The 487,587-nt window shown below is 31.7% G+C and overlaps 17 protein-coding genes and 1 long non-coding RNA gene across 23 annotated transcripts; 11 read left to right on the top strand and 7 right to left on the bottom strand.

Moving 5' to 3' along the window:
* The first annotated feature begins 4,428 nt into the window (after window positions 1-4,428).
* Window positions 4,429-180,219, top strand: LOC135954636 (heparan sulfate 2-O-sulfotransferase pipe-like). Of its 2 annotated transcripts, none has more exons than XM_065504840.1 (6): window positions 4,429-4,980; window positions 114,045-114,205; window positions 132,241-132,299; window positions 167,653-168,215; window positions 171,347-171,501; window positions 171,573-171,763. In XM_065504840.1, exons 1-6 carry the CDS (start codon window positions 4,892-4,894, stop codon window positions 171,761-171,763), a joined length of 1,218 nt encoding a protein of 405 aa, XP_065360912.1. In that variant the 5' UTR covers window positions 4,429-4,891. The 2 variants fall into 2 exon arrangements, with proteins under 2 accessions (XP_065360912.1, XP_065360913.1); XM_065504841.1 differs by lacking the exons at window positions 167,653-168,215; window positions 171,347-171,501; window positions 171,573-171,763 and adding exons at window positions 176,703-177,262; window positions 177,329-177,483; window positions 179,986-180,219 and having other exon boundaries at window positions 4,784-4,980.
* On the top strand, window positions 141,042-142,504 carry LOC135953818 (heparan sulfate 2-O-sulfotransferase pipe-like). Its single transcript, XM_065503830.1, has 4 exons — window positions 141,042-141,056; window positions 141,148-141,950; window positions 142,028-142,182; window positions 142,257-142,504. The coding sequence occupies exons 1-4, from the start codon at window positions 141,042-141,044 to the stop codon at window positions 142,502-142,504; spliced, it is 1,221 nt and encodes a 406-aa protein (XP_065359902.1).
* Window positions 146,020-146,562, top strand: LOC135954227 (uncharacterized). The gene is made up of 2 exons (XR_010576247.1): window positions 146,020-146,165; window positions 146,283-146,562. It is a non-coding gene; the product is annotated as an uncharacterized LOC135954227 (long non-coding RNA).
* LOC135953815 (heparan sulfate 2-O-sulfotransferase pipe-like) lies at window positions 160,819-164,082 on the top strand. Its single transcript, XM_065503827.1, has 4 exons — window positions 160,819-160,875; window positions 163,011-163,570; window positions 163,628-163,782; window positions 163,847-164,082. Exons 1-4 carry the CDS (start codon window positions 160,819-160,821, stop codon window positions 164,080-164,082), a joined length of 1,008 nt encoding a protein of 335 aa, XP_065359899.1.
* On the top strand, window positions 172,423-176,496 carry LOC135955166 (heparan sulfate 2-O-sulfotransferase pipe-like). Its single transcript, XM_065505477.1, has 3 exons — window positions 172,423-172,986; window positions 173,047-173,201; window positions 176,310-176,496. Exons 1-3 carry the CDS (start codon window positions 172,436-172,438, stop codon window positions 176,489-176,491), a joined length of 888 nt encoding a protein of 295 aa, XP_065361549.1. The 5' UTR covers window positions 172,423-172,435; the 3' UTR covers window positions 176,492-176,496.
* A 5,555-nt stretch (window positions 180,220-185,774) lies between the features above and the next one.
* Window positions 185,775-199,454, bottom strand: fal (falten). Its single transcript, XM_065504832.1, has 8 exons — window positions 199,203-199,454; window positions 190,516-190,682; window positions 188,998-189,103; window positions 187,149-187,406; window positions 186,635-187,084; window positions 186,481-186,563; window positions 186,300-186,368; window positions 185,775-186,235 (listed from the first exon to the last, which is right to left on the bottom strand). The coding sequence occupies exons 2-8, from the start codon at window positions 190,680-190,682 to the stop codon at window positions 186,199-186,201; spliced, it is 1,170 nt and encodes a 389-aa protein (XP_065360904.1). The 5' UTR covers window positions 199,203-199,454; the 3' UTR covers window positions 185,775-186,198.
* Window positions 199,455-211,141: 11,687 nt separating this feature from the next.
* On the top strand, window positions 211,142-247,187 carry Gbs-76A (Glycogen binding subunit 76A). Of its 2 annotated transcripts, none has more exons than XM_065503050.1 (3): window positions 211,142-211,662; window positions 244,941-245,138; window positions 245,220-247,187. In XM_065503050.1, the coding sequence occupies exons 2-3, from the start codon at window positions 244,971-244,973 to the stop codon at window positions 246,984-246,986; spliced, it is 1,935 nt and encodes a 644-aa protein (XP_065359122.1). In that variant the 5' UTR covers window positions 211,142-211,662; window positions 244,941-244,970; the 3' UTR covers window positions 246,987-247,187. The 2 variants fall into 2 exon arrangements, with proteins under 2 accessions (XP_065359122.1, XP_065359123.1); XM_065503051.1 differs by lacking the exon at window positions 211,142-211,662 and adding an exon at window positions 227,498-227,642.
* A 13,029-nt stretch (window positions 247,188-260,216) lies between these two features.
* On the bottom strand, window positions 260,217-286,417 carry LOC135953659 (uncharacterized). Of its 4 annotated transcripts, none has more exons than XM_065503621.1 (6): window positions 286,065-286,417; window positions 277,627-278,103; window positions 261,405-261,465; window positions 261,167-261,241; window positions 260,598-260,837; window positions 260,217-260,463 (listed from the first exon to the last, which is right to left on the bottom strand). In XM_065503621.1, the coding sequence occupies exons 2-6, from the start codon at window positions 277,718-277,720 to the stop codon at window positions 260,373-260,375; spliced, it is 561 nt and encodes a 186-aa protein (XP_065359693.1). In that variant the 5' UTR covers window positions 277,721-278,103; window positions 286,065-286,417; the 3' UTR covers window positions 260,217-260,372. The 4 variants fall into 4 exon arrangements, with proteins under 4 accessions (XP_065359693.1, XP_065359694.1, XP_065359695.1 ...); XM_065503622.1 differs by having other exon boundaries at window positions 277,627-278,099; XM_065503623.1 differs by having other exon boundaries at window positions 277,627-277,824.
* Window positions 286,418-303,897: 17,480 nt separating this feature from the next.
* On the bottom strand, window positions 303,898-307,245 carry LOC135955886 (uncharacterized). Its single transcript, XM_065506280.1, has 3 exons — window positions 306,833-307,245; window positions 304,372-304,539; window positions 303,898-304,273 (listed from the first exon to the last, which is right to left on the bottom strand). Exons 1-3 carry the CDS (start codon window positions 307,235-307,237, stop codon window positions 304,079-304,081), a joined length of 768 nt encoding a protein of 255 aa, XP_065362352.1. The 5' UTR covers window positions 307,238-307,245; the 3' UTR covers window positions 303,898-304,078.
* Window positions 307,246-311,240: 3,995 nt separating this feature from the next.
* Window positions 311,241-322,607, bottom strand: LOC135955889 (uncharacterized). Its single transcript, XM_065506284.1, has 11 exons — window positions 322,435-322,607; window positions 322,185-322,370; window positions 320,825-321,476; window positions 319,941-320,050; window positions 315,496-315,711; window positions 315,236-315,431; window positions 315,024-315,175; window positions 314,662-314,896; window positions 314,180-314,598; window positions 311,715-311,882; window positions 311,241-311,616 (listed from the first exon to the last, which is right to left on the bottom strand). The coding sequence occupies exons 1-11, from the start codon at window positions 322,507-322,509 to the stop codon at window positions 311,422-311,424; spliced, it is 2,604 nt and encodes an 867-aa protein (XP_065362356.1). The 5' UTR covers window positions 322,510-322,607; the 3' UTR covers window positions 311,241-311,421.
* Window positions 322,608-324,178: 1,571 nt separating this feature from the next.
* Aldh7A1 (aldehyde dehydrogenase 7 family member A1) lies at window positions 324,179-327,801 on the top strand. Its single transcript, XM_065506279.1, has 3 exons — window positions 324,179-324,288; window positions 325,989-326,628; window positions 326,691-327,801. Exons 2-3 carry the CDS (start codon window positions 325,990-325,992, stop codon window positions 327,690-327,692), a joined length of 1,641 nt encoding a protein of 546 aa, XP_065362351.1. The 5' UTR covers window positions 324,179-324,288; window position 325,989; the 3' UTR covers window positions 327,693-327,801.
* Mettl5 (Methyltransferase like 5) lies at window positions 327,721-329,437 on the bottom strand. Its single transcript, XM_065506282.1, has 4 exons — window positions 329,305-329,437; window positions 329,114-329,245; window positions 328,819-329,042; window positions 327,721-328,019 (listed from the first exon to the last, which is right to left on the bottom strand). Exons 1-4 carry the CDS (start codon window positions 329,434-329,436, stop codon window positions 327,860-327,862), a joined length of 648 nt encoding a protein of 215 aa, XP_065362354.1. The 5' UTR covers window position 329,437; the 3' UTR covers window positions 327,721-327,859.
* A 64-nt stretch (window positions 329,438-329,501) lies between these two features.
* Window positions 329,502-330,102, bottom strand: LOC135955888 (SOSS complex subunit C homolog). Its single transcript, XM_065506283.1, has 3 exons — window positions 329,948-330,102; window positions 329,766-329,881; window positions 329,502-329,702 (listed from the first exon to the last, which is right to left on the bottom strand). Exons 1-3 carry the CDS (start codon window positions 329,976-329,978, stop codon window positions 329,502-329,504), a joined length of 348 nt encoding a protein of 115 aa, XP_065362355.1. The 5' UTR covers window positions 329,979-330,102.
* Window positions 330,103-346,398: 16,296 nt separating this feature from the next.
* Window positions 346,399-349,544, top strand: Syx13 (syntaxin 13). The gene is made up of 2 exons (XM_065504187.1): window positions 346,399-347,104; window positions 349,316-349,544. Exons 1-2 carry the CDS (start codon window positions 346,432-346,434, stop codon window positions 349,492-349,494), a joined length of 852 nt encoding a protein of 283 aa, XP_065360259.1. The 5' UTR covers window positions 346,399-346,431; the 3' UTR covers window positions 349,495-349,544.
* A 977-nt stretch (window positions 349,545-350,521) lies between these two features.
* LOC135954580 (uncharacterized) lies at window positions 350,522-351,051 on the top strand. Its single transcript, XM_065504771.1, has 2 exons — window positions 350,522-350,683; window positions 350,740-351,051. Exons 1-2 carry the CDS (start codon window positions 350,590-350,592, stop codon window positions 350,943-350,945), a joined length of 300 nt encoding a protein of 99 aa, XP_065360843.1. The 5' UTR covers window positions 350,522-350,589; the 3' UTR covers window positions 350,946-351,051.
* A 34,361-nt stretch (window positions 351,052-385,412) lies between these two features.
* LOC135954454 (uncharacterized) lies at window positions 385,413-386,440 on the top strand. Its single transcript, XM_065504629.1, has 3 exons — window positions 385,413-385,522; window positions 385,603-385,821; window positions 385,896-386,440. The coding sequence occupies exons 1-3, from the start codon at window positions 385,447-385,449 to the stop codon at window positions 386,369-386,371; spliced, it is 771 nt and encodes a 256-aa protein (XP_065360701.1). The 5' UTR covers window positions 385,413-385,446; the 3' UTR covers window positions 386,372-386,440.
* An 81,839-nt stretch (window positions 386,441-468,279) lies between these two features.
* LOC135955994 (uncharacterized) lies at window positions 468,280-469,851 on the bottom strand. The gene is made up of 3 exons (XM_065506447.1): window positions 469,737-469,851; window positions 469,431-469,678; window positions 468,280-468,649 (listed from the first exon to the last, which is right to left on the bottom strand). Exons 1-3 carry the CDS (start codon window positions 469,836-469,838, stop codon window positions 468,445-468,447), a joined length of 555 nt encoding a protein of 184 aa, XP_065362519.1. The 5' UTR covers window positions 469,839-469,851; the 3' UTR covers window positions 468,280-468,444.
* Window positions 469,852-475,101: 5,250 nt separating this feature from the next.
* LOC135955690 (uncharacterized) lies at window positions 475,102-476,026 on the top strand. Its single transcript, XM_065506048.1, has 4 exons — window positions 475,102-475,201; window positions 475,334-475,602; window positions 475,670-475,780; window positions 475,843-476,026. Exons 1-4 carry the CDS (start codon window positions 475,112-475,114, stop codon window positions 476,024-476,026), a joined length of 654 nt encoding a protein of 217 aa, XP_065362120.1. The 5' UTR covers window positions 475,102-475,111.
* The last annotated feature ends 11,561 nt before the right edge of the window (window positions 476,027-487,587 follow it).

Here is a 487,587-nt window from a genome sequence, read left to right as displayed (position 1 = left end):
TCTGTTCTAGTTCTGTTCTAGTTCTGTTCTAGTTCTGTTCTAGTTCTGTTCTAGTTCTGTTCTAGTTCTGTTCTAGTTCTGTTCTAGTTCTGTTCTAGTTCTGTTCTAGTTCTGTTCTAGTTCTGTTCTAGTTCTGTTCTAGTTCTGTTCTAGTTCTGTTCTAGTTCTGTTCTAGTTCTGTTCTAGTTCTGTTCTAGTTCTGTTCTAGTTCTGTTCTAGTTCTGTTCTAGTTCTGTTCTAGTTCTGTTCTAGTTCTGTTCTAGTTCTGTTCTAGTTCTGTTCTAGTTCTGTTCTAGTTCTGTTCTAGTTCTGTTCTAGTTCTGTTCTAGTTCTGTTCTAGTTCTGTTCTAGTTCTGTTCTAGTTCTGTTCTAGTTCTGTTCTAGTTCTGTTCTAGTTCTGTTCTAGTTCTGTTCTAGTTCTGTTCTAGTTCTGTTCTAGTTCTGTTCTAGTTCTGTTCTAGTTCTGTTCTAGTTCTGTTCTAGTTGAGGTTCTAGTTCTGTTCTAGTTGAGGTTCTAGTTCTGTTCTAGTTCTGTTCTAGTTCTGTTCTAGTTCTGTTCTAGTTCTGTTCTAGTTCTGTTCTAGTTGAGGTTCTAGTTCTGTTCTAGTTGAGGTTCTAGTTCTGTTCTAGTTCTGTTCTAGTTCTGTTCTAGTTCTGTTCTAGTTCTGTTCTAGTTCTGTTCTAGTTCTGTTCTAGTTCTGTTCTAGTTGAGGTTCTAGTTCTGTTCTAGTTGAGGTTCTAGTTCTGTTCTAGTTCTGTTCTAGTTGAGGTTCTAGTTCTGTTCTAGTTCTGTTCTAGTTCTGTTCTAGTTCTGTTCTAGTTCTGTTCTAGTTCTGTTCTAGTTCTGTTCTAGTTCTGTTCTAGTTCTGTTCTAGTTCTGTTCTAGTTCTGTTCTAGTTCTGTTCTAGTTCTGTTCTAGTTCTGTTCTAGTTCTGTTCTAGTTCTGTTCTAGTTCTGTTCTAGTTCTGTTCTAGTTCTGTTCTAGTTCTGTTCTAGTTCTGTTCTAGTTCTAGTTCTGTTCTAGTTCTGTTCTAGTTCTGTTCTAGTTCTGTTCTAGTTCTGTTCTAGTTCTGTTCTAGTTCTGTTCTAGTTCTGTTCTAGTTCTGTTCTAGTTCTGTTCTAGTTCTGTTCTAGTTCTGTTCTAGTTCTGTTCTAGTTCTGTTCTAGTTCTGTTCTAGTTCTGTTCTAGTTCTGTTCTAGTTCTGTTCTAGTTCTGTTCTAGTTCTGTTCTAGTTCTGTTCTAGTTCTGTTCTAGTTCTGTTCTAGTTCTGTTCTAGTTCTGTTCTAGTTCTGTTCTAGTTCTGTTCTAGTTCTGTTCTAGTTCTGTTCTAGTTCTGTTCTAGTTCTGTTCTAGTTCTGTTCTAGTTCTGTTCTAGTTCTGTTCTAGTTCTGTTCTAGTTCTGTTCTAGTTCTGTTCTAGTTCTGTTCTAGTTCTGTTCTAGTTCTGTTCTAGTTCTGTTCTAGTTCTGTTCTAGTTCTGTTCTAGTTCTGTTCTAGTTCTGTTCTAGTTCTGTTCTAGTTCTGTTCTAGTTCTGTTCTAGTTCTGTTCTAGTTCTGTTCTAGTTCTGTTCTAGTTCTGTTCTAGTTCTGTTCTAGTTCTGTTCTAGTTCTGTTCTAGTTCTGTTCTAGTTCTGTTCTAGTTCTGTTCTAGTTCTGTTCTAGTTCTGTTCTAGTTCTGTTCTAGTTCTGTTCTAGTTCTGTTCTAGTTCTGTTCTAGTTCTGTTCTAGTTCTGTTCTAGTTCTGTTCTAGTTCTGTTCTAGTTCTGTTCTAGTTCTGTTCTAGTTCTGTTCTAGTTCTGTTCTAGTTCTGTTCTAGTTCTGTTCTAGTTCTGTTCTAGTTCTGTTCTAGTTCTGTTCTAGTTCTGTTCTAGTTCTGTTCTAGTTCTGTTCTAGTTCTGTTCTAGTTCTGTTCTAGTTCTGTTCTAGTTCTGTTCTAGTTCTGTTCTAGTTCTGTTCTAGTTCTGTTCTAGTTCTGTTCTAGTTCTGTTCTAGTTCTGTTCTAGTTCTGTTCTAGTTCTGTTCTAGTTCTGTTCTAGTTCTGTTCTAGTTCTGTTCTAGTTCTGTTCTAGTTCTGTTCTAGTTCTGTTCTAGTTCTGTTCTAGTTCTGTTCTAGTTCTGTTCTAGTTCTGTTCTAGTTCTGTTCTAGTTCTGTTCTAGTTCTGTTCTAGTTCTGTTCTAGTTCTGTTCTAGTTCTGTTCTAGTTCTGTTCTAGTTCTGTTCTAGTTCTGTTCTAGTTCTGTTCTAGTTCTGTTCTAGTTCTGTTCTAGTTCTGTTCTAGTTCTGTTCTAGTTCTGTTCTAGTTCTGTTCTAGTTCTGTTCTAGTTCTGTTCTAGTTCTGTTCTAGTTCTGTTCTAGTTCTGTTCTAGTTCTGTTCTAGTTCTGTTCTAGTTCTGTTCTAGTTCTGTTCTAGTTCTGTTCTAGTTCTGTTCTAGTTCTGTTCTAGTTCTGTTCTAGTTCTGTTCTAGTTCTAGTTCTGTTCTAGTTCTGTTCTAGTTCTGTTCTAGTTCTGTTCTAGTTCTGTTCTAGTTCTGTTCTAGTTCTGTTCTAGTTCTGTTCTAGTTCTGTTCTAGTTCTGTTCTAGTTCTGTTCTAGTTCTGTTCTAGTTCTGTTCTAGTTCTGTTCTAGTTCTGTTCTAGTTCTGTTCTAGTTCTGTTCTAGTTCTGTTCTAGTTCTGTTCTAGTTCTGTTCTAGTTCTGTTCTAGTTCTGTTCTAGTTCTGTTCTAGTTCTGTTCTAGTTCTGTTCTAGTTCTGTTCTAGTTCTGTTCTAGTTCTGTTCTAGTTCTGTTCTAGTTCTGTTCTAGTTCTGTTCTAGTTCTGTTCTAGTTCTGTTCTAGTTCTGTTCTAGTTCTGTTCTAGTTCTGTTCTAGTTCTGTTCTAGTTCTGTTCTAGTTCTGTTCTAGTTCTGTTCTAGTTCTGTTCTAGTTCTGTTCTAGTTCTGTTCTAGTTCTGTTCTAGTTCTGTTCTAGTTCTGTTCTAGTTCTGTTCTAGTTCTGTTCTAGTTCTGTTCTAGTTCTGTTCTAGTTCTGTTCTAGTTCTGTTCTAGTTCTGTTCTAGTTCTGTTCTAGTTCTGTTCTAGTTCTGTTCTAGTTCTGTTCTAGTTCTGTTCTAGTTCTGTTCTAGTTCTGTTCTAGTTCTGTTCTAGTTCTGTTCTAGTTCTGTTCTAGTTCTGTTCTAGTTCTGTTCTAGTTCTGTTCTAGTTCTGTTCTAGTTCTGTTCTAGTTCTGTTCTAGTTCTGTTCTAGTTCTGTTCTAGTTCTGTTCTAGTTCTGTTCTAGTTCTGTTCTAGTTCTGTTCTAGTTCTGTTCTAGTTCTGTTCTAGTTCTGTTCTAGTTCTGTTCTAGTTCTGTTCTAGTTCTGTTCTAGTTCTGTTCTAGTTCTGTTCTAGTTCTGTTCTAGTTCTGTTCTAGTTCTGTTCTAGTTCTGTTCTAGTTCAGGTTCTAGTTCTGTTCTAGTTCAGGTTCTAGTTCAGGTTCTAGTTCAGGTTCTAGTTCAGGTTCTGGTTCAGGTTCTAGTTCAGGTTCTAGTTCAGGTTCTAGTTCAGGTTCTAGTTCAGGTTCTAGTTCAGGTTCTAGTTGAGGTTCTTGTTCAGGTTCTTGTTCAGGTTCTAGTTCTAGTTCAGGTTATAGTTCAGTTCTAGTTTAGTTTAGTTTGATAAGAGGCAGATCTACATATTATAGACATTTGGAAATAATAGATCTACATTTTTTAAGATTTGATTAATATAACTTTAAAAAAAAATTACAATTTTTCTAAAAAAATTCAAAAATAATCTCAGATATTTATTCATAACTTAAATAAAACATATTTTCAATATTTATACATATGTTTTATTAAAATACAATAAGACATATTTACATGCGCAATGTAAAGAATGTAAATAATAACCAACTCTTTGGTGTTAAACTTTACATTTAAGTAAATAACTCAATATTTGTTTGATGATCTTTTTGTTGAAATGAGTATTATAACATGAGAAACAAACAAGCCATCAAAATGATAAATTTATTTTTGTTAAAGAAAAAACAATTAGTTACACATACAAACCAAATCCCCAACTACAGAAAAAACGATCAGTCAACACTGGCTTAAGACAGAGAACAAATAAAACCAACCAAATAAAATAAGAAGAAAAAACACTTGTTGGTAAGACAATACAACAACAAACAATAGAGAAAAACCACCACCGAAAGGTAAATTTTGAGTTGGTATGACAGACCAGAGAAATGTTGGCTTGAAGACAACATCTTACTGTTCGTTCGATCGTTTTGTTCATACGTACGTACGATCGAGCTAGACTTTGTCTTTTGGCCAAAAGTATTAGTGTGTAAAATTTAAAAATTCAGTTCAAACGCGAACGTTTCAAGATCAAGACGTGTTTAGCTCTCGTTACAAAAAAGAAATTTCACAACCTAGAAAAACATTTATAGTTTTATTTCCAAAAAGTCTTAAACAAAATAATAAAATACAACGTGCTGTAGCTAAGAAAAGACTTTAAAAGCCGGTCTTATCAGTTTTTATGTTTTCTTCTTCTACTACTTGTTGTTGTGGCTCTTAACTTGGCTTACAGAAGAAGAACAAAAAACAACACAACTGCAACAACAATAATAATAAAAAAAAATTATTAAGAAATTGATGTTGATCAAGAATAATAAAAGAAAAGTAGTCAGTTGTGAGTGAGTGAAGTGACACATTTGTTTTGTTTGTGTGTGAGAAACCAAACAACAAAAAAAAAACAAATTTTAAGAAAAAAAGATAAAATAATTAGGTTACAATTAAATATTTAAAGTGCGCGGCTATTAGATTTTTTTTTCAAAAATTTCTTTCTTGAATTGAATTTTGGGAAAGAATCAAAAAAAAAAATAGCAAATAATTGTTACGAATTTTGTGTGTAAATGAGCTTAAGTGCTGAGAAATCTTTCAGAATGAAGATGCGCGATGTGGAGACAGCCTTCAAGTATAGGCGCTTTCCCTATCCCAAAAGGTGAGTTTTGAAAAGAGAAAATTCTATGGCTGCATGGTCAAGAATATTAATAAAATAGTCAACGACTTAACGTGTTCAAACTTTGTTTCTGTAGTTGATTCAAGGATTTCCTTAATAAACATAATTTTCAATTGTTTTTTTATATAACTTTATCGACATCTCTTTATGCTTTAATGCTTTTAATAATAACAATTTAAATAATTAAAGAATGGTTCTATAAAAACTCAGATCTATGTACAAATTTGAGATCTGTTCAAATAGTTCACGAACAAAACCCAATAAATTCCATACATTTTAATAAAAATTACTTTTTAATGCAGAATTTAAGAAAATCTATTAACTATTCTTTACCTTAAAAATTTTAACGAGACTTCTGTTAAAAACTTATTTTTAAAAATTTTGTTATGCAAACGATCAACTCTAAAGACTTCGTGATGTTATTGAAGATTGAAACCAAAAAGAAATTAGAGTAATGTTTTAACTCAATTAACGATGACTGCTATTTTAATTCACTTCAGTTTTGAATTTTTCAATATTTTCTTAACGATTTGTTAAAATTTTAAGATTTCACTTTGTTACATTATTAACAGGATCTGAGAGAATGAAACTAAACAAGATTTAGATCAGAATGTTGTTAAATTTAGAAGTGGTTATTATTTAAATTATGTGGTTTTTGGAACATTTTTTTTTTTTCAAAATTGCCATCAACAATTTTTCAAAATTTTGTTAAACAAATTTTAAAATTTCAAGATAATACTCCTTAAGATTATTGGCAAGATCGAAGAGAATAAAAAAAAATGTTAAGATAAGAAAATTTACAAATTCAGCTGGGGCTGTCTATGAATGAAGTGATTTTAAAAAATCTTTTCAAAATTTTGTTAATTAAATTTGATAATTTAATGATCACGTTGCATGATATTATTAACAAGATCAACATTTTTATATTAAATTACTTTCCAAATTTAGCACTTCAATTTAGTAGTGTTTTGGGTAAACTTTTCAAAATTGCCATTAATTTTTTTGTAAACTTTTGTTAAACAAACTTTCGAAATCCAAGATAGTTCTCATTAATATTATTGATAAGATATTAAAAATACAGATAAAATAATATTAAAATCAGAAGCTTTCCAAATTCTGGATTAGCTATAATTTTAATCAACTTCTTTTAGAAAAAAATTTCAAAATTGTAAAAAATAAATTTTCAAATTTGAATATTTTACTCTTTAATATTATTGAAAATATTTAAGACAATAAAACTAGTTAATAAGTACCTATAGAACTGATTTTCTAAACATATTTTTTGATTTTTTGGATAAAAATTTCAAAATTAAAATTTTTTAAAAAATATTTTCAAATTTGAATATTTTTCTCCTTAATTTCATTAAAAATATCTAAGACAATAATGCTAATAGATACCTTGATCACTGACTTTCAAATTTAGCATTGGTTGTATTTTAAATTCAGTGGTTTTTCGGATAAAAATTTCAAATTCATAATTTTTTACAAATTTGTTTTAAAATTTGAAAATTTTACTCCTTAATATTATTGAAAATATTTAAGACAATAAAACCAATAAGTATCTAAATGATTGATTCTTCTAATTTAGCAGAGGTTGTAGTTTGAATTTTGTGGTTTTTCGGTTAAATAAAATTTTTATTTTTAAAAATTTATTTTTCCAAATTTCAAAATCATGCAAGAGCAAAGAATATAAAACCCAATAAAAATTAGATCAGTAACCTTCCACGTTAGTAGTGGCTGTGAATTTAATTAAGTGGTGTTTGGGAAAACTTTTCATAAAAAACTATTAAAAATTCTTTTAAACTAATTTAAAAATTTAAAGATCGTACTCAAGGATCTTATTTACAAGATCTGAGGGAATGAAAATTAAAACGATTTGGATAAGTCTCATTCGAAATATACTAGTAGCTTTGATTTGAATAAAGTGGTTTTTTAAAGACAGTTTGTCAAAAGTTATCACTAAATATTTTTGAAAATGTTTGAAATTTTTTTTTTTTAACAATATCACTCAATGATAAACATCAAAGAGAAAAAAAATAAGGAAGAATTATATCATTAGCTTTCCAAATTTAGCATTGCCTGTAATTTAAAATTTTTCAAAATTTTCATTTGAATTTTTTTTAAAAATTTTGTTGAATAAATTTCAAAATTTTAACATTAAATTCCATAGTATTATTGACAAGACTTGAGATAATAAAACTAAAGGAACATTTTCTTAGTAACTTTACAAATTTAACAGTATTTCTAATTTGAACTAAATTCAAACTTTCAAAATTGTCCATTCCAAAGTTTTAAATATTTTATTAAACAAAATTTACAAATTTAAAAATCATACTACACGATATTATCAAAAAGATCCAAATCAATAGCTTTCTAAATTTAGCACTAGCTCTGAATTTAAAACACTGGTTTTCGCAAGCACTTTTCAAAATTACAACTTTAAATTTTTTAACAATTTATGAAATGAATTTTCAAATTCAAAGATTTAGCTTAACATGTTCTAGCAGAATATTAATGAAAAGGAACTAGATTAATAACTCTTTTAATTTAGTTATGCTAGAGATTTTAATTAAGCGGTTTCTAAAACGACTTTTAAAAAATTCCTACTTCAAAAATTGTTGAAAATTTTATTGAGCCAATTTTCAAATTTAAAGCAAGATCTGAGATAATAAAATCTGAGAAAATGAAAAGAAACAAATTTGATTCAATAGTTGTCAATATGTAGCAGCCATTGCGATTTCCATTTAGTAGTTTTCGGAACCATATTATTATCAAGATCTAAAATAATAAAATTCCTAAAGAACTATATCTGTGGCTTTCCAAATTTATCCTATGCTATGATTTAAATTCTCTAGATTTTGTAAAAACTAAAATTTTAAGAATGGTTTGTTCAATAATCCAAAAATAATGTACCATAACTCAGTTCTAAAAAAATTATTTCAAAATATTTTAGCCCAAATTATCATACTAATACTATTTGTTACAACCAGAGAAAAAATATAGTTGTACAATGTTACAAGTTTTTAACATAAATTATATGGTAGCGGTAACCATAATATGTTTAAGGTACCATTCACTTGATTGCAGCAATCCGATAGAACTTACGAAAGGGTTAACTGTCATATTGCGCTCTCTTTTTGACATTTATGATCAGTATACTCTTTTTTTTACCCCCTAAACGTTCGAATTTCCAAAAATCCAATCTTAGTGGATCATTTTGGGGAGGGAGAGAGGAAGCCACAGTTAAAATTTCATGATTCTAGCTTCAGTCGTCATGATTCTAGCTTCAGTAACGTTACTGACTGACTGCCTGATTCATCATCGCACATATATATAGATGATTTATCTTTTATATAAATCATCTATATATATATAAAGTTGGTTCACTTGACATGAAATCCCCCATATATAAAAGAGTAACGTTACTGACTGACTGATCCATCATCGCACAACCCAAACGACTGAAGCTAGAATCATGAAATTTTAACTGTGACTTCCTCTCTCACTCCCCAAAACGATCCACTAAGATTGGATTTTTGGAAATTCGGTAATTCAAAACTAATAAAGATACAAAAAAACTAAAAATTGCATGTTACTCCATTTAAAAAATAAGCTGACAGGTGTTTCGTACTTTTTCGAAATTCGAACCTATTAGGGGTGCAAACGATTAAAAAGTATATTTTGGTACTTTTTTGGCACCCTATGTCTCTTTTAAACAAATACTCACAGAAACAAAATTTAAATCGTATGCTTTACTTACCAAAAAATAACAAATACGATTTTAGTACTTTATGGAAATTCGAATCCTTAAGGGATAAAAATTGTGTTTATTTTTGGTACTTTTTCATAAAATTTGTTTTTTCTATAATTTGACATAGATATACGAATATTTTATTATGAGCTCCCACCATGATACAGAAATTTATTTGAATAAAATTCTACCACCGCAATGGGGATAAAAAAAGGTACCAAAATGGGCATAAAATCGGGAAAATACATTTTATTTGAAATAATTAAGCCAATTTTGATAATTTTTTTAATGAAAATTAACTAAAATTGTGTTATTTGGAACTCGAAATATTGGGCCAAATCCGGGTAAACAGTTTGGTACATTTTTTAAAACATAATTTTTCTTGGGCAGATTAACAAAGATTTTAATCTTTTGAGACATGTCTCACAGTGCTTTGTTCAATGGACAAAAATCAAAAACAAGAATGAAATTTATATTTTTCAATAGACAACTAAATAACTCATTCGTGTAAAAAGACTTTTTATACCCTTCAGCTTAGTGAGAAGGGTATATATAAGTTTGTCATTCCGTTTGTAATTTCTACATTTTTCATTTCCGACCCTATAAAGTATATATATTCTGGATCCTTATAGATAGCGGAGTCTGTCTGTCTGTCCGTCTGTCTGTCTGTCTGTCTGTTGAAATCAGTTTTCTGAAGACCCCAGATATCTTCGGGATCCAAATCTTCAATAATTCTGTCAGACATGCTTTCGAGAATTTTGCTATTTAAAATCAGCAAAATCGGTCCACAAATGGCTGAGATATGAGGAAAAAACCAAGACAACCTCGATTTTTTACCTATTTTTGACCTATATCTGGATTACTAAGACATTAATATAGACAATATGGATATCTAATGATAGATATTTCAAAGACATTTGCAACGACGTATATAAGACCATAGTAAGTTGGACCTACAATGGGTCAAAATCGGGAAAAAAAATTTTAACACGAATTTTTTTTTTTCAAAAAAAAAATTTAAAAAACCAAAAAAAAAAATTTTAAAATTTAAAAAAAAAAAAATTTTAAATTTTAAAAAAAAAATTAAATTTAAAAAAAAAAAATTTAAATTTAAAAAAAAAAAATTTTAAATAACCGAAAAATTTTTTTTCCAAAAAATGAAAACAACTAAAAAAAAATTAAATTTTGTTTACCTAAAAATATTTTAAATTTTTAAGTATAATTTGGTGAAGGGTATATAAGATTCGGCACAGCCGAATATAGCACTCTTACTTGTTTATAAATATCTTTTTTTGTCGTCACTAGAGGTCGCTAAAGTTAGTATATTTTCAACATAAATTTTTTGGAGAAAAATATATTTTTATTAAGGTTAACTAAAATCATTGTTAAAAGTTCGTTTTAAAAGATATAAACTCGCTATTGGCTGCAAATGAAAGAATATGAATGTGGAATTATGGAAAATTACTGTTTTTGTCAAAAAATTTTTAACAGTTTAATCTGCGCAATTTTTAATAATTAACATTTTTTTTATTGTAAGCCTGAAATTCTAAAACTTTGTGGGAATATTAGTAAAATACATGTTTATCTATTTTGATTATGTTTTACTATAGAATAGCCATAAGTATTATCTATAAGAAAATGTAATCATTAGTTGTCCTTTCTTATGAAAACTATTAAAATTTTGTTTTTGTTTAAATGTATAAATTACCATTTAGTAAATTTTCAATTTGATGGTTTCGGGAAATAGCTCCAGATTTTTGGGTTTTTATAAAATAATACCGTTTTTTTCTTTTAAATAACTAAGAAATATTGCGTTATTTAACAAAAGTAGTTTAATGGCATAAAGTGTATTAATAGGTCTTTATTTGGTTCTTGATGTTGTATGTTTTTTTGCTGAAATCAAAAAAAAAAATCCAAAGTTTGATTTAATTTTGAAAAAAACGTGTTAATCAATTTTAATTTTTCTTTAATTTTATCTAATGCCTATCTCTTATTTATTATAATTTGAAATTATTATTTGTCCGTTTTGACTAGAACTTTAAAAAAAAATTGTTTTTGATGGCACCCATAAATAATACATTTTTACCGTAATGTAAGTAACTCAATAATTGAATATAACCTACATATATTTAGGTTGAGATAGTAATATGAGCTTCTGCTTATATTAGGAACACTTAAAGTATAGTCCAACATCCAGTTTCTAATATTACAGCTGATCCATAAGGCTATCAATATTTGAAAATGTCCGTCCATCCGTCCTTCCGAATTTAGAAAATATATAAAATATTTCAGTATTTTTTTTTTAAAGGATATATGGCAGTTATGTAAATCCTTGCTAGAATTGAAATGTTAATAACTTAATTAATCTGATATTATAAGAGAACAATAATTTCTGAAAATGAATAATTTTATTCAGGTTCATAGGTTTTTTAAGGAAAAGGATGTATGGCAGCCACCCGAATCCTTGCTGCGATTGTAATAAATATTTTCACAAACAACAATAACTTTACTAAAATGATTATAACCAAATTGGTTCCAAAATAAGAAACGATTTTTACGAATTTTTAAAAATTAGATGTTATACAGGATATTGAAATCTTGATGTCTTGGAATTATGAATATCCTTCGGATAAAATTTTCATAATTTTGCATCTAAATAAGCTTTTTAAGGAAAAGGATGTATGGCAGCCACCCGAATCCGTGCTGTGATTGTAATAAATATTTTCACAAACAACAATAACTTTATTAAAATGACTATAACAAAATTTTAAAATGTTAGGAGTATAACTGTGAATTTCATTCAAAATTATATGTTCAGGATATATGGGAGGCACCCGTGTCCTTTCACGGATTTTTTCAAGAATTATATTTTTTCTTAATCTTACCAAATGGTAATATTCCACTAATTTTTATTCGTCTGCAATAACTCCTTCTATTTTTGTCCATTGCCTATATGAAAACAAAGCACTGTGTGTCTGTAACATAAACAATTTTGGCAAAATGGATTATTTTTTAAATTTCAAACTTGTGGAAAGGGAAATTGGTACTTTTCTCTTAATGGTACTTTTTTAATATCTTAAATTATTTTACTTATCGACATTAAAGTTAGCTGATATGTATCTGAGTGAAGTTAGTGTTAGAAATATGGGATAATATTTAGGTACCAAAATGTGAGAACTGAACTATAGGCAATGAACCTAAAAACATAAAATTAAGCTTATATGGACCCGAGTGAGTGGGAAATCACAAGTGGGGGCTTTTTGGTACTTCTTATGTATTCTAATGGTACTTTTTGAATTTTCTGTAATACTGGACATAGAAATATGAAATTAAACGTATATGGTCCTACGTGAGTGAAAATTCATAATCAAAATATGTTCCTACGTGAGTGAAAATTTGGTACTTTTTCTTTATTCGAATGATACTTTTTGTAATTTCTTCACCAATGAACCTAGAAACATGAAATTAAGCATATATGGTCCCAAGTGAGTGAGAATTCTAGGAGTAGACTTTTTGGTACTTTTCCTTTATTCGAATGATACTTTTTGTAATTTCTTCACCAATGAATCTAAAAACATAAATTTAAGCTTACATGGACCCGAGTGAGTAGGAAACCACAAGTGGGGGCTTTTTGGTACTTTTTCTATATTCTAATGGTACTTTTTTGAATTTTCTGTAATACTGGACATAGAAATATGAAATTAGGCGTATATGGTCCAAGTGAGAAATTCAAGGGCATGGTACTTTTCATGGTACTTTTTCTTTATTCTCATGGGTACTTTTTTTGCATTTTCTATAATAATGGACTCAGAAATATGAAATCAGGCATTTACAATTATGTAGATTCACAAAGGGAGACTTAATAGTACTATTTCTTTATTCTAATTGGGGTTGCGAAGCGCACCGGGTCAGCTAATCATGAATAGATTGACGCCTGAACAGTTCTACCAAATTATGCAAATTTACTTTGAAAATCAGTCATCGATTCGCGCAACTTACAAACGTCTGTTTTATCGCAAAATTTTGTTCATTTTTAGCTAATCGGTTTTGTTAATAAACAAATCTGCAGCATATGGAATGAGATCAATTCAGATCCTACAGACTCCATTATATCCAGAAAAATGCACCGTTTGGTGCGGTTTACACGCTGGTGGCATCATCGGACCTTATTTCTTGAAAAATGTAGCCGAAGCTCGCGTTGTAGTCTGTGGAGATCGTTACCATGATCAATGATTTTTTTATTGAAAATATGAATAACATTAATCCAGGCGAGATGTGGTTTCAACATAGTCTTGATTTCGAGAAATGGACTGTTGGTCTACGTTAAGTCACTGATTTATGCTAATAAACCAGCAACAATTGAGGTCTTGGAGGTCAACATTGTGCATGTTATTCGTGACATACGGTCAGCAATGCTCGAAAAAGTGGCCTAAAATGGGACATCCAGAATGCGCTTCATTAAGAACAGCCGCGCTGGCCATATCCCCGAAATAATTCTCAAATATTAAAGCCATGCACTATATCTTGGCTTTCGACTACAAATACAAGGAGTTTCAGCAGAAACAAGTTTTAAAAATAAAAATCAAATCAAAGTATTCCAAGCATTTTTGACTAAAAGTTATTGCATTGTTTTGAATGGTCCTGATTTCCAAGTAAAAACCATACCTTCCTTTACTGAGACAGAATGCCTTTGAAATATCTTTAAAAGCTTATGACTTTAAAAAGTTGCCCAGCATTAAATGATTTTTAATTAATCACCAAATTTTAATTTTACTTATAATTTTTTTTTCGTTTTAACAAAACTTTTTTTTTGTTTTTTAAAAAAAACCATAAAACTATATTCCATTTATTGAACATTACAAACTAAAAATTTCCCTGTATTGAGCAAATATTGTTTCACCATCAAAAAAAAAAGTGGTGAAAGAAAGATAGACAGCAAAAAAACACTTGATTTATCAACTTATCGGGTCGTGTTAAAGTACAACAAACGGTTTGTCTACTTTGCATGGCCTCTCCAAATTGTAAATTGTCTTCCTATCTCTTTGCACGACGTGTGTTAATGCTGCTGCTGCTGATGATTTTATTTTGAAAACCAGTGTAAAAGGTTGGCAATAATTTTTTTTTGTATCTTTTATCCATCATAAGCTGCTAGCTGCTTTTGCTGTAACCGTATGAATGATGAGCAATGAACAGTAATGAATTATTAAAATAATATTTCTAATGTGGTATTTTATTTTTTTATGATTTTCATTTTACATTCAAATATAATTTTAAGAAAAAATCAAAGTGAAGGGGATTTGCAATAAAAAACTATTTATTAATGATGTTTTATAGAGGCAAAATATTGAAAGGAGAAGTGTTGTGATGAAATTTATGTAGTTCTTATTATACCCTAAACCACCATAGTGGGGAGGGTATTATGCGTTTGTGCAGATGTTTGTAACGCCCAAAAATATTAGTCTAACACTCACCTTAAAGTATACCGATCGACTTAGAATCAATTTCTAAGTCGCTTAAACGATGTCCGTCCGTCCGTCCGTCTGGTCGGCTGTCCATGTAAACCTTGTGTGCAGAGTACAGGTCGCAATTTTCAAGATATTTCGATCAAATTTGGTACAAGGACCAAGTCTATTAAAACTGGCTGAAAACGGCCCATTATTTCACCTAGGCCCTATACAAATATCCTGCCGAAATTGGACTTTATCCGTCATAAATGTTTAATTTATAAATCTATCTCCACAAATTCCGCTTGCCCGACCATAATCAAAACAAGTGCTGCTGCCACTATTTATACACAGCCCCATCTTCCTTCTAGTAGCTTCATGAAAGTTCTATTTCCACAATGATTAACTTAAAGCTTTTATTAAATATTGTTTGTTCCACAGCAATGTTAACATTTATCCAGAAATATAAATGATGAGAAAAATTATGCAACTTGAAACCAGCCGTTAGAAATCGTTATATTTGTATTTCGTAACTCGTAACAATATTTTATAATCGATAAAGATGATTTAAAGCTTAGAAACAAACTAATTAAAAACATTTAAGTAAATTGCTTCAGTTAAGTTAAAATAAACAGCTGTCTATAAAACCCTGCCTTTCTCTACACTAATTGTAACCAATCATCATTTAATTTTAAAGCGTTGCCAATTTTGTTTCTTTTATTTTAGTTTAATTATTTAAAGCATATTCCCTAACTACTCTCATTTTATTTATGTGTGGCCATTTAAGGTTTATTATTTTAAATTAATTTATTTATTTTTTTGTATATTATCTCGTCCAGGAAATAAATAATTTTACTTTAAATGTTTGCTAAGATTAAGTTTTTTTTTAATAAAGTGTAAAAAATTTGCAAAATTTCCTTTTACTTTTCAAAATAGCGATGTTTTCTTCAAAAGCAATGTTTGCAACGTGTTTTTTGTTGCAATTTGTTGCAAGAAAAAGTAGGAAATTGTTGCTATAAAATTAGCTACAATTGAAAATAACACGCCTTAATATAGTTTTTTTTTTCTGCACTATTTCTTTAAACTCTCAACACTTATAGTTTAAAAAGCCTTGGAGACCAAAGTAATACAAAAAAAAGCTGGGAAAAAAAAATTGAATTAAAACGACGGACTAAATATAGTTTAAACTAAAATTGTTGCTGAACTCAATACCAAAAATGGTGGCTGTGGCTGTTGTTGTTTACAGCAAAAGCAACAAATATGTAGTTTCTCGATATAATAGGCTGGTTGCAGCTAAAACTAATTTAAAACTGGTCAACAATATCTCAGCAAAAACACAAAACCAAAAAACTAAACGCGTTTGAAAATGAAAATCACCCAGTTTTCATTTTTTAATTGAACATTTTATGCACAAAACTAAAACAACTAAAAAACCGGTATCAATTGTTTTGGTAACAAGACTTTAAAGATACGTTTTTGTTGTTGTTTTGTTTCCATTCAGTTATTTGCAGTTGGCAACTTATGCATTCAACTTCATGCTGCAAGTCAGCCAACCAGCCAGCCAGGCCTTTCATGGTTCCATATTGTTATTGTTTTTATTGTTTATTTGCCATACCATGCCCATGTCCATGTGGTGCTAGTGTTTGTCCGACTGTCTGACTATTTGGCTGAATGAAATGAATGTTTAAATCAGTTGTTTTTTGTGGTTCAAGCTCTTACTTTTTTTTGTGTGTATCTTTAGTAAAGCTATTCTTAAATCCTAAAATAACTTAACAATTTTAATTTTAGCTGTTATTTTTGTTTGTTTTTTGCTTTAGTTTAGTTTTCATGTGACAAATTCATGACTTTTTTGCTTTAGTTTAAAAAAATTTAGCTTAAAATTGTGACTTACTTGGTCACAACATTAATCAATCATCAATTGTATCCAGCTATGAGTTGTTTAACCAAATAAAACAACAAAAATTGAATGGCCATCGTAAAATATTTATGACTTAATTTGACAATTAAATTAACAAAGTAATTGTGTTAATTATTTTTCCTCTTTTTTGAAAACGATAGTGAAATATAACAAAATACCTAAAAAAATTAAAATATTTGACAAAACAAATAAAACACTATGATACAAGCTTAATTTAGAATCAAAAATTATTTAGATTGAGGTTAAACTGTCTTTGAAAGATAGATTTCTGTCTTATAGAAAACTGCCTTTGAAAGACAGATTTCTGTCTTGTAGAAAACTTTCTTTGAAAGACAGATTTCTGTCTTATAGAAACTGTCTTTGAAAGACAGATTTCTGTCTTATAGAAAACTGCCTTTGAAAGACAGATTTCTGTCTTGTAGAAAACTGTCTTTGAAAGACAGATTTCTGTCTTATAGAAACTGTCTTTGAAAGACAGATTTCTGTCTTGTAGAAAACATTCTTTGAAAGACAGATTTCTGTCTTATAGAAAACTGCCTTTGAAAGACAGACTTTCTTTGAAAGACAGATTTCTGTCTTATATAACAGTCTTTGAAAGACAGATTTCTGTCTTGTAGAAAACTTTCTTTGAAAGACAGATTTCTGTCTTATAGAAACTGCCTTTAAAAGACAGATTTCTGTCTTGTAGAAAACATTCTTTGAAAGACAGATTTCTGTCTTATAGAAAACTGCCTTTGAAAGACAGATTTCTGTCTTGTAGAAAACTTTCTTTGAAAGACAGATTTCTGTCTTATATAACAGTCTTTGAAAGACAGATTTCTGTCTTGTAGAAAACATTCCTTGAAAGACAGATTTCTGTCTTATAGAAAACTGTCATTGAAAGACAGATTTCTGTCTTTGAAAAACAGATCTCTCTCTTATAGAAAACTGTCTTTGAAAAACAGATTTCTGTCTTACAGAAAACTGTCTTTGAAAGACAGATTTCTGTCTTATAGAAAACTTTCTTTGAAAGCCAGATTTCTGTCTTATAGAAAACTGTATTTGAAAGACAGATTTCTGTCTTATAGAAAACTGTCTTTGAAAGACAGATTTCTATCTTGTAGAAAACTGTATTTGAAAGACAGATTTCTGTCTTGTAGAAACTGTCTTTGAAAGACAGATTTCTGTCTTATAGAAAATTGTCTTTGAAAGACGGATTTCTTTCTTATAGAAAACTGTCTTTGAAAGACAGATTTCCGTCTTATAGAAAACTGTCTTTGAAAGACAGATTTCTGTTTTGTAGAAAACTGTTTTTCTAAGGCAGATTTCTGTCTTGTAGAAAACTGTTTTTGAAAGACAGATTTCGTCTTATACAAAACTGTATTTGAAAGACAGACAGCAAACTATCTTTAAAAGACTGATTCTTATAGAAAACTGTCTTTGAAAGACAGATTTCTGTCTTATAGAAAACTGTATTTGAAAGACAGATTTCTGTCTTGTAGAAAACATTCTTTGAAAGACAGATTTCTGTCTTATAGAAAACTGTCTTTGAAAGAAAGATTTCTATCTTTGAAAAACAGATCTCTATCTTATAGAAAACTGTCTTTGAAAGTCAGATTTCTGTTTTGTAGAAAACTGTTTTTCAAAGAGAGATTTCTGTCTTGTAGAAAACTGTCTTTGAAAGAAAGATTTCTGTCTAATAGAAAACTGTCTTTGAAAGACTGATTTCTGTCTTAGAAAACTGTCTGTGAAAGACAGATTTCTGTCTTATATAACAGTCTTTGAAAGACAGATTTCTGTCTTGTAGAAAACATTCTTTGAAAGACAGATTTCAGTCTTATAGAAAACTTTTTTTGAAAGACAGATTTCTGTCTTAGAAAAACAGATCTCTCTCTTATAGAAAACTGTCTTTGAAAGACAGATTTCTGTCTTATAGAAAACTGTCTTTGAAAGATAGATCTGTCTTGTAGAAATAAGATTTCTATCTTATAGAAAACTGTCTTTGAAAGACAGATTTCTGTCTTATAGAAAACCGTCTTTGAAAGAAAGATTTCTGTCTTATAGAAAACTGTCTTGCAAATGAAGCTAAACAGACCTAGTATTGAAGCTCAATTAAGATTCTATAAAGAACAATGACTGAAGTTAAATAAATATACTAAAAGGATCTACTAAACGCTAATTGAAGCTAAACTAAATCTCGAAAGTGACCTACTATTAAAACTAAACTAGACTCTCAAAGTACCTACAATTGAAGCTAAACAATTACTCACAAAATACCTTCGATTAAAGTTAAACTAAGACTTAAGTTTAGAGCTTAACTACGGCTCTAAAACCCCTCCAATTGAAGCTAATGAAATACTAAGGGAAGGCCTTAAATTTAAGCTGGAGTAATACTCTGAAAATGTCTTCGATTGAAGCTAAATAGAGACTTTGAAAATTACTACGACTGGAGTTAAATTAAGACTCTCTAACAAGACCAACAGTTGAAGCTAAAGTAATGCTCTAAAAATATCAATGTTTAATTCTTTACTAAGACCATAAACTAACCTTCGATTCCTACAGAAGTAAAACTATTAAAATATCTACGATTAGGGGTAAATTAAGATGCTAAAAAGACCTACGATTGAAGCTGAATTTGGACTCAGCAAAGACCTATTATTGTAGCCGAATTAAAGCTGTGAAAACGCCTTTGACTGAAGTTAAATTAAGACTCTTAAGAGACTTACGATTGAAGCTGAAAAATACCTCTGATTTAAGGTAAACTAAGGATCTAAACTTGGCTATTTCTACTATAGCCAATTCTGTACATCCCTTCTCTTAAAATCCCTTCTTTTCCTTCCAAGTTTAATTCACTTTTTACGAATATCTTCTTCCCTTACCCTCTTGAATTTTTTAAACATTAATGCTGTAATATATATGTATTATTTTTATGTATATCTTAATGTGTAATAAAATTCACACAATACACACTATTTAAGAGTAAAATTCAAAGTCACGTTCAACTGATTAAACAATGCGCTCGCAATACTAATAAAATCAACAACAACAACTGCAGCTAGTATGTATAACTAACAATAGCAACAACAACATGTAAAAGAAAAGCCACAAAAACCTCAAAAACATTAACAATGAAAATTTATATCAGCCCAACAATTTGATCATGTCTTTAGCAGTCACATTGTGTGAATTCAAAACTGTGGTAAAGTTCTTGAGACTTTAAGAATATTTGGTAATCAAATGAGATATTAAACAGAGTAAAGGGAAGTGAAAACATGCCTACTTCCACAAGAATAAAGATCATTTAAACTAACTCGATCGCTCACGATCACAATTCTGTTCATTGATTTATAGAGTAAATTTAGTTAAGCAAAAAATATCATTTGAAAAATTTCGATCGCTTATGATCTTCTTGCGATCTTTGGAATTTTAAGAAATAATCCAAGTATTTATAGTTTTATAGATAAAAATATATTAAACCTTAAGACATTCTCCAAGAGAATTCATTGAGTTGTTTTAAAAATAAGTACATTTAAACAAGTTGAATCGCTTACGATCTTTGATCATGTCTTTAGCAGTCACATTGTGTGAATTCAAAACTATGGCAAAGTTCTTGAGACTTTAAGAATATTTGGTAAGCAAATGAGGTATTGGACACTGTAAAGGGAAGCGAAATATGTGTACATACTTCCTCACGAATGTAGATCATTTAAACTAATTCGATCGCTTACGATCACAATTCTGTTGATTGATATACAGAGTAAATTTAGTTAAGCAAAAATTAACATTTGAAAAAATTCGATCGCTTACGATCTTCTTGCAATTTTTGGAATTTTAAGAAATAATCCAAGTATTTCAGTTTTATAGATAAATACGAATTGAACCTAAAAACATTCTCCAAGAGATAGAGAAAACGTAACTGAATTCATTGAGTAGATTTAAAAATAACTACATTTAAACATAAATGATCGCTTACGATCTTTTGATCATGTCTTTAGCAGCCAGTGAATAAAAACTATGGAAAAGTTCTTGAGACTTTAAGAATACATGGTAAAGGGAAGTGAAAGTTTTTAATTAAAAACATGTCTACTTCCACATGCATATATATCAATTAAACTAATTCGATCACTCACGATCACAATTCTGTTGATTGATCTATAGAGTAAATTTGGTTAAGCAAAAAATATCATATGAAAAAAATCGATCACCTACGATCTTCTTGCGATCTTTGGAATTTTAAGAAATAATCCAAGTAAAAACTTTAAAATTTTTATAGATTAAAGCATATTAAATCTAAAGACATTCTCCAAGAGATAGAGAAAACGTTAGTGAATTCATTGAGTTGTTTTGAAAATAGCTACGATCTTTGATCGCTTTCGATCTTTGATGTGGTCTTGTTTTTAGCTTAGATTTTTGAAGTCCCTTTCTGATTGCTTTTTTAAACTAGTTTGTTTTGATAAATTGTTAACATATCCGACACAGCTACTGACATTTTCTTACAAGATGAATGAGTCTGTTAGCTCACGTCCCATTATGGATTTCTCTATTAAAACAAAGCATATTTCCTAAGAAACTCTTATAAATCTTTGTTTTTTATATAAAAGTCTTAAGATTTATGGTTCTACTTTGGATTTTAAAATATATCACTCTGAGACATTTAAAACAAAACAAAACCTTTGACAAATTGTCTTTCAAACTCATACAAATAAATCTTTAAAGCAGATCACTCACTCACTGTATGAACAAAGATTTTTTGTTACAGATCTTTTTTTTTTTGTGTACTGTCACATTATTTTTTCCGATTTTTCACAACAATAGAGATGTCAAAGTCATAAATTTTCAAAAATCTCAACTACAAAAAAAGAAATACCAAATGAATTGTACTCTAAATATTTTACATACTTGCTGCTCATTCATTCGCACTGTTAGGCAGGCAGGCAGCAGCATTCTCATACTTCAAACTCAAAAAGAGTCAGAACAAATTTTTTATGAGATTTTTAACCATGACCAGGTATCAAAACAATTAAACAAGTCAATCACTCTCTATACACAACAATAAAGTGTATGGAATTTGAATTTGTTTTTGTGTGTTACAAACATTTTTCCAGCTCACACTTATACGAGGTTAGCTAGCAAGCTAGCTAGCTGCACTGTTTAGAACATAAATCTAGTTTATTTTTCTTTGGCTGTATTTTATTCTGTTCAGTTTGATTTCATTTCATTATACGATTTTGAGATTTTCGGCATGTTCTTTTCAAAATACGTGCTGCTCCAGATTTGTCAGTGTAAAAATACTTACAACATTTTTACCAAAAATAATAAAAATGAGTAATAAAGTTCAACAAAAAACAAAATGTGTCTAACCGTGGAAAATTCATTTTATAGATCAACATTCATGCAATATGTTGGAAGAAATAGGTTTTTTTGAAGTCAAATGCAGGTTATAACAAACTAAGGCACATGAGTAGGAATATAATCTCCCTGAATCTGAAAAAAAACTAAAGTAATTTATTTAAGTTTAACTACCAAATTTATAGGAAATGATTACATAAACCAGCAACAACTCTGCTTACCTAGTGATCCTTATTATTTGAAGTATGCGTTTTTGGAAAAAAAATTATTAATTTTTAATGAGAACTTATTTTGAACATAAAAAATATTTTTGCATTTCCATACAGCTCTTTTATAGGGTAAAATAAGTATTAAAATCATTTTATTTTCTGAAATCTCATTGATTTCTAAAAACTAGACGTAATTACCTATCCATTGATATATAATACTTTATATTCCGCTTTATTTTACTTAAAAATATTCACTGTTAAAGTAAGCCTTTACTTTTATTTTACTTTTTGTATATTCCCAGTGCTTACTATGCGATTCTCATTTTATCATGGGACATAAGTAAAAGTATAATTGATGCTTTGATTCGTGCTAGTCTGTTTTTATTAGTGAGAATACAAAAATCACAAATTTCACCAAAAAAAATTTTCACTAACAAAATTAAATTTTCAGGAAAATTAAAAAACGCTTATTTAAAAAAAAATCGCCAATTTTGCCAAAAATCGCTACTTTCACCAAAATTTAATTTTTTGATAAAAATTGGAAAAATTTATTAAAAAATTAAACTTTTACGAAAATAAAATCATTGAAGAAATTACCAAAATTAAATTTTCAAAAAAAAAAAACGCTTAGTTCAAAAAAATCGCCAATTTGCCATAAATCGCTACTTTCACCAAAATTATTTTTTTTGTAAAAAATTGGAAAATTTTATTAAAAATCAAAAAATTAAACATTCAAGAAAATAAAAAAAAAATAATTGAAAAAAATACCAAAATTAAATTTTCACATAAATATTTTTAATTAAAAAAAAAGCTTTATTTATAAGAAAATTGCTAATTTTGCCAAAATTAGCTACTTTCACCAAAATTAAATTTAAAAAAAAAAATTGGAAAATTTTATTAAAATCGAAAAATTTTATTAAAAATCTAAAAATAAAACATTCACGGAAACTATAAAATGTCATTGAAATAAATCGCCAATTTTACCAAAATTAAATTTTCACCAAAAAAATTTAAAATTTTATTAAAAATCCAAAAACAAAAATAATAAACAACAATAAAAACAAGTAAGAGGGCTATATACCCTTCACCATAGAAATTTAGAGGTAAAAACAATTAATTTTTTCTTCAAATTTTAAAAACAAAAATTTTGAAAAAAAAAATTTATTTTTTTTATCTAAAAAAATTTTATTTTTAAGTATAATTTGGTGAAGGGTATATAAGATTCGGCACAGCCGAATATAGCTCTCTTACTATTGTTTATTATTTTTGTTTTTGGACTCTTACAATTTTTTGGTAAAATTGGCGATTTTTCTTAAATGATCTTTTTTTTCGTGAATGTTTAATTTTTGGTGTTTTTTTGTATATTTTGATTTTAATAACATTTTCCATTTTTTTTAAAATTTTAATTTTGATGAAAGTAGCGATTTTTTGGATTTTTTTTAACAAAAAATTTAAAAAAAAAAAAATTATTTTTGAAAATTAATTAAAATTTTTTGGTGATTTTTTCATTTTCGTGAATGTTGTTGAAAATAACGATTTTTGGTATTTTTTTCCCATTTTTTTAAAAGTAAAAATTTTGGTGAAATTGGCGATTTTTTTCAATGACATTTTTTTTTATTTTTCATTTTTAATAAATTTTTCCAATTTATTTTAAAAAATTTAATTTTAGTGAAAGTAGGGATTTTTGGCAAAATTGGCGATTTTTTTTCAAATCGCTTAAAATAGCGACTTTTGGTATTTTTCCTATTTTTAAAAAAAAAAATAATTTTGGTGAAAATAGCGATTTTTGGTCAGATTAGCGATTTTTTTTCAAATAAGTGTTTTTTTGTCAATGAAAACTTTTTTGGTGATTTTTTTCAATGACATTTTTTATTTTCGTGAGTTTAATTTTTGGTGATTTTTCTTTTATTTGATTTATAATAAAATTTTCAAATTTAAAAAAAAAAATTTTTTTGATGATTTTTGTCAAAATTGGCGTTTTTTCAAATATGTAAGCTTTTTTTCCAATGAAAATTTTTTTGGTAAAATTTGCGATTTTTTTTTTTCAATGAAATTTTTTTTATTTTCGTGAATTTGTTTTTTAATAAATTTTTCCAATTTTTTTAAAAAAATTTAATTTTCAGTAAATTTTTCGTGAATGTTTCATTTTTGATTTCTAATAAAATTTTTAAATTTTTTTAAAAAATTTTGGTGAAAGTAGCGATTTTTTTTTCAAAAATACTTTTATTTTAATTTTCAATAATTTTTTTTTCTGAAAATTAAATTTTTGGTGAAATTTTTTTTTTTTTTTGTGAAATTTCCAATTTATTATTCATAAATTTTGGTGAAAATAGCGATTTTTGGTCAGATAAGCGATTTTTTTTCAAATAAGTGTTTTTTTGGTGATTTTTTTCAATAACATTTTTTTATTTTCGTGAATGTTTAATTTTTGGTGATTTTTCTTTTTTTTGATTTTTAATAAAATTTTCCAATTTTTTTGGTGATTATTGTCAAAATTGGCGTTTTTTCAAATATGTAAGCTTTTTTTCCAATGAAAAATTTTTGGGTGATTTTTTTGTAAAATTGGCGATTTTTTCAATCACATTTTTTTTATTTTCGTGAATTTGTTTTTTAATAAATTTTTCCAATTTTTTTTAAAAAATTTAATTTTGGTGAAAGTAGCGATTTTTGGCAAAATTGGCGATTTTTTTTTTCAAAATGCGTTTATTTTAATTTTCAGTAAATTTTTCGTGAATGTTTAATTTTTGATTTCTAATAAATTTTTTAAATTTTTTTTAAAAAATTTTGGTGAAAGTAGCGATTTTTTTTTTCAAAAATACGTTTATTTTAATTTTCAATAATTTTTTTTTTATTTTTCTGAAAATTAAATTTTTGGTGAAAATTTTTTTTTTTTGTGAAATTTCCAATTTTTTATTCATATACCATGAACCTTGCATTGGTTTACAAAAATAGTTAAAATTGCGTCAACAAAATAGTACTTAAGCTAAATATAACCATCTTATTCTCACTCATAAAAACGAACTAGCACCAATCAAGGCCAAAAGCAACAACAAAGCATCAATTTAACGTTTACATAGGTCCCATGATAAAATGAGAAGTGCATAGTAAGCACTGTAAATATTCAAGAAGTAAAATAAAAGTAAGGGCTTACTTTAACAGTGAATATTGTTAAGTAAAATAAGGCGGAATATTAAGTATTATATATCAATGGATAGGAAATTACGTCTAGTTTTTGGAAATGTAAAAAGTTTTCAATAATGGCATTCGCCTAATTAATGAGATCCCAAGAAAAGTAAATGATTTGAATACATATTTTAACCCTATAAGAGAGTTTATTTTTTTATGTCCAAAATAAGTTCTCATTAAAATTGAGTAATTTTTTCTAAACACTTACACTTTTGTTCATATTATTGGGCATAATTGGCGAGGTTTCTTGCAAATCATGTAAAACGTATGCCAACAGATTGTGGTACAAAAGTCCACTGACTTTACAGAATTTTTCATACTTTTATCAAATGCAAGCAGAACAAATTCTGCAAAATTTTCGATTTATTCATTCGATAACCTGCAGATTTTGTCCATGCTTGTTTTTAAGCTTAGCTGTAAAGTCGGTCATCTTTATTGCCTCCAACTTAAAATGTTGTTCAAGATTTAAATCCATTAATAGTTTTTAAAGTATAAAAATTTTCCCTTTTTTCACCCACTAGGCCCCCCTTATTCTAGCCAGCATGCAGCTGCCTGGCTTATAAAATTTTATTACAACTTACCATACTTATGACTGATGTATGACGGTAATGTTGGCTTAATGGTTTTTGAAGTTTTTTTTTCGAATTTTACGAGGAGTACATAAGCACTAGATATATAGTACATACTCGTACTACAATTGTACTTCAGAAAATATGAACCATTTTGCCAAGACACACAAACATCCACATAAACTCTAACAAATAAACGCATATTAGCTGTAGCTGGTATGCATATATCATTAGAATTGACAATGCCCCCTTTCCTTGCAACATAATAGATGGCCATAGATGGGTATGAATGAGTTCATAGTGTATATATCTAAGTTAAAGGGTCGTCATAATGTACGACTATACATAGTAATTTTTTCGACACATTGTAAACGTTTTGCAGGCGTGTTTTTTTTTTGGATATTGTTGTTAGTGTAGTAGATACATAAATACTAAGAGCGTTAGTAGGTTTTTTTTTTGCTAGTATGTAGTTGGTAACGAAAAAATATTTTTGCTGCTGCTGTGTAGAAGTTTGTTTTTCGTTAGCAGAGTGAGTGACCAACTACCTAGTGGCATTGCCTTTGGTTGTTTGGGTCAGCAAATAATTCGTAAATTTATTCAGCTGCTTTAACAACCTAAAGTTCTGCATTTTTTTTGTGTATCAAATATTTTGTTTTGTTATATTGGTGTTTGTTGCCTTTTTGGATTTGAATTTGCTGTTGGTGAGCAGTTTTTGTTTATGTTTGAGGAGTGCGCTACTTAGTTTGGGAAGGCACTGTTAGTTTTGTGGCCATCACCCAGGTGTGTGACATAAAGGAAAAGAAGCATAAAGAAGGACTAGATGGATTTGGTTTATAGTAAAAAGTCTGTCATTAAGAACTTACTTCCTTCAAATTTAAATAAATTCAAATTGATGCTTTTCTAAATGGCTCTCATCCGAAATATCAAATTTTCCAGACTGTGGAGCATAAATCAGGCTGAATTTAACCGATGACATGGGTTATATTTGGCTGTGGTTTGTGGATTGGGTTAACAAATCATACGACTTAAGAAAATCCCACCAGAAACGTCTAACGGTGTCAATCACTTCAACTGGAGAGACCATGTCCTCAAATCGCTTGTGCAAAATGTTCAATGTTTTATGAACTGTGAGGTACATAGCACAGAGGGATTTTGGTGTCAAAAAGTCAATTTTTCAAACACTTAATTTCAAAAATCAAATGATGCAGTTTTATAGATAAATGTAAAAGATGAAATGTACACTGATAGTTTTAAGATTTTTTTTTTTTTTTAAAGAATTGAAGTAAATTCCATGCAAGGGTGTTAAGCAAAAATTTACTTATATTTTCACGCAATTCAGTGGTTTATTTATGTATAATTTTCCTAATAATACCATTTAACTTTAACATATTCGAAAAATATAGCATTTCTCCATAAATAGAAAAAAAAATTATGGGGATATCAGAAACCGTTAAGAAGATATGGCCATATTTATAAGCCTCTAAAAATTATTTTATTTTTGATTTTCCATGGAGAAAAAAAATGTTACCCCACTGTCCCCCAAGCTGTTTTTTTTAATAAAATGAAAGGTGGGATTGTCTTGTTTCGATTAAAAGAAAAAATAGTTTTTGGAAGTTTTCGGAACAGGATGAAAACTTAACATTTTTTTGTCGAATAATAAACGAAATATCCAAAAAAAATTTATCTATGTATGGGTTTCGTGGGCGGTGGGCGTGACCGATTTAATTGAAACTCGGCATGCGTTTGTACCAATAAATGTATGTACCAAATTTCTAGACTTTTGCTTGGATATAAACAATTTTATGCGAAAAAATCAATTTGGATTGTATGGGCAGTGGGCGTTGGGCGTGGTCGATTTTGATAAAATTTAATTTTTTTCTTAATTTAGTCCATAAAATTCTCCGTACCAAATTTCATCGATCTACGACCACTTCTTATAATTTTTGCTACCACTGTGCGTAGCGCCGCACAGTGGTATAGAAAAAAAGATGGAAATAAATCTGTAACTTCTAATCGGTTAATCCGATATGAATGAAATTTAACACGCGCAAAGAGGAAGTGTTGTTAAATTTAAGTTTTGATTTTGGACCTCATGGGCCCAACAGGAGTGAGGCCAGATGTCCCCAAAGTAGGAGACCTCGGGTTTGTTTAATTTTAATTTCTTCGTTTGTGTTCCGATTTCAAAAAAAAATAAATATATAGAATCTTCTTGTCGAGTACTATATAAAACATTGTCATAGCTATCAATTATCTCTTATAGCTTAGGAGATATTCGCATTTGAATATTAAATTTTTAACATTTTTACCCACCCTACTCAGGTTTTTGGTTAAAAGCGGTTCAAAATATTTCCCGATTTTTCTCCATTTTTCTTTTATAGAACTAACAACAATTTATATATCAAATAAAGAGAGAATTGCTAAAAAATCGTGACTAACTCCAAAGTTAATGCATTTGAATTTACAATTTTAAAAAAAAAGATTTTTCGCAAAATTTTGGAAAAAATTACTTTTTTGTTTTTAAATTATCTAAGAAAATGTTATAAATATTATAAATGGCGGGATTCCTGATTACAAATTTCAAAATTGGTTTTCACTTTTCCATTTTTAGTAGAAAACTATATATAACTGTATAATTTCACTAAAAAATATTCATAAATAAAAATTTAATTTCAATTTGAAAAATTTTGTATCTTTGAAAAAATTCAATAAAAACGATTTTTCGTGATAGTTTTCAAAAAAGTATTTCATGAATTTTTAAATTGTCAAAAGTTATATATATTTTTGAAAAATAGACAAAATCCCCTTTCCATTGATATAACATGTCTACCTTATGTTTTTTATACCCTTCACCTTCGTGAGAAGGGTATATATAAGTTTGTCATTCCGTTTGTAATTTCTACATTTTTCATTTCCGACCCTATAAAGTATATATATTCTGGATCCTTATAGATAACGGAGTCGATGAAGTCATGTCCGTCTGTCTGTCTGTCCGCCTGTCTGTCTGTCCGTCTGTCTGTTGAAATCAATTTTCTGAAGACCCCAGATATCTTCGGGATCCAAATCTTCAATAATTCTGTCAGACATGCTTTCGAGAAGTTTGCTATTTAAAATCAGCAAAATCGGTCCATAAATAACGGAGATATGAGCAAAACCTGGGACAATCTCGATTTTTGACAAATTTTTGATCTATATCTGGATTACTAAGTCATTAATATAGACAATATGGATATCTAATGATAGATATTTCAAAGTCCATTGCAACGATGTAGATAAGGCTATAGTAAGTTGGACCTACAATGGGTCAAAATCGGGAAAAATATTTTTTAACCCGAATTTTTTTTCATCAACAAATTTGTTTGTCATAAATTTTTTTCCTAAAAAAAAAAATTTATTTAATTTTTTTTAAAAAAAATTAAATTTTGTTTACCTAAAAATATTTAAAAAAATGTATTTTAAAATATAATTTGGTGAAGGGTATATAAGATTCGGCACAGCCGAATATCTCTCTCTTACTTGTTTTATCTCGCAGAGAATTTACTTTAAGAAGTTACAGATTAATTTCCCTCTTTTTTTCTATACCACTGTGCGACCGTCAAGTTTGAAATATCAAAATGCTATATTTTGGGGAATTTTTTTGTGACACAGATATGTATGTATTTCTCAAGTAATTCAAGTCTGTATTCATTTCCTCAAGAAAAAAATTTTTTTGAAAAAAGTACCAAACTGTTTAACCGGATTCGTACTTAAGTTCGAAATAACTTAACACTTGGTTAATTTTTGTATGACTGGAGAAACCAAAGTTTAAAATTTTATCAAAATTGGCTTTATAATATCGAATAAAATGTAGTTTCCCTTTTGGTACTTTTTTCCATTTTTGGTACTTTTTTGGCTTCACTGTGATGATAAAAATAAATTTTAGTATCATAATGGGAACTCATAAATAATAAGATGTTTCGAATTATAAAAAACATATTTTAGGCAAAAAGTACGAAAAATAAATAAAATTTTGAATTTTCAAAAAGTACCAAATTTGTACATATTTGGTATTTTTGCTTTAGGTGATGGTACAATTTTAATCCAAATAAATTCTAGTATAATAATGGGAGCTCTTAATAAGATGTTGATATGTCTATGTCAATTTATAGAAAAACTTATTTTAGGCAAAAAGTACCAAAAATAAAAAAAATAATTTTGAATTTCCAAAAAGTACCAAATATAAATTTTGGTACTTTTTGATAAGTAAATAATGTGATAAAAAATAATTTTTAATTTTTATTGGTTTAAAAGATACATAGAGTGCCGCAAAAAGTACCAAAACATAGTATTTACCCGTTTACTCATTTAAAGGGTTCGAATTATGAACTGTTAGATATGACTGGAGAAACCAAGTCAAAATTGGCTTTATTATTTTGTATAAAATATAGTTTCACTTTTGGTACTTTATATCCTTTGTTGGTACTTTTTTTAAATCATTTTGATGATAAAAATGTCACTTAAATATATTTTAGTATCATAATGGGAGCTCATAACAAGATATTCATAAGTCTATGTCAATTTATAGAAAAACACATTTTATGCAAAAAGTACCAAAAATAAAAAAAATAATTTTGAACTTCCAAAAAGTACCAAATATAAATTTGGTACTTTTTGATAAGTAAATAATACGATATAAAGATTGTTTATATTTTTTATTGGTTTAAAAGATACTTAGGATGCCAAAAAAAGTACCAAAACATAGTTTTTACCCGTTTACTTCGAATTTTCAAAAAAGTACCAAACACCTGTCTACTAATTTTTAAACTAGATAAAGATGCAATTTAAATGTTTTATGTAGCTGTATTAGTTTAGAAGACGTTAGGTTACCGAATTTACCCGTTTGTACCTTCGAATTTCCAAAAACAGCTCTAGAAACCATATTGTGAAAACTTAACTTCTTTACTTAAAATACACCATCATTTGTCCAAAACTTCTTAATGTTTTTATAGTAAGGCTTCCCCTGAACCACTATTGCCACCTCATACTCACTTTTCTTGGATTTCGATTGTTGTTTATTTTTTGGTTACTACTTTTGTAAGCACATGTTTGTATAGATGAATTTTTTTTGTTTTCATTTTCGCTTTTTTTTCAATATTTTTTTGTAGTATTCTATGCAGCAACAACCAGCAAACTGCTTTACCAGCTTTTTTCAACATTCTTAAACATTGTAAACAGTTCCCCTCTTTCCCCTTTTTCAAAAAAGTACCACTACAAGTACTTTTTTTTTTGCTGTTATATTGTTGCCATTGTTTGGTTAGTCTTGTTAAGTGTGTGTAAAAAAAAAAATATTTGTTGTTTAATATTATTACAATTATTGTTGTTGTTGTTGCTGTAGGTTTTGTTAATGCTTTTTGTTGTTTCGGTTTAACATTGAGTACATGAATATTGTGCAATTTTTTTTCGTGTGTTTTTCACTGATTTAGTATTCTTTTCCTGTAGTTTTTTTTTTTGGTTTTTCTTTAATATTGTTTTTTTGATACTTAAGAAGAAAACCCCCAGCTTAACAATTTTCTTTATGCCAATTCATGTTGCTGGTTGCTAGTAAATTAAAATTTTAGCCAAAAAAAAAAATATATTCCCTTTGTTGTTTTGTCTTCAAAAGGAAAATTTAATATTTGTGTTTGTAAATAAGTAACTAATAATTGGAAACAAGTAAGTATAATCGTGTAATTTGTTTAATGTTTTAAATAAAAAAGAAACTTTGTAGCTGATTCTTTTATAAAACAAGTAAGAGAGCTATATTCGGCTGTGCCGAATCTTATATACCCTTCACCAAATTATACTTTAAAATAAATTTTTTTAAATATTTTTAGGTAAACAAAATTTAATTTTTTTTTAATTGTTTTTTATTTTTTTTAAATTTTTTTTTAAATTTTTTTTTAAATTTTTTTTTTGGAAAAAAAATTTATGACAAAAAATATTTTTTGATGAAAAAAAAATTCGGGTCAAAAAATATTTTTCCCGATTTTGACCCATTGTAGGTCCAACTTACTATAGCCTTATCTACATCGTTGCAATGGACTTTGAAATATCTATCATTAGATATCCATATTGTCTATATTAATGACTTAGTAATCCAGATATAGATCAAAAATAGGTCAAAAATCGAGATTGTCCCGGTTTTTTGCTCATATCTTCGTTATTTATGGACGGATTTTGCTGATTTTAAATAGCAAACTTCTCGAAAGCATGTCAGACAGAATTATTGAAGATTTGGATCCCGAAGATATCTGGGAACTTCAGAAAATTGATTTCAACAGACAGACAGACGGACATGGCTTAATCGACTCCGCTATATATAAGGATCCAGAATATATATACTTTATAGGGTCGGAAATGAAAAATATAGGAATTACAAACGGAATGACAAATTTATATATAGCCTTCTCACGAAGGTGAAGGGTATAAAAATATAAAAGAACAAATATTGTTACACTGACCCCCAAGGTACATTTTAATTTGAAATTGGTTTTGGGGTTAAACTTAAAAAAATCATGTAGAAGCAGCAATAAAATGTAAACATGATTTTCACTGAATTGTGCAAAATATTGATAACAAAAATCTGGCAGCTGTAGTAGAGGTTTGAAAAAGTTTCTAGTTAGACCAGATACCCTTTGTAATAAAAGCAATACTCGTTTTTTATTTAAGGAAATTTTGGAGATTTTACAAAAATTCTTTGGGAATTTGATAAAACTTGTTTTTTATGCAATTCCTAGAAATTCATAATGAATTCAATGCTTTTTATACCCTACACCACCATAGTGGGGAGGGTATTATGCGTTTGTGCAGATGTTTGTAACGCCCAAAAATATTAGTCTAACATCCACCTTAAAGTATACCGATCGACTTAGAATCACTTTCTGAGTCGATTACGCGATGTCCGTCCGTCCGTCCGTCTGGTCGGCTGGCTGGCTGTCCATGTAAACCTTGTGCGCAGAGTATAGGTCGCAATTTTTAAGATATTTCGATCAAATTTGGTACATATTGGCCCAAGGACCAAGCCTATTGAAACTGGCTGAAATCGGTCCACTATTTCACCTAGCCCCCATACAAATGTCCTCCCGAAATTGGACTTTATCGGTCATAAATGTTTAATTTATATATGTATCTCAACAAATTCCGCTCCAAATAAGTTTTATATACACAAAATTCATGTCACCAAATTTTGTTACGATCGGTCCATAATTAGTCATAGCTCCCATATAGACCCGCTTCCGAAAATCACTTTAACGTGCATAAATCGCTTAAAAATGTTGGTAAACACACAAAATTCAACATAGTTAACTTTAATATAGACATAAATCACACGACCTAATTTCATGGTGATCGGTCCATAATTGGTCATAGCCCCCATATAACCCCACTTCCGAAAATCACTCAAAAATATAAATTATTGAAATTTTAAAAGTAAACATTTTTTTGCTCCTTCACTTAGTGTAGGGTATTATATGGTCGGGATTGACCGACCATACTTTCTTACTTGTTTTAAATGAAATAAGCTATTTTAAGTTAAGGGAATTTTGGAGATTTTTCAAAAACTTTTTAGGAATTTGAAAAAAAACTTGTTTTTTATGCAATTCCTTGATATTTATAATGAACTCAATGATTTTCTAAATGAAATAAGCCATTTTAAGTTCAGGAAATTTTGGGGATTTAAGCAAACTTTTTGGGAATTTCAAAAAAAAAATAGTTTTTTGTGCAATTTCTAGAAATTCATAATGAACTCAATGATTTTCTAAATGTAATAAGCAATTTTAAGTTAAGGGAATTTTGGAGATTTTTCAAAATTTTTTTAGGAATTTGATAAAACTAGTTTTTAAAGCAATTTCTTGAAATTCATAATGAATTCAACTATTATTTAAGAGAAATAAGCAATTTTAATTTAAGGAAATTTTGGAGATTCAACCCAAACCTTTTGGGATTTTGATGAAACTTTTTTGCAATTCCTAAAAATTCATTATGAAAAAAAATAGTTTTTTGTGCAATTTCTAGAAATTCATAATGAATTCAATGATTTTTTAAATGAAATAAGCAATTTTAAGTTCAGGAAATTTTGGGGATTTAAGCAAACTTTTTGGGAATTTCAAAAAAAATAGTTTTTTGTGTAATTTCTAGAAATTTATAATGAACTCAATGATTTTTCCTACAAAATAAGCTATTTTAAATTAAGGAAATGTTGGAGATTTTAAACTTAAACTTTTTGGTAATTTAAAAAAACTTGTGGTTTTATGAAATTTCTTGAAATTCAATGATATTTATTTTAAATAAGCCATTTTAAATTAAGAAAATTTTTGGAAAATTCATCCAACATTTTTGTGAATTTGTTTAAACTGGTTTTTAATGCAATTCCTAGAAATTCATAATGAATTCAAGGATTTTTAAAAAGAAATAAGCAATTTTAACAAATATTAAAGTCAAGTTTAAACTCTAATTAATTCAACATAGCCTGTTAAACTGTATAAAACAAAGCACAATTTTTCATCGTTTTTCCTCTCGCTAATACAAAAATAAATGGTTTTTAATAAAAATGATTATTTAATAACATGATTTATGGTTTCATAATTTACAAAATCATAATAATTTGTCTTAAACACCGCAAAAAATAGATAAACACACAATAAAACACAGCCAGCAAATTTTGATAATTTTTATTTAACATCAAATAACAAAAAATCTTTATAAAAATTTTTTTCTAACACTTTGCAATTTAAACAAAGTAAACTAAATATAGACAAAAAGTAAACTTTGTTTTAGTTTTTAAAATATTTTTTTTTTGTATTAATATTGCAACAAAATGATGTAATATTTGTTTAAATACAACTACAATTTTTTGCTTTTTTTGACCATCAAAAAAACAGAGACAAACCCAAACATTAGAGTCATTCCGTGTAACTGTGGGTGTTGAAACTTAACTAAGTTTATAAGAATAATAAAATAAAATGTAGAATAATGTCTTGAACTAAAATCTTATTATCATTATTTGCTGTTTATTATTAAACAGAGAGACAGAGAGCAAAAAAAAATAAACTGAATTCTAAGAAAATTTAATTAAGAATTTTCCTTTTTTTGCCGCAGTATATGTATGCAAGTTTATTACCCAGTCTGGGACAATTATTTGTGATGATTATACAGAATCCAAAAACAAAAAAAATAAAATTGTAATTAAATCATTATTATAGCATTTTCAATCATAATAAACTTTTATGTAAATAAAAAGATAATTCTGTTTTATTGCAATTTCTCTGTAGCCATTTTCGTATGGGTTTATTGACATTTTGTGTGAATAAATTTTTGATTTGATTTGATTCTTTTTTTATATATTTTTGCTATAAATAAATATTGATTTAATTTATGCTGCAACTTATAATTTAATGTAATTAAGAAAATTGTATTTGTATTTAAATGAGATTAGAGAAAAAAGTAAGATAATAAAAACTTTTAATAAACTAAATTTTTCAATATAAGAAATTTGTCCAAGTTTCCTATAGAATAGTTGATGTTACAGTGATCATGTTTTTTCTAGAAAAGTTGATCACTGAGTGATCATGTTTTCTACAGAATGTTGATCTCAGAGTGATCAAGTTTTCATTAAAATAACTGATCACTGTGTGACCAAGTTTTCTAGGGACCAGTTGATCATTGTTTGATCAAGTTTTCTTGAGAATACATGATCACTGTGTGATCAAGTTTTCTGGAGAAAACATTACCACTGTGTGATCAATATTTCTGGAGAATATATGATCACTGTGTGACAAGTTTTCTGCAGAATACATAACTGCTATGTGATCAAGTTTTCTGGAGAAGACATGATCACTGTGTGATCAAGTTTTCTGGAGAATACTTGATAACTGTCTGATCAAGTTTTCTAGAGAACAGTTGATCACTTTGTAATCATGTTTTCTATAGAATATTGATCTCAAATTGATAAATTTTTCCATAGAATAGCTGATCACTGTAAGATCATGTTTTCTCTAGCATTATTGTTTAAATTTCTTAAAGAATTTTATAAATTCGAGTAAGCAAAACTAAATTTTCTGTGTTCTTTAGTATTATTTAATATAATTTTCCCATTTATTTTGAATTTTTTAAACACTTAACAGCATGAGCTCAATTACTTTTTAATATTTTGTTTTAATTATTGAAAGTTTATATATAGTTTTTATTAAAACAATGTCCTGTCCTGTGTTTTTAACAATTATACTCTTTGAAATTTAAGTGTTGCATTTTAATAAACTGTCATTTTAAAGCCATTGTCTGTTTTAACGCCCGCAGTTATAATTGTGTTTCATTAACTATTGTGCTACAATTTATTTAAAATATTATGATTTTTTTTAATTTACCAGCTTTTTTGTTAATAATTTTAATGCTTAAATATGTTCGCATTCAGAAAGTAGCGTTTTTTTTTTTAAAACGGGTGTTTATTTCTTTTTGTTATTATGTTTATTGTTGTAGTTGTTGTATTTATTAATATTCCATTAGCTCCTGTTATTGACATTCAATTAATTATAATCATATTATGAGTTGTTGTACAAAAAATTTTACATTTAGTATGTGTGTGTATATGTTTTTCTTTAAATAAAATATAATGCATTTTGTTACTGTATTCTAGCGCATATGCTTAAACAACAGAGTTGGAAAACACAGACTTTGTGATCATGTTTTCTCTAGAAAAATTTATCACTTTGTGATCATGTTTTCTTTAGAAAAGTTGATCACTTTGAGATCATATTTTCTTTTAGAAAAGTTGATCACTTTGTGATCATGTTTTCTTTAGAAAAGTTGATCACTTTGTGATCCAGTTTTCTATAGAAAAGTTGATCACTTTGTGATCCAGTTTTCTATAGAAAAGTTGATCACTTTGTGATCCAGTTTTCTATAGAAAAGTTGATCACTTTGTGATCCAGTTTTCTATAGAAAAGTTGATCACTTTGTGATCCAGTTTTCTATAGAAAAGTTGATCACCTTGTGATCATATAGAAAAGTTGATCACTTTGTGATCCAGTTTTCTATAGAAAAGTTGATCACTTTGTGATCCAGTTTTCTATAGAAAAGTTGATCACTTTGTGATCCAGTTTTCTATAGAAAAGTTGATCACTTTGTGATCCAGTTTTCTATAGAAAAGTTGATCACTTTGTGATAACAGTTTTCTATAGAAAAGTTGATCACTTTGTGATAACAGTTTTCTATAGAAAAGTTGATCACTTTGTGATAACAGTTTTCTATAGAAAAGTTGATCACTTTGTGATAACAGTTTTCTATAGAAAAGTTGATCACTTTGTGATAACAGTTTTCTATAGAAAAGTTGATCACTTTGTGATAACAGTTTTCTATAGAAAAGTTGATCACTTTGTGATAACAGTTTTCTATAGAAAAGTTGATCACTTTGTGATAACAGTTTTCTATAGAAAAGTTGATCACTTTGTGATAACAGTTTTCTATAGAAAAGTTGATCACTTTGTGATAACAGTTTTCTATAGAAAAGTTGATCACTTTGTGATAACAGTTTTCTATAGAAAAGTTGATCACTTTGTGATAACAGTTTTCTATAGAAAAGTTGATCACTTTGTGATAACAGTTTTCTATAGAAAAGTTGATCACTTTGTGATCCAGTTTTCTATAGAAAAGTTGATCACTTTGTGATCCAGTTTTCTATAGAAAAGTTGATCACTTTGTGATCCAGTTTTCTATAGAAAAGTTGATCACTTTGTGATCCAGTTTTCTATAGAAAAGTTGATCACTTTGTGATCCAGTTTTCTATAGAAAAGTTGATCACTTTGTGATCCAGTTTTCTATAGAAAAGTTGATCACTTTGTGATCCAGTTTTCTATAGAAAAGTTGATCACTTTGTGATCCAGTCAAAAAAGGACATTTATCTGATTCCCACCTCTGCCTGATTCCCAGCACCTGTGTGTGTGGGCTGGAGTGTGTCAGTATGTTTTTGAGTTGTATGAATTTTTATTATTAAAATGTTACAAATAGTGATTTAATTAAATTATTTATGTTGCATAAAAATATTAACATTTCATGCTGTGTGTTTTTTTTATTTTGTTTCTTTTTCCATTTGTTGCATTTTTTATTTCTGTGTGTGAACAAATTTAAATAGATTATGAGTCTTTCTTTTTTTGTCATTGTTGTTTTAACAATTTTAATGACAATTTATATTTTTGTAAATTGTGAAAAAAAAAAATAGGTGTGTTGTTGTGTTAATAAATTGCTAGGGAATATAATATATATTTTACATTAATATACATTATTATACCTTGTTGTAGTTGTTTATGTTTTATACATTTGATAATAATTATATTTGTTGTAAACATAATAATGCTTGAATGATAAATTACTGTTGTCTGCTGATATAAATTATATTTAAGTTGGTGAGAAAGTGGGAGAAATTAACGAGCAAACATGTGTCTGGTTGTCACAGTCTGTGGGGGCCAAGATGCCGGCTAAAAGTTGGCAACATGGTTGTAAATTAATTGATTTAATTGTTTGTTACACTATAAATATAATGTTGTGTTTTTAATTTTGGTAATTTTTTTACAAGTGAGACAGTAATTAAATAAAATTTAGTTAAATAATCAAAAATTGTTACTTGCCATCTCAGATTTAAAAGTTGATTAACCTAAAACCTTCCAACAAACACTAGCTTTGTTGTATTTTAAACATTTTAAACGTGTTAATTACTTAAATGTCTTTTAAACCAAATAAGCAAAACCTATATTTGCATAAGAAAGTCTGTAAAGCTCCTTATATTTTTGCAGCCATAAACATTTGTCATGTCATGCCTTTGAAAACAAAACTCCCACATAATTTAAGCTAAAATTTATATAATGTTAATGGTAATTTCTTTATCTAACATTTCTCTCACTGCCATATCAGTATTACTGACTATTTAAACAGCTCATCAGCTAGATTACCGGTATCTAGGCAAGTAAGTATAACAATGGTGATGATGTTATGTTAAGGTGAAAGCCTAGATTAATTTGCAACTAGTTAACAGCTAAATATGGTAGGGGTGTCTGCTCACTGAAGCATATCCCCCAGCGATAGCTAAAGAAATGTTCATAAGACCTACTTAATTTATAATCATGCTAAATAGTACAGGTTTCTATGTGCTAATATTTTGATTAGAGAGAAACTTTCAATTTCTTGGAGGAGCAAATAAATTGTATTTTATTTATGTCTAAAATTAACATTTTAAATTACAACAGTTTTTAATAGGAAATTTGCTATACTTAGTGATCCGCAAAAAACACAAGATCACAAAGAGATCTACTATTATTTAGAAAATTGTATCATGAAGAGACAAATACGTCAGCAAGTTCATAGAAAACTGTACCTCAAAGAGATCAACAATTCAACATGATCACACGGTGATCATCAATTCTATAGAAAACATGATCACACAGTGTTTATCTATTCTATAGAAAATTTGATCACACATTGATCATCTATTCTATAGAAAATTTGATCACACAGTGATCATCTATTCTATAGAAAACATAATCACACAGTGATCATCTATTCTATAGAAAACATGATCACACAGTGATCATCTATTCTATAGAAAACATGATCACACAGTGATCATCTATTCTATAGAAAACATGATCACACAGTGATCATCTATTCTATAGAAAACATGATCACACAGTGATCATCTATTCTATAGAAAACATGATAACACAGTGATCAACTTTTCTTTAGAAAACATGATCACACAGTGATCATCTATTCTATAGAAAACATGATCACACAGTGATCATCTATTCTATAGAAAACATGATCACACAGTGATCATCTATTCTATAGAAAACATGATCACACAGTGATCATCTATTCTATAGAAAACATGATCACACAGTGATCATCTATTCTATAGAAAACATGATCACACAGTGATCATCTATTCTATAGAAAACATGATCACACAGTGATCATCTATTCTATAGAAAACATGATCACACAGTGATCATCTATTCTATAGAAAACATGATCACACAGTGATCATCTATTCTATAGAAAACACGATCACACAGTGATCATCTATTCTATAGAAAACATGATCACACAGTGATCATCTATTCTATAGAAAACATGATCACACAGTGATCATCTATTCTATAGAAAACATGATCACACAGTGATCATCTATTCTATAGAAAACATGATCACACAGTGATCATCTATTCTATAGAAAACATGATCACACAGTGATCATCTATTCTATAGAAAACATGATCACACAGTGATCATCTATTCTATAGAAAACATGATCACACAGTGATCATCTATTCTATAGAAAACATGATCACACAGTGATCATCTATTCTATAGAAAACATGATCACACAGTGATCATCTATTCTATAGAAAACATGATCACACAGTGATCATCTATTCTATAGAAAACATGATCACACAGTGATAAACTTTTCTATAGAAAACATGATAACACAGTGATCAACTTTGTTATCATGTTTCACACAGTGATCATCTAGTCTATAGAAAACATGATCACACAGTGATCATCTAGTCTATAGAAAACATGATCACACAGTGATCATCTATTCTATAGAAAATATAATCACACAGTAGTCAAAGTTTAACCTAGAAAGAAGCTGATAACAGTTCATATGAAATTGTTAAGGATGACATATGTACGATTTTTTCATTTTTAAACAAATTTTAAATAATTAAGCTTGTTAATAAACATTAGTTTGTTAGTTTTATGACTCCATCCGGTAGTAACCCACAGCATACATTAAAATTAACTCCTGGCATGTAAACAAATAATTGGCAACTCATCTATCGTTGTAGGAGGTCAATTACAATAGTGTTGTAATAATAAACAAATATTAAACAAGAAAAAAAAAACTAAACTATTGTAAAATGTGTGTTAACTAAACATGTTATAACATGTTACTAAAAATATGAAAAAAAACTCTCAATTATTATAAATTATCTAAAAAAGAAGTAAAAACACAAAATCTGTTAAAGTAAACCAAATGTGGCCATGATGCTGCTAAATAAATAAATTTATTATTTATTTGGTTGTTTTTTCTGAATTCATTGTTTGGATTTGAGTTTAAAAATTAAATATTTATTTTGTACAAAAATATTGTATTAAAAAAGTTGGCAAGAAAGACTTTCACTTTAATGCATTTATGGTTATTAAACTTTTTGTTTGTTTTTTCAATTTGAAATTTGTTTTCTATTAAAAATTTAAAAAATTTTGTTTTGTAAATTTTTAACGCCACCCGTCAAGTTTTTTTTTTAGTTTTTGTATTGTATAAATATTTCAGTTACTGCCATATTTAGTTGGAAATTTGTGTAGCTGTTTAAAGATTTTGCCTTATTTAGCAAACTAGATTAATGTTGTTAATAAATTTCGTATTATTAAGCATTATTTACTATTATTTTACTATAAATAATAGTTTTGGTGAAAAGTGAAATGCTTGAAAAATCTATTACCACCATAGCAACATAATAATAAAAGTGAAAAAAATATAAGTCATGCCTTTAATAGTCAATTAGCATCATTATGTTTAGACATTTTTGATGTTTGAACATTTCTTTTTAAATAACAATAACAACGAAAAAGGCGAAATTTGTTTTAAATTAAAGTTTATAATGAAATAATGAAATTAATCATCAAAAGAAATCTTAAAATCTCAAATTGCCTAAAATAAATAATTGTAAACAAGTTGCTAATTAAAAACAAATAGAAAAAGCTATTGATTAAATTTTGGTTATATAGAGAAATAAAATTAGTAAATTAATCGCAGGAAACGCACACAGATTTTATGTAAAATGTATCGCACTGTGATCGTTGGTTGATCAAGTTTTCCAGAGAACAGTTGATCAGTGTGTGATCAAGAATTCTAAAGACTAGTAGATCAATGTGTGATCAAGTTTTCTAGAGAACAGTTGATCAGTGTGTGATCAAGAATTCTAAAGACTAGTAGATCAATGTGTGATCAAGTTTTCTAGAGAACAGTTGATCACTGCGTGATCAAGTTTTCTAGAGAATAGTATATCACTGTGTGATCAAGTTTTCTAGAGAATAGTATATCACTGTGTGATCAAGTTTTCTGAAAAACAGTTGATCACTGCGTGATCAAGTTTTCTAGAGAATAGTAGATCACTGTGCGGCCAAGTTCTCTAGAGAACACTTAATCACTGTGCGATCTAGTTTTCTAGAGAATAGTATATCACTGTATGATCAAGTTTTCTGAAAAACAGTTAATCACTGTGTGATCTAGTTTTCTGGAGAACAGATGATCACTGTGTGACCAAGTTCTCTATAGAACACTTAGTCACTGTGGGATCAAGTTTGATCACTGTGCGACCAGATTATCTATAGAATTGTTGAGCCTGGTTTTGATCACTGTGTGCTCATGTTTTCTACAGAATTGTTGATCACCTTGTGATCAAGCTGTCTATGTAGTTGATCACTTTGGGATCAAGTTTTCTGGAGAACAGTCACTGTATGATCAAGTATTCTAAAAAAGAGTTGATCACCATATGATCAAGATATATAGAGATCAGTTGATCACTGTTCCATCAAGTTTTCTAGAGAAGAGTTGGTCTCATTTCTAGAAGAAGTTTTAAATTCATTTTGAACTATAAGAACTTGCACAAAATGGAGTTTTCTAATCTAAAGTAAGACTCTAGAAAAACTTGGGATTGAAGCTACCTACTGCAACTGACCTAGTATTAAAGCCAAAATAAGACTGTAAAAAGAGCTAAGATTTAAAATAAACAATGACTATAAAATGACCTTGGAATGAAGCGAATGTAAGACTCAAAAATGTCTTACCATTCAATCTAAAGTAAGACTCCTAAATGGCCTATGATTAAAGCTACTGTAAGACCCGAAAAAATACCTTAGTCTCTTAGTCTTAATCTAGCTTCGATCGAAGGCCTTTGTAATGCCTGAATGATTGAATTTAGAGTAAGACTTTAGAGACACCTTGGAATGAAGCTAAACTAAGACTCTAAAAAGTCATACAATTCAAGCTAATGTAATACTTTAAAAATACCAAGGATTGATTCATACCCCCCGACTAGACTAGCCATAAATATGTTGGCAATAAAGCAATAACGCCGGCATAATAACGGAACAATATTGTTTATTGCTTTACTTATGTTAAGGCTAAAACGTATTTATGTTAACACACAATTTAAAAGATGTAAAAGATGAATTTTCTTTATTTTATCTGTTTGTAACATTTCTGCAAATAATTTTCTTTTGAAGTTTTTATGGCGCTTCTTTTTTGTCCGTTTTCTTTGAAATGTCAAATACAAGTTGACAACCAAATTTGACATTTTATGTTCGCAATTATTGCCAGGTATTGAAAAGAAGCATCTTCACTGTAGATAACATAATTTTGACATTTGCTGCAATATATGTTAATGAATTTATTGCCAGTCTAGACTAGGAGTAATGTAAGACTATGAAAAGTTGTAAATTGAAATCAATGTAAGATTCGAAAAAACCTACGAATGAAGCTTAATTAGGTTTGGTCCTTAACTAAATCATTAAATTATTATACAAATGCTGTTTACCCATAACAAATTATTACTGACATTTTCCTTAAAGGCTTTCAATTAATTTTAATTTACTCCAAACTCATTTTATATAACAAGCCACCTTTATCCCAGTTAGTTACAAAATATTAACAAATTTATAGCTGAGATAAATCATTTTAATATTTCTTAAAATCAGGCCTTAATAAGGTATTTTCGCTAAAACATTAAGTTTCATATTTACGTTTTTATTTTAAAATTTACGTACGTGCATATTTAAAAAAAAAAACAACTTTGCAAAATATATACAACACGTAAATGGCAACATATTTGTGGCCATATTTTATTGAAATATTGTAAATATTTATGTGCCTCTCTCTAATGTACATCTAAACAAATGCTGTTTGTAATGCTTTAGCCAGTTTCATATAAATTTTTACGATTTATAGTTGAGATTTATGATTTTCTAAACATAAACATGCTAAAGGCGTTATACTATAAAATACCTATTTAACGTATCAATGAATTTAAACCACCAAAAATGTGTAACAACCAACCAACCAAACTGACTGTGTAATATGACTATATATTTGAAACTTAAATGGCAAACTGTGTTTTTGGCATCATTATAATCAAGTTAGTGGAGATTTAGCAGTAAAAAGGGATATATCTCAACGTTAAGCCTTAGAAAGCCCAAACAGACCACCATTATATTTCTAACAGGTAAAACAGAGTGTCTAATAAAACAGCCTATAAACTGTTTGTAAAATGTTGCACAGAAATTTATTTAGGGGAAAATAAACCAACATTAATCATTGTATTTTGATTTTAGGCTAATAAAATAAATTAAAAAGTTTTTTTGGTTTTTAAGTTTAACAACAAAGGCTAAGTATTACAAAGTTTACAAAGTTTTTTTTTACTGGATTAAAATTACAATATAATAAAAGTAAGGTTAGGTTTTTATTTATTAAAAATCAAATCAAATTGTTTAAAACAGTGTTCGGCATAAAGAGCCACCATCCAAAAGGCTGGGGGATATATTGATTTTATCATTCTGTTTGTAACACATCAAAATATTTGCCACAGACCCTCATTAGTATGTATATTCTGGCTCCTCATAAGATTCTAAGATGATCTAGCTATAACCGTTCGTCTGTCTGTCTGTCCGTTGAAAACACGAAAAGGCCCCAACAAAAGAATCTAATTGGTTCCACAAATATTCTCTGTTGATAAGTTTTGTTTTTGGTATTAAAAATGGGCAATATCGGTACATGAATTCAACTAGCTCCCATACAAATATCCCCCCGGAATATTCCGTCAGCAGTCATAAATATATTGATTATGTACCAATCAATTCTAAGTACTCTGTAATTATACTGTAAAATATAAAGAAATTCAGGCAAAATTATTTCTTTTTTGAGCCTTGTTTTCATTATTTAAATCATGTTATTAATTTGGCATTTTTTTTTTCTTTCGCTTTTCTTTGAATTTATTAACATTTTCTTTTGCTAATTTTCTTCAGTGTCTTTAAGTGATTAAAGATTTTTTTTTTGTTCAAATGCTTTTGAAAAATACCTCATGCTTAAACAACAAGTTGCAAAAGATTTCCATATATTCATGTTTAGAATTAAGAAAAACTAAATGAAACTAAAAACTCAGTTTGAAGTTGAAGGCTTAGACATAAAAAGTAAAGCTAAAGCAGAGTTTTTAAAGTGTTTTAAAAATATTTATTTGACAAATAACATCCAAAGTTAATTTGAATTACATTAACTGTTAAAGTGGCTAAAAGCTCATTGTGGAAATAGAACATTCAAGTTTTTTCCGTTAGATGATTCATGAAACTGCTAGCAGATGGCTCTGTGTATATAAATAGTAATAGCGAGTTGTAGAGCAGTTAGCACATCAAAGGCGATTGCTCACCGAAGCTTATTTTGAATGTGTTCCATCGGTTTCAATGTGCGAGAAATGGTTTAAGCGGTTCACAAGTGGTGATTTTGATATGGAAGACAAAGATCGTCAGCCAAAAAAATTTTAAGAGCATGAATTGTAGGCATTACTCAATGAATATTGTTGCTAAACTTTACAAGAGCTTGCAAAATCATTGGAGCTACTCAAGCAGCAATTTCAAAACGTTTGCAAGTAGCACGATTCATCCAAAATCAGAGAAATTGTGTACCATAAGAATTGAAGCTGAGAGACCTTGAAAAACAGCTTTGTATGTCTGAAATGCAGCTTGAACGTTATAAATGAAAATCATTTTTGCACCGAATCATTACTTGCGATGAAAATTGGATCCATTTCGATAACGCGAAGATCGTATGTGTGAAGTCCGGCCAACCAGCCGAATCGACACCAAAGCCAAATATCCTTGGCGCTAAGATAATGCTATGAATTTGGTGCAAGCAATCTATTATGAGCTGCTGAAATCTGGCCAGATCATTACCGGAGACTTGTACCGAACGCAACACTTTGGAATCAAGCATTGGCCGAAAAACGCCCTTAATATGCGGCCAGATATGAAACAGTAATAATCCATCATGACAACACTCGGCCACATGTTGCAATACCTGTTAAAAACTATTTAGAAAGAAGCGTTTGGGAAGTTTTGCCTCACCCGCCTTATAGTCCAGACCTTGCCCCTTCCGACTACTATTTTTTTCCATCACTTTGGAACAGAGTATTCGACATTGGCTTAGTTCGTTATTGGCCTCAAAAGATGAGCAATTCTTTTGGCTCAGAATCCATATATTGCCAGAAGGATGAGAAAAGTTCATATCTAACAATTGACAATACTTTGAAGAAATTTATATTGTACAAATGTTTTAAAATAAAAGCAAAAAAAATTTAAAAAATCCCACATGTACCGAACGCAACTGATTCGTTTGAAGCGAGCATTGGCCAAAATACGACCAGAATATGAGGCCAGACATGAAACCGGGATATGTCATCATGACAACGCGCGGTCACATGTTGCAATACCTGTTAAAAAGTATTTAGAATGAAGTGTTTAGGAAGTTTTGCCTCACCCGCCTTATAGTCCAGACCTTGCCCCGTCCGACTACTATTTGTTTCGATCGATGAAGAACGCCGTCTCTGAGATATGCTTCACTTTGGAACAGACTGTCCGATATTGACTTGATTCGTTCTTGGACTCAAAATATGAACAGTGCTTTTGGCTCAGAATCCTGAAAATACTTAAGATCGAAGGCAATCATGTTTGTTAGTTATTTAGGGGATTTGGAAAGTTGATTTCAACACACAGACGGACAAACTGACATGGCTATATAGACTCCGCTATAACGATCCAGAATATATATACTTTGTGGGGTCGCAAATGAAAAATGTAGAAATTACAAACGGAATGACAAACTTATGTATGCCACTCATGGCGTAGGGTATAAAAATCAACAGATTGTCTATTAGTAAAAACCTTTGACCGATTTTATCCTGTTTATATGTGATCTGATGTGTGATCACCTCAGATTTTTTAGATGATCACAATTGCGAAATTTTCCAACTGTCTGTCATACATTTTATGTCTTTTACCCTCAACTTTTATATATCTTTCTTAATTTTCAATTATGTTACAATTTTATTAATTTATTTTTTATTTCTTTACAGGTATGTGATGTTCAACTGCATATTAAATTGCCAGCTATTATTTTAAAACGCATAACGAACTGCAAAAAACACGTAAATATAAAGCGCTTAAATGAAAGAGTGAAAAAAATACTAAAAAAATAGCTTTAGTTGTCATTATTTCAAAAACACCTTGTCAATTTTGTTTGTTATTATATCGCTTTTTTCATGTATTTATTTATATTTATTTATATTTTTTTGTTGACGACATATGATGCAGGCTGCTCCACAGCTCGAAACACTGCAAAGAAAACCATTAAAGTTTAAACAAAAAAATAAATAATAATAATAATTTACAAAAAGAAACAGGTAAAAACAAACTCATCATAGTCATTATTGTTGGCTGGCTGGCTGGCTGGCTTCACAAGATGAAAATAAACTGGCTGCTAGTTGCTACTGCTGCAGCAACTGGAAAAAGAAACAAATACTATTTGCAACATACAGCAAAAACCTCACCAGCAGAAGTTTTTTTTCCAGCCACAGCTCCACACACACACACACACGAACACATATTAGTCATCATAGTAGTAATATGTTGAGAAGAAAGTTCTTTCATTCTTTCTTTCTTCTGCAGTGAGCCTGGTAACCCAGTAAACCACCAACATTACCGCATTTGGTTTGAGAAAGTGGGTCGTTGGCTTCAAAATTCAACGTTACGTACACATGGTTGCAGTCAAGGAGAATTAAGCACAAAACATCAAAAAATATATCTATACGTACCTATGTATATAAAAAGGAACGGAATAGGGAGTGAGAAACAACAACTTGTAAATGCTACTTTGGGTAACCTTAACTAGGGGGAGATGAGGGGGAATTTATAGGGCCTCACCCATAGATATTTGGGCTTCATATACAATCTCTTACGCTTCAGGTTATCGTAATGAATCCATTTTTGATCACATGTAAGGATTTGGTGCAAAAATTATTTTTTTATAGCTTTCACGCTGCATTTCTGACATACAAAATCTCTCAGCTTCAATGCGTATGGTACCCAATTTCCCTCCTTTTCCCGCATATTCTGGGCGTTTTTCGACCAATTCTCGCTTAAAACGAATCAGATGTATTCGGTACAGGGAACTTATGATGATGTGGTCAGATTTTAGCAGCTCATAATAGGACCCTTTTGCTTCCACCAAATACCGATAAATACCTTAGCGCCATGGATATTTGGCTTTGGTGTCGATTCGGCTGGTTGGCCGGGATTCAGTTACGATCTCGTACGCTTCGGGTTATCGCAATGGATATATTTTTCATGGTACCCAATTTCCCTGCTTTTGGATGAGTCGTGCTGCTTGCAGGTGTTTGGAAATTGTGAAATTGAGTAGCTCCAAATGATTTTGCAAGCTCTTGTGGAGTTTGATAACAATATTCTTGAAGTAATTCCTCTAATTCTTGGACTTCAAGAAATTATTCAAAATAAAGAAATTATTTTTTCCTTTTTCATTCAAAACTCTCTTGGATCTCTTGGATTGCCTATAAACAACACCCTCTGTGTATTTGGTGTAGATAGATAAAATCGTCTATCAAGGTCTCTTAGCTTCAATTCATACAGTACCCAATTTCCCTTCTTTTCATTGAATACTGCTGCTCTTGTTGAGTTTGACAATAATTTTTATGATGTAATGCCTTAAATTCTTGGTCTTGCAATAATTTTTCATGTCTCGCCGCATATTCTGGACATCTTTCAGCCAATGCTTGCCACGAACGAATAAGTAGCATTCGTTAGAGGTTCCCTGTGATGGTGTGGTCAGATTTCAGCATCTCATAATAGATAGGACTCTTTTGGTCCCAGCAAATACAAAGAATTACCTTAGCGCCATGAATATTTGGCTTTGGTGTCGATTCGTCTGGTTGGCCTGGATTCACATGCGATCACTTATGCTTCGACTTATCGCAATGGATGATCCATTTCATCATGAACATGGATGGTTCAAGCATCATTGCGGATGTTTTGAAATCGTCTTTCAAGGTCTCTCGGCTTCAGTTCGTGTAGTACCCAATTTTCCTGCTTTTGGATGAATCCTGCTGCTCGCATATGTTTTGAAATAGCTGTTTGGGTAGCTCCCAATGATTTTGCAAGCTCTTGTTGAGATTTCCAACAATATTCATGGAGTAATGTCTCCAATTCTTGGTCTTCATAGTTTTTTTTTTTGCTGGCCTAGATGATCTTCTTCTTAAAAAGTTAATCTTTTATAAAATTTGATGTTATCAAGTTCGCATGAAGTAATTATACTCTTCACCTTCGTGAGAAGGGTATATATAAGTTTGTCATTTCGTTTGTAATTTCTATATTTTTCATTTCCGACTCTATAAAGTATATTATTCTGGATCCTTATAGATAGCATGTCTGTCTGTCTGTCCGTCTGTTGAAATCAATTTTCTGCAGACCCCAAATATCTTCAGGATCCAAATCTTCAATAATTCTGTCAGACATGCTTTCGAGAAGTTTGCTATTTAAAATCAGCAAAATCGGTCCACAAATGGCTGAAATATGAGGAAAAAGCCAGGACAACCACGATTTTTTTACCTATTTTTGACCTATTTCTGTATTACTAAGTCATTAATATAGACAATATGGATATCCAATTATAGATATTTCAAAGACCTTTGCAATGACGTATATAAAACCATTGTAAGTTGGACCTACAATGGGTCAAAATCGGAAAAATATTTTTTAACCCGATATTTTTTTTTCACCAAAAGTTTTTGTCGCTAAATATTAAAAAAAAAAATTGTAAAATTTAAAAAAACAATTCGAAAAAAATTTTTTTTACAAAAAAAAATTAAAAAACTTTTTTGCACTTTTTTAAATTAAATTTTGTTTACCTAAAAATATTTAAAATTTTTATTTTAAAGTATAATTTTGTGAAGGGTATATAAGATTCGGCACAGCCGAATATAGCTCTCTTACTTGTTATTTATATAGAAAACTACACATGTCATTCTTTAAAGTCTATTCTTTCCTGTGATTTTTATGCTGAATTCATTTAGAATACTTTCCTTATTAACCATATTTATAGGTTTGCTTCAGCAGATCTTCAATTAGGCTTTCATTTGCAGGCCTTTTAATAGAAGTTCCTATGTAGATAGGCAGGTCTTCTTACAGGCCTGCAACGGGAGATGTTCCAATTTCCCTTCTTAATAAGACTTTCTTTCAGACCTCCAACAGATACGAGTATGCACGGCCTTGGCTCGCAATGACACGCCATGTAAAATTTTAATGATTTTGCAGTGCATTTTAGTGTCCTTGTTTCTGCAAAATAAGGCCTTTAGGAAGGCCTCTTTACTGCATCTTATTCCCTCATAGGAGTAATACACATATCCATCTATATATTGAGGGGTAAAATAAACCAACATCAACAAAAAAAAAAAACTTAAAAGAGCACTGAAAAAGTTCTCCCTACAAAATAGAAAAAAAAATCGTAGTCATGATGGTAGGAAACCATATAAATATAAGAAAAAACCTGTGGGTTCTGTATTTTTTAGGAGTTTGAAAAGTATAGATATAAGGGGGATTCACTAGTTGTGGTATAATAACAAAATTTGCCATTTGGTAAAGTAATTTTAAAAAGTTTCAAAATAATATAGAAAATTGAATACAGTGTTTTCAAGAACCATAATTATGGAAGCTAAATAATTCCAGAAAGGTTAGGTTCATTAAGGTTTAACAGGTGAAGGATTATAACTACAAATAGTCCCTGTCGCCGAAGAATCAAATATGTTAATGTTTCTGTGTCATTTCCATCTTGGGTACTTGAACCAATGTTGATCGTATTTTTTTGTTCAACTCGAGAATAATTTCATTATTATACCCTTCACCTTCGTGAGAAGGGTATATATAAGTTTGTCATTCCGTTTGTAATTTCTACATTTCCGACCCTATAAAGTATATATATTCTGGATCCTTATAGATAGCGGAGTCGATTAAGCCATGTCCGTCTGTCCGTCTGTCTGTTAAAATCAATTTTCTGAAGACCCCAGATATCTTCGGGATCCAAATCTTCAATAATTCTGTTAGACATGCTTTCGAGAAGTTTGCTATTTAAAATCAGCAAAATCGGTCCACAAATGGCTGAGATATAAGGAAAAAACCAGGACAACCTCGATTTTTGACCTATTTTTGACCTATATCTGGATTACTAAGTCATTAATATAGACAATATGGATATCTAATGATAGATATTTCAAAGACCTTTGCAACGACGTATATAAGACCATAGTAAGTTGGACCTACAGTGGGTCAAAATCGGAAAAAATATTTTTTAACCCAAATCTTTTTTTTTCAACAAAAAAAATTTTTTAAAATTTAAAAAAAGAAAAATTTTAATTTAAAAAAAAATTTTAAAATTAAAATTTAAAAAAAAACAATTTGAAAATTTTTTTTTCCAAAAAAACTGAAAAAAAAATTTTGTTCACTAAAAAATATTGAAATTTTTTTATTTTGAAGTATAATTTGGTGAAGGGTATGTAAGATTCGGCACAGCCGAATATAGCTCTCTTACTTGTTATTTGTCAAATTGTATAACCATAGCACTTTGATTTGAAAGCTACAGGCTAAATTCCAAATAATCTGTATTACCACTCACCATTTAGGTTTTTGACAACTGAGTTAGGTCTTTGACATGAGAGTTTCCGATCTAGGAGTAGGGTTGTTAGTACGTGTTCGACTGTGATCCAAAAAAGATAACATTTGGAAAGGAAGAGAGCAGCATTTTAAAAAGTAGTAGCATGTATCGGAGCAATAAACCTTATCACTTCATAGCCTACAACAAATCTAATCTAAATCTTAATAAATGTATACATTTTCCTTAAAAAAATAAATTCCCATAAATCCTAGATTTCTTGTCAAAAAAAACTCATCATCAAATTAATTAATTACATATTACTTTTTTTGATTTTCCTCATAATTTATCACTGACATTTAACTTCACTTTACAATGATGACATTTCACTAAATGTGTCAAAAAAATGTTCTGTTTGACAGTTTGTGAATTTCCCTATTGAAATTTTACTAAGGAAAATCATCTTACAAAAAAAAACAAGAGTTGGAGAAGTGAGTAAAAGCAAATTACTGTTCATGCTTGATCCTTTGGATCCCTTGACATTTTTCACTATATGAGTTTGGAGCTTTTCTTGTTTCTTGCTTTGCAAAAATATAATCCTCTATATTTCTAGCTCTAACGTACATACCTAACTACATACATACCTACATATGTTTGTTTTTGTTTTGTGCATTTCATTTAGTTAAAGGTGTCAAATGCCTTACATTTACACGCTCCTAATACAAGTCTCAAATTAATTAAAATTTGTTCGTTGCTACGTTTTTTTCTTTTTTGTTGCTGGCATTTTGCTACAAATTTTGCAGGTTTTTGGTGCGAGTGTGTAGATTTGAATTTTTGTTAAATTTCCTTTTTAGTTTCTCAGTTTTTAGTTTTTTTTTCTTCTCTTCCTGTATTTACATTAATGTACCGTTATGTTGGTGACATAATGCGTTAGTTTGTGAAAATTTTCTAATTTACAATTAGACGGCTGTAATAGTTTCCTTTTGTCGCTTTCTTCATTATTTCTTTTATTTTATTTTAATTTTTTTTGTAATTCCTGGGTGTTTTCCTTTCTGGTTCGAAAATGTTGCTGATGACGCTGATGTTGTAAAAATGTTTGTGTACAGTGTGCCAGCAAATAATCTTGATTTGTTGTAATTTTCTGTTGTTAGTTTGAAGCTTTCATTAAAAATTTTGTTTCCAAAGGGTGTTTCATTAAGGGATTCCTATCTTCATATTTAAAGAAAACAAAGTATGTTTCAGATATCATCGACATTTTCTATTTGTTTGAAAGGCCTATTGATGCCGTTATTTATGGAATATAACAACATCCGCCACAGCTTCGCAGTTTGGAGTGCATCCGAAATGTCCAATTTTTCATAAAAAGTGGACTTCTTGTACCAGCACTCAGGGAATGACCCCTACTCATGCAAAGCATTCTGTTGGAACTGGGAAAATATTTTATGGGAGAGAGAGTAGTGTTTGCGGACATTCGATTTGAACTTTCCTACATTGAAAATGACAGGAAACACTTCAGAGGGAAGTTTGTTCCACATACGGACAGTACGGATAAAGAACGAATTTTCCCTGTAGTATGTTATGCGATCCACTGGCTAATCGACCACAAATTGATGTGTTCTTGATGAAAATCGTGTTCTACGTAAAAATCTAGGGGTTTCAGGAACAAGAACGTTTCACTGTTCTATAGGTAAACAGAGAAAACAGATTCGTGATAGCAACCGAAATTGTTGCCAATCGAATGATTCTACCTTAGTGATCGAATTTTACAGTTGTGGCTACAGAATTTTTGAAAGAGTAACAAAAGTTTGGTTGCTTCAACCGAAATTATTCTTTATCAACTGACTTTCTGTTGATAGAACTGACAAAATCGATGTGTGCAACCGAATCATTCGATTGGCAACAAATTCGGAATGCAGCCCACATTGCGTCGGTGCTCCACCAAATCAATAGAGTTGGATAACCAACTGTCACCAATAATAACCTTGCCCTGGACTTCGAGAAGCTCCAAAATAGACTTTGAAGCACCTGACCATACATGGGAGTTGTATTCCAGTTTCAGTCTGATATAGATGGTGTAAATAGTGAGGAGACCGTTTCAGAAATCCAAGACACTTGAAGGCCTCTTTCGACACTGGTAAAAAGTTTTAAACCAGCGGACATCACATTGTATTCTCATGTCTACAACATGAAGAGCGTCTGATTCCACAATATTTATATTGCCCAGAAATACTGATGAAGCGGCATAACACTGAGTCTTTCGAGCTTTGAAAGCGACCGTAATCGCACGACCCCATTCAGAGATTGTCAGAAGGACCCGATTAAGGGAATCATTCATGTTTTGCTTCATTGCCCCAATCTCCGACAGTCTTATGTGCTGTTTTTCTATAGCGAATAAGCGTTTTGAGTGGACGTTTTACATGTATTTTGTTTTTGTTACAATAACAAAACACATGTTAAATTTCCACTCAAAGTACTCGTTCGCTATAGAAAAACAGCACATTAGTCTGTAACTGAATGAATATGAATGGCAAATTTTGCTGTCATCTGCAAAAGAATAGATAGCATTGGAAGGTTGACGTAGAAGATTGTTAAGAAAAATAAGGAATAGATTAGGAGAAAGAACGGAGCCTTGCGGTACCCCTGAATTTATTTTTAATTAGTTTGATGAGATTCCATCTATAACAACTCGTATAGTTCGATTTCAGAGAAATTTCGATATAAATCGAGAGATGTTAATACCGACACCAAAATCAATAACTTTTGATAATAGTGCATCATCTCTATCGAACGCCTTGGAAATATCTAGAGCCACCACTTTACTCTCGCTAAAATGGTGAATGGAATGACAGCATTCTTTCAATAGGAAGGTTAGCAAGTCTTCCATATAGAGTCCTCTACGAAAGCCATACTGTTGGACTCCAAATATATAACCAGCTGGTAGTTTACCATACTTTCCATAACTTGGGAAAGTGCAGAACAAATTGCTATTGGACGGTAATATTCAGGGTTATTAGCCTCTGCCTTTTTGGGAATTGGCGTGACATTAACCTTCCAACATACAGGGAATACGCCGGCTTGGTATGAAGTGCTAAAAAGGCTAGCTAGTGGACTAGCAAATATCGAAGAGCACTGCTTCAAAATCAGCGCTGGTATGCCATCTGGCACAGGAAACCTTTTTACATTGAGATCCGATAAATCCCTTTTTACAGCACGAGCTCGAAAGAATATATTTGGCATAGTCATAGTCTTTCGAGTTCGGCTAGTCGATGATTACTTCCCGGCAAGTGAGTATTACTTGCGAATAATTCAGCTAAAAGTTCAGCTTTATCGACCAGGTCAGTAAATGTTTGGTCATACTTTAAAAGAGTAGGAATTGAGGAACTAGCATTATCCTTCACTCTTTTAACAAATGACCAAAAGCTTTTACTACCCCGGCAAGCAGTAAGAACTTTGGAACGAAGACGTTGCTCTTATAGAGCCTTCACGTGAGATGACCATGCCCTCAAATCGATCGTGCAGAATGTCCAATGTTGCATGAACTGTGTGGAACCACATGCCGTTAGTGTCCATATCATCCAATTCAGGCTAGAAGAAGTTGGTAGTCATCGACCTATAGTGCTAGCCGTTGACAGTGAAGGCTTGGCCAACTTCGTCAACAAAAAAAATATGGAACGGCGACTTATTCGGTATGCATTGGTCGCTTTTGGATCTCAAGTGAAATGATATCGTCCCAAATTTGATAATTATCCTTAGATGATTTTATGATGAAAATCATGATCAATATCCAACTGCTGCAGGGCCCATCCAGCAAACACTGGTCATTTTCCTTTAGCTCCAGGATCAGTTTAACTTTGTACGGGTGGAGGCCTAAGTCACGACTAAAAATTCCCCAAGTTGTAGTCTGCGAAAGGCCGAACTCTTGTGAACCAAGCCAAACTGACTGCCTCGGATTCTCCTGTACACTCTCACATACAGCGGCGATATTATCGGCAGATCTTGCGTTTGGCCTTATTAAGGCTGTTGGTTCATTGTTTAATGAACCAGTTGACTAAAATTTATACACCATACTGCGAACAGGCCTCTCGGTAGGCAGATTAAATGAACTATAAAATTGGGGAAGCGTGTAGAAGGTTTCCCGAACAGAACACCCATTTCGATAAAACAATTAAATCATTTGCACGTGCGGTTGAATGCTATATCCATCCAAGGTGATTTGGCAAAACAAGCTGAATAAATGACAGTCAATTTGACACTTGCAGCTTTATTAAAATGGCCACTAGCAACTGTCACAGTTTAGAAGACCCTATTATTATTTGCTTCTTTTTGACAAAATTACAATTTTTCAAATTTAACTTCTTTCCGTTAAGTTTAATTTTCAATTACGTTATTTGTCATAGTGTTGGTGTATAAGTATGTAAGTTAGTGTGTGTGTGTTTGTGTGTTTGTGTGTTTGCATTACGCATCACGTTCGTCTACGTTTTTGCGTAGCTGTGCTTAATCAATAAAACTGTAAAAGTAGCAGTAAAGTCTTTATCCTTCTTTATGTTCACATACAACTACGAGGTTAGTCCTTAAGGACTTTTAAATTTTCTCCCTTTTTTATAAATTTGAAACACTTTGTCTTGTCATTATTTCTCTTTTTTTAAGGAACTTTTCCTTTAGTTTTCCTATTTAGTTCATGTGCTTTTAATTTTTCCTCTTGGCATTATACCTGGTTTATGATTTTCTCTATGTCTAGTAGTCTTATCTATGATTCTATGTCTGTGATTGTGTGTGTGTCTCCTGGTGTACTTACATGTTTGATTGTATGCCAGGAATCATTTGTTTCTTAAACATAAAGTAAACACACAATTTGACAGAGTTGCCAAAGGCTAGCTGGAGAAATTCATTAAGGAAAAGTTATTGGCAGCTGATGCCAAGACAGTAGTCGACAGTATGTAGTAGTGTTTTAAGGGTATCAGTATTTAAATGTTTAGATAATTTAGTATATCGTTTAGTTACAAAGTATTGCAGCACTGGTTATATGGTGGCGTAATTGAAAAGGAACTTGGAAAAGTAGCCACCAATCTTAACTAAGACCAACTCCTTTACCAACTTCTTTAATGGCAACATTCCCAAAGTGTTCTTAATGACTTTCCAATCATTAAAACCAAATTTAGAGCATATCAATACTCAATCGAAGTATTGGAGTATTGGAGTTCTTCAGCAGTTGAGATTTTCAAACCGATCAGGAAGTTACAATCTATTTGGGATCCCAAGCAATAGAAATGACCATGAAGCGATCAAAGTTTAAAGTTTATTGAGACATAAAGCCTAATTAAAACTTCACCAAAATATTATTAAAGTAATTGCTAGTAAGACAATCTCCAGAATTTATGATCTTCAAAACTGAATGTGAAAAGAATCAATCCTTGATTAAACTCGAAGAACTTGTTGTAATTGAGGTTCCAAAAATACGTTCCCGAAAGTCCAGAGAGGTTCTTTCGCAACAATTCTTCTTAAAATCTATAAATTTCATCAAGATCATAGGACTTTTTGAAGTCTTAGTACCTTCAATCGTATGTCTTGTTGGAGTCTAAGTTTAGCTTTAATTGAAACATAAAGACTCCCAGATCCTCAAATCCAAACATATCCTTAAATCGAGAGTATTTTATAAAAACTTTCCAAGTCCTCAATTGATCGAAGATCCTTTAAAATAAATGTTGAATGTGTCAGACCTCAATCAATATCCATTTGCTTGTATAGACCAGCTTAGAAGCTGGAGAGAATGAAATCTTAGATCGAAGTATTGGAGATTCCAATAGAAACAACATGGAGCATGAAAGTATTTTACTATCCATCGAAGTATTTGAGAATCCTGCAGTTTTGTCCATTTAGAATCCGATCCTATTAGTTCCGATATTTAAGAGCGACCATTGTTGGTTATGTTTACAAATAGCTGTCCAAAGTCTTCCGTCTTGTGTACAGACCACGTGGATCAGCTGATTGGTCCCTTTGTGTTATATTCAAAAAAGAAAACAAAGAAGAAAAGAGAGCGAAAAGTGAAAGAAGTGTTAGGGCGATAAGTTAAGTAAAGAGAGTAGAGTTTATAAAAGAAGTTAGAGTAGAGAAGAATTCAGAAAGCTCCGACCATCATGCTACTGACAGGTGGACACTATGAGGTGCTATTTTAATGAGGTTGCTAAAGGTTCGTTCCCCTAAAACCCTGGCACGCAGATCTCCCAGTGCCTAGTAATTGCAAAAGAAGTGTAAAATGATCACTTCCTCCTCCTCATTTTCAAAACTCTTACAGAAATCATGGTGAGGAAGCCCAAATCCTGCAGCTAGGAACCGAAAGAGCAAAGACCGGTGATCATCACCACCATATTGCTAAGTCGCATTCGATACGACGTGATTTTACAGTCCAACTCAGACCATTTCATCCTCATAATTGCACACAAATTGGATTCTTTACCCCACCTTGTTTATTGCCTTCATTATCCCTGTGTCCACGTACCCAAGTGAGTACAACTGTTGAAAATCTCGCCTTCCCATTTAAGGATGCCCGGCATTCCTGGACTATACTAGATGTTGTATAACCACCAATCAGGGATTTGATTGCAGCTTTACTTTCAGTAAAAATACGAATATCCCTGCCAGATATACTTTAATATCTGAGCCAGTTGGCCGCACTCCTAATGGCCTGGAGAATACTACATCCATTTGGGAGTCTATCTAGGGCTTTAGCAATCAATATGATCAGGAAGATTTTGAATACTTCCTATTATGCAAGCATGTCCAATGGACATTGTCCATAGGATATGTAATTCCAAGCGTTAAGCCTAAAGGCCGTGGTCAGTGCTATTGTTGGAAGAAAATTAATAAATTCTTGATCGAAATATTTGAGAATTATTCACATTGAGTTCGAAGTAGTTGGAGTCTTTTAAGACAATCCTTTGACTACTTGTAGGAAAGAAACCTGAACGTGGAAGTTATTAAATCCTGGATAAAATTATTGGAGATTTCAGTGAAAATTGTTCTCTATGGAAGGATTTCGATGCATTTAAGATCTCAAATAGTTGAGATCCGTAAAAGAGATCATGGAAAGAAGTAATGGAATCTATTTCTGATCGAAGAGTCTGAGAACTTTTCACATTGAAGTTTGACTACTCCAGAATTAGTTTGACTACTTGAGGACTACTATAGGAAAGAACATAAAGTTAATAACCTGGATAGAAGCATTTGAGATTTTACTGGAAATGCTTTTCGATCGAAGTATTTTGATCCATATAGGATCCAAAATAGTTGTGATCCGTAAAAGAGATCATGGAAAGAAGTAAAGGAATAAATTCCTGATCGAAGAATATGAGAATTTTTCACATTGAAGTTTGACTACTCCAGAATTACTCACATTGAGTTGGATGTAGTTGAAATCATTTAAAAGAACTTTTGAGTGTAGTAGAACTCAATCAGGGTTTGACTACTTAAAGGAAAGAAATCAGAACATAAAGTTAATAACCTGAATAGAAGAATTGGAGATTTCTGTGGAAATTTTTCTCGATTGAAGTATTTTGTTGTATATAGGATCCGAAATAGTTGCGATCCGTAAAAGAGATCATGGAAAGAAGTAAAGGAATCAATTCCTGATCGAAAAATTTGAGAACTTTTCACATTGAAGTTTGACTACTCCAGAATTGGTTTGACTACTTAAAAATTATTCACATTGAGTTCGAAGGAGTTGGAATCCTTTAAAATAACTTTTAAGCGTAACAGAACTCAATCATGGTTTGACTACTTTTAGGAAAGCAATCACAACATGAAGGTTATTAAACCGAGGATAAGAGTATTGAACATTTCAGTGGAAATGTTTCTCGATCGAAGTATTTTGATCTATTAAGTATCCAAAATAGTTGCGATGCATAAAAGAGATCATGGAAAGAAGTAAAGGAATCAATTCCTGATCGAAAAATTTGAGAACTTTTCACATTGAAGTTTGACTACTCCAGGTAATTCGGCTTCTTAAAAGTTATTGCAGAGGCAAGGAAAACAAAGCGAGGGGGAATCAATCCAATGGAGGCAAGTGGAAGTATAGGAAGGAAAGGAACACAAAATCCTTGTTAAGCTTAAACTAAATTCTTTCCTTTTCTAATTTATTTCAAAGTTTCCTTCACATAATCTACCTTTTGGCAACCTCTACCACAAGCTCTCCAAAAAACTCCACAAACACACGGGCATACAATAAACAATTTCTAAGTTTTCTATACCAACAAAAACATAAAAACTGAAGCAAGTAACAAAAAATCTAAAAACTTTTACAAAACTTATTCAAATACTACAAATGCAACTGCACAGCAGCCAAAGCATTAGAAGAGCCATAGAAGAGAAAGATCTGCAATGCATTCGCCAGCTTTTGCTAACAGAGCAAAACTTTATTTTCACATAATGCAGCTTGTTAGTGTAGAGAATCCAAAAGTAAGACTGGCAAACTACAACTAGATTTCTTTCATACTCTCATTTTTTTTTTTTAGTTTTTTTTAAACAATTTTCTAAAATTATTTTATTTTTTTTTTTGTAGTTTGCTTCTACTATTTTAATGCAACAACAGTTTTCTTGTGGAAACTAGTTAGACTTCTTTCTAAAACGTACATATGTATGTAGTTTTTTTTATCGTATTAGTTTTTTGCACAATTCTTATTTTCAAACTAAAGGATTTCAAAATCAGCAAATTCATATGAACATGTGAAAAGAAACTTGTTGGTTGCAGAAGAAAACAAAAATAAATAAAAAATAGAAGTAAAAAGTAAGGAAAACTTTAGCAAAATACACGTTTCATGTGAGGAAAAAATTTGTCACAGTTGGTCTTTACCTCCAATGAGGAAAGAGGAAAGGAAAGGAATAGAAATTGTAGGAGTAAAATATAGTGTTAAGGGATCAATGAATGAAAGAATTATGTACGAATGTGTCTAATGCTGCTGATGATGTAGGTGGCTGCAGATAAATGTAATTTGTGTTTAGTTTTTTTTCTTATTCAATCTCCCAAGATTTAGTGTGTGCATGTGTGCATCCTTTTTTATTTGGTAGGAAATGAAAAATTGTTTTAAAGACAAAACTAGCATAGAGTAAGTAATTGCTGCATTTTTGTATCCATTGCCTTGTTTGCCGCACAAAAATGCGTGCTTTGCCAATTCATCACGACATCATGTCATTTGTGGTGTTGCAATTAATTTTTCGCATCAAAACTTCTAACCGTACTTCTAACTTCTACTTGTATAATTTGCTAGCAGTTAAACAAAACTCTTCTTCTTTATACCAGGAAACACACAAATTTCTTACATTTTCTGGTTGTGGTTTTTTTAAAAACTCTTTAGATTTTTCTTTAATTTTTAATCTAAAAATTTTTGCTAAACTTGCAACAAGCTTAACATTATTACATGCATGTTGCTATGTACTTACATTTGTTTATTCACTAGCTATGACATTAGCTATAGTAGCGGAAAATTTTTACATGTTTGTATATGTATGTTAAGCTGTGGCAATACTTTAATTTTCTCAAACCTCCTCTATAACCGTAATTGCAAAAATATTTTTTTCCAATTTTTTTTTCTTTTCTTGTTTTTTTTTTTAATAATAATTTGCTGCTAACGTTACACATTACCTTGATAACGTTTAGTTATTTTTTTTTCTTCTAACGTATGCTACGGTTACTACTACTTTACATTACAGTAAATCTGTAATTTTGAAGCAAACAATCTTTAACTAGACGAGTGAATACGTTAGGAAAAGAACTGGAAAGAGAGTGAACAAAAAAAGTGAACAAATTACCACAACCATAGTAAGAACACCCAAGACAAAAATGCTTAACGGCACCAAAATACACAATTCCGTACGAAAAAGAACAGCACAAATGGGAGTGAATATGTGAAACTTGCAATTGAAGCTAAACTAAGAATCTAAAAAGACTTATGGTTAATGCTAACGATACAGCTACGATTGAAGTTAAAACACAACAGTTTTTAGACCTACGATTAAAGCTAAACCCAAGACTATTCCTAAATCTACTATTAAAGTTAAACCAAAACTATTCCTAGACCAACGATTAAAGCTAAACCCATACTATTTCTAGACGTACGATTAAAGCTAATCCAAGACTATTCCTAGATCCACTACCGACGCTAAGCCAAGACTACTACTAGATTGAGGCTAAACCAAGACCACTCCTAGACCTTCGATTGAAGCTAAACCTTGACTGTTCCCAGACCTACGATTGAAGCTAAATCAAGACTATTCCTAGATCTACGATTGAAGCTAAACCAAGGCTATTCCTAGACCTACAATTGAAGCTTAACCAACATTATTCCTAGACATATGAATAAAGCTAAACCAAGACTATTCCTAGACAAAATGACTAAAGAAAATCCAAACTATACCTAGACCTACGATTGAAGCTAAATCAACACTATTCCTAGACCTACGATTGAAGCTAAATCAACACTATTCCTAGACCTACGATTGAAGCTAAGCCAAGACTATTCCTAGACCTTCGATTGAAGCTAAGCCAAGACTACTCCTTGACCTACAATTGAAGCTAAACCTTAACTGTTCCCAGACCTTTGACTGAGCAAAACCAAGACTATTCCCAGACATACGAATAAAGATAAACAAAGACTATTCCTAGACTTTTGATTGAAGCTAAACCAAGACTATTCCTTGACCTACAAATGACGCTTAACCAACACTATTCCCAGACCCACGACTGAAGCTTAACCAACACTATTCCTAGACCAACGATGGAAGCAAAACCTTGACTGTTCCCAGACCTACGATAGAAGCTAACCCAAGACTATTCCTAGACCTCCGATTGAAGCTAAACCAAGACTATACCTTGACCTACAATTGAAGCTTAACCAACACTATTCCTAGACATACGAATATAGCTAAACCAAGACTATTCCTAGACCTTTGATTGAAGCTAAACCAAGACTATTCCTAGACAAATGACTAAAGAAAATCCAAACTATTCCTAGACCTACGATTGAAGCTAAACCATCACTATTCCTAGACCAACGATTGAAGCTAAGCCAAGACTATTGCTAGACCTACGATTGAAGCTAAACCAAGACTATTCCTTGACCTACAATTGAAGCTTAAGCAACACTATTCCTAGACATACGAATAAAGCTAAACCCAGACTATTCCTAGACCTTTGATTGAAGCTAAACCAAGACTATTCCTAGGCCCACGACTGAAGAAAATCCAAACTATTCCTAGACCTACGATTGAAGCTAAATCAACACTATTCCTAAACCTATGATTGAAGCTAAACCAACACTATTCCTAGACCAACGATTGAAGCTAAGCCAAGACTATTGCTAGACCTACGATTGAAGCTAAACCAACACTATTCCTTGACCTACAATTGAAGCTTAAGCAACACTATTCCTAGACATACGAATAAAGCTAGACCCAGACTATTCCTTGACCAACGATTGAAGCTAAACCAAGACTATTCCTTGACCTATAATTTAAGCTTAACCAACACTATTCCTAGACATATGAATAAAGCCTATTCCTAGACTTTTGATTGAAGCTAAACCAAGACTATTCCAAGACCCACGACTGAAGATAATCCAAACTATTCCTAGACCTACGATTAAAGCTAAATCAAGACTATTCCTTGACCTACAATTGAAGCTTAACCAAGACTATTACTAGACCTACGATTGAAGCTAAACCAAGACCTACGATTGAAGCTAACCCAAGACTATTCCTGGACCTCCGATTGAAGCTAAACCAAGACTATACCTTGACCTACAATTGAAGCTTAACCAACACTATTCCTAGACCTACGATTGAAGTTTAACCAAGACTATAGAAAAACCCACGACTGAGTCTAACCCAAGACTATAGAAAGACGCAAGATTGAAGCTAACTAAGACTATAGAAAGACTCTCGATTGAAATTAACTTTGAAGTTAAACTAATTTCTTAAAAAATGTTTTCTCCATCATAAGGTCAAATTAAAGCAATATTAAAAATCCTTGACTCATTTAAAATATTCTTTCGGTTTCCTTAAATTTCTGCTATTTATTATTCCTACATATCTACATGTATTTCGCTAGAACAAACATGCTTGTTTGTTCATGTTCATGTATGCTCTTCGTAGTACAAACTTAAACTTTTTAATATCAGATTTGTTCCCACTACTTTTTTTTTTGCGAAAACTGACAAATGATAATACATGACATTCAAAGCATTCACACTGGCAAATAACTGAAATAATTAATATTTTATAAAAACAATAGTTATGTTTCCCAGAAAAATAATAGAAGTGAAACCAAAACTAACAGCTTTTAACTCTATCATATTTTTAATTTTAAACAAATTTGTTTACTTGAATTCCTTTGAATGTCCTAGTGCTAGTGTAAACATAACCGCTACCACTGTTTACTTCTTATGCGTGGCGGCAGCAAACAAAAATTAATGAAGTTTCAACTTTTGCTTCTTCCACTTCTTCTTTATCATCATCAGTTTTCCTTATTTTTTCGCTCTCCTTCTGGTTTTTTTTTTTTTTGCCCCCACAAAAACAAAAATCAACAACTACAACATGTGTAGCGGAAAAAAAAGAAGAAAAATTGTTGTATGAAAACTTTTAATGTGTTGCATCTTCCTTCTATTTATACTGTTAGAGAGCACTTTCATCTTTTGCCATATTAAGTTTAGTTCTTCGTTATAATGTACCTTTTTGCCACATCCAGATTGTAATGCCTGCGATATTGTAAAGAGGAAAGGGACCTAAGAGGCAAAATGCAACAGCCCATCAACCAACATCATCTTCATCATCTTCATCATCATCATCGTCTTACACAGATAAAGTTTGAAATGAAAAAGAAACAAACAAAAAAAAATAAATGCATAAGAAAAAAATATTATAGGAAAATGTGTATAGATAGATTGTTAATAATTTAGATCCTTGACGTAATTTCAAGGAAATTTTTCATTAAATAAAGGGGATGGAAAAAAGAGGCAGGCTGAAGACAACAAATTTTAAATTAGTTGTTGAAATATGTGATAATATAGTGCCTATACTGGAAGCTAACCCAAAAATATATAAAGACCAGACATTGAAACAAACCCAATATTATAGCTGATGCTAATGTTAACCCTAGACTAAACAGGGTGGTCCATATACAAATATCTTCCTAACCTAAGAGATTCACGATTGAAGCTAATCCAAGACTACAGAAAGACCATCGATTAAAGCTAAACAATACTGTCATTATTGAAGCCTGTCTAAGATTAAATAAATACCCGAGATTGAAGTTAAATAACGAGACACGATTGAAGCTACCCAAAGGCCCATGATTGAAATAAATCCAAGCTACTCAACTGAAATAAATCCAAGAATACGATTGAAGCTAATTCAAGACTATTCCAGAACCCACGATTGAAGCTAATCCAAGACTATCCCAGAACCTACAATTGAAGCTAATCCAAGACTATTCCAGAACCTGCAATTGAAGCTAATCCAAGACTATTCCAGAAACTACGATTGAAGCTAATCCAAGACCATCCCAGAACCTAAGATTGATGCTAATCCAAGACTATCCCAGAACCTAAGATTGATGCTAATCCAAGACTATTCCAGAACCTACGATTGAAGCTAATCCAAGACTATTCCAGAACCTACGATTGAAGCTAATCCAATGCTATTCTAGAACCTACGATTGACTCTAATCAAAAACTATTCCAGAACCTACAATTGAAGCTAATCCAAGACTATTCCAGAACCTGCAATTGAAGCTAATCCAAGACTATTCCAGAAACTACGATTGAAGCTAATCCAAGACCATCCCAAAACCTAAGATTGATGCTAATCCAAGACTATCCCAGAACCTAAGATTGATGCTAATCCAAGACTATTCCAGAACCTACGATTGAAGCTAATCCAAGACTATCCCAGAACCTACAATTGAAGCTAATCCAAGACTATTCCAGAACCTACGATTGAAGCTAATCCAAGACTATCCCAGAACCTAAGATTGATGCTAATCTAAGGCTATTCCAGAACCTACAATTGAAGCTAATCCAAGACTATTCCAGATTCCACGATTGAAGCTAATCCAAGGCTATTCCAGAACCTACAATTGAAGCTAATCCAAGACTATTCCAGATTCCACGATTGAAGCTAATCCAAGACTATTCCAGAACCTACAAATGAAGCTAATCCAAGACTATTCCAGAACCTACAAATGAAGCTAATCCAAGACTATTCCAGAACCTACGATTGAAGCTAATCCAAGGCTATTCCTTGACCTACGATTGAAGCTAATCCAAGATTATCTCAGAACCTACGATTGACTCTAATCAAAAACTATTCCAGAACCTACAATTGAAGCTAATCCAAGGCTATTCCTTGACCTACGATTGAAGCTAAACCAAGACAATTCCAGAACCTACTATTGAAGGTATTCAAAGACTATTCCTGAACATACGATTGAAGCTAATCCAAGACTATTCCAGAACCTGGAATTGAAGCTAAACCAAGACTATTCCTAACCCTCCGACTGAAGCTAAACCAAGACTATTTCAGAAGACTCTTCCAGAACCTACAATTGTAGCTAAATTTAAACTATTCTTAGAGCCACGATTGCAGCTAATCAAAGACTATATAAATATCTACTATTATAGCTAATCAAAGACTATTCCAGAATCAACTATTGAAGATAATCGAAGACTATTTCAAGTCCTACTAACGAAGTTAATCCAAAACTATTCCAGAACCTAAAATTGAAGCGAATCCAAGACTATTCCAGAACCTTCGATTAAAGCTAATCCAAGACTATTCCAGAACCTACAATTTAAGCTAAACTTAAACTATTCCTAGACGACTGAAGCTAATCAAAGACTATATAAAGATCCACAATTAAAGCTAATCAAAAACCAATCTAAGACTTTAAAGAGCATTTAAACTGAAGTTTAATCAAGTTTCTAAACAGACATAGGCCTGGAGCTTAAGTAAATTTCAAAACAGAGCTGCGATTGATTATAAAGTAAGACACTAAAATAGACCTAAGATTAAAGCACAATTAAGTCTCTTAGAAGACCTGCAAATGAAGCTCAACTTAGACCTTGAACAGACCTCTGATTGCAGCTCAATTAAGTCTCTTACAGACCTACTATTTCAACTTACAATTGCAGCTCTACTTGAGATCTAAAAAGATCTATAGCTAGGTTTCCAAAAACTCCTACAATTTAAACTCAACTAAAATTAATTGAAATTCAATTAATTCTCTATACAGACATATAATTGAAGCACCACTAAAAAAATAAAGCTGAATCTCTTTTTCCTCTTTTTTCATTACTCTGTTGAAATTTTCATTGGTTAAAGTTTTCTTCTCCCAAAAAAAAAAAAAACACAGTAATTTTTCGGTTTGCTATTAAATGATTTTTGGTTGTAAAGTTTCTTTTCGCATCGTTTTTTTTTAACTTAATTCAATTTTGGATTAAATTTCAAAGTAATGCATAAATTTGAATGGTAAATATAATTTTGAGATTAAAGTGTAATGAATAAAAGTTTGAAAATTAAAACCAATAGCTAGTGAAAGTAAGGATTAATTGCGGGATATATATTAAAATTTCTTCTTTTAATATAGCAGTTTGTTATTTGTCAATATAACATTAATATATTTAAATTTGAATAGATTTATTTTCAAAAACATAAAATGATTTTACTAATTTCTTTCCTTTTTTCAATTTCAGGTATGTTTAATTTGTTGTGTTAAATTCTCTTAAAAATCAGGTAAATTTGTTTTTAATTTAAAAGAAATTTTGGTTTATTGCTTAATTTAAGTGAACTTATAATGATTTTAAAAACCGAACTGCTTTCTTTTTGAACGCTGATCCAATAGTTGAATTGCTCGTTCATAAAGTTTATTTAAAACATTCGTTTGAGTGGCAAACACGACAAAACCCGAAGAACTTACATAAACAACAACAACGCATGAGTAAAGCTGCATTATTAAGGGTACATGAAATAATGAGAAGCGCATAGTAGTCTCTAAATGTTATCAATAAAGCACAAAGCAATTTTTATAAGGGGTATTTTTAGATGAAGAATTTTGTTGTTTAATAACTTACAACATTATACATATTATATATCATTGAAAAGGTAATGAATTGTAGTTTTTAAAAATTTAAATAGTTTTTTAATCAAACAATAATTGTAGTACAAAAATTTAGAATAAACAATATTTTTTTTAATTATTTTAGAAAATATGATGAAAATTATATCACTAGCTCTCATTTATTTGTACTAGCTTTGTACTAACCTTTTTTAATTAGAGCCCTTAAACTAAAAAAATTATGCAATTAAATATTACTTGGAATTGTATTTCTTAGTTGTGACATAAATTCATAAACAATGCATAGAAATTACTCCCTATTTCTCTAACATTTCTAAGCAGTTATTCACATAAGTTAACACATAATTAAAAGTAGATTAAAAGCTGTAATTTAAGATGTTGTTGATAACAATTTACACGCACTGTATATGACATACAGTAGGTCACAAAACAAGCAAAAAATGCAAAACTGGTGCAGTAGCACAACAACACAATTAAACACCTTAAAAATGCTAGAGATATTTAATATTTAAAACAAATGTTTGTCTTTCTTTCTGTGTTTTTTTTTAAAGAAATTCAAACAAAATTTTCCACATTTCTTTTGCTTCTTAAGATATATTAACTGTTGCGGTCTAGTAACGTTTTCTTTAAAACAATATAGAAAAAAAACTAAATATTTCCTGCATTGTAATTGAATCGCTACTGTACTATTTATAACAAATAAGGGGGCGTTGTATTTATGTCACCCACTGTACTTTGTCACTTACTTACAATTGTTATGTGCAGATTGGATAAATAAAACAGTTCATTACAGTTATTATTATTACAGCAATTGTGTAACACATTTCAAATAAATATTTATGTACAAAAAAAAAGAAAGGTATTAATTATTATATTACCAACAAAACAAAACAACTCTAGCAAATTAAACAATTGTTTTTTTGTTTTGAGCTAAAAAAAACATAATAAATAAATACTTGAACTTGTGAAATAAAATCTTCATCAGCAACATCATCATTATCCACAGCATTCATTCACCCATTCATGTTTTCAGCTTCATTCAACATAGTTTACAACACACGAAAATTATAGTATTAACAATTCCCCAGTAGTTAAGCAAGTAGTCAATGTAGACCTTATATGCAATAATTGTAACTAATGTCTGATCACTTGGCTGACTCCAATTTGGTTCATTTGACATGTATGTGCTCTTTGTAGTACAGAGAGAAGTCAATTGGTTACTTTATGCATCCCAGGTAATCTGGAGTGAAGTCAATTGTCACTTAAGTGTCTCTAGGTAATCTAAAGTGTAATCAAACAATCGGTTATTGGACTGTCTATGTCTATTGAGGTCATTTAGCACCCGTACATGTTAAAATAACCAGTTATGTAGCTGACCAAGTAACCTGTTATGTAGCTAGTAAGGTAACTGACTCTATGTAACCAGTATGGGAAGCCAATGCGTTGACTATTTTGGACCAGCTATCAGACAGTCTCATTGTAATCCAAAAGGGTCAATTGTTTCACAGCTTAGGACATTCACGTGTTAAAATAACTAGTCACATAGCTAGTTATGTAACTAGTTGTCACCCCAAATGATAGGTAAAATCACTAGTTTGGCACAGTCTCCTAGAACTGCTGGATCGCTCGTCTTACTGGCAATTATTCACTTCAAATCTACTAATGAAGATGGAAAATAATCTTTTTTTTTTCCACAAATACAACAAACAGAAAACTCTAAAACAGTTAAACATAAACAATAAATTGAAACGTGCAATTATTATTTAAAATATTGTAGTTGCGAAAAATAAACTAACAAATCTTTAGAAACTAAATAAAATGCAATAATAAATTTTCAGTTATTGTGAAATGTTAGCAAAAATTTGTATAGCAGCACGCTACAGGCCAGGGTGTTACAACATTTAAAAAAGAAAGAAAGAAAAAAAAACTCAAAGCTTTACTTACAGCAAACAGTTTTATTTAAATGATAAATGATTGCTAATAACCTAAGTGGACCACTTATTTTCGGTCTCTTATTGCTAGCAATATAAATTTTCCATTAACGCAAATAATTTTCTAAGGATATTTTCAACAACCATGCCCCTAAAAAGGGGCAGCTCAGAAAAACTAAACAACTCGCTGAGAATTTACCTAACATAGAAATTCATAAAAAAAGCATGTTGCCTACATAACAACATTTTTATGAATGTAAATAACAGTGCTAGTTAAATTCTCAGCGTGTTGTTAGGTTTTCCCTAATTTATTTGACACGTAAAAAACATAAGGTAGACATGTTATATATCAATGGATAGAGGCTTTTGTCTACTTTTCAAAAATGTATATAACTTTTGACAATTAAAAAATTCATGGAATACTTTTTTGAAAAATATGACAAAAAATTATTTTTATTGAATTTTGCATAGATAAAAATTTTTCAAATTGCAATAAAATTTTTATTTATAAATATTTTTTAATGAAATTTCACAGTTATGTAGATTTTTCTATTTAAAATAGAAAAATAAAAACAAACTTTGAAATTTATTATCAAATATCCCGCAATTTCCAAAAAAAATCGTGAAAAATCCCAAAAATGGAATTTTTTCGTTTTTTGGCTATAATATCCATACCAGAGGCGGGGTTATCGGAACCCTTTACAAAATAATTATGAACTTATTGGGCCATCTAAAATAGGTTACTATATTTTGATATCTAGTATGCGATTTGAGAATTTTTGCCCTAAACTTGAATTTTACATAAAAAATAGGCATTTTTTGAATGCACCTGATGCCGTCGGTATCAAAAATTATAAATATTTTTATCCTTTAAAATATTTGGAGTAAAGTTAGCTTTTTAAAAAGTACAAATTCATTATACATTCTCTTAGAAATTTTTTAGATAACTTAAAAAGAATAAAAGTACTTTTTTCCCAAAAAAATTGCGAAAAATCGCCTTTTTTTAATTTTTTTAAATTCAAATGCATGTAACTTTGGACTCAGCCATGATTTTTAACAATTCTTTCTTTATTTGCTATATAGATCTATTGTTAATCCTATAAAAGAAAAATGGATAAAATCGGGGAATATTTGGAACCGCGGTCACCAAAAAACTGGAGTAGGGTGGGTAAAAATGTTGAAAATTAAATTTTCAAATGCGAATATCTCCTAAGCTATAAGAGATAATTGATAGCGAGGTTTTATATAGTGCTCGACGAGGAGATTCTAAATGTGCAATTTTTTTTAAATCGTAACACAAACGAAGAAATAGGATAATTTTAAAAATTGAACCTACCCGAGGTGTCCTAATTTGGGAACCCCTGGTCCCGCTCCTGGTGGGCTCATGAGGTCCAAATTCAAAACTTAAACTCGACTACACTTCCTCTTTACGCATGTGGAATTTCATTCAAATCGACGTAAGGGTTTAGAAGTTACAGATTTATTTCCATCTTTTTTACGTACGACTGATTTAATACAAAAATTTTAAAAGAATCACGATTGCTGTAAAACAAATTCGATTAAAAGAGTCATGACTGTTTTAAAACAAAATAAATTTAAAGTACCAGAATCTTGATTGCTTCTACTAAAATTACCACCATGTCATTAAACAATATCGCTTAAAACGAAACAAAGTCTATGAACAAAAACATAGTTTGTAAAAAGCACCACGATAACTTCTATTAAAAGTACCATGTTTGCTTCAAAACAAAGTCTATTAAAAGAACCAAGATTATTTATATTAATATCAACAATATTGCTTCAAAACAAAGTCTATGAAAATAACCACGATTACTTGTAGTGAAAGGTTCATGATTAGTTCAATTAAAAGTACTAAAAGTACCACGACTGCTTTAAATCTAAATTTACTCAAAGGACCTTGATTTGTTCTATTAAAAGTACCACGATTGCCTTAAACCAAAGTCTATAAAAAGTGCCACGATTTGTTCTATTAAAAGTACCACGATTGCCTCAAAACAAGGTCCATAAAAAGTACCACGATTTGTTCTATTAAAAGTACCACGATTGCCTCAAAACAAGATCTGTAAAAAGTACCACGATTTGTTCTATTAAAAGTACTACTATTTATTCTACTAAAAGTGCCACGATTGCCTCAAAACAAGGTCTATAAAAAGTACCACGATTTGTTCTATTAAAAGTACCACATTTGCCTTAAAATACAGTCTATAAAAAGCACCACGATTGCCTCAAAACAAAGTCTATAAAAAGTACCACGATTTGTTCTATTAAAAGTACCACGATTGCCTCAAAACAAAGTCTATAAAAAGTACCACCATTTCTTCTATTAAAAGTACCACGATTTGTTCTATTAAAAGTACCACGATTGCCTCAAAACAAGGTCTATAAAAAGTACCACAATTTGTTCTATAAAAAGTACCACGATTGCTTTAAAACAAAGTCTATAAAAAGTACCACGATTTGTTCTATTAAAAGTACCACGATTGCAATCGTGGTACTTTTATAGACATTCTTTTAAGTCTATAAAAGAACCACGATTGCTTTAAAAAAAAATCTATAAAAAGTACCACGATTTGTTCTATTAAATGTACCACGATTGCTTTAAAACAAAGTCTATTAAAAGTACGACGAATGCTTTAAAGTCTTTAAAAAGCACCACGATTGCTTTAAAACAAAGTCTATAAAAACTACCATGATTTCTTTAAAACAATGTCTATGAAAATAACCACAATTGCTTTAAAACATCTATAAAAAGTTTTGAGTTTGATTTTGAAATCGATCTTAATTCATCACACCTTTCCAAAACGATAGTTTTGAAATAGATCGATTTTCATCACATACCTGTATTTGTTCTAAATACATTGACATTCCCAAAAAGTACCATTATTTTTAAAATCATATCTTATTTATCTTCTCAAAACAGCTATTATTTTATTCGCTTTGCTCCAATAGCTTTCTACCTTAAGTTTTTTTTTTTCTTAATAATTTGAAGTGTTAAGAAATGTTTAAGTCAAACAAATAAAGTACATTTTTATTGTAACAGTTCCAGTACATTTTTCAAACTAACGTAACAATAACGTTATGAAGTTAGTGAAATGAAAAATAACACTACGGTTGTTACATGATTATCATGTTAATTGTGATGATGATTATGATGATGATCATCATTAACTTGGCAAATAAACAATAAGTCCATGAAGAAAAGTATAACCAACTGAGAGATGAAAATTATTAATACTTTGGTGGCAATGGCACAAGATAAAGAAAATTCAACAACAGCATTAGAGAAGAAATAGCAACAAATAAAACAAAAAAATAATAAACGTTAGAGTAGTAATAGAAAAGACAGGCGGCAGGCAGCAGGCAAGTGAAGGCAATTCCAATTCAAACTCAAAGCTAAAAAAATAAAAATAAAAACTTTTCATTTTTGCAAACAAAAATTGTAAGAAAAATCAAGAAGAAGAGTATAAAAGACAAAAAAAGAAACAGCTAGACAGCCAGCCAGCCAAACAGTCATCTAGCCAACCAACGAACCTCCATTGCAGTCACAGTCATGGTCGTTGACTAAACGTGTCAATTTAGCAATTGTCATTTTGGTCGAAAAGTCTATTCTCTCTCTGTGTGTATGATGATGACAATCATTTTAGCTTTCAATGTTTTTGCTAATGTTTTATGAAGAAATTCGTAGTAGTCGTACCACTGTGTAGCTGTTGCATTTGCGAAATGGTGAAATGAATCGTTAGCTGCTTTGTATAAGAGCTTCAAATGGCAAAATGTGTTAAAGAGGAAGAAAAAGACAAAATAATAAGTAAGAAAGTATACATAGTCAAGTCTGGCTATATAATACCCTACACCAAATCAATTTGCAATATATTAACCTTCGCTTTACCAAAGGTTTTTTATGTTCATGGTTTACCAATACCCACCCGGGTGACACTACACTTCTATAAATATATGCGACGAACGAAATTTTAAAAAATTTAAAAAACCTTATAAAAAGTTTAAAATGTTTGTATTAAATTCTATAGAACTCTAAAATTTGTTCAGTGAGTACAAATTTCATTTAAATCGAAACAAAATTAAAAAAATATTAATCCAATAAAAAAGATGTGGTCACCCGGGTGGGTATTGGTAAAGCGAAGGTTAATCAATTGCAAGATATTAATTAGCTGAAACTTAGAGGTAAGAAGCAAGGAGTTGGCACGATCGCCGAAGAACCAAGTTTGTTGAAAGTACCACGATTACTTCTATTAAAAGTACCACGATTGCTTTAAAACAGACTTTGTTGAAAGTACCACGATTACTTCTATTAAAAGTACCATGATTTCTTTTAAACAAAGTCTGTTGAAAGTACCACGATTGCTTTAAAACAAAGTCTGTTGAAAGTACAACGATTGCTTCCTTTAAAAGTACCAAGATTGTTTTTAAAAAAAAAAGTATATTAAAAGTACCTCGATGGCTTTAAAACAAAGTCTATTAAAAGTACCACGATTGTTTCTATTAAAAGTACCTCGATGGCTTTAAAACAAAGTCTGTTGAAAGTACCACGATTGCTCCTATTAAAAGTACCTCGATTGCTTTAACACAAAGTCTATTAAAAGTATCACAATTGCTTTAAAACAGAGTGTATTAAAAGTAATGCGATTGCTTTAAAATAAAGTCTATTAAAAGTACGACGATTGCTTTAAAATAAAGTCTATTAGAAGTACCATGTTTGCTTTAAAAGAAAGCCGATTGAAAGGTCGAAGATTACTTCTACACAACTGCTTTAAATCTAAACTTTAGAAGTAATGCAATATGTGGCCGAACGTTCTCATGATGGAATATTACGATTTCATGTCTGGTCGCATATTCTGGGCGTTTTTCGACCAATCCTCGCTTCAAACGAATCAGGTGCGTTCGGTACAGGTTCCCTGTGATGGTCTGGTCAGTTTTTAGAAGCTCATAATAGGTAGGATCCTTTAAACATACCATTACTTTAGCGTTTGGCTGGTTGGTCGGTCTTCACATACGATCTCGTATGCTTCGGGTTACCTAATTGATATATTTTTCATCGCCAGTAATGACTCGGTGAAAAATTACTTTCTTTTATAGTGTTCAAACATCATTTCGGACATGCAAAATTGTCTTTCAATGTCTCGCGGCTTCAATTCGTATGGTACCAAATTTCCCTGCTTTTGGATTAATCCTGCTACTTGAAAGCTGAAATTGCAGATTGAGTAGCTCCCAATGATTTTGCAAGCTCCTTTTGAGGAGTTTGAGAACAATCTTCATGGAGAAATGTCTCCAATTCTTGTTCTCCAAACTTTTTTTGCTGGCCTAGTCTCTAGTCTAGCCGCATTCTAGTCTCTGTTTTAGTTACCCTGTTTAGTTAGGGTCTAGACTCTCCTCCAGTCTCTGTTTAAGTTATGGGTCTAGTCTCTAGTCTAGTCTCTAGTCTAGTCTCTAGTCTAGTCTCTAGTCTAGTCTCTAGTCTAGTCTCTAGTCTAGTCTCTAGTCTAGTCTCTAGTCTAGTCTCTAGTCTAGTCTCTAGTCTAGTCTCTAGTCTAGTCTCTAGTCTAGTCTCTAGTCTAGTCTCTAGTCTAGTCTCTAGTCTAGTCTCTAGTCTAGTCTCTAGTCTAGTCTCTAGTCTAGTCTCTAGTCTAGTCTCTAGTCTAGTCTCTAGTCTAGTCTCTAGTCTAGTCTCTCGTCTAGTCTCTAGTCTAGTCTCTAGTCTAGTCTCTAGTCTAGTCTCTAGTCTAGTCTCTAGTCTAGTCTCTCGTCTAGTCTCTAGTCTAGTCTCTAGTCTAGTCTCTAGTCTAGTCTCTAGTCTAGTCTCTAGTCTAGTCTCTAGTCTAGTCCCTAGTCTAGTCTCTAGTATAGTCTCTAGTCTAGTCTCTAGTCTAGTCTCTAGTCTAGTCTCTAGTCTAGTCTCTAGTCTAGTCTCTAGTCTAGTCTCTAGTCTAGTCTCTAGTCTAGTCTCTAGTCTAGTCTCTAGTCTGGTCTCTAGTCTAATCTCTAGTCTAATCTCTAGTCTAGTCTCTAGTCTAGTCTCTAGTCTAGTCTCTAGTCTAGTCTCTAGTCTAGTCTCTAGTCTAGTCTCTAGTCTAGTCTCTAGTCTAGTCTCTAGTCTAGTCTCTAGTCTAGTCTCTAGTCTAGTCTCTAGTCTAGTCTCTAGTCTAGTCTCTAGTCTAGTCTCTAGTCTAGTCTCTAGTCTAGTCTCTAGTCTAGTCTCTAGTCTAGTCTCTAGTCTAGTCTCTAGTCTAGTCTCTAGTCTAGTCTCTAGTCTAGTCTCTAGTCTAGTCTCTAGTCTGGTCTCTAGTCTAGTCTCTAGTCTAGTCTCTAGTCTAGTCTCTAGTCTAGTCTCTAGTCTAGTCTCTAGTCTAGTCTCTAGTCTAGTCTCTAGTCTAGTCTCTAGTCTAGTCTCTCGTCTAGTCTCTAGTCGAGTCTCTAGTCTAGTCTCTAGTCTAGTCTCTAGTCTAGTCTCTAGTCTAGTCTCTAGTCTAGTCTCTAGTCTAGTCTCTAGTCTAGTCTCTAGTCTAGTCTCTAGTCTAGTCTCTAGTCTAGTCTCTAGTCTAGTCTCTAGTCTAGTCTCTAGTCTAGTCTCTAGTCTAGTCTCTAGTCTAGTCTCTCGTCTAGTCTCTAGTCTAGTCTCTAGTCTAGTCTCTAGTCTAGTCTCTAGTCTAGTCTCTAGTCTAGTCTCTAGTCTAGTCTCTAGTCTAGTCTCTAGTCTAGTCTCTAGTCTAGTCTCTAGTCTAGTCTCTAGTCTAGTCTCTAGTCTAGTCTCTAGTCTAGTCTCTAGTCTAGTCTCTAGTCTAGTCTCTAGTCTAGTCTCTAGTCTAGTCTCTAGTCTAGTCTCTAGTCTAGTCTCTAGTCTAGTCTCTAGTCTAGTCTCTAGTCTAGTCTCTAGTCTAGTCTCTAGTCTAGTCTCTAGTCTAGTCTCTAGTCTAGTCTCTAGTCTAGTCTCTAGTCTAGTCTCTAGTCTAGTCTCTAGTCTAGTCTCTAGTCTAGTCTCTAGTCTAGTCTCTAGTCTAGTCTCTAGTCTAGTCTCTAGTCTAGTCTCTAGTCTAGTCTCTAGTCTAGTCTCTAGTCTAGTCTCTAGTCTAGTCTCTAGTCTAGTCTCTAGTCTAGTCTCTAGTCTAGTCTCTAGTCTAGTCTCTAGTCTAGTCTCTAGTCTAGTCTCTAGTCTAGTCTCTAGTCTAGTCTCTAGTCTAGTCTCTAGTCTAGTCTCTAGTCTAGTCTCTAGTCTAGTCTCTAGTCTAGTCTCTAGTCTAGTCTCTAGTCTAGTCTCTAGTCTAGTCTCTAGTCTAGTCTCTAGTCTAGTCTCTAGTCTAGTCTCTAGTCTAGTCTCTAGTCTAGTCTCTAGTCTAGTCTCTAGTCTAGTCTCTAGTCTAGTCTCTAGTCTAGTCTCTAGTCTAGTCTCTAGTCTAGTCTCTAGTCTAGTCTCTAGTCTAGTCTCTAGTCTAGTCTCTAGTCTAGTCTCTAGTCTAGTCTCTAGTCTAGTCTCTAGTCTAGTCTCTAGTCTAGTCTCTAGTCTAGTCTCTAGTCTAGTCTCTAGTCTAGTCTCTAGTCTAGTCTCTAGTCTAGTCTCTAGTCTAGTCTCTAGTCTAGTCTCTAGTCTAGTCTCTAGTCTAGTCTCTAGTCTAGTCTCTAGTCTAGTCTCTAGTCTAGTCTCTAGTCTAGTCTCTTGTCTAGTCTCTAGTCTAGTCTCTAGTCTAGTCTCTAGTCTAGTCTCTAGTCTAGTCTCTAGTCTAGTCTCTAGTCTAGTCTCTAGTCTAGTCTCTAGTCTAGTCTCTAGTCTAGTCTCTAGTCTAGTCTCTAGTCTAGTCTCTAGTCTAGTCTCTAGTCTAGTCTCTAGTCTAGTCTCTAGTCTAGTCTCTAGTCTAGTCTCTAGTCTAGTCTCTAGTCTAGTCTCTAGTCTAGTCTCTAGTCTAGTCTCTAGTCTAGTCTCTAGTCTAGTCTCTAGTCTAGTCTCTAGTCTAGTCTCTAGTCTAATCTCTAGTCTAGTCTCTAGTCTAGTCTCTAGTCTAGTCTCTAGTCTAGTCTCTAGTCTAGTCTCTAGTCTAGTCTCTAGTCTAGTCTCTAGTCTAATCTCTAGTCTAGTCTCTAGTCTAGTCTCTAGTCTAGTCTCTAGTCTAGTCTCTAGTCTAGTCTCTAGTCTAGTCTCTAGTCAAGTCTCTAGTCTAGTCTCTAGTCTAGTCTCTAGTCTAGTCTCTAGTCTAGTCTCTAGTCTAGTCTCTAGTCTAGTCTCTAGTCTAGTCTCTAGTCTAGTCTCTAGTCTAGTCTCTAGACTAGTCTCTAGTCTAGTCTCTAGTTTAGTCTCTAGTCTAGTCTCTAGTCTAGTCTCTAGTCTAGTCTAGTCTCTAGTCTAGTCTCGTCTCTAGTCTAGTCTCTAGTCTAGTCTCTAGTCTAGTCTCTATAAGAATGTCCGGCCTAACAAGAGCTTAGACTATTACACCTTGGTAGAGCTCTTTTTCACGATCTGCTCTGTCTCAGAGATGTGTCACTAATAAATTTGATAAGATCCGGTTGGTTCTCACTGGGACCAGAGGAGTCTCACAGTCATCGGAATTAGTGAGCGAAACCATTATCTTCTCATGTATGATTTTCAGCATATGAGAAACAAGTTTTTCCAAGGGTACCACAATGGTCCACAAGGCCTACGAGAGAACTCGCTAAATTGTGAGCAATCCACCTAACCTAATGCTCCTGGTTCAAGATCATGTCAGTTTTTGAGTAAAAGGAAAGTTTGCCACTTTAGCTGCAGCTGCTCCACTGTGGTGCAGGTGTAGGGTATAAATAGAAAACAACAAAACAAAAGTACTTGTATAACTTAGATACTATTGTGAATTAATTTCTAAACAAATTTATTTTTATTATGGATTCTAACTATTTGCAGCAACTAAATTTCTGAGAGTAAGAGAGAGAGCAGGGAAAAGCTAGAATAAATATTTAGTGAATGCAAACAGCATAATAAAGGACTTAATAAAATAGGGAGTCAAGTAAAAGGATGCTAAGGTTTTATTACTTATTTGTTTATTTTCTTTGCTATATAAATTAAGACAATAAATTTATTTGTGTAAACATTAGGGGGAAAAAAATATAAAGACTTGAGGGAAGAATGGGAGATGAAATATTTTATTACTTCATAATTAATAAAGATCGTCAAATCAAATATAAATATGGTTAGTTTATCAAGCTTAGGACAAACTAGTTTAAATAAACCGCTAGTTAAAACTAGACGTAGTTTGCATTTTGACCCCCTCCCTAAAATAAATATTATAAACAATTTTATTACACCCATTTTTTTAAAAAAAATTTATAACACTTCTATAATATTTTTAAATTTCCTTAAAAACCCATCAAATTTTAACAAAAATTCCTTTTAAAATGCTTAGATTTCTACGAAAACTCTAACTTATTGCATTATACAAGTAATTATAGCCATGTCTTTATAAATAGCATTTTTAATTAGACTTTTATTTAATAGAGTTATAAAATAATTTATTAACTACAACTACATTTTTATGTGTTCAACAAATTCCATGAAGTATATTAAACTTTTTGTTAAAGCAACTCGCAACAAAATCAAAGCAATTGTTATATTTACATTATAAAATTGTTTTAACGCTCGTCTTTTTTATAATTTTATAATTTTGTGATTTTCTTCACTGCTATTTTCAAGTTTATAGTCAGTCACACTTTTCTTTTAAGCTATTTTTTACCGTCCGTCCATCCATCCGTCTGTCTCTCTTTGTATGTCTCACATGAATTTGAACAATGTTTTTTAACGCTGCCGCCAAAGTTGGCTTAAAGGCGGATTTGAGAAACATTGTTGCACACTCGTATGTTTAATGCCACACTTCTTCAGTTTCATAGCAACAATTTTGTTTGAATTACTAAAAAAATAAAAGCAACGTTTTAATGTTGTTAATACTTTGTTAACTTTGTTTCTTTCTTTATTTTTGTTCCTATAAATTTGTAGTCATTTGAACAATCCATTGTTTTACATACCTAGATACATATGTACTTCATATGTAGACTAAAACATAAACTTTGTTTAATGTAGCGAGTTACGGTTAAAATCTGTTTCTGTTTCTGTTTTTATTTTTTTGATTTTACTGTTAATAAACTGTAATTGTTTGTATGACTTTGTTAGCGTACATTTAAAGCTGTTATCATCATCTCATTTAGTCAGAAATATGATGAAGTTTTACCGGCATGTAGACAAAACAACATGTAGAATAATTGGTGCAACTTTTGTAATGATATGTTTTTAACAGACAGCATTATCCCCGGTATAGTCTCTCATCTAGTCTAATCTATATTCCAGTCTCTGGTCTACACCATTTCCAGTATCATTTAAAATGCGTGATTTTTTAAAATATTTAACCTTTATTTTGTAATATTTGTCATTGTTAGCTATGACTTTTTAACATCTTTCTGGCAACATATGGATTCCGAGCCGAAATTTCTTTCTAAATAGTTTTAAACAGGTATTACAACATGTGGCCTTGCGTTGTTATGATAGAATATTACGGTTTCATGTCTGTGCGTTTTTCGACCAATCTTCCCTTCAAACGAATCCGTTGAATTCGGTACAAGTTTTCATTGATGGTATGGCCAGATTTCAGCAACTCATAATAAATAGAACCCTTTTGCCATGGATATTTGGCTTTGGTTCCATTTTGGCTGATTGGTCGGTCTTCACATGCGATTTCTTACATTTCGGATTATCGTATTTGATACATTTTTCATCGCAAGTAATGATTCTAGTCTAGCCTCTAGTGTAGTCTCTAATCTGGTCTCTAGTTTAGTCTCTAGTGTAGTCTCTAGTGTAGTCTCTAGTCTAGTCTCTAGTCTAGTCTCTAGTCTAGTCTCTAGTCTAGTCTCTAGTCTAGTCTCTAGTCTAGTCTCTAGTCTAGTCTCTAGTCTAGTCTCTAGTCTAGTCTCTAGTCTAGTCTCTAGTCTAGTATCTAGTCTAGTCTCTAGTCTAGTCTCTAGTCTAGTCTCTAGTCTAGTCTCTAGTCTAGTCTCTATTCTAGTCTATATTCTAGTCTCTAGTCTAGTCTCTAGTCTAGTCTCTAGTCTAGTCTCTAGTCTAGTCTCTAGTCTAGTCTCTAGTCTAGTCTCTAGTCTAGTCTCTAGTCTAGTCTCTAGTCTAGTCTCTAGTCTAGTCTCTAGTCTAGTCTCTAGTCTAGGCTCTAGTCTAGTCTCTAGTCTAGTCTAGTCTCTAGTCTAGTCTCTGGTCTAGTCTCTAGTCTAGTCTCTAGTCTAGGCTCTAGTCTAGTCTAGTCTCTAGTCTAGTCTAGTCTCTAGTCTAGTCTCTGGTCTAGTCTCTAGTCTAGTCTCTAGTCTAGTCTCTAGTCTAGTCTCTAGTCTAGTCTCTAGTCTAGTCTCTAGTCTAGTCTCTAGTATAGTCTCTAGTCTAGTCTCTAGTCTAGTCTCTAGTCTAGTCTCTAGTCTAGTCTCTAGTCTAGTCTCTAGTCTAGTCTCTGGCCTAGTCCATGATCTAGTCTCTGATCTTGTCTCAGATGTATTCTATGGTCTAGTATAATGATTTCTCTATGGTCTCTGTCTTGACTATGTCATTTCTATTTTCCCACCAACAAATCTATAAAAATCCGTTAAATTTTATTTTGCAATCAATGCACTTTAATTTCCCATCTTTATTTCTCTCCAATAATTCCAATCTTTAAAGAACATTGTATAAGAACAGCCAACTTCTTACTGTCTCCATGTAATTTAATAGATGATAAAAAAAAGAAAAATCGTATGCAAAGTTTCATATAAAATAGGAATAAAAAAATATTCAAATTAGCACAAAACACATAAATGCAAACTAAAAACAGAAGTCGTATTGGAAAATAGTAGGGAGTGCATATTAATGAAAGTAAAAAAAAATTAAACAAATTTAAACGCCATGCAACTTAAAGGAAAAGAAGAGTTGATAAAAATATTTATTTAAAATTTCCGCAATTCCTTATACCTCCCTAATAACTCATCGAAACCTGAACACTTCTACAGATACTCAGTATAGCCGTACCAGCAGCAGCACAACACAGTCACACGAAAATAATTTGTTTCAATTATGATTGACACAGATTTGGCGTAAAATGCAAAATTGAAATCAATCATTCTCATTCATGCATACAAAACAGCCATGGAAAACTAAAAGAAGCGAATTTATATGTTCATCCCGTAACTCGAGTCTGTGTAGCGAAATTCATAACAAATTTTTTTTATTTTTTTTTGTTTTTATTGGAATTTTGAATTTACAAAATTTTTAACTAAACGACTTATAAAACAACAAATCCTTTTATACATATTTCACATGTACTATGTTTTGTATGTTTTACATATAAATATAATTTGAAAATCAATTTTAACAAATTTCGTTTACAATACAATTGATATTGATATCCTTCAAATTGTTTAATGGGTTTTTAGTTTGTAAACGAGGGTGTTATACATATAGTTATTGTCTGTAGTATGTGTAGTATGTGTGTTTTTTCCAATAGATTTCAATATCTGAAAAGTTTTAACAAAAATTATAGTTTTTTTTCTGGGTATTTTGTTTTATAAAAATCATTTTTGTTATTAACAATCAAAGCACGAATTCAGTTTACTTAAAATGTTTAAACATTTATTTACAGAGTTATTGAGTTATAATGAATAAGGAATACACTCTACTCTAATGGAAATAGCAAAATAATAGGAATATGTAGTAATTTTAAACATTTTATTAGGAGTGATATTTTCTTTGAGCATTTAGTTTTTTTAAGAACGATATTGTTACGTTTTAACCTTTTCAAAACGTTGGTTTATTTCCTTTAAATAAACCGGATACTTTAGATTGCAAATAAAAGCCGTTTAGTAGTTTGAAAATTGTAACAACTCTTTATTTATTTAAAATGTACAACAACAGAATTAAATAGTCACTCAATGTTTTTTATACACGTTTATAAATTCGCAGAAATACAGACACACTTTATAATGTACACGAATTCACTTGAAAAACACAGCACACTTTAAGGCACTCAGTTGATGTTTATTCGAATAGCGTCTCTGATAAACTCACTAACGACTGCAACCTCTGCCACTATTTATAACACTGTCAAATGGACTCTAGATTGATCTTTGACTGTCTAGAGCTCTCTAGTACATACGCCATCTGTGGTGTACTTTCTACAATGTTCTTTAACTGAATAATCGAATTCGAATATACGGTCGCAGCAAACAGCGTTGCCATACTTACGATCAATGATCAACTGAAAGCTTTTATTCAATGTTAATAATGCCCACAGATATGTTACAGTTTGCTATTACAGCATTGCTATTTGAAAGCATTCTGCTACTTTTAAATCAGCCGTTAAAATCGTTATATTTGAATTCAAGTACAATTTCGTAACAATATTTTGTTTGTGGTCTTTTCTAAAGGAATATTTTGTGGAGAAAATTTTGCTATTGTTAAAAGGGATATTTGTTATTAAAAATGTGTCTATAGAGGAATATTTTCTATAGAAAATTTTATTCTTTTCAAAAGCGTTATTTTCAATGTAAAATTTAGATGTTTTCAAAAATTTGTTTTTTTTAAGTTTTTTTTCTATGGAAATTGTCTATACAAAATTGGGCTCTTTCTAATAGTGAGTATAGTTTTTGGTCTAGTCCCTAGACTACTCAATAGGCTGATATTGTATGTTGTATAGCTCTACTTCAATCTCCAGTAGTTATACATGACTTGGAATCGTTAATTAATTCTTGAAGATATAAAATCCTCTGCTGTCCTACATTAGGAAGATTTACGGATGGTATATTCATCCTTGACTTCACAATACCTTTGATTTTGTACCAAATTATTTCAATAGGGTTAAGTATTGGTGAATAGGGACTCAATGGTAAAAGTGTTGCTGGAGAGTTGTTGAAAATTTCACATAAACGACTGTGGCAAGGGGCATTGTTCAATTGCACCTATCAGGTGGATGTCGGGCCACGGGAAGTAGGTATCATGTTTTTTATGACAAAATAAATTGAAATTGGTCTCTTTTTCCAGACCATCACATCTTTCCACATCTGCTAAATTCGTTAATTTTGTTATTTTTAGTTTAAAATAATTTATATAATGTTTCTCAATTTTATTTAAAATTTTCCCAATTTCATTTGGAATTTTCTCAATTTCAATTGGAATTTTCCCAATTTCATTTGTAATTTTCTTAATTTCAATTTAATTTCTCAATTTCATTTGGAATTTTCTCAATTTAAAATGGAAATTCTCAATATCATTTGGAATTTTCTCAATGTCAATGTAAAATGGTGTAGTCTGTAGTCTAGTACTTGATGTAGTCTCCCGTCTAGTTTTTTTCCTAGTCTCTTGTCTAGTCTCTGGTCTAGTTCCTGGTCTAATCTCAGATTTAGTCTCTAGTCTGGACTATGGTCTTGTCTCTGGTCTAATGTCTTGGTTAGTCTTTAAACTAGTCTCTGGTAAAACCTCGTGTAATATCTCTGCAACATTCTCTAGTCTTTTCTAGTTTCTGTTCTTGTATCGTTTTTAGTCTCTGGTCTAATCTTTGGTCTAGTGTAGTCACTGGTATATTTCCTGATCTAGTCACTGGTCTAGTTCGCGGTATAGTGTCTGGTCTAGTTACTGGTCGAGTTCCTGATCTAGTGCCTGGTTTAATTTATATTTCTAATGTCTTGGTTAGTCTCTAATCTGGTCTAGTCTCTGGTAAAACCTCAGGTACAATATCTAGTCTCTAGTCTAATCTTTGGTCTATTGTAGTCACTGGTCTATTTCCTGGCCTAGTTCCTGATCTAGTCACTGGTCGAGTTCCTAGTTTCGTTTCTGGTCTAGTGTCTGATCAAGTCACTGGTCGAGTTCCTAGTCTAGTTCCTGGTTTAGTTTCTGGTCTAGATCCTGGGCTAGTCATTAGTCTAGTTACTGGTCGAGTTCCTGGTCTAGTTCCTGGTTTAGTTTCTGGACTAGTATCTGGTCTAGTCACTGGTCGTGTTCCTGGTCTAGTTCCTAGTACAGCAGTACTAGTGTCTGGTCTAGTCTCTAGTCAGGTCTATTGTTTATTGCCTAGGTTAATCTCTAGTCTGGTCGCTTTTTAGTGTCTGGTCTGATGCTTTAGTTAATCTAGTCTCTGGTCTAGTCTCTAGTCTAATTTTTGGTCTAGTGTCTGGGGTATTCACTGATCTAGTTCATGTTTTAGTCTCTTGTCTTATCTCTTAATCCCTAGTCTGGTCTTTGATTTAGTCTCTGGTCTAGTATGTGATGTAGTATCTGATCGAGTTTCTTGTCTTGTTTCTGGTCTAGTTTCTGATCTAGTCTCTTGTCTACTCCCTGACTTAGTCCCTAGTCAGGGAGTAAAACTGACTAGGGTAAAATCTCTGGTACAATATCTAGTCTCTAGTCTAATCTTTGGTCTATTGTAGTCACTGGTCTATTTCCTGGCCTAGTTCCTGATCTAGTCACTGGTCGAGTTCCTGGTTTCGTTTCTGGTCTAGTGTCTGATCAAGTCACTGGTCGAGTTCCTAGTCTAGTTCCTGGTTTATTTTCTGGTCTAGATCCTGGGCTAGTCATTGGTCTAGTTACTGGTCGAGTTCCTGGTCTAGTTCCTGGTTTAGTCTCTTGTCTAATCTCTTAATCTCTAGTCTGGTATTTGATATAGTCTCTGGTCTAGTATCTGATCGAGTTTCTTGTCTTATTTCTGATCTAGTTTCTGATCTAGTCTCTTGTCTACTCCCTGACTTAGTCCCTAGTCGGGTATCTTGTCTAGTCTCTGGTGTAATGGCTTGGTTAGTCTCTAGTCTGGTCTCTGGTCTAATGTTTTGGATTACTTCGAGTCTAGTCTATTGTCCTGATTCTGGTCTGGTCTCTCTAGTATGTGATCTAGTGTCTGGTCTAGTATCTGCTCTATTTAGTCACTGGTATAGTCTCTAGTCTGGACAAGTCTAGTCTTATCTCTGGTCTAATCTCTAGTCCCTGGTCTTGTCGTTAGTCAAATCTATGATTCAGACTATTGTTGTTGTCTGGTCTAGTATTTTATCTAGTTTACGGTATTGTCTAGTCTCTGGTCTAGTCTAATCTGTAGTGTGGTCTAACATCTGGTCTTGCCTATGGTCTAGTATTTGATCTAGTCTCCGGTCTTGTATCTGATCTGGTCTATCCTAATCTCTAGCCTAGTATCTAGTCTGGTCTAATATCTGGTCTTGTCACTGATCTACTACTTTATGGTCCAGTCTCTGGTCATGTGTACGATTTGGTCTAGTCTATTGCCTTGCTTCTAGTCTAGTCTCTGGTCTAGTATGTGATCCAGTGTCGGATCTAGTATCTATACAAGTCTCTGGTATATTTTTCGATCTAGTCTCTGATGTAATCTCTGATCTCTGGAAAAGACAATTTTTTTTCTAGTTTCGTGTCTGACCTAATCTCTAGTCTAGTATCTAGTCTTGTCTAATATCTGGTCTTATCTATAATCTAATATCGGTTCATGTGTCTGATCTGCTCTAGTTGCTGGTGTACTCTATGGTCCAGTCTATGGTCTAGCTTCAGGTCTTGTGCATGATTTGGTCTAGTCTCTGTTCCGGTCTATAAAACATGTTGTCTCTTGTACTTTCTCTTGCCTACTTAGTGGTCTATTATATGATCTAGTCTCCGATCTAATTTGTTCTATCTGGTCTAGTCTGTTTTCTACTCCAGGCTTTTTTCAAGTCTCTGGTATAGTTCAAGGTCTAGTCCCTGGTGTAGTCTATTTTCTACTATCTAATCAAGTCTCTGATCAAGTATAGGATCTCCTGTCTAGCCTCTGGTATCTGGTTTATTCCCTACTCTACTTTCTGGTCTAGACTCTAATCTAATCTCTGGTCTAGTTCGCTCTCCTAGAGCAATATTTTCTATAGGAAATGTGGTTCTTATCAAGTGAGATATTTTATATAGAAGACTTGTATATTTTGAAGAGCGTTATGCTCTTTAAAAATATTGAAGTATTTTCAAGAGCGATATTTTCTTAGGAATGTTGTTTTGAAAATTTAACTCTTTTGGGGAGCGCTATTTTCTTTGCTTTAACACATTTCAAGAACGACATCATATTTTTAAGATTTAGCTCTTTGAAGAGGCATATTTTTTTGTGCATTTTCTCAGCAACTTTTAGTTATTTCTAAAGTGATATTTATCTTATCTGGCTTATAGGGTATTGCTACATTTTTAATGTTTCTTTTTACAGATTTCCTCCCAAATTTTTTATTTTTTTTGCTTTTCTTGAAAACTGAAAACGAATAATTTTTAATGACTCTATGACTATTATTAAAACAAGGCTGGGATTCGATTGCAATAAGCATCTCTACATATGGGTGAGCGTAAGGGGAAAACTGATTTTTTTTGTATTATTGCTGTTCAATGAAAATTGGTTCAGTATTATACATTCAAACTGTAAGTTTGAAAAAGGGTATGAGAATATGTTTGTAGTATGAATGTATAAATGTAATTGTATAATAACATTTCATAACCATATCATATCGCATAGATTTAAACAGATACATATCTACAGACATAATAACATATAGATGAGGATATGTTTGTAGTGTAATATTCCATATATTCTTTAGTTATCTGTGTATATCATCTCCTGTTAGTTGTATATGTATGCATGAACATTTTTTAAACTCCATTTATTGCACATCCTCAGCCATCCAGCCATTAATCCAACCAGCCAACAACGACTCTTTCATTCATGCATCCATCCAGCCATCCATCCATCTATCCATCTATCCATCCATCTATCCATCCATCTATCCATCCATCTATCCATCCATCTAGCCAGCCATGTTCCCAGCCACATCAAGTAAAAAACCATCAGTTATTTCGTTGTTATATTTCACGTATATTTTAGAACGTGATCTCATAAAATAAACCACGCTATCTTTTTTTTTTCATTTTGCTATTATTTTTATTAAACGCGGTTTTTTATTTAGTAAGTTTTTTTTAGATTTTCAGTATTTTTTCCCATTTTTTTTTTGGTTTTTTTTTGTAAATTTTTTATGAGTTTAGGAAACAAGATAATAGTCATTTAGGATTTTTTTTATTGGTAATTGTTTAACAGGATTTTTATTTTAGTGGTATCCTAATGGCAATTGTTTGTAAACATGGCGAGAATTATAACATAACAATAGTTTTATTGTGGTGACATTAAAAATTGCTAACATAATAACAGCAATAAATGTCAACAGAACATTTCTCTCTCACCCTCTCTCTCTCTAATTAAAATGTTCCCTAACTCCCACTTTTACTTATTAAATTAAAAAAACAGATTCAATCAAACTATATTTCTAACACTCAAGGCCTTTTTTTGAAAAAAGTTCACTGAACTTGCTTGATTTTGTAATTAATGATCACAGCCTCATTAATATTAATTTATGCTCGATCACTGTTTGACCCAAGGGGTTCATACAAACTAAAATTTCAATACCATTAAAATGTTAAATCATCGCTCTTAAAAAAATGTGTAGAAAATTAAATAAAAGAATAAAAAAAATAAAACTAAAACCATCAATATACGATTTTATGTTAATGAGTTCATTCAACTTCTTTTCTTCTTAACAACTTTAAAACCGCCTTTATTCATCTATTAACCAACCAGCCTCTGGCTAGTTTAAACACTTACTCACTCTAAAATTTACCATTGCCTGTAAACAAATGCTTTAAAATTAATCTTAAAGATCTGCCTTAAACACAAAATTATTTTTTAAATTTTCTTTAACTACTAATTCGTATAGATTTGTTGTGCAAAATTTGAATTTTTAGTTTCTTGATTAAAGCAATTGGCTGGGTCAAATACCTGATGATTGAACAAAAAAAATAAAATTACGCATGTTTTTCTACACGCTACTCAAACTCAAAAAAGTATAAAATGATAAATAGATTTTAGTTAAACAAATACATACTACATTCATATCTTTAACCAGTTTTAATATATTTTTTTTTAAAAATTTATATAAATACAGACAGTATTAAGTTCTGGTTTATGTAAATGAGTTTTAAGGTTGAAGTGAAAAATAAAAATTCTTAAAATCAAAAAACCAAAACCTTGACATTGAACAGCTAAAAGTTGCGTGCAAAAATATTTATTTTATAAAAAAAATGCAAATAAATACTTGATCTGCAGGTTCTTTTAATAAAATACAAACAAATATTTCAATCACACACAAACAAATGAATTTGTAGCCATAATAAAAGCTAAATTTTCAAACTAAAATATCGCTCCTCAAAAAGGAGTTAAATATTCTAAAGATAATAGCGACCATAAAAAGAATTAAATCATAAAAAAATAGCAAAATCTTTTAAAGAAAAGAGAGCTAAATTTTCCCAAGAAAATATCGATCCTCAAAATATCTCTTTTTTCTTCTCAAAAACTATAGCTCTTCAAAAAAGAGCTAAATCTTCAAAAGAAGATATCGCTCTTCAAAAAAGAATAAAGCTTTCAAACAAGAACTACATTTTCCCAACGAAAATAACGCTCCTCAAAAAAGAGCTAAATCTTCCAAAGAAGGTACAGCTCCTAAAAAAGATCTAAATCTTTAAAAAAGATAAACTAAAAACAAATATTGCTCTTAAAACTATATAAATCTTCTACTCAAAAAATAGCTAAATAATACAAAGAACACATTGCTCCTCAAAAATTTTAAATGTTCCAAAGACAAAAAAAAATTTCCTAAAAAAATTCGAAATCTTCCAAGACAAATATCTTCGTAAAAGAAATATATACCTTAAAAAGATCTAAGTCTACCAAAGAAAATATTCCCCCTGAAAAGATGAAAATTTTCTAAAAACAAGTAAGAGAGGTATCTTAGGCCTTTACCAAATTATACTTCACAATAAAAAATTTAAATATTTTTAGGTAAACAAAATTTATTTTTTGTTTTTTTAATTTGTTTGAAAAATTTTTTTTTTGATTTTTTTTTTTAAATTTAAAAAAAAATTTTTGAAATTTAAAAAAAAAATTTTGAAATTTAAAAAAAAATTTTAAATTTTTTTTAATATTTAGCGAAAAAAAAAACTTTTGGTGAAAAAAAAAATTCGGGTTAAAAAATATTTTTTCCGATTTTAGAAATTTTAAATATTTTTAGGTAAACAAAATTTATTTTTTGTTTTTTTAATTTGTTTGAAAAAATTTTTTTTTGATTTTTTTTTTAAATTTTTGAAATTTAAAAAAAAAATTTTGAAATTTAAAAAAAAATTTTGAAATTTAAAAAAAAATTTTGAAATTTAAAAAAAAAATTTCAATTTTTTTTAATATTTAGCGAAAAAAAAAACTTTTTGTGAAAAAAAAAAAATCGGGTTAAAAAATATTTTTTCCGATTTTAGGCCCAACTTACTATGGTCTAATATCTATCATTAGATATCCATATTGTCTATATTAATGACTTAGTAATCCAGATATAGGTCAAAAATAAGTAAAAAATAGAGGTTTTCCTGGTTTTTTCTTATATCTCAGACATTTGTGGACCGATTTTCTCTATTTTAAATAGCAACGGAGCCGGAAGAATTCCCAAGATATTGATGAATGAATCGTGAATGTAAGTTATTTGGGGGCTTCGGAAAGTTGATTTCAACAGACAGACAGCAAATATTTTCTATAGAAAATTTCCGCCTTTGGGAAAAGAGCAAAAATTTTCTATAGAAAATTTCCATCTTTGGGAAAAGAGCAAAAATTTTCTATAGAAAATTTCCGTCTTTGGGAAAAGAGCAAAAATTTTCTATAGAAAATTTCCGTCTTTGGGAAAAGAGCAAAAATTTTCTATAGAAAATTTCCGTCTTTGGGAAAAGAGCAAACATTTTCTATAGAAAATTTCAGTCTTTGGGAAAAGAGCAAAAATTTTCTATAGAAAATTTCCGTCTTTAGGAAAATAGCAAACATTTTGGGAAAAGAGCAAAAATTTTCTATAGAAAATTTCCGTCTTTGGGAAAAGAGCAAAAATTTTCTATAGAAAATTTCCGTCTTTGGGAAAAGAGCAAAAATTTTCTATAGAAAATTTTGAAATTTTGAAATTTAAAAAAAAATTTTGAAATTTAAAAAAAAATTTTGAAATTTAAAAAAAAAATTTCAATTTTTTTTAATATTTAGCGAAAAAAAAAACTTTTTGTGAAAAAAAAAAAAATCGGGTTAAAAAATATTTTTTCCGATTTTAGGCCCAACTTACTATGGTCTAATATCTATCATTAGATATCCATATTGTCTATATTAATGACTTAGTAATCCAGATATAGGTCAAAAATAAGTAAAAAATAGAGGTTTTCCTGGTTTTTTCTTATATCTCAGACATTTGTGGACCGATTTTCTCTATTTTAAATAGCAACGGAGCCGGAAGAATTCCCAAGATATTGATGAATGAATCGTGAATGTAAGTTATTTGGGGGCTTCGGAAAGTTGATTTCAACAGACAGACAGCAAATATTTTCTATAGAAAATTTCCGCCTTTGGGAAAAGAGCAAAAATTTTCTATAGAAAATTTCCATCTTTGGGAAAAGAGCAAAAATTTTCTATAGAAAATTTCCATCTTTGGGAAAAGAGCAAAAATTTTCTATAGAAAATTTCCATCTTTGGGAAAAGAGCAAAAATTTTCTATAGAAAATTTCCATCTTTGGGAAAAGAGCAAAAATTTTCTATAGAAAATTTCCGTCTTTGGGAAAAGAGCAAATTTTCTATAGAAAATTTCCGTCTTTGGGAAAAGAGCAAAAATTTTCTATAGAAAATTTCCGTCTTTGGGAAAAGAGCAAAAATTTTCTATAGAAAATTTTCGTCTTTGGGAAAAGAGCAAAAATTTTCTATAGAAAATTTTCGTCTTTGGGAAAAGAGCAAAAATTTTCTATAGAAAATTTTCGTCTTTGGGAAAAGAGCAAAAATTTTCTATAGAAAATTTCACTCTTTGGGAAAAGAACAAAAATTTTCTATAGAAAATTTCCGTCTTTAGGAAAAGAGCAAAAATTTTCTATAGAAAATTTCACTCTTTGGGAAAAGAGCAAACATTTTCTATAGAAAATTTCCGTCTTTGGGAAAAGAGCAAATATGTTCTATAGAAAATTTCCGTCTTTGGGAAAAGAGCAAAAATTTTCTATAGAAAATTTCCGTCTTTGGGAAAAGAGCAAAAATTTTCTATAGAAAATTTCCGTCTTTGGGAAAAGAGCAAACATTTTCTATAGAAAATTTCCGTCTTTGGGAAAAGAGCAAAAATTTTCTATAGAAAATTTCCGTCTTTGGGAAAAGAGCAAAAATTTTCTATAGAAAATTTCCGTCTTTGGGAAAAGAGCAAAAATTTTCTATGGAAAATTTCCGTCTTTGGGAAAAGAGCAAAAATTTTCTATAGAAAGTTTCCGTCTTTGGGAAAAGAGCAAAAATTTTCTATAGAAAATTTCCGTCTTTGGGAAAAGAGCAAACATTTTCTATAGAAAATTACCGTCTTTGGGAAAAGATCAAAAATTTTCTATAGAAAATTTTACTCTTTGGGAAAAGAGCAAAAATTTTACTCTTTGGGAAAAGAGCAAAAATTTTCTATAGAAAATTTCCGTCTTTGGGAAAAGAGCAAAAATTTTCTATAGAAAATTTTACTCTTTGGGAAAAGAGCAAAAATTTTCTATAGAAAATTTTACTCTTTGGGAAAAGAGCAAAAATTTTCTATAGAAAATTTTACTCTTTGGGAAAAGAGCAAAAATTTTCTATAAAAAATGCCACTCTTTGGGTAAAGAGCAAAAATTTTCTATAGAAAATTTCCGTCTTTGGGAAAAGAGCAAAAATTTTCTATAGAAAATTTCCGTCTTTGGGAAAAGAGCAAAAATTTTCTATGGAAAATTTCCGTCTTTGGGAAAAGAGCAAACATTTTCTATAGAAAATTTCACTCTTTGGGAAAAGAGAAAATTTCCGTCTTTGGGAAAAGAGCAAAAATTTTCTATAGAAAATTTCCGTCTTTGGGAAAAGAGCAAAAATTTTCTATAGAAAATTTCCGTCTTTGGGAAAAGAGCAAAAATTTTCTATAGAAAATTTTACTCTTTGGGAAAAGAGCAAAAATTTTCTATAGAAAATTTTACTCTTTGGGAAAAGAGCAAAAATTTTCTATAGAAAATTTCACTCTTTGGGAAAAGAGCAAAAATTTTCTACTGAAAATATCGCTGTTAAGAAAAAAAAAATAATATTTGCTCTTGAGAAATAGAAATATTTTAAAAATAAAGTTAATTTTTTAAGATTTTAAGTTTCCAGTTACTTTTATTTTGCATTTGAGTGCATCTTGATTACATAATTTTTAAATTTGAAACAGATTAACATTTAAACACTGTGAAAATAGAAACAAATATTCAAATTACACTTTCTTTCACCTTTTGCCTTAACAACAAAACTCATTTGTGGCATGCGACAAAGCCATCTTATGTCACATTTAGATGTTCATCAGTGCCATACATTTTCTTTCTTTTTTTTACATAATTTGTTTCCAAAACACACAAAATATTAAATTATCCATACAACAATCTGTGTAGCAAGCATAACTAACCACACATTTGCCTGGTTGGCTCGTTGTAGTTTGTTTGCATGTGCTGACTGACAACTTTAAATCAACAAACTCCCCATTTGTATGGAGGGGTATTCAAAACACATTCGGAAATGTGACACAATTTTAAACGAAAAATAAATAAATAAATGAAATAATATTTTTAAATGTTTTTATTACTCTTTTTTCATACTCAATTAACGTTGTTAATGTTGGAGTATGTGCATTGTTGCAATAAGTTGAAATTGTTTTTAATACATATTGTAAGTTAATGTTGCGAAATGAAATTATTCAAACAGATTTAGTTATTATTTAAATATTTCTTTAAACATTTAATAAGAAATCTTTTTGTATTTATTTTTGCATATTAGACTTGTGTTAAAAATATAATTATAACGAATTTTATTAGAATTTTCTTATCATTGCTATGGATCCACAATAGCCATCAACTAGCATTAAGTTTTGAGGGTGGCAACTAATGTTGCTGAAGCGGCGCTATAATGTTTTTTAAGAGCTCTTCAGAGGCATATTTTCTATGGAAGCATATTTTTAAGCATTTGAAGCATAATTTAGCTCTTGTTAAGAGGCATATTTTTTACCTCTTTGTTACCAAAACTACCTCAAAGCAAATATACCGCCTGTACCCCAAGAAAAAGATTTACATTTTGATACAAAAATTATTAAATAAAAGCAGTGTACAACATATGTACAAATTAAATAAACAATTTGAAAGCTTATGCACGTTGTAATCATATTCAGCATTTGTTGGTGGATGCCACCAACATTTGCAACCCAAAAAAAACTACCAACAACGACCATAACACTATAGTCACAATCACAATCATCATCATCATCATCAACAACATCGTTGATGCAACTCTGAATATGTGTGGCATATGCACCCATACTGCAAACTTATAAACATCTCGTTATATGGCCAACATGCAAAACCTTTACATGTTACAATTATTATATGCGTTTTTTCCATACAGTTTTTATATTTTTTCCAAGTTACTTTCAGCGTATCTTCCACTTGCATTGGAACATTAAGGCAGCTAAAGCACGAGCAGTTTAATGTGGAAATTTTGCAGCAACTAACTCTAATATGCAGAGTGCAGCAAAAAAAAATGGGAAATGCTCTTCAAAAGGAATGAGTGGAAGAATATAGTACGAAGTAGTGAGGTACTACTTGTAATAGAAATTGACACAATTTAAATATTTTAACATTTGAGTTCATTTTGTTAAGGTTAGATTGAATTAAACCATTAGGAGCTGCTGGATAACTGGGAATGGGTAGATAGCCAGCTAAGTTTTCCCAATTGTATGTCTAAAATCTATTTAATTTTAATTCAGTTCAAGTTTAGCTTATAGTGCAGTTCCAGTTCATGTTCTAAGGTTTAGTTTAGCTTCATACTTAGGTCTTTTTGAACTCTTAGTTAAGCTTTAATCTCAGGTCAGTTTAGAGTCATAGTTTAACTTTGATCTTAGGTCATAATAGTTTCTGTCTTAAGCCTTTATGCATTCATATTTAAGCTTCAATCTTAGATCTTTTTAGAGCCTTAGTTTTAATTCCATTGAAGTTATTTTTGGAGTATTAATTTGGTTTCACTCATAGGTTCTTTTGGAGTATTAGATTACCTTGAAGGTCGGTGGTATTTTAACATTGTTAGATTATCTTCAGTCATAGCTATTTTAAGAGTTTTAGTTAAGCTTCAATCGTAGGCTTTTCCGGGATAGACTTGACGATCGAATGCTGAAATATCAGTCAGAGGGTTGCGGGTTCGATTCACGCAGGAATCTCTGGATGTTTCTGCAGGCAAGCAAAACTCTTAGTAGGTTGTGTTTGTTTAAAAAAAGATAATTTTGAAGCCAGAGTTAAGTCTTAGGTCAGTTTAGAGTTTTTCTTTGATATTAGATCTTAAGAATTTCAACCGAAGGCATTTTTGGAGTCTTAGTTAAGCTTGAGTCTTCGGTACTTTTATTTCCATAGCTTTACATTCAGGTCTCTTTAGAGTAAGTCTTCTTATAATCCTAGTTTTGCTTTAATCTTTCCCCTTTTTATAATTTTAGTTTTGCTTTAATCATTGCACTTTTTAGAGACTTAGTTTAGCTTTAATCGTAAGATTATTGGAGACATAGTTCTGTTCTAGTTCTGTTCTAGTTCTGTTCTAGTTCTGTTCTAGTTCTGTTCTAGTTCTGTTCTAGTTATGTTCTAGTTCTGTTCTAGTTCTGTTCTAGTTATGTTCTAGTTCTGTTCTAGTTCTGTTCTAGTTCTGTTCTAGTTCTGTTCTAGTTCTGTTCTAGTTCTGTTCTAGTTCTGTTCTAGTTCTGTTCTAGTTCTGTTCTAGTTCTGTTCTAGTTCTGTTCTAGTTCTGTTCTAGTTCTGTTCTAGTTCTGTTCTAGTTCTGTTCTAGTTCTGTTCTAGTTCTGTTCTAGTTCTGTTCTAGTTCTGTTCTAGTTCTGTTCTAGTTCTGTTCTAGTTCTGTTCTAGTTCTGTTCTAGTTCTGTTCTAGTTCTGTTCTAGTTCTGTTCTAGTTCTGTTCTAGTTCTGTTCTAGTTCTGTTCTAGTTCTGTTCTAGTTCTGTTCTAGTTCTGTTCTAGTTCTGTTCTAGTTCTGTTCTAGTTCTGTTCTAGTTCTGTTCTAGTTCTGTTCTAGTTCTGTTCTAGTTCTGTTCTAGTTCTGTTCTAGTTCTGTTCTAGTTCTGTTCTAGTTCTGTTCTAGTTCTGTTCTAGTTCTGTTCTAGTTCTGTTCTAGTTCTGTTCTAGTTCTGTTCTAGTTCTGTTCTAGTTCTGTTCTAGTTCTGTTCTAGTTCTGTTCTAGTTCTGTTCTAGTTCTGTTCTAGTTCTGTTCTAGTTCTGTTCTAGTTCTGTTCTAGTTCTGTTCTAGTTCTGTTCTAGTTCTGTTCTAGTTCTGTTCTAGTTCTGTTCTAGTTCTGTTCTAGTTCTGTTCTAGTTCTGTTCTAGTTCTGTTCTAGTTCTGTTCTAGTTCTGTTCTAGTTCTGTTCTAGTTCTGTTCTAGTTCTGTTCTAGTTCTGTTCTAGTTCTGTTCTAGTTCTGTTCTAGTTCTGTTCTAGTTCTGTTCTAGTTCTGTTCTAGTTCTGTTCTAGTTCTGTTCTAGTTCTGTTCTAGTTCTGTTCTAGTTCTGTTCTAGTTCTGTTCTAGTTCTGTTCTAGTTCTGTTCTAGTTCTGTTCTAGTTCTGTTCTAGTTCTGTTCTAGTTCTGTTCTAGTTCTGTTCTAGTTCTGTTCTAGTTCTGTTCTAGTTCTGTTCTAGTTCTGTTCTAGTTCTGTTCTAGTTCTGTTCTAGTTCTGTTCTAGTTCTGTTCTAGTTCTGTTCTAGTTCTGTTCTAGTTCTGTTCTAGTTCTGTTCTAGTTCTGTTCTAGTTCTGTTCTAGTTCTGTTCTAGTTCTGTTCTAGTTCTGTTCTAGTTCTGTTCTAGTTCTGTTCTAGTTCTGTTCTAGTTCTGTTCTAGTTCTGTTCTAGTTCTGTTCTAGTTCTGTTCTAGTTCTGTTCTAGTTCTGTTCTAGTTCTGTTCTAGTTCTGTTCTAGTTCTGTTCTAGTTCTGTTCTAGTTCTGTTCTAGTTCTGTTCTAGTTCTGTTCTAGTTCTGTTCTAGTTCTGTTCTAGTTCTGTTCTAGTTCTGTTCTAGTTCTGTTCTAGTTCTGTTCTAGTTCTGTTCTAGTTCTGTTCTAGTTCTGTTCTAGTTCTGTTCTAGTTCTGTTCTAGTTCTGTTCTAGTTATGTTCTAGTTCTGTTCTAGTTCTGTTCTAGTTCTGTTCTAGTTCTGTTCTAGTTCTGTTCTAGTTCTGTTCTAGTTCTGTTCTAGTTCTGTTCTAGTTCTGTTCTAGTTCTGTTCTAGTTCTGTTCTAGTTCTGTTCTAGTTCTGTTCTAGTTCTGTTCTAGTTCTGTTCTAGTTCTGTTCTAGTTCTGTTCTAGTTCTGTTCTAGTTCTGTTCTAGTTCTGTTCTGTTCTAGTTCTGTTCTAGTTCTGTTCTAGTTCTGTTCTAGTTCTGTTCTAGTTCTGTTCTAGTTCTGTTCTAGTTCTGTTCTAGTTCTGTTCTAGTTCTGTTCTAGTTCAGGTTCTAGTTCAGGTACTAGTTCAGTTCAACTTTCATTTATCAAGTCATGAAGTCCTCAATTCATCTTAGTTTGTCCCAAACGATTGCATATTTTTTAATTCACATACTTCCTTCCTTTCTACCCCTTAATCTCTTTGCCTGTCGATCCTGTTAAATGTTTATCAATCTGGTTTTGCAGCTACAAATCTGCCAGACATTTAACAGATGTCTATAATAACATGATAACGATCCTCACTCTCTGTCGTTTACCATTAATTAATATGCTTCTCCATACCATGGTAGAGGACACTTCACAAATGGTAACAACCAACTTATATAATCTTAAAATTCAACTAAAAATATTAAAAACCCCTCTGCTACATACATACACGACAAATGTGCAACTACAACAAAACAAATAAACATTCAGATGTATAGTGTGTGTTGCAACAACTATTTAAGTATGAACAAGTACGAGCATGAGAGTACTACTATCTCTGTGGCAGCAGCAGCAGTGCTATTGATACTGGTGCTCTATATACAGATCAAAATATACTATATATATAAATATTACATAGCATACGATTGCATGTATGTAAGTCAGTGATGTTCAAAAATAAAAATGAAGATGTATTGGTGAGAGAGCTACCCAGCAAACATAATGTCAAACATTTAAAATAAGAACAAAATAATGAAAGTTTAGATTTAGAATTTTTGTCACATATAACCAATTTATTTAATGAATGTAATTTAAATTTTAAGGAAAAGAAAAAATATGCATTATACGGCCTAAATTCTATTTAATTTTGTATTTATTTTTGACTTTGTTATTTTGTGTTCAATTGCAATTGAAACGCTTGTGTTTGCTATGCTTCGTCCAAAAACAACCAACAACAATGCTTAGTAAATGTCTGAAAAAAATGACGATAGTCCGTCGCATGTGTTTTCATCGAGAGCTAAACGATGAATGAACAAAAGTTTTTAAAAGAGCGTAACAAATGTGTGTAAATTTTTCAAACAATTGTTGTATGGCGTGAACATTACTGATGTAAGTAGATGTTGGAGTGTTTGAGCACGATTTACATACGAGAGGGTTTTCAAAAGTTCTCCCGAAGTAAAATTTGCATAATGCTCTTTATAGTGATTGTGTGTGAATGTCATCATTGTAGTGTTAATAGATCTTGTTGGACTAAGAGCGCAGCATGGTTACATTACAAGAGATCTAAGATCAAGCAGTTCTCAAATTTGATTTCACAAAGCTATTTTTTGGAGTAAATCAGAGCCACAATTTAGCGTGAATATTTCTGGGAAAACTTTCAAATTGCCCTCTTTTTTTTCCACAAAAATATTTAACTCGTATTCCCTAGTTTTTTGTATCACTATTCAAAGGTATAAATATGTGTTCATACACATATATTCATTCCCATTCATACTCTTGCTATAATGCCACTGATGATGATTGTAGCACGAGTAGTTGGTTGGCTGGTATTGTTGCATGTACTATGCTGATGTTGCTGCCACCACACAGCAACTGCTGTTGTTGTTATTGCTGTTGTTATAGTATGTGTCTCATAACCATATTGTTAGTTACATTATATGACACAGTAATGTTAAGCTTAAATTGTACTGGGAATTTTTTTTTCGTTTCTCGGAAAAAAAATTAATAATAATAACAAAAAATAATTTTTATGCCAAAAAAATAGTGTGTGAGAGCACAAGGATTTGCAATGCATGTATGCAAAATTCACATAAACTCAGCAAAAAAAAAATAAATAAAACGCGCTTAAATAGTGGCACACTCAGTATACGTATGTCCGTCTAAAGTTGCAGCAACAGAAACAACAAAAAAAAATCATGTTTTTTGCTGCAACAATTTAAAAATAAACTACAGGTTTCTGTTTCACTTTTGTTTGATTGGTAAAAGGTGTTTTGTAATGCTGCATTCAATATTTAGTTTTTAAATTTCAATTTAAACATAAAAACAAAGTTGTCAGGTATTTAAAGGCTTGAGATAAGCTGGCCGGTCACAAGAAAAAAAAACAACTTCCGGAATTTGGGGTTTTATGTAATAATGTTTGGTTTCATTAAATAAGATTTAAATGATGTGAATTTTAACAAAGATTTTATTGTAAAAGTTAAGATTTTAAAGAAAAAATAATTGTGTAAATATCGAATTTTGTACCAACAAAGCGTCATATATGGGCAGTTTTGCTTTACTTCTTTAATTTGAAAAAAAAAATCACACCGATGCTTATGAAGAATGTGTTCCATCGTATTCAAAGTGCGAGAGATGGTTTGTGCGGATCAGAAGCGGAGATTTTGACACGGAAGACAAATATCGCCCAGGCCAGGCAAAAAAGCTTGAAGACCAAGAGTTGAAGGCATTACTCCATGAAGATTGTTGTAAAACTCAACAAGAGCCTGCCAAAATCATTGGGAGCTACTCAAAAATTTTCGAACATCCGGATTCATCTGAAAGCAAGAAAATTGGCTACCATACGAATTGACGCCGAGAGATCTTGTAAGACAATTTAGCATAACCGAAATGATGCTTGAACGCTATAAAAGAAAATCATGTTTGCATCGAATCATTTCTTGCGATAAAAAATGGATCCATTATGATAATCCGAAGCCTAAAAAATAGTATGTCAAGCCCGGCCAACCAGCCGAATTGACAACAAAGCCTAAGCTAAGTTATTGTTCTGTATTTGGTGGGAGCAAAAGGATCCTATATTCTATGGGCTGCTGAAATCGGGCCAGACCACAACAAGGAAACTGTACCGAACGCAACGCCCATAATATCCGGCCAGTCATGAAACCGTAATATTCCATCATGCTAACGCTCGTAGACATTATGCAATTCCTGTTAAAAACTATTTAGAATGAAGTAGTTGAGAAGTATTGTCTCACCCGCCTTATAGTCCAGACCTTGCCCCATCCGCATATTATTTGTTTCGATCGATGCAGAACGCTGTCTCTGGGATACGCTTCACCTTAGAACAGACTATCAAGACTCTATGATTGAAGCTAAAATAAGATTCTATGAAACCTAAACTAAGAATCGAAGAAGACCTACGATTGAATCTAAAAAGATTCTCGATTTATGCTACTCTCAGACTCTATGAACATCTACGATTGTAGCTAGAATAAGACTCTAAAACGACCTTCGATTAAAGCTGACCTATAACTCTTGAAAGAAATGCTACTCAACTAAGACTTTATGAAGACTTATGATTGAAGTTGAATTACAACTTTAAATAGACCTATGATTAAAGCTTATCAAATGCTAAGAAGACCTACAATTGAATCAACACCAAGACTTCAAAAAGTCCTGCAATTGAAACTTATCTTAGACAATAAGGAGACTTAAGCTTGATGCTAAGCTAATATTCTAAGAAGACCTAAGATTGAAGATAAACTAAGGCTGCAAGAACACATACGATTAAAGCTGAACTAGGACTCTAAAAGAGCTAAGATTGAAGCTAATTTAAGACACTAAATAGACCTGCGACTGACGTCAAACTAAGACTGTAACAAGACTTAAGATTAAAGCTGAACTAGACTCTAAAAGGGCTAAGATTGAAGCTAATTTAAGATACTAAATAGACCTGCGATTGACCTTAAACTAAGACTCTAAAAAGAGATCTGATAGACCTTCAATTGAAAATGAACTAAAATTGTAAGGAGACCTACGATTTCTGATAAACAAAGACTGAAAAGACATACGATTGAAGCTAAATAAAGAATTTAAAAAACCTATAATTGAAGCTAAACAAAGGTTAGACGAAGACTGTAGCTAAATAAAAGATTTAAAAATACCTACGATTGAATCTGAAATAAGGCTCGACGAAGACATACGATTGATAATAAATTAAGACTCAAGAGACATACGACTGAACTTGAGCTAATGCTCGACGATGACCTACGATTGATGATAAACTAAGACTGAAAAGACCTACGATTGAAGCTAAATAAAGGATTTAAAATACCTATAATTGAAGCTAAACAAAGGCTAGACGAAGACTTAAGAATGTAACTAAATTAAAGATTTAAAAATACCTAAGATTGAGGCTGAAATAAGGCTCGTCGAAGACCTACGATTGATAATAAATTATGACTCAAAAGACCTACGATTGAAACTGAGCTAATGCTCGACGATGACCTACGATTGATGATAAACTAAGACTGAAAAGACCTACGATTGAAGCTAAATAAAGGATTTAAAATACCTATAATTGAAGCTAGACGAAGACTTAAGACTGTAACTAAATAAAAGATTTAAAAATACCTAAGATTGAAGCTGAAATAAGGCTCGTCGAAGACCTATGATTGATGATAAATGAAGACTCAAAAGACAAACGATTGAAACTGAGCTAATGCTCGACGATGACCTACGATTGATGATAAACTAAGACTGAAAAGACCTACGATTGAAGCTAAATAAAGGCCTTAAAATACCTACAATTGAAGCTAAACAAAGGTTAGACGAAGACTTAAGACTGTAACTAAATAAAAGATTTAAAAATACCTAAGATTGAAGCTGAAATAAAGCTCGCCGAAGACCTACGATTGATGATAAATTAAGACTCAAAAGACATACGATTGAACCTGAGCTAATGCTCGACGATGACCTACGATTGATGATAAACTAAGACTGAAAAGACCTACGATTGAAGCTAAATAAAGGATTTAAAATATCTACAATTGAAGCTAAACAAAGGTTAGACGAAGACTTGAGACTGTAACTAAATAAAAGATTTAAAAATACCTAAGATTGAAGCTGAAATAAGGCTCGTCGAAGACCTATGATTGATGATAAATTAAGACTCAAAAGACATACGATTGAAACTGAGCTAATGCTCGACGATGACCTACGATTGATGATAAACTAAGACTGAAAAGACCTACGATTGAAGCTTACGATAAAAGTTGAACTAAGACTCGAGAAAGACCCACTATTGGTCCACTTTATTGGAAGACTTAAAAGACCTTCGATTGAAGCTAAACGAAGTCTTTAAAAGACCTATCTTTGAAGCTGATGAAAGTCTCAAAGAAGACCTACGATTGAAGCTTAATAAGTGCTTTAACATATCCATCGATTGAAGCTGAGCTAAGACCCTTAAAATACCTTAAACTAAGAATCTACATAGAGGTACAATTCAAGGTAATCTGAGCATCTAAAGAGACCTATGATTGAGGCTAATCTAACATCCCAAAAATACCTGCAATTGAAGTCACACTAAGACTCCAAAAGGATCTACAATCAAAGCTAATCTAAGACTATAAGGAGGCTTAGGATTGAAGCTGAACTAAAGCCCCAAAAATTACAATGATTGAAGCCAATCTAAGACTATAAAAAGATCTATGATAGAAGCGAAGCTAAGACTCTAAAATGATCTACAATTGAAGCTAAACGAAGACTGAAGCTGAACTAAAATGCTAAGACGTCCACTAACTAACTGAAGCTAATATAACATTCCGAAAAAACCCATGGTTGAAGCCTAATTTAGACCTATGATTTACGCTAAATAAAGACTCTAAGAAGATCAACGATTGTGGTTAAAATAAGGCTATAAAAAGTTTTATCTTTGAAGCTAAACTAAGATTCTAAAAAGACCTTTAATTTATAAAGCTAATCTGAGACTCTACACAGACTTAAAATTGAGGATGATCTTTGACTCTAGAAAGTCCTTACGATTAAAGATAATAGAATTTTATTTGGGGTATTCACACGGTCTACTATTTGGTCATCTTGTCATAATGTCCTAATATATTATGATAGATTAATCAAATTTTTCTTATGTTTCAAACAAAGAAATTCTAAACCAATATTTGAACTATGTTTATTGTTTTGTCTTAAAATAATACTTTTTTTGTTTAAAACACAACAACAACTGTTATAATATATTAGGACATTCTAACAATATGACTAATAACAGACCGTGTGAATGCCCCAATTATATTATCTTTATATATATAATTCTTCTGTACGTGTGTTAGTAACTGAACTCCTCCTTAACGGCTGGGCCGATTTCGATGAAATTAGTTGTGTGTGTTTGAGTGGGTCCCTGGATGGTTTAGATTCACAATTGACCTATATAGGAACAATTTATTATTGCATATCTGGAGTACTATTCAAACTTTATGTGAGCTATGGCAGAAAAACGTTTGCCGGGACAGCTAGTTATCAATAAAATGCTTTTGTTTTTTTCAAATTATTAATTTTTCTATTATTTTTTTTCTTTGCAGGTATGTTTGACAAGGACTCTATTATCAGGATAAGTACAAAATGCGAATTTATTTTAAAATAAATTTTTTTTGCTTAAACAAAAGCTCTAAATTAAATTAATAAAATTCAAGCATAGCCACTTTTGAAAACTTAAACCTCGTTAGATCTTCTAATGCTTACTTGTCAGCCTTTTTATTAAGACACTTTGATTTTTGACTCTTAGCTAAAGCATCATAGCATATTTAAAGCTTTAAATTTAAAGTAAATAATGCTTAAGAATTGTGAAAATTACAAATTTTTTCCAAACTAATTCCCCGCTCAATGAAAAAAGAATCTCTAGACTAAAGCATCCTATAGCCAGTACTTAAATGGGATTTACACAACACTTTGGCAGTCACAAGTTTTCTATGCCATATACTTCTTCGTCTTTTATTGTTTGTTGGAGCTGTTTTTTCCCTCAGCTTTCATATTTTTATTTTTTGCGAACAATAATTTAGCCAAAGCATTTATTTAAGCGACAAAGTAAATGACAACCATTGGTAGCAAAACGTTCCATAACGCAGAAGACAGCAAACAAAAAAAAAATGCCAACATTATTTGTTTGCTTGAAAAGCGAAAAAATATATTTTCATAACTCCCAACCAAAAGCGGAAGAAATGTGAAAAAAAGAAATTCTTAAGAAGCGAGCCAAAAAAAAAGTATTCTATTAAAAAATAACTTTATTTTTTTGTGTGTGCTTTACCAGGGGAAAAATACAATATAAAAAAAGTATAAAGATTTAAAAAGTTTATTTATGGACAAAAATTTATTTTCCTCTCATTTTCACAGATGGTCAAGCAAATTCAGTTTTGCACCTAAAAACACCAAACCCAGTAACTGGGTTGTTTGGGGGGTTTGTTAAGCTCCGCGCCGTTAAGCAACCAAGCAACAAACCAGCCTTCCCACCATCCAGGAACCACATAACAAAACTTATGGACACAAAATGCCCACATAAAGATTTAGTTAAAAAAAAATAATATTAAATATATATGAAAAAGTTTTCTTTTATCATTATTTTTCCTGTACAAACATACAAACATTCATATTTATTTAGTTTTCCCTGGAAAAGAGCAATAGAAAAGAATCGTTTATAATTTAGCAACAAACCCAAAGAAATTGTACGAAATAAAAGGGAATGTTTCTATTAAGAATAGTGGAACCAACTAGGGAATAATTTTAAATTGTAAAGCTTAAATCATAAATCTTCTTAGAGCTTTAGACTTAGTTCCAATCGTAGGTCAGCTTAAAGCTTTAGGTTAGCATCAATCAAAGCTCCTTTTATTAGAGCCTTACTTCAGCCTCAATCGCAAATCTTATAGAGTCCATGTTTAGCTTCAATTGTAGATATTTTTAGAAGCCAAGTTAAGCATCATTGTAAGTATTTTTAAAAAATCCTGGCTTAGCTTCAATCCTGGTATTATTTGAGTTAGAATTGTAAGCTTTTATAGGAACTTAGTTAAACTATAACTATCTTTCTATTTTATGAAGTTTTGATATCTTAGATTAGCTTCAATCATATATTAGCTATGACCTTTTTCCATCTTATGGATTCCGAGTCAAAAGAACTGCTCATCTTTTGAGGCCAAGAACGAATCAAGCCAATTTCGGATACTCTGTTCTAAAGTGAAGCGTATCCCAGAGAGAGCATTCTGTATCCATCGAAACAAATAGTAGTCGGGCAGGGCACTGTCTGGACTATAAGCCGGGTGAGGCAAAACTTCTCAACCACTTCATTCTAAATAGTTTTTAACAGACATTGCAACCTATGGCCGAGCTTTGTTATGATGGAATATTACGGTTTCATGTCTGGCCGAATATTCTGGGCATTTTTCGGCCAATGCTCGCTTCAAACGAATCAGTTGCGATCGGTACAGGTTCCCTGTGATAGTCTGGGCAGATATGATTAGCTCATAATAGATAGGACTCCTTTGCTCCCACCAAATACAGAGCATTACCTTAGCGCCATGGATATTTGGCTTTTCTATCGATTCGGATGGTTGGCCGGGCTTCACATACGATCTCTTACGCTTCAAGTTGTCCTAATGAATCCATTTTTCATCGCTAGTAATGATTCGATGCAAAAACGATTTTCTTTTATAGCTAGCATTCAAGCATTATTTCGGACATGCAAAATCGTCTTTCAAGGTCTCTCGGCTTCAATTCGTATGGTACCCAATTTCCTGGCTTTTGAATGAATCCTGATGCTCCTAACGATTTTACAAGTTCTTGTTGAATTTTACAAGAATCTTCATCGTGTAATGCCTCCAAATCTTGGTCTTCAAACTTCTTTTGCTGGCCTGGGCGATATTTGTCTTCCATATCAACATCACCACATCAGAACCCCACGAACCATCTCTTGCTCATTGAAACCTATGGAACAAGCTTTTGTGAGCAATCGGTGTCATGCTTCAGCGAAGGTCATCTAAGAATCTTAGCTTAGCTTCAATAATTGGCCTTCTTATAGTTTTAGTTCAGCTTCAATCGTAGGTCTTTTTAGAGTCTTAGATACCTTCAATCACAGATCTTTTTAGAGTCTTCGTTTAGCATTAATTACAGGTCTTTTCAGAGTCTTAGTTTAGCTTCAATCGTAGGTCGTTTTAAGATCTTAGTTTAACTTCAATCGTTGGTCTTTTTAGATACTTAGTCTTGAATCAGCTCCAATCGTACACTCATAAAAAAAATTGAGTAATCCGTACTTAAATCAATCCGGAGCGGTGTCAATAGTAGGGTAAGTACGGATTTTCTTAAACCGAGTACAGAATACTTGATTCAAGTACGGATTCATCAAGCCCAAAAATCTTAATTTTAGCTCTCCCTAAGTACGGCCGAGATTGAATTAATCTTAAAATGAGCTTGATTCAAGAATTCTAAACTTGTTTTAAGCACGAATTCATACTTGATATAATCCAAAAATCGGATTGATTTAAGAATGTCCGAGATTGAATTAAACGCAAAATGAGCTGTAATGACTGTAATAAGTCATATATGACTTATTACAGTCGTAATTCAACTTCAATGGAAGATCTTTTTGGAGTCTACGATAAGCTGCAATCGTAGGTATTTTTAGAGTCTAATATTAGTTGTAATCGTTGATCGTTTTAAGATCTTAGTTTAACTTCAATCGTTGGTCTTTTTAGATCTTGTTTCAGCTCCAATCGTATGACTTATTAGAGTTGTAGTTCAGCTTCAATCGACGGTCTTTTTGGAATCTAAGATAAACTGAAATTGTAGGTATTTTTAGGGTCTAAGGTTAGCTGTAATCGTAGGTCTTTCTATAGTCTAATATTAGCTGTAATCACAAGTCTTTTTAGAGTCTAAGATAAGCTGCAATCTTAGGTCTTTTTAGAGTCTAATATTAGCTGCAATCGTAGGTTTTAGATACTTAAAGTCTTGGTTCAGCTGCAATCGTATGACTTATTAGAGTCGTAGTTCAGCTTCAATGGAAGATCTTTGTGGAGTTTAAGATAAGCTGCAATCGTTGCTCTTTTTAGAGTCTAATATTAGCTGCAATCGTAGATCGTTTTAAGATCTTAGTTTAACTTTAATCGTTAGTCTTTTTAGATACTTAGAGTCTTGGTTCAGCTCCAATCGTATGACTTATTAGAGTCGTAGTACAGCTTCAATGGAAGATCTATTTGGAGTCTACGATAAGCTGCAATCGTAGGTCTTTTTAGAGTCGGAGATTAGCTTCAATCGATGATCGTAGATTAGAGGTTAGTTGAGCTCTAAACGTAGGTCGTTTTGGAATCGTAGTTAATCTTTAAACGTTGGTCATTTAGAGTCTTAGTTGAGCTATAAACTAAGGTGATTTTGGAATCTTAGTTTACCTTTAAACGTAGGTTTTTTAAGAGTCTTAGTTCAGCTGCAATCATTTGACTCTTTAGAGCATTGTTAACCAAACTCTCACAACAATAGATTTGCTTCGTATTCTAGTGTTCGATGTGTGTACACTGAACCAAATTTCTTATAAAAAAATATCCTTCACTGGCAACACTTTAAAATAACTCATGTTCGTCTTTTAATTTCGGTTTCATATATATATAAGAAACTCACACATAGACGGTGCCCGCGGGAGTACTGCTGGAGACCAATGCTTTAGAGTCTTAGTTTACATTCAATCGTAGGTCTTAGTTTTGCTTTAAACTTATGTTTAGAGTCTTATTTTTCCTTCAAACTTAGGTCTTCTTGAAGTCTGAATTGAGCTTATCTTAGGTCACTTAAGATTCTTAGTTTTCCTTTGATCTTAGGTCATAAATGAGTCAATGGTAGGTCTTTTTGGAGTCTTTTTTGAGATATCTCTTAAACATGAGTATTAGTTCTTTGTGTAAAGTGATGCATTAACATTAATCTTAGATCTTGTTAGAGCCTTAGGTTAGACAGCCACTCATCAAGCAGCTCTCTTGGGTTCATTCAAAACTGATACCATTGCGATACCCAAGGGGTAAACAGCTGGATATTAATAATACTTCTATTGTCTCCGAGTAAAACCAACCAGATTCCCTGATGAAGTAGTAGGTTCGTCTAATATTCATCTTTGATAGCTCATCCAAGCATGCTAGGAATGGGATTTCGAGAATGCATTCCCTCAAGTTTGTCGGAGACGAATATTGGCTGAAAAGGTGAGACACAGTCTCTTCCTCTTCTTCATTATGACAGCTTCTACAGTAGTAGTTGTACCGTATGCCCAGTCTGTTCACACAATTAGCCTTATTTACTCACAATGGAATTACATAAGTAGATTAGTCCTGCTGGCATCATATGCGGATCACGTCGACCTCGTTGTGGCACAGGAAGGTTCATTGGTCCACCTGTTTTGAGCTGTATCATATAGTTTCCGCTGTACAGCCATCTTGCATTTAACAAGGGAAATACCAGAAAAGGAGTCGATCGTCTCTTCATTCATCGTAGCACCCCTTTTGGCCAATTCATCTGCTATACAATTACCCTGATTTCCATCGTGTCCAGGGACCCATATAAGCGTTATCCTAGAATGTGTCTCTATCTTATTTAGGGATACCCGCTATTACTCGGGTAACCTAAATGTAGTGAAGATATCCGCTATAGAGCTGTACAGAAGTTAGGTAGCCTAAAGTAGAATTTTAAACCTCCATCGATCCTATTAGAGCCGTCAGTATATACCCTTACGACATCGTCCGGGCTGCCATAAATCCCTCTTCGGGATTATAATATGGAAATGCCTATCGAAAAAAGGTTTTGCGATGCAGCAATCAACATTACTATGAATTTTCCCATAGTAATTCAGTATCTTAGAGTGCGCAAGAGGAGGTAGACCTTATAGAGCCTGTAATCAATATCGCGATAGTCGTTAAAACTCACTCAACTGCCTTCCGGTGAGTAGCATTCTCCAAGGCTTGCCACCACACCAGTACTCCATAAAATAAGATGAGTTTAACAACCAATTGTCCTTTTACAAGAGTAGATGGCCATATATGCCTTATTAATGCTCTTCTGAATGTTTTTAGAGCAGTGGTACGCAAAAAGAGGCATCTAATTTGTGTGCTCTTTTGGGTAAAAAATAAAATATCCACAACAACATCAAGAAACTGAATGAATTGTGTGTATTTTTACGCTCTTTTGTTCACATTCGGGTTGTTTGACGAAAATCATCGTAACCTCAACAATATGAACGCCTTCGTTTGTGGTGGTTTTTTAGTCGGGGTTGTCATAGAATCCAATCATTGTCGGAATTGGTTTTGAAAACGACAGAAAAAGTACATTTGTCTCGTGAAATCGAAAGTTATCGGTTTTACATTCGATCTAGAATTAAATTCTTTATCGATTAAACAAAAAATTACATTGGATTTCATAAGTCAAATGTACCTTTTTTGTCGTTTTCAAAACCGATTCCGACAATGATTGGATTCTATGACAACCCCGAGTGTCTTAGTTTAGATTGAAATGCTGGTCTATTTAGGGTCTTAATTTAGTTTCAATCGTAGATCTTCTTAGAATACTAAGTAGTTTTGCTTCAATTGTTGACCTATCCGCGAGATCGCTAAACTAGAGTCTTGATTTAGGTATAACCGTATGTATTTTTAGAGTCTTAGTTGAACTTCAATCTAGATAATTTTGGAGTCTAGTTTAATTTTGAATCTTTGAACTTTTTATAAGCTAAGTTTATTTCTAATTTAGTCTGAGTTGACCTCCAATCCTAGGTCTTTTTAGATTCTTAGTTTAGCTTCAATTTATGTCTTTTGAGAGTTTAATTTAGTCTTCAATCCTAAGTCTATTTACAGCCTTAGTTTAGCTCTGGAACCATAAATCTTTTTTGAGTCTTAGTTTAGGCATTTTTCCGCCTTAGTTTTGGTCATAGTGTAGGTCCTTGTAGAATCTTAGTTTAGCATTAGTTACATTCATCGTTTAGCTTCAATTCTTGTTCCTCTTTCAGACTCCCTATTTTTCCAAATTAATGTGGTTACATTTCTTTTACTTTTATGAGAAAACTTAATGCTTTAAAACAAAGTAAGTCATTCTTTCAATGCATTTGTGTGTGGAGCATGGCAACAAATAAAAAAAACGACTTGGCCAACTTGCTAATCCTCCTTTTGGTTACTTCTTCATGTAAAATGTGGTCGTATAATTCTATATACACACGATCCTCTTCTTTTTTTTTGATATTGAAAGAGAAAAAATTATTCTTATTATAGTTATTGCTGTTATTGTTGTTGTTGTTATTATGGTTATTGTTGTTGTTTTTAGTCCTAACAACTACTTAATCTGTGTGTTTTTCTTTCACGCTCTGCTCTGCTAATGCCATCATTGTCTTTGGTCATACACATTTGTTGGTTTTTATATAGCCTACATTAACATTATTGGTTTGTCATGCTGTATGTAATACTGAGAAATATTCATTTAAATTTGATATACAGCCCAATTATGTATGAAAAAAATCTCCGGGAGTTTTATCCCTTTTCTCATTTTTCCTATTCAAATTCTATATTAAAAAAACGAAAAGGGCAAAAACTCCTGTGGAATTTTTTTTCATAATTGGGCTGATATTCTTGATTTTTATAATATTCTGAATTGATTTAACTATTTCTTATATTTTATGTTTGTGTAAATCAGGCTCATGTCCAAAATATTTAAACAAAATTAATTAGTTTAGCTTAGAAATGTTTATTATTTTCCTAGTATGTTTGGTATTGAAAATCACTAAAATCGTTTCACTAGAACAGAAGTTATGAATCATAATGTAAGATAACCCCAAACTAAAGGCGAATTCATGCAAATTGCAGCGAATTCTTTAGTTTCTTATATAGAGAGTTTTACACTAACTGGACATTATTGCAAACAAGAGAGAATCCAACTCCATATATAAAAATTTAATTCGCTCTAATTTCCATGAATTCGCCTTGGTGTGTTTGTGTGATTTGGAGGGTATTTAATATTCGTTATATTTTCCTATCGTGTTTTGTTTAGCTCTTCGTTAATATTTTGTTGTAACAAACACATTATTATCATTTTGTTGTTATTGTTGTCATTGTTGTTACTTTTCTGTTACTTTGTTTACTTTAACCATTATACTTGTTTATAACTCTATTTTTCTTCATTTCCTTTCTCAGAGCTGATTTTTTTTTTATTTTTTTGTTATTATGAATTCTTATTTTGTTCTTTTCTGTTTGGTTTGGCTTTGTTTCAGTTTGTTCTGTTTTGTTGGGTTTTTGTCTCGTTCTCTAGATTTTTTTCCTAAGACATCTTTAGTTACTAAAGTTGACTTTGTTTAATAGAAAAGTTTTACACTTTTTTTAAAAGGCTTTGTAAGCAAAAAAAAATTGAAAAATTCTTTTTGTTTATTTTTGAAAAGAAAAAGACATAGAATTGTTAAACAAAAATGTTCAGCAGTTTATTATTTTGTCTAATTAGTTATTGTTGCGCTGTTTTAATGGTGGTTAAATCTTATTGTTGTTAAAAGGAAGATGTGAATAATTGGAGAAGGGTAATTGTTAAAAAAAAATGTAAGGAGACAGTTAGAAAAATTCGAAATTTTCTATTGTTCTTTTGAAGAATATAGAGGGGAATCAAACATAAGTAGAATCCGTCAATAGCTTGTAATGGCTTAACCAACTGTCATCTGTCAAAAGTCAGCTTAAATCCCCATTTTTCTTAACCCTCTAACCCGCAAACTTTAAAAAGCTAAAAAAAAGTTGTCGAATAATTTTTTTTAGGGTAACTATGACCCAATAAACTCAGAACAGCCATCAGAAACTAATTTGCAAATCAAGTTTAGGAACCAGGAGCAAAAAGATCAAGAGTGCCTCAGGGCATTGTTGCCGGTTTTTGGTGTAAAAATAATAATTATGATAGGATTTTATTGAAAAACTAATAAAAAATATTTCGAATACATTGGGCGACTAAAAGTTAGTAAAATTTTGATTTAAAAAAAAAATGACACAAAAAATTTCACCTGTTAAAATTATGACATCACTCACAAAACAGCTGACAAAACAAAAACTAAAAGTCAGAATGCATTTCGATCTTCGAGGGAAATGTTAACAAATCTGTAACTAAATTCACAGTTAAATTTAAAAAAAACAATTACAATTTTTTTGCAGTTTCTTCATTTTTTGGAAAAAAAAATTTTGAACTTTTTTTTTAAATAATTTTTTTAAATTTAAAAATTTTTTTTTTAAATTTAAAATTTTTTTTTTAATATTTAGCGAAAAAAAACTTTTGGTGAAAAAAAAAATCGGGTTAAAAAATATTTTTCCGATTTTGATCCATTGTAGATCCAACTTACTATGGTTTTATATACGTCATTGCAAAGTTCTTTGAAATATCTATCATTAGATATCCATATTGTCTATATTAATGACTTAGTAATCCAGATATAGGTCAAAAATAGGTCAACAATCAAGGTTGTCCTGGTTTTTTCCTCATAACTCAGCTATTTGTGGACCGCTTTTGCTGATTTTAAATAGAAAACATCTCGAAAGCATGTCTGACAGAATTATTGAAGATTTGGATCCCGAAGACATCTGGGGTCTTCAGAAAATTGATTTCAACGGACAGACATGGCTTAATCGACTCCCCTATCTATAAGGATCCAGAATATATATATTTTATAGGGCCGGAAATGATAAATGTAGAAATTACAAACGAAATGACAAACTTAAATGTATATACCCTTCTCGCGATGGTGAAGGGTATAATTATAATTACTTTTTGAGATAACTGTTGTTTTTTAATGCATGCCTTAAGGCACTCTTGCCGGTTAGAGGGTTAAGCTATAAAACACTTTCTATCTATTTTGATTAGTTTTATTATTTTAAGACAATTAAATAAAGTATATAAAAGGTTAATAACGAATTTTCTTTTAAAATTACAAATAGTTTACTTAAGTAATCAAATAATATTATCTTACTGTAAATTTAATTTTCTTAATTCACCATAACTAATTAACATTACCACCTGTTTCCTAACATACACGTAAAATAACATATTCTTATAAAAAGTAATAAAGAAAAATCTACTTCCAGAATTGTGTAAATGACCTTGTGGCTACTGAAAATAAAACAATATAAAATGTTTTTTTCATTAAACAGCAATTCTTTGTAATAAGTTATGCTACAAAAATATTCTATAGAATTTTATTGGCCATAAAGTGTTGCAGTCTTTTCATTTATGTACTCGCTTTCCCATAATAAAATCCAAAAAGCAAACCAAACAGCCGCCTTATAGACCGAGCGTCAGGCAGACAGACAGACAGACAGAAAGTTAAGCAAACATATAGCCAAAGACCTGAAGTCAGTCATTTGCAATAAATTATTTGTTGCACCTGATGAAACATAAAATAAATCCCCAAGTTTCATACAAATGTTATTTTTTTCCCCATTTTATTGCTATTTTTCATTTCTTTTTTTATATTTTTGTTTTGCAATTATTGTGATTTTTTCTATTGAAAAAATACCAGTGAATGTTTAAATCTGCATTTAGTTTATTATTCCTATGAAAAAAATTTAAAACATTTTTTTTTTATTTTTTCTATTACCAAAGTTTTTTAATTTTTATTGTAGCATCAATATTTGTAAAAATTTTGTTATTTTCTGTTAGAGTTTATTTTACGCAACAATGCAATAAATCAAAATAATGCAGTCCATAAAAATAACTACAAAAAAAAATTTAGGAAAACTGAAAATTGTGGACTTAAAACAGATTAAATAAACTTTAAAAAAAATATATATTTATATAAAGAGTACGATTAAGGTAAATAAGAGCAAAATGAAAGCAAATCCATTCACATAGTTGCACTAAACAATAAAAACAACAACAACCATAGCAGCAGCAGCTTAATACCATGACTAAATGCATTGTTGCATTTTGTACTCAAATACTTGAGTAGAAAAACAATGCACTCACCCAGCAAATCAATCACTTTTTCCCAAACAAGAATGCCAAACAATAACAAAACATTAATAAATAAAAGAAAAGAAAAGAAAATAATAACAACAACACAACAACAAATGTAAACAAACAAATGATATACACATACACACATACTCTTAACAATGTAAATAATAAGAATTACCGTTATTTTCTCTCTCTAACAAGATGTCTGCCTTTCATGCAACAAAAAAATAAAGGAAAGCAAAAACCTGAAAACAGAAATATTTAGCTAAAATTTTACAGAAAATTAAAATTAGACTGATTTTTCGAAATAATCACAGAAATTTATAAACATTTGATGTTAACAATATATTAAATATTCATTTTAACTGAATGTTACATTTACAGCAACATAAATATTACTCAAAAAATGTATAACAAACCTAAAGAAATAAATACAATTTAAAATTATATTTTATCCATATATGGAGTCATGTATAACCCCAACTTTACTACATAATTATATTATCTTATTCTTCTTTATCTTAACTTTATATATTTTTTTTATTAAAATGTATTAAAACAAAAAAAAAATAAACCAAAATTTATTTTCTTTCCTTTTCAGATCGGTTGAATTGATTGCCCTGCTGGCCATATCCTGTACATTTTTCCTATTTATGCATACAAACAAACTCAACAGTCGTCTTAAAGAGATGGAAATGAAATTACAGCCATCAGAATTTTCAGCACTTGGTCTGACAGGCAGTAATCATTTGGATTCACCCAGTAAGTTAATGTTCATATACATATACACTTGTTGTTATTATTTTTGTTACTGGCTGGCTGGCTAAATGGCAGTTTGCTGATGATGATTTCCTCTATCCTAGTTCCTCTTACTTTATAATGTTTGCGCGTTCCTCACATCAAGTTTATAGTATTTTGTTCTTATGTTGGCACATTGTCCATCATTTTACATGTTGTTAAGTTGTTGTTTGCTGCTACTGCTGCTTTATTGTATTATTCTGTACTAAATGTTGTTGCAAAGAGTGGAGTCACATCAGCAGCAGCAACAGCTGCAGAGTGTATTACAGCATATTTGTTTAAACGCATTTTGAATGCAAAATGAAGAAAACAGAAAAATGGCAACCAACAATGTAGCAGAACTTTGCTTGTTTTCTTTTTTTTTTGTGCAGCATATAAAATATTTTAAAGATGATAAAAACAAACTAAGAGAAAGAGTGCGTTTACACTAACCCAAGAGAAAAATTTCTATAAATAGCAAATTTTGAGAAAATTTCTAATAAATAGCATATTTTGAATAAGTTTCAAATAAATAGCAAATTGGAGAAAATTTCCTTTAAATATAAAATTTTGAGAAAATTTACATATTTTAATATAATAATTATTTGAGAGTAATAAAAATATTTAATTTTGAGAAAATTTTTATTAAATAGCAAATTTTGAGAAAATGTCCTACAATTGCGTATTTTGAAAAAATTTCAAATAAATAACATATTTGAGAAAATTTCCTATAAATAACATATTTGAGAAAATTTCCTATAAATAGCAAATTTGAGAAAATTTCCTATAAATAGCAAATTTGAGAAAATTTCCTATAAATATCAAATTTGAGAAAATTTCCTATAAATATCAAATTTGAGAAAATTTCCTATAAATAGCAAATTTGAGAAAATTTCCTATAAATAGCAAATTTGAGAAAATTTCCTATAAATATCAAATTTGAGAAAATTTCCTATAAATAGCAAATTTTGAGAAAATTTCCTATAAATAGCAAATTTTGAGAAAATTTCCTATAAATAGCAAATTTTGAGAAAATTTCTAATAAATAGCAAATTTTGAGAAAATTTCTAATAAATAGCAAATTTTGAGAAAATTTACTATAAATAGCAAATTTTGAGAAAATTTACTATAAATAGCAAATTTTGAGAAAATTTACTGTAAATAGCAAATTTGCGAAAATTTACTATAAAATGCAAATTTTGAGAAAATTTCAAATAAATAGCAAATTTGAGAAAATTTCATTTAAAAAGCAAATTTTGAGAAAATTTCAAATAAATAGCAAATTTTGAGAAAATTTTCAATAAATAGCAAATTTGAGAAAATTTTCTTAAAATGGCAAATTTGAGAATAGAAATATACCGAAAAATTTACTATAAATATCAAAGTTTGAGAAAATGTCTTACAAATAGCAAATTTTGAGAAAATTTCCTGTAAATAGCATATTTTGAAAACATTTCAAATAAATAGCATATTTGAGAAAAATTCCTATAAATAGCAAATTTGAGAAAATTTCAAATAAATCCTTAATTTGAGAAAATTTCCTTTAAATAGCAAATTTGAGAAAATTTTATATTTTATATAAAAAGCATATTTTGAGAAAATTTTCAATAAATAGCAAATTTGGGGAAATTTCCTATAAATGGCTTATTTCAGAAAATTTTTAATATATAGCATATTTCAGAAAATTTCCTATAAATAGCATATTTTGAATAAATTTCAAATAAATAGCAATTTTTGAGAAAATTTCCTCAATTTCCTCCTTTAAATGAGAAAATTTCAAACAAATAGCTGACTTGAGAAAATTTCCTTATAATAGCAAATTTAAGAAAATTTCAAATAAATAGCATATTCTGAGGAAATTTCGTATAAATAGACATTTTCCGAGAAATTTTCTATAAATAGCAAATTTTTAAAAAATTTCCTATAAATTGCAACTTCCCCAGAAATGTACTATAAATAGCAATTTCCCAAGAAATTTACTAGAGATAGCAATTTCTCAAGAAATATACTATAAAGCAATTGCCCTACAAATGTACTCTACATAGCAATTACCCCAGAATTTCACTAGAAATAGCAATTTACCGAGAAATTTACTAGAAATAACAATTTTCTGTGAAATTTACTATAAATAGCAATTTCCCGAGAATTTCACTAGTAAAAGCAATTTACCGAGAAATTTACTAGAAATAACAATTTTCCGAGAAATTTACTATAAATAGCAGTTTCCCGAGAAATGTTCTGTAAATAGCAATTTCCCGAGAAATTTACTATAAATGGCAATTTACTATAAATAGCAATTTCCCGAGAATTGTACTATAAATAGCAATTTCCCGAAAAATGTTCTGTAAATAGCAATTTCCCGATAAATTAACTGTAAATAGCAATTTATCAAAATATGCACTAGAAAAAGCAATTTCCTAAAAAAAATTCCTATAAATGGCAATTTACTATAAATAGCAGTTTCCCGAGAAATGTTCTGCAAATAGCAATTTCCCGAGAATTTTACTATAAATAGCAATTTCCCGAGAAATGTACTTAAAATAGCAATTTCCTGAAAAATTTACTATAAATAGCAATTTCCCGAGAAATGTACTAAAAACAGCAATTTACTGTGAATAGCAATTCTCGGAAAGTTACTATAAATAGCAATTTCCAGAGAAATTTACTATAAGTATTTCCCTAGAAATTTACTATAAAGAGTAATTTCCCGAGAAATGTACTATAAATAGCATTTTCCTGGGAAATTTACTATAAATAGCAATTTTCAAAAATTTTGCTATTTATTGCACATTTTTCACAAATTTGCTATATACAGATTATTATAGTTAGAATTAAATTACCGCCAGTGTGTGTAGTTTGAACATAAAATAACTTAAATTTATATGTAAATATTGTGCAGAAGAAAAAAACATTATAAAATCAGTGGCAGTGTTTTTCCATGTTATTAAGATGAAAATAAACTTAATCAGACTTGTTAAAGATAAAGTACCAGTAGTAAGAATCCTAGCAGTTGCAGTCTTTGCGGCTGTAACAGAAACAGTGGCAACTATTATGGCAAGTAGTCGTAAGACTCATACAATAATAATAATAATAATACGAGTATTAAAACAACTACGTCATTCATTCAAAACTCACAATCAGTCGGAGTGTTAAATAGTAGAAATGAAAACAAACTATGAAAAACTATATTATATTAAAGAATATTTAGTTGATTTTATTAATGAAGTATATTAGTTGGTTAGAATAACGAGGTCATGGTTGCGAATTATAAACAACAACAAAATATGTATAATAAAATAATATTTATTTGAGATTTAAGTGGATTTTTGAACTAGATTTATTATGAATTTTTTTTAAAAAAAAAAAACAATAAGAGTAATTATATATGTAGCAGAGCAAAAAAAGCATAAACATACATAAATCACAACATTAAACAAATAAATAATAAATTGAATATGAAAATGAGTAGAGAAAATTTGTTCAACTGTTTAAGTTTAAGTTAAGTGCTATTTATAGTAAAATTTCAAAATATTACTATTTAAAGAAAATTTTCAATAAATTTGCAATTTTGGTAAATTTTCAACAAGTTTGCTATTTATAGTAAATTTTCAATAAATATGCTATTTATAGTAAATTTTCAATAAATTTGGTATTCATAGTAAATTTTCAACAAATTTGCTATTTACAGTAAATTTTCCAAAAATTTTGCTATTTATAGTAAATTTTCAAAACATTACTATTTAAAGAAAATTTTCAATAAATTTGCTATTTATAGTAAATTTTCAATAAATTTGCTATTTATAGTAAATTTTCCATAAATTTGCTATTTATAATAAATTTTCCATAAATTTGCTATTTACAGTAATTTTTCCAAAAATTTTGCTATTTATAGTAAATTTTCAATAAATATGCTATTTATAATAAATTTTCAATAAATTTGCTATTTATAGTAAATTTACAATAAATTTGCTATTTATAGTAAATTTTCAACACGTTTCTATTTAAAGAAAATTTTTAAAAAATTTGCTATTCATAGTAAATTTTCATTAAATATGCTATTTATAATAAATTTTCAACAAATTTGCTAGTTATAGCAAATTTTCTTTAAATTTGCTTTTTATATTAAATATCACAACTTTTTGTTCTTGCTTGATTACAATATTGTTAGAAAAGGCAGCTATTTCGTATTGGCCCACAAATTCTTTAAACTTCCGCACGTACATATGGGCAATTTTATATCATCGTACGTGACATTTGTACGCCTATAGAGTGGTATAGATTTTGCAAAAATAAGAGTATCTGAAAAATAATTTGATCTTTGTGTTCCATTAAGAGGTTGCAATATTTTAAAATAATAAAAAGTTCTTTCGAAACATTGCTGTCCTAAATATTGAGCGAAATAAAGGTATATCGTATGTGACATAAAACGGATGTCATTTTGAGGAAATATGCGAAAATATTCGAATCGTGAGAGGCGTTATGTTTTCTTTTAATTTCTTACACTAAACGAAATATTTTTTCTTTACAATCGGTCATATTTAAATAAAAACCATCTTTGGATGATTTTATAATAAATATAATTTAATATCATACGTGACATACCGTACGTGACAGATTTTTCTCTTATAATAAAACAATATATATTCTGTAAATATATGTATACAAAAACTAAAAAAATTAATAGAAAATATACATTCGATTTCAGTAAACAATTTGACAATAGCAAAAAAACAATCAGAGCCAAATTCATTTCATACTACAAGCTAATTGGGAGCTTAGTTTTCGCCGCAATTTTAGCCTAAAAAATTAAATATAATTTGTTTAAAAATTATTATTTTTATCTTTAAAATGTTGTAATATGATCTAAATCTTATTATTTTCTTCTATTCGAATCATCTTGAAAAAAAGTTTCAAAGGTTTTTGTTTTTTCAGTAGTTTTAGCGATTCTCGTGGAATTGCCCATATGTATGTATAGATATATTTTTATTATTTCAGGTGCTAAAATATTGTAGCAGCTCTTTATTTAATATTTTTTTAATATTTTACACAGACACAGTTGTGTAAATCTGTAAGGTTCCAGTTTACAATAATAAAAGGCTTTTACTTATCAGGCCTTTTAGAAGGACACCAGTTTCTCCAGTTCACATTCTAATTTCTATTCTTTTAAAAGGAAAGAAAATAGTTTTTTTTTTCTTCAATTATAGTGTCTAAATAAGTTAGGTTTGATGGCCTTTTTATCTATCCTGTCTATCAGATTTGGATGTGTTCCAATGTAGCCAGAATCAAACAATTTATTTAACACTTTGTATAACGAATTGTTTGCATACATTTCTGTAGCACTTATTGTTTTTAAATTTCGAATTTTGAATATACACAGTTTTTGTTCAATAATATTTTTACTATAGTTATGATTGCCACCACATAACTAAAGACTTATCAAGCAAATCTGCATAAAATAAAAAAGGGGTGAGGAAAAGAGTAAGTTCTGCAAAAGAAAAATAATTTTCAAATCTATTGAATTTCTAATAAGTAATGACCATAATGAACAAACTTTTAACATTAAGAGGACGTAGTCCATAACAGTATTTTAAAATCAATGTTTACAGTAAGACATAATGGATATTTGGAAGGGTTCAAGTTACTTTATACGGCCCTATGCTCCTTATAGGAACAACAGGAATTAATGTATATATATATAAGTTACTTTACAGAATCTCAAAGCAATATTTTTAATATTGTATAACATGTATTCTCTAAAAGCCCTTCATTTGCTCTCTTACCCAATAGTTATAGCTACCCAAGTATCTAGAGTAAAGTTGACTATTTGTTTCCATTAATATATATCTAGTGGTTCTATCTATATATAAAATTTAAATAAAAATGCTTCCTGTTTTACCACCATGAGTAACTCTACCACTGCTGCTGTTATGATTATGGTACATCATTATTATATCAATACGTCCAATATATTCGTAGATGCACAGTAGGTTAGATGAAGATAAAAAAGAAATAAATAATCTATAATAAATGTTTTCAAATTTAATATTGATCATTTATAAAAAAAACTTTCTTTAGCTATTTTCTATTTTAATTTTTTTTTCAAAAACATAGTTTTTGTAGTTTTCTAAAAAAAATATCTATTTATAGTAAATTTTCCAAAAAAAAATTATATTTTCAATAAATTTACCTAATAATTTACAATTTATAGTTTTAATTCTTTAAAATCATATTTCAAGTTACTTAACTTTGAGGTACTCTATAGCCCCTTATTCCAAAATATGCCATCTTTGAAAATATTAAGCAGAAAACTTAACTCCCTTTCTTTTAATATTCCAAATTTTGTCCCAATCGGTTTAGTAGTTACGCTGTAATAAATGTATTTATATTGCATTTACATTGTGTCCCATTGTGTAATGATTTCCCTAACAAAATCTTTCTCTCTCTCACTTACACCCTCTCTCACCCCTAAACATATGCAATCAATTGTGTGTGCCCAATTTTCCTGAATAATCAAATGATGATTGTTGGTGGGTGTGGGAGTGTATGTGTGTGGTAGAAAAAACTGTAAATAAATAAAATGGAGGTGAATTATTATTGTTAGTGGTAGAAATTGCTGCTGCATCATCAATGTTTATATGCAAGTGACAAACTAACGGTTTTAGTAGATAATAAATGTGCATGAGTGTATGTGTTTGAATGTGTGTGAGGAAGAGAGAAAGAGAGAGAGAGTGTGTTTATGCATTTGCAATTGCATTAAGTACATATAGATCCCACACAAATCGCATAGTGCAAGTATTTGGTTTGCATTTTTATTATTTATGATTTTTATTTGTTGTTTACACACTTGTTTTCATAATTTTGTTTATTACTTAGTTTTTTTTTCTGTTGTCTGTTACTATTTATATTTGTTTTACTATTGTGTGTGTTTTAAAATTATGAAGTATTTGTTATGCACTTTTCCTTATTACGTTTTTTATATGGCTGCATTAGGTTTTATGTTTTTTTTTCAGATTTTTTAAATTGTTACGTTTAATTTGGAATTTTTATTGTGCCTCTAGCACTTGATAATAGTAATTGAAATGAATATCGTTTGCTGTTTATTTCTATGATACATAGTTTGAAATATTTGGAGAAAATTTTGAAAAGTTTTGCCAAAAACAATCAAGTTTGACACAGTTTAATTTAACTTGTGATCTCTATTAACATTATTTAGAAAGCTAAACTCCTTTTCTATTGTTTCTCTAAAATTTTAACAAAAATTTAAAAGTTTCCATTTTAAATGTTATTAAAAATCAACTTTTTCTTTATAAACATGTTTTATTTTTACCTCTAAAATCATTAGAGTATCCAGTTTCTAAAAAAAAAACTTTATTTTCTATGGCATCTTTATAATTACTAAAAAATTCTCCGTTAAATTACACCATATTTTAAAGCAATTTACTTTTCCTTCTATTTGCTACAGTTTCTTTAACTGAAACGCCAAAACTTAAACAATTTTTTCTAACATTCAAGTTCAATGTTATTCATAAATCATGTTTTAACCATATTAATCTTGAAATATGTTGTACATCATCATCATCAACATTTTCCTCTTCATTAACGTGCAAAAAAAAAATAAATATTTTTTTCCTTTTTTATAAAATCTTTTTATAATGATGTTTACATTTTGTATACAAAATTTTATATTGAATTTATACTTCTAAGCCAAAGCTAACAAGCAAGCACCTTTTGTATAAAAGCGTTTATTTCTCATATATATTTTTTCTTCTTTGTAATAAATAAAGAAAAATATTAAACTTAACAGTCTAATAAGTGGTTTCGTTGTTGTTTATCAAGTGTTTTTAGATTTACTTGTTTTTTTTTCATAATAATGTGCATCTTCACATTTGTTTTTCTTGATTTTGACGAACTTACTTGTTACTTGTAATAAAAAACCATAAAATATTCATTAAGTAGGGGCGCGTGTGCAAGTGGTTTTTTTACAAGAGTTTTTAAGTCAAATTGTGTGTGTGAAACACCAAAAAAATAGTGATAATATTAAGCGGTTTTTTAAAGGCCTCAAAAAACTAACAAGTCAATTTTTTTAAAGCAATCGTGGTTTTATTAATAATCCAATTTTTAGATCAATCGTAGTACTTTTACTAGTCAATTTTTTAAAGCAATCATGGTACTTTTACTAGACCAGTTTTTAGATCAATCATGGTACTTTTACTAGACCAATTTATAGATCAATCGTGGTACTTTTACTAGTCAATTTTTTAAAGCAATCATGGTACTTTTAATAGACCAGTTTTTAGATCAATTGTGATACTTTTACTATTCAATTTTTAAAGCAATCGTGGTACTTTTTCTAGTCAATTTTTTAAAGCAATCGTGGTACTTTTACTAGTCAATTTTTAAAAGCAATCATTGTACTTTTACTAGACCAGTTTTTAGATCAATTGTGGTACTTTTACTAGACCAGTTTTTTGAAGCAATCGTGGTTCTTTTACTAGACCAATTTATACATCAATCATGGTACTTTCACTAGTCAATTTTTTAAAGCAATCGTGGTACTTTTACTGGTCAATTTTTTAAGTAATCATGGTACTTTTACTAGACCAGTTTTTAGATCAATTGTGGTACTTTTACTAGACCAGTTTTTAGATCAATTGTGGTACTTTTACTAGACCAGTTTTTAGATCAATCGTGGTACTTTGACTAGATCAATCGTGGTACTTTTACTAGTCCAATTTATAAATCAATCGTGCTACTTTTACTAGTAAATTTTTTACAGCAATCGTGGTACTTTTACTGGTCTATTTTTTAAGTAATCATGGTACTTTTACTAGACCAATTTTTAAAGCAATCGTGGTACGTTTACTAGACCAGTTTTTAGATCAATCGTGGTACTTTTACTAGACCAATTTTTAAAGTAATCGTGGTTCTATTACTAGTCAATTTGGGTTCTTTTACTAGTCCAACTTTTGCATCATTCAGGCTCTTCTAGTGGTCCAACAGCGGACACTTTTAGAAATCCAATCGTGGAAATTTTACTAGTCCGACTTTTACATTATTTAAAACTCTTTTAATACTCAAATCGTGGTTCTTTTAAAACAATCGTGGTTCTTTTATCAGCCCAACTTTTACATTATTCAAGGCTCTTTTAGTAGTCCAATCGTGGTTCTTTTACAAGGCTCTATTAATAGTCCAATCGTGGTTTATTTACTAGTCCAACTTTTACACTATTCAAGGCTCTATTAATAGTTAATCGTAGTTCTTTCACTAGTCCTACATTTACATTATTCAAGACGCTTTTAATAGTCCAATCGTGGTTCATTTACTAGTCCAACTTTTACACTATTCAATACTCTATTAATAGTCCAATCGTGGTTCATTTACTAGCTCAACCTTTACACTATTCAAGGCTCTTTTAATAGCCCAATCGTTGTTCTTTTACTAGAACAAATTTTACACTATTTAAGGCTCTATTAATAATCCAATCGTGGTTCATTTACTAGCCCAACTTTTACACTATTCAAGGCTCTATTAATAATCCAATCGTGGTTCATTTACTAGCCCAACTTTTACACTATTCAATACTCTATTAATAGTTCAATCGTGGTTCATTTACTAGTCCAACTTTTACACTATTCAAGGCTCTATTAATAGTCCAATCGTGGTTCATTACTAGTCCAACTTTTACACTATTCAAGGCTCTATTAATACTCCAATCGTGGTTCATTTGCTAGTCCAACTTTTACACTATTCAATACTCTATTAATAGTTCAATCGTGGTTCATTTACTAGTCCAACTTTTACACTATTCAGGGCTCTATTAATAGTCCAATCTTGGTTCATTTACTAACCCAACTTTTACACTATTCAAGGCTCTATTAATAATCCAATCGTGGCTCATTTACTATGGTGATATTTTTTATAGCCTTTGAAAATCGCTGCATTTCCCCACTTTATTTTAACATTTTACATTTTGAACTCTACAGAAAAATAACCATAAAAATTATACAATGTCATGTAATTTATGGTAAAAACACAATGTTGGCATATATTTACATTTCAGGGTTAGACACAGCACATACTTTGATAAGCCAAAAGGAAAAAAACAACAAGCTGTTTATCAGCCAAAACAAATCTATCCCAACCAACTTATAAAAATACATATTTTCATATTTGCAGAAAAATTAATTTTTTGTTGAATTTTTTATTTTGTAATATTTATTTAGCAATTTGTTGTATCAACAAAATGAGTACATTACATTTAATAGGAAAATATTTTAAAAATTTTGTATTGATTTTTATATAAACATAAGAATTTACTAAAAATATTATAAATATTTTAAATATTTTTCAGAGTATTTAAAATATTTACACTGTAGCAGAAGTTTATTTAAAATGAATTTCAATGTCTTGTTAGGGCCATTGTTAAATGATTATAACTAATGTTAGTTAGATAATAACTCAAGTAACTGTTTACCTTAACCTTGAAGCCCATGGAACTAGCTTCAAATATTCACTGTTTACCCGCCCACCTACTTACTAGGGTTTTAACTGGCAAGTGCTGATAAGTGTACTAGTTACTGCAAAATTGTTTTATAACAAATTTGATTAAAGCACATGGGAAATAGTGTTGTAAATATCTTAATGCCTTCACCGGCATTTAGCTTAGATATATTTGTTTCATATTTATTTTAAGAATTTTTCCAAGTCATTCAAGCATTAAGTTTTAAATACCAGGCCATAGTTAAATAGACTAAAGTTTTTATTTATTTAAAGAGAAAAACATTGATTTTGTATTAAGTTTATGGCTACAAAACAAATAATAATAAAATGGAAGTAAAAGTTAAATGAATTTTATATACACTTTACTTTTCACAGTGAAAACTTTTTCAGCTTTTACATTATTCAAGGCTCGTTTACTAGTCCAACTTTTAGAGCAATTGAGGTTATTTTAGTAGTCCAACTTTACAATTATTCAAAGCTCATTTGCTAGTCCAACTTTAAGAGCAATCGTGGTTCTTTTACTAGTCCAACTATTATACCGATCTCGGTTCTTTTACTAGCCCAACTTATATAGAAATCGTGGTTCTTTTACTAGACCAATTTTGCATTATTCACGGCTCCTTTAGTAGAGCAATCATGGTTTCTTTACTAGTCCAACATTTACACTAATCGTTGTTTTTTACTAGTCCAATTTTGCATTATTCACGTCTCATTTAGTATAACAATCGTGGTTCTTTTATTAGATAAATTTTGCATTATTCACGTCTCCTTTAGTTGAGCAATCGTGGTTCTTTTATTAGACCAATTTTGCATTATTCACTGCTCCTTTAGTAAAGCAATCGTGGTTCTTTTACTAGACCAATTTTGCATTATTCACGGCTCCTTTGGTAAAGCAATCACGGTTCTTTTACTAGACCAATTTTGCATTATTCACGTCTCCTTTAGTAGAGCAATCGAGGATATTTCACTAGTATAACATTTACACCAATCGTGGTTCCTTTACTAGTCCAATATTTACACCAAACGTGGTTCTTTTATTATACCAATTTTGCATTATTCACGTCTCCTTTAGTAGAACAAACGTGGTTCCTTTACTAGTCCAACTTTTTTATTGCTCGTAGATCTTTTATTTAATTAGTATTTCATTTAATTGTATATAAACTTAAATTTAAACTTAAAATTCTTGTAATTTCATATTAATGCCTCACTTCTTGACCCATATCATCAGCTAAGTAATAAAAAACTCCACACAAAAAACACTTTTCTTGTTAATTAAAAACCAACCATGTTTTCCACTTGTTTTTTTTATATATTTTCGTCTTTCATTAAACATTATTTTAATGCATTTAACTTCCTTTATTAAACACACAAAAACCAAAAAAAGAAAAAAAATAGTTCTTTGAACAAAAAAACCATCATTACTTCATTGTAATACAAATTGTAAGAAAATTAAAGAGGAACTGAATGAATGAAAGAAGAAAAAAAACACACAAATTTGATTTTGTTAATAGTCAGTCATACATAAATCCAAGTATGTACTTTGAAGTAATATTACAAGTACTAGAGGAACATGGATTTATAAGAGCCTTCGTTCGACTGCCATTATGTTCCACACAATTGAACATTTTCAATGAAAATTGTTTTTTCTTTTATTTTGTCTTTGTTTTCATCATTATTTAGATTTAGATTTCTGATAAAAGATAAAATTTATTGAGTTTTTTTTTGGAATATTGTTGTTCTTAAAACACTGCCACAAATAATGCAGCTTCATAGAGAGGCTGTTTACTGCTGGCAGTTGGTTGATGTTCCAATATGAGAAATGTTAAAAAAAGAATCGTAGCCGTAACTTGCCATAAACTATAATGTTAATCAATGATGTTTGTTTAAGATTGGGGAAGTTAAAGTAAATATTTAACTATTGTTGAAATTAAAAATCAATACAAATTTAAAGATTTTTTTTTAGAAGTCCAACTTTTAAAGCAATAGTAATTTATTTACTTGTCGTACTATTAAAGCAGTCTCTATCATTTTACTAATCCAACTTTTACACTACTCAAGGCTCTATTAGTAGACCAATCGTGGTTATTTTACTAGTCCAACTTTTACATTATTCAAGGCTTTTTTAATAGTCCAATCGTGGTTCTTTTACTAGTTCAACTTTTACAATATTCGCTGCTCTTTTAGTAGAGCAATCGTGGTTCTTTTACTAGTCCAACGTTTAGAACAATCGTGGTTCTTTTACCAGTCCAACGTTTTGAACAATCGTGGTTCTTCTACTAGTCCAATTTTGCATTATTCACGGCTCCTTTAATAGAGCAATAGTGGTTATATTACTAGACCAATTTTGCATTATTTACGGCTCCTTTAGTAGAGCAATCGTGGTTCTTTTACTACACCAATTTTGCATTATTCACGTCTCCTTTAATAGAGCAATCGTGGTTCTTTTACTAGACCAATTTTGCATTATTCACGGCTCCTTTAGTAGAGCAATCGTGGTTCTTTTACTAGTCCAATTTTGCATTATTCACGGCTTCTTTAGTAGAGCAATCGTGGTTCTTTTACTACACCAATTTTGCATTATTCACGTCGTCTTTAGTAGAGCAATCGTGGTTCTTTTACTAGACCAATTTTGCATTATTCACGTCTTTTTTAGTAGAGCAATCGTGGTTCTTTTACTAGACCAATTTTGCATTATTCACGGCTCCTTTAATAGAGCAATAGTGGTTATATTACTAGACCAATTTTGCATTATTCACGTCTCCTTTAGTAGAGAAATCGTGGTTCTTTTACTACACCAATTTTGCATTATTCACGTCTCCTTTAATAGAGCAATAGTGGTTATATTACTAGACCAATTTTGCATTATTTACGGCTCCTTTAGTAGAGCAATCGTGGTTCTTTTACTAGACCAATTTTGCATTATTCACGTCTTCTTTAGTAGAGCAATCGTGGTTCTTTTACTAGACCAATTTTGCATTATTCACGTCTTCTTTAGTAGAGCAATCGTGGTTCTTTTACTAGACCAATTTTGCATTATTCACGTCTTCTTTAGTAGAGCAATCGTGGTTCTTTTACTAGACCAATTTTGCATTATTCACGTCTTCTTTAGTAGAGCATTACTACGCTTCGCAAGTAATGATGAGGTGCAAAACTGATTTTCTTTTATAGCGTTCAAAGATCATTTCGAACATGCAAAAACGTCCTCAAGGTCTCTCGGCTTCAATTCATATGGTACCCAATTTACCTGCTCTTGGATGAATCCTGCTACTCCAAACGTTTTGATCCCAATGATTTTGCAAGTTACTTTGTTGAGTTTGATAACAATCTTTATTGAGTAATGCCTCCAATTCATGGTATTCTAACTCTTTTGTCTTCCGTGTGAAAATAACCACTTCTGAACCGCACAAACATACTCTCGCACGTTGAAACCGATGAAACACATTCACCATTAGCTTTGGTGAGCACTTTCTTTCAAATTAACGAAGTAAAGCAAAACTTCCCGCATTTGACGCTTTGTTCGCACAAAATTTGACATTTTCGAAGCAAAACAACAATCACGAAGTAAACAACAATTAGAGACTTCCAATAGGGACTTCCGAAATTTGACAGTTGATAGCGACAATATTGTTGAAGGTACAGCTATTGAATTGGCTGTCATTAATACAGTTTGTTTTGCTAAATCACCCTGTATGAATAAAGCGTTCACCAAATGATAAAATTAAGCAACGTTCCATGCGCCTTGCCCATTTCTGGATGAATACCAATCCACATGAGTTCCAAGTGAGTTCAATTCATCCCGAAAAAGTCACTGTTTGCTGTAGATTTTTAACTGGCAGCATCGGTCCATATTTATTTGAGAACGACGTTGAAAAGGCCATCACATTTAAGGGGTAACACTATAGGTCGATGATCACCAACTTCTTTTGACCTGATTTGGATGATGACGGCGCAGCATGCCACACAGCTCATTCCAAATTGGTCATTCAGCATGAGCGATTTGTGGGTATAATCATCTAGCTTGGAGGAGATGTAAACTGGCTACCACGAGATCGTGCGATTTGACTCTGTGAGATATATTCTTGTTGAGTTTTCTTAAGTCTCAGGTCACTGAGAATAAGCCACAAACCACATCGGCCCCACAAAGCCAACATAATCCATGTCATCAATCTAATTCAACCTGATTTATGAGCCAGAGTCCTGGAAACTTGAACATTTCAGACCAGCGAAACACAATGTTATATTCCATACATAATAGCATCGATAGGCTTTTCTTTAAAGATAGGAAGCAATTAATAAAAGACCCATTAACTTTTGAAAAACATGTTTCAATGCTAATTGGAGGGAGGAACATGATCAACTCTCACTTTTAAATGGAAAACCTGTATCTTCTACATTTAGATACAGGAAAGTACAAATAATACGAGTACTTTTTAATAATTCATATATTTCTGCTTGTCAAACATTAGACAAATCCATTTCATATGAATTGTCTTATTTAACTTTAGAAATCTGTTTCCTGTTTATTCACCACTTAACGAGCATAGTATTTTAAGTGGCCTCCTCTTTTGTTAGGCCCATTGTAGTTTAGTTTAGCTTAGATTAGTTTACTTTTTCTTGGCTTTATAACTGATTTATTATATTTTATTTATTAATTTACTTTTTTTTTGCTGTTTGCAACAGGTTTCCATAAGCAACATTATTCATTTCATGGCAGCATTTAATTTACACAAATAATCAAGTTGCATCATTGATTTTCCTCATTGCTCTTCATTGTTAAAAGATATCATTAAGTGATATAAGATATTGAAACATAAATATTAGGGTGGCCCGAAATTCACAACTTTTACAGATAAAACATGCGTTAATACTATGAAAAATAATGCCTTTAAATAGGCCTGCAAAAAAATCTTGATTTTAAAAAGTTAAAATGTTAAGTTATGTAGTTTTTAAAATATATTCCCCTAATGTTTTTTTTTTATTAAAAATTTTTTCCATTTACCTGAAATCCTTTCACTTTTATTTCGCAAGCGTTTCAAACTTTGTGAAATTGAAATTTGTTTTTTTGAAAGTTGACCATTTGGAAAAAAAATCACAGATGATAATGTAAATCTCATTATATTACAATACAAAACAAATTTTATGCTGAGATATTGTGAACATTGTAATTTTATGAAGGCTATAAAATTTACATGGCAAAGGTGTGCTGTATGTAAGTTCTTTACAATTTAATTGATGCGCAAAGAGAGACGGACAGCAGACAGCAGACATTGTAAAATTAACATATATTTAAAAGGATTTTAATTTATGACTGCATAAATATGAAAGTTTATTTTGTGTTTTTTTTTATTTGAAGGTAGTTAAATGAAAGGTTTTGAAATGTAGTGTCTAAGAGAATTGAAATAAAATTACAGTTTGAAAAGAGCTGAAAGATTGCAGTAAAAGTCTAGCTAGTAAAAACCACGATTAATATAACTTTTAGAGCAATCATGGTTCTTTTACGAGTCCAACTTTAAAATTTTCCAGCTCCTGTCCAAAATTTTATATTATTCGAAGTTCTTTTACTAGACCTACTTTTAGAGCAATCGTTGTTTTTTTATTAGCCCAAATTCTAGAGCAATCGAGGTTCTTTTACTAGTCCAACTTTTACACTATTCAATGCTCTTTTACTAGAGTATCCATTAGAGCAATCGTGGTTCTTTTACCAGACCAAGTTTAACATTATTCAATGATCTTTTTCTACCCCAAATTCTAGAGCAATCGTGGGTCTTTTACTAGCCCAACATCTTGAACAATCGTGGTTCTTTTACTAGACCAAGTTTTACATTATTCAATGATATTTTTCTACCCCAAATTCTAGAGCAATCGTGGGTCTTTTATTAGCCCAACATCTTGAGCAATCGTGGTTCTTTTACTAGACCAAGTTTTACATTATTCAATGATCTTTTTCTACCCCAAATTCTAGAGCTCGTGGGTCTTTTACTAGCCCAACATCTTGAGCAATCGTGGTTCTTTTACAATCCCATCTTCTATAGCAATCGTGGTTCTTTTACAAGTCCAAGTTTAACATTATTCAATACTCTTTTACTACCCCAACTTCTAGAGCAATCGTAGTTCTTTTACAAGTCCAACTTTTAGAGCAATCGTGGTTCTTTTACAAGTCCAAATTTTAGAGCAATCATGGTTCTTTGACAAGTCCAAATTTTACAGCAATCGTGGTTCTCTTACAAGTCCAACTTTTAAAGCAATTGTGGTTCTTTTACAAGTCCAACTTTTACAGCAATGGTACAAGTCCTACTTTTGGAGCAATCGTAGTCCTACTTTTAGAGAAATCGTGGTTCTTTTACAAGTCCTACTTTTAGAGCAATCGTGGTTCTTTTACAAGTCCAACTTTTACAGCAATAGTAGTTCTTTTACAAGTTCTACTTTTGGAGCAATCGTGGTTCTTTTACAAGTCCAACTTTTACAGCAATCGTAGTTCTTTTACAAGTCCTACTTTTGGAGCAATCGTGGTTCTTTTACAAGTCCAACTTTTACAGCAATCGTCCAAATTTTAGAGCAATCGTGGTTCTTTTACAAGTCCAACTTTTAGAGCAATTGTGGTTCTTTTACAAGTCCAACTTTTACAGTAATCGTAGTTCTTTTACAAGTCCTACTTTTGGATCGTGGTTCTTTTACAAGTCCAACTTTTAGAGCAATCGTGGTTCTTTTACAAGTCCAAATTTTAGAGCAATCGTGGTTCTTTTACAAGTCCAACTTTTACAGCAATCGTGGTTCTTTTACAAGTCCAACTTTTACAACAATCGTAGTTCTTTTACAAGTCCTACTTTTGGAGCAATCGTGGTTCTTTTACAAGTCCAAATTTTACAGCAATCGTGGTTCTTTTACAGGTCCAACTTTTACAACAATCGCGGTTCTTTTACAAGTCCAACTGTTAGAGCAATCGTGGTTCTTTTACAAGTCCTACTTTTAGAGCAATCGTGGTTCTTTTACAAGTCCAACTTTTACAGCAATCGTGGTTCTTGTACAAGTCCAACTTTTGCAGCAATCGTGGTTCTTTTACAAGTCCAAATTTTACAGCAATCGTGGTTCTTTTACAAGTCCTACTTTTAGAGCAATCGTGCTTCTTTTACAAGTCCAACTTTTAGAGCAATCGTGGTTTTTTTCAAGTCCAACTTTTACAGCAATCGTGGTTCATTTACAAGTCCTACTTTAAGAAAAATCATGGTTCTTTTACAAGTCCTACTTTTAGAGCAATCGTGGTTCTTTTACAAGTCCTACTTTAAGAAAAAACGTGGTTCTTTACAAGTCCTACTTTTAGAGCAATCTTAAGTAATTCACAAGCCATCTTCTAAAGCAATCCTTGGTTTTTTTCTAATCCATATTTTGTAATAATCCTTGGGCTTTCACTAGTCCCTCTTGTATAGCCTTCTTGGATCCTTTACTAGTCCATATTCTATAACCATTGTATATCTTTAATATTAATTTCTAACTCTCTCTCTCCCTTTTTTCTCTATTTACAGAACGTGAAGATATCAATACATTACATGGCACCTATCAATACCTCAAAAGTACCGGCCAGGTAAGTTCTCAATTTTTTTTTTTAAACAAATAAATTTCATGGCGCGCATCAAGCACTTTTCGCAACATAATCGCAGTATTCGTAAAACGTTAAACGACCATTAAGCATCTATCTCATTTTTCAAAAAAATTACAACAAGAGCATTTCATACGGTACGGTTTCTTTGCTCGCATATCTACTTTATCTATTACTGGCTCTCTTTCTGTCTCTTTCTCTCTCGTTCATGTAATAATGCTAAATGTATTTATTGTCCTAACGCGTATCAAATGTGAAAATTGGCATTTAAAAAACTTGAAAGCCATTCAATATTTTCAACAGATGCTCGTAAAATGGTAATGTTGCACTGGTAGCCATATTTAATTTATAATGATTTATTGTTATCTTTTCTTATTATTATTATTATTTTCAATAAAACATATTCATGGTGATTGATATGCAGTTTATTTGCAGACATTTTTAGACATTTAAGTAACATTATTTTTATTGTTTTTTTTTTCATTACTATTTGAATGTGCATGATTTTGAGTAAATCCAAGAAAATATCACAAGTTTGTTGGATATTTTTTGTGTTGGAAATGAAAATCATTTCGAGATTGTTTTATATTGTAACACTTATACACATAAACACATTTAGCACTACACATACCTACATAATTACATAATCCTCTTTTTCCCACAAAAATGGGTCTATATGTCTTAAGCTATCTCTCTGTATTTAGATTTGTCTCTTAGCTAGTTTACATTACTCCCATTAAATCCCATTTGTAAGCCATTATTTGGCCTTTATTCTATTACTCCCATCCATTAAATCCATTTAATATGCAAATTCTTTGCTCTACTACTGCAACTATATCTATCTCTGTTCTGTCAACTGTCTTTATTCTTAAAACTTTTAAGGTTTTTTGAATCCTTTTTTAACTGTACTATCCTGCTCTATCTCTTTAACCCACTAATCCATAATTTCTCTCCCTGCCTCCTAAATCTATATTCAGAAAGGTTCTTTAAAATGGAAAACTTTGTTTCCAGAAATTTAAATAAGCTAGATTTTGCTATTAATTCAGAAAATATTCTTATAGAATTTGCTCAAAGGCCCATGAGTTCCCCTTTCCTCTACAATTATAAACAATATTACACTTACACACACACAAATTAAATTTCTACGAGAGAAATGTTCTAGTTCAGTTCTAGTTCTAGTTCAGTTCTAGTTCAGTTCTAGTTCAGTTCTAGTTCAGTTCTAGTTCAGTTCTAGTTCAGTTCTAGTTCAGTTCTAGTTCAGTTCTAGTTCAGTTCTAGTTCAGTTCTAGTTCAGTTCTAGTTCAGTTCTAGTTCAGTTCTAGCTCAGTTCTAGTTCAGTTCTAGTTCAGTTCTAGTTCAGTTCTAGTTCAGTTCTAGTTCAGTTCTAGTTCAGTTCTAGTTCAGTTCTAGTTCAGTTCTAGTTCTAGTTCAGTTCTAGTTCAGTTCTAGTCCAGTTCTAGTCCAGTTCTAGTTCAGTTCTAGTTCAGTTCTAGTTCAGTTCTAGTTCAGTTCTAGTTCAGCTCTAGTTCAGTTCTAGTTCAGTTCTAGTTCAGTTCTAGTTCAGTTCTAGTTCAGTTCTAGTTCAGTTCTAGTTCAGTTCTAGTTCTAGTTCAGTTCTAGTTCAGTTCTAGTCCAGTTCTAGTCCAGTTCTAGTCCAGTTCTAGTTCAGTTCTAGTTCAGTTCTAGTTCAGTTCTAGTTCAGTTCTAGTTCAGCTCTAGTTCAGTTCTAGTTCAGTTCTAGTCCAGTTCTAGTCCAGTTCTAGTTCAGTTCTAGTTCAGTTCTAGTTCAGTTCTAGTTCAGTTCTAGTTCAGTTCTAGTCCAGTTCTAGTTCAGTTCTAGTTCAGTTCTAGTTCAGTTCTAGTTCAGTTCTAGTTCAGCTCTAGTTCAGTTCTAGTTCAGTTCTAGTTCAGTTCTAGTTCTAGTCCAGTTCTAGTTCTAGTTCAGCTCTAGTTCAGTTCTAGTTCTAGTTCAGTTCTAGTTCAGTTCTAGTTCAGTTCTAGTTCAGTTCTAGTTCAGTTCTAGTTCAGTTCTAGTTCAGTTCTAGTTCAGTTCTAGTTCAGTTCTAGTTCAGTTCTAGTTCAGTTCTAGTTCAGTTCTAGTTCAGTTCTAGTTCAGTTCTAGTTCAGTTCTAGTTCAGTTCTAGTTCAGTTCTAGTTCAGTTCTAGTTCAGTTCTAGTTCAGTTCTAGTTCAGTTCTAGTTCAGTTCTAGTTCAGTTCTAGTTCAGTTCTAGTTCAGTTCTAGTTCAGTTCTAGTTCAGTTCTAGTTCAGTTCTAGTTCAGCTCTAGTTCAGTTCTAGTTCAGTTCTAGTTCAGTTCTAGTTCAGTTCTAGTTCAGTTCTAGTTCAGCTCTAGTTCAGCTCTAGTTCAGTTCTAGTTCAGTTCTAGTTCAGTTCTAGTTCAGTTCTAGTTCAGTTCTAGTTCAGTTCTAGTTCAGTTCTAGTTCAGTTCTAGTTCAGTTCTAGTCCAGTTCTAGTCCAGTTCTAGTTCAGTTCTAGTTCAGTTCTAGTTCAGTTCTAGTTCAGTTCTAGTTCAGTTCTAGTTCAGTTCTAGTTCAGTTCTAGTTCAGTTCTAGTTCAGTTCTAGTTCAGGTTCTAGTTCAGTTCTAGTTCAGGTTCTAGTTCAGGTTCTAGTTCAGGTTCTAGTTCAGGTTCTAGTTCAGGTTCTAGTTCAGGTTCTAGTTCAGGTTCTAGTTCAGGTTCTAGTTCAGGTTCTAGTTCAGGTTCTAGTTCAGTTCTAGTTCAGGTTCTAGTTCAGGTTCTAGTTCAGGTTCTAGTTCAGGTTCTAGTTCAGGTTCTAGTTCAGGTTCTAGTTCAGGTTCTAGTTCAGGTTCTAGTTCAGGTTCTAGTTCAGGTTCTAGTTCAGGTTCTAGTTCAGGTTCTAGTTCAGGTTCTAGTTCAGGTTCTAGTTCAGGTTCTAGTTCAGGTTCTAGTTCAGATTCTAGTTCAGGTTCTAGTTCAGGTTCTAGTTCAGGTTCTAGTTCAGGTTCTAGTTCAGGTTCTAGTTCAGGTTCTAGTTCAGGTTCTAGTTCAGGTTCTAGTTCAGGTTCTAGTTCAGGTTCTAGTTCAGGTTCTAGTTCAGGTTCCAGTTCAGGTTCCAGTTCAGGTGCCAGTTCAATTCCATATCAATTCTATTATCCATAAAGATTTTCTGCGATCATTGAAAATAAAGAATGATCTAATCCAAATATTTACCCCTTAAACCAATAAGAATGAACTTGCTCTTTCTACAGTCTGAAACTTTTCCTCTAAATTTTAAAGTTTCTCCTCATAAAAATGGTCAACAAAGTTTTGTTAAAAAGTTGTATCAAAAAAGCTTAAAAGCTTATTTTTTTTTTTAAAAAAGTTTACGTTAATGAAAAAAGTTTTGAACTAGAATTGTTCTTTTCATTTCAAATCATTGTGTGTTTTTAACATGGCTTTTTGAAAGCTGCTAATTTCAAACTTAAAAGCTGCAGGTAAGTTATTTTAAAACGGGGACTTAGTTTATAAGTTTAATGTGTTCTTTCTAATGTGGTTTTAGATCAAAAGGAAATTATATGTGGGCTTTTTAACGCACCTGGTTATAGCTGTAGTTTGTGTTTTATTATTATTTCCTTTTTTGTTGTGTTTATAACATTTCAACAGGGTTTTCAAAAAGGTTTCGTAAATTTTACTTAACAAAATAAGGTTACCAATACAACATTGTCTGGACTGAAATTTTAAAAGAATTTTAATTTTGAAAAAATACCAATTCAAATATAATTTTGAATTGTTTTTCCTAAGCTTTTTCTCTATGTCTTTTCTCTACTCCGTTCTTTGCTAAGTAAATTTATATAATGGAAACATTTCTTTGTTAGTTGCATGATTTGACACCCGAGAAATTAAATAATACCCCCAAGGCGGACATAGATATATTGTTCTTTAATCGTGTGCCCAAAGTGGGCAGTCAAACCTTAATGGTGCTGTTGCAAATGCTGTCAAAACGTAATGGCTTCAAGGCCACCCGCGATAAACCCAGCAGCACTGAAACCATTATGATGACTCCAAGTTTCGAAATCAATCTGGTGGAAGAGATCATGGAAAAAGGAGAACCTGCTTCGTATTCCAAACATGTGGCCTATGTCGATTTTGAGGGATTAGACTATCCCCAGCCCATTTATATCAATATGGTGAGAGATCCAGTGGAACGTATTATTTCCTGGTTCTATTACATTCGTACCCCCTGGTATATAGCTGAACGTAAACGCTTGTTTCCCCAACAATACAAATTGCCAAGTGTGCCATTTTTGAAAAAAGATTTCTCGGAATGTGTTTTAAAAAATGATCGCGAGTGCACGTTTATTCAAAATGAATTGCAGGGCTTAGGCGATCATAGAAGACAAGTGTTATTTTTTTGTGGTCAAGATGCGGAAAATTGCATGTGAGTAAATTATAACAGAATTTTGAAATGCAATCTCTTACAATCTTTTTTGCTTTTGCATCCATTAGGCCCTTTAATTCTTATGCCGCCATGCAAAAAGCCAAACAACATGTTGAAACCAAATATGCTGTGGTGGGCTCTTGGGAGGATACTAATGTTACCTTATCTGTATTAGAGAATTATGTGCCTCTGTTCTTTAGCGGTGCTGCTGAGGAATATTATAGTAAATATTTGTTTGTTTTTTCAAAAAGAAATGGGTTTCTTTATGGTGTTTTTTTTAATTCTTACAGAAGCTGAAAATCGTTTGCATAAAACCAATCGTAATTCCTTTAGACCTCCTGTTACCCAGGAAGTTCGCAAAATTTTAAGTAAAAATCTTACAAATGAAATTGAATTTTATCAGTTTTGCAAACAGCGTTTGTATAAACAATATTTGGCCATATATTTATTAAGTACTCATAATGTTAAAACTTCACAACGTTTTCTATTAGTTTAAGTTTTATTTGAAATAGAAAAATTTTATATTTTATTGAAATATACAACATACTTTTTTTGAAAACAATTTAATTGGAGTAAATTTATTTTATTTATATTCTACTTAAGTTCTAAATCTGTTCCAGTTCTGTTCTAGTTCTGTTCTAGTTCTGTTCTAGTTCTGTTCTAGTTCTGTTCTAGTTCTGTTCTAGTTCTGTTCTAGTTCTGTTCTAGTTCTGTTCTAGTTCTGTTCTAGTTCTGTTCTAGTTCTGTTCTAGTTCTGTTCTAGTTCTGTTCTAGTTCTGTTCTAGTTCTGTTCTAGTTCTGTTCTAGTTCTGTTCTAGTTCTGTTCTAGTTCTGTTCTAGTTCTGTTCTAGTTCTGTTCTAGTTCTGTTCTAGTTCTGTTCTAGTTCTGTTCTAGTTCTGTTCTAGTTCTGTTCTAGTTCTGTTCTAGTTCTGTTCTAGTTCTGTTCTAGTTCTGTTCTAGTTCTGTTCTAGTTCTGTTCTAGTTCTGTTCTAGTTCTGTTCTAGTTCTGTTCTAGTTCTGTTCTAGTTCTGTTCTAGTTCTGTTCTAGTTCTGTTCTAGTTCTGTTCTAGTTCTGTTCTAGTTCTGTTCTAGTTCTGTTCTAGTTCTGTTCTAGTTCTGTTCTAGTTCTGTTCTAGTTCTGTTCTAGTTCTGTTCTAGTTCTGTTCTAGTTCTGTTCTAGTTCTGTTCTAGTTCTGTTCTAGTTCTGTTCTAGTTCTGTTCTAGTTCTGTTCTAGTTCTGTTCTAGTTCTGTTCTAGTTCTGTTCTAGTTCTGTTCTAGTTCTGTTCTAGTTCTGTTCTAGTTCTGTTCTAGTTCTGTTCTAGTTCTGTTCTAGTTCTGTTCTAGTTCTGTTCTAGTTCTGTTCTAGTTCTGTTCTAGTTCTGTTCTAGTTCTGTTCTAGTTCTGTTCTAGTTCTGTTCTAGTTCTGTTCTAGTTCTGTTCTAGTTCTGTTCTAGTTCTGTTCTAGTTCTGTTCTAGTTCTGTTCTAGTTCTGTTCTAGTTCTGTTCTAGTTCTGTTCTAGTTCTGTTCTAGTTCTGTTCTAGTTCTGTTCTAGTTCTGTTCTAGTTCTGTTCTAGTTCTGTTCTAGTTCTGTTCTAGTTCTGTTCTAGTTCTGTTCTAGTTCTGTTCTAGTTCTGTTCTAGTTCTGTTCTAGTTCTGTTCTAGTTCTGTTCTAGTTCTGTTCTAGTTCTGTTCTAGTTCTGTTCTAGTTCTGTTCTAGTTCTGTTCTAGTTCTGTTCTAGTTCTGTTCTAGTTCTGTTCTAGTTCTGTTCTAGTTCTGTTCTAGTTCTGTTCTAGTTCTGTTCTAGTTCTGTTCTAGTTCTGTTCTAGTTCTGTTCTAGTTCTGTTCTAGTTCTGTTCTAGTTCTGTTCTAGTTCTGTTCTAGTTCTGTTCTAGTTCTGTTCTAGTTCTGTTCTAGTTCTGTTCTAGTTCTGTTCTAGTTCTGTTCTAGTTCTGTTCTAGTTCTGTTCTAGTTCTGTTCTAGTTCTGTTCTAGTTCTGTTCTAGTTCTGTTCTAGTTCTGTTCTAGTTCTGTTCTAGTTCTGTTCTAGTTCTGTTCTAGTTCTGTTCTAGTTCTGTTCTAGTTCTGTTCTAGTTCTGTTCTAGTTCTGTTCTAGTTCTGTTCTAGTTCTGTTCTAGTTCTGTTCTAGTTCTGTTCTAGTTCTGTTCTAGTTCTGTTCTAGTTCTGTTCTAGTTCTGTTCTAGTTCTGTTCTAGTTCTGTTCTAGTTCTGTTCTAGTTCTGTTCTAGTTCTGTTCTAGTTCTGTTCTAGTTCTGTTCTAGTTCTGTTCTAGTTCTGTTCTAGTTCTGTTCTAGTTCTGTTCTAGTTCTGTTCTAGTTCTGTTCTAGTTCTGTTCTAGTTCTGTTCTAGTTCTGTTCTAGTTCTGTTCTAGTTCTGTTCTAGTTCTGTTCTAGTTCTGTTCTAGTTCTGTTCTAGTTCTGTTCTAGTTCTGTTCTAGTTCTGTTCTAGTTCTGTTCTAGTTCTGTTCTAGTTCTGTTCTAGTTCTGTTCTAGTTCTGTTCTAGTTCTGTTCTAGTTCTGTTCTAGTTCTGTTCTAGTTCTGTTCTAGTTCTGTTCTAGTTCTGTTCTAGTTCTGTTCTAGTTCTGTTCTAGTTCTGTTCTAGTTCTGTTCTAGTTCTGTTCTAGTTCTGTTCTAGTTCTGTTCTAGTTCTAGTTCTGTTCTAGTTCTGTTCTAGTTCTGTTCTAGTTCTGTTCTAGTTCTGTTCTAGTTCTGTTCTAGTTCTGTTCTAGTTCTGTTCTAGTTCTGTTCTAGTTCTGTTCTAGTTCTGTTCTGTTCTAGTTCTAGTTCTGTTCTAGTTCTGTTCTAGTTCTAGTTCTGTTCTAGTTCTGTTCTAGTTCTGTTCTAGTTCTGTTCTAGTTCTGTTCTAGTTCTGTTCTAGTTCTGTTCTAGTTCTGTTCTAGTTCTGTTCTAGTTCTGTTCTAGTTCTGTTCTAGTTCTGTTCTAGTTCTGTTCTAGTTCTGTTCTAGTTCTGTTCTAGTTCTGTTCTAGTTCTGTTCTAGTTCTGTTCTAGTTCTGTTCTAGTTCTGTTCTAGTTCTGTTCTAGTTCTGTTCTAGTTCTGTTCTAGTTCTGTTCTAGTTCTGTTCTAGTTCTGTTCTAGTTCTGTTCTAGTTCTGTTCTAGTTCTGTTCTAGTTCTGTTCTAGTTCTGTTCTAGTTCTGTTCTAGTTCTGTTCTAGTTCTGTTCTAGTTCAGTTCTAGTTTTGTTCTAGTTCAGTTCTAGTTCTGTTCTAGTTCTGTTCTAGTTCTGTTCTAGTTCTGTTCTAGTTCTGTTCTAGTTCTGTTCTAGTTCTGTTCTAGTTATGTTCTAGTTCTGTTCTAGTTCTGTTCTAGTTCTGTTCTAGTTCTGTTCTAGTTCTGTTCTAGTTCTGTTCTAGTTCTGTTCTAGTTCTGTTCTAGTTCTGTTCTAGTTCTGTTCTAGTTCTGTTCTAGTTATGTTCTAGTTATGTTCTAGTTATGTTCTAGTTCTGTTCTAGTTCTGTTCTAGTTCTGTTCTAGTTCTGTTCTAGTTCTGTTCTAGTTCTGTTCTAGTTCTGTTCTAGTTCTGTTCTAGTTCTGTTCTAGTTCTGTTCTAGTTCTGTTCTAGTTCTGTTCTAGTTCTGTTCTAGTTCTGTTCTAGTTCTGTTCTAGTTCTGTTCTAGTTCTGTTCTAGTTCTGTTCTAGTTCTGTTCTAGTTCTGTTCTAGTTCTGTTCTAGTTCTAGTTCTGTTCTAGTTCTGTTCTAGTTCTGTTCTAGTTCTGTTCTAGTTCTGTTCTAGTTCTGTTCTAGTTCTGTTCTAGTTCTGTTCTAGTTCTGTTCTAGTTCTGTTCTAGTTCTGTTCTAGTTCGGTTCTAGTTCTGTTCTAGTTCTGTTCTAGTTCTGTTCTAGTTCTGTTCTAGTTCTGTTCTAGTTCTGTTCTAGTTCTGTTCTAGTTCTGTTCTAGTTCTGTTCTAGTTCTGTTCTAGTTCTGTTCTAGTTCTGTTCTAGTTCTGTTCTAGTTCTGTTCTAGTTCTGTTCTAGTTCTGTTCTAGTTCTGTTCTAGTTCTGTTCTAGTTCTGTTCTAGTTCTGTTCTAGTTCTGTTCTAGTTCTTTAGGAACTAGTTGTAGTGTTTAGGAACTAGTCGCCTGACTAGTTTTCTTGCAATATATAAGGAAAAGTTAAAATAGTTAAAGCATCTGACAAGTCCCCTCCTATCTAATCCCTTTATATGACCAATTCTCCTTTTACAAAGTCAGGGCAAGCTTTTGCGTTTTCTTATAAATTTCGGTTACCAGTTTCTTACTTACGTTTCAAAATCATCATCATCTTTATTTATCTCATCATTTCCCATTAATGCGAAAACAAGCGGTAGATATTGTGCACTCTGGGCTCATGGTTAAAGAAAAATCCAACTAAGTAGTAGCAAAAAAAACTAAAAAGAAACTCAAATTTCCAACAGCGTCTTTCAAGACATAGACGGGGACGTATAGATTGGAAGGATGGAGCTAAAAATGAAGGAGATAATAAGCCAAAACAAAATAACCTTAAAAAACCTAAAACACAAGATCAACACAAAACTAAACATAATCACAACAGCAAACATGATAAAAAATCCTCTAAATATGAGACTGATTATTATGAAGATAATGATAGCGAGGAGCAGGAGGATGATTATGAAGATGAGTATGAGGATTATTTGAAATCCGAAGCCGATGCTTTGAATAATACCAAAAAGGCTCAAGTGGAGGTGGTGATCTTCAATCGTGTACCCAAAGTAGGCTCACAATCTATGATGCAGCTAATGATGGAGTTGGGCAAAGTTAATGGTTTCATACATTCACGCAATGCGGGTAAGGCCCACGAAACCATTATGCTAAAGCCCCCACTACAAAAGGAATTAATAGAGGAGATTTATAAGAAACCACGCCCCCATATTTATAGCCAACATTTGGCCTATGTTAATTTCACACGTTTCCATATGCCCAAACCCATCTACATTAATTTGGTACGTGATCCCGTTGAACGTATTATATCATGGCATTATTATGTAAGAGCTGACTGGTACTATCGCGATATGAAATTGAAATTGGGCGATAAGGCTCCCAATAGGCCTTCGGATGAATTTATGAATATGGATTTCGATACGTGTGTACAGAAGAAAGACAAATACTGTCAATTCAATCAAATGGAAATAAAAAATCCCGCAGGCGATCATAGACGTCAGACTTTGTTTTTCTGCGGACAAAATCATCAGTTGTGCATGTAAGGATTTGTTGTAATACTTTTTGTTTGTGAGAAAAAAAATAGTAGAGTTTTGTGTTTTTGAATATTTCTTTAAGGCCTTTCAATTCGGAGGCTGCCATGCAGAAGGCTAAGCGTACGGTGGAGGAAGAATATGCTGTGGTGGGCACTTGGGAGGATACCAATATAACATTGTCGGTTTTAGAGCATTATGTACCGCGTTTCTTTAAGAATGCCAAAACCGTGTATCACTGTAAGAATTGGGAATTTTTTAGTTTGCTTTTCTTATTAAAATGTGTCTATCTCTCTCTCTGCTCTCACTTCCAGTAAAACGCGATCATTTGTCCAAGGTTAACAAAAACAACTCCACCCGTCCCGTTAGCGAATTCACTAAGGAAATTTTGCGCAAAAATCTTACCCGTGAAATAGAATTCTATGAATTTTGCAAACAACGTTTATATTTGCAATATGCCGCCATTAATGATGGCGAAAGTTTGGATAATGATGAATATATGATGATACCCGATCATGAGGATGATGATGATGATGAAAATGAAGAAGATGATGATAATTAATAAGAATTTTTTATAAAAATTTTATTACAACTTTTCAAAAATACTTGCCAATAGATACTTTAGCTTTAAGTTTACGAATTTGAAATAAATTTTATAATATAATAACTGATAATGATAATTGATAATTTCTTTAAATTTCTTTAACTAAATAGGTTGTAAAACTTTCATTATAGTCTAAACTGGCTATAAATTGATTAACATACATTGCAGCAATTGTCAAAATTATGTTATCTCCAGTGAAGACTCATCTTTTTCGTACCAGGCAATAATTGTCAACAGTTTTTCTTTGACAATTGTTGCTGACATAAAATGTCAATTTTGTTTGTCAATTTGTGTTTGACATTTCGAAGAGAACAAGAAAATCGCGCCATAAAATCAACAAAATAAAATTAATTGCAGAAATTTTACAAAAAGTTAAAATAAAGTCTTTTAAATTGTGTGTTAACATAAATATGTATGTTTTCCCATAACCTTAACATAAGTTAAGCAATTGTTCCGTTATTCTGCCGGCGTTATTGCTTTACTGCCAAAATATTTATTGCTAGTCTAGTCGGGGGGTTAATGACAGCTGTATTAGTAAAGCTGTCATAGGTATTAGGAGGTTTTCAATTCACTTGTTTTGCAATTTAATCGTATTAAAAATTAGTTTTACCACAATCATCATTTTAAATTATTTAGAGTTATTACGAAACGGTCTATTTATAACCATAGTTTTTAACCTTGTTGGTCCCTTCACCTTTCACTTAGTAGGTATTTAAGAAACATATGGGGTTATACAAATATGAAGCTTTTTCGTGGATCGGTGGTTTGCCTTTTTAGACTTTTTTACTCAAACCGAAATTTTTCTTTTAAAATTGGCCAAGTTTGGATAGGACTGGGGGGTGGTATGTCCGCTTAAGTGAGCCAAATTTTTCTTAACACGCTTTTGCATTAAGTTATCTTTCCGGATAATATAAAAATTGTATATACTTCCGAAGAAATTTTTTTTCTACAAAAGAAAAAATATATGGGCTTTTTTGGAAAAAAACTTTAAAAAAAATACGGCCAACTTTGGATGCGTATAACTTTTTATAGGGAAGAGATAACTGTTAGCAAGTTGTTTTTATTTTATTTAAAATTTTATCGACAATATAGCTGATATTTTAAAAATAAATTTCGACCCTCCATAGGCCCGCCATATCTAGAAAACCATAAAAAGGTCGAGCAAAATTAAAACAAAATAAATCAATAAACCTGAATATCTCTTCAACTAATAGAAATAACCTACACTTGTAAGCGTAGTTTTTGTAGATCTTCTTAAGGACCATTTACATTAACTCATTCGGGTCATAAATGGATTTTTGGCGATTTTTTTAATAAATTTGAGACCCAACTTTGAGGGGCTACGCACTGGCCCCCATTGGCCCAAAGAAGCTGAACAAACGTAAATCAACTCAAAAACACCTCAGCTCATACCATGTGAAATTTCGTAACAATATCTCCAACATTATTTCCAAAAAAAAGGTTCTAAACCACTGTGCTTCGTGAGAAGGGTATATATAAGTTTGTCATTCCGTTTCTAATTTCTACATTTTTTATTTCCGACCCTATAAAGTATATTCTGGATCCTTATAGATAGCGAAGTCGATTAAGCCATGTCCGTCTGTCTGTTGAAATCAATTTTCTGAAGACCCCAGATATCTTAGGGATCCAAATCTTCAATAATTCTGTCAGACATGCTTTCGAGAAGTTTCGTATTTAAAATCAGCAAAATCGGTCCACAAATGGCTGAGATATGAGTTAAAAACCACGACAACCTCGATTTTTGACCTATATCTGGATTACTAAGTCATTACTACAGACAATATGGATATCTAATAATAGATATTTCAAAGAAATTTGCAATGACCCTATAAAGTATATATTCTGGATCCTTATAGATAGCGAAGTCGATTAAGCCATGTCCGTCTTTCCGTCTGTCTGTTGAAATCAATTTTCTGAAGACCCCAGATATCTTCGGGATCCAAATCTTCAATAATTCTGTCAGACATTTTTTCGAGAAGTTTCCTATTTAAAATCAGCAAAATCGGTCCACAAATCGCTGAGATATGAGGCAAAAACCAGGACAACCTCGATTTTTTACCTATTTTTGACCTATATCTGGATTACTAAGTCATTACTATAGACAATATGGATATCTAATGATAGATATTTCAAAGAAATTTGCAATGACGTATATAAAACCATAGTAAGTTGGACCTACAATGGGGAGGATCGGAAAAATATTTTTTAACCCGATATTTTTTTTCACCAAAAATTTTTTTCGCAGAATATTTAAAAAAAAATTTTAAAAAAAATTTTAAATTTTAAAAAAAAAATTTTAAATTTAAAAAAAAAAAATGAAAAAACTGCAAAAGAATTTGTTTACCAAAAAATATTTAAAATTTTTATTTTTAAGTATAATTTGGTGATGGGTATATAAGATTCGGCACAGCCGAATATAGCTCTCTTACTTGTTTTTATTCGTTTCGAAATTTTCAGGAGAAAGAAAAAAAATCTTTTCATTTCTCACTTTTCTTAATAATAGAAATTTTTCGGAGAAACTTGAAGAACAAACATTAGTAAATAGCTACCGGGCGAAGCCGGGGAGGTCATCTAGTATGTTATATTTATAAATACATAGTTTTTACGATTAGGGATAATTTTATACCATCTTATGACAATATTTACGAAACTTTTTGAATACCAAACCATTTTTAAATAAAAAAAATACCTAAATGTTTCACCAACTGTGTTCTAAACCAATTCCCAATGAAAACATCAAGTCCTACTTAACCCCTAAGTGTTAAATTTATGTTTCTAAAACATTTAACTACTAAAAACTCAAAATGTCTCCTCTCCCTAAAATTAGCTATCACAACTAAAACCCCAACTGCTTAATAACACCAAATTGGCCGAAAGAGATTTCCTGCTATTCAATCGTGTGCCCAAAGTGGGCAGTGAACAATTAATCGAACTTATAAGACGCTTAAGCATTGAAAACCAGTTTCAAGCTAAACGCAGCAGTCCCGGAGAACCCGTTATTTATCGTTTAACCGAAATCCAGCAATTAGAATGGGCTTTGCAATTCCACGATATGGGTGAGGCTCATAGTTATGCTATGCATATCAACTATATAGATTTTCATAACTTTGAATTGCCACAACCGATTTACATTAATATGGTGAGAGATCCGGTGGAACGTGTTATAAGTTGGTATTTCTATATGCGCACGCCCTGGCGTGCTGTGCAGCGTTACAAGCGTATCAAACATTTCCATTCACCACAATTTTATAAAAAAGATTTTACTGAATGTGTTAAGAACAAAGATCGGGAATGTTTGTTTCTGCAAGAGGGCAAGTTTCAAGATACAGAGGCTTCTCATATTAGACAAAGCTTGTTCTTTTGTGGTCATAATAAGGAATGCGAGTAGGTTGCAATTGAAATTGAAAAATTTAAGATTTAAATTATAAAAATTCTTGCTTTAGACCCTTTAATAGCTTAGCCGCTTTACAAAGAGCCAAACATATAGTCGAAAGCCAATATGCTGTGGTGGGCTCTTGGGATGATGTTAATGTCACCTTAAATGTTTTGGAAAATTATATACCACGTTATTTCCGTGGAGCTACACAAATGTATTATGGTAAATGTCAAATTGAAACCAAATCTGATATTCTTAACTCTTATTATCTTAGTTTGAAATGATAAAAAGCTAAATTATAATATTAAAGGATTTCCTGTTATCTCTTGTGATTTCTAGCTAAAGACTCTGGATTGTTTAATGAAAAGCGTAATGTCAACAGTTGGAAACCACCTATAGATGAGCAAATTAAGAACATAATACGCCGTAATTTTACCCGAGAATATGAATTTTATTATTTTTGCAAACAACGTTTATATAAACAGTATTTAGCTTTAGGAAATTTAGCTTTTTAAGGTGTTTGATTTATATTCCTTTAAATATTTGATATATAAATAATTACAAACAAAATACTTTTTCTAAACGGAAATTTTGTATTGCAAGCTTGACATACAAATGATTTACACAGTTGTTTTCTTTCATCCCGTCTTAACAACACATTAATTTGTTCACGCAGCAAACAATTTCTTGTCCGCACAGGAATTTGTCATGTGTGGTCAACTCTTGTCGATGTTATGTTCACACAGCAATGTCTAACATCAATTATCATTTGCAGACAAAAATACTGCCATTTTAAATAAGAAAATTATGGACATAAATATTGACACGTTTTCCCCACACAAAAGAAAATTTTTTAAAGAATTTATGTGGCGTTTTTCGGGCCATCGTTTAGTGTGCAAAAGAGAAGTAGAAATTTGATTGCATCCATAGAACATCTACTTTTAGAATTAATTCTATGGAACGATATTGCGAAACTGATGTAATTATATAGATTTCTCTAGGAACTGGTTCATTCCTGGGAACATTCATAAGAAGACTCAAACTTTTTCTGTAGAACTTTATATAGTTCCAGAAACTAATTCCAAATTTGATAATTTCATACAAAAAAAAACGTTGAGGGAATATCAGGTTCTAGAACTGTTCTGGGATATTTCGTATTTAATGATTCCATAGAACTAGTTCCGTGGTTTAAAATTTCTAGCAAAAAATATTAAATGGGGACTGGTTGCAGAACCTTTCTAAGGAAGGTTTACTAACATCGTAATGCTTTCGTTTCAGTGGCGAACTTTTCAAACCAAAGTCAGTGGTAGAAACTGCTAACTAGAGTGGGTATTGTAAACTGCAAATTAGTATTAATATCATCTATTGAAGCTGTATCTATTATTCTTTCTTTTTCGATTATAAAACGAAGAACATTTTCTGCATTCAACATTAATATTTGTTAATATATACAGGTTGATATCTTTTTAAAATTTTGTTGTTAAATTGACACTTTAAAAGAGTACGGTACCCCAGTAAACTATGAGGTAGTGTATGCTAATATATTACACACCGATCAGACAGGATTACTGATTATACTCCTTCTTCCACTGCCTTCAAAGATCAATATCTAACAAATGAGAGGAAGTCGTTTTCATTGACCTCGATTAAAGGGACTAACTAATAGATAATTCCATTGTCTTTGTATTGCTATCTATCAGTTCAGTTTAGATTTGATCTAAAGATCCTAATAATCCAATTATCTATTCAAATTGGAGCCAAACAAAAAAATTTAGAATTTTGTCCTAAGAATTGAAAGTAATTCATAAAATTGTGGAATTTGGAGATGCTGTTCTTAGTTCAGGATATTGATCCTCCATCTAGAGCAATAAACAAAGCAAATGTAAGTTGTTACACTTGAAATTGAATTCCTGCTATCGAAAAGGAAATCATCCAGTCGATATTGAAAATTGCATCCAAACAATGAAATTTGGATTTTTGCAACAAAAATTGGAGAGAGTTCCGAAAATTTTAGTATTTAAATAGAAAAACAGTGACCAAACCGTAAGAAATGAAAGTTAGTTACTCAAAGTCGATTGAATAACTTTCTTCCAAGGAAGATTAATGGCATTTTTCTCGAACTTGAACGAAAAACATTGCGAACGACAGTTAGTTATTTTAAGTTAATAGACTGAATTTCGTCCGAGAAAGATTAATATCCAAAGGATAGCTTGTTACTCGAAGTCGGTTGATATTGGATTCCTCTAAATCGAAAACTTTCGTTCCCAAATTGGATATCAATCGCATAGAAAGCTAACGGAAGCATTCATACTACATATATAGAATTATTTATTCAAATTTCATTCTAACAACGAAATTTGGATTTTTTTTCCCCCATAAATTGAAGATAATTCATAAAATTTTGGTATTTAGATACTCTGTTCTTAGTTGATAACATATTAGATTAAAAAGTTTTATTAACCAAGGAATATTGGATAATATTGTTGGAATGTTCCTCGATTTCGAACGAAATATAATGCGAACGAAAGTTAGTCACTTGAAGTCGATTAAAATTGAATACCTGCTATCGAAAACGAAATCATTCATTAGTTAGTCAACCAACGTGGATTAAATAACTTTATTCCAGGGAAGATTAATGGCCTGTTCCTCGATTTCATCCAAACATCAAAGCAAAGGAAAGTCTGTTACTCGAAATCGATTGATATTGAATTCCTCTATATCGAAAACTTTCGTTCCCAAATTGTATATCAAGAAAGCTAACTAAATTATTCATATTATATAGAATTATGTATTCAAATTGCAGTCAAAAACGAAATTTGGATTTTTGTACCATAAATTGGAGATAATTCAAACATTTTTGGTATTAAAAAGTTTTAGTATCCAAGCAATATCTATGGACTATTCCTCGATTTCGAAGTTAGTCACTCAAAGTCGATTGCAATTTAATTCCTCTGTAATGAAAATGTTAGCTCCCGAATGTCCCTAAAATTGGAGATAATTCATATACTAAAAACTTTTTAGCATCCAAAGAAAATCAATAGCCTGTTCCTCGATTTTGAACGATATATAATGATAAACGAAAGTTAGTCAATCAAAGTAGAATGAAATTGGATTCCTCTTTAATGAAAACATTCGCTCCCAAATCAGATATCTTTCGAATTGTCTCTAATATTGGAGTATATTCATAAAATGTTGGTATTTTGATAAACTATTGGAATTTATTTTAAAAATATTTAGTGTCCAAAGAAGACAAAGAAGCCCAAAGAAGCGAACGAAAGTTAGAAATTCCAATTCGTCTTATCTTCCTTCATCCAAATAAGATAAATTAAGTAAAACAAAACGAACGAAAGTTGTTCACTCGAAGTCAATTGAAATTCGATTCCTCCATATCGAAAACATTAATTTCCAAATCACAATTCCTTCACTTTAATAATAATGAAGTATTGTGCCAGCTGATCTCCTCGATCTTCCTCGATCTCCAATGAAAAACAAAGCTAACGAAAGTTAGTCATTCAAATTCGACTTACCTTCCTTCATCCAAGTAAGATAAATTAAGTAAAACAAAACGAACGAAAGTTGCTCACTCGAAGTCAATTGAAATTCGATTCCTCCATATCGAAAATATTAATTTCCCAATCACAATTCCTTCACTTGAATAATAAGGAAGTTTGTACCAGCTGATCTCCTCGATCTTCCTCGATCTCCAATGAAAAACAAAGCTAACGAAAGTTAGTCATTCAAATTCGACTTACCTTCCTTCATCCAAGTAAGATAAATTAAGTAAAACAAAACGAACGAAAGTTGCTCACACGTAGTCAATTGAAATTCGATTCCTCCATATCGAAAATATTAATTTCCAAATTTCCATTTGAATAATAAGGAAGTATTGTGCCAGCTGACACAATAACTGTTGAAAGTAATTCAAATTGCTTGCAATTTTACCGTTGACTGCTATAAACCTCCAAATCTCCTTCCGATTTTTGCCAAGAGTTGCATTTCTTTTTTCCAAGAATTGTATTTCTTGGTCTAATGATTGTTCTTTAATAGCATCAAGGCGTTACTCTTTACCATAGAGTCTCTGGAAAGCTTTCTTCACACTGGTCTGAAGATTGTTCTTTAATAGCTTCAAGGCGTTAATCTTTACCATAGCGTCTCTGGGCAGCTTTCTGCTGCAATTACAAATTATAACGATCTTATCTCCAGTCCCCTAGTCTAATCCAGAGTTCATCCTAGTGCAATATTCCATATCAAATTACCACCTTTTCATTGGTGATAGTTCATAGTCTAAAAAAAAGGATTTAAATAAAAAAAATATCGAATGGAATGTATTTACGAATGTCTCTTTATTCGGAGACACACAACATTCAATCTCTCGAGATCTGTTGTGAGTGATAAGGATACTTCAGAGATTAACTGTAAACAGAAGTAAATCTTTGTGAGTGTTATTTATAGAACAAAGGTTCCCAGATTATTACCCTGTGATCATTTGTGTGTAATGATTAAGACTGAACTGTTGCATGACCTTTGTAGCTTACGAATGATCATTAAATAAATTAAATTCTTTAGATGCCTGGTAAACAGCAAATTCCCTAAGAATCTTTTGGAAGTGTTATGGATATTGGATTAATATTTCTGTATTCACTCCTTTGTCAGTTTAAGATGAAAGTGTTGCATGATCTTTGTTTTAAGTGCATCTATTCCAAACAGTCCAAATTCGCAAAACATCTTGGATATATTGATTGACTGACTATAAGCGATATTTAAAGAAATTTTGATCTTTATCAAGATCTTTTTATGCAAATCAGTTGCATGTTTCAATATGTAATTGTATTTCCTTCAATTTTACTGCTTTTCCTTAAAACGATCTCTTAACTTCCCTTACGCTTGAAATCTCCAAACGAAATTAACAATGAAAGGAAACTCCCAACAAATTAATCCCAAAACTTTCGCTTCTATTCCTATTCGCCTTCAGTCATGTAGTATTAGCAGGCATGCACTCGCTCATTCCAAAAAAAATTTCAAGTTTTCTGAAATATTTCTCAATTTCTTCCCTTTCCACTCCCCCACAAAACAGCTTGATATTCTTAATCCCAAATTACTCAATAACACCCAATTTGCCACTCACGACTTCTTGGTATTCAATCGTGTGCCAAAAGTGGGCAGTGAACAATTGATCGAACTCATACGACGACTAAGTGAGTTAAATGGTTTCGGTGTTAGTCGTGCACCCTTTTCTGAACCCGTTTCTTATCGATTACACGAAGCAGAACAAGGTGAATTAGCTGAGAAAATACATAATATGGGTTCTCCTTATGCCTATTCTATGCACTTTAATTATATCAATTTTCGTTCATACGATTTACCCCAACCCATCTATATAAATATGATACGTGATCCGGTGGAACGGGTCATAAGTTGGTTCTATTATCGTCGTACGCCCTGGAATGCCGTGCAGACATTTAAGATCAATAAGAAATTTCGTACGGCACAATTCTATAAGAAAAACTATGAGCAATGTGTTTTGGATAAGGATCCGGAGTGTGTGTATCAGGAGGGTGGAAATTTTGAACAGACCCAGGCCAATCATATAAGACAATCATTGTATTTTTGTGGTCATGAGGCGGTGTGCGAGTAGGTGTTTTTTGTTAAAAAAAATAAAGAATTTTTTTATTATAATAAAACTATTCCTCCCCCCATTAGGCCCTTTAATTCCTATGGAGCTTTACAGCAGGCCAAAGAAAATGTTGAACATGATTTTGCTGTGGTAGGCTCGTGGGAGGATGTTAATGTTACTTTAAAAGTTTTGGAATATTATGTGCCCAAGTATTTTAAAGGTGTTACAAAGTTGTATTATGGTAATAGTTTTGCTAAGTTTTCAGTTTCTTCCATATATTGTTAAATTTTATGTGATTTTTAGATGAAATGCATGGCTTGTCTAAGGAGAAACGTAATGGCAATGCCTGGAAACCTCCAGTGAGCGACAAAATCCGAAATATGGTTAAACAGAATTTTACCAGGGAATATGAATTTTATTATTTTTGCAAACAAAGGCTATATAAACAATATTTTGCTTTGCAAAATTTGGAATAAGCTTTTGGCTTGAATTATGTAAATAAGTTTTTAATAAATATGAGATTTAATTAAAAACTTAGCTTGTAAATTTTATCTCTAATAAAAAGCTTTATTTTATAAGCTTTTGAAAAACTTTATTAACTTACAAACAAGCTTTTTAGAAGCTCTTAGCTTTAGTAAATATTTTTTGCAACGATTTTATCATATTGTTAGTTTTTAAATTAAACAGCTTTTTAGAAGCTTTAAGCATAAGTAATTTTTGTTGAACAGCTTTTGTCCTGTAGATAGTTTTTAAGAATAAAAGCTTTAACAACGGAAAGCTCTTACAGCCTTCATTCATCACATTTTACACTAAAAGATTTTGAAAATTAAAGTTGAATAAATTCAGTTTTACAAAACACTATATTTTCTTCTTGACACTTAATATTAAAATCCCCAATCTACGTATTCTTAATTAGTTAGAGTCCTTAAATCCCCACCATTTGAACATTACCCGTCTGGCTGAACGTGATATACTGTTCTTCAATCGCTTGGAAAAAGTGGGCAGCATTTCAATGATGGAACTTCTGAAAAACCTATCGAAACTAAACAATTTCATACCACATCACAATGCTCCATACTCATCTAAAACCATGCTACAATCGGCCGAAGAGGAAATCGGTCTGGGCGAAGAGTTAATGGCCCTGCCCGAACCCTCATCGTATACGGAACACGTGAATTGGTTTAATTTCACTAAACTCTATTTACCCCGGCCTATTTATATAAATTTAATTAGACATCCCGTACAAAAGGTAATCAGTGCCTATTACTATATAAGAAAAGCCCCTAATCTTGCGAGACGCGTATCGAAAATTCGAAGTGATAGTGTTAACATGACATTTAATGAGTGTGTTAAAAGAGAGATAAGTCCATTTTGTGTATTCGATTCATCTGCTAGATATAATGATGATTGGCGGAGATTTTCGTTGAACTTTTGTGGAAATAATAAAGTTTGCAAGTATGTTGAATATTTGGATAAAGACGTGTTTTGTGATTGAGATTTTTAATAACTTGCACACTTTCTAAAAGGAGGAAATTTGGTAGTAAAATTTCACTATAGAAAGTGTCAAATTTTACCTGTTTCAAGACCTTCGATTTAAGAAACTTAAACTGTTTAGAGACTTTTAATTGAAGCTAAATTTGAACTGTTTAGAGACCCTCTACTGAGGACAAATTTAGACTGTTGAGAGACCCTCGAATGAGGCAAAATTTTAACTGTTTAGAGACTTTTAATTGAAGCTAAATTTAGACTGTTGAGAGACCTTCGACTGAGGACAAATTTGGACTGTTTAAAGACCCTCGAGTGAAGCTAAATTTTGACTGTTTAAAGACTTTTAATTGAAGCTAAATTTGGACTGTACAGACACAATCGAATGAAGCTTAATTTGGACTCTAGAGATCCTTTAATGAAACTAAATTTGGACTGTTTAGAGACCGTCGAATGAAGCTAAATTTGGACTCTTTAAAGTCCCTCGAATGGGGCTAAATTTGAACTGTTTAGAGACTTTTAATTGAAGCTAAATTTGGACTGTTTAGAGACCCTCAACTGAGGACAAATTTGGACTGCTTAGAGACCCTCGAATGAGGCTAAATTTTAACTGTTTAAATACTTTTAATTGAAGCTAAATTTGGACTGTTGAGTGACCTTTAACTGAGGACAAATTTGGACTGTTTAAAGACCCTCGAGTGAGGAAAAATTTGGACTGTTTAGAGACTTTTAATTGCAGCTAAATTTGGACTGTTTAGATACCCTCGAATGAAGCTTAATTTGGACTCTAGAGATCCTTTAATGAAACTAAATTTGGACTGTTTAGAGACCGTCGAATGAAGCTAAATTTGGACTCTTTAAAGACCCTTGAATGAGGCAAAATTTTTACTGTTTAGAGTCCATCGAATGGGACTAAATTTGAACTGTTTAGAGACTTTTAATTGAAGCTAAATTTGGACTGTTTAGAGACCCTCAACTGAGGACAAATTTGGACTGCTTAGAGACCCTCGAATGAGGCTAAATTTTAACTGTTTAAATACTTTTAATTGAAGCTAAATTTGGACTGTTGAGTGACCTTTAACTGAGGACAAATTTGGACTGTTTAAAGACCCTCGAGTGAGGAAAAATTTGGACTGTTTAGAGACTTTTAATTGCAGCTAAATTTGGACTGTTTAGATACCCTCGAATGAAGCTTAATTTGGACTCTAGAGATCCTTTAATGAAACTAAATTTGGACGGTTTAGAGACCGTCGAATGAAGCTAAATTTGGACTCTTTAAAGACCCTTGAATGAGGCAAAATTTTGACTGTTTAGAGTCCATCGAATGGGACTAAATTTGAACTGTTTAGAGACTTTTAATTGAAGCTAAATTTGGACTGTTTAGAGACCCTCAACTGAGGACAAATTTGGACTGTTTAGAGACCCTCGAATGAAGCTAAATTTTGACTGTTTAAAGACTTTTAATTGAAGCTAAATTTGGACTGTTGAGTGACCTTCAACTGAGGAAAAATTTGAACTGTTTAAAGACCCTCGAGTGAGGAAAAATTTGGAATGTTTAGAGACTTTTAATTGAAGCTAAATTTGGACTGTTTAGATACTCTCGAATGAAGCTTAATTTGGATTCTAGAGATCCTTTAATGAAACTCAATTTGGACTGTTTAGAGACCGTCGAATGAAGCTAAATTTGGACTCTTTAAAGACCCTTGAATGAGGCAAAATTTTGAGTGTTTAGAGACCCTCGAATGAAGCTAAGTTTTGACTGTTTAAATACTTTTAATTGAAGCTAAATTTGGACTGTACAGACACCCTCGAATGAAGCTTAATTTGGACTCTTTAGAGATCCTTGAATGAAACTAAATTTGGACTGTTTAGAGACCGTCGAATGAACCTCAATTTGGACTCTTTAAAGTCCCTCGAATGAGGCTAAATTTTGACTGTTTAGAGTCCATCGAATGGGGCTAAATTTTAACTGTTTAGAGACTTTTAATTGAAGCTAAATTTTTTAATGTTTAGAGACCCTCACTGAGGACAAATTTGGACTGTTTAGAGACCCTCGAATGAGGCTAAATTTTAACTGTTTAGATACTTTTAATTGAAGCTAAATTTGGACTGTTGAGTGACCTTCAACTGAGGACAAATTTGGACTGTTTAAAGACCTTCGAGTGAGGAAAAATTTGGACTGTTTAAAGACTTTTAATTGAAGCTAAATTTAATTAATTGAAGCTAAAATGAGGCTAAATTTTATCTTTAGAAAGAGCTACGATTAAAGCTAAATTTTAACTGTTTAGTGACCCTCGAATTAAGCTAAATTTGGACTGTTTAGACACCCTCAAATTAGAAAAAATTTGGACTGTTCAGAGACCCACGAATGAAGCTAAATTTGGACTCCTTAGAGACTTTTAATTGAAACTAAATTTGGTCTGCTTAGAGACTCTCGACTGTGGAAAAATTCTGACTGTTTAGATACCCTGAAATGAAGCTAAATTTGGACTGTTTAGAGACCCTCGAATGAAGCTAAATTTAAACTATTTGAGACTTATAATTGAATATAAATTTTGACTGTTCAGAGATCATCGAATGAAGCTAAATTTGGACTCTTTGGAGATCCTTGAATGCAGCTAAATTTGGACTGTTTAGAGACCCTCGAATGAAGCTAAATTTTGACTGTTGAGAGATCCTCAAATGAGGCTAAATTTAGACTGTTTAGAGACCTTCGAATGAGGCTAAATTTGGACTGTTTAGAGATCCTTGACCGAAGCTAAATTTGGACTGTTTAGAGACCCTCAAATGAAAATAAATTTGTTTTGGTTAGAGACATTTAATTTAATCTATTTAGATATCATCGAATGAGGCTAAATTTGGACTATTCAGAGACCCTCGAATGAAAATAAATTTGACTTGGTTAGAGACATTTAATTGAATCTATATTTGGACTGTTTAGAGACCCTTGAAAGAAGCTAAATTTGGACTCTATAGAGACTTTTAATTGAAACTAAATTTGGACTGTTTAGAGATCCTTGAATGAAGCTAATTTTGGACCGTTTAGAGACCCTCGACTGAGGAAAAATTTTGACTGTTTAGAGGCCCTGAAATGAAGCTAAATTTGGACTGTTCTTAGACCCTCGAATGAACGAATTTTGACTATTTAGAGACTTTTAATTGAAGCTAAATTTGGATTGTTTAGAGATCCTTGAATGAAGCTAAATTTGGACTGTTTAGAGACCCTCAAATGAAGCTAATTTGGACTATTATAGACTTTTAATTGAAGATAAATGTGGACTCTTCAGATACCCTCGAATGATGCTAAATTTGGACTCTTTAAAGACTTTTAATTGAAGCTAAATTTGGTCTGTTTAGAGACCCTAGACTGAGGATAAATTTTAACTGTTCAAACACCTTCGAATGATTCTAAATTCGGACTGTTTCGAGACACTCTAATGAAGCTAAATTTGAACTGTTTAGAGGACCTCAATTAAAGCTAAATTTGAATCTTTTAGAGGACCACAATTAAAGCTTAATTTGAACTGTTTAAAGACATTTAATTAAAGCTAAATTTGGACTGTTTAGAGACCCACGAATGAAGCTTAATTTGGACTGTTTATAGACCTTAGACTGAAGCTTGAATTTGAACGGTATAAAACTTACACTTTAAGCTTAATTTTAACTGCATAAAGATCATAGATTGAAGCTAAATTTGGAATGTTTAAAGACCCGCCAATTTCTTACTTCCTGTTATACATTCATCTAATTCTCTAAGAGCTTTTATTTCTTCTTTTGCCACATAAAAAAAAGAACTGTACAATAATTTATATTAAACAAATGAATGCTTTAAAGCTTTTCTAATTTGCACTAATTTAGCAATTTCTGCCTTGCTTCGAAAACAGCTTTCTACTAGTGGTCCAAGTGATATTCTTTAACGCCCAATTAATTTTAATTGATTTCTTTCGCTCAACTTTTCTAAGCTCTATACGCTGCAGCCGGCAGATTTAAATAATACAGCCAATGCTGAAAAGGACTGGATCTTCTTTAATCGTTTAGAAAAGGTGGGCTCTCAAAGTATGATGCTGTTACTGAATGAACTGGCAAAAGTTAATAATTTTATGGCACTCGAAAATCGAGCGGATGCCTACATACGTTTTACTTACACTGAGGCGGAAGAACAGGCAATAGCCGAGGAATTAGATGAGGTCGAGGGGGCGATGTCTTATTCGGAACATACAAATTGGATAGATTTTTCAAAATATGATTTAGCTAAACCCATTTACATAAATCTAGTTAGACATCCCATACAAAAGGCCATGTCAGCCTATTATTATGTACGACGACCAGAGGTACATGACTTCTATAGGAAAAAATACAATCGTACTGTGGATGAACAAGAATATTTCGAAATGTCCTTTAACGATTGCGTTAAGCAAGCGAAGCGTGTAGAGTGCATATTCGATTCTAGTAGTAAATACAGAGCGGACTGGCGTGTAGGTGCAGTACATTTCTGTGGCAATAAGAAAGTGTGCAAGTATGTTGAAAATATCTACCTATGACTATTAAATATTATTAATTTATTAAATAATTCCATAGAGAATTCAATTCACAAAAGGCCACACAAATTGCCAAACGTAATATAGAACGGGATTATGCTGTGGTGGGCTCCTGGGAGGATACCAATATCACCTTAACCGTTTTGGAACATTATATACCGCGTTTTTTTCAGGGTGCCACTAAAATATTCTACAGTAGGTGTCATTGTTATTTCTTTGTTTTCGTTTACCGTAATTTATTTGATTTTGTAATTTATTAAAGGTGGAGCTAAAAAATTTCACAGAAATGCCACGCCTCATAAATCGGAACTGGAACCGGAAGTGGAGGCAAAATTGAAAATACAATTCGGTTACGAAATCGAATTGTATAATTTTTGCAAACAGCGTCTTTACAAACAGTATATAGCGATTAAAAAGGAGGAATTGATGAAGCAGTTTAGCGAAAAGAAAACATTTCCCTTTAATCTTTTAGAATAAATGATAAAATTACATGAAATCAAAAAACAAACTCAGGAAAATACTTGACGAAAATTTCAATTTGCTTTCGAAATCAATATTACTGTAAAAAGCTACGTTTATTTAAACTAAGGTTAAACAAACCGAGTTTATCTCCTATTTAACTAACTTGTCAAGCTGTTTTGTTGAAAAAGCTTGCAGCTTTAAAAATTATAAGCTAGGTTTATTTAAACTAGGTTTAAACTGATTTTCAAGCAAGCAACCTGATATTTTCTATAATTCCTACAAAAACTACATTTTTATAATACTTATTACTGAAAGCTTTAAGTATTAATGGGGTGAAGAAGTTTAGTTATATTATAAAGTTTAAGTAAAGGTCTCATTTCTTAATTCTCATATTTTAATAATTCTTAATAAAAAAAACTTAGTTTTATAAACAATTTATATACAAGTTATTAATATTTATTGTAAACTAAATAAAATTATTTAATTTTGCATAAAACTTTTAAAATTTGTTTTATTTTTAATTGCTGGGGCCACAGGAAAATCAGTAATACAAGATCAATAAAAGATCTTCCCAAAATTTTACTTTTATGACAAATAATCACAATTGGGCGCAGATTATTAAAACAATTTGTTAAATTTAAAAAGAAAAACACACTAATTTTTTATAGTTTAAGCAACTAGTCTTAGAAACTAACCTAAAATCAATTTTTGACTTTGAAAATGATTTACTTTTGTCTTTATTACATTCATTTGCTGCTAAATGTTTATAAAATTACACTTATATGATTAATAAAGAAGTCTAGTTTCAGAAAATATTCAAAAACTCTTAGAGTCGCATGATCTGTAAAAAATCCATTGTGAATTTAAATATACAAATTGGATAAAGACCTAGAGAGTAAATCACGTTGCATCTCCCAATTGGTCTTCTTCCTCCTATTTAGAATGGTATTAACAATCACGGCAATTACGACAATATTGAAATCAATATATTGGTGATCGGAAAAGGAGTAGTCACTAGAGACAGCCCAATGAGTAATCACACTGTGGTGTTCAGCACTCACAAGAGTTAAGTCTAGCACCTCACTTCTGTTTGTAACAATGTAGGTAGGTTCTGAGTAGATTCCAAACTACTACTAAAGCTGGGTTTCCGCATACACCGTAATCGGCGCCGATAACGAAAACTGAAATTGAAAAACGTTGGTGTTCGTCACCGTCTCGTTTCTGAATTGTTTTCGTTTCAGTTGGGTGCGTTGCGACATAAAACAGAAACGAAATTATTTTTTAATTTTGGATGTCGCACATTAAATAGAATTTCATAATTTTTCACAAAATCTATTATTTTTTCCTCTTCCAATAAAGAAAATTTATTGTTTTTATTCATTTTGATTTTCTTTAAGTTTGAAATAAAAAAATAATTCAAATAATTTCGTTCCTACAGCACCGAAAACAACCTACTTGAAGTTGTTTTCGTTCCGGCACCAAATGACAGGTTTTTCGTTACTGATCGGTGCCGTTTCGTTCCCAATTTTCGTTGCCGATTTTTGAAACGAACTTTTTTCGGTGCAAATGTATAGAATTTCGTTTTCGGTGCCGATTACGGTGTATGCGGAAACATAGCTTACGTATGAAACTGAAAAGACACTCACCTCTTGCTTTGGTGTCGCAGCTGCACCATATAATGTAGTGCGATTTGGCGTCAGCACAGATAACCAAAATTATCCTGGACTCATTCGCCTTTTTCACTACAGCATCATTTAGCGAATGCTCTCTGTAGCTGGATATCAGCCATATCAAACTGCCTTCACTAGTTTCACATGAGACTGCTACTGTATCTTCATTGCTGTAATCAGATAGAATGAAGATAAGAGTTTTTAGCCAATATACAGAATCTAATTTTACCTGCGCCTTTAGCGTAGTAGAGCCCTTCAAACCCTTCAAACATAGTCCACAGATCCGATCCTGATGGATCCATGATTTCTGGAGCATGACTAGCCCCTCATCCTTTCTGAGCAACTCGGAGGAGCAGTGCAGCGTTTGTTGCTTTAGAGTGGTGAAGCTTGATTTGTGTTACCCTCACCATGTTACCATCTATTTTAACAACGGTGAGGCCAGAGTTCAGGAGGACATCCTCGTAAACTGCCTAGTCTATTCATTCAAAGAAGGTACCAACCAGTTCGGAGACAGACTTAGTTTCTTCAGTGTCGGTTGGATCGACATTGTCATTGTATTCCATGCCTTCATCCGAAAGCATGAAATTTAAATCATTTGAGGATGATCGAATCAAATCCATAGTAGACCAAAGAGTCTTATTCACGACAACGATCGCCTTTCTAGAAGATCCCCCAGTGACCTTAACCTTCACAATTTTCCAATCGTGAGTTGGAAGCTGTGGGTTACAGCACTGGAGAATCTCCAAGTATTCGTCCGGGCTAGATGGCTCAGCTGGTATTTTCAACGATACCACCTCAAGCCTAGATTCCAGCCATACTTCACCCAAAGATGAGACCGCCAACTTTAATAGCAACGCTGAGCGTTCATCTACACAAGACATCAATTTGACGTTAACCTGGTACCAAGCAGCATCATCGCATTGTGGAGGAGGGCCTGGGTTGTCTTTGAGAACTTTCCAGAACACCCCCTACCAATTTCTGCTTCACCAAATCCCAATTTGATTGTGTTTTCCTTAGCGACCCCAAAGAGTCTTATTCAGGACAATGGTCGTCTTTCTAGAAGATGCCTCAGTGTCCGTAACCTTTCCAATCGTCAGTTGGAAGCTATGGCTTACAGCACTGGAGAATCTCTAAGATCTCCTCCGGGCTATATGACACAGCTGGTATTTTAGATATGGATCTAGCTTTCAGAATATCTCACTCAACGGTACCACCTCAAGCCTAGATCCCGCCCATACTTCACCTAATGATGTGACTGCCATCTTGAGTAGCAACGCTGAGCGTTCATCTACACAAGACATCAATTTGACGTGAACCTGGTACCAACCAGCATCATCACATTGCGGAGGAGTGTCTGGTTTCTCCTTGAGAACTTTCCAGAACACCGCCAATTTCTGCTTCGTAATTTGACCCCAAATAGTATTATTCAGGACAACGATCTTTCTAGAAGATACTTCAGTGTCCGTAACCTTTCCAATCGTGAGTTGGAAGCTGTGAGTTACAGCACTGGATCTAAGACCTTCTCCGGGCTAGATGGTTCAGCTGGTATTTTAGCTATCGATCTAGGCTTTCGGAGGATCTCACTCAAAGATACCACCACAAGCCTGCCATATTAAGTAGCAACAGTTGGAAGCTATGGGTTACATCACTGGATAATCTCTAAGATCTCCTCCGGGCTATATGACACAGCTGGTATTTTAGATATGGATCTAGCTTTCAGAATATCTCACTCAACGGTACCACCTCAAGACTAGATCCCGCCCATACTTCACCTAATGATGTGACTGCCATCTTGAGTACCAACGCTGAGCGTTCATCTACACAAGACATCAATTTGACGTGAACCTGGTACCAACCAGCATCATCGTATTGCGGAGGAGTGTCTGGTTTCTCCTTGAGAACTTTCCAGAACACCGCCAATTTCTGCTTCGTAATTTGACCCCAAATAGTATTATTCAGGACAACGATCGCCTTTCTAGAAGATACCTCAGTGTCCGTAACCTTTCCAATCGTGAGTTGGAAGCTGTGAGTTACAGCACTGGAGAATCTCCAAGATCTCCTCCAGGCTAGATGGCTCAGCTGATATTTTAGCTATGGATTTGGCTTTCGAGGTATTTCACTCAAAGATACCACCACAAGCCTGTCATATTGAGTAGCAACACTGAGTATTCATCTACACAAGACATCAATTTGACGTGAATCTGACAGCATTATCGCATTGCGGAGGAGCGCCTGGGTTCCCTTTGAGAACTTTCCAGAACAGCCCCTACCAATTTCTGCTTCAACAAATACCAATTTAATTGGGATGTGGATCCGTCACTGGCATTACGATCTTTAACTGCCCTAACGAGGTGCTGCTTTGGGTTCCGGTTGCTGGGTCTTGTCTGTTTCATTCTTCTCTGATCGCTGCCTTTTAAGCACCGCTGATGACTCAGCAGAGGTGCGGTCTTGAGACCAGGAGTGGGAAGCTTGTTAATCCTTTGTGAGATCTTCGACTTTTTTAGAGACGAGAACCTCAATGAAGCGATAGTCAGAACGACTGGTTGGTTTTGTTTACAGTCAACCAACCTGGATGTACCAGATAGACGTAACTTCTGTTGGTAGCAGCCCTTCTGGCAGGGTTTTTAAGCCTGAGATTAAATTTTTTACAGAACAAAGCGAATTCAAGAAATAGTGTGGACATTTGAAAACGAAAATACACGAAAGATGTAGATTTCTACAGTTAATTTTAAGCAATATTCTGAAAGCTTTACTCCTATTCTATAATATTCTAGGTTCTATAGTTTAGACATCCTGTTGCTATTATGTGTATCCGATAAATTGATCAAATGAACCAATAATTTACGGATATTGGACTGACATTAATATAAAAAGTATAAAACTGTATAAAGTTGGAAATTAACAAGTTTGTGTGAGATGAAACCTATAGTTTGTTAGAGATTTGGCTTCGCTTCAGATTTTTTCGCCTGGAGCCATTTCGTCTGAAGGCAAATTCGCAGTAAATAAGAAATTATCGCTTTTGATTTGGTAGCTCTGAAATTTTTTCTAAATTTATGGAATTTAATAGGTATTCTCAGGATTTCTGTTTCAATATATATTTATGATCAATTTTTCATTGTCTTAGTTTTAGCTTTACAACACTTTTTCCGGTATTTCTATTAACCTTCTTCCTTGCTTTTTCCACATTAAAATATTGGTTTGTTGGTTCCACAATAATTTCATCATCAACAATAGTTTCTAAAAAATTAAAAAAAAAAAAAATCTTAAACATGTCTGCCCTCACCTTTGTTTTTGCTAGCTTTATACCCTCAATGCGGATTTGCTAAATAATACCAAAAAATCCGAGGTGGATATATTATTCTACAATCGTGTACCCAAAACGGGCAGCATGCAATTGATAGCGTTAATGCAAAAATTGGGTAAAGTGCACGATTATGAGGTTGAAGTTGATCCCAATAATGGCGGCATCAGACCCTCACTCGACGAGCAGGAAGAAGAGAATACCATTGAGAATATTAGTAATTTGGAGGATGGCATGGCTTTTGTATCGCACATGAATTATTTAAATTTTACGGAATACGAACAACCACGTCCCATCTACATTAATATGGTTAGAGATCCGGTGGAAAGAATTATTAGCTGGTATTATTATATACGTTCACCCTGGATTTTTGTGCCTGGTCGTAGGAAGAATAAGAGAAAAATGCCCAATCCCCAGTGGGTTAATACGGAATTCGATCAGTGTGTTATGAAAAAGGAAAAAGTGTGTACGTTTATAGAGGGATCCGGTTTGGAAAAGGTTGGTGATCATCGGAGACAAACGCTATTCTTTTGCGGCAATAATGCCAAGAAATGCATGTAAGTGGAAATTGAAATATGTTTAAAGTAAAGTTTAGATTATGATTTGTGTTTTAGGCCCTTCAATGCTAAGCTACCTTTACAAATGGCCAAACGCGCTGTGGAAAGGGAATATGCAGTGGTGGGCACTTGGGAGGATACCAATATTACCTTAAGCGTTTTGGAAAACTATGTGCCCCGTTATTTCAAAGGAGCCACTAAAATGTATTACAGTAAGTTTTACATTTTTAAATAAAAGTTTAAAATAAAGTTTTCAATATTAATTTTGTCTTTTAGATGGTTTAAATAACGATATCCAAAACAGTAATCCCTTCAAGCCTCACATTAGTGAGGAAATTAAACAAATGGTGCGCCAGAATTTTACACGCGAAATTGAGTTCTATCAATTTTGTAGACAACGTTTGCACAAACAATATTTGGCTTTGAAAAAGAATGATTTAAAACAGCTGGCCATTAAGGAAGATGAAGAGAAAATGACATTTTTAAAAAAGGCTTTATCGAAATTGCATTAATTTTGAAATAAATATGAAAAAATGTTTTTAAAAGTAAACAATTGTTGGTTTTATTATTTAAGTAGGTTAAAGCTATAGATGGCTTTGCCGAATCTTATATACCCTTCACCAAATTATACTTCAAAATAAAAATTTTAAATATTTTCAGGTAAACAAAAAAAATTTTTTTTTCCAAAGTTGTTTTTTTAATTTTTTGGAAAAAAAAATTTCGAATTGCTTTTAAATTAAAATTTGTTTTTTTTTAATTTAAAAATTTAATTTAATATTTAGCGAAATAAAAACTTGAAAAAAAATCGGGTTAAAAATTTTTTTTTCCGATTTTGATCCATTGTAGGTCTTATATACGCCTTTGCAAAGGTCTTTGAAATATCTATCATTAGATATCCATATTGTCCCGGGGTTGTCCTGGTTTTTTCCTTATATCTCAGCCATTTGTGGACCGATTTTCTCGATTTAAAGTAGCAAACGAGCCGGAAGAATTCCGGAAATATTGATGTATGTGTCGTGTATGTATTTGGGGGCTTCGGAAAGTTGATTTCAATAGACAGACGGACAGATCCATAAGTTGTCCTGGTTTTTTCCTTATATCTCAGCCATTTGTGGATCGATTTTCTCGAATTGCTTTTTAAAATTTAAAAAAAAAATTTTAATTTTAAAAAATTTATTTTTTAATTTTACAAAAAATATTTTTTGTTTATTAATTTTTTTTTAATATTTAGCGAAATAAAAACTTTTGGTGAAAAAAAGAATTCGGGTTAAAAAATATTTTTTCCGATTTTGATCCATTGTAGGTCCAACTATGGTCTTATATACGTCATTGCAAAGGTCTTTGAAATATCTATCATTAGATATCCATATTGTCTTTATTAATGACTTAGTAATCCAGATAAAGGTCAAAAATAGTTCAAAAATCGAGATTGTGCTGGTTTTTTCCTTATATCTCAGCCATTTGTGGACCGATTTTCTCGATTTTAAATAGTAACCGAGCCGGAAGAATTCCGGAGATATTGATGTATGAATCGTGTATGTAAGTTATTTGTGGGCTTCGGAAAGTTGATTTCAACAGACAGACAGATCCATAAGGATCAAGAATCTATATACTTTATAGGGTCGGAAAATTATATTGTGGAAATTCCAAACGGAATGACAAACTGAACTGATCTACTATTATTCGAAAACCTTTTATTGGCTCAAATTTTCAATACAAACTATTTAAAACATTTTACATCATCTGAGGATGATCGAATCAAATCCATAGTAGACCTTCCAATGCGTTTTCCTTAGCGACCCCAAAGTGTCTTATTCAGGACAATGATCGCCTTTCCAGAAGATCCCTCAGTGTCCGTAACCTTCACAACTTTCCAATCGTGAGTTGGAAGCTGTGGGTTACAGCACCGGATAATCTCCAAGATATCCTCCGGTCTAGATGGCTCAGCTGGTATTTTAGCTATGGATGTAGGCTTTCGGGGTATCTGACTCAACGATACCACCACAAGCCTAGATCCCGTTCATTCTTCAGCCAATGATGAGACCGCCGTCTTGAGTAGCAAAGCTGAACGTTCATCTACACAAGACATCAATTTGACGTGAACCTGGTATCAGCCAGCATCATCGAATTGCGGAGGAGTGCTTGGGTTCTCTCTGAGAACTTTCCAGAACATCCCCTACCAATTTCTGCTTCACCAAATCCCAATTTGATTGCGTTTTCCTTAGCGACCCCAAAGAGTCTTATTCAGGACAATGATCGCCTTTCTAGAAGATTCCTCAGTGTCCGTAACCTTTCCCATCGTGAGTTGGAAGCTGTGAGTTACAGCACTGGAGAATCTCCAAGATCTCCTCCGGGCTAGATGACTCAGCTGGTATTTTAGCTATGGATTTGGCTCGCTCACCGATACCACCACATGCCTGCCATATTGAGTAGCAACACTGAGTATTCATCTACACAAGACATCAATTTAACCTGGTACCAACCAGCCTCATCGCATTGCGGAGGAGTGCTTGGGTTCTCTTTATGAACTTTCCAGAACACCCCCTGCAAATGTCTGATTCACCAAATCCCAATTTGATTGGGATATGGATACGCCACTGGCACTCTGAGCGATAACCGCCCTAACGAGGTTATCTTTGACAATCTCGCTAAAGGACTTAGCTAACAATTTTTGTGCCGCTTTGGGCCTTGCTGGCTCAAACTATTTAAAACATATTTCTGTTATTTCTGAGCAGCATCTAGGCCCACAATTTAACTGATAGCTTCTAAACGTGGAATTTTGAGCAAACACTTCGATCTAAAGTTTATTATTTTCTAAACCTTTTCTATTTATTAGATTTAGGCTTGTAATCTGGGTTTATAAATATTTTACTTTGAAACATGGGTTGGGTTCTTCTTTAAAATTTCCCCTATTCCTATGCTTTTTCTAACTTTCTTTCTCTTTATTGGCTTGTAAATGTTTTGCACTGGAAACCCCTCTTCATTTCATATAAAAAAAACGCTATTTATAACAAAACTCAACTCAAGCTCGATTTTATATTCTGCCCTTTGTCCTATCCCCCTCCCCTCCCCTACCATTACTTCCATATAGCTTAAATATTTAAATGCCCGCAAATTAAACAATACCCCAAAAGCCGATAAAGAGGTTTTATTCTTTAATCGTGCCACCAAAGTTGGCAGTGAGGCTCTCTATGAACTCTTTATGATTTTGGAAAAATTCCATGACAATATTACTCTCGAACAAGCTGGCTTACATCAAATGACCTTACGCCAACACAAAAGACCGCAACAACGAAAATATGCTGAAACTATAGCGGAATTTGTGGAGGGCACGATTTATATACAACATATAAATTGGTTAGATTTCGAGGAGTTTAATCTGCCAAAACCGATTTACATTAATATGGTGAGAGATCCGGTTGAAAGAGTTATATCGTGGTATTTTTATTCACGTAGTGCTTATCGCAATGCCATACAATTTCAAAAGCAACCCAAAAGACGACTCCAACCCAGAGAATGGTATGTAAAAGATTTTAATAAGTGTGTGCGTAGCGGTGATCCAGAGTGTCAGTATATACCGTATAGTGTAACGGATAAAACGACGGATTTTAAGCGACAATCGCTATTCTATTGTGGTCATCATGTGGACTGTACGTAAGTATGGGAGTCAAAGGGTTTCAAAGGGGTACCGTATCATTGGAGAGTTGAAAGAACTTTTAATATCAGCCTAGTTATTTATGGTTATAGAAATCGAATCATCGCTTTTAAAGTCTTATATTAAGTTATAGGTATAAATGGGTAAAGTTTTTGAAAATCTTAAGAATATTTTCTGAATTTTTAAAATCTTTGCCTCTGCTATTAATTTGCTTTTGGAAATCAAGAAGATTTTAAGCTCTTCCTTACTGCTTTTTCAAATATTTCCTTGTCATTAAAAATAAACAAATAATCTTAAACTAACAGGATTCTATGAACGTATATCATTATCAAAGCTTTGCCCTCATTAAACCACTGTAATACGAAACTCAAAAGTTTACTACAGCCAACTTTTTTCCACCAACTCCTTCCCACCTTCTACCATATAGCTTAAGAACTTAAACGCCTACCGGCTGAATAACACCCGCAAAGCTGACCTAGATGTTATATTTTTCAATCGTTGTGCCAAGGTAGGCAGCGAAGCTCTCCTGGAGCTATTTGGTATTTTAGAATCTTTCAACGATGGTCTGAATCTAGAACGCGAGGGTTTACATCGTCTCACGAAGCGTCAATTCAAACGTGGCGAACAACGTGAACTGGCCGAACAAATTTCCGAACTTACCGAAGGTTCGATATGGATACAACATGTGAATTGGATAGATTTTCAAGAATTTGATTTTCCAAAACCGATTTACATTAATATGGTACGCGATCCGGTGGAAAGAGTTATATCTTGGTATTTCTATGCTAGAGGTGCCTATAAGAATGCGATCGAATATATAAAAGATCCCACCAAGCCGATTAGACCAGAATCATGGTATAAGAAAGATTTCAATCATTGTGTGCGCAGCGGTGATCCCGAGTGTCAATATGTACCGTTTAGTGTTAAGGATTATGTGGGCAATTTCAAGCGTCAGTCGTTGTTCTTTTGTGGCCATCATGATGATTGTATGTAAGTATGGAATGGATGGCGACAGGGCGTTCGTTAGTAAAAGTGAGAGGAATTTGGGAATGTTCGAAACTTCGTAGACTTATGGCAGTGCAGGATTCATTAATACTGGGCTAATGAGGTTTAAAAGCCGAAGTGGTAGAATAATTATATAATTACGCTATCGAAAGCATAATCAACTTGTGATAAGGACACCAATCGCAGGCCTTCAATATCCATTCTTCATAGTCTATTCTATCAAGCACAATGTCTGTACCCATCGTTGGTTAGTTCTCCTAAAGGCTTTCTGCAAGCAGGAAGAGTCGATAGGACAACGTTTCGTTTAGACCTCATATTTCATTGAGATTTCTGTACTAGATCAATACTAGATACTAGTTTAATTAGTAGTAGATCCAACCTGTAGATCTTCATAGAGTCTGAAATTAGCTTCAGTCATAGGTCTTTATATAATCTTAAAATAATCTTCAATCTTATGTCTTTAGATAGATTTAAATTAGCTTCAATCGTAGGTTTGTAAATAATATTAGTTTAGCTTTAATCATAGTTCTTTGAAAGGTCTCAGTTGAGCACGATTCGTAGTTCTTTGTAAAGACTTAGTCTGCTTTTACACACAGCAAGTTTACTTTAAGCAAGTCTCTTCGATTCTCTTTTAAACTTGCTCGTCTGTTTACACAAGTCTGTGTTCAATTTTGTATGTCAAAACCTAATCGACGTCTTACTGAAAATGAGAAAACAAAAGAGAATTGAAGATACTTGCCAGTACAAGCAAGTGCGTACTCTTCTTCTTTCTTCTTGCCCCTCTCTCCTATAAACAAAGATTTGCGGCAAGAAAACTGGCCCTGTGTAAAAGCAGACTTAGATTAGCTTCAATATAGTCTCAAATTAGCTTCAATCGTAGTTATTTGTGAGGTCTCTGATTAGATTAAAAATAAACTCAAACTAGCTTCAATCGATGTACTTTGTAAGGTCTTAGTTAAGCTTGATACGTGGATCTTTGTGAGGTCTTTGATTAGATTCAAAATAGTCTCAAACTAGCTTCAATCGCAGTTCTTTGTAAGGACTTGTTTAGCTTCAATATAGTCTCAAATTAGTTTCAACCTTAGTTCTTTGTGAGGTCTTTGATTAGATTCAAAATAGTCTCAAACTAGCTTCAATGGTTGTAGTTTGTAAGATCTTAGTTAAGCTTGATTCGTAGATCTTTGTTAGGTCTTCAATTAGATCAAAAATAGTCTCAAACTAGTTTCAATGGTTTTACTTTGTAAGATCTTAGTAGATCTTGGTGAGATCTTTGATTAGATTCAAAATAGTCTCAAACTAGCTGCTAGCTTTGTAAGGACTTAGTTTAGGTTCAATATAGTCTCAAATTAGCTTCAATCATAGTTCTTTCTAAGGTCTTAGTTAAGCTTGCTTTATAGATCTTTGTGAGGTCTTAGATTATGTCAAAAATAGTATCAAACTAGCGTCAATCGTTGTACTTTGTAAGGTCTTAGTTTAGTTTAAATATAGACTCAAATTAGCATCAATCGTAGTTCTTTTAAGATCTTAGTTCAGCTTGATTCGTAGGTCTTAGCTTCAATTGTAGTTCTCGAGGTCTTAGTTTATCTTCATTATAGACTCAAATTAGCTTCAATCTTAGTTCTTTATAAGGACTTGGTTTAGTTTCAATCGTGGTTGTTTTCAAGATCTTAGTTTAGCATTAATCGTAGTACCTTGTAAGATCTTAGTTTAGATTCGATCGTAGATCTTTGTAAGATCATAGTTAAGCTTTAATCGTAGATCTTTGTAAGATCTTAGTTTAGCTTCAATCAGAGTTCTTTGTAAGATCTTCGTGTATCATTAACTTAGCTTTACACAATCTTAGTTTAGCTGTTTATAAAGTCTTAATTAAACTTTAACCGTAGGGCTTTACTCATTCTTTATTTTACACAGTCTAATATTAGCTTTAATCATTAAGCTTTCGGAATCCACTTTCAATTTCAAGCCCTTTATCTGCTACTGGTTAATGTGTCAGATACACTAAGAACACGACTAAGTGACCAGACTTTTTACTTACAAATAACAATGGTTTTTGAACTCTGATCCCATCTGGTTAAACGTTTGAATTCAAATACTATTTTTAATGTTTTTAGAACAAACATTCGGTATCCACTGAAGACCTTGAATAATTTCCAGACCCAAGGTCTGGATAGACTTTTAATAATAAACTCTATTTTCTCAGCTGCTGGTAAGAAGGACCATATTTATTCCTAAGACAAAAATATTTCAGTTTGTAGAATAGATTATAAAACAAGAGAGCTATATTCGGCTGTGCCGAATCTTATATACCCTTCACCAAATTATACTTCAAAATAAAAATTTTAAATATTTTTAGGTGAACAAAATTTATTTTTTTTTGTTTTTTGAAAATTTTTTTTTTTTAAATTCAAAATTTTTATTTTTAAATTTTAAAAAAAATTTAGTTTTTTAAATTTTTAAAAAATATTTTTTCCGATTTTGACCCATTGTAGGTCCAACTTACTATGGTCTTATATACGTCGTTGCAAAGGTCTTTGAAATATTTATCATTAGATATCCATATTGTCTATATTAATGACTTAGTAATCCAGATATAAGTCAAAAATCGAGGTTGTCCTGGTTTTTTCCTCATATCTCAGACATTTGTGGACCGATTTTGCTGATTTTAAATAGCAAACTTCTCGAAAGCATGTCTGACAGAATTATTGAAGATTTGGATCCCGAAGATATCAGGGGTCTTCAGAAAATTGATTTCAACAGACAGACAGACAGTCGGACGGACATGGCTTAATCGACTCCGCTATCTATAAGGATCTAGAATATATATACTTTAAAGGGTCGGAAATGCAAAATTTGGAAATGACAAACTTATATATACCCTTCTCACGAAGTTGAAGGGTATAATTACAGGAATTTATACTCAGAATAGTATATATTTTCGTTCATAACTGGATTTTTAGCAGTATTTTTTTAGGTTAAATTTTGTTGCAACGATTTGCTGCTATTGTGAATGATAGCTTTCAATAGTTTATTTCTATTGTGATTGACAGAAATTTAAGGAATTTTTTTTGCTTGAAATCCTAGAAAAAGAAATCTAATCACACATTTTACCCAAACAGACCCTTCAATTCGCCCGCCGCCGTACAAATGGCTAAAGAGCATGTAGAGCGAGACTATGCGGTAGTGGGCACCTGGGAAGAGACCAACATAACTCTAACCGTTTTTGAAAAATACATACCAAGATTCTTTAATGGCGCCAAACTTTTATTTGAAAGTAAGTTTTGTCTGGGTTAACGATAATAAAATTAGCTATTTTCCTGGGTTATAACTTTGGTTTTTTTACAGTGAATATCGACAAAGTTACCAATCGTAATAAGAATAAACGTAAACCGAAAATCGATGATGATGTCAAGGCCATGATACGTAAAAATTTCACTCATGAATATGATTTTTATTATTTCTGCAAGCAGCGTTTATATAAACAATATTTGGCGGTCAGTTTAAAGGAGTTGCAGGCCCATAATTTATTGGATTAAGTTGGGCTTTTAAAACTAAAACAAATGTATTTTAGCAAACACTAAATATTAATAATAAAAAAAAACTTACAAAATAAACTAAATTAAAAAAGTGTTTTATTGAATCCATAAAGAGGTTTAACAATTTTAATACAGAGGGCTCTAAAATTGAAAACAGTTGACCACTTCAGTTGGGGAAAACTTAAAAATTAACTGACTTTAAATATTCTTTCAATTACTTTTAAAATAACAATAAGTGTGTGATTGTAATTTTGTAAAAACATACAATTAGGCATTAAAGAAATTTGTCAAATTTTGAATAAAATCCTAAAGAATTTTAAGCTTTTCTAGAGAAATTTATGTGAGCTTTCAAAGCTTTTATTCAGAATTGGGAATAAAATAGCAATTATCTGCTTATTTTTCCAAATATTATTGAACATTTTTATAGTAAAATAATATAAGTAAGCTTTAAAGCTTTCATTATAAAGATCCTCAAAGAACAAGTTAGCTTTCAAAAGCTCTTCTTCATAAAACGAATTTCCTTTAAATTTATAATACACACTAATATTTTCCCCTTAACTAACCCTAAACCTAAACCTCAGATTTCACAAAAATGAAACATCCGATCCCTTAATTATAAACCAACATATTACCTTCCTTCTCCCCCACCCTCAAAAAAACAAGCTCTATCGCATGAATCCCTCGCGCTTAAACAACACCAAATATGCCGAAGTGGATGTATTGTTCTTTAATCGTGTCGCCAAAGTTGGCAGTGAAGCTCTCATGGAACTTTTACAAAAAATGCAAGATCTCAACAATATGACAGTCATCATAACCAGTCCGGTTCAAATAGCAGCTCGTGTTAGAACCGAGGTGCAACAAAGTAAACAAGTCCATTGGATAGCAGATCTAAAGCCCGGTTCTGTCTACATAGAACATTGCAATTGGCTTAACTTTACCAAATATCAATTGAGAAAACCGATTTACATTAATCTAGTACGCGATCCTGTGGAACGTATGATTTCCTGGTATTTCTATGTTAGAGGTGCCTACAAGAATGCCATCTACTATAATACCCATCCTAATGATCCCATCAAGCCTGTGTCATGGTTTAAGAAAAATTTCAATCATTGTGTACGCAGTGGTGATCCGGAGTGTCAATATGTACCCTATACCGTCAAAGATTTTGAGGGCAATCACAAGCGCCAGTCATTGTTCTTTTGTGGCAATAATCAGGAGTGTGTGTAAGTACTTTGCGTTGTCATTTCTAGGGAAGTTTCATAATGAATTGTCTTTTATCTTAGACCTTTTGATTCGCCCTATGCTATACAAATCGCTAAACATAATGTGGAACGTGATTATGCTGTTGTGGGCTCCTGGGAGGATACTAATGTTACCCTGACGGTATTTGAGCATTATATACCACGTTTCTTTAAGGGGGCCAAAAAAGTTTTTGAACGTAAGTTTTTAAATGCAGAATTTAGGCGACGCTGGTCTCTTCACTCACAGTCATATTTATTTATGTTTCAATCGTAGGTCTATTAATAATCTTTTCTTTGGCTAGAATTCTAGTTGTTTTTAGAGTGTTAGATTAGCTTCAATCCTAGGTCTTTTAAGAGCCTTAGTTTAACTTCAATGCTGGGTCTTTTAAGAGCCTTAGTTTACCTTCAATCGTAGGTTTTTAAGATTCTATGTTTAGCTTCAGACGTAGGTCTTTTAAAAGTGTTAGTTTAGCTTCAATCCAAGATCTTTTTAAAGGCTTAGATTAGCTTCAATTGTAGGTCTTTTGAAAGTATTAGTTTACCTTCATTCGTAAGTTTTTAAGATTCTAAGTTTAGCTTCCGACTTACGTATTTTAAGAGTGTTAGTTTAGCTTCAATCCTAGATCTTTTTAAAGGCTTAGATTAGCTTCAATCGTAGGTTTTGAAGAGTCTAAGTTTAGCTTCAGACGTAGGTCTTTTAAGAGCCTTAGTTCTGCTTCAATTCTAGGTCTTTTTAAAGGCTTAGTTTAGCTTCAATCGTAGGTCCTTTAAATGTCTTAGTATACCTTCAAACGTAGGTCATTTAATAGTCTTAGTTTAGCTTCAAGCGTAGATCCTTTAAGAGCCTTACTTCAGCTTCAATTCTAGGTCTTTTTAAAGGCTTAGTTTAGCTTCAATCGTAGGTCATTTAAATGTCTTAATTTACCTTCAAACGTATATGTCCTTTAATAGTCTTGTTTTGCTTCAAACGTTGATCATTTAAGAGTATTAGCTCCAATCCTAGGTCTCTTTAGATTTTTAATTTTGATTTAATCATAGAGTATTAGTTAAGCTCCAACCTTGGGGCTTTTTAGAGCCTTAGCTAATATCGTAGGCATTTTTAAAGACTTGGTTCTACTTTAATCCAATGTCATTCTAGAGTCTTTGTTTAGCTTCAATCGTAGGTATTTTAAGAGTTTTAGTTTAGCTCAAATCCAGTGTCTTGAGAGTCTTAGTTTAGCTTCAATCGTAGGTCTTTTCAGAGTCTTAGTTTAGCTCTAATCCAGGGTCTTTTAGAGTCTTTGTTTAGCTTCAATCGTCCATCTTTTAAGAGTCTTACATTACATTTGATCGTAGGTCTTCCTAGAGTCTTCGAATACATTCAATAGTAGGGCTCCTAAGAGTCTTAGTTAAGTTTCAAACGTAGGTCCAAGAGTCCTAGTCCAGCTTCAATCAAAAAGAGTCTTAGTTTAACTACAATCAAAGGAGTTTTAATTTCTTGGATTAACTTTAATCCTAGGACTTTTTATAGTCATAATTTTGCTTCATTCGAAGGTATTTTCAGTTCAGGTTCAATCGTATTTCTTTTCTCAGTCTTAGTGTCAGACTCAATCGTATTTCTTTTAGATTACAGATCTGCTTCAATTCTATGGTTTTTTTAGTCATATTTTTGCTTCAGACGAAGGGCTTTTTAGTTCAGGTTCAATCATATTTCTTTTCTCAATCTTAGTATCAGTTTTAATCGTATGTCATTAAGAGAAGAGTTCAGCTTCAGTTGCAGGTTTTATTCAATTAATTAAGCTTCAGTTTGAAGTCTTAATTCGCCTTCAATCATAAGTCTTCTTCATTCATATTTCAGTCGAAGGTGTTTTTAGGGTATTAGTTCCACTTCAATCTTAGGCGTTTTCAGATTTAATCGTTGAACTTTTCACGTTCTTAATCCAGACTGGAACGTTTGACTTTTACAGCCTTATTTTAGCCTCAATCGAAGATCGTTTTTCAGTCGTATTTTAGCTTCAATCGATGGACTTCTCCTATCAGTTTTAATCTTATGTCATTAAGAGAAGAATTCAGCTTCAGTTTGAAGTCTTAATTCGCCTTCAATCATAAGTCTTCTTCATTCATATTACAGCTTCAGTATCAGGTGTTTTTAGGGTATTAGTACAACTTCAATTCCAGCTTTAATCGTAGAACTTTTCACGTTCTTAATCCAGACTGGAACGTTTGACTTTTACAGCCTTATTTTAGCCTCAATCGAATATCGTTTTTCAGTCGTATTTTAGCTTCAATCGATGGACTTCTCCAGTCTTATTTTAGCTTCAATCAAAGTTATTTTTGGAGTCTTAGTTCAGTTTTAATGGTAGTCTTATCTCGTTTGACTTTTACGGTCTTATTTTAGCCTCAATCGAAGATCGTTTTACAGCTTCAATCGATGGAATTCTCCAGTCTTATTTTAGCTTCAATCAAAGTTATCTTTGGAGTCTTTGTTCAGCTTTAATCGTAGTCTTAGCTCAGCTTTCAAAGTAAGTTCAATGTAGTCTTAGTTTTCCTTCAATTGTAGGTCTTCTTCAGTCATATTTTATCTTCAATCATAGATTTTTTAGTATCACTCTTCTAGTTATGTTTAAAGTCATGGTTTTTCTTAAACCGTTTTTTTTTTCAATCTTATTTCTGCTTCGATCGTAGCTCTTTTTGTAGTCATAATTTGGCTTGAGTCACAAGTATTTTTGAAGTCTTAGTTCACCTTTAATCGTAGGTATTTTTCAATCATATTTTAGTTTAAAATGTAGGTTTTTGCAGATTCTTAGTTCAACTGTAATCGCAGGTCTTTTCTCAGTCTTAGTTTAGCTCAAATCATAGCTCTTTATAGAGTCTTAGTCCAGCTTCGATCGTAGAAATATATTTTTTTTTAATTTAACTTCAATCGGTCTTAGTTCAGCTTTAATCGCAGGTATTTTATAAGCTTAGTTGAGCTTTAATCACATGTTATATTCAGTTATAATTTAGCTTCAGTCTTTGGCTTTTTTGAATGGTATTTTCAGTCATAATTTAGCTTCAATCTTTGGCTTTTTTGAATGGTATTTTCAGTGATATTTTAGCTTCAGACGTAGGGCTCTTTATTGTCTATAATTAATCATTAATCGTGGTCTCAAATTAGCTGCAATCCTAGGAAAATTTTTAATCTTAGTTTAACTTCAATCGCTGATATTTTTAAATTCACATTTTAACTTGTCCATTCTTTGTGATTTTGTTATCTACCCGTCGCTTTTAATAAGTTTTAGTACTAATTTCATCACATTTAAACTCTAATCTCACATTTTTTCTAGTAAATAATGAGAAAGTCCGCAACCGCAATCGCAACAATCGGAAACCCAAAATCGATGACGATGTCAAGGCAATGATGAGAAAAAACTTTACCAATGAATATGATTTCTATTATTTCTGTAAACAAAGATTGTATAAACAATATTTGGCTTTAAATATTGATAAAAACTATCCACATTATTAAACTTATAATCATCCTACCATGTATTTGAAATAAAGTATAAACAAGTTTAAACTTAAAACAAAATAAACATACTTTTTAATTTAAATAATTTTAGCCATCTTAAAAAATAAAAACAAGCATATCAATCACCAGGAATAAGTAAAATGCTAACATTTTTATTAAAATTTTCTTAACCTTAAAATTAATTTCACCATTTTTCCCTCCCACTTAGATGCAATCACTTAATGTTCGCGATCTCAATAACACCCGCAAGGCCCAACTCGATTTGGTATTCTTTAATCGTGTACCCAAAGTGGGCAGTCAAACGTTTATGGAACTCTTAAGACGTCTATCGGAACGCAATAATTTTCAATTTCACCGTGATGCAGTGCAAAAAGTCGAAACCATACGTTTGGCTGAGGATCAACAACAAGAGCTGGCCGAAGTTATTAGTGATTTACCCGAACCCTCGGTGTTCATTAAACATGTGTGCTATACGAATTTTACCAAATTCAAATTACCCACACCCATCTATGTTAATGTTGTACGTGATCCAGTGGAACGGGTTATTAGCTGGTTCTATTATGTAAGAGCTCCTTGGTATTTTGTGGAACGTAAGGCAGCCTTTCCCGATTTGCCACTACCCCATCCAGCTTGGCTGAAAAAGGATTTTGAGTCGTGTGTTTTGTCGGGCGATCAAGAGTGCACGTACACACAGGGTGTTACCGTGGAGGGTATTGGTGATCATCGTCGCCAGAGTTTGTTCTTTTGTGGTCATGCTTATGAGTGCACGTTAGTATTTAGGGAGTGATTTTTGTAGTGTACCTTAATATTAAATAATTTTCTCATTTCAAATAGACCTTTTAATACAGTGGGTGCTTTGGAAAGAGCCAAACATGCGGTTGAAAGTCAATATGCTGTAGTGGGTGTTTTAGAGGATCTCAATACCACGCTGTCGGTATTTGAAAAGTATATACCGAGATTTTTCCAAGGTGTTCGGGAGATTTATGATAGTAAGTATAAAAATACGATCGCAAATAAAATATCATCGATTCTAAAAGGACCTTACAATAAAAGATAAACTAAGATTAGAAATACTATTAAAACTGAACTAGCACTCTAAACATACCTACGATTGAATAAAACTATAAAAGACTCTAGAAAGAATATGAACTAAGACTCTATAAAAACATACGACTGAAGCTTAACCAGTAATCTAATAAGGCCTACGATAAAAGCTCAACTTAGACTTTAAAAAAAAACAACGATTAAAGCTGATCTTAAGCTCTAAAAAAATATACGATTACAGCTGAAACAAGAATCTAAAAAACATACGCTTAAAAAAGAACTAGGACTATGAAAAGATCTACTAATGCAGCTAAAATAAAACTCAAAAAATAACCACGATTAAAGCTAAACTAAGACACAAGAGTGACCGATGACTAAAACTACATTATGCTAAACTATGACTCATAAAAGACTCTCAATTGAAGCTTAACTAGACTCTGAAAAGCCCCAAGTAGGAAGCTAAACCAAGAATGAATGAAGCTAAAGAAAGGCTCTTAAATGAAGATAAATTAAGACTCTTAACTGAACTACGATTGAAACTAAATTAAGACTCTTAAATGAAGCTAAATTAAGACTCCTAACTGAACTACGATTGAAACTAAATTAAGACTCTTAAATGCAGCTAAATGAAGACTCATAAATGAACAACGATTGAAGCTAAATTAAGACTAAATGCAGTAAAATTAAGACTCTTAAATGAACTACGATTGAAGCTAAATTAATATTCTTAAATGAAGCTAAATTAAGACTCTTAAATGCAGCTAAATTAAGACTCTTAAATGAACTACGATTGAAGCTAAATTAAGATTCTTAAATGAAGCTAAATTAAGACTCTTAAATGCAGCTAAATTAAGACTCTTAAATGAATAACCATTGACGCTAAATTAAGACTCTTAAATGAATAACGATTGAAGCTAAATTAAGACTCTTAAATGAACCACGATTGAAGCTAAATTAAGGCTCTTAAATGAACAACGATTGAAGCTAAATTAAGACTCTTAAATGAACTAAGACTGAAGCTAAACTAAGACTCTGAAATGAACAACGATTGCAGCTAAATTAAGACTCTTAAATGAACCACGATTGAAGCTAAATTAAGACTCTTAAATGAACTACGATTAAAGCTAAATTAAGACTCTTAAATGAACAAAGATTGAAGCTATTAAATGAACAACGATTGAAGCTATATTAAGGCTCTGAAATGAACAACGATTGCAACTAAATTAAGACTCTTAAATGAACCACGATTGAAGCTAAATTAAGACTCTTAAATGAACAACGATTGAAGATAAATTAGGACTCTTAAATGAACAACGATTAAAGCTAAATTAAGACTCTTAAATGAACTTTTAATGAAGCTAAATTAAGACTCTTAAATGAATAACGATTGAAGCTAAATTGAGACTCTTAAATGAACTACGATTGAAGCTAAATTAAGACTCTTAAATGAACTACGATTGAAGCTAAATTAATGAAGCTAATGAACCACGACTGAAGCTAATTTAAGACTCTTAAATGAACTACGACGGAAGCTTAATTAAGACTCTGAAATTAAGACTCTTAAATGAACTACGACTGAAGCTAAATTAAGACTCTTAAATGAACTACGACTGAAGCTAAATTAAGACTCTGAAATGAACAACGATTGCAACTAAATTAAGACTCTTAAATGGACCACGATTGAAGCTAAATTAAGAGTCTTAAATGAACCACGACTGAAGCTAAATTAAGACTCTTAAATGAACTACGACTGAAGCTTAATTAAGACTCTGAAATGAACCACGATTGAAGCTAAATTAAGACTCTTAAATGAACCACGATTGAAGCTAAATTAAGACTCTGAAATGAACAACGATTAAAGCTAAATTAAGACTCTTAAATGAACTTTTAATGAAGCTAAATTAAGACTCTTAAATGAATAACGATTGAAGCTAAATTGAGACTCTTAAATGAACAACGATTGAAGCTAAATTAAGTCTCTTAAATGAACTACGATTGAAGCTACATTAACTACGATTGAAGCTAGATTAAGACTCTTAAATGAACAACGACTGAAGCTAAATTAAGATTCTTAAATGAACTACGAGTGATGATAAATTAAGACTCTTAAATGAACCACGACTGAAGCTAAATTAAGACTCTTAAATGAACTACTGTTGGAGCTAAATTAAGACTCTTAAATGAACAACGATTGAAGCTAAATTAAGACTCTTAAATGAACAATGATTGAAGCTAAATTAAGACTCTTAAATGAACTACTGTTGAAGCTAACTTAAGACTCTTAAATGAACTACGATTGAAGCTAGATTATGACTCTCAAAAGATTTACGATTAAAGCTGAATTAAGACTATAAAAATAACGAAAATTTAAGCTAAACTAAGATTATTAAATTAAGTTTAGACTTAGACTCTGAAAATATTAATTTTTCTTTGTCTCTCTTTTCCAGCCAGTGCCGAATACCTGACAAAAATCAACAAAAATAATTTCAAACCTCCAGTTAGTGAAAAGGTTAAAGATATTGTAAGACGCAATTTCACCAATGAAATTGAATTCTATCAATTTTGTAGACAGCGTTTGCACAAACAATATCTGGCCGCAAATCTGCCTGATAAAACGTTGGCCCATTTACAACCTTAAATTTAGTTTAGATCTTACAAAAAAAAAAGTAAATAAGATACAATTTTAGTTTAAAAGAACAGCAAAACAAGAAGTATGTATTTCAACCTGATTATAAATGGAGAAAGACCATTTTCAAGGTACTCCATAGCTTTTTGTTAGGGCCTTCTATTATATTCAGCAGCTTTTAACACTGTGCTCAATGCAACTATTATAACTGGCCTTAATTGTAAAATATTGTAATTTAAAAGAACTTTTTAGTATAAGTTGTTTTTATACCTTATTTATGAAAACAAAATTATGTAAAATAAAAAAAAAATTAGTTTCTATTTAATAGTATAAACAAAAAATAATAGAAAGCATACTTTTAGGCTAAATAATATAATAGAGGAACATACTATTATTTACCAATTAAAACAAACAACAATTTCATAAAACCCATTAAACAATGAAGTTAAAATATACAAAAAAAAAATTAAACTATAGACCAGCCTTAATGAAACAAATAATATTAAAAGTAGGCTACAGTTTTTGTATTAAACCTAAAAGTATACTTTAGTTTTTTTTCTTCTTTTGTTTTTCTATTTTTTAATTTGTTTTTATTATTATTATTATTTATTAGTTTTAATTAATTAATGTTTAATGTAAGCTTTTAATTTTTACTAATTATTTTATTACTTGTCTTAATATTGTTGTGTTATTAATTTTGTGTTTATTAGTTAATAGTTGTTTTTTTTTACCATAAAATTATCATAATTTTATGTATTAAAAAAGTATTAAAACAATTAAAATCTATAGTTATGTTTTGTTTAATCTTTAAAGTTAATAATAAGTATATAAAAAAATATGTATGTGATTCTCTGAAATTATTTAATAAAAAAAAAACAAAATCTAAAAATCCAAAAAAGGTTTATTTAAATTAGACGGAAAGACCTACGATTGAAGCTATATTAAGACTCTTCAAAGAACTACAATTGAAGCTAAATTAAGACTCTTAAATGAACTACGATTGAAGCTAAATTAAGACCCTTAAATGAACTACGATTAAAGCTAAATTAAGACTCTAAAAACAACTGCGATAGAAGCTATATTAAGACTCTAAAAATAACTCCAATTGAAGCTAAATTAAGACTCTTAAATGAACTGCGATTGAAGATAAATTAAGACTCTTAAATGAACTACAATTGAAGATAAATAAAGACTCTTAAATGAACTACAATTGAAGCTATATTAAGACCCTTAAATGAACTACGATTAAAGCTAAATTAAGATTCTAAAAACAACTGCGATTGAAGCTAAATTAAGACTCTTAAATGAATTACGATTGAAGCTAAATTAAGACTCTTAAATGAACTGCGATTGAACATAAATTAAGAGTCTTAAATGAACTTTTAATGAAGCTAAATTAAGACTCTAAAATGAATAACGAATGAAGCTAAATTAAGACTCTTAAATGAACTACGATTGAAGCTAAATTAAGACTCTAAAAAGAATTACGATTGAAGCTATATTAAGACTCTAAAAAGAACTATAATTGAAGCTTAATTAAGACTAGGAACAAAGTCTTACGGAAGGCTGGATCGAAACTTACCCACTGTAAAAACATACGAAATTATAGCTGAGCGAACGTCTTAAGAAAAGTATAATTTAATTTTATATAAAATCCTTTCACATTTTTTTTTTATTTTACTACGATAGAGGTAGTGAAGCGAAGCGCACCGGGTTAAGCTAGTTGTTGTTCTTGTTGTAGCAGCGTGAACAATCTTACAATATTTAATCTGGGGGTTCTGCATGTTGCTGAAGTCCAAGGAATTGTGCTACTTTGACTGGATGAGTCCATAAATCCACAGGACGTAGTGAAGTAGAGTTGGCTGAACAGTAGAATATGTAGAGGGTGTCATGAGGACCCTGACCACATGCTGGGCATAAGTTGAGGACTTCACGGTCTTTGCGGCACCAAAAGTTATTAAGCCTGTTGCTCCATCCTGATCTTAGTTGTGTCAGAACGACTCTTGTTGTCTGCTATTGGCGGTGGTCGACCACCAAGTACGACATTCATATGGTATCCTGTTACCGCGGAATTGATGGCGTCTCTATGAATATCATTCAAAGCTGTCATATACGAGCGGCGATCTAATGGATCCTGCACATAGCACTGTATGCTACCCTCGTATTTGCGTAGGTCCTGGCTGATATGCCTTGGGGAGACTCCAACTGTGTGTTGTCGAAGTTTCAATGACTCCTACGGTGACATCCCAGAAGAAACTGTTGCGTCAACATGATGTTGTGTTCCTTGACCAGAAGAACCTTATTTTCCTCGTTATGATGGTGTTCACATGTAATTTGAAGGCAGCCTGTGACGGTCCACAGAGTATCACTCAACGAAGGCAACCACACTAGAACAGCATAGTTTACCACTGACCGAGCAATCGTTTTGTTTTGTCCATACCCCAAGTGCTGTAGGCAGTTCGCAGTTCATGCGTGATTAGTGGCGTGTGCTGAGGAGGTAAAAAGTATGGGTTTAATGTCGGAATTTGAGAGTTTTACCTTCTTCGTCCATGTGGTGAAGAGTGTACCCGATGACTTCGTTGGTGATAACTGCAGATTACGTGCAGTGACGAAATTTTTGGATCTTACGCAATCCATGCTGGTGACGAGATGCTGGTAGTTCACGGGTCAGCTGTGGGAGGAGAACAGCTTTGAGTGTCTTCGCTACTAATGACAGGAGGAATTTTCCCAGATTTTAAGAACGGCATCACTCGACACAATTTCAGACATTGCGAATTATTACACTCCTTACTGACAGGTACTCAACCCTCCTTCCGCCTAGGTGTTTTAGCATCAGCATGGATATTCCGTCAGGTTCTATTGCCTTTAAAGGCTTAGCTGTGTTGATAGCTTCTGCAACTTCAGTTGGCAATGAAAGTTGTGGTGTGTCCGAGACTGGAAGATCATGTAGTTTGCGGACAATACTTCTTATCGCCTTGTCTCTCTCAGTGTGCTCAATAAATTATCGACAAGCAGCACGCGCGCACCGTTTAGGGTCGGCTATTGTGTTATCTGAAAATTTAATCGAGACCCTATTATCATTCTTTGTCGGGTTGGAGCGAGACCGAACTGTAGACCACAACTTGCCAACACCAAAACTTAAGTTGCAGTTCTTCAAATGATCTAACCATTTGTTTCGCTAATGTCCTCATTTACCAACCTGCTGATATCGCGGTTCAGCTGGGCGATCCTAGGGTCGTCAGGGTTGATACTTAGGATGTCAACACTCTCATCTACGAATCTCGCTGCTTGTGCTGAGAAGTGCGATTGCACTACGGATATTCGTCCAGGGGGAATGAAGCAAGCGGCTGCTGCGGTGACGGTTTCGCGAAGTTGATTGAAGATGCAGTTAAGTAGTATAATCCGCTGTTGTACTCCGTGACAGTAAAATTCACGTTTTTTTTTATTTTCACGTCTGTTTTTTTATTTGCAGTGATTTGATTGAATCAGCGGCATAGCATTGAAATAACGTCGAAGTTAAATAAATAATGGCTATAAAATAGCTTGAATGATGAGCCAACTCACCACCAAGGCTCTGCAATTTGTACTAATAACAAACATAACGAGCAATTACAAAAGGTTTTTATCCTCCTTACACCACCTTTCCTTCTACAATCTATCCCCTTTGCAATTTTTAATATAGCTACAATTAAAGCTAATCTAGATTAGGTTCATTTGGGTCAATTTAAAACTGTTCCCATTGTCATATCCAAGAAGCATGATACTCATTCGAAATCCGTTGTTTCCAAGTTGAATCAACCAGATTCTCTGATGAAGGTAGGGATTCGTCTCACATCCATTCTTGATAACTCATCTAAACACAAGAGGAAGGGGGTTCCAAGAATACATTCCCTCAAGTTTGTTAGAGCCAGGCAATGGCAGAATAGGTGGGACACAGTCTCCTTCTCGTCCTTTGTTTCGACAGCTTCATTAAACCGTAAGCCCATTCTTCTAGCATGTGTTCCAATTATGCAGTGTCCTGTAATAAAAGAAACAATTAGCCTTATTTGCTCACGACTGAATTCTATAACTAGATTCGTCCTGCTGTACAACAATTTTACATTTTCCAAGGGTAATACCAGTAAAGGGATCAATCGTATCTTTAGCCATCATCGTTTCACTTCTGGCCAATTCGTCTGCTATACAATTACCCTGAATCCAAGGCTAAGAATCAAAAAATACCAATGATTGATATTAAACTATGAATGTAAGAAGTCCAAGATTGAAACTAAACTAAGACCTACAAAGAAGAATTGTTAAAATGTGGTTTATGTTAAAATACGCTTCAAGTTCTAATATGACCTATTACCTATATCATTGTGTGGAAATATAACCATATACGGACACCAGCACGTGATAAAAGAACAAAAAAAGACTTTTTTATGGGCCCCCAAAGAGTTGGTGTCTCCGGGTAATATTTGTAAAACAATTATAATTTTCTCAGGCTCATATCTGGCAAACAGTTCGGAATTTTGACTAACTTTCTGAGGCAAAGTTGTAGCCCTTGTCATAAAGAACAAAAATTGTAAACATATAAAATCAAAAAAAGTGCCTGACTTTGAGCAAAACTGGGAGACACGGGTCTTTTTTTTTTTGGTCTTTTATCTCATAGTGGTGTCCGTATATGGTTATATTTTTTCGTGTTGCACTGTGTAATTGATTGAATTCAAACTAATTTCATTGTATATGCTAAATAAAATTATACTTTATTTATTAGAATTCATATATTTTTTAAAATATATATAAAAAAAATTAACATGTTTAAAACATAATATCGAATGTAACTGATAGAAATTAACACAAAACTTAACATTAATACATGAATTCACATACGATTTTTTATAAACTAAATTCCTGAAGATAAATGAGGCAAAAATGGTGTAACGCCAAACTATTTATTTAGTGGTATATTCAACTTACACCACTTATGCTACATTACATTGTTATATTATGCTCCATCCGCTTTTGAATAGCAAAAGGTAGCTTAAACCAATTTTGTATTGATTTTGGTAATCCAAAAAAAAATTGTGGGTTACAGCACTTTTGCACTGATAGCCTCAATTATCAATTAATTATAATATGAAAATAACTATTTGGTTATAATGGAATACAAAATTAAAAAGTTTAAAAATTTAAACTAAGTTTAAATGAACAATTAGTGGGATTTGGTTTACTTTAAACCACTATTAGTTGGAAAATTAAATAAAAAATATTTGGTTTAATAATAAAATGGAATAATAATATAAAATGTTATTAGAGGTTAAATAAAGAACTAAAGTTTACATAAACTAAGTTTAAATGAAAAAAAATTTGGGATTTGGTTTACTTTAAACTACGATTAATAAAGTAATATTTGGTTAAATTATTAAATGGAGTAAAAACATTAAAATATTGTTAAAAACCATTAAATTAAAGATTAAATATGTAACCAGAGTTTACATAAACTAAGTTTAAATGAATAAACTTTATAGTTTTGTTTACTTGTAACTACGATTAGCAGTTAAAAGCCTTTAATTTAATGATTAATTATGTAACTAAAGTTTACATAAACTAAGTTGAAATGAACAAACATTCAAGATTTGTTTACTTTAAACTACGATTAGTTGTGAAATTATATTAACCCCCAGTAACACAAAGGCTGGTTATGTATTAACTAATAGTTATACTGACAGTTTTCATACAAAAATAATTTTAACCGACAATATAACTATTAGTTAACGCATAACCAGAGTTCGTGTTAATGGGGGTAAAAACAACTTAACGAAAATATTAAAACATATAGATAAAAAAAAAACAAAGAAATATGTTTTAAAATAACAATAAAAAATAATAATAAATATCTGGAAATGTGATATTTTTCTTAAATTAAATTAAATAATGTTTTTAGTTTATTACAAAAAGGTACTTTTGTTTGATTTTTCTTGTTTATTCTCTTGGTTTTAGTACCACTTTCGTTTTGTGGTAGTTTGATTTTATTTGTTTTAAACATTTCAATTCATTCATGTTGTACTGTATAATAAACTGTTTGTGTGCTAAAAATTTAAGAATTTTATTTAATTAATGGTTGAAATAGAAAAGCTTTTTTGTTTAACATACCTTTGATCGCAATAGCAAGTATAAGTTTTTCTAACATTTTTGGTTTCATCATAGATTACAGGCTGGTTTCTGAAAAGCACAAAGGAAAGCTTTGAGAAAAAATATCAATTATCTAAGCTTCATTCCTAAGACCTTTCTAAGTCTTAGTTTAGCTTCTATCATAGCTAGTCTTTACACTTACATGCTGTCACCATAAAAACTTAATCTTTTTCCTTTGGGCATATATTCTTCTAAACTTTCTACTTCAACACTAGCTTCAACAGTCTTTAAATTATAAAAACAAACATATTATTTTTTATTTAATTTACACTGGATTCTTATAATCACACTTTTACCTTCTGTTCAAGTTCCTCAACTTGTTGGAATTTTGTGTCATATTGCAAAAATTTCCACAAAACACTTTTTTTCAACAATTTCATAACGTTATCATCCGTTAATTGTAAAAACTCCTCAATATTATCTGCTCTAATATCCTTCACTAAAATATTATTGATTTCAGGCTTACATTCCTGTATGGCCAAATCAATTAGATAATCACATAATAAATATTGCGGCAATGAATAGCAATTAACATGGAAATCATAACGTGCCGCACACAGATTATAGATTTTATCATAGTCCTCATAACGATACTCAATTTGAGTACCACAATCAGAGACTCTAGCCTTAAGGAAGACATCATCAAAGTCCATATTGGGTTTACTCATATGTTGCAAATAGTGGTAATCACGTTTTAAATAATCCCATTTATCGACATCAAATTCTGAACGTTTATTGCTGACAATCTGTTGATTAAATTTTTATAATTATTACATAGTAAAATTGATCGAATTTAAATTTTTCTCTTACCTCAAATATAAATTGAAACTGTTGGGGTAATTCATTTAGATATTTAAATTCATCAATTTTACCATAGATTAAGGCTTTTATTAATTCAATGCCAAAGTTATTGTTGTTACGCAGTTCGGGAAATAAATCTTTATTTATTCTCTGGAAGATGTAATCAATGCAGGAAAATGCTTCTTTTTCATGTAAATAATCGTCTGCTACATGCTCCCAGCCATGTGAAAATGGTCCATGGGCTATATCATGCAAAAGAGCTGCTATCTGTAAATGCGGAAATGTAAACAAGTCATTTGTATTGAATGTAGATTAATGGACGAAGAAAATCTCTTTAAAATCATAAAAACATAAAGCGACTCTAGTCCTACTTCAAATTCAATAGTGAAAGTCATAATTAAACTAAAATTTCTAAAAACATGGCTTCTACCTTTTTCACATTCTTAATTTCACTTCATTTATAGGAGTTTTACATACTTCGTTTAGCTACAACCCTGGCTCTTTACAGAATCTTATTTTATCTTCAAGAAGGAGGTCTTTTAAAAGTCTTTGTTTAGCCTCAATCGTAGGTTTAGCACAGTTCGGCACTGGTTCTCCTCACAGATACAAGTTCTATGACTTTAGACCACCTAGACTGAATGGAATCAGTCTTGAGATCAGCGATAATGCAAAGTACCTTGGCATCATTCTAGATAAAAGATTATCCTGGAACCTGAACGTTCAGAACAGGATTAACAAGGCCTATGTGGATATCTACTCTTGCAAGACGTCATTTGGTACTAACTGGGGTATTAGGCCGAAGGGTATCAATTGGATCTTCAAAGCAGTTCCCACCGGAAGGCCATTGAACGAGTTCTAAGGACTATTGCGATACTGATAACAGGCGCTGTAAGGTCTAGTTTTTCTAAAGCTCTTTTTACTGTTTTAAACTGGATTTGATGGTGATACAAATGCCTCTCAATTTTGATGTGAGACTGAATGTTGGATGCTCGTGGACCCATAAGGACCTTGGGCACTCTAAGATACTGAATTACTATGGGTGCATCCATAGCAATGTCAACTACAGCATCACAAATCATATTTTGACATGCAATTCCATATTATAATTCCGAACAGCGATTATGGCTCTACCCCACTGACGACGTCAAAAGGGTTTATACTGATGGCTCAAAAACGGTAAATAGGATCGGTGGAGGTTTCTTTATAGAAAATTATGGTACAAAATCCTACTTCAGGCTGCCTAACTTCTGCTCTTCAGGTGGAAATCACTGCCTTAAAACTGGGTCGTATATGATGCCGACAGACCAAACCTACTTATGGAATTTCATCGTGAGCAAATAAGGTTAATTGTTTCCTTTATTACAGGACACTGCATAATAGGAACACGGAATACTAGAAGACCGGGCCTACGGTTTAACGATTACTGTAGAAGCTGTCAAAGCGAAGAAGAGAAAGAGACTGTGTCCCACCTATTCTGCCAATGTCCGGCTCTGACAAACTTGAGGGAACGTATCCTTGGTAACCCCTCCTCTTGTGTTTAGATGAGTTATCAAGGATGAATCTAAGATGCATCTGCTCCTTCATCAGAGAATCTGGTTTGTTCACCTTGAAAACAACGGATGAATAATAACTTTGTAGATACGGCGATTTTGTTTGCAAACTTATATTTTAGAACTAAATAGTCATATTTGTTTTTGCAGTTAATAATTATAAAGATTGTACAACTTTTATGTTTTCTTTGCAGTAAATTCGGTAACTGTAGCTGGGTTCTAATTAAACACTTTAATAAATAATCTAAAATGTTATTGCTAAATTACAAAAAATCTATAATCTATAACATGTTATCTATCTAGCTCACCTGAACAGCTTTGCGATATACCAGAGGTATTTTATTGTTATTATCGCTTAACCACTGGGTATTTTTCTCCAAAGCATCTAACATCCGACAGGCAGCATGATATGTTCTGTAGCAATAAAAAATAAAACAAACAAATATTTAAAAAATAAATAAAACTCCAATGTATAAAACAATATTTTAAGTATGTTGGTTTTTAAGTAAGTTAAAAATAAAATTGGATTTTGGCACCGGAAAAACCTGGCCAAACGATAGCTGTAAAATCTCTAATTGTTAGATTGGAGAAACCTAATGACAATTTGTAACATTCTTATAGAGCGCGAGTAACCACTTGTTTTATTAAATGTTTCTTAAAATCTGTTGGAAACACAACTATTGAAAATATATTGTAGTGCACATTGGAAAAACTTAACCACAATTTTTATCAGTTATTTTTCAAGTTTTACTGTTATAAAGGGTCTTCATATAAGGACTTCCGAACTTTGACAGTTGATAGCGACCATTATGTTGAAGCTATATCTGTCGAATTGAGTGTCACTTATTCAGTTTGTTTTGCCAAATCACCATGCACGGATATAACGTTCAACAACACATGCAAAGTATAAAATTGTTTTATCAACATGGGTGTTCTGTTCAGGCAACGTTTCGCGCGCATTGCCCATTTTACGGTCGCCATAATTGTCTTACCGAGAGGACAAATCGCAGTGTGCTGGATAAGTTTGAGTTCAATTTGTCAGTAAACAATGAACCAACACCCGAACGACGACGAAACATAAGATCTAATGAATTGATCGCCGCGTGAGATCGAGTGTTCGATATATGGACCCTGGAGCAGTTGGAAACTAACCCTAATTTTTATAAAAAAAAACATCTTCATCTTCAAAATTAACAAACCAAATTGTTAATTTTGAGACGATGCCTATCCACAAGAGATCCAATAGCGTTAAATACCGAAAAAGTCACTGCTTGGTATGGATTTAGGGCTGGCGGCGTCATTGATCCATATTTCTTTGAAAACGACAATGGCCAGCCAGGCCATCACCGTCAACGACGAGCGCTATAGGTTGAATATTACCAACTTATTTTGGCCTGATTTGGATGATCTGGAGACCAACGACATGTGGTTTCATTCTGTTCATGTATCATTGGACATTCTGCACGAGCGATAACCACTCAGGTAGTGGTGATATGAACTGGCAACCGATATCGTGCAATTTGACACCGTTAGACTTTTCCTTAAGTCACATGTCTATGCGATTAAGGCATAAACCCTCGGTCGATTTCAGCCAGATTTATGTACCATAGCGAAGTTGTGGCGGACATTTGCACGATGTAATATTCCAAAATTAATGGCATTGATTGGCCTTTCAATCGAATAATATATTTCGATGATATCTCATACACACTTTATTTTATTTAAATTTAATAATATTCAGCACTTAATGAAAGACCCTTTATTTTGCAAAAAACAGGAAATAACTTAATTTTAGCTCAAAGTGTGTGCTGTAAAGAAAAACTTACCCCAAACAATGAGAATAACGATGATGATCACGTTCAATACAATTATTAATTTTCAAAAATCCCAATTGTTTAATGGATTTCAAGCGTTGAAATTGTGGCGTGTCCACAATGGCAGCCACATCGGTTGGTATGGACAATTTGCCATAAATAACATCAACGATTTCCATCTGTAAGAGAAGAGAATAGGTTAATATAAAATGAAATATATGGGGGATTCAAAGGGTCTCCTATTAGGTCGTATTGTCATAATTTCCTAAAATATTTTTTTTAGTTTAAACAAATTCTTGTTGTGCTGCATACAAAAAAAAAAGAGTTATTTTATGACAAACCAATAAACATAGTTCAAAAAGTCTTATTAGTTTATAATTTTTTTGTTTGAAACCCAACAAAAATTTGTTTAAACTAAAAAAATATTTTAGGACATTATGACAATACGACCTAATAGGAGACCGTTTGAATTCCTCAATAGTAAGAAATCATAAGACTTTTACTGTATACTTTTTGTATGGGAAATTTCCCAAACTAGTAGAAATAGTCACCCTTATCGTGGTTGGCGTAAACGTCATACGCCTACGACAGTTTCGTACTAGATTAAAGAAACAGTTTGCATTTTATCTTTAATCTAGTACGAAACAGTCGTAGGCGTAAGACGTTAACGCCAACCACGATAAGGGTGAGTATGTACTAACTAGCCACATTTGTATGAACATCTTAAAATATTAGTTAAAACAATCGCTAACTATTTAGAAAAAATTCATCAACGTCTTAAAAAATAAAACTTAACAGGGAATTTACACACAAATTTTAAACTGCAATTTCCATATAAGGAATTGCATACATGTAAGTATGTAATGAATGTATTGAAGCTTTATTTTAATAAAAAAATATTTAAAAGATTATTGTTTACCATACATTTTATTTACAAAGATCTTTATTTGGAAATAAAACATAATTTCTAACTCACATTTTAATTTTAAACTGCAGTTTTTACAAATGTATTCAAATATGTAAGTACGTGCTGGAATTTATCTTTTTAATAAAAAAAAAAAAACAAGTAAGAATGTTATAATCGGCTGTGACGAATCGAATATAACTATTATTTAAAAAAAAAAAAACTTTTTTTAAAAAGACCTTCAATTGAAGCTAAATTAGACTTTAAAATTATCTCAATTGAAGTTAAATCAAAACTCTAAAAATAACAACGATTGAAGCTAAATTAAGACTTTAAAATGATCTAGGCTTCAAGCTAAAATAAGACTCTAAATAAATAATACGATTGAAGCTAAATTAAGACTCTAAAAACAACCACAATTGAAGCTAAATTAAGACTCTAAATAGAACTAGGATTGAAGCTAAATTAAGACTCTTAAAAGAACCACAATTGAAGCTAAAATAAGACTCTAAATATAACTACGATTGAAGCTAAATTAAGACTCTTAAAAGAACCACAATTGAAGCTAAATTAAGACTCTAAATATAACTACAATTGAAGCTATTTTAAGACTCTTAAAATAACTATGATTGAAGCTAAATTAAGACTCTTAAAAGAACCTCAATTGAAGATAAATTAAGACTCTAAATAGAACTAGGATTGAAGCTAAATTAAGACTCTTAAAAGAACCACAATTGAAGCCAAAATAAGACTCTAAATATAACTACGATTGAAGCTATTTTAAGACTCTTAAAATAACTATGATTGAAGCTAAATTAAGACTCTTAAAAAAACCTCAATTGAAGATAAATTAAGACTCTAAATAGAACTAGGATTGAAGCTAAAATAAGACTCTAAATATAACTACGATTGAAGCTATTTTAAGACTCTTAAAATAACTATGATTGAAGCTAAATTAAGACTCTAAATAGAACTACGATTGAAGCCAAATTAAGATTCTAAAAAGAACTACAATTGAAATAAATTTAGACTCTAAAATGGACTACGATTCAAGCTAAACTAAGACTCTAAGAAGAAATACGATTGAAGCTAAATTAAGACTCTAAAAAGAAATAGGATAAAAGCTAAATTAAGACTATAAAAAGAACTACGATTGAAGCTAAATTAAGACTCTAAAAAGAACTACGATTAAAGCTAAATTGAGATTCTAAAAAGAACTACGATTGAAGAAAATTAAGACTCTAAAAAGAACAAAGATTGAAGCTAACTTAAGACTCTAAAAATAACTGCGATTAGCTAAATTAAGACTTTAAAAAGAACTACGGTTGAAGAAAATTAAGACTTTAAATAGAACTGCGATTAAAATTAAATTGAGACTTTAAAAAGAACTAAGATTGAAGCTAAATTATGCGTCTAAAAATAACTGCGATTGAAGCAAAATTAAGACTCCAAAATGAACCAATATTGAAGCTAAATTATGACTCTAAAAAGAGCTATGATTAAAGCTAAATTGAGACTCTAAAATCAACTACAATTGAAGCTAAATTTAGACTTTAAAATTACCTGAATTGAAGCTAAACCAATAGTCTAAAAATCTAAAAATATTGAAGATAATTTGGACTCTTAAAAGAATTAAGATTGAAGTTAAATTAAAACTCTAGAAAGAACCACGATTGAAGCTAAATTAAGACTCTAAAAATAACTACGATTGAAGCTAAATTAAGACTCTAAAAAGTATTATGATTGAAACTAAATTGAGACTCTAAAATGAACTACGATGGAAGCTAAACTAAGACTCCAAGAAGAAATACGATTGAAGCTAAATTAAGACTCTAAAAGGAACTAGGATTAAAGCTAATTAAGACTCCATTTCATCTATTTGGTATTGAAAAATTTTTTCAAAAAAAAATATTGGTAGAAAATAAGTGAACAATTATTGGTAGTCGAGGTTTTTTGATTATATCTCAGCCATTTGTGGGCCGATTTTCTCGATTTTAAATAGTAAAGTAAGTTGGCCTATAGCGGATATATTGATGTATCAATCGTGTATGAAAGTCATTTGGGGGCTTCGGAAAGTTGATTTCAACATACAAATGGTGAGACGGACATTGCTATATCAACTACGCTATCTATAAAGTTTCAGAATATATGTATGTATATAGTTTATATTGTCTCAAATATAACAATTTTTAAATTACAAACAGAATGACAAACTTATAATATACCCTGGCCATTCATGATGATGGGTATGTAAATATTTAAATAGTTAATATTACTAACATGTGCCTCACATTTGTTGTTACTCTTTTACTATCAGGCCTGTCACAGAATTCCATCCAATCGAAAGTGGAATTAATTCCGTATTTAGCTTCTTAAGAAAAAGTAGAACGAAAATTAGTTTCGTAATGAAACCACTTTCATTTTTCAAAGTGGAATAGATATTTGATTGCAATTATTTGGTTTTCTAAAATTTTTAATATTTCTTTTAATATGAAAAACGCTGTCAAATTAAAATCAGAAATACAGAATTATGAAATATTTTTGGAATTAATAAATTACACGGAATCTGAAGAACCTAAAACGAAATCGATCGGAATAAAAACTACGGAATTGAAACCATTCCGAATAAAATGTATAAAAGGCCTGTATAATTCTATTATTTTCTTGACAACAATAAATGAAAATACATTTTCCCACTGGGTTAATATTTAAATTTGTATTTGTATCGCTACAATACAAATTTAATTTTACAAGATTGATATAAAAATATACATATGCAATTTATAAATTTTCTTAATTGATTAATAGCTGTTTTCTAGGAAAACCATTTAATTTAATTTACCAACAAATAAAATTCCAGTATGAGAATATATAGACCGTAGTGAAGGCTAAAAAATAAATGCATTTCTTTTAAACTAAGCAAAATAAGTGTAAACAAGTAAGGAAGCTGTATTTGGCTCTAACGAATCTTATATAAACTTCACCAAATTATACTTTAAAATAAAAATATTAAATATTTTTAGGTAAAATAAATTTAAAAAAAAAAATTAAAATTTTTTTTAATTTATTAGCGAAAAAATTTTTATGGGAAAACATTTAGTTTAATTTTTAAAAATTTGTTTTCCCGATTTTGATCAGTTGTAGGTCCAACTTACTTTGGCCTTATATACCGCCGTTGCAAAGGTCTTTGAAATATCTATTATTGAATATCCATATTGTCTATATTTATGATTTAGTAATCCAGATATAGAAAAAAAAAATCGAGGTTGTCTTGGTTTTTTGGGCCGATTGTGTCGATTTTAAATAGCAACCGAGCCAAAAGAATTCAGGATATAACAGATTATTTACTCTGGGATATGTAAAGTCCCAGGTCTTTGCAGATACACCGGAATATACCGGCGAATATTCGACTAGTTATTGAATGGTTTACTGTGAAGTGTGTGTGAAAATTAAAGCTCCAGGTTACGCACTCAAAGCACTCGTTCGCTATTGCATATTACAGCACATCAATTTTTAAATGCTTTTGACAATGAAAATATTCATACCCAGCAACAGCAAAAATGTCTGTCTGTCCATTAATTTCGCAAAATATTCTTTTCTGCCTTTTCAATTTAAGTGTTGCAAAAGATGACTATAGAAAACACTGCAACACAAGTATAAATTTTTCTGGAATTCCCCTTTTTTCTTTTTTACATGAAATGAACAATAATTAATTTGCACACAACAAAAAATTTTCAATACGTGATCCAGCAATTTTATGACGTATTTAGCTTGAGGCAGTTTTTCGTTCGTTTAATTTTATTTTATGGATAAACATAGGAAAACACAGATATACTAAAACAAATAAAGAAGTTCTCAAAGCCAAAATCCAATTTCAAGCCAATATCCAATTTCCTCAAGATATTAAGTATTATAAGACAATTATGAATGTTCAAGTCATTTTCTGAGGACGACCTTGTATGGAGACTAGGGACAAATGTCATCTTAGAAATAATTTGTACAAAATTGTATAAGGATAATCAACTTATTATTATGACTGCTCAAACAGAATTCTGGTGGTGGGACATCATGGACCGATATTGCCCATTTTCAATACCAAACAAAAAGGCCTGGATGACAACAAAAATTATGACTGAATTTGGACAAACAAAATGAGAACTAGCAATAGAAAGATGATTTCGAATTGAATTACACAATAACCCAATTACAATATAAATGAGCTTGACGCATTACGTTTTATTATTTCCAGTCCCGGATTTGGATTTAAAAAAAAAAAAAATTTAATTTTTCAAATAACATATGATTGTATGGTTATTCAAGTCATTTAAATTGTGTGTAATAAACACGCAAAAATTTTTTTAGTTTTATTATTTCCAATCTCGTATTTGGGTTTTAAAAAAAAAAATTTAATTTTTTCAAACAAAATATGATTGAATGATTATTCAAGTCATTTAAATTGTGTGTAATAACATTTTTTTAGTTTTATGGTGAATTGACTTGTATGCAATCTTTGAAAAATGAGCTTATTGCAATATGTACATTTAGGTGTCCCAAATAAAAATGTTTTTTGGATCTCAATCATAATTTGTCAAATATTTTTGAGTTTTTTTTCAGATTTTTGTACAAAATCGGTGTTTTATAACTTTATGAAAAACCATGTTGTTTTAATTTGTTTTTCAAATATTGTAAGAGATAAATGTCAATGCCTTACTTCTATGCGCATAAACCATAAGTTCCGGCAATACTTTCGACCATTAAGGTACCATATACTAATTTTTTTTTTGGAACTTTTGGTAAATTCCATAAAAATGGTTTTATAACTTTTAAAATTGCTAGAAAAATTATAAAAATTAGTGATTCTGTTTTAAAGATAGTTAGAATCTAGACAATTTAAATAAATGGAATTTGGTCTTGGATTTACAGCTCCAGAGGTACAGTGGCGAGCAAAAAAAAAAAAAAAAAAGACTCTGTGCCATACGACCTTTGAATGTGACTCAAAACTAATAACGATATACAATTTATCTCTTCTTTTGCATTTTCATTTTTTGTAATCTGAATTTACTTATTAGCATCATTACGATTAAGGTTTAGCTTGCATCGCGATTTCGTCTGAGAATCAAAGTGGAAAGAAGTGGTTGTCCATGAAAAACTACTTCCCGTCAAGACATCTAACGAAATTATCGAAAAGTGTTAAAAATTTATCCACGAAAGATGGCAGTCGATGTTGCTAGTTACGCAAATGAACAGCTACGAGTCCCTATTGGCGTTCACACTACTAGAAGTCGATTATCTGAATTAAATTTGTTTGCCAGACGACCGACCAAGAAACCACTCATAACTAAAGTAAATAAAAAGAAACGCCTGGGCATTGCGAGACAATATATTGATTGGTCAAAGGAGCAGTTTTTTTTTATTAATTTTAATACAACGAATCTGAAAATGAAGAAAAGAAAGGAAAGGAAAGGAAATAACCATCGACGTCGGAACATTAGTTGTTCTACGGAAAAAGTGGGAGAAATCGTTAGTTTGTCAAATTCTATAGTCCAAACAATTTCCAGGAGAAACGATTTTTTTTAAAACTTGATTATTAAAATTCGACTTCACTTATAGATGTTTAATAGAATAGAGAAAATAAATTCAATTTAATATGTATATTTTATTACTTTGATTTTGACTACTAACGAATAAACTTTGAAATCAGTTGAATTTCTTTTAATTTCCAAAATTTGGGAATTTCCCGGCTGTGAACATTTTTGTATAATTGTTTTTAGGTTACATTTTTTATACAGAAATGTCAAGGAATGCAGACGGCACTATTTTATTTCTTTTTTGCGGCACACAGTAATCGCTACAAAGAAAGATAAGCTCAATATTATAAAAGCTTACATTACATTTTCCAATCTTCTATATATATAACAAGTAAGAAAGTTTATAATAATATCCTACACTAAGTAAAAGAGCAAAAATATTTTTCTTTTAAAATATCAATAATTTATATTCGTGAGTGATTTTCGGAAGTGGGCCTTATATGGGGGCTATGACCAATTAAGGACCGATCACCATGAAATTAGGTCTTGTGATTTATGTCTATATGAAAGTTTACTATGTTGAATTTTGTGAGTATACCAACATTTTTAAGCGATTTATGCACGTTAAAGAGATTTTCGGAAGCGGGTCTATATGGGAGCTATGACTAATTATGGACCGATCGTAACAAAATTTGGTGACATGAATTTTGTATATATGAAACTTATTTGGAGCGCAATTTGTGGAGATACATTTATAAATTAAACATTTATGACCGATAAAGTTCAATTTCGGGAGGACATTTGTATAGGGGCTAGGTGAAATAATGGACCGATTTCAGCCAGTTTCAATAGGCTTGGTCCTTGGGCCGAAACAATAATATCTACCAAATTTGATCGAAATATCTTCAAAATTGCGACCTGTACTCCTCGCACAAGGTTTACATGGACAGCCAGCCAGCCAGCCAGCCAACCAGACGGACGGACGGATATCGTTTAATCGACTCATAAAGTGATTCTAAGTCGATCGGTATACTTTAAGGTGGGTGTTAAACTAATATTTTTGGGCGTTACAAACATCTGCACAAATGCATAATACCCACCCCACTATGGTGGTGTAGGGTATAAAAATTAAATGGTCCAAGTATGTAATGGCATCACGTGAGAACGGCTGGAGCGATTTGGCTGATTTTTTTTTATTCGACTCGAAATTTTCAGGATATGGTTTGTAAAGGAAAAAAAATCAAAAATTTCGGGAAAAACTTGGAAAAAATCGAGTCCAGTCAACTGTAATAAAAAAGCTCCCTAAAGTATGCAGTACAAATTTAGATATTTTATTTGCTAATAAATAGAGAAGGCAGTTGTATGTGGGAGAAACTTAAAGAACTAACATTAGGGGTTATTATGTAACTCCTTTCGAAAAGAAATTCATTCGAACTTGTATGCTTTATACATTGTATTTCGAAAGTGTTTCGATTCGAATCGAATTACATAAGAACCCCCATTAGTAAATGCTAAAGGGCGAAGCCGGGGGTTCAACTAGTATTTAAATAATAGAACTAGCCATATTATTTTCAAAGCGATCACACAACTAAAGATTGGTGGTTTATTTAATTGCTTACAAATTACTAAATACATAATACAAATACATAAAGATAATTACGCAGACAAAAATAAATTAAAAATCATTTCTTAAAAATTGGCGTATTAACAAAATGGTAAATTTTGCAGGCCTTTAAAATGTCCTCCAGGATTGTTACACTAATCGATGTAGAATTTCACTACACTACATCATTTTTTCGTCCCAATTTTTTATAGAAATTATTCAATTCCCAAAAAAAAATGTTTGTGAGTTACATGAAGAAAACTTTGGGTCGTCGATCGTTATAATATCTCTTGCTTTATTGGGTATAAGCAAAACTTAATTTAATCATATTATGAAATCACTTTGCTATATATAGAAAACATTTTGAGCTCAGCAATATTTAAGTAAATATAAATTTTGCGCAAAATTTCTCCAAAAAAAAAAACTCTAAAACATTACAAAAAGCTCTACATTAACATTATATTTTTAACACGTTAGTTACTTGTTTTAGTTTGTTTACAAACAAAGCCAGCTGGTTTGCAAATTGTTGTTGTTAGTTTTTTTTTCTGTATTTTTTTGCTTCACCACCCTTATGAAAAAATTGGTGGTATCCTAGAAAAACACCACCACCATTCTTTATATATACATATATATAATATTTATTCACTTTTCCACTAAAACTTACCTTGCCGGTGTTTTCAGTTACTTCTTTTTTTAACTTTTAACAATTTAAATTATACAACTTGATGTAATTTCCAAAATGTTTATTCTTCTAGGCAGCTATAGCTATGACTTGTTGTTGTGAACGTCTGCTAGACTTCTGATAAAACACACTCGTACTCTTTCCTTATATACCCTTTGGAGGCATTATTTGTTCTAATCTATATATATTTCATAAAATTAATCACGACGTTTTATTATAAAAATAATTATTTATAACCGTTAGTTTAGTTTGTTTTCGACAGATTTTTCATATACTAAATAAAAATTACTAATTCCTCCTCTTATTTCAATAAGATTGCTAACATTCACGGGGAATGGTTAGCATGAATTGTATTTTTTTGCAAAGTGGAAAAAACGGGAAAAGGGTTTTTGAGAATTCAAAAGATATGGGTGTTAGTTCGTGAAATTCGTTTAAATTATATAAATAATAATTTGATAAATAATAACAGATCTGCCAGCCAATGTTTATGGTGTGTATTTTACATTTTTATTCTAGATTCTCTCTGTTTTGTGTGTATTTTTTGTTTGTTGTTGGTGTGATAAAAAAATTAAATACACTGAAAAAAATGGTTTTTGAATTGAAATTTTTTTTAATATTGTTACGAAATTGCACTTGAATTCAAATATAACGATTTTAACGGCTGATTTAAAAGTAGCATAATGCTTTCAAGTAACAGTGCTGTAAAACTGTAACATATCTGTGGGTATTGTTAAATAAAAGCTTTCAGTTGATTTGATTGTAAGTTGGCAACGCTGTATTCGATTTCGAATAATCCGTTAAAGAACATTGTAGAAAGTACACCACAGATGGCGTATGATCTAGAATATTCGAACTTTGACAGTTAAAGAGCTTTCTAGATGGTAATGCAGTGTTATAAATAGTGGCAGAGGTTGCAGTCGTTAGTGAGTTGATCAGAGACGCTTTTCGAAGAAACACCATCTAAGTGCCTTAAAGTGTGTTGTGTTTGTTTTTCAAGTAAATTCGTGTACATTATAAATTGTGTCTGTAATTCTGAGAATTTATAAACCTGTATAAAAAACATTGAGTGGCTATTTAATTCTGTGGTTGTTGTACATTTTAAATAAATAAAGAGTTGTTACAATTTTTAAACTATTAAACGGCTTTTATTTGCAATCAAAAGTACCCGGTTTATTTAAAGGAAATAAACCAGCATTTTGAAAAGGTTAAAACGTAACAATATTTTTGAAAACCCGAATGTTTCATATAATATTTAGATATAACATTGTTGTTTGTATAACGAGACAATAAAAAACATTTTTAAAACAAACATTTACGTTTTCCTTTTAAAAATGAAATTTGTTCTGCTAATCATATTAAAAACAAACATGTTTCCATAAGTTGTCATCGGGAACACAGCTGATTGTAGAAATAGCAGGCATAAAGATAGAAGAAACTGTTATACACAAAATTTTTCTATAGAAAAAACTGTAATCCAAAAATTTTTTATTGAAAAAACTTTTATACACACATTTTTCTTTAATAAAAAACTGTTATATATAAATTTGCCTATCGAAAAAACTGTTATACACATAATTTTCTATAGAAGAAACTGTTATACACAAATTTTTCTTAAAAAAAACTGTCTATACACACAGTTTTCAAAAAAAAAAACTGTTATACACAAATTTTTCTATTGAAAAAATTGTTATACACAGATTTGACTATAGAAGAAACAGTTATACACAAATTTTTCTATGGAAGAAACTGTTATACACAAATTTTTCTATTGAAAAAATTGTTATACACAAATTTTTCCATAGAAGAAACTGTTATACACACATTTTTCTATAGAGGAAACTGTTATACACAAATTTTTCTATAGAAAAAACTGTTATAGACAACTTTTTATAAAAACAATTATAAAAATATTCCTATTGAAAAACTGTTATACACAAATTTTTCTATAGAATAAACTTTTATACACACAGTTTTCAAAAAAAAGCTGTTATACACAAATTTTTCTATTGAAAAAATTGTTATACACAGATTTGACTATAGAAGAAACAATTATACACAAATTTTTCTATGGAAGAAACTGTTATACACACATTTTTCTATAGAGAAAACTGTTATACACAAATTTTTCTTTAGAAAAAACTGTTATAGACAACTTTTTCATTAGAACAAATTGTTCTACACATATTTTTTCTACAGAAAAACCTGTTACACACAAATTTTTCTCTGGAATAACTGTTATACACAAATTTTTCTATAGAAAAAACTGTTATACAGATTTTTTTTATACAAAAAACTGTTATTCCCAAATTTTGTAGAGAGAAAAAGTTATAAATAATATTTTTATTGTTTCTGTTTGATTTTAAAACTTTTTGTCTGTGTCCTTTTTTTGACACCTTGTGTTGCTGATCAGTGCTGCCATAATATTTATTTTTTAGTTAGTTATGAGAAATGGGCGATAGCATCATATACATTTTTATCGATAACAAAAAAAGTTTTTAAAATAATTCACTTATTTAAAAAAAAAATAAAATAATATTATGAACAATGAATGATTGACTGAGTAATTTTTATGAATTCGGTGAGTGGAGTAGTTTTGCGTAATAACCGTCCGTTTCGGCCAAAATTACCAGTCTGCTGTTGCACAAAAAAACATATTTTTATTGTTTGTTGTGGGATGAATAAAATTATAAAAAACGAAAATCGTATTAAATATAAAAATTGTGGTGAATATAACAGAAATTCACCACAAGAAACTGTTATTTATAATTTATCAGTCATAGAGAATTATACATAGAGACGAGACACTACGATTTGTCAAACAAAATTACAACAAAAAATACGTTTGATACAATAACAAAATACATTGACTAGCATGTATTTTGTTGTTGCGAGAGATAGGTTTTTGACAACAGACTTAGGTTTTTGACAATTACGTCTCGTCTCTATGTTACCCTATGTTATCAGTCATTTGAAAATACTTATCCAAAAAACATGCAGTAGTACTTATAATGTTTTACTATATAGTTATTGCTTCATCCTTAAAGTATGCAGTATGTTTTAATTGTTTCTTCGTTATGTTATTGTGTATTTTATTTTGTAAATGAGTGCGCCAGACATGGAAAATTTAGTTTTTTAAATGGCATTATTAATCAAGAAAAAGAGTGTAAATATGAATATTATTACAGAAATATATACATATGTACAAAAAGAGTTTGAAATATGTAGAAATTTCAATTAATAGGTCGAAAACCAAAAAAAAATCTTAATAAATATACAAATATTTAGAATTTCATTAATAAATGTTATTTTTTACAGATTCGGAGAATTTTAAATTGAAATATAGAACTTTTTTATATACATCCAATTAGATAATTTTATGGCATTAATGTTTAAATATGAATTCAGGCATGTGGCCGCCGCGGCTACTTAGATATAATAGATAGGTATTATTTGTTGTTAATAATAATATTGTTTCTTTAGAACAGACATCGGCAGAGCGTAAAATTGCATTTGCACACTAACACCACTTTGCGTTTTTTGAGTAGCGCTCTCTAGACTTCAGTGCACTGATACAAAGGTTTGTAAGAATGATTTCGTTTAATTTTTTTTGCCAATTACGTACGTGTGAAAGAAAATAAAACCAGAGAGCTCTTAAGGTGGCTCTTTGCCGACGTCTGCTTTAGAATATACCTATTTCTAGTTGTTTCTTATTTTGGAGTATGCATTTTAAAAACATAAAACCTACTCTTAAATCTATCTATCTATCACTCACTGACTTTGAATAATGTCAATAACTTCTCCTCCCAGTTCTAAAAATAATCAAGTTTAACATTTGAACGCTACAACAAAAAACAAAAACAAACGACAACAGCAAAATTCCATACAAAGATGTGCGCTGCAAAATCAAAAATAAACAATTTTTACAGAAAAAAGCCGGTATACTTGAAGAGAGGTAGATGTTAAAGAAAGAGAGAGGGAGAGGTAGTATAAAATGAATATAAGAAAAATTGGCAAAATAAAAACAGTGGCGTTGGTGAAAATGTGTAAAAAAAGTAAAATAAAATTATGCTGAAAAATAAGATTACATATTTGCTAAAAAAAATAGTAACTAAATAAAGATACAAAAAGTACTAATGGTATATTAAAATGGTTCATTTGTTAGGCTTTGAAATAAAATTTAGTAAAATCGCAACCGTCAGATTGATAGTCTAGTCCAGTAGTAAGCAAATAGAGGTATTTAATTTGTGTGCATGAATGGGTAAAAAATAAAATATCTGCAACAGCATCAAGCGACTAGACCAGTGGTGCGCGTTCATATTGTTCAAGTTACGAAGATGTTCGTCAATTTACACGTACACAACCCAAATGTAAACAATAGAGCGTACTAGACCGTAAAAATACAAATATTTCATTCAGTCTACATATATCAAGAGATTTCGAAGTGGACTATATATACGGTCATATATGGACCGATCCGATTGTTTAGACCAATATCACACTGGGCAATTTAGTTGCGCAAGTCTGCTTTTCATTTTCAAAAACATTAACGAAAAACAAAGCCGTGTACAAGCAAGTCAGTACTCAAATTTGAAAAAAATTGTTCTCCTTAACCCGTCCTGACCTTTGACATCTACGATGTGAAAGGGGTCTTAATGATGAGAATTTAATTCAGTCAGTCATTCATAAATTAAAATTCCCGCCCCTGGCTATTAATTTAATGATGCTCTAATTTAGTGGTATGTCACAGAGAGAGAGAAAGAGCAAATGCCGAATGTGAGAATAAATTGCAATAAGGCAAAAATAACAACAACAACAATTTTAGCAAATTTATTCAACCAGTTCTATGAAAATATGTCAGGATTGGGGGTCTTTCGATGGGTCGTTTGTACGAAAACCAAACATACATACAATTTTCTTCAAGATAGCAGTAAGAAAATTTATTTTTCAAGCATCGACAAGCAAAAACAAAACATTACTAGCAAATACTTCACAGCGATTAGATAGATGGTAAGAATAAGTAAGATAAATAACACAGCAACAAAATTAAAATTTCTGCAGTACAATAAATACTACATGCATAAATAACAAAATAACAAATTAACAACACAACAAAATAATAACAAGAACAACAAATCAACAATTAAATAAATGCAAGTTTACAACTACAAAATTTATACAAAAACAAATTGTTTGATAACAAAAAGCAACATGCAGGCAGAAAAAGAAGGACACAGACAGACAATGGCTGCAGCATGTTGTTGTAGTATTTGTTGTATGTTTTGTAAATAATAAATAAAAACATTTTTTGACAGCTAAAAAAAAAACAGATAAAGTGAAAGTGTATTAAAAAACAAAAAAAATGTAAACAAATAAAAAGCTAAATTAAAAACACTGTATAAGATAAAAAATAAAAACAAATTCAGATGCTGAGAGCTACATACAAAGAAAAAACAATTAATTGAACTTTAATCAAATAAACATTATACAACATTTATGTAAATTCTGTATAAATTACAAATACATTAATTATTGCATAGGTAAGTAACGAACTTTAAATACCTTAACCGTAATGTCATAAAATTAATCTTTAAAATTAAATAAAATCTTTCTTTGGATTATGTTTTGATTGTTCGAACAATCGACTTTTTCGAAAAAAAAGTTTTTGAAAAAAGTCGAATAAAAAAAACTTAAACCGTTCAATATAAAAATTCTCAAAAATAGGTACTTTACTTTATTCAAATATTTTACAAATTTTCCGGAAACCTTTCCATTAAAGAATTGTTAGTTGTTTCCGTTATCTTTTTTGATGTGGTGGTCGACTTACGCCGAATCCACAGTCAAAATTTTGTGGAAATAAATCGGGCATTTAAAAGACCTTTGAAACTTTTTTTTAATTTTTTTTTAAAAAAGTTTTTTCCAAATTTTTTAAAATTTTTTTTTTTTTGAAAAAACATTTATGACAAAAAAAAATTCGGGTTAAAAAATATTTTTCCCGATTTTGACCCATTGTAGGTCCAACTTACTATAGCCTTATCTACATCGTTGCAATGGACTTTGAAATATCTATCATTAGATATCCATATTGTCTATATTAATGACTTAGTAATCCAGATATCTCCGTTATTTATGGACCGATTTTGCTGATTTTAAATAGCAAACTTCTCGAAAGCATGTCTGGCAGAATTATTGAAGATTTGGATCCCGAAGATATCTGGGGTCTTCAGAAAATTGATTTCAACAGACAGACAGACGGACATGGCTTAATCGACTCCGCTATCTATAAGGATCCAGAATATATATACTTTATAGGGTCGGAAATGAAAAATGTAGAAATTACAAACGGAATGACAAACTTATATATACCCTTCTCACGAAGGTGAAGGGTATAAAAAAAAATAATTAGAAAAATTTTTTTTTTAAAAAAATGAAAAAAAAAACTTTAAAATTTAAAATTTTTATTTTGAAGTATAATTTGGTGAAGGGTATATAAGATTCGGCACAGCCGAATAAAGCTCTCTTACTTGTTTTTATCAAAATTTTAACTTTGGGTAACATGTTCTAAAATCCCAAAGCTGGGATGGGAAAACGGAAGCAGCTTTGTAACCCTTTATGTATTCCCTATTTATCCCCAAAGTATTTTCCCAGCCCCGAAGGAAATGTGGATCCTATGGCCAAAATTGTAAAAAATTAAATTTTTGGGATTTTTGCGGAATTTCTTGATAAGTTTTTTGTTACACTTTGTTATTTAGAATGATAAATTTAAAAAACGTTGAAAATTTCATTGAGTTTTGTTAAGAAATAAAGATTTTATTACATTTTTATTGAGTTTCTAAAACTAAAATTTGTATCAAAATTTTATTAGGATTGCAAATATTAGAAACAATTTGATCCACAATTATTCCGAACTATTTTTTTTTGTTTAGATAGGTTAATTTTTGGTGTTACAAAAAAATTCAAGTCAATATCTCAATTAGATTCAAAAATATGCCACTCTAAAACTCCGTCTTTCAAAAAATATTGCACTTTTTCATATTTCGTTAAATCCTTCAGATTTGCAAGGCCTTCTTGATAGCGTGTCCATATGACCATGTTTTTCATCATTCCTGTCTCCTTCTTTTCGTTTCCGCTTAATTGGAGCTTAATTGAGTTATAACAATTGATTAGAGCCCTGCTATGCTTATCATGCTGATTCCTTCATAACTGCCTCTTTTACGGCGTTCACCATATTTCTCCTCTTCTCAGCAATAACTTCAAGATCTGGCACCTCGCATCTTTTATGTTGGCGGTTTCTTCTGTCAATGCGATTTAGACTTTTTCTGCAAACGATGGCTTCATTGAGTTTCATACCGCTTGTATTACGTCAAGATCATGAACGCCCATCACAAATGCGTCAATCTTGAATTGATCCATCAACATTTGGTTTACGCCTGGATAAGACATGCGTACCAAACGTTCAATATCCATCGCGTAGCACTCTAACACGTTATATCTATTCGATATATTTCTATCCTGTGTTCGCTACTTATACTTACGTTGCAGAGCAGACATTTAGTCTTCATAATTATTCCAGCAGCTCATTGGTATGCATTCTAGAACTTCTGCTGCACTTCCCTTTAAGGCCAAAATCAACTCTGAATCATTATCTTCATTGTTTCCAAGATTTCTCTTGGCAACTTTATTAAACTGGAACTTGAACACATTAAAATATGGGCTGTCATCAAAAGTACGGACCTTTGTTCTTCTAAAGGTTTCTGGAATAATTCGCACCGGACCATCTTGGTATTGAAGATTATTCATCTATATTTCTAGATCATGCACTCTTCTGTTAATAACCTCAGATATTTTCTGAATTTCCTCGTTTGTGGCTCTAGAAGATTCTTGAAATTTTGCATCCATTTCAGCTAGGAGTTTCTCGTTGTTGACTTCAGTTAACAATTTATCGTTTTTTACTTTAGAAGTTTCTTGAACTCCAGCTTTAATTTCAGCTAACAGCTTCTTATTGTTGACTCTAGAAGTTTCTTGAACTTCTTGTCGTTGTTGGCTCTAAAATTTTCTTGAACTTCAGTAAATTTCTCGATTGTTTCTTTGAATTTTTCCATCATAGCAGCAAACATTGTTTCTTGTTGTTGACTTGAACTTCAGCTAAAAATTTATCGTTGTTTACTTTAGATGTTTCTTCTCATTGTTGACTCTAGAAGTTTCCTGAACTTCAGCTAACAGCTTCTCATTGTTGACTCTAGAAGTTTCTTGAACTTCAGCCAACTTCTTGTTGAAATTTTCCATCATAGTAGAAAAAATTGTGCTTAAATATTGTTGTTGCTCGGGTACATACTTCCACTTCTGCTTTATACTCAAACTCGTAAGTTCTGACGTCAATATCTGGGCGCTTGAATTCATGTATGATCCTCTTCTTTAGTTATTCAACTTTTAGTTCTTCAAACTTCATGACTGCTCTTTATTCACTTCTGGCACCAATTGTTACGTTTTTACCTTTTAAAAACTGTGGTTTGTTTCCTTTAAATAAACCGGATACTTTTGATTGTAAAAAAAGGACTGTAAGTCTTTAGTATAAAGACTGTAAGTCATTAGTATAAAGACTGTTAGTCTTTAGTATAAAGACTGTTAGTCTTTAGTTTAAAGACTGTTAGTCTTTAAACTAAAGACTGTTAGTCTTTATTATAAAGACTGTTAGTCTTTAGTATAAAGACTGTTAGTCTTTAGTATAAAGACTGTTAGTCTTCAGTATAAAGACTGTTAGTCTTCAGTATAAAGACTGTTAGTCTTTAGTATAAAGACTGTTAGTCTTTAGTATAAAGACTGTTAGTCTTTAGTATAAAGACTGTTAGTCTTTAGTATAAAGACTGTGAGTCTTTAGTATAAAGACTGTTAGTCTTTAGTATAAAGACTGTTAGTCTTTAGTATAAAGACTGTTAGTCTTTAGTATAAAGACTGTTAGTCTTTAGTATAAAGACTGTTAGTCTTTAGTATAAAGACTGTTAGTCTTTAGTATAAAGACTGTTAGTCTTTAGTATAAAGACTGTTAGTCTTTAGTATAAAGACTGTTAGTCTTTAATATAAAGACTCTTAGTCTTTAATATAAAGACTCTTAGTCTTTAGTATAAAGACTGTTAGTCTTTAGTATAAAGACTGTTAGTCTTTAGTATAAAGACTGTTAGTCTTTAGTATAAAGACTGTTAGTCTTTAGTATAAAGACTGTTAGTCTTTAGTATAAAGACTGTTAGTCTTTAGTATAAAGACTGTTAGTCTTTAGTATAAAGACTGTTAGTCTTTAGTATAAAGACTGTTAGTCTTTAGTATAAAGACTGTTAGTCTTTAGTATAAAGACTGTTAGTCTTTAGTATAAAGACTGTTAGTCTTTAGTATAAAGACTGTTAGTCTTTAGTATAAAGACTGTTAGTCTTTAGTATAAAGACTGTTAGTCTTTAGTATAAAGACTGTTAGTCTTTAGTATAAAGACTGTTAGTCTTTAGTATAAAGACTGTTAGTCTTTAGTATAAAGACTGTTAGTCTTTAGTATAAAGACTGTTAGTCTTTAGTATAAAGACTGTTAGTCTTTAGTATAAAGACTGTTAGTCTTTAGTATAAAGACTGTTAGTCTTTAGTATAAAGACTGTTAGTCTTTAGCATAAAGACTGTTAGTCTTTAGTATAAAGACTGTTAGTCTTTAGTATAAAGACTGTTAGTCTTTAGTATAAAGACTGTTAGTCTTTAGTATAAAGACTGTTAGTCTTTAGTATAAAGACTGTTAGTCTTTAGTATAAAGACTGTTAGTCTTTAGTATAAAGACTGTTAGTCTTTAGTATAAAGACTGTTAGTCTTTAGTATAAAGACTGTTAGTCTTTAGTATAAAGACTGTTAGTCTTTAGTATAAAGACTGTTAGTCTTTAGTATAAAGACTGTTAGTCTTTAGTATAAAGACTGTTAGTCTTTAGTATAAAGACTGTTAGTCTTTAGTATAAAGACTGTTAGTCTTTAGTATAAAGACTGTTAGTCTTTAGTATAAAGACTGTTAGTCTTTAGTATAAAGACTGTTAGTCTTTAGTATAAAGACTGTTAGTCTTTAGTATAAAGACTGTTAGTCTTTAGTATAAAGACTGTTAGTCTTTAGTATAAAGACTGTTAGTCTTTAGTATAAAGACTGTTAGTCTTTAGTATAAAGACTGTTAGTCTTTAGTATAAAGACTGTTAGTCTTTAGTATAAAGACTGTTAGTCTTTAGTATAAAGACTGTTAGTCTTTAGTATAAAGACTGTTAGTCTTTAGTATAAAGACTGTTAGTCTTTAGTATAAAGACTGTTAGTCTTTAGTATAAAGACTGTTAGTCTTTAGTATAAAGACTGTTAGTCTTTAGTATAAAGACTGTTAGTCTTTAGTATAAAGACTGTTAGTCTTTAGTATAAAGACTGTTAGTCTTTAGTATAAAGACTGTTAGTCTTTAGTATAAAGACTGTTAGTCTTTAGTATAAAGACTGTTAGTCTTTAGTATAAAGACTGTTAGTCTTTAGTATAAAGACTGTTAGTCTTTAGTATAAAGACTGTTAGTCTTTAGTATAAAGACTGTTAGTCTTTAGTATAAAGACTGTTAGTCTTTAGTATAAAGACTGTTAGTCTTTAGTATAAAGACTGTTAGTCTTTAGTATAAAGACTGTTAGTCTTTAGTATAAAGACTGTTAGTCTTTAGTATAAAGACTGTTAGTCTTTATACTAAAGTCGTTCATACCATCTGTCTAGCCTAAATATGTATCTTTTAAGTGTAGCATACAATTGACGGCAAAACTCTAGAAACAGCTGTAAAATTCTAATGGACAACTTTGTTGCTCGCTCTTATTGTATAGTATTTTTTAGAATTATGATGAGTAAAAGTTAATATAAGTATCAATGAATGAATGTGTGCTGTGGCAACACAATTAAACTGAACAGGCGAGGAGAGTACAGTGGAGGGTTAAAAGCGGTTTTGCATGGTTTATGGATTTTGAAATTTTGGCAGGCAAAAGGGAAAGATACACACAGCATAAGTAGCAATATAGTATTCGTAGTAGCTGTAGCAGTAGACTGACTACCACGATACAGTTGTTGTACTAGTATGGTCTGTGTTGTGTTTAAGAAGACGGGCAGTAAGTGACTGAAGACCAAAATACAAAAACAGCAAACACCAAAAAGCTGAGTATGTTGTAGATGGCAGTATAAAAATTAACAATATACACAGCTCTACGACCTTGCAATGCCCTTGAATGACACTGTTGTGCGCGCAGCAAACAGCACAGAACAGAATCGAATCGAACTGAAAAACGCCAAGACTATTATACTACAGAACAAAACCAAAAAAAAACACACAACAGTTTGACTTTATTTTATACGGGATACTACAGCATTTGTACGGCGGGCGGCTACGGCAAGACTACAGCCAAACGGTGGATGACAATATTACAAAATAAAACAAAATTATTACAAAAATAAATAATAATAATACAAAAAAAAAAATTCTAAAATAAATACAAAATATAAAAAGTATATAAAATATTATTATAAAAAAAAGAAATTTAAACAAAAATAAACGCAAAAAGGAAACGGAAATTAAAAGCTTTGGAAATTATTTTAAATAAAAAGCAATAAATTATAATAAAACCCTAATAAATATAATTAAAAGAAATATTAAACAAATTATTTAATAACTTTTAAAAAACATAGCTAAACCAAACTAAAGATTGTCTTAAATTTTATAAATAACAGCAATTTATTTAAAAATAAAAAAATTTTAAAACAAAAAAAAAATATTATCTAATCCCTCAATACTAAGAAAATTTAAAGAAATACCTATATTAAAATTAAATTTAAAAAAACGAATTGAAAATTAAATGTTTATAAAACCATAAATAACGAATATAAAATATTGTGACCAGTTTTTGGGTTCGACCATGTTAAAAACTTAATTTTTGTTAAAATCTTTTAGAGAAATTACAAAAAGAAAGTCAAATATTTCTAGAGAAATCCCTTCCAATAAAGGACAAAGTTGAATAACATACAAACACACACAAACATACACTTAAGTCCACAAGTAATATTTGTCGCCCACTCTACCCCATCATTTTTTATTTTATTTTTTTTTGATTACACGCGTGTTAGTTAATAATACCCGAAAAAATTTTTTAGCAACAACAAAACTAACAAAAGAAGAAAGCAAAAATAAAAATAAAAAACAAACATATTTTTCATACCCTCATTTGTATCACCCATAACAATAAACACGGAGGGCAACAAAAAGCAAAAGCATAAACGAAACGTCATCAGTGAGATAAACAGAGAACAAACTAAGAGCGAAAGAGACCGCTTATAATAAAGCATCTTCGTCATCGACCAATAACTACACTCTACAACAATAACAACAAGCTGAAAAGTAAAAGGAGTATAATCACTATACAAAAGTAAGTTTACTATTCTTTTTCTTTCTGTTTTTATTTTGATTCCAATATTCTTGTGTTTAATAAGACAAACATATGTATATACATTCGTACATAAAGAAGCGATAAGCAGCTAAGAATAATCAAGTGTAGGCGAAAACAGAGAATCAAAACAGAACATATCTACATATATAAACACACGCATAATTAAACACTTGCAAACATATTTGCAAAGAAACAACAACAAAAAAATAAAAACAAATAGACCATTTTTAAACATAAACAAAAATAAATAAACTAATAATAACAAATAGAAACACATGCATAAATTATGCTGCTAATAAAAAAAGCGTGTATGCTAATTTAAAAGCAGAGATTTAAAGGAATTTATAGTTTTTCTGGCTGGTTTTGAACAAAAAGTTTGGAAGAACTTCTTAAATTTTGTATGGAAATAAATGAATTCAATATTTATGTTTACATACTTATCCATTAGGGATTCTTATTTTTCTTTATTTTAATACGAAATTAACGTTTGTGATGTCCAAAAGACATCATTAGGATAACTTTTTTTTTTAATTTTGATATTTAATATTGAATTGAACAGGTTTCACTGAGGCGTATCCGTTTGAAAGGTATTTTATTTCGAATTTTAGCTTTGGAGCCATCCATAGAAAGAAAACCGTTTCGTGATAGCAACCGAATTTCTTCCCAATCGAATGATTCTACCTTATTGACCAAATTTTACAATTGTGACTACAACATTTTGTATGGGGTAACAAAACTTTGGTTGCTTCAAACGAAATTCTTTTTTATCAACTGACTTTCTGTTGATAGAACCGCAAAATTCTATGTGTGCAATCGAATCGTTCGATTGGCAACAAATGCGGTTGCTACCACGATTCTGTGCAGTTTTCAGAATTCGATCAGGGTCTGGGTTGTTCTGCGATGAATTCTTTGCTTTTCGATTTTTCAAGTTACATGCAACGCTTTTTACGAAGAAATTTACACATTACAAACAAAATGTAATTTGTCAAAATCAAATGACCTATTCGAAATACAGCTACATTGATTCTACTCTTTGTACAGATGCTTGAGTCGAACAAATACTCAAATAAATCCAATTTCAGTTTATACATTTTCAGTTAATCTAGAGATTATCATATTTGGGTACGTGAAGGATCTTTCATTAAGCTGTTCCTATCTTTAAATTTAAATAAATCATCGATATTTTTTATTCGTTTGAAAGGCCTATCCGAAATATAAAATTTTCCATGAATCTGCAGCATAAATAAGACTGAATTTTACCGACAGCATGGGTTATGTTGACTTTGAGGGCCGCCACTGTGGTTTGCGGCTTATTCGCATATACCTGCGACTCAAGAAAAATATATAACGTGGTCGAATCGCACGATCTCGGTGGCCAGTTCACACCACCTAAACCATGCCCTCAAATCACTCGTGCAAAATATCCATTGTGGCATGAGCTGCGTTGTACGTAGCGCTATCCTGTTGAAAACACCATATCATCCAAACCAGGCCAAAAGAAGTTGGTAATCATCGATCTATAGCTCTTGTCGTTGGCTTTGATGGCCTGGTCAATGTCGTTTTCAAAAAAATTTTGAACCGATGACGTCCCCAGCTCAAAATCAACACTAAAAACTGACTACCTAACCTAATCGCTTAAAACATCCATTTTGATAAAACAATCTTATCATCATTGGCACGTGTTGTTGAGCGCTATATCCATCAATGGCGATTTGGCAAAACAACCTGAATAAATGACAGCCAATTCAAAAGACGTAGTTTCAACAATATAGCCGCTATCAAAGTTTGGGAGTCCCTATTGGAAGACCCTTTAGATATCAATACGAAAGGTTTTCATCATTGATATATCCTTCATTTAATTATCTTGAAACTTCAAATGTTTTTAATAATACTTATCGAGCTATTTTGGTTTAGTCATAACGCATTCATGCTTTTCAGAATACGATCAAGATCATGCTTGCTATACTGCATAACAAAATTAGAAACATTTCGACTTCAAATGTGTTCCTCATTTTGGATTTCATGTAATTGAAAATCGCTCACTAAACAATTGATCCAAACAATTTTTGAAAAATCGAAACCAATTCAATAGATGCTGGCATTTGTATTGTTGGGAAATTCGGGTTGCTCGAGATTTAACTTGGAGGCCTTTAAGGTTTATTGTGATACACTTACAAATTGTTACGCCAAATGACTACGGAATTCTTGTGGTGTCTGTGGGAAGCATCCGGTAATTCTGACAAATTTTATCAGATTTATGTATCTTTGAGACAAACTAGATAATGAGAGATATCTTAGTCTAAGCTCGGGGCATGAGCGGAGCATTGAAGGTTTTGTTCTGATTACTCTCCTTCTTCTCGACACTTTATCGATGGCATAGATTTCCGTCTGGAAAACAGTGTAAGAGATACCAAGAGTTCAAGTACATTACAGAAAAATCCCGAGTCAGTGCCTCTTTTTTCGGAGTTATGAGCGTGACATTGAATGTGTTGTACTGATTACTCTACATCTTCGTCCAGACAAAATGTAAAAATGTGTAAATGTATCCAATTATACAGTGAACCGTATGAATCCTACCTCTTAGTCTCTTTTACGTTTCATAGAAGGCCAAATCGTTTTGAATATTCTAAGTCTAGGTCAGTAACTAAATTCAATGGATAAGACATTTCGAATTTATTACATTGGAGTTGAAATCCTTGATATCAATGGCCGAAATTTCGAAATTAAATTCTCGTATTCTTCTTGCGGCTTTATCGATGTCATAGATTTCCGCCTGGAAGACGTTGCAGGTATCGGTCAGTGCAAGAGAAACCAAGAGTTCAAGAGCCTCAGAGAAAATTCCAGATCCATTGACTCTTTTTGGCTTTAAAACGTCAGTGTAAACTGAGATCCTTATCATCTCTTGTTCAGTATTGGTCACAAAACAGCGTTGGATAAATGGACAAAAACTCAAAAAAGGAAGTAAAATATGGTTCCAAAAACACTGTCTAAGATTGCGGTAGGAAACGAATCACAGATGTATAGATTTAAAATCGATATTGTATGGATAGTTAAAAACATGCCGAATTCAACAAAGTTTCCGGAAATACAATTCCATATTACATGAACATTGAAAACGAAACTATAGAGCATTAAATATTTTAAGACGACAAAACTCCAATAAAACTTGGCATTTATCTTAATCAGCAATTGGACATGGCTTTAGATTGAAAGATATATATTTAACGAACGATAAATACTCGCTCTCTTGTGAGATAAATGTTATCTTTGAGAACATCCAGAGTTTGTGACTTGTTTACATAGACCGATAATGTTCAAGGAAAGAAATCTGGTGTAAACAAATAGTGGGATATTGCCGACTACTATATTGGGAGAATTGTTGCCCAAAACAAAGAATGGATTGATTGTTGCAGTAAATTTAGAATGGCATGTGATAACGTACAATATCATTATGTTCCTGGACGTTATGGGCTACCAGTAAGTCCATGGACTGCAGAAAGCTATGACATCCAGATAAATAACAATTTATCTAAGCAGATGTAAGTGAAATCAGAATCCAACTTACTGCTGAGTAAGAGTATATCTGTGGATATTAGGACTAGCGACTTTTACACGATTTACACGATTGAGGAAATCATAATGACTCCAGAAAAATTATCATACTCGATTAAGGACAAAACCGTGGGCATAGTGTCATTAAGTCCATGGGTCGGAATAAGTCATGTTATCCAGATAAATAACAATTTACTAAAATTTGGTACGATATTATTTGCAACTAAGAGATTCCTGGATCCCACTTACAGCTCAATTAGGACCTGTGAAGATCGGCTGAAGTTCTACCATATATCCGTGCATACTAGGACTATTTCGGGTACAAGCAGGAGAATATTCATCTTCCCATTCCAAATAGAGCTTCTTACATTGATATTTGCTATTCCTTCGCATTTAAAATAGAGCTCATTACATTTAGATTTGCTATTCCAAAAGATTTTGGACTATTTCGGGTACAAGCAGGCGAATATTCACCTTCGCATTCAAAATAGAGCTCGTTACATTGAGATTTGCTATTCCTTTAGTTCCTACCGACTTTAATTTCCAGTGAAAGAGATTTTACACAATTGCGGAAATCATGGCCAGGATTATAAAAAATGGCTTCAGAAAAGGATACACGAGTATATCGAAGGCAATTATTTATTGTTAATAAATCGTACTTGAAATTTCTGGCAGGTCTGCTTTCTAGCGACTTTAATTATCAGAGAAAATATTTTACACGATTGAGGAAATCAAAACAGAGACGTAAAATATGTAAAATAAGTGATCTTACACAATTAAGGTTATATTGAAATAATAAATTGTACATTTCCAAAACTTCTTTAACTGGATTTTTATATAAGGGATAAAAGATTTTGAATTCTCAACATGATAGATCATTATATAAATTTTTATTCAAATTATTATCAGATCACCTTAAAGGGGTTATTTTTATTATCACATCTCATGGGTTAATAATAACCCACAAATCATGTGAACAGCTGAGAAACATCTCGAAAACAATAATAACAACCCACTGACGCAAAAATTAAAAAAAAACATACTCAATTCCAGTTGAATATGTATTAAAGTTAATTTAGAAAATAACCAAGACAATTGGTCTGTCAAAAAACCGAGAATAAAAAAGAAAAGAAAATAGCAAAAAAAAAAAAACATTAAATACAACGAAATGACATGAATATCATTGGCATGACATATGTATGTATGTAAATAAAGTATTTTTTTTTGAGCTCATAAACAAATTCAAATAAAATTCTCAATTAACATTTGAATAAAAAACTAATAATAAAATTAAATACAATTTTCTTCGTATTTTTTTTTATTAGCTATAAAGAGCTATAATTGTTATAAATAAGTGAAAGTGATTTTAATTTAATATTAATTTATTGAAAGGCCATTTATTTATTATTGATAAAAAGTTTTAAATAGGAGCAAGAGATAAATGCGTTTTAAATGAAAGTGTAAACAGAGGGAAACAGGCTATTGCGTAGTTTTTTTAAAGGACATGATAAGTTATTTAACACAACTTGTTTGTATATACATAGATTTGAAAATATATATTATATATCAAATACAAATACACCAACCAATGACGAAAATGGTGCGTAAAAAATTACGTCGTTTTTATTTCTCCTGGAAAAGGTTTGTTTATTTTGAGTTTGATTCTTTATAGTAAGTAAGTAGTAAGTGGGAGCTTAGCAATACTCAAAGGAATTTGATTAAAGGCACTTTTAAATTTTTCATTATTTTTTTAAAGAATATTCAAATATTCAATGGGGTCGATTGTAAGAAAAGTGCTTATTAATCTAAATGTTTTAAACTGCTGGTCCGATTGCAAAATGAGGTATTGACACATCATAGAGGAAGCCTTTAAGAAAATTTAATTCGTGACCACCGTGTTAGAATACAATGTGAGATACAAGGTGTCAAACTCGAACACCTCTGGCTAGGAAAGCTCATAAAAAAATTCTCGTCCAAGATATCGTACAAATTAATAAAATTTAATAAGACTGTAATGTTTTTAATGAGAAAGATAAAAAATAATTTAAAAATAATAAATTGTATTGGGCGTATGACTTAAAAATGCGGGATTATTATTATTATTCATTTGTACAATATAAATTTATTCGAAGTATTGGTCATTATTAGCTATGATCGTTTCCCATCTTTCCGGAAACATATGAATTCCGAGCCAAAAATACTGCTCATCTTTTGAGGCCAAGAACGAATCAAGCCAATGTCGGATACTCTGTCCCAAAGTAAAGCATATCCCAGAGAGATCGTTCTGCATCGATCGATATAAATAGTAGTCTGGCACGTTGAGGCAAAGCTTTCTAAATACTTCATTCTAAAAACTTTTTAACAGGTATTGCAATATGTGGTCGGGCGTTGTCATGATTGGCCGCATATTTTGGGCGTTTTCGGCCAATGCTTGCTTCAAACGATTCAGTTGTGTTCGGTACAGGTTCCATGTGATGGTCTGGCCAGATTTCAGCAGCTCATAATAGAGAGGACCCTTTTGATCCCACCAAAAACAGTGAATTACCTTAGAGAAATGGATATTTGGCTTTGGTGTCGATTCGGCGGGATGGCCGGGCTTCACAGACGATCTCTTACGCTTCGAGTTATAGTAATGGATCCATTTTTTATCGCTAGTAATGATTCAGTTCAAAAATGATTTTCTTTTATAGCGTTGAAGCAGCATTTCAGACATGCAAAATCTTTCAAGGTCTATTCGTTTCAATTCGTATGCTACCCAATTTGGATGAATCCTGCTGCTCGCAAACGTTTTGAAATTGCTGCTTGAGTAGCTCCCAATAATTTTGCAAGCTCTTGTTGAGTTTTATAACAATATTCATGGAGTTATGCTTCCAATTCTTGCCTGGGCGTTCCATGTCAACATCACCACTTCTTAGAACTTATTTGTGCAACATTTTATCAGGATTGCCGCATAATCAACGTATTTGCAATTGCTCAAACAGTATCCCGGGCGACATTTGTATGGGGGCTAGGTGAAATTATTGAACAATATTGCCCATTTTCAATACAAACCTTATCAACAAAGAGTATTTGCGGAAAATTTCAGACAGCTTCCTCCTATCGTTTGCGCCCTATTGTGTTTTCAACAGACAGACAGATGGGCCCAGCCTAAATATACTTTTGTGGGTCTGCGATGAATATTTGGATATGTTAATAACGGAATGACAAAATCAATATACCTCACACCTTTTTAGATGGTGGGTATAATGAATGAATAAATTAGATCGAATTTGCCTTAATTCGCCACTGCCACCTCCCGGTATAAATTCGCCTTGAGTCGAAAAAAACTAATTTATATGATTTCTCTCAGTGTAAATACCCATATATCTTTCATCATCAATTAATTTCTCAAATTGTTTTTGTTGGTGTCGTCTTTATTATTGGTGTTGTTGTAGTTGTTGTTCTTAATTTTGTTTTTGTGGGGGTGAATATGGAGCTAATAAAACGAGCGCGTGTCTGTGTACGATTTATATTTGTATGACATTGGATGCCAAAATAAATGTCATGCAGACAAGAACAATTTCTTCTTCGTATTCTTCTTCTACCTCTAGCCAAAACAAAAAACAAACAAAATCACAAGAGCAACAAAAACAATTCAAGAATAAAGAAAGTAACAAAACAAATTAACAAACAAACAAACGAACGAAAAATAAATAAAATAAAAGGGAAAATTACCGAAAATAATCTGCAAAGTTTACGTATTTACAGACAAAAACAAAAATAAAAGCAGATTCAATAAAAATACAATTTGATTTGATTTCGTTATACATAATTTAATTAAATTTTTTTTAATTTATTGATTATGTACATATTTATAAGTAAAGTGCTCATGTGAGTTTATATTTATTTAAAGAAATATCAGCAATTTATTGATTAAAGGAAATTTTTTTAATACAAATATTTCACAATAACTTTTTTTATATTTATTAATTATTTTGTAAAGGAGAATGATGATTTAAATATTTAAGAAATTTAAAACTCTTTAACTCTTCTTTTTCAAGTTTTCAATAACCATATGGCATCTTTTGTTTTATTTCCTGTTTGCTGGTTTTAGCCACAAACCATTCCAACTGTAAAACGCCATATTGGTTTGTGTTTGCGATTATTATGAAATTGTTTATTGTGTACGATTCATAGCAACAGTATTAAAAAAAACTATTTGTAAGGCGCCAATTAAACTGTATTTTATATATTCTAAGGTTTAATTATAACAAATATTATTTAATTTATAAACTAAAACTAATTTAGATTAATTTGAGTGATTAGAACTCGGCTGGAAAATGAAAAACACATTTATTTTAGCTTAAAATAAGTTTTAATTTTACAATGAAGCAAATCGAACGATTTGAATTGTGATGAATTTTAAACTACATTAAGTTATATTCCTTTTTCAATACATACAATATAGACGAAATGCAATTTTAAATAATTTCAACAAGAAGTGTAAAGAAAACAAAACAATCACGATCCAATCACGGCATACTTTAATGATTTTAAATAATTTTTGAGCCAAAATCGAGTTTGAATGAATAATTTCTCTATGAAAATTCTTTAACAATTCCACAGCTTTGTAACTTACTCGAAAATACAAAAAAACCGAAGACATTTTTGATTGCAATAAATTTTTAGTAGCAAAAATTCTAATTCATCGTTTCCGACAATTTAGATCGAGATACTATATGATTTCCATGCTCTAAAATCTGTCTCTGTACTCACAGTGGCTCCACGATAAAGAGGTGGGAGTCCATACACATATCCAGTCCATATGAGATTGAGATGTATAACATATCGAATAATGCCTTCGGGAAGTCATCGTTGTCGTGACACTTATTATCACGATTAGCATACTGGGTAAAAATAAATATGATAGGAATAATTTGCCATCTATAATGAGGCTTTATACCTTTAAGAAAATATCATTGGTTCCATTTATGTTGATTTTACTTTCCAGTCGCTAAGCAGCTTGAGTGCTATTTTAAATCTCTGTGAGAGGATCTTCCACTGTTGTGAAGGGATGAGAGCTATTCAGCTAAAACAAGCTGGTTAGATTACCAAAGACTTTAATTTATGCCTGTCAATAACTTTAGATCTGGAATGAGGTCTTGTACCTACTGAGGTTTTTTTAAATTAATTTTCCACTCCAGTCGCTAAGCAGCTTGATAGCTATTTTAAATATCTTTGAGGGGATCTTCCTCTTTCACTTTTGTTAAGGGGTTTTGTTGATTTTATGGTCTATCAATAATCCCGCAACGAACTTACATTTGTGGAATGATTTTTTTAAACTAAATTACTACAAACAAATCGATACAATTTTTTTGTGAAACAGGAAATTATTTGTGGCTGCTTAAACAATAATATTTGCTAGTCCCTAAACTAGATAAGATTTTATATTTTAACCACATAAATAAAGAATTTTCAGTGATAACAAGGTTTTTTTTTTATTAATCATAGCAGATTTTTAGCAATATTTTTATTTTATTGTACATAAATTTAGAACAAATTAATATAGAAAACATTGAGATTATACATTATAAAATTCTTATCATTAAATAATGATGGTGTGGGGTCTATGTTCTTTATTGTTTAAACTTAAGATAAGAAATTCTAGTATGTATTTATTTGAATTTGGAATTTATGACAGGGTGATGTTTTTAAAGGTGGGAAAATCTAAGTAATTCACTTAAAATTGTTTTCTACATAATAAAATAAATATATATTAATGCCCGTAATTTCAACAAATTGATATCTACGGTGTAAAATACCCAATATTTGACAGATATCTTTTTGTTGAATTTAGGGCATAAATCAAAGAAAAACTTTGCTTCAAAGCAAATTTGTCGGTTTTTACGGTCGCTAATGCTGCATCAATATATCAGCTATACGTTAGAGAATAAATAATTTAAAAAAAATTTCAATTTGAATGAGTTGATGTAAGAGTTGTGATTGGATTTCATGTTGTAAACATTACACATCTATTTACATATCAGTTTCAAGTGAATGACATTTTTCGGAAGAAGAAGCTAAAGGAAAAGAACATTACAAACTAATACTTCAGTTGTGAATTAAACACAAATTTCTTAAATTTAAAGCGGGGAGTTATATTTCGCTATTGTATTCACAAATGAAGTTCTACAGCATTTTAATGAATAATTTTTCTTTGCTATATAGAAACAATAAATCATCGAAATGCTTCTAATTAGTTTCAAATACATGAAATTTGCAGGAACGTATTAATAACAATACAACATTACAGTATATTTGTTGGTTTAACAAGTAAGAGAGCTATATTCGGCTGTGCCGTATCTTGTATACCCTTCATCAAATTATATTTCAAAATACAAATTTTAAATATTTTTAGGTAAACAAAATTTTTTTTTTCGTAAGTTGTATTTTAAATTTTTTGGAATTTTTTTTTTTTGAATTGTTACTTTAAATTTTTTTTTTTTAAAAAATTGAAAATTTTTTTTTTTAATTTAAAATTTTTTTTTTGAAATTTTTTTTGAAATTTTTAAATTTTTTTTTGAAATTATAAAATTATTTTTTTGTTTTTTTAATTTTTTTTGGTAAAAAAAGAAATTTGGGTAAAAAATTATCATTCCCGATTTTAACCCATTGTAGGTCCAACTTATATGGTCCTATATATGTCGTTGCAAAGGTCTTTGAAATATCATGTTGTAAACATTATCATTAGATATCCATATCCATATCTATCATTAGATATCCATATTGTCTATATTAATGACTTAGTAATCCAGATATAGGTCAAAAATAGGTCAAAAATCCAGGTTGTCCTGGTTTTTTCCTCATATCTCAGCCATTTGTGGACCGATTTGTGATTCTGATTTTAAATAGGAAACTTCTCGAAAGCATGTCTGACAGAATTATTGAAGATTTGGATCCCGAAGATATCTGGGGTCTTCAGATAATTGATTTCAACAGACAGACGGACATGGCTTAATGGACTTCGCTATCTATAAGGATCCAGAATATATGTATATACTTCATAGGGTCGGAAAATTATATTTATATTATATACCTTTTCACGAAGGTGAAGGGTATAAAAAAGAGCCTAATTATTGGTATAATCTGGGCATTGTCATTTTATGGTAATCAATACAAGGCTTTTAACATATCAGTTCCAATTGAATGACATTTACTAGAAGAAGAAGCTAAACAATATTAAATACTAATAATTCACTTGAGTTGCATTTCTAACATTTTTGAATTCAAAATGTTATTTTGTAGTATCTATTGCTGAAATTTCAGTGGTATTGCTATTTTTGGAACAAAAAAATGCTTCTAATTTGTCTAATCAGTTTCAAGTGCATGACATGAGTAGCTAAATGAACATTTTTCAATTCTCTACTAAATTTGGAGTTCATGTGTATCTAATACTGAAATACTGAGATTGGCAACATAACAGATGCTAAGTAGAGGGTATAAATCGAAACAATAATGAAAGTTTAACCAGTTCCACGCACACGAACTTCTCCCTTAGGAAGAACATTAGGTCACCTTTGGAAGAACATTAGGTCAAAGTCCTGATCGTACCTGGGCTCGTAGTGCAAACGATAAGTCCATAGTTTTCGCTGATTATTTAAGTAAAGTGTTCCAACCAAACCCCCCAATAATTAATTTGTGCAGTTCACATAGAAAAAGACTGTGAACTGATCAATTTTAGTCTAGAGGAGGTTCAAAATATCAAAAAAGACAATCATAAACTAAAAAATCTCCAGGTTATGATTTAATTACATCATCCATGATTGGAAACCTATAAGATGTGGCAATTGTCTCTAGAAGTTTTTCCGAATGATTGGAAAATCATTCAAATCCTTTCCAAGCCAGGAAAGAATTTGACATTGGCATCATCCCATAAACCGATTAGCTTATTGTCTTGTTTGTCTAAACTATTTGAGAAAATAATCCAAAGAAAAATGTTAACATTCTCAAACTGTCAAAATATTATCACAGATCATCAGATCAGCCCAACTGGAGAGATAAGAAAATCTTTCGAACTAAAAAAGTACTGTTCGGTAATATTTCTAGATGTCTAATTCACAAGATAAAATGTCTACTGCCTTTTGATACACACAAAATACTAGAGTCTTACCTATGGGATTGCGTGTTTAGGATAAAGTGCGACAAGCGAATATGCGATCAATGCTGGTGTATCACAGGGAAATGTTCTAGGACCAACCCTGTACCGAGTCCGACGACTTAACTATGTTCACCTTTGCAGGTGACACTGCACTTCTTAGTTCTCGTGTGGTCTCAAATATAGCATCTAGAAATCTAGATAATTATCACAGACGTGTGGAGAATACAAGTAAATGAAATTAATCTTGGTATTCACTTAGATATACACATAGAAGCCAAGCGGCTCCACATGAAACTAAAAGCTTCTAAATTACATTGGCTAATCACCTTCAATCGAAATTAAGCCTTAACTGCAAAGTCATCCTGTATAAGACGGTCTTAAAACCAATCTGGACTTATGGAATCCAATTATGGGGAACAGAAAGCAATACCAGAATGGATCTCTTACAGAGGGCACAATCCATGACGGGAGCTTCATGGTACATAAGACATGCGAACATCCACAGAGACTTAGATGTGTCTTTGGTCGTGGATACATTTAGAAAAACTCGTGAAGCTTGTTTGTCAAAATTACATCATCGTCATCCGAACCCGCTCGCAAGGCTACTTCAGTAACTGTTTCAGTAAAATGTTTTTGAAAGATTTGATAAAATTTTTAATAAAAAAATCTTTAACCAATTTTATTGTTTTCTTCTGATATTTAAATAAAATATATCTGCAGTATTGAGAATTATTATATATATAGTGAGAAGGGTATATATAAGTTTGTCATTCCGTTTGTAATTTCCACAATATAATTTTGCGACCCTATAAAGTATATATATTCTGTCTGTCCGTCCGTCTGTCTGTTGAAATCAATTTTCTGAAGACCCCAGATATCTTCGGGATCCAATCTTCAATAATTCTGTCAGACATGCTTTCGAGAAGTTTCCTATTTAAAATCAGCTAAATCTGTGCACAAATGGTGGAGATATGAGGAAAAAACCAGAACAACCTCGATTTTTTACCTATTTTTGACCTACATACAGTGTCGGACAAAACTAAAGCACGGACTATTACCTCGTAACAAAAACCACAATAAAATTTCAAAAATCACTTTTTTCATTTTTCTTTTTATAATTTTCGATAGAATATATGTTAGGAATTATAAAATAGAATGAATATTCATTTATTTCTAATAAAAAATAAAAAAATCACAAAAAGTTTTACATTACCCTGAAAAGTGCAGCGGCAAAACTAAAGCACATAACATAGAATATATACTCTTTCATTAAATTACAGAAAAATACGAAGAGAAAATATTATTACATAACGAAAAACTTTCTCTTAAAGACATTCTAAGAGTTATTACAAAAAAATAACACGTGTTTTACTATCACTTTTGATCTTTACCATTCCCAGTGCATTTTTTGCGATTGAAAGTACAAAATGGCTCGTAATAAATATTCAGTGCATTTAAAAGAAAAAATAATTGAAGATTTTAATAAAGGAGAATCTGTAACAAAAATTGCAAAGAAATTTAATATTCATCATAGCGTAATTTCCCGAATTATAAGCCGCTTTAAGTCAACAGGTTCACTGGTTACCATACATAAGGGTGGTCGACCACGGAAAACCACTAAACGAGAAGACCAGGCTATAATTCGAATTTTAAAAAAGGATCCCTTTACATCTGCAAGGTGCATTGCAAACCAACTGGCATTAAATATTACTCCTAGAACCATTCAAAGAAGAGCGGTAGAAGGTGGCTTAAAATCGTATAGGACTGTAAAAAAACCATTTATTTCCACAAAAAATAGACAGGCTAGAATTAATTTTGCGAAGGAACATTTAAACTGGAGTGTAACAGAATGGAAGACAGTACTGTTCTCCGATGAATCCAAGTTTAACTTGAAGGGTTCTGATGGATATCAGTTAGTACGGAGACCAGCAGGGCAACGACTTAATCCACTGTATACTAAAGGAACTGTAAAACACGGAGGAGGTAATATAATGGTCTGGGGATGTTTCTCTGGTCAAGGTATTGGACCCATTCACAAAGTAAATGGGATAATGGACCGTTTCATGTATAAAGACATACTGGAGAATGTAATGCAGCCATATGCGGTGGAGGAAATGCCACTTAATTGGAGGTTTCAGCAAGACAACGACCCCAAACACACTGCAAAATGTGTGAAAGAGTGGTTTGTTGCAAATGAAATCAATGTCTTGAAGTGGCCAGCGCAATCGCCAGATCTCAACCCGATAGAAAACCTATGGGAAATTGTAGATCGGAAAATATTGCGCGATAATTGCAAGAATTTGGAAGACCTTTTCCGCCAAGTGGAAATAGCCTGGAATACTATTCCTGGGGAGGTTATATCGAATCTAATTGAGTCCATGCCTCGTAGATGTAAAGAAGTCTTAAAAAATAAAGGCTATGCCACAAAATATTAGAAATATTTTTAGTTTTAGTTAATATTTATAAAATGTGCTTTAGTTTTGTCGCGCCCAAAAACGACTGTTGAAAATGTGATATGAATTTTTTTTGTTATAGTTAATGAAGTTATTTATTTTTTGTTTCTTTTTAATAAACTAAGATGTTATCTTAATAAAAAAGTTGAAAAAATATAAATACTAACTTGAATACTATTTTTATTGAAGTGTTGTGTATTAAGTATTATCCCGTGCTTTAGTTTTGTCCGACACTGTATATCTGGATTACTAAGTCATTAATATAGACAATATGGATATCTAATGAAAGATATTTCAAAGACTTTTGCAACGACGTATATAAGACCATATAATGTTGGACCTACAATGGGTCAAAATCGGAAAAAAATATTTTAACCCGAATTTTTTTTTCACCAAAAATAAAAAATTTTAAAAACAAATTTTTTTTTTTAAATTTTTAAAAAAAAAATTAAAATTTACAATTCGAAAATTTGTATTTTGAAGTATAATTTGGTGAAGGGTATATAAGATTCGGTACAGTCGAATATAGCTCTCTACTTGTCTATTTATTGTTTTTTTTTTGTTCATGAAAATTCTTACTGTATGTTGCAATATCTCATCTGCATTCATGTAGAGATCATTTGACATTTCAAAATGAAACGTGAATTTTCTATTCATTACACAAAATTCTGAAAATCAAATGTCAAAGGTCACTTTGACAGCTGGGCGGTAGATTGTGTGGGTGTTTGTTTTCTTCTAAAATATCTGTATTCTTTACTAATGAAAGCAAACATTTGCTGGGCTTTTTATAAAATTAAATGACTAACTAAGGTCCATTAAAAACAAATAAATCATGTAAACGTGTGATAAGTTCAATTGGTCTTCTTATCATTTCTCAATAACAAAAACAACAAAGATCGTGTTTTCTAAAAATGTTTAAATTAAATTTAAAAAACTTGTGAAAAAAAACAAAACCAAAAAAATTTTGTTGACTATTTTTTGTTAACTTGTTATTATTATTGCAGGTATTAAATGCTACAGATACATAACAATAAACTCCTAAGCATACAATTGTATTTAAGAATCTGTTGGTGTGGGTATCTAGAGATTTTGGTCCGGCCAGGAGGGTTCTCTCTCTTTCAAGAAAAACAATACGTTTTATTTAAAAAGAAAACCACAGTTTTATGGCGTCAAGTATCTGCAACTGCTACACAAATGTACGAGTATTAAACAGTGAACGAACGTACAGATGCATCTACATATCTATTTAGCTATCTCTGTTTTTATTAGGGTTCACATGTCTGTGCATCTTTTCTACCTCTAGTGTGATTAAATGCTGCTAAATGCACTTTTTTTGCTAAATGTTACTTTCGTTGCATCTTATTTTCGTTTGTTTTTTTTTCACGCGACATGCTTTGTGCCTGCCTGCCTTTGCTTATCGTCCGCCTGCTGCCCCTATACCACAATCTGGCAAATTGTCTGTCTAAAAACAGAAAATATTGAAAATACAACACTTTTTTTTTTGCTTTCAATATTATTATCATTGTATGGCAAAATCAAAACAAATCAGTGCACATTTAGACACCGGTATAAACAAGATTGTAATTTGTTTTCATTTTTAATTGTCGCATTAAAAATATTTATTTTTGTAAATTTTACAAAAAAAAAATTTTAAAAAATTAAAAATAAAAGTGTTTTATAAAATATATATGTATGGAAATTTAATTAATTAAACAAAAATAAACCATTATAAAATAAAGTTTTTATTTAAAACTTGTAATAAATTAAATAAAAAAAAATTAAGTTGAAGCTTTTGCTAAATTACATAATTCTATTAGGTAAATATAGCAAATTATAATTATATTAAGTGAAAAATAATTGCAAATGAATTTAAATACAAGAAAATGTGTGAAATAATTAAATAAAACCAAAATATATTGCTATATTGTGAAATTAACATTTAGACACTCCCATTTGAGAAAAGGGGTGTGATATCTAGAAATCATGTGTGATAAATTTACATACTTAAATTTTTTTTAATTTGAAATCTATAAATAATTATGTATGCAAAATTTTAAAGTGCTAAAATTTTGTGTTTTATTATTTTAAATAAAGTTTTTGAATTGAATTGCTGGTCCTCAAGTGAAAATGAGTTTTATGATCAGAAATATTATTTTTTTTATTTGTGTTTCTTATTAGCAAACAGCATCTTTTGTTTGTAAACATCCCAAGACTTTCAATATATCAGTTTCAAGTGAATGACATTTGCCGGAAAGAAGAAGCAAAAGGAAAATAACTTTAGAGTAGAAAATAGAGATTGGTTGCTCTTTATGCTTAATCAATTTCAAGGCGAATTTATATATCAGGCAAATTCCAGCAAATTCGAGCGAATTCATATATTTTTTATATATGGTATTTGAAATTCTCATGTTGTGTCAAACTCCATATATAACAAATTTATGAATTCTCTCGTATTTGCCTGAGTTCCAAACCGACTTCACCTGGTATATAAATTCGCCTTGGTTTATACATGGAGAAATACAGAACGGAAACTAGAAAAAAACTCAAACATACAATTTACCCAAAATCATCACACATACGAGTGTTGGTTTTTTTTACACAGTTTTATGTATTAAAACATTCTTACCACTTAGGTTTTTGACAACTGAGTTAGACCTTTGACAGCAAAGTTTCCGATCTATGTGTATTTAACTATAGGTCTATAAAACAAAAATTTCCATACACAATTTGTTTTATTATTGTACAGTGCAACTTCGAGAATCCGGGCACATATAGCTTTAAACTCGGTCGGATTATCGAGTTGTCCGGAATATAGTAGTGAACATTTTTGAAATAATCTAAGTGAATTAAAACTTAAATTTACTCTTTAGTTGCAGATATATTTATTCAAAAACAAAAATAATAATAGTAATCTTTAAATAAAATAATTTGTCCATTGCTTTTGAAATTTCTGATGAAAGAAAGTTTTATATTATGAAAATGGTTGATTTGGGAACATAGAATTTTTCGGCAATCTGCCTAATTGTTTTTCCCTCATCATGATTTTGTAAAAAACTTTAGTTGTAAATTTCTTAAATTTAAAATGGAATCAACAAATCTAATCATAAATTATTAGAATCTGATTCCTATTAATAATATTTGTTGAGTTTAAAATTGAAATTGCGGAGGTCTTTGAAAAGACAAATTTTTAGCCGATTTTTGAAACAAGAAATCGTAAAAATATGACTAATCAGTTGTCCGCGCGCACTCACCTTTTCATTTCGCCTTTTCTTCTATTTAACGATTTCTTTGTGAACAGTAAGAAGAAGATAAATTAATTCTATGGAACACAAACATCAATATACAAATGACAACAAAATCGGCACTGCTTCATTTAATTAGCATTTTCTCTAAGAAGCGGATCAGCTTTAAAATCCATCCGCAAGCTTGAATATAATACTTTTAATATTCCCCAGGGGAATTTCTACTGAAACCGTATTGGAGATATCCAAAACAGATCCCATTCTGGCTAACTCACAGGGACCCAAACTAATGTAATGTCAGATAGACGACCTAGCCTTGACAGAGCATTTTTACATTGCCTGACTAATGGTGATGAAGTTCTACAGGCATTCAATTAGAGAAGTGCCGCCTTTTAGAACCGTCTGTATATATCCTGGTTTCATATGCGTACACAATATTACCCCTACACCACTCACTCCTGGAGGGAACTAAGACTTTGAACACCCTATCAAAATTTGTTCTCGATCACCAACATCCAGTTGCGTTAAGCCTCGATGCGTTGCAGGCAGAGGTGGCCATTATGTGAAGGTCTATTGGAACAAGGTGCAGTATAGTGTTCTGTGCCTCTGAAGGACTAGTCAATGCTTCCTGATCTCTGGACTTATACAAGAGATCCATAAGTATGTATTGGAATATACTTAACCCTGTGTTGAGTATTCAGTTTCCATGATAATTTAGAAGAGTCCAGGGGATTTCAACCGTGGAAGTCTGAAGCGCGGAATCTTGGTCTTTACCGCGATAAGTACAAGTTCTGTTTTGCTTCGATTTACCCCAAGAACACTTTCCGTGGCCCAATTGTTGAGAAACCCTAAAGCAGTGGACATAATAACACTATTCTGACACAAGTATCAGCACATCGTCCACATAAGCGTCAACTTTTATTCCTTTTTTTGTCTATTTCAATGAGAATCGAGTTAGTAACGATAAGCCAAAGTAGTGGAGAGATTACTCCGCCCTGAGGTGTTCCTTGTCAAACTTGCTTGCTTTAACTATTATATTTGCTGTAACTATTCTTTTAGAGTTTCAATCGTTGAACTTTTTAGAGTCTTGATTAGATTCAATCTTTGGCCTTTGTATAGTCCTAGTTTATCTTCAATAGTTGGTCCTTATACATATTGTTACGTTTTAACCTTTTCAAAACGTTGGTTTATTTCCTTTAAATAAACCGGATACTTTTGATTGCAAATAAAAGCCGTTTAGTAGTTTGAAAATTGTAACAACTCTTTATTTGTTTAAAATGTACAACAACAGAATTAAATAGTTACTCAATGTTTTTTATACACGTATAAAAATACAGACACACTTTATAATGTACACGAATTCACTTGAAAAATACAGCACACTTTAAGGCACTCAGTTGATGTTTATTCGAAAAGCGTCTCTGATAAACTCACTAACGACTGCAACCTTTGCCACTATTTATAACACTGCCATCTGCACTCTAGATTGCTCTTTAACTGTCAAAGCTCGTATATTCTAGAGCTTTCTGTTCTTTAACTGAATATAGGAATTCGAATATACGTTCGCAGTAAACAGCGTTGCCATACTTACGATCAATGGTCAACTGAAAGCTTTTATTCAATGTTAATAATGCCCACAGATATGTTACAGTTTGCTATTACAGCACTGCTATTTGAAAGCATTATGCTACTTTTAAATCAGCCGTTAAAATCGTTATAGTCTTACCCCCATATGCATAAACAGTTTATAAATTTATCAAAGGTTTATAAAACAAAATTTGCATACAAAATCTGTTTCATAAACCTTTGATAAATTTATAAACTGTTTATGCATATGGAGGTTAGTCTTAACCTCAATTATTAGCCTTCTGAGAGTTTTAGTTTAGCTTCAATTATAGATAACTTTATTCAGAATTTAGCACCAAATATAGATCCTTTTAATAGATCCTAATAAGTCCTACTTAAGCAGAAATTGAAGATCTTTCTAAAGTCTTATTTAGTTTCAATTGTAACTTTGTAATCTTTTTAGTCATTTTAATTCTAATCATAGGACTGTTTATAGTCATATTTAGAGACTCTAAATTTTGAATTCAATTGTAGATATTTTTAGAGTCTTAATTTGGCTTCAATAGATACCCATTTTTAGCTTCAAATAAAGACCTTAGTAGAGTAATAGCTTTGCTTAATTTAGTTTCTTCTTTTAAATGTCATTCACTTAAAACTAATAGCTTACATACAAACAACATTCACTAAAAATGACTACCAAGTCGCTTGAGTTGTCTTGTACGTCTGCTTTTACACAGGGCAATTTTTCTTGCGCAAGTCTAGAGTTTATAGGAGAGAGAGGCAAGAAAAAAGAAGAGGGGTTTCTTTTGTTTTCTCATTTTCAATATGGCGTCTATTAGGTTTTGCCATACAAAATTGCTCACAGACTTGCTGTGTGTAAACAGTTTAAAAGGGAATCGACGAGACTTGCTTCAAGTAAACTTGCCCTGTGTAAAAGCAGACTACGAGTATTTTTCAAAAGAATTCGGATAGCGAATTCAAAAGAATTTTTATGTTAAATTGACACATGTTATTGTGGGAGTATAAACTTTGGCACGTTTCTAAATTTTATATTTTTTTTCTATTTATCAAAATAAAAATTTTAAAAACATGTTAAAAGTTATTGTGAAATTTATTTCCTATTCATTTAAACAGTTTTATTATTAATATGTTAATCCGCTTTGAACAGTGTTTACTGTCAAACCGTATTTGTTGTTTGAATATTTATATTTACATTAACTTTAATCATCCATGGTTCAATGGATTTAAAAATATCATCATTTTATTTATATATACTACAAACACACTTAATATTTTTATTCCGTATAATTAATTTCACTATTGACAACAGCAACAACAACAATTACAATAATAATAAATAAACAAGTGATGATGAATTTGTTTTTTAGTTCAAAAAATATTTGACATATCAAATGATTACAAAATGCAAAAAAAAAAAAATCAAAATTGTTATTGTAACTTTAATACTGCGTTGAAAAGAAAATAAACCAATAAAGAAAATATGATCCTAATAGTTAGCAATTAATTAAAATTAATCTATAAAACTAAAACAAAGTGTGATTTTACAAAAATAGATGTAAACGTGTGACTTAAATACTTTGGCAGACACGTGATCGCTATTAAATTTTGCAAAAACAGCTATTTCACAATGTCATGCTAATTAAACCTAGTCCATGAAAATATATTTTTCAACAATTAAGGAATTATTATTTTTCATACTCTTCTTTTTTCATATTAATTATAATATGGTTTAAAATAATTTTTTAATTTTCATCAAGCTGTCAGTTTCTAATTTAAAGTATATTATGTATTTAGATAAATACTTTCAAATAAATAAACCACAATACATATGTATATATGCCTGAACCTACAATATTTGCGAATTTTGCAAAATTTGAAAATATAATTTATTAAAATTATAATGATTTTTTTGAAACAGATGCTTTTGTTTTCAATTTATTTGTGCGATATTTTTTGTACTTTTCTTATAATTTTATTTAATAAATTAAATATATTTTTTTGGTGATATTTTCCATCCACTTTTCTTTTTGCTGTTTCATCACATGATTTATACCCCGTGTTTTCCTCTAAACATATTTTTTTTTTTGATTATGGAATTTTCGAAACCCCTTTTTTATTGAAAATAGCACAGACAATTCAAAATACACCCACGCAAATAAGTATTCTCTTGTTGTTTTCTTAACAAATTGCTGATTTAGTAAAAAATAAAAAAATGTATTTTTAAAAATCTTGCAAAAATATAAATAAATTCAAATAAAAAACAAAATAATCAATTTAATATTGTATAAAATTCTAATCATAAACACTTTAACTTTTCAATCATACAAAATCTGTCATACATATATGTATGTATGTCTGTATTGTACATTCCATATTTATGAGAATTTAATTGATAATGGGCCGGCATATAAACGTCTGACACATGTCTGATGCATAATAGACATTTATGTTTGAACATTAGCTAAACAGCAATATGGTTCTTTCGTAAACTATAAAAAGTAATTTAATCACATTAAGAAAATGTTTATACTTAATTGTGGCTATTTGTAGCACAATTTATTTATTTAAATTTTTTATATAGAAACTTTAAAAATAAGTACGACCTTTTGATGTCATTGTTTGTGGGTGTTAATAAATATATATTCATAGCTATATAATATTATGTAGCAAGAGTATGACTAATATAAATCACCTTTAAAAAGTGTCATCTTAGAAATTTAATTTAATAAATAAGTATAAAAAGTACCACAGAAATGTACTAAAAAAACATTTTTTTTAATAAATAAATTACTGTTACTATCTGGAAATGTTTTTATGTTTACTACACTTGAGAGGAAAATATGTTTAAATACTCAACTGAAATTAAAGTGCTTTAACATATCAGTTTCCAGTGAATAGCACTATAGAAGTAAAACTGTCCTATAAATTCTATTCACTGGAAACTGATGTTCTAAAAGTCGTTATAATGATATCGTAGGTATATTTAGAGACATATATTTAGCTGCAATTGTAGCTGACATTATATTGATATTTTAGGTTTAATATTAGGACTTTTAGAGTAAAGCACTGGCTTCAATTATAGCTCTTTTTTGCTTTAAACGTAGATACTTTTAGAGTTATATTATACTTGATTATTAGTTGTAATCGTTTCATCACATTAGAGTCTAAAAGCATGCCCTCTTAGTGCTATTATTAGATTGATATTTCAGTTCTTATTGTTGATCTCTTTAGTGCATTAGTTTGCTTTAACTGTAGGTCATTTTAGAGTTGTATTTTATTTGATTAGTAGCTGTTATTAGTGTGATATTTTAGCTGTAATCGTTTTTATCTTTAGAGTTTTAGTTTACTTTAAAATCATTCCCTTTACGAGCTATTATTAGAGTGATATTTCAGTTTTTATCGCTGTTCTATTTAGTCATAGTTTGCTGTAATCGTAAATCTTAGATCAGCTTCAATCTTAGATATTTTCAAAGACTTTTTAGAGTCGTTGTTCAGCTTCAATTGTAGGTATTCAAAAGGATTTTTAGAGTCTTAGTGTAGCTTCAACGTAGCTCCTTTTAGAGTTTTAATTCAGCTTCAATCGTAGGTCTTTTCAAAGGCTTTTCAGAGCCTTAGTTTAGCTTCAATCGTAGGTTTTTTTCAAAGACTTTTCAGAGTCTTATAGTTTAGCATAAATCATAGGCTTTTTCAAATACGTTTTAGAGTATTAGTGTAGCTTCATCGTAGGTCCTTCTAGAGTCTTAGTTCAGCTTCAGGCTTTTAGCTTGAATTATAGGTCTTTTCAAAGACTTTTTAGTGTCTCAGTTTAGCATCAATTGCAGATATTTTCAAAGACTTCTCAGAGCTTTAGTCAATCATCAATAGTATTTTTAAATACAGTTTATAGTCTCAGTTTAAATCGTAGATCTTTTTAAAGAAATTTTTATCGTAGGTACTTTTAAACACTTTTGTAAAGTATTACATTGTCTTTAATCGCAGGTCTTTTCAGAGTCTCAGTTAAGCTTCAAACGTCGGCTTTTTTAGGGTCTTACTCTGGATTCAATCATTAGTCTTTTCAATCTTAGATCTTTTTAAAGAAATTTTCATCTTCAATTGTTGGTACTTTTAAAGACTTCTAGACTCTTGACTCTTTGTAGAGTCTTACTTTTTCTTTAATCGCAGGTCTTTTCAGAGTCTAAATTAAGCTTAAATCATCGGCATTTTTAGGATCTTACTCTGGATTCAATCATTAGTCTTTTCAAAGTCTCAATTTAACTTCAATTGTAGGTCTTTGTAGAGTCTTACTTTGACTTCAATCGTAGATCTTTTCAGGATCTTATTGGGGGATCCGGGATTTTTTCAAAGTTTTAGCTTTTATTTTGAAACATTTGTACAATAAAAATTTATTCAAAGTATTGGCCATTGTTAGCTAAGACCTTTTCCCATATTTCTGGAAATATATGGATTCCGAGCCAATAGAACTGCTCCTCTTTAGAATCAATCCAATTTCGGATACTCTCTTCTGAAGTGATGCATATCCCAGAGAGAGTGTTCTGATTCGATCGAAACAAATAGTAGTCGGACAGGGAAAGGTATGGACTGTAAAGCAGCTGAGGCAAAACTTGCCGACCATAGTTAACAGGCTTGGCAACATGATTTCATGCATATTCTGCGCGTTTATCGGCCAATGCTCCCGTTCGTGAGGTCTGGCGAGATTTGAGCAGCTCATACTTGACCCTTTTGGTCCCATCAAATACAGAGCTTTGGGGTCGATTCGGCAGGTTGGCTAGGACTCACTACGATCTCTTAAGTTTCGGGTTTTCATCGCAAGTAATGATTCGGTGCGAAACTGATTCTCTTTTATATCGTTCAAGCAGCATTTCGGGCATGCAAAATCATCTTTCAAGGTCTTTCGCCTTCAATGATAACCAATTTCCCTGCTTTTGGATGAATCCTGCTGCTCGCTAACGTTTTCAAATTGCTTTTTGAGCTCCTAATTATTTTGCCAGCTCTTGCTGAATTTTACAATAATCTTCTTCAATACTTGGTCTTCAAACTTTTTTGGCTGATCTGAGCAATCTCTGTCTTCCATGTAAAAAACACCACTTCTGAACCTCACACTGAACCTCGCACTTTGAAAATGATGGAACACATTAACCATAAGTTTTGATGAGCAATCGGAGTGCTTCAGCGGTACTTTTTTCAAATTAAAGAAGTAAAGCAAAACTTCCCTCTTTGTTGGCACAAAATTCGACAACATTCTCGAAGCTAAATAAACATTGTTGTTCACACTATAATGTTCTACAACTAAGAGAAAATATGACATTTATGTACCCTTCAAAATGACATATAAGTTATTAAAAACCAAAACTGCGTTCAAAACTTAAGCCATATACTGTAAATCCCACATTTTTAAGTCATACACCCAATAATTTATAAAGAAAATTGCCTGGATATTAAAAAAGTTTTCTTTGGTTTCAATTTAGAGTTCTCCGCCTCTATAAAAACACTCTTTTTAAAACGTAAACAAACATTTTTATTTACATTAATGAATGCATATCAATTTATGCTGAATGTCAATATATAAGAAGAAAAGTAAACTAAATGTCTTAAAACATACAACTCTGATTTGACGTGACTGACATTTTATTTAACTTATTTCAGTTTGTTGGCACTTAGTTGTATCTTAATTTATGATTTCATCAATATTTTGTTAATTTATCGTTTCTAAAAATGTCTAATAATAAAGTAAATAGTAAACAAAAACTAACACGTCAACGTTTACAAAAATAAACAAAGTTTTCTTTAGAAAACTAAAAACAATAATACGTAAATGCAAAAAGATATTTTGTATTACCAAAATAAATCTACACTCAAAAGCGATTATGGTTTTATATGCAGATTTTCAAATAGTTTAATATTTAATTCATAAATTTTGTTTTATTTTTGTTTCTTTGAAAGAAAAATTACTCATAGAAAAGTATTATTAGCATGGGTTTTTTGAATATACATATATCTGTACATATTAAGTGCATATAAACTTTTGCCCTTGACTGTTCAAATATAGATTATATACAGCCATAGCTAGCAGTATTTCAATTTTAATTTTCTCAATATACTAAAAAGCATTCGTCAACGTCAACTATTTTTAAATATATAAATATGTTTGTAGAACTTTTAACATTTTAAATCTGTAAATATTCATATAAATCATTCATAAAATAAAAACAAATCATAATTTGTTTAGCTGCCCTCTTAAATTTTATTACATGATTCATGGGGCTAAATAAAATATTTTATTAATTTTTAAATTAAGCTAAAAACGTCTTTAACATATTTTTAAAATGTTTAATACAAATTAAATAAATTTAAGGAGTATTTATAGAAAAAATTTAACAATTTGGCACGTGAAATTCCTTTTGTAATTCTCAAAATATTTACAGACATCTGGTTATTGCAATAAACGAAAATATTTGCAAATAAAAAAAGAGGCAAATAAAATTTCAACATGCATTTCAAAAACTATTACAAAACTAAGTATTTACAAAAAGCAAAACAAATGAAGGCAAAAAAGCTATACATTAAACTAACTAAATAAATAATTTAAATATTTGTGAAACCAAAAAAAAAAAAGAAAGAAAAAAATTTGCCAATTAATTAGCCAATGAATGGCCTTGAACTATAGAGAGAAATTAGAAAAAAAATTTCAAATAAAATAATTATTGGCATTAAAGAGAGGAAGTACATAAGACTCCGTATAGAAATACGAACTTGTTTAACGTCAGATTTGACAGCTGCTAGAAAGTAAATCTGAACATGGGATAAAGCGGATACGGAAGAAGAACACAAACAGATGTACATACATGTGTTGTAATTAAAATTTTTTTTAAATTGTTAAATTCCTAAAAGTAAAGATTTCATTATTTACCTGTTTATAAAGGGTCTTCCTATAGGGACTTTCGAACTTTGATAGTTGATAGCGGCCATATTGTTGAAGCTACATCTGTCGAATTGGCTGTCATTTCTTCAGTTTGTTTTGACAAATCACCATGGACCAAACACGGATACCGAGAGGGGGCTTAAATAAAGTAAAATTTATTTTACAATTAGATTTGTTTCCTTTTTTATACCCTTCACCTTCGTGAGAAGGGTAGGTATATATAAGTTTGTCATTTCTTTTGTAATTTCTACAATATAATTTTTCGACCCTATAAAGTATATAAATTCTGGATCCTTATATATAGCGGAGTCGATTAAGCCATGTCAGTCTGTCAGTCTGTCTGTCCGTCTGTCTGTTGAAATCAATTTTCTGAAGACCCCAGATACCAGGACAACCTTGATTTTTAACTTATTCTGACCTATATCTGGATTACTAAGTCATTAATATAGACAATATGGATATCTAATGATAGATATTTCAAAGACCTTTGCAACGACATGTATACGACCATAGTAAGTTAGACCTACAATGGGTCAAAATCGGAAAAAATATTTTTTAACCCGAATTTTTTTTTCAACAAAAAAAGAATTGAAAAACAAAAATTTTTTTTTAAAATTTAAACATTTTTTTTAAAATTTTACCTAAAAATATTTAAAATTTGTATTTTATCACCGGCCCTGAATCCGTGCCTGCATTGGACGGATATATAGCTCAACAACACACGTGCAAATGATCAAATTGTTTTCTGAAAATGGGCCCTGGAGCCCTAATTTTCTTCAAAAATCTTCAGCTATGAGGCCCTTTTGTCGAATTTGGGAAGTTACCAATCCACATGAGATCCACAAGAGCATACAATGCATCCCGAAGAAGTCACTGTTTGGTGTGGATTTTGGTCTGGCGATGTCATCGGTACATATTTCTTAGAGAAGGACGTTCACCGTCAACGAAGAAACAACTTATTTTGGCCTGAATTGGATGATATGGACAACAACGACATGTAGTTTCAACAGAACGGTGCTGCATGCCACACAGCTGATGCCACATTGGACATACTGCAGTGGGATTTGAGGGCATGGTCAAATCATGTGGAAGTGTTGTGAACTGGGCATCGAGATCGTGCGATTTCACCATGTTAGTCTTTTTCTTGAGGGATTTTTTTGTGAACTGGGCATCGAGATCGTGCGATTTCACCATGTTAGTCTTTTTCTTGAGGGATTTTTTTTAAGTCTCATTTCTATGCGATTAAGCCACAAACTACCACCACTCAAATCAAACATTACCCAGGCCATCTGTCAAATTCAAGCCAATTTATGTGCCAGAATCTTGGGAATTCGCAGCGCGCCACTCCCAGAGAAAGTGGAAAGTGAAATTTTAAAATGTTTAGCTTTTATTTTGCAACATTTGTACAATATAAATTTATTCAAATTTATTAAATTTATTGACCATTGTTGTTAGCTGTGACCTTTTCCCATCTATCTGGCATTATATGGATTCCGAGTTAAAAGAACAGCTCATCTTTTAAGGAGAAGATCGAATCAATCTAATATCGGATACTCTGTTCCAAAATGAAGTGTAGCCCAGAGAGAGCGTTCTACATCGATTGAAACAAATAGTAGTCGGACGGGGCACGGTCTGAGGTCAAACTTCCCAACCACTTCGTTTTTTTAATACTTTTTAACAGATAGTTCAACATGTGGCCGAGCGTTGAAATATTTAGGCCAATGCTCGCTTCAAACGAATCAGATGCATTCGGTATAGGTTCTCAGTGATGGTTTGGGCAGATCTCAGCAGCTCATAATAGATTGGACCCTTTTACTCCCAACAAATACAGAGACTTACCTTAGCTCCATGGATATTTGGCTTTGGTGTCGAATCGGGTAGTTCGCTGTGTTTCACGCGCGCTTTAAACGAATCAGTTGCATTCGGTATTGGTTCTCAGTGATGGTCTGGGCAGATCTCAGCAGCTCATAATAGATTGGACCCCTTTTACTCCCAACAAATACAGAGACTTACCTTAGCTCCATGGATATTTGGCTTTGGTGTCGATTCGGGTGGTTCGCTGGGTTTCACGCGCGATTTCCTTCGCTTTGGGTTATCGTAATGGAACCATTTTTCATCGCAAGCAGTGATTAGGTGCAAAAATGATTTTCTTTTATAGCGATCAAGCAGCATTTCGGACATGCAAAATCGTCTTTAAAGGTCTTTCGGCTTCAATTTGTAGTGTATCCAATTTCCCTACTTTTGTATGAATCCAGCTGCTCGCAAACGTTTTGAAATTGCTGCTTGAGTAGCTCGCAATGATTTTGCAGGCTCTGTTTGACAATAATCTTCATGGAGTAATGTCTCCAATTCTTGGTCTTCAAACTTTTTTGGCTGGCCTGGGCGATCTTTGTCTACTCAGAACAACATAATGTGGTAAATCCTTCATCATAAAGATGGTTGTCACAATCATATACTAACTACAATCAAATACATGATTGCTACAACCATGTTAATCATAACTTTAACGTATTATGGGTACCTCATCCATATTAATAATTTTTTTCTCTGAGTGTAACCAGCGAAGACGCGGCGGACATGTTTTATACCCTACATAATTGCATAGGTAGGCCTTTCTATTTGTTTTATTTAAATTTAAAGATAGGAAGCGCATAATGAACGGCCCTCTACCTACGTTTAAGTCCCAAAAGGCCTACGTTTGAAGCTGAATTAAGACCCTAAAAACTATTAGGAATGAAACTAAATTAAGACTCTAGAAAGACCTATGATTGAAGATATACTAAGACTCTCAAAATACCTTATGATTCTCAAAAGGTCTATGATTGAAGCTATATTAGGACTGTTTATATATACTTCTTTAAATTTACTTGCTTAAGTTTTTAAAAGTCTCGCTTTCTTTTTGAAATTGCATTTATTTTTATTTATATTAATTTATTTATTATAAGTACTCGTACATTCTAAGTTTAGCATTGTTATATCAACAATTTTGTTTTCTGTATTTGTGTTTGTCTTTTTTTTCTAAAATGGCTCGTATCCAAGAAATCAAAAAAAAAAGCGCAGAAATCTATATTAAATGCGCTTAAATGTTGTGTTCGTTTTAAATTGTTTTAATTTTTTTTAAAAAAAAAAAATATATTCTTCGTTTTTATTACATTTGTTTGGGTGGTATGACGTTTGTATAATGTATGTTTATTTGCTTTATTTTATGATAGCCCATTTTTTTTTTTTTTTTTGTGGATTGAAAAACAGAATTTAAATAAAAGCATCATTTCTCAAAATTGATAACAGTGGGCTAAAGTAGGTATTAAAGATTATGTAAAATAAATCGCCACAATATGGACTAAAATTTCTTAGGCAAATGCCTAACGTTTCACGAGTTTCTCGGAAATTGTATGATATGGCATTAAAATGCTTTTAACAATGTGAATGTATCTTCAATATGGGAAGATCTGAGGAATAATGAAGGAGAGGTCGATTATGCTGAAGAACAGGGCCTTAAAACAAGTTTAGGTTTGTCTAGTACAAGGAATGTCACCACTTATGTTGAACTTTCTTGTAAATTAGATAGTGTTAAGGATCAGTGTTCAGCACCAAGTTAGTTGCATATGTTGATGACACGGTGCTCCTTATAAAATGGAAATTACTTTCCACGATTAATGAACTATTTCGTCGTATTACTCATCGCCTGATCGTCACTCATTGGGGGAATGCTATGGTAAATGGAAGCCTTCGATATACAATGTATAATTTTCGATATACAATATATAAATCATAAAAATTGCAACGATATTCTTTTCGAAACAATATAAAAAAAATCCGCCCGTTTTTTAGTTCCTAAGCTCTCGTGGAAACATTTTATTATTTATGTTTAAACTTGTAAGAAGACCTTTGGAAAAAGATGGGATCTCAAACTGTATGCACTTGAGTGGATGTTGGAGACCAAAACACAACTCCCTATACTCTATACAAAGCACAGAGATTAACTATCTTACGATCACTGTGGCGAAGAGATCTACTCCTCAAGCCAGCCTAAAGACGATGCTGAACATAATTGCACTTGAGAGGAGGGGGGATATTGGAGGCCATAGCACAACTCTCTCTACTCGATACAAAGACTGTCTTGCCATCACTGAGACTAGCCTGTATTTTCGATCACTGAGGCTAAGAGCTCTACTCCTCAAGCTAATAAATGTATGATGCTGAACATACTTCCCTTGACATTGAACATCACACTAAAGTATAGGCTTGGGATGGTTCCCAAACACTATTTTGACAGAAGATTTAAGACAACAACAACGACCAGAAAATTCTGGGTCGTTGACACTGTCTATACAATCTATACTCTGTGCTGTCGGGATAATGTGATCTCAATACACTGTTAGTTGAGGAATTTTCTATAAATTCTCTCAGACTTTACATTACCTGCACCGTTTTTCAAGCGGAAATTTAATCCACAGCCTTTTCAAGTTGTACAGCAATTCAATCTAGGATCTTCGACAATAATTTAAGACAATAATAATGACTAGAGAAGTCTGGACCGTAAACTCTTTCCTTCGGGATAACGATATCTCAAAGAATAAAATGGTTACTGGTTGGGGATTTTTCTCTCATGCTCTTGACATTCGAGTTTCTCTCAGACTGCACAATATGTTTGCCAAGCGGTACCGGGGATCAGATGATAACTCTCACAGAGTATTGACAAAACTTTTAGACGAGAATATCGACCTTGGGATATCAAGCTACACTGATGGATTAATTATGGAAATGGTCATTGATTAATAAATTTTCTCTGATGTTGGGCTTTCTCTCAGACTGCTCTCTATCAGCATCTATTTCAAAGCGCAAATTTACGAAATTTCTTCAGCTGTGAAAATTAAACAGGAATTCAATCTAGATTCGAGGTCGTGGAAAGTCTACGGTTAGAGCATGACTACAGAAGGGCCCACCATTGAGGATAAATCATGACTACAGAAAGAGACACGATTGAGGTTAAAGTATGACTACAGAAGCACCCTAGACTGAGGCTAAATCATGACTACGGCAAGAGCCACTATTGAGCTTAAAGCGTGAATCACGATTGAAGCTAAAGCATGATTACAGAAAGAGCCATGATTGAGGTAAATGCTTGATTACAGATTGTGGCTAAAGCATGACTTCAGAAAGAGTCACGGTTGAGGCTAAAGCTTGACTTCAGAAAGATTCACGATTGAATCTAAAGTTTGACTATAGAAACAGACACCATTGAGGCTAAATTATAACTACAGAAAGAGTCACAATTGAGGCTAAAGCTTGACTTCAAAAAGAGCCACCATTGAGGCTTAAGCATGACTTAAGAAGACTATTGAGGCTAAAGCGTGACTTCACGATTGAGGCTAAAGCGTGACTTCAGCAAGAGTCAAGATTGAGTATAAAGCTTGACTTCAGAAACAGCCACCATTGAGATTGACTTCAGAATGAGTCACAATTGAGGCTTATGCTTGACTTCAGAAAGAGCCACCATTGAGGCTGAAGCATGACTTAAGAAGAGTCACGATTGAGGCTAAAGCGTGACTTCAGCAAGAGTCAAGATTGAGTATAAAGCTTGACTTCAGAAACAGCCACCATTGAGATTGACTTCAGAATGAGTCACAATTGAGGCTTATGCTTGACTTCAGAAAGAGCCACCATTGAGGCTTAAGCATGACTTAAGAAGAGTCACGATTGAGGCTAAAGCGTGACTTCAGAAAGAGTTAAGATTGAGTATAAAGCTTGACTTCAGAAACAGCCACCATTGAGGCTATAGATTGACTTCAGAATGAGTCACAATTGAGGCTTATGCTTGACTTCAGAAAGAGCCACCATTGAGGCTAAAGCATGACTTAAGAAGAGTCACGATTGAGGCTTAAGCTTGACTACATATTGAAACTAAAACATGACTGCATATTGAGGCTAAATCATGACTACGGCAAGAGTCACGATTGAGGCTAAAGCTTGACTACAGAAAGAGCCAAGATTGAGGCTAAAGCCTGACTACAGAAAGAGACACCATTGAGGCTAAATCATGACTTCAGCAGAGTCACGATTCAGACTCTTCTGAAGTGGCTAAAAGCCACGATTCAGTATAATGTTTGCCTACAGATTGTGGCTAAAGCATGACTATGGTTTGAGGTTAAAGCATAACTTCGGAAAGGGTCATGCTTTCTCGGAAATATTCACGATTGACTGCAGATTGAAGCTAAAGCATGGATCCAGGATCAGGACTACAGAAAGTTCCACGATTGAGAATAAAGCATGATTACAGAAATAGCCGCGATTTAGGCCAAATCATGACTAAAGAAAGAGCCACGTTTGTAGAAAGCCACGATTGAAGCAAAAACAATACCGATTGAAGGTAAAACATTACCGTGATTGAAGCTAAAACATGACTACAGAAAGGGCCACGACTGAAGCTAAAGTAAGATACGAATCAAAGTTAACTATGACTGTAGAAAAAGTTACGATTGAATCTAAAAAAATCTGTACAAAGGAACATGATTGAAGCTAAATGTAGACAGTCTTGCTTGAATTAACTTGGAATTAACACATTGCCTAACCCAACACATCAGGTCATCCGTGGGAATGAAAATGCTAACGAATTTTCAATAAATGGGTCATTATTGGATGAATCTGTTTAGAATGCTCAAATGTTCTTTGCAAGGGACTTAGTGGGGACTTGATCAGATTTCTTTTCGACTTACTGGGCACAGTATATCCGAAGGGAAGTTCCTCTGATGGATCTAATCAGATTCGTCAAGAGCACCGGATGCTTTTCATGGAAGCCACAGATATTGAGGGCAGGCGAACCATATAAACTAAGCTAATACTTTCCATATTGAAGCTACAATTGGACGGGAGGAAGAAAAACTGTAGGAACTTTGAAATCCTAAAATATTCAGATTAGGGAATGTGTTAATTCCAGTAGAAACTGAGAGCCTTGATATCAATGGTCCACGAATCAAGATTGAATTCCTGTTTAAATCTCTAAAGTAATACCATTATGAACACTGTCTCTCATATTTTAAATTCAAAGATGTTGATAATGATCCTCCTGTTCGGAAATTTTTTACACAATTTTGCTCTTAAACAACCCACTGTACATTCTCTATATACTCATACAATATACATTCATATACATAATTAATTAATATGCCTATTTACTTTTATTATCAATATACTACATAAATACTATATGCAATTTAATTTTAATGAAACAAAAAAAAAAATTCAGTCAAATCTTAATGAATACAATTTTATACGAAAAAAAATATTATTTTTTTCTTTTTCTACTTATACAAGAAAGCCAAAGCAACGAAATCTTAATAATGTTCTTCTTTGTCTTATATTTGCAGTTCGTCGCAAAATTGAAAAGTCTGACGTAAATGAACGGTCCAGGCGATTTAACAGTAACCCATAGTAGTGCCACCCCAGACCCCAAGAACTGCAGTTTAGTCTCTATAATACCCATAGTAGGTATGTCATCATGTAGAGGCCGAGCTGAGGCATTTGCACGCCGTTTATCCTCCAAGTTGCGCACGTTAGGCACACAGGTGAGCATCAATCTTTTGTCAAATTAAGTACCTAGTTTCAGTAATTGAATATTTTGTCTATATTTTTTTATTTTCTTAAAGGCTGACGATGCTGATATATCACCGGAGGATGAACCCATCATAAATGGCGGTAATACAAATACTTGGGTCACCGGTGGTGATGGCGGCGAACAAACGGTTACAGATCTTCAACCCTTGCGCCATGAATCGGATTCGTTTTTTGATTTCGATTGCGAATTAGAGAGTCCCGGCAGTCCGGTTGATGAATGTGAATATTTAAGACTTATAGAATCTGCTTCTAATACACCTCACAACTCGGCAGCTGAATCAGGCTATGCTTGTGCCTCGGCTGCCAGTTCACATAGTTCCTCAGATGGTCCCTATTTTGATGTTAATTCCGAGAATGAATCCTGCATGAGTCGCTTACCACACCAACATCAGGCACACCAACAGACCTCAAACCACATATGTCAGCCACACCAGCAGACGGCTAAAGATGAAGTTGATTGTGCGCCAAATCAGACAGCAACCGGTCAATGCAATGGCTATCAGAATCATCAAGATGTAACACAAACACTGCCCAGCGAAGGACCCGACATTGAATTGGTCAAAAATCCTGAAAATGAAATTGAACCTATGGAAAATTCTAATGAAATCGAAATGAGCAAAAATGTACAGGAGCTAATCTTGCAGGAATTGCATAAACAATCACAGGATTATAAGGAAGAGGAGCAGGTTAACAATAAAAGGAATACGGAAGATCAGGATAACAAAGAAACAGAAATATTAACGGAAACGGAAACGAATACGGCTAAGGAAACTGCAATACATACGGAATTGGCACCAGAGGAAGTTCAATCAGAAACTCAACAAGTTGTACACATAACTAATGGTCATGCCGAGAATGGAGAAGATGTTTTGAAGGTGGAAGTGGTAGAACAGGAAGTGATCCAAAATGAAGTTAAAGAACAAGAATCTAAACATGAAACTGACTTGAAGGTTGACGAGCCAGCCATTACAAAAGACTCCAAGGAAAATGAGTTACAAATACCCAAGACAGAAAATGAAAAACCCAAAACTTCTCATTTGCACATGGATGCCACCGATGATGAAGATGACAGTCGACCTCAGAGAGTAAGACGTTGTTCTTCGTTGAAAACTGGCAAAACTCCGCCCGGCACTCCCGGCCGCAAAAAGATTGTACGCTTCGCTGATGTGTTGGGTTTGGATTTGGCGGACATTAAAACGTTCCTCGATGAAATACCCAATATACCCAAATCAGCCTATGAAGACTTAGAGATCTTGGAATCGCAAGCGCCCGTACAATTGGGTCCCAAATCCGATAAATTACTTATGCCCCTATTCCAACAGCCCGGTGGCTTACCCAACTATTTGGATATTGTACGCGAAAAGCTGGTGTCCTTGGAAAATGCAGCCGTCACCGATGGCATCAATCACACCATAACGGGCAGTGTTAGGGTGCGTAACCTGGATTTCCATAAATCCGTACACATACGTTATTCGTTAGATGGCTGGCGTAGTTTTGCTGATTTGCAGGCAAATTATGTGGAAAACTCGTGCGACGGCTTCTCTGACAAATTCACCTTTATTATATTTGGCAACTCGTTGCACATTGGCCAGCGACTGGAATTCGCGGTACGTTTTCAATGTAAGGGCCAACAATATTGGGATAATAACTACGGTTCCAACTACTGTTTCCAATGTTTGCCCACATCGGCATCCGTCCTAAATCCCATCGCAACAGTTCTTCCCTCACATCACAGTAACAATATGGTGTCTCTATTAAGTCCAACTGTTGGAGATACCTGGTGTACTTCGTTTTATTGAGCAGCAGCCGCAGCAGTGTAACAGAAGAAGCAAAGTAAAACAGATTGCTAAATTATGAATTAAGCGAAAGTAATTAAAATTTATAGAATCTATAGAAATTAATGTTAACATATGTTATATGTGTATATTGTATATAAATAGGATGACAAGGTTACACTTATAGAATAATATCAAATGCTAATTTGCTAAAACAATAGAAAATTTATTGCTGAAAAATTTTGTTAAAGTTGATGAGTTGAGTGCAAACTAAGGAATTGGGAATTGTTAATGTTTATTAGGAAAAGTAGGAGATATTTGGTAAGGTAAAGGAAAGGAACCGGGTTTAAATATTCAGTTGTTTATTTGGCAATATTTTTATGTTAAATCACAGACTTATAAAACTATTCAAAGATTCTTATTAGATTTTTCGGAAAAATCATTTAATTTTACAAATACAATTCTAAATGAGGAAAGAGTTTATCTTGTGAATAATACAAACACAGTTTAAACTCACAATTTTGGTTAAGTAAACCGGGTTTAACTGTTTACTGGTTAATACATTTACAAGTTTAAACTATCATTAAACCAAAAATGGAAATTTTCTACAAATTAAATTAAAATATTTTAGATCAGTTAACGATTTTCCCGTTCAATATCAGAAAAGAACAATTGAAAATGCGATTTTAAATTTCATATTCAAAATAGAACCATTTAGATTGAGATTTTCTATTTGAACATAAGAATCTTAAACGAGATTTTCAATTTGGAAATGAGAAATATTTATTAGAAAATAAGATTTTCCATTTGAAAATGAGTTTGAATTCGAAATTTGAAATGGAAAATCTCATTTCGTTTGTTCCTTTCCGAATATAAAATGTAAAATCTAATTTCCAATTACTCATTTCTGAACTTTAAATTTAATATCCTAATTTCAATTGTTCTTTTCTCAATTTGAAATGGAAAATTTAAATTGATCTTTCCATTTTGGATAATCCAGCTGATATATAAATCACTAATTAAATCATTTAATAGGTTGCAAATTAATTTACTAATTTGTAACCAATTGAGAAAATTAAAACATTTTGGAGGGGAATAAGAAAGTTGTTTTTTCTTTTAAATATAAATCAAGGACAAGATTTCGGGAGAAGAAAATTTAAGGGAAAATTTTAATGTCTTTTGTCTATTAAATGTTATTGTCATTGAGGCGCGAATAGCTCTTAAAGTTTTATTAAGGGGCAATGCTATTTCAATACTATTGACTTGAATTTGTACAGTTAAAAGTTGAGGAAATCTATGAGATATTCAGAAGGTTTCATTGCATTCTTTAAAAGGATTCAATTCTGTAAGCATATCACTGAATAGGTCGCAAATAATTAGTTAATTTAGTAATCTTTAATACTGAATTATTGATCTGTGACCTATTAAGAAATTACATAAGAGGTAATCAGAAATATTTAATACTAGATTAGTAATATGCTTAATTTAGTAATAAAATCATTGAATAGGCCGCAAACAACTAGTTAATTCAGTAATTTTTAATACTAATTTTTGACCAATTAAGAAAATTCAAAAGTTTAGGAGGGCAATTAGATAGTTTGATGTTCTATTAAATGTAATTCAAGGTCTAAATTTCGGGAGAGACAAATTTAAGGAAATTTAAGTGATATGTAGTGATATTGTCGGTTTCCCAGACATTTTCCTACATTTGCTGAAATATAATTCAAACATTTAGTTGGGGGTGGCATCAAGATTTCGGGGGAGTCAAATTTAAGAGTAAATTGTTTGTCTATTAAATGTCATGATTAAATATCGGCACAACAATATCAGCTGTTTTGTGAAAAGTTTTGAAAAACCTGTCACATTTCTAGACTATTGACATTTTGATGATTTTGTCAAGCTGGCTTTGGAAAGTCGATGGTGTATTAATTACAAGTTGGTGTAGACAGCACAGCTTATTTATTTTTTTGTTCAGTTGTTTTAGAGGCTCTAGCTGTCAAATTTACTACTCAACAAACGTAAAAGCAACAAAAACAGCAGACTTTGACAGCTACAGCCTCCAAAACAAAAACAAATAGCATGTGGTTTTTGAAAATGTTGTACTTGTTGTAGAGTCGACACCTCCTTGTAATGAATACGGCTTGAGAAAGTCAAAAGTTGTCAATATCAAGACGTCAGGGCTATGTATTAATTCAAACCATTTTCAGATGCAACTAATCATTTGTTATTGAAAATAGTAAATAACTGCTTGTCTATATCATTTCATAATACTAATATTGCTGTTATTTGAAATTACAGCTGTCATTATTTAGAACAAGTCCTAAATATAAGAGAAAATGTTTGATATGATTGAAAAATACTAATTTAACTATTATGTATAACACAGCTTTTATTTTTTTAAAACAAGATTATAAAATTTAACTTAATTGCTCTGTGTCAGTACTTAATAGATTTACAGGTTTTTGTAAAAAAAAAATTAGACAGAATTTAGTAGAAAAACCAGAAAATATATTGAAATTTTGCAAGTACTGCAACAAAGCTAATATTAAAAGGAAAACTTAGTGAATATATCATATTTTAATAATACAACTGTTCAATAATAGAAAACGATAATGAATAATTGAAAATGTTTTCTAAAATATCTTTAAAATTTTCGAAAAACTTGAAAATTGTTTAACAATTCCTAATAGTTTTACTGTTTTAATATTTTACACATTATTATTATAGTTTTCCTTTTGATAAATTGTGTTATTATTAAAAATTTAAACAATTTTAAAAATCAAGCAGACTTTCTGCTAAACCACTGTTCAATACAGGGTTGCATTGCTATTGCTACTTTTTGTTGATTATGCTATTCACTGGTAAGTGATAGCTTAAAAGTAAAAATGCTTTGTGAGTGGAGAAAATGTAAAGCAATAGATTTGTTTTGCTATTTTCTGTAATTTTCATTCAAATTTTTCTTATTTTAGTGTATAAGAAAAGTTTGAATTAAAATTTTTAATATTTTTTACAATTTTGATAGACTATTTTTGAATATTGCTGTGTCTAATAACAATGTTTTAGCAAATTAATCTGCAATATTATTAAGTTATTTACAGATTAATTATTATTTTTGCAAACTTTTCTCAAAATATTTTAAATTTGTTTTTAATTTACTGTACTATTTGTTTTATATTTTCATGAAATACAATTTTTAAAGCAATTTCTTTTATTTTGTTTTAAACTAAACATAGATTCTAGAAATTTACTTTTGAATTGTTAAAAAAAACTATCAATTATTATTATATTATTCCTGTGTAATCTTGTCCCTATTATATAAGTTTATGGTTATAATCGCAGCCCTTACTTCGTTGTTAACAGAAAAAATATAACTCACATTCATATCGAAATATATAAAATTTGTATTGTATTGATTATTTTATTTATTTATCATCTATTATTTTGTTTTTAAATAACTATTTATATACACTTTTAAACAAGCCCGCTCCCTACAATATAAACAAAATAAACAGCAAAAAAACTCAGGTAAATTTTTTTTACAATTATATTAGACTGTTGTTATAACTATAAACCTTTATTTTAAAATTAAAAGAAAATGTTCTATTTGAAAAAAAAAAATATGATGAAATTTTTGTAAAATTATAAAGAGAAAAATACAAAATTAATATACATACATAATTTTAAATGAAAATATTCAATATAAAATGTTTGGAAAAACATAACCTAAAATTAAAAAAATGCTTAATGGAGCAAATAATTAAAAACCATTAAAAATTTCTTAAGGCATAAACGAAGAAATGTTAAAAGTTTAACATAATAATAATTTATTTAAACAGAAATATAATGTCGATATATATAAAAAAAACATATTAGTTTAGGAAATATTGCATTAGTTTTATATTTTTATGATTATTATTTCAATATTTTTTTATTTATTTTGTTTATAATTTCAGTTTTGTCTTGTTTTTTTTTTTGATAAATATTAACTATTTAAAAACTCTATTTAAAATAAATATAAGGGTTTAGAAATATTTATTAAATATTGGTTTTAAAATAAGCAATATGTATCCTATAAGGAGTGTAATAAGCCCTGATTTAGATAAAATAAATTTAAGCAGCTAATTCAGAAATATGTAGAAAAAAACTTTTTCAAATTTTTTTTATGAAAAAATCAGTTTTTCATATCAAAATTTAAAAATTGTTTTCCGATCATATTGCTGAATCAGGCCTTAAATTTGTTGAAAAATACTAAACAGACAATTATTGTTAACATATATGTATATGTGTTAATGGATTAGGTCCATAAGCCAGTCTGATCCCAAAAAGACTCAATAAAAATTTTACATAAATTTTTGAGTTCTGAACAGAAAATTCTAACCCAGTTAAGGAGCAGACAGCAAACATTTGCCTGGAAGTTTTGTTTGTGTCGGAACCATAGAGGCAGCTTAAAAAGCCCAAAAGCCCAATATTGATGGATAACTTAGCAAACCAATAATTATATCGGTTCTTGATAATATGTCAGGTCCAGAAAGACAGCTAGCTAACAAATTTTGAAAAGTAGTAGCATACATTTGATAATAAAAACCATAAGACCTTGATTTAAAAAAACGAGGGAATTTTTTTTTAAAAAATCAACAGGTTTTTATACAAATTTCTACAAAATGATATCGTTTTTTCTTTAATGGCCCTAAAAAGTCTTTAAATTCTAGGGTTAAACAAAAATCATAACAACATTTAAACGTGTTTCCTTGAACGTCATCAGTCATTTTAAAAATTTCTTTTCCATAAACCTCATTTTAACTCAAATCACTTTCAAAACTTTTTTCATGTTTTTTTTTTCACAATTTTATTTTCTTTATTTTTTTCTTAAAAAAATTTAAAATTATAACAATTTTTATTCTCATCATATCAGTTTCAAACTGTGTTAAATTGTCCAATGTATTTTGACGCTTTTATTTTAATTTTTAAAAACAAACAAAAAAAAAAACTAAAACTATGTTTTTGTAATATTATTTTTAAATACATAATTCTGTTGTTTTTATTATTATTTTTATTTTGTTGTGTTTATTTAAAAAAAAAAAATTATAATAATTGTATTTGTTTTTTAAGTTTTACTATATTTTTTTTATTATTTTTCATTTAATTATTTAAGTACTACATTTTATTTGATTTTATACACACACTATTATTAATTAAGTCGAATTATTTACCTATTTTTATTTTAAACAACTTTTTTTTAGTAGTTTTAGAAACAATAAAAGAAATTATATATCAAAAATAAAAAAGATTTTATGTTGTTTTTAATTTTATTTTTTATAACCTCCAAAGTCCCAAAAATTCAAGCACTTGAACTGAATTGACTTGATTGTAAATGTAATTATGTTTCAAACTTGAAAAATATTTGAAAAAATTATATATTTCCCAATAAACATTTTTTACTGGAATTCAGGTTGTATGAAAGTGTAATGCCAGCCTTGAATTGTAGTCAAGCAATTGAATTAAAGTTTTATTATGCTTTATTTTAATAGCATTCTCAAGTAAAAAGGAAACATAAATTCAAGTTATATATTTTCAAGCATTATATTTAATTTTTCAAATATTTTTCAAGTTTAAAAACATAATTACTTTTGCATTCAAGTTAAATTACAACAAAATGTTCAAGTGCTTGAATTTTGTTTGAAAAATATTTAATTTTTCAAATATTTTTCAAGTTTAAAACATAATTACTTTTGCATTTGCATTCAAATCAAATTCCAACAAAATGTTCAAGTGCTTGAATTTGTGGGGCTTCGGAGCTTATTGGGTTTTCAAACCAAAAACGTATGGCTTTAATTTATGTTTCTTTTTACTGGAGATTGCTACAACTATAATTCAAGGCTTGAATTACACTTGCATTCAACCTGAATTCCAGTAAAAATGCTTATTGGATCATAATAGATATTTGATTTGAGAAACCAAACCCTGTTTTCATTTAAGTAGTTTTTAATTTGATTTTTTATTTTGTATGAATAAGATTTTTGGTTTATTGAATTTTAAAAAAAGGAATTGAAACTATTTCAAAAGTGTAATCAGTTCTTTTCAAAATTACAGGGTTAAAAAATAATGAAAATATACTATTTTAAAAAATTGTATTAAATTATTTTACGGGATCGAAAGCTACGTATACACGGTTGTCAGATTGTCAGAAACATGCTCAGAAAATGGTTAACACAACCATAAGAACTTATGTTGAAACATATGGTTGTTAACCATTTTCTGGCAACTTTGTAAGAATATGACAACCGTGTATCAGAGGCCGAAGCTTCTTTTTTAGATTTTCTGCTGTGGAGGTCGTAGTGGAGATACTCCAACAGTAATCTGTCATCAAAGGTTCTTCCAGAGACCTTGGTATTTATCTTCCTTAAATTTTAAATCTTGATGTTCTTCGATATACGATCCATGATTTCCCGAAAGCTTTTCTTAATGACTGTGCAGATATAGGATCATCCACGGACTTCCGAACTTTGACAGTTGATATCGGCCATATTGTTGAAGCTACAATCTTACGGATATTAGAAATAGAGTTGACTAGCTCTTATATTCCTCTAGTTAATCTCATGTAATTCATGGTTAGGCAGGATAACTAGTACATTTAGATGTGTCGAAAACTTTCTGTGTCCAGGATATATGAGGGGTCTTCCGAACTTTGACAGTTGATAGCGGTTATAGATGATGGATATAGCGATCAACAACACTTGCAAATGATAAAATTGTTTTATCAAAATGTATGTTCTGTTTGTGTAACGTTACGTGCACTTCGCCCATTTTATGGTGAGGCCCATTTCTGTCTACTCCCAATATATAGAAAAGATTTTGATGGAATACTGCATGGAAAATTCTAGACCAGCATCTTCACCTTTAATACAGGCTATTAGATTTCTTGTAATGACGAGTAAATAGATGTTAAATGGTATCAAATATTGATTGGAATTTTAATGTATTTGGCGATAAGTACGAGACCAGACATTCTACACTCAGTTTGTAAGCTGGCACAGAGAAATCAAAATCCACAAGTAGAACATGAAAAAGCAGCCAAGCAAGTTTTGAGGTATCTACAAACTACCAAAAATATTAGACGTCATGAAACGAAATTGTCAGCCAAACAGCCAATATGCGATCCAAGAGTGTCCAATGCATTCCGAAAAAATCACTGTTTGCTGTGGATTTTGGGCTGACGAAATTATCGTCAGAGGCGATCGCTATAGGTCGATGATTACTAATAATTCTTGGCCTGAATTGGATGATATGGACACCAATGACATGTGGTTTCAACAAGAAGGCACTACATGCCCCACAGCTCATGTCACATTGAAAAAGCAAAAGCGATTTGAGGGCATGGTCATCTCACGTGGAGGTGATGTAAACTGGCCATCGAGATCGTGCGTTTTGATCGCTTTAAGATTTTTCTTGTGGCGTTTTTTTAAAGTCGCATGGTTATGCGAATTAGCCACAAACCACAGGGGCCCTCAAAGCCAACATAAACTGTGTTTGCATTGAGTTAAAGATACATTGAGTTAAAAGATTTCTTTCTTTAAGTCTAGATCCTAGTAGCTCAGATCTCTATTTTGAAAGGTCAAGGCCTTTTCGCAAGTCACTTAAAACATCTTGTGAATAAAGTCATGTTCATATTCAAAATCACTGTCATGTTCATCCGAAAAACGTCCTCCATCTCTGTGTCTGACAAATCTGATAGATGTTGATTCATAATCGATGGTATCAGTCATCGGTTCCTTACAAATCATATTTACACCAGTGTTCCCACTGTTCCCACTGTTTTAAATGTTCAATACACACCTTAAACACAATGTTTGGAACGCACGGTTTATTCGACAAAAAAGCAATCAGTTGCGTTCGGTACAGGTTCCCTCTTATGGTCTGGTCAGACTTCAGCAGCTCATAAAAGATAGAACCCCAAATACAGAGAATTACCTTAGCTCCATGAATATTTGTCTTTTTGTGTCGATTTGGCTGGTTGGCCGGGATTCGATCTATTTTCATCGCAAGTAATGATTTTATTTTATAGCCTTCAAGCATCATTTCGGACATGCACAATCGTCGTTAAAGGTCTCTCGGCTTAAATTCGTATGGTAGCCAGTTTTGGATGAATCCTGCTTGCAAACGTTTTGAAATTGCTGCATGAGTTGCTCCCAATGATTTTGCAAGCTGTTGTTGAGTTTGACAACAATCTTCATGGAGCAAAGCCTCCAATTCTAGGTATTTAAACTTTTTTGGCTGGCCTGGGCAATCATTGCCTTCCGTGTCAAAATCACGACTTCTTAACCTCACAAACCATTTCTCGCACGTTGAAACCGATGCAGCATATTCATTATAAGCTTTGGTGAGCAATCGGTGTGCTTCAGCTGCACTTTTTATACCCTTCACCTTCGTGAGAAGGGTATATATAAGTTTGTCATTCCGTTTGTAATTTCTACAATATAATTTTCTGACCCTATGAAGAATATATATTCTGGATGCTTATAGTTAGCGGAGTCGATTAAGCCATGTCCGTCTGTCTGTTGAAATCAATTTTCCGAAGACCCCAGATATCTTCGGGATCCAAATCTTCAATAATTCTGTCAGACATGCTTTCGAGAAGTTTCCTATTTAAAATCAGCAAAATAGGTCCACAAATGGCTGAGATATGAGGAAAAAACCAGGACAACCTCGATTTTTGAACTATTTTTGACCTACATATATCTGGATTACTAAGTCATATGGATATCTAATGATACATATTTCAAAGACCTTTGCAACGACTTATATAAGACCATAGTAAGTTGGATCTACAATGGGTAAAAATCGGAAAAAAATATTTTTTAACCGGAATTTTTTTTTTCACCAAAAAAAAAAATTTAAACATTTTTTTTAAATTTAAAAAAAAAATTGAAATAATTCGAAAAAAAAACAACTTTGGAAAAAAAAATTATTTGGTTTACCTAAAAATATTTCAAATTTGTATTTCGAAGTATAATTTGGTGAAGGGCTTGCTCTCTTACTTGTTTTCTAAAAGAAGTAAAGCAAAACTTCCTGCATATGACGCTTTGTTGGCACAAAATTTGATATTTTCGAATTTAAGTGAGAATAAATGACAGATATGTTCCCTTCAAAATGACATATAACATACATATGACATACAATTAATATCCATAGATTATTAAGATATTTAAACAAAATTTAGTTAAAATTTTATAGCAATTTTTTTTCAAATATTCAAATTTTGTTATTAAATTCATAACTTTATTAAATAAATTAAATTCACATCTGTTAAAATACCTCGAAAATGTTTTAATTTTAATATACAATAATATATAAATGTTTTTTTTTTAATTAATAAATGTAATACATTTTTACGAATATATTGAAATAAACTTGAAAATCCTCCAAAATATATACCTGAAAAGCAACTTAAACTACCTCATTTTTAAATATATAATTAAGAATAATTATAATTATTAACAAAAGGCCACCACCAAAAATAAAAAAAGAAATTAATACTTTATTAAATAAATATAAAAACGAAATTACTGACATCATAAAATACATTAACGATTTGCGTAGCAAATTAAATTAATATTAATACGTTTAAAAACAACTTGAAAAGTTAAAAATAATAAAAAATTATATCCTAAAGCTAAGAATTGTTCCTTAAATAAACGACTCATACTATTTTCATTACAAACCGATATGCTGGAAAGATAAAATTCACCTAAAGGTGAATAGAGCCTGTAAAGTATGGTGAACTTATTTGGAATTAACAAATATGATTATGAGGAAAGAAAATATAAAGTAATATTAGCAAATAATTTAAAATGCTGTTATATAATTGTGAAAGTTATTAAACAAAATATGCAATTTTTCAATCACTAAAGTTTCGTACACATCTAGTGAATATGTTTCTAAACACTTTTGCATTTCTTGATCAAGAACTTTTCTTTTTGATTCTCTAAATGTGAAAGCTTTAGCACGTTATAGTTGTTTTATTCAAATTCTAGTCATTTAAATATAAGAAATAATAAAGAAAGTTGTTAAAAATTTAAAAAAATTAAAGTAAAAAATATTTGGAAACCAAAAAAAAAAAAATGAAAAAGTTTGTTTGTAAGTAGGACGATCTAATATCGGTTTGTGTATGTAATTTTAATATCGAAATATTACAAACTGTTTGCATATTTAATAATTAAATATATTAAAATATTAAATATAAAATAAATATATTAAAATAAATCGAAATTGTTTTTTTTATTTAGGCAGAGCCATTTCTTCAGGTTGGGAAGCAAGAAATAATCACTCGGAGATAAATACGGCGACTAATTCATGAATTCTTGCTATGGAAACTGCACATGTGCAAATTGTCCTGATGAAAAATATATTTTTTCTAGACCAAATGCAGTCGTGTTATTCTCAAATCCTCAGTGAAGCGAAATAAGTTGAAATAATATTCGCCATTGATTGTTTTATCCTTTTGAAGGTAGTCAATGTGGATTATATCGCGTGCATCTCAAAACCCGGTCTTCATGACTTTATTGGCTGACAAATCCACTTTGGACTTCTTTGGCGTCGTTAGATTTCTGGTGTGTTTTTTCACCATTTTCTCCTCAAGTAGTCTGTTATAAATGACTTTCAAACATAAACTAAATGATGCAGATTGTTCAGATTTCGACAGTTGACCCATTAAGAGGGAGGAGAGAGGAAAATGTAATTTTTAAGTAAGTCTTGTCACTTGAAGCCAAATGATTTTAGAACTATCAGCTTATTAGATGGGGTATTAGACCTTGGGTCGTGAACTGGCTAGTTGATACGGTTACTAAACCTATACTATTCTATGGGGCCTCTGTTTGGTGGAAGGCAATGGATAGGGCCTCTAACCGTAAGCTCTTTGAGAGCGTATTATGAAGTATGGAAATCCTGATAACAGGGGCTTTGCGTACTACCGCGACGAATTTGCTCTTCCCTCTACTTAGCTGGCTACCAGTAGAGCTAATGGCCAGAAAGTTGGCATTTAACATGGGCTTTCGGCTCAATGCCTATTATGCATGGAATAATAGATCCTACGGACATGCTGCAATAATAGGAAGTATTCAAAATATTCCTGATCACATTGATTACTGCACCCCCAAACCCTTCTTCCTGAAGAACTTCGGTTTCTCAATTCCATCCAGTATGGAACCTGTTGGTGGTCTCTCACCTTGTTTTCAATGAGGCTATCCATCTATACGGATGGATCCAAAAAGGTGGATAGAGTGGGCGGAGGTGTCTACATTCCTGAATTTGGGATAAGAAGGTGGGGTAATGAATCCACCTGTGCCATTACGAGGATGATATAGCCTGCGTTGGACTGTAAACGCACGTCGTATCTACTTTGCTTACAACGAATACGACTTAAAAATATGGTGGCGATGATCACCGGGCATTGCACTTTCGGTGCCAATGCTGCAAGACTTGGGCTGCCTTACCATGACTTCTGCAGAGTTGTCAGAATGAGGAGGAGGAAGATACCATCTCTATGTGCCAGACTTTTAGGTGAGCGATCCTTTACTAATCTCTCCGGGTTATCTGGGAAGGAACTAAGGTGCATAGACGCCTTTATTAGGGAAATCAGATGGTTGATAAGACCGAACATGCAAATTGCACCTCATAGTGACCATTATCTCATGACGGTCTGTGTTAGTTGAATTCCCTGAATTCTTAAATTTTTTTCTCCTCTTACTCCACCAATTTCTACCTATATTTTTCTTTTGTCAACTTCACTTTTATTCAATCTATAGATTTCCCTCTTCTTTTACTTCTCTTTCTCTTTTCTTAATCTTCTATTTTTTCGCTCAGGTACCACAAAGCGAACGATCAATGGATCGTGAGTGAGCTATGCGAGACAAAAGGTTTTGGACAGCTGCTTGAATACCTAACCTAACTTAATGTCTCTAGTCAATTGTTTGCTTCATAGCAAGACTTTTGTCAAGCAGATTCATAATATCCACTAGACAACTTCGCAGGAAGGATTCTTTGGTCACTTCTTTGCGATCCTACCATTAATTTCTTGTTGATAGAACTTGGTTTCATGTATTCGGCTTTTTCTGGAAAACATCTGGCGATTCACTCACAGTTCCTATAATTTCTGCACTAATGAAGAGAGGATGCGGATTCTGATAGCGGGTGGAGTATTGAATCTTTTTTTATGTCTTTTGCAGAAGTTGTTATGATGAGGTAGTGAAAAAGCCTGTGGAACACCTCTTTAGTCTTTGTCCTAGTCTCTCGGGTTGATGTTATATGACTGCCATAAGTAGGCGGCACTGATGGAGCTTTCACGATATTTGCTACGAAAAAGACTGAAGCAATTATTTAATGACTTCTGTAGAAGTTGTCATGATGAGGATGAGTATATGTTTGTGATACACCTCCCCAGTATTTGCTCTGGTCTTGTGGTGATGAAATTCGTTCCAGCACGACCTGATTGGCTTGGCATAGAACAGCACACGGCCATGCAAAAGTTTTGATTGAATGACGGAAACATAATACTTTTCGGTTATCACAAAGGGATCAGTTTATAAACCTAATTGAGCCAGCTATCACGGGCAGGCACTGCCTTTAACTTAACTTATGTAGATCCTATAGAGAACTAGAATCTAATAAAAGCAACATTCTGTTGTTGTTCCAACATGTCGGCTGACATCAAAAATTCTGTTCTGAGGGGACAAACATTGGGTTGGTAAAGCTCTTGCTGACTCGCTCATTCCAAAGTGAAGATTAAAATAAAGCCTATATTCTCCAACTAAATGGTAGACCTACATCAGACAGTTCGTCAAAGTTAGCACATCAAATGAAGTCTAATCACCTTGGGTGCTCCGATAGAATAGACGATAGTGTGCTGCACTATCAATCTGAGGGTTGCGGGTTCGTTTCCCGTCAGAGACTCTGGGTGTATCTGCAGATAAGCAAAATGCTTCGCAGTTTGTGTTTTTTTTTAAAGAAAGGTTGGGGCATCTCAACCTCGAAAGTGCTGAACTAACTCGATTGATCACAAGCTTTCATGGTTCTAGAAAACTTTCCTGAAAATGTTTAAGTTCGATTTTCCGAAAAGCTCATTCGTTTGTGGTCAATTGCTTGGCGACTCGCACTATTAGTCCGATTAGAGTAGGATATCTAATACTTATCTAGAAGAGTTCAAATATAATTTCCATTAACAAAACTACCCAAACCTTGAAAGAAACGCTTACAAACTCAAACATATAAAAGCTCTTTTTTATTATATTAAATTATTATAAATCGGCATATTGTATATTGTACATAAACTAAACTAAAATAAAATCATTATTATTATTTTAAGACTTATTTTAAAACCTAAACAAAGTTTAGAAAACTAAACCTAATTATCAAATATTAACAAACATCATCAATAGGTTCTTCATCCTCTAAACTGGGGCCAATTTCAATGAAGCCATCTTCCGGTAAATCCGGACCACTTTCAACTCTGCAAAGAAATGTCAAAAATTAATTTATTTTAAAACACTTTTTTCAACATCAAGCTGCAATTAAATTAGATTTATATTCGAGTAATGTCACAAAGAAAGTATGAAAGAAATGGAGGAAAAACAACAAACTTACTTTTCAAAATCACATTGCGGTAATAAACCCTCATCCTTTGAATTATTACTGAAACGAAAGACCAAACATAAACGCAGCACCGCCAAAAGTATCAGCAAAAGACCAGCCACATAACTTAACCAGAGATTGTGGGGCCACAGCATTAGAGCGGTGCCAATAGCAATATAGGGAAAGGCGAGACGCCAGCTACCAAAGCATTTACAGCACGACCAACATTGTAAACATTTTGAATAGTTATCGCTGGAAATGGAAAATATGAAAACGAGAGAAAAACATACAAAGACAAGAAAGGAAGAGGAGGATTATGTGAAAAACAAATACTTAAGGATGTTTATGGCAAAAGGAAGGGGTCTCAAAAAGAAGTGTTATTTAAATATAAGTAAAATTTAAAATAATTCCTTCCTATTCTAATAAATGGAATTTTTCAATAAAATTTATTAACACCTCTTCCTTAAACACCCCTTGAAATAAAAAATATTTATAACGAAAATCCCCTAGCACTCATCTTGGCTATGAGTGAATGAATACAACATGATGTTGTCTCTATATATACCAAAATAAATGCTTACTTGCCAAATATTAATTGTAGGAAAAGAGTTATGACCCATTTGACTTCAAACAACAATATGATTATTGAAGAAATTCTGAAACGAAAAAGAAAAAACAATAATGAAGGAAATAAACATGAAAACATCATAAAAACCAAATGAATTTATTTATTTATTAAGCTAAGATGAAATTTCAATAAATAATCAACTATAAGTGGATGTTTTTACATGTTTAGTTGGTGGAGATTCTAGTACTTACAAGATAAATAGACCAGCTTCATAGCCATGCAAATAGACATCCACCCCGACACCACAAATTACTGAAATTAAATCAAAAACATGTTTTCGTAGTTAGTAGGAATTCAATACGAGAGTATTAATCTTATATTTATTTAAGATTAATTAAGTACATGTGCAGACATATAAACAAATGTATTAGCAATAATTATATTAGAAAGAGGAAAATAAAAAATTAAGCTAGAAGAGATGTTTTAACCCTTAAGAGGACATCAGGTTCAGTTAAGGCAGACTAGGTAGACTATTACCGACTAGAGAAGATTCATTCTAGTTAGTTAGAGGAGGATCTCTCTCTAATCTAACTAGGGTAGGATTTTACTAGTCCGTATGGGATCATTCTAGTCCGACTCGTTCTTTTAAGCGACTGTAACAACTATAAAGTATGTTTCAATAAGTATAAAGGAGATCTCAAGAGATCAAAACGGAATTCATGGGTATCATACAGCAAATTCGTTAATAACATCAATGAGTTGTCCAGGTTTCGGCGAATTCTATTCAAATACCGAAAAGTCGTAGGATACATTCAAAGGGAGGACAACTCATGGACGGAGTCTAACTCAGAGACACTCCCCCTTCTTATGGAAACACACTTTCCTGCTTGTACAGAAACGGAAATTAGGGACGACTACCAGGGGGACACTGCACCACGGGTCTAAGTCACATTTCTAGTTGCATTGAGGAAATAGTCTCAGGGGAAAATTAGTATGGGCGGTGAATATATTCGACTCGTATAAGTCACCGGATCCGGACGGGGTTTTTCAGGCTATTCTATGTAATATTCCACAGGACGCATTATTTCTATTGGCTGATATTTTCAGGAGTTGCCTCAGTAGAGACGTCTTACCCAAAACCGGTAAAGCATGCTACTCGAAGCCAAAGGATGTTAGTACTATCAGCCTTTCGTCATTTCAGTTGAAGACTCTTGAGCGACTGATAGATCTCTATCTTAGGAAACAATATAGATACCAACCTTATTAGCAACTCTCCGCATGCCTACCTCAAGGATAAGTCTGTGGAGAGTGCACTGCATGAGGTTTTGGGTTGCATTGAGCATACGGCTTAGAGCATAGGGAATATACTTTAGCTTTAATTACATTAGGATAGAGGTAATAAGGGGTTAAGGACCTACTGGTGAGATGGAAAGTTTTGAAGCTTGTTAGCAAGATAACAAAATTGGAAGACGGCTTACCAGGGGTACACCGTAAGTTGGAGTATTGTCTCTCCTGATATTGATACTAGCGGTGAATACTATTCTCAAGATCTTTGAATCTAAGAGTAGGAATAAAGTTGCCTATGCAAACGACGTTGTGATTCAGATAAAGGAAACGTTTCTTTCGACAATCAGCGAATTCATGCTAGCAGGATTACAGGATTAGAAAACCGGTTACCAGGGGTGAACTCTATTCTCAAGATCTTTTAAACTAAGGGAAGGAAGATAGTTGCCTATGCGGACGACGTTGTGATTCTGAACAAGAGAAAGTTTCTTTCGACGATCAGTGAAATTACTGGCGGCGCTAAGCGACCTCTCAAACTGTACCAAGGCAAATGGGATGGGTATAAACCCAACGAAACCAGAATTAGTACTCTTTACAAGGAAATAAAGGGTTTGTTGGGAGGCAATGAGAAAAAGTAGTTATAGGAAGATACTCAGTAAAGTTCAGAGGTGAGCTTCCATTGGCATAACTGGTGCCAATTGAGGTTTATGTGGCAAGTGTGGCAGCTAGGAACTTGCTTCAACACCTTGAGTCTTCTCTGGCAAGACCAAAGCGGGTAGGTCACACGAACATTTCGTACGTGGTAGGTCTAATTGGTCAGGCTAGTATCCCTACTGGGATTTCGAACCATAGGATAACGACTTTAGACTTCGGTATTTCACCTCCAATTGTGACTCTAAGAAAGGGCGACTGTTTTGAATTTGAACATCTCTGTTTTAAGGGGGAGACGGAGTTTATATAGAAGATGAATACATCAAAGTGTCATAGGGGGAGACCATTTCCAGGCAGATATCCTAGCGATCCGGAAAGCCACGGATTTGATAAGGTCGGTGGGGTCTTTAGTGACAATTTATATAGATAGTCAGGCAGCACTGAGACTTTGAATATTATAGGTTGATCTTCGAAAGATTTCGGGACTCTGAGAACCAATCCTAGTGTAACTGGGTTGGATAGGACATGCCTCAGGTCATTATTAGGTTTGATAACCTGGCACTGGTCATTTTTAACCTTCATTGATAAATGGGATATGGACGCACAGGACTTCTGTAGGTTGTGCAAGGATATTGCGGAACTAGAGATAGTGGAACACATTCTGTGTAACTGTCCTAGACTACAGGGTCTCAAGAAAAAATGGCTAGGGGAAATATACCATGATGGACAGGGGGATACAGCTAGATATGATCTAGGAAACCTTTTATTTCTTCTCTTCACCTTATGAATATTCGAGTCGAAGTGTACTTCTATAGTACACAGCCCTTCAAATCTATCAATCTAGTCCGACTAGAATAGGATCTTCAAGTCGACAAGAATAGAACCGTTCTAGTTCAAGATGAATAGGATCACTGTAGTCCAACTAAAATAGGATCGTTATAGCCCAACTAGAATAAGATCGTTCTAGTTCGACAGGTTGTCAAATATCATCACTTGAAGAATATCCAAAATGCTCCGGCCTACTCTGACAAAGGATAGGACAAGGATTCTTGTGTCTCTTGGTAGGAATTCGATTAGGCTTCATACGGGTATAATTACTGGACACTGCATGATTGACACATGTGGGAACGTATGGCTTACCCACGTTATAGCTATTGTATAAATTGTTTAGATGAAGAGGAGGAAGAATAAACATCTTCTACGTGACCACCCGGCCTAACGAGAGCGTACGTCTTAGTAGAGCTCTTTTTCATGATCTGGACTGTCTCTGAAATGTGTCACTAATAAATATTATCAGTTTTATTAGAAGTAGCGATTGGTTCTCACGGGATCCACAGGGATCACTTAGCCATCGAAATTAGTGAAGAAAACTATTCTTCTTTCATGCATGAAGTCGCTAATTTGCGAGCAACCCACGTTACTTAAACTTGGGTCCTCATAAGATTCTAAGACGATATAATGAAGACAAAATTATCTTATATCTCGAAACCAAAGGCGGGTGTTAAACCATCATGTTTTCTCTCAGAGACCAGTCTTTCATGATCCAATGGCCACATTTTGCTCTGATGTTCCACAGACAGACGAAACATGGAAATTTAACTAGAATAGAATCGCTCCAGTCCGACTAGAATAAGATCATTCTCATCTGTCTAAAATAATATAATTCTAGTCCGACTAGAATAGGATCATTCTGAAAAAGGTTCATTCCTGTTCGACTACATTGGGATCATTCTAGGCCGACTAGATTGGGATCAGTCTAGTCCACCTAGAATATGATCATTCTAGTCCAACTAGAATGGGTTCATTTTATTCCGACTAGAATATGATATTTCTATTCCTATTGCCACACCCCAATTGGGTGCAAATAGAGTCCGACTACAATAGGATAGCCCCAGTTCGACTAGAGTAAGATCACCTTAGTCCAGCTAGAGTAGGATCATCCAGTTTCTGCTAGAGTATTGACTTTCCTAATAGTATTTATATTCTGACTTTTTTCTTCTCTAACTATAAGAAATTACTTCCATTCTGACCCCTGCAAACATTTAAGGGTTAATATCCAATTTGTGTTTTTGTTTTTAACACTATTCAATTACATTAACTGGATTAATAAACCAGAAACTTTTGCACCCACCCACACAAAAACATCCACAAACAAAGAGCAGCCAAAACAAAAACTCAAATGAACTAAATGAAAAACTACTAAAATATGCAGAAAACTTAAAGTGAATCTACGTAAACTCAAAATAAAGCTATAACCCCAAAAAACAACATTCATACTCTACAAGGGAAAGGCAAGAGTTGAAAAACAAATTCAAGTTATATTTTTCTTCCTGAAATTAATTTTACGCGTTTCAATACGATTTGATTTTGATGCTGTGCAAACTTACTCATATTCTTATGACATGTCAACAAAACTTTGTTATACAAAAAAACACTCTAACGAAAAGTTCAATATCCTGATTTCTTTTATGACTGTTAATTTAAAATATTTTATTTTAAGAATTTTCTGTTGAAATGTTTAAAATGGTTGCTTTTTAGATCCTTTTTTTTTTTGGTGTATGCGTTCTTTCTTATTGTTTTAAGTGTGGAGTTATTAGTAGAAGGCAAAGAAAACATGAAAGTATACTGGCAAAAATGAATTTGTAAAAACTTATACTCTCAGATGCATTTACAGCAAGTTTTTTAGTCATATGTACAAAAAAAATGTAAATGTGGCTGCTAAAACAGTATTTCAAAGAATGGTTTCAAATTCAAAAATGGTTTTCATTCAAAAAGAGTTTCAAAAAACCTATAGAAGTTTAGTTTTATTTGGAAATATTAATATTTTTGGCAGCATACAAAATTGAGCCACCCTTATTGTATTTTTGTAATTTTACAAATCTCTATTTAAATATAAGATTGTATGCGCTGAAAGGAATTTCTTAGCAATCACACATATCCTCCTCAGCTAAAACCGTTTACATGACAATAAATTTTCAACAATATCTGGCGCCATTGTTATTGCAAAAACATATTGACATGGTTAAATGCTATTATTGTACAATGTACTACACCATTTCCAATTGTATTTCAGAAATTTCCAATTATATTTCAGAATTGTCCATTTATATTTCAGAATTTTACAATTATATTTCAGAAATTTCCAATTATATTTCAGAATTTTCTAATTGAATTTCAAAAACTTCCATTTATATTTCAGAATTTCCCAATTGTATTTCCGAAATTTTCATTTGTATTTCAGAATTTTTAATTTATATATAAAAAGTTTGCAATTGTATTTCAGAATTTTCTAATTGAATTTCAAAAACTTCCATTTATATTTCAGAATTTTCCAATTGTATTTCCGAAATTTCCATTTGTATTTCAGAATTTTTAATTTATACTTAAAAAGTTTCCAATTGTATTTCAGAATTTTTCAATTGTATTTCAGAAATTTCCATTTGTATTTCAGAATTTTCCAATTGTATTTCCGAAATTTCCATTTGTATTTCAGAATTTTTAATTTATACTTAAAAAGTTTCCATTTGTATTTCAGAATTTTTCAATTGTATTTCAGAAATTTCCATTTGTATTTCCGAAATTTTCATTTGTATTTCAGAATTTTTAATTTATATATAAAAAGTTTGCAATTGTATTTCAGAATTTTCTAATTGAATTTCAAAAACTTCCATTTATATTTCAGAATTTTCCAATTGTATTTCCGAAATTTCCATTTGTATTTCAGAATTTTTAATTTATACTTAAAAAGTTTCCAATTGTATTTCAGAATTTTTCAATTGTATTTCAGAAATTTCCATTTGTATTTCAGAAAATTCTAATAGCAATACCAATGTAAATTTCTGAAATACAAATAGAAATTTCTGAAATATAATTGGAAAATTCTGAAATACAATTGGAAACTTTTTAAGTATAAATTAAAAGTTCTGAAAAACAAATGGAAATTTCGGAAAAACAATTGGAATTTCTGAAATATAATTGGAAGTTGCTGAAATTCAATTAGAAAATTCTGAAATATAAATGGAAAATTCTGAAATATAATAGGAATTTTCTGTTATATAATTAGAAATTTCTGAAATACAATTGGAAATGGTGTAGTACTATGTTCATATGTCTGATTTTATAAAACAATTTTCATAGGAATCGGTAATCCTTTATGCATGTCCTCCACATTTGATTGGATTTCTATCGAGATCTTATCAGCCAACACATCGATATATTTATGGTTGTACAAAGAAACAAAACTTCAAAAGAGGCCCACCAAAAAAAGAAAAACAAAGCAATTTTCTTACGAAATTTATATTTATTGCAGACACACAAAATAATATCTTTGAATATAATATTGAAGATGAAATTTTAAATATAATAGTAAACGCTAATGGCGTATGTAGACAAATACCTACTCATATTTGTAAATTTGATTTTGATTATATTTATTTTAAGAACTTCAAGAATATGCAACCTACAAAATTGTATTGAAATGATGTTTTTATGAAGATTACGGAAGAAGAGGCCAGTGGGAAATTTCAGCCTAAACGATGTAGTGGCTGAAAAATATTGCTGGTTATTGATTTTGCCATTTCGTTTTTATACCCTTCACCTTCGTGAGAAGGATATATATATAAGTTTGTCATTCCTTTTGTAATTTCCACAATATAATTTTCCGACCCTATAAAGTATATATATTCTGGATCCTTATAGATAGCGGAGTCGATTAAGACATGTCCGTTTGTCTGTCTGCTGTCTGTCTGTTGAAATAAATTTTCTGAAGACCCCAGATATCTTCGGGATCCAAATCTTCAATAATTCTGTCAGACATGCTTTCGAGAAGTTTCCTATTTAAAATCAGCAAAATCGGTCCACAAATGGCTGAGATATTTAAGAAAAAATCAGGACAACTTCGATTTTTTACCTATTTTTGACATATATCTGGATTACTAAGTCATTAATATAGACAACTAGCTTGACCAGGTGCGCTTCGCTACCCCTGTTTTAGTAAAATAAAAAAATATAAAAGGATTCTATACAAAAATAAATGAATATAATTAATACCGGAATTTCTTGTCTGTCTTTGAATGTACATGTATATGTATAAATATTGATAATTTTCTTAAAACATTCGATTTCAGTGATATGAAAGCAATTTATAAAAATTTATAAGACTCTACATATAACAGTTGTTTAGATATTCGATACCACAGTTACAAATGATCTGATACCACCCATTTGTAACTGTGGTAACGAAATAAATCCTTCAAAGTTTTACGACTTTCTCTAATAAAGTTCATCAGATATTCGATAACATGTCCAGTTCTATGTCCACTATTAACGTCCGGGTGTTTTCAGACACATTACGTAAAATTATAAAAAAATATTTCGGAGAGAGTTTGAAGAATCATGCAATTTTAGTTACTCAGATATTCAAAATTGACTAAGTACCTTGTATCCATACCCACTGTTCCTATCCCAGCCATATTTAACTAAACTCCTTACAGTGATGAGAAATGAATTCACACAAAGTTTAAAAGTTACAGTTCTCTAAATATACTAAATTAATTTTTCACTTTCAAATGGTCGAATTCCGTCCATTTACAGACAATTTATGTAAAGTTTGATGAATATTGTAATTATGGTTTTCAAGTTGTTTAGAAATAACTATTTACTTTGTTTGGTAGGGCACTAATCCCCTGTTCCGATCCCTACCTTTTTTGGTTAAACCGTATGCAGTGATAAGAAATTGATTCGTATAAAGTTTGAAGACTCACAATTATAGTTCTGCAGATATTCGAAAATACTTTGCATGGGAGGGGCCTCGGCCACTAAAATAATTTTCAGCCAGACTATGTAAAACTATAAGTGAGATATTCGGACAATGTTTGAAGTATATAGTAATTATAGTTTTCAAAATATTTAGAAATAACTATTTACTTTTTATGGAAGGTGACTCACCTTCAGTTCCGATCCATACTAATTTTCGTTGAACTTCATGCAGTGATAAGAAATTGATTCCTATGAAATTTGAAGACTTTCACAATTATAGTACTCCAGATATTCGAAAATAACTATTTATATTGTTTGATTGTGATTATTAATACAATCAGCCAAATTCCGTATAGTGATAAGAAATTAATGTGTTCAAAGTTTAAATACTCTTGCAATTATAGTTCTTCAGATGTTGGTAATAAACAATTTACATTGTATGGAAGGTGCCACGCCCACTAATTCAATACAGCCATGTAAAATGCTAAAGGTGTTCTTCGGACAAAGTTTAAAGACTTCCACAATTATACCTTTCCAGATATTTGAAAATAATTATTTAGTTTGTATGGGTGGTGTTCCGATCCGTCCCGTTTTCCGTTAAACTTCATGTTGTGATAAGAAAAGGATTTCTATAAAGTTTGAATCTTGTCACAAATATAGTTCTGCAGATATTTTAAAATAACTATTTGCTATATATGGGTGGTGCCTCGCCCATTTATACAATCCCGCCCATTTTAAGGAAAGCCGTGCGCAATGGTATCAAAGTAAATCCCGCGAAGTTTTGTGACTTTCACAATGTTCACCAGATATTCCATAATAACTATTAACTTTGTATTGGAGGTGCCACGCTCACTTAAAATTTCAAAATAAAAAATAGTCTATTGGTCGTTTCAAATATATAGAAATATAGAGTAAAAACGTCAAGAGGGTTGGACCAGTGGTTTAGGCTCCTATAAGGTACAAACAAACAAATAAATAGACATAAATATGGATAAACACAAAATTCCTAATTTTACCCATTTTTAACCCCCTGCAGGTAGACTTTTGAAAAGGTACTTTCTATATACATATTTTTGTAACTATAGTGAGCTAAATTAAACATGTTTTCCTTTTAAACAATTATTCAATATTTAAAAATTAAAGGTACCTATTTTTCCCGTTTTTCCCCTTTTCCCTTTTTATCCCTTTATGATCCAAGTTATGAAAAAGGGTATGGCCTATTGATGATCCAAGTAATAATCTATCTATGTTCGAAATTTCAATAAAATCGGTTCAGCCGTTTTGTAATTTTGTTTAAGAACTAAAGGTACCAATTTTACCGGTTTTCACCCTGTTTATCCCTTTCTGGTCCAAATATTGAAAAGAGAAATATCCTATTGATGCTTCTAAGTAACGATCTATCTACGTTCCAAATTTCAATCAAATCGGTTCAGCCATTTAGGCGTGATGCTCAAACAAACCAACAAACAAACTTACAAAGACATTTATATATTTATATGGATATGGCTACCTAATGATAGATATTTTAAAGACCTTTGCAGCGACGTATATAGTAAGTTGGACCGACAATGGGTCACAATCGGAAAAAATATTTTTTAACCCGAATTTTTTTTCTCAAAAAAAAAAAACTTTAAAATTTAAAAATTTAAAAAAAAAAATAAATGACAATTCGAAAAAAAAAATACAAAAAAATTTAAAAAACAACTGGAAAAAAAATCGTCTTTACCTATAAATATATATAAAATTTGTATTTTGAAGTATAATTTGGTGAAGGGTATATAAGATTCGGCACAGCCGAATATAGCTCTATTACTTGTTCATTATTACACTGTCAATTACAAGGCGAGAGACTTTATCGATCTGGCAGTATTGTACGATTTTCGCGACATTTGTTCATAAACTTTGTGGAAGATTTGGTGTATCATTGAGGATATCTTCTTTAAGACTGTATCAATAGAAACTTTCTAAATTGAGTTACGATCAAGAGCTGTGAATACTTAAAGTAAAAAGTGTTTAAATGATTTGATTTCATAAACAGATTTTAATAATTAAAACATTTCATTGGTCATAATTAACATTGTATTCTGTTTAATTAGAGCCACAATTGAAACCAAATTAAAGGCTGCAGACCTGCCTTAAATAACCAGATATTAAGCATATTTTCATTTAAAATAAAGTTTCCGTATCAATAGCATTTCAATCGCTAGAGAGTTAATGAAAGACGTCATCAATTAAAATTATTATTAAATAATATTATACGGAAATTCAGATCTCAAAACAACTAAAATATAAATCTTAAAAGCGGAATTAAAACCGAGAAATTGTATGTTAAATAGTGACATTTAGTATCACTGAATTACACGTACTACTTATATTTATTATTTATTTCACAGAGGTTATAACCCTAACTAGTCAATGCTAAAATTAAGATGATTATATTTTAGCAAAAAAAAAATAAATATTAACTTTTGATTTAATTACACCAGTTTATTACGCGTTACATACTTTAGAAATAAGCAAATTAAACCAGTAAAAAATCAGATAGATAGAAATAATTTGTAAAATAAACCAATAGATATAGTATGATGACGTTGTAACTTTTTTTTTAAGTACCTACAATTAAACAATCATTTATAAACAATATTGTTAATAATATGACTTAATACATATTATTCTTACATAATAAATTAAGAAATCTAACAATGATTTGTATATTAAATAGGGAAACATTTTCAAATCATACTTAAAATATTATTTGTTCTCTATAGTGGGATTGCCTGTACAATTTTTTAAATTTGAATTCTAAAACTAATACAAAGTAAAGATTTTTTTCTTGTCAAATTAAGTTAAACTCCCTTAGAAACTATAAAGTTTTAGTAGAACTCATAAAACGTAAATAGCTATAAAGAACTTACATGTGTTGTACATGGTACTTAGGTTGTTTTAATATTAGCTTATTCAGGGAATTTTTGTGAAAATCAATTTTAAATTTAATAGAATTTGTGCTGAGTATTTAAATATATAGGGTACTGCTACACGTTCAATATATCGAGCCCTTAGCGCCAAATTATCGTAAACGACAAAACACAAATTTTACAGGAGAATGTTTTTTTTTTGATTATTTTGAAATTTATACATAGAATTAAAAATGTTATGATGCAATATAATATAATTTCGTTCAAGCTATTTGTCTATTTATCAAAAATATTTATAACTTTTGACAATTAAAAATTCATGGAATACTTTATTGAAAAATATGACAAAAAATGTATTGAATTTTTGTATAAATACAAATTTTTCGATTTGAAATTAAGTTTTTATGTAGATTTTTCTATTTAAAATGGAAAAATAAAAACGAATTTTGAAATTTATTATCAGCCATCCCGCAATTCCCAGAAAAGTCTTGAAAAATTCCAAAAATGGAAATTTTTAGTTTTTTGGCTATAATATCCATACCAGAGTCGGGGTTATCGGGATCCTTTACAAAATAATTAGAAACATATTGAGCCACCTAAAATCGGTTACTATATTTTGATATCGAATATGCGATTTGAGAATATTTGCCCTAAAGTTTTATTTTACATAAAAAATAGGTGTTTTTTGAAAGACCCTGGTCCCCTTGGTAACAACAATTTTGAAATTTTATTTCCTTTAAAATATTTTATGAAAACTTAGCTTTCAGAAAGTAGAAATTTCTTATACATCTTCTTAGAAATTTTTTTCGATAACTTAAAAAGAATAAAAGTTCTTTTTTCCCAAAAAATTAGCGAAAAATCGCCTTTTTAAAAATTTGTAAATTCAAATGCATATAACTTTGGACTTAGTCATTATTTTTAAACAATTCTTTTTCTATTTGACACATAAATGTGTTGTTAGTCCAATAAAGGAAAACTGGAGAAAATCGGGAAATATTTGGATATGCTGTTATCAAAAAACTGGAGTAGGGTGGGTAAAAAAGTTGAAAATTTAATTTTAAAATGCGAATATCTCCTAAGCTATAAGAGATAATTGATAGCTACGACGAGGTTTTGAAATTCTATATATGTAATTTTTTTGAAATCGGAACTCAAACCAGAAAATAATATCGTTTGAAAAATGTAACATACCCGGGGTGTCCTACATAGAGAGCCCTTGGTAGGGCCCCTGATGGGCCCATGAAGTCCACGTTCAAAACTTAAACTCGACAATACTTCTTCTTTAGAAGTTACAGATTTATTTCCCTCTTTTTTTCTATACCACTGTGTGTCGCTTACGATAAAATTTGTTTACTGTAAAATGTAAACATTGACTTACGATAAAATTTTACCCCCTATATTTTTGAAGTTATTAACAATTTTGATATTCTGAGAACGCTAAAACATCAGTCGGTCCATAAAATTTTAATTTCTGCAATAAAAAAAAATTAAAAATGTCGCTTAAGATAATTTGGCGCTAAGGGCTCGATATATTGTGATATTTGGATCGCGATCCATTGTAATGGATCACGCAAAATTAAGTTATTCTGCGATTTGGATCGTGATCCATCAATACTACATGCTACACGTTCAATAAATATCGCGATATTAAATCGCGGTCAGATAGCTTCATTTAGTTTCAATAGGATAATTTGATAATTTCATTAATAAAAGTACAAATTATAAAAATCAAAATGAGTCATCGTTAACGCTTCAAAATCGCTGTTATGTTCATCCGAAAGAACTTCCACCATCTTGGTGTCCTACAAAACTGAGAGATGTCCGTTTTTTGTGTGAAACTAGCGTGATAGTAAAACAATATTGTCAAAGTAGCGATTTTTTGCAAATAAGCGATTTTATTAATAGAAGTTTAGGAATTTTATTGGAATTTTCGAAAAGGTGATTTTTTGGAATTAGAGATTTTTTTAATATAAAATTGGAGTTTTTTTATACTGATTTTTTAAAATTAGAAATTTCGGATTTTTTGGTAAAGGAAAAATTTTTGGTAAAATTCGAGTTTTCTTATAATCATTATTTAAAATTAGTAATTTTTTTTTAAAATTTGTGTTTTTTTTAGGAATTTGATATTTTTTAAATAAAATGGTTGGATTTAATGAAATTCGCAAAATTTTTGTAAAACTGCCTATTTAGGGGAAATTTAAATTAGTTGTTGGTGAAACGGTTGGTGAAATTATAGATTTTTTGCATTAATGGAAATGGTGAAATTGGTGATTTATTTGTGAAATATGCGTGAAAGGATTTTTTTTTACTAAATTTTGCGATTTTATTTTTGTTTTTTAGTAAAATTTAAAATTTTTCGGTGAAAATTTAATTTTGGTGATTTTTTTTGTAAAATTGGAGATTTTTAATTTTTGGTGATTTTTTTGTAAAAATTTAAATTTTGTTTTTTAATAAAATTTGCAATTTTTTGTTGAAAATTTAATTGCGGTGAAAAAAGCGATTTTTGTTTAAATTGGCGATTTTTTTTCAAATAGCATTTTCAAGGATTTTTTTTTATTTTTGTGAAAATTTAATTTTTGATGAAAATTTTTTTTTCTTAATTTTCCGTTTTATTTTTGACAAATATACCAATTCTATGAACGAAACAGTCTACTGATTTCATTGACGTTGCATTGGTATCCAAATGAAATAAGCTAAAAATAACAATCGTATTTTAACTACTAAAAACGAACAAGCACGAATCATGACCAAAAACAACAACAACGCTTCAATTGAACGTTTACATAGGTCCTATGAAAAAATGAGAAGTGCATAGTAAGCACTGTGAAAATGCAAAAAGTAAAGGCTTATTTTAACAGTGTATATTTTAAAGTAAAATAAAGCGGAATATAAAGTATTATATATCAATGGATAGGTAATTACATGTAGTTTTTTTGAATTTTTTAATATTTAATGTTTCGTAAAAGTTTATGGCATTTTAATGATTGTTTATTTTCAAATTTTATTAATTTATTTTTGTTACAAAATTATGTTGAAATAAATAATTTTATATATCAATGGATAGGTAATTATGTCTAGTTTTTAGAAATCTTAAAAGTATTTGATTTTCTGTTACTATTAAGTGGTATTTATTATGCAAAAACTCTTTATCACTTTTTCATATCTGACAATGAAGCTAGTAAGAGTGCTATATTCGGCTGTACCGAATCATATGTACACTTCAAATTAATATGCTTCGTTTATTCTTCAAGATATATCCAACATATATAAAGGGTCTTCCAGTAGGGACTTCCGAACTTTGACAGTTGATAGAGGCCATATTGTGGAAGCTACAGTTGTCGAATTGATAGTCATTTATTCAGTTTTTTTTTTGCGAAATCACTATGGACGGTTTAGCTTTCACCAACACTTACAAATGATGAAATTGTTTTATCAAAATGGGTATTCTGTTCGCCCATTTCACAGTCGCCATAATCGCTGAAACCCACTTCTAGATGAATGGGTACGTCAACAAATAAAATTGTCGAATTTGGGACGATACTAATCCACATCCGGTGCAGTCACTGTTTGGTGTGGATTTTGGTCATCGGTCTATATTTCTTTGAAAACCATGTTGGCCCGGCCATCACCGTTAATGGCGAGCACTATAGGTCGATGATTACCATCTTATTTTGGGCTGAATTGATGTTGCAAAAGGATAGCACTATCTGTCACACAGCTTAAGCCACATTGAACATTCCGCACGATCGATTTGAGGGCATGATCGTCTCATGTGGATGTGAACTGTCCTCCGAGATCGTGCGATTTGAGCCCGTTCGACTTTTCCTTGTAGAAAATTATGTCCTCATTTCAAAAATGTACAAAATTTTTAAGAATTAAAAAAATTATAAGACTTTTTTCGAAAATATGGGAATAAAAAATTAAAGCTGATTTTTTTGGAAAATTTAAATTTTTAAAATACAATAAAAGTTTTATTTATGAATCGTTTTTAATAAAATTTACACTTATATAGAAACTTTCGATCCAAAAGTGAAAAAGATATTTGTGAATTGTTAATGACAATCCCACAATTCCCAAAAAACTTTTCAAAAATCCCAAAATTGGGATTTTTTAGATTTTTTGATTTATTGAATTCACCAAGCTCGGGACTATGAAATCCCTTTGCACAATATTGAAGCAGGCCTTAATTTTTTTAAAAGCAGCTATGCGATTTGAGAAAATGTTGTCTAAAGTTGAAATTTATATAAAAAATAGGTCCAATTCGGAAGGCTCTGGACCACGCAATAATACGAATTTTGATATTATTTTGCTTTTATAATATTTCTCGAAATGTTGTCTTTCAAAAAAATATAAACACACTATTTATCTTTTTATTATTTTATGTATAATTTAAAATTAATGTAAGTACTTATTCGAAACAAAAATGGCTAAATTTTTTTATTTTTTTAAAGTTTGAATGCACATAACTTTTGACTCTAGATATCGTCTAGTAGATTCCATATATATATAAATCTTCAGCATCATTTTTAATTTTTGATATACCCGAGGTGCCCCACTTTGGGGCATTTTGGCTGGGCGCCCCCTTGGTCTTATAAGCCCAAATTCAAAACTAAAACTTATCAATACCTCCTCTATACACGCAGAGAAAAAATATAATTGGGCATGGTTACTGTAACCATTTAAATAGTGTTACAAGATTTTGAACAATATTATAGTCACAGTAACTATTTACATGATTGTGGTAACCATAATATGGTTAATTTACGATTCGCATGATTGTATCAACCATATATATGGTTACAGTAAACATATATATGTTTGTGGCAACCATATTTATGATGAATAATTTTATCATAATATGTTGTTCTCAGATTATGATAAGCCTTAAGCCGAGAGCACCATAATATGATAAGTCCTTCATCATATAAATGGTTGTCACAAACATATATATGTTTACTGTAACCATATATATGGTTGAGACAATCATGTGAATCGTAAATTAACCATATTATGGTTACCACAATCATGTAAATGGTTACTGTGACTATAATATAGTTAAAAAACTTGTAACAATATTGAAATGGTTACAGTAACCATGCCCAACTATATTTTTTCTCTGCGTGTAGCCATGGGAAATCGGGCTATTCGTTTAGAAGTTACAGATTTATTTTCACTTTTTTTTCATATCCCCACTGTGCGGCCGTTACATTAGATCCTAAACATACATTATATAGAATTTTTTTAATCGTTTCCTGACGATTAATTGTAATATTTCCAAGATTTCCAGTACAGTTGCCCAATCTATAAGTAGTGCCAAAGAATTGATTTTTTTAAAGATTCATAGTATTCCACAGAACTGGTTCTTGAAGTAATTGTGACAACACTAGGTCCAAGGCAGTCACTAAAGAATATAAAGTGGTTCTGATTACATTCGTTCTAGAACTAGTTATTTTAGTTATTTGGCAGTTTTTCAAATTTCATATATTGGGATCGAGTTTGAATCGGATTTGCTTCAAACACTTCAAATAGAAGATGAAAAACAGTTTTAGCTGAAAAATTATTATTATTATTTATTTTCCATTTAGCTCCACTGTCAGTTAAAGTATAATATCACTAACATATGCAATAAACCTTAAAATTCAGAGAATTACTATTTAAACCGGTTAATCATATGCGTTAATTGTTATATGCAAATAATACATTTTTACTTGAACAAAAATCAATTATTATTACATTAGAGAGTAAATCATTCAACTAGGAATATTTTTAATCTATTTATAATCGTTTAACAAATTTACATACATTTAAACTAGACGTTAACATTTATTTTATAAGAAAAAATTTAATATAAATTTCATTTACTTACCAAAAGCGGTTATAACACCAAATATCCTTATAAGAGGCTTTAGACAATCGCAAGGTTCACCAAACTGTCGACGACGCCTTTGAAAATGCGACATAATGCCAAGTTTTCAAGGATATTGTTGTAAATGGTTTTAAAAGCGTTAAAGGATGTGTTTGGATAAATTTTAAACACACAAACACTTAGACATTTGACCCTTTACTGAAAACAGGCCATTAACATTTTAGTATTTATTTTTTTTTATTTTAAAGATTATTTTATTTTAAAGGAAGTAAGTATAAAATTGTTTAGAGATTTGCTAAACTACGTATAAATGTTTTTTTTTTCTATTATTTTTATGTTTTCTTGAGAGTTTTATATTTTATTTTTAGTTGTAAGGTGGTCTCCATAGATTTGTAATACGATATTGTTTAGCACAATATAAGTATTTATGTTGTTATTGTTTTCAACACCACAAAAATTCGAAATAGATGACACTAGCTGAAAATAAATAAGAACTATTTTTACTGGAATCGTTTAAGCCGAATCGTTTATACCCATCACCAAAAATTGTGAGAATTCTATATTTTATTTCAATTAGTTCAATTGACAGTTCCCATGTTATTTTTGACAGATGTCAAAGTCGAAACATGCTAAACATTGTTAAATTTCGTGTTCTGTGAACAAAAGATCGAAAGAATTAATTCTTAATAACCATTCCGTATGAATTCATAGGCTTAATTCCTTAGTACTTAAAATGTAATGAATTTATTCCTTTGAGAATTCATTATTTATAGAATAAATTCCTTATTGAATCATTAAAATTTTCTTGAATTTAAATCCATTGCTAAATAGCCTTAAAAATGTATTGTCTAATCAAATTTTAGTTCAATTGACAGTTCCCTTGTTATTTTTGACAGCTGTCAAAGTCAAAACATACTAAGCATTGTTAAATTTCGTGCTCTGTGACCAAACTTTCGTAAGAATTATATAACTTTTAATTCCATTTTCGAAATCAAATTAAATGTTATCTCTTAAACATTCCGTTAATGAATTCATTGCGAATTAATTCATAGGCTTAATTCCTTAGTACTTAAAATGTTTTCAATTCATTCCTTTGAGAATCTCTATAGGATTAATTCCTTATTGAATCATTTATTGAATTCAAATCCATTGCAAAATAGTTGAATTATGTAGTTCAATTGACAGTTCCCTTTTTATATTTGACAGCTGTCAAAGATACAAAAACATTGTTAAATTTTGTCCTCTGTGGCCAAAGGTTCGTAAGAATTAATTCTTAATTCCATTTTCGAAATCAAATTAAATGTTATCTCTTAAACATTCAGTTAATGAATTCATTACGAATTAATTCATTGGCTTACTTCCTTAGTACTTAAAATATATTGAATTCATTCCTTTGAGAATCTTTATAGGATTAATTCCTTATTGAATCATTTTTTGAATTCAAATCCATTGCAAAATAGCTTTAAAAATGTATTGTCTAGATTTGAATTATCAAAAATAGAATCATTCAAAGGTTGAATGAACTAAATCAACCATGAATGAATTCTATAATTTTTTAAGTTTTAAAATGCGGGATTTACAATAGATGTTGTAACTTCCGAATGCGGTTTTTGTTTTTAATAACATATCAGTAATTTTGAAGGGTACATATCTGTCATTTATTATCACTTAGTTATGGAACATTATAGTGCAAAACAACTAAGTTTTTTTTTGCTTCGAAAATGTTGAATTTTGTGCCAACAAAGCATCATATGCGGGAAGTTTTGCATTACTTCTTTAATTTGAAAAAAAATTGCAGCTGAAACACACCGATTTCTCACCAAACCTTATGGTAAATGTGTTTCAGATGGTGACACCGAAGACAAAGATCGCCCAGGCCAGCCAAAAAAGCTTAAAGACCAAGAATTGGAGACCTTACTCCATGAAGATTGTTGTCATACTCAGCAAGAGTTTGTAAAATCATTGGGAGATACTTAATCAGCAACTTCAAAACGTTTTCGAGCAGCAGGCTTCATCCAAAAGCTGGGAAATTGGGTATCATACGAATTGAATCCGAGAGACCTTTAAAGACAATTTTGCATATCTGAAATACTGAACGCTATAAAAGAAAATCAGTTTTGCACCGTATGATTACTTGCGATGAAAAATGAACCCATTACGATAACCCGAAGTGTAAGAGATCGTTTGTGAAGCTCGGCCAACCAACCGAATCGACACCAAAGCCAAATATCCATGGCACTAAGGTAATGCTCTGTATTTAGTGGGAGCAAAAGGGTCCTATTTAATATGAGCTGCTGAAATCTAGCCAGACCATCACAGGCAACCTGTACCGAACTCAGCATATTCGTTTGAAGCGAGCATTGGCCGAAAAACGCAAAGAATAAGCAGCCAGAAATGAAACTGTAATATTTCATCATGATAACGCTAGGCCACATGTTGCAATACCCGTTAAAATGTATTTAGAATGAAGTGGTTGGGAAGTTTTGCCTCACCCGATTAATAGTCTAGACCGTGCCCCGTCCGACTCTCTGGAATACGCTTCACTTTGGAACAGAGTCACCGAAATTGGCTTGATTCGTTCTTTTGGCACGGAATCAATCACCCCTATCGGCAATAACATGTGAAATTTTGTTCCCATGAAATATCCATTTCCCTCGAAGTGAAAATTGCTATCGGGAATATCATGATGAACTTTACATTCACAATAGTTGATTTTGTTCGTAACATCTGTTTATTGTTTACAAAATTTCACAAAAAGGGGAATTTTTTTCACGTGAACAAAGTTGATGAACGAAAAAAGGAAAAGGGAAAATATTTCATGTGAAATGTTGATTCGCGATAGGGGTGAATATGTTGCCAGAAAGATGGGAAAATATAATAGCGAAATATCCATGGCGCTAAGATAATGCTCTGTATTTGGTGGGAGCAAAAGCGTCCTATTTATTATGAGTTGCTGAAATCTGGAAAGAACATCACATGGAACCTGTACCGAATGCAACTGATTCGTTTGAAGTGAGCATTGGCCAGACATGAAACCGTAATATTCCAATGCTCGGTCACATACTGCACTGCCTGTTAAAAAGTCTTTAGAATAAAGTGGTTGGGAAGTTTTGTCTCACCCGCTTTATATTCTAGACCGTGCCTAGTCCGATTACTATTTATTGCCATCGATGCAGAACGCTCTGTCTGGGATATGTTTCACTTTAAAAACAGAGTAAGCGATATTAGCTTGATTCGTTCTTGGCCTCAAAGGATGAGCAGTTATTTTGTCACTTAATCAATATGTTGCCAGAAAGATGGGAAAAGGTCATGTCTAACAATAGTCAATACTTTCATTAAATTTGTTTCAAAATGTTTCGCATTTTTAAGTCATACTCCAAATAGTATTAGGACTTCCGAACATTTATATTTAATGCGGCCATATTGTTGAAGCTACATATGTCGAATTGGCTGTCATTTATACAGTTCCTTTTGCGAAATCTCCATGGACGGATCAACAACATTTGCAAATGATAAAATTGTTCGAGAAATTTCTGTATGAATGTGTATGTCAACAAACAATATTGTCGAATTTGGGACGATACCAATCCACATGACATCCAGGAGAGTCGAATGCATCCTGAAAAATTCACTGTTTGCTGTGAATTTTGAACTGTCGGCATCATCTGCTCTTATTTCTTTGAGAACGACTTTGGCCAAGCCATCACCGTAAACGGCAAGCGCTGTAGGTCAATAATTACCAACTTCTTTTGTCCTGAATTGGATGTTATCGATACCAACGTCTTGTGGTTTCAACAGGACGGCTCTAGGTGCTACACACCTCATGTGACATTGTACATTATGCACGATAATTTGAGAGCATGGTCATTATCTCACTTGAAGGTGGTGTGAACTGGCTACCGAGATCGTGAGATTTGACGCCGTTAGAGTTTTTCTTGTGGGGTTTTCCTAAGTCACAAACCACAGCAGCTCTCAAAGTCAACATAATCCAAGCCATGCTTCAAATTAAACCTTATTTATGTGCCAGAGTCATGAAAATTTGACAACCCAGCAAAGCCGTGGCGGACATTTTCACGATGTTATATTCCTTACATAGTAAGATCGATATTCCTTTCAAATGAATAAAAAATGTCCACGATTTCTCACACAAACTTAGTTATATTTAAATTTAAAGATATTAAGCACTTAATAAAAGAACCTTTTACTATTACGGTATGTGAACTGTTTTCAATATTTATTTCCCAATGTTACAAACACAATAACAAAACCAATATATCTCTCAACTGTTTGGTGATGAGTATAACAACAAAAGAAAGAGAGATCCTTAAGAGACAACAATGTTGTTGTTGATGAGTATGTTGCTGCTGCAGCTGCTGCTACTGTTATTGCTGCCGCTAAGAGACGTCTATATTCCCAAAGTGTAAATAATCCTGCGGCAACATATATCAAACTTAACAATACCAACGAAATTGACAACAACTTGTAATCATTGTTAGCAGAGTAAACAACACCATAGATGGATAGATTTCGAGACAAGAGTTTTTCTTTTATTACCCCGTATTGTTAATATTTATGTTTTGTACTCGTACTATGAGTCTCGTAGTTTCGAAAGAATATTATCACTTTGCAACTGATACTAACAATGATGATGTTATTGTTGTTGATGATTTAAGGGCACAACTACAAAACAAACAAACTAAGAAACTTACAGTGGGCTCAATTGTAAAAAAGTGGTAGTAAATCTGAATCTTTTAAACTACTGAGTCGAATGCAAAATTATGTATGAGAAAAACGTATAAGTGGACATAGGCTTTAAAAAAATTACGTTTGAGAGCACCCTGTTTGGAATAAAAGGTGAGATACAGGGTGTCAAAGTCAAACTACTCTGGTTAGGAAAACTTGTACAACTTGTAACTTGTACCAATAGGGACAGGTTTCAATGAGTGAAGCTTTGTTATAAAGCAAGTGTGAAGGTAAAGAAATTTCTGTTCATTTCAATAAGTTATCTCTTTTAGTTTAAAAGATACTTAAGTTTAAATTTTGAAGTTTTCGTTTTTTTGGATGTCTAAATATGTTTCTAAAAAATATCTTCTTATTCCTAATAAATTCCAAAATAACACGTTAAAAGTTTGTTGGCATTATTTCTATCCACCTACTCTTTGAAATGAGATTAAAAAATTACTGACAAAAATGGAGTTTTATTATTTTTAATATTTCTCAAAGATTTAACAAAAAAAAATAGTAATATTTTTACATGCAGCCCAATTATGAAAAAATATTCCCGGGGAGTTTTTTCCCTTTTCGTTTTTTTAACATAGAATTTGAATAGGAACAAGTAAGAGAGCTATATTCGGATGTGCCGAATTTTATATACCCTTCACCAAATTATATTTCAAAATACAAATTTTAAATATTTTTAGGTAACTTATTTTTTTTGCAGTTTTTTTCATTTTTTGGAAACCAAAAAAATTTTCGATTTGGTTTTTTAATTTTTTAAATTTAAAATTTTTTTTGGTTTTTCAATTTTTTTTTTTAATATTTAGCGAACAATCGGGTTAAAAAATATTTTTCCGATTTTGACCCATTGTAGATCCAACTTACTATGGTTTTATATACGTCATTGCATAGGTCTTTCAAATATCTATCATTAGATATCCATATTGTCTATATTAATGACTTAGTAATCAAGATATAGGCCAAAAATCGAGGTTGTCCTGGTTTTTTCCTCATATCTCAGCCATTTGTGGACCGATTTTGCTGATTTTAAATAGCAAATTTCTCGAAAGCATGTCAGACAGAATTTGGATCCCGAAGATATCTGGGGTCATCAGAAAATTGATTTCAACAGACAGACAGATGGACATGGCTTAATCGACTCCGCTATGTATAAGGATACAGGGTCGGAAATGAAAAATGTAGAAATAACAAACGGAATGACAAACTTTATATACCCTTCTCACGAAGGTGAAGGGTATAAAAATGAGAAACGGGAAAACACTCCCAGGGATTTTTTTTTCATAATTGGGCTGATAGTATTTGAATAATATATTAGTATATTAGTAATAATAACAATAAATTTTTAAATCAAAATATTCGTGTACCCTGCATTAGGCAATGGTCGAAAATAGTGAATTTTTTAAAAAAATATTCTAAGTTTATCATTAAACAAGATAAATGCCACAACTAGTTTTAAAATTTGTGTTACAAATTGGAATTAATCTGGCATTTAAACGTTACCCGCCCACCCTTAAACGTGGTCAGGTTAGCAAATTTTGTAAAAATAGTAAATTTTTCAGTAACATTTTTTTATTTCCATAAAAAAAATATATTAAAATTTAGTTTTTTAAAAATAATTCTTTCTATTATTCATTAGAAGTCTTAGTAAACTTTCTAAATTTCAAAAAGTTTTACGATATCTAAAACGGTAATTTTTTAATGATCATTCAAATTCAAAAAATTAAAATACAAATAGTTAATTTTTTAAATTTGTTTAATGAGACTCCATTTTTATTTTACAGTAAAACTTAAATTTAAAAAATAAAAATACACCTAATTATGTTTCCATTGATATATAATAATGTCTAGTCTTTGTAACACTACATTTATAAGTAATGGAAATAATAAATTTTGGACAAATTTTTATTTTTTTAAATATTTTATGTTGGATTTGAAGGCTCATTAAAAATTGCACGTTAAAGGTATTGTAATCGTTTTTGAAATTAAAACAAATTGTTATGTTTTTTATGAATAACACAAATAATAATTTTGAAAAAATAACTTTTAGTATAATTTTAATGCAATTTTACAAAATCTGTACCCCTCACCACGTTTTTGGGCGGGCTGGTATGTTTTAAATGCCAGATTAATTCCAATAAATTTGTTTATTATAATTTGTGAAAAAAAAATAAAAACTAATATTGCAGTTTTTCATTTCATATGTGACTAAGTAAAAACCATTGACTTCTTGTTGAATAAAATTTTAAGAAAATTTATAAAAATTTGTTAGTATGAAAAAGTGCAGAGATTTAAAGTGGCATATATTTGAAAATAATTGAGATATTGACTTGAATTTTTTTTGTAAGACCAGAAATTAACTTATCTAAACAAAAAAATTTGTTCGGAATAAATGTGAATCAAATTGTTCTTTATATTTGCAATCCTATTAAAATTTTGATACAAATTTTAGTTTTAGAAACTCAATAAATATTAACAAAACACAATGAAATTTTCAACGTTTTTTTTTAAATTTGTCATTCTAAATAACAAGGTGTAAAAAAACTTGTCCAAAGGTCAAAGGGAATTCCGCAATTCCTAAAAACTGGAGCGAAAATCCCAATAATGGTATTTTTTACAATTTTGCTCATAGAATCCACATTTCCTTCGGGGCTGGGAAAATACTTTGCGGATAAATAGGGAACACATCAAGCTTTGTAAAGCTGTTTTCCGTTTTCTGAACCCAGCTTTGGGATTTTAGAACATGTGGCCCAAATTTGAAATTTTTATAAAAAAAATAGGTCAAATTATTAAGGGCGACATATTCGAAAAATAGGACATGTTTTTCATACCAAAATGTTTTCCATAAAGATAACTTACAGAAAAACATAAAATTGTTATATGTTCTTAAAGAATATTTTGTTTTAATAAATAAAAAGTTAAGCCACCTTTTCGCTAAAAAAAAAAACAAAAATTTACTATTTTTTTAAATTTTAAATTGAAAATTGTATATTTTTGGATCCATAATTGATATTGCTCTAAAATCTTTTGTATATTATTGGTAGATTAGTTGTCTAACTAACAAAAGAAATCCAAGTCAATTCGCTGCAAAAGTACATCTTATATTTAAAAAAAAAGCGGACCAAGGCATGGCAAAATTTTAAATTTCAATTTTAAAATGTTTATAACTCCGAAAATATAAGAGATAAATAGCACTCGCAAAGATGTTTTTTCAAGACATAACCAAGCGCTTTCCAAAACTATAAAAAACTTTGAAATCGTGGAAATCAAAAAAATGGCACATGTTTAAAAATTTTACATGGCGAAGCTACCACACTTTGAGCCCCATAGAGCATTTGTAGGGTCCATTTTAATAACTTAAACTCCAATACTCCTTGGCTACATATACGTGAAATTTTATTCCGATCGGAAAAGCCGTTTAGAAATTACAGATTTATTTTGTGATTCTGCCCTACTGTGCAGAGGTGACAGCCAAATTTAAGCCTATATCCTTTAGGATTCTTATACATCATTTAGCAATCGTACCAGTAGTTTTTTCCAATTGAACCCACTGTGGGACATTCATAAAAAAGGAGCAACATGCGTGCATTGCATATAAATCATTATAATTTCAGTATTCCAAAAATTATTATTTTATATTTTCATGTTTTGTATTATTTGTTTTTATCTTTTATTTTTTTTGTCCTGAAACAAAATTGTCTTACACTGTGTTGGCAACTATTCAAAGTTTTTTTTGGTTGCTGTAATGGCCTTATATCCTTGGCCAATGTTTTACCAAAAACAAAAACGAAATATCCTTAAAATCCATGTAATACAAAATAAAGTTTCTTGTTTTCTGTTTTTAGATGTTGTCTTGTTTTGGACAAAACAAAACATTTGTAGATAAAATAAGTTTTTTTTTATGTGACTCCTCTAGCTTGTTTGCTATTTAAATCCAAAATCCGGGGGATAAAATGTTTAAAATTATATCATAAATCATAATTCACTTTAACATTTTCTTGTTGTTTTTTATTTGCTTGAGCGTAATCCTTAGAAAATTTTGTTTGCATAAAACATTTATAAACATTTAATCCTTAAAACTTTTTGCTTAAATTTGAACTTTTCGTTTTGTTCATCTTGGCGTATACTTGATTAATAATTTGGCGTATTAATTTTTAATCTAGATTTGGAATTCATTTCGTTTATTTTTTTTTTTAAAAAATTCGCGTAATTTTTTCTTTTTAAATTCACTGGTTCACTTGATTGTTTTCACATTTGTATTTATTTGTTTTTATTATGATTTTATTTGAAACTGCTGTAAACACGTCCGCATTGGTCTAAAGGCAAAAGTCAAATGTTTTTCTATTTCATACAGTGGCATAGATAGAATTTTGTAACATTTGCTGTTGCACGACGCGTACAAACATACAAACATACATACATACATATGTACGTTTAAATTACGTAGCGTCATACTACGTAGACATGTAGCAGTTGTCGTAATAAAGTCAAGTAAAGTTTTTACCTACTTCCCAGCAGTTCTAGGAGACTGTGACGAACTAGAGATTTTACTTATTATTTAGGCTGACAACTAGTTACATAATTAGCTACGTATCTAGTTATTTTGACAAGTACATATCCTAAGCAGGGGGTCAATTGACCCTTTGGGTTTACAGTGAGTCTGTCTGATAGCTGGTTCAAAGTAGTCAACACATTGGATTTACATACCGGTTACAAAGATTCAGCTACCTTACTAGCTATCCAACTGGTTACATAATCAGCTACATAAAAAATTATTTTAACATGTACGGGTGCTAATTGACCACAAATTGTCAGTTAAAACCAACCTTCCTCCGACAACTCTCCAATACATAACTTTTGGTGGCTAAAATAATAACTATTTTTATAGTGACTACCTTCCAGATTACTTAGAGACACTAAAGAGACAATTGACTTTACGCTAGCTTACATGGGATGTCAGTATACTTAAGCAAAAAGAAAGTAAACTGCTGAGATTCATATCAACACAATTTGTATAAAACATGATTGTGTGAATTACTCAAAAAAAAGTGCTGTACGAAATAAACCGTTAAAGTGTCTCCACTTTAGATTACTTAGAGACAGTGAAGTGGCAATTGACTTCCAGCTAGATTACCTGGTATGTATTAAGTAAACAATTGCTTTTTTTTGTCAAATGGCCCAAAATATATAAATTGAAGTCAGCCAAGTGATCAGACATTAGTGACAATTACTGTCTATAAAGGATACATTGACTACTTGCTTAACTGCTGGGTGTTTTTCGTGTTCGAGCTTGTGTTGGTTATTTCTATTTGTTTTCGGTTTGATGCTGCTACTGCCTGGCTGCCTTTGATGATGATGCTAATAATGAGTTGAAGTGGACCCTATAATGAGGTTTATCGGATAACGTTTTCAAATGAAAGTAGTATAAGACAAACTATTGTATTTAGTATGTCTTTTAGTGCATTTGCTGTCTGGATCCATGAAACCGAAATTAATGAATTAATTAAAAGTTCACAATGGTGTTATTTAAATAGAACTTTCCATTGCTATAGAAGATGAACATTCGATTTAAAGCCTTGAACTTAATATCGGTAGTAGTAATAATGTAATAAAAGAATGGATTGTAAATTTACACACTATCAAAGGCAAATTCCTGCTGAAATTTGTGGAACTCTCATTGACGCATTTGGAAATAGAATAGCCAAAATGAACTTAATATCACTAACCTTATGGATTCGGGTATTAAATAAAATTCTCCTAGATATTGACATATGTAGTTGGAGTGGACGTAGTAACATATGATGATTTCATTATATTAAGAGTGATGCAGGTTTTGTTTCCATCAGAGGTATGCTTAGTCTGTCCAGGTTCTTCAAAAGTCTGCTTCCATGAAGACTTCTTTACCACAAAGGATATGTTTGTTAATGGACGAAGCTTCTAATAAAGGATTCTACGAGATAAACGTTTCGGCTCTCGGTCGGCTAACGACTTAATGAAAAATTTCCGGTTACTCTCTGTGGAGTTATAGCGTCTTCTAATAGGGTTCTACTTTTCGTGGTCCCGTCTTGTAAATATGACTTAAAAAGGAGCCAAAACTTCGATAACATTTTAAGCTTTAGTATATTTTTAAGGATTCTTGTTAACCGCTCATCTGCGGAATATTCTTGCCGCAACTAATTGCATATTAAGGAAACCGGAAACTCAGTTTTGACAATCACGTTCTGGATAATTCATACGAGGAAAATTTGTCGTCAGATCAGAGTAAATATGATGGTATTTTAGTAGCAGAACTGTAGACCGCATCCGACTTGCTATATTTTTATATATTTAGGATTGACTCAAGGTGTATTAAAATATCTTTAAGAAGGTCTTCATTATGAAATCAAAGAACAGCTCTTACATCACACCATTGAAGGTGATCAAAATTATAAGTCTATCATATTTCCTTTGGAAACGATTGTGAACCATTATTTGCATTAAACGATTCATTTAAATATGTTATTTTGTATCAGCACACTTCTAACAGCCAGATAGATCAATTGTGATTGCCTTATAAACTGTTTCTTTTGGGCGCCATAATTGCGACATCATCGAGTCTGGGTGTTGAAAAAGATGTATTATTTTGAGTTAGTTTTGCTTACTTTCAGTATGAGATGTTCTCTTTCCGATTTTATAGAATTCGATTCTGAATTCAATGCTAAAATCACTAATTGCTATAAATTCCAACAAAATGGAACTTATTCCTTTTAAACTTGCTTTTATGGTACCTGAGATTAAGACACTGAGATAAATCTCATCGACATTGACAAATATCTTCTGGATAATATGTTGAGATTCATACTGAATATTATGGAAATGATGAAATGGCGACAAGAACTCTTTTCTCCTGCAGGAGGCAATTTAAAAATAACTTAGATTCTGGCTTATAAGATATTTCACTATGTTGCTATTGATAGTGTGGTCTTTTGTGGAACAAAATAATTATATGGGAATGATAAAAAAGTTATAGAGAATGGCCTTCTTACTATAATCTCAGATACACTAGGAACAAGTAAGAAAGTATGGTCGGTCAAGCCCGACCATATAATACCCTACACTAAGTAAAAGAACAAAAAAAAATTTTCTTTTAAAATTTCAATAATTTATATTTTTGAGTGATTTTCGGAAGTGGGCCTTATATGGGGGCTATGACCAATTATGGACCGATCACCATGAAATTAGGTCGTGTTATTTATGTGTATATTAAAGTTAACTATGTTAAATTTTGTGTGTTTACCAACATTTTTAAGCGATTTATGCACGTTAAAGTGATTTTCGGAAGCGGGTCTATATGGGAGCTATGACTAATTATGGACCGATCGTAACAAAATTTGGTGACATGAATTTTGTGTATATAAAACTTATTTGGAGCGGAATTTGTGGAGATACATATATAAATTAAACATTTATGACCGATAAAGTCCAATTTCGGGAGGACATTTGTATGGGGGCTAGGTGAAATAATGGACCGATTTCAGCCAGTTTCAATAGGCTTGGTCCTTGAGCCGAAAAAATAACATGTATCAAATTTCATCAAAATATCTTCAAAATTGCGACCTGTACTCTGCGCACAAGGTTTACATGGCCAGCCAGCCAACCAGACGGACGGACGGACATCGCTTAATCGAATCAGAAAGTGATTCTAAGTCGATCGGTATACTTTAAGGTGGGTGTTAGACTAATATTTTTGGGCGTTACAAACATCTGCACAAACGCATAATACCCTCCCCACTATGGTGGTGTAGGGTATAAAAAACCTAGTGCCATTGCATGTTGTAGGGAAAGATTTGGCGATGAACTCGACAATTCATCTATATTATAATTCGCACTGGTGTAGATACATCTGCTGCCATTGTATGATTTTATGGGCTTTGGACTGAAGGTTCAAAACGGATTGTAGATAATATGTTCTTTGTAGTGACGCAAGAATGTCTCAATTCAATGCTGAAATCCTCCCAAAATGCAAAATGGTATTCCTGATAGATGAAATGCCGTTAACTTTTACATGTCTGTGAGTTCCTCAATTTTATGTGCTTTATTGATTAGGGATATAAATCTCTGTATATCTGTTTTGCAGGCAATTATTCATTTAATTAAGAAAGTTGCGGATATCTCTTTTGACAGTCGAGCCGCTATTGTGGCCTTGGAATCCTCCTACTTAGTTTCGAAATCTGAACAGCACCCCAGGTATCAAAATTAACCAATAGGTATAAATTTCTGACAGCTATTAGCTACTATAAAAAAATCCAGTAAATAATTCAATTTATATAAAGTGAAACGTTCCAAATATCATGGTTTAAAATCAAAGGTTTGAAGTAATTAATTCGTAATTCAATTTTCAAAATCAATTTAAATTTTATCTCTTAACCGTTCCATTAAATAATTCATTGCGAATTAATTCATTGGCTTAATTCCTTAGTATTTCAAAACGTATTAAGTTCATTCCTTTGAGAAATCACTCTTTATAGAATTAATTTCTTAATGAATCATTCAAATCTATTATGATTGATTGATATGATTGGTATGAAAATTCCAACAATATTTCAGTATTTCAGACAACCTACTAAACATACGATAAATTCTTAATTCTATGACTCTTAAGATTATTTAAAACATTTGTTTTATAAATTAATATTTGTTTCTTAATCGCAATATATGGACATTGAATATACTTATTTATAGTATTTATGTATTTTTCATATAAACAAAATATTTTGCGAATTTTTCTATTCTTGTCGATCTGTAAGTGTGTGGAATATACTATAATTAAAAAGAAAATAAAAATAGACATCACGTTTAAAATCTCTTTGTTTATTTGGAATTTATGACAATGGTTTATGATATACATACATATATTATATCTGAATTATTTTTAGCAAAACAAAAAATAATTTTGGAAAATACACTTTGAAATTCAGTCCAAAATATGTCACTTATCGAATTTAAGCAAGGGCAAACTTTTTAATATCTTTTAGAACAGAATATTATAATCAAAATGTTGTAATAAGTGTAAGTTTTACGGAACGATTCGAGATTCTACATGTAATCTCGAATCGTTCCGATACCTTTAACAGCTCGCCTAAGTAAAGATACTATGATTATACCCACCACCAAAATTGGAATATATTAAGTTTGTCATTCCGTTTGTTACATATCGAAATATTTGCCGTAGAACAAAAAAGTATACATATTCTGGGTCCTTATATATTCTAAGGCTAAATAGCTATGTCCATCTGTCTATCCGTCTGCTGTTGACACGAAACAGTAAAGGACGTACGACGAAGAAATATATTTTTTGTTAATACGAATTATTTGGTATTGAGAATGCGAAAAATCGATCAAGTACAACAAGAAATATGGACCACAATCTGAGACAACCTCCAAAAAAGTTGATGTTTTCCAAAAATGGTTTGTAATTTCTTTTAAATATACATACAGCCCAATTATGAATAAAAAATTCCGCGGGAGTTTGTTCCCCGGCAGTTTTTTCTCATTAAAATTGAATAGGAAAAATGAGAAAAGGGAAAAAAACTCCAGCGGAATTTTTATTCATAATTGGTCTGATAGTATATATTACAGATCATATGATGAAATTTTGCACACATGGTTCTTTTGAATAAAAAACAAGCCTTGTTGAAAATAGATTGAATTGGGCCTTTATTTTTGCCAGTCGTCATACAAATTTATACATAAATGCCGATATAATAGCAGTATAAATATAAGTGGTCGGTATATAAGATTCGGCACAGTAATTATGTAATTATACCCTACACCTTCGTGGATCCTTATAGATAGCGGAGTCGATTAAACCATGTCCGTCTGTCTGTCTATCCGTCTGTCTGTTGCAATAAATTTTTTGAAGACCCCAGATATCTTCGGGATGCAAATCTTCAATAATTCTGTCAGACATGCTTTCGAGAAGTTTCCTATTTAAAATCAGCAAAATCGGTCCACAAATGGCTGAGATATGAGGAAAAAACCAGGACAACCTCGATTTTTGACCTGTATTTGGATTACTAAGACATTAATATAGACAATATGGATATTTAATGATAGATATTTTAAAGACCTTTGCAACGAATGATATAAGACCATAGTAAGTTGACACAATGGGTCAAAATCGGAAAAAATATTTTTTAACCCTAATATTTTTTTCACAAAAAAAAATAAATTTAAAAAAAAATTTATAATTTAAAAAAAAAATAAACAAAAATTTATTTAAAATAGCAATTCGAAAACAAAAATTTCCAAAAAATGAAAAAACCAACCTTGGAAAAAAAAGAATAAATTTTGTTTACCTAAAAATATTTAAAATTTGTATTTTGAAGTATAATTTGGTGAAGGGTATATAAGATTCGGCACAGCCGAATATAGCTCCTTTGCTTGTTTTTCCTTCAAACTAATATTTTGTTTGTTGACGGTATTTTGTATATGAATGTATCCGAATATACATATGTATAGAATTGTCTAACAAACACAAATAAAAATGTTCTTTATACACTCAAAACGCATAAAGGGTTGGTCAAAAATAAGTGTATTCTTATACCCTTCACCATGAGAGGCAAATTTGCCATCCCGTTAGTAATTTCTACAATTTGCATATGCGACCCCATATAGTATTTATATTCTAAATCGTTATAGATAGCGAAATCGATATAGCCATGTCTGTTGAAATCAACTTTCCGATTCCCCCAAATAAATTTCAAACATGATTGATACATCAATATATCCGCTATAGTCCAACTTAGGTTGCTATTTAAAATCGAGAAAATCTGTCCACAAATGGCAAGACCCAAATATTTCTATTTGTTATAAAGGGAATGATAAAATGATGGTGTGTAGAAAAATATACTGGATTTTTTTTGGAAAATTATTTTTTTGGAAAATTAATGCATTGTCATTACACTAGGTCTACAACTGACATGAAATGCTTAACATTAACACTAACATGATGTTAGTGTTAGGTATAGACCAGCGAAATGCAATGAGCTCTCTTGTTTTTATTTTCACATGTACGCAAGCACACACATTGTATAAAAACAGTCAGTCTCGCATGAGCATCGATAGAAGCAGGTTGTGTTACGCTTTTATGTTTGTTTATTTCATTATTTCAGCTATTTGTTTTTGTTTTTGCCAGAGAATAATTCTCAACTCATACAACTACAAGATCTAAAAACTGTAGTGGTGTGAGTTTGCATTTCGCTGGTATAGACTCATCATGTTAGCGCATTTCTCATGTTTTAACACGGATATTAAATCATGTGTTTTAACATATCTTTTATAACATCATGTTTTAACAGCATTTCCTGTCTGTTGTAGACTCGGTGTTAATATGGCTACCTTTTGATTTTGTGCATTTTGACAACTCAATTCTCTTTATGAAATTAAGCTGCTTTTGAACCACCCTCTCCATAAGATCATTTAAGTGCTTGAAATGAGTATAAAAGAATACTTTGGTACTCGTTTCCTTTATAAGATTGTTACTTTTACCGCCACTTTTTTTTTTTTTTTTTTATCAACCAATTTTAGTTTAAGCACAATTATGTGTTAAGTACGGTTAGTTCGTTATACTTATGCCTTGATAATATATGATTACTAACATACATTGCAGCTAGTTACATTGTCTCGTTTGAGCTTAACAATTTTGTTTTTGGTTCTTCTTTCAAAGGAACAAAATTGGGTTTGTTGTGTTTCGCTTACAAATTATGTATGTATGTGTCATAGGGAATTCCACACAACTTTATACAAATTTTATTTTATCTCTGGTTCATATACATACATACATATGTATGGATTATTCTATTATTAGTTTAAAACTTATGTATTTTCTTGAGATACATTTTGCTAGAAGGGAAGTTGAGGTAAGGGTAAGTTATTATAATACAATAGTAAGTAGTTTTTAAATTAACTTAAGTTCAAAGTTTACAATGCTAACAAAAATGTAATAAAGTAACAATAAAATAAAACTTTTTGCAATAATTATAGTTTATTGTTTTATTGTCTGAATGTATGCATATTGTTTTATAATAGACCTATGACTTTTATATGTTGTTTAATGATTTATTTAATTTTTTGTAAATATTAATTTAAATCAGTGATCGGCATAAAGAGAACGTGGATTATAATAACATGCTATACACGTGTTTCCCTGTTGTAATCTAATCAGCTATTCATTGTGATTTTGTAGACATTTGTGTTATTTACAAGTTAATAACCGATCATGTTTACTCTCTGCTGGTTATATAAGCCGATCACTGCTTTAAAGTCCCGCAAATAGAGGCATTAAATACGAAAATCTTCGTATTCTGTACAATACTAGCGAGGAACTATGCCTTAAAGTATGTAATCTGTTTTTGATAACTTAAAAATTGTCTGTGCCTGATCTTAAATGCCATCTACACATAACAAATGGCAACAAAATTGAAAAAATGTTAAAGACTTTTTAAACCATTACACAATTTTGATGTACTATAGTACAAATATTGTCCGAATTTTAAATTCTATGGAGATGTTTTTTATAAACAATTTTTAAGTAAAATTATACATTTTTTTAGACATTTCTCCACATAATTAATGACAACTCAAAAAGGGTTAGTTCTATGCATTTAAAATAAACTTAAACAAGTAAACAAATTATACTTCAAAATAAAAATTTTAAATATTTTTAGGTAAACAATTTTTTTTTTTCTTTTTTCAAAGTTGTTTTTGTAATTTTTAATAAAAAAAGTTTTTTGAATTATTTTTTTAAATTTTAAAATTTTTTTTTTTATTTTTTCAATTTTTTTTATATATTGCGAAAAAAAATTTAAATTTGAAAAATTTTTTTTTTGGTTTTTTCAATTTTTTTTTTAATATTTAGTGAAAAAAAACTTTTGGTGAAAAAAAAATTCGGGTTAACAAATATTTTTTTCCGATTTTGACGCATTGTAGGTCCAACTTACTATGGTCTTATATACGTCGTTGCAAAGGTCTATCATTAGATATCCATATTGTCTATGTTAATGACTTAGTAATCCAGATATACATATGTAGGTCAAAAATCGAGATTGTCCTGGTTTTTACCTTATATCTCAGCTATTTGTGGACCGATTTTTTCGATTTCAAATAGCAATCGAGCCGGAAGAATTGCCGAGATATTGATGTATGAATCGTGTATGTCAGTTATTTGGCGGCTTCGGAAAGTTGATTTCAACAGACGGATGGACATGGCTTAATCGGCTCCGCTATCTATAAGGATCCAGAATATATATGCTTTATAGGGTCGGATTATATTGTGTAAATTACAAACGGAATGACAAACTTATATATACCCTTCTCACGAAGGTGAAGGGTATAAAAAGTTAAGATTATATATTGCCTTTCAATCGGTTCAGTAGTGTAACAAACAAATTGAAGCAAAAAAACTTTTCTACGTAAAAATAGCAAATTTTCTTCGTTTTAAAAAAATCATGAAAAATCGAAAACGGCAAAAATTATTCAGATTTATTACTTTATTGCAAAGCCACATATAATAGGAACAAAATGAGATATCGATCATAAAAATCGATTGATTATTTTCGAATTTATTCACAATTAAGTGAATTCGCTCCAGTTTCAAAAATTTTTGGTTTTTTGTTTGATATATATAAAATTGAGTAGTTTATGTTCTTTTTTCGATTGATTGAATTTTGAAAACGTTTTTCCCATGCTATGTACAAATTTTCACATATATATTATGTTTCAATCGGGTCAATAGTTTAGGAGTTTTAATAACAAAATGAAGCAAAAATACTATTTTTACGTGAAAATAGCAAATTTTTTTGTTTTAAAAAAATCATGAAAAATCGAAAACAGCTGAAATTGTTTAGATTTATTACTTTATCGCCAAGCCATATGTAATAGAAACAAAATGAGATATCGATCATAAAAATCGATTGATTCTTTTCGAATTTATTCACAATTAAGTGAATTTGCTCCAGTTTCAAAAATTTTTGGTTTTTTGTTTGATATACATATATAAAATTGAGTAGTTTATGTTCTTTTTTTGATTGATTGAATTTGGAAAACGTTTTTCCCATGCTTTGTACAAATTTTCACATATCTTAACATTTTACCAACATTTTTAGTTTCAAATTAATAAATATTTCTCTGCAAAAAATAAACCAACTAAATTTCTAATTTGTACTTTATGCCAGCCATTTCGTAAGTAATTTTTTTTCTTTTTCACTAATATAAATAATTTGTATTATTTAGTTTTTATTCCGTTTTATTTTTCTTGTTCTAAAAAACAAAACGACACCCTGCATTAAAGGCTGTTGATTATAAAGACAATGGTGATGGTGATGAAAAAAATTCAAAACTAAAGTCATAGTCATCATTAAACCAAACATCCTTAATTTCCTTAATTGTCTGCACAAAATTTCCGAGTTCTTTAAGAATATTAAATTAAAAATATAGCACACATTCGTACAATAAAAAAAATAATAATGAAAACGAGTATAATTTAAAAGCTTATTGTCTCAAAAATTTGCATTTGTTAAGAAATAAATTGTTTAAAAAAAATTTCACACACACACAAAACGAGAGAAAACAACAACAACAACATTGTTATTAATAGTATAATATGTATATTTCTATTAAAGCAAATACACCCAGTTGGAAATTTTTGTTATAAATAGATATTAGAAGTTGACAGTCAAATGACATAAGTCAGAGTTTGTGCCATAGAGGAGACACACTCTATTTTGTCAAACAAAAATACAACAAATCATATGTCTGATACAACAACAAAATACATTGACTAACATGTATTTTTTTAATGCAAGAGTTAGGTTTTTGACAACAGACTTAAGCTATGCCTAGACGGTTGTCAGATCTAGACAATGAAAAATTGGTAGCAAAAGCCAGACAAATTTATCTGCCAACAACTGTTGTCATATTGTTGTATGTCAAAAATTGCCAGATGCGTTGTTAGACATTGCCAGAACTATCAAATCATTTGTAACAAACAATTTTAAATTATTCATCAGTGCCTTGGCCTAACTTATTTCTACTGATTTTTTTCCAAATTTAAAGAGGTGCGGAGATTTGTCCATTTTCCTTTGCAATCGTTCAAACTTGCCTGGATGGCATCAACGAACTCTTGTCATAAAATATCTTTGGGTGGTTTATACTCAGCGCAACCAGCATCCTATAAACTTCGCCGTGTCTCAACTTCCTCGATAAGTTTGACAATATTTTCGTGTATATTTCGTGACTGGATAAGAAAAGTGAGGTCAATTGGCTGATGCTCCAATATGTGAAGCAGGTTTCATTAATTGAAATGTCGCTATCCATTTTTCATTTAATTTGTTTTCCAATTTTATTTCATTTTTGTTCTTCGCACATCTGACAGTAAAAAGTGTCTGATAATTATCTCACAAAAATCTGGCAATGGCAACGTAATGTGTCCACACGATTGTTAGACATTTTTTGAAAATTTTTCTGACAATATTGTAAGATTTGAGTATATTTATGCTATGTTTTCTTTTAAATAAATTAAGTGTTAAATAATAAAAAAAGAGGTTGAAATTAACAATTTAAAAAAAAATTAACAATTTAACTTACGTTTATTATGGATCCATCGATGTCAGTAATCGTCCTAATTTCAGATGATTTTCGTAATTAAATATATTAAATTTTTGATTTCAACCACCAAATAAGTGTACAAATTTTAGTGCGTATACGTATGGAAATTATATCACTTAATTAATATAATCCATACGTACCCAGCTGTTAAGCAAGTAACATTGCCTACTCGTATAGACAGTAATTGCAATTAATGTCCTATCACATCATTTTTGGTCATTTGACACGTATGTGCTCTTTGTAATGCAGATAGAAGACAATTGCTTACTTTATACATCCCAGGTAATTGTTTATTGGACTGTCTATGATATGTCTTTTTAGCTGACTATTTGAGTTCAATAAGCACCCGTATAAGGACTATCTCCTAGAACTGCTGGTGCATTGCCATTATAAGTGTATTTAAGTATTAAGTTTTGGATTAAATATTAATTTTCATGATTTTAGAGTGACCATACAAAAATAAAAATATTTAATTTTATGCTCAAAAATAATCAAAAGTTATATATGTGGAGTCGCAGAACAAAAGGTACTTTTTCGCACATTTCAAATTTTTGGGAAAATGAGTTTTATTTATTTCGCCCCTTAAAAACTGCATGAACTTGGAAATGGTAATAAGTTTTCTACTTATCAATAGATACATCTAACTGCCATAAGTCACCACATTAAATGTCAGGGATGTTTGATATAAAACCATTTTAATATCGGAAAAAGAACCTTTTGTTAAAAAATCAAGAAAAAAAGTACGTTTTGTTAAAAACAAAATTAAAAATTATGCGTTTTTTAACGATATTGGGTGTGTTCGTAAATGCAGTAAATTTGTGCATCACTGATGCCATGACCTGCAAACTTTTGCAACATATAACTTAATGATGTATTGGTTGCACAAATTTGCGGCATCACTGCCAACAATTTGCATTAAAAAACGTTTGATGTAAAGCAATAATCGCAAATAAGCTTTTTCGAACGCTAAACTTTTAATTTGCTGCAGTGATGTAATCATACTGAATTTACGAACACACCCATTTTAAATTAATGTTTTTAATCCTGATCTAATATATAAGCAAATTACATATTGAAATTAAATAATTTTTTTTTCGTTTTATAATAGTGTTATACGTTTTGTTAAGCATACATTTTTTTAGGACCCATTACTTAGTAAAAAAATTAAAAAATATTTGCTAACTTGATTGTTTCTAGAAGATTTCAACCCAAATATTATAAAAATACCCAAAAAAAATTGAAAAAATGCGAAAAAGTACCTTTTTTTCTGCGGCTCCTCAAATGTTTTCTAACTCAAGACATACAATTTTTGAGTTAAAATATTTATTTTGATATATATCCCACTCGAATTCCACTACGAGACCAAAAAGCTCATAAACAAAAAGACCTAAGATTTCTTTTGAGCAAAAATAAAAAAGGGCCCTTTTTGAAAAAAATGTCAAAAAAGTCAAAAATAGCTTGTTTTGAGTTACAAAATATTTATTTTGATAAATATCGAACTCGCATCCCATTAAGAGACCAAATAGGTCTTCAAGGAAAATATCTATGCTTTATTTTAAGAAAAAAAAGGACCATTTTGAAAAAAATCAAAAAGTTTTTGATTTCGGAAAAAAAATGTTAAAAATTGTTTATTTATACCCTACACCACCATAGTGGGGAGGGTATTATGCGTTTGTGCAGATGTTTGTAACGCCCAAAAATATTAGTCTAACACCCACCTTAAAGTATACCGATCGACTTAGAATCACTTTCTGAGTCGATTAAGCGATGTCCGTCCGTCCGTCCGTCCGTCCGTCCGTCCGTCCGTCTGGACGTCTGGTTGGCTGGCTGGCCATGTAAACCTTGTGCGCAGAGTACAGGTCGCAATTTTGAAGATATTTCGATCAAATTTGGTACATATTATTTTTTCGGCTCAACGACCAAGCCTATTGAAACTGGCTGAAATCGGGCCACTATTTCACCTAGCCCCCATACGAATGTCCTCCCGAAATTGGACTTTATCGGTCATAAATGTTTAATTTATATATGTATCTCCACAAATTCCGCTCCAAATAAGTTTTATATACACAAAATTCATGTCACCAAATTTTGTTACGATCGGTCCATAATTAGTCATAGCTCCCATATAGACCCGCTTCCGAAAATCACTTTAACGTGCATAAATCGCTTAAAAATGTTGATAAACACACAAAATTCAACATAGTTAACTTTAATATAGACATAAATCACATGACCTAATTTCATGGTGATCGGTCCATAATTGGTCATAGCCCCCATATAAGGCCCACTTCCGAAAATCACTCAAAAATATAAATTATTGAAATTTTAAAAGAAAAAATTTTTTGCTCTTTTACTTAGTGTAGGGTATTATATGGTCGGGCTTGACCGACCATACTGTAAGAGGTATTGACATATTTTTTTTCATATTTTTATTCCCTATTATGAATCGATAAACCCCAATGTGATGATCAAAAAATTCTGAAATTTTAACAAAAATTTTACAAAATTTTTAAAAATTTAAAAATGGAGATTCGAAACAGCCGTTAAAAAAATATTTATACCCTACACCACCATAGTGGGGAGTGTATTATGCGTTTGTGCAGATGTTTGTAACGCCCAAAAATATTTGTCTAACACCCACCTTAAAGTATACCGATCGACTTAGAATCACTTTCTGAGTCGATTAAGCGATGTCCGTCCGTCCGTCCGTCCGTCTGGTTGGCTGGCTGGCTGTCCATGTAAACCTTGTGCGCAGAGTACAGGTCGCAATTTTGAAGATATTTCGACGGAATTTGGTACATATTATTTTTTTGGCTCAAGGACCAAGCCTATTGAAACTGGCTGAAATCGGTCCATTATTTCACCTAGCCCCCATACAAATGTCCTCCCGAAATTGGATTTTATCGGTCATAAATGTTTAATTTATATATGTATCTCCACAAGTTCCGCTCCAAATAAGTTTTATATACACAAAATTCATGACACCAAATTTTATTACGATCGGTCCATAATTAGTCATAGCTCCCATATAGACCTGCTTCCGAAAATCACTTTAACGTGCATAAATCGCTTAAAAATGTTGGTAAACACACAAAATTCAACATAGTAAACTTTCATATAGACATAAATCACACGACCTAATTTCATGGTCATGGGTCCATAATTGGTCATAGCCCCCATATAAGGTTCACTTCCGAAAATCACTCAAAGATATAAATTATTGAAATTTTAAAAGAAAAATGTTTTTGCTCTTTTACTTAGTGTAGGGTATTATATGTTCGGGCTTGACCGACCATACTTTCTTACTTGTTTTTTTTTGGCCATACCTGCGAATAGGTTAAGGGTATCCTACAAAGACCAAAACTCATACACAAGTAAATACGGATATATTTTAAATAAAAACAAGTAAGAGTGCTATATTCGGCTGTGCCGAATCTTATATACCCTTCACCAAATTATATATATAAATTATAAAATTTTAAATATTTTTAGGCAAACAAAATTTTTTTTCCATTTGCTTTTTGAATTTTTTGGAAAAAAAAATTTTCGATTGTTATTTTAAATTTTAAAATTTTTTTTTTTTAAATTTTACAAAAATTTTTTTTTTTAAATTTTAAAAATTTTTGTTTGTTTTTTCAATTTTTTAAAAAAAAAAAAAAAAATTCGGGTTCAAAATTTTTTTTCCCGATTTTGACCCATTGTAGGTCCAACTTACTATGGTCTTATATACGTCGTTGCAAATGTCTTTGAAATATCTATCATTAGATATCCATATTGTCTATATTAATGTCTTAGTAATCCAGATATAGGTAAAAAAATAGGTCAAAAATCGAGGTTGTCTTGGTTTTTTCCTCATATCTCAGCCATTTGTGGACCGATTTTGCTGATTTTAAAAAACAAAATTCTCGAAAGCATGTCTGACAGAATTATTGAAGATTTGGATCCCGAAGATATCTGGGGTCTTCAGAAAACTGATTTCAACAGACAGACAGACAGACAGACAGACAGACAGACAGACAGACAGACAGACAGACGGACAGACAGACAGACAGACAGACAGACGGACATGGCTTAATCGACTCCGCTATCTATAAGGATCCAGAATATATATACTTTATAGGGTCGGAAATGAAAAATGTAGAAATTACAAACGGAATGACAAACTTATATATACCCTTCTCACGAAGGTGAAGGGTATAATTAGCTTTTATTTTAATTTTTCTCGAAATATGTTAGTTTTTTTCCTAAATGTATTGATCAAGTGGCCTGAGACAAGTTAATGGTTTGTAATAACTTTAACATTTTTTAACCAAATTTTGTCATTTATATACATATCATTACAACGATTATTGCGTTTACATTTCGATTCTTTTGCATTCAATTGCAAAAGTATTTATTTAGTAGCAAAATTTTTACAAAAACTGACAAATTTGCATTTTTCTTGAATTTTGGCGTAATACAGTTCTTGGGTCATTTTGACCCAAAGGAGATACTGGGTCAATTTCCAAAATATTTTCTTTAATGTAATATTCATTAATATAAATAAATCAACATACATATTTCTAGAAAACAATGCAGAAAGTTAACGACTTCTATATATATTAAACCTGTTTGTGTTGAATTTTATTTGAATACCAACATTTTTAAGAAATCTATACTAATTATGGACCGATCGTTATAAAATTTGGTGACATCTCTTTTGTATATATATAAATTATTTGTACTGAATTTTATTAGAATACAAAACTTTTTTAAGAGATTAATGCTAGTTTAAGTGATTTTCGGAATTGGGTCTATATGGCAGCTATGACTAATTGTGGACCGATCATCACAAAATTTGCTGAGGCGAGTTCGGATTATATAAAATTTATTCTTGCTGAATTTGGTTTGGATACCTATATAACTAAGGTATTTATGAGAGCTTAACTATTTTCAGATTTGGCAATCGTACGGAGGCTAGGAGAAATAATGAACCGATTCTAACCAAAGTCCTTGAGGCAATTGACATGCTTATATCAAATTTTGTCGAATTATCTTTAAAATTGCGACCTGTAGTTTGATTACAAGGTTTACATGGACGGACGGACAGACAGATGGACATCGCTTAATCGACTCAGAAGTGATCCTGAGCAGATTGGTATACTTTAAGGTGGGTATTTCTGCACATTACAAACATCAGCACAAACCCAATATACCCTCCCCACTATGATGGTGAAGGGTATAAATATATAAAGGCGCCCATATTGTGGAAGTTCCATTTGTCGAATTGGCTGTCACTTATTCAGTTTGTTTGCCAAATCAGCATGGATGCATATATAGCATTCACCAGCACGTGCAAACGATAATTTTTTTTTAACAAAATGTGTATTCTGTTCGGGCAAAGTAACGCGCGCTTCGACTATTTTACGATTTGAAAAGATGTGATGAATTTCGATAGATTTATAGAATAATTTCGAAATCTTTCTAAATACTTTTCCAGCTTAATAATCGTCAAGTAAAGCCATGTGATAGAAATTTATTCAAAAGCATCAGACTGAAATAAATGCATCATATTATTTTCCACTTACAAATCATTTCCTGTTCGAAACTGCTTTCCGTCTCATATCTGTTTCAACAGGGTTTCATTTTCCAATTGGGCTAACAAAAATGTATATTTATAAATATGTATATGATGGTTAAATTATGCCACAAACAACAACAGCCACGAAAATATTCTACATAATATATACATATTTGTAAATTATAGTGTCAAGTGCTAGAAACGACGAACGTCGAAACCAACTCCTCCTTTTCCTCCATCTCCTCCTCCACCTCTAACGACTACCACATTCAAAAGCAACAGAGTGCGTGTGTTTTTTTATATATTCCGTTTATTTTCTATTCACTTTTCACTTCAAAAGAATTTGTTTTTCTTTTTAGCCACAATTGTTGTCCTCGTATCCTTTCATAACAGGTTTAATTTGTCATTAAATTCTAAACAAATTTCTACAAATTTTTCAACTTTAAATTTTGTTTGTGATAAATCGGTAACATTATTTTTAGTTTAGTTTATTTCATTTTGTTTTTTTTTTCTTTACTTTCCATAATTTTTACGTTTCTTCATGATTTTTTGTATGCTGGCAACCATGGCTACTTCCGGCATTGTTAGTTTGACATCTTCTTGAAAGTCACAGCGACGCGCCAAATGCAACCAAGCACGTTCTGGATTTAATGACAGGGGAGTTTGCAGCCATGTAACATACTCAATTTTCAAGGAACCCGTTAATAACTAGGGAAGTGGGGGAAGAGAAATGAAATTTAACAGCATTAAATTGAGTGTAAATATCTCGATTTAAAAAGAGAAATTTAAGTTTGTTTTTCTTTTACCTGGTCAAAGGGAGTATTTTCTATGAAGAACATAGTTCTAAGTAGTGAGGGTTTGGTTTCTTTGACATTTTGTCCCTGTACCCCTTGAAATGCGCTTGGATCGTTTACGCTGGTGCCCAACTGTTCCATTAGCCAATCTTTGTTGTTTTTCAAGTAGTTGTAACAGACCTAAAAAACAAATAAATAGAATCTGTTTCAGAAACCCGAGCGGAAAACTATTTTAAAATTTTTGTGCGAAAACTGCTTAAATTACAAATAATTCCGGTTGGGTTTCTGATTGGTTAACAAATTCTTAAATGTCGGGGGTTTTATGAAAAAATTTTGCAATAAATGGTTCAATAGGTCGATTTATCGACTGCTACTTTATATTTATTATACCAAACTGTCAAGAGCGCATCCGAAATGTCCAATTTTTCATGACTCTGGCGCATAAATTAGGATGAATTTGACCCATGGCATGGAGCAAATTGCCTCAGATATGGTATAGCAAATGGAAGCTTTGGTTTGTGGCTTATTCGCATAGACCTGCGACTTAAGAAAATACCACAAGAAAGAGTCTAACAGGGTCAAATCGCACGATCTAGGTGACCAGATCACATCACTCTTATTTGAGATGAAGATACCCTAAAATCGCCCGTGCTGAATGTATAAGCTGTATGACACGTAGCGCCGTCCTATTGAAACCACATGTGGTTAGTGTCCCTACCATCCAATTCAGGACCAAAGAAGTGTTGTTAAACACTATATCCATCCATGGTGTTTTGGCAAAACATACTGAAAGAAGTAAGAGAGCTATAATCGGCTGTGCCGAATCTTATATACCCTTCACCAAATTATACTTCAAATTAAAAATTTTAAATATTTTTAGGTAAATAAAATTTTTTTTTTGGAGTTTTTTAATTCAAAATAAAAATTTTAAATATTTTTAGGTAAATAAAATTTTTTTTTGCAGTTTTTTAATTTTTTGGAAAAAAAATTTAGAATTTTTTTCAAATTTTTTTTTAAATTTTAAAATGTTTTTTTTTTAAATTTAAAATTTTTTTTGTTTTTTCAATTTGTTTAAAATGTTTAGAGAAAAAAACTTTTGGTTAAAAAAAAAAATCAGGTTAAAAAATATTTTATTCCGATTTTGACCTATTGTAGGTCCAACTTACTATTATAGTCTTATATAAGTCGTTGCAAAGGTCTTTGAAATATCTTAGATATCCATATTGTCTATATTAATTACTTACTAATCCAGACATAGGTCAAAAATAGGTAAAAAATCGAGGTTGTCCTGGTTTTTTTCCTTATATCTCAGCCATTTGTGGACCGATTTTGCTGATTTTAAATAGCAAGCTTCTCGAAAGCATGTCTGACAGAATTATTGGAGATTTGGATCCCGAAGATATCTGGGGTCTTCAGAAAATTGAGTTCAACAGACAGACAGACAGGTTTTCAGAAAATTGATTTCAACAGACAGACAGACATGGCTTAATCGACTCCGCTATCTATAAGGATCCAGAATATATATACTTTATAGGGTCAGAAATAAAAAATGTAGAAATTACAAACGGAATGACAAACTTATATATACCCTTCTCACGAAGGTGAAGGGTATAAAAATGACATCCATTCGGCAGATGTGGCTTCAACAATATAGCCGCTATCAACTGTCAAATAATGAAGTTCCTATTGGGAGAATCTTTAGATCAAAAATAGGTAAAACAAGTAAGAGAGCTATATTCGGCTGTGCCGAATCTTATATACCCTTCACCAAATTATACTTAAAAATATTTTTTTTTAAATATTTTTATTTAAACAAAATCAAAAATTTTTTGTTTTAAAATTTTTTTAAAATTTTTTTTTCCAATTTGTTTTTTAATTTTTTTTAAAAAAAGTTTTTTCAAGATTTTTTTTTTTTAAATTTCTTCAATTAATTTTTTTGGATAAAGAATTTATGACAAAAAAAATTTTTTTGATGAAAAAAAAATTCGGGTTAAAAAATACTTTTTTCCGATTTTGACCCATTGTATTTCCAACTTACTATGGTCTTATATACGTCGTTGCAAAGGTCTTTGAAATATCTATCATTAGATATCCATATTGTCAATATTAATGACTTAGTAATCGAGATATAGGTAAAAAATAGGTCAAAAATCGAGGTTGTCCTAGTTTTTTCCTTATATCTCAGCCATTTGTGGACCGATTTTCTCGATTTTAAATAGCGACCGAGCCGGTCGCTATGTATGAATCGTGTATGTAAGTTACTTGGGGGCTTCGGAAAGTTGATTTCAACACACAGACGGACATGGCTATATCGATTCCGCTATCTATAACGATCCAGAATATATGTATATACTTTATGGGGTCGCAAGAAAATAATTTTTGCACCGAATCCGAAAATGGATCCATTGCAATAACCCGAACTGTAATAAATCGTATGTGGAGCCCGACTTTTTCAACCTACATATACGCCTACCTTTAAAGCCTGTTTACCAATGTCCGTAGTCAATACATCACTGGTCAAGACCTCTGCAATGAAATCGGTAATGCCAACCTCCAACTCCATGGCATAATTAGCCGGAGGACTGTGACTCAAACGATCCGAATCGGCCGTACCAATTTCATCAATTTTAACCGTGCTCACAGCACTCATACCACCCGGACCACGACCCGAAGAACCATAACTTTCCAAAATTATACTATCCTTAGCCTGCTTTAAAAACAGCTCTATCTGGTCGGTATGTTTGTCATCCTCATCAATGGAGCAAATTGCCTCGGATATGGTATAACAAATGGAAGCTTTGCCCTCATCCTTTAACTTCTCATATTTCTCAGCAGTTTTAATCAGCTCAGTGTAGAGGGCGGCAAACATAACTTGCATTAACACAGAATCGCCTGTTATTAAAGAAAATACATTTTTAAAAGTTTTTTTTTTTATAAAATAGAAGAAAATTTTACTTAAAGGTCTTGTAGATACTGGAGTAATATCTTGCAATAGGGATGTAACTTTGTAGAGTCCTTCAGGTATACACACACAAAATTCATGTCACCAAATTTTGTTACGATCGGTCCATAATTAGTCATAGCTCCCATATAGACCCGCTTCCGAAAATCACTTTAACGTGCATAAATCGCTTAAAAATGTTGATAAACACACAAAATTCAACATAGTTAACTTTAATATAGACATAAATCACATGACCTAATTTCATGGTGATCGGTCCATAATTGGTCATAGCCCCCATATAAGGCCCACTTCCGAAAATCACTCAAAAATATAAATTATTGAAATTTTAAAAGAAAAAATTTTTTGCTCTTTTACTTAGTGTAGGGTATTATATGGTCGGGCTTGACCGACCATACTGTAAGAGGTATTGACATATTTTTTTTCATATTTTTATTCCCTATTATGAATCGATAAACCCCAATGTGATGATCAAAAAATTCTGAAATTTTAACAAAAATTTTACAAAATTTTTAAAAATTTAAAAATGGAGATTCGAAACAGCCGTTAAAAAAATATTTATACCCTACACCACCATAGTGGGGAGTGTATTATGCGTTTGTGCAGATGTTTGTAACGCCCAAAAATATTTGTCTAACACCCACCTTAAAGTATACCGATCGACTTAGAATCACTTTCTGAGTCGATTAAGCGATGTCCGTCCGTCCGTCCGTCCGTCTGGTTGGCTGGCTGGCTGTCCATGTAAACCTTGTGCGCAGAGTACAGGTCGCAATTTTGAAGATATTTCGACGGAATTTGGTACATATTATTTTTTTGGCTCAAGGACCAAGCCTATTGAAACTGGCTGAAATCGGTCCATTATTTCACCTAGCCCCCATACAAATGTCCTCCCGAAATTGGATTTTATCGGTCATAAATGTTTAATTTATATATGTATCTCCACAAGTTCCGCTCCAAATAAGTTTTATATACACAAAATTCATGACACCAAATTTTATTACGATCGGTCCATAATTAGTCATAGCTCCCATATAGACCTGCTTCCGAAAATCACTTTAACGTGCATAAATCGCTTAAAAATGTTGGTAAACACACAAAATTCAACATAGTAAACTTTCATATAGACATAAATCACACGACCTAATTTCATGGTCATGGGTCCATAATTGGTCATAGCCCCCATATAAGGTTCACTTCCGAAAATCACTCAAAGATATAAATTATTGAAATTTTAAAAGAAAAATGTTTTTGCTCTTTTACTTAGTGTAGGGTATTATATGTTCGGGCTTGACCGACCATACTTTCTTACTTGTTTTTTTTTGGCCATACCTGCGAATAGGTTAAGGGTATCCTACAAAGACCAAAACTCATACACAAGTAAATACGGATATATTTTAAATAAAAACAAGTAAGAGTGCTATATTCGGCTGTGCCGAATCTTATATACCCTTCACCAAATTATATATATAAATTATAAAATTTTAAATATTTTTAGGCAAACAAAATTTTTTTTCCATTTGCTTTTTGAATTTTTTGGAAAAAAAAATTTTCGATTGTTATTTTAAATTTTAAAATTTTTTTTTTTTAAATTTTACAAAAATTTTTTTTTTTAAATTTTAAAAATTTTTGTTTGTTTTTTCAATTTTTTAAAAAAAAAAAAAAAAATTCGGGTTCAAAATTTTTTTTCCCGATTTTGACCCATTGTAGGTCCAACTTACTATGGTCTTATATACGTCGTTGCAAATGTCTTTGAAATATCTATCATTAGATATCCATATTGTCTATATTAATGTCTTAGTAATCCAGATATAGGTAAAAAAATAGGTCAAAAATCGAGGTTGTCTTGGTTTTTTCCTCATATCTCAGCCATTTGTGGACCGATTTTGCTGATTTTAAAAAACAAAATTCTCGAAAGCATGTCTGACAGAATTATTGAAGATTTGGATCCCGAAGATATCTGGGGTCTTCAGAAAACTGATTTCAACAGACAGACAGACAGACAGACAGACAGACAGACAGACAGACAGACAGACAGACAGACAGACAGACAGACAGACAGACGGACAGACAGACAGACAGACAGACAGACGGACATGGCTTAATCGACTCCGCTATCTATAAGGATCCAGAATATATATACTTTATAGGGTCGGAAATGAAAAATGTAGAAATTACAAACGGAATGACAAACTTATATATACCCTTCTCACGAAGGTGAAGGGTATAATTAGCTTTTATTTTAATTTTTCTCGAAATATGTTAGTTTTTTTCCTAAATGTATTGATCAAGTGGCCTGAGACAAGTTAATGGTTTGTAATAACTTTAACATTTTTTAACCAAATTTTGTCATTTATATACATATCATTACAACGATTATTGCGTTTACATTTCGATTCTTTTGCATTCAATTGCAAAAGTATTTATTTAGTAGCAAAATTTTTACAAAAACTGACAAATTTGCATTTTTCTTGAATTTTGGCGTAATACAGTTCTTGGGTCATTTTGACCCAAAGGAGATACTGGGTCAATTTCCAAAATATTTTCTTTAATGTAATATTCATTAATATAAATAAATCAACATACATATTTCTAGAAAACAATGCAGAAAGTTAACGACTTCTATATATATTAAACCTGTTTGTGTTGAATTTTATTTGAATACCAACATTTTTAAGAAATCTATACTAATTATGGACCGATCGTTATAAAATTTGGTGACATCTCTTTTGTATATATATAAATTATTTGTACTGAATTTTATTAGAATACAAAACTTTTTTAAGAGATTAATGCTAGTTTAAGTGATTTTCGGAATTGGGTCTATATGGCAGCTATGACTAATTGTGGACCGATCATCACAAAATTTGCTGAGGCGAGTTCGGATTATATAAAATTTATTCTTGCTGAATTTGGTTTGGATACCTATATAACTAAGGTATTTATGAGAGCTTAACTATTTTCAGATTTGGCAATCGTACGGAGGCTAGGAGAAATAATGAACCGATTCTAACCAAAGTCCTTGAGGCAATTGACATGCTTATATCAAATTTTGTCGAATTATCTTTAAAATTGCGACCTGTAGTTTGATTACAAGGTTTACATGGACGGACGGACAGACAGATGGACATCGCTTAATCGACTCAGAAGTGATCCTGAGCAGATTGGTATACTTTAAGGTGGGTATTTCTGCACATTACAAACATCAGCACAAACCCAATATACCCTCCCCACTATGATGGTGAAGGGTATAAATATATAAAGGCGCCCATATTGTGGAAGTTCCATTTGTCGAATTGGCTGTCACTTATTCAGTTTGTTTGCCAAATCAGCATGGATGCATATATAGCATTCACCAGCACGTGCAAACGATAATTTTTTTTTAACAAAATGTGTATTCTGTTCGGGCAAAGTAACGCGCGCTTCGACTATTTTACGATTTGAAAAGATGTGATGAATTTCGATAGATTTATAGAATAATTTCGAAATCTTTCTAAATACTTTTCCAGCTTAATAATCGTCAAGTAAAGCCATGTGATAGAAATTTATTCAAAAGCATCAGACTGAAATAAATGCATCATATTATTTTCCACTTACAAATCATTTCCTGTTCGAAACTGCTTTCCGTCTCATATCTGTTTCAACAGGGTTTCATTTTCCAATTGGGCTAACAAAAATGTATATTTATAAATATGTATATGATGGTTAAATTATGCCACAAACAACAACAGCCACGAAAATATTCTACATAATATATACATATTTGTAAATTATAGTGTCAAGTGCTAGAAACGACGAACGTCGAAACCAACTCCTCCTTTTCCTCCATCTCCTCCTCCACCTCTAACGACTACCACATTCAAAAGCAACAGAGTGCGTGTGTTTTTTTATATATTCCGTTTATTTTCTATTCACTTTTCACTTCAAAAGAATTTGTTTTTCTTTTTAGCCACAATTGTTGTCCTCGTATCCTTTCATAACAGGTTTAATTTGTCATTAAATTCTAAACAAATTTCTACAAATTTTTCAACTTTAAATTTTGTTTGTGATAAATCGGTAACATTATTTTTAGTTTAGTTTATTTCATTTTGTTTTTTTTTTCTTTACTTTCCATAATTTTTACGTTTCTTCATGATTTTTTGTATGCTGGCAACCATGGCTACTTCCGGCATTGTTAGTTTGACATCTTCTTGAAAGTCACAGCGACGCGCCAAATGCAACCAAGCACGTTCTGGATTTAATGACAGGGGAGTTTGCAGCCATGTAACATACTCAATTTTCAAGGAACCCGTTAATAACTAGGGAAGTGGGGGAAGAGAAATGAAATTTAACAGCATTAAATTGAGTGTAAATATCTCGATTTAAAAAGAGAAATTTAAGTTTGTTTTTCTTTTACCTGGTCAAAGGGAGTATTTTCTATGAAGAACATAGTTCTAAGTAGTGAGGGTTTGGTTTCTTTGACATTTTGTCCCTGTACCCCTTGAAATGCGCTTGGATCGTTTACGCTGGTGCCCAACTGTTCCATTAGCCAATCTTTGTTGTTTTTCAAGTAGTTGTAACAGACCTAAAAAACAAATAAATAGAATCTGTTTCAGAAACCCGAGCGGAAAACTATTTTAAAATTTTTGTGCGAAAACTGCTTAAATTACAAATAATTCCGGTTGGGTTTCTGATTGGTTAACAAATTCTTAAATGTCGGGGGTTTTATGAAAAAATTTTGCAATAAATGGTTCAATAGGTCGATTTATCGACTGCTACTTTATATTTATTATACCAAACTGTCAAGAGCGCATCCGAAATGTCCAATTTTTCATGACTCTGGCGCATAAATTAGGATGAATTTGACCCATGGCATGGAGCAAATTGCCTCAGATATGGTATAGCAAATGGAAGCTTTGGTTTGTGGCTTATTCGCATAGACCTGCGACTTAAGAAAATACCACAAGAAAGAGTCTAACAGGGTCAAATCGCACGATCTAGGTGACCAGATCACATCACTCTTATTTGAGATGAAGATACCCTAAAATCGCCCGTGCTGAATGTATAAGCTGTATGACACGTAGCGCCGTCCTATTGAAACCACATGTGGTTAGTGTCCCTACCATCCAATTCAGGACCAAAGAAGTGTTGTTAAACACTATATCCATCCATGGTGTTTTGGCAAAACATACTGAAAGAAGTAAGAGAGCTATAATCGGCTGTGCCGAATCTTATATACCCTTCACCAAATTATACTTCAAATTAAAAATTTTAAATATTTTTAGGTAAATAAAATTTTTTTTTTGGAGTTTTTTAATTCAAAATAAAAATTTTAAATATTTTTAGGTAAATAAAATTTTTTTTTGCAGTTTTTTAATTTTTTGGAAAAAAAATTTAGAATTTTTTTCAAATTTTTTTTTAAATTTTAAAATGTTTTTTTTTTAAATTTAAAATTTTTTTTGTTTTTTCAATTTGTTTAAAATGTTTAGAGAAAAAAACTTTTGGTTAAAAAAAAAAATCAGGTTAAAAAATATTTTATTCCGATTTTGACCTATTGTAGGTCCAACTTACTATTATAGTCTTATATAAGTCGTTGCAAAGGTCTTTGAAATATCTTAGATATCCATATTGTCTATATTAATTACTTACTAATCCAGACATAGGTCAAAAATAGGTAAAAAATCGAGGTTGTCCTGGTTTTTTTCCTTATATCTCAGCCATTTGTGGACCGATTTTGCTGATTTTAAATAGCAAGCTTCTCGAAAGCATGTCTGACAGAATTATTGGAGATTTGGATCCCGAAGATATCTGGGGTCTTCAGAAAATTGAGTTCAACAGACAGACAGACAGGTTTTCAGAAAATTGATTTCAACAGACAGACAGACAGACATGGCTTAATCGACTCCGCTATCTATAAGGATCCAGAATATATATACTTTATAGGGTCAGAAATAAAAAATGTAGAAATTACAAACGGAATGACAAACTTATATATACCCTTCTCACGAAGGTGAAGGGTATAAAAATGACATCCATTCGGCAGATGTGGCTTCAACAATATAGCCGCTATCAACTGTCAAATAATGAAGTTCCTATTGGGAGAATCTTTAGATCAAAAATAGGTAAAACAAGTAAGAGAGCTATATTCGGCTGTGCCGAATCTTATATACCCTTCACCAAATTATACTTAAAAATATTTTTTTTTAAATATTTTTATTTAAACAAAATCAAAAATTTTTTGTTTTAAAATTTTTTTAAAATTTTTTTTTCCAATTTGTTTTTTAATTTTTTTTAAAAAAAGTTTTTTCAAGATTTTTTTTTTTTAAATTTCTTCAATTAATTTTTTTGGATAAAGAATTTATGACAAAAAAAATTTTTTTGATGAAAAAAAAATTCGGGTTAAAAAATACTTTTTTCCGATTTTGACCCATTGTATTTCCAACTTACTATGGTCTTATATACGTCGTTGCAAAGGTCTTTGAAATATCTATCATTAGATATCCATATTGTCAATATTAATGACTTAGTAATCGAGATATAGGTAAAAAATAGGTCAAAAATCGAGGTTGTCCTAGTTTTTTCCTTATATCTCAGCCATTTGTGGACCGATTTTCTCGATTTTAAATAGCGACCGAGCCGGTCGCTATGTATGAATCGTGTATGTAAGTTACTTGGGGGCTTCGGAAAGTTGATTTCAACACACAGACGGACATGGCTATATCGATTCCGCTATCTATAACGATCCAGAATATATGTATATACTTTATGGGGTCGCAAGAAAATAATTTTTGCACCGAATCCGAAAATGGATCCATTGCAATAACCCGAACTGTAATAAATCGTATGTGGAGCCCGACTTTTTCAACCTACATATACGCCTACCTTTAAAGCCTGTTTACCAATGTCCGTAGTCAATACATCACTGGTCAAGACCTCTGCAATGAAATCGGTAATGCCAACCTCCAACTCCATGGCATAATTAGCCGGAGGACTGTGACTCAAACGATCCGAATCGGCCGTACCAATTTCATCAATTTTAACCGTGCTCACAGCACTCATACCACCCGGACCACGACCCGAAGAACCATAACTTTCCAAAATTATACTATCCTTAGCCTGCTTTAAAAACAGCTCTATCTGGTCGGTATGTTTGTCATCCTCATCAATGGAGCAAATTGCCTCGGATATGGTATAACAAATGGAAGCTTTGCCCTCATCCTTTAACTTCTCATATTTCTCAGCAGTTTTAATCAGCTCAGTGTAGAGGGCGGCAAACATAACTTGCATTAACACAGAATCGCCTGTTATTAAAGAAAATACATTTTTAAAAGTTTTTTTTTTTATAAAATAGAATAAAATTTTACTTAAAGGTCTTGTAGATACTGGAGTAATATCTTGCAATAGGGATGTAACTTTGTAGAGTCCTTCAGGTATACAATCCCACATTTCTGATACACAGGTTAAGGCCAAAGACATGGCTTGATACATGCTGGCCCCAGCCTCTACAGCATTCACCAACATTTCCACAATACAATCCAAAACAGGATAAACAAAGTGCATAATGGCTTCCAACCAAGGAGGTCGCTTTTGATTCCATACCTAAACAAATAAAAAACAATATAATCAATGATGAAAATTTTGAAATTTGTTGAAAAATTCCTTAATAATTTTATTTTCTTAATTTTGTTCCTTAATTTAAACATTTTATATTATTATTATTACCTACCTGTCTCTTATCCAAACAGTCACTCCAACCCGGTAACCCCACATCTTCTAAGGATTTTATCAAACATGTTTTAATATCGACAGCCTTGCCCAAAGCCACCAATAAATAGGTCAAGGATAAAACAATCTGGCAATTTGTTTGACCCACAGGATCTAAGATATATAAAATTTTAATTAATTAAAAACTCATATCTCTCTAACTATTCTTTATACCCAAATCATCTGCTATTAAATCTGCCACATTAAAGCATTCTCCCCGACATAGAAATCCCTCACACTTTTTAGGTTCATTGATATCCTCTATAAACGAATGTTTAGCTACATTCTTAAAATTCTCACCAGAGGGTAAGTGTTTTAGTAGATGTTTTAAGATAATACCGGTCAAGTGGCCATCTCGCATTAGCAAGACCTATTTTAAAAGAAGAAGAATTATTGAGCATCGAAAACACAATGAAAGCAATCAATATTAATACCTTAACCAAAAACGGCCAATCCGCTTCAGGTGAAGACAATAAAACTTTTAGTTCTAAAGACACCGCTGAGCTGGTATTCAAATCTGCAAATTCTGTTACCCATTGGCATGACTGATCTTTGGGAAATAGCCGGGGTAAGGCGAATATAATCCAAGCACTTGGTAATCCATGGCGGGAAGAAAACATTTCCATATTTTCCAGACCTTTGCGGAAGACCTAAAGAAATGAGAAATCCCATTAGCAGCTTACAAGTTATGTAAACAAAATTTAATTTACAATTGACTCCACTGTCCAAATAGACGTTTCGTTGGGAATCATGTATTATTTTGATATAAACAAAATTCCTCCGAAAATATTGCAAACTTATTTCTTCATGGAGTACTGTGTATCCAATCTATTTGGTCGAAATGAAAAACCCAATGAGCATGATGGCACCATATTACTCAATTGTCTGAACCGGACCCGCGGTTTAACTTATTTCTATGAGGATACTTCTACTTATTGGGTGTATCGCTTAAAAATGTGGGATTTACAATAGATGGCATATCTTTTGAACGCGGTATTTGTTTTTAATAACTTATTTTGAAGGGTACATATCTGTCATTTCTTCTCACTTAGTTATTGAACATTATAGTGTAAACAACAAAGATTTCTTGCTTCGAAAATGTGGAATTTTGTACCAATAAAGCGTCATATGCTGCGGGAAGTTTAGCTTTACTTCTTTAATTTGAAAAAAAGTGCCTCTGAAGCACCCAATTGCCCAACGAAGCCTATGGTGAATATGTTTTATCGGTTTCAACGTGCGATAGATGTTTTGTGCGGTTCAGAAGTGGTGTTTTGACACGGAAAACAAAGATCGCCCAGACCAGACAAAAATGTATGAAGACCTAGAATTGGAGGCATTACTGCATGAAGATTGTTATCAAACTCAACAAGAGCTTGAAAAATTATTCGTAGCTACTCAAGCAGCAGTTTAAAAACGTTTGCGAGCAACAGGATTCATCCAAAAGCAGAAGAATTGGGTACCAAACGAATTGAAACCGAGACACCTTGAAAGACGATATTGCATGTCCGAAATGATGCTTGAACGCTATAAAAGAAAATAATTTTTGCACCGAATCATTACGTGCTATTAAAAAGGGATCCATTACGATAACCCGAAACGTAAGTGATCGTATTTGAAGCCTGGCCAACTAGCCGAATCGACACCAAAGCCAAATATGCATGGCGCCAAGGTAATTTTTGGTCCTATCTATTCTGAACTGCTGAAATCTAGTCAGACCATCATCAGTGTCGAACGCAACTGATTCGTTTGAAGTGAGCATTGGCCCAAACCGTATGAAACCGTAATATTCCATCATGGCAACTATTCAGAAAGAAGTGGTTGGGAAGTTTTGGCTCACACGCCTTGCACCGTCCGACTACTATTTGTTTCGATCGATGCAGAACGCTCTCTTTCGGATACGCTTCACTTCAGAACAGAGTATCCGAAATTGGATTGATTCGTTCTTGGCCTCAAAAGATGAGCCGTTCTTTTGGTGCGGAAAATGTCTTGGCTAACAATGGCCAATACTTTTAATAAATTTATATTGTACAAATGTTTCAAAATAAAAGCTAAAAATTTTAAATACATAAATATCATACAGCAAAAATGTTTTTGCAATGGGAAATCAGTAAACGTAGTCATTTGAAGTTAGGGACAGTCAGATGAAATAAAGAAGTAATTGAAGTGAAGAGGAAAGAGGTTAGAAGAAGGCATTGATGCACTCTAACTCCATGTTCGAAAGCTCAAAAAGACTATTTAGGGAACGATGACCCAGAAATATTGAGCATAGATCTCCTAATGCCGGACAATGACAAAGAAGCTGAAAATGGTATCATCCTCCACTTCATTTTGACATCATCTACAGAAGTCTTTATAGGGTAGGCCAAGTCTCCTCGCATGGTTGCAAAATGTGTAGTGTCTGGTTTTCACAGCCAATAAATTACTAAATTGTGAGCGTGTCAGGCCAAGAAGTTATGTTGTCCGCCCTTGGTTTAGTCGGGGTCATCTCATTATGGTTATCGTTCGGGTGGGCTTAGATCGCCATATTGTCTGAACGAGCTCATAGTAAAAGGTACTAATTTGTAACTTGCTATTAGATAACGGAATCCTGCATAGGAAGTCTATGTCTCCGTCAGGCATCATCGCGACTTTGTTCGCCTAAGCATCAGCAACACAGTTGCCCGCAATATATCCGTGTCCACGTACCCACATGAGTACGACTGTTGAATGTCTCGCATTCTGTTTAAGGTTGCCCAGCATTCCTGAACTAAGTTTGATGTTGTGTGTGTACACCTATCAGAGATTTTATTGCTGCCCGACTACCAGTATATATATGAATATCCCTGCCTGATATCTTGTTATAACTGATGCTACATTCATTTGGAATTCTAAAAGATAGCCTAGTTTCGAATTCCTGAATATAGACATCTACGCCAACTCAATCTCCCTTTCTAGAACCGTTCGTATGGACAAAAGGTCCATCCGTACATTTGTTCCGTATTATCTGAAATTGAGAAGCCGAAGTGCCTCGATAGGAAGGGAATGAAGATGCAATAATCAATATTATCTGGAAGATTTTGTATACTTCCTTGGAGAATGCTATTTTTCTGACCATTAGATCCAGTTTAATATAGTAAAGAGCGACTTTGTTGCAGTCGTTCTTAGGGCTCCTGTTATCAGGATTGCCATTCTCCTTAAAACCCTCTCGAATAGCATACAAATTGAGCCTTTGCCTAGTTCAAACTCCAATTATACAGAGACTCCATAAAATAATTTCATATTTTTAGTAAAAATTGTAAGAAAATGTTACTATAAATGAAAAATTCTGAAATACAATTAGAATATTCTGAAATATAATTGGAAATTTCTGAAATTCAATTGAAAATTTCAGAAATACAATTAAAAACTTTTGAAATACAATTGGAAATGGTGTAGTTTTGATTCAAATAAAGTTTGGTTTAGTCTAAATACATCACATCACTTTAGTATAGTCTTGCGATTTGAACTCGCCAATAGTATTGTGATTTACAGAACACCTCTCTTGCGAGTTAAAGTCAGAATCGCAAATTTTATGCGAGTGTCAGAACATGCCCTATTATCATTGTTTTCCTTAATTATAATGCTTTTTAATGGAATGTTTTCATTACCATTAATCAATGCCAATTATGTCATTGTTTTTATAAACATTTGTTTGATTATTTATTTGTATACCCATCACCTTCGTGAGAAGGGTATATAGAATAAGTTTGTCATTCCGTTTGTAATTTCTACATTTTTCATTTCCGACTCTATAAAGTATATATATTCTGGATCCTTATAGATAGCTGAGTCGATTAAGCCATTTCCGTCTGTCTGTCTGTTGAAATCAATTTTCTGAAGATCTTCGTGATCCAAATCTTCAATAATTCTGTCAGACATGTTTTCGAGAAGTTTCCTATTTAAAATCAGCAAAATCGGTTCACAAATAGCTGAGATATGAGAAAAAAACAGGACAACCTAGATTTTTTACCTATTTTTGACCTATATCTGGATTACTAGGTTAGGTTCCATGGGTAGCCACTCTTCAAGCAGCTCACTTGGGTCCATTAAAAAAAACTGATCCCATTGTGATATGATTTACTAAGACATTAAAGTAGACAATATGGATATCTAATGATAGATATTTCAAAGACCTACTGGGTCAAAATCGGAAAAAAATAATTTTAACCCGATTTTTGTTTCACCAATTTTTAAAAAAAAAACAACTTTGGAAAAAAAATTAATTTTGTTTACCTAAAAATATTTAAAATTTTTATTTTGAATTATAATTTGGTGAAGGGTATATAAGATTCGGCACAGCCGAATATAACTCTCTTACTTGTTCTTTTTACATTTTTTCCTGCCGACATACATAAATACCAAAACCATAGATAAATACACATAGATCGTAAACTAGAAAAAAAACTCAAACAAAAAAATTACTTCAAATAATCATACATACGAGTTAGGTCCCCTTAAGATTTTGCCAACTGAGTTAGGTCTTTGACAGGAAAGTTTTCGATCTAAGTATGTGTATTTATCTATGATTAAAACCGTAGGAAAAATATTTTTGACAAATTTGAAAATTTTGTATTTGAGTTAGGTTTTAGACAACAGATTTAGGTTTTTTTGACAGTTACGTCTCGTTTCTATTTTACCATATGGTTATAATTGTAAACAAAATCATTAGCATTAAATGGTACAAATTCATACCGACATCAGATATGAAATCGTTAACAATTGTGCAGACTGTCGGTAAAAATTCTAAACGAATTCAGCATAACATTGTTTAGTGGGTAAGTACATTTTTAACTGTTATACAAATAAATATAAATATTTTTTTAACATTCTACATAATAATATTAACTGTAAACAAACAAACCTTTGAGAGTACTCCAAGCGGTGCACCACGCAACAGAAGGCAATAAAAAAGTTCCCTGCACTTTGCATGTATATCACGTATAATGACACTTTGGTTATTTAACTGTAATCCTGTAAATTTATACAAGTATAGGTGTGAGGGAATGTATGTGTATATATGTATATATAATAGGGTGTCCCCGTTTGTATGGAGGAAAATTAAGGTGTCGATGTTCCCAACTAAAATTAAAGTTTAATAGATAATAGAATTTTCTATTCGTTTTAAAGGCCTATCGATGCCATTATGGAATGCAAATCCGATATGTCAAATTTTCCTTGACTCTGGTTGAATTTGAGCGATGACATGGGTTATGTTGGCTTTAAGGGCAGCTGTGGTTGATGGTTTATTCACATAGACCTGAGACTTAAGAAAATCCCATAAGAAAAAGTCTAAAGGGTCGCACGATCTCGGTGACCAGTTCACATCACCTCCTTCTGTGATGACCATGCCCTCAAATCGTTCTTTTTATATTTAGAGAAACGGTATCATGGAATGAATTAAACTTTTATTTTAGTTGGGAACATCCTAATATGTATATTTCTGTATGTGTGTTTAAAGGTAAATATATATGTATAAATTCATGTTAATTAGATGCAATTTAAAAACATTAGCAAAACATCAACATCATTAGTAAGAAGACAGAGAAATGCTCAGTCTGCATTATACGCCTCAGTTGTCCATTAAGTGTTTCGTAGACAACAAAATTTTCAACAACAACAAAAAAAGCTAAGGGATCATTAATATATAGTATAATAAAATGGAAAGGTGGAAAGGATGCAATGGCAGCATGATGTAGTAAAATCTAGGTTGCATACAACAAAAACTTAAGCTTAATTAAAACTTACCCACATAAGCCTCACCACTCTCACAAACATGCGGCAATAATTCAGCAATACAAAATAATAAATTACAAATATCACACAAATGTAATTGGGCCCGTGCTAAGCTAGTGGTTATTTGTGAATAACGTACTGTCAGCACACTCAACGTTTCATTCAGCATACCGCCAAATATGCGTTGTGCCATTTTCGGTGGCACCGAATTCCATAAATCATCTTTGGTGCCATACATATACAACCACCACATTTGTATGCAATACGAGCCGCGTTCGGATTCAAAAAATGCTTCGTTATCTTCCCAGTGCAAGGCATCAGCATCCTGAACTATATAGAGTAATAGCAGGCGACAGTGTAAATCTAAAAGACGTTCAGCCAACGCCTCAGATAATTGTGAATATTGTTTAAGGGATATTTTTAAAGCACCACCCTTTTCGTCTCCTTTGGGCGGACAAATTTTCGTAGTTGCAGCTTGAAGATAAACATTTAAGCAGTTGCGTACTAGGGCTGCTGCTCCTATAGTGGCGGTTAGTACCGATAGGTCAGCATGATCCAAAGACTCTTGGGATAAAACGTGCAAATGTTCCAATAACAAATCGGCTGATTTGGTTACAAGACTAACGAATTTGTCCGGATCGGAACTTTTTACCACAACCGAGGACTGAAAAATATAGTAAGGAGATTTTTAAATAGTAACCAAAGTATAACAAGTAGATATTTATATAGTCTTAGTTTGACGTCAATCGTTGATCTTTATCTAGCCTTAAAAAGTGGCCACTTAAAATCGGTACGGATTAAAACTAGCATAACTTTTTAATGAAAAAACGTATGTTAACATTTTATACATGAAATTATTAAGCTTTAAAAAAATATAACGGTAGGTTTTATGTGTCTTTATCTATATATATCTGTGATCACTCATATTTCTGAACAAACATCGATTTTGGCTAATAAGCGTTTAATCCAAAAAAAGAGCTCGGTCTGTGATCACTCATATTTCTGAACAAAAATCGATTTTTTTATAAAAACTCAAAATATCTAAATTCGCTAATAACTTAGCCAATAATCGTTTAATCAAGAAAATGAGCTCAATCTGTGATCACTCATATTTCCGCCAAAAAAATCGATTTTTTATATAAAAACTCAAAATATCTTAAATCATTAATAATTGGCCAATATGCGTTTAATCAAGAAAAGGAGCTCGATCTGTGATCACTAATATTTGTATTTATAGCATTAGTTTAGCTTCAATCGTAGACCTTTATATAGAAATGCTTAATCACACTCGTTTTTGGGAAGCTCTCGATTTACAGAACAGGTTTTACTTAAACTAGATCTAGTCAAAATTTATTCAGAAATATGTACTTACAAAATCTCCCTCACTCAGCTCCTTTTCCGTATGCAATAAACCCGAATGTTTTCTATATGAAGCAAAATACTCATCCTCCCACCATAAGATAATTTTAATGGCCGCAAATGAAGCATAACGTGGAAAATCCAATTTGCCACCCACCACACCGGTACACAAACGTTCCTGTAAAACTCGTTGGTGCGTCTAAAATATATACAAAAATTCTATATTTTGTTTTCATAACAAATTTTACAAAAAATATATAAACCTGATAATATTGTAAATCCCGTTGCAGTAAAATAGGCACACGGTCCATAAGATTACCCTCTTCCATAACCTCCATTTTTTTGGATTTATATTAATTTGGATGGTGAATTTGGAATTATTAGTTTTATAATTAAAATAACTTTGAAGTTAATTTAACTACTCGTATTTCACTTATCGAATTAACATTCTTAATATTATTTGGTTGTTATGGTACCACAGATAATACGTCTATGTAGTCACTAAATTGTAGTGTCATAGAAATACATATTTGATGGAAATATTAAATGAGTGCCAAAAATTGTATAAATCCAATCATTGAAACTCAATTATTGAGAGAGATCTACGATTAAAGCTAAACTAAGACTATATTTAGACCTACGATTGAAGCTAAACTTAGACTACATTATGACCTAGGATTGAAGCTAAACTTAGACTACGTTAGGACCTATGATTGAAGCTAAACTAAGACTATATTTAGACCTACGATTAAAGTTAAACTTAGACTACATTTTGACCTTCGATTGAAGCTAAACTAACCCCCCCATTTTCTCAATGTCTGGTTATGGTTTTTCGTAACGATATTCTTCCAATTAATATAATTTTTATAAGAACTGTCAGAATATCGTCACATTAAAAAATAACCAGAGATTGAGAAAATCTCTGGTTAAAGCTAGACTAAGACTATATTAATACTAACGATTGAAGTTAAACTAATGCCATGTTTCCACGGCAGTCTGAATTACTTAATTCGCGTTTTGAATTACGATTGCGAATCAACCTGTTAACACGACAACATTCGTAATTCAGTTTGACATTTATTTATTTCTTCTTCTTGTTTTTTTCTTCTGTTTACATGTTTTGTTTTTTTGTTTATTTTGTTTGTTTGGTGTGAATTTTAAATTTGTAATTTGGCAATGGATAAAAAAGGTAAGTAAAAACATAAAATTGTAGCATTATTAATTAAACAAATATAATTTAATTATTATTTTCATTATTAGAAAAAAGAAAAAGTGCAAGCAAGTGTGACCAGGGCAGCGAGCGGGCTTTATTAGAGGTGTGGGCTGAAAGAATGGCAGAGCTGCTACTTCTACAAATGAATTTAACTTTAATCAGACTTTTTATTTCTATTAATTTATTTATTTAATACAAAAATCTTTTTCTTTATTTTTTGTTTTGACATTTTTGTTTGGACAGCTGATTTTGATACATAAATAATCGATAAAAATTAGAGATGACAGTCATTCGTTCGTAATTCATAAGGTAATTCAAACTGAATTACGTACGAACAAGGTAATTCGCACTTGAAATTTTGTATGGCGAATCATGTAATTCAGTTCGTAATTGGGGGTTGAATGACGAATGAGAGCGTGAATGACGAATAATGCCGTCGTGTGAACATGATATAAGACTAAATTAAGACCTACGATTGAGACTATAGTATCAACTAAACTAAAATCCCAGATAACTGCTTGAAGAAAATCACACACATATTAATTCTGATAATGATGTGTCTGATAATTTTGTTGTAATGATAAGCAAAGTGCAATATATTAAACAACTAAACAAATAAACTCTAAAAATACCAACACATTTTCAATTCTTATCAACAAGCGGACAGATTTGTATTTCTATAAAAAAAAAAACTCTAACAATAACAATTCGAAAAAAGCCGGTTAATTGATAAGAATCCACGACAGAATGCTTCGTATTGTTGGGAATGGATACCCCTAGTACAGAAAAGCGAAAGTAGATTCAGTTGTTAGCGGGACATTGTGCTGAGTGGAAGAATTTCGACAATTTTATTTAAAAAAAAAAACTATTTATTCGTCCAAGAAAATCTTATCAATATAAACAAGTGAGTGGTATAATATACTTTTAAGACTGATACGTGAATTACTTTGTTGTTTAATTTGAATGGCAAATTTAGTTTAGTTATGCGAACAATAGATAAATACAATTTGAAAAGATTTTATTTATTGCAATAAAATATAAATTAAATAGTTTGAATTTGTTGTAATAGATTTACAATACAATTAATTTGTTAATTAAAATCTTAACAATATAGATTCAATGAAATTCAGATTCGAATCACATTTTTAATTTAGTTTATATTAATTTAATTAAAAAAAATATTGCAGATACTTTTTAATTTTACATTTCCCATAAACAATTATTCAAACTTGTTTAAATACTACCCTTAATATCAAGTACTTTTGAATTTATCTCTATTTTTCACATTTAGAGATATGAAAACCGTATTTACCTTGTTATCGTTTCAATTAAAAGACATTTGTTGCCTTTTTACGAAAATATTCCATAGAAACAATTTAGAACTAAATAATAAATTGTTTTTTTTTTAATTTTGTTATTGTTTTTATACAAAAAAATAACGCATCTAATCTGTAGTACAGATTTTTGTATTTGAACGTAAATATGTAATCGTATGTTAGCCGGAGGTGGTGTTATCGCTTTCCATAATCATATTCATGTTTATATTATCAGTGTGTCTATAAACATGTGTTTTGTGAAATGGGTGTGTTATGACCACCATAAATTTTTCAGATCATCCAGGAGTTTTGAGAGATTAAAATATAGAAATGGCTAACCTTTAGTTTGTAACAGGGTTTTCAATTTGAACAACTTTGCATAATATGTAACTGTTTCTTTGTTCAATCGATTCTTCTAAGACAATAGAAATATCTAATATTCAACCACAATTGAAGCCAACATAAGACTTTATAAAGACCCACGATTGAAGCGATACTAAGACTATATAAAGACCCACGATTGAAGCCAACATAAGACTTTATAAAGACCCACGATTGAAGCGATACTATATAAATACCATAAGACTTTATAAAGACCCACGATTGAAACGATACTATATAAAGACCCACGATTGAAGCGATACTATATAAATACCATAAGACTTTATAAAGACCCACGATTGAAGCGATACTATATAAATACCATAAGACTTTATAAAGACCCACGATTGAAACGATACTATATAAAGACCCACGATTGAAGCGATACTATATAAATACCATAAGACTTTATAAAGACCCACGATTGAAACGATACTATATAAAGACCCACGATTGAAGCGATACTATATAAATACCATAAGACTTTATAAAGACCCACGATTGAAACGATACTATATAAAGACCCACGATTTTAGCCAACATAAGACTTTATAAAGACCCACGATATTAGCCAACATAAGACTTTATAAAGACCCACGATTAAAGCGATACTAAGACTATATAAAGACCCACGATTAAAGCGATACTAAGACTATATAAAGACCCACGATTGAAGGTGACCTTAGACTATATAAAGACCCGCGATTGAAGCTGACTAAGACTATATTAAAATATATTTAAAATGAGGAAATGAGATGAGGCAATCTGCCTGTTCTATCTCTTTGTTAAAAGAATACAAAGTGGAATAAATTTGAAAATGTTTTTAAAACTGAGTGCTTTTCCTAATAACCTAAAAATATACATATTTCTTCATAAATATTAACCCTATTTTCCACCTCACTTTCAGAATGTCACAACTCTGTCGTGCTGTTGGTATTCTCAAGAATATTCCCTTCCAACAAACTCAAAAAATCGCTTCATTGCATCTCAGTTCTACAGTGAGAGCCGGCAGCTATTTAATCGATAGCCCAGAATATTCGTTCTTGAAAGACATTGGTTTGGAGCGTGAAAATCCTGGTGTATTTACCGGTTCCTGGAAAGGTTCTGGCGATGTTATCACTTCCGTTGATCCTGGTACCGGCAAAGCTATTGCCTCGGTACGCACCGGTACTGTGCAAGAAATGGAAGAATCCATTAAGGTGGGCGTAGAAGCCTATAAGGAATGGTGTCAAGTGCCAGCTCCTGTCAGAGGTGAAATCGTCCGACAAATTGGTGATGAGTTGCGTAAATATAAGGAGCCTTTGGGTAAATTGGTGAGTTTGGAAGTGGGCAAAATCTACAGTGAGGGTCAGGGTGAAGTGCAGGAGTTCATTGATATCTGTGATTATGCTGTGGGTTTGTCGCGTATCTATGCTGGACAAATGATTAATTCGGAAAGAGCTCAGCATACAATTTTGGAGGCCTGGCGTCCCTTGGGTTTGGTGGGTGTTATCTCCGCCTATAATTTCCCCAATGCTGTGTTCGGCTGGAATGCAGCCATTGCCTTGGTGAGTTTTTTTTTGTGTGTTAAATATAATGAAAACAAATGTTTATTTTTTTTCTGTTAAAGACTTGTGGCAACAGCGTTTTGTGGAAGGGAGCCCCCAGCACTGCCTTAGTTTCTGTGGCCACCACCAAAATTGTAGCCGATGTCTTGAAACGCAACAATTTGCCACCTATTGCCACTTTGTGCCAAGGCGGCACTGATGTGGGCAAAAAAATGGTTTCCGACAACCGTGTCAAGTTGGTTTCCTTTACCGGCAGTTGCCAAACGGGCCGTGACGTGGGTGTTGAAGTACAAAAACGTTTTGGCAAGGTCATATTGGAATTGGGTGGTAACAATGCTTTGGTTATTAATGAAGATGCCAACCTTAAAATGGCCTTAGATGCTGCTTTGTTCGGTTGCATTGGCACCTCGGGACAACGTTGCACCACCACCAGACGTATCATTGTGCATGAGAAACTTTATGATACTTTTGTTAAGCAACTTACCGGCAAATATCAGCAAGTTTTATCACGTATTGGTCACCAACTGGAAGACAATACCTTAGTAGGTCCCGTTCATTCACAACAAAATATTGATGGTTATAAGAACACCATTGAGGAGGCTGTTAAGTTGGGTGGCAAAGTGGCTTTCGGCGGTAAAGTTATACCACGTGAGGGTTTCTTTGTAGAGCCTACCATTATCACCGGTTTGGCACATGATTCTCCCGTAGTACACCGTGAAACTTTCGCTCCCATTGTTTATGTATTGAAAACCAAATCCGTTGAAGAAGCCATTCAATGGAACAACGAAGTTGAGCAGGGTCTTTCCTCTGCCATTTTCACTGAAAACATGTCCAAGGCTTTTAAATGGATTGGTGCTCAAGGTTCGGACTGTGGTATTGTCAACATCAACACCACCACCAACGGTGCTGAGATTGGTGGTGCTTTCGGCGGTGAAAAACATACTGGCGGTGGTCGGGAATCTGGTTCTGATGCCTGGAAACAATACTGCAAGAGAGCTACTATTACTGTTAATCACTCGGGAGAACTGGCCTGTGCCCAAGGTGTGGTCTTCAATGTAGAGTAATCAATTGCATAATTTTAAGTTTAAAAGATTTTAATTTAGCTTTGTTTTAAATGCATTCATTATACTTTTATTATTACATACATATATGTTTTGTAAATTTTTAAAATAATTTTTTTTTCTGGAATTAGTTATCTACTTATATAAAGAAACAAGAAAAAAAATTAGTTCTAGATTTCTTTTTCGGCTACATCGAAGCGCCAAAAATCAACTTCTATATCTACAGATTTGTTTTTATGAAATTTATAGCTGGCCTCAATGTTATATTTAAGTTCAGCTACCACTTGACCCTTGACATTCCAATCTTTTGATTTTTTAAGTATGTAATCCCTGGAAAGAAATGTAAAGAAAATGAGAATAGTAAAATTAATATTTTAATTTGGTGCCTCAAGAATAATCGACTCAGGAGAAGCAGTCGCAAATAAATAAAATAAATAAGTTTATTTATTAACTAGCTATTATTATTGCAAGATTCTCACTTAGTTATTGAACAAGTTTTTTTTGTTTCGAAAATGTCAAATTTTGTACCAAAGTATAAATTTTGTACCAACAAAGCGTCATATGCGGGAAGTTTTGATATAATTCTTTAATTTGAAAAAAGTGCCGCTAATGTGTTCCATTGGATTCAACATGCGAGAGATGGTTTGTGCGTTTCAGAAGTGGAGATTTTGACACGGAATACAAATATCGCCCAAGCCAGCCAAAAAAGTTTGAAAACCTAGAATTGGAGGCATTACTCCATGAAGATTGTTATAAAACTCAACAAGAGCTAGCAAAATCATTGGGTATTACGCAAGCAACAATTTCAAAACGTTTGCGAGCAGCAGGATTCATCCAAAAGCAGGTAAATTGGCTACCATATGTATTGAAGCCGAGAGACCTTGAAAGACGATTTTGCATGTCCGAAATGATGCTTGAACGCTATAAAATAAAATCATTTTTGCACCGAATCATTATTTGTGATGAAAAATTGATCCATTACAATAACCCGAAGCGTATGAGAATATACACATAAGCCATGGTATAACATATACAATTTTGTCATAGAGTAAATTTCCTAAAAATTGCTAATTTTTTGGGAAATTTCCTAAGAAAAATAGAAATTTTTTAAAATAAGAAACAATCTTACCTTGTGGACGTTTTATGTAATGAGTATACGGCCTTAGTAGCTAAATGCATGCCAGTTTCTATAAAACGCATATCCATGCCAACATTATTTTTTGTACCAAATGGTGGATTTGTGACTACGGTGTCGAAACAATTTTCCCATTTGGTACCGGGCAGTTGCAAAACATTTGCCTGAATACAATCAATGGCGGGCAGTTCCATTTCAGATACATTGTAACGAAAAACCTAAAAAAAAGAATATGTATAAAAATAATAACTGTTCTACTAAAAAAAAAAATAAGTATAACAATACTTACATCTAAAGCAGCCGGATCCAATTCAAAGCCTACGGTAAGCTGGGCTCCCAAGAGAAATGAGCCTATGCTTAACATGCCACAGCCAGCACCGAGATCTCCCACTAATTTACCTTCCAAGTCCTCAAATTGAGCCTAAAATTAGTACAAACAACATTATTTATAATCTTACAACTCCATATGTAATAAATTACCTGTATATTATATAAAACACAACTAGCTATGTGAGGAGGTGTAGGATATTGTTCCAATTTGATTTTGGGCTTCTCAAAACCATCTACTCCCGACAAATATTCCTCCAATTTTTTCATTCTCATGCGAGCCATATTGAAGATTTACACTAATATTGATTTTTTTTAACGAAACTTTTATAGATGTAGGTAATTTAATCCTATTTAGCGGTATGATTGGCCGGTATTGGATCTAATCTTGGCAAGACAGGTATAAATGAGTTGCCGTAATGCGAATCCTGACTAATAAAATAGCCCAAGGTAGTAGCACTTGTGGGATTAAAGACAGAGCGTGGTACCGTGATGGCACTGCTGGTCTGTGGAAAATCCGTTGGTTGACCCAACAACTGCGTAGTGGGCATCTATTACATGTAGAGTCTGTTATTGATTTCTCAAATGTGTAAACTTTGCAAAAATATTCATACCTGATTAAGGGGGGTAGTGAGACCGGTACCAAGATTAATATCCGCCACTGGATTAACACCTTTTTGTAAAAGTTGTCGCTTTATTTGTAAATCTTCCAGAATTTTTCGATTAGTTTCTGTGTGAACAAATGTATTTATTCATTATATTACTGCAATAGTTTTATATTTTGTAAATGAGATACCTTGTTGTGCTCCTAGTGTAGGAAAAGCCATCAAATTTATGTTCAGCACAAATAAATTAACAAAAATTATAAATAATAAAATTTAGTTAAAAGGCACAGCAAACTTACAAACACGCTAACTTTTTAATTAATACAGTGATGACAATTTAGCTATTTTCTCCACAAATTAAGCGATTTGCAACAAATCAAGGCGAATCTAATATTTAATTCGCCTTGAAACCAACTAAACAAGGTGACAGTCAAAGTAAATTAGTAAAGTAGACTCAGTAGAACAGCTGACTATTTTTTTACTTTGGTCTGAACTGTCAATTCACTTGTGGTTGTTGTGGCGAAAAATACAACAAGCCCAAAAGCAAAAACAACAACAGGCAACTTTGACAGCTCAGACCTTAAACCAAAAACAAAATTGCTTGTGGTTTTTGTAAATGTTGTATTTGTTGTAGTACTGTCGCTACTTTATTAATTTACTTTGGTGACAGTCAAGGTGCATTTATATACAAGGTGGTGTCGGTGGCGAATTCAGGCAAATACGAGCGAATTCATGCATTTTTTATATATGGAGTTTGACATTCAAAACCACTCTTGTTTCGAATGTCAAACTCCATATATAAAAAATGCATGATTTCGCTCGTATTTGCCTGAATTCGTCACCGACAAAACCAAGGTGCATTTAATAAGGTGCCATCGGCAGCACAGCTGATTATAGAAATAGCACGCACAAATGTCAAACTACATATATAAAAAATATTCGCCCGTACGTCCGTATGTCAAACTCTATATATAAAAAATAAGTGAATTCGCCTGTATTCTCTATGCACATCTAGAGAAAAAAACCTTTTAAACCATATATGTTTCATCAATATTGGTGGACAATAACATACTTAAAAGTGTTCCACAAAAAAACGTGGGGCCTATTTACATATATATAAGATTACATTTCATTTGCCATCCCTGTTTTGCCCTAGGCGAATTTATATGTATGAATTCGCCCTCGTATTACCATAGCATCAAGGCGAATTTATATTACAGGTGGTTCCGATAGCACAGCTGATTATGGTTTTCTTTACTTGTTTAAGCTGTCAAATTATCTTGTTTGCTGTGGCGAATGTTAGAACAAACGTAAATGTAACAAAAACAACAAGCAAACTTTGACAGCTTAATGCATTAAACACATTGAAGACAGCAGGCTTCACGACTTCACGAACACAAATGCTGCTGGCTGAAGTTGCAGCCGTGCGGCAGCCGGTGAATTCTTTTAAAGACGACAGCTTCAAAGTAAACAGCTGATTTATAATTCAGTGATGTCACTTTAATTTTTTATTTTAATAAAAAATAACCGTACAAAATTCCAAAGTAATTAAACGTTAAACAATTATTTTGAGTAAATATATATATGTGGTAATAATTTATGTACCTGTTATTAATTCATTTCAATATGGTTATCAGAAACTTCTCTTAATTAAGTAAAAAAAAATATATTTTTTTAAGCACTAATTTGATTTACATTTTTTATTATATTAGCAACACTATTTCTGTTTTGAAGTTGACAAAAATAGAAATTAGCCTAATTGGGCAGCAGCAGCAAACGAAGTCGTGTCGTCGTGAAGTTGTGCTGTCGTCAAAAGAATCGTCTTCATATAAACGTGTGTATTCTATTTTTGACAGATTGAAGTCGGAAGCCTGCTGTCTTCAATGTGTTTAATGCATAAATCACATAAACAAAAACAAATTACATGTTGTTTTTGTATTTGTTGTAGAACTCACCTAACCTTATATTAAATGCACCTTGCTTAGCGTGTTACTAAATTTGTTGTGGCTTTAATTTGTTTCTTTACATAAAAGTTTGTTTATACATTTTTGCTGAACATTTCCTGGCCAGTACTAAATGCTCAAGAATATAACATGACCAAAACGCTGCACAAACGAAGGCGTTCAGCCAAGGGAACTCCCGGATCTGTTCCTAGCTCTATAAAACGGAGGCGTATTGTTGATGATGAAGCTGCCTTAATATCGAGGAGTCTACACATTAATGAATATAAATTTGTTAAAAGTGTGTTTTCTCGGAATGAATCTCCTGTATTCGAAATGTTCTTGCATGAGTTAATTAATGAAAAGAGACTAGAAATTCTTAAAATAAATGGCATAAAACCAACTAATATGTCCAGTATATTAAATGCAGCAGGAGGTAGTGCTCCAGGAGCATTTAAAGATTTATATGACCTTTGGTTTGATGAAAAAGGAAATAAAACTCAATATTTAAAAACTCTAGATGAAACCGGAATAACTCTATCTAGTATGTCTAGTATTTTAAGTTCGTCAGGAGCTAAAGCTGCTAAAGCTTTTAAAGAATTATATGGTATTTGGTTTGATCAGGACGGACAAAAATCACAATACTTAAAATCACTAGAAAAAAACGGAATTAATTTGTCCAATGTAACGAGTATTTTGAATGCATCAGGAGCAAATGCTGCAGGAGTTTTTATAGAACTTTATGATGTTTGGTTTGATCAGAATGGAGAAAAAACACAATATTTAAAATCACTGGAAGAAAACGGAATAAGTATGGCTAATATATCCAGTATTTTGGGTGGAGCAGGTATTAATGCTACAAAAGCCTTTAAAGAATTATATAACCTTTGGTTTTATATGAACGGAACGAAAACACAATACTTAAAAAACCTGGAAGAAAGTGGAATACAGCTAGTTCAAATATCTAGTATATTACGTGGCGTAGGCTCTAAAGCTGCCAAAACCTTTAAAGAATTAAATGATATATGGTTCGACAAAGGCGGGAAAAAATCACAATATTTAAAATCACTAGAAAAAAAAGGAATGAGTTTGGCTAATATGTCGAGTATTTTGCATGGATCAAGAGCTAATGCTCCTCGAGCTTTTAAAGAATTATATGATCTTTGGTTTGATAACAATGGCAATAAAACTCGATTCTTAATAAATCTAGAAACAAGTGGAGTTGATTTAGTTCATATATCTAATATATTAAATGGAGTAGGTGCTAATGCTACAAAAGCTTTTAAAGAGATACATGACCTTTGGTTTGATGCAGAGGGAAATAAAACTCAATATTTAGAAGCTCTAGAAAAAGAAGGCGTAAATCTATCAAAAGTGTCCAGTATTTTGGGTAGAGCAGGAGCTAATGCTGCAAGGGCCTTTAAACAACTATATGAAGTTTGGTTTGATAACAATGGAAAGAAAAAACAATACTTAATAAAACTAGAAGAAAGTGGATTACATCTAGGTCATATATCCAAAATCTTAAGTGGGTTAGGCGTTAATGCTGCTAAAGTCTTCAAGGAATTATACGATCTGTGGTATGACGCAGATGGAAATAAAACGCAATATTTAAACACTCTTGAAGAAAACGGAGTGAGTTTAGCGACTATGTGTAATATTTTAAGCCAAGCAAGAGCTAATGCTCCCAGAGCTTTTAAAGAATTGTACAATCTTTGGTTTGATCAGAACGGAAGAAAAACACGATATTTAATAACTTTAGAAGAAGAAGGAGTAGAACTGTCTAATATATCCAAAATTTTAGTTGGAGCTGGAGCATCTGCTGCAAAATCTTTTAAAGACTTATATGATGTTTGGCTAGATGCAGAGGGAAATAGAACTCAATATTTAGAACACTTTCTTAAAAAAACAGATGGGGGGGAAACTTTTACGATGCAAGACTTATCTGCTATGTTATGTAGAGCAGGATCTAATTCTAAGGATGCTTTTGAAAAATTGCACAATCTATGTTTTAATGCCGAAGGGGAAAGAACAGAACTTTTAGATGATTTCTATGAGGCAGGTTTTAAACCAAGCAACTTATCCAGTTTTTCATGTGGTTCAAGGGTTAGTGTTTCTTCCAATTTAAAGAAATTTCATAGAATGTGCTTTAATGAAAAAAGGAAAAAAACAAAGCTTTTAAATGACTTCAATAAAGCAGGTTTTATTCCATCAGATATATGTAGTATAGTGGCGAGTAGAGGAACTGGTGTTTTAAAAAAATTTCATAATTTTTGTTTTTCAGTAGAGACAAAATATTATTTATACGATTTTTTAAATGAAGAAGGAGGCTTTACAGCGAGTAATTTAGCAGGGCTATTGCATGGAGCAAAGGCGCAGGGAGGAAAAGCACATATTTGTTCAGCGTTAAAAAGTTTTCATGATGTTTGTTTCGATGATGTAGGATATAGAACACAGCTTTTAGATGATTTCTACAACAAAGGTTTTACGCCAAATTATATCTCAAATGTATTATACTCGTCAGGAAATAGTGCAGCTTATTATTTACGTAATTTTCATAAATCTTGTTTTCAGCATAACTATTTAAACCATTTCTTAGCCGAGAAGAAACTTTTTACGCCAAAAAAATTATCAAATAAGTTATTATATGGAGCAGGCGATAATATTGATACCACATTTAATATGTTCCATGATATTTGTTTCGATTGTGCAGGAAATAAAACTGAATATTTCAAAAATCTCGTCACAAATAATCGTCATGAGATATTTAGTATACTATATGAAAAAGTTAGAGGAGCTCCTGCCCTAGATGATACACTAAAGAATGCTAGTAAAAAATAAAAACAAAAAAAGGAAAAATGAATAATATTTTTAGTTTTAACTCGCTCAGATCTTATCATAATTTGCCAAATTAATATTAGTTTGTCTAATATTTAATAGTATACATACATATACATATATTTTTATTTATAATGTTAATCAATAATACAATGAAATATTAATAAATTTAAGAATTATGTGTGGTATTGATGTCACACAGCCATGAATAAAATTTTGTTTTTATTTTCTTCATACATATTTTTACTGTTAGGTGTTTCGCTAATATAGCGTGTGGAAGATACAGTTTTACAAAGATTCTGGATTGATAAGGTAAAAATGTAGGGGATCCGGAATTGGGTTGCTCTTATTGGGGAATATTTGTTTAGAAATTTCTGTATTATTTCAGTACAGATTCATTGTGATTTGTTGCCAATCGAATGATCCGATTATATCCATAGATTTGCTGAAAAAATACTGTAAGACTCTTCAAAAATTAAGCCGGAGCTCGCGTTATGGTCAATGGAGATCGATACCCCACCATTATCAATGATGTTTTGTTTGAAAATATGGATGACATTCCGGACGAGATGTGGTTTCAACAGGATGGCCATACGGCAAGAATTAATTCGTTGGACGTCAACATACGGCTGGCAATGCTCGAAAAACTGGTCCAAATATGTCCCTAAAAACCGTTCAACATACTTACTACGATATAAATTATAATAACAAGCTATAAAATCATATACATAAATTCTATAATAAAATAAATAGTTTGATTTAATTTAAAGTTTAGTTTCTTTTTTAGCATTTAAATAAAAGCGAACATTTTTAATTTTAGTTTGAAAATTTTTTAAATTCGAAATTGGAAAATGTAGGAAATTTGCCATAAATAACAGCTTTCAAAATTTGTCGAATGTTTGAATTAAATATCGTATTTTCGAACATGAAACCAGCTGATTCATATCTGTATAATTTGTAGCACAAGCTTTAGAATTCAAAAATATTTGTCTATTAATTTTTAAATTTATAAAATGTTTATAAAAAATTTGTTTTATAAACCTTTGATAAATTTAAAAATTGATTATGAATAAGGCTTTTAAAATACATATATTTTAAAGGCCTGATTCATAATCCAGGATTCAAAATTAATTTTTTTGTGATTAGGATTACATGAAATTAATCTCCATCATATTTCACACTCAAAATTAGCGAAATCCTCGAACTGAAAACATTATTTGCAAAAAAAAAAACACCTAACAGTAAAAATATTAGTGATGAAAATAAAAACAATATTTTATGCATGTGTGAAATCAAAACCACACATAGTTCCTAGATTTATTAATTCATCTTCGTATAATTGATTTATATTATAAATTAAAATGTACCTTTGTAATGTAAAACTAGATAGATCTATTACTTTATCTGAAATATTAGACAAACTAATATTAATATGGCTAATTACGCTAAGATCTCAGTGTCTGAAAATTAGGGACTATGATTTTAGTTCTTGGTACATTTAAGGGATCATCTATTTTTCATCTTTTTGATTTTCTCTTGTCCACTAGTGTTCTGTTGCAGTAGCGATGTACCATCTAAGAAACTAGAAGGAGTTCCTCTAACTTTTTCATATAGTATACTGAATATTTCATAACGATTATTTGTGACGAGATTGTTGAAATATTTAGTTTTATTTCCCGCCTTATCGAAGCAAATATCATGGAACTTTTTAAAAATGGTACAGATATTTGGGCCTGTTCCATATAATAACTTATTTGATAATTTTTTCGGTGTAAAAATGTTCTTCTCGGTTAAGAAATGATTTAAATAATTATGTTTAAAGCATGATCTATGAAAATTACATAAATAAGAAGCGGTATTATTTCCTGACAAGTACAATACATTTGAGATATAATTTGGCGTAAAACCTGCCTTATAGAAATCATCTAAAAGTTCGGTTCTATCCCCTTTGGCATTAAAACATAGATTGTGTAATTTTTCAAAAGCATCTTTAGAATTAGCTCCTGCTCTACATAGCATACCAGATAAGTTGTCTATAGTAAAACTTTCCTCCCCATCTGTTTTCTTAAGAAAGTGTTCTAAATACTGGGTTCTATTACCCTCTGCATCTAGCCAAATATCATATAATTCTTTAAAATATATTGCAGCTTTAGCTCCCGCTCCTCCTAAAATACTGCATATATTAGATATATTTATTCCTTCTGCTTCTAATGTTGTTAAATATCGTGTTTTTCTTCTCTTCTTATCAAACCAAAGATCATATAATTCTTTAAAAACTTTTACAGCATTCGTCCTTGCACGATGTAAAACGTTGGTCATATTGGCTAAACCAATTCCGTTTTCTTCAAGAGTTTTTAAATATTGAGTTTTATTTCCTTCTGCGTCAAACCATAGATCGTATAATTCCTTAAAAACTTTGGCAGCATTAGCGCCTACTCCACTAAGAATACTAGATATACGAACTAAGTTGATTCCACTTTCTTCCAGTTTTATTAAATAAAGTGTTTTATTCCCGTTATTATCAAACCAAAGGTCAAATAGTTTTTTGAATGCCTTTGTAGCATTAGCTCCTGCTTTACGTAAAATTTTGGATATATTTGAAAGATTTTCTCCTTCTTTTGCTAGAGTTTCTAAATATTGAGTTTTATTTCCTTCTGCATCAAACCAAAGTTCATATAACTCTTTAAAAGCCTTTGAAGCATTAACGCCTGCACCATTTGTTATACTAGATATACGAATTAGATCAACTCCACTTGTTTCTAGTTTTCTTAAGTATCGTGTTTTTTTGCCATTCTTATCAAACCAAAGATCATATAATTCTATAAAAGCTCTAGCAGCATTATTTCCAGATTTACTCAAAATACCCGACATATTAGCCAAACTCATTCCTTCTGCTTCAAGTGATTTTAAATATTGTGATTTTTTTCCGTCTTGGTCAAACAATATATCATATAATTCTTTAAAAGCTTTGGTAGCTTTAACTCCTACTCCATGTAATATACTAGATATATGAACTAGCTGTATTCCACTTTCTTCTAGTTTTATTAAGTATTGTGTTTTTGTGCCATTCATGTAAAACCAAAGGTTGTATAATTCTTTAAATGCTATTGTAGCCTTCATACCTGCTCCATTCAAAATACCGGATATTTTAGCCACACTCATTCCGTTTTCATCTAGTGATTTTAAATATTGTGATTTATCTCCATTCTGATCAAACCAAACGTCATATAATTCTTTAAAAGATCTAGGAGCATGAACTCCTGCTCTGTGCAAAATACTTGTTATAGTAGACAAACTTATTCCGTTTTTTTCTAGTGATTTTAAGTATTGTGATTTTTGACCATCCTGATCAAACCAAAGACCATATAATTCTTTAAAAGCTTTAGGAGCATTAGTTCCTGATGTACTTAAAATTCCAGACATACTAGATAGGTTTATTCCGGTTTCGTCTAGAGTTTTTAAATATTGTGTTTTATTTCCATTTGCATCAAACCAAAGGTCATATAAACCTTTGAATGCTATTGGAGCATTACCTCTTGCTGTATTTAATATACTGGACATATTAGCTGGATTTATGTCATTTCTTTTTAGAATTTCAAGTCTTTTTTCTTTAATTAACTCATGTAAGAACATATGGAATTCAGGTGTTTGAGATCCAGCAAACACGCTTTTAGCAAATTTAGTTTCCTTTTTGTGTAGACTCTTTGTTGTAAGGTCACCTTCATCTGCAACAACACGCCTCCGTTTTCTAGAGCTTGGAACATATTCTGGACCCTCCTTGGCTGAATGCCTTCGTTTTAGCATGGATTTTCCCATATTATTTTTGCCGGTAGTATACGACTAAAAATATTCGGCACATGTATAAACAAAAATGTAAACAAAACTTTAATAGTAATACAAATTAAATGGTGTTATCATTTTCAATGAATATCCATTTTAAGAAGAAGATATTATTCACTATTTCTTAAATAGTATTGCCAGATGCAATAAAATTACATTAACTGAAAATTTTAAATTAAGCACAATTGATTTATGAGTGTGATTTGTTAGTGCTCGACTTCTTGTTACTTGGTAATGGGGCTGTGCTTGTACCAAATCACAAGTAATTTAAAATTTTAAATCACATATCAGCAATAAAATTCTGAGTTAAAATAACAATTAAAATGTACAGTCCAAAAAACAATTAATTAACTAAAATCTTAATGCTGAATTTAAAAACGTTTTTATTCAAAAAGAATTCATTCATTGTGAATTATTTCATAATGGAATTAATTCGTAATATAATTTATTCAATCTTTGAATGATTAAATTGTTTTCTTACTCAAATCTAGTCCAAATTAATTGAAAATATTTTTCTATTACAATTTTGTGGAAAAATTTTCTAAAGCTTATTAATAATAGATTTGAATTGCAGAAAATTATAATGATTTCATATATTTTATTAAGCTAATTTGTAGTGGATTTCAGCATGGTTTTAGGATCTTAATTAAGAATTAATTCATGATAACAAAAAAAATATTAGCTGCAAATGCATTGTATGAAATAAATTTCTAAATTTAATTTGTTTGGTACCAAAGAACATTCTGTTGAAATTTCCACATAATTTCTACACATGGTATAGAACACTTTTTAAATCAAACTTGTAGCTAACCTCATTATCTTCATTCAACACATAATTTGTTACTCCTAAATTATTTTGTAACAAATTTTTAGTCAAACCCAATAAATTTTGTGATCCTACTTTTTGAAACATTGACAATTAAAAAAAGTGCTATAAACCCCTGTCTATACTTGACAAATATTTTTTATAACAAGTAATGACGTTTGTTGTCAAGACAAAGTTGTATGTGCAAAAGCACTAACAATTTTGTCATTTTTTTATCATGACAACGATTTTGATGTTTATCATGATAAAAATTTATCAGGTTTAGAAAGGGGTTAACAAAACTGGAAACAGTAGTATTTTAAATGCGGTTATGGCAACACTACTCAACAAACAGCTGTGTTATTAATTGTCAAATTGTTGTTGTTTTACCAAATGCAAATTTGCGTCCAATGCGAATTCTTATAAGGTGGAGTCAGTCAAACAGCAAATTCATTGTTTTTTTTCTATTGTGTGGTTTTAGCGCCTGTAAGACTGTTTTTATATTTCAATATCGCTCTATTCTAAGCTTATTAACAAAAAACTTATTTTTACATAAATAACTTAAACCAACACTATTCAAATAGACACACTATTTTAAGTTTTAATACACACTTTTTTATTTTTCATATAATCTAATCAGCTGTTTTATGACATTTGCTCTAACGAATTGTTGTTTTTGTAGAACTATCACTACCTTACATGAATTCACCTTGATTGCTTGTGTAGGTTTTCGTTTCTTTATTACAACAAATAAAAAATTAAATTAGTTTTACGTACTTCAAAATATAACTAAAATTGTGTAAAATATAATTAAGTTACTTAAAAAGAAAATCGTGTACTATATACATACATACATAAATACATAATAATATTAAAGGGTAAGTTGCCAAATATTCCCTGTCGTTTTTTGTTGCGTTCATTTTTAATTATTTTGTCTCGATTTCATCTCCGCCCCGATTAATATTTTTTTGGTCAGACTGCCTGTTCTGTTCTCCAAGGAATATACATAAGTTTCTAGGTTTGTTTGCTGTTGTTGTGGTTTGTTGCTGTAAGTAAGTAATATGTTGCAATATCGCCTGACAACAAATACCATAGAATTGAATTTGTAGTTAGTGCATTTGGTGGAAATGTGTGTTGAAACAAAGAAATGATAAATATATAAATTTGAATCTATATGTAAGAAAAATTGGTTAAATAGTTGAAAGAAAGTTTAAAGTCTAAAATAGTAGCAAATTTTAAGCTTTTGCGCAAAATTTTATCACAGGGGAAGAAGACATAAAGTAAGAAATTAATAAATTACTGCGAATAGGTATTATATTTTTGATAAATGTTTCTTTGCAGTTTTTGTTTTAAATTAATGACTTAATGATTGTAGACAATGTTTAATTTGTTTTGTGTTTGTTTAATTTATTCAATTTTATAATTTTAAATAATGCTCCTAGATGTATGTTATTATTTTTGGTATAATCTAAACAGCTCAAAATTTTTGTCTCTAAGCCCCATTTTCGCGGTGTCTAGCTATTTCTTAACTTGTAGTTATTTTGTCTGTTAAAATAATTTTTGTATGAAAACTGTTAATATAACTTAAGGTTAAAAAACAACCAGACATTGTGAAAATAGGGGTAAAATGTCTTTATTCTGTGAAATTAAACTTAGTTTTGCCAGGAGTTGCCAGGAGATACTAGAAAAAGCTTAAATCAACTTTAAGAAGTATGAGTGTGATAATCGGTTGTGACGAATCAAATATATTACATGCATTTTGTATAACAACATTTTTCTGCTTCACCCGATTTATTTAGTTTTACGTTGTTTTCAATTATGTACTAGAAAATATCGGTAGTAAATTTCAACTTGGTATTAAATTTAAACATGCATTTAAACGCTATCGGCATCAATATATGTATAGTGCAAATTTGAACACAGTTCAAAGATTCAAGGACCGATTCTTAACATTTCTAAGATAGTTTGCCCTTTTATCATATGCATTTCATGTCATTATCTGCGGGAGGTTATTTTTTTTTGGTTCATAACTCTAGAACCAGACCGATAGACCGATTTTGCCCATTTTTAAAACCAAACTATTCTGATCAGCAAATAATATTTGGTAGAAATATCATACCCCTAAGCCCTACCCTCTAGGTCGTATCTTGCCAACAAGGGGCAGTCTGACGGACCCAGAATATATGTATAAATATCATTGTTCTCATGAAGAAAGACCCTAACTCGCATTTTTTCGAAATTGATTTTTTTAGTGATTTCAATACATTTCATACAAATAAACCTCGTTACTAGAATTTAATGCAATAGTATAAGAAATAATGGTTTTACAAGAAATTGTATAAAAAATAACATTTTAATATTTTAATTTCAAATTATAAGACCAACGATATACTCGATATAACAAAACTAATATAAAAGGGTAAATAACTCAAAAATAATGATAGAAATAGCATATGGCTTTATGTCCATTAAAAATAATGTGATAATAAATCTGTATCATGTTATTATTAGTGAGTATTTTTTATAAAAATACATATTTCAATATTTCTAAGCTGAAAAGATCGCTTCAACCGGAAAGTGTTACAAGAAACGTACTACGGTTGCAGACCACAAACTATATTTCTTTCATTTAAATAATCTTAAAATTATGTACTATACAATTAACATTAAAATCATATCGTATGTATAATGAAATAAACGTTTTGCGTAGTCAAGCAAGCACATTAATCATTATTTCTTATCAAATATTTTTAGTATTTTGTTCTAAACAATTTCATTTTGTTTACCTTCTTAAGAGAGCCAACAAAGAAGAAGCCCTAGTAAGACTACTTCGAAACATGATAATGAACCTTTAGAACATAAAAAGAAATCAAGAGATAAATATTAACGAACAAACATTATGTGGCTGGCTAACAAACAATAATTATTTAGAAATGAAATCATATAAAAACTGTTAAATTCCATACTCTAAGTACGTCTGTATGTTGATAACAAAAAGGTTTAAAGTAAACTGAAAACAATGTTAATGCACTTTTATTGAGAATATAAAAAAACATACATATGTATGTATATCAAAATGAAGCTACGACGCTACAATTGAATGGATGATTCATAAACTTTTGACAGTAATAATTTCTAAAGAATTAGCTTTCAAAAAGTTAATTGTAAAACTGCATTAAGAGGGGGCGGTAATAATATTAAATAAACTACATGCTTTAGTTAAAATAAAGAATTTATTCTGTTTTACATCTATATATATAAAAGAGTAACGTTACTGACTGACTGACTGACTGACTGACTGACTGATTCATCATCGCACAGCCCAAACGGCTGAAGCTAGAATCACGAAATTTTAACTGTGGGTTCCTCCCTCCCCAAAACGATCCGATAAGAAGGGATTTTTGGAAATTCGAACGTTTAGGGGGTAAAAAAGGGTAAAAACGGGTAAATTCGGTAACCTTATATCTTCAAAACTAATAAAGATACAAAAAAACTTAAAGTTGCATGTTACTCCATTTAAAAAATAAGCTGACAGGTGTTTCGTACTTTTTCGAAATTCGAAACATTTAGGGGAGAAAACGGGTAAAAACTGTATTTTGGTACTTTTTTTGCACCCTATGTATCTTTTAAACCAATAAACATATAAACAAATTTTAAATCGCATTCTTTACTTATCAAAAAATAAAAAATATAAGTTTGGTACTTTTTGGAAATTCGAACCCTTAAGGGATAAAAATTGTGTTTATTTTTGGTACTTTTTCATAAAATATGTTTTTCTATAATTTGACATAGGCATACGAATATTTTATTATGAGATCCCACCACGATACAGAAATTTATTTGAATTAAATTTTACCAAAGCAATGGGGATAAAAAAGGTACCAAAAAGGGGATAAAATCGGAAAAATACATTTTATTGAAATTATTAAGCCAATTTTGATAATTTTTTTAACACTGGTTCCTGGATTCATACAAAAATTAACTAACAGGGTGTTATTTGGAACTCGAGTGCCAAGGTGTATATTGGGCCAAATCCGGGTAAACAGTTTGGTACTTTTTTAAAACATATTTTTTCTTGGGCACATTAACACAGATTTTAATATTTTGAGACATGTCTGTAGCATAAACAATTTTGGCAAAATGGAATATTTTTAAAGGTCGAACTTGAGGGGTGTTCGAGGAAGAAAAGGGAAATTGGTACTTTTCTCCTAATGGTACTTTTTTAATATTTTAAATTATTGCACTTATCGACATTAAAGTTAGCTGATTTGTATCTGAGTGAAGTTTGTGTTAGGCATAGGGTATAATATTTAGGTACCAAAATGTGTGAACAGAACTATAGGTACTTTTTTGTTCTTCTAATTGTACTTTTTTGAAATTTCTATAACAATGGACTTAGAAACATGAAATTAAACATATATGGTCCTAAGTGAGTGAGAATTCTAGGGGGAGACTTTTTGGTACTTTTTCTTTATTGGAATGGTACTTTTTGTAATTTCTTCACCAATGAACCTAGAAACATAAAATAAAGCTTATATATAAACCGAGTGAGTAGGAAACCACAAGTGTGGGTTTTTTGGTACTTTTTCTATATTCTAATGGTACTTTTTTGAATTTTCTATAACTATGGACTTAGAAACATGAAATTAAGCATATATGGTCCTAAGTAAGTGAGAATTCTAGGGGGAGACTTTTTGGTACTTTTTCTTTATTTGATTGGTACTTTTTGTAATTTTTTCACCAATGAACCTAGAAACATGAAATAAAGCTTATATGGAACCGAGTGAGTGGGAAACCACAATTGTGGGGTTTTTGGTACTTTTTCTATATTCTAATGGTACTTTTTTGAATTTTCTATAACAATGGACTTAGAGACATGAAATTAAGCATATATGGCCCTAAGTGAGTGAGAATTCTAGGGGGAGACTTTTTGGTACTTTTTCTTTATTCGAATGGTACTTTTTGTAATTTCTTCGCCAATGAACCTAAAAACATGAAATTAAGCTTATACGGACCGGAGTGAGTGGGAATCTACAAGTGACTGCTTTTTGGTACTTTTTCTATATTCTAATGGTACTTTTTGAATTTTCTGTAATAATGGACATAGAAATATGAAGTTAAGGAAATATGGTTCTAAGTGAGTGAGAATTCTAAGGGGAGAGTTTTTGGTACTTTTTGTTTATTCTAATGGTACTTTTTTGAATTTTCTATAACAATGAACTTAGAAACATGAAATTAAGCATATATGGTCCTAAGTAAGTGAGAATTCTAGGGGGAGACTTTTTGGTACTTTTTCTTTAATCGAATGGTACTTTTTGTAATTTCTTCACCAATGAACCTAGAAACATGAAATAAAGCTTACATGGGCCCGAGTGGGTGGGAATCCACACGTGGTTGCTTTTTGGTACTTTTTCTATATTATAATGGTACTTTTTGAATTTTCTACAATAAAGGACCTAGAAACATGAAATTAAGCGTATATGGTCCTATGTTAGTGAAAATTCAAGCGGATACTTCATGGTACTTTTTTTTATTATAATGGTACTTTTTTTAATTTTCTATAACAGTGGACTTAGAAACATGAAATTAAGCATACACGGTCCTAAGTCAGTGAGAATTCTAGGGAGAGATTTTTGGTACTTCTTTTTAATCGAATGGTACTTTTTGTAATTTCTTCACCAATGAACCTAGAAACACGAAATAAAGCTTACATGGGCCAGAGTGGGTGGGCATCTACAAGTGACTGCTTTTTGGTACTTTTTCTATATTATAATGGTACTTGGACCTAGAAATATGTAATTAAGCGTATATGGTCCTATGTGATTGAAAATTTAGCGGATACTTCATGGTACTTTTTCTTTATTATAATGGTACTTTTTTTAATTTTGTATAACAATGGACTTAGAAACATGAAATTAAGCATACACGGTCCTAAGTCAGTGAGAATTCTAGGGGGAGACTTTTTGGTACCTTTTCCCTATTCGAATGGTACTTTTTGTAATTTCTTCACCAATGAACCTAGAAACATGAAGTAAAGCTTATATGGACCGGAGTGAGTGGGAATCCACAAGTGCCTGATTTTTGGTATTTTTGTATATTGTAGCCATTATTACAGAAAATGAATTTTCTGTAATAATGGCCATAAAAATATGAAATTAATCGAATATGTTCTAAAGTGAGTGAGAATTCCAGGGGGAGACTTTTTGGTACTTTTTCTTTATTCGAATGGTACTTTTTTGAATTTTTTATAACAATGAACTTAGAAACATGATATTAATCGTATATGTTCTAAAGTGAGTGAGAATTCTAGGGATAGACTTTTTGGTACTTTTTCTTTATTCGAATGGTACTTTTTGTAATTTCTTCACTAATTAACCTAAAACCATGAAATTAAGCTTATATGGGAGTGAGTGGGAAACCACAAGTGGGGGCTTTTTGGTACTTTTTATATATTCTAATGGTACTTTATGAATTTTCTGTAATAATGGACATAGAAATATGAAATTAGGCGTCTATGGTCCCAAGTGAGTGGAAATTCAAGGCGCTTGGTACTTTTTCTTTGTTATCATACGTACTTTTGTGAATTTACTATAATAATGGACCTAGCGTTTCCAAAAAACCAAAGAATTTCAAAACCGCGGTTTCGTTTTTTTTTTTGGGTTTTGTGATAATTTTTAAATATTAATTGTTATAGAAACAAAATTAGTTGATAATATAGGAATGGCTATACAAATTTAAAATTCAAAATTGACGGGTTATGGTTTAGTGAATGCGAATTCAGAAGTGATAATCAATGGTACTATTTGTTTATTGCAATGGTACTTTTTGAATATTTTATAATAATTTTAGGCACACATGATTTTAAATGAATTTGAATTCACAAAAGGTGACTTTAGTGGTAACTTTCTTTTGCATTTTCTATAATAATGGACCCAGAAATATGAAATTAGACATTTACAATTAGATTCACAAAGGGAGACTTAATAGTACTATTTCATTCTTCTAATTGGGGTGGCGAAGCGCACCGGGTCTGCTAGTTTATTAATATTTATTTTCAATTATAAATTCAAACATATAACGACGTCTGTATTATCTTTTCATATTAATGTGTGTTTTCTTTTGTTCTTGTTTTTGTATTTATTTCGGCAGATTATCATTACTTCTGCTGCAAAACAAACAACAAAACAAATCTATTGAGATTAATAGAGCTTGAAATAATAATAATTGAAATTGAGATATTTTTGTGAAAAAGATGTCTCAAAATCTCAATAATGGCTCATCGTCACATCGTGATTATGGTGCCACTTCATCATCGAACGCCAACATGATGAGTTCGTCTACCAATATACCCGATGTGAATTTCTCGGGCTTTAGTCCCACAGAATTTATGTCGCTGAGCGAAGATATTGCCCATAATATACAAGCGGTTAATTCCTCTTCCAAACAATTGGATAAAATACTGCAAATATTGGGTACACCGCGCGATCAACAATCGACACGTGATAAAGTCCATGACATACACACCAAAAGCAATTCACGCATTGAGGCCACCTCTGTGGATTTGCAAAGACTCACGGCAATAGTAAGACGTGGCGATAAACAACAAAAGCTGCAGCTGGAAAAGTTAACAAATGATTTTCGCAGCGTGGTGGAAAGATATTCAACAACACAGCGGCGCATAGCTCAGGCCATGCGTCAAACCTATACACAACCACAGTTGGCTCAAATGCAAGATGATCGTGAGGCCGATACGGAAGAGTTAATACAGAGACAGCAACAATTGCAGCAGCAGCAAATGCAGTTTGAGCATGATATGCTAGTGGATCGTGAGAGACAATTGAAACAGGTGGAATCGGATATACTGGATGTTAATAAGATAATGCGTACTATAACGGCTCTCGTGCAGGCACAGGGTGAAGAAGTTGGTAAGTTAATGTGTGAAATAACAGTAATTTAAATTCAAAATTAATTTTACTCAAATTTAATTAAGTGAAAACAATTTATTAAATTAAAATGTATTTTTTCGCGATTAAATGAGCTTTAACATCTAGAACTTTTTGAAAAAAAAATTTAAAGATTTTTAAAAAACTTAGAGATTGTGAATGATTTTGTGTAAATCGCGCGAACTTTGGCAAGATATCATCTTCGTTTGTCATTCTTTATTTGCGACCCCATAAAGTATATATATTCTGGATCGCTATAAATGGCGGATACAGCCAAAATGTGTTTGACTTTTTTCCTTGGTGAAGGGTATATAAGAATCGACACAGCCGAATATAGCACCCTTTCTTGTTTATAATGCAGGCGTCAATAGTTCGTTGTGGTTAAAGCAACCGCAGACGTAATATAGCAAATGTTTGGAAATATTTTCTTTTCTAATAGCTCCGTTCCAATGAACTTCAAAGGAACACTTTTAAAATAATATAATTCATGGAAAAGAATTGCATACCAATGCGATATAATTCTGTTCATTTAGATCAATTATATCTAACTAAAGAACAATTTACGTTTTGTCAGATCGGAAAGCTCCATAATTTATATGTTTACAACATCAGCATCAATCCTTCAGCAGAGGCCCGGAGAACGGGCTATCCTAGTGACTCTTGAACTAAGGTTTTCGACGCTGTCAACGTGGCAAGCAGTCGTTCGAGGAATTTAGAGACATATTATCCAAACTCCGCGACATAGGTAGTCACCTGCACCATCACAACGGTATAGTAAATCCACAATTTCTTCACCACCCCGTCGAAGGAATTTAAACTCAATATATGTCGAAGGCGAACAAATTCCGACTGAACTCGCCGTTAATCGTGGGTGTCAATTTTGACAACCTATTTGCTAGCTACCTGTGAAATAATTGGTCGCTCAGTAACGATTTTCCAGTGTCAAAGCTGTCAATATGCAGCCCTTAATGACAGTCGTAGTCTGTTATAAAATAAAATCAGAACATCATCTTCATGGTCAAAGAATACAATGTCATGTTGATGCAACAGTTTTGAGATGTCACCGAGTAGTTATCCAAACTTCAACATCACACAGCTGGAGGCTCTCCACAGGCAAGTCAGAAAGGACCTACGTATATACGAGGAGAGCATACAGAAATTAAGTATGTGCTGGATTGAATTGATCACTGCTCTTATATGATAGATTTGAACGATATTCACAGTGACGCCATTAATTCCGCGGTTTCCGGGTAGCATATGAATGTCATACTTGTAGGTCGCCCAGCCGATAGCAGACGCCGGGAATATTCTATCGCAAAGTTTGTTGTGACAAAACTGAGGTCAGAATGAGCTACAGTCTTAATGCCTTTTGGTCCTGCATAGACCGTGCCTTTCCCAATTTATGGAGCATGTGGTAACTGTCCAGCCAACCGTACTTACGACGTTCACTAGATTTACATACTTTCAAAGAAAGGTTCCTGATATGTCTATCTGGACTTATGTTTCCAGCATCCATCAAGTATAATTTTTTACTGCCCCAGGTACAGATCAGTAGTAAAGGAATTAGAGCTCTATGTATAATATTTGGCCTGTTTTAAGCTACGCTAAAAGCCAAACTTCTTGCTCTTATAAAACGCTCACAATTGTCTGCTCTTCGTGAACTTTAATACAAAAGAAAGTTGTGACATTGCTGGAACTGATCGACAAATCAACTTCTTACTTTCTGTTGATCAAGACAATATGTTCGCAGCATCAACAATTACTATCAATAGTTTCTAAGACAAATTTATCTTCGCAGCGGACACGAACTACTTTTGACCAATTTGACCAACGAAAGCTATATCAACCGAACTTTTTCCCCCAGTAGATTTGTATTATCGTTCTAGTAAAATACCTGGCTAAGGATTGTTAAACGCAGTATTATGGAAAAGAACTAGGTAATACTACGAATACGTCCACAATTCCCAGCATCATCAGTTACAAGACCTGCATGGCTATAAGTCATTTGTGGAGATTAGGGAATCGTGACCCTCAGGATACCGAGGAATTGTTGACAACCTTTAGGTCAAATAAGAAAGAAAAAAGAACGAACTCATCAATTTCTCTATATACAATAGATAGATTTCCCTTTTCTATTTTATTTTGTGTAACATCTTTTAATTCTCATCTTTTTTTTAAATTTCTTATTTTCAGAACGCATTGAAACCAGTATTGAGAATGCTGCTACTGAGGTTGAACTAGGTCGTGATGAATTAGCCAAGGCGGCCGGTAGACGACAAAGTTATCGTCGTAAAATTTTATTACTTTTAGCAATTGCTGTGATAATAGGCTTAATTGTAACTGGCATTATAGTCAGCAAATTGACCAGTTAAATTTTACATTACAAACTTACAGAAGAGTCAATAATAATATTATTTATTAACTAAACAAAACAAACAAAATATATATGTACGAGTATTAAAATTGAAAGAAACAAACAATGAATTAAACTTATGAAATAATCTAGAGCCTGGTACAACAACAATATTAACTATTGACTCGAATTTTTTGTTAAAATATTTAACAACAAACATATAATGCTCTAGTTATTCGTTGGATAAGTAAGAGAAAAGTTATCATAAAAAATCAAAGAATTTACAAAAAAAAATATAATTCTTATTTAACTTGAGAATAGCATAAAGCATTAAATGCTAAATCGTTTTCACAATTTGTAAAGCTGTTTAAAACTATTTTAAATAATATTTTTTTATAACTAAAAATAACTTAATTTAATATTTATGAAACATTAAAATTATACTAAAAACAACTACCCAATTGGTATTAGTTAGTATTTTATTGTTTGTTTTAAAATGTAATATTTATACATTGTAATGAATTGAAAAAGATTATTATTTAAATGGATTTTCTTAATTATATTTGAGTATTAATCTGCTTAATTTATTTTTAATTTAATAAATAAAACAAAAGAAAAGTACACATGTTTTGTTTAACAATAACAAATACTACATACATACAATAATTATAATAAAAAAAAGAAAAGCTGTTAAAAGACAAATTGTAGGTTTTATTTAATTTAACAAATGGTAATTATAGATTGCTGGGGAATTTTTCATTTTCTTGATTTTTAAAATTCGTATGGTTTCATGAGAAAATTGAGAATTTTAATAATCTGCTTAACTAATTTCATCCAAATTTTTAAATCATTAGTTCCGTTATTTTTTTTCCTTTTTTAAATAACCCTGTTATTTGTTTATATACTTCTATGAATCACTCTGTTATTAAAGTAATTTTTGCTCTCATCCTCAAAGTATGCTTTAATATATTTATGAACACCATATGATTTGTAAAAAACTTGGCACCACTTTTATTAGCTTGTCACTCTCTAGCAACAACAATTCATAAACAAACACGCGTTTTGTTTTATTGTCTATTATTTTAGCAAATTCTTTAAAAAAAATCTTTAAATCATGGTCCAAGGAAAGTTTAAAAAGGCTAAAATACCAGCCAGTATCCAAAAGAAACAAAAGCAAAAGAATGCTCCTGCCTTTACCAGACGTTCAAGTAAGTTTTTGTACATAATTTTTTTTTCTTTAAGTAACTAAAGTTTCTTTTCTTAGATGCCCCCATCCAGGCCAAAAAAGCAAAATTTAATGAAAACCAAAAGATTAAACATGCTATTTCCAAGACCCTCAACAAGTCGGTAGAAAATGAAATGCGTTCCCGTGCCATGGCGGGACACATCAACTTGAGCAAAGCACAACAGGCGGTGGCGAAACATAATACAAATGTTGTAGCACCCTCCACTTCGACAGCTGCTGAGTAGTCTATTCTTAAACTGGGGAATAGATTCTTAGTCAAAGTAATTTTTTTAGTTTAACTTTCTGTGACATATTTTGCAAATAAAGTTTCTTTTGGTAGTTAAGGCGGAATAGCAAGATCTTTAAATTTATTTGCGTCTTATAAAATAATTTCTTATCAAGATTTGAGGTGAAAAAAACAATTCATAAATGAATACGAGACAATAGATAGTGTCGGCAGAATTAACATTATTGGCCTTATTGATCCTGCGGAATTCTGCACTGATGATCACGTGATATACGTGAACTGGCCTAGGCTAGTTGGTTGGAGTATCGCTTTCATTCTGTAAGTATTCGCCACTCTGTACATAAACGAAATCGCAATATGACTTCTGTGGCCCCAAATTAATGGAATATTTTCTGAGCATTCGACAAAGACAATCGATCTACATCAGATATCTCTGTAATAACGTCGATATTGTCTGATAAAATGCCTCAGGATGTGTCTTCCATCATAATTTTATAGTTGGGGTGACTTGGTTAACCACGTTTAGTTGCGTTGTCTGACATGTTAGTTGTGTTGTCTGACCGATAACAACTTGGTCTCCTAATTTACATATATACTCCATAGTAGAGAAACAGACACATCCACTTACGATTCGGATTGTCTTATTTGGGACCTTCTACAATGCTCACCATTGACCATTTTGCTTACAATATTCGTAATATTTAGGCAATTATCTTGTATGACAAAATAAGGTTTCCTTATTCATAATGAACTTTTTAATATATTAAATTTATTAAACAAATTAGTTGTGTGCCAGTATTTATTAATAAAACATTCCCCTAGGGATCCAAGCCACTGATCTAGGTCCTCCTATTCTACTATATTTGATTGCTTGTAAGTAAACAAGAATAATATTCAACCAATTCATTCAAGAAAAGGAAAGTGCTTAGAATTGATACCTAGATCAATCTAAATCTTCACCTAGTCTTGATTCTTTTATAGTTTCAGTTTGAATCTTTATGTGCGAAACAGCATGGATGAAAAGCGACAGCCGCTTGAGACAATAACTCAAGGTCCATTGTGTCGACATTTATCCCATACTGCCCTCTAACATTACAGAAACAGATAACAGAGGCATGGTTCAGGTTGAGATGCCTGACGTTACAAAATCAATAGGAGATTTAATAAAGGTTGTAGGAGATCTTTCAAAGCCCGCTTATGTCACTAATAATACTGCAAGTGAACCACGATTCACAGAACATATTCACATTAATTATGGCGAAAATGTTACGGAAAACTTACCATTTAGGAGAAATTTTGTAAGCAAAGAAGTGCCCACTAGTTATCCTTTCGGAAATTATAATAGCCCAAATATGTCATCCATTCCAAATGTATCAGTGCAGCAAGGGTTACCTAAAATGTGGATTAGAATAGATAAATAGAGTGTTGTTTTTTATGGAAATAACTCACATATGAGCGTACAGGATTTTATTTTCCGTATTGAGCGTTACAGGCTCAATACGAAATCCCAGTTGAAGAGCTAAAAAGCGACTTCCATCTATTATTATCAGGTCCAGTTATGGATTGGTACTGGCTTTTCGTCCAAACTAATTTTGGAGTTAAATCCAGATCAAGAGAAGACAGAATATTGTTACGTTTTAACCTTTTCAAAACGTTGGTTTATTTCCTTTAAATAAAGGCAATACTTTTGATTGCAAATAAAAGCCGTTTAGTAGTTTGAAAATTGTAACAACTCTTTATTTATTTAAAATGTACAACAACAGAATTAAATAGTCACTCAATGTTTTGTTTTATACACGTTTATAAATTCTCAGAAATACAGACACAGTTTATAATGTACACGAATTCACTTGAAAAACACAGCACTCTTTAAGGCACTCAGTTGATGTTTATTCGAAAAGCGTATCTGATAAACTAACTAACGACTGCAACCTTTGCCACTATTTATAACACTGCCATCTGCACTTTAGATTGATCTTTAACTGTCTAGAGCTTTCTAATACATACGCCATCTGTGGTGTACTTTCTACAATGTTCTTTAACTGAATATTCGAATTCGAATATACGGTCGCAGCAAACAGCGTTGCCATACTTACGATCAATGGTCAACTGAAAGCTTTTATTCAATGTTAATAATGCCCTCAGATATGTTACAGTTTGCTATTACAGCCGTTAAAATCGTTATATTTGAATTCAAGTACAATTTCGTAACAATATTAATAAGTCCATAGAACAATTTTTCCATACAATGAATCAAATTCGTGCTAAATTGTTTCGGGCCACACAGGATTACGACATGATAATGATTTTAAAATGAAACGTTAAGGAAAGTGTCGCAAGAAAAGTGTAACCAGTTTCGTTTTCATCTGTGGAAAAGTGACATGGATCTAACACAGTTATGAATGGGGGAAAAATGCGATTGGAGGTCAACACCTACCTCTCTATTGAGTGATATTACTGAAAGTATATAAGTTTGTTTTCTTGTTGAATATTTCTTTTTTAAATTTTTTTTTCTTTTTGCGATTCAGCCAAAAGGTTGAGAACTCCTCCTATTAGGTGACGCCGCAGTGTTGGCAGAGTAATTTTTATGGAAAATTTGTTTTATAAACCCATATTCGTGGGGGTTTATCTTCTTCTGTGGACCCTTAAGAGCAACAGCTGAAATTGTACCAGCAGTTCTCTTCGCTTTATTTTGGCCTGGTGGTTTTAATGTTAACCATACGGGAACCTTTAGGGGAAACATCCGGAAGGTTTTTTTTTGCTAACTTCGCCCCTGACACCTTTATGAAGGGGAAGAGAAGAAATGAAATTTGAGAGAAAAAGAAATTGAGCAGTGCATGGTTATCAATCCTACTAAAGACCTTAGACTTTTCCTATCCAACCCAATTAGTATTGTGGTTGTCTTTGCATTCAACTTTGGCCAAATAGCCCTGAACACCCTGCAATCCATTCTGCTAAACCAGAATTGGTTCGTAGAGTCCCGGAATCTTTCGAAGATCAACCTATAATAGTGGCATATAGGAGGTTTAACCTCTCCGTCCCCACTAATATAGTCGAGATCTGAACCTTGTCTTGCCAGTTCATCTGTTATGTCATTTCCCTGTATGTTAAAGTGCACTCTGATTGTGTAAAGTTCCAATAACCCTCTTAAAGTTCAATACTATGTTCGAGTATACCATATGACATTTCAAAGCCCTCAGTGCTGCCTCTACACACTGCGACGTGTGCCCTTATCCATGGCTTTACATATTGCTACGATTTCTGCCAGGAAGACGCTGTATTCGTCTGCGAGTCTATATGACACTTTGATGTCCTCATCTACTTAAACATTAACATTAGCTGTGAAGCAGCTTTGAAAGCTTTAGGTGAACATTCTAGTTTTTCTTTTAGATAATTCTTGAAACTACTAGAAGATGGCGCTGTGTATATAAATAGTAATAGCGAGTTGCAGAGGAGTTAGTATATCGCAATCATTGTTCGAGTTAACACCAACCGTATGTCACTTTTAAAATTCTATAACCCTTTTCAAATTCCTCATAACTAAATGTAAATGTACTTATCAATAGTGCCCAAAAATAATTCTCAATTGAACTTCTTATTACGATTTCCCAGTCATAAATGAAAACTTGTGTGTGAGTGAGTGGTTGCTTTGTTTGCATGACTCCAAATGGTTTTGGTTTCAGATAAGAGGAAAGCAAACTTTTTCACACAATAACCGGTAGCTTGACTTAGTTTTTCAAATGTTTTGCAGCAAGAAAAACTTTTCCTTACCTTAAACACCGAACTATACATATTGAAATAACTTTGTCCTCAGCATTAATGAGAGCAGCCAATGAATAGAACATATCAATGACGATGATTACGAGGGTGATAGTGACGAAGACGGTAAATGGTAGAAAGGAAAACGGAATTTTTAGTAAAGAAAAGGAAGTTTGTTTTGAAAACTATTGCTGCAATTATAAAATTCAGGTATTTATGTAAAGGGTATGACAACAGGCAAGTGCATTTTTATAAAGATATTTACTTGGAGAAACTTTACTCCAAATTGGGAATAAAAATTAATTGCTTATAAATTCGGAGTAACAATTTATTGGGAGTTAGGTTTCTTACAGAAATTTCCTCTAATTTGGAAATTAAGTTTCTAATAGAAAATTTACTCCAATTTGGGAGATATGTCATGTTTCTCACAAAAAATTGTCTTCCTTTATTGGGAAAAATTTCTTATCAAAAATCAAGGGTGTAAAGTTTTGTAAACAAAATTCGGGATATGAGTATTTCCCTTACAATAAACACCACTTATTTCAAAACCCTTTTTAACTCCTAAATATATAAATTTCATTTGTCTGAAATCAAAGATTTCATTCAAATCAAAAACCAATTTCTACTTTTAAAAGTAAATGTGAGAATACTCCATAAAACAACTAAGTTAAACATTTTGCTGGCAGAAAATGTACATAAATACCTTCGACTTCCACCTACTACCCACAAACTTATTGTAAATATGTATGTACGTTTGTCCATTTGCCAAAGAATAACACAGCAGAAAACTTGGGAAAGCAATTTTAGTTTGACTCTAGTTATCGTTATGAAAATTTATTTTAAAATAACCACATACAACTTTCACAATATTTAACTTGTCTCCTAGAGTATGATAAAAAGTTTCTAAATGGGAGTTAGGTGGCAGAACTCCTCCTTAAAAATATAGTTAATTATTACTTCTGTACATGTTTAAATAGAGAACATAGTAGGTTTAGTTAAATGTAACGTATAATAAAGTATTAGATGTTCAAAAAGTAGCTATAAAATGAAATTAATCTCATAATCCTACCATGATTTTTAATTTTTATTTAATTTGAGATTAGCAATAAAAGACAGACAGATTTTTATAAATTTAAAAGAATGAATTCACAAATATTTTCGAAAACTTTTTCAAACCTGTAAAACATTTTACTCTAGTCAATTTTCTATTAGAAACATTAGTAAATTTTCTATAAAGAATCTTTGCTCGATGAAAATGTTGCATAAAATAAATTTCCTCTGTAAAAGAAAGTTTCGATCCAGCTTATTTTTAGTCAAGCTACTTACAGTGATAGAAAAATATTTTATAAAATGTTAGAAGACTCCAGCTATAACAGTTCTAAATATATTCGAAAATAACTATTTACTTTGAATGATAATAGCCACGCCCACTAATCCAAGAAAGATAAGAAATTAATTCGTACCAAGTTTAAATACTTTTACGATTATAGTTCTTCAGATATTTGAAATTAACAATTCACATTGTATGGGACGTTCCACGCCCACTAATACTGTACCGCCCATTTTCAGCCAAACTGTGTAAAATGTAAAGGGAGCTATTCGAACAAAAACAATTATAGTTCTCATGATATTCAAAAATAACTATTTACATTGTATGGGAGCTGCAACTCGCCTGTTCCGCTCCCTCCACTTTTGTGGTTAAACTATATACAGTGATAATAAATTGATTTGTATAAAGTTTGAAGACAGTCAGAATTATAGTTTTGCAGATATTCGAAAATAAATATTTACTTTATATTTTCTGCCAACAATAGTACTGAAGTAAATCGCGCGAAGTTTTGCCGCTTTTACTGTAAAGAAACTTTACTGGAAGTAAATCTATATATATAAAATACAAAAAATGTTTCTACCTATTTCCGTTATAGACTCTGAGACCATCCAACCGATTAGCTTCAAACTGGTATAATTTTAAAGGAAATTTTCTGAATATGGTTTTAGACACATTCAGGTACTTTCGTAAAGAAGATTTTCGAATTTTCTCATACAAACATTTTTCATCTATATATATAAAAAGGATGTATGTTCCGAATAAACTCAAAAACGGCTGGACCGATTTTAATGAAATTTTCAGGGAATCCTCAGAGTAGCCCAGCGGGTACACTGTATAGTCAGATTTTTGATATTCTGCCTGTGGGCGGAGGGTCGTTTAATAATCCAATTTTTACATTACATCGCTAATGCCCTATATTTCATAAAAATGGATGTGTGTATGTATGTTCCGCATGGACTCAAAAATGGCTGGACCGATTTTGATGAAATTTTCACGGAATCTTCAGAAAAGCCTTTTGGGTAACAGTGCAAAGTCGGATTTTTGATAAATAAGAAATTTCCGTATGAAATGTACTTTTAATAAACAAATTATGATGTTAACAAGCTTGATGACCAAATACAATTGAAAGTGCCTGGCGGAACAATAAAACACAAATCGATTGACACAGTAATGAACGAAGAACAAGTCGTCAATTCTCCTACTGAAATACCACCACATGTATTAACATTGAAGGTTGGATTACCGACATTTTCCGACACTGTATATTAAAATCGAGATCGAGATGCAATATAAAACAGATGTTTTCTAAAGGCCAGCAACGCGGACCGGGTTCAGCTAGTTTTCTATAAAGAAACTTTACTGGGAGTAAATTTTCTATAAAGCAACTTTACTGGAGTAAATTTTCTATAAAGAAATTTTACTGGTAGTAAATGTTCTATAAAGAAACATTACTGGTAGTAAATGTTCTATTAAGAAACTTTACTGGGAGTAAATTTTCTATAAATAAACTTTACTGGGAGTAAATTTTCTATAAAGAAACTTTACTGGGAGTAAATTTTCTATAAAGAAACTTTACTGGGAGTAAATATTAAGAAACTTTACTGGGAGTAAATTTTCTATAAAGAAACTTTACTGGGAGTAAATTTTCTATAAAGAAACTTTACTTGGAGTAAATTTTCTATAAAGAAACTTTACTGGGAATTAATTGTTTATAAAGAAACTTTACTGGGAGTAAATTGTTTATAAAGAAACTTTTTTGGAAATAAATTTTCTATAAAAAAACTTTACTGGGAGGAAATTTTCTATAAAAAAACTTTACTGGGAGTAAATTTTCCATAAAGAAATTTTACTGGGAGTAAATTTTCTATGAGGGAACTTTACTGGGAGTACATTTTCTATAAAGAAACTTTACTGGGAGTAAATTTTCTATGAAGAAACTTTACTGGGAGTAAATTTTCTATAAAGAAACTTTGCTGGGAGTAAATTTTCTATAAAAAAACTTTACTGAGAGTAAATTTTCTATAAAGAAACTTTACTGGGAGTAAATTTTCTATAAAGAAACTTTACTGAGAGTAAATTTGTTATAAAGAAACTTTACTTGGAGTAAATTTTCTGTAGAGAAACTTTACTCAGAGTAAATTGTCTATAAAGAAATTTTACTGGTAGTAAATTTTGTATAAAGAAAGTTTACTGGGATTAAATTTTCTATAAAGAAACTTTTTTGGTAGTAAATTTTCTATAAAGAAACTTTACTGGGAGTAAATTTTCTATAAAGAAACTTTACGAGAAGTAAATTTTCTATAAAGAAACTTTACTGGAAGTAAATTTTCTATAAAGAAACTTTACTGGGAGTAAATATTCTGTAAAGAAACTTTATTCGAAGTTTCTGCAATTTACTGCTAGAAAAGTGTCTATAAATAAATTTTACTGTGAGTAAATTGTCTATAAAGAAACTTTACTCGGAGTAAATTATCTGTAAAGAAACTTTATTGGGAGTAAATTTTCTATAAAGAAACTTTTTTGGAAATAAATTTTCTATAAAGAAACTTTACTGTGAGTAAATTTTCTATAAAGAAACTTTACTATGAGTAAATTTTCTATAAAGAAACTTTACTGGGAGTAAATTTTCTATAAAGAAATTTTACTGGGAGTAAATTTTCTATAAAGAAACTTTTTTGGAAATAAATTTTCTATAAAGAAATTTTACTGGGAGTAAATTTTCTATAAAGAAACTTTCCTGGGAGTAAATTTTCTATAAATAAACTTTACTGGGAGTAAATTGTTTATAAAAAACTTTACTCGGAGTAAATTTTCTGTAAAGAAACTTTACTCGGATAAATTTTCTGTAAAGAAACTTTACTCGCAGTAAATTTTCTGTAAAGAAACTTTACTCGAAGTAAATTTTCTGTAATGAAACTTTACTCGGAGTAAATTTTCTTTATAAAAAATTTTCTATAAAGAAACTTTACTCGGAGTAAATTTTTTATAAAGAAACTTTACTTGGAGTAAGTTTTCTGTAAAGAAACATTATTTTCTATAAAGAAACTTTACTCGGAGTAAATTTTCTATAAATAAACTTTACTTGGACAATTTTTTATACCCTACACCACCATAGTGGGGAGGGTATTATGTGTTTGTGCAGATGTTTGTAACGCCCAAAAGTATTAGTTTAGACTTAAAGTATACCGATCGACTTAGAATCACTTTCTGAGTCGATTAAGCGATGTCCGTCCGTCCGTCTGGTCGGCTGGCTGGCTGTCCATGTAAACCTTGTGCGCAGAGTACAGGTCGCAATTTGGAAGATATTTCTATCAAATTTGATAGAAATATCTTGGCCCAAGGACCAAGCCTATTGAAACTGGCTGAAATCCGTCCATTATTTCACCTTGATCGACCATACTTTCTTACTTGTTTAAAAATAAACTCTACTCGGAATAAACTTTACTTGGAAATTTTCTATAAAGACATTTCTACTCGGTTTATATTTTATATAAGAAACTTTACTTTTCTATGAATTCATTTCAAGTGTCCTATAAGAGTTTAGCACCTTCGCTTTTAACATGTTTCCAAAAAAAATGACTTTAGTAGAAATACATAAATTAAACAGATTTATATAAATATTTGTCATACGCCTTGTGGGCCACAAAACACTGAAAACTCTTAAAAATCGTCCTTTTTATCACAAAAATCTAAATTGCCTTTATTTCGGTGTTTCTTGTTTTATTGTAAAACTTTTCTGGTATTGTTGCTTGTCAGAGACACAAAAAGAAAGAACAAAAAAAGAAAAAAAAACATTATACCTTTGGGTCTTATAAAACTCTTTCTTACTTCCTGTTAACATTTTAAAATTCCATGTCTTAAATACTGGCTAAAGGTGTGTGCATGTGTCATTGGCTGTGTGACTTTAAATTTATAAACTTTTCCAATTCTTCTGTGATGAATATCTTTTATACACCTTACAGCTTTCCAGCAGTTCTGTATTGCTTTTAGACAGTAATTTTCTCTGATGTCTAAATACTTGGCTGACTCAAATTTATATATTTTTCAGCCATTTGACAAGAATGTGCACTTTGTTATGCAGAGAGGAGTCAGCTGGTTGCTTTATATTCTTGAAAATCTCTAGTGAATCGTGAATCGCCTCTTTAGTGTCTCTAAGTAATCTAGGGTGTAGTCACTTTAAACTTTTTTGTAGTGAATTTTAGAAAATGGTTATTTTACCCACCAGATTCCTTTTGTAATGCTTAGTTTTGTCTTTGTAATTTGTATAGGGTCAATTGATTTAAAACTAGCATACGAACTTATTAAAATAACTACTAACATATGTAGCTAATTCTGTAACTAGTGCTGACTCTACTGAAAGATAAATACACCAGTACAGGACACTTAGGACTGCTGGGTTTTAGGAGTGTATGGGTTTAAATGTGTTGGAGAGCTAATGTACGTATGTATCTGTTTGGAACAATTTATTATACTGTCAATATTATGAGTAACTTACTCACTTTATATTGTTGCCTAAAGTGCAATGTATAATTCATCAGTTTTGATTATAAAACTAGAACAAAGATATCATAAAGGGATTTGACAGGTGAGTGTGTAAGTGATACAAAAAGGATTGAATGTATTACTAAATATAAAAGTTTTATTTCTCTAAAATTTTAAATAAAAAAATCAGTTTTATTTGCTTTACTTGCAAATTAGATATTAAGAGAAGGACAGTTTACAATGTGTGGCATATCAAATTAAATTTAGCTTAAGGTATATTTTTGACATTTCAAAAATGTTTAAGATTTACTATCAGTAAAGTTTCCACTAAAGTTTTTAGTTTTTTTTTATAGAAAATCTACTGCGAGTAATGTTTCCTATAGGAAACTTACTGCGAGTATTGTTTTTTATAGAAAAACTAGCTGAACCCGGTCCGCGTTGCTGGCCTTTAGAAAACATCTGTTTTATATTGCATCTTGATCTCGATTTTAATATACAGTGTTAGACAAAGTTGAGAACCAACCTTAAATGTTAATACATGTAGTGGCATTTCGGCTGGTTCCAATGAATTCCAAAATTCAGTATGGAAATTTCTTATTCATGCACCTAATATGCAAGAGTAAACAAAATTTTTTATCACAGACCGAAAATCAAAAATCTGATTTTACACAGTTACCCAAAAGGCTTTTCTGAAGACACCGTGAAAATATCATCAAAATAGGTCCAGCCATTTTTGAGTCCATACGGAACATACATACACACATCCATTTTTATGAAATACTAGCTGAACTCGGTCCGCGTTGCTGGCCTTTATAAAACATCAGATTTATATTGCATCTCGATCTGGATTTTAATATACAGTGTCGGAAAAGCTCGGTAATCCAGCCTTCAATGTTAATACATGTGCTGGCATTTCGACTGCTTCCAATGAATTCAAAAAGAATTGACGACTTGTTCTTCGTTCATTACTGTGTTAATCGATTTGTATTTTATTGTTTCGCCAGATTCAATTCCGTGAAGTTTGAAGATTCCGTGAAAATTGTATCAAAATCGGTCCAGCCATTTTTGAGTCCATACGGAACATACACACATCCATTTTTATGAAATATATGGCTATATATTGGATTTTTACACGCCCCTCCACCTACAGACCGAATATTCAAAATCTGACTATACAGTGTTGCCCGCTGGGCTATTCTGAAGATTCCCTGAAAATTTCATCAAAATCGGTAAAGCGGTTTTTTATATATATCATTAGCGATATAATGTAAAAATTTGATTTTGCCACACCCCTCCTTCCACAGATCAAAAATCAAAATAGAGTGTTAACCGCTAGGCTATTCTGAAGATTCCCTAAAAATTTCATTAAAATCGGTCCAGCCGTTTTTGAGTTCATTCGGAACATACATCCATAGATGAAAAATTTTTGTATGAGAAAATTCGAAAATCTTCTTTACGAAATCACCGAATGGACCTAATGTAGCATTTTAGGTGCCCAAAACCATATTCAGAAAATTTCCTTTCCAATGATACCAGTTTGGAGTTAATCGGTTGGATGGTCTAAGAGTCTATAACGGACATAGGTAGAAACATTTTTTGTATTTTATATATATAGATTTATTCAGTGTAAAGTTTCTTTATAAATAATTTACTCTGAGTATTGTTCTTTTACAGAAAATGTATTCCAAGTGAAGTATCTTTATAGAAAATTAAGTCAGAGTAAAGTTTCTTTATATAAAATTTACTCCAAACAAAGTTTCTTTATAGACCATTTTCTCCCAATTAAGTTTCCTTAACTGGGAGTAAGGTTTCTTTATAGAAAATGTATTCCCAGTTTGTTCATATAAAAATTTATATAAAATTTAGTCACAGTAAAGTTTCTTTATAGAACATTTTCTCCCAGTTATGTTTCCTTATAGAAAATTTATTCCCAATAAAGTTTCTTTATAGGAAATTTATTCCCAGTAGTTTCTTTATAGAAAATTTACTCTCAGTAAAGTTTCTTTATAGAAAATTTACTTCCAAAAATGTTTCTTTATAGAAAATTTACTCCCACTAAAGTTTCCTTGTAGAAAATTTACTCCCAGTAAAGTTTCTTTGTAAAAAATTTACTCCCACTAAAGTTTCTTTGTAGAAAATTTACTCCCAGTAAAGTTTCTTTATAGAAAATTTACTCCCAGTAAAGTTTCTTTGTAGAAAATTTACTTCCAGTGAAGTTTCTTTGTAGAAAATTTACTTCTAGTGAAGTTTCTTTATAGAAGATTTACTTCCAGTGAAGTTTCTTTATAGAAAATTTACTCCCAGTTGTATTTATAGAAAATTTACTCCCAGTTGAACTTATTTATACAAAATTTACTCCCAGTATTGTTTCTTTTTGGAAAATTTACTCCCAGTAAAGTTTTTTATAAAAAATTTCCTTCGAATAAAGTTTTCTGGAAGAAAGTCTACTTTGAATAAAGCTATTTTATAGAATATTTACTCCGAGTAATATTTCATCATAGGACATTTTGTTTGAGCAAAGTTTCTTTATTGAAAATATTCTTTGTGTAATGTAGATTTACTGCAGTAAAGTTTATTATAGAAAATTTAATACCAGTGCACGCTGGTTTTTTTCCGTTGTTTTTGGCATAAAGTAAATTTTTTTTTGTTTAAGTATTTTAAAATTTTGTTGATTTTTAATTTTTAAACACCCTATTTAGAAAAAAAAAAATTTAACTTTAACATGTGGACCAATACTGTTCTGTTTGCGCGCTGTTAAAGAAAGCTTATTATGTACCACACGTTTTATGTAAAATTGTCGGGGAAAATTTTGCAACTTTGATTGCTTGTTCTGGTGAAAGTTTACATAAAAGTGAAAAGGATTAATATGGAAAACGTTTGTCCTGGTATGTAAAACTATAGTTTACCAATGTTTGTGACGTTGTTATGTGTTTTTGTCCAATTGTATCGTGTTTTGTTTATATGTATTTTTAGAATGAGCTTAACAAGTGTAGTTGTGTTTCGTGGATCAGTACTTTTGCACGGCAAAGCGTTGCAAAAAGTTGTAAGTGAGAAATTATTAACCAAAGTGTGCAGATTAATAAGAAACTAATCCTTTTTTGTCCGAATCCACAGGTTTTCGAAAAAATCAAAATTTAAAAATTATATTTTTAGTGGAAACTTCAAAATGTCAGCCAGATCGGCTATATGGCAGCTATATGAAATAGTGCTCCAAATCATATGAAACTTTGTAGGTCATCTTAGAAACATAAAAAATGTATACAAATCAAATTTCACTTCAATAGCTTTATAAACAAAAAAGTTGGGGTAAATAGGTCAGAACGGCCAGATCGGCTATATGATAGCTATATGAAATAGTGCCCCAAATCATATGAAAATTCGTAGGTCATCTTAGGAACATAAAACATTAATACAAATCAAATTTCACTTCAATAGCTTTGTAAACAAAAAAGTTGGGGCAAATCGGCCAGATCGGCTATGTGACAGCTATATGAAATAGTTCCCCAAATCATAAGAAACTTGGCAGGTCATCTTGGGAGTATAAAAAATGTATACAAACCAAATTTCAATTCAATTGCTTTTAAATTAGAGTTTATGCCAAAAAAAAACGTAAAAAATACCAGTGTGCAGTGAAGTTTTTTTTAGAAAATTTATTCTGCATAATGTTTTTATGGTAAATTTACTTTCAATTAAGTTTCCTTTTAGAAAATTTACTGCGAGTGAAGTTTCTTTAAATAATATATCGTTAGCTTAGTACGCAAACGTGCCAAGTCCCATTTTTTGAATTTTAGAGGAGAGACAAAAAATGTTCTATCTTTTTTTGCTTTCAATATTCTTTAGATCTGTAAACGCAGTTCTCTCCTATGATCTGTTGGCTTTAAGTATCAGTTGAAAAAATAAAATAATTGAAATGACTTTAGAAACTGAAGCCATTTTAGGGACTTAGCTCTTTTGATTTTTATGATTTTGTGTTTTTTTTGGCTGGACTTAGCACATTTTCTTATAATAAATTTTAATTTCTTGTTTTATTATTTTACAAATTGGTTTTTAGTGTTTATAAAAAACCGGTTTGTCGGTTAACCGAAAATTGTTCTTTTTTAGAAAACCGGTTTTTCGGTTAACCGACTTCGAAAAAACCGGTTAAACCGACATATACATATGTGAAGAAAACATAAAATGTCCAATAAAGTATACACAGCTTTAACATTTTTGGTTTTTAATAGTCAGGAATGGTTAATATTAAATTACTATAAATATACAAAGGTGCTAAGCCCATTTTATTTTGTAAAAATTTCAAAATTATTATCTCAGTCAAATGGAATTAACTATAATATGTAATACTTGTTTTAATTATTGGTTTATTTATTAAACTGCAACCAAAAAATGTAAATCATAATTTTTTTAAGTAAATATTTAATAATTTTAAATTTTTTTTATCACCTCGACTTTCTGATATGAAACATAAAATGTTCCAAGTACCAAAAATGGACATATGTATAAGATGCAAAACGCACTTCTTCTTAACTGTGAATATTTCTCATTATAAATCTTAACAAATAATTAATAAAACTCTATTATCAAATTTTAAAAATATTTCAAATCATGGATTTCAGACTGTTTGTTTCTGAAAAGGAATTTTGTACACTAAGTTAACGAAATGATTAATAAAATAAAATTTTAAGAACAAAACACACTAATGAAGTCAAATTTATTGAAAGAAATTCAATTTAACGTTTGGTAAAATCATTATTAAGCTTATAATGAATCATTAGTAAGATTTAGCTTACTTCTAGAATTATGTGCAATTTATTTTGAAAAAGTTTTTAAGTAAACTCATCGCCCTCTACTATTTATAATCATTGTAGTTCTTAAAAAGTTGTATCTATTTTTATACTAAATTAGCAGTTTAGGTTTCAAATCAAACCAAATGTTTGATGTAGTGTGTATAAAATGAATATAAAAAATTCACCAAAACATGAGATTTATTAATTTTAGTCCCAAATTTTAAAAACCGGTTAATCGAGTGATAAAAACCGGATAAACCGGTTAACCGAAAATCAACATTTTAAATTAACCGGTTCGCAAAAAAAATATTTTGAAGAAAAATCGGTTTTTCGGTTAACCGGTTTATAAACACTATTGGTTTTATTATTTTATATTATTTAAATACATAACAAAAATCAGTCTTATTTCATTGCTGTAAAACAAAATAACTCAAAATCTTAAATAAATTAGTTTTTTATTATTATTTCTTCAAAATTTAATTGTTATTTTGTTTTACAGTGAATTGTGTAACCATACTATAGTGTTTTCATCGAAAAATGTTAATCTTCAAAGTATTATAGCAAATAGTATTGAAAAAGTAGATTAAATAGCATATTAAATGTTTTTTGCTCGACTTAGCCTGTTTTCTTATTAATATTTTTATACCCTTCACCATGAGTGGCAAGGGTATATATAAGTTTGTCATTCCGTTTGTAATTTCCACATTTTTCATTTGCGACCCCATAAAGTATATATATTCTTAATCGTTATAGATAGCGGAATCGACTGAGCCATGTCCGTCTGTCCGTCTGTGTGTTGAAATCAACATTCCGAAACCCCCAAATAACTTACATACACGATTCATACATCAATATCTCCGAAATTAAAATCGGGAAAATCGGTCCACAAATGGCTGAGATATAAGGAAAAAACTAAGACAACCTCGATTTTTGACCTATTTTTGACCTATATCTGGATTACTAAGTCATTAATATAGACAATCTAATGATAGATATTTCAAAGACCTTTGCAACGACGTATATAAGACTATAGTAAGTTGGACATACAATGGGTCAAAATCGGAAAAAAATATTTTTTAACCCGAATTTTTTTTTCATCAACAATTTTTTTTTTTGTCATAAATTCTTTTTCCAAAAAAATTAATTAAAGAAATTAAAAAAAAAATTTTTTGAAAAAATTTTTTTTTAAAAAAAATTAAAAAACAATTTGAAAAAAAAAATTTTTTAAAAAAATTTAAAACATTAAAAAAAAAATTTTGATTATGTTTAAATAAAAATATTTAAAAAAAAAAATATTTTTAAGTATAATTTGGTGAAGGGTATATAAGATTCGGCACAGCCGAATATAGCTCTCTTACTTGTTTTTTATGGAGTTAGCACTTTTGCACTGAAAAATCATCAGTTATAGGGGGGTCAGACGGCATGTATTGCTTGTGTATTGGGACATGTATTCGATACATATGGAATTCCATGTGTATGTCAAAATTCACGTTATACATATGATTCATAATTTCCACGTTCAAACGTACATATGTAATTGCATGTGACATAACCTCTATTAGTTTATATGTTTGTTGTTTTTAACAATATATTTATTTAAAACATTTTTAAATCACAATATATATATTTAATGCAATGAAATTAATTTTGTTATGATTTTTCTTTACTCTTTTTTGTTTTGTTTTTTTTTATTTTGCACTCACACAGTGTTGTATTTCAAAATACAACTCTGTTATACACACAAAAATAGAACATGCTCTAATTGCCAAAAATGTCACGAGTAATACACATGTATTTTACATACACAAAGTTTCATATGGATCACACGGTATGTATATGTTTACATATGGAAAAATGTCCCAATACATGGCACAAAACACAAGCAATACATGCCGTCTGACCCCCCTTTTAGAAACAAAATAACAAAATTTTTTATTGTAAAATATGTATTATATGCTTTACTATCATTCTGCATCAAAATCGAAATTTCAATCAAAAGTGGACTTGTTACGTTTGCGTACTAAGCTAACGATATACTGCAAGTAAAGTTTCTTGGGAGACCGCATTAAGTTCACTAACGGTTTATTTAATTATCACTTTTTAAATTTCTGTCATATCTATAAAAATTTATTTAAATTAAGTTTCTTTTTTTAAAAATTTTGCAATTTGTAAGCAAATAGTTCAATAACCCTAAATATATATCTCTTTGCTAAAAACTGACCACTCTTTAAACAAATAATAAAAAAAGAATAAACAAGTGTATCAAATTGTTTACACAATGATTGACACCTTCTAGTACATGGTATCGAGTATATAAATGCCACAGACCAAAAGGTAAATGGTGTCACAAGAAAAATATAAATAAATAAATAAATAAATAAAAAGCCACAATTTAAAAGAAAAAGAATAAATAGAAAATACCTAAGAATGAAATAAATGTATGTTTGTTTTATGAGATGCATCTAGCTAGCGCTTCTTCACTGCTATAAGGTATTGGTTCTTTAGATGGCGTGCTTAAGAACGTTTTTATTTTAAATGGCCTTTTTGGAGAATTATCTATAGTTCTAATAACGTCTGAAGCAGTCCTTTTGCCTGATTTATAAAGGCTACTTGCAGCGGCAAATGTTAGCTCTTCAGGGGAACAAGAGTTAACCAAATGTTTTGTTTTAGATTGTTTAGATCTTTCTCCTATTTCTAAAAACGGTTTAGAAGGTCGTCCATATTTTGATGTTGACGGCCCGTCAATGGTATTTTCGTCCGAGTTTTCCTTACTAGGAAGAACGAAATATTCATCCAACCAACTTTTAAATGAAGACTCGAACACACTCTTTGTTCGATGTACCATGGACCATTTTCTCGACAATTGTGTGATGAAATTTCTACCTGCTTGCTTTAATTTATTTGTATAGCTATCATTTTCATCATTTTTTATACCAATTTTCATAAAAATGTAATATATAACAGCATTAAATTTTTTTTCTTGCACCTTTTCAAGGAACCAAACATTAAACAATTCCCTTTTGGTGATAGACATCGCAACTTAATGATTTGATATGAAAGCTTTCAGGCAGAAATCGGCAGGAAATTTTTTTACCGTTTAACTGGCCACATATCATAGATGATTACAATATAAAACATTTTGCTAAATCGGGTTAACTTCACAATTAAAACTCTAACACAAGTTAAATGCAATTAAAATTGCACAATTAACGAATACATCTCAGTTTTCACGTATTTTTTTCTGAACGAAATGCAAAATCGCCTGCATATTAGGAATTATAAAAATACACACCCCAATTGTATAAATAAAACCCCAAAATAATAAGGAATATACTTTCGCTTTATTTGACAAGATCTCCAAACCAAACTAAAATATTGTCTAGTCTGTTATTAGGAAAAACTAAATATATTGTTTGTGTTTAAAACAGTACTGCAGTTTTAATATTGGTGATATAATAAAAATTTGTATACCATAATGTAGGTTGAAGACTTGTCATTATAAAACCAAACAAAAAATTCACATATGTACGATCCGACAAAACGACTTTTTTCGGGCTAAACTCGTCATTGGGACCACCGTGAGATGTGACAGATGTATTTTTACGAACGAACGAACGAATGTTTAGTATATTTATTTGTCAAGACAATTAAATTGTTCTGGTCAATTACAAAGAATTTTTGAGAAAAACTAAACAAGTTTGCCATGATTATTTGTCCAACAACCAGAGGGACAGACACAATTTAAACAATATATAAAACAAACCGAGAGTAAATAAAACAAATTTTAAACAAAAAGTAGCAAAATTTAAATTTACTTTAGTTTTTTAAGAGAGAAAATATTGGTTAACAAAGTTAAGGTAAATTGAAGCCATATGCAAATGCAACACTGTGTGAGAGGAGTTCTTTTTTTAGTTTGTCTTGTGTCATTTTTGTCTGACAAGTTTGTTTAAATTATGGTAACGATTTTTTTTTAATTTTTTGTGCTATTTTTATTGTATTATCACAAAACTTCTCTGTTGTATTTAAGGTTCATTCTAGCGCATTAACAAAAACACAAATTTTAGTTTCACTTCTAACAGTTTTTTTTAAACTTTTTTTTAGAAGTTTCCTTCAACCAGCCATTCTTTAAGGCAGGTGTTTGTATTTGTTTATGCTTAAAAAACTAGAAGAAAATTCCAAAAAAAAAAAAATCGGTGGAAAAGTAGAAAAAAAACTGTAACTCCTTGTAAATAGAAATAAGTTTATTTTTCTGCATTTAGCATTTCATTCAAATTGTAGTCGTAACATTCAGACTAAAGCGTTCTACGAGCTTAAGTAAAAAAATGTCAAACTTTTTCTCTGACTTCAACTTCAACAGTTTTTGTAGATTTTTTTTCCATTCTGGTAGCTCGTATTTCGAGTGTTAAACATTTGCAAAACAATAATCGTACATGAGCCTGCAAGACAATTTTGCACTTTTCTTCCTTGTTGTTGATGAGGGGGGCCATAAGGATTAAAAAAAAACACATAAACTTTTTCCTTACACTTCAAATGCTTACGCTTTCGTTTAACACTTGTAAACTACATGAAGAGAAATTTAAGGCAGAAATTTACACCGAGTAAAAATTCTTATTGAAATCCCCAGTAAAGTGTAATAAAAAATTTACTCCGGATGAAATTTACCCCCAGTAAAATTCCTCTTTAGAAAATTTAATCCCAGTAAAGTTTCACTACGGAAAATTTACTCCCAGTAAAGCTTCTTTATAGAACATTTACTGCCAATAAAGTTTCTGTATAGAGTTTCTTTATAGAAAATTTACTCCCACTAAAGTTTCTTTGTAGAAAATTTACTCCCAGTAAAGTTTCATTGTAGAAAATTTACTCCCAGTAAAGTTTCTTTATAGAAAATTTACTCTTAGTAAAGTTTCTTTATAGAAAATTTACTCGCAGTAAAGTTTCTTTATAGAAAATTTACTCGCAGTAAAGTTTCTTTATAGAAAATTTACTCGCAGTAAAGTTTCTTTATAGAAAATTTACTCGCAGTAAAGTTCCACTATAGAAAATTTACTCCCAGTAAAGTTCCACTATAGAAAATTTACTCGTAGTAAAATTTCTTTATAGAAAATTTACTCGCAGTAAAGTTTCTTTATAGAAAATTTAATCGCAGTAAAGTTTCTTTATAGAAAATTTACTCCCAGTAAAGTTTCTTTATAGAAAATTTACTCTTAGTAAAGTTTATTTGTAGAAAATTTACTCCCAGTAATGTTTCTTTATAGAAAATTTACTCTTAGTAAAGTTTCATTATAGAAAATTTACTCCCAGTAAAGTTTCTTTATAGAAAATTTGCTCCCAGTAAAGTTTCTTTATAGAATATTTACTCCCAGTAAAGTTTCTTATAGAAAATTTACTCCCAGTAAAGTTTCTTATAGAAAATTCACTCGCAGTAAAGTTTATTTGTAGAAAATTTACTCCCAGTAATGTTTCTTTATAGAAAATTTACTCTTAGTAAAATTTTTTATAGAAAATTTACTCTTAGTAAAATTTTTTATAGAAAATTTACTCGCAGTAAATTTTCTTTAGTGGGCAATGGAAAGAGAAGAGAATACAATTCGATAGCCATTTGGCCTCTTAGCCTATCCTTTCCAAATGACATCCTTACCCATTGTCAATCCTGGACTGGTGTCCCCTGTTAGCTCTGTCGACCGACCCAAGGAGTTATAACCTTTTTTTGTCGTCCTGGAGTCATGCTGGCAGGCAGCACCAGGATCGGATGCATTAGCTGACCATCATAAAATAAAATGATTACCAAAACCTCTCCAAATAACGAAAACCGATCCGATTTACCGATGACGACTTTTGGAATGAAAACAAGGAAACGATTTGGAACTTGAAAGTTCAGAACGCTACTGGAAGCGTGGAGAATATCACACTAGTGTAAGGAATTTAAAAGATACAACATGTTATTCCTAGGACTTTGTGAGAACAGATAGCCTGATACTGGAGAGGTGGCCACATCTGATGGCTGAACAATTATTTACTCCGGTAATCCCAATAATTTGCCAAGATCAAGTGGCGTGGGTTTCATACTGTACAAAAGTGTGCGTGTTGCATTGGAGCGAAAAACTATGAATGGCGAACTGCGCTGCAAACAATCTTGGGAATCTCCGGACTTCGTAACAGAAAACCAAATCGACCACATTAAAATTTCCAGAATTTGGAGAGATTCTTTGCTCGATAAAATCGGCCCACAAATGACTGAGATATAAGGAAAAAAACTGAAGACCCCAGATATCTTCGGGATCCAAATCTTCAATAATTCTGTCAGACATTCGAGAAGTTTGCTATTTAAAATCAGCAAAATCGGTCCATAAATAACGGAGATATGAGCAAAAAACCGGGACAACCTCGATTTTTGACCTATTTTTGATCTATATCTGGATTACTAAGTCATTAATATAGACAATATGGATATCTAATGATAGATATTTCAAAGTCCATTGCAACGATGTAGATAAGGCTGTATGTAGTAAGTTGGACCTACAATGGGTCAATATCGGGAAAAATATTTTTTAACCCGAATTTTTTTTTCATCAAAAAAATTTTTTGTCATACATTTTTTTTTCCAAAAAAAAATTTAAAAAAAAATATTTTTTAAAAAAAATTTAAAAAAAAAAATTTAAAAAAAAAAATTTTGAAAAACAATTAAAAAAAAAAATTAAATTTTGTTTACCTAAAAATATTTAAAAAAAATTATTTTAAAGTATAATTTGGTGAAGGGTATATAAGATTCGGCACAACCGAATATAGCTCTCTTACTTGTTCATCTATATCTGGATTACTAAGTCATTAATATAAACAATATGGATATCAAATGATAGATATTTCAAAGTCCAATGCCACCAATGTATATAAGGTATGGTAAGTTGGACCTACAATGGGAAAAAATCGGGAAAAATATTTTTTAACCCGAATTTTTTTTTCATCAAAAAAATTTTTTGTCATACATTTTTTTTCCAAAAAAAAATTAAAAAAAAAAAAATTAAATTTTGTTTACCTAAAAATATTAAAAAAAAATTATTTTAAAGTATAATTTGGTGAAGGGTATATAAGATTCGGCACAGCCGAATATAGCTCTCTTACTTGTTCATCTATATCTGGATTACTAAGTCATTAATATAAACAATATGGATATCAAATGATAGATATTTCAAAGTCCAATGCCACCAATGTATATAAAGCTATGGTAAGTTGGACCTACAATGGGAAAAAATCGGGAAAAATATTTTTTAAACTGAATTTTTTTTTCAGCAAAAAAACTTTTTTTGGTTATACATTATTTTTTCACTAATAAATAAAAAATAAAATTGAAAAAAAAATTTCGAAATTTTTTTTTTAATTTTTGATTTTTTTTAAATAAATATTGTGGAAAAAAATTAAAAAAAAAATTTTAAAATTTTCAAAAACAATTTTGATTTTTTTTTTTTAAATTTTGTTCACCTAAAAAATATTCAAATTTGTATTTTAAAGTATAATTATGTGAAGGGTATATAAGATTCGGCACAGCCGAATATATCTCTCTTACTTGTTTATCTGGCTTACTAAGTCATTCATATAGTCAAAATGGATATCTAATGATAGATATTTAAGTCCATTGCAACGATGTATGTATATAAGGTATAGTAAAGTAAGTTGGACCTATAATGGGTCATTATCTGAAAAAAAAATTTTTAACCCTAATTTGTTTTTCACCAAAAAACATTTTTTTTAACTAATAATTTTAAAAATCCAAAAAAAAAAATTTCAAAAAAATTTCAAAAAAATGTTGAAAAAAAATTAAAAAAATTTTTTCAAAAAAAATTTTGAATTAATTTAAAAAAAAAATTGAAAAACAATTTCGAAATTTTTTTTTTAAATTTTGTTTACCTAAAAATATTTAAAATTTGTATTTTAAAGTATAATTTCTTTTAGAAAATCTACTCCGAACAAAATTTCTTATACAAAATTTACTCCAAGTAAATTTAAATTTCCTCCCAATTGGTTAAAAAAGTTTTATTTAAAACTCCATTTTTTACAGTGTCCCTTATTATTCAAAATAACAAAGTTTAAACAGTTTTTTTGTTTAAATATTAGTATTTTATTTTCAAACCGGGACGACAACAACAATTACAAAAAAAGCATAAGTTTTTGCTACTTAAACAATATTTATCCAACATACAGTTACATACATAGAGTTTTGCATACTTACAGAAGATTTTGAATTAAGAGCGGGGAAAAAAACAAAGAAAAAAAAATCAGTTTTAAAAGAAATTCAATTATAAGAAAGTAGCAAAAGTTTGTTTAACAGTCTACAAGTACATCTGGATTTTGCTTTTCTTTTTTATTTTGCATTTTTTTTGTGAAAAATTGTGAGAAACAAGTGAAATTTGTACGCATTTAAGGGGAGGACGCGTAACGCCGTGGTACGTTTTTGGGAAAGTTGATGGTGTTGCTGTTACTGTTACTGTTGCCGTTGTCATTGTCATCGTCAACACATCTATCAACACTTATGTTCAATGTTTGTTTCACTTGAAATTTCTTGTTGCAGACGACACTCATACGCACTCTGTTAAGTAGAGTATTTAACAATCATACGTCTCCATGTACCAACAATGCAAGAACGGTGGTACGAAATAAATAATAAAGGGTAATAATCTTCCAACAATAGCTTCTTATCTATTGTAAAGATTAAAACAAAAATTGGTTATGCAAAAAATTAGAAAATATGTTTTCAGTTTAATATTTCTTGAAAATTAAAATTCCTTAAGTTCCCTTATTCCCACTGTTCAACATCAAAAAGTATGTATATGCCATCAGGATTAACATGCGTTTGCATGTTTGTGCATGCAAATGTGTGGATGTTTTTGTTTCTGTTCTTGTATCAAATTCTTTTTCCTCAACTTGTTTTTTCCTCTTTATATTCACCATCCTTCTGTTTTCAATTTTTAGTTTAAACTGAAACAAATGGAATATTTAGTTTAATTTATAAAGTTTATTAGTTTCTTTTTTCATATTTCGCATTAAAAACAAAAGATGATTATATTTGTCATAAAGCAGTTTTATACTTTTCTGGAATAAAATAAGTTGTTAAATATACATAAATACATAAAGAAAGCAGCAGTTATCAAATATATTTCACAAAAAAAAACTGCTGCTTTCCATCAAATTTTATTTAATATAAAACAATGACTAATTGTGTTTGAAAACTATTTTATATTATTTCAGAAATGTTAAAGTTAAAGTTTAAAAGGAGAATTGAAATTGTAATGAAAAACATAAAATGGGGTTATAAATTCTTAAAGAGAGGTTTGTGGGAATTTTTGTTGAAAATTTTTTTATTTATAAGTTTTAGATAAACAAGTTTAAGAGCTTTAAGAGCCCTTCATCAAAGTATACTTTAAGATAAAGATTGAACGTATTGTTAAGTTTTTACCTTTTAAAAAAGGTGGTTTATTTCCTTTAAATAAACCATATTCTTTTAGTTTAAAATTTGTAACAACTCTTTATTTATTTAAAATTAAACACCAATTTAAATACAATCCTCTGCCACTATTTATATACACAGTGTCATCTTCCAGCAGTTTCATGAATTATCTATATAACGGAAAAAACTAGAATGTTCAATTTCTAGAGCTTTTTGCAGCAATGTTAAGTTAGCAGCTTTAACAGTTTATGTTGTTATACAAACAAAAAATATTAATAACATCGTGTTATCAACATTGTTGATAAGTAGAAGTTTCGAGCAGTGGAAATGTTTATAAACATGATGAATGTTGCAGATCGTTGCATTAAAATTCATAGTGCAATTTCGTAACAATATTTTTGGTGTGAAAAAAGCTTTTGTTTGAATAAAATATGGATGAAAACAATTTTATGAAAAAAAAAAAACAAGTTAGAAAGCTATATTCTGCAGTGCCGAATCTTAAATACCCATCACAAAGTTATACTTTAAAATACAAATTTTAAATATTTTTAGGTAAACAATAAATAATTTTTTTTTTCAAAATTTTTTAAAAATATTTTTTTTCGAAATTGTTGCTTATTTTTTTTTTTTGAAATTTTTTTTGTTTTTTAATTTTTTATAAAATTGTTTTTTAACTTTATTAGTGAAAAATATTTATAAATCAAATACAGACGGACAGACGGACATTTCTATATCGGTTCAGCTATCTATAACGATCCAGAATATATATACTTTATGGGATTGTAAATGAAAAACGTGGTAATTACAAACGAAATGACAAACTTATATACATATGTATATTATGAGTGAAATAATTAATGTATTTAATTAATAATCTAAAAATACATACATTAAAATGTAGGTGAATTTGTGTTTTTTGTTTATTTTGTTTTGAACCCTTTTTTTAATATAAACTAAATAAATATTCAACATTTTGCTTTTTAAACTAAAAAGACAGTTAATACAGACAAGAATTAATTAATACATCGAAAATAATTATTAATTCAAAACATATGTATGTATGTATATGAGTTTTTGTTATTTACATTTTGAAAATTTATAAACAACTTTAGAAATTTATTAGCACTTTCATGAGAGGTTTTGTTTTTAAACCTAAAACTTTAACTAATTTAATAAACAAATAAGTAAAAGTGTATTGTGTTGAAAGCCCGTAAATAGGATACCCTACAATTATGTTACAAGTATAAAATAAAATCAGGGTAAACCTACCTCTATAGCTCTACAGTTTGGCCTTTAAGATTTATTGCCAATATTTAATTTTAATGCAATTCTGTATATATTTTTGATACGAATTATGAGTGATCAAGGATCGAGCTCCTTTTCTCGATTAAGCAATTGTTTACAAAGTTATTAAGGATTTTTAAGTTTTTTCTTATGAAAAATTTATTTTTGGTCAGAAATATGAGTGATCATAGATCGAGCTCATTTTTTCAATTAAATGTTTATTTACAAAGTTATTAATGATTTGTGATCTCCTTTTCTCAATTAAACGCTTGTTTGCAAAGTTATTAAAGATTTAAAATTTTTTAGTTTTCATATGAAAAATAAATTTTGGTTAGATATACATATGAGTGATCGAGCTCCTTGTCTTTATTAAAGGCTTATTATTTACAAAGTTTTTAAGGATTTTAGATTTTTGAGTTTTTTCATATTGTTACGTTTTAACCTTTTCAAAACGTTGGTTTATTTCCTTTAAATAAACCGGATACTTTTGATTGCAAATAAAAGCCGTTTAGTAGTTTAAAAATTGTAACAACTCTTTATTTATTCAAAATGTACAACAACCACAGAATTAAATAGCCACTCAATGTTTTTTATACACGTTTAAAAAATTCTCAGAAATACAGACACAATTTATAATGTACACGAATTTACTTGAAAAACACAACACATTTTAAGGCACTTAGTTGATGTTTATTCGAAAAGCGACTCTGATAGAACTGACTAACGACTGCAACCTCTGCCACTATTTATAACACTGCCATCTGCACTCTAGATTGCTCTTTAACTGTCAAAGTTCGAATATTCTAGATCATACGCCATCTGTGGTGTACTTTCTACAATGTTCTTTAACTGAATATTCGAATTCAAACAGCGTTGCCAACTTACGATCAATGGTCAACTGAAAGCTTTTATTTAATAATGCCCACAGATATGTTACAGCCTGCCATTACAGTACTGTTATTTGAAAGCTACTTAAATCGTTATATTTGAATTCAAGTACAATTTCGTAACAATATGTAAAATCGATTTATGGTCACAGATCGAGTTCCTTTTCCTGATTAAATGCTTATTTACAAAGTTATTAACGATTTTAGATTTTTAGTTTTTTTTTTCATATCAATAATTGATTTTTGGTACGAAATATGAGTGATCACAGATCGAGCTCATTTTCTCGATTAAACGTTTATTTACACAGTAATTGAGGATTTTTGAGTTTTTTCATATGAAAAATCGATTTTTGATCGAGGACATACTCGATTTTTTACCTATATCTGGATTACTATATCATTAATATAGTAAATATGGATATCTTATGATAGATATTTCAAAGACCTTTGCAACTAGGTATGTTGGACCTACAATGGGTCAAAATCGAAAAAAATAATTTTTTAACCTGTATTTTTTTTCACCAAAAGTTTTTTTTCGCTAAATATTAAAAAAAATTGAAAAAACAAAAAAAAAAACATTTTAAAATTTAAAAAAAATTAAAAAAAAAAATTTTAAAAGAACAATTCGAAATTTTTTTTCCAAAAAATGAAAAAAAAAACAAGTAAGAGTGCTATATTCGGCTGTGCCGAATCTTATATACCCTTCACCAAATTATACTTCAAAATTTTAAATATTTTTAGGTAAACAAAATTTAATTTTTTTTCCAGTTGTTTTTTTGAATTTTTTGGAAAAAAAAAATTTTCGATTGTTATTTAAATTTTTTTTTTTTTTAAATTTAAAAAAAAAAATTTTTTTTAAATTTAAAATTTTTTTTTTTGTTTTTTCAATTTAAAAAAAAAAAAAAAATTCGGGTTCAAAATTTTTTCCCGATTTTGACCCATTGTAGGTCCAACTTACTATGGTCTTATATACGTCGTTGCAAATGTCTTTGAAATATCTATCATTAGATATCCATATTGTCTATATTAATGTCTTAGTAATCCAGATATAGGTAAAAAATAGGTCAAAAATCGAGGTTGTCTTGGTTTTTTCCTCATATCTCAGCCATTTGTGGACCGATTTTGCTGATTTTAAATAGCAAAATTCTCGAAAGCATGTCTGACAGAATTATTGAAGATTTGGATCCCGAAGATATCTGGGGTCTTCAGAAAACTGATTTCAACAGACAGACGGACAGACAGACAGACAGACAGACAGACAGACAGACAGACAGACAGACAGACAGACAGACAGACAGACAGACAGACAGACAGACAGACAGACAGACAGACAGACAGACAGACAGACAGACAGACAGACAGACAGACAGACAGACAGACAGACAGACAGACAGACAGACAGACAGACAGACAGACAGACAGACAGACAGACAGACAGACAGACAGACAGACAGACAGACAGACAGACAGACAGACAGACAGACAGACAGACAGACAGACAGACAGACAGACAGACAGACAGACAGACAGACAGACAGACAGACAGACAGACAGACAGACAGACAGACAGACAGACAGACAGACAGACAGACAGACAGACAGACAGACAGACAGACAGACAGACAGACAGACAGACAGACAGACAGACAGACAGACAGACAGACAGACAGACAGACAGACAGACAGACAGACAGACAGACAGACAGACAGACAGACAGACAGACAGACAGACAGACAGACAGACAGACAGACAGACAGACAGACAGACAGACAGACAGACAGACAGACAGACAGACAGACAGACAGACAGACAGACAGACAGACAGACAGACAGACAGACAGACAGACAGACAGACAGACAGACAGACAGACAGACAGACAGACAGACAGACAGACAGACAGACAGACAGACAGACAGACAGACAGACAGACAGACAGACAGACAGACAGACAGACAGACAGACAGACAGACAGACAGACAGACAGACAGACAGACAGACAGACAGACAGACAGACAGACAGACAGACAGACAGACAGACAGACAGACAGACAGACAGACAGACAGACAGACAGACAGACAGACAGACAGACAGACAGACAGACAGACAGACAGACAGACAGACAGACAGACAGACAGACAGACAGACAGACAGACAGACAGACAGACAGACAGACAGACAGACAGACAGACAGACAGACAGACAGACAGACAGACAGACAGACAGACAGACAGACAGACAGACAGACAGACAGACAGACAGACAGACAGACAGACAGACAGACAGACAGACAGACAGACAGACAGACAGACAGACAGACAGACAGACAGACAGACAGACAGACAGACAGACAGACAGACAGACAGACAGACAGACAGACAGACAGACAGACAGACAGACAGACAGACAGACAGACAGACAGACAGACAGACAGACAGACAGACAGACAGACAGACAGACAGACAGACAGACGGACATGGCTTAATCGACTCCGCTATCTATAAGGATCCAGAATATATACTTTATAGGGTCGGAAATGAAAAATGTAGAAATTACAAACGGAATGACAAACTTATATATACCCTTCTCACGAAGGTGAAGGGTATAAAAATTTGTTTACCTAAAAATATTATTTAGATATTTTCATTGTATTAGATTTTAAAAAAATACGAATGATTTTTTGGATTTACGGTCGGTATTCAAAATTTGTTTAAAACAATTCAAAAACTTTTTATTTTCATATGTATCGGGTATATATTTATAAATACAAATAAAGCAAACAAAAATGTCAACAAAATATAAAATAACAAGTAAGAGAGCTATATTCGGCTGTGCCGAATCTTATATACCCTTCACCAAATTATACTTTAAAATAATTTTTTTTTTAAATATTTTTAGATAAACAAAATTTAATTTTTTTTAATTGTTTTTCAAAAAATTTTTTTTTAATTTTTTAAAAAAAAAGTTTTTTTCCAAATTTTTTTAAATTTTTTTTTAGTTTTTAATTGTTTTTTTTTGGAAAAAAAATGTATGACAAAAAAAATTTTTTCTTGAAAAAAAAATTCGGGATAAAAAATATTTTTCCCGAAATTGACCCATTGTAGGTCCAACTTACTATAGCCTTATCTACACCGTTGCAATGGACTTTGAAATATCTATCATTAGATATCCATATTGTCTATATTAATGACTTAGTAATCCAGATATATGTATGTAGATCAAAAATAGGTCAAACATCGAGGTTGTCCCGGTTTTTTGCTCATATCTCCGTTATTTATGGAACGATTTTGCTGATTTTAAATAGCAAACTTCTCGAAAGCATGTCTGACAGAATTATTGAAGATTTGGATCCCGAAGATATCTGGGGTCTTCAGAAAATTGATTTCAACAGACAGACGGACATAGCTTAATCGACTCCGCTATCTATAAGGATCCAGAATATATACTTTATAGGGTCGGAAATGAAAAATGTAGAAATTACAAACGGAATGACAAACTTATATATACCCTTCTCACGAAGGTGAAGGGTATAAAAATAAAGTTTGCAGAAAAATATCAATCAACAAAGAAATAAAATATTTGTAATATTATCGTGTAAACAATAAATGTTTTTTCGAAACGATTTCTTGAAATACCGAATGATTTCAATAATATTTTAAATTTGAAAAGTGTTACTATTCGGTATTGCCGTCTATAAATACATTTAGTGGGATAAATATTTTGTAACTCAAGACATAAAATGTTTGAATTTTTTTTTTTCCAAAAATCTAACTTTTTTTTTTCCAAAATGCGCCCTTTTTTTAAAAAAATTTCCCGATCTATAGACATCGATTTCAAAGTTGGTTCACTTGACATGAAATCCTCCATATATATAGTGGAAATTAAAATTGGATTGACAAATTGTGTTGTATTTAAGCTAGATTTACATATTCGTTATAAATTGTTTCTTTCAATTCATCATCATTAATTATTTTGTTAATACAATTAAAATTTGTTATAAAAAACATATTTGTTTATTTTTAATATAGGTACACGGAATAATTTTAATAATTCTGTGGTTATTATATACACCAATTTTGTAATGTTTTGTTTATTATTACATACAATACTATTATTCTTAATGTATATTTTATAATAACAATATAATTTTTATATTGTTATTATAAAATTAGATTTACAGCAGCAGTCAGACAGACACTTGATTTTAATTGTGTATAGTTATAGGGGCATAATTTTAATGATAATAGATATGTACAAATACAAGTGATTGATAGTTTTCAAATTGATAAGTGAGATTTTAAATACACTTAGAGTATTCCATTTATATAGTGTAGACAAATAGAGTGCCCCTATAGACTGGATGTGGGTTCGATTCCTGCCAAAGACTCTAGGTATTTTTGCAGACAAGAGCTTTAGAATGAAATTAAAGATAGTAAAATAACAATTGGAATAGAGCTCCGCAATGATATTGGAGATCCAAAGTCACAAATATCAGAGTATTAAATGAATTGTTTAAATAACAGATATTGATGACTGAAATTTTTGTGTTGTAATTATCCAATTACATGGCATTAATAAGTGGAAAATCATATGTCATCATTAACCGTCTGCTAAATGGCCTCTATTGTACCCATCTCCTATGAATCAACATCTACCGGATTCGTCGTACACAAAGATGATGGAAGTTTTCTCGGATAAACATCGCAGCGATTTTGAAGTCTTAACGATGACTTCTCTTTTCTCACAAGATGCCATAAGATACCTTGACCTTTCGAAGGAGAAATCTGAGCTGACCTTCATATGACATTGGTGGCCTTTTAACGAAATTGAATGGAGATTGTTTACTGACAGTTCAAAGATAAGTTTAAAATGTGTTTTACTAGATATTGGTAATAAGCATGCAGTTGTGCCTATTGCTCACTCTACTAAATTAAAGGAAGAGTATCAAAACGAAGATCTAGTTCTAAAAAACTTGGAACTCAAATAAGACTTTTAATAAAAGATAACAATTTCATACCTTCAATGAATGTTTTGGAATCAGCGGCTTGGAAATCTTTTGTTGCCATTGTGAAAAATCTTTTACAATATCAGAAGGCTGAAAATTACGAGGAATGGATGTAATACACATAGAAAACAGATTCGTGGTAGCAACCGAATTTGTTGCCAATCGAATGATTCGGTTGCACACATAGAATTTGTCAGTTCTACCAATAGAAAGTCAGTTAATAAAGAAGAATTTCAGTTGAAGCAACCAAACTTTAGTTATCCCTTCCAAAATACTGTAGCCATAACTGTAAAAATCGGTCACTAAGATAGAACCATTCGATTGGCAACAAATTCGGTTGCTAGCACGAATCTGTTTTCTCTGTCGCTATATGCAGAATAATTTCGAAAAGTTCCCTGAATCTAATAGCGAAGAACTAGGAGAACGTTTCCCCCAAGATTTTAAAGTGATGCACAGTGGGGCAGAATCAAAAATTTTTTGGAAATAAATCTGGCTTTTCAAAACGGCTGTTCCTATCGGATTAAAATTTGACGTGGACGTAGCCAAGGAGTGTTCGAGTTTAAGTTATTAAAATGATACAGGGGCGGCGCAAAGGTTTGTGCAGTTCAGAAGTAGTGATTTTGACACGGAAAACAAAGAATGCTCAGGCCAGCCAAATAAGTTTGAAGATCAAGAATTGGAGGCATTACTCCATGAAGATTGTTGTCAAACTCAACAAAAAGGATTCTTACAAAAGCAGGAAAATTGGGTACCATACGAATTGAAGCCGAGAGACCTTGAAGGATGACTTTGTATGTCTGAAATGTTGCTTGATCGTTAAAAAGGAAAATCGTATTTGCACCGAATCATTACTTGCAATGACAAATGGATACATTACGATAACCCTAATCGTAAGGGATCGTATGTGAAGCCCGGCCAACCAGCCGAATCGACACCAAAGCCAAATATCCATGGCTCTAAGTTAATGGCCTGTATTTGGTGGGAGCAACAGGGTCCTATATATTATGAGCTGCTGAAATCTGAAAACACCATCACACCATCACCAGCATTGGCCGAAGAACGCTCAGAATATGCGGTCAGTAGGGTTTTTATCCCGGGAATTTCCGGTACAAATTTCCCGGGAATTTTGTCAATTTTTCACTACCCGATTCCCGGGATTTTTAGTCGGGAATCCCGGGAATTAAAAACTGACGAAAATACATGGAAACAAGTTAAAACTCTATTTTTTTTTCACCAAAAAACAGTAAAAAGTTTTTTAGAGTCTTTTGCTCATATATCGGCAATAATAGACCGCTTATTATTACTTTTTTGGGGTTTTTCGTATGAAAATTTAAAAAGTGAATTCATTATTTATAGAATTTATTTATTATTGAATCATTCCAATTTCTTTAAATTTCTTCTTCAAATCCATAACAAAATAGCTTCAAGAATTTATTAAATGATTAAATTGTTCTTCAATTCAGATCTATTACAAAAAGGCTTATTTTTTGGATTAATTTTGTAAATGATTTGATTTAACAAAAATTTAATCATTAAAAGTTTGAATAAATTCTGTTATTAAAAATTAATTCAGTTTAAACAAAGGCTTTGGAATGAATCTAAAGAATTAAATATTAGGAATGGATTTATGGAATGAAAGGCTGATATTCTTTAATAAAGATTTTAGTGAATTAAGCACAAATTTTATTAATTAATTCGAAGCTCTGATATTTAATAATTATAACACTAAGTTTTTATATGAAATTTGGCTATAATATTCCTAATTTACAGTATCATTATATATTTCGGGAATAGCCGGGTACCCGGGAATGTAGAAAAAAAATTTCCCGATTCCCGGTAATCAAAAAAGGTCGGGAAATTAAAAACCCTAGCGGTCAGACATGAAACCGTAATATTCCATCATAACAACTCTCGCCCACATGTTGAAATACCTGTTAAAAACTATTTAGAAGGAAGTGGCTGGGAAATTTTGCATCAATTGCTTTATGGTCCAGACCTGGCCGCGTCCGACTACTATTTGTTTCGATCGATGCAGAACGCTCTATCGGGAATACGTTTCACTTTGGCTTGATTCGTTCTTGGCCTCTAAAGATGAGCAATTCTTTTGGCTCGGAATCCATATGTTTGTCAGAATGATGGGAAAGGGTCATAGCTAACAATGGCAAATACTTTCAAAATAAAGACTAAAAATTAGAAAAAATTCAGAATTTAATAAAATGTTGTAAAATCGTTTATTTTTCCCCCTCTAATTTCTCGTAAACTCCATGTAACTTTGAAAAAACAAGTAAGAGAGATATCTAATCTTATAAACCCTTCACCAAATTATACATTAAAATACAAATTTTAAATAATTTTTCGGTAAAAAAAATTTAAATTTTTTATCAAAATTTAAAAAAAAAAAAAATTCGAAATTTTTTTTAAGTTTTTTCCATGTTTTTTTCTTTATTAGTGAAAAAATGTATGACAAAGAAATTTGTTTTGGTGAAATATTTTTCCCGTTTTTGCCCCATTGTAGGTCCAACTTACTATATATAGCCTTATATACATTCTTGATTTGGACCTTGAAATATCTATCAAAAATTTTCTATATAAATGACTTAGTAATCCAGATATAGATACAAAATTGGCAAAAAATCGAGATTGTCCCAGTTTTACCATATTTGTGGGCCGATTTTCTCGATTTTAAATAGCGACCGAGTCGGGAGAATTCCCGATATATTCACGTATCAATCATGTTTGTAAGTTATTTGGGGGTTACGGATAATTGATTTCAACATATAGAGGGACATGGCTATATCGACTTCGCTATCTATAATAATGTAGAATATACATACTTTGTGGGACAGTTAGAATCAGGGTATCGAATATACTTAAAATCAGTTTTAGTTTTGACGTCAACAAAATCATTGTTATTTTTCTCAATGATTTTTTTCAGTGTTTTTTTGTTATAATTTTTTTCTCTCAATTTTTGCCAGTAATGGTCAATTTGTTTATGTTTTATTGTTATAATTTATTTAAGATTTGATTTTTTATTTAAACTTTTTTTTTTATCTGCACAGCTTGAACAAGCACGCTCTACAAACGCATTAACTCAAAACGTTTGAAGATTTTGAAAGTGTAAATATAACAGACAAAAAGTAGGTGGACTTAGAAAGAAATTATTAAAAAATATATAAATTACAATAATAACAACAAATTCGAACAGACAAGAAACTAACAAAATAAATTTATAAAACAAATAAATTAAAAAAAAACACAGCAGCAGCAATAATCAATTCACGTTTATTCTATGAAATTTTTAAAGGGGAAGAACATAAACAACAACAATTCAAATTTGTTTATAATATTGTAAATAAATACGTCAGTATGATTTTATTTTTTTTTTTATAAGAGAGACTTAGATCTAAGATTAAAAGAAATTTTGTTAAAAAAAAAAAAATTGCTCATCATTAAAGCTATAAATGAGGGAATTTTATTTAAATACCTGGCATTCAGTATTTAGAACGTTAAGTGTGAACACATTAGAAAAATGTTAAAGTTTTTGCTAGTTTTGTTGGTAGCAGTGGTGGCGGCCAAGGCCTATGATTTTTCGGATTCAGATTATAGTGAGTTTGCTACACAATTATTGGAACTTTTGCTTTAATTTGAAAATTTATTTGTTTGGTTGTTTGTTGATTTTCCTTAGATCAATATTTATTTGATGAATTTGAGTTTTTGAATGAAGATGTTGCTTTAACCCGCCAGAGACGTGATGCTGAAGCTGCTCCCGCTGACAAGAAAGAATGCGGTGGCAAATGGAAGAAAGAGTTTGCCTGCTGCACTGGTGATAAACTCGATCTTGAGCATGTCAAACAAATGAAAGAGGTCAAGAAACAGTGTGCAATGAAATTGAGAGCCAATAATTGTGAGTAGAGATTAATTTTCTTCTATATTTTCCACCAACTCAACTAATTCCCCTTTTCGCCTCCCCCCTAACAGCCGATGTTGAAAACTTTGATCCCTTTGATTGTGAAAAAATGGGCAGAATCAAGCAGCTGATCATCTGTGAAGGTGAATGTTTCGCCAGAGCCATTAATGTCCTGGATGAAAGTGGTAAATTGAATCGTGAAGCCATTGTCAAGCGTTTCGCTGAACATATGGTGGGTGATAGTGATTGGAAAAAGGCCGCCTATGAGGGTTACGTTGACAAGTGTCTGGCTCAAGTAGAGGCCAAGCAACAACAAGACGGCGAACAACAATGCAGCAGTGCTCCCATGGAATTCCATCATTGTATCTGGGGTGAATTTGTTAATGGTTGTCCAGCTGATTTGCGTATTGATTCTCACAAGTGCAACAAGATGCGAGAGCGTCATAGCCAGGGAACTGCATTTTTCTTGAATAAACATTTGTTGCATGGCTTCTTGCATCGTGGTCATGAACACCGTGGTCAAAGTGAGGAACAAAAGGAAAATTAAGAAATTCACTAAATGAAAATGTTTAAATTATCCTTGAAAAAAATTGAATTGCTAAATAAAAAAATCGTTTAATTTTATTTAAACTAAACAATTAAAAAACAGCATTTTCATTTGAAACTGATTGTGGCTTTTTTTGTCGTTGTTTTAAAAAAGTCAATTTATCTGTAAAACTAATCAACAAAAACTATACAACTATTAGTTTTAGCCAATTAATTTTTATTCAAATACAAATTTATCATTTGCACAGTTTTGTTTAGCTTTTAAATATGGCAAAGCACAGGCGTAGTAAGGGTTTAATAAAACAACACCCAAATAAACTGAGTAGATTTTAATGAAAATTGGCTTTACTTAATTGAGAAACTTATTTCAAAAATACTAGCAATAGTACAACTTAAAAAGTCATTATTTGGTGGCTCATGACCATATGCTGAAACTGAATCACTAATTAATGTAGTAACTTCTTAAAGCATACTTTGGAAGGTTACAATAAATTCTAGCTCTCAAAAATATGCCTGGATTTTTTAAAAATAACAGATTTTTATTGATATAAAATGTAAAGCCTACCTTAAGGGTGGGTTATGAAAAATATGCCCTCGAAAGTATGCTTAGTTTTTAAGAAGAATGTAGAAATATGTAGATGACATTTAGAGTTGCACATTTTAATTGATTTAGTTCAAAGTTATAATACAATTTATACTCCAAATGCCTTCTTCTAGCCCTCGAAAGTATGCCTTAGTTTTTTGACAATGTGCTTTTCAGAAATCAACGACTTTAATATCTAGTTTATGGGAAAATGTTCTAATATAAGTAAATTCTTATTTATATTTCTTTACTTTTTTCTATTTTTTTAGAGGCCCATCAAATTCCCCCCCTCTAAACTAAGGCTTTATAGGTTATGTAAATTTTTCATTTCACACAAACTTCAATTCATGTTGCTGTTAAATAGATTTGAGTATTTCCCATTCATTTGATTTGAAGTACATATAGTGTGATGATGATGTTGTTGTTCAAAAGGTTTCAATTATTTTCATTTGAAAATTAAAAAAAATATATATAAACAATTAAACCGACTAATAGTCACCTGACTGACAAATAGTTAAACCAGTTAGATATTTCCAAAACTTTGGAGCTATAGATGCTGGTAGACTTTAGTATAAAGACGGTAGTGTTTAGTATAAAGACTGTAGTGTTTAGTATAAAGACGTTAGTTAGTCTTTAGTATAAAGACGTTAGTCTTTAGTATAAAGACGGTAGTGTTTAGTATAAAGACGATAGTGTTTAGTATAATGACGATAGTGTTTAGTATAAAGACGGTAGTATTTAGTATAAAGACGGTAGTGTTTAGTATAAAGACGGTAGTCTTTAGTATAAAGACGGTAGTATTTAGTTTAAAGACGGTAGTGTTTAGTATAAAGAAGGTACTGTTTAGTATAAAGTCGGAAGTATTTAGTATAAAGACGTTAGTCTTTAGTATAAAGACGGTAGTGTTTAGTATAAAGACGGTAGTGTTTAGTATAAAGACGGTAGTGTTTCGAATAAAGACGGTAGTGTTTAGTATATAGTATAAAGACGGTAGTATAAAGACGGTAGTATAAAGACGGTAGTGTTTAGTATAAAGACGGTAGTGTTTAGTATAAAGACGGTAGTGTTTCGAATAAAGACGGTAGTGTTTAGTATATAGTATAAAGACGGTAGTATAAAGACGGTAGTGTTTAGTATAAAGACGGTAGTGTTTAGTATAAAGACGGTAGTGTTTCGAATAAAGATTGTAGTGTTTAGTATAAAGACGGTAGTATTTAGTATAAAGACGGTAGTGTTTAGTATAAAGACGTTAGTCTTTAGTATAAAGACGGTAGTGTTTAGTATAAAAACGGTAGTGTTTAGTATAAAGACGGTAGTGTTTCGAATAAAGACGGTAGTGTTTAGTATATAGTATAAAGACGGTAGTATAAAGACGGTAGTGTTTAGTATAAAGACGGTAGTGTTTAGTATAAAGACGGTAGTGTTTCGAATAAAGATTGTAGTGTTTAGTATAAAGACGGTAGTATTTAGTTTAAATACGGTAGTGTTTAGTATAAAGACGTTAGTTAGTCTTTAGTATAAAGACGTTAGTCTTTAGTATAAAGACGGTAGTGTTTAGTATAAAGACGATTGTGTTTAGTATAAAGACTGTAGTGTTTAGTATAAAAACGGTAGTCTTTAGTATAAAGACGGTAGTGTTTAGTATAAAGACGATAGTGTTTAGTATAATGACGATAGTGTTTAGTATAAAGACGGTAGTATTTAGTATAAAGACGGTAGTGTTTAGTATAAAGACGGTAGTCTTTAGTATAAAGACGGTAGTATTTAGTTTAAAGACGGTAGTGTTTAGTATAAAGACGGTACTGTTTAGTATAAAGTCGGAAGTATTTAGTATAAAGACGTTAGTCTTTAGTATAAAGACGGTAGTGTTTAGTATAAAGACGGTAGTGTTTAGTATAAAGATGGTAGTGTTTCGAATAAAGATGGTAGTGTTTAGTATATAGACGGTAGTATTTAGTATAAAGACGGTAGTCTTTAGTATAAAGACGGTAGTGTTTCGAATAAAGACGGTAGTGTTTAGTATATAGACGGTAGTGTTTAGTATAAAGACGGTAGTCTTTAGTATAAAGACGGTAGTGTTTAGTATAAAGACGGTAGTGCTTAGTATAAAGACGGTAGTGTTTAGTATAAAGACGGTAGTGTTTCGAATAAAGACGGTAGTGTTTAGTATATAGACGGTAGTATTTAGTATAAAGACGGTAGTGTTTAGTATAAAGACGGTAGTCTTTAGTATAAAGTCGGTAGTATTTAGTTTAAATACGGTAGTGTTTAGTATAAAGACGGTAGTGTTTAGTATAAAGACGGTAGTGTTTAGTATAAAGACGGAAGTATTTAGTATAAATACATTAGTTAGTCTTTAGTATAAAGACGTTAGTCTTTAGTATAAAGACGGTAGTGTTTAGTATAAAGACGGTAGTGTTTAGTATAAAGACGTTAGTTAGTCTTTAGTATAAAGACGGTAGTGTTTAGTATAAAAATGGTAGTCTTTAGTATAAAGACGGTAGTGTTTAGTATAAAGACGATAGTGTTTAGTATAATGACGATAGTGTTTAGTATAAAGACGGAAGTATTTAATATAAAGACGTTAGTTAGTCTTTAGTATAAAGACGTTAGTCTTTAGTATAAAGACGGTAGTGTTTCGAATAAAGACGGTAGTGTTTAGTATATAGACGGTAGTCTTTAGTATAAAGACGGTAGTGTTTAGTATAAAAATGGTAGTCTTTAGTATAAAGACGGTAGTGTTTAGTATAAAGACGATACCGTTTAGTATAATGACGATAGTGTTTAGTATAAAAACGGTAGTGTTTAGTATAAAGACGGTAGTGTTTAGTATAAAGACGGTAGTGTTTAGTATAAAGACGGTAGTGTTTAGTATAAAGACGTTAGTTAGTCTTTAGTATAAAGACGGTAGTGGTTAGTATAAAAATGGTAGTCTTTAGTATAAAGACGGTAGTGTTTAGTATAAAGACGATAGTGTTTAGTATAATGACGATAGTGTTTAGTATAAAGACGGAAGTATTTAGTATAAAGACGTTAGTTAGTCTTTAGTATAAAGACGTTAGTCTTTAGTATAAAGACGGTAGTGTTTCGAATAAAGACGGTAGTGTTTAGTATATAGACGGTAGTCTTTAGTATAAAGACGGTAGTGTTTAGTATAAAAATGGTAGTCTTTAGTATAAAGACGGTAGTGTTTAGTATAAAGACGATACCATTTAGTATAATGACGATAGTGTTTAGTATAAAAACGGTAGTGTTTAGTATAAAGACTGTAGTCTTTAGTATAAAGACGGTAGTGTTTAGTATAAAGACGGTAGTATTTAGTATAAAGACGGTAGTGTTTAGTATAAAGACGGTAGTCTTTAGTATAAAGACGGTAGTCTTTAGTATAAAGACGGTAGTATTTAGTTTAAATACGGTAGTGTTTAGTATAAAGACGTTAGTTAGTCTTTAGTATAAAGACGTTAGTCTTTAGTATAAAGACGGTAGTGTTTAGTATAAAGACGATTGTGTTTAGTATAAAGACTGTAGTGTTTAGTATAAAAACGGTAGTCTTTAGTATAAAGACGGTAGTGTTTAGTATAAAGACGGTAGTGTTTAGTATAAAGATGGTAGTGTTTCGAATAAAGATGGTAGTGTTTAGTATATAGACGGTAGTATTTAGTATAAAGACGGTAGTCTTTAGTATAAAGACGGTAGTGTTTCGAATAAAGACGGTAGTGTTTAGTATATAGACGGTAGTGTTTAGTATAAAGACGGTAGTCTTTAGTATAAAGACGGTAGTGTTTAGTATAAAGACGGTAGTGTTTAGTATAAAGACGGTAGTGTTTCGAATAAAGACGGTAGTGTTTAGTATATAGACGGTAGTATTTAGTATAAAGACGGTAGTGTTTAGTATAAAGACGGTAGTCTTTAGTATAAAGTCGGTAGTATTTAGTTTAAATACGGTAGTGTTTAGTATAAAGACGGTAGTGTTTAGTATAAAGACAGAAGTATTTAGTATAAATACATTAGTTAGTCTTTAGTATAAAGACGTTAGTCTTTAGTATAAAGACGGTAGTGTTTAGTATAAAGACGGTAGTGTTTAGTATAAAAATGGTAGTCTTTAGTATAAAGACGGTAGTGTTTAGTATAAAAATGGTAGTCTTTAGTATAAAGACGGTAGTGTTTAGTATAAAGACGATAGTGTTTAGTATAATGACGATAGTGTTTAGTATAAAGACGGAAGTATTTAGTATAAAGACGTTAGTTAGTCTTTAGTATAAAGACGTTAGTCTTTAGTATAAAGACGGTAGTGTTTCGAATAAAGACGGTAGTGTTTAGTATATAGACGGTAGTCTTTAGTATAAAGACGGTAGTGTTTAGTATAAAAATGGTAGTCTTTAGTATAAAGACGGTAGTGTTTAGTATAAAGACGATACCGTTTAGTATAATGACGATAGTGTTTAGTATAAAAACGGTAGTGTTTAGTATAAAGACTGTAGTCTTTAGTATAAAGACGGTAGTGTTTAGTATAAAGACGGTAGTGTTTAGTATAAAGACGGTAGTGTTTAGTATAAAGACGTTAGTTAGTCTTTAGTATAAAGACGGTAGTGTTTAGTATAAAAATGGTAGTCTTTAGTATAAAGACGGTAGTGTTTAGTATAAAGACGATAGTGTTTAGTATAATGACGATAGTGTTTAGTATAAAGACGGAAGTATTTAGTATAAAGACGTTAGTTAGTCTTTAGTATAAAGACGTTAGTCTTTAGTATAAAGACGGTAGTGTTTCGAATAAAGACGGTAGTGTTTAGTATATAGACGGTAGTCTTTAGTATAAAGACGGTAGTGTTTAGTATAAAAATGGTAGTCTTTAGTATAAAGACGGTAGTGTTTAGTATAAAGACGATACCATTTAGTATAATGACGATAGTGTTTAGTATAAAAACGGTAGTGTTTAGTATAAAGACTGTGGTCTTTAGTATAAAGACGGTAGTGTTTAGTATAAAGACGGTAGTGTTTAGTATAAAGACGGTAGTGTTTCGAATAAAGACGGTAGTGTTTAGTATAAAGACGGTAGTATTTAGTATAAAGACGGTAGTGTTTAGTATAAAGACGGTAGTCTTTAGTATAAAGACGGTAGTATTTAGTTTAAAGACGGTAGTGTTTAGTATAAAGACGGTACTGTTTAGTATAAAGTCGGAAGTATTTAGTATAAAGACGTTAGTCTTTAGTATAAAGACGGTAGTGTTTAGTATGAAGACGGTAGTGTTTAGTATAAAGACGATAGTGTTTAGTATAACGACTGTAGTGTTTAGTATAAAGACGGTAGTGTTTAGTATTAAACGATAGTGTTTAGTATAAAGACGGTAGTGTTTAGTATAAAAACGATAGTATTTAGTATAAAGACGGTAGTATTTAGTATAAAGACGGTACTGTTTAGTATAAAAACGTTAGTGGTCTTTATTATAAGATTGCAGTCACTCCTCAACTCCCTTATATTACAATCATTACAACCGATATAGCATACTTAGCATACTTATGATGTTAACGCTTTCTATATGAAGGTTGTTTCGAATATTGCAGGAACCCGAGAAAGAGAGAAAAAAAGGTGTTAATAGTAAATGGATTGCATCTAAATGCACTCAAAAATCACAAACCGTTAGTTTAAAAGAGCTGTTGATGATGTTTTTTTTGTTCATACCGTTCGCCAAGTAGTATGGTGTTCAGTTTAATGAACCATTTTTTTAACATTCTTTTTTGCAAACATTTTTTAAGCCTTTTTTGTAAGTTTTTTTTACTCTTGTAAACATTTCTGGCTAAAAGCTTTCGTTGGCTCTTCGTTGCATTTGCCAGATACTGTATACATATTCATTCGTTCATCGGTATGTACAAATATTTTTATTTTAAATTTAGCATATCAAAGGACTATATGATGTTGCTGATATAAAAGGAAATAAAAATATATAAAACTACAAAAAAAAAAAAAAAAACTGGTGTTGCTGTTTTGTTTATGTCACCAGGATAATGGATTTTTTTTTTGTTTGTTTGTTTGCCTTCAACTCTTCCAGTTTATTATTCATATATTTGTTTGTATCCATCCATCCAACTCCTTTTAATGTACTGATGTGAAAAGTCTATTAAAATTCATAATTTTTGTATATTATTTTCGCTTTGGTGATTTAAAGAAAAATTCAATTCGAATTTAATGAAATGTGAATGGGATGACATCCATTTCTATGCCGGTCATCGAAAACTCAAATAACTGCATACAGTTAAAATATTTAATATGGTGTGTGCCAAATACATAATTGAGGACTTTGGAATATGATGGTGTATATTCATTAATTTAAAAGGATTATATTGGTAACGCATAAAGGACATTCAGATTTAAACTAAAATCATTTTTTTATTGCAAGTTGATTTTAGCAGATTTAATAGATTTGATGGGTCAAACAAAACAGTTTGGTTAAAGCAAATAGTTTAATAAAAACATATAATGCATATATGATTCGGACAAATTCACTCTGATTCCTTTAGGCGTCTTTAATCAATCTTAGAATCTGCTATAATAAATTGGAAACAAAAATAATAAATTGGAAAAAAGGACTACCGTCCTTTATACTAAAGACTAACGTCTTTATACTAAAGACTAACGTCTTTATACTAAAGACTAACGTCTTTATACTAAAGACTAACGTCTTTATACTAAAGACTACCGTCTTTATACTAAACACTACCGTCTTTATACTAAACACTACCGTCTTTATACTAAACACTACCGTCTTTATAATAAAAACTAACTTCTTTATACTAAAGACTACCGAATAACTAAAGGCTACGTTATTAACTGAGTAAAACACTTTTGATTTAATTTGCACACACTTCCACCATTAACTATCATTTTTGAAGATAGTTTAAGGTATATCTCTTACAAAAATTTATAGTTTTTTTTGTATAATCTTAAATATCAAATAGCAACATGATACACATTTAATTAAAATATTAAACAAATAACAAGAATACTGAATTAAAAACCAAACTCACTTACCCTTTGTCTTTATCAACAATATTGTCATAATCATCGGTAAGAGCGTCCAACCATTGTTTTATTATTTAATAATTGCTCATGAATTTTTAAGTGGAACTGTGAACATGTTCACACGAATTTTTCATACATATTTATTTAGCTGTTTTGTTTTTTGGGTGAGTTCTGCAAGAGGGTTTTGTCATCCTAACCAGATGATTTAAAAGTTTTTGTATAAAAAACCTGCCAGCTTGAGTGTAGTGTTTAAGACATACTTAAGGGGTCATTTTAATCGTTCAGTGACTGTAGGACTACAGGTGCAAATGCGCCTAACTTCACGGTTATCATAGTTACTCTGCTGACTACTTATTAATTCATTTGCCTTAAAAGTAACCAACACAAAAAAAAATAAAAAAATGAAAACATGTTCTCAAAAAAAAAAAAGAACTGAAAAGAACTAAATAGTCAGTCAACCCAGGCAATTGAGCGAACAACCATCCTTAATGTAGGCATCATTATTATCATCCACAACATCAAAAAGATATGGAAACGAAAAAAAGAAACTACCAAAATAATATTAAGAAAATAACAATGTTGTTGTTTAAAAATAACAACAACAACATCACGACAACAACATCATCATCGTGAACAATAGCCATAAAGCCAACTTAAAGAATTAACATTAACTTGGCTGCTTACGCATTCATTCACGGCTTAAATTTGTAATGCACAGTGGGTTTTTGTAGCTATTGGAAGAGCAGGAATTTAGTTTAGTTCAATTCTAAGTCTCTTTTAGTTCAGTTCTAGTTCAGTTCTAGTTCAGTTCTAGTTCTAGTTCAGTTCTAGTTCAGTTCTAGTTCAGTTCTAGTTCAGTTCTAGTTCAGTTCTAGTTCAGTTCTAGTTCAGTTCTAGTTCAGTTCTAGTTCAGTTCTAGTTCAGTTCTAGTTCAGTTCTAGTTCAGTTCTAGTTCAGTTCTAGTTCAGTTCTAGTTCAGTTCTAGTTCAGTTCTAGTTCAGTTCTAGTTCAGTTCTAGTTCAGTTCTAGTTCAGTTCTAGTTCAGTTCTAGTTCAGTTCTAGTTCAGTTCTAGTTCAGTTCTAGTTCAGTTCTAGTTCAGTTCTAGTTCAGTTCTAGTTCAGTTCTAGTTCAGTTCTAGTTCAGTTCTAGTTCAGTTCTAGTTCAGTTCTAGTTCAGTTCTAGTTCAGTTCTAGTTCAGTTCTAGTTCAGTTCTAGTTCAGTTCTAGTTCAGTTCTAGTTCAGTTCTAGTTCAGTTCTAGTTCAGTTCTAGTTCAGTTCTAGTTCAGTTCTAGTTCAGTTCTAGTTCAGTTCTAGTTCAGTTCTAGTTCAGTTCTAGTTCAGTTCTAGTTCAGTTCTAGTTCAGTTCTAGTTCAGTTCTAGTTCAGTTCTAGTTCAGTTCTAGTTCAGTTCTAGTTCAGTTCTAGTTCAGTTCTAGTTCAGTTCTAGTTCAGTTCTAGTTCAGTTCTAGTTCAGTTCTAGTTCAGTTCTAGTTTAGTTCTAGTTCAGTTCTAGTTCAGTTCTAGTTCAGTTCTAGTTCAGTTCTAGTTCAGTTCTAGTTCAGTTCTAGTTTAGTTCTAGTTCAGTTCTAGTTCAGTTCTAGTTCAGTTCTAGTTCAGTTCTAGTTCAGTTCTAGTTCAGTTCTAGTTCAGTTCTAGTTCAGTTCTAGTTCAGTTCTAGTTCAGTTCTAGTTCAGTTCTAGTTCAGTTCTAGTTCAGTTCTAGTTCAGTTCTAGTTCAGTTCTAGTTCAGTTCTAGTTCAGTTCTAGTTCAGTTCTAGTTCAGTTCTAGTTCAGTTCTAGTTCAGTTCTAGTTCAGTTCTAGTTCAGTTCTAGTTCAGTTCTAGTTCAGTTCTAGTTCAGTTCTAGTTCAGTTCTAGTTCAGTTCTAGTTCAGTTCTAGTTCAGTTCTAGTTCAGTTCTAGTTCAGTTCTAGTTCAGTTCTAGTTCAGTTCTAGTTCAGTTCTAGTTCAGTTCTAGTTCAGTTCTAGTTCAGTTCTAGTTCAGTTCTAGTTCAGTTCTAGTTCAGTTCTAGTTCAGTTCTAGTTCAGTTCTAGTTCAGTTCTAGTTCAGTTCTAGTTCAGTTCTAGTTCAGTTCTAGTTCAGTTCTAGTTCAGTTCTAGTTCAGTTCTAGTTCAGTTCTAGTTCAGTTCTAGTTCAGTTCTAGTTCAGTTCTAGTTCAGTTCTAGTTCAGTTCTAGTTCAGTTCTAGTTCAGTTCTAGTTCAGTTCTAGTTCAGTTCTAGTTCAGTTCTAGTTCAGTTCTAGTTCAGTTCTAGTTCAGTTCTAGTTCAGTTCTAGTTCAGTTCTAGTTCAGTTCTAGTTCAGTTCTAGTTCAGTTCTAGTTCAGTTCTAGTTCAGTTCTAGTTCAGTTCTAGTTCAGTTCTAGTTCAGTTCTAGTTCAGTTCTAGTTCAGTTCTAGTTCAGTTCTAGTTCAGTTCTAGTTCAGTTCTAGTTCAGTTCTAGTTCAGTTCTAGTTCAGTTCTAGTTCAGTTCTAGTTCAGTTCTAGTTCAGTTCTAGTTCAGTTCTAGTTCAGTTCTAGTTCAGTTCTAGTTCAGTTCTAGTTCAGTTCTAGTTCAGTTCTAGTTCAGTTCTAGTTCAGTTCTAGTTCAGTTCTAGTTCAGTTCTAGTTCAGTTCTAGTTCAGTTCTAGTTCAGTTCTAGTTCAGTTCTAGTTCAGTTCTAGTTCAGTTCTAGTTCAGTTCTAGTTCAGTTCTAGTTCAGTTCTAGTTCAGTTCTAGTTCAGTTCTAGTTCAGTTCTAGTTCAGTTCTAGTTCAGTTCTAGTTCAGTTCTAGTTCAGTTCTAGTTCAGTTCTAGTTCAGTTCTAGTTCAGTTCTAGTTCAGTTCTAGTTCAGTTCTAGTTCAGTTCTAGTTCAGTTCTAGTTCAGTTCTAGTTCAGTTCTAGTTCAGTTCTAGTTCAGTTCTAGTTCAGTTCTAGTTCAGTTCTAGTTCAGTTCTAGTTCAGTTCTAGTTCAGTTCTAGTTCAGTTCTAGTTCAGTTCTAGTTCAGTTCTAGTTCAGTTCTAGTTCAGTTCTAGTTCAGTTCTAGTTCAGTTCTAGTTCAGTTCTAGTTCAGTTCTAGTTCAGTTCTAGTTCAGTTCTAGTTCAGTTCTAGTTCAGTTCTAGTTCAGTTCTAGTTCAGTTCTAGTTCAGTTCTAGTTCAGTTCTAGTTCAGTTCTAGTTCAGTTCTAGTTCAGTTCTAGTTCAGTTCTAGTTCAGTTCTAGTTCAGTTCTAGTTCAGTTCTAGTTCAGTTCTAGTTCAGTTCTAGTTCAGTTCTAGTTCAGTTCTAGTTCAGTTCTAGTTCAGTTCTAGTTCAGTTCTAGTTCAGTTCTAGTTCAGTTCTAGTTCAGTTCTAGTTCAGTTCTAGTTCAGTTCTAGTTCAGTTCTAGTTCAGTTCTAGTTCAGTTCTAGTTCAGTTCTAGTTCAGTTCTAGTTCAGTTCTAGTTCAGTTCTAGTTCAGTTCTAGTTCAGTTCTAGTTCAGTTCTAGTTCAGTTCTAGTTCAGTTCTAGTTCAGTTCTAGTTCAGTTCTAGTTCAGTTCTAGTTCAGTTCTAGTTCAGTTCTAGTTCAGTTCTAGTTCAGTTCTAGTTCAGTTCTAGTTCAGTTCTAGTTCAGTTCTAGTTCAGTTCTAGTTCAGTTCTAGTTCAGTTCTAGTTCAGTTCTAGTTCAGTTCTAGTTCAGTTCTAGTTCAGTTCTAGTTCAGTTCTAGTTCAGTTCTAGTTCAGTTCTAGATCAGTTCTAGTTCAGTTCTAGTTCAGTTCTAGTTCAGTTCTAGTTCAGTTCTAGTTCAGTTCTAGTTCAGTTCTAGTTCAGTTCTAGTTCAGTTCTAGTTCAGTTCTAGTTCAGTTCTAGTTCAGTTCTAGTTCAGTTCTAGTTCAGTTCTAGTTCAGTTCTAGTTTAGTTTAGTTCTAGTTCAGTTTTAAACGTATGGTCATCAAAATATTCTCCAGTTTTCTGCATTTATTTACCGTTTAAGCCCAATATGCATGTGCAGCAAATAAGTTTCTTATTATTTTTTGTTTTGCTTGACTCTACATCTTCTTTTGAAATAATTTTTGGGTCCATCAAGCGTATCGAAAGAAAAATATGTTTGTTACTGATACGATGACCACTATACCAAAATGTATAAATATTTTTTCACAATCAAACAAATGTGTGGATTTTTTTTTTTACATTTTTGTTTTGGTTTTCATTTATTTCATACAGCAAATGTTGCAGGTGGTTTTCATAAACAAAATTTTGGGCACATTATATTAAAACATGTTTTGTTTCGTTTTCATTTATTAACAATAAATATTTTAACTCAGTCCACGTTTTCCAACTTCATGACAACAACAACCAAGAATGAATATTTTGTCTGCCATGTACGACTGGTCTTTAGCGGTAGTCTTTAGCTTTAAGTGCAGAAAACAATCTTTTGTTTTTAATGGGGACAGGTGGATTTTGTAGTGGATTAACAAATAATTGTTAAGGTTTATTTCTGTTAAGGTTTTAAGCTTATTTTTGTTTTTCTTTTATTAACATTTAATGACATTGCATGTAAATGTTACATTTTACAAAATTTTAATAAAGACGCCAAACCAACATTTAATAATAATTGTTTTGGTTTTATCCTCCCTTCTCTGTTTGGCAGTTAGCATCAGTATAATAATGAGGTTTAAATTCTGATCTTGGGTGGCTTAAGTAGTTTTTTGGCGGAAGATTAGTTAAACGTTAAGAGTTGTAATGAAAAGCTGCAAAAAGAAAGTATATTAAAATTAAAGGCTTTAATTAAGAAAATGAAGTTGAAAGACATTTTACTGTCAATTCAATTAAGGATTTGATAAGAATTGTTGTCCATCGAATGATTCTGTTTCCACCAACGACTAAAAAGTGTTCACAACCTCAATAAAGAGACACTCAGTTTTTAAAATAATGTAGTTGCTGCTGTTTCGGGTTAGAGCCCATCATTCTGCTACTGAATAGGATAAAATCCTCAAATTTGGCAAAAATAAACAGCATTTACTATAAATCTTGATATTTTACATGACGGTTTGAGTAAGGAACAGCTTTCTGTGAGAAGGATGAAGTTCTCTTTAACAATTTACGAAAATCAGAAACGTTAGCTTAGTTCAAAGTATTCTTTGGAGATGATTTAATTATTTATTTGGATATTTTTAGATAGATATGATAGGAGAAAGTATCCCAACACGAGAACAACCTTTCACTAAATTAATAATAAGCTCAACATTGTAATTATTCCCTTCACCGTGAGTTGTAAGGTTTTATATAAGTTTGTAATTCCGATTGCAAATTCTCCATTTTTCATTTGCTACACAAAGTATACATTGTATCCGAAATTATAAACGGTCTTCTAATAGGGACTTCCGAACTTTGAAAGTTGATAGCTGCCATATTGTTGAAGCTACATTGGCTGTCATTTATTCAGTTTCATTTTCCAAATCACCATGGACGGATATAGCTTACAACACCAAATTATAAAATTGATTTATCAAAAAGGATGTTCTGATCGGACAACAGTCCGCGCGCTTCGCCTATTCTACGGTAAGCCCCATATCTGGCTGAATGTGTACGTCAACAAACAAAATTGTCGAATTTGGGACGATACCAATTCACATGAGATCTTAGTGCTTCCAATGCATTTCGAAAAAGTCACTGTTTGTTGTGGATATTGGGCTAGCGGCGTAATCGGTCCATATTTCTTTGAGGACGTCGTTGGCCAGGACATCATCGTGAACGGCGAGAGCTATAGTTTAATGATTATTAACTTATTTTGGGCTGAATGGATGATATGGATACCAACGACGTATGGTTTCAGCAGGAGGAATTTAGGACGATACCAATCCAAATAAGATCCTAGAGCGTCCAATGCATCATGAAAAATGGATTTTGGGGCTAGCGGCGTCATTGGTCCATATTTCCTTGAGAACGACATTGGCCATGCTATCAAAGTCAACAGCGAACGCTATAGATCGATGATTATCAACTTATTTTGGCCTGAATTGGATAATATGGACACAAACGACATGTGGTTTCAACAGGATGGTTCATGCCACAATGAAAATTCTGCACGAGATACTCAAACAGCAATTTCAAAACGTTTGCGAGCAGCAGGGTTCATTAAAATGCTGGGAAATTGGGTACCACACGAATTAATGCCGAGAGACCTTAAAAGACGATTTTGAATTGTCCGAAATGATGCTTGAACGCTATAAAAGAAAATCCGTTTTGCATCGAAACATTACTTGCAATGAAAAAATTGAGCCATTACGATAACCCGAAGCGTAAGAGATCGTATGTGAAGCCCGGCCGACCAGGCGAATCAACACCAAAGCCAAATATCCATGGCGCTAAGGTAATGCTATGTATTTAGTGGGAGCAAATGGGTCCTATATATCACAGGGAACCTGAACCGAACTCAACTCATTCATTTTAAAAGAGCATTGGAGAAAAACGCCCAGAATATGCGGCCAGACATGAAACTGTAATATTCCATCATGACAACGCTCGTCCATATATTTTAAATCCTTTTAAAAAGTAGTTAGATAGAAATGGTTGGGAAGTTTTACCTCAATTGCCTTACAGACCTTTCCCCGCCCGACTATTATTTGTTTCGATCGATGCAGAATGCTCCATCTGGGATACGCTTCACTTTGGTACAGAGTATCCGAAATTGGTTTGATTCGTTCTTGGCATTCCTTGGTTAACCTAGATGTCGTGAAGACACCAGCTGTTCCGTTAACGCCTGAAGAGCAGTGCAGGTGTTATGTAGCCTGAAGTTGGATTTTATCCCATAGTCCTCGATAAAGAATTCTTCAACGATCGTACTACGATACCATTTTGACGGTTCAGGGGGATAGAGTCAGTCACATATCCCTGTTCGGAATTATTATATGGAAATTTCATGTCATAGAATGGTTTTGCGATGCAGTAATCGACATTGCTATGAATGTTGCCATAGTAATTCAATATTTTAGAGTTTCCTAGGTCCTTGCTATCAGTAAATAAACAATAATACCGGCACGTTATATGGCAGTAATTTCTGCCTGAAGAGCAGTGCAGAAGTTAGGTTGGCTAAAGAAGGATTTTATCCTATAGTTCTCGATAAAGAATCTTTCACCGACCCTATTACACAGGCGCGGAACCAGTGTGGTGAAAAAAGGAAATTCCTACCCCAAAACCGAAAAGTTTTAATATAAACAAGTAAGAGAGCTATATTCGGCTGTGCCGAATCTTATATACCCTTCACCAAATTAGATATCCATATTGTCTACTTTAATGACTTAGTAATCCAGATATAGGTCAAAAATAGGTCAAAAATCGAGGTTGTCCTGGTTTTTTCCTCATATCTCTGCCATTTGTTGACCGATTTTGCTGATTTTAAATAGGAAACTTCTCCAAAGCATGTCTGACAGAATTATTAAAGATTTGGATCCCGAAGATATCTGAGGTCTTCAGAAAATTGATTTCAACAAACAGACGGACAGACGGACGAACATAGCCCAATCGACTCCGATAAGGATCCAGAATATATATACTTTATAGGGTCGGAAAATTATATTGTGGAACCCACAAATGGAACCCATGCCCGGTGCATATCATTATGACGCCGGCAGGGGATAGAGTCCGTCAGGCACATATCCTTTTTTGGAATTATTCTATGGAATTTCATGTCAAGGAAAGGTTTTGCGATTCAATAAGGACGAGTGTCCTAGGTCCTTACCAGACCAAGAGCCTCCTGGCTTCAGTTTCACATCAGAGTTAAGAGCCATTTGTATCACCATCAAGTCAACCGGTAGCCAGTTTAAAATTGTGAAAAGTGCTTTAAAATAAGTAGTAGATCTTACTGCACCTTGCTAGGATTGCAATAGTGAAGAGTGATTTAAAATTTAAACAAGGTATTCCTCAATTTAATAAATTTCTTTAGTCCCAATTAAATGTGCAAGCAAACTGCAGTTCCTTTCAGTAAAGCCTTAAGAACATGTTTGAATCTGGAAAGTACAGTAGGGCGTTTATAGTTTGCCACCAAAACTCTTGTATGTCCTGTCAATTATTTTCTTTTAACGTTGAGCAAAAAATCCAATTAATTGCCAAAAATTTATCAGCATAATTTGTTTCTTACAACAACTATAGTGTTGTTTCTAAATACATCCTTTCATCAAAGTTCACTTCGTCCTTTTTTCTTTACTCTTCTTTACTTTCCTTTAAAATTAATGTGTTTATTCACCTTTAGTAAAGTGTCGATGTATAGATTTTTTTTTTATTACATTACTATATATTTTTATTAACAAGCAGAAAATTTATCAAACACAAAAAAAGCCAATTTAAATCTTATTCAAATTGTATAACTCAACACAAACACCTCGGAGCAAAAAAGAGAAACTCCGAAAAAAGCAGCTGCCAAAAATTCTTTGTGCTGCTCGTCTTGGAAATTATTTTAAAGGACCAAACTAAAATAAAAAAAAAAATTTGTTTTCGTTTTTACATGTTTTATTGTTGTTTCTTTTTGTTTTCGAATCTTTTTGTGTGTCTTTTTAAACAAAAAGCCAATTTGCCACCTTTTCAAAAGGTAAAAACATAAAAATACTTTTATAGCCAGTTTTTCCTTATTTTTATGGCATTTTTTTTTACATTTGTGTTGTTTTCTTCCTTTTAACAAACAATAAGAAACAAAATCAATATTACTTTTTTCTTTCTAAACACAAAGTCAGAAAGTCATTTATTTACTATTTATTTATTTTATACCAACTCAAGGTGTTTTCAATTTCTTTATGTTCTTTATTTGAGTGTCTTTCTTGTCTTTAGATGTTCCTTTGACCATAGTTGAAATGTAAAAATCATTAAAAATGCCCATCAATCTTTTATTTCATGTCTTTAGAACAATTTTGACAAAAAGTTATAACTGACATCCCTAGGCAACGCCCTCACCTTTTTTGAAATACAATATATTGTACATATATTTCTTTACAATTGAAGTTTTAGCTAGAGTTTATATCTTTTTGACATTCAAAGAGGAGATATTAATTTTATTTATATTAGCTGTTTTGTGTTCCGCTTTTATGTCCAGCATACCCTAGAGATGGCAATTTTATTTATTGTTACCACAAATAGCCATTGTATATTCATTTAATATTGGTTTGAGGAGCATGTATAGAAAGAAAACAGGAAACAAATTCATCTTTGTCTTATTGAAATCTTTCAAAATCTTGTAAAGATTTCATAGCAATGTGAACAAAAGTGAACAGATTCATTGTAACAATCACATTAGTTCATAGGGACGAGATTTGTGGACAAATTACATTTATTCTCTATATCAAATTTGAGTAGCAAATGATCTTCGATCTTGCTTACTTTTTTTAGATTGGAATGCCAGTTGAGAGTTTCGGATAAAAGTAATTTTATAAATGTCCTAAAATTTTGATTCCAAAAAGTAATCCTAACATCTGACAAACATTAGCGTTTTCACATCAGTATTGAAAACCAGATTTATTGGAGCATCATTTGATAGAAATCCTACAGGTCAAATTGTCTCACAAGCAAGATCATATTTTTGGTTATGATTTTTATACACACTATCTGCGGGATTTTTTCAAATATTTAGCTTTATTTTGAAACATCTCTACAATATAAATTTTTTCAAAGTATTGGCCATTGTTAGCTATGACCTTTTCCCATCTTTCTGGCAACAAATTGATTCCGAACCAAGGAACCAATTGATTCCCAGGCCAAGAACGAATCAAGCCAATTTCGGATACTCTGTTCCAAAGTGAAACGTATCCCAGAGAGAGCGTTCTGCATCGATCGAAACAAATAGTTGTCGGACGGGGCAAGGTCTGGAGTAAAAGGCGGATGAGGCACAACTTCCTTACCACTTCATTATAAATAGTTTTTAACAGGTACTGCAACATGTGGTCGAGTGTTTTCATGATGTAATATTATGGTTTAATGGCTGGTCGCATATTCTGGGTATTTTTCGACAAATGCTCGTTTCAAACGAATCAGTTGCGCTAGGTACAGGTTCACTGATATGCTCTGGCGAAATTTCAGCAGCAGTCCTAATAGATAGGACCTTTTGGCTCCATAGCGCCATGAATATGTGGCTTTGGTGTCGATTCGGCTGGTTGGCCGAGCTTCTCGATCTCTTACCCTTCGGTTTATCGTAATGGATCCATTTTTCATCGCAAGTAATGATTCGGAGCAAAAATGATCAAGGTCTCTCGTCTTCAATTTATATGGTACCCAACTTTCTTGCTTTTGGAGGAATTCTGAGCTGATTGAGTAGCTCCCAATGATTTTGCAAGCTCTTGTTGAGTTTGTCAACAATATTCATGGAGTAATGCCTCCAATTCATGGTTTTAAAACATTTCTGGCTTGCCAGATTTCAGCAGCAGTCCTAATAGATAGGAACGTTATGCTCCCACCAAATACAGAGAATTACTTTAGAACTATGGCTATTTCGCTTTGGTGTTGATTCGGCTGGGCTTCACATACGATCTCTTATGCTTCGGGTTATCGTAATGGATCCATTCTTCATCGCAAGTAATGATTCGATGTAAAAATTATCTTCTTTCATAACGTTCATCATCATTACGGGCATGCAAAATTATATTTCAAGGTCTCTCGGCTTCAATTCGTATGGCTTCCAATTTTCGCAAACGTTTTGAAATTGCTGATGAGTTGCTCCCAATGATTTTGCAAGCTCTTGATGAGTTTGACAAAAATCTTTATGGAGTAATGCCTCTAATTCTTGGTCTTGGAATTTTTTTGGATGGTCTTTGTCTTCCGAATCAAAATCAACACTTCTGAATTGAAGAAACCATAACTCGTAAGTTGAAACTGATGAAACTCATTCATCAAAAGCTTTGGTGAACAATCAGTTGCTTCAGCGGCATATTTTTTTTAAAAATAAAGAAGTAAAGCAAAACTTCGCGCATATGACGCTTTGTTGGCACAAAATTCGACATTTTCGAAGCAACAAAACTTTATTGTTTTCACTATAATGTTCAAAGACTAAGTGAGAATGACAGATTTGTACACTTTTATTAAAACAAAAACCGCTTTCAAAAGATACGACATCTGTTGTAAATCTCGCCTTTTTAAGATATACACTCAATGGGGTCCCTGGATACAGTGAAATTGTATAGCAGGTGAATAGACCAGAAGGGAATCGATGATGTTTGAGGAGGCGATTGGTGCCTTTTATGATATTTCCCATGAAAAATATAATATGGCTGTCCAGCTGAAACTATATGAGCCTCAACAGAACATGTGAACTAATGAATCACGAGAACGACCTGGACAACTTGAATGATTCCCTTAATCGGGACCTTCTGATAATCTCTGAATGGGGTCGTTCGAATAGGGTCGCTTTCAACGCTCGCAAGACTCAATGTTGCATGTTGACACATAAACGAATGACAGACCATGTCGTTTCATCTGTATTTCAAAGTCTATTTTGGAGCTTCTCAATCGCGTACACGAGAGGGCGAAGGTGTTTATTGGTGACAGTAGGGTGTCTAACTCTATTGATTCGCTGGAGCACCGTCGCAATGTGGGCTGCGTTTCTCTGTTCTATCAACACTACAATGGAATTTGTTCTGATGAAATTAGGGAACTTGTTCTTGATACCCGCAGATTTTTACGTAATACATGTTTTTCATCAAGAACACATCCCCTTGTGGTCGATTGACCAGTGGACCGCACAACACACTTTAGTTGTACTCTACTTATGTGGAACAAACTTCCTGCTGAAGTGTTTCCTGTCATTTTCAATGTAGGAAAGTTCAAATTGAATGTCCACAAACACTACTTCCTCTTTCCTCCCTCCCATAACCTGTTTTCCTATTTACAACACAATGCTTTGCATGAGAAGGGGTCATCCCTTAAGAAGAAAAAAATACTAGAAGAATGGACCTAATGTTTAAAGAGTACTGTAGACGATTTCATAACAAAGAGGAGAAGGAGACTGTGTTCTACCTATTCTGCCATTACCCGGCTCTAACCAACATGAGGGAACGTATTCTTGGAACCCCTTTCCTCTCGAGTTTAGAAGAGTTATCAAGGACCATTCCTTCATCTGAAAATCTAATTTGGAAACAACGAATGTCGAATAAGATAACTGCTTTTTACATATTGGGTTTCACACTGCGATCAGTTTTTGAATGGACCCAAGTGAGCTGCTTGAAGTTTTGCTGCCCATGGAACTTAACCTAATCACTTTTCTAATTCAACTGATTCAGGTGTTGCAGTAAAAGGATTAAAAAACACTCACCTAAAAAGTCTCTCCAATAGTTAATGAAATGAATTCCCATACCTTCATCACCAGTGAAGGCTTAACATTCTATTCATTCAAAAGAAATAAAATTTACATTAACAAAACACCAATTTTTATGCAGGTATAAAATACCATCACAAAAACCCTCCCAAAATCTGTGAAAATTTCCAAAAAAAAAAAAACGAAACTCATTAATAGTTGCCGAATTCAATTGTTTCAAATACAATTGCCATAACACACAAGTGTTCACAGTTGACAATTTTCCCAACTGCATTTCAATACATATTAAACGAATTTTTTTGCACATTCCATTCAAACCGAAACACTAGTAGTGCATCTGTGCTCTTATTGTGCATCGTAGTAAAATACATGTGTTTTATAGTTTTGTACCTCTTTTACAAGTTAAATTATTTGAATGAATAGTTAACTAAATAAAATAAAACAAAACAATGAAAACTGAAAAGAAAATATTTTTTTAAACAAAAAAAATAAAATAAATAAATCTCGTTTTTTGTTGGTTAAAACAATAGTATGCAAAACTAAGAAAAAATTCAAACCAGGCTTATTCAAATTTGGCAACAACTAAAGAAAAAATTTATTATTAAAACAGGAACTATTTTGAAGGTGCCCTACATTACTCACAAAGGGTAGTTTTTGCTGATTATGATTATTGACACTTGGGAAATTTATTTTTAATTGGAAGATTATTGTAAACAGCTGAAAGGTGAATTCACAACTGTGTTTCAAAGTGTTTTATAAACGATTTGTTAATAATTCTTAAACCATTCATTCCAATAATTCGGATGTTAAGAACTTAAGACACACGTTTTTAAATCATCACACTTCCAATACGGACTTCCGATCTTTGACAGTTGATAGGGCTAAAATCACCCAAAAATATAAATTATTGAAATTTTAAAAGAAACATTTTTTTTGCTCTTTTACTTAGTGTAGGGTATTATATGGTCGGGCTTGACCGACCATACTTTCTTACTTGTTTTGATATCGATATGTTTTAAATATTTTTTAAGGTTAATATCATTTTCGGAAATGGGCCTTATAGGGGAGCTATGACCAATTACACTATGCAACAAATGAAGACTTTTGGAAAAACACAAGATCATGACAGTATAGGTTCGACTCTACTACCAAAGGATAGTAAAACCCTATATTCAGTTTGCCGATTTTGGTGACCGATTTTTTTTTCTGAAAATCAGTGGGGCCTCTAAAAAAGGTGTCATCAGTTTTTGGTTAACAGATAATTCAGACTTTGTGATACGGCTTAACTTTATATGGCAATAATATAGCTAAGAGTCCGCCAAATAAATTTTGTTAAAATTTGTTTCCAAAAAATAGCTTTTTCGTGCACTTTTGTTGAAAAAATATAGGAAGAAAAAATTTTTTTTTTTTACTTTTTTTAGAATAACTTCCGGGGACTATTTTTCAATAACAATATTTTACAAAGTTGTAGCTGCGGTAAATCTGAATAACTCTTGTGAACAAATTTTGTTTTGATATTGATATTTTTTACATATTTATGTAGGTTATTGTGTTTTTCGGAAGTGTTCCTTATATGGGAGCTATAACCAATTATCGGCCGATCTTCATAGAATTAGGCGACATTTATAAAACATTTATGCTTATTTAAGGGATTTTCGAAAGTGTAGTTTATATGGGGGCTATGGTCAAATATGGGGCGATCCACGAAAAATTTTGTAATATAATTTTTTTTACCACGAAACTAATTTTTGCTGAATTTTCTATGGATATTCCTATTCTGTAGGCATTTATATACCATAGAACCATATTTCGGGAAGAAATTGGTATGGGGGCTAAGAGAAATCATGGACCGATTCTTATAATTTTCACCAGAGTTACTCCTTTTATCATAAAAGTAACGAGTGTAAAATTTTATGATATTAGCTGCAATATATTTACAAAAATTTCCAAAAATATATGAAAATTATCAATTTTTTTTTGAGGTTGACCCACATTTTAATTCATAACTTTGGTTCCACTGTACCGATTTCGCTGAGTTTCAATACCAAACTGCTTAGGACAATAATAAACATTTTTCTTGCAACTCCACTAAGTTTGTTTGCGTATTTTGGACGTGAGCGTGTTTTACACAGACGGACAGACAGACAGACATGGCTCAATCGACTTAGAATTTCATAAGGATCAATAATATACCACTTTTGTCATGTGTAACGAGTGCGGTAATCGCTGGAAGTTCTGCTGAAATAATAATAAATCTCAGCTTAAACACCAACACCACCACCACCTCCAACACTACCAACAATCCATATATTGTTTACTTTTATTTTCTTAATTTTATGTTCAAAGACTAAGTGAGAATGACAGATTTGTACACTTTTATTAAAACAAAAACCGCGTTCAAAAGATACGGCATCTGTTGTAAATCTCGCCTTTTTAAGATATACACTCAATCGTCCCTGGATACAGTGAAATTTTATAGCAGGTGAATAGACCAGAAGGGGATCAATGATGTTTGAGGAGGCGATTGATGCCTTTTATGATATTTCCCATGAAAAATATAATATGGCTGTCCAGCTGAAACTATATGAGCCTCAATAGAACAGGTGAACTAATGAATCCACCTGTGTTATCACGAGATCGACCTGGACAACTTGAATGATTCCCTTAATCGGGACCTTCTGAGAATCTCTGAATGGGGTCGTTCGAATAGTGTCGCTTTCAACGCTCGCAAGACTCATTGTTGCATGTTGACACATAAACGAATGACAGACCATGTCGTTTCATCTGTATTTCAAAGTCTATTTTGGAGCTTCTCGACCGTGTACAGGATCCAACTCTATTGATTCGCTGGAGCACCGTCGCAATGTGGGCTGCGTTTCTCTGTTCTATCAACACTACAATGGAATTTGTTCAGATGAAATTAGGGAACTTGTTCCTGATACCCGCAGATTTTTACGTAATACATGTTTTTCATCAAGAACACATCCCCTTGTGGTCGATTGACCAGTGGACACTACAGGGAAAATTCGTGCTTTGGCCGTACTGTACGTATGTGGAACAAACTTCCTGCTGAAGTGTTTCCTTTCATTTTCAATGTAGGAAAGTTCAAATTGAATGTCCACAAACACTACTTCCTCTTTCCTCCCTCCCATAACCTATTTTCCTATTTACAACACAATGCTTTGCATGAGAAGGGGTCATCCCTTAAGTGCTGATCCAAGGAGAAAAAAAATACTAGAAGAAAGCGAAATCAAGGTTTTCTGTTGAAATTGTGTTTTTCTTTTAATAAATAATTCTCTCTTCTGGCTACTAACCTCATTATTAATCTGTTAAAAGTTTGATTTGTTATCACCTTTTGGGTCTACCCTTACCTTTCCATTATCATCTTATGTGTTTCCAGCAATTTTAACCGATTTTTTTCTGTATCTGACGTTGGATTATACATATAATCCGGCAGGTGGTCAACAGATATTAAAAACAACAAGGTAATATCCACCAAACTACAACAATAACAACAGGAAAGTATTTGCAAAAAAAAAAGTAAAAACAATAGTGTCCTGTCCGTCCATGCATTCAGCCATGCCATTCATCCCTTGCCATGTGATGAAACTATAGAAAATGCAGCAAGTGTTTACTTTCGCATAAGTGTTGTAAATATGCAAGGGTATGAATGTGTTGGTGTTGCGTATAGGTGAGCGTTTGTGTGTGTGTGAGAGTGTTTGAGTTTGTGGATAAATAAATTTACATGTGGATTTTAGCCAGTATCACTTGTTTCCGTTGCTGCATCATACACTTGCAAATAATAAAACCATTGTAAGGATACTTAAAAGTATGCAAAGTATTTGCTCACTCACTTTCTCTGTTTTTTGTTTTTGTTGTATTTAAAAGGTGGTGCACGAAGCAGTTGCTACCAGCTACACCCATAGATAAAATACAGTTGTGCATGATCGACATTATTACAAGGTTTAGAACAATATTATGGTCGCTGTAATTATTTATATGATAACGGCAGCTATGTGAATGCTACGATTCACATGATTGCTGTCATCATATATATGCTTGTCGTATTTAGGTTTATGTTTGTGGCAATCAGGTCCATGATGAATCACTACATTATAATATGTTGCTGTCTGATTATGATAATAATCTAATGTAATCATGTGAATCGTAGCTGGAACATATTATGGTTGACGCAATCATATAACTAATTACAGTGACCATAATATTGTCAAACAACTTGTAAAAGTGTTGAAATAATTGCGGTGATCATGTATAACTATTTTTCTTTCTCTACTTCAATTAAATAGTTCTGATAGTATCAACAGATCAGAGATGCCAATTAATTAATTCAAATTGAGCTTAATTCACTAACATCTTAATTCGGAATTAAAAATTTATCAGAAATTCATTCCATTAATCCATTTAATCATTGAATACATTTTTGAAGCTATTTTGTAATGGCTATGAATTAAAGAAAATTTAGATAATTGAATAAGGAATTAGTTCGCAAAAAAGGAATTCAAAACATTTGATGTACAAAGGAATTGAGCCTATGAATTCATTAACGGAATCCTTAAGAGGTAACATTTAATTTGATTTCGAAATTCGAATTAGGAATTAGTTCTTTCGAACCTTTGTCAACTGAGTCTGAGGTGTTTCATTAAATAGGTTAACATGGTTCTTAACATTATCACAACAGATCGGATGAACTTTGAAATGAAATGAAATAAAACAAGTCTAGTAGACAATATGGTTTGGCAGAGATTTATTACGATTGATACTCAAATGAATAATTTAAAAATCCCTGAATTTTTTTCCGTCAACCCCCTTTCATACACATTCACTGAATATTGTTTCGGTGTGACAGGTAGGCCGACCAAATCTATTAGAATATCATTCTCTACATGTTGTTGGACATGTGTGAATGCAATTGGATTGAAATTCAGCTTATTTTTTTTTGCTGTTCACATTTTTGTAATTTAAAGAATTTATGTGTGAATAAATAAATCCTGTCCCACATTGAGATGTGTTTTTGTAGCAACAATTTGTTTCAATTCATTCTGGATTTCTCTTGTTTTATTTTAATCGTTTCTGTCACTGTTGTTTGTTTGTTTGTTTTCTTTTTTATAATAGTTTTCAATGAATTTGTCAGTTCGTTTTTAGTTTAATTTATTTTATTTATGCGAATTTATTTGTTGCATTGTTTTATGGATTTGTCATACACAAGTGTTTTAGTGTTGTTCCTGTCATATTTTCTATTTCCAGCATTTAATGTTTAATCGTTTGGAATTTATCGAGTAGAGTTATTGAAAAATGTTTGCCGGAAAATATTTGAAAATATGTATGTATGTATTTGCATGATGAAAAGGAAACAATTAAAATGAATTTTATGCATATTTTTGCAAATTGAATCTAGTTTTGTGGCAAAACTGTATAAGCAATTTTAAAAGCTATTTGTTTTAGAAATTTTGAAAATTAGAATTATGTATTGTTGAAGAAATTGTGGTGAAATTATTTACAGTTTTTTTTCGAAAAAAAATTAAAGCAACAGTGGAAGTTTTTATGAAATTTATAAAAAAATATAAATTAAAAGAACCACGATTGCAACAAAGTTTAAACTAGGAAAATAACCACGATTGCTGATAAGTTTAAACTAGTAAAGGAACCACGATTGCTGTTAAGATTAAATTAGTAAAAGAACCACGAATGCTGTTAAGTTTAAACTAGTAAAAGAACCACCATTGCAACAAAGTTTAAACCATTAAAGAAACCACGATTGCAGTAAAGTTTAAACTAGTAAAATAACCACGATTGCTGTTAAGTTTAAACTAGTAACACAACGACGATTACAATAAAGTTTAAACTAGTAAAATAACCACGATTGCTATTAAGTTTAAACTAGTAAAATAACCACGATTGCTATTAAGTTTAAACTAGTAAAATAACCACGATTGCTGTTAAGTTTAAACTAGTAAAAGAACCAAGATTGCTGTTAAGTTTAAACTAGGAAAAGAACCACGATTGCTATTAAGTTTAAACTAGTAAAGGAACCACGATTGCCGTTAAGTTTAAACTAGTAAAGGAACCAAGATTGCTGTTAAGTTTAAACTAGTAAAGGAACCAAGATTGCTGTTAAGTTTAAACTAGGAAAAGAACCACGATTGCTGTTAAGTTTAAACTAGTAACACAACGACGATTACAATAAAGTTTAAACTAGTAAAATAACCACGATTGCTATTAAGTTTAAACTAGTAAAATAACCACGATTGCTATTAAGTTTAAACTAGTAAAATAACCACGATTGCTGTTAAGTTTAAGCTAGTAAAGGAACCACGATTGCCGTTAAGTTTAAACTAGTAAAGGAACCAAGATTGTTGTTAAGTTTAAACTAGGAAAAGAACCACGATTGCTGTTAAGTTTAAACTAGTAAAAGAACCACCATTGCAACAAAGTTTAAACTAGTAAAATAACCACGACTGCTGTTAAGTTTAAACTAGGAAAAGAACCACGATTGCTGTTAAGTTTAAACTAGTAAAGGAACTACGATTGCTGTTAAGTTAAACTAGTAAAATAACCACGATTGCTCTTAAGTCTAAACTAGTAAAAGCACCACAATTGAACCTTTTTCGGAAACCCTTCCATTAACGTTTTTATAGTGCTTTCTGTCACTTTGCTCGAACATGTAGTCCATCTCCGTTTAAAATCTACCACACTTTTGGACACCTTTTTTGTACTCTTCAATTCTCTTTTAACAAGAGCCCAATATCTCTCCACTGGCCTTAGCTCCGGGCAGTTTGGAGGATTTGCCTCTCTTGGTACAAATACCACATTATTGTTCTTGTACCACTCAAGGGCTTGTTTGCCATAGTGACAGGATGCCAAGTCAGGCCAAAAATAAGTGGACACATTATGAAGTCTTATGAATGGAAGCAGCCTTTTTTGTAAACATTCCTTGATGTAAATTTCGGTATTTATAGAGCCCGTTGTAACAAATGAGTGGCTTCTTTTGCCGCAACTGCATATTGCTTGCCATACCAAGAACTTTCTGGGAAATTTTGTCTGCTTTTGGGTCCTAAACTTTTCTTCAACATTCCCTCGAGCATCAGCAACATAAAATTTTTGACCTGGAAGTTGCGAAAAATCTGCCAGAACATACGTTTCGTCATCCATTATGCAGCAAGAATATTTTTTTATAAAACTTGACTTCAATTTCCGTGCTCTGTTTTTGGCCTCTAAATTTTTAGTAGCGTTCCTGTCAGGAACTTTTTGAGCCTTGTATGTTTTTAAACCTGCATTAGCTTTAACTTTTCGTACCAAATAGTCCGAGCACTGAGCTAACCGGGCTGCTTTCCTACCGGATGTGTTGGGAGCTCTTTTGAAAATGCGTTCTATTTTTTTGGCTTTAGAAACATCATGTGGACCATTCCTTCTACCTGAACCAGGTTTTCTATCAACTGACAAGTTCTCCCGGTACTGTTTAATAACATTGGAAACAGTTTGACGGCAGACCTTTGTATGCTTGGCCAACTTTTTGTAAGACCAAGTTGGGTTTTGTTGAAAATATTTAATAATTTCAGTACGCACTTTTTTCTGGTCACTCATTTTAATCAGATTAACAAAAAAATTAATATAATTGACATTACACATAATAACTGACATGTTTTTCAAAGGTAACTTGATCAAAAAAAAATTCAAATAATACTTGGGTTAAAAAATGTAATGAAAAACGTGTGTTAAGAATTTTTCGATCTCACTCCTTATATAAAGAAATACGATTGAAGGCGAAATTGAACTTTATAGAGATCAACGATTAAAACCAAAATTGAACTATATTAAGATCAATGATTGAAGCTAAAATTTAATTATATAAAGACATACGAAGAAGCTGTAAAGTTTGTCTTGGTAAAAGAACCAAGATGGCTGTATAGTTTGTTCTGGTGAATGAAGAGCCTTTACTGTAATATTTGTTCTAGTAAAAGAACCACGATTGCTGTTAAGTTTGTTTAGGTAAAATAGCTATGTTGGCCCTGTTTAGTTCAAGTCATATTTCGGCTAACATCAAAAGACATTCAAAACCGTGTCTTTGATCTGATTTTAATACATTTTTGTTTTCAATAATTGTCTTTGTGATTCCTGATACTTTCAACACAACCGCCTTTAAAGACTTTTGCAACACCTCAAAACGCTGGTCACACAATAACGGCCAGGTGAGAAATATATTTCATTGTCATTTCTTTAACTAGAACAATTGCCAAAGGACATAATACAAAATTAATAGTAATCAAAACTACTATAGCAAAAAACTATAAATGATTAATAGTAAGAAATTCTTTGTAAAGCCTTGTGACAAATGCCGAAAATCAATTGTAAAGAAAATTGCAAAACAAAAGGATACAAAATCACATTTCAAAAACACATGCAGGCATCCTTTTTTCTCTATTAGAAAAAGAAGAAAAATAATTTATTTCGAATATACGTAAGTCATTTAAGATATGTTAAAGAAAAATTGCATGTCATTTTGTGGAACAATTATCAGAAAATGTACAACTAACAATACCACTAAAGGCGTTCACTAATTGTTGTTGAACTAAGTTTTGTGTTCTGGTTGTGGATAATGCAGTCAAATGGAATAAGTTACTGTTGCTCCAAAGGTATTTATATTTGGGTTTATTGTTGTTAGTTTGGGGGTAAAACCTTTGACTTTGTAAATGTAATGGATACTCTACAGTAGGCTAAGGTGGAAGTTACATTTCAAAAGCCTTTTGGCTAAACCTTGTATTGTAGTACAAGTTTAGTTCTTTTTTTGATATTAAAAGCAACATAGATTTGTATTATAAAGTTCTACTTTTGCCTAAAACTTAAGCAGTATTCTTGAAATTCGTTTTGACTCTATTTTTTTAAGTTTCCCGGCATTTGTAAGAAAACTGTAGCCAAACTAAATTGAAAACAAACTATTGAGAATCGAATTAATTTTGTAAGAGTTTGATTTTTGTAGTTGTAAACTTGTTGTAATTAATATATGTACCTGGACATGTAAAACATTTTGTTAAATACACCTCACAGCTACCAAAAAGGACTAAATTTGCAATAAACTCTATATAGCAAAGTTGAGGGTGTATCCTTCAAATGCCTTAAAGGACTTTGTCTTGCATGTGTTTTTGCTGTGATAGTGTAAATGTGTATTGTATTTTTACTACTTGTATTCAACATTTCTAATTGTTTTCTAGTTACAAAGAAATTACTTGGTCAAATTCTATTGAATTCGTATTGGTTTGTTAATCAAATCTTGATGACTTGTAACTTTTCCTACTGCCTGCTTTTCTTTAACATTCTTTGTGTTTCTTTTTTCTTTTATAGTTTTATACTTTTACACAATTGTAAAGGTGTTTTTTTTTTTTTTGAAAATCAGGCCAAACGATTTTGCTTATTGTTAAACCGTTCGTTTTTGTCGGTAAATTTTCTAATTACATTACAAAAGAAAAATTAATGACTTTGAAGGTATTTTTTTTTGTTTTTGGGCCGAGCCAGCCCAGCCACTGGCGCTTGTTACACAAAGTGTTTAAGAGAAATCTTGCTGAAAAGTAAAACAATTGAAAGATGTAAGAAATCACACCTTGACTTACGTTCTGCTAGCTTAAGGTTAAACAGAAATCAATTAATTTCATTTTAAAATTGGCGGAAGGTCAATTTGAACAATAATTCTTAGAAAATAAAAGCAAAACTAATAATAGTCAAGGTATAAAGGAATAATAAAGTGACTAATAAAAGTACCACAATTGCAGCAAAGTTTAAACTAGTAAAAGAACCACGATTGCTGTTAAGTTTAAACTAGTAAAAGAACAAAGTTTAAACTAGTAAATGAACAAAGTTTAAACTAGTAAAAGAACCACGATTGCTGTTAAGTTTAAACTAGTAAAAGAACAAAGTTTAAACTAGTAAATGAACAATGTTTAAACTAGTAAAAGACCCACGATTGCTGTTAAGTTTAAACTAGTAAAAGAACAAAGTTTAAACTAGTAAATGAACAAAGTTTAAACTAGTAAAAAACCCACGATTGCAACAAAGTTTAAACTACTAAAATAACAGAGTTTAAACTAGTAAATGAACAAAGTTTAAACTAGTAAAAGAACCAAAATTGCAAGAGTGTTTAAACTAGTAAAAGAACCACCATTGCAAGAGTGTTTAAACTAGTAAAAGAACCACGATTGCAAGAGTGTTTAAACTAGTAAAAGAACCACCATTGCAAGAGTGTTTAAACTAGTAAAAGAACCACCATTGCAAGAAAGTTTAAACTAGTTAAATAACCACGATTGCAAGAAAGTTTAAACTAGTAAAAGAACCACGATTGCAGCAAAGTTTAAAATAGTAAAAGAACCACGATTGCAACTAAGTTTAAACTAGTAAAATAACCATGATTGCAACAAGGTTTAAACTAATAAACTAAACACGAGTGCAACTAAGTTTAAACTAGTAAATGAACAAAGTTTAAACTAGTAAAAGAACCACGATTGCAACAAAGTTTGATCTAGTAAAAGAACCACGATTGCAACAAAGTTTAAACTAGTAAAAGAACCACGATTGCAAGAAAGTTTAAACTAGTTAAATAACCACGATTGCAAGAAAGTTTAAACTAGTAAAAGAACCACGATTGCAGCAAAGTTTAAACTAGTAAAAGAACCACGATTGCAACAAAGTTTAAACTACTAAAATAACAGAGTTTAAACTAGTAAATGAAAAAAGTTTAAACTAGTAAAAGAACCACAATTGCAACAAAAATTAAACTACTAAAAGAACAGAGTTTAAACTAGTAAAAGAACCAGGATTGCAAGAAAGTTTAAACAAGTAAAAGAACCACGATTGCATGAAAGTTTAAACTAGTAAAAGAACCACGACTGCAATAAAGTTTAAACTAGCAAAAAAGAAGTAAGATAGCTATATTCGGCTGTTCCGAATCTTATATACCCTTCACCAAATTATACTTCAAAATAAAAATTTTAAATATTTTAGGTAAACAAAATTTATTTATTTTTCCAAAGTTGTTTTTTTAATTTTTTGGAAAAAAAATTTCGAATTTTTATTTAAAATTTTTTTTTTTTAAATTTAATTTTTTTTTTTATTTTATTTTAAATTTAATTTTTTTTTGTTTCTTAATTTTTTTCCGGTTTTGACCCATTGTAGGTCCAACTTACTATGGTCTTATATACGTCGTTGCAAAGGTCTGTGAAATATCTATCATTAGATATCCATAATGTCTATATTAATGACTTAGTAATCCAGATATAGGTCAAAAATCTATGCTGTTCTGGTTTTTTCCTCATAGCTCAGCCATTTGTGGACCGGTTTTGCTGATTTTAAATAGGAAACTTCTCGAAAGAATGTCTGACAGAATTATTGAAGGTTTGGATCCCAAAGATATCTGGGGTCTTCGGAAAATTGATATCAACAGATAGACAGACATACAGACAGACATGACTTAATTGACTCCGCTATCTATAAGGATCCAGAATGTATATACTTTATAGGGTCGGAAAATTATATTGTGGAAATTACAAACAGAATAACTAACTTACATATACCCTTCTCACGAAGGTGAAGGGTATAAAAACACGATTGCAACAAAGTTTAAATTAATAAAATATCCAGCTTAAATTTAACTATATAAAGAGCTACGATTGAAGCTATAATTTAACTACATAAAGACCTATGATTGAAGCTATAATTTAACTACATAAAGACCTATGATTGAAGCTAAAATTTAATTTAATAAAGACCTACGATTGAAGCTAAAATTGAACTATATGAAGAACTACGACTGAAGCTAAAATTTAACTTTATAAAGACCTACGATTGAAGCTAAAATTTAGCTATATAAGGATGTACGATTAAAGCTAAAATTGAACTATAAAGATCTATGATTGAACCTAAAACTTAACTAAATAAAGACCACGATTGCTGTTGTGGTAAAAGAACCACAATTGCTGTTAGGTTCTTTTTGGTAAAATAAACAAGATGACTGTAATGTTTGTCTTGATAAAAGAACCGCGATTATTGTAAAATTTGTCTTGGTAAAAGAACCAAGATTTTTGTTATGTTTGTGATGTTAAATGAAACATTCATTGTCTGTTATCTTAATATGATGGTATCAAATATCTTGCAGATTTCATAGTATTAATTTTGAAGCACTTCCTATATCCATTAATTAAAGGTTTTTTAATCATAAAAAAATCAATTCAATTGTTAAATTGTTCTGCTGACTCTTTAAAATTTTCCTTATTACTTCCTTTAACAGATAAAATATTGAATTTCCTAGATTGTTCATGACTAATTTCCAATAATCATTTAGTTTGCTTTAATTTATCTACCCAAAATCTGTAATACCAATATCGTAGCTTAATTGCATTCAAGTATTAATCTTTTGTTGACCATTAATCCATAATTCAGGTGCAAAAATATTAAAACCATTATGGAAATTGGACACTTTATTTAAATGTTAATGCTTGCTATACATCCCCCTACTATCTCTCTCACTCTCTTCCTTGAACCTTTCTCTCTTTATATGTTTTGTTTAACACAAATTTTTCGGAAGTTGAAATGTAAATCCTGCAGGTACAAGTGCCGGATATAGATTCGCATCTGCAACTACAACAATTGTTTTGGCTTGGAATTGTTTTATTCATGTCCATATATATGTATATTCTCCTGCTATTTCCACAGTATTTGTCATCAATACAACAATTTCAATAACGGATGTAAATAAACCACAAGTACAGTAAAAAAGATCGATTACTCGTATAATAAAAACCGACAACAGATGCAGGTAAACATAGATTTTTTTTCGTCCTCCCAAAACCAAACCAAAAAATAATAATAAACTTTTTATTGGTAACATCGGCAGAACAACAAAAAACAAACTCTTTTACACACTTTTTACATCAAACGAGAAAAATATGCAAAATTCATACAAAAAAGAACTAAAACGAGAAAAAATCTACATAAAACCAGATGGCCCAGTACAACAATATAGAAATATTGTTTTTTGTATGTGGCCGATTTATGGTTGGTTTTTCTTACTTTTTGCCAAAAGCCAAAGTCTTTTTAGTTCAAAAAGAGTTTTAACTGATTTTTTTTGTCTGTTTGAGTGTGCGAACAGTTAAATTGAGCTGGGACTAAATGATGACATGTCAAATGGGTTGTTAGAGAGAGAGTTCTAGAGATTAAATGATTTGTTACGGAAATTCAATTTAAAATTAAGAGATTTACAGTTTAAAGAATTACGAATGCAGTTAAGTTTAAACTAGTAAAACAGCCACGATTAATGTTAAGTTTAAACTAGTAAAGGAACAAAGTTTAAACTAGTAAAAGAACCACGATTGCAGTACAGTTTAAACTAGTAAAAGAATCACGATTTCAGTACAGTTTAAACTAGTAAAAGAACCACGATTGCAGTACAGTTTAAACTAGTAAAAGAACCACGATTGCAGTACAGTTTAAACTAGTAAAAGAACCACGATTAATGTTATGTTTAAACTAGTAAACAAACAAAGTTTAAACTAGTAAAAGAACCACGATTAATGTTAAGTTTAAACTAGTAAAGGAACAAAGTTTAAACTAGTAAAAGAACCACGATTAATATTAAGTTTAAACTAGTAAAGAAACAAAGTTTAAACTAGTAAAAGAACCACGATTAATATTAAGTTTAAACTAGTAAACAAATAAAGTTTAAACTAGTAAAAGAACCACGATTAATGTTAAGTTTAAACTAGTAAAAGAAACACGATTAATGTTAACTTTAAACTAGCAAAAGAACAAAGTTTAAACTAGTAAAAGAACCACGATTAATGTTAAGTTTAAACTAGCAAAAGAACCACGATTAATGTTAAGTTTAAACTAGCAAAAGAACAAAGTTTAAACTAGTAAAAGAACCACGATTAATGTTAAGTTTAAACTAGTAAAGGAACAAAGTTTAAATTAATAAAATAACCACGATTAATGTTAAGTTTAAACTAGCAAAAGAACAAAGTTTAAACTAGTAAAAGAACCACGATTAATGTTAAGTTTAAACTAGCAAAAGAACAAAGTTTAAACTAGTAAAGGAACCACGATTAATGTTAAGTTTAATCTAGTAAAAGAACCACGATTAATGTTAAGTTTAATCTAGTAAAAGAACCACGATTAATGTTAAGTTTAATCTAGTAAAAGAACCACGATTAATATTAAGTTTAAACTAGTAAAGGAACAAAGTTTAAACTAGTAAAAGAACCACGATTAATCTTACATTTAAACTAGTAAAGGAACAAAGTTTAAACTAGTAAAAGAACCACGATTAATATTAAGTTTAAACTAGTAAAGGAACTAAGTTTAAACTAGTAAAAGAACCACGATTAATGTTAAGTTTAAACTAGTAAAGGAACACATTTTAAACTAGTAAACCACGACTAATGTTAAGTTTAAACTAGTAAAATAACTAAGTTTAAACTAGTAAAAGAACCACGATTGTAACAACGTTTAAACTAGTAAAAGAACCGCGATTGCTGTGAAGTTTAAACCAGTAAAAGAACCACGATTGCAACAAAGTTTAAACTAGTAAAAGAACAGCGATTGCTGTGAAGTTTAAATTAGTAAAAGAGCCACGAGTGCAGCTAAGTTTAGACTAATAAAAGAACCAGGATTGCAACAAAGTTTAAACTAGTAAAAGAACCACGATTGTATAGCATTATTTTGAAATTGTTTAAACCAATAAAACCAAAGAAAATTTAAAAAACACTTTACATCTCTTTAAATATCATTTGAAATTATATCCTTGATTCGCTGTTACTCAAAAAAAAGGTTATATGCCGTAACAATAATGACTGACTACCTGTCATATCAAACAAATATCGAATGCTAATGCTAGACCTTTTCTCTATTCACATGTGAACTCACTCAATTGATATAAAATAAATATTTTGCCATAAACAAAACCTCCTTCCTTATACTTTACCACAAAATCTTTTTCAAGAAATTGAAAAACAAATACCTTTTTCATCTAATCAAATAAAAACCATTGAAACATACACACGAGCACCTGTGTGGAAATATCAAGTTACACCTAACGACTCACACTAGAGGAATCCAAATGTTTCCACTACTTAAATCTTAAAACAAACAATTTTCTATATAGAATTTAATGCATTTCCGTATGTAATACGACTACGCTTTCAAATGAAATAAATAAAAAAAAGAAACTGACAATCAAAATTAGAGTTGTAACGAAAGATACAACATGTTCACAATACACATACGACAACCATCCTTAACAACGTGTTACACAAAACGTAACGTAAGGACTAAATTAAGCACACAAGTACCTTTTTTGTCATATATGGCCTTTTCTCTCGCACTCTCTTCCTCTATAGCAAATCTACATTTAACACAGAATCTCTTAACAATTCCACTTACCAACAACACAATTATTGTACTCCAAACATCGACTAGCAGCTACATCATTGAGTACCCAAACAGTTTGGGGTCGTATATCACCTTTCAGCATCAACCAAAGAGTGTTCATTCAAACACAGAGCACAATAGTCCACACAATAAGAAAACAAAAATGCGAAATAATAAAGTTGCATGAAGTATTGAGTGGAATCTACAAAAGGATCCAACAAATTGAATGAAACATATACTTTGCAAATACATACACAAATACAAACTGACAAGAGAACAACAAGGGAGCAGCAGTGGCAGTCGAATCAATGGCAACATGAACAGAAGCATCCTTGTTTAACCGCAAGTAAAAGAATACTAGAATTCAACAGAAAAAAACTAAAACTTTTTTTCAAACTGCGTTAACAACAGGGTCTTCAATGTTGGATGTGTTTTAGGAAATTATAGATTTTTTTAGAAAGAGACAGTTCTGTTCTTGTTCTAGTTCTAGTTCTGTTCTGTTCTGTTCTGTTCTAGTTCTGTTCTAGTTCTGTTCTAGTTCTGTTCTAGTTCTGTTCTAGTTCTGTTCTAGTTCTGTTCTAGTTCTGTTCTAGTTCTGTTCTAGTTCTGTTCTAGTTCTGTTCTAGTTCTGTTCTAGTTCTGTTCTAGTTCTGTTCTAGTTCTGTTCTAGTTCTGTTCTAGTTCTGTTCTAGTTCTGTTCTAGTTCTGTTCTAGTTCTGTTCTAGTTCTGTTCTAGTTCTGTTCTAGTTCTGTTCTAGTTCTGTTCTAGTTCTGTTCTAGTTCTGTTCTAGTTCTGTTCTAGTTCTGTTCTAGTTCTGTTCTAGTTCTGTTCTAGTTCTGTTCTAGTTCTGTTCTAGTTCTGTTCTAGTTCTGTTCTAGTTCTGTTCTAGTTCTGTTCTAGTTCTGTTCTAGTTCTGTTCTAGTTCTGTTCTAGTTCTGTTCTAGTTCTGTTCTAGTTCTGTTCTAGTTCTGTTCTAGTTCTGTTCTAGTTCTGTTCTAGTTCTGTTCTAGTTCTGTTCTAGTTCTGTTCTAGTTCTGTTCTAGTTCTGTTCTAGTTCTGTTCTAGTTCTGTTCTAGTTCTGTTCTAGTTCTGTTCTAGTTCTGTTCTAGTTCTGTTCTAGTTCTGTTCTAGTTCTGTTCTAGTTCTGTTCTAGTTCTGTTCTAGTTCTGTTCTAGTTCTGTTCTAGTTCTGTTCTAGTTCTGTTCTAGTTCTGTTCTAGTTCTGTTCTAGTTCTGTTCTAGTTCTGTTCTAGTTCTGTTCTAGTTCTGTTCTAGTTCTGTTCTAGTTCTGTTCTAGTTCTGTTCTAGTTCTGTGTTAGTTCTGTTCTAGTTCTGTTCTAGTTCTGTTCTAGTTCTGTTCTAGTTCTGTTCTAGTTCTGTGTTAGTTCTGTTCTAGTTCTGTTCTAGTTCTGTTCTAGTTCTGTTCTAGTTCTGTTCTAGTTCTGTTCTAGTTCTGTTCTAGTTCTGTTCTAGTTCTGTTCTAGTTCTGTTCTAGTTCTGTTCTAGTTCTGTTCTAGTTCTGTTCTAGTTCTGTTCTAGTTCTGTTCTAGTTCTGTTCTAGTTCTGTTCTAGTTCTGTTCTAGTTCTGTTCTAGTTCTGTTCTAGTTCTGTTCTAGTTCTGTTCTAGTTCTGTTCTAGTTCTGTTCTAGTTCTGTTCTAGTTCTGTTCTAGTTCTGTTCTAGTTCTGTTCTAGTTCTGTTCTAGTTCTGTTCTAGTTCTGTTCTAGTTCTGTTCTAGTTCTGTTCTAGTTCTGTTCTAGTTCTGTTCTAGTTCTGTTCAAGTTCTGTTCTAGTTCTGTTCTAGTTCTGTTCTAGTTCTGTTCTAGTTCTGTTCTAGTTCTGTTCTAGTTCTGTTCTAGTTCTGTTCTAGTTCTGTTCTAGTTCTGTTCTAGTTCTGTTCTAGTTCTGTTCTAGTTCTGTTCTAGTTCTGTTCTAGTTCTGTTCTAGTTCTGTTCTAGTTCTGTTCTAGTTCTGTTCTAGTTCTGTTCTAGTTCTGTTCTAGTTCTGTTCTAGTTCTGTTCTAGTTCTGTTCTAGTTCTGTTCTAGTTCTGTTCTAGTTCTGTTCTAGTTCTGTTCTAGTTCTGTTCTAGTTCTGTTCTAGTTCTGTTCTAGTTCTGTTCTAGTTCTAGTTCTAGTTCTAGTTCTAGTTCTAGTTCTAGTTCTAGTTCTAGTTCTGTTCTAGTTCTGTTCTAGTTCTGTTCTAGTTCTGTTCTAGTTCTGTTCTAGTTCTGTTCTAGTTCTGTTCTAGTTCTGTTCTAGTTCTGTTCTAGTTCTGTTCTAGTTCTGTTCTAGTTCTGTTCTAGTTCTGTTCTAGTTCTGTTCTAGTTCTGTTCTAGTTCTGTTCTAGTTCTGTTCTAGTTCTGTTCTAGTTCTGTTCTAGTTCTGTTCTAGTTCTGTTCTAGTTCTGTTCTGTTCTAGTTCTGTTCTAGTTCTGTTCTAGTTCTGTTCTAGTTCTGTTCTAGTTCTGTTCTAGTTCTGTTCTAGTTCTGTTCTAGTTCTGTTCTAGTTCTGTTCTAGTTCTGTTCTAGTTCTGTTCTAGTTCTGTTCTAGTTCTGTTCTAGTTCTGTTCTAGTTCTGTTCTAGTTCTGTTCTAGTTCTGTTCTAGTTCTGTTCTAGTTCTGTTCTAGTTCTGTTCTAGTTCTGTTCTAGTTCTGTTCTAGTTCTGTTCTAGTTCTGTTCTAGTTCTGTTCTAGTTCTGTTCTAGTTCTGTTCTAGTTCTGTTCTAGTTCTGTTCTAGTTCTGTTCTAGTTCTGTTCTAGTTCTGTTCTAGTTCTAGTTCTGTTCTAGTTCTAGTTCTGTTCTAGTTCTAGTTCTAGTTCTAGTTCTAGTTCTAGTTCTGTTCTGTTCTGTTCTGTTCTGTTCTGTTCTGTTCTGTTCTAGTTCTGTTCTAGTTCTGTTCTAGTTCTGTTCTAGTTCTGTTCTGTTCTAGTTCTGTTCTAGTTCTGTTCTAGTTCTGTTCTAGTTCTGTTCTAGTTCTGTTCTAGTTCTGTTCTAGTTCTGTTCTAGTTCTGTTCTAGTTCTGTTCTAGTTCTGTTCTAGTTCTGTTCTAGTTCTGTTCTAGTTCTGTTCTAGTTCTGTTCTAGTTCTGTTCTAGTTCAGTTTTTAAAAATAATTTAGATTATAACTCAGCCAATTACACCTTTTATTTGTGTACCCTGTTTAAAAACAATAAATTTAACACCCAAAATATTTATATAGAAAAAATAATTTAGCAAAAAAACGGAGAAAAACTCGCGCGGTAGTTTTTTTCTTACAAAAATAAAAACTGGGCGTTAGTTGGTAGGAGTTTTATACCTCAGGCACATGCATCAACCACAATATATCCACCTATTTCCGATCTTTTATTATAAACTGACACAACCACATAGACAGACAGAGTCAACCAGAGCCAACCACAACAACTACTTGACACGTTGCAAAAATGATACATGGGTTTTTAGTTCTTCAACTCCTTTATTTCTTTTTAAATATTTCTCTTTTTGCACAAAAATATCAAATTCTATACTTTGTACAGGTTTGTAGGTATTTATTTAAGTGTATATGTGTTTGACTGCTTTTTAGACAGCATAAAATGTTACAATGAGTTTAATATAAAGAAATCCATCTATTAGATACTATCGACAGGATATAGGTTTCAATTTACTATATTGTTCTATGTATTTTATTGCTATACATTTAACAAAGTGCTGCATATATTTATTTCTTAACAGTTTCTTGAGAGACTTTTTTTTCAAACGGAAATTATTAATGCATCAAAGCGGAAAGATGGGAACTGAATAGTCTATGGTACAGAATAAAATCTAGATAAAAACACCAACCAAGTGCCTCATTGTGGAATGTAGATCTGACATAAAAGAGCTTATTTTAATATTCAGTTCTAGTTCAGTTCTAGTTCAGTTCTAGTTCAGTTCAGTTCAGTTCTAGTTCAGTTCTAGTTCAGTTCAGGTCTAGTTTAGTTCTAGTTCAGTTCTAGTTCAGTTCTAGTTCAGTTCTAGTTCAGTTCTAGTTCAGTTCTAGTTCAGTTCTAGTTCAGTTCTAGTTCAGTTCTAGTTCAGTTCTAGTTCAGTTCTAGTTCAGTTCTAGTTCAGTTCTAGTTCAGTTCTAGTTCAGTTCTAGTTCAGTTCTAGTTCAGTTCTAGTTCAGTTCTAGTTCAGTTCTAGTTCAGTTCTAGTTCAGTTCTAGTTCAGTTCTAGTTCAGTTCTAGTTCAGTTCTAGTTCAGTTCTAGTTCAGTTCTAGTTCAGTTCTAGTTCAGTTCTAGTTCAGTTCTAGTTCAGTTCTAGTTCAGTTCTAGTTCAGTTCTAGTTCAGTTCTAGTTCAGTTCTAGTTCAGTTCTAGTTCAGTTCTAGTTCAGTTCTAGTTCAGTTCTAGTTCAGTTCTAGTTCAGTTCTAGTTCAGTTCTAGTTCAGTTCTAGTTCAGTTCTAGTTCAGTTCTAGTTCAGTTCTAGTTCAGTTCTAGTTCAGTTCTAGTTCAGTTCTAGTTCAGTTCTAGTTCAGTTCTAGTTCAGTTCTAGTTCAGTTCTAGTTCAGTTCTAGTTCAGTTCAGTTCTAGTTCAGTTCTAGTTCAGTTCTAGTTCAGTTCTAGTTCAGTTCTAGTTCAGTTCTAGTTCAGTTCTAGTTCAGTTCTAGTTCAGTTCTAGTTCAGTTCTAGTTCAGTTCTAGTTCAGTTCTAGTTCAGTTCTAGTTCAGTTCTAGTTCAGTTCTAGTTCAGTTCTAGTTCAGTTCTAGTTCAGTTCTAGTTCAGTTCTAGTTCAGTTCTAGTTCAGTTCTAGTTCAGTTCTAGTTCAGTTCTAGTTCAGTTCTAGTTCAGTTCTAGTTCAGTTCTAGTTCAGTTCTAGTTCAGTTCTAGTTCAGTTCTAGTTCAGTTCTAGTTCAGTTCTAGTTCAGTTCTAGTTCAGTTCTAGTTCAGTTCTAGTTCAGTTCTAGTTCAGTTCTAGTTCAGTTCTAGTTCAGTTCTAGTTCAGTTCTAGTTCAGTTCTAGTTCAGTTCTAGTTCAGTTCTAGTTCAGTTCTAGTTCAGTTCTAGTTCAGTTCTAGTTCAGTTCTAGTTCAGTTCTAGTTCAGTTCTAGTTCAGTTCTAGTTCAGTTCTAGTTCAGTTCTAGTTCAGTTCTAGTTCAGTTCTAGTTCAGTTCTAGTTCAGTTCTAGTTCAGTTCTAGTTCAGTTCTAGTTCAGTTCTAGTTCAGTTCTAGTTCAGTTCTAGTTCAGTTCTAGTTCAGTTCTAGTTCAGTTCTAGTTCAGTTCTAGTTCAGTTCTAGTTTTTATTTTCAATTATTTAGTAAATTCTATTTAAATTCTTTACTACTTATATAACAGAAACACATCCACATTACTCCTAAATATAAAGTTAATTCCTAATTGAATCTATAAATCTTGAAAACACCATGTTAATCTAATTATACAGTTTTGAACTCTTTTTTTGTCGAAAGCAAACCAACCTGACACCTTATAATTCATACGAAAATTGTAAATAACAACAGAGTATTTAAATGGAAAAACACAACCAGCTAGTGAAAAATATATTGAAAAAGAGAGAAAGAGTAGTTTGCTACACTACTATTTACATTTCCCCCCAAAAATTTCAACTAATTATTTTAACACAAAGAGATATGTAAACCACATAAGATAATTATTTAACGAATTTATCACATGATATCACGCTACCTTGCTAAAAAAAGATTACAACGACTACACAATAGCATAGAACAACAGCCAAACTTGTACTTGTACTTGCATGTAGTTGTAGCTCCTGCCACATCATCATCGTTGCCGTCATCTAACAGCGATATTGTAGCCACAATAAAGCGCAAAAGAATGTTTATGAATGAAACGCACAGACAGCAGGGACAAAAAAAAGGATGCAGACACAGCTAAAACCTGGATAAAGCTGACAACAGCAATAATAATAATAACAGCAGCATACAAAGATGGGGTATGAGTTCTTTACATACTTGTATAATGATTAAATGTTTGTATTTGTATGATGATGATATCATATGGAATAAGAGAAAAAAAGGATTGTTTTATTCAAAAAGGATTGTTAACAAGAAACATTTGAAGGTAATAAAGTGGATAAATTGTTAATTTGTTAAATTAATTAGAATCATTGATTCAGAGCTGGAACTGATCCTCATTATCCAGAACATGAACTGAACTAGAACTGAATCTGAGCTGAATGGAACTATAACTAGAACCTGAACTAGATCCTGAACTAGAACCTGAACTAGAACCTGAACTAGAACCTGAACTAGAAACTGAACTAGAAACTGAACTAGAACCTGAACTAGAACTGAACTAGAACTGAACTAGAACTGAACTAGAACTGAAGTAGAACTGAACTAGAACTGAACTAGAACTGAACTAGAACTGAACTAGAACTGAACTAGAACTGAACTAGAACTGAACTAGAACTGAACTAGAACTGAACTAGAACTGAACTAGAACTGAACTAGAACTGAACTAGAACTGAACTAGAACTGAACTAGAACTGAACTAGAACTGAACTAGAACTGAACTAGAACTGAACTAGAACTGAACTAGAACTGAACTAGAACTGAACTAGAACTGAACTAGAACTGAACTAGAACTGAACTAGAACTGAACTAGAACTGAACTAGAACTGAACTAGAACTGAACTAGAACTGAATTAGAACTGAACTAGAACTGAACTAGAACTGAACTAGAACTGAACTAGAACTGAACTAGAACTGAACTAGAACTGAACTAGAACTGAACTAGAACTGAACTAGAACTGAACTAGAACTGAACTAGAACTGAACTAGAACTGAACTAGAACTGAACTAGAACTGAACTAGAACTGAACTAGAACTGAACTAGAACTGAACTAGAACTGAACTAGAACTGAACTAGAACTGAACTAGAACTGAACTAGAACTGAACTAGAACTGAACTAGAACTGAACTAGAACTGAACTAGAACTGAACTAGAACTGAACTAGAACTGAACTAGAACTGAACTAGAACTGAACTAGAACTGAACTAGAACTGAATTAGAACTGAACTAGAACTGAACTAGAACTGAACTAGAACTGAACTAGAACTGAACTAGAACTGAACTAGAACTGAACTAGAACTGAACTAGAACTGAACTAGAACTGAACTAGAACTGAACTAGAACTGAACTAGAACTGAACTAGAACTGAACTAGAACTGAACTAGAACTGAACTAGAACTGAACTAGAACTGAACTAGAACTGAACTAGAACTGAACTAGAACTGAACTAGAACTGAACTAGAACTGAACTAGAACTGAACTAGAACTGAACTAGAACTGAACTAGAACTGAACTAGAACTGAACTAGAACTGAACTAGAACTGAACTAGAACTGAACTAGAACTGAACTAGAACTGAACTAGAACTGAACTAGAACTGAACTAGAACTGAACTAGAACTGAACTAGAACTGAACTAGAACTGAACTAGAACTGAACTAGAACTGAACTAGAACTGAACTAGAACTGAACTAGAACTGAACTAGAACTGAACTAGAACTGAACTAGAACTGAACTAGAACTGAACTAGAACTGAACTAGAACTGAACTAGAACTGAACTAGAACTGAACTAGAACTGAACTAGAACTGAACTAGAACTGAACTAGAACTGAACTAGAACTGAACTAGAACTGAACTAGAACTGAACTAGAACTGAACTAGAACTGAACTAGAACTGAACTAGAACTGAACTAGAACTGAACTAGAACTGAACTAGAACTGAACTAGAACTGAACTAGAACTGAACTAGAACTGAACTAGAACTGAACTAGAACTGAACTAGAACTGAACTAGAACTGAACTAGAACTGAACTAGAACTGAACTAGAACTGAACTAGAACTGAACTAGAACTGAACTAGAACTGAACTAGAACTGAACTAGAACTGAACTAGAACTAGAACTAGAACTGAACTAGAACTAGAACTGAACTAGAACTGAACTAGAACTAGAACTGAACTAGAACTGAACTAGAACTGAACTAGAACTGAACTAGAACTGAACTAGAACTGAACTAGAACTGAACTAGAACTGAACTAGAACTGAACTAGAACTGAACTAGAACTGAACTAGAACTGAACTAGAACTGAACTAGAACTGAACTAGAACTGAACTAGAACTGAACTAGAACTGAACTAGAACTGAACTAGAACTGAACTAGAACTGAACTAGAACTGAACTAGAACTGAACTAGAACTGAACTAGAACTGAACTAGAACTGAACTAGAACTGAACTAGAACTGAACTAGAACTGAACTAGAACTGAACTAGAACTGAACTAGAACTGAACTAGAACTGAACTTGAACTGAACTAGAACTGAACTAGAACTGAACTAGAACTGAACTAGAACTGAACTAGAACTGAACTAGAACTGAACTAGAACTGAATTAGAACTGAACTAGAACTGAACTAGAACTAAACTAGAACTGAACTAGAACTGAACTAGAACTGAACTAGAACTGAACTAGAACTGAACTAGAACTGAACTAGAACTGAACTAGAACTGAACTAGAACTGAACTAGAACTGAACTAGAACTGAACTAGAACTGAACTAGAACTGAACTAGAACTGAACTAGAACTGAACTAGAACTGAACTAGAACTGAACTAGAACTGAACTAGAACTGAACTAGAACTGAACTAGAACTGAACTAGAACTGAACTAGAACTGAACTAGAACTGAACTAGAACTGAACTAGAACTGAACTAGAACTGAACTAGAACTGAACTAGAACTGAACTAGAACTGAACTAGAACTGAACTAGAACTGAACTAGAACTGAACTAGAACTGAACTAGAACTGAACTAGAACTGAACTAGAACTGAACTAGAACTGAACTAGAACTGAACTAGAACTGAACTAGAACTGAACTAGAACTGAACTAGAACTGAACTAGAACTGAACTAGAACTGAACTAGAACTGAACTAGAACTGAACTAGAACTGAACTAGAACTGAACTAGAACTGAACTAGAACTGAACTAGAACTGAACTAGAACTGAACTAGAACTGAACTAGAACTGAACTAGAACTGAACTAGAACTGAACTAGAACTGAACTAGAACTGAACTAGAACTGAACTAGAACTGAACTAGAACTGAACTAGAACTGAACTAGAACTGAACTAGAACTGAACTAGAACTGAACTAGAACTGAACTAGAACTGAACTAGAACTGAACTAGAACTGAACTAGAACTGAACTAGAACTGAACTAGAACTGAACTAGAACTGAACTAGAACTGAACTAGAACTGAACTAGAACTGAACTAGAACTGAACTAGAACTGAACTAGAACTGAACTAGAACTGAACTAGAACTGAACTAGAACTGAACTAGAACTGAACTAGAACTGAACTAGAACTGAACTAGAACTGAACTAGAACTGAACTAGAACTGAACTAGAACTGAACTAGAACTGAACTAGAACTGAACTAGAACTGAACTAGAACTGAACTAGAACTGAACTAGAACTGAACTAGAACTGAACTAGAACTGAACTAGAACTGAACTAGAACTGAACTAGAACTGAACTAGAACTGAACTAGAACTGAACTAGAACTGAACTAGAATTGAAATAGAACTAAACTAAAAACTGAACTATAATGAAAAATATTATTGCAGGTATTACAAACGGGCTGTTTAAATTAGAGTGTTTCAATTTTGTTTATGTTTATTTAAACTTTAATCACTTTCCAGAACCACCCACCTAGCTGCGTAAACATTCAGGGTCTAGTGTCTAAAGGTGTGAGTTGTTAGAAAGTCATATCAGACGTTTTACAATTATAAAGCTTTTTCACAGTCTGTGTTATCTAAAATAATATTTATCTAGTTGTGTGTTGCATGTTTTGTAAGCAAATGTTACATTTTCCTGGTCTATTGTTGTTGATATAAATGCGTGAAATTATTTTTTTTTGAACAAAAAGACTTAACAAAAATAAATAAATCCCGATGAAGTCTAGATGTATTTATTTTATTTAAAATTTAACTCAAACTTCATGACACATGCATACAAACAAATAAACAAACAATATCTAATGTGCTTTTTGTTTAGCTTTTTGTAATATAAATAATAAAAGGCCCCATTTCCCCTTCTACCACCATTTACCACAAACTTTACCTACATCCATTTACTTATACATAAATTGAGTTTGTTAGAGAAAAGCGCCACATATCCGACATTTGCCCCCTGCTGCCATTTATTTTCCCGGTTGTAGTTGACGTGGTGCCATTGTTGCTGTTTGTTTGGGGCAATATGTTAAAGTCTGCAAAGGATGTGCGTGTTTGCTGATAAAGGTGGTTTTCGTATTCTAAGTAGGAGCAGCAGGGTAATGTATGTAAATGGAAGGAAGGGGTAGTAAAATTTAAAATTGTTAAGACATTTCGCGATATACTTTTACATACGTGCGTTCGGAGGTTTTGTAGATTTTGGTTTTTATTTCAAAAAGAAATCTTTAGCATACGTGTTTTGTTGTATGTATTAGCTTTTCTAACTGACACGATTTCCTAGTGTTGGCTTTTATTACCGCTTTGAAATTTGTTTCTTTTTGGGGGTTTTTTTGTGGCGTTTTGACATTTTCTAAAAATAAAGAGTAAGAGATACTTTATATACATGTCATGTCATAGAATACATACAGATACGAAGATGGCTGTTATATGAGCCCATTTTTACATTCGAAGAAACAGGGAAGTTGGTGAAGGATTTCTGAGGCCTTAAACAAAATATCTATGGATAGTTCAAAAAAGCTACTTCCGCAGGGAAATAATATAAGAAATAGAACTGGTCCCATGATTGGTTCCTGTTTATGTGAAAGGAATCTTCCCTTTTAACATGGTACACGTCAAGGAGTTGTAAAATGTATACCTTTTGGATAGTCCGATCTTCTAAGGTATGTTTCGAGTCTGCAAAAATCCTGCACTAAAATGGGCCCTTTAAATTTATACCCCCCATAAATACTTCCCTCATCTCTACACAACTAAAGTTATTCAACACTTGCGTTTAGAAAAAACACTAAAAAATGCAAAAAATCCAAAACCAAAATACACTCCTTAGTAGGAAGAAGGAACAACAAATAAAAAATACACCTTAGTTTTATTTGTTCCGTTTGCCAAACCCTGTTAAAAAGTTTCCTTCCGTTTTATGGTGATGATGATTGTTGAATGAGTGTGAGAGAATTTTTTTTATTTGTGGGTAAGTATGTGATTGTGATTGTTTGTAATAGTGGTGGTATGTGTACATAAATGCTTCTGGCTCTTCTTTTGTTGGAAATATTTAAAAAAAAGCATTTCAAATAAAATGAATAAACTGAACAAAAAGGATGTGTATAATGTTGACACTTTTTGCATGTGATTTGTAAAAACGAATACAACTACATAAATATATACATTTACCCGACAGTTCGTGGCACCAGTTCCTATGACTAGACTATGACTAGACTATGACTAGACTATGACTAGACTATGACTAGACTATGACTAGACTATGACTAGACTATGACTAGACTATGACTAGACTATGACTAGACTATGACTAGACTATGACTAGACTATGACTAGACTATGACTAGACTATGACTAGACTATGACTAGACTATGACTAGACTATGACTAGACTATGACTAGACTATGACTAGACTATGACTAGACTATGACTAGACTATGACTAGACTATGACTAGACTATGACTAGACTATGACTAGACTATGACTAGACTATGACTAGACTATGACTAGACTATGACTAGACTATGACTAGACTATGACTAGACTATGACTAGACTATGACTAGACTATGACTAGACTATGACTAGACTATGACTAGACTATGACTATGACTAGACATTGACTAGACTATGACTAGACTATGACTAGACTATGACTAGACTATGACTAGACTATGACTAGACTATGACTAGACTATGACTAGACTATGACTAGACTATGACTAGACTATGACTAGACTATGACTAGACTATGACTAGACTATGACTAGACTATGACTAGACTATGACTAGACTATGACTAGACTATGACTAGACTATGACTAGACTATGACTAGACTATGACTAGACTATGACTAGACTATGACTAGACTATGACTAGACTATGACTAGACTATGACTAGACTATGACTAGACTATGACTAGACTATGACTAGACTATGACTAGACTATGACTAGACTATGACTAGACTATGACTAGACTATGACTAGACTATGACTAGACTATGACTAGACTATGACTAGACTATGACTAGACTATGACTAGACTATGACTAGACTATGACTAGACTATGACTAGACTATGACTAGACTATGACTAGACTATGACTAGACTATGACTAGACTATGACTAGACTATGACTAGACTATGACTAGACTATGACTAGACTATGACTAGACTATGACTAGACTATGACTAGACTATGACTAGACTATGACTAGACTATGACTAGACTATGACTAGACTATGACTAGACTATGACTAGACTATGACTAGACTATGACTAGACTATGACTAGACTATGACTAGACTATGACTAGACTATGACTAGACTATGACTAGACTATGACTAGACTATGACTAGACTATGACTAGACTATGACTAGACTATGACTAGACTATGACTAGACTATGACTAGACTATGACTAGACTATGACTAGACTATGACTAGACTATGACTAGACTATGACTAGACTATGACTAGACTATGACTAGACTATGACTAGACTATGACTAGACTATGACTAGACTATGACTAGACTATGACTAGACTATGACTAGACTATGACTAGACTATGACTAGACTATGACTAGACTATGACTAGACTATGACTAGACTATGACTAGACTATGACTAGACTATGACTAGACTATGACTAGACTATGACTAGACTATGACTAGACTATGACTAGACTATGACTAGACTATGACTAGACTATGACTAGACTATGACTAGACTATGACTAGACTATGACTAGACTATGACTAGACTATGACTAGACTATGACTAGACTATGACTAGACTATGACTAGACTATGACTAGACTATGACTAGACTATGACTAGACTATGACTAGACTATGACTAGACTATGACTAGACTATGACTAGACTATGACTAGACTATGACTAGACTATGACTAGACTATGACTAGACTATGACTAGACTATGACTAGACTATGACTATACTATGACTAGACTATGACTAGACTATGACTATACTATGACTAGACTATGACTAGACTATGACTAGACTATGACTAGACTATGACTAGACTATGACTAGACTATGACTAGACTATGACTAGACTATGACTAGACTATGACTAGACTATGACTAGACTATGACTAGACTATGACTAGACTATGACTAGACTATGACTAGACTATGACTAGACTATGACTAGACTATGACTAGACTATGACTAGACTATGACTAGACTATGACTAGACTATGACTAGACTATGACTAGACTATGACTAGACTATGACTAGACTATGACTAGACTATGACTAGACTATGACTAGACTATGACTAGACTATGACTAGACTATGACTAGACTATGACTAGACTATGACTAGACTATGACTAGACTATGACTAGACTATGACTAGACTATGACTAGACTATGACTAGACTATGACTAGACTATGACTAGACTATGACTAGACTATGACTAGACTATGACTAGACTATGACTAGACTATGACTAGACTATGACTAGACTATGACTAGACTATGACTAGACTATGACTAGACTATGACTAGACTATGACTAGACTATGACTAGACTATGACTAGACTATGACTAGACTATGACTAGACTATGACTAGACTATGACTAGACTATGACTAGACTATGACTAGACTATGACTAGACTATGACTAGACTATGACTAGACTATGACTAGACTATGACTAGACTATGACTAGACTATGACTAGACTATGACTAGACTATGACTAGACTATGACTAGACTATGACTAGACTATGACTAGACTATGACTAGACTATGACTAGACTATGACTAGACTATGACTAGACTATGACTAGACTATGACTAGACTATGACTAGACTATGACTAGACTATGACCTGGTAGAAACACAATTTAGAATATCTAGTCAAATATCTAATTCTGTAATCAGTGGAGTTTCTAAGTGATAGTGAGCCAGATCTGCTGGGCATATTTTTTCAAAATATTTGCCTTTGTATATAAATGTCTGTCTATCTGTTGTTCTGTCAATTTGTTTGTTTGTATATGCAAAGTGCAGACAAACACATGCATCCCTTCATAGATATTTCCATAAATATTTTTATTTATTTAATTATATGTGTGTTTAAGTAAATATTTTATGTTAAATAAATGAAAAACATATACATATATATATTTGTATGTGGTTACATACATATGTCCGTATATGAAAACATAACACAAACAAGAATTCAAATGACCCAATTACTGAAGTTCTGGAGTTACTCAACCTTTAGTGAAATTAAATTTTCATATCTAAGAAAAAAAAACAATTTATAACCGTGAGTATTACTATTGTCTCTGTAAAGTTTACATTATATTGTAGTATATACAGCCAAAGGTATAATAAACAGATACGTTAAAAGTTAAAAGTCAATTGAGTTGCTGCAGGGCTCCCAAAAGTTTAAGTAAATAAATAAGAAATTTAAATAACTTTAAATTAAATGCAAATATTTTAATAACACTAACTTATACAGGGAACTCAAAATACTTCATATAAAACCATCACAGTATATGAATAACTCTTTCGTCATTCCATTCCTCATCAACTTTATTTTAATAGTAACAGCTAGAGCTTCCTACATGTATTACTTTGTAACATAGGTACTGGTAATGTTCCAGAGGTTAGTCCTCCTTTCACACCCTCTATAGATCTTACTGTCGGATAAGTCAATCAATAAAAATTAGAATGAGTGTTGGCCTATATGTGTTCAGAATCTTCAGAATCTCAGACTGTAGAGATATTACTTTGCTAACTACAAGAGATGAATAAATCGAGGGCTTAAGCATACATTGAAATTATTTTGGATTAAAATGAGCGGTCTGCGAATCTTTCTTCAAAACTTATTTGGATTTTTCCAAATTCCATTAAATTGACTATGTTTTTAGATTCTTTGTTTAGATTCTGTTCTTTTATTTATATTTCTTTTTTAAATATTAGACATCATATTGTCTAATATAGAAGGATTGATAGGAATCGAACTGATGAAACTAATTTAATTCTCCACATTAAAAAAAAAACATCATTCAAATATATTCAACGTCTAACTGGCGCCAACATTTCTATTTTGAAAGATTGATGGACATTTACAACATATTAGCAGGTGCCGTCTAAACAAATCACACATGAAGTCAGGCATCTAGAAATGTTTATGTATTTAGGGACAGGGGCTAATAATAAATAAATATTTGTAGTTTTCATATTTTTTGATGGATAATGGTTTTTCATAAATTCATTGGATTAAAATGAAATGTATTGTTTAAAGAAGAGCTATTAATAGAGAGTAGCGAACGCATGGAAAACAAAAATTCTTTGTAGCTTGGGAGAAATTAAAATATCTGCCAAATATTGGAGGAATTCATTTGGGAAAAGACTGTGAGAAAATGTGATATGTTGTATCGTATAAAGTTGTATTAGTATAAAGACGTTAGGTCTTTAGTATATAGTATAAAAACGGTAGTCTTTAGTATGAAGACGGTAGTCTTTAGTATAAAGGCAGCTGCAATCGTGGGCCTATTTAGAATCGCATTTTAGCTTTAATCGTGGGTCTATTTACTGTCATATTTTAGCTTCAATCGTGGGTTTACTTATAGTCATATTTTAGCTTCAATCGTATGTCTATTTAGAGTCACATTTTAGCTTCAATCTTAGGCCTTTTTAGAGTATAATCGTGGGTCTATTTAGAGTCATATATTAACTTAAATCATGTGTTAATTTCGAGCCACGTTTTATCTGCAATCTTGGGTCTATTTAGAGTCATATTTTAGCTTCAATCATGGGTTTATTTAGAGTCACATTTTAGCTGCAATCGTAGTTCAATTTGGAGTCATATTTTAGCTGCACTAGTGGGCCTATTTAGAATCATATTTTAGCTTTAATCTTGGGTCTACTTAGAGTCATATTTTAGTTGCAATCGTGGGTCTATTTGGAGTCATATATTAACTTCAATCATGGGTTAATTTCGAGCCACGTTTTATCTGCAATGTTGGGTCTATTTAGAGTCATATTTTAGCTTCAATCATGGGTTTATTTAGAATCATATTTTATCTGCAATCTTGGGTCTATTTAGAGTCATATTTTAGCTTCAATCGGGGGTTTATTTAGAGTCCTATTGTAGCTGTAATCGTAGTTCAATTTGGAGTCATATTTTAGCTGCACTAGTGAGCCTATTTAGAATTATATTTTAGCTTTAATCGTGGGTCTATTTAGAGTCATATTTTAGCTGCAATCGTGGGTTTATTTAGAGCCATATTTTATCTGCAATCTTGGGTCTATTTAGAGTCATATTCTAGCTTCAATCATGGGTTTATTTAGAGTCACATTTTAACTGCAATCGTAGTTCAATTTGGAGTCATCCCAGTATGCAACATTTCGAGTCAGTTCTTTTTATCGAACTTATTTCGAATTAAAATCGAAAATATGAATCTATTATGATGCTCTATCCAATCTACATTTTTTAGAATATCGTATTTTAATATTTTATAGAAGTGGCGAATAATGTTCGAGTTTTTTTTTTAATGTCAAATTTTATTTTTGCACAAATTGACAAATTCATATACATACATATTATTCTTTTGTCAATTTGTGAGAAAATAAAATTTTATTTCTTATCCTATCAATAACATATTCATAAAAATATAGTTTAACACGAAAAATGGATCAAAGACGTCTTAAAAGAAAAGCGCAGCCAATTATTGATGTTGTTTTTGACAATTCGAATCTCATAATCAGCAAACATCAGAAATATGTGCAGAGTTTATTGCATTTGAAAATGAAAACACATCTAACGCAACATTATTGGATAATAATAAAGGTATTGAATATGCATTATTTCAAGAAGAAATTGCTCGATGGTATAAAGTATACGAAATTGTTCATATATTTAATCGAAATCGAATCAATTTAGAACATTTTTAATGCCGAAAAAGGTATAGTATATCGATAAAAATTAGAATCAGAATAATAAATAATTTTCGACTCTTTATCACTCTGCACTCTACTTAGGAAAACACGCACATTCTCGACATTATATCGAAGTCGATATCGATAAAATTTTACGAAAAAATGATTCATTTTCGACATAACTTCGAATCATTTTGCATACTGGGATATTTTAGCTGCAATCGTGGGCCTATTTAGAATCATATTTTAGCTTTAATGGTTTAGAGTCATATTTTAGCATCAATCATGGGTTTATTTGGAGACATATTTATCTGCAATCTTGGGTCTATTTAGAGTCATGTTTTAGCTGCAATCGTGGGTTTATTTAGAGCCATATTTTATCTGCAATATTAGGTCTATTTAGAGTCTTATTTTATCTTGAATAATGGGTTTATTTAGAGTCACATTTTAGCTGCAATCGCAGTTCAATTTGGAGTCATATTTTAGCTGCAATCGTGGGCCTGTTTGGAATCATATTTTAGCTGCAATCGTGGGCCTATTTAGAATCATATTTTATCTGCAATCTTGGGTCTATTTAGAGTCATATTTTAGCTTCAATCGGGGGTTTATTTAGAGTCCTATTGTAGCTGTAATCGTAGTTCAATTTGGAGTCATATTTTAGCTGCACTAGTGAGCCTATTTAGAATTATATTTTAGCTTTAATCGTGGGTCTATTTAGAGTCATATTTTAGCTGCAATCGTGGGTTTATTTAGTGCCATATTTTATCTGCAATCTTGGGTCTATTTAGAGCCATATTCTAGCTTCAATCAATGGTTTATTTAGAGTCACATTTTAACTGCAATCGTAGTTCAATTTGGAGTCATATTTTAGCTGTAATCGTGGGCCTATTTAGAATCATATTTTAGCTTTAATGGTGGGTCTATTTAGAGTCACATTTTAGCTGCAATCGTGGGTCTATTTAGAGTCATATTTTAGCATCAATCATGGGTTTATTTGGAGCCATATTTATCTGCAATCTTGGGTCTATTTAGAGTCATGTTTTAGCTGCAATCATGGGTTTATTTAGAGCCATATTTTATCTGCAATCTTAGGTCTATTTAGAGTCATATTTTAGCTTGAATAATAGGTTTATTTAGAGTCACATTTTAGCTGCAATCGCAGTTCAATTTGGAGTCATATTTTAGCTGCAATCGTGGGCCTGTTTAGAATCATATTTTAGCTGCAATCGTGGGCCTATTTATAATCATATTTTATCTGCAATCTTGGGTCTATTTAGAGTCATATTTTAGCTTCGATCATGGGTTTATTTAGAGTCCCATTTTAGCTGCAATCGTAGTTCAATTTGGAGTCATATTTTAGCTGCACTAGTGGTCCTAGTTAGAATCATATTTTAGCTTTAATCGTGGGTCTATTTAGAGTCATGTTTTAGCTGCGATCGTGGGTTTATTTAGAGTCATATTTTATCTGCAACCTTGGGTCGATTTAGTGTCATATTTTAGCTGCAATAGTGGGTCTATTTGGAGTCCTATTTTAGCTTCAATCGTGGGTCTATTTAGAGTCTTGTTTTAGCTGCAATCGTGGGTTTATTTAGAGCCATATTTTGTCTGCAATCTTGGGTCGATTTACTGTCACATTTGGTTCAATCGTGGGTCTATTTGGAGTCATATTTTAGCTTCAATCGTGGGTCTGTTTAGAGTTATATTTTAGCTTTAATCGTGTTTCTATTTTGGGTAACATTTTAGCTGCTATCGTAGTTCAATTTGGAGTCATATTTTAGCTGCAATCGTGGGTATATTTAGAATCATATTTTAGCTTTAATCGTCATATTTTATGTGCCATCTTGGGATTATTTAGAGTCATATTTTAGCTTCGATCGGAGTTATATTTATAGTCATATTTTAGCTTCAACCATGGGACTATTTTGAGTCACATTTCAGCTTCAATCGTGGGTCTATTTAGAGTCACATTTTACCTTCAATCGTAGGCCTATTTAGAGTATATTAGCTGCAATCGTGAGTTTATTTAGAGCCATATTTTAGCTTCAATCATGGGTTTATTTAGAGCCATATTTTATCTGCAATTTTGGGTCTATTTAGTGTCATATTTTAGCTGCAAGCGTGGATCTATTTAGAGTCATATTTTAGTCTTTCGTATATAAAAACGGTAGTCTTTAGTATAAAAACGGTAGTCTTTAGTATAAAGACTATACACTCCAGAAGTGTAAAGTGTGTTGGATATTGTATTTTGATTCCTTTTGAACTCCACTATGAGCTCCAATACAAAACTACTTATGTGGAAATAATCTTCAGCGTATGTGTTTCAAATTAAAGTATGAAAAAATGTTATATATTACTTCCGTTAATGAAACAAACTCCAACTCCGCTCTAAATATTTTGTATATGCGTGTATAAGTTACATTTGAATTATAAAAAAACCACAAAACCTAAAAAAAAAAATATGTCAAACTCACACATGAGTCCAACTATCAGGATATGTGGCAATTTGACAAGCAACACATAAATAACTAAAACAACCAAAAAAAAAAGAAAATATAAAAAATTTAGAACTTTACATTACCCCTGCACTTTGGGGAATAACAGGTGGACTTTACAAACGAAAATTATTTATGAACAAAATTGTAACAAACCACAAAAGAACAAGAGTCATGTAAAACAGACATAAAAAGCATACAAATTGATTTCTAATTAGTTGCAGCAGGACCAGCCCACAAAAACTCAACACAAACATGCCCCAAAATTGTTGACAGGCACTATGTACTAGTATTTAATACATGTTGATGGTTTTGGAACCCAAAAAAAAAAATGATGAAATTTGAGATTTTCCTTAAGCACACAGCCTGATGTCGCACGTCGTCAACACATTATTTGTTCTTGCTTTTTGAATATTATTTTTTCTGAAATGATATATTTTCTTAAGGTTGTTTGCAGTAATTGAAAACGAAACGCCCAAACTGGTAGCAAGTTGTATGTAGTAGCTGTGCAACTACTAAAAATGGAGTTTAATGATGATGTAGCTGTGTTTTGTTTTTTTTTGTTTCTGAATATTTTGGATGCCATATGTAACCATACGTTTTTAGTTTATATCTTTACTACAAGATTAAGTTACCCATATAAGTACTTGGATAGTTTTTAAAAGGACATTAGCAAAAAAAGGCTAAAAATGTGTCACATGTGATCAATGTTCTTGTTAATACTCTTTAAATGCTTGTACGTGTATGGATTTTTAAAATTTGGAGCTGAAACTCAAAAAAATCTTTAAATAAAATTCATATTTTGTTATACAATATTCCTGATAATCTATTAACAACAGCTGTTTGTTATTAGGTGTTTAAAATTATTTTTTTTGTTGTTTTGTTATTCAAAAGATCTTTTTTAATTAACGGTATTAAAAGTTTTAACAGCAGATGAGGTTTCAATTTGTTCTTTTTTTTTTGAGAGAAAGAGATTATATTGAAAAAATTACAGCTACAATAATTTGTGACATGTGTCAATGTTAATAACAAATTATAGGATATTTTTAAAACTGAAAAGTTTAGAAAATGTTAAGGTTTCGAAAGGGTCTTCCAAAGGGGACTTCCGTATTTTGACAGTTGATAGTGGCTATATTTTTTAAGTTACAACTGTCAAATTTGCTGACATTTATTCAGTTTGTTTTGCCAAATCATAATTTGTAAATCCAATGTCTCAACAATTTTCTACACAAAAAATAGTTATCCGAAGCTGTCTCTTTAATTTGTTTATTAAGCTCTTTTTTAAATTATTGCACTTTTTTTGTTTATCTTTACCTTTTGTGTAATTTATTTCAAATAGATTAAAATTATAAAATAAATTATAATTTCACTTTCAAATCTTTTTGTAGTTACTAATCTGCTTTTATTTTGTTGGTTTATATTGTATTTGCACTGTTAAATCCCCCCAACATTTTTTTTGTCATCACAATTAATTAATGTTAGGTTAAAATCCGTGATTATTTAAAATTAAAACAGTAATAATAATCAATTGTATATATGTTTATACAAATTCATATAAAGGGTGTTTTTTTTACAAGTACGATAGAACTTGAAATTGTAAAAAAGTAAATTTTAATCAAACAAATTTTTCTATTCACGAATAACACCAACAATGTCGGCCTCCAACCCGTCAATTGACCAGTGACTTTAATTGACAGCTCCATTTTTCGAAATCAAGTTATTGACAGATTATGAATCTAAAATACGAATCTAAAACGTTAAAATATGACTATAAATTGGCCTATGATTGTCGTAAAATATGACTCTAAATAAAGCTACGATTACAGCTTAAACAAGACTATAAATAGACCTACGATTAAAGCTTAAATATGATTCCAAATAGATCCACGATTGCAGCTAAAATATGACTTTAAATAGACCCATGATTACAACTAAAATATGACTCTAAATAGACCCATGTTTACAACTAAAATATGACTCCAAATTGAACTAAGATTGCAGTCAAAATGTGACTCTAAATAGACCCACGTTTGCAGCTAAAATATAACTTTACATAGACCCACGATTGAAGATAAAATATCACTTTAAACAGACATATGATTACAGTTCAAATATGACCATAAATAGACACATGATCGCAGCTAAAATATGACTCTAAATAGACCCATGATTGAAGCTAAAATTAGACTCTAAAAATACCAACGATTACAGCTAAAATATGACTCTAAATAGACCTTCGAATGAACTAAATTATAGCTCTAAATAGACTCATGTTAGAAGCTAAAATATGACTCTAAATAGACCCACGATGGAAGCTAAAATATGGTTCTAAATAGACCCACGATGGAACTAAATATATAGCTCTAAATAGACCGATGTTAGAAGCTAAAATATGACTCTAAATAGAGCCACGATGGAAGCTAAAATATGGTTCTAAATAGACCCACGATGGAAGCTAAAATATGGTTCTAAATGCTAAAATATGACTCTAAATAGAGCCACGATGGAAGCTAAAATATGGTTCTAAATAGACCCACGATGGAAGCTAAAATATGACTCTAAATAGTCCCACGATGGATGCTAAAATATGACTCTAAATAGACCACGATTACAGCTAAAATATGACTCTAAATAGAGCCACAATTGAAGCTAAAATATGACTCTAAATAGAGCCACGATTGATGCTAAAATATGACTCTAAATAGAGCCACGATTACAGCTAAGATATGACTCTAAATAGAGCCACGATGAAAGCTAAAATATGGTTCTAAATAGACCCACGATGGAAGCTAAAATATGGTTCTAAATAGACCCACGATGGAAGCTAAAATATGGTTCTAAATAGACCCACGATGGAAGCTAAAATATGACTCTAAATAGACCCACGATGGAAGCTAAAATATGACTCTAAATAGACCCACGATTACAGCTAAAATATGACTCTAAATAGAGCCACGATTGAAGCTAAAATATGACTCTAAATAGAGCCACGATTGAAGCTAAAATATGACTCTAAATAGACCCACGATGGAAGCTAAAATATGGTTCTAAATAGACCTACGATGGAAGCTAAAATATGACTATAAATAGTCCCACGATGGATGCTAAAATATGACTCTAAATAGACCCACGATTACAGCTAAAATATGACTCTAAATAGAGCCACGATTGAAGCTAAAATATGACTCTAAATAGAGCCACGATAGAAGCTAAAATGTGGTTCTAAATAGACCCACGATGGAAGCTAAAATATGACTCTAAAGAGACCCACGATGGAAGCTAAAATATGACTCTCAATAGACCCACGATTACAGCTAAAATATGACTCTAAATAGAGCCACGATTGAAGCTAAAATATGACTCTAAATAGACCCACGATGGAAGCTAAAATATGGTTCTAAATAGACCCACGATGGAAGCTAAAATATGACTCTAAATAGTCCCACGATGGATGCTAAAATATGACTCTAAATAGACCCACGATTACAGCTAAAATATGACTCTAAATAGAGCCACAATTGAAGCTAAAATATGACTCCAAATAGAGCCACGATTGATGCTAAAATATGACTCTAAATAGAGCCACGATTACAGCTAAGATATGACTCTAAATAGAGCCACGATGAAAGCTAAAATATGGTTCTAAATAGACCCACGATGGAAGCTAAAATATGGTTCTAAATAGACCCACGATGGAAGCTAAAATATGACTCTAAATAGACCCACGATGGAAGCTAAAATATGACTCTAAATAGACCCACGATTACAGCTAAAATATGACTCTAAATAGAGCCACGATTGAAGCTAAAATATGACTCTAAATAGAGCCACGATTGAAGCTAAAATATGACTCTAAATAGACCCACGATGGAAGCTAAAATATGGTTCTAAATAGACCTACGATGGAAGCTAAAATATGACTATAAATAGTCCCACGATGGATGCTAAAATATGACTCTAAATAGACCCACGATTACAGCTAAAATATGACTATAAATAGAGCCACAATTGAAGCTAAAATATGACTCTAAATAGAGCCACGATTGATGCTAAAATATGACTCTAAATAGAGCCACGATTACAGCTAAGATATGACTCTAAATAGAGCCACGATGAAAGCTAAAATATGGTTCTAAATAGACCCACGATGGAAGCTAAAATATGGTTCTAAATAGACCCACGATGGAAGCTAAAATATGGTTCTAAATAGACCCACGATGGAAGCTAAAATATGACTCTAAATAGACCCACGATGGAAGCTAAAATATGACTCTAAATAGACCCACGATTACAGCTAAAATATGACTCTAAATAGAGCCACGATTGAAGCTAAAATATGACTCTAAATAGAGCCACGATTGAAGCTAAAATATGACTCTAAATAGACCCACGATGGAAGCTAAAATATGGTTCTAAATAGACCTACGATGGAAGCTAAAATATGACTATAAATAGTCCCACGATGGATGCTAAAATATGACTCTAAATAGACCCACGATTACAGCTAAAATATGACTCTAAATAGAGCCACGATTGAAGCTAAAATATGACTCTAAATAGAGCCACGATAGAAGCTAAAATGTGGTTCTAAATAGACCCACGATGGAAGCTAAAATATGACTATAAATAGTCCCACGATGGATGCTAAAATATGGTTCTAAATAGACCCACGATGGAAGCTAAAATATGACTCTAAAGAGACCCACGATGGAAGCTAAAATATGACTCTCAATAGACCCACGATTACAGCTAAAATATGACTCTAAATAGAGCCACGATTGAAGCTAAAATATGACTCTAAATAGACCCACGATTACAGCTAAAATATGACTCTAAATAGAGCCACGATTGAAGCTAAAATATGACTCTAAATAGACCCACGATGGAAGCTAAAATATGGTTCTAAATAGACCCACGATGGAAGCTAAAATATGACTCTAAATAGTCCCACGATGGATGCTAAAATATGACTCTAAATAGACCCACGATTACAGCTAAAATATGACTCTAAATAGAGCCACAATTGAAGCTAAAATATGACTCTAAATAGAGCCACGATTGATGCTAAAATATGACTCTAAATAGAGCCACGATTACAGCTAAGATATGACTCTAAATAGAGCCACGATGAAAGCTAAAATATGGTTCTAAATAGACCCACGATGGAAGCTAAAATATGGTTCTAAATAGACCCACGATGGAAGCTAAAATATGGTTCTAAATAGACCCACGATGGAAGCTAAAATATGACTCTAAATAGACCCACGATGGAAGCTAAAATATGACTCTAAATAGACCCACGATTACAGCTAAAATATGACTCTAAATAGAGCCACGATTGAAGCTAAAATATGACTCTAAATAGAGCCACGATTGAAGCTAAAATATGACTCTAAATAGACCCATGATGGAAGCTAAAATATGGTTCTAAATAGATCTACGATGGAAGCTAAAATATGACTATAAATAGTCCCACGATGGATGCTAAAATATGACTCTAAATAGACCCACGATTACAGCTAAAATATGACTCTAAATAGAGCCACAATTGAAGCTAAAATATGACTCTAAATAGAGCCACGATTGATGCTAAAATATGACTCTAAATAGAGCCACGATTACAGCTAAAATATGGTTCTAAATAGACCCACGATGAAAGCTAAAATATGGTTCTAAATAGACCCACGATGGAAGCTAAAATATGGTTCTAAATAGACCCACGATGGAAGCTAAAATATGGTTCTCAATAGACCCACGATGGAAGCTAAAATATGACTCTAAATAGACCCACGATGGAAGCTAAAATATGACTCTAAATAGACCCACGATTACAGCTAAAATATGACTCTAAATAGAGCCACGATTGAAGCTAAAATATGACTCTAAATAGAGCCACGATTGAAGCTAAAATATGACTCTAAATAGACCCACGATGGAAGCTAAAATATGGTTCTAAATAGACCTACGATGGAAGCTAAAATATGACTATAAATAGTCCCACGATGGATGCTAAAATATGACTCTAAATAGACCCACGATTACAGCTAAAATATGACTCTAAATAGAGCCACGATTGAAGCTAAAATATGACTCTAAATAGAGCCACGATAGAAGCTAAAATGTGGTTCTAAATAGACCCACGATGGAAGCTAAAATATGACTATAAATAGTCCCACGATGGATGCTAAAATATGGTTCTAAATAGACCCACGATGGAAGCTAAAATATGACTCTAAAGAGACCCACGATGGAAGCTAAAATATGACTCTCAATAGACCCACGATTACAGCTAAAATATGACTCTAAATAGAGCCACGATTGAAGCTAAAATATGACTCTAAATAGACCCACGATGGAAGCTAAAATATGGTTCTAAATAGACCCACGATGGAAGCTAAAATATGACTCTAAATAGACCCACGATGGAAGCTATAATATGACTCTAAATAGACCAACGATTACAGCTATAATATGACTCTAAATAGAGCCACGATTGAAGCTAAAATATGACTCTAAATAGACCCACGATGGAAGCTAAAATATGGTTCTAAATAGAGCCACGATTCAAGATAAAATATGACTCTAAATAGACCCACGATTACAGGTAAAATATGACTCTAAATAGACCCACGATTGAAGCTAAAATATGACTCTAAATAGGCCCACGATTGAAGCTAAAATAGTGCTAAGATTTACGCTTAAATATGTCTTTAAATAGTGCTACGATTTAAGCTAAACTATGACTCTAAATAGACCCACGATTGAAGTTAAAATAGTGCTAAGATTTACGCTAAAATATGTCTTTAAATAGTGCTACGATTTAAGCTAAAATATGACTCTAAATAGACCCACGATTACAGCTAAAATATGACTCTAAATAGTCCCACGATGGAAGCTAAAATATGGTTCTAAATAGACCAACGATGGAAGCTAAAATTTGACTATAAATAGATCCGCGATTACCGCTAAAATATGACTCTAAATAGACCCACGATGGAAGCTAAAATTTGACTATAAATAGATCCGCGATTACCGCTAAAATATGACTCTAAATAGACCCACGATGGAAGCTAAAATATGGTTCTAAATAGACCCACGATGGAAGCTAAAATTTGACTATAAATAGATCCGCGATTACCGCTAAAATATGACTCTAAATAGACCCACGATGGAAGCTAAAATATGGTTCTAAATAGACCCACGATGGAAGCTAAAATTTGACTATAAATAGATCCGCGATTACCGCTAAAATATGACTCTAAATAGACCCACGATTGTAGCTAAAATATGACTCTAATAATATTACTCGAAATGGACCTACGATTGATGCTAAAATATAACTATAAATAGACCTACGATTAAAGCTAAAATATGACTCTAAATATTTCTACGATTGTAATAAAAATATGACTCAAAATAGACCAAGAATGGAGGCTAAAATATGATTCCAAATAGATCTACGATAGAAGCTAACATATGACTCCAAATGGACCTTGATGGATGCTGAAATATGATTCGGAATAGAACTACGATTAAAGCTAAAATATGACTTTAAATAAGATATGGACGATTGAAGCTAAACTATGAATGTAAATATGCTTACAATTGAAGCTAAAATATCAATCAACGATTCAGTAATTGCAAGGAGAAATTAGATTTGCCATCCAGATAAATGGATTAATCATGTGTTTAAAGGATTATAAATAACATGACAAACAAATATATTGTCAATTTCTAAAACATACAGATGCAGATATTGTATATAATATGATTTCTATTATTACGTATGAACACATGGTTTTTTAGCATAAATTTCTTAAAAATGTTGTATTTGCGAACCAATAATTTGTTTAGCCTTAATACTTAACAGTTTTATTTATGTAATTCTATGTGTAGGTATTTACATGCCAACACAAATGAGCTTAAAATTGTTTTAATTTAATTTAAAACATTATTAGTGTAGTCAGGCAAAAGAAATTTCAAAAAAAAAATATATTTTTTTATTACAATATCAGTATTTTTTGTCAAATTATAAGCCCTGCTACAGTTAGAGCGAAGCAATAATTAGTTTAAGATAAAATTGGGAATATATTTAAAAATTTACTTAAGAACATTTAATGTATTTCATACATATTTTGTTATATATTTTTGTGCGATTTACTTTAGTATTTTGTGTACGAGTGCAAGAAATGTGATTGAAAAGTTCACTGAAATCCGCAAATTTTTAAATAGCTTGGGACGGAAAGGGTTAAAACAACTTGACAATAAATGCAAACAAATTTAATTTGTATGTATCTTAAAACATGCTAATCACTGATATTTTTCGTATATCACGAGTGGGTATAATTTACGTTGGCATTGAAGATTGCAATTTTCGTACGCAGAGATAAAGGTTTTAGGCGGCCAAAGGTTTGACGTGCCTTCTGCAAGTGATTGTCGATGTTCTGTCCCGAGATCTGATCATCTTTCCCAACTCTCACAGTTTAAGTTTAAGAGGTATTCTCCTACATGCCAATAAACTTCAAATCACATCGTGGCTTAGTTTATCGAAGGCCTTCTCGAAATGTTTCAAGCATAGGTACAGTGATGAGCGCCACTCTGTAGATTGTCCCACGTAGGCTATTTATGTGGAGGACTTATGGGATCTGAATCCAGCTTGTTCTTGCATTATAGTTGGTGTTACCTTGTCGGAAACCCTTTTGACAATTATCTGGACTATTGTCTTCTTAATCACGCATTGTAGTGTAATGCCGTAGTAATTAGGGTCCGCGAGATCTTCCTTTTTTGGTATATTTATTATCACGCCTACAGTCAACTAGTTGTCGAAATTTTCGCTTACCCAGAATGTGCGAAGGTAGTATTATTACAGCAGAGATTCCGCCAACACCTGGGATTTTGTTTTCTTTTAGATTGTTAATTGAATTCATGATCTCCAAAATGGTGGGACATGTGGAAACGATGTATGGGTCATCCACGTTAGACTCACATATGCATTCCGTTCGTAATGGACGGATATTCCACGAGAGCATTCGCCTATGGTAATCCTCCCATACCTCAACCTGTTGCAAGTTCGCATCCATTAGGGGCCTTTGTCGATGTCGTATATCCATTCGTGAGTTTCTTTATACATTTATACATTTGCTGGTACGATTACTATCTGCTGCAATTTGTTCATCCTTGCTGATTTCGTTCAGCCATCTCCTTTTATCCCAACTAGCTCTACGTTTCACTTCTCTATCGAGCTCGTTGTAACGTATCTGCAAGTGTAGTTTAACACTATGAGTTCCAGCTCTAATGAGATCAGATTTCATGTCTTTCCATAGTTTGATTACTAGCCAGATTTCATCGGAGATCCACTCTTTTCGCGCACGTTTCCTATGGTAGAGAATTCGAGTGACAGGTTCCATCAATATAGTCTTCACGCTTTTCCATTCCGTTAGCTCACCTTCTTGGCAACATCAAGAACTTCCCCATCCTTCAGCCTATTTATGTCTATATGACGCCTTGGTCCGCTTTTTTTAAAAATATAGGGCGCACTTTTGGACCGAATGGACTCGAATTTTTTTTTGTTAGTTAGACAACGAAATTACCAACAACATACAAAAGATTTCAGAGCAATGTCAATTACGAATCCAAAATTAACAGATTTTCAATTTAAAAATTCAAAAAATAGTATATTTTTGCTGTTTTTTGGACAAAAAGGTGACATAACTCTGTTTTTATTAAAAAACAACTTTCTTTAAGAACATATACATTACAATTTTATGTTTTTCTATAAAGTTTCTTTACGGAGAACATGTTGGTATAAAAAACATGTCCTAGTTTTCGAACATGTCGGCCCTACGCCCTTTGGAAATTGACCTATTTTTTTATCAAAATTTCAACTTTGGGCCACATGTTCTAAAATTCCAAAGCTGGGATCAGAAAACGGAAAGCAGTTTTGGAAACCCTGATGTATTCCCTATTTATCCCTAAAGTATTTTCCCAGCCCCGAAGGAAATGTGGACCCTATAGACAAAATTGTAAAAAATACCATTTTTGGGATTTTCGCTCCAATTTTTAGAAATTGCGGGATTCCCTTTCACCTTTTGACAAGTTTTTTTACACCTTGTTATTTAGAATGAGAAACTTAAAAAACGCTGAAAAATTCATTGAGTTTCGTTAATAAATAAAAATTTTATTACATATTACATATTCATTGAGTTTCTAAAACTAAAATTTATATCAAAATTTTAATAGGATTGCAAATATTAGGAACTATTTGATCCACATTTATTCCGAGCTGTATTTTTTTGTTTAGATAAGTTAATTTTTGGTCTTACAAAACAAATTTCAAGTCAAAATTTCAATTAGATTCAAAAATAAGCCACTTTAAAACTCCGTCCTTCAAAAATATTGTACTTTTTCATACTAAAATTTTTTTTATAACTTTTCTTAATAGACAATTTATACAAATTCTTTAGTATGAAAAAGTGCAATATTTTTGAAGGACGGAGTTTTAAAGTGGCATAATTTTGAATCTAATTGAGTTATTGACTTGAAATTTTTTTAAAAAAGCGGACCAAGGTATGGTAAAATTTTAAAATTTCAATTTTGAAATGCCTATAACTAGGAAATTATAAGAGATAAATTGCACACGCAAGCATTTTTTTAAGATCTAGAATATAAAATTCTTTGAAATCGGATGGGAAACAAAAAAATGGCACGTGTTTAAAAATTTTACATGTCAAAGGTACCCTACTTTGAGCCCCCATAGCGCCGCCCCTGGATTATTTGCAGGGCCCATTTTAATAACTTTAACTCGAATACTCCTTGGCTACACCCAACTCAAATTTTATCCCGATCGGACCAGCCGTTTAGAAATGCCAGATTTATTTCCAAAAAAATTCGATTCTGCCCCACTGTGCGCTGCAGCGTTAAAAACTTTTTGAATGATATCGACTTTTGTGAGTGGTTTATGTAATCGGAATTGATATAGCATTCCGATTTCTTTTCGCCTTTTAGATCTATCGCTACAGTTGTCGAGTGATTTTGGTGGTCTCCCAAGATTTGTTTGGTTTGTATTTTCGCACCATCCAACTTTTTTGTATCGCTTTGTTTTTTATGAAATCAGTTAGTTTTTGAATTTCGGTGCTGCATGAAAGTAAGTTATCTTTTTTTTGACTTAAGTAACTTAGAACTTCTTCCAGCTTTCGTTTTTAAAATACACTTCGGATAATTTTTTCAGCAAAAAAAAAAAAAATTTTAATTTTTTACCAAAAAATATTTTCAATCTTTATTTGAAAGTAGATTTGGTACAGCCGAATATAGCTCTCTTACTTGTTTTTATACCCTTCACCTTCGTGAGAAGGGTATATATAAGTTTATATATATATTTTGGATCCTTATAGATAGTGGAGTCGATTAAGCCATGTCCGTTTGTCTGTCTGTTGAAATCAATTTTCTGAAGACCCCAGATATCTTCGGGATCCAAATCTTCAATAATTCTGCCAGACATGCTTTCGAGAAGTTTCCTATTTAAAATCAGCAAAATCGTTCCACAAATGGCTGAGATATGAGGAAAAAACCAGGACAATCTCGATTTTTGACCTATATCTGGATTACTAAGTCATTAATAGACAATATGAATATCTAATGATAGATATTTCAAAGACCTTTGCAACATCGTATATAAGACCATAGTAAGTTGGACCAACAATGGGTCAAAATCGGAAAAATATTTTTTAACCCGTATTTTTTTTATCACAAAAAAAAAAAAATTTAAAAACAAATTTTTTTTTTTTAAAAATTAAAATAACAATTCGAGAACAAATTTTATCAAAAAAATTAAAAAAAAAAACAAATTTGGAAAAAAAAAATTTTTTCTTTACCTAAAAATATTTAAAATTTGTATTTTGAATATAATTTGGTGAAGGGTATATATAATAGCGAATATAGCTCTCTTACTTTTTTTTTTATAATAAAGCCTTTTTTAGTCGTGTTTGCTTGAACCAAATAATTTTACTTATTATTAAATGTTTTAAATAAATCTGTCGAAATTAATAAGCAATAATTTACAATTGTATAGATTTAATTAATATTAATTTACTAAGTACTATTTACATAATTATAAAACTTACACAGATTTACGTTCAAATAGATACAATTAAAAATAATTACAGGAAAGGGTAATTGCGAGTAATTATTTTATGAGGTGGCGGATAAGGCCCAAAAAAGAAAATAAAAAAAAAATTTCACTCTATATAGATATATAAAAGAGTAACGTTACTGACTGAATGACTGACTGACTGATTCATCATCGCACAGCCCAAACGGCTGATGCTAGAATCACGAAATTTTAACTGTGGATTCTTCCCTCCCCATAACGATCCACTAAGAAGGGATTTTTGGAAATTCGAACGTTTAGGGGGTAAAAAAGGGTAAAAACGGGTAAATTCGGTAACCTAATATCTTCAAAACTAATAAAGATACAAAAAAACTTAAAATAGCATGTTACTCCATTTAAAAAATAAGCTGACAGGTGTTTCGTACTTTTTGGAAATTCAAAACTTTTAGGGGATATAACGGGTAAAAACTGTAGTTTGGTACTTTTTTTGCACCCTATGTATCTTTTAAACCAATAAACATAGAAACAAATTTTAAATCGTATTCTTTAATTAACAAAAAATAAAAAATATAAGTTTGGTACTTTTTGGAAATTCGAACCCTTAAGGGATAAAAATTGTGTTTATTTTTGGTACTTTTTCACAAAATATGTTTTTCTATAATTTGACATAGACATACGAATATTTTATTATGAGCTCGCAACACGATACAGAAATTTATTTGAATTAAATTTTACCAAAGCAATGGGGATAAAAAAGGTACCAAAAAGGGGATAAAATCAGGAAAATACATTTTATTGAAATTATTAAGCCAATTTTGATTCGTACAAAAATTAACTAACAGGGTGTTATTTGGAACTCGAGTGCCAAGGTGTATATTGGGCCAAATCCGGGTAAACAGTTTGGTACTTTTTTTAAAACATATTTTTTCTTGGGCACATTAACACAGATTTTAATATTTTGAGACATGTCTGTAGCATAAACAATTTTGGCAAAATGGAATATTTTTAAAGTTCGAACTTGATTGTTTCAAGGAAGAAAAGGGAAATTGGTACTTTTCTCCTAATGGTACTATTTTTAATATTTTAAATCACTTATCGACATTAAAGTTAGCTGATATGTATCTGAGTGTAGTTTGTGTTAGGAATAGGGTACAATATTTAGGTACCAAAATGTGAGAACTGAACTATAGGTACTTTTTTATTCATCTAATGGTACTTTTTGAATTTTATATGACAATGGACTTAGAAACATGAAATGAAGCATATATGGTCCTAAGTGAGTGTGAATTTTAGGGGTAGACATTTTGGTACTTTTTCTTTAATCGAATGGTACTTTTTGTATTTTCTTCACCAATGAACCAAGAAAAATGAACTAAAGCTTATATGGACCAGAGTGGGTGGGAATCCACAAGTGTCTGTTTTTTGGTACTTTTTCTTTATTATAATGGTACTTTTTTTTTAATTTTGTATAACAATGGAAACATGAAATTAAGCATACTCGGTCCTAAGTCAGTGAGAATTGTAGGGGAGACTTTTTGGTACTTTTTCTTTATTCGAATGGTACTTTTTGTAATTTCTTCACCAATGAACCTAGAAACATGAAATAAAGCTTATATGGACCGGAGTGAGTGGGAATCCACAAGTGCCTGATTTTAGGTACTTTTTATATATTGTAGCGGTACTTTTTTGAATTTTCTGTAATAATGGACATAAAAATATGAAATTAATCGTATATGTTCTAAAGTGAGTGAGAATTCTAGGGGGAGACTTTTTGGTACTTTTTCTTTATTCTAATGGTACTTTTTGAATTTTCTATAACAATGAACTTAAGCATATATGGTCCTAAGTGAGTGAGAATTCTAGGGGGAGACTTTTTGGTACTTTTTCTTTATTCGATTGGTACTTTTTGTAATTTCTTCACCAATTAACCCAAAACCATAAAATTAAGCTTATACGGGAGTGAGTGGGAAACCACAAGTGGGGGCTTTTTGGTACTTTTTATATATTATAATGGTACTTTTTGAATTTTCTGAAATAATGGACATAGAAATATGAAATTAGGCGTCTATGGTCCCAAGTGAGTGAAAATTCAAGGCCATATTTCTTGGTACTTTTTCTTTGTACTAGGTACTTTTTTGAATTTACTATAATAACGGACCTAGAGTTTCCAAAAAACCGAAGAATTTCAAAACCGCGGTTTCGTTTTGTTTTTTTTCGGTTTTGTGATAATTTTTAAATATTAATTGTTATAGAAACAAAATTAGTTGATAATATAGGAAAGGCTATACAAATTTAAAATTCAAATTTGACGGGTTATGGTTTAGTGAGTGTGAATTCAAAAGTGATAATTAAAATTACAAATTTAAAATTAGGCACACATGATTCTGAATGAATTTGAATTCACAAAAGATGACTTTAGTGGTAACTTTCTTTTGCATTTTCTATAATAATGGAGCCAGAAATATGAAATTAGACATTTACAATCAGATTCACAAAGGGAGACTTAATAGTACTATTTCACTCTTCTAATTGGGCTGGCGAAGCGCACCGGGTCAGCTAGTATAATATAAAATTATAAAATTCGATTTAAGCAAGAGCTTGTTCTTGAGTTCCTTTTATAACATTGAGATTTTGATCCTAGATTTTAGACATTTGAACTAATTTTTGTTAAATAATGCTTAATATTGCATCAAAATTTTGTTTGTTTACTCAAAACTGAGCTTGAAATATGTTTTCTTATACAATAGCTTATTTATTCCGGTTGCATGTTGAAAATTTGTTTAAGAAATTTTTTTACAAAATCCTTTAAATCCTATTTCCTTTACTAAAACCTATATTCTTTTGATCTACTAGTAACCAACCTACAAATTACCAGAGGCGTAAGCAGTTTAAATTTTAATAAAGCCTAATTCAAATAGATTTTTAAAAAAAAAGAAACAAACATCTTTAGAAAATCTCTTAGATATTTGGCCTCAAGGTGTTTTTCATTTATACATGCAACAATACTTAAACCGCAAACAAAGATGTTTCTATTTGAGAAAAAATTAAAACATTTTTGCACTAATTTTGTGCAACACCACTCATGTACATCAACTGCAAAGTCCTCAGAAATCTACAAAAATAAACAGAATAAAAAACCCTATAGGTTAAATAATCTTATTTAATCCGTAATTTTAAAAGACGATTACAGCCAAAATACAAACACAGTACGAAGTATTTAGGTATTTAATACCTTCAGCGGTAAATACCTTTACAAAAGCAAAACGAAAGAAACTCTTTTCTAAAGAGAATATGAATGTTTTGGCAACAACATGCCAAGAAACAAAACGAGGCAAAACATAACAAAACAAAACACGTCTTAATAAATACAAAACAAAAAAAAAAACAGATAAGAGAGATGTTAAACAAAATAAGAGCAGATTATAAGACAGGAAAACAAAAACCCCAGACCAAACCAAAAGGAATATTTGTCATTGGTTTTGCTTGAGATACAAAACCAGAAAACATGATTTTGAGGTAAACCCAAAAATAAAACAAGACAAGAAATGCAGATGGATCTTAAAACCAGATAAGCAGACAAAGCAGTTGGTATACAAGAATGACATCTTATCAGCAGCATCAGTATTTGATTTTAATTTAAATTTTGTTAGATCATAATTGGCCTACAATTTAAACAGATTTAAAGGCTGGAGTTTTCAAAGGATCTGCAATATTTTAGAGCGTGCTTGATTGATTTTTCTTAAAAGCAGTAAAAAGAGTTTGTCTGCTCTGCTGTAATAGCAGTGTTTATTGTATAAGATCAAATTTAAAAACAAATAATTATGAAGTAGTAATAAAATAGAGCCACAACAACAGATATTGTTTTCTTTTTAAATTCTCCGACCTAAAACATAATTCATTTTTAAATTTACATATAAAGGGTCTTACAAGAGAGACCTTCGAACTTTGACAGTTGATAGCGGCCATATTGTTGAAGCTACATCTGCCGAATTGGCTGTTATTTATTCAGTTTTTTCTGCTAAATCAGCATGGATGAATATAGTATTCAAAACACATGCAAATGATAAAATTGTTTTAACAAAACGTTCCGGAAACGTTTCTGGAGCTTGTCCCATTTTATGGTGAGGTTCGTTTCTGGAATAAATGGATACCTCAACGAACAAAATTGTCAAATTAGGGACGATACCAATCCACACCAGACCCAAGAGCATTCAATGCATCCCGAAAAAGTCAGTGTTTAGTGTGAATTTTGGCCTGGATTGGATGGTATGGATACCAACGACATGGGTTTCAACAGGATGGAGCTACTTGCCACACAGCTGGACATTGGACATTCTGCACGAGCAATTTGAGGTCATGGTCATCTCACGTGTAGATGAACTGTCCATCGAGATCGTGTGATTGGACCCAGTTACACTTTTTCTTGTGGGATTTTCTTAAGGCTCAGGGTTATGCGAATAAGCCACAAACCATAGGGGCAATCAAAGCTAATATAACTCATGTCATTGATCAAATTCATTCTTATTTATGCGTCCGCATCAATTTCTGAGGCGATGTAACGATCTCCTGTCTGTCCGCCTGGCTGGCTGTCCATATTTGTGAAAATTACAGGCCGGAATTTTGTAGATATTTCCATAGAATTTGGTATATGAGATTTGTCGGTCAATGGTAATCAACCAACTATGGAAATTGCATATTTCACCTAGCCATCTTACAAATGTCCCCCGAAATTGGACTTTAGGAAATCACACCTAAACATTTTGTGCGATTTGGTCAATATTGACCATAGCTCCCACATAAGGCACACTTCCAAATATTTAAAATTCAACGGTAATAAGTTTCATAATTACCTAATTTTATGATAATCGGTCCATAATTAGTTATAGCTCCCATGTAAGGCCCACTTCCAAAAATTACTTTCACAAGCATGACTTAAACAATGAATTTAAAAACATTCGAGAGAGAGTTTTTGCAGTTTAGAAGTGGTGATTTGGACACGGAATAAAAGTTTGAAGTCTATGAATTGGAGGCAAACTCAATAAGAGCTTTGCAAAATCAGTGGGAGCTACTCAATCAGAAAATTCAAAACGTTTATAAGCAAATTGGGTACTATACGAATTGAAGCTAATAGACCTTGAAATACGATTGTGTATATCTGAAATGTTGCATGAATGCTATAAAAGAAAATAATGTTTGCACCGAATCATTACTTACGATAATCCGAAGCTTAAGAGATCGTATGTGAAGCCCGGACAACCAGCCGAATCGACATCAAAGCCAAATATCCACGGCGCTAAGGAAACGCTCTGTATTTGATCCTATCTATTATTAGCTGCTGATATCTGTCATGACCATCACAGGGAACCTGTACCGAACCAACACAGGGAACTTATACCGAGCATTGACCGTGAAACACCCAGAATATGCAGCCAGACATGAAACCGTAATATTCCACCATGACAACGCTCGGCTACATTAAGCAATACCTGTTAAAAAATATTTAGAATGAAGTTTTGCCTCACCCGCTTTATAGTCCAGGCCGTGCCCCTTCGGACTACTATTTGTTTCGATCGATGCAGAATGCTCTATCAGTAATGCGCTTCTATATATTGTGCAAATGTTTCAAAATAAAAGCTAAGCATTTTAAAAAATCACGCATTTTTAAGTCATAACATCGTACAAATGTCAACCGCGGCTTCGTTGGGTATCTCGCATCCGAAATATCGAAATTTCCAAGACTCTTACGCTTAAATCTGGCTGAATAAGAACGTCTGTGGCTTATTCGCATAAACCTGCGACTTAGGAAACCCCCACAAGAAAAAGTCTAACGGGGTCAAATCACACGATCTTACATCACATCCACGTAAGATGTGGACCATGCCCTCAATGCCATCGTGCAGAATGTCGAATGTGATATGAGCTGAGCCTCTATCAACTCTCAATGTTTGGAAGTCCCTATTGGAAGACCATATGCTTTCTGCTAACGCTTTGAAAAGGATTATAGTGGATCTAAACATAAAGCAATCTCCTGAGCCGAAGGTAGGTAATGTAACGCCTGCTCATAAAAAGGGAGAGACTAACAACCCTGGACGTTATCGCCCAATCGCAATTTGTTCTGTGCTTTCTAATGTTATGAAAATGGTTAACTACCCTCTGATTTAATGTTTGGAATTCAAGAATTTACTAAGAAATTTACTACAACTTTCGTAGGACACTCTTTACGAAAGACTTGCGTTATTGCATTCATCGGTGGCTCTAGATATTTGATAGATTCTGACTTGGTGCTCTTTCATTGAAATTGAATAATTATGGTTTTGGCAATAATTATCCTTGATTAATGTCGAGCATTCTCAATATACGAGTTGCACTCATCTGACGAGTACAAGATTGAATAAGGGATACCTCTAGGCTTCATTCTTTGTCCTTCCTTTTTATACCCTACACCACCATAGTGGGGAGGGTATAATGCGTTTGTGCAGATGTTTGTAACGCTCAAAAATATTAGTCTAACACCCACCTTAAAGTATACCGATCACTTTCTGAGTCGATTAAACGATGTCCGTCCGTCCGTCTGGTCGGCTGGCTGGCTGGCTGTCCATGTAAACCTTGTGCGCAGAGTACAGGTCGCAATTTTGAATATATTTCGATGAAATTTGGTACATATTATTTTTTCGGCCCAAGGACGAAGCCTATTGAAACTGGCTGAAATCGTTCCATTATTTCACCTAGCCCCCATACAAATGCCCTTCCGAAATTGGACTTTATTGTTCATAAATGTTTAATTTATAAATGTATCTACACAAATTGCGCTCCAAATAAGTTTTATATATACAAAATTCATGTCACCAAATTTTGTTACGATCGGTCCATAATTAGTCATAGCTCCCATATAAACCTGCTTCCGAAAATCACTTTAACGTGCATAAATCGCTTAAAAATGTTGGTAAACACACAAAATTCAACATAGTTAACTTTAATATAGACATAAATCACACGACCTAATTTCATGGTGATCGGTCCATAATTGGTTATAGCCCCCATATAACCCCACTTCCGAAAATCACTCAAAAATATAAATTATTGAAATTTTAAAAGAAAAATTTTTGCTCATTTACTTAGTGTAGGGTATTATATGGTATTGTAGGGTATTATTCTTACTTGTTTATATTGATTTTCAGTCCGGCTTTCTGTGATATATAGGTGAGACGCCTTAATTGAGCGGCAATGTCAGTATTGCTATGAGAGAGAAGGCATATATCATCTGCATATTCGTGGTACTTCAACCTTTCGTTCAGTGGAGACATCACACACTGACGAACGCGAGTGTCAACCTCTATCTTCCGACTTAGCATGTCATCATGATGAATTTGGCAGCTTGTCCTGGTGTACATACTTTTTATTAATTGGATTTAAAGTGGTACCCCTTTACATTCGAGAGCATTCAAGATAACATTATGGGGCAGGGTGTCAAATGCCTTCTAGAAATCAATAAAGGTATAGAGGATACCTCCATTCAACTGACTGCTCTACGATTATTCTTAATAAGATTATATGGTCCATCCATGACTTGTTAGAGCAAAACCCAGCCTGTTGTTTTCTTAAATTTGGCATCAATTCGTCAGATAACCTTTTGGTTATAACGTGAAATAAGACTTTATACAGCATGCTTAGCAAAGTGATTCCCCGCCAGTTGTTGCGATTTGTTAAGTCGCCTTTCTTAGGTTTTTTAACAATAATGCCTTCTTTCAGCTCTTCTGGAATTCTCTCTGTTGCCAAATTTCATCTATAATTGGTAGAATAATTCTAGTGTTTGCCTTAAGTAGTTCTGAAGAAATATTGTCGCTGCCTGGGCTTTTGTTGTTCTTATGCCCGTAATTTCAACAAATAGATATCTACGGTGTAAAATACCCAGCAGATAAATTTACCCAAAAGGTAACTTGACATTAATTTCAAATCAATATCTACGGGTAAAAATTACCACATATTTTTACTCCATAGGTAACTAAGCCCTGATAGATATCTATTTGTTGAAATTACGGGCATTAAGCGATTTAATGGTGAGTATAATCTCAGGCATTACTAATTAATAATCGCATATAGCCGGATTTGTCTGAGGAGGTGAGTTGAGCATTTCAGAGAATTTTGTAGCCCAGAGTTTAATTTGTTCGCTTTAGGGGTAACAATTTTTAATGTCGTTTTAAAAACTAAAAATTTCGAAATTTTTCTAAAAAATTATTTTATTTTTCAAAAACGACTGAGAAGAATAAAAACATGTTTAGCCTTACTTAAAGGTAATTTTATTTCGGAATTTCGGTTTTTTCAGTTTATTCAAGAAACTAAACCGTTTTTGAGTTACGCGAATATATGTATGTTGTGCAACCTACTCCATTTTCGAAAAAACGGTATATCTTGAAAATTAAACCTACCATAAAAAAAAAAAAGTTAGCAACACTGTATTCAGCGTACCCGAATTAGTTTAACCCACTGGGTGCCCTTCTTGACAGAAAAAAGTGTCAATTTCGTGCACAGTGTTATTATTGATTAATATCGATCATCTCAAACTGCGCACTATACGAGTTGCTATAGCTGGGCACTCGTCTGTCGAATTAGATTCTATCTTCTTCCTTTTGTTCTTCTTATTTTTGTGAATGAACTTCAACGTCATACTTCTACACCTATCTATTGTTTTTCAGAAATACGGGCCAAGTGGGGATTATGTCAATGAGGATTTTTAACATCTTGTTAAAGCTTTCTAAATGGAGATGTTCGAAAAGAGTCGATGTTTACTTATATTTAATTAAGATTATTCTGACAACTCCATATTAAATGCTGTATGTTAATACAAAAACGAACTGCAAATCATTTACCTTCATCTGTATTAATGGATGAAATAAATATTAAGGACTCAGAAGCACTAGTCCTGAGTATGAGAATTCAGCTTGATGTCCGCTGGACTAGCTAATTTTTCAATACTTTTTTAATGCGTTTAAACAAAAAAGTCTGAAGAGCTCAAATACCAACTCCGAAGTCAACTGGTAATTGTTTGATTCTCTATTTAAATCGGTAATCATGACACTAAATATTCATCGTTGACCGAACTGGCGTTTCGGACTATCCATTTCTGTAGCCTCATTCTAGTCGCAAAGACCGACTCATGCACGGCACGCACCCTATGATAATGGGACTGTCATGACAGTGCTGTCGACTAACGACCCACAACTTCTCTTCAATACAAGCAGAGCTTAAGAAATTGGAAGTAAACTGACTTAGAGTAAATTGTAAAAATCTGGAATCTTTCTAGTTTCAGTTGGGGTATAAAATCCAGATTTTTTGATCTACTTACTTAAGTCTGCCTTTATAATTTCTGAATCAATAACATTAATATCTGTGTATTTGGCGTTCTAGTCGCAAGTAGCCTGAAAGCGATCTTTTAATGTATTACAAATTCTTACAAGTTTTCTTTGGTCACAATATATTGATTGAAGAGTTAAGTTTATTTTCGAAAATATTATTTTAGTAATCAACAAAACTCCTTGCAAGCTTTTCAAATAAGTAATTAAAACTTTTGTTTACTTAAACAGCAATAACATTGAATCGTAAATAAATTCTACTCCGTCCAGTATTCAAAAACACAATGTCATGAATTTATTTATTCTAATATTTCATATAATTTTCCTTTATTTCTACTGCTTTTAAAAAAGGACTTTAAAATAAAATGATTTATTTATTCTCAGGCACAAAAACACAAAAAATCAGCTTTAGAAAGCTTTACAAAGATCCTGCAAACAAAACAAATAAGAAATGCGCTGTTTCTGTCAGCCACAGCTTCAACAACGATCGCTCCTTCCGTTTCAACTGGCAACAACAAAAGAAGATGTTTGCATTTGAATGTTTGTGGGTTTCTTATTGTTTTTGTTTTTTATTCTTTCAATCCTGGTTTTTTAATCCTTGTTCTTAAACACTAGAATTTTTTTTCATTTATTTGTTTTTAAACAATTGTTGTCAACAATGGTTTAAAAATTGTTTTTTTTTCTTTTCTCCCTTTGAAATCCTTTTTGGAGTGCAAAAAATCTCTTCAATGAGTTTTGCTTTGGTCTTACTTTACCCCAAAATCTTGTAGGATTTACTGGTTTAGCATTGATTTTCAATGTTTTTTTTGTATTGTTTTGCGGCCTTCTTGAAGGTTTAGTTGTTGCGCGCATTGTATTTGATATGTGTTGCATTGTTGTTTAAGGATTTAATTTGTTTGTTTTCTTGCTTTTTGGGTTTAATGTTTGTGGCATTAAAAACAACCTTTTCAAAAATATCCGCTTATTTTCAATTAATATTTATTTGGCGAGAGAATTACGCCTTCTTTGATTTTGTTTTTCTAAAAACAATTGTTTGAAAAAAAATATAAAATATCAAGTTTCTTAAAAAAGGGGAACAACAAATTGAAAGAAATTAACTGAAAAGGAAGTGTATGTCTTTTAGAAATGTAGACTTGAAATGTTTTATAATAAACTAATAATAAAAATAAGGAATTTTTGTAGATAAATGTCGAGTTAAATATTTGAATTTAAAATATTTCCCAATTGTTTTTCTATTGAAAATAATTCGTCAGAATTAGTTTTCTAGTTCTGTTCTAGTTCTGTTCTAGTTCTGTTCTAGTTCTGTTCTAGTTCTGTTCTAGTTCTGTTCTAGTTCTGTTCTAGTTCTGTTCTAGTTCTGTTCTAGTTCTGTTCTAGTTCTGTTCTAGTTCTGTTCTAGTTCTGTTCTAGTTCTGTTCTAGTTCTGTTCTAGTTCTGTTCTAGTTCTGTTCTAGTTCTGTTCTAGTTCTGTTCTAGTTCTGTTCTAGTTCTGTTCTAGTTCTGTTCTAGTTCTGTTCTAGTTCTGTTCTAGTTCTGTTCTAGTTCTGTTCTAGTTCTGTTCTAGTTCTGTTCTAGTTCTGTTCTAGTTCTAGTTCTGTTCTAGTTCTGTTCTAGTTCTGTTCTAGTTCTGTTCTAGTTCTGTTCTAGTTCTGTTCTAGTTATGTTCTAGTTATGTTCTAGTTCAGTTCTAGTTCTGTTCTAGTTCTGTTCTAGTTCTGTTCTAGTCCTGTTCTAGTTCTGTTCTAGTTCAGTTCTAGTTCTGTTCTAGTTCTGTTCTAGTTCTGTTCTAGTTCTGTTCTAGTTCTGTTCTAGTTCTGTTCTAGTTCTGTTCTAGTTCTGTTCTAGTTCTGTTCTAGTTCTGTTCTAGTTCTGTTCTAGTTCTGTTCTAGTTCTGTTCTAGTTCTGTTCTAGTTCTGTTCTAGTTCTGTTCTAGTTCTGTTCTAGTTCTGTTCTAGTTCTGTTCTAGTTCTGTTCTAGTTCTGTTCTAGTTCTGTTCTAGTTCTGTTCTAGTTCTGTTCTAGTTCTGTTCTAGTTCTGTTCTAGTTCTGTTCTAGTTCTGTTCTAGTTCTGTTCTAGTTCTGTTCTAGTTCTGTTCTAGTTCTGTTCTAGTTCTGTTCTAGTTCTGTTCTAGTTCTGTTCTAGTTCTGTTCTAGTTCTAGTTCTGTTCTAGTTCTGTTCTAGTTCTGTTCTAGTTCTGTTCTAGTTCTGTTCTAGTTCTGTTCTAGTTCTGTTCTAGTTATGTTCTAGTTATGTTCTAGTTCAGTTCTAGTTCTGTTCTAGTTCTGTTCTAGTTCTGTTCTAGTTCTGTTCTAGTTCTGTTCTAGTTCAGTTCTAGTTCTGTTCTAGTTCTGTTCTAGTTCTGTTCTAGTTCTGTTCTAGTTCTGTTCTAGTTCTGTTCTAGTTCTGTTCTAGTTCTGTTCTAGTTCTGTTCTAGTTCTGTTCTAGTTCTGTTCTAGTTCTGTTCTAGTTCTGTTCTAGTTCTGTTCTAGTTCTAGTTCTGTTCTAGTTCTGTTCTAGTTCTGTTCTAGTTCTGTTCTAGTTCTGTTCTAGTTCTGTTCTAGTTCTGTTCTAGTTCTGTTCTAGTTATGTTCTAGTTATGTTCTAGTTCAGTTCTAGTTCTGTTCTAGTTCTGTTCTAGTTCTGTTCTAGTTCTGTTCTAGTTCTGTTCTAGTTCAGTTCTAGTTCTGTTCTAGTTCTGTTCTAGTTCTGTTCTAGTTCTGTTCTAGTTCTGTTCTAGTTCTGTTCTAGTTCTGTTCTAGTTCTGTTCTAGTTCTGTTCTAGTTCTGTTCTAGTTCTGTTCTAGTTCTGTTCTAGTTCTGTTCTAGTTCTGTTCTAGTTCTGTTCTAGTTCTGTTCTAGTTCTGTTCTAGTTCTGTTCTAGTTCTGTTCTAGTTCTGTTCTAGTTCTGTTCTAGTTCTGTTCTAGTTCTGTTCTAGTTCTGTTCTAGTTCTGTTCTAGTTCTGTTCTAGTTCTGTTCTAGTTCTGTTCTAGTTCTGTTCTAGTTCTGTTCTAGTTCTGTTCTAGTTCTGTTCTAGTTCTGTTCTAGTTCTGTTCTAGTTCTGTTCTAGTTCTGTTCTAGTTCTGTTCTAGTTCTGTTCTAGTTCTGTTCTAGTTCTGTTCTAGTTCTGTTCTAGTTCTGTTCTAGTTCTGTTCTAGTTCTGTTCTAGTTCTGTTCTAGTTCTGTTCTAGTTCTGTTCTAGTTCTGTTCTAGTTCTGTTCTAGTTCTGTTCTAGTTCTGTTCTAGTTCTGTTCTAGTTCTGTTCTAGTTCTGTTCTAGTTCTGTTCTAGTTCTGTTCTAGTTCTGTTCTAGTTCTGTTCTAGTTCTGTTCTAGTTCTGTTCTAGTTCTGTTCTAGTTCTGTTCTAGTTCTGTTCTAGTTCTGTTCTAGTTCTGTTCTAGTTCTGTTCTAGTTCTGTTCTAGTTCTGTTCTAGTTCTGTTCTAGTTCTGTTCTAGTTCTGTTCTAGTTCTGTTCTAGTTCTGTTCTAGTTCTGTTCTAGTTCTGTTCTAGTTCTGTTCTAGTTCTGTTCTAGTTCTGTTCTAGTTCTGTTCTAGTTCTGTTCTAGTTCTGTTCTAGTTCTGTTCTAGTTCTGTTCTAGTTCTGTTCTAGTTCTGTTCTAGTTCTGTTCTAGTTCTGTTCTAGTTCTGTTCTAGTTCTGTTCTAGTTCTGTTCTAGTTCTGTTCTAGTTCTGTTCTAGTTCTGTTCTAGTTCTGTTCTAGTTCTGTTCTAGTTCTGTTCTAGTTCTGTTCTAGTTCTGTTCTAGTTCTGTTCTAGTTCTGTTCTAGTTCTGTTCTAGTTCTGTTCTAGTTCTGTTCTAGTTCTGTTCTAGTTCTGTTCTAGTTCTGTTCTAGTTCTGTTCTAGTTCTGTTCTAGTTCTGTTCTAGTTCTGTTCTAGTTCTGTTCTAGTTCTGTTCTAGTTCTGTTCTAGTTCTGTTCTAGTTCTGTTCTAGTTCTGTTCTAGTTCTGTTCTAGTTCTGTTCTAGTTCTGTTCTAGTTCTGTTCTAGTTCTGTTCTAGTTCTGTTCTAGTTCTGTTCTAGTTCTGTTCTAGTTCTGTTCTAGTTCTGTTCTAGTTCTGTTCTAGTTCTGTTCTAGTTCTGTTCTAGTTCTGTTCTAGTTCTGTTCTAGTTCTGTTCTAGTTCTGTTCTAGTTCTGTTCTAGTTCTGTTCTAGTTCTGTTCTAGTTCTGTTCTAGTTCTGTTCTAGTTCTGTTCTAGTTCTGTTCTAGTTCTGTTCTAGTTCTGTTCTAGTTCTGTTCTAGTTCTGTTCTAGTTCTGTTCTAGTTCTGTTCTAGTTCTGTTCTAGTTCTGTTCTAGTTCTAGTTCTAGTTCTAGTTCTAGTTCTGTTCTGTTCTAGTTCTAGTTCTGTTCTAGTTCTGTTCTAGTTCTGTTCTAGTTCTGTTCTAGTTCTGTTCTAGTTCTGTTCTAGTTCTGTTCTAGTTCTGTTCTAGTTCTGTTCTAGTTCTGTTCTAGTTCTGTTCTAGTTCTGTTCTAGTTCTGTTCTAGTTCTGTTCTAGTTCTGTTCTAGTTCTGTTCTAGTTCTGTTCTAGTTCTGTTCTAGTTCTGTTCTAGTTCTGTTCTAGTTCTGTTCTAGTTCTGTTCTAGTTCTGTTCTAGTTCTGTTCTAGTTCTGTTCTAGTTCTGTTCTAGTTCTGTTCTAGTTCTGTTCTAGTTCTGTTCTAGTTCTGTTCTAGTTCTGTTCTAGTTCTGTTCTAGTTCTGTTCTAGTTCTGTTCTAGTTCTGTTCTAGTTCTGTTCTAGTTCTGTTCTAGTTCTGTTCTAGTTCTGTTCTAGTTCTGTTCTAGTTCTGTTCTAGTTCTGTTCTAGTTCTGTTCTAGTTCTGTTCTAGTTCTGTTCTAGTTCTGTTCTAGTTCTGTTCTAGTTCTGTTCTAGTTCTGTTCTAGTTCTGTTCTAGTTCTGTTCTAGTTCTGTTCTAGTTCTGTTCTAGTTCTGTTCTAGTTCTGTTCTAGTTCTGTTCTAGTTCTGTTCTAGTTCTGTTCTAGTTCTGTTCTAGTTCTGTTCTAGTTCTGTTCTAGTTCTGTTCTAGTTCTGTTCTAGTTCTGTTCTAGTTCTGTTCTAGTTCTGTTCTAGTTCTGTTCTAGTTCTGTTCTAGTTCTGTTCTAGTTCTGTTCTAGTTCTGTTCTAGTTCTGCTCTAGTTCTGTTTTATTCTAATATTGAATTAAAAATGTTTCCTTTAGCCGTGTTTCTTTGGATAAAGTTAATTTTAAAACCAAAAACATATTTTAATTTGAATAAAGGAACCCTTTTTTCCCCAAAAGAACATTATTTATATAATTTTGCCATAAACACATAATCAATGCTATTCGCAATCATATTGAAGTCGTAATCAACCTGTTATAATCTTGAAATATTTTCTTGTTTTGTTTTTATTTTCTCAAATTTTAACATAATTATACCATACAAATGTACCAAATTATGGTTATTATGGGTACAATTTTCCAAAAATAAAAGAGAAACAAAACAAATTCATGAAATGAAAAGAATTGAAATGAATGAAATTTAAAACAGTTTTTATTGAGCAACTTTGTTTTTCATATTTCTGACTTAATTTCAGTTTTCACACACAATACAGCCGGCCGACCGGCCGTTAAAGAAACAGACAATAATAATATTTTTGGGTTATTATTGTTGTTTTTTGTTGTTGCTGCTGTTGTTTAATGCCAACTTGAAATCATATTAATAACTCCTTCAGGACACCAATCCATATAATCCATACAGGCATTAGTAATATGCTCATTGTATTCTTCCTCACCCTGGTTATTGGCCAAATACTGTTTGCCCTGCCATTCAGCTCGATAGAGGTCGTTGTCGGCTATGTGGTGATGTAGTGGAGGTGCTTCTGGTCGTGATGTTGTTGGCCTATTTAACATATATAATCATGAGATCCAACAAATAACAGAAAAAATGTTACCCAAATGAGTAATTATTATACAAACATTTCATTTTGGATATACATTGTTGCGAAAACAAGGATAAATGTGAGTATAGGATTTAAGGAGAAGATACAAACAAATAGCCAATAAAAAAGAAGACAATAAAGAGAGGCATAATGGAATTTAAAGTTAGCTACAGTCAAAATTAATCTTCAAGTAGAATAGAAATAATATAGACGACTTATATTCAATAAAGTCTATCTGCGGGTTTATCAATACTGCAGATAGGTCTTATTGAATATAAGCCCTCGACATAATAAATTTTCAAAGATCTTTCTCTATATTATTTTTATTAATTTAATAATATCGTGGTCTCTACAAAAATATTATGATTGAAGGAATCATTTAATTGTTCCTATAATCATGATAATGATTGCGTAGACCTTGTTATTGGATTACAGTAATGTTGATGTGATCATGGCCCAACTAATTCTGATTTGGAATTCTAGCTCAAATGTTATTATTTTTTTAAACAACTTGCCTTATTTATGCTACTTGTTGTAGGGTCCTTTGGACATTTACTTTATGTTAAACAAGCACATATTGTTTTATCTTTTAAAACATTTCTCAAAAAAAATTCTTCAAGAAACCAGACCTCACATTCTCATATTGTCTTATCTCTGACTTAATGTCTTAAAAGAAACCCAACCAAAAATTATAAATGCGAAAGAAAGAAAGAAGAATGAATAAAAACTTTTTATAATTACATGAATAAAATCATCAAAATACTGCCCAAGACACCGTTGTTTTCATGCAACGAAGAGGCGGCCACTTCACAAATTGTTCTCAACAGACAGGCTGTACCATTCATTTGAAAATGTTCTAAATAACCCGTAAACGAGCGATAGAATGAGTGGCGATCATAATGGGGCAAGAAACGGGAACGTTTTTTGCGTCGATTGTTAATGGGGGTCACATCATTGCCAATGCCCACAAATTGTTCATCTATATCCCACTAGAAATTTTAAATAATAACAAAGATTTTTCAAATAAATAATTAACCGAAAACTTACCCTATCAATCCATTCATTGTAGGAATCATTGGAGGGCAGGCCATAATTTGATTCAAAATTGAAAGCCATATAAACATTGCGATTGGGTAAATCCAAAGGCATGGCCACGGCTGCTAAATACTAAAAAAAATATGGTAATTTTATTTATAATTTATTCACTTTACTAATAAATCTTTTATTATTATTTGTTTTCCTTACCCCAAATGATCCTCCTCTTGGAAATAATACACAATTTATATTATTTACCCTGAACAAGACAATTGTGGCAAGTAATTGTAGTTTTGTTATGTGGGTCAGTTGTAGTTTAACTGATTGCTGCAACAACATTTTGTCTGTGTGTTGTGTCTCTGACAGTAGATATTTTGCAACTGTTTGCTAAATTTATTATAGTTAATGTGTGGCTGAAAGTTAGTTGGTAAGTACTCGTACATACATACATAGTTTTCAAAGAAAGTTGCAGTATGTGGTAATTTAGAAATGAAATAGAATGAATAGAAGTTAGGGACAAAATGAACAGGGTGCTGCATCTTCCCTTTTTGTATTTGAAAGAATTTGTCTCTGGAATCTTCCATATAAAAAAAATTGAATCAAGTTTTCAGATGAGATAAGTTAATTGGTTACCTTATACATCCCATGTAATCTAGCATGAAGGAAATTGTCATTTAAGTGTCTCTAAGTAACCTAGATAGTAGTCACTTTAAACGATTATTTTGTACAGCACTTTAGATAGTAATTATTTTACTCACCAGAAGTTATTTATTGAAGAGTTGTCCTTGGAAGTTTTGTTTAAAAGCAATTGGTTATTGAACTACCTATGACCTTTTTAACTGCAAATAGTCAGGTCAATTAGCTGTTCAAGAAACCCGTTAATTAGCTAGTAAGATAACTGATTCTATGTTACAGGTATGTGCATCTACATAGCTATCAGCTATCAACGCTAGAAGGGCTATTCCAACATCTATCCTGAGCTGTAAAGAGTAAGTGAGAAAAAATATGTCATATATTATCTTTTCTAAAGCATTAATTTTCGACTGTTATTCCGATCAAAAGGCGAAAAAAGGTACGTAAAAAAATAATTAAAACTTTTCAAAAAAATCCAATATGTACTTTCCAAAAGTTAGGAAAAGATCTGAAGGTCACACTGTTTCAAACGTCATTTAGCAGTATAAGGAAGACTTGACCATTGAAACAAAAATGGACCACACATAGAAAACATATTCTTGAAAGCAACCGAATCTGTTGTCAATCGAACGATTCGGTTGCACATATACAATTTTTCGGTTCTATCAACAGAAACTCAGTTGATAAAGAAGAATTTCGGTTGAAGCAACCAAACTTTTGTTTCTCCTTTCAAAATTTTGTATCCACAACTGCAAAGTTCGGTCACTAATCTAAATTCATTCGATTGGCAACAAATTCGGTTGCTATCACGAATCTGTTTTCTGTGTGCAGGAAGAAAAAAAGGACTAACATATATTGGTAAGGTAAAATAGATCAAACAATTATTTCAAAGAGCACCGAACACTTCTATCTGAAAAGCAGCTCGTAAAGTTCAATGTTCTAATTCATTTGTGCGTAGAGCCAAAGTTCAGCAAGTTTCAGATCGCAAAGCGGTAAAGAGCTTAGAAGCGAAAGAAGGAGCGAAAAAATGAGGTAAAATTTTACAAAAAAACAAGTAAGAAAGCTATATTCGGCTGTGCCGAATCTTATATACACTTCACCAAATTATACTTTAAAATAAATTTTTTTAATTGTTTGTAATTGTTTTTCAAAATTTTTTTTTTTTTTAAATTGTTTTTTAATTTTTTTTTAAAAAAAGTTTATTCCAAATTTTTTTTTTTAGTTTTCAAATTTTTTTTTTTTGAAAAAAAATGTATGACAAAAAAAATTCGGGTTAAAAAATATTTTTCCCGATTTTGACCCATTGTAGATCCAACTTACTATAGCCTTATCTACAGCGTTGCAATGGGCTTTGAAATATCTATAATTAGATATCCATATTGTCTATATTAATGACTTAGTAATCCAGATATAGATCCCATATAAGTCATAGCTCCCATATAAGGCCCATATCTTTAACGGGTATAAATCTCTTAAAAGTGTTGGTATATACATAAAATTCAACACAAATAACTCTCATATAGACATAAATAACACAACCAAATTTCATGACGATCGGTTCATAATTTGTCATAGCTCCCATATAAGGCCCATTTCCGAAAATCACTTTAACGAGCATAAATCTCTTAAAAATGTTGGTATACACATAAAATTAAACACGAATAACTTTCATATAGACATAAATAGCATGATATAATTTCATGGCGATCGGTCCATAATTAGTCATGCTCCCATCATAGCACTCTTCCGAAATTCATTCACGAAAATAAATTATTGAAATTTTAAAAGAAAAATGATTTTGCTCATTTACTTAGTGTCGGGCTTGACCGACCATACTTTCTTACTTGTTTTATACCCTCCACCACCATAAGTGGTGAATGAGGGTATATATAAGTTTGTCATTCCGTGTGTAACATTGAGAAATATTCATCTGAGACCCAACAAAGTATATATATATTATTGATCCTTATGAAATTCTAAGTCGATTGAGCCATGTCCGTCTGTCTGTCCGTCTGTCCGTCTGTCCGTCAGTGTAAAACACGCTCACGTACAAAATACGCAAACAAACTTAGTAGAGTTGCAAGAAAAATGTTTATTATTGTCCTAAGCAGTTTGGTATTGAAAATCAGCGAAAGCGGTACAGTGGAACCAAAGTTATGAATGAAAATGTAGGACAACCTCAAAAAAAAAATTGATAATTTTCACATATTTTTGGACATTTTTTGTAAATATATTGCAGCTAATATCATAAAATTTTGCACTCGTTACTTTTATGACAAAAGGATTAACTCTGGTGAAAATTATAAGAATCGGTCCATGATTTCTCCTAGCTCCCATACAAATTTCTTCCCGAAATATGTTTCTATGGTCTATAAATGCCTACAGAATAGGAATATCCATATAAAATTCAGAAAAAAAAAGTTTCGTGGTAAAAAAATTTATATTACAAAATTTTTTGTGAATCGGTCCATATTTGACCATAGCCCCCATCTCTTAAATAAGCATAAATATCTTATAAATGTCGCTATCAAGTTGAAATTCGACATAAATAATCCCCATATATACCAAAATCGCTGTACCTAATTCTATGAAGATCGGCCGATAATTGGTTATAGTTCCCATATATGGAACACTTCCGAAAAACACAATAACCTACATAAATATCTAAAACATATCAATATCAAAACAAAACTTCACACACATCCGTAGTTTATATTTAGAAATCATACTACTAGATTTTGTGAATATCGGTCCATATTTGATCATAGCTCCCATATAAGGTCCACTTCCAAAAATCACTTAAGTACTAATAAATCTCTTATGAATACCTTTATCATGCTAAAATTCCACATAAATTATACTCATATATATAGATATCACTGTTCCAAATTTTATGCAGATTGGCCGATAATTGGTCATAGCTCTCCTATAAGGCCCATTTCCGAAAAAAGATATTAACCTTAAAAAATATTAAAAACATATCAATATCAAAATGAAATTACGCACAGATCAGTAATTTGTATCCAGTAATCATACTTCTGGATTTTGTGAATATCCATATTTAACCATAGCTCCCATATAAGGTCCACTCCCGAAAATCACTAAAATCCTCATAAATTTCTTACAAATATAGTTATCAGGTTGAAATTCAAAACAAATTTATTCAATATATACAAAAATCGATGTACCAAATCGTTTATGATGATAGGCCCATAATTGGTCATAGCCTCCATATAAGTACCACTTCAGGAAAACACATTAACCTGCACAAATATCCATAAAAATCTATACTGAACCAAAATTTTACACCGATCAGTAATTTGTATCCAAGAATCATACTAAAAGATTTTTTAAATATTGGTCCATAATTCGGCATAGCTCCCATATAAGGTCCACTCTTGTTAATAGCGTTGTTTATATGAAATTCTACAAAAATAGCCCTTAAATACTTAGGACCTTAATAGGTCATAGCATCCATATATTAAACCAAAATAGTACACAGATCAGAAATTTGTATTTAAAAATCGTAATACTGAATTTTGTGAATATTGGTCCATAATTGGCCACAGCTCTCATATAAATACATAAAAATCACGTAAAAATATTTTATGACAATCGAATCATAATAGGTCATAGCTCCCACATAAGTCCCACAACCAAATATTTTGAAATTTGTCTAAATATATTTGTATACCCTTTTTTATACTCTGTTTCTTCAGTTTAGGTTAAATGAGAAAAATGTTGATCCAAACGTATTAACTAATTGTTAAATTTCATACGTTCTAATAGGAGTTTCAGTTATAAATTGCTGAATTAGATACAATTTTTTGTACATTTGAAATAAAATATCTTCTGCGTAAACTAGTCTTTCTAACAACTGTTATATTATTTCAGTTTTTATACCATCATATTTAGGTGGAGGGTATTTAAGATTCGGCACGGCCGAATATAGTACTCTTACTTGTTTAACTTAATTTATGTTCAAGAGCAACACTTTTTATTGCAGTTTTCTTATTATTTTTTTTTTTGACAAATTTTTGACATAAAGTTCTTTCGGAACTATTTTGTGTTCTATAGAACTAGTCTAGAACCGAAATGTAACTAGTTGTAAATAAGTAGTTCCCATTAAATTCCATTCTTCAGAACGGGCTCTAGAAGAAGTTGCTATATCACTAGTTTTATGGACATTATCAAATAATATAAAGTGGTTCTGGTTATAGTCATTCTAGAACTAGTGATTTTGTAGCAAGTTCTACAGATGTTTCTGGAATAAATATATTTATAGAAATAATTGTGTTAAATACTCCACAGTTTATAAATGTAACACCTTGTAATGAAGCATCGAAAACGAAGACACTCTCTTCACCTTACTCTCATTAAAATATGTTACATTTTTAAGAATTTACAGCTTGACGTATGATGACGTTTAAAATGAGAAATTGTGCCAGTTAAAAGCAAGAAAGTGCTAATTACAAAAACTGGTTAAAACACTTTACTTTTACTCAATATAACAAACTAATACTGCATGTGAAAACCATGTTACTCTGCATATTATTGTTTTAACTAAATAAAAAACAATCTAATGAAAATCATTGGTTAATAAGTTTCCAAAATAGAACAATACATTTAGTTGGTAGTCAAACGTTTAGGTAGATTTCACAGATTTTCACAACCAAGTGAGATTTTGAAATTGAAATAAAAATAAGAAAAAAAATAGAAAAGAATTTTCAAACATGTGTAAATATGTTTTTTATATGGTTTATGGTAGTTTTATTTTATTGCTGCCGATAGAAGCTTTTGTGCCATTACTGACATTTCCAAGAACAGCTCCCACCAGAATACAGGTGAATTTTAAGAAAAATAAAGTGCTAATAGTGATGTGGAAAGGAAAAAAGCAAAGTTCAAAAAAAAACTTGAATTTATTTCAAAAGTTTTAAAATCAAAAGTTTATTTTTGTATCACCTTCTCTTCCGTAGTGGATTTCTGGTATTGGTATACCTTTGGATAACTTAAAATTTGAAGCCATGACCACTGGCTATGTGCTTAAGGCGGAATATTTTCTACCCGAAAACGTCACCCAATTAAAAATAAGAACTGTAATGCCTTTTCAAAGACGTAATTTCCTGACATCAACGGAAGAATTACCTCAACAAACTAGAGAAGAGTTCTTAAACAATAATAAGAAAGTTATACTCAGCAGTTATAGATGGTCGATTTACAAGGGCTTAGAAGGTTTGGCTGATCGGTAAGCAAGTGCTAAACTTAAACTTATTAAACAATTATTACTTTAAAATTAATTTTTTAACTTACAGCATGGGACTTTCTGGAAGAGATTGTGTTTTGAAAAGTATTTGTGAGGCTGCCGAAACCCCATTTCATTATTATAATGGCTTAATATCAGAGCTACTGCATATTTTATTAACGTAAGTTTTGTTAAACGATTTTTGTTATAGTTATTTAGCTAAATTATTTTCTTTTCCTACAGACCCTCTTCTTCAGCCGACAAATTATCGACTCACTCGGATAATGAGTATTATCATGCTGAACATATGGGCCGCTCTGGGGCCAATTGCCAAAGAGTTTTTAAGGCTTGTTCGCGTTCTCTATTAGATCACTTTTCTAATATACATCATTTAACGGAGGATGTTATGAGGATTATGGGTAGCTGAGTATTTCAATTATGAAATGTTTTAATTGTTTATTTAAATAAGTGAATAAAGTTTAAACAAATTGACTGATTAGTAATAGGCAAAGGAAATATTGAAAGAATTTTTGTCTAGGAAAAGTCGCTTGCCTAGACAAATAAAGAGCTGTGCTGTATTTAAATTCCGAAATCTCTATGTAGAGAAATTTTTATTTAGTGAGCGATAGATTTTTCTGTTTATGAATAAAAATTAAGCTGGTCATAGATTAATATTTATTTGCAAAATTATTGTCTATCTATATATGTATATAAAAACAAGTAAGAAAGTATGATCGGTCAAGCCCGACCATATAATACCCTACACTAAGTAAAAAAGTAAAAACATTTTTCTTTTAAAATTTCAATAATTTGTACTTTTGAGTGATTTTCGGAAGTGGGCCTTATATGGGGGCTATGACCAATTATGGACCGATCACCATGAAATTAGGTCGTGTGATTTGTGTCTATATGAAAGTTTACTATGTTGAATTTTGTGAGTATACCAACATTTTTAAGCGATTTATGCACGTTAAAGTGATTTTCGGAAGCGGGTCTATATGGGAGCTATGACTAATTATGGACCGATCGTAACAAAATTTGGTGACATGAATTTTGTATATATAAAACTTATTTGGAGCGCAATTTGTGGACATACATTTATAAATTAAACATTTATGACCGATAAAGTCCAATTTCGGAAGGACATTTGTATGGGGGCTAGGTGAAATAATGGACCGATTTTAGCCAGTTTCAATAGGCTTGGTCGTTGGGCCGAAAAAATAATATGTACCAAATTTGATCGAAATATCTTCAAAATTGCGACCTGTACTCTGCGCACAAGGTTTACATGGACAGCCAGCCAGCCAGCCGACCAGACGGACGGACGGACGGACATCGTCCGATTTTTTATTCGATTCGAAATTTTCAGCAGATGAAAAAAAAAATAAAAAAATTGCGGGTAAAACTGTGAATTTTTTTTTTTAGTCCAGTCAACTGTAATAAAAAAGCTCCCTAAAGTATGCAGTACAAATTTAGATATTTTATATGCAAATAAATAAGAACAGGCAGGTGTATGTGGGTTGGAGAAACTTGAAGAACTAACATTAGTAAATGCTACCGGGAGAAGCCGGTTCGGTCAACTAGTTTCAAGTAATTATAAATTAAAACAAGTAAGAGTGCTATATTCGGCTATGCCGAATCTTATATACCCTTCACCTTTGTTGTGGATGCATTATTATTTTTTATAATTAGTATATATGTATGTACATTGCCCACTTTCAGCGTACAGCATCCTAAATTTATCAAGAACACAAAAAACAACAACAACGCCAAACGAAACAAAACACCAAAAGAAAAAACAAAATACGCAAGGCAATGAAACCAACACACATCCAAACATACGTTTAATTGTATAAAAAACAACAACAACGCCAAAAGAAACAAAATACGCAAAGCATGCACATTCAAACATACGATTTGTTGATTTTTTGTCAAAAAAACCAACACACAACCAAACAAACGTTTAGTTGTATAAAAAACAACAACAACGCCAAAAGAAACAAAAAACAAAAAAAAACCAAATACACAAAGCTTGCACACCCAAGCATACGTTTTGTTGTTTTTTTGTCAAAGCATGCAATACATTGTGTTTTTTGATGAAATTTTCAGAGGTTGTCTCGGATTTTTGCTCATATCTCCGTTATTTATGGACGGATTTTGCTGATTTTAAATAGCAAAATTCTCGAAAGTATGTCTGACAGAATTGTTGAAGATTTGGATCCCGGAGATATCTGGGGCCTTCAGAAAATTGATTTCAACAGACAGACAGACAGACAGACAGACAGACAGACAGACAGACAGACAGACAGACAGACAGACAGACAGACAGACAGACAGACAGACAGACAGACAGACAGACAGACAGACAGACAGACAGACAGACAGACAGACAGACAGACAGACAGACAGACAGACAGACAGACAGACAGACAGACAGACAGACAGACAGACAGACAGACAGACAGACAGACAGACAGACAGACAGACAGACAGACAGACAGACAGACAGACAGACAGACAGACAGACAGACAGACAGACAGACAGACAGACAGACAGACAGACAGACAGACAGACAGACAGACAGACAGACAGACAGACAGACAGACAGACAGACAGACAGACAGACAGACAGACAGACAGACAGACAGACAGACAGACAGACAGACAGACAGACAGACAGACAGACAGACAGACAGACAGACAGACAGACAGACAGACAGACAGACAGACAGACAGACAGACAGACAGACAGACAGACAGACAGACAGACAGACAGACAGACAGACAGACAGACAGACAGACAGACAGACAGACAGACAGACAGACAGACAGACAGACAGACAGACAGACAGACAGACAGACAGACAGACAGACAGACAGACAGACAGACAGACAGACAGACAGACAGACAGACAGACAGACAGACAGACAGACAGACATACAGACAGACAGACAGACAGACAGACAGACAGACAGACAGACAGACAGACAGACAGACAGACAGACAGACAGACAGACAGACAGACAGACAGACAGACAGACAGACAGACAGACAGACAGACAGACAGACAGACAGACAGACAGACAGACAGACAGACAGACAGACAGACAGACAGACAGACAGACAGACAGACAGACAGACAGACAGACAGACAGACAGACAGACAGACAGACAGACAGACAGACAGACAGACAGACAGACAGACAGACAGACAGACAGACAGACAGACAGACAGACAGACAGACAGACAGACAGACAGACAGACAGACAGACAGACAGACAGACAGACAGACAGACAGACAGACAGACAGACAGACAGACAGACAGACAGACAGACAGACAGACAGACAGACAGACAGACAGACAGACAGACAGACAGACAGACAGACAGACAGACAGACAGACAGACAGACAGACAGACAGACAGACAGACAGACAGACAGACAGACAGACAGACAGACAGACAGACAGACAGACAGACAGACAGACAGACAGACAGACAGACAGACAGACAGACAGACAGACAGACAGACAGACAGACAGACAGACAGACAGACAGACAGACAGACAGACAGACAGACAGACAGACAGACAGACAGACAGACAGACAGACAGACAGACAGACAGACAGACAGACAGACAGACAGACAGACAGACAGACAGACAGACAGACAGACAGACAGACAGACAGACAGACAGACAGACAGACAGACAGACAGACAGACAGACAGACAGACAGACAGACAGACAGACAGACAGACAGACAGACAGACAGACAGACAGACAGACAGACAGACAGACAGACAGACAGACAGACAGACAGACAGACAGACAGACAGACAGACAGACAGACAGACAGACAGACAGACAGACAGACAGACAGACAGACAGACAGACAGACAGACAGACAGACAGACAGACAGACAGACAGACAGACAGACAGACAGACAGACAGACAGACAGACAGACAGACAGACATGGCTTAATCGACTCCGCTATCTATAAGGATCCAGAATATATATACTTTATAGGGTCGGAAATGAAAAATGTAGAAATTACAAACGGAATGACAAACTTATATATACCCTTCTCACGAAGCTGAAGGGTATAAAAATGTATAAAAAATCGATAGTATTAACAAAAACCACTAGCATCACTAATCTTGTGTACCCACCATCAATATACGGTTCTACATTTATAATTTTTTGATATAGGAGTTATATGGGTTATGGTCAATTATGCACCGATCTACAGTGGTTCAAAAACTTTTATTTTTAAATAATTCGATATCTCGCGAACTATTGGAGATATAATAACGAAATTTCACAAGGTTAGAGTGAGATGTTTTACAGTAGTTGTAGCTTCGTAGGTCAATTAGGGGCCCCTAAAAGTTGGTCACCTCGGGTCTCATATTTAAAAAAAAATCCATTTATGATCTGTATAAGCTGAAATTTAAAATATAAATAGTCCTTGAGAAGATCTATAAAAAATAATCTTTGAATGGGGTCAGGTTTCTGAAGCTTCTGAAGAGTAAATATAAGTTTCATATATGTATATAAGTATTTGGATTTGGTGAAAACATTAGGATATTATAATATAATATGGGGATTTTAAATGAAGAAAAATATAAAATTTGAATAATTGTAAAATTTTAACGTTTGAAGATATAATAACAAAATGTTTAACTGATATAGATCCACACGTTCTTATATCAATGCCATTATAATCTATACCATGTTTTATTTTCAAATATGACGTGTGATAGTAAGAAGGCTTTGGAAATGTTTCCCTAATATACAGAGATTTTTTGAGGATCTGTGTTTTGCATTCTTAGAATTTTTTACTCAAACCTAATTTTTTTTGAAAATTGGATAAAATAGGTATAGGATAGGTCTGGGGGAGGACTATGTTCGCTATGTTCGGGAGCCAAATTTTACTTTACACGACTTAGCATTAAATTTTTTGTATAGTCGAAGGGTCTCCGTTTTGACAAAAACCACACCACTTGTCAGATGTAATATCGTTAACATCGTAATGTATATAAAATGTAGAGTTTGCTAGACCCAATCTGTAGCCGTGAAATATCTCAGTAGATCGTTAAGTTTAGAACTAGCTACCTCACCAAGGTTGGTGAATATGTAGTTGCCCATTAATTTATGCCTCTTCAGACTCAGGACTGGGCACTCGCAGAGAAGGTGAAAAATCGTCTCCTCTTTTTCCCTAAACTTACAACTACGGGAGTCCAAGACGACAAGCGTGCTTGCCTAACGTCCAGTGCCCCGTTAATACTGCCATCAGCCTTGATATATCCCTTCTATTCCGGGTTATCCGTTAAATAGTATGTTTTTCGTTAAAAGAGGAGCACTTCAACTAAATTACGCCATCTATTCCTCAGCCTTTGTAAGAAAGTGTCTGGAGATAATATTTTTAATAGTCCCCAGTGGAATTGCTACTGAGTTCGTTCGAATCGCATTGGAGATATCTAAGGTAGATCTAGTTTGTATAGTTCATTGCCATAGTGGTCTCTGTGCTCAGAGACCCAAACCAAAGTAATGTCATATAGACTACCTAGTCTTGACAGAGAATTCTTACATTGCCTGACAAATGAAGATGAAGTTCTGTAGGCATTCAATGAGAAAAGTGCCGCTTGATTGCCGAGTATTATGATTATATAGTGTATTACAAGTTACCATGATTTCAAAAACACTACTACACTCATTCGAAAGATGGTATGAGTTGCATGACCCAAGTTCGTCACAGAAGACGCCAGAACCACCACCTTGAACACCCTATCAAAATCTGTCTATGGAGTAATATAGTTAGAAGGTTGGAAAGCGATCGAAGGCAGTCGATCTCCAAAATCCAGATGCGTGAAGCCTAGCTGCGCTGCAGACGTGGCCATTATGTAGATGTGGCCATTATTGGCACAAGGTGCAGTATAATGTTCAGTGCCTCTGAAGGACTAGTTCTTAGTGTGCCAGTTATACCAATGCAAGCTGATCTCTGGACTTTATATAGTTGGTGCGCGAAATATTTCCTTCTTGTTCAGTCCACCATACAAGAAATGCATAGGTAAGAATTGGACGTACTATAGCCGTATACATCCATTTAACTATGCTGGGACTAAGTCCCCATTTTTAGCAAACATCTTATGTGTAGTAGGCCATCGTTGCCCTCTTAATCCTATGTTGATTATATAGTTTCCATGATAATTTAGAGTCCAATATAATACCCAGACATTTTGCATTATTTGAAAAGGGGATATCGCAGTTTTTTTAGCCGCGGTAGTCTGAAGCTTGGAATTTTGGTCTTTGTCGTGAAAAGTACAAGTTCTGTTATGCTTGGATTCACCCAAGACAATTGTGTATTGTTTAAGAGATCTATAACTCTTACGACCTCATGCAGAGCTGAATCTGTATGGTAACCCTTAAGGTAGGCGTGCTGACTAGTACAGAGCCGTGTTGTGCCCCGTGTCGATGCCTTATGTGAGCGTCAATGAGTCTTTCCAACGTTTAAAACTGGAAAGATTAATTGGGCGAAAGTCCTTCGCAATCTCATAATTTCTTTTGACGATCTTGGGAACAAAAACGACCTTAACCATCCTCCAGTTTGAGGGAGAGACAGAGCGCAAATATTCTATGAAGCCAGGGAATGAAATGCTTTTTTGAACTTTGTAGAATCTTTCACAATATACCATTCTGCCCAGGTGACTTGAATTGTGAGAAACTCTCAATCGCCCGCGATATCCTATCATAGGAGATGATGTTACTGTCGAGACTCCTTAACTCTCAATATCAATATATATTTTGTCAATATTGACAAAATCAATATACAAAAGCTAAATAATTGAATATTCGTTAAATATATTTTTAAATGTCTAAACGTATTGAAGAATTAAATATGAACTTTTTGGTTTGTTTATTTTTTGTAAAGTAAAATGCATTATTTTTTTTAAATAAAAATAAGCTCGTTGCACATAAAATCAAGTAGATCTGATATGATTTTGTTCTGACAACACTACACCACTCTTATTTGGAGTCTCTAATCGTTTTAGGGAAATAACTGTTCATAACCTTTCGTTCGTTGAATATTCAATTTTAATTTCTTTTCCCCACACAAAGTTTAAGATTTAAGATTTAAACTTTGTGTGGGGAAAAGAAATTAAAATTGAATATTCAACGAACGAAAGGTTATGAACAGTTATTTCCCTAAAACGATTAGAGACTCCAAATAAGAGTGGTGTAGTGTTGTCAGAACAAAATCATATCAGATCTACTTGATTTTATGTGCAACGAGCTACAATATAAACTAACAAAAACATCTTAAAGGGTCTTCCAATAGGTAATTCCAAACTATGACTTTGATAGCATCATAAAAAAAATCATCATCAGCGATGAAGCCCATTTCTAGATGAATGGGTACGTCAACAAACAAAATTGTTGAATTTTGAAAGATATCGAATTTGAAACGATACTAATCCACACGAGATCCAAGAGCGTCCAATGCTCTTTGGCACAGAGAGTATGGCGAGTGCTATAGGTCGATGATTACCAATTTTTTTTATACTAAAATGGATGATATGACACCAACGCCATATGGTTTAAATAGGACGAAGCTACGTGCCACACAGCTTATGCCACATTGGTTATTCTGCACGAGAGATTTTAGGGCATGAGAATCTCACATTTAGGTGATGTGAAATGGCCACCGAGACCGTGTGATAGACTTCCTCTTGTGGCGTTTTCTTAAGTCCCAGTTCTATGCGAATAAGTCACAAACCACAGCGGCCCTCAAAGCCAACATAAACCATGCCATCGGCAAGCTCGGCAACCAGCGAAGCCGAATGCCGATGATATCTCACACACATTTTGTGTGCCGCCAACGTTATTCATATCGTTATTTACAATTTGTTCACAATTAATCTAAAATCTCTCACAAAAGCTTTACCAAAACTCTCTAATTTTACAAAGAAAACCTACTGTTCATTATATCATATGTAGCCCTAACTTATTTCTTAATTTGACTTTTAATACTTGCTATTATTACAAAATTTTTCTTCTTTCATTTCTTAAACATTTTAAGCAGATAATTTTAAATAATTTCTTACTTTGTGTAAATAATTAAGGAAGTCTAAGAAGCATAACAAATCTATGTGAGAAACTCTCATCATTACAAATGCCACAAAACATAAATAATTATTAAGCATTTTCATAATTATTTCCGATATTTTTGCATAAAATTTCTATGTAAATTTGATAATTATATATAATAACTCATTTTAGAAAAACACTAACTCAAATTTTTCAACAACATTTCATTTGAAATATTTACTTCTCTTAGTTACTGTGAGCTGTAAAGTGAGGGGAATTCTTCATACTTAGACAGCAACAAAAAGGTGGCGAACGCTTTAGGTGGTCTTTAAACTAAAACCCAAATAACAGCGGCATTATTAAAACAGTAATTATATATTTGAATATAATTTGTTTAGAAAACCAGAAATAAAAAAGAATTATTACTAATGGAAAAACAACAAAAACCTGTATAAAGTAAATGATAATGATGATGATGAGATAAAGATAAAAAAAAATTAAACTAAAATAACTACAAATCTATAATTATAATTTTCCATTTGTATATTTATGTTAATTTAATAATTTTAATGGGATTTTAATACAAAATTATTTGAGAAGTGGAAACAGAAAACAAATTTTAGCTATAGTTATACAAATATAAGTGTGTATGAAAAAGAACTAATGGTTGGTTTAGTAAAAATGAATTGTTTAAATGTTTTGGAAAGAATTGTTTTGTTTTTTTTTGGTGTTGAGAACAAAGCATACAAGAATATTTCTTTCAAATTGTATGTTATATGAACTGTCAGTCGGTAGCTGAGGCATGACTAATATAGATTATGATTTAAACTTCTTAAGTTACACTATAAAAGCTGTAGAAGTTCATTAGATATTTGAGAAATATTTATGAAGAAATAACCAAACAGCAAGTGAGTGTTAAAAAAAAGAGTCGGTCTCATTGTTACTGAAGTACCTTACAATATTTAAATCAGATCTTTAGAACCTGCAAAAGAAATCAGCCATTGCATAGGGTTTTAGAAACTATTTTTTTTTGGAAATAATTCGGTAGTTCGTGAGTGATTGGAGATGTCTTAGTGAAATTTCACATACAGCCCAATTATGAATAAAAAATTCCCCGGGAGGTTTTTTCCCATTGAATTTACATAGGAAAAATGGGAAAAAGGAGAAAACTCCCGGGGAATTTTTATTCATAATTGGGCTGATAGCACTATGAACAACACAAGATCATGACAGTATAGGTTCGACTCTACTACCAAAGGGTAGTAAAACCCTATACTCAGTTTGTCCATTTTGGTGACCGATTTTTTTTTATGGCCCCCCAAAGTTTCTGAAAATCAGTTGGGCCTCTAAAAAAGGTGTCATCGGTTTTTGGTTAACAGTTAATTCAGACTTTGTGATACGGCTTAACTTTATATGGCAATAATATAGGTGAGATTCCGCCAAATAAATTTTGTTAAAATTTGTTTCCAAAAAATAGCTTTTTTGTGCACTTTTAATGAAAAAATAAAGGAAGAAAAGTTTTTTTTTTTACTTTTTTTTATAATAACTTCCAGGGACTCCTAATTTTTCAATAACAATATTTTGCAAAGTTGTAGCTACGGTAAATCTGAATAACTCTTGTGAACATATCAATGCAATCCAAACATATCTAGGCATTCTAAATAGCTGTCAAAAACCATTTTGTAGCTTAAAAATTTTAGTTTTTTACTATTTTTTGACTATAAAACAAAAAATTTTTGTTAAAAATGTATATTCGAGTGTATACTTGTGCTGGAATAACGAAGAATGGCCAAACCATTATCGGTATGATCCGGGCGCATCACTTTATCCAATCTTGATCACGCAAGACCGGCTTGATGCAAGATATGAAAAAACATCAAAATTTTTGAAACTGGGCAAGGTTTGTGGAGCTTCTGAAGAGTAAATATAAGCTTTTTATATAAGTTTTTGATATCGATGGAAACCTGATGACTTGAAGATTGACATTTTAGTGAAATGAATTAATTTTGTGATTTTTCGGACGTCATTTACCTTAAACACTAACAATATTATAAAATGGTGATTTTCCATCAAGAAAAATAAAAACTTTGAATCAATGTAAAATTTGAACAGTTACAGACATCACAATAAAATTTGGAAGTAATATAGATCTAAATGTTCTTAAGTCAATGGCATCACTAATGTTGCCATTCTTTGTTTTCAAACATCGAAATACCTAAAGCGGGGAAAATGTGTTCGAAAAACTGAGTTTTTTTTTAAAAATAGCCCACTTTGACATTATTTACAGTATGATAGTAAAAACGTTTTGTATGTATATAAACAATATATAGGGGTATACAAATATGACAAGGTTTTGAGGATCGGTACTTTGCGTTTTTAGAATTTTTTACTCAAACCTAAAATTTTGTTTCAAAATTGGCCAAGTTTGGATAGGGCTGGGGGGTATAATGTCCGCTTAAGTTAGTCAAATTTTACTTTATACGTCTTTGCATTAAGTTATGTTTCCAGGTCATAAAACAAATTTGTATAGTCCCGAAGAAAATTAGTTTTTTATAAAATAGAAAATATGGGGACTTTTTTGGGAAAAAACTTAAAAAACACACACATACAAAATTGAAATATATAAAAAGATGCTTCAAGTTTGTATGCGTGTAACTTTTTATAGGGACGAAATAATTGTTATCAGGATTGTTTTATTTTCTTTAGAATTTTATCGCAAATATACGTCATATATAGAAAACAAATTTCGACCTTTCGTAGTGCCATCATATATAAAATACAAAAAAAAGATCGAGCAAAATTTAAAAAAAAAATTAAACCCAAATATCTCTTGAACTAAAAGAGATACCTACAGTTAAAATCATATTTTTGTAGACCTTCTCAAGGACTATCTACATTTTAAATTTCAGCGCATTCGGATCATAAATGGCTTTTTGGCGATTTTTTTTTTAAATGTGTGACATTAAGGGTCCACTCACTGATCCCCATTTCGAACACCTCAGCCGAGTAAATAATACAGCACAACATAGAAGTGTGGACTTGATCATACTATTTGAACAAAAAATCTTTGTTTTAGCGTCAAAAAATAGTAAAAACGAAAATTGTTAAGGTACAAAGTGATCTTTATGTGCTATTTAGAGTGACTATTTATCTCCATTCTATTTGTTATCTAGAATAAAAAGTTAAAAAACTTTGAAAATTTCATTTAGTTTTGTTAATAAATAAAGATTTTATTATATACTAGCTGACCCGGTGCGCTTCGCCACCCCAATTAGAAGAAAGAAATAGTACTATTAAGTCTCCCGCTCACTCGGGTCCATATAATCTTTATTTCATGTTTCTAAATTCATTGGTGAAGAAATTACTAAAAGTACCATTCGAATAAAGAAATAGTACCAAAAAGTCTATCCCTAGAATCCTAACTCACTTAGGACCATATATGTTTAATTTCATGTTTCTAAGTCCATTGTTATAGAAATTTCAAAAACTACCATTAGATTAATGAAAAAGTACATGAAGTATCTCCTTGAATTTTCACTCACTTAGGACCACATATACTTGTAGTTTCCCACTCACTCGGTTCCATATAAGCTTTATTTCAGGTTTCTAGGTTCATATGTGAAGAAATTACAAAAAGTACCATTAGAATAAATAAAAAGTACCAAAAAGTCTCCCCCTAGAATTCTCACTCACTTAGGACCATATATGATTAATTTCATGTTTCTAAGTCCATTATTATAGAAATTTCAAAAAAGTACCATTAGATGAATGAAAAAGTACCTATAGTTCAGTTCTCACATTTTGGTACCTAAATATTATCCCATATTTCTAACACTAACTTCACTCAGATACATATCAGCTAACTTTAATGTCGATAACTGAAATAATTTAAAATT

Source organism: Calliphora vicina, chromosome 3 (genome assembly GCF_958450345.1).
Source record: "Calliphora vicina chromosome 3, idCalVici1.1, whole genome shotgun sequence".
Taxonomy (NCBI): domain Eukaryota; kingdom Metazoa; phylum Arthropoda; class Insecta; order Diptera; family Calliphoridae; genus Calliphora; species Calliphora vicina.
Note: the sequence above shows the minus strand (reverse complement) of the source record. Positions and strands in the feature narration are given on the sequence as shown.

What these genes read in the sequence shown, in the direction of transcription:
- LOC135954636 (XM_065504840.1), top strand. Translation starts at nt 4,892, where the DNA reads ATGAGCTTAAGTGCTGAGAAATCTTTCAGAATGAAGATGCGCGATGTG. An exon ending in ACCTCAAAAGTACCGGCCAG is followed by an intron (nt 132,300 to 167,652) that starts GTAAGTTCTCAA and finishes TCTACCATATAG; the next exon opens with CTTAAGAACTTAAACGCCTA. An exon ending in CGCCAAACTTTTATTTGAAA is followed by an intron (nt 171,502 to 171,572) that starts GTAAGTTTTGTC and finishes GTTTTTTTACAG; the next exon opens with TGAATATCGACAAAGTTACC.
- LOC135953818 (XM_065503830.1), top strand. An exon ending in CAAAATCATCAGTTGTGCAT is followed by an intron (nt 141,951 to 142,027) that starts GTAAGGATTTGT and finishes TATTTCTTTAAG; the next exon opens with GCCTTTCAATTCGGAGGCTG. An exon ending in TGCCAAAACCGTGTATCACT is followed by an intron (nt 142,183 to 142,256) that starts GTAAGAATTGGG and finishes TCTCACTTCCAG; the next exon opens with TAAAACGCGATCATTTGTCC.
- LOC135953815 (XM_065503827.1), top strand. Translation starts at nt 160,819, where the DNA reads ATGGCTTACAGCACTGGAGAATCTCTAAGATCTCCTCCGGGCTATATG. An exon ending in CGGGCTATATGACACAGCTG is followed by an intron (nt 160,876 to 163,010) that starts GTATTTTAGATA and finishes TGTTTTTGCTAG; the next exon opens with CTTTATACCCTCAATGCGGA. An exon ending in AATAATGCCAAGAAATGCAT is followed by an intron (nt 163,571 to 163,627) that starts GTAAGTGGAAAT and finishes TTTGTGTTTTAG; the next exon opens with GCCCTTCAATGCTAAGCTAC.
- LOC135955166 (XM_065505477.1), top strand. Translation starts at nt 172,436, where the DNA reads ATGAATCCCTCGCGCTTAAACAACACCAAATATGCCGAAGTGGATGTA. An exon ending in GGCAATAATCAGGAGTGTGT is followed by an intron (nt 172,987 to 173,046) that starts GTAAGTACTTTG and finishes CTTTTATCTTAG; the next exon opens with ACCTTTTGATTCGCCCTATG. An exon ending in GGCCAAAAAAGTTTTTGAAC is followed by an intron (nt 173,202 to 176,309) that starts GTAAGTTTTTAA and finishes CATTTTTTCTAG; the next exon opens with TAAATAATGAGAAAGTCCGC.
- fal (XM_065504832.1), bottom strand. Translation starts at nt 190,682, where the DNA reads ATGGAAATCGTTGATGTTATTTATGGCAAATTGTCCATACCAACCGAT. An exon ending in AGTTTTTATGGTGACAGCAT is followed by an intron (nt 186,369 to 186,480) that starts GTAAGTGTAAAG and finishes TGTGCTTTTCAG; the next exon opens with AAACCAGCCTGTAATCTATG. An exon ending in ACTTGCTATTGCGATCAAAG is followed by an intron (nt 186,236 to 186,299) that starts GTATGTTAAACA and finishes TTAAATTTTTAG; the next exon opens with CACACAAACAGTTTATTATA.
- Gbs-76A (XM_065503050.1), top strand. Translation starts at nt 244,971, where the DNA reads ATGAACGGTCCAGGCGATTTAACAGTAACCCATAGTAGTGCCACCCCA. An exon ending in TGCGCACGTTAGGCACACAG is followed by an intron (nt 245,139 to 245,219) that starts GTGAGCATCAAT and finishes ATTTTCTTAAAG; the next exon opens with GCTGACGATGCTGATATATC.
- LOC135953659 (XM_065503621.1), bottom strand. Translation starts at nt 277,720, where the DNA reads ATGTCGCATTTTCAAAGGCGTCGTCGACAGTTTGGTGAACCTTGCGAT. An exon ending in CTACAATTAATATTTGGCAA is followed by an intron (nt 260,838 to 261,166) that starts GTAAGCATTTAT and finishes TTCCATTTCCAG; the next exon opens with CGATAACTATTCAAAATGTT. An exon ending in CCGCAATGTGATTTTGAAAA is followed by an intron (nt 260,464 to 260,597) that starts GTAAGTTTGTTG and finishes ATTTCTTTGCAG; the next exon opens with AGTTGAAAGTGGTCCGGATT.
- LOC135955886 (XM_065506280.1), bottom strand. Translation starts at nt 307,237, where the DNA reads ATGCAAGTTATGTTTGCCGCCCTCTACACTGAGCTGATTAAAACTGCT. An exon ending in TTGGTAAACAGGCTTTAAAG is followed by an intron (nt 304,540 to 306,832) that starts GTAGGCGTATAT and finishes TTTGTTTTTTAG; the next exon opens with GTCTGTTACAACTACTTGAA. An exon ending in AAAATACTCCCTTTGACCAG is followed by an intron (nt 304,274 to 304,371) that starts GTAAAAGAAAAA and finishes CCACTTCCCTAG; the next exon opens with TTATTAACGGGTTCCTTGAA.
- LOC135955889 (XM_065506284.1), bottom strand. Translation starts at nt 322,509, where the DNA reads ATGGAGGTTATGGAAGAGGGTAATCTTATGGACCGTGTGCCTATTTTA. An exon ending in AGTATCTACAAGACCTTTAA is followed by an intron (nt 314,599 to 314,661) that starts GTAAAATTTTAT and finishes CTTTAATAACAG; the next exon opens with GCGATTCTGTGTTAATGCAA. An exon ending in AAAATACTCCCTTTGACCAG is followed by an intron (nt 311,617 to 311,714) that starts GTAAAAGAAAAA and finishes CCACTTCCCTAG; the next exon opens with TTATTAACGGGTTCCTTGAA.
- Aldh7A1 (XM_065506279.1), top strand. Translation starts at nt 325,990, where the DNA reads ATGTCACAACTCTGTCGTGCTGTTGGTATTCTCAAGAATATTCCCTTC. An exon ending in GGAATGCAGCCATTGCCTTG is followed by an intron (nt 326,629 to 326,690) that starts GTGAGTTTTTTT and finishes TTTCTGTTAAAG; the next exon opens with ACTTGTGGCAACAGCGTTTT.
- Mettl5 (XM_065506282.1), bottom strand. Translation starts at nt 329,436, where the DNA reads ATGGCTCGCATGAGAATGAAAAAATTGGAGGAATATTTGTCGGGAGTA. An exon ending in GTGTTTTATATAATATACAG is followed by an intron (nt 329,246 to 329,304) that starts GTAATTTATTAC and finishes TACTAATTTTAG; the next exon opens with GCTCAATTTGAGGACTTGGA. An exon ending in TTACATAAAACGTCCACAAG is followed by an intron (nt 328,020 to 328,818) that starts GTAAGATTGTTT and finishes ATTTCTTTCCAG; the next exon opens with GGATTACATACTTAAAAAAT.
- LOC135955888 (XM_065506283.1), bottom strand. Translation starts at nt 329,978, where the DNA reads ATGGCTTTTCCTACACTAGGAGCACAACAAG. An exon ending in TACACTAGGAGCACAACAAG is followed by an intron (nt 329,882 to 329,947) that starts GTATCTCATTTA and finishes TTGTTCACACAG; the next exon opens with AAACTAATCGAAAAATTCTG. An exon ending in TCACTACCCCCCTTAATCAG is followed by an intron (nt 329,703 to 329,765) that starts GTATGAATATTT and finishes TACATGTAATAG; the next exon opens with ATGCCCACTACGCAGTTGTT.
- Syx13 (XM_065504187.1), top strand. Translation starts at nt 346,432, where the DNA reads ATGTCTCAAAATCTCAATAATGGCTCATCGTCACATCGTGATTATGGT. An exon ending in GGCACAGGGTGAAGAAGTTG is followed by an intron (nt 347,105 to 349,315) that starts GTAAGTTAATGT and finishes TCTTATTTTCAG; the next exon opens with AACGCATTGAAACCAGTATT.
- LOC135954580 (XM_065504771.1), top strand. Translation starts at nt 350,590, where the DNA reads ATGGTCCAAGGAAAGTTTAAAAAGGCTAAAATACCAGCCAGTATCCAA. An exon ending in TGCCTTTACCAGACGTTCAA is followed by an intron (nt 350,684 to 350,739) that starts GTAAGTTTTTGT and finishes TTCTTTTCTTAG; the next exon opens with ATGCCCCCATCCAGGCCAAA.
- LOC135954454 (XM_065504629.1), top strand. Translation starts at nt 385,447, where the DNA reads ATGTTAAAGTTTTTGCTAGTTTTGTTGGTAGCAGTGGTGGCGGCCAAG. An exon ending in TTTTTCGGATTCAGATTATA is followed by an intron (nt 385,523 to 385,602) that starts GTGAGTTTGCTA and finishes GATTTTCCTTAG; the next exon opens with ATCAATATTTATTTGATGAA. An exon ending in GAAATTGAGAGCCAATAATT is followed by an intron (nt 385,822 to 385,895) that starts GTGAGTAGAGAT and finishes CCCCCCTAACAG; the next exon opens with CCGATGTTGAAAACTTTGAT.
- LOC135955994 (XM_065506447.1), bottom strand. Translation starts at nt 469,838, where the DNA reads ATGCCTTTGGATTTACCCAATCGCAATGTTTATATGGCTTTCAATTTT. An exon ending in ACAATGAATGGATTGATAGG is followed by an intron (nt 469,679 to 469,736) that starts GTAAGTTTTCGG and finishes TAAAATTTCTAG; the next exon opens with TGGGATATAGATGAACAATT. An exon ending in ATTTTGATGATTTTATTCAT is followed by an intron (nt 468,650 to 469,430) that starts GTAATTATAAAA and finishes TATGTTAAATAG; the next exon opens with GCCAACAACATCACGACCAG.
- LOC135955690 (XM_065506048.1), top strand. Translation starts at nt 475,112, where the DNA reads ATGGTTTATGGTAGTTTTATTTTATTGCTGCCGATAGAAGCTTTTGTG. An exon ending in CAGCTCCCACCAGAATACAG is followed by an intron (nt 475,202 to 475,333) that starts GTGAATTTTAAG and finishes TCTCTTCCGTAG; the next exon opens with TGGATTTCTGGTATTGGTAT. An exon ending in CTACTGCATATTTTATTAAC is followed by an intron (nt 475,781 to 475,842) that starts GTAAGTTTTGTT and finishes CTTTTCCTACAG; the next exon opens with ACCCTCTTCTTCAGCCGACA.